General features: G+C 39.0%; 53 protein-coding genes and 2 long non-coding RNA genes across 100 annotated transcripts; 25 read left to right on the top strand and 30 right to left on the bottom strand.

Annotated features, from left to right (window-relative positions):
* Window positions 1–4,376: 4,376 nt before the first annotated feature.
* LOC108135905 (protein single-minded) lies at window positions 4,377–28,471 on the bottom strand. 4 transcript variants are annotated; one of them, XM_017256846.2, is made up of 8 exons: window positions 28,028–28,471; window positions 11,549–11,743; window positions 9,882–10,051; window positions 9,375–9,476; window positions 9,044–9,241; window positions 8,173–8,372; window positions 7,102–7,208; window positions 4,377–6,512 (listed from the first exon to the last, which is right to left on the bottom strand). In XM_017256846.2, exons 2-8 carry the CDS (start codon window positions 11,721–11,723, stop codon window positions 5,191–5,193), a joined length of 2,274 nt encoding a protein of 757 aa, XP_017112335.1. In that variant the 5' UTR covers window positions 11,724–11,743; window positions 28,028–28,471; the 3' UTR covers window positions 4,377–5,190. The 4 variants fall into 4 exon arrangements, with proteins under 4 accessions (XP_017112335.1, XP_017112325.1, XP_017112315.1 ...); XM_017256836.2 differs by lacking the exon at window positions 28,028–28,471 and adding an exon at window positions 22,744–22,759 and having other exon boundaries at window positions 9,044–9,217; XM_017256826.2 differs by lacking the exon at window positions 28,028–28,471 and adding an exon at window positions 22,744–22,759.
* A 1,889-nt stretch (window positions 28,472–30,360) lies between these two features.
* On the bottom strand, window positions 30,361–35,093 carry LOC108135419 (DNA damage-binding protein 1). Its single transcript, XM_017256144.2, has 7 exons — window positions 34,880–35,093; window positions 34,317–34,728; window positions 33,039–33,963; window positions 32,622–32,973; window positions 31,264–32,458; window positions 30,801–31,197; window positions 30,361–30,738 (listed from the first exon to the last, which is right to left on the bottom strand). Exons 1-7 carry the CDS (start codon window positions 34,938–34,940, stop codon window positions 30,658–30,660), a joined length of 3,423 nt encoding a protein of 1,140 aa, XP_017111633.1. The 5' UTR covers window positions 34,941–35,093; the 3' UTR covers window positions 30,361–30,657.
* A 936-nt stretch (window positions 35,094–36,029) lies between these two features.
* On the top strand, window positions 36,030–38,367 carry LOC108149979 (methanethiol oxidase). The gene is made up of 6 exons (XM_017277904.2): window positions 36,030–36,069; window positions 36,177–36,340; window positions 36,750–37,219; window positions 37,364–37,856; window positions 37,913–38,038; window positions 38,100–38,367. Exons 1-6 carry the CDS (start codon window positions 36,057–36,059, stop codon window positions 38,292–38,294), a joined length of 1,461 nt encoding a protein of 486 aa, XP_017133393.1. The 5' UTR covers window positions 36,030–36,056; the 3' UTR covers window positions 38,295–38,367.
* A 240-nt stretch (window positions 38,368–38,607) lies between these two features.
* LOC108150039 lies at window positions 38,608–41,083 on the bottom strand. 2 transcript variants are annotated; one of them, XM_017278006.2, is made up of 5 exons: window positions 40,921–41,083; window positions 39,918–40,172; window positions 39,531–39,863; window positions 38,989–39,314; window positions 38,608–38,921 (listed from the first exon to the last, which is right to left on the bottom strand). In XM_017278006.2, the coding sequence occupies exons 1-5, from the start codon at window positions 41,077–41,079 to the stop codon at window positions 38,828–38,830; spliced, it is 1,167 nt and encodes a 388-aa protein (XP_017133495.1). In that variant the 5' UTR covers window positions 41,080–41,083; the 3' UTR covers window positions 38,608–38,827. The 2 variants fall into 2 exon arrangements, with proteins under 2 accessions (XP_017133495.1, XP_041565011.1); XM_041709077.1 differs by having other exon boundaries at window positions 40,916–41,083.
* Window positions 41,084–41,776: 693 nt separating this feature from the next.
* LOC108135085 (heat shock 70 kDa protein cognate 2) lies at window positions 41,777–44,786 on the bottom strand. Its single transcript, XM_017255657.2, has 2 exons — window positions 44,355–44,786; window positions 41,777–43,593 (listed from the first exon to the last, which is right to left on the bottom strand). The coding sequence occupies exons 1-2, from the start codon at window positions 44,526–44,528 to the stop codon at window positions 41,869–41,871; spliced, it is 1,899 nt and encodes a 632-aa protein (XP_017111146.1). The 5' UTR covers window positions 44,529–44,786; the 3' UTR covers window positions 41,777–41,868.
* Window positions 44,787–44,925: 139 nt separating this feature from the next.
* LOC108135094 (small lysine-rich protein 1) lies at window positions 44,926–45,671 on the bottom strand. The gene is made up of 2 exons (XM_017255669.2): window positions 45,136–45,671; window positions 44,926–45,071 (listed from the first exon to the last, which is right to left on the bottom strand). The coding sequence occupies exons 1-2, from the start codon at window positions 45,325–45,327 to the stop codon at window positions 45,003–45,005; spliced, it is 261 nt and encodes an 86-aa protein (XP_017111158.1). The 5' UTR covers window positions 45,328–45,671; the 3' UTR covers window positions 44,926–45,002.
* Window positions 45,672–45,756: 85 nt separating this feature from the next.
* LOC108149928 (serine protease snake) lies at window positions 45,757–47,954 on the bottom strand. The gene is made up of 6 exons (XM_017277848.2): window positions 47,801–47,954; window positions 47,422–47,725; window positions 47,039–47,148; window positions 46,197–46,614; window positions 45,935–46,064; window positions 45,757–45,877 (listed from the first exon to the last, which is right to left on the bottom strand). Exons 1-6 carry the CDS (start codon window positions 47,929–47,931, stop codon window positions 45,792–45,794), a joined length of 1,179 nt encoding a protein of 392 aa, XP_017133337.1. The 5' UTR covers window positions 47,932–47,954; the 3' UTR covers window positions 45,757–45,791.
* Window positions 47,262–50,517, top strand: LOC108149907 (serine protease snake). Of its 2 annotated transcripts, none has more exons than XM_017277821.2 (5): window positions 47,262–47,305; window positions 48,464–48,600; window positions 48,663–49,043; window positions 49,596–49,869; window positions 49,925–50,517. In XM_017277821.2, exons 2-5 carry the CDS (start codon window positions 48,522–48,524, stop codon window positions 50,508–50,510), a joined length of 1,320 nt encoding a protein of 439 aa, XP_017133310.1. In that variant the 5' UTR covers window positions 47,262–47,305; window positions 48,464–48,521; the 3' UTR covers window positions 50,511–50,517. The 2 variants fall into 2 exon arrangements, with proteins under 2 accessions (XP_017133310.1, XP_041565010.1); XM_041709076.1 differs by having other exon boundaries at window positions 49,596–49,865; window positions 49,925–50,045.
* A 151-nt stretch (window positions 50,518–50,668) lies between these two features.
* LOC108149729 (serine protease snake) lies at window positions 50,669–53,076 on the bottom strand. Its single transcript, XM_017277542.2, has 6 exons — window positions 52,734–53,076; window positions 52,502–52,677; window positions 51,896–52,014; window positions 51,587–51,822; window positions 51,359–51,516; window positions 50,669–50,842 (listed from the first exon to the last, which is right to left on the bottom strand). Exons 1-6 carry the CDS (start codon window positions 53,074–53,076, stop codon window positions 50,669–50,671), a joined length of 1,206 nt encoding a protein of 401 aa, XP_017133031.1.
* A 448-nt stretch (window positions 53,077–53,524) lies between these two features.
* Window positions 53,525–60,835, bottom strand: LOC108135358 (xanthine dehydrogenase). Its single transcript, XM_017256053.2, has 5 exons — window positions 60,627–60,835; window positions 56,359–58,962; window positions 54,245–55,390; window positions 53,764–53,931; window positions 53,525–53,696 (listed from the first exon to the last, which is right to left on the bottom strand). The coding sequence occupies exons 1-5, from the start codon at window positions 60,663–60,665 to the stop codon at window positions 53,646–53,648; spliced, it is 4,008 nt and encodes a 1,335-aa protein (XP_017111542.1). The 5' UTR covers window positions 60,666–60,835; the 3' UTR covers window positions 53,525–53,645.
* Window positions 60,836–61,868: 1,033 nt separating this feature from the next.
* Window positions 61,869–62,635, bottom strand: LOC108150046 (cytochrome c oxidase assembly protein COX20, mitochondrial). The gene is made up of 3 exons (XM_017278013.1): window positions 62,538–62,635; window positions 62,280–62,467; window positions 61,869–62,223 (listed from the first exon to the last, which is right to left on the bottom strand). The coding sequence occupies exons 1-3, from the start codon at window positions 62,565–62,567 to the stop codon at window positions 62,109–62,111; spliced, it is 333 nt and encodes a 110-aa protein (XP_017133502.1). The 5' UTR covers window positions 62,568–62,635; the 3' UTR covers window positions 61,869–62,108.
* A 565-nt stretch (window positions 62,636–63,200) lies between these two features.
* LOC108150572 (traB domain-containing protein) lies at window positions 63,201–67,869 on the top strand. Of its 3 annotated transcripts, none has more exons than XM_017278828.2 (5): window positions 63,201–63,436; window positions 63,677–63,905; window positions 65,133–65,872; window positions 65,930–66,049; window positions 66,117–67,869. In XM_017278828.2, the coding sequence occupies exons 2-5, from the start codon at window positions 63,773–63,775 to the stop codon at window positions 66,780–66,782; spliced, it is 1,659 nt and encodes a 552-aa protein (XP_017134317.1). In that variant the 5' UTR covers window positions 63,201–63,436; window positions 63,677–63,772; the 3' UTR covers window positions 66,783–67,869. The 3 variants fall into 3 exon arrangements, with proteins under 3 accessions (XP_017134317.1, XP_017134324.1, XP_017134331.1); XM_017278835.2 differs by lacking the exon at window positions 63,201–63,436 and adding an exon at window positions 63,495–63,615; XM_017278842.2 differs by lacking the exon at window positions 63,201–63,436 and adding an exon at window positions 63,495–63,577.
* A 32-nt stretch (window positions 67,870–67,901) lies between these two features.
* Window positions 67,902–83,606, bottom strand: LOC108150596 (C-terminal-binding protein). 9 transcript variants are annotated; one of them, XM_041709415.1, is made up of 8 exons: window positions 83,497–83,606; window positions 74,735–75,234; window positions 74,346–74,651; window positions 73,448–73,708; window positions 72,902–73,042; window positions 72,578–72,800; window positions 69,190–69,437; window positions 67,902–68,861 (listed from the first exon to the last, which is right to left on the bottom strand). In XM_041709415.1, exons 2-8 carry the CDS (start codon window positions 74,927–74,929, stop codon window positions 68,778–68,780), a joined length of 1,458 nt encoding a protein of 485 aa, XP_041565349.1. In that variant the 5' UTR covers window positions 74,930–75,234; window positions 83,497–83,606; the 3' UTR covers window positions 67,902–68,777. The 9 variants fall into 9 exon arrangements, with proteins under 9 accessions (XP_041565349.1, XP_041565351.1, XP_041565353.1 ...); XM_041709417.1 differs by lacking the exon at window positions 83,497–83,606 and adding an exon at window positions 83,128–83,377 and having other exon boundaries at window positions 69,205–69,437; XM_041709419.1 differs by lacking the exon at window positions 83,497–83,606 and adding an exon at window positions 83,128–83,376 and having other exon boundaries at window positions 69,190–69,413.
* A 622-nt stretch (window positions 83,607–84,228) lies between these two features.
* LOC108150656 (protein MEMO1) lies at window positions 84,229–87,948 on the top strand. Its single transcript, XM_017278923.2, has 6 exons — window positions 84,229–84,403; window positions 86,012–86,093; window positions 86,164–86,232; window positions 86,293–86,405; window positions 86,468–86,579; window positions 87,367–87,948. The coding sequence occupies exons 1-6, from the start codon at window positions 84,355–84,357 to the stop codon at window positions 87,827–87,829; spliced, it is 888 nt and encodes a 295-aa protein (XP_017134412.1). The 5' UTR covers window positions 84,229–84,354; the 3' UTR covers window positions 87,830–87,948.
* LOC108150665 lies at window positions 84,440–85,846 on the bottom strand. The gene is made up of 2 exons (XM_017278931.2): window positions 85,533–85,846; window positions 84,440–85,399 (listed from the first exon to the last, which is right to left on the bottom strand). The coding sequence occupies exons 1-2, from the start codon at window positions 85,610–85,612 to the stop codon at window positions 84,598–84,600; spliced, it is 882 nt and encodes a 293-aa protein (XP_017134420.1). The 5' UTR covers window positions 85,613–85,846; the 3' UTR covers window positions 84,440–84,597.
* A 315-nt stretch (window positions 87,949–88,263) lies between the features above and the next one.
* On the bottom strand, window positions 88,264–102,152 carry LOC108134801. Of its 2 annotated transcripts, none has more exons than XM_017255264.2 (15): window positions 101,100–102,152; window positions 100,318–100,401; window positions 100,069–100,247; window positions 99,535–99,696; window positions 99,318–99,463; window positions 98,419–99,001; window positions 97,077–97,919; window positions 96,982–97,008; window positions 96,208–96,288; window positions 95,558–95,694; window positions 92,848–95,490; window positions 90,996–91,853; window positions 90,018–90,934; window positions 89,005–89,212; window positions 88,264–88,935 (listed from the first exon to the last, which is right to left on the bottom strand). In XM_017255264.2, exons 1-15 carry the CDS (start codon window positions 101,640–101,642, stop codon window positions 88,568–88,570), a joined length of 7,779 nt encoding a protein of 2,592 aa, XP_017110753.1. In that variant the 5' UTR covers window positions 101,643–102,152; the 3' UTR covers window positions 88,264–88,567. The 2 variants fall into 2 exon arrangements, with proteins under 2 accessions (XP_017110753.1, XP_017110745.1); XM_017255256.2 differs by having other exon boundaries at window positions 100,069–100,259.
* Window positions 102,153–102,998: 846 nt separating this feature from the next.
* LOC108135881 (cytochrome c oxidase assembly factor 4 homolog, mitochondrial) lies at window positions 102,999–103,267 on the top strand. Its single transcript, XM_017256788.2, has one exon. It carries the CDS (start codon window positions 103,070–103,072, stop codon window positions 103,265–103,267), a length of 198 nt encoding a protein of 65 aa, XP_017112277.1. The 5' UTR covers window positions 102,999–103,069.
* Window positions 103,251–103,725, top strand: LOC108135872 (peptidyl-tRNA hydrolase 2, mitochondrial). Its single transcript, XM_017256776.2, has one exon. The coding sequence runs from the start codon at window positions 103,251–103,253 to the stop codon at window positions 103,668–103,670; it is 420 nt and encodes a 139-aa protein (XP_017112265.1). The 3' UTR covers window positions 103,671–103,725.
* Window positions 103,663–105,279, bottom strand: LOC108135863 (GTPase Era, mitochondrial). The gene is made up of 2 exons (XM_017256766.2): window positions 104,297–105,279; window positions 103,663–103,917 (listed from the first exon to the last, which is right to left on the bottom strand). Exons 1-2 carry the CDS (start codon window positions 105,237–105,239, stop codon window positions 103,730–103,732), a joined length of 1,131 nt encoding a protein of 376 aa, XP_017112255.1. The 5' UTR covers window positions 105,240–105,279; the 3' UTR covers window positions 103,663–103,729.
* A 910-nt stretch (window positions 105,280–106,189) lies between these two features.
* LOC108134967 (L-dopachrome tautomerase yellow-f2) lies at window positions 106,190–109,451 on the top strand. The gene is made up of 4 exons (XM_017255498.2): window positions 106,190–106,438; window positions 106,902–107,291; window positions 108,006–108,661; window positions 109,188–109,451. Exons 1-4 carry the CDS (start codon window positions 106,267–106,269, stop codon window positions 109,326–109,328), a joined length of 1,359 nt encoding a protein of 452 aa, XP_017110987.1. The 5' UTR covers window positions 106,190–106,266; the 3' UTR covers window positions 109,329–109,451.
* A 450-nt stretch (window positions 109,452–109,901) lies between these two features.
* On the top strand, window positions 109,902–112,118 carry LOC108134976 (L-dopachrome tautomerase yellow-f-like). Its single transcript, XM_017255508.2, has 4 exons — window positions 109,902–110,102; window positions 110,485–110,829; window positions 111,137–111,792; window positions 111,846–112,118. The coding sequence occupies exons 1-4, from the start codon at window positions 109,976–109,978 to the stop codon at window positions 111,984–111,986; spliced, it is 1,269 nt and encodes a 422-aa protein (XP_017110997.1). The 5' UTR covers window positions 109,902–109,975; the 3' UTR covers window positions 111,987–112,118.
* On the bottom strand, window positions 111,987–118,304 carry LOC108134959 (proline-rich protein 36). The gene is made up of 8 exons (XM_017255486.2): window positions 117,920–118,304; window positions 117,644–117,864; window positions 116,983–117,563; window positions 116,522–116,573; window positions 113,922–115,382; window positions 113,671–113,812; window positions 113,072–113,230; window positions 111,987–113,012 (listed from the first exon to the last, which is right to left on the bottom strand). The coding sequence occupies exons 1-8, from the start codon at window positions 118,097–118,099 to the stop codon at window positions 112,797–112,799; spliced, it is 3,012 nt and encodes a 1,003-aa protein (XP_017110975.1). The 5' UTR covers window positions 118,100–118,304; the 3' UTR covers window positions 111,987–112,796.
* LOC108134984 lies at window positions 115,459–116,528 on the top strand. The gene has a single exon (XM_017255519.2). It carries the CDS (start codon window positions 115,495–115,497, stop codon window positions 116,503–116,505), a length of 1,011 nt encoding a protein of 336 aa, XP_017111008.1. The 5' UTR covers window positions 115,459–115,494; the 3' UTR covers window positions 116,506–116,528.
* A 764-nt stretch (window positions 118,305–119,068) lies between the features above and the next one.
* On the top strand, window positions 119,069–120,013 carry LOC108149939 (V-type proton ATPase subunit G). The gene is made up of 3 exons (XM_017277859.2): window positions 119,069–119,233; window positions 119,425–119,525; window positions 119,597–120,013. Exons 1-3 carry the CDS (start codon window positions 119,152–119,154, stop codon window positions 119,765–119,767), a joined length of 354 nt encoding a protein of 117 aa, XP_017133348.1. The 5' UTR covers window positions 119,069–119,151; the 3' UTR covers window positions 119,768–120,013.
* Window positions 120,014–120,725: 712 nt separating this feature from the next.
* Window positions 120,726–130,603, top strand: LOC108135595 (anoctamin-1). Of its 4 annotated transcripts, none has more exons than XM_017256404.2 (15): window positions 120,726–121,328; window positions 124,548–124,935; window positions 124,994–125,062; window positions 125,223–125,294; window positions 125,529–125,689; window positions 125,741–125,909; window positions 125,980–126,100; window positions 126,164–126,275; window positions 126,337–126,895; window positions 126,961–127,164; window positions 127,227–127,688; window positions 127,756–127,931; window positions 127,999–128,104; window positions 129,672–129,810; window positions 129,875–130,603. In XM_017256404.2, exons 1-15 carry the CDS (start codon window positions 121,012–121,014, stop codon window positions 130,096–130,098), a joined length of 3,279 nt encoding a protein of 1,092 aa, XP_017111893.1. In that variant the 5' UTR covers window positions 120,726–121,011; the 3' UTR covers window positions 130,099–130,603. The 4 variants fall into 4 exon arrangements, with proteins under 4 accessions (XP_017111893.1, XP_017111901.1, XP_041565279.1 ...); XM_041709345.1 differs by lacking the exon at window positions 120,726–121,328 and adding an exon at window positions 122,201–122,218; XM_017256420.2 differs by lacking the exon at window positions 120,726–121,328 and adding an exon at window positions 122,371–122,470.
* LOC108135613 lies at window positions 128,117–129,001 on the bottom strand. The gene is made up of 4 exons (XM_017256432.2): window positions 128,809–129,001; window positions 128,633–128,754; window positions 128,411–128,567; window positions 128,117–128,352 (listed from the first exon to the last, which is right to left on the bottom strand). The coding sequence occupies exons 1-4, from the start codon at window positions 128,999–129,001 to the stop codon at window positions 128,240–128,242; spliced, it is 585 nt and encodes a 194-aa protein (XP_017111921.1). The 3' UTR covers window positions 128,117–128,239.
* Window positions 130,604–131,649: 1,046 nt separating the features above from the next.
* LOC108135134 (organic cation transporter protein) lies at window positions 131,650–151,593 on the top strand. Of its 3 annotated transcripts, none has more exons than XM_017255763.2 (7): window positions 131,650–131,871; window positions 146,341–146,636; window positions 146,702–146,929; window positions 146,993–147,251; window positions 148,965–149,382; window positions 149,809–150,315; window positions 150,816–151,593. In XM_017255763.2, exons 2-7 carry the CDS (start codon window positions 146,538–146,540, stop codon window positions 151,060–151,062), a joined length of 1,758 nt encoding a protein of 585 aa, XP_017111252.1. In that variant the 5' UTR covers window positions 131,650–131,871; window positions 146,341–146,537; the 3' UTR covers window positions 151,063–151,593. The 3 variants fall into 3 exon arrangements, with proteins under 3 accessions (XP_017111252.1, XP_017111242.1, XP_017111234.1); XM_017255753.1 differs by lacking the exon at window positions 131,650–131,871 and adding an exon at window positions 141,854–142,059; XM_017255745.2 differs by lacking the exon at window positions 131,650–131,871 and adding an exon at window positions 144,456–144,957.
* Window positions 151,594–151,932: 339 nt separating this feature from the next.
* On the bottom strand, window positions 151,933–154,715 carry LOC108135887 (organic cation transporter-like protein). The gene is made up of 5 exons (XM_017256803.2): window positions 154,434–154,715; window positions 153,426–153,871; window positions 152,942–153,359; window positions 152,373–152,879; window positions 151,933–152,308 (listed from the first exon to the last, which is right to left on the bottom strand). Exons 1-5 carry the CDS (start codon window positions 154,574–154,576, stop codon window positions 152,182–152,184), a joined length of 1,641 nt encoding a protein of 546 aa, XP_017112292.1. The 5' UTR covers window positions 154,577–154,715; the 3' UTR covers window positions 151,933–152,181.
* An 890-nt stretch (window positions 154,716–155,605) lies between these two features.
* LOC108136004 (organic cation transporter protein) lies at window positions 155,606–157,847 on the bottom strand. Its single transcript, XM_017256933.1, has 6 exons — window positions 157,663–157,847; window positions 157,227–157,383; window positions 156,898–157,156; window positions 156,429–156,840; window positions 155,861–156,367; window positions 155,606–155,798 (listed from the first exon to the last, which is right to left on the bottom strand). The coding sequence occupies exons 1-6, from the start codon at window positions 157,803–157,805 to the stop codon at window positions 155,660–155,662; spliced, it is 1,617 nt and encodes a 538-aa protein (XP_017112422.1). The 5' UTR covers window positions 157,806–157,847; the 3' UTR covers window positions 155,606–155,659.
* An 838-nt stretch (window positions 157,848–158,685) lies between these two features.
* On the bottom strand, window positions 158,686–161,129 carry LOC108135945 (organic cation transporter protein-like). Its single transcript, XM_017256901.2, has 6 exons — window positions 160,933–161,129; window positions 160,351–160,504; window positions 160,022–160,280; window positions 159,553–159,964; window positions 158,986–159,492; window positions 158,686–158,923 (listed from the first exon to the last, which is right to left on the bottom strand). Exons 1-6 carry the CDS (start codon window positions 161,073–161,075, stop codon window positions 158,785–158,787), a joined length of 1,614 nt encoding a protein of 537 aa, XP_017112390.1. The 5' UTR covers window positions 161,076–161,129; the 3' UTR covers window positions 158,686–158,784.
* A 484-nt stretch (window positions 161,130–161,613) lies between these two features.
* Window positions 161,614–165,845, bottom strand: LOC108135969 (organic cation transporter protein). Of its 4 annotated transcripts, none has more exons than XM_041709330.1 (6): window positions 165,638–165,845; window positions 164,905–165,240; window positions 164,445–164,845; window positions 163,467–163,872; window positions 163,155–163,390; window positions 161,614–162,264 (listed from the first exon to the last, which is right to left on the bottom strand). In XM_041709330.1, exons 2-6 carry the CDS (start codon window positions 165,048–165,050, stop codon window positions 161,831–161,833), a joined length of 1,623 nt encoding a protein of 540 aa, XP_041565264.1. In that variant the 5' UTR covers window positions 165,051–165,240; window positions 165,638–165,845; the 3' UTR covers window positions 161,614–161,830. The 4 variants fall into 4 exon arrangements, with proteins under 4 accessions (XP_041565264.1, XP_041565263.1, XP_041565265.1 ...); XM_041709329.1 differs by having other exon boundaries at window positions 164,905–165,356; XM_041709331.1 differs by having other exon boundaries at window positions 165,742–165,822.
* Window positions 162,182–163,280, top strand: LOC108135984. Its single transcript, XR_001773938.2, has 4 exons — window positions 162,182–162,306; window positions 162,824–162,950; window positions 163,008–163,113; window positions 163,170–163,280. It is a non-coding gene; the product is annotated as an uncharacterized LOC108135984 (long non-coding RNA).
* Window positions 165,846–166,658: 813 nt separating the features above from the next.
* On the bottom strand, window positions 166,659–169,677 carry LOC108150001 (organic cation transporter-like protein). The gene is made up of 6 exons (XM_017277943.2): window positions 169,356–169,677; window positions 169,110–169,296; window positions 168,545–168,803; window positions 168,078–168,495; window positions 167,509–168,015; window positions 166,659–167,103 (listed from the first exon to the last, which is right to left on the bottom strand). The coding sequence occupies exons 1-6, from the start codon at window positions 169,511–169,513 to the stop codon at window positions 166,992–166,994; spliced, it is 1,641 nt and encodes a 546-aa protein (XP_017133432.1). The 5' UTR covers window positions 169,514–169,677; the 3' UTR covers window positions 166,659–166,991.
* A 1,881-nt stretch (window positions 169,678–171,558) lies between these two features.
* On the top strand, window positions 171,559–173,242 carry LOC108149642 (cuticle protein 21). The gene is made up of 2 exons (XM_041709342.1): window positions 171,559–171,601; window positions 172,236–173,242. Exons 1-2 carry the CDS (start codon window positions 171,593–171,595, stop codon window positions 172,980–172,982), a joined length of 756 nt encoding a protein of 251 aa, XP_041565276.1. The 5' UTR covers window positions 171,559–171,592; the 3' UTR covers window positions 172,983–173,242.
* Window positions 173,243–176,207: 2,965 nt separating this feature from the next.
* Window positions 176,208–341,880, bottom strand: LOC108135750 (dystrophin). Of its 19 annotated transcripts, XM_041709554.1 has the most exons (37): window positions 341,494–341,880; window positions 323,898–324,052; window positions 319,748–323,221; window positions 319,364–319,678; window positions 318,522–318,827; window positions 317,859–318,361; window positions 317,295–317,382; window positions 314,868–315,911; window positions 314,538–314,770; window positions 313,840–314,001; window positions 313,622–313,781; window positions 311,379–311,474; window positions 311,178–311,310; window positions 304,459–304,622; window positions 304,274–304,379; window positions 290,808–290,876; window positions 290,407–290,497; window positions 290,213–290,333; window positions 290,014–290,147; window positions 289,494–289,587; window positions 289,353–289,433; window positions 238,933–239,105; window positions 235,142–235,292; window positions 216,023–216,146; window positions 213,334–213,491; window positions 202,924–202,974; window positions 183,074–183,333; window positions 182,809–183,009; window positions 181,992–182,125; window positions 181,571–181,929; window positions 180,485–180,868; window positions 180,294–180,414; window positions 179,287–179,717; window positions 178,909–179,209; window positions 177,492–177,830; window positions 177,205–177,234; window positions 176,996–177,101 (listed from the first exon to the last, which is right to left on the bottom strand). In XM_041709554.1, the coding sequence occupies exons 1-36, from the start codon at window positions 341,609–341,611 to the stop codon at window positions 177,224–177,226; spliced, it is 10,845 nt and encodes a 3,614-aa protein (XP_041565488.1). In that variant the 5' UTR covers window positions 341,612–341,880; the 3' UTR covers window positions 176,996–177,101; window positions 177,205–177,223. The 19 variants fall into 19 exon arrangements, with proteins under 19 accessions (XP_041565504.1, XP_041565493.1, XP_041565495.1 ...); XM_041709562.1 differs by lacking the exon at window positions 177,492–177,830 and having other exon boundaries at window positions 341,494–341,879; XM_041709558.1 differs by lacking the exons at window positions 176,996–177,101; window positions 177,205–177,234; window positions 341,494–341,880 and adding exons at window positions 336,425–336,755; window positions 337,774–337,826 and having other exon boundaries at window positions 177,260–177,830.
* On the top strand, window positions 307,855–309,824 carry LOC108135753. Its single transcript, XM_017256595.2, has 2 exons — window positions 307,855–308,357; window positions 309,008–309,824. The coding sequence occupies exons 1-2, from the start codon at window positions 307,986–307,988 to the stop codon at window positions 309,572–309,574; spliced, it is 939 nt and encodes a 312-aa protein (XP_017112084.1). The 5' UTR covers window positions 307,855–307,985; the 3' UTR covers window positions 309,575–309,824.
* On the top strand, window positions 316,740–325,319 carry LOC108135754. Its single transcript, XR_001773926.2, has 3 exons — window positions 316,740–317,116; window positions 324,778–324,975; window positions 325,025–325,319. It is a non-coding gene; the product is annotated as an uncharacterized LOC108135754 (long non-coding RNA).
* LOC108135752 (succinate--CoA ligase [ADP/GDP-forming] subunit alpha, mitochondrial) lies at window positions 339,671–340,881 on the top strand. The gene has a single exon (XM_017256592.2). It carries the CDS (start codon window positions 339,794–339,796, stop codon window positions 340,817–340,819), a length of 1,026 nt encoding a protein of 341 aa, XP_017112081.1. The 5' UTR covers window positions 339,671–339,793; the 3' UTR covers window positions 340,820–340,881.
* Window positions 341,881–342,821: 941 nt separating the features above from the next.
* Window positions 342,822–380,057, bottom strand: LOC108135814 (IDLSRF-like peptide). Its single transcript, XM_017256689.2, has 4 exons — window positions 379,405–380,057; window positions 353,858–353,986; window positions 349,186–349,384; window positions 342,822–345,930 (listed from the first exon to the last, which is right to left on the bottom strand). Exons 1-4 carry the CDS (start codon window positions 379,565–379,567, stop codon window positions 345,783–345,785), a joined length of 639 nt encoding a protein of 212 aa, XP_017112178.1. The 5' UTR covers window positions 379,568–380,057; the 3' UTR covers window positions 342,822–345,782.
* Window positions 370,627–372,058, top strand: LOC108135812. Its single transcript, XM_017256688.2, has one exon. It carries the CDS (start codon window positions 370,750–370,752, stop codon window positions 371,914–371,916), a length of 1,167 nt encoding a protein of 388 aa, XP_017112177.1. The 5' UTR covers window positions 370,627–370,749; the 3' UTR covers window positions 371,917–372,058.
* Window positions 380,058–385,714: 5,657 nt separating the features above from the next.
* On the bottom strand, window positions 385,715–388,135 carry LOC108135748 (putative serine protease K12H4.7). Its single transcript, XM_017256582.2, has 7 exons — window positions 387,926–388,135; window positions 387,682–387,863; window positions 387,379–387,620; window positions 387,100–387,331; window positions 386,857–387,035; window positions 386,490–386,801; window positions 385,715–386,432 (listed from the first exon to the last, which is right to left on the bottom strand). Exons 1-7 carry the CDS (start codon window positions 388,133–388,135, stop codon window positions 386,329–386,331), a joined length of 1,461 nt encoding a protein of 486 aa, XP_017112071.2. The 3' UTR covers window positions 385,715–386,328.
* Window positions 388,136–391,182: 3,047 nt separating this feature from the next.
* On the bottom strand, window positions 391,183–393,937 carry LOC108135838 (aprataxin-like protein). The gene is made up of 3 exons (XM_017256722.2): window positions 393,486–393,937; window positions 393,192–393,417; window positions 391,183–392,859 (listed from the first exon to the last, which is right to left on the bottom strand). Exons 1-3 carry the CDS (start codon window positions 393,636–393,638, stop codon window positions 392,012–392,014), a joined length of 1,227 nt encoding a protein of 408 aa, XP_017112211.1. The 5' UTR covers window positions 393,639–393,937; the 3' UTR covers window positions 391,183–392,011.
* A 287-nt stretch (window positions 393,938–394,224) lies between these two features.
* Window positions 394,225–397,648, bottom strand: LOC108135837 (aprataxin-like protein). The gene is given in 6 exon segments (XM_017256721.2): window positions 394,225–396,071; window positions 396,129–396,302; window positions 396,305–396,451; window positions 396,454–396,611; window positions 397,091–397,316; window positions 397,388–397,648. Coding segments are annotated over 6 exon segments (2,187 nt in total). The 5' UTR covers window positions 397,541–397,648; the 3' UTR covers window positions 394,225–394,742.
* A 437-nt stretch (window positions 397,649–398,085) lies between these two features.
* LOC108135781 (chromatin-remodeling ATPase INO80) lies at window positions 398,086–435,990 on the top strand. The gene is made up of 14 exons (XM_017256641.2): window positions 398,086–398,473; window positions 398,532–398,725; window positions 399,082–401,246; window positions 401,315–401,455; window positions 401,612–401,789; window positions 401,850–402,190; window positions 402,248–402,509; window positions 402,570–402,737; window positions 418,128–418,286; window positions 418,805–418,907; window positions 418,984–419,066; window positions 421,338–421,641; window positions 433,413–433,697; window positions 435,672–435,990. The coding sequence occupies exons 1-14, from the start codon at window positions 398,194–398,196 to the stop codon at window positions 435,926–435,928; spliced, it is 4,920 nt and encodes a 1,639-aa protein (XP_017112130.1). The 5' UTR covers window positions 398,086–398,193; the 3' UTR covers window positions 435,929–435,990.
* Window positions 402,928–404,118, top strand: LOC108135786. 2 transcript variants are annotated; one of them, XM_017256649.2, is made up of 2 exons: window positions 403,158–403,270; window positions 403,327–404,118. In XM_017256649.2, the coding sequence occupies exon 2, from the start codon at window positions 403,348–403,350 to the stop codon at window positions 404,008–404,010; it is 663 nt and encodes a 220-aa protein (XP_017112138.1). In that variant the 5' UTR covers window positions 403,158–403,270; window positions 403,327–403,347; the 3' UTR covers window positions 404,011–404,118. The 2 variants fall into 2 exon arrangements, with proteins under 2 accessions (XP_017112137.1, XP_017112138.1); XM_017256648.2 differs by having other exon boundaries at window positions 402,928–404,118.
* LOC108135783 (putative serine protease K12H4.7) lies at window positions 406,932–408,790 on the bottom strand. The gene is made up of 5 exons (XM_017256644.2): window positions 408,550–408,790; window positions 408,308–408,489; window positions 407,785–408,252; window positions 407,544–407,725; window positions 406,932–407,471 (listed from the first exon to the last, which is right to left on the bottom strand). The coding sequence occupies exons 1-5, from the start codon at window positions 408,769–408,771 to the stop codon at window positions 407,068–407,070; spliced, it is 1,458 nt and encodes a 485-aa protein (XP_017112133.1). The 5' UTR covers window positions 408,772–408,790; the 3' UTR covers window positions 406,932–407,067.
* Window positions 410,332–412,593, bottom strand: LOC108135782 (putative serine protease K12H4.7). Its single transcript, XM_017256642.1, has 5 exons — window positions 412,337–412,593; window positions 411,632–411,813; window positions 411,108–411,575; window positions 410,870–411,036; window positions 410,332–410,808 (listed from the first exon to the last, which is right to left on the bottom strand). Exons 1-5 carry the CDS (start codon window positions 412,583–412,585, stop codon window positions 410,411–410,413), a joined length of 1,464 nt encoding a protein of 487 aa, XP_017112131.1. The 5' UTR covers window positions 412,586–412,593; the 3' UTR covers window positions 410,332–410,410.
* LOC108135784 (putative serine protease K12H4.7) lies at window positions 413,217–415,107 on the bottom strand. The gene is made up of 7 exons (XM_017256645.1): window positions 414,861–415,107; window positions 414,614–414,795; window positions 414,317–414,552; window positions 414,029–414,260; window positions 413,802–413,974; window positions 413,457–413,747; window positions 413,217–413,396 (listed from the first exon to the last, which is right to left on the bottom strand). Exons 1-7 carry the CDS (start codon window positions 415,059–415,061, stop codon window positions 413,290–413,292), a joined length of 1,422 nt encoding a protein of 473 aa, XP_017112134.1. The 5' UTR covers window positions 415,062–415,107; the 3' UTR covers window positions 413,217–413,289.
* On the bottom strand, window positions 415,532–417,370 carry LOC108135785 (putative serine protease K12H4.7). 2 transcript variants are annotated; one of them, XM_017256646.2, is made up of 6 exons: window positions 417,065–417,370; window positions 416,804–417,006; window positions 416,277–416,738; window positions 416,069–416,211; window positions 415,739–416,011; window positions 415,532–415,673 (listed from the first exon to the last, which is right to left on the bottom strand). In XM_017256646.2, exons 1-6 carry the CDS (start codon window positions 417,275–417,277, stop codon window positions 415,552–415,554), a joined length of 1,416 nt encoding a protein of 471 aa, XP_017112135.1. In that variant the 5' UTR covers window positions 417,278–417,370; the 3' UTR covers window positions 415,532–415,551. The 2 variants fall into 2 exon arrangements, with proteins under 2 accessions (XP_017112135.1, XP_017112136.1); XM_017256647.1 differs by lacking the exon at window positions 417,065–417,370 and having other exon boundaries at window positions 416,277–416,703; window positions 416,804–416,917.
* LOC108135789 lies at window positions 426,478–427,821 on the top strand. Of its 2 annotated transcripts, none has more exons than XM_017256653.2 (2): window positions 426,478–426,890; window positions 427,108–427,818. In XM_017256653.2, the coding sequence occupies exons 1-2, from the start codon at window positions 426,658–426,660 to the stop codon at window positions 427,583–427,585; spliced, it is 711 nt and encodes a 236-aa protein (XP_017112142.1). In that variant the 5' UTR covers window positions 426,478–426,657; the 3' UTR covers window positions 427,586–427,818. The 2 variants fall into 2 exon arrangements, with proteins under 2 accessions (XP_017112142.1, XP_041565002.1); XM_041709068.1 differs by having other exon boundaries at window positions 426,823–426,890; window positions 427,113–427,821.
* LOC108135787 lies at window positions 427,928–428,974 on the top strand. Its single transcript, XM_017256650.2, has one exon. It carries the CDS (start codon window positions 428,049–428,051, stop codon window positions 428,868–428,870), a length of 822 nt encoding a protein of 273 aa, XP_017112139.1. The 5' UTR covers window positions 427,928–428,048; the 3' UTR covers window positions 428,871–428,974.
* On the top strand, window positions 429,436–430,396 carry LOC108135788. Its single transcript, XM_017256652.2, has one exon. The coding sequence runs from the start codon at window positions 429,560–429,562 to the stop codon at window positions 430,319–430,321; it is 762 nt and encodes a 253-aa protein (XP_017112141.1). The 5' UTR covers window positions 429,436–429,559; the 3' UTR covers window positions 430,322–430,396.
* A 15,993-nt stretch (window positions 435,991–451,983) lies between the features above and the next one.
* Window positions 451,984–452,840, bottom strand: LOC108135746. Its single transcript, XM_017256579.2, has 2 exons — window positions 452,659–452,840; window positions 451,984–452,601 (listed from the first exon to the last, which is right to left on the bottom strand). Exons 1-2 carry the CDS (start codon window positions 452,774–452,776, stop codon window positions 452,534–452,536), a joined length of 186 nt encoding a protein of 61 aa, XP_017112068.1. The 5' UTR covers window positions 452,777–452,840; the 3' UTR covers window positions 451,984–452,533.
* A 13,984-nt stretch (window positions 452,841–466,824) lies between these two features.
* LOC108135739 (double-stranded RNA-specific editase 1-like) lies at window positions 466,825–468,084 on the top strand. Its single transcript, XM_017256573.2, has one exon. The coding sequence runs from the start codon at window positions 466,889–466,891 to the stop codon at window positions 467,945–467,947; it is 1,059 nt and encodes a 352-aa protein (XP_017112062.1). The 5' UTR covers window positions 466,825–466,888; the 3' UTR covers window positions 467,948–468,084.
* A 17,323-nt stretch (window positions 468,085–485,407) lies between these two features.
* Window positions 485,408–507,452, top strand: LOC108135826 (neurogenic locus protein delta). Its single transcript, XM_017256708.2, has 6 exons — window positions 485,408–486,086; window positions 491,729–492,040; window positions 495,732–495,798; window positions 499,704–499,952; window positions 503,065–503,119; window positions 505,314–507,452. The coding sequence occupies exons 1-6, from the start codon at window positions 486,030–486,032 to the stop codon at window positions 507,067–507,069; spliced, it is 2,496 nt and encodes an 831-aa protein (XP_017112197.1). The 5' UTR covers window positions 485,408–486,029; the 3' UTR covers window positions 507,070–507,452.
* Window positions 507,453–550,168: the final 42,716 nt, after the last annotated feature.

Below are 550,168 nucleotides of genomic sequence, written 5' to 3' on the forward strand. Positions count from 1 at the left end.
CCAGGACTTTTAAGTCACTTTCGAACGGAACGGAACGAAGTGCGTAAAACGTTAATACGCCTTTGATATGCGCCTCGTATTTTGCCTGCCGCTTTGATTCGCATTTATGACGTTTACTGATAAAATTTAACAGAAAGCCAGGCTCCGGGAAAATACTTTGTATGTATGCAGATCAAGGCGAATTTATTGAAATTGTTGAACATTTGCCGAATTTATGCATCATAAATTTGCTAAGATTTGGGCTATAAATTCAGGCTCAATCGGAATATTTCGGAAGATAAACTTGATTTTCTGCCAAAATCTGTAAAAAGTAATCTAAAAAATTAATTTTGATAACCTTTTTAAATCGTAATGTTGTAACAAAGTTCAATATTAAACTAACTAAACGTAAAGAGTAATGGAAATAAAGTGAATATAATTAAAGTAAAATTATTGCTCTATTTTGCTCTCATCTAGTAAAATATGTAAGTATGCAATTTAATTAAAACAATGCAGAATAAACGAAAAACTCGATTAAAATGTACCAAAAAATGAAAGAGGTCTAACTTGTATATATTTTATAAGCAGCCTAGACAACCTTTGTTAACTTTTTCTATTGTGCTGTCTATCCTTTAATAAAATTTCAATTATCAAGCCCATAACTTGAATCTGGGAAACCCACAGAGTTGAGACATTTTTCTTGCGGCCCTATTTTACCCAACCCGCAATTTGTTTAGTTTCGATTTCACAAGTTCCAATTACCATTCGTGGGAAAATAGATAGAAAGCGTTAAAGGGGTTAACAGGGTAAGGGAAACTTATTAAGTGATAAATTTTGGGGGATTGCGAAAAGTGTCAGAGAAGGTCAATCGAAAAGCGAAAGCTACCACCCACATACACCCACATACACCCACATACACCTCACCCAACACACTCAATCAGAAGTCCGTCCGTTGTCAACGGAGCGAGAAAGGAGGCTGGGAAGATATCGCCTTCAAAGTTGGCCCAAACGAAACGAAACGAAATGAAAATGGCGCAGAAGACAAAAGCCGCTCAGAACAAATTACCAGAGTCGTCTTTTCTATGGCTTTGCCCTTCTGGACACGTCTTTTCCACTCGGTCCATTCTCTTTGCAACTTTCCTGTTTCAACTGTTTGCCAATTGCACTTTTCAACTGGTCCCATTCGGATGGTTTCATTTTTTTTCTTTCTTTTTAGCCAAGATGGCCAACGGCCAGCCTTAATGCCACCGTTAGTATGTTATGTTGGGTTGCTGCTCCCAGGAGGCAAATGTGTGTACAGCTGCGTTCACGCTCACTCAAGTGAAGGGATCCAATTGGGTTTGGGTTTGGGTTTGGGTTTTGGTCTGTTTTCCGAGAAAAAATGGCCAAGTAGACACTTTTTGGCCGGGCAAACACACTGGCCCATTTAAACATTTATGTAATAGGCTTCAAATTTCCATTTGGCAGCCGCAAAAACTGCACAGCTGTATATGTGCCACAATGAATGGCTAGAATCCAGCCGGACACCTTGGTCTGGAGTCTTGGCCGGAAAATGCACACCTGCACACACGTATTAAAAATTAAAAGCAGTTACCCAGTTTCCCTCGCACAACCGCAATGAGTCTTAAGCAGGTAATCCCACTGACTATGACCCACTCCTGGTTATTATTCAGTTAGAGATGAGCAAGCGAATTGGAGTATCCTGGAAGACAAAGGAATCGCCGACGAGTTTGAAAGACAATGGAGTTCTGGAAGAGTGAAATTGGGGCAAAAGAAAATGAGGAAAATGTCAGTCACAATAACAAAATGGAACTATTAAATACTTAATTTGTGCAAATATTTTTAAACTTGAATACAAATGTACAAAAATATATACTTGTCTTTAAAAGTTTACCTACTTTATTTAAGGTAGTACTGAATTCTATTGATTTACCGAAAATGTAATAAAAAAATTATAAGGGGTTTTAATTTTGTTATATGTAGTTTTTTTTTACGAAGTTTTAAATTTGATACCATTTTGTTATTGCAATGACCAATTTTATGCCATTTCCGAAGGCAGTAAACATTGATAATTAAAAATACAATACCTAACATAAAATGGAAGTTATAATAACTCTGTTTAATTGAACGCATCCAAAATATAAAAACTTTGAAGGCCAAATAACTTTATTATCTTTTTTATATACTTTCACGCGGCCATAAAAGTGTATTACTGATGTTCAATAAATTGAAAGTCTGCAAAAACATTATTAAATTGATTTCGTTATAACTTTTGCTGTCATCCAGCAGCATTACCATGAATATATTTAAACGCATTATGTCACCATTGGATTCGCCGCCTTGCATCTCTGGCACTGAGCTCGCATTTCGTTTAATTTCAGTATGCCAGTGGCACACACTTTCGGGCTTGCATTAATTTGAAATGCGACCTGGTCGCAACTGGAGTCCTTTCTTTTTGGCCAGGACAAAAGTGCAGGATCTGACCAAGCTGACCAAACTGGCCAGCTGGCACGTAAGCTGGCTACGAGATTTAAATTGAAATACTTTGCTCCGGCGAAGGGTACTTGCGTTTTTTTTAAACCGAAATTAGGTTTGCATTCCGAAATGCCTCCAATGTTCCTCAAAATGGCGCAACTTTCATTATTAAAGTGCATTTCGTTTGGGGCAAGACCAAAAGCCGCAAAAGGAGGTGGTATATGGACGCTCTAGGGCATTGGAGCAGGAATTCGAGTTCGAGCAGAATGCAACTCCCACGTCTGTTTTTTTGCGTTTTACTTTTGTTCATTTTTAATATGACTTCTTTGCCTTTTGGCCATTTTCTCTTCTCTTTTTCTTGCTGTTGGCCAAGTCGTGTCTGTGAGCCAGAAAGTTGCGGTTTACTTGCACTTAAATTATTGCATCGAGGCAAAGTCCTTGAGCTTCAAAGGCATTCGCCTTTTTGGGGGGCATGGCCAGATGGCAATTAAATAATTTGCGGTCTATGTGCTGGCGAGGCGTAAACTTTTCAAAATGCTTCAAGAAATAAATTAGCCAAGGGTCTGTCAGTTGAAACACAAAGTGCAAGTGCTGTGGCAATTGAAAAACGCCAATTAGCCCGGCCCAAAGGGGTCAGGCTTATCTGCAGATAGCACATCCCTAGAAAAAAAAGTCTATTCGGTCGGCTCACACAAAATGGCAGGCAATAAATCAATGGTCTGCTCGGCACCACCCATCCACCGCACAAATGGGGCAACTATTTCATCCCGGGCCAGAAACTTGGCCAAAAGGGTTTGCACCAGCAGCAACTTTGGCCATAAGCAAACAGTCTGAGTAACGGATGCGGCATGTGAGGCAATCGGGTCTTCGATTAGTTTTCATTACGGTTAAATGCTACGAAAAGAGGCAGTATAAAAGCAAAGGGATTTGCTTAGACTGCAGCCAAAGTTAGGAGTGTATAACATTAACTTATATTTTCCAAGGAAGAAAATTATAATATAAAGTATAAGCTTGAGTTAGCCAAGTCGCTAAAGCCCTTTTTACACAGCATGGTTTCCTGAACTGTCCATTTTTCTTTTATATTTTTGCTTCAATGGAATATTCATTTGGCATTATACTTAATCACTCATATAAATTGTTTATTTAAGTTATTAAATAGAAAGGCTTTTTAGAAAATAAAAGGCTTATTTGACAAAATAAATTGATTTTAAATATTTACATAATATTTTGTATATGTTAAAAAATCGACTATATCTTAGAGCCCCTGTATATACATATTTAAAAATATATTTTAAAACACCAATGTTTTAGTTTGTTTCTATTTATTTTTGATTCTTTTTTAGAGTATTTTAAGTTAAATTAGTATTTTAAGTTAAATCAGCTCAAACATTTTACAAAAACCATATTGACCATCGGAAGCGTATAAAATCAGTACCTTTTCCAACACTATTTAACGTAAAATAAACGTAGAATATACATTTTTAGCTTTCAGTTGTGTCTGCAACCAGAAGATGGCGCATCAAAAAATTTGTATATAACATGTTAAAGCTACAGTGTTGTGGTTAAATTGGGAACTAAACTGAACAAGTAGTTTAAATGTAAAAATAATGTAAGAATGTAAAAACAAAAATTTGACTTACTCAAATAGGAGGCTTAGATGGAGAACAAATTGTACTGAAATAGTTCCCATTGGAATCTCTCCTCAAATATTTAAAATCCCAAAGAACCATTTTATCATTTTGCATATTTACCAACAAGATTCGTGATATTTTCTATCCTTTAACTTATGGCTTTAGGCCTCATCAGGGTCAAGGATTCTTAAACTACCAAATTCTATACAAAATCAAAAAGGTAAGCTAAAATTAATTAAAATAAGACTTAATTTGAGAGAAAAGACAAACGATTAAACTCAAAAACATCAATGATTTTTGTAAATAACATTTTATTTGTAAACTAACAGTACTAAATTAAATAAAAACTAATAACTTTAGCATCGTGATTTCCAAATGCGGCTTATTGAAACAATTGAACGCCTGTTCTCTTATTGTTCACCCACATAATAATTTGTTTATTCAAATTAGAAAAATTTGCGATAATAGTTAATGTTACATTTACAATTATTTACTTGACTTATGAAGATCATATTCGATATCTGCATAGTGGAGCGGACCCTGCACTATTTACACTTTATTGCATAATTATATACATAGATATATTCATAGATCGTATGTATTCATGATTATGGGGGCCAAATGTATGCGCATTACGATATAGTTAGGTATAAGTATGTGCAATTAATTTAAGTTAGTTTTTATGAACATTTTACAGTTAGGCCTTAGGTCTATTTAATATAGAATTTGTATTTGCTTTTGCATTTGTTAACAAGGATCTCCTTTCTTTCTTTAATTCTTTCGTTTTTTTTTTTGTATCAATTTCTTTGTAACTTTTCACTGAACTTTTGGATAAGTAACGTGAACGCAATGGGGGAATAAGATATATAATAAATAAAAGAGAATAGATTTTGGGGGGGCAGAGGGGCTAGAAATTCAGATGTTTTGTGGCTCAGCCACATATTACAATTTGGAACTGAGAACGAAGAACTCAGAACTCAGAGGTGCACCAGCGATATATATTATATAACATTGCAACAACTTGAATCCGGCGGATGGGAGCAGTCGAGGTTTTATAAACAACAACAACAATAGCAGCAACAGCAGCAGCAACATCGAGTTGCTGTTAATGCACAAAATCGTTGGGTATATAGTGCTGCGGCTCCACAATGACGCTGGTATAATGGGGCGTGGCCAACACTGCCGCCGCCGCAGCAGCAGCATTTACGCTCTTAAAACTCTCCGCAAAATCGCTGACCACTCTCTGATGTTGCTGCTGCTGTTGCTGCTGTTGCTGTTCCTGGTGGGGCATTGCATAGTGATATTGCTGGTGTTGCTGCTGTTGCGTTTGCAATCTTTGGTGCTGCATGTGTTGCTGCTCCATCAGATGTTGCTGTTGCTGTTGATGCTGCTGTTGCTGCTGCTGCTGCTGTTGCGAACTGTTGTCGGAAAAGTAGCTCAGCTCGAAGTTGTGACTCAGATCGCTGTATGTGGCCTGTGAGGGCGATGTTCCGTTCACAATCGAGGCATTGCCGGTGGACAATTGCCGCTCACTTTCCGAACTGCTGGAACAACTATTCGAATTGGCCGAAAATGGACGAATCATCGAGGTGGCCACATCCACCGTAGCATCGTAGTCGTAGTAATAGTGATTGTTGTTGTTGTTGTTGTAGTACAGATTGCCCGTGGTGGTGTCCGGATATTGCATCTCCGTGGAGTAGACGCCGGAGGAGGAGGCCGAGGCACTGGAGCCACCGCCCGCACTGGAGGCGGTACCGCCGCCCACACTGCTGCTGGAGCTCACCACAAGGTCGTTCAAGGGCGGATAAAGCTGTGTGTAACTGAGGCTGTCATGGTCCATGCTTCCCGATTGTTGCTGCTGCAACTGATGGTGGTGCCACACGCCTCCGTTGTTATTGTTGTTGTTGTTGCTGCCACCATTGTTGACCGCCGGCACGGGCGTGATCGCATTGGGCGGTTGCAGTGGCAAATCGGGCTCGAAGTAGGGATCCAGCTTTGGACTGGCACTCAGAGCCAGGCTCACTGGCGTTCCCGGACCCACTGGCTGACCATTTGCCACGGCGCACTGCGGCTGCACCACCACCACCGGCTGCTGGGGCACCACCACCTGGACTTGGGCCGCCGCCGCCTGAGCTGCCGCCGCCGCCGCTGCTTGTGCCGCCTGAGCCGCTTGTGCCGCTTGAGCCGCCTGGGCCGCTTGAGCCGCCGGCGATATGGGCTCCCGTTTCACCACGCCCGTCTGAATCTCGTTCAGCACCAAGTCTTTCACCTCTCGTTCGCTCAGCACATAGTTCACGCTCACGATGAACACTTCTCGCGAGGATCGCGAGTTGTGCACCAGGGTGGCGTACGACTGCACCCACACCCAGCCACCTCCTTTGGTCAGGAAGCGGTAGTATTTGGTGGTCACTTGTCCTTTGTACAGCACTGTGGGGACAGAAAAAATTAAGCGTTAAAATTGGTCAAGAAAATGATTAACAAAGTCCATTTTTAAATGGATTTTTTAAACTTTTTTTTCAATACACTAAGCCATTAAAATGATTAGCTATATAAGAAAAGCTGTTGGAAATTTGTCATTAAAATGTATTATTCTTTTCATGTAAACTGCATATTTAACCGAATAATGAACACAAGTAATTTTAATGTTTATTTAAATGTAGGCATTGAATAAAACTCTTTAGCAAGAAAAACGTTTGACATTTCTTTTAGGCAAATAAATTTTTTCTTCAAACTAAAACTGGTTTTAATGCTTTGTCTTTTGAAAATATAATCGTTTTGCTTCATTTCATTCAAAATTAAAAACGTTCAGAATTTTTAAAAACAACAAACCTTTAAGATTTATATTAGTTTCTTAGACAGTTTGAAAAATAAGAACATTCTCTAGCATTAAAAACTAAGATGTGGCAAACTAAAAGGTATTTGATTTCTGTTTTAGTATCATTATATCTTAGGCTTATTTTTCAGTGTATGGCTTAGTGCACAAGGCAATGCAATGGATAAGAATTTGTTATCTTACGGATTTGATGGGAGCACCGCATGGCCATGATGTCCGCGGCGTGGATGTACTGATACAGGGTCTTCTCGATGAGGTCCTGCGGCTCGTATCCGGTTAGCTTCGATACGCTGTAAGCAAATAAACAGGCGACAGGAGTTAGGGATAAGTTTTGAGGTCGAGGACACCGGTTTTGCTGGCTTAGCCAAACAATGAATCGTCATTGGTGTTGCCTTTGTTGCTGGTGTGTTTTATTCGGCTGGCTTACTTTTGTCAACTCCAATTCAATTATGCAGAAAAAACAAAATAGCGGCGAAAAAGGGGCTGATTTTTGCCGACCACTTTGGGGTTGTTTAGAGCGAAAGGGAAGGCGCCAGAGTGGGATGGCAATATGCCGTGGCATCATAAGGGTAATTGAGTGACAATAATGTCAGACAAAGTGGGCTGGTTTTTTGGCCCGCCAGGCACTTATACACAGTCCTCTTACCCCCCTCAAAAACTCACACATACACCCCCACACACACACACACGGTGACAAAGGAAAATCAAGCTCAAGAGGGAAATGATTTGTTTTTCTTTTCGTCATGTCGCCCCTTCTTGCTTACATTTCCTTTTTCCTTTTTCCTATTCATTTCTTTTTTTGTTTTGCGACACTTTGAAAACATTATCTTTTTAGGGGGCGCTTGCTGGTGGCTGGAACTTTTTATCGTGGTGTTAAAAGCGAGTTCTGCGGCCCGTTTAAATATTTGCCTAGTGTCGAATATACGGCAAACATGCAAAGGATACTTTCAACGATTTTTTTAATGCAGTGAGAAAAACCATGGGATTCAAAGTTCAAAGCTATTTATATAATAATGAATAGAAATATTGAACAGTTTAATGTTTTATTTTTCTGATGTTCAAAGCGATTGAAATAAAAACGTTTTTAGTTAACCATTGTATTCCTTTGCATCAAATCTACTTAGTTTTTAAAAGTTTTAATTTAAAATTTTTAGAAAAGACTTTTCGTTTTCCCATTAAATTTGAATTGACAAAACGTAAGTCAGCCAAAGTGAACACCAACAAATAAAATTCTGTGTACGGAACTCCACTTACCGTGCATCGAAAAAGATGAGCTTCATATCCAGCTTGGCCCGGAACATAAACATGTTCTGGTGCAGCTTGATTTCTGTGATGGCAGAGGAAGGCAGCGAGTGACCGACGGCCACCAGGCCGAGATTCTGGATGAGACTGCCCTGTCCATCGCCGCGATCGGGATAGATGCGAGCCTTCAGATAGCCGGAGCAGTGTATCACCTAAAATAAATAATTAATATATTAGTTTTACACCCATTAAAATAATTTATATTGTATTATCCACTAGGGAAGTTCTTAAGCCGAAGGACAAAATATTACATAAAATTTAATGGTTAACTAACACTAAATTGTTCCTGAATTTTATATACAGACAAATTTGTCATAGCTGCACTCAAATGTCCATGTTGATAAAACTTTTATTAATTTTTTTTCAAATCAATTTAACATTCTCCATAAGAACATTTACTTTATTTTGGTAGCAAGTCAAAAGTGCTTTTATTTATTTACAAATAGGGATGGCTAGGGATTAATTGCCTCAATTTGAGATGTTAAGTCTGTAAAATCACAGATTTTCAATTTCCTTGTTACATTATTATAACATTATTAAGAGTTTTATTGACAAGCTTAAAATTAGTCTTTAATTTATTTAAAATTATAATGCAAGGTTTTTTAAAACTTTTAAATGTTATGTTCAAATTAACGATACGACCTGAATAATGGTAAACTAACTCCAAGATAACAAATGAGCTTGACTAAATGTCCATTTCTGTGAGTTTTTAATGGGTTTAATTAATAGACTTTTTAACTAGTTTTAAAGTAATATATATGTGCTTGTTTTTAGGGAAATTTGTACCTAGTGTATTATTCTAGATTTATTTAAATTAATTTACCTTAAAGCCGGATGTGGTGAGGCCGGCATTCCTTTTGGCCAGCACACACTTCATGCGCAGGAAGAAGGTCTTCTCGATCTCGATGGTGTGCGATCCGCGGTCGTGATCGAAGGCGGACGGGTGCTGGGCTGGGACGCCATTGGGACTGCCGATGGGCGTGTGCGTCTGGGCGAGCTGTAGGGAGTTGAGAAAGGCGGCCTGTGGCGTGAGTACAAGACAGAGTGGGAGGGAGCGATCCAGACAGAGTAAGACAGAGAGATACAGAGAGAGAGAGAGAGGGCAAACATTGTGAAATGTTTCAGAAGACGGTCGTAACCTAGGCGGTACTCACTGGATGCTGGTTGATGTGCGGATGCAGCGACAAAATGGCGTTCATCTCGTCCTGATCGTAGTTGTGAATGTACTCGAAAATCGAGTTGCCCGTCAGCTCCACCTGGTTTGAAAATGGATATAGAGTTAGGGTATGCTTTAAGGAAACTATAAGGACATGTGCCAGATTTATGTGCCAGTATTACAAGGACAATTGGATTTTGACTTTAAAGTTTGTGATAATTAAAATTGTTTAAAAAAGTTTTCATTTCTAAATGACTTTAAATCAGTTAATTTAAGTTTAGGTTTTTCTAAACTGAAATACATTGGTTAAGTAACGTAAAGCTTAATTCCAAGTCAGCGGTGAGTGCCAATTAGTGGGCAAATGCAAATGAATCGTCTTTTCCGAAGCCGCAGGCCCATTGACTTGCAAATGCAAGTGGTGTCCAGGTTACAAAAAGGCAACGTCAGGTGGCTCGGCAATTTATGCGCATAAATCAGGACAAGTGAGATCCGGCACTCCACTCACCTGACTGAGGCCCAAATGCACGGAGGCCGTTTCCGAGATGTACATGATTTTGCCATCCGGAGCCACCACGAAGATGAAGCCGTCCAGCGTTTGGAGCAGATGAGAGCCCAGCTCCTTGATGGTGGCACCCCGCTGCATGGCAGGCGATGAGCCCCAGGCTTCGCCAAGTCCTGTAAGAATATACAGAAATAAATTAATTTAAGATGGTCATTAAATTTGAAAATTAAATATAAAAGCTTATCAGCGAAGAAACTAAATAAGCAAACTAGAAATAACAAAAATTCAGTTTATGAAAGGTTGTATTTAAATGCTTTATTTAAGCAAAACAAAAAAAAGACCGCAAATCATATAGTCGATGTAAACTGATTGAAATATTAATTTAAAGGAAAATCAAATTTTCTATTTTTGATAATTTTGATTAAGTTTGAATATTTAAGTTCAGTTTCTTGTTAAAATTTTGAAATATTGATTGAAATACTAATTTAAAGAAAAATCTAATTAAACATTTTTGATTATTTTGATAAGTTTGAATAATTAAGTTACATTTCTAGTTAAAATACTAAAATATTCATTGAATTATTAATTTAAAGAAAAATATAACTAAATGTTTTTGATAAATTTAGTTAAGTTGAAATATTTAAGTTAAATTTAACTAGAAAGTATTAACATGTGGTAAAGTCAAACTTTCAATGCTGTTGACAAGTTTCCCCTAATGTCCCGAATTAATTGTTTGTCATCCGGCACAAGTATCTTAATTCGCAAAATTCCCACCAGCAGCAGCAACACACGCCCTATTTGCCACTGCCGACGTCTAAATATTATTCCCAATTAAAGTCATCGAGCGCGGTAGGTGGCCCATTCACAGCCCACAATTCACGATGCGCCCACTTCCTTTCTTTTCCCCTGCAATAGCACCATGTACTGGCATATATTGTCATGTATATACCATGGCACTTCCTTGGCCCGTCCGGATCTCGTTGTTTGTTGCCTATTATTAAAATAATTATTTCAATAAAGGCAGAAAAGAAAAGCACAAAACGGTGCGGCAACAATGGGACAATGCGGCACCCACTCGCACCCCTCTTGAGCAACCCTCTTTGTCAGCAGAAAATCTCAGTGGCGCACACTCACATGTCCGAGGGGGGTGGGGGGGGGGGAAATGGAAAAGGGAGCGAGTTTTCCAGTCCGGCTCTCGTTGCTCGCTGCTTTTTGAGTGAAACAACAGCCGCCATTGTGTTTTAGCACACCCCCCAAACCAGCAGGCCATCCATCCACCCACCCACACCCACTCCAGCCCACTTTATCCTGCTGTTTATTGTCTGCCCATTGTTGAGTGGTTTTTCCCTGGCTTGGCCTCGCAAACATATGCTTTAAACAAACATCGCCGTTTAAACTTGAAAACTTGCTGCGATTCAAAAAAAAATACTGCGACTGCATAGGAGTTAAAAGAAGAAAACAAAGGAATGTGTCCTGCTGTGAGGATACGTCGAGGTTGGATTATAATGAGCGTGGCGGTCGCGTGGCTGTCAAACATTCCGCATCATTTGCCATAGCCACAAGGCGTAATTCACACGAGATAAAAAGCCAAGCCAAGCCAAGCCAAGATGGGAGCGACAAATTGAGCGGCAGACAAGTGAGTTTTCCTCGCAATTGAAACGGAAACTTACCATCGGGAAAGACTTGGCGCATTTTCAAATACGATGTGGTCAGCCGGATGACGGAGGCCTTGTCCAGTTGTGAAGTAATCGCCGCTGGCAGCGGCAGTAATTTGGCCAATTCGCAGAATTCCGTGTTTTCCTTTTCACGTCGGGTGCGTGCCGCATTTTTGCTTTTCTCCTTCATGGCACACGTTTTGGCTATATCTGCGAACAAAAAAAATTGGAAATAAAAAATATTTATTGAGTAAGCGAAGGAAACTTCGGTGACAATTATTCAGTTTGCGAAAACCACAACCGACCATGTAGTCTGCTCTCATAGCAATCCTTGCGCACTCTGCGATGGTTTGTCATTTTAAAGTTCTCTTTTTTTACGAAATAAAATAAAATAAATTTGTACAGCACTTGCTCATCTCCCTGCAATCACCTGTTTGCAACTGAGCTGCTTCCATCGAGCACAAGCAGTTTTAACAGTTTTCAAAACTGATCCCGAAAAGGACCTTCTCTACCTGATCTGGGAAAACAGAAAGCGACTGCCATTGGCTGATCTGAATTTTACCTGTTGTCCGGGCAATTGACTTTTTGCACTGTTACTAATTCGGCCAGATCCTTTTGCTGAATGGCAAACCGGAAATAGAAATAGAAATAGGAATAGCAGCCATCTCACTCGCCCTGACTCCTGCATTCAACAGGTTGACTTTTGCCGACCGCAGGAGTTTGACTTATATCTATGTAGTATATTCGTGTGGCTGTATGAGCACATAATACTCAAATGATGTCCCACGCACACTCGCACACGAACCGAGCGCTTAGGAGGTGGCAAAATATATGCGTACTGTATACACTCGGGATGACCCACAGCCAGCATCTTGCCATTGATAGTTTTCGAACGTGATTTTGGCGAAGTTTTGCCAAAATCTAAGCCATTGGGACTCCTGCTGCTTTATATTCCATTGAGTCACATTTTTCTGACAATTTTAAAGAACTTGGCCATTTACCTAGATCTGCCAGTAAGCAAAGAATTCGCACGTAATTGCAAGTTTATTGACATAGGTCACGTATTTTTAATGCATCTACTTAATGACTTTTATCCCATAAACAAAACTAAAAATTGTTGCTTTTTATGAGTCTTGAAAATAAGTTAAAGTATTCATTCAATACTAAATAATATAATTGCTATACTCCTTTGTTTAGTTAATTTACCGAAGAGTCTAAAACTGTAACTTAATTCCTTATTTTTAAACCACATAAGTTTCATTTTCGTGGTAATAATTTAATACTCATACTTTCGTGGTATTAATTTAATACTCATCTTATTGAAACAGTTTTCATAGCCAATAGTTAAATTTTTTTTTTAGAATGTAGTAGGAGTATTGACTCTCACTATGTATTTGTACTCCTTTGCCATCAAGAAATGAAACATTTGTCAAGAGTCAGAGATTGAGGAAATTGGCGGCATCCGTTACGCATTCGCAGGAGCAACAGATTTGCTCAACGATCGTAATCCCAAAGCGTATTCCGCGCTAATCCGCAAGGCAAATGTGCCAACATGCACATCTGAAGTGAGGTCGCTTCCCTTTTCTCTATGGAGAACGGCCAGGGGAAATAGGGAAAAGCGGAGAGGCGTTCCCATTTAGGCCGCGATTATTATAAATGCCTCGACCAGCGGAGGAAATGCGGACAGGAGTCAACCAGAGGGTTGAGTATCATATGCTGAGAAATACAGTTAATAGCATAGTTTACGAGCAGTAAGCGGGTCAAAATTATTTAGGATATCTGCTTCTTATTCTAACGAACATTACACCATTTCATATAACCATAAATATAAGCATATCCAATGATATATCAGCATTGGTTCTCATAATCTCAATCATAATAGAACGGAAGTGAGAACTTCAATTCAAGAAAAAGGAAATCAAAGATTATGTATGTGAAATTGTACAGAAATATGGCACATCATTAATAAGGAATTAATGCCCTGATAGTCTTTGCAATTTAGAAATGCTAAGCAAATTAATTTGTTACACATCCCACATACACTTATTTTAAATACACTTTTTTTTAATAAATTGAAATAAATTTAATATTAATTTATTTTTTTTATATTTAATTTATATTAATTTCAATATCCATTGAATGGTTTTTTTTTATATTTTTACTCAAATTGAGGTTATAAATAAATCTTTCCACCAACTCAGTGATCTTTTCCCAGAAAGAGTATAAAATTGAGACTCACGCTTCGACTGGCAACTCAATGAACCGGATCTAAAGCCGAATTCCAGCCTCCTCCAACCAACTTGACCTTAATCTGGTTACGGGCAAACAGCAAACTATAAACAAATGGGTAAAAGTTTAAAAATAAAGTCAACACAAATGTTCACACTGAACTTGAACTACAGAGCGGCAAATGGAGAGGGTGCCGGGAGGAGGATGATTTAAGGACAGGTAGGACACGTAAGATTCCCACGCAGTGGAAACTAGAGAGTCCATAAAGCAATTAACAGGACTATGGACGCTGGTCCGATGCTAATGTGGGTGTTGCGGGCGAGGCGCTGTTTCCTACACTTCCTACACTTCCTACATGTTCCACAACCGATCCTGCTGCTACTTTCCCATCGGCACTATCCACAGGTATGGTTATGCTAAAAACCCGCTGCTCGCAGCTCGGTTCTCACGCCAACGCATAGCCATCGGGGAATTTCCAATCGGCCAATTGATAACCAGTCGGGGAAAAACGGCAAAAAAAAGCAGCACATGTCCTGGAAGTGTGAGAAACTTCCGAGGCAGTCAGGTATACCTAAACCTGGTACTGGTACTGGTACTGGTACTGCTACCTCACTGAGATTCCCACACATATCCGAGTTTTCCTATCAGGTGGGAAGCTGCGGAAAGCGGAAAGCGGAAAACTGGCCATACGTTGTAAATGTGCGTAACATATGCCGGTGCCAAAACGATAAGAGCTCTGCTCCTGTTAATACCAAAATCTTCAACCACTTGGAGAAAAAAAATGTATATATAAGGTATAAAATTAATGATTAAAATATAAATAAAAACATATATCTAATCGTTGTAATCCATACTATAGTACAGGTATATTTCATTTTGACATAAGTATTTGATAAAAATGATATTATAGTTAATCAGAAAAAACATTTTTTAAGAAAGTAAATTGTAACTAAATTCAGTCAGAATATCATTTATAATATTTGATAAAATATTTAAATTTATATTTTGTTTGTTATCATTTATGGACAATCAAATTGAGCCACAAATATCAAGTAAACCAACTATATTTTAGTCAATATAATTTAATTAGAAAAATTATTACTATTTACATTTTGTTGTTTAGCATATATGGAAATAAGAAAATATCTATTTAAAGAGTTTATTATATAGTAAATAAAAGCTATGTTTAGATTAATTAAATAGAAGAATTTCTTATATGTTAAATAAAAGTTATGGCTTTGCCAAAAATCAATATTTATATAATTAATATATTAGATCTAAAATTAACAAAGGAATATTGCGAAACCTTTTCCCACAGTGCACTTTTTCACCCAACCCCCACACTTTTGGTCCTTTGCTCTTTTCCCGTGTGTTTTTCCAACGCACATGAAGTTTTTATCTTGAAACAACAGTCGGCGTCGCGTCGCTGAAGGGGCAGCCTCCCTCAAAATGGGTCGCAAATTTTAATGCTCAGCTCGCGCTTAATTTTCGGATTAAAACCCGTAAAGCAAACAACGGCTAAGGACACCACCAGACCAACTGGATGCGGACTCGCATCCGGACTGGCTCCCTCCGTACATTAACCCAATTTCAATATGCTTTTTGATTTGTTTGCGCGGCACTTTAACATTATCAAACAAAAGTTTATGCAATCCGAGGGGTGTGTGTGTGTTTGGGGGTGTTGGGCGTACGTTTTTAATTGCCTGCAATAACAAGTAACGACGGTCAAACCAACAACACCAGCAGCACAGGCTGAACTCTCAGAAACGAGCGAACAAAGCGTTGCCTTTGTTTTTGGTTGCCCAAATCCGCTAATTGCGCACAGTTGTCGTTGTTTTTGCCCCCGTTAAGACTACAATTGGCCCTTTCATGGCGCCCTAAATTATGCAAGGAACGGCCTATTGATTAGCATAATGGTTTATGAGCAAAGAATTAAGCAAGGATTGCTTTTGGGGATCCAAGGGAGGAATAACCGCCTTTCGTCACTTGGGCATCAAAGTCGGTTCCAAGAAATTCCAGAAATGGTAATTAAGGCAAACGAAATTTTAAATTTATTTATTTGCTCCTAACCCGATTTATAAATCCCAATTAAAACGGTTAAGGTACTACCTTGCTTTACATTTCTTTAATACACTTTGGAGCAGTAAAATTTATTGTATAAATTTCAAAAGTAACAACAAATTATATTCTTGCTAACTTTTAACTTTAACAATATAAAATCTTTTTTAAAAACATTTACATCTGTGTAATCATTTTAATTGTAAGCTGAACGTTGGCTTTAAAATGCCTTTTAAAAACTTTTTCAAGTTTGCCAATAAAAGAAGGAACTGGACTGAGAAAATTAAAACTGTGTTCTAAAGATTTACTATTTTGTTTGTAGATGATGTATGCGAATTAATTTAATTTATTCGGATTAATTGCTCCAAAGAATTGGGCCTTTGTGCATATTAAATGCGCTGAAATTGCAAAAAAATTATCCAATTATATAGATAACATTGACAATTAATTAAACAGGAATGCTTAAAAAAATAAAACTTTATTGTTTCAAAAATCCTTAATTAAAAGCGTAGTATGTGTTTGCTCTCTTAAATCAATAAAAAAAAATAGCAATAATGTTTTCAAAAGCACCACCGTTGTAAATGTACACTTTTAATTGCCGACAATAAAAACCTCGTAAAGCTTTGCAAAAACCAACAAAATATATATTTTAATCCAATAGCCGTGCATCAGTTGCAAATGCCAGTATAAACAACAAACAAGTATTTAGTGTTGTGCGTTTGTAAAATTGCTGAATTCCACCACAATGAACAACGCAACCAATATAATTGATTTAATATTAATCCGGCATATTATTTTGTATGGACTTTTACGTAAATCAGAAATAAAACACAACCAAGACAAACAAGCAGTGAGAAATGTGGGAGCAGCGAAGTGAAAGCAAATAGAGACCAATCGATGATCCGTCTGACCAAACCCATAATCGTAATAATAATCAACCAGCACATCATAATCATTGTTTTCATTACACTATATTTTCAAAAATAATTATGCATGTATTTTATTTGTATTTGTTCAACAAACATAACCAGAGCTGCCGGTTCACAGCTTCCAGTTTGGAATTATGTGTTTTTTTTTTGGGGGGGGAAAAGTGGAAAGAGGGGGCGGACAAATAGCCAGAGCAAATACGCAAAGCGATGAGGCGTTCAAAATGCAAAAGTAAACTTTCAAATGAAATACAAAAAAAAAAGTACAAGCAACAACAGCAAATACGGCAGCAGTGAAATGTGTACCAGGAGCAGCAACAACAATAGCAGCGCAGCCAAGCTATAAATACGGAAAATCTCGGAAATATCACGTAAAATCGATCAACAATACAAACTTGCAGCCAAATGGCCGATGGGCTCCATAGGCCATAGAAAACTACCAAAACCAACACACCCAACAGCAATTCCCCTTCGCTCTTGGAAAATCAAACAAGTCAAATGCTGCACGCCAACTACTTCAAAGGGTCAAATCGATAATCATAATTTGAGGCCCCGAACTTGCTGCATATGTGTTCGTTGAGTTCGACCTCACCTACGCGTAAATACCCAAACACCTCCATTATCACTTACTAGAACCGTATGGGGTGCAGTCCATCGGAACTGGACTTGTAACCGAGCCGCCATCCATTGTTGTCATTGTCGGTCGTCGTCCGTACGTGATGTTCACCATAAATTTGAATTTGATTTCGAATTTGCTCCAAAACAGCAGCCGCACCAGTAGAAACAACAACACAATGGATTGCTCGGCTTGGAAACCATCACTACCGGCACCACCATCACTGATGGTGGACACTGAACAAATATCCACATGGAATCTGGCAACTAGACCAATGAAACGGACATGTAAACATGTTACTCGGTTCATAAGCTAAGAGCACAGTGGCATTATAAATATTCATTCTGTCAGAAGAGTTTAAAAAATATATAATTTTAATTTCTTATATTTTGGTTATATCTTGATTTAAGTTACAATTACAATAAATAAGTACATAAAAGCTATTCAAACATCATAAGTATAAGTATTAGAATTTCCATGTCGGAAGTGTTCAAAGTCTGAAATTTAAATACGTATTTACTTTATCAAAAGTACTCTGTGTTAAATTTGAAACGTACATTTTTTTAATGAAAGTTCAAGAAATAATCAACAATTTTTATATATTTGTTTAAACATCTTAATTAAATTTGATTTTTAAAAAACCTTTTATTAGTTAAAAAAAATCATTAAAACAATTTTACTTCTTTTTGAAAAATTCCACTCGGTAAAAAAAGGTTTTGGGAACTAAACCAAATAGTCGTTTGCCTTGAGGTAATCAAATAAAGTACTTAATAAACGACTAAAAAAATGTAATTAAGTATTTAAAGTCTACATATAAATTATCTCGAGTTTCAAGAATTTCTTTGAATTGTCGCTTTATCATTTCGTTATTAATGACAATATTTAGTCCATATCGGAACTGTTCGGAAGCCAATCTACGGCGTATTCATTTAGCACTTGACGATACCATTTTTCCGCTGCCATAAAAACGGAAAAAGCAAAAACAACGGCAATAAAAAGAACAACAACAGAGGCAACTACAACTGCAACAACAAATACCGTGGCTCAGTATTACGCTCTAGTGTAAAATGAAACAAAAGTACGGTTGGAGAAAAATCAATACAAAGTCACGTTTTAGAGAAAATCACGTTTCATTAGATACCTATGGGTATACACAAACGCGACTGCATATATATACACAAATATATACGCCGACAAGGCATTTAAATTCCATTGTGGAATTGTTTTATGTAAGAAAAAACTATAATTTAAAATTAAAACTAATCCTCATTGAATTACTTTCAAAAACTGTTCTGAAATTTAAATGCGAATGTAAAATGAAAGGCAGACATATTGAATGTCTCTATTTGAAAAATACATATGCATATATAATATCGTTCTTCTCTGTACCGCAAGCTCACCTTGAAATTTACGACTCTTTTTACTTTATTAGAGTTTAAAAATAGTAACGGGGAAAGCCATTATTGGTGGATGATATGCCGGCGTGACATTGGATTCCTCCCCTAAATAAAATCCCACAGGAAGTGGAGGTGTTTAAGACTTTCTAAGTCCGGGCAATTAGTTGGTTTCCCCAAAATGGTGTTGAAAATGCTGAGATTTTTGTGTCTTCACAATGGGATTAGGTGATACTAAGAAGGGATTGCTTTGTTGATGATAAATGACTTTTGATTAATTGGTATTTAAACAGCATATTTTGTATGCAGTAGAACTTATTGAAACTAAATGTGTTAAAGATTAAAGCACTTGACATTATCGAAACGAAATCTAGCTGGTTCTGATAAGCATAGAAATAAAGTATCTTTCTATTTGATAGCATCTTCCAATTTAAAAAGTTTCAAAACAAAGCAAGCAATAAATTTCCTAATCTATTATTTATTTAACAGATATTTGTTAAAGTTTTAGTCAAGGAATAAAGTGTCTTACCTTACAGATAAAAAGGATATTTCCAGGTAAGTTACTAGCTTGTAAAAGAAATTTTAACATTTGCTTTGCTAGAAAATGTTACACTATCAAAGTTGACGTGTTCGTTTGAACAGCGCAGCAAAATTACAGCATTAAGCGGATTTCCTCACTAGAAGTCAAACACGCACACACACAAACACACCGGTCTGCTCGCACCCATACTAACACCCTAGATAAACACTCACCGATGCCAAAGAAGAACCAGAACAAACACCCCCAGAAGCAAAGGCCATGCATCCAATGTACATATGTATGAGAAGCATTCATCAAAAAATTTACGAGACAAAAGAATTTAAAAAGCATAAAATCCTAGACGAGACCAGAAATACGGCAAACGAGCACAGGAAACAATCCAAAGCACACGGCACTCACACAGGCAAACAAACACGTTGGGGGAAACAACAATAAGAGCGCAAGAAAATGGTGTCTCAGTCCCTTTCCCAATCCCATTCGAAGTCCCATTCCCCAGGTAAAATTTGAGAAGCATTAGAGGCGAGGCACAGTGGTACATCCGTTGTCGAATATGGGACCAAAATAGAAACGCCAAGGGTCGCTGACACTTAAATGTGAGATATATGTGTGTATTTTTGTAGAACTGTATAAGGTTCTAAACACATTAATAAGATGATAAGATATAAATATACAAATATACGCGCTTCGACTGATTTTATTAAGATTTTGCGACATACATCGAAAATTGTCAACAAATTTGGTCTTTAAATCCGTTAAATGACAACAAATTCTTTAAAAGTAACAACAAATTTACGTTGGAGTTTATTATTATGTATAAATTTTGATATTATGTATAAATTTACAGTGTTATACAGTTACTTAAAAAGACACTTCTTAACCAGATTTGTTCCACTAGGCGTATACGTGATTTTTGTAACCCGCCACCCAAATGTAGATGTTCTCTTTTGCTTTGTCAGTTTGAGCTTATTTCTGTATTAGCTGGAATCATTTTGACAAATTAAGACTTAATAACTTTTCTGTTTCGGATTTAAAAACATAATTTTTGTTAGTACCACTTTTTTATGTTTTTAGTCATATTAAATAAAATTGCTTTTAAATTTACAAGAATAAACATTTAATGATTTCTTTGACTGGGCTTCCACAGGATTTAAAATAAAACGATAGATAATAATTACTATATATGACATTCAGTATTATAAAAGTATGCTAGGAAATGTTTTTTGGTCTATAATCCCTTTACGAAAACATAATTTAGAAAAAATTACTTTTCTATGTATTTTTTAATCAGCTTCGCTCGGTAAAACAAAATTTTAAATACAAATCGAAGGAAATATATATTTAAGTAAAATTTAAAATTGGGGGAACTGCGTCCACTGTGCGTGGTTCATTCACCGACCATTGCAATACGTCTGCGCTGCGTTTGCGGCTGTTTCAAATTCTGTTGTTCAGTGTAACAGACTACGTGGGGGCAGGGGTAGTGGAAGGGGGAGAAAAACGGGTTTCCCAAATCACACACACACACACACACACACAGAGAGAGGCAGGGGGAGCAACCACCCTCTCCGGCAAACAACAAAAGTGCGCAAGCGAGAGCGGAAGAGCGGCGAGAATTACACAAATACTCACACAAACAGGCAGGCAACAACATTTTCTCATTGGCTGACTTGACACACACACAGAGGCCTGGAAACTGGAACTGACATCGGTGTGTTTACGCTTGTGTTTGTATTTCAGTTTGAGTTTGTATCGCGCCACCGCTCCGCCCACACACACAGTGGCACATAATTGTTGTGTTGTGGCTGTGTGTGCCTGTCTGGCAACGCCTTAATAATTGTTATTTGAGTTTCATTTTGTTTTCGATGCTTGTGAGGGTGTGCGGGTGTGTGTTTCTGTGTGTGGCCTGTTACACTCCATTAGCGAACATTTCTGGCATTCGAGTTTTAAGCTTTCTCCCTCTGCTATCCCTTTTTCTGAACGGGCAATCGTTTTTTCAAATTTGTTTGATGAATACGTGCCTGTGTTTGTGCTCAACTACACACGCACATAAGGCACTTCCGCTTGTCAAAATTCAATGTCAGTTTTGTTCCTTCCGTTTGTATTGGTGCTTTGTCTGTCATTGCGCTTGTGAGAGAGAAAGGGATAGAGAGGGGGGGCTTCCCCTTTTTACATGGCCGCCATTTTTTTCAGTTATGTCTTGAACAACTCGTAAACATTTGATTCCCCTTTGAATGCTTAACACTTTTATGTCCCATAAAAACGTAAAATTTGTTTATTACTCTTATTTAAAATGCCCATAAATATGTACTCAACCATCGTAATTAAATGCGACAAACAAATAAAAATGTAATGTATCTCAGGATCATAAATAAATGTAGCTGTTAGGTATGTAGCGTTTTGAACTTTACAGAACTTTTTCTATGTCCTTCCGGAGTATCCCTATTTATATTTTTGTTCCTTTAGTTGGAATTAATTGTATTCCTTGAAATTTAAGGATACTTCACTATTTAATTACAAAAATTAAAGAATAATACAAAACAAAATAGAAATGACCAAAAATCTAAGATTTTTAAGTAAGGATATGCAGGAATTTAAAGATGAAATAGGGAAAACAAAACCCACAAACCCAAAAAAAAATAATATCCTTTTGGGTTTGTTATTGCACTAAATATTCTATTTCGTATATATGTTTCCACATTTGCCAATCCTTACAACTGAAATTGTAACTTAATATTTAACATACACGATTCGAAATGCACATTACCACAAACGAAGGCAGTTATGAGCAATAACAACATGCAAAGAACGTGGCCAATCCCCCGCACGGAAACCTCCCCCTGGCCCCCTGTCGCCTGGGCAGACAAAACAAATCATTTTCGGTGGCTACCGTATGCAAACAAAAAAACAACAAAAAATGAAAAAACAACAAAAGCAAAAAACAAGAATCCCGAGACACAGTTAAAACAAACACATTGCAGCTGCAGCACACAGAGAAAAAACCATCTTCTTCCTGATTTTAACGCTTTTTTTAAACCATTTTCGTCTTACGAAATGTTGATTTAGTCAAAAATTCTTAAATAAAAAGGTAAACAAAAATAAAGTTTAACGATTTTTTAAACCATTTTTGTCTTATGTTCTTAAAATGTTTTATAAAAATTAAAAAACAACAAATTTAACAATTTTAACGTTACAAGTTTTATGATGAAACAAAAAAGCGCACCAAAATATCAAAAATAGTAAATCACTTTTTTGTACTTTTAAGCTAAATCAGTTTGAAATTATGTGTTACGACAGCAAATCAATTCAAGGCCATAAAAATTGCAAACTGTATATTAGCGAAAAGCATTTTGTAGTCCTTTGGTTTTAAAATGCAAATTAAATAATTTTTGGAACAAATTTTAAAAATTTCTCTATGTGCAGCACTGGATATTCCGCTGGCTAATGATTACTTTTTGGATCCATCTCAAAAGCGGGCTGCTAGGAGTGCAGGCTGCATTGCTTGAGGAAGTCGCTGGCCGAGATGAAGTTGCAAGACGTCCGCGAAATCGTAAATTATGCCACATAAAACGCGCGCGACAACGGGCAGCCAAAAAAAAAACACACAACGGCGACGACTACGATGACGACGAGAACGAGAACGACTTGGTGGTCACTGGGTGCAGTGCGACTTGATCCAACACTAAGCTGACCGCGACTAAATCGCTCCAACCGTCAACGCCGACGCCGCTGCCCAGTGCGATCCGCTCAGCTTTTTCACTGTGTTCTCCGCCGTAGATTACTTTCGATTCGGACTGGAATTGGGCGAAATCATGTGGAGAGCTCGGGCTCTGGAGCGGTGCTGAGCGGAGGTTCCAATGTCGCCTTCGCCGCGGACAATGTCACATGCTGATGAAAATAAACAAACACAATCTGCTGCGACCATGACTTGTGCGGCGTTGGCAAAAAGTGTTGCATTTCACCCGAATCGCAGCTACTTTACTTTCTTCGCGACATTTGCTGAGCTCAGTCGAATCGGAGGGCGACGCCAGTTACGAGCATAATAAAAGATACCCAAGCCCCAAGTTGACCCCTGAATCAGATATTAATGTGCATAGACAGAGGTCTGGCCAGCTCTTAACCCTTTATGGGCCAACGATTCTGATTTTAGTTTATCATAAATGTTTTGAAAGTAAGTGCTTAAGGGTCTAGAATGTTACTCCACCACCTTCTTAAATTGCACAAATGTTTTCCTCTTAAAAATATTAAATCAAGAAATAATATTTAAAAGTATTTATTTAAATTCAATCAACTAAATTAGCTTAAAAAAGTACTTCTGGTGGTAAGAATACTGTGTAGCATTTTATTTTATTTAATTGACTTGTCTATAGCTATTCCAAAAACTAAACCATTTTAATATAGTAGACCAGCTTAAACCGTTTATATCAGTTATAAAACATAGTCATAAACGGTGTTAAATAGTGATTGGCCATTATTTGTTGTCATCATATCGTATTTTGGACTTTACGCGATTCATTCATTGATCGATCACGAAAAGTATGAGTATCTTTTGGCACTTGTCAGCCGGCTCTATGGCACGTGTTGCCGATTTGTTGTCGTTGCCGATAATGCCTTTTTTCAGCTGGCATTGCTTTATGTCTTACAATATATTGGCTTCTTTCTTGGCTTTGTTTTTCGTTTGTTTTGGCTGGCGTCGATGAGCTAATCGCATATGACGTTTACAATTTCTTGCACGCGCAGCACTATTTTCGCCCTCAGCTGCAGCAGTGATGTGTTGTTGCTGCTACAACGGCAACATCTTCCATTATCTTGGCTCAACGTGCAAAAATTTTAAATATTCTTTTATATTTTTTGTCCCTCCGACCTCAGATAATTTATAAAAGTGATTCACTGGCACTGGCGCCTCACCAAAGTCCCAAGAATTGGCAAAGGATCAGGAATCTGGGCTTAATATTTCTAACAAAACTATAATGTCACCAAAAAATGTATTATTTTATACAAAAAAAGATGAAAAGGCTAAGATAGCTGATATCTGTCAATTGGTTCTTGTGTATTTAAATCTTTAGACTGATCAAGTCCATTTAGTTTGTAGGTACAAATAGATTTCAAAAATAAACTATTAATAAACTAATTTTGATAGATGTCTAATACTGATCATTTATTAAACCTGCCTCAAAAGAAATACATTTTACTAAGCATGTAAATTCAAAGAACTGTTTAAAATGCATAATAACAAACATGTATTCCAAGAAGAAATTAAAAAAAAGAGTATGAGATAAAATATTTCTATGCTCTAAGTCTAGGGGCTACGGCGTATCAACCCTCAACTTTTCCATGCTTACATGTCAGCCAAGCCCACAGATCTAGATGCATATCTCAAGACGTTCGATGATGGCATAATATGCACACATGCCTGTGCACATTGGACACAGAGATTCCCATATTTTCAGCACAAAAATCTCGAACCCTTTTCCCGCAAAGAGAAAAAACTTACAAGTTCGAAGCGCCAAAGATGCGATACGAAAACGAAAACGAACCGTGTATGCGGGCTCTGTTATCCGATAGCGGGATGGCAGGACGAAGGCGAGGACAATGGATCCAGGATCTCAGCTATTACTTGCGCTGTTCACTTGGAAACAAAGTTGCCTCTCAGATCGAACAGTTTCGATATCGGCGAGGGAACGTGATCCAAACAATGGACACAGGACATGTGGCAAGGACTCCAGCACAAACGTTCAGTGATATATGTGCAAGAGTTCGTGGTGTCGCATAAATTAAGCCATTAACAAATAGTTGTAAAAATTAGAAAAATATTTCACCAGATCTGTGTGTATAAATATAAATTTAATTTTGGGTGTGAAAATGGTTTAACTGTTGCTCCAGCTGCAACTCACGCTTGGATGACAGTGTCCACCCCTCCGGTTTTATTTGTACGGAAGCTGGGCGACCGGAAAAACGCCGATCTGATCCCGGATTCATGGCATAGCTGCGGCAACCAATTGGATTTGTGGCAGACATAGTGGCGGCAGTTGGCCAGCAACCTGGGCACTTGAACACTTAAAGGAATCGGGACTGGGACGGCTGTGCGGCTCAATTACATTGGCGATTGAGCGTGAAATTGTAATGCCTGATTTGATTTCACGTGACAAAGGGACGCGACATTGAAGACACTAGCACAGATGGCTTAGATGTGCACTCAACGAAAATTCACTGAGTATCGTATTAAATTTAATTGATGTTTATCTTTTCTGAGTAATCTTTAATCATTTTTATAGAAATAAGTAGCTGTGGTACTTAGGTAATATATACTATCTTATATATACTATTAGATACTTTTTCATTAGCAGAAAACATTAAACTAAATGACATCATATAATTATTATAACTAATTTATTTGTTTTTTGTTCTTTTCGGTTTAGGAATTGTAGTACATAATGCTCTGCATTCAAAAAATGTCAATATATAAGCTTCCACGCTTGCCAGATTACCCTTATTCAAATTTGTTTAATTTAATTTGGGTTTAGACACCGTAATATTTTATTAATTTGTATAATATTTTCAAATATGATGGGAGATAGATACTCTTAAATTCCATGTGCAGTTGGTCCAATAACTTGTTTAATTATATTTCTTTTCTATTTTGTAAATATTTTGTATTGATCAGTTAAACATAGTTTTCAATGTGTATTTTCGAAGTGTGTTTTCAGTACGTGTGTGAGTCTCAGGAGAACTGACATCCTCCTGAGTCCCAAGGCTCGTTTCCGAATTGGACACACCCGCTAATTTGCTTGGCGCGCGACACCTTTTGGAGTGGAGTGCATCTGGAGACGGGGACCTAAAGAGCTGAGGTGCTGGGGAGCTGGGGAGCTGAAACTGGCGACCCGTCATGGTCATTTCTCTGGGCCAGCAACCAATGCCCAATGTCCGAGCCGAATGCTGTTTTGTTTGCTCGCCGTGCTTTACGCCCTTCGGTCGGCACTCTCTTTCTGCCTTCCTGGAAGTATTATAGTAAATTTCTCGCATATCTCTCGTGTGTCATTGTCGCCTGGTCCCCGTATCCATCACCATCACCAGCTCCATCACCAGCTCCATCACCATCTCCATTTCCATATCCATCTGCGTCTCGGTTGCCGTTCACGCTCCCTCCCTCTCGGCCAGATTATTAGTTATTATTTTTGTCATAAATGCAAATTAGCTATGCGCAATTTGCATATTCTACATTAAACTTGAAACGCATACTGTCTCGGCAACTCTCGTTGGTCATTGTCTGAAGTCTGGTCAGTAAGGTATCCCGACTTTGCTCCTACTTGGGTTTACTTTGCGATTTCGCTTTGACAGAGTTGTTCACTGGTTAGGCATATTTTGACTGGAAAGTATGTTTAACTTTCATTTTCTAAGCGATATGAAAGCTTAGTTGCAATTTAACTTTATGAACTTGTTAATAATATTATATGTAGATCTGTCACAAAGGAGAAATCTTTTACAGAAAAAGTGAACAAGCGTAGTTCGGCAGGAAAATGGTTTCAACTTACAATATCAATTATATTATTTGCCGCGATTGATTCTACAATAACTTTAAAGAATCACCATTTATGTCGTGCTTTATGTTAAAAACAGTAATACTTTTCTTATAGAGACCATTTTTTAATCAAATAAACTTGTATAAATACATCGTTAAAATTAAGTTTTACTATTGGCCCTATAGCAGCTTTTTGATATAGTCGTTCGATCTATGAAATTGGCGGTCTTATAAAATAAGACGTTTGCGAAAGATTAATGCCGTAAGATGGTGATCTGTTTTTAAGAATATTTTTTTTATTGAATAAAAGATGTAAGTGTTTAAAAAAATAAGCTTCTTATACCTCGCAGAAGTTTGTTTTGAAAGGTTTTGACAATACTAAAAAAGTTTTAAGACTGATTTTTAATTTCAGGTTTAAATTAAACTTAATTACTCTTTGCAGACCAAGCAAAATAACAAACAATTTAACTTTGTAAGACTGAAAGTTAAAAAACCATTTAAATGTCCAAAAACCTCATATAGGGTTTTGCGTAGGACTAAAATTCAGCTTAATAAAAGCCCTATAGTTCAGCCGATTCTCGGAGAGAATCATAAACAAAACAAAAACAATCATTGGCTTTTGTTTTATGGGGACTGCGGCGGATTCTGTAGAAAACCCGGGGCTGATGACCACAGCGTCTGGGATTGAAATCTGCGATCCGGAGCCTGCGAGGGGACATTTTTAAGTGCAATTCGATTTGCTGCTTTTCCCTTTTCGTAATTATAAAAAAGTCTTTCGGTTGTTTTCGTTTGGTCCCTGAAAATTTGCATTTGGCAGTGGGGCGTTTCGGTTTATGAGTTTCTTATTTTTTTCGGGGGCTGTATGATTTCGTTTTATCGCTATTGTTGCTAAACAATTATTTCTGATTCTTGGCCCGCGGCGGGGAGAACGGAGCGCAAAGTAACCTCCGCCGACGGCATCGTCGACTTGGGGGCGTCATATTACAGACTGTGTGACATGCCCTCGATGGCGATGACGATGACGATCCATGCTCCCCGGGCTCTTTGTTTACATACATATGTTTTTTTTTCTTTTTCAAATGTCGCCCACAACAATTCGCATTGAATTTCACTTGTTTAGTGCCCTGTTTCGCTTTTTTTTGTTATTAATTTTTATGGCTAAGGAAGATTCCTTCGAAGGGTTATGAGTCATCCTGCAGGCAGCTAAACTCACTCACCTCTGGCAGCTATCCGTTTTGCCGCTGGTATTGTTGCACTTTGGCCACCGTCGATAAATCCCAATAGGAATTGCTCCGTTTAGCGGGGCGAAAAAACTGAGTAGGCGCTCTAAACGCAGAGTGTTAATTGTTACTAGCACATTTTTTTTCTCAATTAGATGATTTGAAAATAAATAAATTTAAATGTGTTGCGGCCGAACGATTTTTATGTTTCGCCGGAAAGGTTTTTTTTTAATGGACCCGTTAACGGGAATTATATTGTATTGCGTTTATGGCACTCGAGCAATTTGCTTTCTAGAATTCGTTATTTCTTTTTAAATATATTTATTTTTTTTTTTAACACTTGCAGGCACGACGAGCAAAATATCCAGACTGGGATATATATATATACAAATATATATATTTGGTATATATGGACAGACGGCGTAGACGCGCAGCTGAACCAGCGAGCGGGCGGCGAGCGAATGAGTGACTACTCAAATGGACCGAGCTCAGCCTGCAGTAACTGGGGGCAGCAGCAGCAGCAGCAGCAGCAGTACGGCAGCAACATCACAGCAGCAACATCACGGCAAGGCACGGAACGGCAGCAACGGCACCAACACAAAGGCAACTGATTTTGGAGGCGCGACGAGTGCGCACGCACACTCTCACAGATGCAACATACACACACAGAGATACAACTCTTACACACACAATCTCAGAACTGGAAGTTGCTGGTGTCGCCTGGTGTTGCTCGTGTTGGTGGTGGCTGAACATGCAACATTCCAGTCTGTGTGCGTGTATTAATGAATGAAACGCCAATGCCGCCGCACCACCCCTCCTTTGAGCATCCCTCCCACCTTTTATTCTCACACCCCTCTGTGTATACGGACTCACGTTTCTGGAGGATCCGGATGATGTGGACGTGCCAGGCAACCGGTGCAAAATAAGAACTGTGCTGCGCATGCGTACGGTGTGCCAAAAGGTATTAGCTTGGATGATCGACATTTGGCCAGGTTTCGTAGACGGCTTCATTCGCTTTCCTGGAATAACATCTTTATCAATATCAAAACTCATAAATTCATAAATCTTAATTTGAACTAATAGTAGTAGTAGTAATAATAATAGAGACAGCCTTCTAAAAACTCAAGTTCTTACCTTCCATTTATTAAATGATTAGTTTGTATTAGTGATAACTGCAATGGTACATATATACAATTTATAGAAATAAGGTTCCTTTCACTTTTTTTATTTCATTATGTTCAACAACTTTTAAGGGGTTTTATGGGCTATATTCGATTATAACATCGAATAAAATATTTTGGTAGAACGATTTATTATATTTTATATATAGACGTTTGATTAGCTTTTTTTAACAGATTCTCAAAAAAGAAATCCTTGAAAATTGTGAAATCAAGAATTAAAAAAAGAAAAGTAATGGTGACAGCCTTATTTTAAATTTAATAAGTAATTTATGTTCTCAATTTAAAATTGAGAAATCTGTGGCTTAAATTTTTAAATTTAAATTCCATAAATAGGTGTATCCGCTTGAAAATATGTTAAAAAAAAAAAACACACACAAATCGCAATTTCCAATCCGAATAATCCAATCGATCAAAAGTTTTATGAACATGATCTTTGCCCTTTTGTTTTGAGAAAACATTGTAATTGTAACTATTCATAAAAACTTTTAAGTAGCTATATGCAATTTTTAATGTTAAATAACATTGTTCTCAATTTGAGTGCTCTGCTGTTGTTATTTTGTGTAGAAGAAATTCTCGTTTGCGAAAAATGAGTCTTATTAGTTCTCGAATTAAGTGCAGTTTGTTCTCAATTTGAGACGAAAATGCTTTAAAAATTTGAGTTTTTTCATTATTGAAAATTTGTACTCAAACTGAGTAAAATGGACTCAAAGTGAGAATTTTTGCTCTTGGATTATTTTTGACTACGAATATTCTCAGATTGAGTGCAATTATGATTAATTTTCTCTGTGTGCAAGGTTATACAAAATAAATAACAACAAAAAAATCAATGTTAAATAACTTTATTTGAATCTTTGAGTGAGCAATTAAAATGAAATTATTTCTTTACCATCTTAAAACAGCTTACAGAAGTATGGCAGATAAGAAAAATTGTTTTTTAAATGCAGAAATCATTAAAGGAAATACAACTTCGGATTTAATTTGTTCCCTATAATAACATTTATTTCAGCATTAAAGAAAATACCCGACTTACAAAATATAATTATGACCCTAGAAGTATGCCACTCAATTCACAAGTAATGAAAAATAAGATGTATTGAAAACCTAGCCAAAGATTCCAATCAGATCGGGAAAACTGCGAAAAAACCATGCTTCCGATTTAAAATTTTTTATTAAATTAATGCGTGACTGTGGCGCAACTTTGAAAGTGCGCGTGTGGCGCACTTAAAACAATTTTTTTTTGCTACATTGTCAATATTTTTACGAGCAAACACAAACGAGGAACTCGAGAAACATCGTGTGAACGACAGTCGTAGCGCATCTAGCACGGAGAGTTTCTTCGGGTATTTACGTGGATAAGCGGGATACATGGTATCAAAGTTTCATGTACATTAAAATAGTTCGGGACAGTGCCTTTTCCAATACTTATATACAAACGACCCAAGGGTCTCAATGCATGCGCGTGAGGTCCTCGACTATCTTGATGACATCTTCCACATCAGCACCCTTCCGTTCGCCATTGAGAGTCAGCTGAAAAAGACACGCAACACTTTTAAAACCAGCTCAAAATAAAACGAATAAATAAGACCCACTTCCAATCCTTGAACAGCATCGCGCATCTTGTCTCGACTCAAGTCCAAAAAGCTCTCGATCAGATCCCCATCGATGAATCCCTCGCTGGGCTCCACTTTGGTGTTGATTTGGAAATTGCGGTAGTACGTATGCTCGATCTTGCCCACCGACTTGATGATCTTCTTCAGCCGCTCCTCCAGGCCGTGCAGGAAGTCGTAGAAGTCCTGCGGAATCTGGGTCACAATGCCAATGGCGCCGTTGCACGTTCCGTACAGCACACATCCATTGATTGGCGTGGTCCGCTCGCCCACGTTCTGCATCACCAGAGATCCGTGCCGGAAAACGTTCACGGTATCACCCAAGTGGAAGCGGGCCAGCTCCGGCAGCAATTGACGCTCCTCGTCGGTGGTGGCGGCACTAAAATATTTGAAAGTAAAATTGTAACAGGATTACGGGGATTGCATTTCCATCTCCTCAACGCACCTGTCCTTTTGGCACACGAACAGATTCCCATTTGTCTCGGAACCCAGGAACGTGTCATCGTCGAGTATCTCAACGGCTCGCATCCACTTGGGCTCACAATCGCGAGCGATCTCCACAAAGATGCCCTCCATCTGCTTGTGCTGCAGCAGCGTGATGGATCGCATCAGATCACCAACCAAGATGAAATCACCCTTGGCCTTCAGATACAAGGCGGCAATCATGTTTTGAATGTTGCACTCCATGCGCAGCTCCTTCTCGTTGGTCCACTCGTACAGGCGCACAAAGCTGCCGATTCCGGCCAGAACTTTGCCATTGAATTCGACCAGGGCATAGCAGGTGCCATCCACCTTCGTCTCGGCCACTTGGGTGAGCTTGTTGTCGTGATAGTGGAAGATGATTATTCTGCCCACCTTCGGCTCTGGTTCCTCTGGTATCACCAGCGATGTGGCCACTACGTAGTACGTGTTGGGATCATCGCCCAGCTTGGCGGACATCAGCGAGGATATAGTTTCGGGGGACACGAACTGGTGGGCATGCAGTACCTCGAACGTGTTTTGATCGATGACCAGCAGGTTGTGCACATCGATCTCCTGACCCACTTCTGCATTGGCAGCCGTAGAATTTCCGCCACCCGGCTTGGGCAGTATATTCGAACTACAAGTTATGTTCTGCGCCTGTGTGGAGGCACTATTACGCAGTGGCTTTGCACCACCTCTGCCATGGACATCGATGCGAAGAGTGGACACGGCAAATGTTTGCGATGCTTCCTGGTAGGCAATTCGCCGCGGTCCCTCGCCCAGCGGCACTGTTCGAATATGCAGCTTCTGGATCTCATCGATGGTGCCCAGAATAACAGCGTTCTTGTTGGCCAGCGCCAAACTATCCGGATAGGCTTGCGCATTCAGCGAGCACATGTGGTTCACCTCCTTCAGATTCACATTGGAGAACACCAATTTGTGGTTCGACGAGTAAATCACCGTCGGACGATCGGAGCAGGCAAACACATTCGTGGTGGATAGGGACCGGAAGGTGCGCAGCGTGGTCGGTTGCGTGCCAAGGGTGACCTTTTTCTTATCCGTCAGCTGGCCAGTTTTCTGGTCCATAATAAAGTAATACATTGAGCCATCACCCAAAGCACACAGCAGATAATGGATGCCCTCAAAGGTGGTCATCAGAATGGAGCGGGGAATGATTTCTGCAAAAATTAACACTCATTAGGGCTTTTATACTCTAAATCTTAGTCGTTTGGAAATGAATTTTAATACATGCTAACCAACTCAACGTGAGCAACTCAAGTGAGTGGAGATAAAAGTTCTAAGTTCTCTTTGTAATTCCTTAAAACGTAAAATGTAGCTTACCTCCGCTTAGTTTCTCGGTGTAGATGGTCTCGAGTTCGGGCAGAGACAGAATTACAGCAGATATATCCGTCCATAGGCCCACGGCCACCAAATCCGACTTGTTTTGCGTCTCATCCAAGGGAGTGATGTCCAAGCAGGCCACTTCATAAGCCAATGTCCTGCGGCACTTCTCCTTTAGGCCTCCATCTTCGATAACAATGTAAAATATGTCACAAGCAGAGGCCACTACAATCTGAGTAGTGTTGCAGGACACCACGCCGATGGCACGATCGCCCTTTGGACGCCACTCGTCCACGAGGGTTTTGGTGGCACAGTTTACCAGGCGAACACTATCCGAAGTGACTTGAATCAACTGAGGGAAAAGTTTCAAAATTAATAAATATATATTAAACATGTTCTCGACAAGACAAAACCCACCTGATCAAAATCCACATTCGAGCATAGGAAGGTCTGCAGATCGCTGGCAAATCCGGGAATCTCGGTCTCTTCCACCTCTTCGCCGGAGAGGGTGAGAATTCGAGTGTGTCCCACGAAGGCCAGCACCAGAGTGTTCTCGTACGGACTGTCGTCGACTCCCACTTTCAAAGACCACATGCCTTTGATGCCCGGGAGATCGATGCAGGCATGCTCCTGGATGCCAATTCCTATGCGAATAATGCGTAGAGATCCATCCTTGAAGCTGCCCGAGCACGTGATGATCTGACCCTGTCCCTGACGATCCAGATCCACCACAGCAATGTCCAGAATCGGAGCCAAGTTGGTGAAGTTCTCCACGGGCACGACATAGGAGCCATCGATGGCCTCCGAATTGAGGCGCACCAACTGCGAGTCCCCGTGACGCGCTCCGATATAGAGGAACCCGTTGTCCAGGTAAGTAATGCACTCCGGTATAGAGATCTCGCCCAGCTGCTCCACCTTGATGTCCTTGACAGTCACGCCCTTGCTCGTTTCCGAGGTGCCTAGGAACAGCATGTACAGCTGGCCATCCATGTTGCCCAGCAGGTAGCGCAAACCATTGCTACTCACACGGGCGTAGCAGTTGATGGTGCTCTGGCGGAAGGTGAGCGGCGCCACCGCATGATAGTTGCTCCCGTCGTGATAGACAATCGATTCCCGACCGATCACGATCACACCACCGATGGGCGATGGCACGGGGATCAGCATGGTGGCCTCCGTCTCCACGTTGTCCTGCTTCCAGGCGATCTTCATGAACTCCTTCTCCCGCAGGTTAATCTCGTGCGACTTCACGTGCCTGCCATCGTTGTCCTTGTGGATGACTATGACGGTGGGATTGAGGCAGCCGTGCAGGAACTCCACATCGTACACATTCAGCTCATCCATGCTGGAAAAGAGTACGGATAAGTTAAGTTCGGATATATCAGAGTGCAATAAAAGAGGGTCAATATTTGTAAAATAAATGTAGACTGTATGAAAAGGTTAATAGTAGGTTTTTAAAGATTAAAAATTAAACGTAAATCTGTCTATGGAAGCTACATGCTAAAGCCCCGAATTTAACTAAACTAATCTATCTTTTTAAAACAGTAAATAATAAACTGTATAAACAGATCGTTCGCACGAAAGCTAAGCGCTTATACATTTCTTGACTTCTATGTTATTTGAAACAGGAAAAGGTATATCCAACATCATTATAATCATGTATCAAGAGGTTCTCCCCAAAATAGTGCCCGGAATTACCGCAAATTGGTGGCCTTCAGCTCGCTGGCATCCTTGTCCATCGGTATGATGGTGAACAGACCCTGATAGAGGCACATCCCGATGACCCTCGCCTTGGGATCGATGGCGGCGATGACGCCACCCTCCGAGGGAATGCCGACCGAGTCCGACACATTGCCGTTGGCCTTGGTGACCACCGTGATGACATCGTTGACCATGCGCGCCTCCAGGATCATGACGTTGTAGCGACGCGTCAGGATGAAGAGCAGGTCCTTGTTGCTGTCAGGCGGCCGGAAGTGCCGCATCACGGCAATGGTGCCATTGATGTTGATCTCCTTCAGCGGACGCAGTCCCTCCGGCGTGACCAGATCGATTTCCACCTGGTTGTTGCGGGCAATGATCAGATTGAGGTCCGTGGGCGAGGTGAAGTTGCCTGAGGGGAGAGAAAAAGCCGGTGTTTAGCAAACATCTTGGATTGATTACACAAGGCGACCGGCAAACATGCTTGTTTTGCTGTTTTCTCCCTTTGCCGGGGAGACCGCATAGGAGACCCTCCCCCGCCCCCCCGCCGTGCACCTACTTACCCGTCAAACAGGCAACAACCGCCGTCGGCTTTTGCGCCGTCACCACGTAGTGATGCGACATGGCTTATTCCGGATCCGCTGGGTTCGCTAGAGCCACTTAATTTCGAATGGAGTTGCTACCACGCTTATTACGATTGCTTTTTCACAGGTCCGTCGCAACGCGCTAAAATGTTTCTCCCTGCCAATCGGTGTTGCTTTGCATTTTCGCCGATCTGGCAAGGCCGCGCTGCACTATCGATAGTTCGCTGTGTGACCGTTTCACGGCGTGGTATTTTTCGTGACCAAATGTATCGAATACGTTTTACGGTCTCGTTAAATATTAATTTTACCGAAAAAATTCACAAAACACAAAATGTGTTTTTCAATTAGACCTTGAACTTTTGAATGTTTGTGTTTTGTGATAAAGGTCATATTTTGCAAAAAACTGCCAGAACACCAAGAATACCGTTATTTTGCAAGAAATCGTTCTTGTCAAAAACTTTGACTTGTTAATTCGTAATCAGGACCCCAAAAAACATGGGTCTTGAAAATTTGAAAATGATCAGGCGTTGGCGCTTTTTAGAAGAACAACCAAAAATATTTGGCTCCTGCGCTTATTACCAAAAAAACATATAAAACGTTATAAGTTTTATTATTGCATAGTTTATTTATTCTAATATAACTCCTTTATACTTCCATTTTTTTATTGTGCTTATTAAACATTCAAAATATTTTATAAAAGTTTTATTCTGGTTTTAGTTTAACCGGATTTCGCCAAATTATAAGTATAAAGTTGTTAAAACCAATTCACCGTTAAAAAAGTCTTAAGCTTTGTACTTAATTAGCTAATTTAATGTAGTATCAGGAGAAATTGTTATAGAAAGGAATGAACCAAATAAAGGTAAACAAATTTTAAGGCTCTATCGCCCATAAGTCTTATCAAAAGACGATTTTTTATAATTAAACATTAAGAAAGATTAAACCATTCATACACGAACACGTGTAACTGACCTAACTAGTATTAGTGATAAGAAAGCCGGGCGAATCGGTTCTCTTCGTTAATTGTTTTAAGAGCTTAAAAACAAATGTATACAAGCTAAAGCTATGGAGCCAAGAGAACCCGAGTATATAGCTTTCGTCCAACATCGGATGATACTCAGTTTGTCGCTGTTCTTCGTTCAACAACAACCGCCTAGCAATGTCCAACAAAAGTAAAAAGACTAGCAAATACTTTGTATTACAAACACATGCCTCGAATCTTTGATAAAGTGAATACAAATCCCAGAGCAATTTTGATAATTAAGTTGTTTTTCTGCAGCCTGTTGCCGCGGTCCCGGTTACGCAACCCCACTGGATGCCATGAGAAGTGGTCCCCGGGAGAAGCTACTCTACACGGTCACCGTTCAGCCCAACTTGGACGAGCCCCACGGCGATTACCTGTCCACGGTCGATGTGGATCCCGAGAGCCCCACCTACTGCCAGGTAAATAAAAGCAACTTCGAGTTCACCTTACACTATGCTTAATGAGCAAATACAATCAACTTGTAGGCGATATACTGTAGAGTAAACTACATTAGGAATATTAATTAATTGATTTTCGTATAAGAAATAATAGCATGGGTCATCCCATCAAATATTTTGGATTGAGAATATTAACAAACACTGCAGATAGTACAAACAAATATGTCAGACCACAATCGATGTAGACTGTACTATGTAGAAATGTATTAAAGTGAGCTTAAAAAACAAAGTGCTAAAAAATCTTAAAAAAATAAACTCACTCTAAAAAAAATTACCTTTAAAATGATTTAAGTATTTTACATTTTTTTTGTTGGCGATATAAAAGTTTTTATTTTTTTTTTTAACATGTTTTGGATATCATCTATTGCAGATAGTGCATCGGACATTTACAAACCGGAAAGGTGATGAGCTGCATCACTCTGGCTGGAACGCTTGCTCCAGTTGCTATTATGTGGACGAGAATTCCAAGAGTGTGCCAAAAAGAGACAGACTGGTGCTGCCGGCCCTGAACTCCGACTTTGTGTATATACTCGATGTGGTGACGGATCCCCGAAAGCCAGAGATAATCAAGACAATCGATGGTGATGTGTTGAAGAGTCACAATGTTACGGGTCCACATACGACCCACTGTTTGGCCAATGGCAATATCATGATATCCATAATGGGCGATGCCGAAGGATATGCCAAAGGAGACTTTATCCTCTTCGATTCGGAATTCAATTGCATCGGCACTTGGACGAAGGGCGACAAGAAGGCCTTATGTGGCTACGATTTCTGGTATCAGCCGTATTTCGATGTGATGGTCTCGTCCGAATGGGGAGCACCCAATAAATGGCGACGGTAAGCATAAATATAATATATAAAAGAAAAATCTCCAAAAAGATAACTGGTAAATGAAAAGGTCAGTTCTTAAATTCCCTAATTTCTAAGTGTTAAATTAGATTTGAAAGCATTTTTAAAATGATTTAAATTATTTATTTAAAGTGGCTGGAAGAATGGTGACCTTGATGATTTGACCCAATATGGCTGTCGGTTGAACTTCTACAAATGGTCCACGCAGACTCTATACCAAACTATTGATCTGGGAGCGGATGGCATAACGCCCTTGGAGATTCGTTTCCTACATGACCCTAAACGCCCCGAAGGATTCGTTGGCTGTGCCCTGAATGCCAAGGTGTTCTACTTCAAAAAGAAGGCTGATTCCGATGAGTTCGAGGCCAAGAAAGTGATAGACATTCCGTGCAAACTAGTTGATACCGGCAATGGAAAGGCGGAGGACATGGGCGGCATGATCTCGGACATAATTATATCGTTGGATGACCGATTCCTCTATGTCAACTGCTGGCGACATGGGGATGTAAGGCAATATGACATTACCGATCCCGAGAATCCGAAGCTAACAGGCCAGCTTTTCCTGGGAGGTGCCATTTGCAGTGATCTGCCCAATGTGATTGTTAAGGAGGACAAGGAACTCAAGGTTCGTGTGAAGCTACGATATATATTTGCACTTCTTGAAAGATATTCTTTTCTTAGGAAAGACCCCCAGCTCGATATGTTAAGGGTCGACGATTGGAAGGCGGACCTCAAATGATGCAGCTTTCACTGGATGGCAAGCGTTTGTATGTCTCGTCATCTTTATATTCTCCCTGGGATAAGCAGGTGAGTCTTTAATGAAATATTTTTTAAATATAGGAAATATAATCCCCTTAATCTTTATTAGTTTTATCCAAAAATGGTCTCGCAAGGCGGTCATATTGTCCTTATCGATGTGGATACTGTGAATGGTGGCATATCCTTAAATGAAGACTTTTTGGTGGACTTCGGAAAAGAGCCATATGGTCCCAGTTTGCCACATGAAATGCGATATCCTGGTGGTGATTGCACTTCCGACATTTGGCTGGCTAATGATGCTTAAGCCATCCTTTTGCCGTACAAACTTATATATATATATATATATGTATATTAACATAAACAAAGCTTTAATAAAAACATTTTTTAAAGAAGCACTTGAATGTTGCTGTTAAAAAAAACATTAAGAGCCTTGTGCTTATTTTCTTAGTCAATTAAACCGAAAATATAAGTATACTTAAGCAACTATAGTCGCTTTGGAGACATCTCCATTTGGTCTAAACGCAGAATAAGAGGCATAACCAATTTCTCCACTAGTAAATTGGGAGATATCTCCAGGTGCTCGCCAAATTAAAAACACGTTTTAGATAAGACAAAAGTTAATTTATGCGATTCGCTTATAACTTTATTTGGCTAACGCGTAAAGTAAGTTATGTTTAAAGTTTGATGTGTCATTTATGTTGCGGTTCTGACAATTTATTTCATGAAAAAAATAAAAATTTTATCATTTACGACATCTATAAAATAAAGCTGCACGTAGGGTATGAGGTTCTTGCAAAACAAATTTTACAATTATTTATGTAACAGTCGACTTCCAACTTAAAACCAAAACGAAGTTTTTGGTGACTTATTCACTGTTTCTAGAATTTCGTTTATACTGGGCAGATTCATGACATCCAATAAACGTTGACCGCTGCAATCAAAGAGTTTTTATTGAGTTAATTTATTTTCGAGAAGAATCTAATGACTAGTTAACTTACTTCTTATCACACGTACAGTCTATGAAACTGCGGGCAATCTCGTTTAGGTGATGTTGGTGGTAAAAGAAAATGTGGACCAAATAAGCCAGATTGCAGGGTATTAGCAGCCTTGACCAGGGAATCCTTTGCACCGCAGCTAGTACTGGATCTTTGTCAGATTTGAGATTGCACACCTGTTTCCAAATCACCTGGCCAGTCGTTACAACAGCGAAACACATGAAGGTGAGTCGATTTGGTAGTAGAGCAAAGGTAGCGCCACTTATAAAAGATGCCAGCGCATTGGCTTGTTTTAATTCCAAACTATTCAGCAACAGTAATTGCACCAACTGAAAAATATTATTATTATATAAGAAGATATATTACACTAGTTAAAAAAACGTAGGAAATCCAAACATTAAGTTTTCAACTAGTTTAGTTTAGATTTCACTTAACATTTTTTTTAATGAAAATAAAACGATCTTTTAAATGAAATTGCTATAACAAGGTGAACAGTATTTTATAAGAAACTGGCATATCAATAATCACGATAGCGTACAACGTACCTTAAAGAGTCCTATATAGCCCGCCAAAAAACTTGTCATCTTGGGCCGCAGGAGTTTTATGTTTCTCCTCATTATGGGATTTATTAGATCCAACGCCAATCCAATGCCCAGGTAAGATCTCAATTCCCTTAAACCCTGCATCAAAAGCCTCGAGAGCGTCCATTTCTCATGGTCCTCGGGCAAAGAAGCCGGTCGGATGAACCAGAAACCGGAATACTTCCTTGTCTGCTGATAGTGCATGACCACCACAGAGGAGATCATGAAGATGAGAGTCTGAACCAAGCGGGAACGCACCGAACCGACTTCAAAATACCTCAGTACGCTTTCAATGGCCTGTTAATGTCTAACGATTTATTTCGCCCTTCTGGGATATATTAAACTTCTTACTGCGGATGTTATTCCGGTCACAAAAAAATGAAGAACCTGAGGAGGCATCAACCAACTGAGGTGCGAGGCAATCCAGCAAGGCAGATATGGTATAAATATGAAGACGAATCGTCCATTAAGACGCCTGCCCACGCACATCAGGAAAAAAGTGATGGCATTGATGCAGGCGGCGAAACTGACGGATTGGGCATAGTTTTTCACCACTGAATATATTATGTTTTTAGAAAGACGTCGCCAATTCATAACTAAGGGCAACTGCAAAAAAATAAATAAATAAACAAATTTAACGTTCACAGATAGACTTGGTGTGATAAAGAATGTGTAGCTTAAAAATAATTTTCTTACATACACAAAATAAAAAACAAGTAAGTAAGCTAACTAGCTTATACAAGGAAGTATTGCCGTCAGTCGTATCACTATAAAATTTAAAATATTACCTTGACGAAGTAATAATAATGTGACGAACGAACCTTCAACTAAAAAAATTCCTGATGTCCCAATTTTAATTAATTTGAAAGCTGCACAATAAAATGAAGTGAATAACTAAGTAAATTATAATGAATTTTTTGTTCAAAAATAAATAAAAAAAATTGTTTCCAGCGTTTTAAAAATATCGCTAAAACTTGAATACAGAAACTTAGTTTAGGCTATAATTGCGTAATTATTTTACATGGAGAAATAATAAATTAATTTCTCCAATTGACTTTCTAAAAGTATAAGTATGCACAAACTCTTTTAAAAGCGATACTGTATAAAATAAAGATCTTTCATTGTACAAGAAGAATATATTACAACGAAGTATACATATTTGTCTGTTACTTTTATGGTTGTTTCCTTAGGGTCGGTCCGTTCCGACTTATACTTGGAGTAGAGAGCTTAATCAACGGACGGACATGGCTAGATGGAAGGAAGATAGGGTCCAAAATGTATTTTTCACTGTGTTGTAACCCCATTTGCAATTGTATTCCCATTTTACAGGGCATGAATGAAATAACTACCAGACCAGCAACATGGGTGAATAGTATTTCGCACTGGACACATGATTGCGGTACAGATTCCAGAGAAAGGCTTGCATGCAACTTTGACCCGGTCGACTGTGTAAAACGGTACAGTGTATCCGATTCAGAGGCGGCTCCAGCAGTTTGCTCGGCGCGACGGCCATTTCGCGACAATTTTTCGGGGTATACTGATCGGGCTTACCCAAAAACCCTAGCAAAACGCAAGCAAACCCCGATCCAGCTGTTTAAAAAAAGCTGGGAGCAAAAGGTTAATATGCAAAACATTGGAAACGTATATTTAAGTGCCAAACAAAGCGGTTTAATTGATTCATTGCAGTCGTGTTATCCGCTTGCCTATGCTTGCACCGCTTTTTGTAGAGTTTGTGAAGAAATGTTACCAGCCAGCTTACTAACTTGGATTTCTTAATAAGAATTAGGGGAATAATATTAATACCTTAGCCGAAGTGCTCCTTCTTTTTTTGTGGTCTTCGCGTTTGCCACAAGTTTTAAGAGTCCTTAAAAAGACGACTTAATGATGCCGAAGCGAATTTTTACTTACATGAAAATGGCCAGACCCTTAAAAATTTGTTTTCCCTTGTATAGTTATAAATATCATATAAAAGTAAAAATTCAACTAACAAAATTGTTGGATTCACATATGATACAGCAATACAAGCTAAAGGCGGAAAATATTTCCAAAAAATGTTATCTATTTGTATTGATTGTTTTCTTACTTTTAATAGAAATTACAAATACAAGGATATTTTAAAGCCTTTATTTAGACTTTTGGGTTTTTAAATATAAATATGTAATAAAACTCAATTAGGGCACCTACCAAAACTGGCAAAAAACACCGAAAAATTGCACCAAACACGCCAAGTGATTTATTTTCGAAATTCTTCGTTCAATATTGAAATTTAAATGAGTGAATAAATAAGCTTATTGGGTGGCAGCTAGTCCACCTCCTCCACGTTGGGACTCGGGCCACTGCCTGCCGACTGTTTGCCCTTGGGTCCGGCATGGAGTTTCGACATAATGGGACTGCAGATGCGCTGGCACTCCTTCAAATGGTGCTCGTACTCCTCCTTCTCGGCTAGGGAGTTCTGGTCCAACCAGGACGTCTCGGAGGTGCACTTGTCGCGCACCTTGGAGCGATCGGCCTCGGAAAGCACTCCGGACGGAGCCTCGTCGACGGCCTGGCGACAGCCGTATATGTACGTCTCGAGGTTGTTTCTGGATTGAACCCGCTCCCGCTGACGATCGTCCTCCACCTTGTACTTCTCCGCCTCGGAGAGCATGCGATCGATTTCCGCCTTGGACAGCCTTCCCTTGTCGTTGGTGATGGTGATCTTCTCCGACTTGCCCGTGCTGCTGTCCTTGGCATTCACATTCAGGATGCCATCGGCATTCAGGTCGAAGGCCACCTCGATCTGCGGCACGCCGCGGGGCGCTGGTGGAATGCCGGTGAGATTGAAGGTGCCCAGCAGGTTGTTGTCCTTGGTCATGGCCCGTTCGCCTTCGTACACCTGGATGGTCACCGCGTTCTGGTTGTCACTGTAGGTGGTGAAGATCTGCTGCTGCTTGCAGGGAATGCGAGCGTTGCGTTCCACCAACTTGGTCATCACACCGCCAGCCGTCTCGATGCCCAGCGACAGCGGAGCCACGTCCACCAGCAGCAGGTCCTGGATCTGGGAACTGCCCACACCCGTGAGGATGGCAGCCTGGACGGCGGCACCGTAGGCCACGGCCTCGTCGGGATTGATGGAGAGATTCAGCTGCTTGCCACCGAACAAGTCCTGCAGCAGTTTCTGGATCTTGGGGATGCGCGTGGAGCCGCCCACCAGGACCACATCGTGGATGGCCTTCTTGTCCATCTTGGCATCGCTCAGGGCCCGCTCCACCGGCTGCATGGTGGACCGGAAGAGGTCCATGTTCAGCTCCTCGAATCGGGCCCTCGAGATCTTCGAGTAGAAGTCGATGCCCTCATGCAGGGCATCGATCTCCAGCGATGCCTCCGTGCTGGAGGACAACGTCCGCTTGGCCCTTTCGCAGGCAGTCCTCAGGCGTCGCAGGGCCCGGGCATTGCCCTTGATGTCCGCCTTGTGCTTCCGCTTGAACTCCTCCGCAAAGTGGTTGACCAGCCGGTTGTCGAAGTCCTCGCCACCCAAGTGGGTGTCCCCGGCCGTGGCCTTGACCTCGAACAGGGACCCCTCATCGATGGTTAGAATGGAGACGTCAAAGGTGCCGCCACCCAGGTCAAAGATCAGCACATTACGCTCCCCCTTCAGGTTCTTGTCCAGGCCGTAGGCCAAGGCAGCCGCAGTGGGCTCGTTGATGATCCGCAGCACATTCAGGCCCGCAATGGAGCCCGCATCCTTGGTCGCCTGTCGCTGGCTATCGTTGAAGTAAGCCGGCACTGTGATCACCGCATCCTTCACCTTGCCACCCAAATACACCTCGGCGATCTCGCGCATCTTGGTCAGCACCATCGAGCTGATCTCCTCGGGAGCAAAGCGTTTGCGTTCCCCTTTGAACTCCACCTCGATCTTCGGCTTGCCACCATCATTGATAACCTTAAAGGGCCATAGCTTAAGGTCCTCCTGGATTTTCTGATCGTCGAACTTGCGCCCAATCAGGCGCTTGGCATCGAACACCGTGTTCTTGGCATTCATGGCGACCTGGAATAAGTAGGAATCCAGTGATTAGTAATTATTCCTGCCATATAGGCAACTATTTTTAGGATAAGTAACATTTTGTTTGGGCTTTACAGGGCAGTAAAAGAGTAAATAATATTTGCAAATCTATAAAGTAAACATAAACGAACAATTCTATGAAGACCCTGCATGCTTTCAGTCACTCCTATTAATGAATGAAATATTACAACTTTACCATATATATTTGCTTTTTATTAAAACCACGCCTAATTTATTAAAAATGCGGATAGGATTAAAAGTAAAAAGTAAAAAATAAAAAGTTATAAATAGGTACTTTGGGTAAGGTGTTTATTAAAATCTATAGATTTTCTTTATAAAGATAGTTTTATATTTATATTTTATGCATCTATATTTAATCTTTGAAGAGGATTGTTTTTTACAAATAAAACGATTTTGTTGTAGCTCCATACAGGCAAGCGATCAATTTAAGCATTGAATATGCACTCCAAATAGATTGAATTACTTTGAACTGTGTAAAGATTATTTCGAGATCTTTCACCTACATAAATAAATCAACCCAACCGAGTGCAAATATATTGGTATGGATCCAAGTGTTGAGAGGCGCCCAGCCACCCACACTTTCCGCATCTCTCGCATTTATTTATGTATGTATATATGAAGATCAATCCGATTAAATCACATAATTGCGGGCAGCTATTCGCATCTGGCCATATTGGCGCCCCATCGTACGTATTTGGACAATCATAGTGGGGACCCTGACTCACCTGATTCTTGGCCGCATCGCCAATCAGGCGCTCCGTGTCGTTGAATGCCACATAGGAGGGCGTGGTGCGGTTGCCCTGGTCATTGGCAATGATCTCCACCTTGCTGTTCTGCCAAACTCCCACGCAGGAGTAGGTGGTGCCCAGATCGATGCCAATAGCCGGTGTCTTTACCATTTTTCCTGGTTATATTCTGTATGTTCTGTATCTTCAAATATATACTTTATTTCCAATATATTTTTTGATGCTGCAGCCACTAGTGCTGATTTTCGACTGAAATCGCGCAAACGTTGCTCCGATTTATATGGTGCAGCCTTCGCACATTCTACGAAACAAGTCAAATTTTGCTTTCCTTTATTTCTCACACGCCGAATTGGAAAAATGTGTTCGGACTTTGTTCTAAAAGTGTTTGCCACTGACGTTTAACTTTGGGCAGGCTGCGTTTTTTGGAATTGTTTGTTTTTGATCGATGATGACTTGTTTGGGTTTCATAAAAATAAATATGAGCACGTATGCTCTCATTTCTGCAGGCCAGGGGGGAAGCTCAAAATATCTTACGTTTTTATTCACCATAAAAAATATATAAGTTTATATTTTTTTTTACTAAATTCTCTGTAATTTATTATTTACTTATTAATGTAAATTTCACTCTTAGCGCTTTCCCTTCTTTTTCTTTTTTTGTCCATCTGGCCAGGCGAACCCTCTTGATTTTAGAACATCCTAAAATATTTATTTAGTAAATATATTTCACGATAGTAAAGTAAAACATTAAATTATCACTCACCTGCACATTGTGGCACACATAATAGGCATTTTCCATGGCAGCGTCGTTGAAAATATCACAGCCAATGGACTTTCCCACGCCCCCTTTCTTTTTACCGCCTTCTTTCTTCTTTTTTTCCTCGCCTTCGCCACTTCCAGCATTACTGGATGTAGAATCCTTGCTATTTCGCTTCTTTTTGCTTTTTCCTACCATTTATAAATAAATAGTTTTTCTAAGACTGCATAATTGATTTAATAACGCACGTCTGCTATGAGCGCTGCCTGGCAACCATTTATACTGGTAAATGTAAAGACAACAGCAAAAAAACAAAAATATTTAGGTGTTTCGATTTTCAAATTGCTGTGAATTATATAGGAGTATATTTGTAAAAGTGTAAATAGAGTCAACCTTTTTGGAAAAGGTTTTTAGCTTATAAGCGCATTAGCTAATGTACCAATATTGACCAAAAGTTTTCTAAAATGCATTGAAAACTGATTTAAACTCAAATTGAATGCAATTACAATAATATTGTAAAACTTTTACAAATTTAATGATATCTTAATCTTTTCAATCAATCAGTTAGGAATGTTTTGAATATTGGATCTAATCAGAATTTAATTAAATTTGTAAAACGCAAAATTATTTGATTGCAAAACTTTATTAATAACTATTTATTTTTATTGATCAGTAAACTCGCTATAGTAGTTAGGCCACACTATAGATGCTATCCAGTCAATGTAGGATGAAACGCGAGTGTAAACACCTGTAAATTAAGAATTTTGTATTTTAATATGTTTTATATATTTCAAAAATAACACACCTGGGAATTCACTCTGACAATAAGCTCCATAGGAAGTGATGCCAACGAGGTAGTAGCGGTAATGCCTTCGACTTCTGTGACGGCGACGTCGACGCTCCAAGTTCAACTGAAGAGGTCCTCCAGAATCGCCCTGAAGTATTGTTTTGGGTTGAGTTAAAATTTAGAAATGTATTTAATCCCATTCCATTTTTTTATCAGTGTATCCCAAATTTTAAAAGCATTTGGAAGTTAAAAAAAATAGTACATAAATAGACTTCCTCACCTGACATGTATCGCGATTCTTCTCATAGTCATGGGCGCATATCTGACTGGAAAGTATCCCCTGGGGAGAACCCTCATCGGCGGGCAGACTGGTGTTGCACTGTTCTGTGGGCACCATCGACAGATCCAGTTCCGTCAGGATATTGGTTTGCGGCTTAGCGAATCCCGTCGATCCATATCCCATTGTATAAAGTTTCCCGTATGGTATATCATTTTTAGGCCACAAACGCACTGGTTTCACAAACCAGGTGTATTCCACCGGTCGGTTCAACTTGATTAGTCCAATGTCATGGTAGTTAAGTGTGGAGTTGTACAGAGGATGCAAATAAATTTTCTCTACACGTCGTTTTTGGGGAGCCACATCGTTTTCCCACTCTTTTAGCTTAATGTCTCCTATTTTTACCACGTCGGGAGCGGTGCTGGGTCATAAAATGGAAACAATTATTTGAAATAAGATGTTTAAAATGTTTTTTTCCTTCCTTTATCGTCCTAAAAAAATCATGTATTTTTAAACAAGTAACAATACAATGCAATGCTAAGGTTTACTATTTTAAAATAATTAGATTCACTAACGTGCGCAGAGGCAAATATATGTTGGCTTACAAATCAAAAACAATTAAAAATCGATTATATTTCAACGAAATATAATCTTTGACAAGTTATTAGAATTGGATTTTAAATTAAAAACGGAAAACCAAAATGTTATTAAATTCTAGGCATGACATATTATGCTATTAAACTAGAAATACATCTTCTATCGAGATATTTCTCTCGTTTTAATAAAATCACTCAATTAACCAAAATAGACTCAATAAGAGTATGAGATAAATCGAAAAGGCTTACCCGTGAGTGGTTAAACAATGAGCGGCCGTGAGCACAAAGTACTCACTGATCAGACTGCCGCCGCATTTGTAGTCGATCTCGTGGTTCTCATTTCGGAATCCTAGAGCGGCCTGAAATAGGAAAAGAGTGGATTAGATGGGGCCAAATAACTGTTAATATATGGTAGAGCATAGGGCTTCGATTTGCAAGTTTGCAGCTCTCATCGGTTTTAGTCGTGTTTGTGTTGTGAGCGCCGGCACTTTGGCGATTCCCCCATTCCGGTTTCATGTGATTTTACTTTCTTTTATTTGTTATTTGTTTGGTTTTTGTTTTCGTTGATATTTGCTTGTGCTGTTTGAGTGTTTTGGAGTGCACCTGCATATGATACTCATACTGAAACTGACCATGTGCGGATACTGTCCGGGTGCCACAATCGATCGACCATTGAAATCGTCGTGCAAATCCTCCGTCTCCGCGGTCTTGTTGTAATTATCCCCGTCCACTTTGCGCTCGGTGTTCAGGTAGATGTTGTGGAAGTTGCGATGGTGTTCTGGGTGCGGACGACGGGGTCTCCATGGGTGATTTTCCCTGTGGGGTGGCGGTCTTGGAGGTGGACCGCCCGGACAGCCGGGCGGCGGACCTGGCGGAGGTGGACCCGGTGGCGGTGGTCCCGGTGGTGGCCTTCCGCAGGGTGGAGGCGGTGGTGGTCTATAATAGCCGTAGTCGTTAAGTTGCCACTGGCCATTGAAACCACTGTTGCTATTGTAGTTGTTGTAGCCCCACCTGCTTGGATCCGGCTGCGGATAGGGATTCGGATTGGGAAATGCCCGCTCCCGCTGGCCCTTTACTCGGAATCCGCACAACAGCAATCCGAATGCGATCCAAACACAAAGTCTCTTCAAATCCGCTGCCATCTGTAGAAGGTCTGGTTCGAATGACCGACTTAATCCGACTGGGATCTTCCAATCCACAATGCGCGAAAAGACAACACAGCGCGCACAGGCAAACGGTTTTATTGAAATTCAGCCGAATTTATAATTGAGAGACCGCATTAATTAATAAAAATACATTAAACAAAAAAATCCACACAGACAGACAAGGGTTTGTTTTGGAAACAGTGCTGGCTGAAGTATTGAAGCCGATCCACCAAATTCCAGCTCGAAGATTAACAATCATTTCAAGTAGATTGCTAAATTGGATAGCTGAAATATCAGACAAATTGCAATGCAATCAACTTTTTAAGAATTTGTATATTAATAAATCATTTATTATAATAGAAAAAACAAGTTTACTATATTTCCTACCTAAATTTTCAGTTTTAAAAGAGTTTTTTTTCAAAAGTTCATGCGATAATTAAAAAGGAACATCATAAGAATCATAAAACCATATACGGAAGATTTATTTTTCTTCTATTCTTTAAAACATTTACTGTCTTTATAATTTAAGTAAACACAAGTCTCGATGAAGTTAATGAAAGTAATGAGACCCCAGCAACCCCAATAGAATGATAATAATTTGGGCTCTAATTATACATCTCCAACTGACATGCTTGCATTTGCTCCTGCAGACTCAGCGCCTATGGGGTATTTATTCATGAATTTGAATTATTTATAGTCTAACAACAATAACATTACATTTCGCATAGCTCTCGATGCCCTTGAAATAATCAACTACCAGACAACAAAATACACATTCCCTGAACATTGGGAAGAGCAGCCGGTGGCGCCCGCTGGAGAGGATGTAGAATACCAGGAGACTGAAGAGGAGGACAGCTATTTAAAGTTCGCCGACGACGATGAGTTAAGGACTCCTGCCTCCGAAGGACTGCAAGAAGGTGCCTTTTGCCGGCGCAGCTTCGATAGTCGGAGTGGCTACTGCATCCTGGCCTACCAGTGCCTCCATGTGATCCGCGAATATCGGGTGCACGGCACCCGCATCGACATCTGCACCCACCGGAACAATGTGCCCGTCATCTGTTGTCCCCTGGCAGACAAACATGTCTTGGCCCAGAGAGTCAGTGCCACCAGTGAGTCAAATTTTAGGGGTTTTACTTTAACTTTAACTATTTATTTTTAACTTTTAGTCATTTTTGTTTCCTTGGTAATGAAGAAACAAACATTTCTGAGATATGATTTTTAAAACTGATCAGTTTATCACTCAATTTTCCCGTAGATATTGTTTTTTTGAAATCGGTTACGAAAATGACTAAACCATTTTATTAAATAAGGTGATCATTTCTTCAATATAATATATACAAATTTTTGCCATAATTTGCATAAATAGCCATTTTTTTAAAACCAAAAATTAACGCAAAAAGAAAAGGAAAATGAGGCAAACTTATGTATTAATACTTTTGATTACTGTTCAATAAAAAAAAAAATACATATAAGCATGCAAAAAGTGATTAAAAATTATTTATATTATAATGTATACCCTTCTTACACTTTTTAAGCGAATTGTATTTTATATTATTTTATTATCTCGGCTTAAAAAAACTTTTAATAATTATTTTTTTTTATAAAAAATATGGGTAAATGTCTTAAGTTAATCTGTAAGATATTTCTATGATCCTCCCCAGAATGCCAGGAGTACAATGCAGCGACCAGAAGGCTTCAGCTGGCGGATACCGGACGCACCTTCTCCGGAAAGCAGTGCGTGCCCAGCGTGCCCTTGATTGTGGGCGGCACTGCCACCCGGCACGGTCTATTCCCGCACATGGCGGCCTTGGGATGGACGCAGGGTAGCGGGAGCAAGGATACAAAGGACAGCATGGACATAAAGTGGGGCTGCGGGGGCGCCCTGGTCAGCGAGCTGTATGTCCTGACTGCCGCCCATTGTGCCACCACGGGTAGGTAAGTTGCAGTACGAAATAAGGCACAACTAAATCGCTGTTCTTTGATCCAACAGCAAGCCACCGGATATGGTGCGACTGGGAGCCCGCCAGTTGAACGAAACCAGCTCGGCACAACAGGACATCAAGATCCTGATCATCGTGCTGCATCCCAAGTACCGATCCTCGGCCTACTACCACGACATTGCGTTGCTCAAGCTGACCAGACGGGCCCGGTTGTCGGACGAGGTGCGTCCCGCCTGCCTGTGGCAACTGCCCGAGCTCCAGATCCCCACCGTTGTGGCCGCCGGCTGGGGACGCACCGAATTCCTGGGCGCCAAGTCGAATGCCCTGCGACAGGTGGACCTGGACGTGATTCCCCAGATGCGCTGCAAGCAAATCTATCGCAAGGAGCGACGCCTGCCGCGCGGCATCATCGAGGGTCAGTTCTGTGCCGGATATCTGCCCGGGGGCAGGGACACCTGCCAGGGCGACTCCGGCGGTCCCATCCATGCCATCCTGCCGGAACACAACTGTGTGGCCTTCGTGGTGGGCATCACCTCGTTCGGGAAGTTCTGTGCAGCTCCCAATGCCCCGGGAGTTTACACCAGGCTATACAGCTACTTGGATTGGATTGAGAAGATTGCCTTTAAAAACCATTAACAATTGTTAATCACCAGTAATTTAATTTATTAATATCCTTTCTTCGAAATTTAAAATATTAAATTAATGATTAAGCCATTTACAATTCATAATCGGCAATAGTTTCGGCTCTTTAAAATAATATTTCTATTTTATTTAGAACATTTATGTCAGGGCAGTCATGGCCACACCTGTTGCTCTATCCACTGAAGGTAGTGGGCTATTCGCACATAAACACCGGGTTGACCAGTGGCACAGGCTCCTCCAAAGGAAGTTAGGCCCACCACGTAGGGAATCTTGTAGTGCTGATGCCGCATATGCTGATGGAACAGCAATGGTCCTCCAGAATCACCCTAACAAAGAAAACAATTGTAATTTTAAGTTTTAAATTTGTAAAGAAATTAAATTAAATGTTCCAAATTCCACAACAACAAACTCTTGGCATGCGAAACTTATTTTATAAAAATTTTGTTTATCAAAAAAAAACGTAGTTAAAATACAAATGCAAAAAAAAAAAATCCACAAAAAAATATTACTTGAACATCATAATAAAATTTCCAAAATATTAAACATTTTACTGAATGAATTCCATATTTATAAATTTTATACCCGTTGGGCCACACACGTTCCAAAGTCAACAAATCACAAAAGTCTGTCATGTTACTCTGAGATATTGTAGAGGTCGGGTATTAAGCTTTATCGGTTAACAACTATCGACTCATCCCAAATCCCACTTATTAGCATAAATATACATTTTCGGTACTTTCTGGTCAGCTAAGTAGCTCGACTATAGCGTTCCTTCTTGTTTTATATAAAAACATATATATTTTGTATTTAATTTAATGTAACTAGCTTTAGTAATTGTTTACCTGACAAGTGTCCATATTACCAGAGTAATCTCCCGCACATAGCTGTCCCGGTCCTAAACCATTAACCAGCTTGTCATCGTTTTGCAAATATCTCCGGCATTGTTGAATGTCCAAGGGGTAAAGCATTATTTGCAGCAATTCATTGGAGTGGGGGCCAGCTATTAAATATTTTATGATTAATCATTTGTTAATATATTTAAGGGATAAATTTCTTTAATTTGCACGAACCGAACTTGGTTTGTCCATATCCCAGGGCAGTCAGCGGACTTTCTGGCAGAGATTCGTGGTTCCACAGGCAGGCCACCGGCTTGTGGGATCTCCTGGCCAATTTGACCAGTGCCAAGTCGTTGGTAAGGGTCTCCTCATCGAAGTGCGGGTGCTTGGTGATCTGTTGGATTTCTATTAGCTGCCCGCGGTTGCTGTTCAAGTCAACGCCACCGATCAACGCCACAGACGGGGATTCCCTTTTGGTTTCCAAGAGCCAGAAAACTCATTAGCATTTCGAGTGTTTTCGTCGACGTTTTTTTGCAGCCTTACCCGCCGATGTTGGCACAGTGGGCTGCCGTTATAGCGAACCGCGGCGAAATCATCACGCAGCCACAGTTGAACGTATACCTGCGCTTGCTGTTTGTGCGGAAAGGACTACCGATGGCACACTGTAAGAAAATCAATCAAAACACAAGTATTTTAAAGCTGATTAAAATAAACAAATCAAAATGTATGCAGCCAATTTCTATCATTTAAAAAAATATATATATTGAAAAAAATCTATCATAAATATTTATGATGCAAATACAAACAAATATATTTCAGATTACTTTCTTACTTTATCATTTTAATATTTTTTTTTACTTTGTCCAAGGTTATAAATGAACAAGAACATAGTTTAAAATGATAAACAACCATTGTAAATTTGTTTAATTCTTAATAACTGGCCCAGAAAAAGTGCAAGAATTTTTGGGATCTTAATCACTTGAGTGGAGTGATCAATGTGTGAGTGGAGTGATCAATATATATATTCTCAGGGTTTATTATTACCACAAATTAAATTTTATCTTAATCTGGTTCAATTCACAAGAGAATATTTAGACTTATTTATTTATTTATTTATTATATATATTATATATTTCTTATATTGCTTACCATATAGGGATGCTCGTTATCCAGGGTGAGTCTGCCGCCCACCAGGAAATCATCGCTGTGATTGCGCTTTTGGATAATGGGCTCAACTAGTTTCACTTGATCTTCATTGTAGGTAGGATTTCGACGCCGCCGACGACGGCGCTTATGATGAACTCTTGAATAAGCATTTGAACAGGCTAAAAGAAAGAAGTGGTCGCTTGATACAAAGATAAGCTAGGGTTACCACACGCACCTTCCTCGCTTTTCGAGATCCTGGGTGCCGAAATCAAGTATCCGCCATGGGGACAGCACACCAGCTGATTGGGCCACGACGATGGGCAAAGTAGTGGCGTCACTTGGGGCACCGATTGCAGAGCACTGATGCAATCCACATACCTCACACATCTTCCAACCAAAGGACGATCGTGGGCCTGGCAATTTCCGTAGTTATCAATCGAAACATACGTAGAACCCACTCCAGACCAAGGTGCGCTCTGTGCGTATCCATTGTAATAATAGTTTTGCGGATTGGTCGATACAACTGACGACGCTGAAATTAACACGAACTCAAGAAGCCAGCAATTTAGCGACCCCATGTCTGATGTCTACGCTCCCGGGCGTACGGTTGCCGAATGAGAAGCTCGACAAAATCTCGTCTCAAATAACCCGAAACATTTTCTACTTGCGCTTATATTTTGGGGTACACTTTCGTACGAAAATCGGAAATGTACCGCCCTCGATTCAAGATCAAGGTCCATAACGTAGACATAATAAGATCACATTTATATTTAAACTGCCGTTTGATTAATATATACCTAAAAAACTAGTGACTATGAACCTATTCAATTCTTAGCTATAAAGGAAGTTGAGTTTATGAGTAAACTATTCCCAAAGGCAATCTAAGTAATCACTTTTTAAGTGAAAAAGGCGAACATTGTGAACTTTACTACAAGCGACTTCAGATCAAAGAAATATCAATACAAGAGAACAAGATTTCAAATAATTTCCTAATCCAATCAATCGCTCGAATTTAAATTATAATAGTTTATTATATTTCAAACAATTTCTTGCAAACATTTATTTGATTTAGTTATGTACAAAAACAAATTTACAATTAAAAAAGTCTGTTGAAAACAGTCTGCTTCAGATTTAAATAAAACTATTATTAAGGCACAATGTTCCATGGGGTGAAACTTCCTGGCTCGGGCATATCAAGCTGCAAGTAAATTTGTATCATTAATAAGTTTTTTAAATATATAAAACTTTGATAGCAAAGCACCTACCAATTTTGTGAATTTATCCTGGCAGGCGATTCGAATGCGAGCCGATGTAGAAGGTGCCTCCAGTGGGAAGTCTCCACTCAAGCCCTGATCTTGGCGAGCAGCTGCAATGGCCTCCTTGATGGCAAAGAACGCTGATGATCCTATAAAGAGTGGGGGTTCTCCTACAGCCTGTGAAAAAAATATTAAAAAAGGACAAATTTTAAAGTGGTTAAATGGTGGTAAAAGACTATAAAATTAGCCGAAATGTGTATCAATTTGAAAGCACTTGTATTATGTATTCAATTAAGCGTTAAAGCAATAGAAATATTAAATAGCGGTTAAAAAATCCACTCATGAAATATTCAATCAGCTAATTGTAGTCTAAATTTTATTCAAGAAGTAGGCTTTTATAAAAATTAAAACATTACTTTTTTAATGTGATAAGATAATGGATGGATAAACTGCAGTAAAATTATAAATATAAATAAACAAATCAACTTACTTTGGAGGAGTAGACAGCCCGTGGATTGGGGGCACCGGTCAGCAGGCTGACATTGAACTCTCCGGGAATATCGGCAAATCCCGGCAGCTTGTACATGCCGGGGCCCCTGGAGTAGAGCATTCCCTGCGGCGAGTACATGAGCTCCTCCAAAGTGAACAGGCCATAGCCCTGCATGAAGGCTCCCTCGATCTGTCCAATATCAATGGCCGGATTCAGACTCGACCCGATGTCCATGACGATGTCGGTGCTGAGCACCTGATGGTCGCCAGTCAGGCAGTCGATCTCCACCACACTGACGCCCACACCGTTGGTGTAGTAGCTGTAGGTGCGGGCATTGGGATTCGTCTCCGGATGATAGCCGATGCCCGGCATGGCATAGAATCCGGTGGCGGACAGGCTGACCCGATCGAAATAGGCCTTGTTGATCCACTCCTTCCAGGTTCCGTCGGGCAGGGCCTCCTTGATGGGCGCCAGTCGCTTGTTCAGCTTCTCACAGGCATCCAGCACTGCCATGCCGTTTATATCGGATCCCACACTCGCCGCCGTGGGCGACGTATTGGGCACCTTATCCGTGGCCGTCTCCGAGATGTGGATCAAGTCCGGCGGTATGCCCAACGCCCTGGCCGCACACTGAATCATTTTGGTGTTGAGTCCTTGGCCAATCTCAACGCCGCCGTGCGACAGTAGCACCGATCCATCGCCATAGATATTGATCAGGGCGCCCGCTTGATTCAAGTGCATCACCCCAAAGGCAATTCCATATTTCGTCGGCACCACGGCCATTCCACGCTTCCGCCAGCGATTCTCCCGATTGAAGCGTGCGATCTCCATGCGCTTTTCGTTGTACCTCGACTGCTTGAGACAATCCTCCAGACACCGCTCGATGGGGAAGTGCTCCAGCTGCTGGTTGTAGTGCGTGTAGTCTCCTGTCTTGTAGAAATTCAACCGCATCACGTCCACCACCTCACGACCCACTATCCGGGCCACGTCCCGGATAATGTGCTCGCCGGCGTACATCCCCTGGGGACCTCCGAAGCCACGGAAAGCCGTGTTCGAGGGCAGGTTCGTCTTGCACACCCATCCGCCCACCCGGACATTGGGAATGCGGTAGCAGTTCTCAAAGTGGTACATGGCACGCTCCAGAACCTGAAATGTAACACCAAATTAGTTTAACCACAAGAACATAAGCTATCAACTATTGTATCATTTAAGGTCCTTCATTAATAGACAATTTAAATTTAATAAAATCAAACATGTAAAACAATTTCTGGAATTTAATGTCTTCCAGAAAAAAATCATCATTATTTAACTATCATAAACTATCTCGACCTTCACTAATACAAACTTTAAATTAAGTAAATTCAAGATTGTATTACAAGTTTTTGGATGGTTTTATTAGTGTTATGTCTCCTAACCAGAGGGATACTTATTTACCTAAATGAATAGTCTCAGTAAGCTCAAAGTTAACTAACTTTGAAGAAAATTCTTATATTCCAAAATTCCCACCTTTAGTATACATACATACATATGTTGCATGGATGTTAAGTGGTTTCAAGATTATTCATGCCACCCATGGCTTAGGGAGCTCCTGGCCTACTTTGATAAATAACATGGACACAAATAAAAAAGGAAGTATTTTAAGATGAACCAAAATGGTACAAAATTATACAAAAACAAAGTTTCACTCCGAGTAATTAAATTATTTTTGTAAATGGTTTTAATATTAAAAAAAATATATAAAAGAGAGTAGTACAATATTCAGCTTATTGTATTTTATGATGGCAATTTGTTTAGGGAAAACTTAAACGATTACCTTAATTTCAAAATTAGTCTAATACCGTCACCTTAATAAAGAAAAAAAAATTTCGAAGTCCATGACATTGATGCACCATCTGTAAACTGAAGTGCTTCCTTACGTTTATCTTGTTACTCTCACTTGGCAATAGGAAATTTGTTTTCCTTTGAAGTTGATTACAGAAAAGTCTAAAGCAACAATTAGGAAAAGTATTTTATTTTTTATAATTTGAAATTCTTTCATACCCGAAATGTTTTTCCCCTAGATCCCTCTATATACCCACTTAAGGGATAGCCTCGTCATGCATTGTTGTACTCACCGAAAAGGACAGATCCATGGACCAGCCGGCATTGTTGTAGCACTCGATGTCGCAGGCAGTGATGAGGCCCTCCTTGGTGAAGCCCACTTTGTACTTGAACAGGAAGGGATGGCGGGTGCCGGTGATGAGCATGTCCTCGTCGCGGTCCAGCATGCAGCGCACGGGCCGACCCATGCGGTAGGCGGCCAAGGCCACCGGGAGGGCCACCGAGATGCCGCGCGACTCCTTGCCGCCGAAGCCACCGCCCAGCCGCTTGGCGCGACAAACCACCCGATGGGAGGGCAGTGCGGTGACATGGGCCACCAGTTTCTGGACCTCCGACGGATGCTGTGTGGAGCAGAATAGCTCCAGTTCGTCACTGTCCCGAGGAACGGCCAGTGCCGCATGGGTCTCCAAATAAAAGTGCTCCTGCCCGCCCATTCGACAAGTGCCCTCGAAGGTGTGGTCCGCCTGGGCCAGGGCCTGCTCCACATTGCCCTTGGTCACGAAACGCGGATAGTCCGGGAAGTAGGACTTGTGCTCGATGGCCTGTTCAATGGTCACAATGACCGGACTCAACTCCTGGTACTCCACATTGACCAGGCGAGCGGCTCGCTGGGCCAATGCCTTGTTATCCGCAGCTATGGCGCCCACAATCTGTCCATAGCAATGCACCTCTCCGGCGGCGAAGACGTGCTCGTCGTGGAACACCGGACCCACTTCGTTCTCATGCTCGGTTAGGTCCTTGTACGAGAAGAACCGATGCACTCCGTCCAAGGCCAAAGCTGCGGTGGCATCTAGTCTGGTGATCTTGGCCCGCGGCTTGGTGCTCAGCACAAAGGCCAAATAGACTTCGCCATCCATGCGGGGAATGTCATCGGTGTAGATGGCCTCCCCGGTGGCCTGTTTAAGGGCGGCCGCATGCACTTGTGGTCTGCCAATGGGATCGCAGATGGGCTGATCGCTGCAGACGCGTTCGAAGAGCTGGGCACTTTTCAGGACGGGAGTGTGAAAGGTCTGGGCACCACTTCGCTCCTCGGGCGCCACGGCATCGGAGGACACCACTCCCGACTGGCTCAACTTCAGGCTGATGGCCAGATAGGCCTTGAAGAATAGACTAACCACCAGAGCTCGACGGTAGGCAATCATGCCACCGGGAGCCGAGGCGGCCAAGGGCAGCTCCGTGCACAAGCTCTCGGCCACACGCTCTACCAGCTGGTGGTTCCACTCCTGGCCAGCCATCAACTGGGCTGTCCGGGGAGCCAGCACGGTGGTGGGAGCCATTCCGCCGAAGGCCATCGAAATCTCCGCCACCAGATTGGAGTGCTCCGCGAAACGAACATTTATGGCCGCATTCACAATGGCTATGTCGTCGTCCCTTCGTCTGGCCTGCTTGAAGGCCACAATATACTGATCCGGACTGGTCTTCCGGAAGTGGATGCCCAGCAGGACCTCGTGTGCCTCGATGACATTCCTGCGGTAGCCGGTGAAAAATCCGGTGCCCATGTGAACAGTCCGCCTGCGAATCTGGCCATCCACGAAACTGGCCACCTCCAGTTGAGCACCCGCCGCCGAGAGCACGGGATTCATGTCGGAGATGGGGCTGCCGGTCATAATGTTGCCACCCAAGCAGGCCACGTTGCGGATCTGCTTCCCGGCGAAATAGTGCAGCATGTCCACGGTGCACTGGAACAAACGGGTCTCCGATTCCGGCAGCTCCTCAATCCTCCGCCGCAGTAGGGCATCGATCTCCATCAAACTGACAGCGGCACCGAAGTAGATGCCATCCGGGGACTCGCGCACCTCCAACAGCTCCTCCACCTGGGTGGGATTGATGAGGTGCGGGTACAGGAAGTGCTTGAACTTCACCTCCACGCCCACCTCCGTATTGCCCACAACCAGTTTGGCCGCCGGGTGCTGGGCCTTCAGCTGGAGCAGCTCCTCCAGCTTGGTGGGCCGATACCAGGTCACCCGATCCGAGCTGAACACCAAGCTCTGCGTGTCGAAGGCTTCGCTCAACTGCAATTCGGGCGGAAAGATGGGCTCCTGGCTGGGATCCAGGGGCTGGAACTCACTGCGCTCGAAGAGCTTGTCATCCGTTTCGTCCGATACGGAACCACATCCCTTGCCATTCACCTTGCAGCATTGGTCACCCAGGCCGCAGGCGAACTCCTTGGTGAAGGTCTTGTAGCCCTCGAGGATGGGACGGTAGCCAGTGCAGCGGCACAAGTTGCCCTGGAAGGCCACCTCCAGGTCCCGCATCGAGGGCTGCTCGGCATTTCGGAGCAGGGCGTACATGGACATCACGATGCCCGGCGTGCAGAAGCCGCACTGGGAGCCATGCGCCTTGGCCAGCCGCTCCTGCACCGGATGCAGCCGCGTCCTGGTGCTCCCGATGCCCTCCACCGTGGTCACCGCACAGCCGTGCATCGCGCACACCGGAGTGAGGCAGGCGTTGACCGCCAAATGGCGGATCTTACTGGCACGCCGGTCCAGGCGGGACACCATCACGGTGCAGGCGCCACAGCCACCCTCCGCACAGCCCAACTTGGTGCCACACAGCCGCAGTCTCTCGCGCAAATACGTGAGGAGCGTACATTCCGGATCCGGACTCACTTCGGTCACCTGCAATAGAAATATTTTAATAATGATGGAGTAGGGTTTTCTTCAATTTTTTTTTTCAATTTAAAGTATTTTGAAATGGTTTGAAACGGACGGTTACATTGGTTACATTACATTATCGAAAAAATTTATTTAGTCCAATTTTTTTAAATTTGTAAACTATTTTTTATATACAAATCAATTACGAAGCATAAGTTTTATATGTTAAATTTTTAACATGACTGCAAACCACCTTTATTTTGAAGGGTCCATGCCCCAGTAAAAATATTTTTGGAAAAAAATGTTTTTAAACGTTTTAAACGATTAAAAAACACAAATTACGAAAGTATCCCTTTCTTGTACTTTAAAAGACTTAACTAAAATAAAAAAATAAAAGAATAATTTATGAGAAAGATGGTTTATGTATACTATAGCCGGATTAGCAAATAATATTCCTGGTTAATAAATTCAAAAACATTCTTTTTTTTTAATTTACCCTAACTTAGCACTTTAAGTGAATATTTTATAATTTATTATAATTTTATGAAAAATTAATGAAATGAAATAATCTCTCCATTTTTTTGTCATATAAAGTAAGGACATATATATCCTTCTTAACCTAAACTTTTTCCTCAAAGGAATCTTATTAAGTGGTTAACTATCAAGAAAGTTTACTGATATGCAGTTTTCCTTATTTACCTAAATTTAGCCCTCAACCTAATTTATACGAAAGTTCATCGTATCATCATACAGATTAGGACTTGAATGAGTAAAATCTTAATTGATTAACATTTATGGTTTCTCATCTTGATATTAAATAGATTTGTTAAAAAAAAATTCTCCTAATGCGTGTAGATGTAGATTGAAGGAAGATTACATCCATCTTATTTTTAAGTTTTAACCCATAATTTTTAGTTCATTGCACTAAATACAAACTGAGTGACTACGGTTTCATTCTTTTGGCCTGCTTTCTATAAATAGAAAATCTATTTATTTTTAAACTTTGAACGTCTGTAGTATTATTAACCATGGGCGTAGCCAGGTTTGGATAATGGGTCAAAACTGTTGAAAGATTAGAATGCAGTTGTGAGTCTGCCAGCCCTGTTTTAATAAAGACCGCTATCTGGTTCACTATCAAACACGAGCGCAACAAGTTTATTGTTGCCATACCACTTGTGCGCACGCTGTGGGCGTAAATCTAAGAACTTTAATTGCACTTTTCTAACTCCAGTGGTTAAAGCCGTCTGTTTTTTTAGCCGTTTTATCTGGCTAATATAGCCCCGCTTACTTAATTGTGTGCCACAATGTAAACATTGTAGAGCGCGTCGGAATTTGTGGTGGATTAGAAGGCCTGGCTATCAGGCCAGACCCACATTCCCATTCCCATTTCCATTCCCAGCTCCCAAACTGCTGCTCCCATTCGATTGGCAAACGTACGATCTTGATAAGGTGATAAGGGGCCACCAGCAAACAGAACGATCCTCCACATATAGGGGTCAATTGTTATCAATAAATACTATGTATTACGTATACGACGCATTCAATTGGGCAAGACGGCAATTTCCATTAATTGCCAGTTAGACGCAATTAAAGCAATAAATCAAGAGAAAATCGATATGGGAATAGCACTATGCCTTAATTTAACCGACGTTAAGAACACGCAACGTATCCGAGTATCTTTTGAGTACCTTTTTTCCGTTCACAAAAAACACCAAAACACCCGACATCGTGCCGTTGTATCTCTCCAGTAGCAATGCCTTAATAAAGTGCCAGCCTGCAAGTGCGATTCGTTTACATATATGTATGGTGGCTTCGTTCTTCGAATGTAAAACAAGTTTTTAAAAATTAGACGAGAACCTCGTGCGCCCGCCGAACAAAATAAAAACACAACCGCCTCGCGCCGTCAACGAAAACGTAATGAATTTGCCAGCGACCGACCGAGAAATTCATCCAAACGCCGACTTTTCTGAGATAAGGCTGGGAGTGCGACAAACTGAAGGATCGCTTCATGCTCGCATGTGTTCACAAATACCCACATCTATGGGTTTCTTTCGACGGGGAATTTTCCTCATTATCTAACATCCCAGATAGTCATTTAAACAGTCAGGTAGAAGGAAAAGAATGTTGGATAGTCATTTAAGAGCTGTCCATCGATTTTCATTAGGTTGCCTTTTACACAGCCTAAGATATTTCATTTACAGGTTTTCAGATAAATGTAGTTTTAAGTTGTCCCTCCCTAAATTAAAAAATGGTATCATGGTATCAAGATACATTGATTATTAGCCTGTTTGATTTAGGACGATAAAATAGTATTGGACCTTGACCTTTTCTTTCAGTGGTAGACACACTTTTAAGACCTGAAAAGTGGCTTTAATAGAATAAATTAATAATGTTAATGGGAATATAGCTATAGAACACATTTCGTTTCCATAAAACTATTATCCAAATTACCTTAGCTATATATTTGACATTTAAATAGTAAGTAAGTAAGTAAGTGTTGCTAACAGCTGTTTGAGTAATTTATCTAGTACCCAACAATATTTTATTTTAAAAGCCATATATCCAATACCTAAATATCGTGACTAGCACATGAAATAAAAAGTTTTACTTGTAGTGTTAGGATGTCATATAAATAAAGCATTTTATGAGGGGCTGTCCATATCCGTAGTTTCTACAGCAGTCTACATAAAAAGGTAAAAGATAATAAAAACAAACAAATCACATTTTATATTAGGTTCAATGTTCTACAACAATAGAAAAATAACTGGTAAGTTTAAATCAAATGGAAAACACATAAAAAATCCGGTTTTTTAAGCTTGTTAAGATTGGGCTATAAAGACAAAATGTTTGACTGATCATTAATAAACTACATTTTGGCTTAAAAATCTGCATATAGCGTTAAAATCTAGCACACAAAAAAACACATCAGGTAAGACAACAAAACATGTTTATATACAGCATAACAAGCATGAAAAACTCAATTATGTCGTTTAAACTTCAAGGTAAGATTTCACTTACATTATATTGTATTGGCTACTATAAATGTGTTCGGTAACAAAAGGGATTTTACAACAAAAAAGGATTTAACAATACCTGAACTACTTGGTACCCGAGTGCAAACATAAGAATCGCAGTAGTCAAATGGGTTAGGAACTGACTTATTACTTATGCTACGCAGACTTAAGATCTAAATCCCGCTCGACTTCGGTGCCCTCATATAAAGCTTGTCGTCGCATCGCCTCCCGAAGTTGCGTTTGCTCAAATCTCCTCGAGGACCACTGATATCTGAAAGTTAGATGTAATTACTATAGGGTCATTGGGATTAATAAAAATCCACTTACCTGCAGGACATCCAGTAGACGATGGTGCCGCAGAAGAAGGATCCGAAGCCCACGTGGGTGGAAAGGTGGGTTCGCGAGGTGCCCAGAAAAGTTAGCAATCCGATTCCGATACCGCCGCTGATTCCGTAGAGAAAACTGTTACGAAAGCATGGGATTTGCGACACATCACGTCCAAAGATAACGAAGCTCTGTGGGATTGATTAATGTGGTACTTTATTACATAGCTACACATTGCCTTTATGTTTATATAATCCCTACCTTGCCGGGTTCCTCGGGTTCTTCGGCCATGCTGCAATTGCAATTTAAAAAGTCGTGTTGCAAAGCAAAACAAAACAAAGGTGTGACCGCAACGTGACAATTAAAAATACCATTCGATTATACGGTATAATAAGGGGACCCCAAAAAGTTTGGTGGAGCAAAATATACCAAAAAAATAATCGAATAAGCTACTATGCTGAAATATATCGATTGAACTTCTTCGTTGATCAAAGTCATTGTCATAAAGACAACTAATGATTATAAAATATTTACTTTAAAACAAATTATAGAACCCCTAGTAGTAGTAATAGTAGTAAAATGTTCGATTTGAAAAATCTCTTACAAAATTTTAGGTAATTTAGTGTTTACTTATCACTTTTATTCATACTTAAGCAAGAATGTCAGCTTCACCTTTATTTTAAAACAAAACTATACAAGAATCTTGAAATAAACAATGTAAGCCATGTTGCAAATATTTAAAAACGATTTATCAACAAATAAACATTTACCTCTTATCAGAAACGCCAAAGGGATTGATTTTGAATTTTCCAAACAAATGGCGCCTAATCGACAATTAAACGACTGTTCAATCGATATCTGTGATTTCCGTACAAGGAAAGCATCGAATTCGTCGATGATGGCATCGATGTTTCTCCACCACTACGCAACACTGGTCGACGCTGGGAAGAAGAAGAAAACGACAATTTGCCACAGTCACAATTTAATTTCTTTAGTTTTTTGGGTTTTTATTAAAATTAAGTGCACGCACGGAATTAGAACGGCAATCAGTGGCAGCCGAACTGAGTTCCCATCGGCAACAAAATAGTCAATTAAGGGTTTGCTCATGCACCCCGAACCTTTAGCAGAGTGCAACACCCACACTAATCACAAATTTTCAGGTGAGTAAATCGGGATCGAGGAATGCCCAGGTGAAATATTCAGATTATGGGTATATAGACAGATCACATATTCAGTCAGCAGCTAGCAGTCAGTGGAATAAGGCCCAGTGCCCACATTCATCTGCCAATGAGCGACGACACGTAGGCAGAAATTAACACAAATTTGCAGTTTGCAGAGAGTACAGCAGCGTATTATCTATATGCCTCTGATAATCTCTCTTTAACTTTGCCACTTCACAGTTCTTCGCCAGATGTTCAAACGTCGCCGTCAACCGAAACCGAATTTCCACTCGTAACCGAATCTTCCAGGCCAACTGAACCCCAGTGCACCAAACAATGGACGTGTCCGCCTCCACGTCGTTTGAAGCCTCGCCGGACAAAAGGAGCAGCACCTACGTGGGCGACAACACACTGTACGACAGTGCTCTGGATCACCAGCTGTCCACCACGGCCTATAAGTCCTGTAATGGTAAGCAGAACCCATCCAAAGCCTTCAAAGTCCTGAAAACAGACGGAATCCAGCAAACGGAGGACCAGCTTCACCACATATTTCGAGAGAATCATTCACCGGGCTATGAAACCCAAGAACCAGACTGTATTCATCATTCTGAGGATCAACCAGACCAGATCTTCCTTCAGAACCGTTCCCCCTTGTTAACAGACAGTGGACAATCAACCAAAGAGCAAATAGATCCGATCTTTCAGCTCATCCGCACGCTGTCGCAGAATTCCGAGGATCGTGATCTCTGCAGGCGCTGGCTGGACACCTTGCAGCACTGCAACAGGCTTGAGGAGACAGAACGCCATCGTCTCCTTCGGAGAATGGAGTGTCAGTTGACCGCAAGTGGTCGTTTAAGTGCCCCCTTCACGAACCTCGCAAATCTGGAGGAGCTGCTGGGGTCAAACAGCGATGGAACATCAGATTCTGGAGCTCTTTACCTCCAAAAAGACCTTAAAGAGGAACATGTCAACCTCGATCGTAAGGTCAAGACGCTCAAACTTAAGCTAGCTGCCCTGCAAATCCAAACGAACTACCAGCAGCAAAGGCTAAAGAAACTCAGCATGGAGAACATCCAAAAGTCGAACTTTAGCAAGGGTATCAAGAAAACATTAATGCTGGCAGCTCGACATAGTTTGCAATCCCAAGATCCCGAGACGTTTCCCTCGCATTTCATTTCGCAAATGTTCGAAGCCTTTGCGGGCGATGAAAAACTCACAGATCATTTCAAAACCTTGGACTACGAGCTAAGAAAAATTGTGCAGAAAATGTGCATTCACGCCCACGAGCGCCAGAAAATTTCGCTTCAAAACATTGTCAATGAGAAGGCTAAGAAGGTGATGCAAAGGTTTATTGAAAAGTATGAAAATCAGTTGGCCAAACAAGAAGAAAGCCACAAAAGAAGCGCTTTAGCCATGAAGGAAAAGTGTTTCGATCTGCTTAAGCAGTTTTTACTGACCGATATTTGTGATCAAAGTTGCGGAGAAGAATATGTTAACCAGCTGGAAGTTCTATATGAACAGGAAATCTTAAAGGAATAATTTATATTTTTATTTTTAAAAACTAAAGAGACAATGAAGACATATTCCGTAAACAATTAGGCAACCGCTTCTTTAAACACAAATGTTATATTTTCTGTTACATATTTAGTAAACTTGGTTGTAACTTATCTTTTTATTCTTTCATTCCAATCCACAGAGAGTCTTATAAGCGAACTGAGCCAAAATCCATTGGGCCCCTTAACATCGGCCAACAAAACAGGCAGTGCAGAGTTTGGCAATGAGTCAGCTGTCTTCAAGTCCTTCGGATCCCCGGCGCCGGCCGCTTTCAACAGTCCCACACCAGCACTCAATGCCAGCATGCTGCTGATTCAGTCGGAGAGCACGGACACAAACACCTCGCAGGAGGAGGTGGACCCCAAGTCGCAGCTGGCCAATAAGACAATATTCAAGACGGATAATCCCAACCTGTCAATTATAGAGATTAACGATAACTCGATCAAGGAGGAGGACCTCGAGAAGGAGGTGGTGCTGGTGGAGGGCGACAACGTAAAGAATCTGCTCAAGAAGTCGCCCAGCAAGGATGCCACGGCATCATCTGCAAGCGCTTCAATCGACAAGCGGCGTCGCAAGGAATCACTGCTGCAGACGAGCAAGCAGAAGCTGGACATCTCCATTGCCGAGGCTTCGGCAGCAGCAGATGGAAATGGAAATGGTAATGGCAATGGGGTTGGCGATGGCGCTGGCGAAAAGCGGGATCTGGTGCCGGTCATCGATCAGCCGCAGACCAAGCGCGACATCACAATCTACGACACCATTGAGGAGTTCGAACAGAATTTGCCGTCGACGGTGACGCTGCTAAACACGCCTTTCGGCAGCAAGGTCTATCTTGTGGGCACGGCCCACTTTAGCGAGGAGTCGCAGGATGACGTCTCATATGTGAGTGCCCTAATTCCTCTTTAACAAAAGTTACTGAACATGGTCTCAATTCCTAAGGTCATACGCAATGTCCGTCCAGATGTGGTCATGGTTGAGCTGTGTCCATCGCGTATTCACATCCTGAAGCTCGATGAAAAGACGCTGTTGGAAGAGGCCAAGAGCATCAATATTCCCAAGGTAATGATCATCACAGTTCAAAGACAAAACTAAATTCCACTGATCATCCACTATATATCGCCTTTAGATTCGCGGAATCCTGCACACTCATGGCTACATCAACGGCATATTCTTCATTCTGCTGCTGCAGATGAGTGCCCAGATCGCCAAGGATCTGGGCATGGCGCCGGGCGGAGAGTTCCGGCGTGCCTTCGAGGAGATCCACAAGCTGCCCGGCTGCATTCTGCACCTGGGCGATCGTCCGATCCGCATCACCCTGTACCGCGCCCTGCGTGCCCTGTCGCTGTGGCAGACCATGAAGCTGGTCTGGCGTCTGACCTTCACGGACAGCATCAGCATCGAGGAGGTGGAGGAGTGCAAGCAGAGCGACCTGCTGGAGAAACTGATGCAGGAGATGGCCGGCGAGTTCCCAGCCTTCTCGGACGTTTTTGTGCGCGAACGCGACATTTTCCTGTGCCACTCGCTGCAGCTGGCTGCACTGCCTCAAGCGGCACCGGGTGCCCAGCAGATCCGTCCGGTGCGCGTCGTCGGAGTGGTGGGCATCGGCCATGCCAACGGCATTGCCAAGATGTGGGGCACCGTGGACCCCAAGAAGATTCCGGCCATTCTCGAAATTCCGCCGGCCAGCCTCGGCCAACGCGTCTGCACATATACGCTGAAGTACGGTTTGATTGGCCTGGGATGTTACGGTGCCTTCCGCTTCTTCCGGCCCCGTTTGACCCGCTTCTTTTAGATGGACTGTGGACTGTGGACCAAGCATGAGGCGCCTGTATACCCTGCGTCTGCTATGTTGTTGAATTTGTTTTTAGTAATCTTACGACTCCCTGCGCTTGATTTACACACATTTGATCGCAGAACGCAGATGAACCGAATTAGTTGTATTGTATTTTATTGTACAATGATGTTTTGATAGACTCGTTTATATACGAAATATATCCATGGATGTATTATACCTGCATACGCGGATACTACCACTAAACACAAGCCCAAAAGACCATTACACATAAACCTAGTTTTAAAAGTACCGAGTTCCAAGCAATTTGACGGGCATAAAATATAAATTTCCGACTTTAGGTGATTTCTGTTCCCTAATTTAAAAGGTTTTTTAATTTGTTATTAACCATTCCAACCCGTTTTGATTTAATTTCGAAAATGTCTAAAAAAAAAACTCACATGTTATTGTCCACCTGATTGTTAACTCAAAAGAACCACATGTATATGAAACTAAGTTTTGGATAGTTAAGGCATCGTATTCCATGTTGTATGTACAAGGTTTCCTAGCTCGAGAATGCAATGTAAATGTCAAGAAGAATACTACATATATAGAAGCCCCGCCTCTGCATTAGCATAACTTTATCTTCCACTCCTACTCATAGATGTTGTTCATTCCGTAGCGAAAATCTAAAAGTTAGCTAGTACTGTTCAGAATTGTGGTAATACGTGATGGACCTTCCAATGGCCGTGTGTTATAAATGTATAACTAAAGCTAAATGCTAAAAAAAAAAAAAAAAATGAGGAATTTTACAAAACAAAAACCGAAACATACCAACCTACATGTACTTTATCTATACTATATTCTATATCTGAGCGTTGTAAACGTAACAAATGTTTTAGAAATACGATTACCTAGCGAACTATAAGCAGTCTGTATGTATCTTGACGCATGATTATTAGCTGCGTAGATTTGCTATTCCGTAAGTGGAGTTATGTAGCATTTAGAATAGAACCTACCACCCGAAGCAAAAGCAAACGAGCCTTTGTTTGTTTGTTTGTGAGCGTCTCAAATAAATGTACTATATTGTATTCCAGTCGATGATAAAGAGCGTGTGTCAATTCAATTCAAATACAGGTGTTTCTCGCTTTTCTGTTCTGTTTTGTTTTTCTTTTATTATGTACTTTAAACGTATCTTAGCACTAAACGTCTCTCTTGTGTGTTGCTTTTGTTTTGTTTTTTGTTTTTATTTTATTTTTTTTTATTTTGTATGCCATAATTGTGTTCGTTTCTCGTAATTAAAATTTTCCAACATTTGCGTTTGTTTTTGCGCTTATATGTAGTAACATATTTTCACTTACAATTTGCTGCAATACAAATAAAAATCTTAAATTGTAACTGTAAAATTCTAAATAGTTACAAATTAAAGTCTAAATATGTAGTAAATTTTGAGGCGTGTTGTGTGTGTGGGGATCATCTCAATCATACTCCTCATCGATCGAATTGCTGCTCCTCGTTTTCCTGCGTTCTTTATTATGTGTTGTGTTTTTTGTTTTGTTTTGTTTTGTTGTTTGTTTTGGGGGATTGGTAATGCAAATATGTATTGTATTTTAAATTAAAACATAGAAACTTGGAAATATTCAAATCAAGCGCTGGCACAGACGCGCAATGAATCTGTTTTGCAATCGGAACAAAAGAACAAAACGGCACGATTAGGGGACTCCACATAGATGACTACTACTCCTCGGGGGTTGGATTGGGTTGGGTTGTTCTTCTTTTCTTTTCAATTCTTTTATTTTAATCCTTAGGGACTGGATTCCGCCTGTTGCTCCTCCTTGGTTGTTGGTTTTCCTTTACTTAAAATCTTCAGGGGACTGCTCGTTCCTCCTCCTCCTCTGCCGCCTTCTTCTTTTGGCCAGTTGTGTGTGTGCTGGACTCCATTGCGCCACTGCCCGTTGTCATCAACTCCAGCTCCAGCTCCAGCCCTCCGGCTTCAGCCACTTGGACAGCAGATGCCTACGGCGCCTCCGTTGACTCGGCCTTCACCTCCGTTTTTATGCTCGATGACAGATGATTATTAGGGTCGGGCGCACTCAGGGGCTAAAAGCAAGAGGTTCAAGGATTAGCAAACGCATCGTCTCCAGCGAGCTCGATGAGCAAATAGCCCTAGCCTAGCCAACACTCAACTACGACTAGACTAACTAGCAAACTAGCAACTAGCAACAAACACGGACTAGAGCTGGGAGAACCACGCACACGATTACCACAACAGAGGAGTGTCTTGTCTCTGATGAATCAATCTTGGCAAACATTGGCTAAATGGCAAACATTGGCAAACTTGGGCAAACTTTGGCAAACAACACACACAAACACAAGACAACAAGAGTTTTTTTTTTTTTTTTTTTTTTTTTTGGAATGGGCTACCTACCGATTGGCTACTCACAATTCCAAGTGGCAATCCGCCGACCTGGGGCGACAAGTGCGGCGGTACCGGCGACGGCAGGAGGGCGGCGGCGGCTGCCGCAGCGGCCACAGCTGCAGCGGCAGCTTGAGCGACTGTCGTCGGACCGCCTCCTACGGTGCTGCCCAGGTTGGTTGTACTGTGTGGACCATCGTGCGGCGTGGTGCTGTGTGCCCGGTGATGCAGTGCGCCTGTATAATAGCCGCCATTTAATCCTGGATTGTATTTCGATTTGGTTGGTATTGATTGGTATTTGGTATTTTGGTAGTTGAAAGTTAGGTAAAGATTATGAAATGTTGCTGTTTGGTTGGTTGGTTGGTTGGTATTATGTTTTATCGGGTTCTGAGGTTCTGAGTTCTGGGATTTCTGAGTGCGGGTAGTAAAAACGTTGCCGAGTCTGTGTATTCTGATTCTGGGACTATATTTATGAGAGAAGTAGTCTTGGTTTGTTTTTTGGATTTGATTTTTCTTTTTTGAATGATGCAATGAATTACGAGGAGGAACCGGCGAATCTCTGGTGGACCTTCCGCTCCTTAGGACTAGATACAAATTGACTAGGGCTAGCGGACACAGCGTTTCCATTCATTACTGACTTTCGCCGGGGCGTGGCGTTACTTTAATCTTAATGTGCTCTGCTTCTGCTTCTGCTCAGCTGCTTGCTCTCAACATGATGCCATCATCCCAGGACAAGCAAATACAATTTGGCAGGGGAAATAACATTTCAAACAGTCTTGCAAACACTGCCACACATTGAAAAGGAGGACAACAATTTAACAGTTTCCAATTTGGCAAGTTAAAAACATTAATGGGTTCATTAAAGATTTTGTTTTATTTGTTTTTATCTTTTGTTTTTGTTTTTTTTTTTCTGGAAAGGTTTTCTTGGTTTTCAAATCAACTTCTCCGACTTAACTTTCTGTTTTGTTTTGTTTTGTTTCGTTTTTGTTGCTTCATATCGTCAATTGTTACGCTTTTAATTTTATTTAGCTTTCACAGTTATTAAAAATATCCTTTTATACATTACAAAATAACAGTATTTTATTCTTTTGTCTCATTACTCATTACTTTTACGTTTACGTTTACTTTTACTTTTACGCTTATGCTTATTTATGTTTTACTTTGCTCATTTGTTGTTGCAGCTTGCTATATAGGATCGCGTGTGTGCGTGGGTGTGTGTTTGATGTGTGAGTATACTGCTCTGTATCTGTATCTGTGTCTATGTTGTGTGTGTGTGTGTATGCGTGTATGCTTTGTGCTTGTAAATGTTTGAAATATTACAAAAAATGTTTGTTCTTACAAACCAATAAAAGTTACAAAATAAAAAACAAAAAAAAAAAACGAGGAAAAGTCTGGGAAAAGGGGAATTTGGATTGTGGATTAAGAGGAATCGAATTGAATTCTGTTATTTCGCCTGTTCTTGAGCTTTTTCGAATAGTGTTTAGATTAGATAGTTAGATAAATAAAAAGGAGGGAAGAAGGAAGAATCCATCCAAACATTGGTGGCGACTGCTTGAAGCTTTTTTCGTTTTTAAACTTAAATTGCAAAATTGTACAAAATGATAGTCTTACAATTGTTGCGCTCTTCCGTTTACATGTAAATATATATTCTCGTTAAATAAAATTACAATTTACACGCTAACAATGTTTAATGTGCCGTTCGCTGACGATCGACGATCATATCCTTGTTATCATCGTCGTTCAGCTGCCTTTATCGTTAAGGTAAATCTAGGTTTTAATATTACATGTATTATCTTTTTTTATGTTTTGTTTCTTTTTAGCATTTTGTTGCTGTTGTTGTTTGCTGGGTTGCTTTAATATAATTTCTGTTATATTTTAAATGTACATAGACTATGCATTAATTTAATTGTAGTTTTCTTCTTTCTATTTATAGATGTGGTTGAATCTAACGCGCCGAGTGGTCATCTATTTAATATATATAGTTGTTTAGTTATTTACTTCCTTGCTGTTTGTTTGTTGTAGCCAATTGAAATACAAGAATGTACGTAAGGCGAAAATAAACTTGAATGATGAGATCATTTTGTAGTATAGAGCAGAGCTTGAGCAACAGAAAATGAATTTCAGTTAAAACACTATGTCCTCTGGGATGTTGCTTGTTCTTTAATCTAATTCGAACCATTTAACAATTGAAAGTCAGCAATGAATGGCGCAAAATAAGGTAACCAATGTTTTATTCTTAAGCTTACAAAATGTGTTGACGTGGGGGAGTTACTCGTATTGGAATCATTTGCTTGGTTTTGTTTCCGTAATAATATTAATTTGTAAATACATTGAATACATGGCTAAATACACTGAACATAATTACTTTACAAACTCTCCGCTGATTGTTTCTAGTTTCTGTTAAAGTTAAAGCCGGACTCGTGTGAGGGGTTTTGGGAGGGATGAAGGGAGGTCGCGAAACATCAACAACAATAATCCATCATATTGTTTACTTTCACCTTGTTTTCATGTGTAAATTAACTTGAAACTTATTCATTTCTATGTATATTATGTCACTATATATGCACGTAATTGTTGTAGACTAAAGTGAGGACAGTTGGCCACATTTAAACGCTGAATTTTGAATTTAAGAACCAAAGACGTTCTTATCTAAATCGAACTTCAGGCAATGGATTTATCAAAGCGAAGGAGTATGGAAAGTCGGTGAAAGCTCTCTAAACATACTTTAGAGGTTTTCAAAAGCGTTTTTTTTTTTTTTTTTGTATGTAGGTATGGCCAAAACAATGCATATACATACACAGATACATATTGAATAAACGTAACTTTTGGCCAACATCGGCTGCGTTCTAATCCTCCTTTTATCGACGCCAAACATTCTGATCTTGGTGCAGCGCTTAGCCACTACATATATATATTTGAATATATATATATATATATAGATCTATATATTTATATAGCTTAAACTGTGTAACTTATATATCAACTCTTATAGCGTGTGTTCTTGAATCTTGCTTCAAATGTTATATACTCTCTCTGGCGCGCTCCACTCCCGTCGTCTATATATATATATACTTTCGAATGAGTCAGAGAAAGAATAGAAGTATGTTTGGATGCTTGCTACATCTGTGTGCTTGTGCGTGTGCTTGTGTGGGTGTGGTATGGTATGTTGTGTTGTGTTGTGAGTGTGTGTAAAGTATGGGTGTTTAAACGATTTCTGGTATTGTATTTTTGCTTGGATTTTGTTGGTTGATTTCTTATGTTTTTGTTTGTTTTTTTTTTTTTTTCTGTTTGTTTCGTTTTTTTTTTTTTTTTTTTGTTTTGTTTTACTTGTAATAACGCTCCCTCGCTCGCCTGTCTCTGTCTCTCTACTTTTCTTGATTTGATATCATTTGTAGTTTACCTTCGGGATAAACAGCCGCCGCCACGCCCCCAGCGGTAGCGGCAGGCGGCGTGCGCATGAAGTACTCCTTGTTGACGCAGTTCCTCAGCACGTCTGGAATATTGCCGACGATCGCCCGCCGGATCTCGGTGGCTGCCATTTCGCGCAGCTCCGTGGCGGACGCGTCGCTGAAGAAGGCGGCGTGCGGTGTGCAAATCAGATTGGGGGCATCCTTCAGTGCGCCCTGAAAGCCAAAGGACAAGCGGTTAGTCGTGATCACATTCCACATCGGTGCGGCGCCAACTCAGATTGCGTAAAATGTCTCGTTTTACAACAATCTCTTACTTGAAATACATTGTAAGGTTCGTTTTCGTGCACGTCCAGGGCGGCAGCTCTTATCCTTCCCTGCTTCAGCGCCAACGCCAAAGTCTCGTCATCGACCAGACCGCCGCGGGCGGTGTTCACCAGAAATGCACCAGGTCGCATCTGCAGCAATACGATTCGATTAGTCGATTAGTCAACGGAAATGTTTGTCAATTGGGTCACAGAAATATCCAGAGATTTAAAATCAAACTTTCTGAATGCTTACGTTCTAAGCCAATCAAAATGCATATAAAAATGTATATTTTATAACAAAGTTACTCTAACTAATCTGATTGAAATCATAAAAGGAAAGCAAAAATCTATTTTATTTATATTTTTTCGACATAATCAAGTTAAAATGGTTAATGGGTTTATAAAATAATCAACAAATAATCAACAAAAGCAAATTGACTTTGCACAGCTGTATCGTTTATTACTTTTTCTGATAGCTGTTAATCAGGCAACAGTTTTTTTTTTTTAATCTCCAGAAGATTCTGTGTTTTGCATAAACATTATTCTCGTACTCACCTGTTTAATTGTGAATTCATTGATTAAATGATGGTTGTGCTCATTGAGCGTGCAATGCAGTGAGACGCAGTCGGACTGGAAAAGCAGGTCCTGCAGCGTGTAGACGCGTGTGAGGCCCAGCGACTTGTCGATGCCGTCGGGCAGGTAGGGATCGTAGAAGATGACGTTGAAGCCGAACGCCTTTGCCCGCAGTGCCACGGCGCTGCCGATGCGTCCGAGTCCCACCAGACCCAAGGTGTCGCCGCGGATGCGTGCACAGCCCTGTGGAGCGAATATGAACAGATGGTGTTCCAGTTAGATGCATCCAAAGTGTATAGTATATATCGATTAAATGCTAATTCTGCTTATATGCACATTTTCTGCGACCCATACTCTTTGTGTGTTTACTAAATGGAGAGCTTGCCTATATGCAAATACTATTTTTGAACACAATTTGCATTTTGAATTGAATGATCTAATTTGAATTCGGTTATAAGGCGACATTTAAAACCAATATTGTTGACATATAATTAGGTCTATTAAATTTTAATTTTGACGGAAAATATTACATTCTGTCAAGAATTAAAATAATAATGAATGAATATCGGAATTATATAGCAGAATGATATATAATCAGATTTATTAGATTAATTACAGAAATTTAAGACTTCTATCAAACTAATTTTATATGTCATAGTGACATTGTTATATCGATCAAATTCACAATCTTATTTTCTTTAAAATTTGAATTGAAATATAAGTTTACATTGACTAAAAATGTAAGCAGCAAACATAATATCAAATAATTGCCAAGTGCTTTATTGGTAACTAAGAAATGTCAGTAAAATTATATTTATTATTTATGCAATCAGCCCACAACTGTTCCACCTTCCAAATGTACTTATTTCGACCAACTTACATGTGCTGCCTCCCGCACTTGCTCGGGTCCGGTGAACTTTTTGCCCTCGCGCACCATATTCGCCAGCCAGTACGTCCGCCGGTAGAGGTTGAGGATCAGGCACATCGTCGTGTCCGCGACCTCCTCGACTCCGTAGCCGGGAACGTTGCACACGGCGATGCCCAGTTCGCCCGCCGCCTTCACGTCAATGTTGTCTGTGCCGCTGCCGATGCGCACGATAATGCGTAAAGCTTTGAACTTCTCAAGATCCTCCTTTGTCAAGATGATGGTGTGCCACATGAGAGCTCCAACTGCCTCGTTGAGGACCTTTTTTTTTTTTTTTTTTTTGGGTAAAAGAAAACAAAAATGTGAGTGATAATCAAGCAAGGGATAATAGCAGCAGCACTCACCTTCTCGTGTATTTCGGAGGTGCTCTGTGCATCGCAGAAGGCCACCGTGGCCACATCCTTCAGGATGGGCATCTCGATGGAGCAGTCGCGTCCATCGAGCAGGGCCACCAGTGGGCGTGCTTGCAGCGGCCCGTTGGCAAAGCTGCCCTTGACATCGATGCGCGAACGCTTCGGCATCATCAGATTTTTGTCCATTTCGCTGTTTCTGTGTATCTGTGTGCTGCTGCTGTCCTCTGCTCGTCGTCGTCGTCGTCGCAATAAAACTTCTTGCCTTTTCCGGCTGTGGTTCCTTTTGATTCTCTTTCAGTGGTTACCGTGTAAGGGGGCGCTGGGCGCAGGCTGGTGAGGAATTCCTTTATCCCTGGTTTGCTCCTTTTTCGGGCTGGCTAACTGGCCAACCGCTTTCAGTGGCTCTAATTAAATCAATGAAAAAAACCTTTTCAAGACTACGATGCAAACGCTGCAATCATTTTTGGCGCTTCATATTGAAATCGAGAATCCTGCAATGAAAGCAACAATAACAAATAACACATAAATTAAATGGAAAACATGAAATGCGATGTAGAAACAAAAAGCAAAAAAAACAAAAAAAAAAAATATAACAGCCCATGTCAGCAAAATGCGACTGATGACAAGTTTCGTTCGGATTTCGCCAACATCAGCGATAAAGCTACGTTATGCTGCCTTCTTGTTCCCTTACCCGCCTTATTGAGTGGTTTAAGCGTAAAGGGGTGGGGATTGGGATTGGGAGTGGGATTTTGGGGGAGGTGTCATCATTGCAGAAACATAGAAATTCAACGCTGTTCACATGCGACCATCGAAATCGACTGGAGCGGAATGGCCTGTCTGGTGTGTGCCCTTTTCCCCCGACTTCTTCGATTGTGTGATAGCATGAAAGGGCGTTTCTTGTTGGCCAGCTGGCTGAAATACACCTCGTCACCAAGTCCGAAGGCCCCCCAGATTTCCCCTTGCGCTCAACTTATCGGACGGTTGATTAGGCAGAAGAATGGAGCTCTGCACGGGAACCCAGAAGAGCAAGGTACTGTACCCACACATCTGGTTGGTCACCAAGTTGATACGGATTACGTGTAGTAGCCAGCCGTATCTTATCACTCCGACACTTCTTGGTTATCTGACGTGAGACGGCGTGGAGGCGACGGATGGTGGTGATGGGATTCCAGCTCGGCGTGATGGCAATGTGACCGACATGTATGATGGTCTCGAGCCAAGTGTTAACTTCTGTATGATGGTTGAATGTACGTGAATTTTGAGCTTTTATCGAAGTTAGCATGTGCGAAAGAGTACATTCCTTTACTAAGTTCGTCGGCAAATGACTTCATTTCGGTGTTAAATTTAAAAAAGGTACACTTGTTACTCTCAATAAACGTAGTTGAATAAACTACTTTTATTTGGATAGGCACCTATCTCCACATTTAGAAATATTTCGGTTTTGACTCACACCAATCACAATCGCAGTTAAAGCACTAATGACAACCTTTTCAGATAAGCCGAAGCATTAGGCATATTTCCCCAACATGTTTTTCCTTATCGTCGCTACCAATTTGAATGACAATCGGATTTATAGTAGGGCAAAGCAGCTGAGTGGCTATCAATAAAACGATAATTATTGGCGATCACATGAAAATACTTAAAACGACAGTTATAATCCAAACTCAAATACAAAAAATATATATCGCATGAATTGCTGACTGGGGCGCTCGGCTAACATTTTGTTATATATGAGCAGCGGAGGAGATTCACTTCGCAGCGCTGATAAGAGCCGCAAATCGGAACAATAACAAACACTTTGACAGTGCAGACATATATACATAAATATATATATATATGTATATATAGACATAATGGTAAGTATATACTATATGCGTGTATCTGCGGTGATAAGCCGTCAATGACTGCCTCTATGGCTGTAGGCTATGTTTAGACACACATCTATCTGCCCCGGCCCGAGTTCCCCCCGCTCCCTCCTCCATCAGTCACTTCCCATCAGCCATGTGTCACGTATTGTGCAAAAGTATGAAATACGTTTAAATGCGGCAACGACGAGACTACAATAATAATAGCAAAAAAAAAAAAAGAAAGAAGGAAAAAACTTGCACAGATACTGCGGGGGGAATAACGCTCGAGCGAACGCTCGCAAAATCGCAAGCCAAAATACAGAAATACAAAAATACAAAAATAAGCAACGCAATTATGACATCGGGCAATGGAAAAAAAATATCCCAGCACAATCACATCACCGCCGCCCCACTTCAGACCCCTCTCTCTACTCCACATGCCGTTTTCACATATATAGAGTATATTTATCAAGTGAATAGCCAAAGTCAAGTGGGCGCAACGCTTTGTTAATTTTCAAGCAATTTCTCTATGCCCAGAATTTGTGGCTCTGTGGCTGTGGATTTTTGATTCGCATTTGTTTACTCGGAAATATTTTGAAGAGGCTGTCTGCATGGATAACCGGCTCAAATTGGATGATTCATTGCACTTATTGGAAATTCACTTCAATATGTTAATCCATCCACTTTATTGGAGGCACGAGCTTTCTCTCCAGTCCGTTTTGTGATAATAATATGGAAGAGTTCTAGAACGTACACTTCTGATATTACCATTATAATATAAACCGGCTTTATCTGAACTAAACTGATGTTGTTTATTGAAACATGCTTTTTACTGATTAAAGTTTTGGGGATTATTTGTGTATTTTATATAAGAACTGACGTGGTTCCCGAAAACATGATATCATTTTAAGCAAAAACTAAGATATCATTATTTAATTTGTAATTTTACGCCTAACCAAACCCGCATGCATTCTTGCACAACTTTGCTAAGGAAAGACAAACAGTTTCGCGGCACAGTCGAAATGGAAAATGTCAGTTGAGAGTCTTTAAAGCGCGCCAAAAACCAGTTTCACTTCAGCTTGCTTTTTTTTCGTGTTTTACTTTTTGGTTTAATGCCTGAAGTTGCCACAGGATGTGGCATTCGCTGGGTGCGAGCGCCCACGCCTGTGGGAGAGTCACTTTTCACCCGACTCGCTTTCGCGAATCCACCGAATCGACCGAGAAAACCTGTTGATGCCCGCGGGCAATGAATAGGAACAAATATCAAATCACAGCATATGTATAATGCAGCGAGCAGAAAATCACATCCAGCGAGGCACTATAAATCACAGCTAGCGCCGGAGTGTACAGAAAGTCGTGGCCGCGTATCTAACAGATACATTCTGAGTGTGACGCGCTGCTACCTGAGTCCGAATCCGAATCCGAATCCGATTCCCATTCTCATTCTCATTCCCATTCCGATTCTTATTCCGTACAAGCCGACAAGCCGCCGGCTGTCTAACAAAGTAGCCGGCCACATTTGGCGCCAGAACAGCCAGTTTAGCTGGCTTATTTATTGCTATTCCTATTTATTTAATTTAATTAACGCATTTCTATCTCCTTGGATTTTAAGGTAAATTAGTGAAACCAACTGCTTATTTAACAACTGTTCAATAGAAAATGTGTTAAAGCTATGTACACATCCTTTATTAAATCTTTCTTTAAATTCTGTACAACTCAGGTTTTTTTTTTTTAAATTTCTTAATGAACTTATTTAAACTATAAATCTTAATAGTCGCTGTTTTCTATATATTAGCAAAGGTTTTTCAATATTTAGTGTCCTAATGATTCTAAAATACCTGTTCCTTAGTTAGTGAACACTTTCTGCGAACCGGATGTGCAAATAAATTAAATTGAGCATTAAGTCTTTTTCCGATCGATATGAAATTTGGTATGTGAATAGAATTAAGAGAAATAAAATCTCCTTTAGATCAAAAAACATAAAATCTTTAACATAAGGTACTGAAATGCAAGACCAAATCAACTGGCAATTATATTCACTGGAGATTGTACAACAGTAGCTGAGCCAGCAGCACTGACGGACCAAAACAGCAGTAACTCCGGCAACGATGACGATGGCCGCGTACATATCTTTTTATGGACAGGGGACAGCAGCAGCAGGCGGCACAGCAACAAACCAAACCACACCAAACCAAGCCAAAGCGAAAAACCGGTTTATCAACATGAAACGAGGCAGCAGACGATAACAGAGCGGCGGCAAAAGAGGAAAGTCAGCGCTAAAGAGCCTCGGGCAAACTCAATGGCTGGCCTTTTTCACTCGATTTTATTTTCATTTCTTTGCTGCCTTATTTTGTTCCCTCTTTCTTTCTTTCTGTCTTTCTTTCTTTTTTTTTTTGCCACAATTTCAGGCAGGAAAAGCCATGTTCGCTTAAATTGTTTGTTGGCTTAATGTTTGTGCGTATGTGTGTGTTTGTGTGTGTGGGTCTGCTTAAAACACGTTTAAATAAGTCATGCGCATTTGTGGGCAACAAATTTTAAAGCCCAGAGATGCTGGGGGGGAAAATCGAGGAAATTCAAGGGGTAGGAAATCGGCAACTGCAACAGAAAATTCAAAGTGCAACTACTGCTCATGCGTCGTTATTGCGGCTGCCTGGGATTTTTCAACTTTAAGTCGGTGCGGTGCTCGTAACTTGTTTTTTGCCTGAATTAACTGCTGTCGCTGTCGTGACGTTGCGTTCCCGCGCATTTCCTCCCGCCCCCGCAGCTTCCCCCACTTCTGGTTTCCATTTCTGCTTTCCGTTTCATGCATATGCATTAAAGCCGGCTTTCAAGATGACGCCAAAAGTCTCGTGGTTAACAGAAATTAAAAAGACTACTGCCCATTGAGACTCTGGCACTGGTAGGTCGATATTAATGCCACAAATATTGTTGCTCTCGTGATTGGCATTTAAAAATGCCGGCGAAAGTTGGGAGAATTTGATTCGTGGCCTTACATCATAAATTATTTGCAAACAATATTTGCATTTGACATTAATAGGTAATTGGCAATAACTACTGCAAAATTTAGAAAACTAAATTCCCAAAATTACTGAAAACAGAAACTAATTTTGGTATTAAACAGAAACCATACAACTGCTAAAATAGCAGCAATAAACATTTTTCTTGTGTTGCTTTAATTAATATATCAAAATTTTTGGTTTTTTGATTGCTTTCAGAAATTATAGTTTGGGATTTTATGGTTAAACAAAACTCAAACGGTATACACACAATTAATTATAAGATACAAGCTAAAAATAAAATACTTTTTTAGAATTCTTTCGATAAAACGTTTAAAAACTAAAGATCCAGACACTTGGTCAAGTTAAATTCCGAAACGATAATTGCCGGTGATATTTACTTGCACTGCCATAAAAACTGCAGATGAAGCGAATTACGTTGGACCTTCAGCAATAATTTAACCGTCGATATTTACTGTACTAGCAAAAGAAACCACTTAAACTGTTTGGCTGACATTGGCCAATGTTTTTATTTGTCTGTATTTGTCATTCTGCGTTGCTTTCTCATTGTTTTCCCTCGCGTTTTTCTCGTTTTTCCCTCATGTTTTTTTTTTTTATAATATTGATTGGTGGTGCGCGGTCTGCGAATGACGCAAATTGAAAAACTGCAAGCCAGCATAGCGAGTGACCAGAAGTGGGAAAAAATCAAATGAAATACAACTTATATATGTATATTGCCCTCGCACGCTTACGAATTGCTGATGTTGCGTTGTGGCTGCTCTTGCTATTATTATTGCTATATCTGTTGTTTTAGACGGATTTTGGCTGAGCCATCTGAAAATGTGTGTATGGACGTTTTCTGTTTTTATTTGGCATACGCTTTCAGCAGAGTATAATTATTTGGTGATATGTTTCTTGCTATGATCTATAGTTAGCAAAACTACATTTCTTGAGTAAATTCTCATGCTGGAAGGGTTCTTTAGCTGTAAACTCAGATGAACTTAAATTTTGTACTTGTTTTACTAAAAACTACTTATTTTTCAAAACAATAAGCCAATGTAAAAATAGTATTAATAAATCCAAAACAAGAAGATTGTAAAAGTTAATATAGGTTTATTGTGAGCATTTTCTGAATTATTATACTATTGAACTATATCTGCAAGGGTGTAAAAACTTCTGCTTGCTGAATTTAGTTACTTTCTCGTTGTATTTATTTTTCAGATCGATAGAGATAGAGGAAAATAGTAAAACAAAAAAAAAAGCACACATGGCTGCCATTGTGTTTTTGCTCGAATTTTAGTTTCTCAGACATATATTTAAATTTAAACGTTTTGCTGCTATTTCTGTGGCTGCTTTCGCTTTGTTTCCCCGCGCGCACCCCAAAGTGTGAAATTCTTTGGGCAGGTGTGCATTTTTTCACGCGCGCAGTCGGCAACAAACACAAAACAACAAACATCGCAAAAATAGAGAGCATCAAAGTGATAAGGGTGCGGAAACGGGGGAGGGGAGGGGAGGGGTTGGGTTGGTGTGCCTGGCATTGACAATAAATAACCGTTAGAGTGGGAGTGGGAGTGGGCACCCGAAACGCAATCAAATTTATTATTGCCCAAAAAAGGGCAGTGACAGTAAATGTTGTTGCGCCAAAAAATAAAACGAGTAACAAATTCAGCAATGTGTACAGTTATCGATGGCGATGGACTACATAGAATTCCATGGCAATGCAAATATTCAAGTGGATACCATAAAAGGGGTCTTTGCAATATATTTCCATATTTCTATCTATTCTATAGCCGTTGTTTGCCATATAGGGGTGGGGGGTATAAAGTATTCTTGCATGGATCTCGAAATTGAATTTCCAATGGCAGCCAAACCAATTTGTTTAGCCAACAGCTTAGATTGTTTACATTTCTAGGAAATGGTCACTTTTCAGAAAAGGGATAACACTCATTAATGATTATTTTTATAATCTTAATTCGTTTCTATTCAACAACCATTTAAATTGCATGAGTAGAGGCTTTAACAAATTCTTGTTTTTTGTTGATAATTGAGCTTTGTTCATCTATGTTAAGCCTTAAAATTACAACATTTCGATTGAATTATAGTTTAATGCAAGTAAATTAAACTAATAAATCAATATTAGAAATATTAAACATTTTCTTTTAAATTGAAAACTTTATAAAATGTGGTTTCACTTTGAGTCAAATGTAATTATTTAAAAGGCACCCTCAGTATTTATTACTTCGCTGATTTGGGGGATATTCTGCATTTAGTTCTTTAAAAATGTAATTTCAACATCTCCTGTAAGTCTTAAATTATTTTCTTAACCCAAAAGTGCGCAAAAGTTTCAGAGAAAAACAAAATAAATAAAAGTCTCTATAATTTGAACTCTTTATGTTGCAGAAGTTTGTCTGTATTTCCGTTTGGGCAAAAACAAAAACACCATTTGTAATCCTCTCCGAAGTTTTGAGCACTGCAGAGCAACACCAACAACATTCCCGTTGCAAATACGAGTGGGTGGGGAAAGGATGGAGGGGGGAGCGGGAGCCCAGAGTTGCTTGTCTGTCTGCCTCTCATGAGCCAGTGTGTGTGTTTGTGTGTGTGTCGCTGGGTGTACACGTGTGTGTATGTGTGATGGGTACAGGCACGTCGAACAGTGAAAGGGCGAACAAAAAGAGAGAGATAGAGAAGAAGAAGCAACGACAAAAACACGACAAGCGCAAAAATTGTATTAAAACTAGAAACAAGCCTCAATTTGAATGGACATTCGCAACTTAATCAAACTTTTTCACATGGCATTTTGTGTATTTAAATCCGCATAAACACACACAAACACAATGCAATTTCAACGGCAGCTGACTAATCAATATGCGGTCAAAAAAACATATTATACTTTAAATCTCCGTTTTGCTCGGAAAAAACTCCAAACGATAAGCAGAACTTTCACCCTTTAAAGGCTTTTAATCCGCCCGAAAGAACGAACTCCCGGTCGAAATGTGTCAACATGAGGCTTTAGTTGGTTTTCAAACTCGTTGGTTTTCGCTTCTCCTTCTCTTTCTCCCTTGCCCTCCTACTCCCCTCTCTGACAAACTAAATGTGGCGGCGGCAAAACAACAACGATGAGACAGCATGTTGCAGTGGCGTGGGACAAAAGGGGCTGGTGCGGAAAAGGGGGTTGCAAGAAGGGGGGCGTTGCGCAGTGAACCTTGCGTGTGTATTGTCACTAGGCGGGCGCAAAAAAAAAACACAAACGCATATTTAAGAGAGAGAATGTGTATCTGTGGCTGTGTGTGGGGAAATTATTGCACAATTTTATTTATGTTTTGCATAGAATATGGCAGGCGTTGCTCACTCGCTCGCACACTCACTCACACGCACTCAACTTTGCATTAAACCGCAACAATACTTGGCCAAGTGTGCGTGCACCCACACAATCAAATACACACACGCAACACACCTATACATTTAAAAGTAGTTCCGCTTTAAAATTCATCAGAATTCTGCACGTTTAAATTTTTCTTGTACACGTTTATCGCACACTCACACACACAAGCGCACACTCGTTGCAAATGGAAATAGTAATTGTAATCCGTGAAAATTTGCCGCTGCCGTGGATTTTAGTATATTATTAAATTGCTGAAACGCAATCAGCGGCGCACAATTTGATTTTCTTTTCTCTCGTTTTTGCCTTTTCTCTCGCTTATTCGCCTATTCCTTTGTGGCGGCGGCGACGGCGGCGTCGGTTTTTTCTCTTTTTTTGCGAGTTCACAATTGGACAAATTTCACGTGCCAAAACCGGGGCCACACACAATTTTCGGGGCCAAACACTTGGCGGTGGATCTCACACACCGTCGCCTACCACTTTTCACTAATTTTGTGCACTTTTCGGACAGTTTTTACACAAATAATTTACCAGCAACGCGTCCAAATTCCACTCGCAGCTTTCAAAATGGCGGAATACGAACACGGCGGATTTTAGGTTTTAGTACAGCAATGACGCTATGCGAACAGAGTGACCACAGCGCGACGGTGCGAAAATACCAAGATACCAGTGGTGATGTGCGATAGTCGAAACGGGTTTCCCGGTTCGGATCGATTTTTTTCGCGTTTGGACCCCGATTTTATCTTGAATTTTAAATTCCATTTCAAACAGTTTAAAATCGTTACAGCAATGAAATTTTTAGTTTGGTATGCTAAACAGCTGTTGGAAAAAAACATCGAAAATCGGAATAAAGTCTTTTGTTTTGTCTTTCGCTTTCTTATTATTGATTCATTTCAGTCGAAATACATTCAAAATTGTCGTATTATCAAAATTGCTTCATTAATGCTCAATTTGTGTACCAATTTGTGTATGTGTAATTTTTAAAAGAATGCACTTTTATATGTTGAAAGAATACTTTAGTGTACTTATACATAACGAAGAATTGCTAAGAAAAGGATCTTCTATACATTGACAAAATAGGATACTTTTGTGACTTATACATATCGATCAGCTGAAAGTTGAAGTTGAAGAGTTTAATTATTTATTAGCAGAGCTCAATTTAAATCCCAAGTTTGTGACAAATATATAATTTAAATAAATTTAAAATACATTAAGTGTGACCAAACGTCACTGGTAAATAACTCTCAATTTGGTGGACGTGGGTGTTTTAAAAGAAAGGCAACGGTCACACTGCTGGCACCAATAACAAAGACTACGTTTTTTCTACAAGTAACTGCCAGTTAATAGCACTAACCAACTAAACAGAGTGATTAGTGATCTCGTGTCAACATGTCGGCCAGAAGAGCAACCCACGCAGGCAGCTGGTACACGGATTCGGGTGAGTGATAACCCGAAAAAAGATAACACCAGTAAATTGCAGATGCATCGCATGTGTGTGTGGGTAATGCGGGCGTATGTATGTGTATATATTGCACCTGCGTGTGTGTGTGTGGGTGTATGTGGGTAATGAACTTTAGAATGAACCACAAAACAACTAATGCATATATATTCTATGACTAAGTAATGGGCACTTCAGAAGTTCTTTTCGGGATCGGAGCCCACCGAGTTGCGGATCTCGTCCATGCGATCGTAGGCTATCTCGGTGGCCCAGCACAGGCGCTTCTCCAGTTCGCTGTTACGCTGTCGCTGCTGACGCAGTGCATCCAGACCGTGCTCCAGCTGGGTGCAGGCCTGAAAGAAGGTGCTCAGCTCTGGGATGTCACCGAACTCACCGGGATGCCGGCGGAATCCCTGCGTCGCGTCCGTGGCCAGCTTGTCCAGGCGATTCTGCAGGTAGCGCTGGTTGAACATCGTCTGCAGCTCCTGGGTGGTCGCCTTGCCCAGCTCGTTGTTGGAGTCGTTCAGGTGCAGGTCCCGGATGCGGCTCTTCAGGCCCGAGAAGTTCACCGACTCGAACTTCTCGCCAATGCTCTGGAAGAGCTCGTAGCTCTGCTTCAGCTCCATCTGCATCCTCTGCACATCGTCGTCGATGCTCTTGGCTCCATGGGATTCCATGAACTCGGCCCGGGCACTGCGATCCTTGGGCGCAGCCTCATGGCGGCCAGAAGTTCCGGATTTGAGAGAAAAGCTGGAGGAAGTGGAAGTCGGATCCGTTTCCTTTTTCTGGGCATCTCCACCCGCCAAGCGATCTTCAGATGATCCGCTCCCAGCCGAAGAACTCTTTCTGCTGCCTGGCAAAGGCGGTTTACCCACCTTCTTGGTGGTACTGCCCGATTTCTTGGCCCTACTCTTCCTTATGGGCCCAAAAATGGGCAGCGGATTGGGACTCAAGAGCAGTTCATGTGTTTTCTTGCTCTCGGATTCGTCCGTAGCCCTGTTGTATGCACAAATAATGGATTGATTATTATTTTGATGGTGTATAATCAAGAATTTATGGACATATTTCTTTAAGTTAAAAATCCTTTGAGCCTTTAATTAAGACTCGAATTCTTTCACTTGAAACTTACTCCTGCGCCAATATAGCAGTCAGTTCATTCCGTATGCGATTCATTAGCTCATCGCTGTGTTTTCCCTTATCATTTTCCATGTCGGAATGTTTTAACTAAAATTTTAATCAATATTTAATAACTTAAAGCGCTTTTCTGATTTGTCGAATCAGCAAGTCTAATACCAACTGGTGATATTATTTGTTTGTTTGCTGCTAAGCAACGCCAGGCCAACTTGATTCACTTAAAAAACAATACTCAGAAGCTTATGAACAATTCAAATTATATTTTTAAATATTTATTTAGAATGATTTTATAAAAGCAAGATCATTAGATCTTTTATGGTCGTAAATGTTTACCAAAAAGTCTGAACAGAGTTTAATATACAAATCCAATGCAAAGTAAGTTGGGTAAAGAACAAAATCTCGTTGCATTTTATTGTTTAAGATTACAAACGACATTTTACTAATTTTTTTTTAATAAATTCGTCTTGATTTCAGGGTCAGAGCTCTCCAGACAGTTGGATCGCTGGTTGGGTGCTGCGGATCTTTCCCATGGACCGGCTCGCGCCATTATTGCTCCGTAAGTGATAAGTTAAATAATAATAAAAATTAGTTAAGAATACATTATTGAAATTTCTGAAACTCAACAGACATGCTGGATATACGTATTGTGGTGCCTGCGGGGCGTTCGCCTATCGCCAAGTTAGCCCAGTTGTCGTGTAAGGACCTGAAATTTTAGCCTTCTTCTATCAGAACTTTAATAGAACGTTTGATTGCAGAAAGCGAATCTTCATACTGGGCCCCTCGCATCATGTGCGCCTGCGTGGTTGTGCCTTATCCGTGGCCAAGAAATACAGGACTCCACTCTACGATCTCAAAATTGATACTCAGAGTATGATTGTTGAGGCAGCAAAGTCGTGCTTGGCTTTTAATTTAATTGCTCATTGATTTCAGTCAACGCTGAGCTGGAGAAGACTGGACAGTTTTCTTGGATGGACATGAAAACGGACGAGGATGAGCACTCTATTGAGATGCACTTGCCTTACATAGCAAAAGTGATGGAGGAGTAAGTTGAACAAGAAAGAAAGCAAGCCATATTGTATATAACCTTGTAGTGAATTCTTTAAAACATCTTAACTTTCATCAGTTTTCGATTGTTCCCATGGGGCTATATAATATAGTTGGCCAATTTCAATGCAAATAAAACCCTCATAATATGAAATCATTATTTCAAAATTGTAAATTCCTTAAAAACATATCTTTAAGGTAAAGGACAACCTAACTTTTAAATTATTTTAATGCACTAATCAATTAACAACATCAGACTTAAGAAGCCTGTAATATTTTTTTAGTTTGCCAAAGAAATTAAGTTAACTTTTCGAAATAAATTATTTTTTTTTAGCAATTTAAGTAAATAACCATAAATCGTCGTTCATCTGCACTTCGAATTGGAATGACAATGTTTGAATATCTAACCTTTTTTTCAATTTAAAAATAAAAAAAAATTGTATCAATCCTTTTTTAAAAATGTCTATGCTAATTGTATATTTTTATATTTGCCCCGTTTAGTATAAAGTATAAACTTCACGGAAATATAAAAATAATTTTCAAAAGTTGCTTCTAAAATATTTTTAATTGATATTTTTATAAGCAAAAAACTACTATTATTTTAACAGGAACTGTATATCGAAGAACTAAAAACAAATTAAAATACAATAAAATTGATAATTCTTTTGCCCTATTAAGCTTTAAGATATAGTCGTCCGATCCGGCTCGTTCCAACTTATTAATTTAAATAATGTACATAAAGAAATATAAATTTGTATACTAATAAGAGACTTGTGTTCTTGCAGCTACAAGGATCAGTTCACCATTGTGCCTATCCTGGTGGGTTCGCTGAATCCCGAGCAGGAGGCTCAGTACGGCAGCCTGCTGTCGTCTTACCTGATGGACCCCACCAACCTGTTTGTGATATCCTCCGACTTCTGCCACTGGGGCCAGCGGTTCAGCTACACGTACTACGATCGCTCGTGCGGGGCCATCCACAAGTCCATCGAGAAGCTGGACAAGCAGGGTATGGACATCATCGAGTCGCTCAGTCCGCAGTCGTTTACCGAGTACTTGCGCAAGTACAACAACACGATATGCGGTCGCCATCCCATTGGAGTGATGCTGGGCGCCGTGAAGGCGCTGCAGGATCAGGGCTACGACAAGATGAGTTTCAAGTTCCTCAAGTACGCCCAGAGCAGCCAGTGCGAGGACATGGAGGACTCCAGCGTCAGCTACGCCTCCGGATCCCTCGTCTTTGAGATTTGAATGTCATCAAGTATTTTAGCCACTTAACAGCAGCTAACTCGTGGATTTTTAAGCTTAACGTTTTTGTAATTACTAGCATCAAATTGAAAATTTAAAATAAACCCAATTATCTCAAGAAATTCTTTTGAGTTGATTTCGTTTTTTGGAGTTAAACTAAATTAAAACTAGAGAGAAACTAGTGATAATAGACTAGTTTCTATCTGGTTGTAATTTATATTTTTTTTTCTTTTTCATTTAAAGTTTGTATTAAAACTGTTAGCTTTTCTGGTACAAGTATTATATATCTATATATTGCTATAAGTTTTGAATAGATCCCTAAATCATTTAAGTGGTAAAAATCGAAAAACTTTAATGAAAACAAATCTTTAGGTGAAATTTACACATTTGATGTCATATGAAATATAATTCCCAACTCAATAATTTCTCAAGTTAAGTTCCATTTAAGTAAATTTTTTCTTTATTTTTTCTCTTTTTTGTTGAAACATTGAAATTGACTCCTAAGCCATTTTAAATGATTCCTTGGATGCGTTTTCTGTTTTCTGGTTTTTTGTAATTTTATGTTTCGTTTTTTTTTTTTTTTTTTTTTTTGTTTTCCTGGTTTTCATATATCGTTTTTCAGCCCTATCGATGAAATGTCTGCGTATGTGGTGAGCGGTATGAATGTGAGGGAGGAGGGAGTTTCGCCTCAATCTGCTGGCCATGCAGATGCCGCATCACCTCTTGTCATGTGGCTGTGGCTCACCACCAAGCGGCTGCCGCATTGGCGGCTCCACCGGCGGTGGCATCCGCCGCAGGAGCATCACCGGGCCCTCCCGTTCCGTTGAGACGCGAGCACTGCTCGGCATCGCTCGCGATCTGCAGCGCACTCATGTTCTGGACGAACGTCTCCAGGGCGGCGGCACTCTCGTCCGGACTGTACGGCGAGGTTCGCTGACTGAGCGGGCTGCGGCGCAGGAATTCGTTCAGGTCGCTGGCCACGCTGGCCGCCTTCGATCCGCCCACCGGCACCACCGAGGGATCAAAGTCATAGCCAAAGGGATCCGGCGGAGGTGCCGCCGGCTGTGGCATTCGCGTCAGCAGATTGTTCTGCACAAAGAGGTGGGAATCTGCAAAGTGATTTGTTGATTGTTGATTATTCGGCGTTGGATTGTGTACCTATCCTCATCACTACTCACCACTGCCGTAGTCGGCGGCCACGTTGTCGCAGTAGTTGGCACCTGGACCGACGCCCGTCTGCTGCTGCTGCTGCTGTTGCTGCTGTGAATCATAGGCGTTCGAGGAGCGCACTCGGCTGCCAAAGACGCTGGTGATCTCGACATGGTGCGGCGATGGCGACGCGTTGTTGCGCGTGAAGTTGGACTCCGATATATTGTGTATGGAGACCTGCAATTGAAGATGAAGTGGATGAGTCCAGGGAAGTCTAGTTCCAAACTGTTCGGTGTGTCATTTAAATATTTCAGTTGCAAAAGCTATCAAACTAAATCTCTTCTCAAATGACATTTTTAAGATTTCGATTAATTTCTAATCACTCAAAAGGTCATTTTATTGAATACCCTGGTAACCCTGTAAAAACCGATAAATCGGGAATTGAAAATGATTATGTGATGCAATGACTGTTTAAAAAATAACTAAAGAAAATATTTATATGAAAAATTAGTTCAACAAGTTTAAAACATCCATAAAAATTGGGTTATCAAAGCGCATTTGACATATTTTGTTTTTAATTATTAATGTTTAAAACCAAACTTTAAAGAAAATATTTATATGGAAAAATTGGTTCAAAAAGTTTAAAAAATCTATAAAAATTGTGGTTTCAAAGCGCAATTGAGATATTTTGTTTTTAATTATTACTGTTTAAACAAAAAATTAGTTCAAAAAGTTTAAAAAATCTTTAAAAATATGGTTATTAAAGCGCTATTGAGATATATATATATTTTTTAATTATGTTTAAGAAAAGCATACGATTTGATAAGAAAAACGGAATGTAATGGATACATTTATTTTCATATTTCCTCCACAAAAATTCAAAGTGTGCAACCATTTCCCATAGGAATTCCCCTCATTAGGATGAGAAAAATGAAACGAATGGAGAGGGAATGGATTGGTGACTCTCAAGGGACACCGGATAGTTTGGGTAGTTTGAACAGATCTCCTGGCCCAACAGCCAGTTGCCAGACCAATCACGCACCTCGTTGTTGAGATGCTGCCCCGGTATCAAGTTCTTGAGGAAGGCTGCGTCGTCGTAGCGAATGACTCCGGTGTTGGGTATGCCCTCCAAATAGGAATTGAAACCGGTGATGGTGGGCGGCGGCGAGTCGTCGCCACAGTTGTGGTGCATATGACATTCGCTCGATCCACCGCCACCTCCGTTGCCTCCGCCACCGCCAGAAGCCTGAGAAGCGGCAGCCGCCGCTGCCGCTGCTGAGAACACTTCGAAGCCATTGTAGTAGCTCGACTGCTGGTACTTCTCCTGCAGCGGAACCCCTCCGCCTGCTCCTGGCCCAGAATTGTACTCCGACGACGACGACGACGGCTGCTGCTGCTGCTGTTGGCCAAAGCTCGGCCACTTGCTGTCCTTGGCCCTTTGTTTCAGCTCGCTGCCGATGGCCGAGAGACACTTTTGCGACTGCTTTGGACGGGCTATTACCGCCGCATCGCCGACCAGTCGACCGGGACTGTTGCCTCCACTTCCGGTGCTGCCAGGTGGCACATTGGTGCAGCTAATACTGATATTGTTGTGCGTCCCATTGCCGCCGTTGCTGCTGCCACTGCTGGCCGCTCCACTGGAGAAGTAGGAGAAGTTGTTGCTGTTCCCGCTGTTGCCTCCGCTGCCACTGCTAACCTGACCAACAGTGGCTGCAGTAGCCTGTTGCTGCTGCTTCTGCTGCGTGGCCCGTGCCGCCTCGGCGACCGCTTCCTGGGGCGTGTAGTAGTTGACGTTGCCGCCAAACTGACGATAGCCGCCCATGGCCAGGCCATTGGTGACCGCCTGATGCAGCGCCGGATTGCGTATGGTGAACATGCCGTTCTCGTTCTTAATAATGGCGGCTGGCTGATCCATGGCCATTGGCGGCGCAACTGGCAGACCAGTGCCAAAGTTTCGCACTGCAAGTTGGAAGTTTTAACAAGTCCTCTTTTATAATTTATTATGCTGCACTACACTTACCTGGCGGCATTGGATTGGGATTTGGTGGCATCATGCCACCGCCGGCCACTGGACCGTTGCCTTGATGGAACATGGGATTCCGCAGCGTGATAATGTTGCCGCTGGCATTGGTTTCTATGGTGGCTGCAGGGGCTTGCGAAGAAGCGGTTTTAAGGCCATCACCTGCTCCCGATCCTGAGGCTCCTCCGCCCGATCGCTGCTTGTTGGTTGCTCCGGAAGTGCCATTGTTACCGCCGCTTCCACCACCACCACCACCACCACCACCGGACTTGCCACGATTGCGGCGCCGTCGTCTTGAGGATTTACCACTGGCACTGGCCGCCGATGCCGCGGCAGCCACATTTGGCGGTGCCGCTGGAGCCTGGCTGTTGCGATTTGGTCGCGGATTGGCCTCCACCATGATCACACCATTGGGATCCATGCCCGCGGCCCCAGCTGCTCCATAGTAGCCAGCCAGTAGGTGGTGCGACTGCTGTTGGAAGTGATGCTGCTGCGCCTGCTGCTGCTGATGCTGCTGCTGCTGCTGCTGGTGCTCGGAAAGCGGCTTGGACAGCAGCCGGATGGACTCGCTCTTCTGGCGCAACTGCTCGCTCTTGGCCGGATCCACCTTGGTGAGCGTGATGCCGGGCGGCAGTGAGAGATGCTCCACTTGGACGCCGCGGTTCAGCTGATCCATGATGCTGCAGTTGGGCGATTGCGATGGCTGCTTCGAGCCGCCACTGCCGCCCGACTGGCCGATGCGCAGGTGCTGCATCTGCTGGGCCAGGGTGCTGGCATAGCTGCCCGTCTGCGGTGGAGGTATGGCCACTTCGTTGGGGTTGAAGTAGCCCATGTTGTGTGGAATGCCGGAGAGATCCTCTGCAAGACAGGATAAATGGAAAATCAGGGTGAGTCAATATAAATGTAAACAGGAAGGAGCGCTAATGTCGACTATAAGATAACCGTTATTTAGCTAATAACTTTATATATAAATAAAGTTTTTGGTGGCGCCATCTGCCTAGATGTTACATTTTAGGACAGGATAAATATAAAGTCAGGGTGAATCAATATAAATGTAAGCTATAAGGAATGCTAAAGTCGACTGTAAGATAACCGTTACTTAGCTTATAACTTTAAAAATAAATAAAGTTTTTGGTGGCGCCATCTGTTACATTTCAGCTTATAACTTCTAAAATAATGGTTCGATTTGAAACATTTTTGTGTGAGTCGAAAGATATTAACTAAATTAACATACATATACATATGTACATCTTTATAAATGACCTCTAGCGTGTCTCAGCTTGACATGACAAACTTTTGGGATGTACCTATGTATATGTACCTAGGTTTGTACCTAACTACCTGCGTTACCTAGGTTAAGCTTTTTAATTATCTTAAGAATTTGCTATGTTAGGTATTTAGGTACTGAAATATCTATATTTACTTTTGTTTTCAAATTAGCATGATACCACTAAATTGAATTTGGTTTTATTTTCGCCAATATGCAAATAAAAAACATAATTTGACTGCAATTTGAAGAAAATTTAGTTTCACCGCACATGTAAGATTTACGATGTTTCCTAATTCAACTACAACTTCGTGAAAATTAAAAAAAAAAAAGTACCTTTGTGTACCTTTTACCTTACCTAGGTACTTTTTTATTTAAATACCTTGTACCTTACCTAGATCCAAAAAACTAGTACATTTCTCAACACGGGACATTGATTCTGATCAAGAATATACTTTATGGGTTCTTTAAACCTATTACTAACTTTTCAACGTGTTCAATGTACCTTTTTACTCTACGAGTAATGCAACTATGCTATTGTAGAGAATTTTAAAGTTAAATCCCTAGTTTTTTTCCCCAACTCACCCTGCTTCTGGCGATGTCCGCGCTTGCCGCGCTGCGATCTCTTCGAAGGAGCGCTTGCCTCGACGGGATGAGCATTGGAGTGCTGCTGAGCCAGCTGCTGCTGCTGCTGCTGCTGCTGAACCTGCTGCTGTTGGCCACCAGTTGAGGGCTTCGTCCGACCATTTCCACCTCGGCCACCTCGCGACTGCTGGTGCGTCTGCTGAGGCGCTTGGCTGTGGGCACTGCGATTGGATTCGAGGGGATTTCCAGGAGTCTGCTTCTGCTTCCGCACGGATTCCGCTGGACGCTGAGGCTGGCTCTTGGCAGGCGGCGCCTTCTCCTGCTGATACGACTGCTGCTGCTGCTGTTGGGGATTGGACTTGCCAGCAGCGGGAGTGGCGGCCTTGCCTCTTGCCTGGGCCTGAACCTTCGCTGGCTGCGAGGTCTGCTGCTTTTGCGGCGCCTCCTGTTGCCTCACCTTCTTGGCAGATGCGGCAGCTGGAGCCGGAGCAGCTGGCTTCGGTTTGGTGACCACTGGTGGAGCAACTGGCTTGGCAACTGAAGCAGCTGGCTGTTTGGTGGGCTGCTGTCTGATGGGCTGTGGCGCTGGTGCTGGCACTTCTCCACCATCCTCCGACTCGCTGCCCGTTTCCCACTCGCCCTCCGACGAATCCTGCATGTGCAGCGATTTGAAGGGATTGTTGTCCAGCTGGCCGGGATCCAGTCGCGACTTGAGTCGCTTCTGCCTCTTCGGAGGCTCCGGCTCTGGATCTGGCTCTGGCTCTGGCACTGGCGACACCTCCACCACCTTGGGCGGTGGCAGCTTGGCAGCCGCTTTCTTGGATGCAGCCTTTGGCTTCACACTGCACACCGAACTCTCGCGCGTGCTCTGCGGCGTCTGCGACTTGGAGGAGTTGCTGCTCGCGGTGGAACTGGAGGCGGTGGTTACCGCCACAGCAGTTTTCTTCGCCTGCTTCTTGCTCTTCAGTTTGGCCTCCTGTTCCGCCGCCGCCGCTGCTGCCGCCGCTGCTGCCGCCGCCGCTGCTGCTGCCGCTCGCTTAGCCTCTTTCTTTTTGGCCTTGGCGCTCTTTTCCGGCACTGAAGCCGGAGCGGCGACGGGCAGAGGGATGGGTTCTTCCGGTTGGGACGGGGCCGAGGCCACCATGTGCCCGTTGACAAAGGTGTAGAGCAGCTTGTCCTCGTGCGGAGCACTGCCCTTGGCCACCACGGTCACCTGCTGCTCGGCGCCCGGATGGGGCAGCTGCACGCGGCGTATGGTCACAATGCGCTTCGAGGGATCGGCAGTGATGGAGTTGGTCGCCATGGCGGCAATCACATCCCGTGACAGTTGCACCGGATGCTGCGACGGCTGCGGCGGGGCAAAACATACGGGCGTATTCTGCTGACCCAAAATTGCAGCTGGAGCTGGAGCTGGAGCGGAATAGAAGGAGGTGCTGGTGCTGCTGGTGGTGCTGGTGGTGCTGCTGTTGTACTGGGGGTACTGGAGCACAGGTGGCGGTGGAGCAGCAGTATCGGCAGTGGCCACCAGTGGCGAGCCCCCGTTGAGGATCTCCTCCAGCTGGGCCATCTTGGCCAGTTGCTGCTGCTTGGTGGGCAGGTAGGAGAACTTGAACTCGCTGTTCGACTGCTTGACGGTGGCGATGAGCTCGAGGATCACCGTCTCCACCTTCGCCTTGGCCCGCTGCAGGTTCTTGATGTTCGCCTCCAGCTCACCGATGCGCTTCTTCTCTCTTTTCCGGCCGCCCGCGGCCGTCAGTGCCTTCATCTCGTACTTGTCGATGAACTCCTTGAAGTAGATGTCCAGAAACTGGCCACGCAAATCCTCCAGCTCTTTGATGCGTTTCTCCTCCTCCTTGCGCATCTTCTGCTTGGCCTTCTTGGCCGCCTTCTTTGGGTTGGAGGTCTGCGGCTGCTGTGACTTGCCCTCGATGAAGTTGAGCGTCTCGTTGATCCAGCGTTGCTGATCCTGTTGGCTGTCCTGCTGGCTGTAGGTGCCCAGGAACTCGGCAAAATCCTGCATCATGTCCTCCTTGCTGTAGTCGGCCGGAAAGCCGCCGCCGCGTTTGAAGGCGGCCACCGCAGCGGCCGCTTCTGCGGCAGTTGCCGCCGCCCCGACGTCCGTGGCATCCGTGTGCATCTGGAGACGCTTGCAGAGGCTGTCCAGGCGCAGCAGACTGTTGTCGCCCTCCTGCTCCACCTGTTCGCCAATCTCGTTGAGAGCTGCCGCTGCAGCCGCCGCCGCTGCAGCCGCTGCTGCCGGCGGCATCTTTCGCGGATTGCTGGGAATGGCGTTGGCGCTGGTGCTGCTGCTACTGGTGCTGTTGCTTGATTGCAGCTGGGCCGTGGCGAACACTTTCAGGGTGGGTGGCTGGTTGGGCGGCAGGGATTCGGCCTTGGGCGGCCGCTTCGGTGGGATGGCTGCCGGCGGTGGCACAACAACTGGCTCCGGCTGTGCGGACTTGGCCTTGGATGGCGTGGCCTCCTCCGTGGACTTGGTCTTGCGTTCGTTGACAATCTGGGAGAGCTTCTTGCGCAGTCGATCGCGCGTCTCGTTGAAGCGCGCATGATTGCACTCCTTTTTGACGCGTTTCTTTGAGTGATTCTCCTTGCAGGGCTCCCCAATGTCCGCATAGTCAGCACAGCCTAAACAGGTTAGAGAAGCCCATAATTTTACTTATAATTAATGGAAATATACCTTAGGTATACTCACATTTGCGCATCTTCTCCTTGCTCTTCTTGCTGCCTCCCGCATCGCCATTGCGGCCTCCGGATTGCGACAAGTTGGAGTCGCCTCCCTTGGATTTGGCACCCGACAAGCCCGTAGTGCTATCTGGCTTAGTACGTTTTCTGAAAGGATAAAGATTTGATCAAGTAAATTTAGTGCTATCTAGCTTATTACTTACTCTTAAATGATTTCAAATATTTTATTTATTTATTTACACAAAGCTAAATTATAGTTTAAACTAAAAGTTAACTTTATACAAAGCTAAATTATATTTTAAAATAAAAGTTAACTAAAATTCAGAGCATTAGCGACTGGATGACATTAGTAAAATATACATAAGTTTGTTAAACCTTTAGGATAAAGCAAAAAAAATAGATTTGATCTAGTAAATATATCTATAAAGAATGCAACCTTACAGAGCTTCTTCCTTTGGTAAATTTAATTTGATTTTAAGAAACAACTCTTTGATACCGTTGAAATATATTTTATGCATCATTTTTAAGTACAAGTTTTTGTTTGAAATAACATATTTCTCTTCCCATTCTTCTTTTAATTTTTACCATTTAAACAAACTCCCTTTGGAGAATTCTTCATCTTTTATAGTAATGGTGTGTTATTTTTTGTTCTATACTTACATTATCTGAGAATCATGCAACATCATGAGCTGATCCACTCCAAATTGCATCTTTTCTATGTTGGCATCACCCAGCGTAAAACTGCAAAATAAATACAAAATGTAGTAGAAATCGGAAAAGTTTAACAAAGCACAAACTAATTTTCCTTAGATTCGTTTGCAAAATGTCATTTGCTGTCATACAAAGCCTGCTGCATTGCAATGTTGCCACGGAGCCGAAAAAACAGTCTCCTTTTTCTACATATTATTACTCCGATTTAAAATAACATTAAGAGATTTGATATAAGAATTAAAAAAATTTTTGTTTTCCTTAGAATTGCTTGTTAAGTTCTTTTTCTGATAGGGAATACCGTGATACGATGAAAAGTGTTTTCGATCAATCAACAATAGATAGATAAAGTTATCAATTAGTTCAGTGGTTTAGAGTAGGATTGCCAACTTTGATTTTGCCACTATATTTTGTCCAATCAAAGCTACCTCCTTTTTTCGTGAGTGAAATATATAATTTAATACCATTTCATCTTTTATTAGGGCATTTTTTGTTAATTACTGAAAAGTCAGCCAGTCTAACCGGATAGAATAAGTACTTTTAATTTTATTTCAGCAGAGGTTCGATGCCTCTATATTGTTCTTACTCTATGAAGAGAGCGGCAGAGCAAATGGTGCCTCTATATAGTTCTTACTCTATGAATAAAAATATAGAAACCCAAAAAGGCAGTGTATTTGTTGTGCATTTAGTTTAAAGGCAGTCAGAAATATAAAAACCCATACTTACTCATCAGTGATTTTAAAAGGTGAATATCTGCATAAGTGGAATTGAAACATTATTTAGCAATCTCCGTAGCAGAAATGACTTTGATCAAGACTTACCCAATAACCTGGGCCAGAAACTGTTCGAATCGGCCGTCGTCCTTGTCGCCAACCACACTGTTCAGCCGCAGGCGCAAATCCCCCTTCAGCAGCTCCAGGTGGTCGAAATCCGTGCTGCTCGAGTTGAACTTAACAAAGAAGTTGGCGTAGATGGAGAGGACGAAGGTCCAGTAGGTTTTGTACACGTAATGCTGGTTCCTCAGCTCCTGCAGTTCGGCAGGACTGGGTGCCAGCTTCCGGTTGAAGAACATCAGCGAGGGCAGCGTGGAGCGCAGCTCCTCCCGCGTGAAGGACAGCGGCTGGAAGCAGCGCAGCAGATACTTGGTCAGCGGCGGCGACAGCTGGTTGGCCAGGATCTTCCTGGCCAGCTGACAGGCGGAGACCCGACAGTTCTCGCCGCAGAAGAACTGCGCCTCGATCGTGTCGTGGCGGTAGCGCTTCCTGGTGGTCAGGTGCTGGAACACCGCCCATGCGATGTGATATGTGGTGCGCAGGGTGTCCGTCGGCTCCGCCTGCCGCCGGAACACCGATCCGCTGTTGCTGCTGCTGCCGCCGCCGCCGCCGCCGCTTCCGGATGGTGACTCATCCTCCGGGAGATCGCTGGTGCGACGTTGCTGCTGCAGCTGCTGGGCGGCCGAGGAGCTCGTGCTGGCCGCCATCGCCAGCGCAGCCGTAGCCGCATTGTGCTTAGCCTCGTCGCTGGTGCAGGTGCTGAGGATCTTGGACTTCATCAGCTTCGGATCCTTCTCGACAATGCCGAGCGTTGTGCACTTGGCACAATGGCCCGCTTGCCGCGGTCGCAATGGAGTCCCGGCGATGGAGCAAGTGATGCATTTACAGTCCCTGCAAAAGGAAAAAGGATTTAAGTATTAAGAGTTTTTATAAACATGATCATAAAGGCTGATTATGAAAAAGATTAGAAGATTTCGTAATATATGCATAGATTTTCCCTTTTTTGGTTTTTCAAGTCTTAAAGACTAAACCCTATTTTTACGAGCTGATAAGAAATTGCAGTATAAATGTTAGAGCTATTGTTTACAAACAAGGAAAATGTTTTTATAAATTCATCGAATACTTCGCATTTAAAAAATGTTTCCGTTTCCCTTTATTGAAGAGATCTACATATAAATGATAACGATTTAATGAAAGGATTTTAAATAGGACTCCTAAAACTTAATTAGTTGCTACTCTTCTTGTAAGGCCTGGTATTAAATTTCATTATTTTGTAGACTGTTTTGGCTAGTTCAATGTTATTATATTTTAATCGAAAAATTTGTAATTTTAAAATGGTTAATTATTACGATTTGTTGAAAGTATTTTAGATAGAACTCCTTGAACTTACTCGTTATGGTGCTCGAGCAATGAATTGCACTTCTTGCAGAGATCCTCGTGCACCAGCTTATTGGGCGGATCGTAGAAGCCGTCCGGCCACTTCAGCTTCGTGAAGGCCATGATGTTCTTCCAGGCCAGCTGGCGATCCACGATGCGCTGGAAGTCGATGAACTCATCGTCGCTGATGTCCGGCAGCGAGAACGAGGTGGCGTCCAGGACGACCTTGTCGAATATGTTGTACACATCCAGCAGGCCCATCCGGCGCTCGTGCTCCGTGGGCGACAAGTTAAACTTGTTCAGCTCGATCCAGATGTCTGTCCAGCGGCGCTCGATGGAGTGCATGTGCTCGTCGAACAGCATGTACCGCTTGATCAGTGCCGTCGTCTGGGCCGACGGAGCCGCCTCCTTCAGCGACAGGATGCAGGCCAGCATGGTGTCCCCCAGGGGCGTGAAGACGTGGTGCTGGAACAGACGCTGGCACAGCAGCACCCACGACAGCTTGAACTTGCGCAGAAAGTCGTTCTCAAACGCAAACAGGCTGAGGGAGATCTTCTGCGAGATGCAATTCAGATCGGAGTAGCCATCCAGAATGTCTAAACGGGATTAAATGGAGCAATGAATCATAGTTAAAAGCATTCTAGCGATTAAATTTCATTCGAATTTTTTGGAATAAACGCTTATAAATTTATGCAATACGTCAGAGTTCATAAAGAGCTCTCATTAAACAAATGTTATAAAAAAAAAATCCATTCCAAGTTTATTTAATCACTCTTTACTGATTGGAATGAAAATATATGCGTCATAGTTATCTAGGGAAAACCTTTTTCTGTGTGCTTGAAAAAATATAGTTCTTTCTCTCAGTTGCAAAAAAATATCTTGATTTGAAAATCGCTTTCGTTATGCTCTTACATGTCAGCATCCTTTCTCCGGAAATTTTCTCGTTCTCCTGGATATTCTGGGCAATTTCGATCATGCCCTCGGAGAATGCCTTCACAATGCATTCCACATTATAGGCGAGTATTTGTAGCAGCAGCATGGGATTGTTGGCCATCAAACTGGAATGTAGAAAGGGTTGCAATCAACGCTTTTAGTAAAGTAGTGGTCCACTCCAGAGGGTTTTACTTACATGGCGCTGAATAGCACTAATATCATATTATCGGAGATCGCTGTATCATCAATAAAATCAAGATATTCGGCATTCTTATCGTAGAGGTAGCCGCTTGTAATCCAATAGATCTCCTTGTTGCATTCAAGCAGCTTCTCAAACTTATTGTAGGCAGCATCGTTTCTGTAAAAAAGATTTTTAAATAGTAGATAAGTTATTAATACATTAATTTATATGTCTATTATTTAGGTGTTTTCTAATTCCAACCAACAGAAAGTAAAAGTAAAATATGTGAAGAATGATTCAATAAATAAAATCATTTGAATGATTCAAGCTTGCTATCATATTTCAAAAATTTCAAATAAAAATGTAAAAAATATTGATTTTTCCACGAAAGTATATGACTAATCTTGATAACAAATAATAATAATTTGCAAGTATTTTGACCGTCTGACCTAAGATTGAGGGACCAAAAATGTATTACTATAACTCTCGAAATGTTTGCAACGCACACAAATAGTGTATACTTTTTTAAACTGTTTAGATTTGTCTTACTTCAGCATGGGACTGTAGGCTTTGATCAGTACGTCCAGCAACATGACCACCATGTGCGCAGCCTTAAATTGATCCATCATAATAGCCATGATGGTTTCGCGGTATTCGAGACATTCCTTGCAGGAACAAAACGTGAAGAACTCCTCCTTCCGGTGTTTCACAAATATGAAGGCAAGATTCTGGAAATATAGCTGCAATGGATTAGGAGTACGTTACGTTATAAAGTGCTAGTATTTCAGGAAAACGCACCGTAATTGCACGCAGCTGACCGTCGGCATCACGCAGCGGATTCTTTGGATCCTCCGAGAACAGACGCATGTTCTCAATGGCCATCTGCAAAAAAAGGATATAACAGTGTTAGCGATCATAATTTACTATACTCTTAAGGGTATAAAATTGTTTTTAAGACGAGTAATTCTTAATTCCATGTATTTTATCTATCCAAATATCTATCATTACGTTTTTTTTAAACATAATAATATATATAATCTAATGCTTATTTGATTGATTATACTAATATTCTGTTCTAGTTTAAATTTGAGGTGTGAAAAAATGATCCAATAAGATAATAACTTAGTAAAAACTGAATCTTTTATCCAATTGAAATACTATAAAGTTATTTAAACTCTAAGCTAATTCTTATTTTCGATGATATAGCAAACGAACCTTGTTATTCCGTTAGAAACTAAATACGATTAATTCTTGTTTGAGTATAAATTCAACGAAACTCTTTAGGGAATTACTAATTAATATTATTCCATCTAGTTTGTTTTACTTGCCCAATAGCCAATTAAAGTTTGCAATAGGAATAATTTGTGGATCTCCCTAGACCTATTATACAATCGGTGGAACTAATAGGAATAGGTCGTCCTTCCAAATATTTATACTTTTAATATACGATCTATTTTCTATGTTAGAATCAATCCAAACAAAATACGTTTAGTAGGACCTTAGTTAACAATAAGCTAGCCTCAGTACGTGATATTATCAATAGTAGTATCCCTAGTCTTATTGTCCCTTTGAAAACCCACCAAATATGAACGCGTCTCGTCGTTGGGATCGCCGCCGCCCTTGTGCTCGCACTCGTGGAGCAGCTTGTCGCTGAGCTCCAGCTCGATGGCGTTGTCCTCCCGCTGGCTCCACTGCATCAGGGAGACGACCTCCTTGTAGACCGTCTCCGCCTTGGGGGCGGGGGCGTAGGGATCGAAGGGCGGCAGGGCGAGGATCGTGTGCAGCGTGTTGATGATGTTGCCCTCGGGAAAGTTGAGCCGCTCCAGGAGATGGCAGGGCGGCGAGCTGCTCCGCGCCGGCTTCGCGTGCTGCTGGACAGCAGGCGGTGGCGACGGATTCAGCTGGGAAGTGGCTGTGGCTGTGGCGGTGGCGGCGGCATCGGCATTGGCGGAGCAGTAGGAGGAGGAGGTGGCCTCCACATCCACATCCACATCCACATCCATATCGCCGTCCAGGGCGGACATCACATGGCAGCAGGAGGGCGACGCCTCACATGGCAGTTCGCCATTCACCAGCGGCTCCTCCGCATCCGTTTCTTTGGTGTGCGCCACCTGATCGGCCATCGTGATCGGCGGGGGGTTGCAGGGGGGGCTGTTGGGTTGGCCAACCGACCAACTCAATCCCCGGACCGGACCGGATCGGACCGAATCGGATTGGGATTGGGATTGGATCACTTGCTAGTCTTTGGTGCTTCTGCTGGCCAAATCCGCGTATGCGCGACGCATTATTATATACGAAATCACAGATGTAGATGCACTTTCACTCGTTTCACTGTATGTGTGTATGGGTTGCTGTGTGCGTGTGCGTGTGTGTGTGTGGGGATTGGATTGGTTTGGTTTTGGAATCGAATCGGTTTGGAAAAGAACGCAACGTTAACGCGCCTTTTCCCTCTAAACGCGCCAAGTGCGCCTCTGGTTTACGGACTTTCACTGCCGGGCCATCCGATTTCCGGGCACTTTCCGTTGCCTCGCCGTTTCCGTTCCGTTTGCACCCACGATTGTTGTGATTTTCCGCTTTTTGTGATTTTTCGCCTGCTCGTTGCAATTCGCTCGTTGCTCGTTGATTGCAATTGCAGCAGTGTGACCGACGTTTCTTTACTTTGGAATACCGTAACGCCTCGCAAAGGGGGCCGGAAAATGCTCAGACCTCATGGTCACACTTGTTTTGTAATAAATTTATTTTACACGTTATTTTTCGGAACTGTAACTTGCTTAAACTTGCGAATCGCGCGGGTCCCAAACTTTTACAAAATTAAGGTTTCTGGAAGACTACCATGTCCGACAGTTTTCCCGCTTAGAACGTTTGTTACTACCATTCTTCCATATCTTTTTTGTTTTCCCGCAAACGTGTAAAATTGATCTCGCTTAAAAGCCCAGGAAAAAAGGTTTATGCTTCTTGATTAAGCGATCTAAAATAAATATTTTTTAGAGTTTTTAGCCTTTTCTAAATTTTTAAATATGAGAGCAATACACATACTTAAATGAAATTAATTGTTTTAAGTTCGAATTGCATAGTTCGAATTTAATTTAAAATGGAATTAATTTATATGTAAAAAGTCACATATAGCGTGTTTATTGTTTTGATAAAAGAAAATGTAGATCAGATTAATTTACTACTCGTTATTTGCCATATAAATAAATAAACACATTGTACTCGACTTTTATTTTTTAAAATACATACATATAGAATTTATTGTTTTTCTGTTTTCTATATCGAATATTTTCCAATAACTTACTAACATACATAAATTTGCGCTTATTTGTTTTTGCCCTTCACATGATGGCTGAAATTGTAAGCCTTTATATACAATTTCATATATATTTAGTGCGCTTTTATACAAAATGCGGTACCTTAGTGCCAAACTTATATCGCACTACAGTAATCGAAAACTATCGTTAATCTATGCGATGCGTTGGCAACCCTGGCCGAATTTCGTAATTCGAAACGAATTGGAGCAATAGCAATTTCAGCCGGCTGCGTGCAGAAGAAAATGTCCGCAGCGACGGATCAGGATCCAGTGGAACTGATGCTGAAGAAGACCGGTTGCATAGAGCTCCACTACAAGGTGCAGGAGTGCATTGCCGAAACGGGCGACTGGCGGGCCTGCCAGGACAAGGTGAAGGAGTTCCGGGCTTGTATGCAGAAGTACGTGGAGCAGCAGAGCCAGAAATATGCCCACGTCAAGTAGCATCCTGCAGAAGTTCCTCAGCAACAGTTTGTCCTTCGGCAAGTCCACCAAACTGGCCCTGGTGGTGCGGTCCGACCTCAAAATGTCCAAAGGCAAGACGGCGGCGCAGTGTGCCCACGCGGCAGTTATGTGCTACCAGGGCTCGGAGCAGGGTACCAAGCTCCAGAAGGCCATCCTGCAGCGATGGTGCCGCCTGGGCCAGCCAAAGATTGTCCTGCGCGTGGACAACTTCGAGCAGTTGAGCTCACTGGAACGGCAGGCCCAGGAGGCGAACGTGGTGGCCGCCATGGTGCGGGATGCCGGTCGCACGCAGCTGGAATCGGGAACGGCCACCGTGCTGGGATTGGGTCCCGCCCCAGCCGAGGATCTGGACAAACTGGTGGCGCATTTGAAGCTTTTGTGAACTCTTAGGTTTATGTAACGTTACAAATAAAGTACAATAAAGTAATCAACAACAACTGCTTAGGATGGGCTCTTCTTGCCCTTGGCAACCGTCGAGATGGTGAGCGACACCGCCTGGCCGAACATCTCCACCAGGTCAGAGGTCACCCGCTCTGTGATTTGGCGCAACTTGCCGTTGCCCTCGCCGCAAATCAGGCGCTCAATTCGCGTCGTCGGGCACTGCACCTGCACGGAGGTGTAAATCACATCTGCAAAAGAGAACGGAGTAAGAAAGGATCTAAAACAAAGCGATTATACAATGATAAATGATAATACTAATGTCAAGTTGGTCAATTCTATGCTGAAGAATTCGCGTTTGGATTATAAACCTAACCTAACTAGCAGTATGGAAATATAAAGCTTTTTGGTCTGTGCTTAACTATGAATTCTTCAGAATAGGATTCTTAACAGATGGGCGAATCAAACCGCATATTCTATAGATGAGTTTCGTCTTATTTGAGTCTAAACACAAAGCAAATGGGCTATAATTATGCTGAAGAATTTGCGGTTTAACACCTAGGCTACTTGTATTAGTACTATCATCTCAGGACTCTAGCTTTGCAAAAGGTAGGCCTGTCTCCTGCTTACTCTTCTCCACACTGTAGTACTCCAGCTCGCACTTGAGGTTGTAGGGAATCTCCTGCGGCAAGTAGTCCAGCAGGCGGGCTCGCACGCTCTCCACAATCTGAGCCTCCGGTCTGGAGTCGGTGTGCTTGTCGGCTGGATACTTCCAGGCCCTGGGCTTGGCCTGGCCCACCAGGTAGTGCTGCAGCTCCTGCAGGCCGCTGCCCGTCATGGCGGAGACGAGGAAGACGTCGCTGAAGTGACTCCAACTGAATTCCCGCTTGTTGAGGCGCACTTCCTTCGCCGGCGGATCAACTGCAGTGCTACCCGGAGCTGCTCGCTTGCCCGCAGTCAGGGTGTCGTTGGTCAGGGTCTTGATGAGGTCCAGGAGCATCCGCTTCGATTTCAGGGCATCAATCTTGTTGAGCACCAGGAAGCTGGGCAGGTGGCTGTACGCCTTCAGCGTGTCCAGGACTGTGGGGTGCAACTCCTTCCGCGTCCAGCCGTTTGAGGCATCGTGGACCACTGCAATGATGTCCGCATGCTGGATGGCATGGCGGTAGGCGCTCTTGAAGCTCTGGTCCAAATGGTGCCGGCGGATCTCGTGCTGGGTCACCAGTCCCGGAGTGTCGTAGAAGACCAACTGCGTCTGACCGGTGGTGCAAATGGCCGTGCTCGACTGGCGGGTGGTGTGCACCTTGGCCGAGGTGGGGCACACGCGGTGGTTGACCGTGTTGTTGATGAACGTGCTCTTGCCCACATTGGGCACCCCGATTACGGCGATGTGCAGCGATCGCTGCTCCTCTCCGGGATTCCTGGCCTCCACGGGCGGCGGACGTGTGGTCGGAGCAACTGCATCACTGGTTGGGGCGGCGCTGGTCAAGCTGCGCACGTTCACAACCAATAAATTGGGCTTTTTTGTGCTGTTCAGCAGTTTTAACGCGTTGACAAACAAATTAAACCGCATCTTGCAAAAGCCCCGTTTACACTTATTTACACAATTGCATGTCTGATATCGATATCGATTGGATTACCGATAATTGCTGGGCAATCGATTACAAGCAATCCTGGTTTTGAATAGCTTGGCGCCAATTATATTCTTGTTTTATCAATAAATGAATATTGCAGAATTTTAATTACAATCATAATTAAAAAAAATCCGCTTGGCATGGTGAAAATTTGTTTGAACAAAAATGTAAATGATTTATCTCAGTGACTACAAATAGGTATTAAAACAGATACAAAATTAACACGAAATTTTATGTTATCAGTAGGTTATCCAAATATGTAAATATATAAATGAACAAATCACAATAGAATTGGTTGGTGAAACTTCTTCAACTTTCACTTTTTTTTATTGCTCATCAATAATATTGATTAATGAATAGCAACCAGTGTTTATACAAAAAAAAATCGTAATTTATTATTGCACAATGTGGGCTGCACATGTACCTATGATATGAATATAATGTCATTTTGTCCCGAACTTAAATATGGGGTTAATGACCTTGTTCTTAATAATTCAGCACACGCGTAAACTTACGTTTTATGATTAAGAAATATTTTGTTTTATATTATTACGGCTTGATGATGTTAAAACTTTAAATCATTTTTTTTTATTTAAATTTGTTTAAAATATTAAAATAAAATAAATAAATAAATGAAATATTTTTAGGTGAAAAGTAAAAATTGTTTGTTGATAAACAAATTATTAACTAATTAACACTTTTCTATCATTTGAATTATAATTACGAAGGTAATTTAATCTATAGTGTCGATTAGTATTGGCAATGTTATTAGGCTAACGAGTCGTAGAACCGGTTTGAGAACTCGTGAGAGTCGCACTTCCCTTATCAATTTTAATATTTAACTTTCGAGCTGCAGAGCGTGTAGATTTCAGTTGGGAATATATTGGCTTTCAGTTGCTATTGAAGTCTCAACCTGGCAAGGCGAACGAGCCGAGCTTGATTAAGTTAGCCAGCAAACGAAAAGCAATGTTATCGCCGCAACTACTGATTCTGTGCCTAATCGCGGGGTTACAACTGCTTTCCAAGGCTGAAGCTGATCCCATGATAGAGGTCTTCAAATGGAAGCAGATGGACTTCTACAATCGTGGCGATGGACATTCGGGGCTAACCGGCAGACCAGACAGACCCAGCTTCTCAGGTGAGTCAGGAAACAATTTTAATAGCTAAATGCAAAGTAAGTTTGCTAGTTTTTTATTTTACTACATAATAAAATGTACTAGCACATTAACTTAGAAGTTCCAAACTTGTAGCGTTAGGATAACGTTTTATAATAAAAAACAGAAATATATTTATAATTATTACGCCAGTCGTTCAATTGGTATGTATACGTAATGTATGGCTCATTGAGTAAATCTAATAAATTGCATACGAAATTTATGGCTTAATTAATCATTGCCTTAATAACTTTAGTTTGGATCTAATTTGAGCGGATTTTAATATTTTCTAGAAACTTTGATTTGTACTATAATTAACACTATAATTTATAGCGGATTTCTATTTAAGTTACAATATTATTGTACTTAAGTTTGCCGCTTTATTTATATGAAATATAAAAAAAACTTGTTCAATATATTGACTTATTTTTTAACCTTTTTCCCAAGCTCCGGTTGTCTTCCCAGGAAGGTATTCACGTCGGAAGCGTGAGACTATGACCTCCCGCGATTCGCCGGTGGTCATAAATAACCGTGTGGGTAGTGATGACCCCAATGCCCCCTACATTCCGTACAACAATGTCCCAATGGGAACGACTCACTTCCGGGGACGCCTTTTTGTCACGATGCCGCGACGACGGGTGGGCATCCCGTCCACCTTGAACTACATCGATTTGGCCAAGGATGGACTAGATCGGAGCCCCAAGCTGCGGGCCTATCCCAACTTTGAGCTCAACCAGTTCAACGCGAGTGCGGAAAACCTGGTGTCCGTATACAGGACCTCCGTGGATGCCTGCCAGCGACTTTGGTTTATCGACACTGGAATGCTGGAGTACCCAAGTGAGTTTGCTACACTCGAAGCTGATTATTCGCTTCTAATTTATGCGACCCTGTAATAGCATTTCTATAGGGCTCTCATTGTTTTCTGATTTAATAGTCAGATTGTATTAGGCTATTTTTATTCCATGTGAGTATAAATGTATTTGCGCCTTATCAATACCAAAGTCAAGTCCAGCCTTCTTTTTTTATGGTCTAATACTCATTTATTATTTAAAATTAACTTTTAAATTTCAATACTTTTATTCTCAGCTCATACAGATTTTAAAAATTCTAAATATATCAAAAAAAAACTCCTCTTAACAACGAAATAAGTGGTGAAGAGTTACCGTTCAGCATACCACATTTGTTAATCAAATTTTATGACGAAAAATGATTAAACATTCTACTAAATAAATTCTCTTTTTAAATATTCCCATTCGGAACGCTGCTTAAGAAAATGCCTGTGTAGGCAAAAAGTTTAAATACCCAGCTGATATAGTCCGAATAGAAAGAGTATTTATTTATATTTATTCACAAAATATCAGAAATTTTCTATGCTGAAAATGCGATTATGACTTTTTTGCCCATTAAGAGGTGTTTTGTTTGATATATAGAAGTATTCTATGTGCCTTCATAGAGCTCAATTTCAGCTTTACAAACATTTGTATAAAACTTTAATTCCCTCTACAAGGATCAAATTTACCAATCTAAATTATTACAAATTCTCCCTTTTAGATAACCGGCAACAGATTCGTCGTCCCAGTATCTGGGTGGTCGATTTGGCCACCGATCGAGTGCTGAAGCGCTTCGACATCCCGGAGAGCATTGCGGAGACGGGTCGCGGATTGGCCAGCATCACCGTCGATGTGCAGGCGGGAAAGTGCGACGAGGCCTACGCCTATATTCCCGATCTGGTGTACCGGCGACTGTACGTCTATCACCTGCGAAACGATCGGATGTGGTCCTTCGAGCACAACTACTTCAACTTCGATCCGCTTTCCGGGGATCTGAGCATTGGAGGACAGACCTTCCGCTGGGATGACGGCATCTTCTCAGTCACCTTGGGAGCACACAAGCCAGATGGCAGCCGGGACGTCTACTTCCATCCCATGGCCAGTACGCATGAGTTTGTGGTGTCCAACCGCGTTTTGCAGCAGGAGTCCAATGCTGCGCGCTCAGATCACGGAAACGATTTCCGGGTTCTGGGAAGCCGCGGTCCGTCCACACAGTCCACGATGCACGGATACGATCCAAGAACCGGAGTGATCTTCTTCGCTGAGATCCAGAAAAACGGAGTGGGCTGCTGGAAGACCAGCAAGCCGATCTCGGCGGAAAACTATGGCACTGTGGACTCCAATGCAAGGGATATGATCTACCCCAGTGACTTGTCGGTGAGCGAAACTATTAATTTTCAATTTAAAGTGTCTAGATCGATAGTGATGCTTATTAAGAGTATAAATACTTTATAGGGTTTATAGATCGATAGTGATGCTGTTTATGAATATAAATACTTTATGGGGTTGTTAACTAAAACAATCGAGGGTATATAAGTATTTTGTGTTGTTTCTTTTTTTTATCATTTCGGAAATTTTATTTATCACAGATATAAAACAAAAATAATCGCTACAGTCAAGTGATACCCATTACTTAGTTAACCAATTTCAAAATAATAAATATGCCCTATGAAAAAATTTATATTTATGCTAATAACTTTTAAAATAATAGTTAGATATTATTGAATGTAACTGACAGAATAAACTTATAGAACTTAATAACTGAGATCTAAACTAAATAGAATGAAATCTATACTATTCATACTATTGATCCTGAACCTGATTTAATACTTTATAGCTAAAAAGAAGGTCAGAGAAGTGAAACACAATAACAGTCATATTTTATTGATCGTTATTTTTACAGATCGACGAGGAAGGAACTATTTGGGTGATGTCCAACTCCATGCCCATCTTTATTTACTCCACGCTGGACACCAATGTATACAACTTTCGCATTTGGAAGCAAAAGGCTTCGCTGGCGAAAAGGGGAACAGTTTGTGAGTGATTTAAGAGGAATCGCTCGAATGGATGTTGCCCACGTTAGTTAAATAAGTAACAATATATACTTAAGTGAATCGAAATTACCCACTGAAACTTTTGTACAAAATATATGCACCGTTGAAATTGACAAATTTAAGTCCTTATTTTTATAGCATCCTTAAATTTGTCTTGTGGCCTGAATCAAATAGAAAAACAAAAAAGGTGAAAGTTATTTTCCAAAAATTAATATATCTTCTAAATGGCAATATCGCAATATTGAGTTTTCAAAAGAACGATTGACATTCTTCATCTTCGAAAGGAAAAAATACTGACTGGTACGGAAAAAATATTACATTAGCCATTCGAATGGTCTATTGGTGTTGGCTCAAATATAATTTTTAGTGGAAAAAAAACTTTTAATTTAATTTTGCTAGGCTTTCAACGCATTCTATCACTTAGTGTTTAGTTTTAGTTTTAATTTTTAATTTTTAGTGTTGACCGAAAGCTTTGGAGATGAAATATAATGGGAGAGTCTCACTTCTCTTATAATTGCACATTTCGAGGTACAGAGCACGTCTGTGGATCACTTAATGTATCAGTTGCTAATGAAATCTCAGCCTGGAAAGACGAACGAACAAAGCTTCATTAAGGTTCTATAGCGAAGACAAAGAAATGTTATCGACACAGCTTCTGTTACTCTGCATGATGGCAGGGTTTCAATTGCCAACCTTTGCAGAACCCATGATTGAGGTCTTTAAATGGAAGCAGATGGACTTTTTAAATCGCGGGGACAACTCAGGTGAGTCCAATTAACAATTTACGCTTAACAATTTTGTATATTCGATGACGCAGACAACAAGTATGTATTAAAACACGTACCCAAAATTTCAAGTTGAGCTTTAGTAAGAGATTAAGCTGTTGTTTTAAAAGCGTTCTTTGTATTGCATTTTTAAATTGTTGATCAAAATAACTCGAAAACTAAAAAATAAAGGATATAATTAAAATAATATATATTTAAAAATTAATTATTAAAAATATACTATTTTTAAAAATTAACCAAAAGTAACAAAAAAGGCTGAGATAAAGGCCATGTTGAGATGACTATATCTTGCACTTTCTTTAGTTTTAAAATACATCTATGTAAAACAAATAATAACTACGTAGTATCTTTCTATATATAGATCCTCATGCTCACCATTCTCGTCCTTGTTTGAAGACCTCCGATTCCGGTGTTAACAATAGTGGCGCCTTCATTCAATACAACAATGTGCCCCAGGGTGTCACTCACTTTAGGGGACGCCTCTTCATCACGACTCCCAGGCGGCAGGAGGGCATTCCGTCCACCCTGAACTATATCGATCTGGCCAGAGATGGACGGAGGCAGAGTCCCATTCTCCGAGCCTATCCCAACTTCGCCTTGAACCAGTTCAACGTGAGTGCGGAGCATCTGGTGTCCGTCTACAGGACCTCAGTGGATGCCTGCCAGCGACTTTGGTTCGTCGACACTGGAATGCTGGAGTACCCAAGTGAGTGCCAGATAATTTAAGTTTATGAAAGATCTAATGACTTTTCAGGTTAAAGCCAGATCACTCCATTAAAAACCTTATTTATGGTGGTGATTTCCTCATGAGTGAGTCACATTGCTCTATTGTGTTTAATTATTAATTTCATTTGCAGTGGTTCTTTTTGTTAGTGTCAATAATCTTTTGTAATTATTGTATGTAACATTGAGTTTATGAATTGCACACTATTTGTCTATAAAACTAAAACCTAGTTCCATTTTGAAAGTGGGAAAAACTTTTAAACTAATTAATTTTAAATTCCCTACCTTAGATAACCGCCAACAGATTCGGCGCCCCAGTATCTGGGTGGTCGATTTGGCCACGGATCGAGTGCTGAAGCGCTTCGAGATCCCGCAGAGCATTGTGGAAATTGGTCGCGGAATGGCCAGCATCACCGTTGATGTGCAGGCGGGAAATTGCGGCGATGCCTATGCTTATATCCCGGATCTGGTCAATCGCCGTTTGCACGTTTATCACCTGCGAGACGATAGAATTTGGTCCTTTGAGCACAGCTTCTTCAACTTTGACCCGCTCTCTGACGATCTGAACATTGGCGGACAGAAATTCCGCTGGGATGACGGCATTTTCTCGACCACTTTGGGACCACATCAACCAGATGGCAGCCGCAACGTCTACTTCCATCCCATGGCCAGCACGAATGAGTTTCTGGTGTCCAACAGAGTGCTGCAGCAGGAGTCCAATGCGGCGCGCTCCGATCACGGCAGTGATTTTCAAATGCTAGGAAGCCGTGGTTCATCCACACAGTCCACCATGCACGAGTACGATCCGGGGACCGGTGTGATCTTCTTTGCCGAAGTGCAGAAGAGCGGAGTGGGCTGCTGGAAGACCAGCAAGCCGTCGTCAGCGGAAAACCATGGATCTGTGTATTCAAATGCAAGAGAAATGATTTATCCTAGCGACTTGACGGTAAGCCAAAGTATTCCGTCTTTAGAGTAATTAACAACTAAATTACTTTACAGATCGATGAAGAGGGAACCATTTGGGTGATGTCCAACTCCATGCCCATATTTGTGTACTCCAAACTGGACACGAATGTATACAATTTCCGAGTCTGGAGGCAAAAGGCAACGCGGGCCAAAAGGGGAACAGTTTGTCAGTGATTTGTGTGAAATTGCTTTAATGAATGTATCGCAAGGTCGTTACATCAGTAATAATATGTATATTTTGAAATTACCCACTGAAACTTATATATAAAATAAATCAAAAAGCATTTACAAATGTACCGTTAAAAATTGCCTAAATTTGAGTACTCATTTTTATCACATCTTAAAAGTTACGACAGATGCTGCTTTTGTCTTTTCGCACGAAACAAATGGAAACATGAAAGAAAACAACATCAATGAACAAAATCAGAGGCACTCCAATATTGCATAAGGATACTAAGTTGCACAGGTGTGTGTGTGTTTGTGTGTGTGTGATACGCGTGTATATGTTAACCTAAAATACTTGAATTTCATGTTGTAAATTTCTTATATCTTTTCCGCATCCAAACAAATTTAAGGTGTAAATTTGGTAACCTCTCAAAGTGTTAGCTAAACATATGGTGTATATATATCTATATATATATATATATATATGATCAATTTGTTGTATATATGTATGAGTTTATATAAAATTTTGCAAAAATATATATATAGGTTGTTTTTGTATATGTTCCTCAACACTACACCTACACCTACACCTAAGTCCTTTATGTAGTTCCGATCATAGTAAGTGTGGTGTGTAGTACGTATTATAGCGAAATGATTCTACCAATTCTAGATGACTATATAGTGGCGTCGTTCGTTGACATATTCGCGAAAATGGAATGATTACTGGCCCAGAGCTATTCGAAATAGATTCGCGTATAACAGCTTATTACAGTTACGAGTTATGTGTGGTTATATGGAATCGATCCTTAATGCTTCGGACTACTGCACTAAGTAATCCTTGTACCCCCGCAGCGACTTCAGCTGCTTCTTCAGCTTGGTTATCAAATCCGACGGCTGCACCAGTATGGAAATATCCCGACCCACTGAGTTCAGCCGATCCCTTATCTCCAGATCCTTAAAGAACAGATTCAATGAACGACCATTGATCTCGGTGAGCATCCAAAAGGTGAGCGAGCTGCCATCGCACGATTGCGTCTGAAATGGATTCATTGATCAGTATTTATTACGTAGAACTACATTTCTGTTTCACTCACCTTGGGCGGAAGGCCGTGTCGTGCGGCCAAGCTATTTGGCACAACGTCCACGATTGTCGACGTATTTCCATCTCGAATTAGTCCCAGACACTGGCCCTCGCGGTCACGTCGAATGGCATATGCCCGGCCAAACGGAATGCGACGCAGTAAGACCTCAACCTGTGAATCAGATCAACGATTTAAATAAAAACGATACGATTAAGGGACATCGAAAACATATATGTGCGAAATTAGTAAGAAATTTGAAAGTTGTATCTCAACTAATCTATCTCAATTAATGTTTATATAATTTTTAATTTCAACAAATTTTGTAAGTTAAAAAAGACTACCTTTAGAAAGAATAAAAATGTGTATTGACAAAAGCTATAAAATATACAACAAAATATTTGAGACCATCTTAATGTATATATACGGAAGTTGTTATATTAGTAAACGTTTTGAACAATATCCTACAAACAGATTATTGGTATTCCCGATAATTTTGTATTAAATTACACAATGGAATCGCTCCTACATTTTGAGATTTAAACCCAAACATTGATTAAAATGTATATGTACGGAAGTTCTCAAATTAATAAACCTTTTCAACAGTATCTTACAAATAGCGTATTGGTGTTCCTGATAATCTTGTTTGCCTCCGCAGCACTGCTGATGTTCACGCCAGCGATGGAGAGCAGTTGATCCCCAATGTGCAGGGCATTGTAGAGCACCGGATGCTCCTTTTGCTTCCAGCCCGCAATCCTGTAAGTACAGCCCGTTAATAGAACTCGCAACACGTATTTTGGTAAAAACTTAAGAGCAGACTACATACAATCACCTCGGAGATGATTTGGTGTTCCCGCAGACTTACCAAACGCCACCAAAGGCATCCACCCAGGCGATGGAGCCGACGCAGTCCTTGCGCCTGAGATTCAGGCGCACTCCGCCCGGATGCATGATCTCCCGCCGCAGCTGCATCACCTGCTGCTCGCGCAGGGTCAATCGCTTGTTGGGCGACTGATGGACGGGATTGGTGCTGGACGGAGGCGCTCCCTGCGGCGGAGGCTGCATGCGGAAGGCTCCGTTTCGGGATGGCGTAAACTCGTTGTTGTTAGCATTTCGCTGGGTCACCGGCTGTGGGACCCGCTGCAGAGGCGCCTGAGCATCGGAGGTGGACGAGCTGCGCCGGCGCTGCTCCTGGCTATCGTCCGTTGCAATGGAAGCGCTGCTCCTTTGCGCTGGCGTTACTTGCCCGCTAGTGGTGGAGCTGGTGGGCGTGGACTGCTGCGGCTGTTGCTCGATGTTGTTGTTCGTGGCGCTGGATGTTTTGTGGGATGTCTTGGTCTTCAGCGGAGTGTTTAGCAGCTTCAGGTAGTGGAAATCCCTTCTGCTGGGACGCGAACTAATTACTAATTCGGTTAGTCCTCGTGTTAGCTGTGGCGCCGCTCTACCCGATGCACTGGGCGTCACTGGCTGCGCTGCCGCCGGCGAAGCCAAGCGTCGACGAGGCAGAGCCGGACTTCCATTAGTCACCGGTTGGATGCAGTTATGTGAGCTTGCCGCTCTCGTGGGACTACTTCTGGTGGTGATGGGAATGCTGGAGGAGAGGAAGACCTTCTCGTAGTGCACATTGCCACTGATGATGGAGTCGTTGCCCTGCTCACTATTCACGCTGATATTCGTGATGCCCGAAGTGTTGGCACTGAGTATTATCTTCTTGCTCAGTCTCGGCGTCTGCGGTTTGGCAGGAATAACAGAGGAAGAGGTGGTGGTGGAGGAGGAGGAGCAGGCGGTGACGGTGGCACTGCCACTGGGCGCAGGATAGCAGGTGCCGTAAACAGCCACCGTGGTGGTGGCCTCGCCCTCGCCCACAACTTTAACCTTAGTGGTGCCGGCAACCTGCGGACTGGGGCCATTGGAAGAGCTTTTCTTAACGGGCGTAGTGTATGGATTACTGCTGCTGGGCTGTTTGCCCAGGACTTGAATGGTACTGGTACTGCTACTGCTACTGGCATTGGACGGAATGATTTGTACATTGCTTTTATACTCCTGATGTGGCTGCGCTGGCTGCTGCTTGGCATTCGCCTGGGACTTTGCCTTCACCTCTGGAAAACGAAACACCTCGGCTGCGATGGTGTTCTTGGGCGGCAGTTCGGGCGGCTGTTCGTGGCCATTGATGCTGATGTTTGACACCTGGATGATTGTTATGTTGTCCTGAGATTCCTCGCTGTTCGCAGCAGCGGCGCTGGAGGATTGGGTGTGGAGGGTCTTGCGTGGCAACCTCTTTGATTTGTCAGCCGCACCAGCGGACATAGAGCGTGATGTTTGTGGTCTAAAATGCAAGTGTAAATTAAGATTAGCCAAGATTTATTTAATAAAAAAGATGAAAAAGATAAACCAAAGTACTATTAATCAAACAGTAGCCTTTTACAAATCTGTGAGGCATGGCCAAAAGGTTTTCATTGACAGAGGAGAAGCTAGATGATCTTTTTGTGGAGGAGGTGGCCAGTGTGGTAAAACTAGTCCTAAGATTGCCGGAAAAGGATCAGATTGTGCCCACTTGCACCCGATGGCTCAACATCTTTCAGCAGTCGAAATCGAAGGAACGATTTTCCAGGAACTATATGCTTCTGCTCCTCCACAAGCAGCTTAATGATCGCAGAACATTGTGTTACCCTTTCACGGATCCCAACAGTTCTCGGCTGGATTTGCGCACTCTTCACCAGATGAGTTTGCAGAAGCATAACAATACGGAGCATCCAGACTCCGGGGAAGATGTAGCCTGCAGATCCGATAAGAGCCTGGATGAAGAGGACTTGTCCTCCTTCAGTTCCTATGAGAGTTTGGAGGTGGCCAACCAGAGGTTGATCAACGAGAATGCCGCATTGGCCACGGAATTGCAGGAGCTTCAGTGTCAGATAGAAAAATTACAAGCAAAGCGGGAAAGGAGCGAGAGTTTGATTCAAATGCAAAGCGAGCAGATTTACATGCTGGACGAGGAGAATCGCTACCTGAAGCGAATCTTCGCCTGCTCTTCGATCAATGCCCTAAAACAACTCTGCAATGGACAAGATCCCGCGGTGTTCTTTGACACTTTGTACAGTGTTCTCTGCGAGGACGACTCCGATTATCAGCAGGTGAAGCACTTTAACGAGCAGTTTAAAGCCCTTCTTCGCGACCATATCAATCACTACCAGCGGGTGCAGCGTGCTCCTCTGCTGGAGCAGGCTAGCCAAAGATACGACAAGTTACGCTCGAAAGTTAGCAAGCGATACAAAACTGTGCTCGGACTGAAACTGGACGCCCAGAGCCAAGAGTTGACCCTTAGCGCGATGAAATATCTGGCCGCGCTGCGAAAACTCTTCTTGGCCACCTTCGAGGGCAAGTCGAACACCAAGAAGATGGTCGTCAAGTTCCTGCAGCAGAGCTCCGAGGAAATATCCGAGATGCTATAGGGAATGGATAGCTCACCTGGGAATCAGCCGTTCGCATTGCAGCATGTGTTCCAAATTAAGGATTTGATCTGGAATTGAAAACAAATATATTTTGTTACTTTCGCTCGTAAACGGGGTATACAATATAATTCGCTTAGTTGTAAGTTGGATGCAGTTATGGGTTTAACTTTAAAGGCATTTCATTCAATTATGTTTAAATTTGCACGTTTTCTAAATTTGAACAACTTCAGGGCATTAAGTGTAAGAAAGTATATGGATTTTAATAAACAGATTCTAGGAAAACACGGATATTAACTATGTAGTGAATTATTAAATAAAAGATACTATGGTTTAGTTAAAAACGTATTATACCGCTCTGTCTGTGATTTTTAAATTCGTAAAATGTCTTTGAAAAGATCGCTTTAGATTGCCACAAATTCGTTTTTCTTTAATACAAGCGAATATTAATATAATAAAATTTGTTTGTATTTTTCTTACCGGCAGAAGCACGCTGTGCAGTGGCCGCCACGACGTCCACTCGAACTCCATTCTCGGTGAGCACACAGGCCTTGCGCAGCAGTGGCGACAGGTATTCGTCGTCCGAGAGATTCAAATCAGCATCGCTATTGGACGGGGGCTCCTCTGAGGCTGCCTTGGCGCTCGCTGCGTCCTCCTGGCCAGCGGTTGGCTCTACAGACTCGCTGATCTGCTCGCTATACGTGCTGATGGGATCGGAGAGCATGTTGAGGAGGTGCTGCGTCAGGGTGTTGGACATGGCAGCCGGAGCGGGAGCGGGAACGGGAGCAGGAACAGATAGCGTTGGGGGCACTGGACTGGAGGGCTGCTCAGGAGGTGGAACTGGCTGTGTCTGATTACTGGTGGCCACCACGCGCTCCATGCCCGGAACCAGAGCCGCCGGAACGGGCGGAGGTGGTGGCAACGGCGATGTGGGATCCCGCGTGGGCAGCAGTGGGGCGCGCACTTCAGGTAGCTTCGTGTAGAGGTTTTCGCGCGGCGACAGAATCTTCATTTCGCGCAGCTTGGAGCGCAGCGTTTCCACCCACTCTTGCATAATTTCCCTGCGAAATAAAAAGCGAAAGTAAGTTGAGAGTGGTGCAATCTTAATCGCTGTTGCGTGTGAGGCGTTTTCTGTGTTTACCAAGAGACAGCATGGAATCGCAACACCTCGTGGCTGAGCGTGACCACAAACTCAAACTCATGGGAATTGGGGATGAGGGCATGGGAGATGTGCAGGGTTTCCCGCAGAGAAACGACCCACTCTGGTAGATGTCCTGCCGCCTGTCTTGGTTCCGCATAGCCCTCCAGCAGGGCTTCCGTATCGTCGTGGACGCAGAAAACCACCCAGCTGCACTCCGATTTCTGTAAGATTGGGCATAAAGTATCCATGGATTACGGCGAATATTTGGACACCCACCTTGGGGCCGACGGTCAACCGTTTGCCATCTGCCGTCAGACGCTTCAGCCATGTGTTCTTGTGGATTTCCCGGAACTGGGCACCTGCTCCTCCAACGCCAGCCACACCCCCTCCTCCTCCTCCAGGGGCGGCTGCAGTCGCTGGAACAGGTGCACCACTTGCATTCGCGACCGCTGCCATGTCCGCTTCCCTTGACTTCGGTGTGGATTCCTGCCTGGGATGGGCTTCTTTTGCATGCCTTGGGCTCTTCGGTGTCCGCTAATTAATCTCACATTTCACTCGCTCCGACTTGGGGGCTCAATTAGCTGCATTTCAAATTCAATTTTCTCACGGCAACTGGGAAATTATTGAATCGCTGGCGACGCCATTTTTGGTATCGGTATTTGGATGTGTCTATCGATTACTTTCAACACAGTATAATCGAAAGTGCCGAGCATTGAGGGTATTGTTTGAAGTGTGTGCACAAACGTATAGCCTGTTTACACCACTGCGAGTTTTCTTTTGATATCGTAGTTATCGTAGATATTGAATGATTAAAACCTGAGGAAATCTGTAAATTATTAAGTACACTATATTTACCGTGGAACTAAATTATTTAACAACGGAATATAAATGATAATTTAATAAAAACATATTTTTTTTTTAATTTTAAAGCCATATAGTCTTTGCGGGAATGCCATAAACTTTCTACGACCTTGTTGGTCATGGTCAATATTAGAGAATACTATTTATCTTATGTTGGCATTTTAACTGAATCAATTGTTATAAATTAAAACACATGTTAACATATAAATCACACTTGACAAAAGTTTGAAATACAAAAGGCGTAAATAAACAGCCTCTTAAATTTATGAGCATTTATACCTCTTAAGTAAAAATCGATGTTTTAAAGTAAATGGTTTTATAATAAATTTGTAATTTTTTTTCAATAATGAATTTTTTTAAAATTATATTTAATTAAGAATTAGTGTTATTAAAGAATATGACAAAATGTACAAAAAAATGGATAAAATCAGGTAGTAAGAAAAAGCCTATCGATATCTTATCGACTTTTGCCATTCTTAAAAGTTTTACACCACCGCACCCACACAAACACGGCCCCGTGGTGAGTTTGCGTGTGTGAGTTCGTCATATGACATTTTTCACAGTTCGTCGTCGATTTTAATTCTGTGGCACTTGCTTTTTTCGACTTGCACAGTACACCACGGCGAGGGAGTAGAAACCTAGGAAAAATGGCCAGCCAGACGCAGGGAATCCAGCAATTGCTTGCTGCTGAGAAAAAGGCAGCCGAGAAGGTCGCCGAGGCCCGTAAACGTGAGTTTTATGGAAACTTTTGCCCACCAATTGGAAACGGACGGGCGAAAGAGTAACTACGTTTTCTCACCACCCCTCCGCCTTCATAATCACCGTTGTGTGTGGGTCACATGATGTGGTGGAAAAAAGTAAATACTGGAGGTCTTGAATTTTACTGACTTTTTGTGCCTTTTTCCCGGGTATTTGTGCAGGCAAGGCAAGGAGATTGAAGCAGGCCAAGGACGAGGCTACCGAGGAGATCGAGAAATTCCGTCAGGAGCGCGAGCGCGCCTTCAAGGAGTTCGAGGCCAAGGTTAGTTGCGTTTTATAACTCCCTTTGGTAACATAGCGCTAATTTGTAAAACCCCCTTTGCAACCCCACAGCACATGGGCAGCCGCGAGGGGGTGGCGGCCAAGATCGATGCCGACACTCGCGTCAAGCTGGCTGATATGGATCGGGCCATCCAGACTCGCAAGGAACCTGTGATCCAGGAGATCCTGCAGTACGTCTACAACATCTCGCCCGAGGTCCACAAGAACTACAACCACAAGTAAACGGTGGCCAATGTGTGCTGTAAATTCAATGTCCACGTTCAACTCTAATCCATAATTTAGACCCGTAATAATAGTGGTTACCATACCGAAAACACTGCTGTATTATTATTCCATACATTAAAGTGAAAATTCGTTGTTGTTCCATGTAAAAATAGCGAGAATATTAGTTTTGTCTCCCATCCGCTCGGGAATGTATTATCTTTGTTTTATGTTTTGCCCAATACACGTTGTTGTTATATCTGAAAAGTCATGTGTTTTAATTGATTTCTGATTCTGATTTGTTTTTCATTTGCACTGATTTTTTATATCCTCAGTAGTCAGCTGCTGTATGATAAGGTTTTAAGTAGATGGGTTTCATCGGTTTTCAACACTGAAAAATCGATAGTCACGACACTTAAAAGATTAAAGATATCTTTTTTTTATATTTAACTGTTTTTCTCTTAAAAACTTATGTACAGTGAGTAACACAAGAAACATTCACCTGGTATTCAACACTTAGGTCTTATTTTACGTTTATAAGAGTTTATATTTGCTGAAACGATTATAAAGAAGGATATAAACAAATTATCAAAATGCTGTTCATATTGATATTTCATTTTGTGGAAATGAACCTGGATAATTGAAATTGAAATTACTTAGCTGGAAGTGTTATCAAATTTTTTAAGATTCAAATTTCGCGCCAATTATCGATATAGTGACTAACTCAGTAGAGTTCCCCCACAATCTGAAATCTTAAAAAAATTATTTAAGCTTTTTTTTCTTTAGCTTCCTACACTTTTCTGGTGTGCTTTAACACTTAATCACATTTTATTTGACATTTTTATCTATCAAGTGTGGTTCCTAAACATTTTTACTTCTCATTTAAATTGCACTGCTTCCCGATACTTTTCACGCGCTTAAGAATCGATATATATTCGAGAGCCAATTGGTAATCCCCCACCATCAATCACTAGTAGTTTATTCCAATTGGCAAACAACGGCTTTTCGCTCTCGGTTCTCGGCCGTTATATCAACGGAAATTGGTTGATAATTGAAAAAATAAACGCGCAAAGTGCAATAACTAGATGTGATATTATATTTTCTATTAAGCAAGAGCGGTAAAGATGAAAGTTTATTATTGACCTCGAAGAGAATTTTGGCAACAAACGCACACAGATACAGATGCCTTGTGAAAGCAGCGAAGAAGAGGAAGATAAGAGAACGAGTCGCATTTTGGCTAAATTTAAAAGTTGGTCGCTAGCAAGATGCTAAATTTAGGCAATGCCAAAGTGGCCGACCTGGAGGAATTCCCCTCACCGCCCCCCTTTTCCAAGGACGAAAGCTTCCAGCTGTTGGAGAGAAATGCCTCGGCCACCGTCGTCCCTCTGGAACGCCCCTTCACCACCCCCCTCGCCCCATTCGACATGGAGCTGATGAAACGTCACAATCTCCACGAGCGACTAGCGGGAAAGGAGAGCTTCTGGGGGGGAAGGGGATCGCAGAGATTCGTGGACCAGGAGAAAATATCATCATCTCGTGAATCACTCAGCATCGCCGATAAGAGAGCCAGATTCGCAGAAAGGTAAGCCAGAAGCACAAAAGAGCGGGAAACCCCATTGAGACCTTTTTGGGCCGAGGAAGTGCCCATTAAAGTTAATTGCACTTGTCTGCTTTTTGTTGTCATTTTTCTGTAATTGAGTTTGGCTTGTATGAAATACAGGGTGCTTTGAAATTTAAAAGCATATCGGTTTTCAGGTGTTTTTAATTAAAAGTTAGATTCTTAAATTTTTTTTATTTATTTAAAAACAATTTATAAATGTTAAGACCTTAAAAAACATTTTACTTACATGCAAAAATATAAAATATATATAACTAATATTGAATTTTTCGGGTCCATTAAGGAGGACCCTGTTTACCTTATCTTTTATTTATGGACTGTAGAACATAACACTAGCCGAAAAAGTACATTTGCTCACACACATGAAGTGAGATTCTTTGTTTGTTTTGCCAATATTTGGTTTGATTGTTCTCATTTGTTTGATATTTTTTCTTAGCCATGATTTCAATCATTTAAGTGACTCATAGAAGGTGGGCTAGTCCCGTGCCACACGGACATTATGATACTTATAAATTAGTATGAATGTTTAATAGAAAATTGAGTAATTACCCATTGGAGCTAATTCGTTTTTTATAATTTCTATTTATTACTGAGCCAATTTGTTATCATGAATAATGGAATTTATTTATCCAACTGGGAAATCGGAAACAGTATTTTTTTCCTGCTCTCTTTCAAATAAGCACACAATTATATAGAATAATCTTTTATTTACATTTAAACCTGCTCAAGTGTGGGTATAATGCACTTGACATCTGAATGATCAGTCGGTGTCTGGGGCTCAAGTTAACATGTGCTCAAAGCTCTCTCCTCTCGCAGAGAAACAGCTGACCAAGCGGTATATACAAGTACAGAAGGTAATCCGCGAGGGGGGGAGGGGGTCCGTAAACCCCCACCGGCTAAAACTCAGCTGTGGCCTCTCTCACTTTTGAGATTGTTGTCGTTGCTGCTGCGCGTTGGTCGCCGCTCTTTGGCTCTCCGAAATTATTTGTTGGTTGCCATTGCCAACGTTCGTGGACTTTAATTTAGTGTTTATTAAATATTTGCTCGAACAAGAGGTGAAAATTTCGGAGAAGAGTTTTCCGCGGTAAATGTGATTAAATCAGCTGGTAGGTCACGCACAAAGTTTCTGTAACCAAAGACAAATTCGATCACCTTTCAAAGAAACGGGTTTTCCGTGTATTAATCATCGTTTCGTAAGAAAACCAAGAGACAATCTTTCCTTTATGTGTGTGTCGCGCATCTTTTTTTGTGTACTTTAAGTATTACGATCTGGGCGGATGAATAAGCCTTTTGTGCATATAATGCCTACATACGCATGTGATCGGTGGCATTTTAGCATGAAGATTTTAATTATACATATAAGAAATATACCGACACCTTTCGCCGCTGCAGAAATTTCCGAAAAACAAACCTCACACATGTTTAATAAATTAGTGTCTCTCTCACTCTCTTGGCCTTGATTAAATCAAATGCCGAAAATTTCATTGTGTGGGCCTAGAAAAAAACCACCATCACACTGTTTGTATGTAAATTTTAATCACATTTTCATCAAAGAAGTGGAAGATAATTATGAGTTGTGCGAAGGCCAAAAAAGTGTAAAATGCTTGATGAACTTAGAAGCTCAAACGAACAATAATACAAAAGAGAACGTAGCAATATCAACCAAAAAAGACGAATAAGATTTAAGTTTCCCCGTTTTAAAGGGGTTTTTCTAAATCGAACTAGTGACTACGTTCTATAAAGTAAAACTTTTGTTTTCGTTAAGTATACGACCTGTGTTTCAATAAAACGAAATCAATATTATCTGCTATAAACTTTTCTTGAAAAATAAGCGATCCAATGAACTTTCTTTGATTTTATTGTTAATATTTCGAGCGCACTATAAACATCTCTTGATTATTTTAAACTAAAGCTGGAGTGTTAAGCTTATGCATAGCTGCTGCGTTAAAGATAAGGATTTCATTACATAATATTAATGCCAGATTAGTGCCTATCAGCACTGTAAAGCTAATATACTATTATTAGTAAGTTAATTACTTATTAACTACTTATTATTACATATTTACTTAATTCTAATGCAACATTATTCTAAATGTGCACTTTGATTCACTAAGATTACTCATTCCTGTGCACTTTAAGTTTATAACAATTATTATCGAGTACGGTAGTGAATCATTAGCTACTTCTCATCCAGCAAAATCGAACAGAAGTCAATCACATGAATCTGTGTTTTTAGCATATAAATAGCAAATGTTTGTATGTAATAAAGTATTGCTTGTTAAAGGTTATAACTCAGCTGCTGCCCCGAACTTGTGATAATCCGAACATATGTTGAGATTTCATAGTTTCCAATAAATACACTGCGTAAACACTTAATTGCTGGGATAAACAGAGCAAATGTTAGCTGAGGTCATCTTCTGCGCTTCCTCCACCCCGCTTAAATGCCTTATTAAATGGGGCAGTTCGTTAAATTCCAGTAGCTTTGGCTCTCCCTCGGGGTGACCTAAATATGTTATAGGGGATTTTATGGGATGTGCGTACCATTAGGAGCTTTCCGCACGCCAGTAGTCGCCACCCGGGAAATTAAACGTGTTTTGCTCCCGCTAACTGGCTTCCAACTGTTTCACATTAACGTTATAGAGTAAAAACATTCCCGAGCTAACAATGAACTCTGTAACTTGTACTTTAAAGATTATTTTTCTTAAATAAATAATTAGTTAGTTATTTTCTAATAATATATTTTAATAACATATTTCCGTAGTAGACTTCTAGATGTATTTGATTTTAAATAAACTTTTATATAATTTTTAAAAAGGTGTAGTAAGTCTTATTATTGTACATTTTTATACATATCGAAATCTTTCCTTTTAATTCTGAAACCATTTTTAAAATATTATAATAATATATTACTCCTAATAAGAGGCACTTTTAGATCCAAATGAGTTTACAAAAACATTTCTTTAATTAATAAATACGGTGAATCAAATTTTCTTTTATTAAAGCCACTATGAACAATTTTATTGGGCTACCTCTGTCTTATTTTAATCTTTTCTATTTAATCCTAGTGTATTAGGTGCTACACAGACTTTTATCTTAGCTTAGGATGTGTGTCATATGACATTCACCTTAAACTTTATCTACCTGATTAACCTTATCTAACCCTAACAATGTGCTATTCCCCAGCGACGCCCACACGCTCCAACTGCCAGACGCTGACGAGCCCCGGGCCAATGGGAAAAAGCCCACTGGGGACAGGACCAACCCATCGCATCCAGCCACGCCCCTGCTGCCAATGACTGATCCGGGCTTAGTGAAGGGCAACGGAAGCGGCGTCTACGATGATCGCGAGTGCAGCTGTCCCAGGGAGTTCTACCAGCGGGGCGAGATCAACGCCTCGCTGTTCTTCGAGGACTGCATTCGGTCCATTGACTTTGTGCTGGCCTACAGAACCAGTGCCCATGAGCCCACGGAGCTGGAGAACACGGAGAAGCGGCGTGTTTTCGAGGCGAATCTCTTGAGTCAGGGTCTGGAGATCGAGGCCAGCCAGAAGGATCAAATCTGGTTCGTTAAGGTGCGTGCTTGGATCGTAATTCCAAAATTCCAAATAATTTATATTTGTTTTTTTTCAGATCCATGCCCCTTTGGAGGTCCTGCGGCGGTATGCGGAAATACTTAAGCTGCGTATGCCAATGAAGGAGGTGAGTCTACCTAATTTTTATCACACGCTTGAACCAATTTTAAAGCATACTTTTAGGCCCCTCTTGAATATGGTTAATATTCAGTTTCTAAAAATGTTATTTTCATTTTATTCTTATTTACTTTTTTAATTTTAATTTTTAATGTTTTCTATGATTTTAGTCGTTATGCACTTTGCGCATATCTGAAAGATCGAATCGTCTACGAAATGCGGCCCAATACCTGACCCATAAGGTTGGCCAAAGCGTTGAACCAGTTAATTATTTTACTATTAATCCCCTAAATATAATAATAAATTATTATTTATCGTTTAGCTTCTGCTGTGAGTTAATTGAAATCGAACTAAATCCCAAGCCTAACCTTGATAGATTATAATGAAAATATAATGTAGTGAAATGCAGCTTGCCTTTTTTTGTTTATTACACTTCAAATCAGCAATATTTAATTTGACTGTTCGACTTTTTTCAGATTCCTGGCATGTCCGTGGTTAATCGCTCCACCAAAAGCGTGTTTTCTAGTCTCAAAACGGTTTTCCAATTCTTCCTGCGCAACATCTATGTGGATGAGAACATTTTTCCCAAAAGAGCGCATAGATTCACCGCCATCTACAGTCGCGACAAGGAGTATCTGTAAGTTAAACTAAATATTTTGATCTATAAATACTAATCAATGTCTGGCAGCTTTGACATCCGACAGGATTGTTTCTTCACCACCGCCGTCCGCTCCCGCATTGTCGAGTTTATTCTGGATCGCCAGCGATTCCCTGCCAAGAATCAACATGACATGGCCTTTGGCATTGAGCGATTGATTGCCGAGGGCGTCTACTCTGCTGCCTATCCATTGCATGATGTGGGTAACAAATAAACTTAAGATAAATATATCAAACTAAATTATATATACATATATGACTTCTACGCAGGGTGAAATTACAGAGACGGGCACCATGAGAGCTCTGCTGTACAAACATTGGGCGTCTGTACCCAAATGGTATCGCTATCAACCCTTGGACGACATCAAAGAGTATTTTGGTGTCAAAATTGGTAAGCTACAACAATTTAAAATGAAATAATTAATGTTTGATGACATATAATACCTTTTACTAGGCTTGTACTTTGCTTGGCTGGGCTACTATACCTACATGTTGTTGCTGGCCTCGATTGTGGGTGTGATTTGTTTCCTATACTCCTGGTTCTCCCTTAAGAACTATGTGCCTGTGTGAGTTTTCTCCAAATAATATTCTTTGTTTAGTTGTCTAACTGATTTTATTAATTTCCAGGAAAGATATTTGCCAGAGTGCTAATACAAATATAACAATGTGTCCCCTCTGTGATTGGTGCAACTTTTGGGACCTGAAAGAGACCTGCAACTATGCCAAAGTTACGTACCTCATTGACAATCCCAGTACCGTGTTCTTCGCCGTTTTTATGTCCTTTTGGGCGACCCTGTTCCTTGAGCTGTGGAAGCGTTACTCCGCCGAGATAACCCATCGATGGGATCTGACCGGATTCGATGTGCATGAAGAGCATCCCAGGCCGCAGTATTTGGCCCGTTTGGAGCACATACCGCCAACGAGAGTGGATTATGTTACCAATATCAAAGAGCCAACGGTGCCGTTTTGGCGCATGAAGCTGCCAGCCACTGTGTTCAGCTTTTCAGTGGTGCTGCTGCTAATTGCCCTGGCTTTTGTGGCTCTCCTGGCGGTGGTTGTGTACCGAATGTCCATGCTGGCGGCTCTCAAAGTAGGTGCTAGTCCCATGACCACCTCGAGTGCCATTGTCCTGGCCACTGCATCGGCGGCCTTTGTTAATTTGTGCCTGCTCTACATACTAAATTATGTGAGTTACGAGCAAACGCATTTATCTACTTAATTATGATTTACTGATTTGAATTATCTTCTTAGATGTACAATCATTTGGCTGAGTACCTAACTGAGCTGGAAATGTGGCGCACTCAAACACAATTCGATGATTCGCTGACCCTCAAGATTTATCTTCTACAGTTTGTCAACTACTATGCATCCATTTTTTATATAGCATTCTTCAAGGGTAAATTCGTGGGTCATCCGGGGCAGTATAACAAACTATTTGACTACCGTCAGGAGGAGGTGAGTTTATACATTTAATTATATTAATATTCAGTATAACAAATACTTTTTATTTATTGTAGTGCTCTTCGGGTGGCTGTTTAACGGAGCTGTGCATCCAGTTAGCCATTATAATGGTGGGCAAACAGGCTTTCAACACTATCCTAGAGGTATATCTGCCCATGTTCTGGCGCAAGGTGTTGGCCATTCAAGTTGGCCTGTCCCGGCTGTTTAACAACACCCCAAATCCTGACAAGACGAAAGACGAACGCTGGATGCGGGACTTCAAGCTACTGGACTGGGGTGCTCGAGGTCTGTTTCCCGAATACTTGGAGATGGTCTTGCAGTACGGCTTTGTGACCATCTTCGTGGCCGCTTTTCCCCTGGCGCCATTCTTTGCCCTGCTCAATAATATTCTGGAAATGCGACTGGATGCCAAGAAACTACTGACCCACCATAAGCGTCCCGTTTCGCAACGAGTTCGGGATATTGGGGTATGGTATCGTATTCTGGACTGCATAGGCAAACTCAGCGTGATCACAAATGTATGTGTTATTTGGTTATTTGTACTCATTAATAAAAAATTAATAATAATTTACCCATTTTACCCAGGGATTCATCATTGCCTTTACCTCTGACATGATCCCGCGTTTGGTGTACCGCCATTATGTAAATAAAAATGGCACTCTGGATGGTTATCTCAATTTCACTTTATCAGAGTTCAGAGTGGCTGATTCACCTACCTTAAACAGCTTAGCTGGCGATCTCTCCAACATAACCACGTGCAAGTAAGTAAATAAATAAAATCATTATTTATATATATATATATATATATAATTTATATATTTTATTCAGATATACGGACTTTCGATTACCACCTTCATCACCGGAAAAATACACTTTGAGCAGCATGTTTTATATAATTTTAGCCTGCCGGTTGGGTTTTGTTGTGGTCTTCGAAGTGAGTAAACATCAAAATCTGTTAGTTGATTAGATAGAAAAAAACTTTTTTACCTATGTTTTTAAATTCGTATATTTGTATTTATCTATGCCAAAACACAAGTTCTTTTAGGATAAACTAGGACTTCAAATAGTTTCAGGCATTGAATGTGTGAGGACTTTGAGGGATGACTTCCATATTCTCGCTGGGCGCAGACTTTAGCTTTCGGTAGAGACCATAGATTCCAAAAGTAAATAACGCATTGAGAACTAAAACATGCATTAAAGTTTTTAATTACTCTTATTATGAGATCAGTAGATAACCCACCTAAAAATACGCCAAAGATGAGACTTCTTGCTATCCGACGATCCACAGCGGCATCAATTTCATTAATTCTGAGCTCTAGACTCACAAAAATGCCCGTTTCAATGGCCATTGAAAGGCAGGAATTGATTAACCAGGGAGCAATACATATAAGTCGTTTCTTTAAATATTCGAATACCAATTTAAGGAAATGTACTTTAATTAGCAAATGCAAACATATTTTACCTGCTTGATGCCTTCGACAAGAAGGCAGGCAACCATTAGATTTATCAATGACTTTACCCATATTATGAATGTTGCTGTCATGTAGAAAACCTGCGAAAACTCTCGAACCCACAGATAGTTCACTGTAAAATGGTTTTTTATAAAATATTTGTAATTTGATGTTGACTTTAAGTTACCCAAAGTGGAAAAAAATGTTCCAAGGGGACTTAAAGCTTGAACTTCGCTATCCTGCTCCCATTTCTCAATTTCCATGAAATCTAAGTATAGGTAATAGCTTGATGGTCCCAATATGCTCAGAGCTATCAATAAGTCCCCACAGGCAATGCTGAGGCCCACTGACGACAGGCTCACAAATTCAAAATACTTCATTTTAAACGCGTTTTTTTAAACTTTAGTTTCGAATTTTTTTTGTTAACGAATTTGATGTTTATAGGCTTGGTATCCTTTATGTGAATGTTTTCTAATTTTTTGTTATTATCCTCAAATATCCTTTTGGTAATTAGTTTTCTTATTTTATTTATTTCTTTTTAATTTTCATTTAACACGACCGTTTGCCTCGAGGTCTTCACAGCTACTAACTAAAGTTTTTGACTCTAAGTAGAACTAGGGCCAATTATCCATTTATTTGTCGTTTCATTTCATTCATTTCACTTTCATTTTCTCGACTTTCTGCTTTTCTTATGCTGCAAAAATCCAAAGTCCATATGGCTAAGTATGTTGCATGTTTGTTGAGTGCAGTGTTGTTGTGCCGGTTTCGTTCTACGGGGTTTCTTTTTTCGAATAGATCTGGACGAATTCGTTCCCAATACCCCATATATTAAGGTTGAGGCTACCACCTCACCTAAGCTGTATTTAGCCAATTGCATTTATTGCAACTTGGCTGGAAAGTTGGCATTTCCCAGGCTTCATTTGACCCCAAAATTAGGTAGCAGCGTCACGAAAAATCTATTGACAATCGAGGGCATGTGCTGATGAAATATTTTGCATAAATTAGTGGCGAAGATTACTTTAACATTGATGGGCTGCCTTTTGCTTTCAGAACTTTGTGGCGCTGGTGATGATACTGGTGCGTTGGTGCATTCCGGACATGAGTGTGGAGCTGCGGGATCAAATCCGACGCGAAGTCTATGTGACCAATGAGATTATCATCGATCAGGAGGCTCACCGAGCTCGTTTCGGTATGTGCTTAATACTTTTACTTATTTTACACCTGCCTAAAATCGCATTTTCCGAATTTTTTAGAGCGCGCCAAGCGTTGCAGTTCGGTTCTCCAAACGCCAGTTGACCAAGACATGGATGCTGCCTCAATTCAAGAGCCAAATGCCAAGTTTATCAACATTGAAAAGCTGCTCACCGAAAATCTCACCCAGATCGAAATGGATGCCATTATACACGGCGAAAATCCGATCACGGGAATATCCGGTGCAGATTGCTTGGAAGAAGTGCACAAAAAGCTTAGTGATTAGCTTAAAAGTCAAAAGTGTTTAAAGTGATTCATTGTGTTATGAAGGTTCCTTTCAGTCACTTAATTAGGCCTAAGTTATTACTTTTTTATTGAAATTTAATTATTTATTGCAATCGGCTTGCAATTTGGTTAAAAGCTTTATTTATGCTTCATTTGTTTTATTAAAGCAATGTCATTGTTTTTAAGACAGTCACTCAGACATGTATATAAATACAGCCCAAGTGTGTGCCAATCTAGCAATGAGCACAATTAGCATAATTTTTAAAAAACTATTGAATTTCACACTCTATAAACAGTAATCTTCATAGGGACATCCCTTACTCATGTTAAAAAAATCTCAGGCTCTCACATGACTCGTATATGAACATTTATTTTAGGTAACATTTATAAATGTATTTATTGCATTCATTGAAGTGTATATATATATATTGACGTTGATATACTGAAATCTCTATTTAATGTTGACTATATAAATAAACAAATAGTAAACATTGGTATAAAAGAAATACTGTCGAATCTTTTCTTAATTAACTTTTAATAATGATATTTCCACTTGGGCTTGAACTTTTTTATATCTTTATAAAAATGTGGTGCGATTTACCTTTCTTTGACTCTTTAAAAATCTTAAAACGAAAATAAAAATATAGGTGAATGTGAAAAACTATAAATTTGATATCTTTTATTGAAACAACCGAAATTGGTAAACCAGAATTTGTTATAAAGAATAAAATATGCTCAAAAAGAAAAATCGTAAATTACTTTTAAAATAATACTTCTATACACAAATTTAATTTGCATTATTTAATAAGACTAGCAGAAAAAATTGATTTCTGAAGTGAACTAGTTTTGGGGATATACATACTAAACTCATAAATATATTTATATACAAATTAAACAATTTATTCTTTTGAAACCTTATTCTTAGTATCTTTTGTTTGTTTATTTATTTATTGTTTATCTATTTACAATCTGTAAGCTTAAAGTATCAAACTAAAGCTACAGCGAGGGATAGCATACATAGCCACTTTGTCTTTTTTATCCGTTATGTATTTTTTATTTTTTATAATACATATCATCGATATGCCCGACTGTTTGTATTGTAGCGCTCTGTGACGCCATCAGCCATCCCTGGTCTGCCAGAACTACCCCCTTTTCGCCACCAGGGGGTGGTGGGGGGTGTGAAAGGGGCCTCCAAGTGGCGCAACAAGCATGCATTTGGGCCAAACACACTCGGCGCCACAGCAGGCGACTTCCTCAAGATACAGATGTGTACTACATAGTACTAGTATCTGAGTATCTGAGTGTGCGAGTATTTGAGTATCTCTCGCTCTCGCGAAACGCTCTTTCTCGCTCTGGCTGCGCATGAGTCAAGCGAACAGTGACGTCACTCGAGAAAAGCGTGCGCGCTCTCAGCTGATTTTGACCGCCTGCTACGCGCACATGGCGGTATCGTGAAAATACAACTGGCGTACATTTTCATTCGCTTGCCTCGTTTTCCACAGTGCACAGCAGAGGCTGAGCGAGCGCCTGCTGACTCCTGCTGGGGATATTTGGGTTCAGTTAGCGTCGCGGATTGGCAGTATCAACATCGCAGGACGAAGGACGAGGAACGCGATGCCGGGCTCGATGATACTGATATTGGCCCCTGGCGTTGCATTCGTTTATTGCCCCAAGGCGTTGAGGGTCCTGGCGGCGTTGCCCTAGGATATACTCGCCTTTCGAAGTTCCCACAACTGTTGTCCTGGCAACTGGAAGTTCGTAAACAGGGATTATGGTGAGTCAAGCCTCGATTCGCATCTCTGGGTGTGCCAATTAGTGCCCCGCCAGTTCTATTTGTCTTTATTAGTTTCATAATTAAAAAAACATTCGGAGTTGTCATGCTCAACCAATTCGGGTTTTGTGGTTTGCTCCGTTGCTCATACGCCCCGTGGTCTTACCTTCAAAGTTCTAGAAAAAGTATAAACAAAATGTATTCCGAAAATGGCACAAAAATAATTATCTTATTTTTTATTAAGTTTTGTAAAATATAATATTTCCATTTTGTTTGTTTAAAATTTTTAATATTTTTTAAGCTTTTCAAAATTGTTAAAATATTTTATTTAAACATAATATTTGTGTATTAATAAAGCTTTAGGTACTAGTTCTACTAGAGACACAATAAAGCAATATTTTTTTATTTATTTAGGATTTCATATGCACAATGCAATAGCCTTGATTTATAGTACGAATGTGGGCAATTATGCTTGGTTTGCCCTATGCAATTCCCCATCTCCTCATTCCAGCTATTGATTTTTAGTGCCGGCGCCGGCAAATACTCGTATTTGAGCAAAGAAAGTTGACGCTGTCGTTTACCCTCTGTCATCATTGTCCCGCTTCGCATTTGCAGTGCCCTTTGTGCGTTTTACTCGAGCAAGGAGTTGCCAGGACCTTGGTTCTTTGTGCTGACAGACATTTAAATCCCACTAACGGGCAGCAATTTATATGGTTCCTTTCACGACAATAAGTTCCTTGAACTTTTACAAGAAATGCGAAAACAAAGTACGAAAAAATTCCCCTCGAAAAACTTTTTCAGCTTGCATGCTAATGAGATTGATAATTTTATTGATTTAATAATTCCAGCTAAGTGAATCATTATTTATCATCCCCACCCGTGATGTTAGGAATTATTTTAGCAATTATAATTTCCCAGGCTCGTAACGACTTTGATCGCTTATGCTATTTGCTTTGCCGACAGCTGACAAAGTCCCGTCAGCCTGTAATTACCCTTGAGGCATATCATGACCAATATTCCACCCAGTTCCTCAACATTTACATGGACCTCCTGTTGTCCCCAAGCTAGTGCTAAATAATGCACGAAGAGTGCAAAGTGTTTCTATTTTGGCTCTGTCCCTCATGTTTGCTCCACTCGGAAGTCACTGCCTTGACATTGAATAATGGTGTTGTAAGCTGGCGTTGTTAACGCTTACTGAAGCGTAAATATGAAATTTTTGAATAACATGAGACCATCTAACTGAGCTTGACAACTCACTCAAACTGAGCATAAAATTTGCAGAGGAACAGGATACCGGCTTGTTAAATCAATGAAGTGTGTGAAAAATTACGCATACGTCATGTGATACAGGTCAGGGATTTTCCTTCAGACTTTAAATCCCTTTTTTTTTACAATATTGTAATTTTATCGTAGTAATTGGGTAGGGGTGCATGTCATTTACATTGATTAATTTTCGACTTTCTAGAAATTTAACTTTTAGCCGCATTGTGTTGAATATTCATTAATCATCAATTTATAAATCTTGTTTAACCTTTCGATTTCACTTATCATCATTGAAACCGCTTCAATCTGATTATTAGGAACAAATTGCGCAAATTACATATACGCTAAGTTATTAAGACAAACATTTCCGGTGCTCAGTGAAAGAGATTGATAAAAATTCGCTAATTTAATTTGGGCGCTCGAATTGGCACTTAGCCTCTTCTTTCTCTCTCTCTCTCTTTCGCTTGTGTTTTGTAAGTTTTGTTTACAAAAAATAGCACAGAAATCAATTTAGTAGCCCATAAGAAACCATAAGTAATTGTTCGGTTATCAAAATACAGAAGCCCTATAATGAACGCCATTTCCTTTCAAGTTTCAGCATAAAAGAAGGAAATCAAAGAACCGCTGAGTCATAGAATTATTTGGCCTTTGTATGCACTTCCCAAACTTTGTGTTCATGAAAATTCATATATGTATGTATCACTGTGGCACACGCGATTTGCGTGCTTATAAATTAAGGCGACGTCTGTCTGTGTATATTTTGCCGTCCTTGAGCAGTCCTATAAATAGAGCTGGCCACCCGAAGACCCCCCAAAGACAACGTCCGCACCGATGTCGAGTTCCTAGTTCCATTTACACGCCAGGAGACCGTCAATCGCAGGAACCTGCCCCACTTGCCCCATTTCCCAAATGCTGTCCGATTTGCTGGTGCAATTGAAAATCGTATTTGATGGTAATTTTCACATCTTATGTTCGAACCACGCACAATGCTCTCCGATGATTGACGATGCTAGGGATTCTGCAGCAAGGAGTAGATTTAATTACCATGGAGAAAGCTTATCGGGTTTCGTTTTTGGGATAAACAAACCCAATCTGCGTCATTCGACTCCTAATTAGTTTATTTTGCCCCGCATTCGCATTCGAATTAGCGATCACATAAATCCAAGATTAAAAACAAAAAAACCCAGCATAAGCATAACTAATTGTGATTAATCACAATAACAATCGATAGAATTATATAAATATTTTCCAAGAATTCCTTAAAGCCGTTTCGTTTTTAATTATCTTAAAATACAGACAATCTAATTAATTTTAGAATCTTAAGATGTTAACTGGCTAAAAAACTAAAAGCTTTAAGCTATATTTTTAATGAGGAAAAGTAAACAAAAGTGACTGTTAAGCATAACAATAATAATCTTGCTAAAAAATAGAATAATAAATCAGTTCGTCAACAAACTTCAAACAGACGGCATTTAAAAGATTGAAAAATGACAAACAAACTGGCAATTATTCCCCTTCAGTTAACTGTATATGATGAAAGCAATTGAACTTGGCAATATGTATTTATGTTTTTCTATTTTTAATTTATTTCCTTCCCCATAACTCAACACCAGAATCAATTAGTTACTACTATTATACATAGTATTTCATAATTCGCTTATAATACCCAGCAAAGTACAAAAACCTCCATCAATTTTTGCTACAAAAGCCAGAAATCACACTTAATGCATAAATACTAATAGATATTACTGTTGATTGTTATACAATTTTATTCGATAAGAGACACACACCTTTGAAGTAGAAATTGTGAGTTTTTTTTTTATAAATATAGATTTGATTTCTAATGTGAAAATGGAATAAGTGAGCGGAAAAATAGCATATGTTCTTATTTATATGATTCCCAATTTAGATTTCTGTATCAATTTAAATTGCACTGACAAGTTGAACTGTCGCACTTTGTTTAATAAAACATATTGGCATGCATAATAATTGCATTTGTTGCATGGGACCTTGAACAAATGGAATGAGACGAGTCGATTGCCGGGCAAGGTCATCATAATATCGAATTGTTTCCCATTATCAGTACTCTTCACTATCTAAATCACTCGTTAGCCCTTCTACAAAGTAGTCCTAAACGTTCAAAAAGCATTTTATATGCAAATATAGAGTACAAGACTAATTATATTTGTATAGGCAGCAAACTGTGAGAGTCAACAAATGAGTAAGCAGATTCATTGGACGCTGCCAAGAATCGAAAATCCCACGAAAATAAAGAATTTTGGCTAAGCCAAAACTCAATGTGAAGGTCGCTGGCGGAGATGCCTGCATGTCAAGGCTAAAAAAATGTATTAGAAATTTGGAAATGATTTAAAAGGGAAACTTTTTCTTATCCTAGCTAGCTTTTCATAAAATTTGATTTAATAAAGGTATTATAATAAAATTATACAAACCCTATATTTAAATAAACAATATATTTTATGTTTAAATTTACATTTTAAGATTAAATTAATCTCTGACAGAAATTCTCTGAATATTTCTAAGGTGCATGAGTTTATGACTTTTCTAAGAACATAGGTATTAAAATTCCCTAAACTTCCAACAATCGTGATTTATTTTCACCTCTAACACCTGAAAACCGTTGTCGTTTCGAGCGTTTATCAGACTTTTCTCTTCGGCCGAGTAGCGGTGAATGCTCTCAAACAAATCGGAGACGCATAATGAAAGCAAACAAAACAAATAAAATAATTAAATTTGGGCATTTGTAAAGAGAATACACGACTGCTGACGTCATTGGTCATCGGGACCAGACGGATGGCAAAACAAACTACAAATCAAGCGCACATCGAACCGGTTCCGTTTGGTTAAATCAAAATACATATAATAAATAATTGTTAACAAAGAACTGCAATAATCAGATTCATTTTTGTTGTTTGTACCGATTTTGCATGCAGTTCATGCTCAACAGCGCTCTCTCTATTTTTTTTTGTTTTTCACGGGTAGGATGGGGTTGTTCCTATCGGAAAACTTTTTGATTCTCATCCACATTTCGTTATTTTTTGTTTCATTTCTTTTGTGTTGACCTGTTCTTGGGTTATTGCGTTTTAGGGAAACGCATTTTCATACCACAAACCATTTTGGACTCCGATCTGCATTGTAACGAAGAAGAAGTGCGTAGTTTGCTCATCCCAAAAGGGGTTGATATCGGCCCGAAAATTCCCTTACAGCTTAGCATCCCTTAAGGCAAACATTTAATTGAGATGCACCCTGTAAACACAGGAAATCGGCATTTAACAGCTGAGCAAAAACATAAAGAAACAAGGAAAGAGAGGGAGAGCATGTTTAAGAACCAGAGAGCATTACAACGAAAATTAGGCTCTAGTTATACCTCTCATTAATAGAAATTAAGAAGTATGATGGACATGAGACATATTTTAGGTATATAACTAAATGCCATTTGTTTTTTATTTTAGTAAATAACAATTTAATTACTTGTACAAAAAATTAGATAAGAAATTTGAAAATTATTAAAAACGGAAACTTTTTCTTATCTTAGATTTAGATTTTATCTAAAATAATAATAAATATATTTTCTTGAAACTAATTAATATTCTTATAAAATTTTAGAGTTCTTAAAATGTTACACCTACATTCCATCAGTTTTATTGAATTAATAATTAATTGATTATTTAAAGAGATAACGCCAATTATATAAATAATCTTTAAAAGTCCATCTCTTTTCATTACACACTATAAATATGTGGATGCAGTAGTTATGCTTGCGTTAAACCTTTTTACAGGGCACCTCGCAGTCGTGACCGTCGACAATCGCCGTAGTTTTTCTTTGCCAATGTCATGGCCGATATTTTGAATACCAGACGAGCATTGAACAGTCGAACGACGGCGCTCGCTCAGGAACGGAACCCAGAAATCGCATCCGCGGAATCTCAGAACTGCAGTCGGTGCAAGTGCTAACGGTGAAGCGTCGTACTCTATATCTGGCTATTGTATAATAGAAATAGTAATAGGTGGGTGTCTAAACCACCAACGGAACGGAACGTAAAGGAAAGTTCGGAGCCATTCGACAGTCGTAGTGGCTCCGTAATTTCTCAATCAAACGGCTTGCAGTGAATCGACGCGACGGATGCCAAAGTGCAGTGTGAATAGGCAAAAGCAAAGGCAAAGGCAAACAATTAATTGACGGCAATTGAAGTGCAGTTGGCGATCGGGAAAGGCAGCATGCAAAGAGTTTCTCACAGGCGAGTGGAAAGTTTTGCGTTCGATCTATTTATTTTCGTTCTGTCGCCAAGTGCTGCCCATATAAATAGCAATTAACGAATTTATGCAATCGTCTTCGGCCAGTTGTATGATTTCATGCACCCAGTCATAAATATGTTTATGCGCACGTGTATCAAACTGTGCCCCCCTTTAAAAATAGAACGGGTTGAACGCCAGCGGTTTTCTATTTATTTCCCATTTCCCCATTTCACAGTGCCTCCCCCCGAACTGGTTTCAATTTAGTTTTTCTGGATCGCGACCAAGACACACGTTCCCCTGGCCTTGGCCAGTATAATGGTCCAGTGTGGACTCTAAAGTGGCGAACTGGAACTTCTGGGAATGCAAATGGATGGGTGGGGCTGAGCAGGAACACGAATGCATCCTGAATGCCAATAAGATTATCCCCTTGGGTGGCACAGGGTCATTTCGTGTCCTTGTTTTCCATATATTCATAAGGATGTGGGAGCTAAGTACTTTAATGATGCTTTCATTTGCATCCAAGGAATTAATGTTAATCAGCTGTATTGCATTTGCGCCATTCCTATGCGTTATATGAAATGCAAAATAACGAAAGAAAGTCGCATCTTAAGCTTGTTCAGATAAAATATTAATTATAAATGCCTTAATCATAAATGCAATTGACTCAAACAGTGATTAAGGGGGACACAAGTTACAAGATATACAAATAAAATACAAAACTGCAATCAGTTGGAAAGTTAAAAAATTAAGTCAGAGCAGTTATCAGAAATCTGATTTTCTTAACAAGAAGTATAAGTACCACAAATCAAGAACTTTATAACAAAGAACTTGTACAAAAAACAGGCAGAGAGGAAAAGAGCATTAAAAAAAGTAAAATTTAAAATCCTAATACAAGTATCAAAAAAAAAAATAATAAAAAAAAAATGTAAAACAGAAAGGGAAGAAATGAGCATTAAGTTAAGATAAAGTTATTACATTATGTTTTCTATTCTTTACAAATAACCAAATGCTATTGAAATATCAATCTCTTAAAAAGTTTTTCAAAAACAACTTAATGACTAAAGTGATTCTAGATAACAGAAATACATAATATTTTCAAGTGCCTTTCGACATTGGAGTGTTGGGATTTCCCCCCCGAAGTACGATCTATATTGCAGAGTGTTGTTAAAGTAGTTGGGAAGCAATTACACCTGAGCTGCAGCTACAGTTTTGTGCAGTGCGGCGAGACAAAGGAAATGAACCGATCGACAGAGAACCATTATCTCTGGGCAACCAGTTGGATCTGGTATGGGCATGCATATGTACGATAATCTTGATTGCATTCGTGGAAGCAATCTCCTTAGAGCAGCGGATCTCATAACATGTTTTGATTTTCGCTGTTTGTAACTGGTTTCTTGGAGATACCCCCTCAAATGACATTTGACCGATGCCGAACTTAAAAGCTAGTTATGTATGTCGATGCTCGACTCAACTCTATGATTGATGCTTGCGGTTTGCCCGATACACATCCATTTAATTAACCATTGATTATGCGCATATATTTTTATTTTTCTTGCCATAAATTAAAGAACAAACAAAAAAATTAAAGCAAAAAGTAAAGTCACGTTTTTGACTCATTTATATCAGTTGGCGCTTATATTTGTTCGTTTTGTGCGAGTGGATAAGCAAATAAAACTTTTTGAAATTAATTTTAAACTTTTTATGCCGGAGACGTCGTTGCCAAGCTCGTTTGGTGTTGTTTTTTGGATTATTTTTATTTGATTTTTTTTTCGCTCAGTCGTTTTTGATTGAGGGTCAGCATTGAAAAATCTCTCTGTGTCTTTAGTTTTGCACTATTTTTTTCTATATGTACCTGGCGCAAAGAAAGACTGGCCCAACGTGTTTCGCGATCGAAAGTCTGTTTTTCAGCTCGACCAGAAAATGTAAATGCGTAGTCTGGGCTGGCGGCTGGGTCTGGGTGCGGATCTGGGTGTTTGTTGTCTATAGCTATCAGCTGTAGCGACGATTGCCGCTAAACTGCCAAAGGTAAACCTTTGTGTGGCCTTTGGTGGCGACCGTGCAAACCGATTCATACTGGTTCGGAAAAGTTCTCCGCCTTTGTTTCTGATCAATTTGTTTGGTTTTGTCTCCGGCCCAGAGACATCGCCCCCCCACTTGGCGATGGAATATTCCCAACATTTATGCTGGTGCGGCATCCCGCCAGCATACATATATAGATATATAGACGGGGAAGTCGGGGCGGGTGCCGTGACATCATTTGCATGGCCCATCTCGGGTGACTTCGATCCAATTGACCAGCATTTTTTGGTGAGTCGGCACTTTCGTTCATCGATTTGTTTATGCAATAATTGATTGTTGTGTTTATGTTTGGCCACTCAATTGAATGGCTTTCTTTCGATTGTGCTCATTTTTTTTGGTGTACTCATTTGAAGGAAGTTTTTTTTGGGTGGGTCAAAGAACTGCAGACCCCAATTTTTTTTATTGAAATTTAATAGGTTGGGCTTGGGGTAAAATTTCCATTGAATATTAAAAATTATATATGGCATATATTTTTTTTGTTTATATAATGTTAAATTATTATTAAATTGTTCTTGATTGGTTTTAAAATTTAATCATTATTAATTGGGCTTAATTATATAATTAACTTTTTTAGACAATATAAGCAATAGCGTTTTTCAAATAAGTGCTTAGGCTGATTATTCCTATATTTCTGTTATGTCTCCATTATAATTTTATTGTAATATTTTGTAAGGATAGATTCTAAATTAATATAAAAAATAGAAAATTGTGGCTTTTCGATAAGTTTAATAATTTGTTTATGTTTTTAATAGACACATCAAGGTTTCCTTTTCATTTTGTTGTCAATTGAGTTCCATGCCCAGCCATCACGTTCTAAGTATAGCATTTCATGATGTTTGCAAAGAATGTTGGGTATGACTTGAGCTTTATCATCCAACTATAAAACTGAGTGAGCTGGAGATACAGTGAGAGCTGAAAAGAACCACAAATTTGGGTATTTATGGTGGGCCGGATTAACGACACTTGTTGCTGGTTGTTGGAGTGGCTTTTTATGCTTCGCTGGAAGGGTCCACGGGGTTGGAGAAATGGCATTTAGTTATTTCATAGAGAAAAACTGCTGACGCCATTTGTCGAGCATGCGCCGCATTGCCCCACGGCTGATTGTACGAGTCGCGAATGCGAATGGCAGCGAAAAAGTGCTCGGGCTGAGCCCGTGCTCATAATTGGTTACAACTGACACAAACCAGTCCGGATCGGATGGCCAATTCGGCGACTCAAAAAGTGAGTCGATCGTAGAGAGAGTGAGCTTTATCAGCGGTGAGAACCCGCAACTCTTATCACTCGGATCTGCGGGGCTTTTCTCTTACCCCTTTTCCTGATGGACACGCTTTTCGAACTTTCGGACAAAGTGTTCCGGTAACACAAATTATATCTTCTCTCGCCTTCAGCGTTGCTGTTCAAATGGCGGTCGCATTACTCAGAGCCATCTTTACTCCAATTCTGCGACGTAGATGAGGATTATAAAGATATTTCATACAAAGAAACGCTCCCCTACTGCATGTGGCTTTTTTTCACAATTATTGTCCCGCATTCAAGTAAATCCCATCTGGCAATCTTCCCCTAATTGTTAACCCATTAAAACACTTCGTTATGGAGGCGTTTGTCACTGCCATCTGTGTCTCCAAGCGCTCTAATTGATGCCAACAGTTTTGTATATCTATTTATGTGGATATTCATGGAATAATAATAGTTGTTTGTCCGGCAAACAAAAAAAATTTGTGTCATAAAAGCTTAATCAGCAACAAACAAAAGCAAACATACGATTCAATTGAAGGTTCACAGAAGAGAAATTCGATATAGCGAGGATAGGGTTTTCAAACTAAAGTAGACGAACTTGAATGGATGCACAGTGAAAAGGGGTCTCGTTCTAAGCTGGAAAGTGATCAAACTTGATTTGTTGGGTCAATTGCATTTTTTCTTTTAATTTGAAATACGTATATCTTACTATAAAAATGATAAGATTATAAGTGTTTTTAAAGATTGACGAATGTTAGTCATGGAACTATATATATTTAAAATAAAATAGTTATCTTTTTCAATTAAATGCCATCCAAATTTGGTAAGAATTTGGTATGAGTTTGGATGAAAAAGATTTCATTAGTAAATAACAAAATCATTCCCAATTAAAATGAAAAATGATATGTGTTGTTATTGGGTAGACCAACAATCGATCCCCGTATTTCTTTTTGTGTGAAATGGGGGTATGCGAGTAAAAGGGATAAAGTGCACTCTTTATTTGAATGGAGAGAGACGGCAATAGCGAAGGAGAAAGAGAGGGGTAGAACCAAGAATACGCTACTCATTTTCAGTTGCAGCTTACAGCTGGCAGCGGAACTTTGCTGGCACGCGAAAGCATTTAAAACCGACAACATTCGGTGAACTTGAAGTCAAAGCGAATCCAATTGTCACGCGAGCAGCAGCAAAAGATCGCGAGCGAGAGGCCAACAGCTGATCGCTGAGTGAGGGAGAGAGAGTGAGAGAGAGTGAGAGGGAAAGTCGCTCCTTTCTGCTGTTGCTGCTTTCGCCAGGATCAGCGGAAAAAGAAGATCGGCGGCACGTCGCGAACTGCAAAATTCATAACAAATCGCCTAATTAGTAAGTTCAATCCCTGATGGCTATTATTATAAAATCCGTTTTCGAAACATTTCGCAAGTGTATGTGAAAAAAAACAGACGCAATAACAGTTTATGGTACCAGGGAATTTTAAGTTTTGCGTGCTAACAAAACCGCTAAAGAAAAACCACAAAAATCCAACAGTTCAAGGACCTAAACTTAAGGAAAGGAATAGTGAAAATGTATTATATATACAATGTAATTTATGTAATTTTCTATCCACAAATTATCTTAAAAATAGGTGCACAATCGGTACAGTGAATCAACAAAAACCAAATCAGTTGACTTAATAGATGTCACTATTTGATAAGCAAAAGTGTAAGACATCCAAACACACAAATGTTGTGCCGCCAATTTAACTATTGCTAAAGAGTTAAATTAATATAAAGATAAAAATACAATACACAATAGTAACATATAAAAAATAATCGATCAGAATAAAGATAAAAATACAATACCCAATAGAACCAATTTCAAAAGAAATCGACCAGAATATATTTCTTAAACAAGCTAAGATGCCAGACACCAAAATCTTCTCTGTTTGCTTTTTTGTGAAGCGGCTAAAAAAATATTTCCTTTTAGCTTAACACCTTTGCATAAGCATAATCTAGGTGCTGTTAATATTTGTCTAACAAATTAATACAGTCGCGAAGATGATGGTCGTAATTTTTGGCCCCTGATGTGTTAGCGTCTTTGATTTGATATTCGCGTTTTTACGCCTTTTTATTGTTTGTTTTTCAAGTAGGTGCTAAAGTTAGACGGAGTGTGTGAGAGGATCTGCCGAGCAGCATATAAATGTAGCTTAGTCATTTAATTCAGTGAAAATACCCGCGTGAACTGCGGATAACAGGGCGTATGTGCGATGACTAATGAATCTATGAAATTGTAACGAGAGTCCGGGTGCTTTTTGAGAAGGGCCAATGGAGCCCTGTACTTTCTTTGTTCCATTGTTGACAGTAGCCACACAAAGAAAAGCGCAATGCAAATGCAAATATTGGCAAGAGTAATGTATATTTTCCGGCTCTTGTGAAAGATCCATCCATCTGGCCAGTACAAGTACAGTTGGCCAAGATCGAGAGAGCGGCCAGCACGTGTTCGCGTTATTTTTTTCTGCCTTTTTGACTAGAGGGGAAAGTGCGATAAGATCGAACTCGTATTTTGCGTTATGGCATTGAATTTTTCGGCTACGCACCTCGATTTTATGGCAACTAACTCGTTAGCACATGGAAGTCGGCTACTTGAGTGCTACAACGTCTGAAATTGGCCATTATCTAATCGGCGGCTGGTGGGCTGTACGCCTTGTACTCGCCTTACCCACTTGATTGGGTTTTAATTGCATTAGAGCATTAGCCATGAGCTTTGATTTCTGATTAGTGTTGCCATCAAATTGATATTTATTTATGGCTTACTGCTCAACTTCAGGCACAATAAGTTACCAAAGCGCCTCAAGTGTGTAATAAATTGTCGTCTACTAATTGCCAAAGAACGTTGATTAATCACATTATGCTTTCTACTAATTGGTTAAATCTTTCTTATTGACTTGTAAGAGCAAAGTTCAAGTGCTTTTTCGCTATCATATCTTGTCACTTCAGGTGTACAAGCATTGTTTCCATTTTGTTCTTTGACCTTGTTTTCTCTGCCTTTTTAATTTAATCTTTGTCGAAACATGTATTCTAAATATATGTGACCTCATAAAAGTTTAAAAATGCCAACAGGACAGTATCTTTGCGGTTATGACTCCGCTTTAAACCTCAAAACAACAAAAGTAAAGCAGGCGCAGCAGAAAGAAAGTGACCCCAAAATAACAAACAATCAATTCATATTACAAAATCGCAGCCAATGCTACGATTGTGATGAATAATTAGCAGAATAATCGTAATGAAGTGAATCAGTCAAGAATTTCCCCTTCGATATGATATTATGAGCACTGAAGTTGCTCAACGCGACTACTGCGAATAGATAAACTCGATTAAACCAATGGGGAATATTTATTTATAGGGCAAGTAAACCAAAATATTCGGAGGGGGAGTTTGTCTTGAGAATTAGCAAGGCAATTGCCTTTGCATGCGCTACAATCCGATCACAAGGGTGGAGTATGGGGATGTGAATCAAATGAAATCGTATCGAATCCAATCAAGTATACGCCGTGTGGTCGCTCGTAAAAGACCGAAAATCGCAAATCTCGAGCTTGGTCGTGCTATTTGTTTGTTTTTCACAGGTTTTGGATTTAATTATGACCTGTTTCTGGTCGTAGCACCCTCATATCCCCCCCTCCCCTCTGACCCTCGCGCCTGTTGAATTTGATTTGCCGCCGCCGACGACGTAGCTGCGCGAACAGCTGTTTGGCGTTTTTAATAAACAATCGTCGGCATTTGGCAGCTCAGTTTGTGAGGAGCGTTCGGCGGATACACATCGCATATATCGCTCTGGCCAGCTCGTCCCAAACGGGCCTAAACGGTTCCGCCCAGCGCACCAACAAAGCCAAAAAATATTTAACAACACTTCATTTAAATCAAGTCGAGCGTGCGCATTTGTTTTCGTGATTATCCAAACGGACAAACAATTCAACTCCCCTTCTAAATCGGTCTGCGAAAACATATCCATTTTTATTGGCCGTGGCGTGTGCGTTCTGTGACAGAGCCATTGAACTTTGAAAACACCGAAAATATTTGGAAAGACATAAACAATAACATACTTATATCCCTATACTAATTGCTGTCGGGAAATTTTGTTTGTGGTGCGTCGCAGAAAAACTCTTGTTTCTACGCTGCAAGAATTGTTTAAATTTATACTTTTGCTTCGCCCGATCTGCTTTGTCGTTAGCTTCGTAAACAAAATTGTGGTCTGAATTTTCATTTTCCACATACATTAGCACAAGAGGTAAATAACATGTATGATTTAATAATTGAATTCTAACAGTGAACTAAATAAACTTCTTAAATGTGACTACTTCTTGCTAAACAGTTTAAGTTATTTTTGATCTGCCTTCAAAAGTTTCAACACTCGACAGATTTTGTGTTTGGTGTGTAATCAGAAGGAACCTTGGATCCGTTCTACAAAAAAACTCACAAAAAGTGGTTGTTGGAGTGGAAAACCGAAGTAAAAACCAGTTGCCATCAGCCGAAATATGCATGAAGCGCTCCACAAATTATTCATTTATTTCGCCAAGATGTAAATTATTAATGCTCGGTGCTGGCACGCTGAAGTCGAGTGCCTAAACTTTATTGAAGTGTGAGCAAAAACTATTCCGAGAAATCCAGCCGACCAGTACGAGGTCTAAACCGTCATCTACACGTGCTCGGGCCCCCATTGAAAGTCGATTCTCGATTCTCGATTCTCGTACTTGACAACAGTCTCCGAGTGGCATAATGGCCCCGGGTATTAGTCAGGCCTCCCTCTGGCAGCAGTTTTTCGGCGTTTTATCTAAACGAACGCCTATATAAATATTTTGCCAGTGATAAGCCCATGTAACTGGCTGTGCAACCCGCTCCGGTGGCCTTAATTTCAGCTCATTCAACACGCCGAATGATGTTTGGTCAAAGTCTGATCGCAGTTATCTTCGGTCTCCGGTCTCCGGTCTTGGATTAGCGAACGGTAGCCTACCGCTTATCTGGGCTGGCAAATCATGTTCAATATGGCTAGCCGCGAGGGGAAATACTGTTCTCTAATTGAATTTCGCGCTAAATACCCGCCCAACGTGTTAAGTGTATCTATTTATTTGCTTATTACAATTATATTAGGCGAATTAGCAGGAAAATATAAACAGGGATTTGATGACAGAACGTGGCTAGACGCAACAAGTTAGATAATAAAATTGGAGCCATAAAAAGTTTCCAGTCTGAAAATGATAAGAATATTCAATGTGCTTTTGCGAACTATGGTCATAAACATTTTTCAAAATGTGTCCCATCAAGAATATTTTGTATCAATAACAATATATTTATAATACTTTTTAAAGCCAAAATTTTTAAATTAATATAAATTTCATACTTAAAAAGTTTTTAATTCCATTAACTTAACAATATAAAGAGGTTAATGTACAAATTATAAACAACCCAAACAAATGGTTTATCTCTTATCCAAATCTAGTGTATTTTCTATATGGCTGCCTGTGAAAATGTTTACCTAATTTCTTTGTTGCCTGTTTATTTATATGATTTATGGATAAAAACATAATAATCTTATCTAGATCAAAATATAGATATCTATCTCGGAAAAGTTTAATGACCTAAATTAATGACCCAAATACTCTTTTCATTTCAGACCAAGCCAAAGCAACAAATGTGACAACAAACAATAAATTGTGATACAACATATGTGAACTCCGCTGGCAATTGGGCTTGCCTCTTATTCCCCCAAAATAATCAGCGTTTGAAGAACCAAGTCACAACCATCTATAGTACAAACACAATACCCAAACAGAACTCAACTCACTTAGCTTCAATTACACTCATTTCAAAATGGATTTCGATCAGATTCTGGCCAAATGTGGCGACTTCAATCGCTACCAGTTCATGATACTCGCCCTCTTTGGGTTTATTAATATCATCGTATCGATGGTGAGTAGCTTATTTGACTATCCTTAGCTTTAGTTATTTAATTGTGTTATTCTATTTGCTTGCAGCATTACTTTACGCAAACAGTCATTAGTTTTGTGCCAGATCATTGGTGTTATCATGATAAGCTAGTGAATATGACCTATAAGGAGATCGGGGAGATCTATGCTAAGTTCGATCAGCCCTCGTGCACCCGATTGGATGACATCAATGGACACAATGTCACCGTCAGCAGCAAACCGTGCGAGAAGTGGATCTACAACTACGATTTTGGCTACAGAAGCATGAACACGGAGGTAAGTGTGGTTGTTAATCAACTCATCAACGGTTCTAACTGTCTATGATTAACTTTTATTTAGCTAAACTGGGTCTGTGACTCGGCGTACAAGGCACGCATTGGCCAGTCCCTGTTCTTCATCGGCTCCGTGGTGGGCACTCTCTTCTACGGCCTGCTTTCCGATAAGATTGGCCGTGTTCCCGCCCTAATCTTGTCCAACTTCTGCGGCTTTGCCGGTGATTTCTCCACCATATTCACCAAGAGCGTGGGCACTTTCACACTCTGCCGTTTCATTTCCGGCCTGGCAGCCGACACAAACTTCTACCTAATGTACATTATAGGTAAGTAAACAAGTGGTTTGGATTGGGTTGGAAATATTAGGTCAGCTTCCCATTTGCTACTATTTATTTTTAAGTACAATTCAACAAGTGGCTTTTATCTAAATGGTTAAAAAAAACGTAGTTACTATTTGTCCTCAAAATTAGCATATTAACCTAGTAATAACTGATGAAAGCCAATGCGAATTGATCGTGCAAAGTGTCAGAAAAAACCTACACCAGTAAAAAAAAAGTAGTAATACCAAGTATTTTGTATTCCATTTAAATATTTTTCATCCAAATCGGATTTTGGATATTTTAATTATGAAAATATTAATTTTTTGTTTTATATTTTTTATTTGACAATTTTTATACCCTTGCAGAGGGTATTATAATTTCAGTCAGAAGTTTGCAACGCAGTGAAGGAGACATCTCCGACCCTATAAAGTATATATATTCTTGATCAGCATCACTAGGCGAGTCGATCTAGCCATGTCCGTCTGTCCGTCCGTCTGTCCGTCTGTCCGTCTGTCCGTCCGTTTATATGCAAACTAGTCTCTCAGTTTTAAAGCTATCTGCATGAAACTTTCCCAAAAGTTGTCTTTCTATTGCAGGTAGTATATAAGTCGGAACGAGCCGGATCGGACGACTATAGCATATAGCTCCCATAGGAACAATCGGAAAAATAAAGGAAAAAAAATTATAACTTTGCTGTTTTTTAATTTTTTGTTTAGTTCTTCGACATTTAGTAATGGTTAAATATTTCCGATTTACGGTTTAAATTTCATCAAAATCGGACGACTATAGCATATAGGTCCCATAGGAACAATCGGAAAAATAAATGAAAAAAAATTATAACTTTTCTGTTTTTTAATGTTTTGTTTAGTTCTTCGACATTTAGTAATGGTTAAATATTTCCGATTTACGGCTTAAATTTCATCAAAATCGGACGACTATAGCATATAGCTCCCATAGGAACAATCGGAGAAATAAATGAAAAAAAATTATAACTTTTCTGTTTTTTAATTTTTTGTTTAGTTCTTCGACATATGGCAATGTTTAATTATTTCAGAATTATGGTTTAAATTTTATCAAAATCGGACGTCTATATCATATAGCTCCCATAGAACTAATAAAAATATATAAAATAACTATCTAATAATTGAGCTGCAAATCATCATAGCTTCACTGTTTTTCAGTATATACTGAAGTAAATCATAATTTAAATGTTTTCAAAAGTATTTAATTCATGCAATAGCTGCAAGGGTATATGAACTTCGGCTTGCCGAAGTTTGCTTTCTTTCTTGTTTGAATTGTTTTTATTGTCTATTTTAATTTGAATTTGAGCCACATAAAATCTTAATATAATGCATTTAAAATAAAAACGAACCAGTTTAAATCAAAAATTTGTATCTTAGTTTAAGTATTTTTATATTCAATTATGCAATATAATATGTCTTATTTTAAATATTATTATTCAACATTAAATTTGAATATCAAATATACAATTTTATATTTATATTTACTACTCCATTTTTTTGAACAGTGCAATCGATTTTCTTATAAATCTACAAACAGAATTCTTTTAAAATATTAGTAAAACTGATAGTTTATTTTTATAAAATTAATATTTCTTTTAATCTTGAGCAAAAATCTTGCATATTAACTTATTTTATAGGTTTTTGTTCCCTAATTTAGCTTGTTTTATAATTATACTAATATATTTATCCCAAACAGTTCTCGAATATATTCGCCCCAGCATGAGAACCCTGGGACTCAACATGGCAGTGGGTCTGTTTTACTGCCTGGGCCTGGTCTTCACTCCTTGGCTGGCCGTTTTGGTGGGACACTGGCAGATGTACCTGGCCTGCACCTCGCTGCCCATCCTGCTGGTGGTGCTCTACTACTTTGTGGTGCAGGAGAGCGCCCAGTGGCTGGTCACTCGGAATGACATCGACGGGGCCATCGTGCGGCTCAAGCGGGTGGCCAAGTTCAACGGCTGCCGGGTGACCCAGGCGGAGTTCGATGAGTTCCGGCGCCACTGCCAGATGACCCGCGAAATGCAGGGCGGCGATGACAAGAAACAGGCCACACTGCTGGACATGTTCAAAACGCCACGCATGCGCAAGAACACGCTCATTCTGTTCTTTAAGAGGTAAGTTACTTAATTTATATATATTTTATTTACTCGTCAAGCGATTAACATATAAATGCTATTATTTATAAAACTCCACATCCAAAAAAAACCAAAGGATTTGTTAGGATTTAAAGCCTGAACATAGCTTAAATGTTTAGGAAAAAATCACCTTATTCTACACTGGGAAAAAAACCGTAGTAAATCACTATTTTGTGGCTGCATATGAACTGGAGATTATTCTTTATTTAATCTTTACTATTTGGCAATGAACTAAATTAGTATGCCCCTTTTTATTCAATTAGACATATTGTTACAATGACTAATTTTAACAACATTTTTTTTTTGTTCCACATAGTTTTGTACCACTTGTTGATTGTTTAAGTGATATTATTTAGACAAAAAAGTTTTAAATATAACAATTTAATTTGCTTTTCTTAACCACAGCATGGTGATCACCCTGTGCTACGATGCCGTCTCCCGAAATGTGGAGGGCATGGGCATCTCGCCCTTCATCATGTTCTCCCTGAGTGCCGTGGCAGTGCTGCCCTCGAGTATCCTGCTGGTCCTGCTGCAGGATCGCATTGGTCGCAAGGGCATGGCCTCGGGATCCCTGCTGGTGGGCGGAATCTTCACAACCGCCGCCGGAATTGCGATCGCCTACCAGCAGCACAACCACAATGCCATTCTACTGGCCTGTCTGACCATCGCCGCCCGATTCGGTGTGGCCATCTCCTACGAGTCGGGCTCTCAGTACGCCACCGAGCTGATTCCCACCTGCGTGAGGGGTCAGGGAGTGGCTGCAGTCCACGTGGCCGGGTTCGCGGCCTCCTTCCTGGCGCCCTACATCCTTTGGCTGGGCACCTTGATCAGGGCGGCGCCGTCGATAATCCTGGGCATACTGTTCTTTGCCGGATCCTTTGTCTGCCTACTGCTGCCAGAGACGCTAAACAGGTTAGTAATTGTGTATAAATGTATAATTCGAAAATTGCATATCCTAGAGATCAATTTAAGAGGGCAAAAAAATTCATTCCAAGCATCCAAACTGATGATGAGATGCTTACAAAATTTTATATTAGGACTGATTAATAAATGTTAAAGCAATCATTTTATTTTTATTTATTTAAAATTAATAGTGTAATCTGATTTTATAGTACACAATTTTTATAAAAGCTATATTTACCAATAACTTAATTGAAGTTTACAGATGAGTAAATCTCATTTAATGAATGTTTGATTTATTTAAGTTATTCTTGGCATGTAAGTTCATTGCTTTCTGGTAATTAGAAGACATTCATTTGAATAATTTGTGTTAGCTCACTTTACAATTATTTATTTGCTATTTTTGTGTAGAATAGATGAACTCCTTGGAAATAACGATGAATATGTAATATTTATGTGATTATGTCGATAATGTTTTGCTTAATTTACGAATATTTTGTGTTATATTTCAGGAGCCTGCCCACGACCATCGAAGAGGGCGAGGTGTTCGGCAAGGGCGAGCGCATGTTCGACTTCCCGTGTCTCCACAACCGGCACGATGACGAGGAATCCGACTCCGAGCTGGAGAAATACAAGCGCAAGCACTCGCTGATCGACGCCAAGCAGATGCAGATGGAGTCCTGCTCGAACGGGAAGCGCAAGCAGTCCTTGATTGACGCCGACCGCGAGGAGCAGGCCCTGAAGGACGCCAAGCACTGAGGGGCCCACTTCCCCCCGCCCTCAGTAGTTCGTAGTTTAGCTAACCAATTTTCGCTTAGACCTTAAGACCCAGGCTCCTGATCCAGGATCCAGATGCAGATCCAGAATGGGTGCCAACAAAATGTGTGCTCAGTATGCGGAAGCCTTTTCTTATTTGTATAGGAGTGTACCCGTATAAATTTATAAATACTTATATATACCTACTCTAGCTGGTAACGAATTAGGACGTAGCTGTACATTTAATTTGATCGAAAATTAAAGTTTTTTCCAAAACGCTGATTGTGCATGAGAACGGAATCGTATAGTTAACACTTAAGCGGCACAAAATCACTTAAATGAAACCAATTGAATACTTACCGTAAGAGTTTTTCATAATAACTACTTGTACATAAGTGCGATACTACTTAGGCCAGTAACTGAATGTTCTATTTTGGATTTTGATCTTTAAGCAAACGAGAACCATTAAGCAAACTGATAATAACTATTTAAAGTTAGAAAACCATAGAAAATATACAAATCAAAACAATTTTATTCAAACGTTGTTAATTTCTTTTCTGGCGGAGGCGTTTATCGAAATATATTATATTTAATTTCTAATATAAAATTGCCTTGTTGTTTGAATTGACTAAAGGCAACAAGTGTTTATATATATATATATTTATATATATATAACATAACAATAAAGTTAAGGTATTTTTTAAAATTAAAAAAAGGTGTTTAAGTATCCTTATGAATGGTTTACTTAACTATATTTTAATATTAAAACCAAATGACTGGTGTCTTAAAATACTATAACGTGCTGGTGGATAAAATCAAATTAGTTTAATGTCTGTACCAATTTTATCCTAGTCGAAAACAGAGCATCACTTGTAGTTTTTCATATATAAATTTATTGTGAAAGAAAATAAGTACATCATATATATATACCAGTTCTGTTTTGATTATATACGGTTAGATAAATGTGTTCTACACAACGGTTTTGGTTTAATTACTATGCATCCTTCACATGAGTAACAATTATCAGACCATTCGGTTACAGAAGTCAACTAATCGTTGGCTCCATCATCAGGTTAAGTGGCTAGCAGGTTGAAAAGTAGTCAGTTTTCAGTGGACAACCCTCTAGGGTTCAGACTTAAGGTCCTCATGCTTGGTCAGACTTTCGCGGCGTTTGTGCAAGCATGGGAAATAGAGGCAGCCCTCGTTCATGGCAAAGCGTTCGCCATCGGCCAGGGTTTCGGGCAGTTTCCTTAATTTAAAATAAGTTAATATATTAATTAATATGGCAAATGTCTATAAAAGATGTGACTTACTTGTGCAGAGTTTCGGGAAGCGTAAGGCAAAGAAGGGCGCCCAGGAACATCAGAACGCTGATGAAGATCGAGGGGAGGGGCTTGTAGTACTGGGCCAGGTAGATCACATAGAAGGCCAGTGAGCTGGAGGCCAATCCAACCACATGAATGTTGGACACCGCCTGACCTCGCACACTTGTTGGTATGATCTCTGCCGCATATTGGATCTCTGCATCGTAGGAGACAGTGGTACCAAAGCGGCCCAGGCCCACCATTAAGGCCAGCAGGATGGCATTCTCTTTGGGATCCAACACCGCAATGAGGAATCCCGTGGCGGCGGTGATAATGGCGCCCACCAGCAGGGCTCCACAGGCCATGCCCTTGCGACCGATCCTGTTCTGCAGCAGGAGAATGATAAATCCTGCTGGCAGATAGACACTGGAGGTCAGTGAGAACAGCTTGAAGGGCGAGGAGCCCAGGCCCTCCATGTTCCTGTTGATCACGTCGTAGGACAGTGTGATGATGACCCTGAGACAAACACAAAGCTTAGTCCTTTCCATTCCTGATATAAAACCCAGTAATGAACCTACGATTTAACCAGCAGCGTGGTGGTGAAGCGGCGAAGTCTGGGAGTCTTGAACATCCCCAGGAACGTGTCCATCTGCTTGTTCAGCTTGCTCTGCTCGTTCATCTTCTCGCGATAGTGCTTCACGAACTCATCGAACACTGAGTCCTCCACCTGGCGACCATTAAACTTGGCCACTCGTTTCAGGCAGGCCACCGCCTCGTCGTACCTCTTCTTGGTCAGCAGCCACTGGGCACTTTCGCAGATCAGCAGCGGATAGATGAGCACTCCCAGAGCTGGCAGAGATGCCAGCCAGAGGTAGCGACGCCAGTTGCCAATCCACATGGCAAGCCAAGGCGAGGTCATCAGTCCGAAGCAGTAGAACACAGCCAGGATGATGTTGAGGCCGAAGGTGCGGCGCTTGGGACTCAGGTACTCGAAGACTGTCCTCAGAGGCATTTACTAATTACTAAACACTTCTAGCCCTAATAGCTTTATAAATGACTTACCCAAGATGTACATAAGATAGTACATGGTATCCGTGGATAATCCCGAGACGAATCTAGAGAAGGCAAACCAGGGCAGGGTGTGCACAAAGGAGGTGATGAAGTCACCAGTCGCACCGGATATAGCGGCCATCAGCATGGCGGGCAGTCTGCCAATGCGGTCCGACAGGAAGCCGAAGGAAATGGTTCCCACCACCGAGCCCAGGAAGAAGAAGGACTGACCCACCGCCGGTTGGTGCGACTTGTCGCACACCCACTTCAGTTCGGTGGTCAGGCTCTCGTAGCCGTTCTCCCTTTCGAAGATCCAGTCCTGGCAGCTTTCCACCTCCGAGGCCACTCCTGTGCCATTGATCACCGCCGAGAGAAGGGTGCAGGAGGGGTGCGTCACATTGGAGTAAATGGATCGCACTTCCGCAGCACTCAAACCCATCAAGTCGTCATGGGAACACCTAAAATCAGGTATAACAAACGGCATTAAGAAAAGCCATGTTTTATCCACTAAATATTTAAATTTAAGGTCCACTAATCAAAAAAAAGGAATGGTAAAAATTAATATCTGACTCTTGAATTTACAATTTTATATTCAATATTAAAATTAAATATAAAATCACAGAATTAAATAATGCATGTTAAATTGCATGGTTTAATAATAAAACATTTTAATAAATGTGGAAAATATAAGATCTAAAGTGAAAAATATTTAAACTTTTTCCACATTTTTGCATTTACTACGTTTTATTTACCAGGGTAGTAGCAATTAGGCTTTCACAATTCCAATTGTTATCTCTTTTGTTAAAATCTTGTTTTTGTTCAAATATATTGAAAAAAGTGCATCTGAAGGCTTTAAAAAAATTTAAGGGAACCACACTTGTATACCGCTATTAAAAATTGCAAACTTATATGCTTCAGTCCGCAAACGAACCTAACTAGTAGGTTAAAATATTGGTTCAACCTTCGCGTTCTTTACGGAAATGTTTTATTTCACTTTCGCAACTTAAGTAAATTACTTACCAATGCTCAGGTGTAAAAGTAATAAGAGTCTGTGAGAAATAGTGAAGCGAGCTGAGTATATTCGTGTAGCCGTACAGAATGAGTATGACAAACTGAAACCGACCGAAGTTTCCACACTTCTCAAGCACGCGATCAAAATCCATGCTGATCTCGAAGGAACTTCACTTGGGTATATAATTCACTTAACTGACTGGGACACTTTGTTGATGTGGGCAATGCGCTGATTCTTTCAAGTTAAGAGTCAACTACATTCTGCCTGTACGCTCAGTATTTTGACGCTGGGCTTGGATCGGCGGCTGCCTTATATAGTATAAAGATATAGGCGTTGCCCCTGATTAGGATGGGTAATTAGTAACAGAGATTGGCTGGGCAATCTCCCTCGCTTCTTTTGGGGTGTGTGCCGATGATAAAAAGCTGAGACCAGAGCAAACACTCAAGTGAACAAACCAAAGGAACCCTACACAGGAGTTGTTTATTTACACAGCATAAAAATACAACATCACGAAGAAACAATGCAGCATCAACAGAGCCATGAAATTATTATTTTGTTGAACTTAGTAAGTAATGAATGGCCTTGATTTTCAGTTACTTTGATGACACTTTAAAGAAATGCGTCTTTCTCCGCTTATCAGGCATTTAACTTGGTCAAGTTACGGACGCTCTCGACAATTTCGGTTGTCAACAAGCATTTTGCCTTTGATTTATAACAGATTTAGCCACTGCCGTGTTGTAAGTCACGCCTGAAATGGAATCTGCTTTTACGGGGGGATTAGCCGAATGCGCGGATTCTTTGTTTGTCGCCTGACACTTTAATGGGTTCCCGTTTAGAGATATAGATTATATATAGTATAGATTACAGGTCTGCCTCTCGGAGGCGCCAAACGTAGCCTCTCAAAAAGGCAATCATAATTTGCTTATCACGCCGGGTAGTAAAAGTTCCGGAACCATTGTCGTGATCCATATAAATCACGCCCCAGACAGACGCTACTGAAGTTTGAACAAGCCAAATTAGGGTCCCTAGGCAACCACTGAAGGGATGTCTGAGCCAGGGATTAAATAATTTAGTTTCTGGAACTGATTGTATGATGAAATCGCATACATAATCCATATTTATAGCTTTAAAGGCGTAACTTTTACTGCCGCCCATAAAAATAAAGACACCAGTAAACATGTTTTGTTGTTATTTTGTTTTGTCTTTTATTATATGTTTAATACATTTATTATAACTACTTGGTAATTTCGTTTGCCGACTCCAACTGGAAATCCGATTTATTCGACTGCAGTCTGCGTGAAAAGCAGGGGAAGAAATACCACTTCTCGCCCTTGGCAAACCCTTCACCTTCATCCAGCGTCTGTGGGAGTTGCCTAGGGTAGAAAATTACAGGTTAATTTACGACTCTAAGAAATGCAAACTACCCAAAACTTACTTGTGCAAAGTCTCTGGAAGAGTCAGGCACAAACAACCGCCGATGATGAGCAGGAAACTGATCAGAAGAGATGGCAGCGGTTTGTAGAACGTGCCCAGGTAGATTATGTAGGAGCTGAAGAAGGCAAAGGCATTGCCCACCACATGGATGTTGGCCACCCCCTGTCCCCGCACACTGGTCGGTATAATCTCCGCCGCGTACTGGGCCTCCGCATCGTAGGCCACCACCGCTCCGAATCTCGCCAGGCACACCATGAAGCCCAGCAGTACAGAGTAGTTAGCGGGATCGAGGGTGCCCACTAGATACCCCGTGGTCGCTGTGATCAAGGCACCCACAAAGAGCGAGGCACAGGCCATGCCCTTTCGCCCGATTTTGTTCTGGAACAGGATAATGGTGAGGCCGGCAGGCAGCACAACGAATCCCGAGTAGGAGAATAGTTTGAAGGGCGATATGCCCACGCCCTCCATGTTGCGACTCAGGATGTCGAATGCAATCGTGATGATCATGCTGGGGAAATGTGAACCGAAATTAATAAAAGTTAATTAAGCTATTTATCGTCTCAACTCACGATTTGATCAACAGTATAATGGTGAATTTTCTCAGTCTTGGTGTCCTCAGCATGCCCATAAAGGTGTCCGTGGATGTCTTTTGCGAGCTGTTCAACTTCTCGCGGTAGTGCTTGATGAACTCATCGAAGACAGAGTCCTCCACCTGGCGCCCATTGAACTTGGCGATGCTCCGCAGATTGTTGACCGCCTTGTCGAACTTTCCCTTGGTCAGCAGCCACTCGACGCTTTCGTGTAGACACAAAGGATAAATAAGCATTCCCAGGGCTGGAAGGGATGCCGCCCAGAGGTAACTGCGCCAGTTGCCCAGCCAAATGGCCATCCAAGGCGAGATCATCAGACCGATGCAGTAGAAGACGGCCAGGATGATGTTTAGCCCAAAGGTGCGGTGCTGCGGACTCAAGTACTCGAAAACTGCAAAAGATTTTCATCCTTACATGCTCTTTAAAACTGTAGGTTAAGGTCAGTTACCCAAAATGTACATCAGGACATACTGGGTGTCCATAGAAAGGCCGGAGACGAAGCGCGTGAACGAGAACCAAGGCAGACTGCTCACAAAGGAGGTGAAGAAATCCCCGGAGGCTCCCGTCAGAGTGGTCAGAACGCAGGCAGGCAGTCGTCCTATGCGATCGGCCAAATACCCAAAGAAAATACTGCCCAGGGCGGAACCAATGAAGAAGAAGGACTGACCCACCGCCAGTTTGTAGGAATCATCGCAGACCCACTCGAGCTGTGTTCAATATTTCGAACGGGAGTGTTAAGCCACTAAATGTGTTTTCTACTTTCGGGCTGAAACTTACCTCTGTGGTTATGCTCTCGTAGTTGCTTTCCCTATCGAAATCCCAGGAGCTACACTTGTAATCTCGATGTGAAGTCAGGTCCGCATCGTACTGAATTATATTACAAGCCAGCAGTACGGTTAAATTATGGGAGGTATCTTCCACAGGCGGAGAACAACTAAAAAGAATAAACATTGTTAATATAAAAGCTCCATATGCTATTGCATAATATGTTTTTTCCATTTTGTTTTAAATTTAACTTAAATTTGTTTCATAGATTTCACTTTTAATTGTAAGTACGTATTATCTTAATATCTTTTTAAGCAAGTTTTTTTTCTAATTAAATTTAAATTAAATTTTAACCATAATCAACTAGGAACTTTTTTTTATGAAATTTAAGCATTCATTTATTATTGACTTAATTTTTTAGTAAAACTGTTGGGATATTCCCGCTTACCTGTGCGAAGGCGTAAAGCTAATAAGGGTCTGCGAAAAGTAGTGCAGCGAGGACACTATATTTGTGTATCCATAGAGACCCAGCAGAAGGATTTGGTAGGGGCCAAAGTTGCCACACTTCTCCAGGACACGCTGGAGATCCATTTCGTCACATGAATCCACTCCGATCGCAAACCAGCAACTGATGCCAACGAAGGGGCCGAGCAGCTGGTATATACTTTATTCTGAACGCTGATCATATAATGTTAATACACTGCAAACATAGAAAATCTGCTGTTAGTTTTATCTCACATGGGGGCATGAGGAAGAACGAAATCGTTTGGACCATTTCCGACTTCTGAATCTGTTTTGGCTTGTGCAGAGGTACGCCCGAGTCCCGTGTGCTGATTATAAGTGTTACGTCCGCACAACATAAGTACATATGCCCTGCGTTATCTAAACGGGTGTGTTATGGTGCTGACTGGTAAATGGAAAGAGGTAAAACTAAACAACGCATTACAAAGGCAATAAAAAATAAAATTTGCTACTATGCTTTACCTATGTCACTTAAAAACAGTTGTTATATGTGGTCAATCAGTTTATTGTTCTATATGGCAGTAGGAGTATCATACTACTTTTTTAATAGATCCTTAAAATCATAAAAAGACATATTTAAAAGGCCAACAGCTACGCTTGGTCATGTTGTTAAAGAATTTTAAAAACAAGAATCCGATACCATGTTTTCAAATATAAATTTTTGAACTTATACGTACTTTTTTATTTATTTAGTAGAATAAGTAGGTTTCAAAACCATCGGCGTAATCTATATAAAGTTGGAACAAATGGATTAGACAGATATGAGTATTGGAAATGCGATCACAATATGATGAAATCCGGAATGTTAAGTATAAACTCGACTATATCGTTCTTTCTTATTTTTTAACACATTAAGTCAGGTCTTAGTTCTAAAAATAATTATATTAAATACATAAAGTATTATTATTACCTTTATACCCGAAAACCTGTTATTAAAGTCTTTAAAGTGTTAAAACTTAATAGAACATTAAACATGTTTCGCTTTAATTTGTATTTGTTTGTATTAAAACTAAACACTTTTATTATATTTGTAATACATTTATCGTAACTACTTTGTAATACCGTTGGCCGACTCCAATTGAGAATCAGATTTATTCGACTGCAGTCTGCGCGAAAAGCAGGGAAAGTAATACCATTTCTCGCCCTTGGCAAATACTTCGCCTTCCTCCAGAGTCTGCGGGAGTTGTCTAAAGGAGAGAAATATATGTTAATTTAGGACTCTAAGGAATACTAACTACAAAATGCTCACTTGTTCAAAGTTTCTGGAAGAGTCAGGCACAAACAAGCACCGAATAGCATAATGAAGCTGATCAATAGAGATGGCAGCGGCTTGTAGAAAGTCCCCAAGTAGATGACGTATGGACTGAAGAAGGCAAAGGCATTGCCCACCACATGGATGTTGGCCACCCCCTGTCCCCGCACACTGGTCGGAATAATCTCCGCTGCGTACTGGGCCTCCGCATCGTAGGCCACCACCGCTCCGAATCTGCCCAGGCTCACCATGAAGCCGAGGAGTACGGAGTGCTTCTCTGGATACAGAGTGGCCACCAGGTAACCAGTGGTCGCTGTGATCAAGGCACCCACGAAGAGCGAGGCGCAGGCCATGCCCTTTCGCCCGATTTTGTTCTGGAACATGATAATGACCAAGCCAGCAGGCAGGTAGCAGAATCCCGAGTAGGAGAAGAGCTTAAAGGGGGATAAGCCCACGCCCTCCATATTGCGACTCAGGGTGTCAAAAGCGATGGTAATGATCATTCTGGGAAGATTTGGAAAAGTGTTAAAAGACTGAAAAATATAAACACTCATCTCAACTTACGATTTAATCAACAGAATAATGGTAAACTTCCTCAGTCTTGGTGTCCTCAGCATGCCCACAAAGTTGTCGGAGGAAGTCTTTTGCGAACTCTGCAACTTCTCGCGATAGTGTTTGACAAATTCGACGAAAACAGAGTCCTCCACCCGCCGTCCATTGAACTTGGCGATGCTCCGTAGATTGCTGACTGCCTTGTCGAACTTTCCCTTGGTCAGCAGCCACTCGGCGCTTTCGTGGAGGCAAAAAGGATAGATTAGCATTCCCAGGGCTGGAAGGGATGCCGCCCAGAGGTAACTGCGCCAGTTGCCCAGCCAAATGGCCATCCAGGGCGAGATTATCAGACCGATGCAGTAGAAGACGCCCAGGATGATGTTCAGTCCGAAGGTGCGGTGCTGCGGACTCAAGTACTCGAAAACTGCAAGAGATTTGTATCTTTACGTGCTCTTTAAAACTGAACGTTAAGGTCAGTTACCCAAAATATACATCAGGTAATACTGGGTGTCCATGGAGAGGCCGGAGACGAAGCGCGTGAACGAGAACCAAGGCAGACTGCTCACAAAGGAGGTGAAGAAATCCCCGGATGCTCCCGTCAGAGTGGTCAGAACGCAGGCAGGCAGTCGTCCTATGCGATCGGCCAAATACCCAAAGAAAATACTGCCCAGGGCGGAACCAATGAAGAAGAAGGACTGACCCACCGCCAGTTTGTAGGAATCGTCGCAGACCCACTCGAGCTGTGTTCAATATTTCGAACGGGAGTGTTAAGCCACTAAATGTGTTTTCTACTTTCGGGCTGAAATTTACCTCTGTGGTTATGCTCTCGTAGTTGCTTTCCCTTTCGAAATCCCAGGAGCTGCACTTGTAATCTCGATGTGAAGTCAGGTCCGCATCGTACTCAATTATATTGCAGCTCAGGAGTGTTAAATTCTTTGGAGAGGCTTCCTCAGGTGGAGAACAACTAAAATAGAAGATCATATCATCGAAAATTCACCTTTTGACCTTGAGGCATTTTTTGTCATTTGCAAAATTTGTGGTACTGTATATATGTTGATGAACAACTTTGCAATTTGATTTTTTTATTTGACACACCTTGTTGCAGTTCACATAGTAACGTTTTTTTTTTATATATGTTGTCAAAATAAATTAATGTGCACTCCTGATCGGCATGGTACGAAAAAAAAACCATTAAATTAATTGATTCTACAAAAATTTTATTTTTGTGTTTAATGACATGAAGTTTTCCATTGGTTTGGTATCAATACTAATGTAATGCTTTATTCAACAAAATTTTAAATTGCTTACTTATTCAATAATAATTTTGTGTTATTTAGTACTGCGTTGAATTTCATCATTACTTATCAAAGTGGATGGCAAGTCCCCGCTCACCTGTGCTCTGGTGTGAAACTTATGATGGTCTGTGAGAAGTAGTGCAGCGAGGACACTATGTTCGTGTATCCGAAGAGACCCAACAGCAGGATTTGGTAGGGGCCAAAGTTGCCGCACTTCTCTAGGACACTCTGGAGATCCATTTCGCCACATGAAGCCGCTGCACTCGCAATCTAGCAACTGATGCGGACACAGGGGTCACAGCAGCTGGTATATACCCAATTCTGGGAGCCTGCCTAATGCCCTAATACACTGCAAACACAGAGTATCTATTATAGCTTCTGGTTTATCTCGCACGGGGGCATTAGTAGGAGAGAAAGCGTTTGAACAATTTCCGACGTCTGGCTTCTGTTTGGCGTGAGTAGAGTTTTTTCCGAGTCGCATGGGATGTGTTTATTAGCAGCTAAGCAGAGCCCTATCTTTATGATAGCCTTACAATTTCAATAGACTTATGGTGTCTTGCAAATAGAAACAAGTAAGTCCGGCTAAACAATGTCGCGTCGGAATTACACAGAGTAATATTTTAGTAATAGTGCTCTTAAAATGTGGAATATCAAATAAGCAAACTGATGCAACGCATGGCAGATAAAATATATATATATATATATCTGATTAATATCTAAATTAACGGTATTGTTCTTATACATAACTTTTTGCTGAAATTTATAAGTAAATCTGATATCATATTTCAAGACATTTTTATTTATTATTTGCACACTTTTCTTGTGTAAAGTGTACACTAATTGTAACCTAATTCTAAAAATGTAAGTCTAAGTCTTTGTAACCGTTGTTTTTATCATAAACACTTATCATTTGGTGGGCTTTACGGAAAAACTACGAGTGCAGTGATAGTATCCAAGTGACGTCCATTGTCTACGAAAACGATCCACGTGCCAACTCAAAAGTAGACGGCAGATTCCATTGATTGCGAGTACATCTTGACGTTTTGGCTGGCCAGCGTGGCCGCAGACTGAGTGCGTTTCTCCAGAAAACCGAAGGTGTACCAGCGATCGTTCTTTCCGAACTTCTCGCCATCCTCCAGCGAAGTGGGCAGCGTGCGGTGCAGGGTCTCTGGCAGCAGGAGGCAGAGACACGCCCCCAACAGGGACAGCACACCCAGGATGATCTCGGGCAGCGGCGAGAAGATGCTCCGCGTGAACAGGATGTAGGCGCTGAAGAAGGTGAAGGCATAGCCGGCCACATGGACGGCCGCCACTCCCTGGCCGCGAACGCAGGTGGGGATCAGCTCGGTGGCATACTGCGCCCCCGAATTGTAGGCCACGGTCACCCCGAAGCGACCCACCACGGAGAGGCTCACCAGCAATGTGGTGGCTGTGGGAATTGGAAAAGATAACTGATTAACGCGTTTTAGATGTAATATGAGTAGGAATATAAAGTAATTCTAATGCAAGTCGCCATTAATTTATACACGTGTATATAGTGTATTGTCCAAAATTATTTAAATAACTATTGTAGGCATAAAATTTCTAATGTTTTGCTTTTAAAATACTAATTGTGTAACAATTATATTACCACTCTGGAACTATATTATTCAACAAGTAGAAATACGTTTAAATCTAAACAAAATAATTGGAAAAAACTAAATAAAATATTTTGAAGAAAAAACAAGCAGTGCTGATGAATATTTCATAACAAATATCAAATCTGCTTTGATTTGCTTAATCAATAAAAATCCTCCACATTTGCAAATTTGCAAGCAGTATCAGCTGTAATATACTTAATTTCTTTATATGGATATTTATTTCCCTCATTTTATATCACTAAATTTTCCTATGTGAATAAAATAAGATATGTAATAAGTGAGCAATATTTTTGTAATTGATCGTGGATTATATTTATTTATTTTAATATAATTTTTATATCGTTGCAGAGGGCATCATAAAATTGGTCTGAAGGAACTCAGTGAAGGAGACAATGCAAAAATATTCTTGATCATCATCATAAAAAATCTTTTCGATCGGACGACTATATCCTATAGCTGTCAAAGCAACAATTAGGTAAAAGTCAAAAAATGTTGTTGTTTCTAAGAATAATACAGGTGTATTCTCTTTTAGCCTTAAATAATTTTTTCCTTTCTCGTTACGATTGATAACAAAGCCGCATACTTTGGCAGATTAACTTCTCGTTGAAATCCAACAAATAGATATTCATCACTCAACTGTAAGTATACCCCAGGCATACTGTGATCGGTCCCAACTCACTCTTATCCGATGCAGAGGCTGCGAAGATGATGCCCCCGGTGACCGAGATGAAAATGCCACTCAGCAGCAGGGAGGCGGAGGCCATCGCCTTGCGTCCGATGCGATCTTGCAGGGCGATGATCAGCAGGCAGGCCGGCAGAATTGCGGTGGCGCTCAGCGAGAACATCACAAATGGCGAAATGCCAAGGCCCTGAACGTTTCGCGATACGGCATCGTAGCAGAGGGTGATGACCATGCTGCGCGTGGGTGTTGGAAATTAGTAAAAATTCATCTAGTGCCGAAACCATTAGCCATCATCTGGCGGCTACTCACGACTTGAAGAAGAGGATCAGGGTGTGGCGGCGCAGGCGGGGCGTCTTGAACAGGTGCAGCAGGTGGGGCGAGGTCTTGTGGTTCTGCTGGCTGAATTTGCACTCCTCGACGAACTCCTCGAAAGAGCTCTCCTCCACCTGCCTTCCATTGATCCTGGCCACTCGCTTCAGGCAGACCACTGCCCTGTCGTACTTCTGCATGGAAATCAGCCACTGAATGCTTTCTGGCACGACTAGGTAGAAAAGTGGCACCACCAGCAGGGGCAGGGAGGTGGCCACCAGGAATCCCCGCCAGCTGTGCATGAGCACGGCGATCCAGGGTGCCGCCATCGAGCCCAGACAGTAGAAGAATCCAATGCAAATGCTTAGGCCAAGGGTGCGCACTGATGGACGCATGTACTCCATAACTGTCAGGTGAAATTAAATAATATTTAACTATTACACAGTGCAAAACAGAATTAATAAAGGCAATATACAATGTTGGATTCTAAAAATAATAAATATGAAAGGATTTAAAACCTATTAAATCCGACTAACATTTTACGGTTGGGTCTGCAAAATATAAATAAACATTTCTGAAAACAATGAATTTTATTATTGCAAAGTAGAAAAAAAAAATAAAAATAAAATTTGCATGATTTGGTATTGGGATTCAAAAAATAGCATTTCATATTTTTTAAATTTGAAAGGCATTTTGTAAAAAGTTTTCAAAGCAATCAAAGAAAAAGACTATCATTATTTTTTAATTCATGCATAGTTCAACATAGCTAAAGACATGAAAATAAAATTTCTATCTTTTTTTAAAAAATACCATACAATTTTTGCATCGCCAGCTATAAAAAGGTATGCCTTAAATGGTTCTGATGAGTAATTTCAGAATAGCGATTACACTCTATATCTCAAATAAAGTTGCTCAATGCTTTTAATGCTATTAATGTATTTCAGTTTCCTTTAAAACACAACGTGGACTTGAACTCACCCAAGATGTACATCATCACAAAGTTGCTGTCCGTGGCAATGCCCGAAATCATGCGGAAAATACAGAAAAGCGTAACGTTGCTGCTCCAAATGGTCAGTAGGTTGCCGGTCATGGCAATCAGATTGGCCACGATCAGAATGGGCAGACGACCGACCACGTCGGCCAGATAGCCCAGCACCATGGAGCCCACCACCGAGCCCACAAAGAACATGGACTGACCAAGGGTGAGTTTCCAGGCATCGGCGCACACCCAGTCCATTTCGCTGGGAAAACTCTGGTAGCCCATGTACAGATCGTAGTCATAGTTGTGGCAGGTACTCGGGCTGCTAATGTTCCGGCTTAGTGGCAGGCAACTTGACTCAGCCGGCGGTTCTATGTTGGCGGCCAAACCATCTGCACACCTGGTTGTATGAGTAATGCGTTAAGTATACGACGTGGTGGACAGCGAAGGAATACGTACCAGTACTTGGGAACAAAACTGATGATGGTCTGGGAGTAATAGTGCAGGGCTGAGAGCACATTGATCACACAGAAGAGCAGCAGCATCAGCAGTTGAAGACGGCCAAAGTCGCCGCACTTCTCCAGAATCTTGTCCACCTCGAGCATTGTGTTCGCACCATCCACTGGCCTCCGTTCACGATTCACGATTTACGATTTACGATTCTATCCGGGAATTGAGAAGAGCCGGGCGTGGGACAGACTCCGACTCATCTTCACCGCTGCATCTGCGATTCGCCTAATTGTCTGCCATGAATTTCGCTTAATTTTTAAAACCAATTAGTGCGCTCGGTAATTCCTGCCAGACCGAGATCAGAAAAATTAGTGTAGATTATGTTTGACAGCTGCGCTCTTTCGTCATATGTTGTGTAATTTTACTAGAGATCTGTACTCTGCGTGGAGCTGAGAAACTGGCTGTAGGTCGTAAAAGTCTCAGTTTTTGGATTTATTTATTTTGAATTAAAAGAAAGTAAAAGTATCGTGTTTTAAAAAAAATAAGTTTTGTTCGAGACACTTAAAAAAAAAAGAACTTTTATTTGTAGCAATAGAGATTGCATACTTGCAACACTTTTTAAAACTTTAGAATTTCTTTATAAATTGTAGCATTAAAGCACATTTAACTTCATTATATTTATCATCAAGATAAAGAGCACCGAACTCTGTGGATTTTTTCACAGCGCATTTATTTTACGAACCCAATTAAAAAATGCGAACTTTGGATTTAGACAAGCTTGGGGATCTGTCCTCAGGTGCAGATGCTCGCTAAAAGATGGCTTTTGAAATTGCGATAAGGACTGACTTTTGAAATCATCGAAATCGGACTGTCGCTGATGAACTCTGCGTAGTCACTGACCGAGAATTGCGCGCCTCGAGCGAAATTGCAATGTCAACCGCACGGAACGAAAGTAAAGTTTGATGTGAGGCTTTCGACATGCCTGCTTTCGTATTTTCGTGAAAACGAAATGGCCCAATACACGAAGGAATGCAAAAAAAAAGTATATAATCCATTATAATACCCATTACTTTTGGTTTTTTAATCAACTTTTAAATTAAACACTTAAGGTACCGATGCCAACTATCAATTTATATATATATATGTTTATAGTCGAGCTCCCGGATACCCAGGACTATTACACTCCAAGCTGTTCTTAGTGTTCCAAAATATTTGATAATACCTATTAATGTATACAACATTTTAATAACAAAATACATATTAAATACTTTTAAAAAATGTATTATTTAATTTTATTTTATTTACTTTTTTAGTTGGATTACTGCGATTTGACTCCAATGATGTGATACCACTTAATGTGATAGTACTCCTTATAATGATGGAAACAAATAACAAACCAATTTCATGACGACAAACTGTTCAAAATTTTAGGCCTTTGTTTTGTTTACTGCTATGATGAGGAGATAAATATAGATTTTTGAGGTCGGTGATTGCAAACATGCAATGCTGCTTACTTAAAGTTATTATAGCTACAATTTAATATGTGACGTCAGAAAAGGCATATGTATTTAAATTGCATACAGATGAGCATTCGCTATTTTGTATCTTTACAAAAAAAAATTGTTTTAAATTGTTTGTAACTGTTTTCTTTTTTAAAAGTTAAGCTTGACTGATTTTTGATTGGTTTTTAGCTTGTAATAATCTAAGATTATACTTTGCGTAATATATGTGATTATTGTTCTTTGGTAATGTTTTATCAGATACCAGTGTGTAAGGTCAAATTAGCATATAAATATAATAAGCGATGTCGTTAAGGTACAATTTTAATCACAAACAACTTTTTTTTAGAACATTTTTAGGTTCTTTGGTTATTTTTTTATTTAACATTAAACGAATTTTCTTTTATCAACGTTTTGCTTGCCATGTAACCATAAGCATAAGCTATTTATTTTAAATTAATAACATTCGTTTCGAACATATATTTAATCAGTCTTCGAGAGGGCTTTTTTATTAGGTGACCATGTACAATGATCGTTTAAAAATAAAACCTTGCTAGGTACAAATTTTTTAAACTTTAATCAGTCTTTAATTTCGAGTTACACACTTTCAGCACCAATATTTTTTTCTTTTTTACGAAGGCAAGGAAAATAAAGGAAGCCTTCGTCCAGGGCAAACTTTTCCCCATCCGCCAAAGTTTCGGGCAACTTCCTGAAAAGAAAACATTTAAAAAAAAAATGTTAGTAAGTTAAACAAAACAAGAACGGAAGCAAATATATATACCCTTGCAGATATTGAAAAAATAAAATAATCTTCGAAATATACAAGTTTCGATTTATAAAGCTATGATGATTTTCAGCTAAATTGTTTTCGATTTGAATAAAATTAAAATCGTTATTATTTTTATATTAAAAAGAAATAAAAACACAATCATGACAAATAGAGAGGTTACAATTTGTTTAACATATTTTTTTTGTAATATTCCGACTGTTCTCTTGAGAGCTATATGATAAAGTCTTCCGATTTTAATCAAGTTTAAGCCGTCTGAGGGTCGGAGTTATAAGTACCTTTTTGCAAGGGCAAAAAAGGTAAGAAGTCTTAGTAAAGTCAACTTACTTGTTCAAGGTCTCGGGCAAAGTGAGACAAAGTCCGGCACCGAAGAACATCAGGCAGCTGATGAAGATCGAGGGGAGGGGCTTGTAGAACTGGGCCAGGTAGATCACATAGAAGGCCAGTGAGCTGGAGGCCAGTCCAACCACATGGATGTTGGACACCGCCTGACCTCGCACACTTGTGGGTATGATCTCTGCCGCATATTGGATCTCCGCATCGTACGAAACGGTGGCTCCAAAGCGACCCAGACCCACCATAATGGCCAGAAGCAGAGCGTTCTTCGTGGGATCCAGGTTGGCTATCAGAAAACCCGTCGTCGTGGTGATGAACCCACCTACAAAAAGGGCGGAGCAGGCCATGCCCTTGCGTCCGATCTTGTTCTGCAGCAGCAGGATGGCCACTCCCGCCGGCAAATAGACGATCGAGGTGAAGGAGAAGAGCTTAAAGGGCGAAGTGCCCAGACCCTCCATATTGCGATTGATCACATCGCAGGAGAGGGTTATGATGACTCTACCAGGGAAAGCAGGAAAATTATTATGTTTTCCTAATCACAAAGCTATTAAAGCACTTACGACTTCAGGAGCAATGTCAAAGTAAAGCGTCGCAGTCGTGGCGTCATAAACATGGCTAGGAAAGTGTCCTCCTGACTGTTTAGTTTGTACTCTTGTTGAGCCCTTTCGCGATAGTGCTTGACGAACTCATCGAACACGGAGTCCTCCACCTGGCGACCATTGAACTTGGCCACTCGTTTCAGGCAGGCCACCGCCTCGTCGTACCTCTTCTTGGTCAGCAGCCACTGGGCACTTTCGCAGATCAGCAGCGGATAGATGAGCACTCCCAGAGCTGGCAGAGATGCCAGCCAGAGGTAGCGACGCCAGTTGCCAATCCACATGGCGATCCAGGGCGAAGTCATTAGACCAAAGCAGTAGAATACAGCCAAGATGATGTTGAGCCCAAAGGTGCGACTTTTCGGGCTCAGGTACTCGAAGACTGTGAAGTGTGTTTAAATGTTTGCATCTCGTAGAATGCCTTAGCTTACCCAAAATGTACATGAGATAGTACATGGTATCCGTGGATAGTCCCGACACGAATCTGGAGAAGGCAAACCAGGGCAGGGTGTGCACAAAGGAGGTCACGAAGTCGCCTGTGGCTCCAAACAAGGTGGCCATTAGCAGGGATGGCAGCCGACCTATTCGATCCGAGAGATAGCCAAAGGTTATGGTGCCCAGAACAGATCCCATGAAGAAGAACGACTGGCCCACTGCCGGATAATGGGATTTGTCACAGACCCATTTAAGCTGCAGTCGAATGAGGAAGTAATTAGTTAGTAAGAAATAATTATACTCTTCACTTGTAGAGTAATATATATATGTTCTCGATCAGGATCACTCTGAATGTATGTACTGTCACTATGAGTCATGTTTGACCGTAGGTGTTGGACTCTGTTTGTGTGTTTCAGTCATTATTAAAATTGGGCTGCTAGTTTAGAAGGTATAAGGTTATGAAGTCCGCTGAGTAACGGGTATCTATTAGTCGGGAAACTCGACTATAGCGTTCTCTTTTGTTTTCTAATAAGTGTTTCAAATCGAATCGATTAGTTGTACCTCAGTAGTGATGCTTTCGTAGCCACTCTCCCTCTGGAAAATCCAATCCCTGCATTTGCGACCCTCTGCCACTACGCCCATGCCGTCGACCACGCCCAAGAGGGGTGTGCAGGATGATTCGGAGATGTTTGAGTATATCGATCGCAGCTCCTTCACACTGAGACCCTCGAGGTCAGCATGGGAGCACCTGGAATGGGAAAGATCGAAGCTATTTACCTTATAAAAGATGTAGTTATTTCAACCCACCAATGTTCGGGTGTAAATGTGATGAGGGTCTGCGAAAAGTAGTGCAGTGATCCCAGAATATTGGTGTAGCCGTACAGCAGAAGGATCACTACTTGAAATCTTCCATAGTTTCCACACTTATCCAGAACCTGACTAAAATCCATCAAGCGTTTTGTCATTGACTAGAACCGTTTTCAGCGACTGGCAGTTTCAAACTCTCTTTCGGAACTGATTATAAGCTTTTACAAGCTACTGTAGAAATAGCAATTTATTTTTTTAAACACAATGTTTGCAAAACATCTGGATGGGACTTATGGGTTGGAAAGATATTTGCCAATTGTTTTGGCAGCTGTCAGCCCTTCAAGCGGGAAATTATCGCCAAGGGATGTCACATCTCTCGCGAAATAAAATATCTAAAATTCCCAACACCTTTTTCTGTTATTTTGTAATTTATCAATTAGTGGCTGGATTTCCTATTTAACCTTATTGGCAACTAGGTTGCATTAGCCTGACATTCTTGTTGATCAATTGCTTTGATCTTCTGGTTAAAAATAGTTAAAACAGATGACATCGACTGACTGTAGTTGGCACGACTTTGATTTTTTGTTATACTTAGTTGTCGCATAAGCAGACCCGACGGTAACAACAAGGCTACAACAATGCATGCAGCTGTCAATAGTTTTCCAGATGCCAGATACAAATTTGCAGCCATAAATTAAGCACACAAAACGGTAAACAGAGGAATTGTCGCAGACACTTGGCTGTGAGAAGCTGGAAAGGGTATTGTTCAAACAATCGAATTAGACGATTAGACGAAAAACCAATTATAAACATTGGGGGAGAAGGACTAAATTATATATTTTAAATCAAAAATACACCCTGAAAAAAAATCCTTGATTTAAGCAAAATATTTCATAATTTAAAGAGTAGTGAACTAAAAATGGCCTTAAAGATGAGTGACCATTTAGCAAGCCGTAAGTAATTATTATTATTATTTTAATATTATTCTTTAAATAAAGTAACTTTTTCAAAAATCAAGAAATTTTCTTTTCTAAGTGCAGTGTAATTTAAAAAAAAACACCCCATTCCAAATTTAATAAAACACTGATACTTAAACCTAAAGTAATTTCTTAAAAATTCTTGTTTTGTATAATCAACTTAATAAAGCTTGTTTTGCAATCGTTTCGTTAAAAAGGACAAAGAAAATGGTACTATCCAAATAAAGCGCTCAAAAGTGAGCCGTCATGCAGCTCTTTTTAGGGTATTATTAATGACATTATTTGCATAGACTATGAGTGTTTTTTTCGGCCTGGTCTCTGGGCCAGACTAATATGCCGACAGCGTCGCGTTGACCTTTCGCTTTATTAGGCGGCTGTGGCGGCTGTCTGCCCCTGTTCTCGCCCCCCTCCACCTCCTCCGCACCCCCTCCAGTTAGCCCCTGGCTTTGGGCCCGCTCCAGGCACTCTTAATTCAATTGTGGACCACCTGACCTTTTGCGCATGCGCAGCAACTGCCATTTCATATGGAGTCGCTTGGCGCAGCTTGTTCTTCTCAGCTAATTACGCGGCGACCAAATGCAGCAGGTCCTAGGCCAGTCGATACCAATGACGATGACGATGCCGATGCCGATGTTAATTTAACATTTCAATTGTGTGCGGCCAAATAAATTTTCACATAATTGCCAAAAAGTCGGTGTCCAAGTGGAGATTGAATGGCGAATCGAAAACGAATCGTAAACGCTGCAAAAGTGAAAGGGCAAAGCGCAGGCTGGCTATGGGGTCACTTTAAATGGTTTAGCGGAAGAATAACCTTTCTAAGTCGACACGATAACTGCGCCAAAGTTGAAGCCAGGCACACGATTTGCCGCCAGGTGGGCAAGAGGCCATCCCCGACCCCGTGTCGCCACTCCACTCCACTTCACTCCGACAAAAGTATACCTGCAACTCTGGCTGGCTGTTGTTGTTTTCTGCGCCATGTGCTTGATCGTTGGCCCAAACCGAAGACTTTGACTCTGGCCGGGTCTCTCTTGATCTGAAATTAGTTTATTGCCTCGACTGCGCCATGTGAAGCAGGCGACATTTGCCGCCGGTTGGCAGTATAAATGGCCAGAACTCCCAGCCAAAGCTTGCAGTTTTGGTTACTTCTTCTAGCGCGATCGTCGTCGAATTCAACGCTACTCCGGCCACTTTTTAAGTGGTGTGTGCTGAGCCTGTGACAACTGTGAGCGAGTGGAAAGGATACCCCTGCAAGACATCGTTATGCTGAAGGTGTGAAAAAAGGGCTGATCAAAGTGGAAATCTATTGTTTTTTTTATTTCATTTTTAAAATTACAATGAGTGTGGAACTGCTGTAAACAAAGTCGGTTTGGAAAGAGAAAATTCAAGTTATTAGTAAAACAATTATTTTGTTCTACCAACTTTGTCAAGGTTAACTAACTGATAACTATGTGGTACCCTTGTGAAAGAAATTTTAGTTAGTCTCTTGCGATTATTTCTTAAACAGAGGATCTGACTATGTCAGTGTGTCCGTTTTAACGCAAACTATTCTCTAAATGTTAGAGCTGTTTGTATGTACCTTTCACAATCGTTAAGCTGTCATAGGAAATAATAGGTAATAACTCAAGAAACAGTATAAGTATTGTTTTTTATTTAATTTGGACCACTTAATTTATAGCTGTAATAATAAAGTTCGGGCCAAATTGAAAAATGGATTTATTGATTTATTGATTTAAATAATGTATAAAGCCTAGGTTTACGGAAGTTCTAACTTATTTTCTTTTCTTTTATTTATTTTATACGTTTTTAAAAGCCCCTTTCAGCACAAATAGTGGATATATTATTTCGTTGATAGAAATCAAATATAAACATTGTCTAACTTCTGCCTTCTTCAATTTGCTTATAGATTTCCCTGCTGAGCGCCGTGCTCGGCATTGCCTATGCGGGCGTGATCGGACCCGGACCGTACTATGGCGGACCAGCTGGTCCCGGACCTCTGCACCATTACGGAGGATATGCGCCGGCCCACGGCCCGCTCCCCGGACCATATGTGGCGCCCAAGCCGGTCGCCCCCGAGCCCTACGATCCCGAACCGAAGTACTCCTTCGGCTATGACATTCAGGACGGGTATACGGGGGATCTCAAGTCCCAGCACGAGACGCGGCACGGAGATGTGGTGAAGGGCAGCTATTCAGTGGTAGATCCGGATGGCACCAAGCGCACCGTAGACTACACAGCCGATCCTCACCACGGATTTAACGCAGTGGTTCGCAAGGAGCCGCTGGCCTACAAGGCACCGGCCCACCTGGCACCCATCATCGCACCCGCACCCGCACCCGCTCCAGCACCTGCTCACCTTCATTACGCGGGTCCGGCCCCGGCGCCACCACTTCCGCCGGTGCCCAAGGCTCCTCTGCTCTCGTACCCGCTGGCCCTGGGTCCCCTCCACCGGGCCCCTGGCCCCGCCCCTGCTCCTGCTCCAGCTCCTGCACCAGCTCCAGCCCCAGTGCCTGTTCCGGTGGCTGCTCCCGTCCTGCCCACCGCCCACTTCCATGCCGCCTATCCTGCCCTGGCCCACAGTCCCTACGCCCACTATCCGGCTCCTGTTCCGGGTCCCGCTCCCGTGGATCCCCATGCCTACTATCACCACTGAGCGACTACGTTGTTCCCAACTATCTGAACTGATCTGATTTGATTCGACTTCATCTATCGCACGCAGCTTACACTGACCCAAAACTGAATCTCCGGCTTAATCTGTGCCAAACGCTCTGCTCTCAATCTCTTTTGCTGTGTTCTTCGAGGGATTTGATTCCGATCCAACATGTAGATTGATTTTAAGATACACCTAGCCTATGTACATGTCTTAGAAATATGTTGTTGAATGGTTAGTCTAGAGAAATAAACCGATAAAGGAAAAAAATACATTGTTTATTTGGGTTCTTCACAGATCATATAATTTATGATCAATTTTTTGATATTTTGATGATGATGTCTAAATTTTCAGAAATTTACCATACAGAAAAGTGACCAAAAACCTGCTGACTTAAATCCATAACTTTTCCTACAGACATCTGATTTCGAATTGGTATATTTTAAAAGTCTTGTGGATTAGTCCTCTAAAAATCTGCGTTTAAATCTTGGTTTGTAAATTATGATCGATGTTTTGTTATTTTGATGATGTAACCCCTTTCTTAATTTCCGAAAAATGGCTTTGCTGAAAAGTGACAAAAACCCTGCAGTTCTTAACCCATAACTTTTCTTACAGACGTCCGATTGTGAAGTGGTATATCTTAAAAGTCTTGTGGCTTAAGTCTCTAAAAATCTGCGTTTAAATCTTGGTTTGTAATTTTGGATCGATTTTTTGTTATTTTGATGATGTCACCCCTTTCTTAATTTCCGAAAAATGGTGTATTTTAAAATTGTTGGGTATTAGGTCTCTTAAAATCTACGCTGAATATTGTCTTGTTATTTCGGGCAGATATTTATTTATTTTTATTACGTAAGTATTTTTAAATTTCTGAAAATTAGATTCGTGAAAAAGTGACCAAAAACCAGCAGTTTTAAGTCCATATATATTTTCACAGACATTCTATTTCGTAGAGGTATATTTTTAAAGTCTTGGGGGTTAAGCCTCTAAAAATCTGCGTTTAAAAATTGTCTTGTAATTTCGAGTCCATTTTTGTTATCCTTATAATGTAAACCCTTTCTAAATTTCGAAAAAATGGATTCGTGGAAAAGTGACCAAAAACCAGTGGTTTTGATAAAGTTGATCCCAAAATTAAAAAAAAAAACAGAGGTATTTAAACTAAAATCCAACAGTTTAACACAGGTTCTTGACAACTAATCCCACAAACCTCATTCGAATTAAACAAAGCAACCGTTTAACGCAATTGATGTGTGTTTTATTTATTGTATCAACTTTTCGCAATGGTTCATATATGTATATGTTATATGATATCGTATGTGGCATATCTCATATGTATAATTATTCTGATTATGTATAAATATATGTGTGTTGTATATAAACGTTTTGAGTATGTCACCGTATGTTATAAATAAGTTTAGTTCAATGCATAATGGTTCATTTATTTATGTGTTATGTATAATAAGTTCTATGAGCTACCATTCGTAGAACAGATTGAAATGTGTTCGATATTGTTATAGACTCCATCCGACTTCAAAAGTTCATCATTATGCTGAGTGCATTTTGGTCTCGCTGCACTCGATTATGTATACAATTTAAATACGATTATAGTCCTTAGTTTTGTAATAAACGGTATCAAAAGATAGGTACAATTGAGTCATGCCTGCTACCACTAAATTAATTTTGAAGCTTCTATTCCAACACAAACGATTAGTTGCCAAGCTCGGGGCTTTGTGTCTATCTTTCTCCGTCTGATTGATTTGATGTGTAGGATTATTATTTAAACTAAGGGTTTTAGGCTGATATACCGTACAAAGTGCTGTGCTCTACAGGCCTTTACAATTGGACACAATTTAGCTAAGTAAATCTGCTTAGAATAAGAGACTAATTACGTTGTGTACTCGTACATACGGTAAATAAGCGGCTAATATAGCTCACAATATTCCTTGACAAGTGTATAATATTTAATTCATAATTTCTTCGTTGATTGTTTGGCTTCGTCGCGGATCGCTCCGACCGACTTCCTCATCGGGTTTACGCGCAAGGTATAAATCTATTGTAGACAACCACTGGATGATGAAGACTATTTCGGGATATGCTTGAATTGCTTTGCTTAATATCAGTTATCAGTATAAAATTGGGGACAAACAAATGGCAGCTTTGGCTATTCTCAACTCAGATCTCAGTTACTAGACTTGACTTGTTGATGCTTTTAAATTCGTCCTCGACTATGTACTCCTAGAAATGGTTTAGACCTATATAATTTATATATATATGCTTTTGAATGGGATATGTTTCACTAATGATTAGATAGATGATTTAAGCAAGTTTGTTTCGGTTTTGGTTCATTTGTTTATAACTTGAAACGGAGGGTTTTCTTTTTACTAAAATTGATTGGTTATTGGTAGGACATCTTTTCCACACTTCGATTCGGTTTGTTTGTTTGTTTTGGTACGGTATGGTTAGAAAAATACCTATAGTTGGGACATTTCACTACACAGAAGTGATTGAAAATTTAGCTAACTGCATTTTGTTGATAGCTATATTCTCTTTATATAATGCATTCTATATGTATAGTAATTTTGTGTGTAATTCACTAAGTGCCCGGAAATTCTAGTGATAAGTGAACCTAGTTAAAAAAAAAACCAAATCGATAGGTGAGAAACCTAAATTATAAAAGTTCCTAAAAATTTTTGCATATTGTCCATATTTTCGTTCTTAATTTGTTTTCAATTTCGTTAGCTAAACGGTGTTTCATGGGAAATAAACTCAAATTTTCGATATCAATATATAGCTAATATTTGATATATCTATAAATATTTATTGATCTGTGGCATACCTAGGTTAAAACTTTACTTTCTCTTTCGATTATATCTTTTGCTTACATTGATGTGAGTATTGTACGATATTGGGTATCAAGTTGTAGACATCTAAATTTATCGATTCGATTAGTTCTTTGTGGTGTTTAGGTATTTTAAAGCAGTTTCAATATCAATTGATTCGTAAGTATATCTGAGTTATCCAAGTGTAATTTGACTAGTTTCATTGGAATGGTGTGGATTATCTAATTTATTTGATGGTTCATGTAGTAGATAAGATTCGATTCGATTAAGTAGATAGAAAAAGGTGGTCCATTTAGTGATCGTATTCGTCAGCATATGATTAGGTTCATGAAGATAATGATGTCTACAAACCAAAAACAAAATAAGAGTAAAAAGTAAAGAGTCCGTGATGTTCAATAATAGTTCTTTAATTAAAAACATTGCAGCACACTTTCAGTTAGCACAGATATTAATATTAAATAATATTAAGAAATAATACACAAGAACTCGGAATAAATAAGAATACAAATTAAAACTGATTGCATGTTTCCACATTTACATTTAAAACGCTTATTGTATAAGCTTCGAAATGATATGAGAGCTAACCCAAAACGGGTTCGCATTGTTATCTTTGAAATTTGTTTTCCTTCTCAGTTTTTTGAAAAATGTGCAAGTAATAACAAGTTTGCATGTTCTAGCAAATTATGATTATGTTTCAATTATGATATAGGTGTGTTCATTATTATATCGTAGGTATATATGTATGTGTGGGAGTTACGGCTTATCTAATCTTTAAATCATTTCTGCATTATTTCCAGCTTTCAATATGTTTCACTTACTTATGCTTCGATATTTTTATATAATATATATAGATTTGTATCTTTCATAACTACTAAAAAAGTGTTATCAGCCCGCTGCAAGCTCTTCTTCAAATCCTCCTACATCCGATTCTTCGTATGCAATAATGTATAAATATATGTACCACAATAGTTATATGGATCTATGTTTAGGTGTTTGGGTATGATTATTTAGAATATGTTGCAGGCCAGCCAATTGGATTTCCTCACTTGCAGCTAATTCTTTTGGATTCTTATACTGTTTTTTTGTTTTGCTTTAGTTTAATGCCTTGCAGTTAAGTATCGAAGGTGTTATTTTTGCAGCTCCACGCATGTTTTCTCCGTAGTAGCTGTGGTCGTCGTCGTCGTCGTTGTGTTCGTAGTGTTGCTGCTCGACGTCTCGTCCAAATCATCGTTGATGCTCTCCATTTCCTGCTCGGTAATGACGGTCACCAGGCCACTAGAGTTCTCTGTAGAAAACAGAAATACATTCCGATTAGATAAATCTCTGGAAAAAAAGAGTGTTTTCGATTTCCTGAAATGGAAAAGTGACAACACAAATCGTTGCATTACCGCTTTAATCCAACACATTCTAGGCAAGATCTGCAGGGCGGGGGCAGTGGAACGAGAGCAGAGCAAGAGAAATAATCGAGATTAGTATTTAGAGGATACAGTTGTACAACCAAGGAAACAACATAAACACAAACAACACAGCACAAGAGAGTCGCAAATGAAAATAAAAATATAATCCAGCGCCTGAAAGTAGGCACCGCAAAACGAAACACAAACTCAACAGAGGCGGTCACAAAATTGGACAGGCTACAAAAGGCGACAGTGGCGGCTGCCAGAAGTATCCGCACCATTCAAGTGCTGCTGATGATGCTGCTGCTGCTGATGCTGCTGTTGCTGTTGCATGAGACTGGAGTGCGGGGGCGGTGGCGGGCGTCCGTCGTCGCCCAGATATCCGACTGATGTCTGCATGCCGCCGGACATGTCCAGGCCGCCATTGCCCGTCATCAGACCCCTCTGCTGTTGCTGCTGCGGATGTTGTTGCTGCAACTGTTGTTGCTGCTGCTGCTGTTGATGCAATGCATTCAGGGCTCCGCTGAGCTGGTGCTGGTGATGCTTGGCCGCCAGACTGGCCAGCTGGGCATGCTGTTGCTGCATCTCACTGTTCATTCCCGGCAGCATAATTCCCTCTGCGAGTGTGTGTGTTTGCGGTTTCGGTTTCGACGAAGGGTGTAAATTGATGGGGGTGTACATGGGCAGTGGGAGAGCGGGCGGACGGGGAGTTGGATCAGAACAGACAAGAACAGCACACAATTAGAGGTTAGTTGTTAATGCTAGTGGGTAGTGAGGTTGTCAATTCGCCTGAACCCTAAACATTGGGGAGGTTCCCACTCATTATCTGAAACACCTGTCTTAAGCTGTAGCTGTATTTTGCCTTGCCTAAAACTATTAAGGTAAACAATTATTTTCAAACTGTTGCTGTATCTTGAATTGATCAATTTTTAAAAAAAATTGAAGGAGGGAGTAGGATCTGTTTGATCAGAAATAATCTCAGCAAGTGTCATTCTTTTACACAAATAACCCTTGCTTTCTGTTAAGGGTTACTTAAGGAAGAAAATTTCTATAAAAAGATTACCCCATTAACATTTTCTTCTATTATACACTCAGAAAACTAAATTGCCTTAATTTTAGCACAAATTTGCCATTATTGACTTAAATTTGAGCCTTCCATACAAAATCTATAAAAACATGACCTAGAACGAAGTTTAAGGCAATAAATTCCTTGGATGTCGTTTTAGGTAAGGTCTTCGTAAATTTTGTATGAAAGGCTCAAATTTAAGGCAATCATTCCTAATGTTAAGGCAATTTTTCCTAAAATCAAGGAATTTAGTTTTAAGAGTGTAGATATAATATTTAATTTTTTTGTATCTAATTTTTAAAAATTTAATTTTAATTTAAACTAATTATTTAAGCCTTAAAATTCTACTTTCCAGGTGAACCCGTTAATATTGTTTTTCTTAAGAATTGGCAAAGCCAGAACCTGTCCATATTTTAAGAATGTAACAAACCTAAACTTCCTATTTAATTTTAATTTTCCAAGCTGCATAAAACCATACTATGCATACTATCATTTAGGTCCCTTTAAGAGCAAATCGATTGCGCAAACTACCCAATCAAACTATGCTAATTGCCACACAAAGCTCAATAACATGGGCACATGAATAATGTCGCCCCATGGGGGATATAACTCCACTCCACTCTACTCACTTGAGTTGTGCTCGTAGTGGCCATTCTGCTGGTTCATCTTGGCCGGCGAGTCTGTGTTCAATTGCGAGGCGGTCACCGAGCGGGTCTGCAGGGTGTTCGGTTTGGAGTTCAAGGCGGAGCCGGGGGCGCTGGGCAGACCGCTGCTGGTGGCGCTGCTGCCACCGCCATTGGGTTCGTCCAGGAGTTGGCGCAGACGTTGCAGCTGGGCCTCCAGCTGTCGATTGTGATCCTCCAGGATTTGCATGCGCGCCTCCAGGCGTCCCTTGTGCTGGCGCAGCAACTTGGCCTCCGCCATCATGTCCTGCAAATAATTTGAAAATAAATTAGAAAACAAATTCCAAAAAAAAAAAAAAAAAATGAGGGGTCGGCGTATCTCACCTGTCCCTGCTCGCCCTGGCCAGAGAGACCCGTCATGCTGGAGCTGGAGTGCTGCATGCCGTTGGCATCCTCGGGCGTTCCACTCTGCTGCTTGCTGCACAGCTGCTGGTACTCCGCCTGCAGGTTGGCGTTCTCCTCCTCGAGATCGCGGATGATCGCCTCCAGCTCCTCCCGCTGCTCGGCGTCCATGGCGGCCATCACCTGGACCGGCGACTTGGGCGCACTGCCGTTGCTGGTTCCGGGCAGCGCCTGGCAATACTGAGCGATCAGCTGGTGCTCGTCATCACTGTCCGGCGTGGAGTTCGAGCCCGTTCCCCCGTACTCCACCTGCGCCAGCCGCGAGGCGTACATCTCCAGTCGCGAGTGCATGTCGTTCTGCAGCTGGTGTGTTGTGTGCTGCGGACTGGGCGCCGGACTCTCCAGGGCATCACCTGAAAGAAAAAAAAATTATTATTGTACAAATAATTTAAATTACACTGTGCAACAGCTTAAGGGTATATTCGAATATAACTGCAATTTAAAGTTAAGATTTTTAATTAAATAGTAAGCGACATAAAAATTTTAAGTACAATTTTTTGTCTAATTTAAAAATAATTTCATTTGTTATACTGTAGGTATTTGTTAATTATATATTTTTTTTGTCTTTCTTTTGGGACTTGCATTTGATATTAACTTTTTTAAACAAATGTCTTACTCATGACTACAATAATATTTAAAATACAAAATTTAAATTAGCCTGTTGCTGTTTATTTATTTTAAATTTTAAATTTAAAATTGGTCAATAACTGTTTATTAATTTAAAGTAAAATTTTACTTTAAATTCCTAAGAAATTAAAAGAGGTTTTTTAAGTAGTCTAGATAATTGCATTAAAAATCCGAACTTAAAACTGATGTGTTGTGAGTTTTTTGTGTGTTGTCTGTTTTATATAATTAAATTCCAACTTGTTTATTTGTTTATAGATTGGGATATCTAAAAATCATAGAATATAAATCTATCTATGACTTACCCTCCAGGACACTCTGTACGGGTAGGTAACCGACGCGTGGATGCTTCTTAAAGTATTTGCGACTCTTGAATTTGTTCTTCAGGGCGCGTGTAAAGTCACGAACGTCCTCGGTGGAAGTGGTCTACGTGGATGGAGAAAAAGGCAAGTTTCATTACAACTCACTGTCAATTAAATGAGATCTTTCCACTCACAGTGGTGCAGTACTCGTGCATGGGATGCGTGAGCTTGTGGTTCTTGGCATTGCGGCCGAAGAAGAAACACTTTTGGCACATGTCGAAGTTGAAGCACTTGAGGCACCTGTAGCGGAAGCCCACGATCGGGTACTCCTTGCAGATGTTGCACTTGGCCTGATGCTTGGCCGCTTCAGCCGCCGCCAGTCGATGGAGCACTGGCAGCCACACGAGACTCTGCGGCTCGTGCTGCAGCCAGCCGAGGAAGTGCTGCAGCTCGATGGATATGTCCTGGTTGCCGTCGATGGCCTCCTGCGAGATGCCAGCCTGCTCCAGGCAGGACCTCACAGATGGCTCAATGTTGGAGCCCCCGAAGGCGGCCACTTCACCCAGTTGGCGGGGCACCTTGAATTAGGAATGAAGAGTGACGATATTAGATTTAAATTTTTAAATATTATCAAAAAGTTTAATGTTTTAATTTGACCATATATAAATATAACATTTAATAGAATTTATTAAATAGTGTGTTAAAGTTAATAATTTTATTAAAACTTTATGAGCTTAGCAATTAAACGAGCTTTTGATTATTGATTATTATTAATACATTTTTTACTTCTACTTAATATTAAATGACTCAATTTTAAAGCAATTAAAATTTTATTTAATGAAGAGAAAGTAAAATAATAATTATATCCTTGCAATTTTAGTCAAAAGTTAGAAACGCTTGAAGAGCCGATCTGTCCGTTTTAACGCAAACTAGTTCCTCACTTTAAAAACTACCTGGATCCAACTTTCTCAAATGTTTTTTTTTTTCTGTTGCAGGTAGTATAAAATCAGGACGATCATAAAGATTCCAAAGAAAATGATTTTATAATTTTGCTGTTTTAAATTTTTTTTATGAATATATGTTCTTCAAGATAAAGCAATGATTTACATTTTTAGAATTATGGCTATATATTGTTAAAATCGGACAACAATATTATATAGCTGCTATAGAAATGATAAAAAAATGTATCGAAAACCATTTACATTACATTGTACATACACGCATAAAGGAAAAAAAATAAATTAATTTAATGGGCATCCTCTCTTGTACTCGACCCTCACCTGTATACAATCGTGCAAGAGCAGTCCCAGTCGCCTCTGGTCCGCCCGTCGGTCACTGTCTGCAACCAGGCGGAACAGGTAGCGATACTTCTCCTCCAGGTGGCCCTTGCAGAGGAGCACCAGGCCGACCTTGAAGCTTAGCACCCGTATCTGGCCGGTGCGCTGCGAGTCGTAGACATTTAGGATCCAGTTGATGGCCAGGTCCAGCATTAGCGTCAAATCAATTTTATCGATTGTCACGTAGAGCGAATGCAGCACCGTGGTCATGTCGGGTATGTCGATCAGCTTGTCGTTTTGGGCACGCAGGCCATGTCGATCGAAGGACTCGCAGGCGGTGGACATGCTGATCCTGTCGAGAGCTGTTAAGGAGATGGCATTAAATAGTAAGCTTGCAGATGATGTGCTTCCATGCTAAACTCACCCAATCGCTTTTGCACTGATCGCAGTTTCATGGCCGTTCTGTAGGCGGAGAAGCGAATCTCGTTGAGATCAGCCAGGCCCTTCATCAGCTCAATCATCTCGGGATGGTCCCAGTGCGTGGTCTCGCGTTCATGGCTAGTAGTAGAAATAAAAAAGTAGAAAAGTTTAGTAATTATATAATGGTTATTTGCCTAAATACAGCTGTGGTCAAAATAATAGCAGTGGGAAAACATATAAAGTGATCAGAAATATACTTTTAAGGCATTAAACATATATACTGTTATTTAATATTATTTCTTACTAACCAATAAACAAAATGAAGATAAAAATCGTTGATATTTATTTAGTTTATCGTCGTTAATCTGAACTTTGCATGGAAATAAATAAGTTTTTATTATTTGAATTATTTTTAATTAAAAAATTTAAAAACATTTTTAAAATCAATTTTATTTTCTAAAAGTTCTTCAAAAATATTTTCAATGAACGTTTCTGTAAGCAAAAAAGTGCTACTATTTTACAGACAACTGCATATACAACCTGACTAAATAATTTATAAAACTACTGATTTGAATTGTCTCAAGACCGATTTATCAAATCTAATTTTATTTTTATGACGTTTAGCAAGTGAAATCGGCAGGAAAATCATTAATTTATATAATTTTAAGTCTAGTATACAAGTATTATACTAAAATAGAACATTTGAAAGGTCTCTGCCAGCTAGAGTCCTTCGGCCTGAGTTTTGCATTAAAAAATGCTTTGCACGAGTTTTATAATTTTTAAAAATCCCGTGACTTTGATATACTCAACGGCATACTCACTCGATGTAATAAGGCACATTGGCGGCAGTGGTGGCCCGTTCCCAGGGCGGCTTGACGCTCTGACCGAGATTGGGCAGGGGTCCGATTGTGCCGCTGTTCGATGTGGTGCGTCCGTCGTCGCCGTTCTCGTGCGTCTGCTGGGCACCAGCCTGGCACAGGACCTTTTGGCGCTCATCCATCGCGATTTGCAGGAGCTTCATGCTGTCGTCATTTAAACAATCCAGTAAGGATGTGTGTCACAACATAAAGGACATTGTCTACTCACCGCGTATTCAAATCCTCCAGCTTGGAGAGGCAGGGTGTGGGCACCAGCACCTGGTTGGCGGTGAAGAAGGACTGCTGCTCGTTGCAATCATCCAGGAGCGCACTGGCCGTGGTCATCTTGTCCCTTAGCCGCTGCAACTGCTGCATCTGCTCGTTGGCCTCGCCCACGGAGGAGGGCGGCAGCCAGGCGGTCTTTGTCTGCTCGGCCAGGGCAACGCGGGAGCTCAGATCCTCCAGGATCTTCTGGAATTGACGCATTTTCTGTAAGAACCAAGCAAAATGGGTAATCAGTTAGATGAAATGGATAATGATCACTATTGTGTTATCCCTCGTGTTATCGTTTGTATTGAGGCTTGGGACATAAGAATGCATTTTATTTGCGTAGCATTACCATGCCACAAACAGATACCTATGGAAACTGCAGCTCTTTTATTGCCTACATCCATGGGCGCCTTTCACAAAATTAATTTCATTATGATTATGAGCTTAGTGGCGCTCACGTTGCAGTAGGGGCTTATTATGCCCAACCTAAGGGGATTAAAATGTTGGTCCAAGCTTGTCAGACAACATAAGAAGTAATGCCAATCAGTTCCGGTTAGTGAACATGGTAGATATTTTAAATCGGATTAGTTTGCCAGGGTGATTGTCCCCCTTCTTTTCCTTGCATACTGATTTCGATTTGTTTCCTTGGAAACATCTTTAATGTGCGCAATGATGCTGGGACCCAATTGATTTCATTCTCTAAAATTTTATATACACCCAATTTGTAAGTTTTAGGTAAGTATGTGCGAATCAGACACAGCTGTTCCAAGCCGTTGACTTTGTCTATTTTTTGAAGTGCCGCAGTCGCTTCTTCATTAGCAGTTAAAAGCAGCCAGCTTGCGCTTTAACGTTTATGTCCTTTGTATGCACTGGGTTGCCCAAAACTCCCTGCTCTTTTCTCTCACTTTCTGCACTTTCCGCAGCGTCAATTTGGCGCTTTTGTAACTCTAAACTGGAAAAGGCAGGTCCTGAAACAGGAGCAACAGGAGCCGAAAGGAGCAACATCTGCGCACGTTTCATTTGGCCCATTTTGACTACACCGGCTCCCCTAGAGTGTGAGCTCTCTGAGAAAATTTTCGCTTTTCAATTTTTACCTTGACACCCCATTTCCCATTTACCATTTACCATTTACCATTTCCCACATCCCACATCCCGCATCCCCATCATTTTCCATTTCCATAAACCGGCAAGAGAAACTTTCATTGCCTGCCGTTTTGTATGCAACAAGCAAAATGCATTTACCTTGGCAAAGCAAAAGTTTCTTCAGCCCGCAAGGAGTAAGGGTGTTCAGGAATCACCCACTCCTCCTCTTCGGGTTGCTTTTCTTTATTATTTCATTTAGTTTTCCCTGGCTGCCTTCGCTCTCTTTTCGACTGCACCCCCCATTTCTGGCTTCTGTGTAGTTTTTTAATTTAGTTTTCTTCGAGTTTGTGTTTTTGATTTGGAACTTTTGCCTTAGCTTTTCCAGCCTTTAACTCTTTGCGGCTCCCGGGGTCGGAGCATTATGCCCCATAATGCACTTGTACAGGCAGTTATCCATGCGTTTGGCTGGCCGTATTCATGTATTTTTCTTGTGCAACTCTTGTTTGTGGCATTTCCCAGATGCAATTGTTGCTTTGTCTTTGAAAACTTAGTAAATAATCTTTTCTTTTTCGGGGTTTATTTGTCATATCGGAATGGCTTTGAAAGATTGGTTTCTGTGCACCTTATCGTTAATGTGATTCAATAATATAATTATATTTAATTTATTTCTTTCTTAAAATAATAATCTTTATGATTAAAGACAACTCGTCAATGATAATGTAATTAACCCCTCTGGTTATTCACATTTAAATATTGTATGAGTCTTTGGTCATTTATTTTTTACCACATTTATTTTTGTCAGTTCTTCACCACCTACCATCAACCTACTGCTCCACTGCTAATTAAGCACACAAATTATTTCCTGCCGCTGTGAGAGCAACTCCAGTTGAAAACCCTTTGTGTGGAGCTGCTTTGAGCTGCCTTCGCTATTTATTTTTTAATTAGCGGAGCGGGAAACGCAGCCAACAAAGGCGCCCAAGGGCTGTAGCCAACTTGTCGCTTGCAATCAATAATTTGATGTTTACAATAAATATGCATCCCCCCCCATTGCTGTGCAATCGCAGCACCTCCGTTAATTAGTGGCAACAAGCCAACAAAGTGGCCGCCGCAACAAAGAGACAAGAAAGCTGTTTGCCATCGAAGTCATTATGGCAAAGGCATCGGGGGATGTAGGATGCAGGAATGGGACGGTGGCCCTCTGATAAGAGGGCAATGCACTTTTAAAGCTGCCTCCTTCATTGGCCCGTCGTCGGCAGCAAGGAAAGAAGGAAAGTTTAATCAGCAAGCGACGAAGAAAAGTCCAGGCTACATGCATTGTGGGCCTGTGCCAAAGGGAATCCCTGCAAAGTCAACAGGCAGGCGGACTACGGCTGGTGGGGTGCCATTTTTATTTTTTTTTTTGCCCTGCCATTGTTGGGGGCGTTTGTCCATGGCGTGTACTTAAAAAGTGCAACTCTGTGTAATTTAATACCATCCGCTAGACTCCATAACAATTCCTTGGCTCCGTTCCACCTGCGGCTGTCGAGCAGGAAACTTGGTTACATATATAAAGTAAATGTTATCGCCATATTTTCTATGGCATCACACAGAGAAATTATGAATTTTTCCTCCTTGTTTTATATTTTAATTATTATACAAAGAATAAAATGTTTACTGTTTATACATTTTTCTCTGGCCAATTTAAACTATTTGTTTGAATCAATAAAGCTTAAAGCTTTTGGGTTTTAATTTTTTTTAAAAGTAAACAAATGTTGATGGACAATTTTATTAATTAACTCATTATTTTTAATTAATCGAGAGCATTGAGCCAATAAATAAATGTTTACTGTTTAGGAACTGCCAATTTAAACTATATTTTTTAATCATTTACTTAATTACTTTATTATTTATTTAATAATCGAGAACTGTTACTAACAAATTTGTTTAGAACGGGCACCATTTATAGAGCTTATTAATAATGCTTTACATGCTCTATGGGAAATGCAAGGTGTAAGCTCAGCTATGGCAGCATTTTTCTGACTTAAATTGACAAATATGCGCGGCTGACATGGCAGAATGAATTGTCATTTAATGGAAAGGTTAGAGCTGAATTATTCTGCAGTTAAATCAAACATTTCATCAAACTGTTGCTCATTTCCTGTTTTCATGGTTCTTTCTGTTACTCCTTTACTCAGTGAAGCTTAAAACGGAAATCCTTGCTTGCAATAATTAATTGAAATTGCAAGTGAGACTGAAAAAGTTTCGCTTAAAGAAAGTGAGGGGCGGGTGCAAAAAAAGGGGTAAAAACGGAGAGAAAGAAAAACTCGGTTAGCTGTTTGCCATTTCCTTTCTTCTTTTTTTTTAGCAAGGACACGTCTACTTAAATAAATGACGATCAAAAAAAAAAAAAAAAGGAATCCGTTATGGCTGTGGGTGGGAATAAATCAAGATTTTAAAGGAAATGATGGAAACAGAGAGCTGGATAAACAGGGAGACGGCAAGGATTCTTTTAATTAAAATTATACATTAAAATGCATATTTTCCTTTTTCAATCAGCATTAAAAAAATTTATTTCTTTGGAGTGCTCAGAGAGTTTTACATTTTAAAGATGTATTATTTGTTTTGATAAATGTTGCATAAAGGTAATTGTACAACATTTACATTGAATTGAATATGTTCATTCTAGGAAAATTGTAAAACCTAATATTTGTGATATATGGAAATAGATATTTAATCATAATTTTAAAACAAATGCGTATTAAGCTGCATAATTTATTATTAAATACTTTATTTAATAATAATAATGCCATTCGATTTAAATACGTTTTATTTAATCTAAGAATGATTTAAATTTAAATAATCTTTTTAGATAGTAAAATCAATTCCGAAAATAATCAAATGAATTTTTAATGTTTAAGTATGAATTAAGCTAAAACTAAAAACCGAAATGGATGAAAGTCAAATGGAAAATATTTAAATTGAGTACAAAATATTTGGATTTACAATGTTTTTTTTACCACGGTATTGGATCATTTAATCAAGTGTATAGACTGAAATATTTGTATAGAAAGGCATGATCAATATTCCAGCCAACGACTGTTAGCCCATACACAAACCTCATTCTCATCGCGCAAAATTCCGACAACCTGGAGAAACATTCGCTCGGCCTCGTTCTGCGGATCGTAGTTGGAGTAGGTGTCGTCCACCAGCGTTATGTCGCCCAGGCGGCAGTGGAGCTGCTCCTCCGACGAGGACGAGTACAGCGACAGGATGTTGCGTCGCCGCTCATCGGCCACATGTTGCATGCAGGCAGCGACAGTCGCTGTCGCTGGGCGATCATCGGCAACATCTTCTTCGGCGGCTGCTTCATCGCAGCCACTGCTACTCAGTTGGGAGTAGCTCAGGCTCAGGCCGTCCATTTCCACGCCCTCCTCCTCCTCCTCCTCCTCCTCATCGTCGTCGTCGTCCTGCTCCATTTCGTGCTCCAGTTCTGTGCCACCGGTGCCACTGTCACCGCTCTGCGAACTGGCCTTGGTCTTGGCCACGCCCCCAACTGCAGCCGCCGCCCCTACGTTCACCACCACCAGATTGTTCAGGTGATTGCTGAAGCGGTGCGACTCATTGCTGCTGCTGCTGCTCCGACTGCGACGCTTCAGCGAGCGAAAGGGGGCGAGAAGGCGGCGGCGAGTGCTGCACGTGGGCGTGGCATAGGGCGGTAGAATCTCCAGCGCTTGATGATGGATCTTGGGTGCCCCCGAATAGCGTTCCAGCGACCTTGACTTCGCCCCATTGCTGTGGAGAACAGAGCGTTCAGCCCTTTTGGTGTGGGAATTTTCAATTATTTCTCCAGCTTCATCGCTGGAACTGTGAGCCATTGCTGGCGATGTTGCAGCCTGGCCACTGCTGGCAAAAAAACGCATTCTGGTAAATGTTTCCAGCTAGGCAATTCACTTTCGTTTAGGAGTTTTGCAGCTCTTGTTGCAGATATTGCTAGTGTTGCTGCTGCCCTTTTTCAAGCAATTGTTGCTGCTGCAGTTATAGTTAATGTTGCTTCTGCAACATATATTTCTTCTGCTGCTGCTACTAGCAATTGCTACTGCACTTGTAGTTGATGTTGCGGCTGCAACATATATTGCTTCTGCTGCTGCTGCTAGAACTGTTGCTGATGTTGCTGCTCCTCTGGCTGCTGATGCTCCTTTCTGCTCGTCTGCCGTCGCGAGTTAATTAATCTTGCTCTATGCAGATTTCAGGTTTTCGCTGTTGCTGCTGCTGCTGCTGCTGATGCTGCTGATGCTGCTGCTCCTCGCGAACAAAAAACTTAGGCACTTGGTTGCATCGTTTTAGGGCACATTCTTGCGTAATGAACGTTGTTTTTATGCGCTTATCTATTTATATAAACCGGTTCGACAGGATTCTGCGTTTATTATTCCGTTTTCTCTCTTTATTTCTGGGCAAATATGACAAAAGCGGCTCAAACACATACATACACACACAAATACTGGCAAACACACACACACACACACACACACGCACAAATATGTGCGTAATTCGTACTACAAATATGCCCCAAGTCAATAAGCCACTCAATTACGCCGAAATTTCCCAGCTCACGCCCTTCGTCGCCCCCAAAATCGCCCAACTTTTGACTAGCGTTAATTATCCAGACATCTTGGAGTTGTTTGTCAAGCAAAAAGGTTGACTGCATTCTGTTTACACAATTGTTGTTGTTGTTGTCGCGGCTCTGCCTATACCTATATCTATATATATACCCATCTCTATCACTCTCCCTTCTTGGCGGCTGGTGTGTGTAAATTATGTTGGGCAATATTTACTCGCAGATAAGCCAACTCCAATGTTTCAGTTAAGATATTTATTGTCTTGTCTCTAGGCTCCGTTTTGTTCTGTTCTTGGACCCCTGACATTGCCAAGGTGCGATAAGTGGAATGGTAAAAAAAGGGAAAAATATGAAGAGCAGGAGAGGGAGGGTTCTTTGAGAAAAGCCAATAAAAAAAAGTGGGATAGGTTAGTGGAACGATCGTATATTTCAGAGCAAACTGGGGGAACTTGGTACAAAGAAGGCGACGAAATATGGTTGAGGATGGGAAATTCTTGGGTTAAAGAACTGTGAGAGATGTTTTGAAACCGAACAACAAAATACTAGTACTAAGAAACTACGTAAAAAGAATTAAATTTTGTAAAAAAAAATCAATTTGCAGTTTAAAATTAACCATTTATTACATGTATGTATATAATTATATGTTTGATCATAGCAATATTTTTCTTTTATATAAATATACACCATGAGAATTCCAACAACGCAATATAGAAAGTTCCAAGCTCCTGAGACTTTTAATAAAGTTGAGACCCCCGAGAGACCTGAGTTCTGGTTTCAATGGAAGATTAAATACGGCTTGACTCTTTGGCCAAGTCCGTCTCAAGTGACTCTAACTAAGCAATGACCCCGCTTAAACCCCTTAGAAAAAACAACAGAAAATGTGCGCAAAGAACAAGCTTAAAAATAGATGACATTCAAGAACGAAAGAAATGACCGAACGAAAAGCGGAAAACCAACAAGAACTACTGAAAAAAAGTGGGTATAAGGAGTATGGCGGTAGACGAAAGCTCATTAAAAATTCTAAGCTGTAAAGCAAAACAAAGTTTTAAATAAAGTCGAAAGGGGGCGAAAATGGGGGGGAGAAGAAGTGGAGACAAGTAAACTAACAAGCCATTGACAAAGACTTCACCGCGCTGATGAGTGAATGCGGCCAAAAGCGTGGAAAGAGAGGGAACGATGGTGTGAAAGAGAGTGGGCATGTGCTGGGGAATGAGACGGCAGGAGGTGCAAAAGAAATGCCAACGAGTAATGCCGGTAATGACATTGTAACGGTATTTATTACAACATTACGACGAATGACAAGTGTCTAATTAGTTGAAGCAACATTCCACTCCCCTTGACTCATTCTCTTTTATACAATGCATCCAACTCGATTTGGCTTTGTATAAATTTGTTTTTTTTTTACGAAATTCTGTTTGGATTTCTTAAACCCTCCGAAAAAAAACTTTTTTAAAAAAGAGATTAAATTTGGTGGTATTAAAACACTTTACTTTGTATAATCTAGTGCTTATATTAAAGTGTCACGTCACTTCAAATTTTAAAATTTAAAAACTAAAGCAAACAGAAAAATTGCAAAAAAAAATGTAACTCATGAATCGTGCGTGAATATAATACAAATTATATTATCACGCGGTCATCTCTATGACAACTGCAGTCTAATTGGAAACTATTTGAAGGGAATAAAAATATTTTACATTTTTTGCATTACTTTTTTTTGTTATTAACATGGTTAAATGCATTACGAAATATTGAAAAGCAGCGCCGGCATGATGGTAGCATTTCAATTTGATTGATGTACTTTGTGGGTACGTGAGGGAAATGCCAATGCATTTCATTATAATTTTCACTTTTTTTCTCTGTACGTCCAGAGAGATAACAGTCTGCGTTGACTTGCATACAAAATTTCCCCCCTGTATATATATATATAGGAATATGAATTGATATTGATAGAATGTGACGCTGATGTGTGCGGAATGCATTTGTTCTTGCCATTGGGAAATGCAAATATTTTCGGTTTGTCTGGTAAAAGGATGCTAGAGAAACAAATTTGCAATAATTGAAATGCAACAGATTGAAGACACCTCCCTGGGCACTCAAATAATGCTGTGAACAAATAGATTCCGAGATTGACGACTGGGCTGCTTAATCATTCGCAACGCAGCTCATACGAATTTGAATGCTATCAAGTGAGCAAATCAAAAGCGTGTATTTTCACTTTCGGTTTTCTGGCGAAACTAATCCACAATGCTCAGCACACGCGGAGCAGCCAACTATTTTACTGGCTTACAAAACAAAATACCGACGCTGATAAATCACCAAAGTGAGAAAACCGTAGGGAGTCTCTTGAAAGACACCGAAAAATAAATCCGTTTACCTGCCTCAGATACTCCGCTTTTGTTTATCAACAACCAAACTAATTAAGTTGCCCAGCCGAGCTCTTCTCAGTCCGAAATAGAAAGCCCTGCGGTCACATTCGTATCATTGCACGCTTTGTGAACACCAAAAAAGATTCGGATTCGTAAACCCAGAGACAGAGAGATCTCCAGAACTTAGGTGCTGAGTCATGGAATAAAATCGCTGTGAAAATGGTTCAACATAAATCAAAAGCGTCACGAATCGTAGATCACCTCGAAAACTCCGCACCCACGAAACGAGGACCCAATCACGTGCTTACGATAATTGCAATTTGATTGAACCGACGCTCGGGCGGAATTCAAGCCCGGCTCAAAGTGCCCAGAATTTTTGAGCAGCCCCAGAGTCATTCAACTCGGGGGTAAAACAACAAATAACAAATAATAACCCGAATACGAATACGAATACGAATCATGCAAAGCCGCGTCTCTGGCGGATTACACAAAAGCCCAACCGGAAATTTCAACTGGAAAAAGAGCTGGAAAAGAAGCAAAAACGAGACACACACAAAAAAAATTGAAAGATAAAAACCTTACAAAATAAGAGCAAAAGTGCATTATGCGACCCTCGGTTCTGGGCTTTTGTTTAGCTGGTCTCGCTCTGTTTGGTTTATGCATTTTCACAGGGAAAGAGCGCTCTTCTAGCGCCCATCTAGTTCTGAGTGGCCGACCATGAATAATTTTCCAGTTGTGACTTTTGTTTTTCGATTGTCAAATCCCTACAAATGATGAACAAAAGAGTAAAATGTGTGGGCGAGGCGTTTGTTAATGTCTTTAATTGAGTTTGCATCTATGGCTATGCATCAATTGACATAACTGATATTTGCAGGAGATAAGGCTGATAAACTGTCTACGAAATAGTTTAATATATTCTTTCAAAGAATTTAAATTTTGCTGTAATTTGTCTTCAGTCATATTTTATCGCAGCAAAGCAAATCGCTTAAAATGGCAATAAAAATCAAATTCCTTTCACTTGCTTAACCCAAATCAAATCCAATCAATAAAGAACACAGATTTCAATTTAACCTTTTTTTTTTGCACATTTTTGTCAGCTTCGAACTCTGGAAAAATAGAAAAAGAAAAACCGCACAAAAAGGAGCGGAAATTTCATGCGTCATGCGGCAATATTGAAACCACAAAAGTCACTCGGGTGCCACGCCCCCTAAAATGCCAGTGCATTTCAGGACCCAAAACATATGCGAGAACATTTCCATTCTATATAAGAGACTGCCTGGAATTGGCGTTGAAAAATGATATCAAATTTGTATTTGCCTGGCACACACAAACTTGTCGCGCGGCAAATAAACTGCAACCGAGCGACCGACCAACTGACAACAAAGCCAACTTGGCAGTGCATTGCATTTGGGCCAACTTACCCAGTTCCAATTGCAGCTAGAGAAAAAAAGAAAAAAACAGAAAAAAAAGCACACGGCCAAAGACTTTTTGATGGCCAGACTGTGGACTTGCCCATGGCCAGCAATAAAAGTCAAGAGTGCCAAGCGACATGGAACAATTTATCACAGGCAAATGATCAAAACAAGGCGGAAGGATCGGGAAAAGGGGCGCGGAGTAGGAGTAGGAGTCCTGCCCCGTGGCACTGGGCGTGGCACTGAAGACTCTCTGGCTTAAAAACGAATTTTCATATCAATTTCGATGTGGCTTTGCCGGGTGGGTGGAGAGAAACGCTTTGGATTCAATTGTTGAATTTTCCGCACAGAACGAACATTTTGCCGCTGGCGAAAATAACGTGGAAAATTTACAAGATGTTTTCGTTGCGATAAATAAAGTTGCAAATGTGAACTGCATCAGCTGCTCCTTTAGCCCAAAACCCTCCATCTCGTTCCATTCACCTATTGAGGCTTTTCAAGCTGGCTTCGTTATGGCAATTTGCCTCAAATTGGTTGCTCTACGCATTCGTACAAATTGGGGCTCTGGATCTGAGTATCTGTATCTGCGGCAAACTGCTAAACTGGTTCAAAATGTGCCTGGCACAGGAGAGCTTTAAGACATGTTTATTGGCCAGTTACAAATGTTTCTTTTTGGCTTTGCCAGTGGGCGGAGTTTTCCCATTTCGGCTTTTTGAGTATGTGTGGTCCTCGATGCAATTAATCGACGGGGGTTTCCCCTCTGATTCAAGTAGTTCCCCTTTAAGGTTTTCCCTCTGTCCTGCCGCCAGCAGGAAAAGTAATTTTCACAGCATTTTATGGCCACGCATTTGGATTAATAATAAATGCAGCGGGGGGCGGAGGAGCGCATAATATGCGTATATTTATGGCACTAGTAAAATGTTATGAGAGATTCGCTTATGACAGCTGCCGGAGCAGAGCCACAATGAAATTAGTTCAAACTTTGTGAGTTTTGCTGCCATTAAAGAGCCTGGACCCCAAAATCTATTCAATTAGAAGACGAGTTCAGTTGACCATCCGGCGTGTGGAAAACCGAGAAGAGTTTTGCACGTAGCCAGAGAAGAACGTGAGCCAGTAGTGCATGTGCTGGCCATTGTTTGTGAAAATTATTTTATAATCATTTTATCACATTTTCCATCCAAGCTGCCAGCAGCAGCAGCAGCCAGAGCTGCTTGGAGTAGATTTTCCCGTGGCACACCTGCTGCCAGGATAGATCCTATCCTCGACCAACAACAATGGCCCAAAGGCTCAAAGCCAAAAGCAAAAGCATGCAGGCAACTTTTGCCTTGCCATTGATGGCTCAAACACACACAGAGGCACACACAGACACACACACACATGTCCGCCCGTTTATGGCTTTGAATCTTCATTTTCCTTAGACAATGACAAAAATGGAGGATAATAGATAAAATTAAGTGCAACTGCAGTAGACAAGGAAAGCAGGAGGGATCGCTGGCAGGGTTTTTTTTTTTTTTGTGGGGTTTATTGTCGCCCTTCTTGTGGACGGAGTCGGGGGAAAAGCCGAAAGGAAAGTCAGGCCAAGTCATGGATGCCATTAATAAAGTGCATTGAATTGGCTGCTTGACACTCAGCTGAAAATGGCGCCAGGGCCTTGCCCATTTTCCTCCTTTTTGGCCAGTAAAACGTTTAGCGAAATTGTCGAACAAACATGGAGTAATGGTGGAGTGAGTTATGTTACGGATGGGGAACATAAACACATTCCATCGATTGGAATTGTGTGATAAAATGCTTTGGCGGAAGTTCACCATTGTTTTTCTATGATATATTATGGGTATTTTCACCTTGCTCTAAAGTTTAAAGTCCAAACATAATTTTTATCGTTAAATATAAAGGAAAAAATTAAATTAAAGGTGTTATGTTATTTGTGGATCAGTATATAATTAAGAAATAATCGAACAGTTAGAGACAACAAGAATTTCGAAATTCTAATGGGCGGAAATCGTTCCAATCTTGTTTAACATGAACAGAAGAGTTCATTAAGACATAAATATTATCTAAGAAATATCAGGAAAAAAAGAATTAAAAACTCAATTAAAACATAAAAAGAATTTCCATAGATAGTGTAAATTGGAAAAAGAAATGTTTACCGATAAACGAAACAGACTTTAAACATGGTTTTCACAGGTCTTGAATATTTCTTGTTAAATTATGGAATTAACTTACTTCCGCTCTGATATTAACCCATCGAGCGGTTAAGCGAATCGAAGACCTGTTATCGTTATCACTTCACATCCCACATTCCAATCTGTTGGCAACAGCAGCTGCTTGTAATCAACTTTCCCCCACACCGGGGGCATATATTAGTTAAACAAATTGAATTAAACATTCTGGGAAGCACCCGAAGACCCGACTGACTGCTCATTTCAAAACCTTTAACGCCTTTTGAGGCGAAACTTTGCATAACCTTTTAACCGGAAAATTCGTGGGAACTAAGCAGCCTTATGCACAAACTTTTCAACTGTAATAAGAATAAAACGAGTTTTAACCTTTGCCATCTTCTCACCTCCTTTCTCGCTCACCATCAAATTTCATTAAAATGTTGCCGCAGAATTTTACCCCAATTTCTGTTGTGTAATAACTTTAAGAGCACCAAAAAGGGAATCGCGATTGACACCTACGCAAGGGTCTGGCAAAACAAACCCCAAGGACTTGCTTATCTTGGCCATCATCCTTATGCAGAAACAATAATAATTTTTAATGAGTTGTAAAGTATTTTTACAACTCTTCTTTTACAGCTTCACAGAGAGTTGGGAAAAGCTTGGCACGAAAAGCGAAAGTCGGGCACCTGAATTTAAATTCGTGGCGCATGCATATATTTATCAAGTATATTTGGTTATACATTATTTTTGATGGCTCAATTTCCGTTGCGGTGCCAACTTCCGTGCGCCGCCTTCAATGAGCCGAGACAAAACACGCCCAAAAACCGAACAACATTAAAAAATGCGAAAAAATATCGAAACCAAAAAACAAGCAAGTTGGATCAGTGCCCGGAAAGTTGGGTGATATGCGTGATTAAGCACTGACAGATGCCCTCCCCTTACTCGTTTTTTCCTGTGTTTTTTGCACCGCGCCAAGCCCAGCTTTACATGATTGTTCTCTCTTTATTCGGAGACAAAAAGTGAAGCAGAAAAAATAATGATAAATATGCTGGAATCTATTTTGGGGGAATTTTGTAGGCGGGTGTGTCACTTAATGACTTTTCTGCTGAATGCCAAATGAACAAGTTCCGCCGGGAGTAATTTGGAGTGGGAAAAGGTAAAGAGCTGGGGAGCTGATGAAGTTGCTGCGATGTTACATTGTTCCCCGCCGCGATTTTCTGTTGAAATTGTTTTTTAGTCACCAAGGTAACCGAACTGAGAGATGGCAGATTGCTTTGTTTCCAAAGTGGTATATTTTAGACAAAGCTTAAAATGTTAGGGTTTTTGTCCACAAATAAAAAGGTAGGTTTTAAAAGTAAGACACAAGAAATTATTTAAGTTTAATGGGGAAAAATGGGAAAAGAATGTGTACTCAACACTTCAACTATGTTAAGTGTTGGTTTTAGAAAATTAATTATTATTATAAATGAGCTTTGTGTAAATTTAATACAAATAAATTTCCCAAATTAGATAATAAATACTGATTTAATCCATTCTTCGCTTTTTTTTTGGCAATTAATTCAAGCGCAAACAGAGTTTTCATGTTTTCATTCCAGCTCAATTGAGGTACACAAATTCATTTTCAATTTCCTGATTTATTTTCCCATCTGCCTTAAATCAGCTTAAATGTGATTTAAGCCAGTCGTAGTATTTTCCCCCGCTTTGTGTTTTCTGCCGTTCACTAATTAAGTGAATCTAAGCGCTTTCCAAACAACCAAATGCGAATGGCAGACGCAACGCTTTAAAGCCTCTCCCAAGAGCCAGACATCGGAATCGATTAAAACCTGGGACGAAAGGTGGAGACGATTGGGACTCCGGGAGTCTATGCCTCGCTAGCTGGCCATCGTAATATATTTGCATTAACCCAGTGACACATTTTGACATAATCTGATTAATTGGCGTGTAAAGGAGAAATAAATCGAGCGGCGACTAATGAAGCGATGGCCGGAGGAAAAGCTGGAGAGCCGGGAGTAGAAGGCGACTGCCAGATGGCGCCGGGACCAAAGAACGCCCACGTGATAAGTGGATGGAATCCGAAAGGGGACTGCAACTATCTTCGCTTCATATAAAATTTCCAGCAATGCAATAATTTGCCTTAACGAATGTTGATAGCTTTTTCAGTTTCTAACTGATTTATACACTGAGGGAAAACGAGTTGATAATAGCAATCTTCGATCTTAAAATACTCATCTTAAATGAAGAACAAAGGGTGACTTGGAAATGACTATAAAATTCAACCTTATTTAGCACATAACAAACTTTCAACCAAAACAACAGAGTCTAATTTTTATGGAATAAGATAGTAAAAAGGGCACAGATCCTATGTTTAAGCTGTAATACATGAAATAAAAATAGGCGAATACATGTTTATGAAATGTTATTTTAATGAAGAACAAAGATTTTAATTTATGTAACAATGTTATTTATTCTTATAATGCATAACATTCTTTTGTAACAACATAATCAAAAGTCTTGAAATTTTCTTTGCTGCATTTTTCCGCCAACTCTAATAGCTAATTGATGTCAACGGCTCGGCGGCAGTTGAAACCAGGAAGATTGAGCAACCAGGCCAGACCGCAAAATGTTGCTGCTCCTATGCGACCGACCTGATCCGACTGGCCCAACTGCTCCCCGTTGGCAACTCTATCAAAAGACGTGTCAAGAGTTGGCGGGCGGCGTTTGGCTTTTCTTGTGGTTCGCGTCTCAGTGTCTCAAAGTCCTCCACTTAAACCGCCAACGCCGCAAAATCAATCAGGCATAGGAATGAATAGGCATAGGCAGCAGCCATTTGCCTACGACACCCTCTACTCCACTCGCCGTTTTCAATTTATTAAATGACATTTGCTAAAGCATTTTCGCCTAGATTTCTTTACACAAAATGTTCGCCGCTGGCCCCAAAGCATCATTTTTTAATTTCATTAGCATGGAGGGCAGGGCATAACCTACATCACCCCTCAGCACTTACTTTGGTTTTCTGGATTTTTTCATTATCTGTTTTTCCAATTTGCATTCATTTGCCGGTTTCTGTTTTCTTGCTCGCCCTTTTCCGGTTCATGCGTTGCTCGAATTTGAATTTTAAATGATTATTGATTTTACATTGCTAGGCGGCCAAACAAACTGTATGTACTATAAAGTTAACGAATAGCTTCCAGTGGCCTATTTTTAGCACATTTCGGTGGTCTTTGCTCAGGGTCAAATAAACTTGCTAATTACCCAAAGTGCATGGTTCAAAGTTCTCTAAACAAAAGCGAGCAGAAACCTCTTCTCTCTGGTTAAAGTAAAAAAATGTAAACAATTTCCAGCGATGGCTGAATAAATATTCATAAAGAAATAAACAAAAGGTGGGCGGTTTTGGTCTTATCCATCAACTACCCCAATTACTCAACTGGTCAACAGATGTTGTTGATTCTGCAGTTTGAAGGCAATTTTATAGATATTAAAAAATACATTTTAAAATTCAAATTCTGTACAGGTGCGGACTTTAATTTACTCAAAAATATTCAAAAGATTAAAAAGGCTTAAATTGGACCCAAAGATTATGGCAATTAAGTATACGAAACTATCTCTATCTAAAGCATTCTTTTGTTGCCAACATTTTTTGTTGTTTATTTAAAGCCAGACCATTTTAGATAAAAGCTCTGACTAATCTCACTGGCAACCCAAAACGAAGCCAAACAGCAGCTTCCATAAAGGTTATCGGAAAATGTTGATTTAATAAATAAATTGGAGAGAAATTGCGCAGCTTTGGATAAGGCTGAATGGATGGATGAGTGGATCACTGGGTGGGTGGCTGTTTGGTCACACACTGCATGTATTTATTCAATTAAAATAATCATAAAGAGAAATGTTTGTATTGCTGCTGTGCAAATATAAACAAAATAGCCAAAAAATATTGTTATGCATGTTCGAGTTCAGGCTATGCAAATAAAAATCAATACAATTAGTTTCAATTGAATTCGAGCAGAGGTGAAGAGGTGAGTCAAAAATGTGTGGCGTTTTGTGGATTGCTTAAAGATGGAATTTCCGTCTGTAAGAATATATAATTTCGCCAATTAAAGTTGCATTAGAGAAATTGTCGCTTGGAAAAACTTTAAGTATTAAAACTTTCTATTTTTTTTCCGGCAATTTTATACTAGTTTGGTAATGCTTCACGGCTGACTAAATACGCCGGATTCGATTTGGTTTGCAGGCTTTGATGCGGGCCGAACTCTGACGTTGATTAATGACTCAAGTCCGAGGGCGAGCAAACCATGGATAAGTAACTAAATTTTCCCAAAAGCATACCCCCTTGGCCCATTTCCTGGCTGAGTTCATTTTCTGCTCAATTGGGTTGTCAACATTTGGACAAACATTTGAGCTCATTAGAGCATTTAGAATTATGAATACTTGACTGTGACTTCAGACACAGATTGTGAGAGTGCCTTTTAGGTAATCTGTTTGCTCCAGTGATTTGCATAAAATGAGGCTCCAGAGTCAATAGAGGCATTGACTTTGGGTTTGGTTGGGTTTGGTTTGGTTTGGTTGAACCTTTACCAGTTCAGCGATGCGAACTTCATTCCTTGCGACGATACCTAATTGAGATGTCGCGCGAAAAGAGGCGCATGAAATTTAATTGAGTGCAACTGCATAATTGCTCAATTAAAGTGATTGTGTCAAAGCTGCAACGACAGCAAATGCAGCCGATAAACACGCCACAATTAGTGCAGCAATTTTTTAATTGATTGAAACACACACAACATCGACATCGACTCCCTATTGACAGCTGCCGCTGTTTTTCACATCAAGTGCGTGAGGATGGGCAAAAAAACGTATCTGCAGCCAGCTGGCTACGTGAGGAATCGGGGAAAACTCCCGCTCTGTCTTAGGCAATAAAGCGTATTGTCTCTGTCTGTAAATATTTCACACAACCACAGAGAGCACAATGCGAACAAAGTGAGGCTGCCAATTCAGATTACCTGAATTGCGCCATTTGCCAGATACTTTTTTCTGCAGATAGCTGACTGCAAATGCCACTTGCTCATTGAGATACACGGTTTGATTCATGCATTCAACTGTCGAAATGCCTTCCCTTAGGAATTTGTGACTACTTCTGGGCAGATATTTATGTATATTATTCACCAGACATGGATGCCTTAAGTTCTTCGAGTAAGGAATTTATCAACTTTTGTCAGTTGCAGTTTCAATTTAACTTTCCTAAGCCAAAAAATCGGTCGCAGGCAAAAGCTTGCACTTTTATAAATTTTTCAAGAAAGGTATTATATTAAATTAAGAAAAACACCAGGCACGGTTTTAAAATCTTTTTTTTTAAGAAATTTATTTTTTTTTTTGCTCAATTTTCATTTTTTTTTTTTTTTAGCTTTAAAGACAATAGTAAAGGTGATTTCTTAAAAAAATAATATATTTATATTTTTAAGATAACAGAAAAGTTGATTACAAACATTTCAAGATACCCAATTTATTCGAATTTCTTTCAGTATCTCGCCTATCTAAACTTTATGCATCTAAGATATTATTCGCAGTGAGTTACGTTCCCGGGAAAGATGTAGATAGTGGGACAGTCGAGTGAACTTTATTCCACACCCCGACGACAACAGCGATAATGCCCGACTTTCTTATGCAATCCGGCAGATACTTTTAGCCCAAAAACCCCTCCCCCACCCCATCGAATTGACATGCAAAATGTGTGCTATGGCGCCAGGCTGATGTCTGAGCTGCGACTGCCAGCCATTTATTTGGCGCTGGTGGAATTGAGTTGCATTTGCCATTTTCCGCCTGCAGTTGCCAGTTGCCATTTGCAGTGGCATCTGCGGGCCTATAAATAAGCACGTCACACCGTTAGCACCATTAACTGCATATTAATTGGCCGAAATAGACACCAGCGGACTGGTGGCAGGACTAAGCCACGATCGCCTGACATTTGCCCAAGTCTAGATTAGTATACACTGTGGCCAAAGAAGGCGTCGCGTGTGCGAGTGCGACTCTCCGCGAAATGGCAAATGACACTTGGAATGTGCCACGAATGACTCCTCACATTACCCACATTTCGGAGGCGTGGCTGCCTTAATTGTGCCGAAATAAATATTTACTCCGCTCGCACATTTTGTCGTGCTAATAAATATCAAGCGGGGGAGACAAACCAAGACAAGCGCAACATGTTGTGCGAGTATCTTGCGGATACATCTCTACGCTCGCTCGCACACATTCATCAGGAACTCTACGCATGCATAAATTAAGTGCAATTAGCATAAACAATTTTCAGCTTTTAACTAAACTGCGGGAGGGTAAGGAGGGGAATGGAACCTAAGTGGACGGGGTAACTTGAAAGGGGGAATGGCGAACACATGCTCGGCAGCCAAGGAAACAACACAAAATCTCTGGCCACAAAGCAAGACGTTCTGCATATAAGGCTGCGGCCAGAAATGCAGCTTTTGTGGATAGATTACTTTTGGCCAAATTTGGCTGTGAGTGGAAATCGGTCGGAGAATGATGAGGAAGTTAAAGCACTGCGAAATTTATAGGATGCAATGCGTTAAGGGTACTCAATAAATATTCTTTGGCTTATTTCAAAAGGTTTTTGATTAAACAAGAAATAGGGAAGGAATAACAAACTAAATAAATGCAATATAAATATGTCACCAACATAATCTTCAAAAATAAGGATTTTATTTCACAGCAAGTAATTCTAAGGAATTATCCTTACTCATCGCAGAATTTAATATTATTGACATGTTATAAAAACAAAATTCACTTGAAAAATATTGCATTCTCCCCTTTTTATTTGTTCAATCCAGTGAATACCCTCACCACGACCCCTACAATTTGTTTGCCTGATGATTTCATAATGCAGCTGCAGAAGTTTCAAGTAACAAAATTCGGATCTTCTCTGTTCTGCGACCAGAACTTCTTTATCGAAAAGCTCTTTATGTATACACATTCATGTACTTAACATCCAAAGTAACCAAAGTCCACCGAGGAAGAACAGAACCCCCTTCGTCGTGGCATAACAAGAGATCCAAATGGAACGCAATAAAACAGAAGCACATGGGGTATCCGATCTCTGTCGCTGGTGTTTGTTTACACAGTTTTACATACGGCGGTACATATGCACATGCACATTTAAATATGACGTTTAAATGGCGTTTAGAGTACGTGAAATGAACGAAAATGAACGAAAATGTCGAGCACATGGCAAACAACAGGGGCAATCGCGAAATTCGCAGACTGTGTACACAAATAAGTGAAGCACTCACATAAATGAATAAGTGAATTTGAGAAATTTAAATGAAATTCCCGAAAGGGGAGACGTGTCTTGGGATCGGGAAAAGCGCCGCCTCATCAGAACCCGAAACCAGACTGCAAAATATATATGATGATAACTACTGAAAGCCGATCTTTGTGTGGGAACTGGGCTCCCAATCGTTTATATTAACGTCGCCCAAGGTCGAATCGATTTGGGGTTGTCAGAAATCGTCAGTGTCAATAGGTTGAACTAGATTCCCCGAATGATGAAAGCGATGGTGATTGTGTTCGCCTCGAATTCATCCAGCTGACAGCTGTATAACAATTCCTTAATTGGTCATTGCTCCGGGCCAAACCAAAACAGTACAAGGAAAATCAAAATGTTTTGTGAGTCAGTCACAATTAACATTTCGGGTTTCAATTGAGACTTATTACTGGAGGAAAGCAGATGAGTTAGAGACAATTTACAGAGCTTTCTTATCTCGTCTGTCAGGCAATTCAAGTGGGTCACCCCTTCATGGAGTTCGGGTTCAAAATCCCCACAAGCATTTTGCCGCTGTTTTATTGGTCGTCGCACGCAATAATTTTAAATGCTTGTCAACAGCTTCAATAAAAATACACCATATCACAAGAGAGATATGGATCTAGCCCTTAAGACCTTAAAGTACCAAGAGTTATCTTTTATGTTAGATAAATGTGTCACATTGATGGTGTTCTACTTGTAATCGGAATGCAAATGGAAATGGATATTGCCCTTGTGCCAAATGAATATTATTGTTATTGGGTGAGATTGTTTTTGGGGGTTGGGACTCCCACCGCCACACTTGTTGTTCGGTGCTCATGGGTTAATAATAAAAACAGGAATGTAAACGACAGACAGAATGTGAGAAAACAAAAGAAGAGAAAAGAAAACATACTTTGAGCGTGTTGGAAATTAGAATTTCCGATACAACCGATACAGATTGCGGCTGGAAAAATAAAACAAGAAATTTGATCACTTAAACAGGGAATTAAACAGGCATGTTAGATAAGAGAACTGCAAATAAACAGAAACACAATATTAATGGGAATTGTTTGCTCCAACTAACTCTCAAGCTGACATCATCGCTGCGATCGGGGATAAAACAAAATTTGGCAGGGGTTAAGAAACGGAAATCGACGAGAATTGGGGGCACAGCAGGCTGTCCGCGCAAATAAATTAACGATATTGATGGAGTTTAGAAAGTTTAACGGAGGCGAGAAAAATCGATTGGCCAAGCAGATGGCGCCTTCGATTTGAGTCATATGCGCTCTAATTAACCAACTGACACTGACACCCATTAAAAAAATGTATGAAAGAACAAAGATGCGTTCCCGCAAAACAATCGTATAACAAGTATGCGTATGAGCAACAACTTGATGATAAACAAGAAAGAAAGCAAACTTCGGCAAGCCGAAGTTCATATACCCTTGCAGCTATTGCAAGAATTAAACATTTTTGAAAACATTAAAATTATGATTTACTTTCGTATATGTTTAAAAACATTGAAGCTATGATGATTTGCAGCTCAATTATTTGATAGTTATTTTATATATTTTTATTATTTCTGAGGGAGCTATATGATATAGACGTCCGATTTTGATAAAATTTAAACCATAATTCTGAAATATTTAACCATTGCTATATGTCGAAGAACTACACAAAAAATTAAAAAACAGAAAAGTTATAATTTTTTTCATTTATTTTTCCGATTGTTCCTATGAGAGCTATATGATATAGTCGTCCGACTTTGATGAAATTTAAACCGTAAATCGGAAATATTTAACCATTACTAAATGTCGAAGAACTAAACAAAAAAATAAAAAACAGAAAAGTTATAATTTTTTTTCATTTATTTTTCCGATTGTTCCTATGGGAGCTATATTATATAGTCGTCCGACTTTGATGAAATTTAAACTGTAAATCGGAAATATGTAACTATTAGTAAATGTCGAAGAACTAAACAAAAAATTGAAAAACAGCAAAGTTATAATTTTTTTCATTTATTTTTCCGATTGTTCCTATGGGAGCTATATGCTATAGTCGTCCGATTTTGATGAAATTTATACCGTAAATCGGAAATGTTTAACCATTACTAAATGTCGAAGAACTAAACAAAAAATTAAAAAACAGCAAAGTTATAATTTTTTTTCATTTATTTTTCCGATTGTTCCTATGGGAGCTATATGCTATAGTCGTCCGATCCGACTCGTTCCGACTTATATACTACCTGCAATAGAAAGACAACTTTTGGGAAAGTTTCATGCAGATAGCTTTAAAACTGAGAGACTAGTTTGCATATAAACGGACGGACAGACGGACAGACTGACAGACGGACAGACGGACGGACAGACGGACATGGCTAGATCGACTCGCCTAGTGATGCTGATCAAGAATATATATACTTTATAGGGTCGGAGATGTCTCCTTCACTGCGTTGCAAACTTCTGACTGAAATTATAATACCCTCTGCAAGGGTATAAAAATCGCATCCAAAGAATCTGCGACACAATGTAAATCCAGATGAGATGCAAAGATATATGTGTGTATTTCTCATGTGAAAAAAAAGACGCGTTGGAGTTACAAGGCTACCAATAACACTCCGAATGATGACAATGATAAAGTGAGCCACAGCAGCCAAGGATATAATAAAGCAGACGGAAATACAGAGGAAAGGAGATAAAGCGAAATAAAGCGACAACTTTAACAAATAAACTGAGCACAACGACTAAATCTCCCAACAAAATTCAATAAAATGCAAAGTAAATAATAATAAACGACCTTGCCGAGCAGCACTTCCTCCGGTTTCCCGGGATATGTATTTTGGCCGTCTGTGGTCTCCTTTTTGACAGTTGAACGTGGGATTTTAAGCATACACACCTCGGGAGATGCAAATGGGATTTCCCTTGGCTGCAAAGGAATTGGAGAAGCGAGCTTATCTCCATATTCTCTGGCAGGCAATTAAATGGACAAGTCAATGGAACCATCCGCAATCCCAACACAAATATTTGACAGAATGCCATTCTTCGGGGAATTGGCTTATAAATTGAGTTTCCAACATGTTACACTACATATGTACTACATTCTTAAAAAAACAGTTTTAAGATCGCCAAAACACTTCAAAATATTACAATAACACAGTTTAAAGTGACAATTATAACCAATGATTGCTAACAAAAATTGTCAATGAACTGGTAACAATTGCATCTTGGAAGACATTTAAACCTATATTTATTGAGTGTGACAATTTCCACTATCGACAACATTTTCTCGCTGTGTACTACACCTATAGTAATCAAGTCAAGTCAGAGAGAGTGTGAGATGAGCACTTTTCCCGTTAATATTTTATATAAATACATTTCCACTGCGTTTGCCATTTTGTAAGTTCTACTCGCCAAAAGCTGAACTAGCAAAAATATTTCTTAACGCCGTTGTCATATTTTTTTTTATCCGCTTGTTCCCATCGCCTCCGGAGAGAGAAAACGAAATTACTATAATTTTCTGTGCAGATTCTGTTGCGTTTTGTTTTTTTTTGCGATTTGAGAACGGCGGTGAAAATAATGGTGTATTGAACACGCGCTACCACAAGTTGGTGAAAAGTGCGCACACTTTTAAACGTGACTGTTACAAAGAATTTTGTTTCATTTATCACACACACACAAAAACACTAAGTTCTGGTGTTATTACTCTTGTCGTTGTTGTTGTTGCTGTCTTGCGGCCAACGTTGACGAAAAATGAATATTATAAATTCGACCTTATTACTCTTGTTACTTTCGTTTGTTTTGCTACAGAAAAAAAGGTATGAAATAACACAAAAACAATTTATTTATGCAATTTTTCTTTTTGCAGCTTTGGTTTGCAATTGTTGTCGAGAAGGTGAATATTTTTCGCACTTTAAACACTTTTTCTGTGAGGTTAAATTTTTTTTTAAAACGATCCTTGAGTTAGGAATTTTATTTTTTTGTCATGATGGGAAGGTTTATTTTATTTTTTATTTTACCGGCAGATCGCGATCGCGACAAAAAACGCAACCAACTTACGCGCCGCCGCTTCGAAAACTGACCCAACAACAAAGCCGGCAAGCGTTGGAGAGCGAATCATCGCTGCACTCGAAAAAAAACACTCAAAAAACACTCGGAATATACTCAATAAATAGTACTCAAAACTCACATTCCCGAAAACGAAACTTGTTCTCTCGCCAAGAACTTGTTGCTCTTTTTCCGAGTTTTGTTTATGAATTGTTTAGGTCTTTATGCTGCTATTCCGCTCAGCTTTGGGCTCTCCCACTCACTCGTTTGGTTAACTCATTAAGTGGCTGTCATGTTGAGTGGCCCCATTGAGTGCCCCTCTCGAGTGTTGTTATAATTTTTCAATCTGCCAGATACTTCGCCCCTCCTTTGGCTTATTTATTGCCCGAGTTTCAGGCTTATTTCGATACAATTTATAAATGCATTTGAATGGCCTGTTTTTTGTCGCTCCTTATCTTCCCGCATTTTGGTCCGATTAGTTTTGTTTTGTTTTGGTTTTATTCGTTTGTTTTTATGGCTTTTTTATATGATAATTTACACGCATTTTCTGTGCGATTTTTTTCTCATGAGACTCATTTTTGAATGAATGATTTCTGTGACTCACAATGAAAATGTTTGGGGGTGTGGCGTTAAAAAATTGTGTAAAAATTCAATCAGAAGCCCGGTGGTTTTTGGAATACAAAAATTACGAATTTACATTTCAGCATTTGCTCTCAGAAATCAAATTTTTATGCATACCAAATAACTACATTTTATATTTGCATTTGCTCTCAGAAATCAATTTTTTATGCAAACACAATAACTACTTTATGATCTCTTACAAACATTTCATTGACAATATATGATTTTGAAATAATACAAAATATATATAATATTTAACATGCAAATAAAATTATTTTGAAGTTAAAAAAAAACTTATTTTCACTCTGAGAACTTCAATTTTTTTGTAAGTGCTCGCCAAATGAATGGAAGCCTAACGAATCTATGGAAAATCATAAAATATCAGGAAGCTGGTGATTCTAAATAAAATATATGAAGTATATCACGAATTTACATAATAAATAGCATTTACTCTTATAGAAATATTTGTTTTGGATAATTTGACCTTAAATATCAAAAATTAATAAAGATTTATTTTTAGTTGACAATATTTTAAAACAATACAAAATATTTCTAATATTATTACTATTTTAAGGTTACAAAAATATTTTTTTCTAGATGTGCAACTATTTTTTTAAGTGCTTTGCCAAATGAATGGAAGCCAAAAGACTCCATTGAAAATCCCAAAATATCAGTTTCAGTTCTTTTCTTTCTCCGATTTCCCTCAACGCCTGCCAACTCTCTGTTATTTTTGCCAACCAAATCTCATAAACAAAGACAGCAGACAAAAATGTACTTCCTTTTATTTTTTTTTTTTAACCGAAGAGGAAAGAAAGAGAAATGCAAAATTGGCAAATAATTTTCCCGTTTGGCCGCTCACACGTGACAAAGTGTGAAAAATGCCTCCAACTCATAAGCGTATTTTTCTTTTTCTGGGATTGTCTTAAGCCTTCACTTGCTTTAAAGGGCGGGGAAAAGGATGTGGAAAACCGAATTTATGAACTGCAGACGCGACAGAAAGCGACGGGAAAAGTTCGTTTGTGTCTCTGTCTGCAGAGTGCAGCCGGAAAATCTATTTTCGAGCGCATAATTTTCTTTTCCAGTCTGCCACCTTGTAGGGCAGTATTTTCTCCAGCCCTCCTCTCCACCCTAGTGTGAATATTTATCTTGGGCAATGCGATTTGTCGCCTGCCAGGCCAACAAAAAAAAGGAATTTAGAAGCTCAAAATGCATTTGGGAAATCTTTGAGTTTGCCTTGCATTCATTCGGATTTCCTGAATTTGAAAATTGAAATTGAATTCTCTTCCTCTGTCCCTTGACTTCTAATTGTTTTTTGAGGTCGTTGCATATTTCGTTGGGACTCGAATTTTCAGTTTGTGTGTGGCATTTATTAATGATGATGAATGGACGGAAGACTCTCGAAGAGACTTCCGATAACACAAACTAATTGGAAGTGCTAACAAAAGACGAACGAAAACAATGCAAACTTTCTTAGAGGTTTTACATTTACATATTTATCAAAGAGGCAATTGCAGGATTTTGTTTTGGGTTAAAGCATGGTTTTGCATTTATCAAATACAGAATTTAAATTGCAAATTTTAGTGGGTTTACCTAAAAAAAATATATAAAACAACATTCTAAAACAAAAAATTCAAAAATGTTTTTGTGACGTTCAGAAGATTAAACTACGCAATTATTTTCAAAAAATATCTTTAAATTTTTACTTTTATAAGAGTTGCTAAGAAAAAATACAGTCGCAGGACTTTGTTTGGATTTGCTGATTTAAAATGGTCTGTTGCTATTTTGGCATTTGATTTCGCTGTGTGAATATTTTCTTACTATCTCTGTTTTTCCAGTTTCGATCCCCATCCCCCGCATCAATTAATTGGAAAGCAACGCCAATTAGAGAACTATTTCATGCCATATTGCGATACCCCGTTGGCAAATATTTACCAAATGTTCGTTTTTACCCCCCGAACGCCAGAACGCCAGTCGGAAAAGAAAAACATACAATAAATGACAAATATTTATGAAATGAAAATCCTCGACTCTGCTAGAAGGGTCAACAGGGTGAAATTGGAAAAAGTTGACTACCGCACAAAATGGCGCCGTTAGCCTACGGAAAAAGGAGCAGAATCGAGCAGAAATATTGACAGGCTAAATGAATTGGCCACATGGTGAGCCACGTTCCAAATAGAAGGCATGGAAACTGCTGTGTGTGTGTGTGGCAATATAAGGCACAACACGTTTCACAATTATACATTGGTTACATTTCGTGGCATATTTGTGCAGTTTGCGCAAACAACAAACGGGGGAAAAAAAAAGACAGAGGCAACAAGCACACACAAAATGCCGCAAAAAGTCAGTTGGGGAGTGCAATATGCGGTTATTACATTGATTGTGGGTGTGGTAAAAGGATCCTTTCCCAGACAGAGCAATAAAAATAAACTAAGAGAAGAAAGCTGCATGGCCAAAGCATTTTAGCGCGACAATCATTTGATTTCCCAGGCGGTTGACGAGAAATTATATATTTGACACGGAAAATTCCCCCCTTTTCGACGCTCCTTAGTTGTTGTCTTCTTGTGACATTTTTTTTGTTTTTCTACTTTTTATCAGTGCTAAAGGATTTAATGGCACGGAATGCGGCTTTTATATTATGGTAAAAATCATTTGTTTGGGTAACCATTTCGAATGGAATAAATGCTAAAAGAACAATTTTAATTTATTTAATCCCCATCGAATTGCATTTAAGCTACATTTTTGGAAATCCATTAAACAATGTTTTGATAAAATTATCGAAGGTTTTATTTTATGTTAATCAGCAAAGCATTAATTTTCAATCAATCAATGACAGAGGTTTGCAATATGATTTTCTATGCTACCTTTCTTTTAACAATAAAAATTGTGGTCAAATATGATATCAATCAATCATATTTTAGCATTTTACCACTTTGTAAGCCGCCTTCAGTAAAAACAAAAAATGTTATACTATTTCTCATAAATAGTTAAAACAAAGCATTGTATACTTCTAGGCAGCGGGCTTTAATAAAGTTTCCACTTCAGGGGTTCAGTTCTCGACTAACGATGAGCACAATATTTACAAAATTGTTTTATTAGTTTTTGTTAGTTACTTGCCTTGTAATCTCGGTTGCTAAATCAAAATTTCCATAGATAATATTCTCCTGGTGTCAACCGAGGCAAGTTCGTAAAGTGTGCACATAAATCACAGGCCACACAACACGAAAGCTCGCACATGCATCACACACACTGCGTATGAGTGATTTATTAAACTATTTTGTGCCAAAGTGAGGGGGTTGGGCAACTAAATTGATTTCATTGTGTGCCATGGCCTGCATAATAAACCAAACACAAACTGCAACGAAAACTTTCAGCTTCTACAAGGACATTTTTCAGCTTTTACTTAAAGTGGTTAAGCAGCCAGAGGACAACGACCAAGGAGCAGCAGCAGCTGCGTCCGAGTGGTCATAAGGGGTTAAATGAGTTGCCTCTCGGTGTCCTGCCTCAATATCGACCACATGTGGTTAAATTATGGCCAGAGCGTACTGCCCTTTCACCATTTTCTGCCATTTTTCCAGCACTTTTCCGGGAAATCAATGAAACATATTTCAAAGCGTTAAGCAATTGCTTTTCAGCGTCCATTCAGCATGCCACTGCGGACTGCCAATTCCACAATTTTGCCCATTTTAAGTGGATGGTTCTCCGATTCGATTCGATTGGATTCTCTGGAGCGTGTGTCGCATGGGGATTCACGCATTCGCTGGAGCTCTCCTCTCCCCTCCCCTCTTCCCTGTCGAGTTAACTCCATAAAATTCAGAGTCTCGCATTATTTGCCAAATGAGCCAGAAGTAGTTCTGTGGCTTTGTCTCGTCTCGTCTCGTCTCGCCTCTTGGTCTCTTCGTTTCTGACCAACCCTTTTCATTAGCATGGCAGGACCGACATTCCACATCTGATTGAGTTTTGTGGGTGATTGCCGAGGAATTTCGGCGTGACATTGATGTTGATGGGCGACATGCATCATTCGGAGCGGAGCTCAACGAAAAGGGGGCGGAATATGCCCCCTAGGTTGATTGAAGACCCTTGCAGGGCATTGCATTGAGGTTTGGCTAAGCCATTGCCAATCAAACTTCATTAAGGTTGAATGCCTGTTTGCAAATCCTTGCTGTGAGAAATCCCAAAGGTAAGAGGTCTATAATTATATGCTGCTACTTCAATTTCCTATTTCATCTGCACTTTTGCATTTTAATTTCATTAGCAGTTATCGGTAAGCCAAAATCTCTCTAACAAGAAATCACAAAATTGTATTTCAATTCAAAAATGGATAGATACAAAATTAAGATATTTCTCTTTATGCATTATGAATATACGGGTTATTTCGATTCGGCTGTCTGTAAGCGGTTTCTTCAACTTATGCTTGCCACGTACAGTGTGGCGTATACGTAATGGCTGGCAACAAAACTACTTGTCTTCTCTCTGCTATGCAAATGAAATTTTCCCAGTAAAACTTTTTATTCAATTAATAGAAAATTTCCTCCGTTGGTCAATTAACCACGTTGGCCACCATGCTGCGGCTTAGAAGGGCGGGAATTCGCTTACTAGACTGGCTGAACTTTGCCCCAGCTATTTGGTGACTTCATTAAACGTGGCCCGACCAGGCTTTCATATAACGCCCTCAAAGTTTGCATATCCTCCCCCTTGTAATTGTTTTAAGTTGCATTTATTTCAACTTTTTATATTTTTCCAGCGTACCAATTTTCCGACTTTTCCTTACTGGCAAACTTTATTCTTTCATTTCTATTTTAATTTTTACTTTATTTTACCTTTTCAATGTTTTCACTTTTGCACCCCCCCTTTTAGTTTTTTCTACATTGTTAATTTTGTTCAAGTTTCTCCTATCAGTTTTTTTCGCATGCCAGGAAGCATACGAAAATTTAAAATACATTTCTGTGTAAGGGGGGCAAAGTATCGCCAAAATAGTTTACCAACTTTTGCAGGAAGGTAGTGCGGTTTTTTCAAACGCTTTTAACGTCATTTTTATGCCAGTTCAAAAAAATATTAAATGCACAAAAATGTTAAGCACTTTCGAGTAGTCTGCATTTTTTCGGTCTGTCGAGTGGCATTGAGAGATTGTTTTCGCACCGATTTACACTGCTGATTCAATTGGTTACGCGTTAACTGGTCCGTGAAACCTGATGGCCAAAACTATTTTGTCAAGGAGCATTTGAACGAGTGCCGGTCCGTTATTAAAATTCGTTAAAACTTTTGCTGCAAAAGTGGAATACTATCGCGGAAAGACAAACATTTATTTGATTTAAGTGGATTTCCAAACAACGCGGCAGACACCATACAATTTATTTATAAATATTTGCAGTTTTGGCATATTAAACCATCAACTGGGTCAACATTTCGTTTTGATTAGATCTGGCAAAATAAAAACAAATAAACATGGCAAACATAAAATGTTCACTATAAAGTTTGACCCAATAAAATGGAATCGTGCTCCCAAATGTAAAATTTGTCTGCAGATAAACAAGTAGGCAATATAAAAAGGTTTTAAGTTTCACTAAAGGAAATAGAACAATAGAGGGATATAGAAAGGAAGTTTAAAGCACGATTTATGTTTGTTTGATTTATTTATGCTTTCAGATCGTTCTGGAAAGGCAACGTTTTTAAAATAATATAGTAACTATCTGTAGAACTTATTCTTCATATAGAAAAGATTTAAGATCTTGCATAAGGCTTAGTAAAGCTCACTAAACTTAAATTTTGACTATTGAGCCTTTTTCTATGTTTTTACTGCTTTTGCTAACGCTTGAGACCTGGATTTCTTGATTTTTATGACTATTGCCCTTTGGTTGGTCGTTCACTCGGTCGCATTGATTTTCGCTCGGTTGGGCGTTTAGAGTGCCACCTATATACACAAAAACAGACGAGTATCGCATACAATATGTGCACTTTATGCGCTTTGATATTTTATACATTTTGTGCCCTCTGGACGAGTTGTTTTTGTTCCGAAATGGAAATGGGAATGGGTTTGCTCCATGTGGTTGGCCATTGTTTGCACAGTCTGTGTGACATTTTTATGCGATCAAACATTGTTGCATCAAATTTACGGTGCGTATGAGTAACGACGGCAGCAGCAGACATCAGGAACGGCCTGCCCTTCAACACATACATGCCCTTGCGGTGGAATATATTATGTTGTTGTTCTGTGACAGACTAAAACCCAAACGACGGGCGTCATAAAAAACACACTTGCATTTATTAGCCCAAAAAACAGGAACGAAACACAGAAGGACAAAGTATTCCGAGGGGGAACGAAACTTTTTCTGTTGTGGCCGCTGGAAATGTAATTGAATAAAGTATTTTTCACAGCGGAAAATGTGCCACGAATGCGTGAGAAATTGTAAGTTCTGCCAAGTAGTTTTGCCATAGGTTAAACTTTTTTTTTTGCGAAAACTAACTAAATTCGATTTCCTTTGGAAAATCCAATTCCCCTTTTTCACCAAAGAAAGAACACTTAACGAGCAGTTGTAAAAAAGCAAATTGCAAAAGCCATGGAAAATTATGCGTAATTCGAGTTCGAATTTCCATAAGCCCTACTCAAATTATGAAAATGTCACAGAGGAAATGAGAGGCAAAAGTTGCGAGTCTCGACTTACCGTCATGTACTCATCCAGGCGATGCTTCCAATTGTCAGATCTATCGATTAGATTGTTCCACTGCTCGGAAAGTTTTCCCACCTCCCGCCGGATGCTGCGTGTTAGCTCACGGCTCTGCTCCTCGGCGGACATGTAACGCGAGTCGGAATCATGGTTGGCTAAAAGAAGGAAAAGATTATGATAGGAGAACGTTGGAAAATTTATGAAAATCAAGTCAAGGACAAAGTTCTGACAAAAAAGACAATTGTGCTGCCATTAAATTGAGGAGTATGCCTCCTGGATTCCCCACCGGCACCTCTTTGCCATCCATATAGCTCAGCTCCTGGCACGTACGAGAGTTTATGAATTAGAGATGATATTATGGCTCTTAATGTCTGTCCGGGTCGATGATTGTGCTGCCACTTTGATTATGCTGATTGCTGGCTGTGATTAAATTTGCAATAAAATAATCTTTCGGACAGGTAAGCACTTGGGAATACCAAGCTGAAAGTTAAGTGAAAACAAAGGAGGAACTCAAATTTGATGCGCCAGGGGAATCAATTAGCTGGTCGGGCCAGTTGGCCAGTTGGAGCCAAAGTTTCGAGATAAATTCAATGAATATCGATGTCTTTAAGCCATCGATTAGCTTCGGTGAGACCGCAAAACCATCAGCTATTTCCTTCCACAACAATGAAAGATGAAAGGCAGTCGGCTGAGGGAAAATCGAAAAGGAAAAGTGTCAGGAAATTCGAAAGACAAACTGACGCGCTCTTGCGGCTGAGGGAAATGCAATAGGAGACTCACGAACGGACGGACGAACGGACAGACAGACGGGCGGACAGACAGATCGACCAACTGACTGACAGTCGAGTGGCAGCTGCTGCTGCTGCTGCTGCTTTTCAGGCTGCTATAAGCCAGCACAGTTACACAAAAAAGAGAAGCAACAAGGCGAACTCAAAGTTGGGTAAATCCAAATTTAATTTAATGCACGGACGGAGACAGCGAGCAACTTTTATGGCCAAAGGAGAGGTTGGACAGCTGGTAATGTGATGCTAAGCAAATATCGAGAGTTGAATACTTTTTCCCATCTCCATCGAAGTTTCGTTGTAATATTCAAATTCAATTTAAAGATTGAGTTTATCGCTTTGAATATTTTCTGCTTTTTGCTCGCTTCACTGCCTTTCTAGAGCGAAACTTTTCTTTTTCAATTTTGACTTTACAGAAAGAACAAACTTAAAAGTTGATTTTTAAATTGATTGGTGAGCCATGGTGAAATATTAAAATTATTATTTTATATGGATCTGTGAAAATGATGTGCCTGAGTCTTAAAAACATTAGCTGGATTTAATTATTAATCGCGAAGGCAACCCCAAAGTAAGACTAAAATTTGAATTGATAAAATGTAATAGTCCATTATACCACTTAAAAAACTATATCTGCTTGTATAAATAAATATCTTTTTATTTTCCACCAAAACATAGTATCTGTTTTATTAGCTGTTTAAATTGTTCATTTCAATGTACATTAAAATTCATTTGCCCTGGTTGTTTTAGCCCACTCGCTGAATTCGACTGGGCGAACCACAACACAAAATAAACATCAGAATGCCTAAAATCAAAGGCCACATGCGGACCGTGATTTGGGGACGCGGCCAAATCTCTCCCACAGCTGATGGTTGGCACTAATAGCGTACTAATCGCTCTAATTGCTCTGGTCCCAATTATCGTTGACGCCTCCCCATCTCCTCGGGCCCCAATGATGCCACAAAAAAATCGAAAACAAATCCCCAACCAGGCACTAACCTCCTTTCCCACCAAGATAAACCCTCACAGCCATTTGCTAAATTGTTAACTACAGTCTAAAAAAAAGAAAAAAAAAAGAAAAACTACAGATCTGAGCTTTGAGGGGCGCACGTGGTAAGTGTGGTGGTGCAAAATCAATTGCCAATTCTCTGGTTGCCCAACAACAGTTGTCTACTTTTAGGCGCTCACGTCCCGAAGTTCTATCCTTGGATTTGGGTGCGTGTGAGTGTGCGTGTGAGTGTGAGTGGTAGTGTGGTTTTTGAGCTTACTAAGCTTTTGTAAAATAGTTAAAGCAAATTCTTACATGTTAGTTTTTCATTGATTCGTGAGAGATATTCGACAGAAAGTTCAATCAACTGAGAAATGCCCTACGGAATGTGGGTCGAATGTGGAAATTGGATAAAAAGAAAATGGTTGTTGCTGAATTCACTTGTTATGAAATAAAATTGTTGAGATATTCAATTGAATGTGTGTATCAATGAATGACCTACATAAAACATTAAATTAGAAACTGATAAATTTAATTAAAATGTTAGTTTTGGGTTATTTTTCAAATGTCTTCAATACTGAACATAATTGTGTAAGCAACTAAACGTTATCATGTTAATTACAAAAATCACATAAACGACTTAAAGCAAATAAACTGGTATTTAAGCTGTCAAGCTCATATCATGATCTTCACACTTTTGAGGAATGTGTCAACGAACCCTTTAACTATCCCATTACCACGACATTGTCTATTATTCCTCGTGCAGTTTATAGATCATGATTTCCCACCGACCCTAACGAATCCAATTTCAGTTCTGCGCCACAAGAGCCCTTGAGAAGATTCATGGAAAATCTTTTTGTGGTCCCCTTAATGGGCAGTTTAGTGGGCGACTTTTTAGTGTGCCAGTCATAAAACTTACCCTCTGTATCGCTGGTATCCGAGACGGCTGCTTCGTTGGCGATGTACTGACGACCGCTCGTTAAATTGCTCTCGACGATTGGCCGCTTATCCTCCAATTGGCGTCGAAAGGCTTTATGATCGTCCTGCAAGTGGAACGGCAATGAATGCAATACATGAATGAATGAATGAAACTCCACTAAAATAAATATATATAAAAGTATATTTGGGTTTGCGGCGATATTTTCCGGCCCTCCAAAAATATAGTTGAAGTGGTCAAGGCCCATAAACTATCAAGGCAATGGCATCCTCTGCAAGTAGCTACAACTAATGCATTCGGCCTTTAATTTTATTGGGGTTGAAAAGGGATTCAGTAATGCCATAGGTTTCACCGAAATGTTCAGTGTGCATGGTTCTGTATCCCAAGATTTCGGTCACCAAAAACACAGGTACTTTTCCCTATACCTAAAAAATAGCCTTTGTATACACATAGATAGGATAAACCTAAAAAATAGCCTTTGTATACACATACATAGGATAACGGAATTTCTGATTTTAACTAGAAACTATCCTGACGGCTGAGAGGCAGAGAAAGAGAGAAAGTCTCTCTTAGAAACATTTGACTAGCTCAACTAGATACTAAATTATTTTATAACAGGTATATTAATAATTTCAAATCAGAGCGCCTTAAATTAAAAGACCGTAATTATATATTATATTTATTAATTATATATTTTAATTATATATTATAATAATATTATTCTTAAACAATTTAAACTATCTAAATAAAAATTTAAAATATATATTATTCATAAAAATTAACTGACGATTTTAAATTTTTATCATATTCTTACATAGTTAAAATTATTAAGAAAAAATGTTGTTTGTTATTTATCATATTTTTAAATCAACTCCAGCGCTCAACCGGTACAAATACAGCGCCTGCGCTATCGGATTAAATGTTATGTAATGTAAAACAAAAATTCTAGGCTGTTACTTAACATATTTTAAAATCAGATCCTGATCTCAACAGAATCAAAAACAGTTTCAGCGGTTAACCTGTTCAAACGACTATTTTACATTCCAGAATTTTACATTAGTTCACTATTTCGCCGCCAGGGGGCGACAATGAGAGTAAGGATATATGCAACCCGCCAAACGGCCAAAGCGCCATCTATGTCTCAGTATGCGCGGCTTAGCTCGTAAAGCGTCATCTAAGAGTCATTAATTTTGGGTTGTGTCTTGACTATATGAGGATCAATTTGACAGGATCCCTTTGAAAACTGTGATTACATATATCCTTACTCTCATTGTCGCCCCCTGGCGGCGAAATAGTGAACTAATGTAAAATTCTGGAATGTAAAATAGTCGTTTGAACAGGTTAACCGCTGAAACTGTTTTTGATTCTGTTGAGATCAGGATCTGATTTTAAAATATGTTAAGTAACAGCCTAGAATTTTTGTTTTACATTACATAACATTTAATCCGATAGCGCAGGCGCTGTATTTGTACCGGTTGAGCGCTGGAGTTGATTTAAAAATATGATAAATAACAAACAACATTTTTTCTTAATAATTTTAACTATGTAAGAATATGATAAAAATTTAAAATCGTCAGTTAATTTTTATGAATAATATATATTTTAAATTTTTATTTAGATAGTTTAAATTGTTTAAGAATAATATTATTATAATATATAATTAAAATATATAATTAATAAATATAATATATAATTACGGTCTTTTAATTTAAGGCGCTCTGATTTGAAATTATTAATATACCTGTTATAAAATAATTTAGTATCTAGTTGAGCTAGTCAAATGTTTCTAAGAGAGACTTTCTCTCTTTCTCTGCCTCTCAGCCGTCAGGATAGTTTCTAGTTAAAATCAGAAATTCCGTTATCCTATGTATGTGTATACAAAGGCTATTTTTTAGGTTTATCCTATCTATGTGTATACAAAGGCTATTTTTTAGGTATAGGGAAAAGTACCTGTGTTTTTGGTGACCGAAATCTTGGGATACAGAACCATGCACACTGAACATTTCGGTGAAACCTATGGCATTACTGAATCCCTTTTCAACCCCAATAAAATTAAAGGCCGAATGCATTAGTTGTAGCTACTTAAAGCTGTAGTTGTATTAATTCATGGAACTACTGATTGTAAACCCATTTAATTAATAGTATGAGATCTCGACAAGATCTCCACCACCATATACTCTATGGTGCATCTACATACACACAACTATTCAGTCGCCATCACAGTTGTTTGAGAACCATGTACTTCTAGAAATTTTCCACCCTCACACACACAAGCAAACACGCACCCACAATCCCATATGTTTATCGAATATATACGAGTCTCCCCTACCCTATTCTCCAAACAGAGATAGTTAAAAAAGAGTCTTCGTTCAATTATATCAACCAGGTAAAAGTTAGTTCTTTGGATCTAAGGAACGAATAGACATCGTCGGTTTACTGCGTTCTGTTTAAAACTCTATTTTCGTTTTTAATTTTTGTGTGCTTAATAAAAAGTATAAACAAAAAATATTAAGCAATGGCTTCAGTGCAGTGCGATATTTGTAATAACAAAATTAATCTGTCGGAGTTCGAAGTTCATTACGAGGAGTGCTCAAAACCTCGAAATGGTATTGCACCAAAAAATAAGATTAGTTGTGATTTATGTTCAATTGATGTAGATTGTGAAAAATTTAGTGATCATTATAAAATGTGTCTAGGACCAAAAAATGCTTTCAATGCGCTAATGCAAGCCCGGGCCAAAAATACAAAAAAGATAGATATCAACGAATATGATATTATTGACCAGCTACCATCTACTTCGAGTGCTGGAATTAAGCGAAGTAGAAATGATGAAAATTCCGCTCTTGAGAGTAATCCAAAAAGGATTAAATCTCAAATCGAAATTATCTGCGATCTATGTGGAGAAAGATATCCCCAAACCGGAAAAATCAAACATTTAAAATCGGAAAAGCATAAGAATGCAATTGCTAGAAGAGTAACAGATGTTGAAATAATTCATCTGGCTTCAGATACAGAATTCCCAATCAAATCCTATAGGGTTCAATCAACCAGCACATCCAATTTTATTGATATAAAAGAATTCTATAATCAATGTCAAAATAATATTAAACAAATTCTTACTAGATGGCTAGAGGAATACATATCAATAAAATTCAGTTTACAAGTATATGGACTATATGTAAAATACACAGAGGAGGGAGAGTGTATTGAAACCTTTAAACATTTTGGAACGGCCTACATATCTGTGTATGATGTTGATAACTTACCTACTAGAATTGATGAAGGTATCGATTATTTATCAAATGCTAGTAGTGAGTTCCAGGAAAGAGATTCTGGATGGGCAATAAAAGCATTTAAATATTTTGATATTACAATAATAAAACTGGAGCACATTCCTGTAAGAGGATATATTTCAGCACCTCCTACTATTAAGGCTAAGAACGCTTTAATTAATGTTAAAAACAATGATAATTATTGTTTTAAGTGGAGTATACTAGCTTCTATAGCTTATAAAAGTCATTCTTTGGAAACATTTTCTAACCCCAGACAACGGAGGTTTGCTAGAGAACAATTACAACTCCCCATAAAATATATAAATGTTAACATTTCACAAGAAAAAATAAAGTACAAACAAGTGGAACTTAATTTTTCAGGAATAGAGTTTCCTATTACGAAAAAGGGGATAAAAAAATTTGAGAAATTGAACCCCAACTTTAGTGTTAACGTATACGAACACGATTCTAAAGGAACACAAATTGTTGGACCAGTAGTAAGAACTGATTTTAAGGGGAGACCATCCCATATCAATTTGCTGGCAATTTCAAACAACAATTTGATGCATTATGCTTATATAACCTGTATGAGAACACTATGCTACTCACAGCATTCAAAATCTAGAACCCCTGCCTATTTTTGTGAAAACTGTTTACAGTTTATAACGTCAACAAATTCTACACATGATACCAAGGAATGCGGTAAAGTGGCTGCGGAATATCCAAAGCCGAATACCATAACAAAATTTAAAAATTTTTATAAAAAACTATCACCACCGGTAGTTATATATGCAGACATTGAAGCGGTATTAAAAAAAGTTCACACAACCCAAAACGATCCATCAATTTCATCTACAACAACATCTCAAGAGCATATTGCTTGCGCTGTATCATTTTTTGTGGTACATAAATATAACCCAAGTCTTAATAGACAATGGACCTATGAAGGTAAAAACAATATTACAATCTAAAGTGATTTAATATTAATAAATATATTTTCTTTTAAAGGAGATGATTGCATTAAAAAGTTTTGTCAAGCACTCAAGGATACTACCAAGGGCTTATACCACAAATATTGGACCACCCAAACAAGGCTCCAAGATGAATGCGAACCTATCTCCGTCGACAACGATAATTGCTGTGCCTGTGAGTTACCGATACGGGATAACGCAGAAATGTTTTATGATCAATTTTCTGGTAGCCATATAGGCTATATCCATAAAAATTGTAAAGTAGATTATAAGTTAACTGAAGCGTTTTTCCCAGTAGTTTTTCATAACCTTTCTAGGTATGACATTCATTTATTTATTAAGGAATTAGGAAATAATTTAAAACCGATTCCTTGTAATAAGGAATTATATATTGCTTTGACCCAAACTATTAGATTTGATGAAAAAGATTATTACAAAATTCAATTCATAGATTCCAACAGGTTTTTAAATTCTAGTCTAGAAAAACTAGCTAGCTACATGGATGAATCTAATTTTAAACTTTTAAAAACTAAATTTCAAGGGGAGAAATTTAATCAAATGAGACAAAAAGGGGTATTCCCATATGACTTTTTAGATAGTTTTGAAAAAATGGAAGAAAAAAATCTCCCGCCAATTGAATATTTCTATAATTCCCTAACAGACCAACCTTGTTCTTTTGAGGCTTACCAATTTGCTCAAAAGGTTTGGTCAACCTTTAATTGTAAGAGTATTAGGGATTATTTAAAATTGTATTTAGAAAGTGATGTTATGATTTTAGCAGATGTTTTTGAGAATTTTAGAATAATATGCCTACAAATATATAAGCTTGACCCAGTTAATTATGTAACAGCTCCATCAATTTCCTGGGATGCTATGTTAAAGTTCACGCGAACCGAATTAACTTTAATAAGCAATCCTGATATGTACAATTTTATTAAAAGATCTATACGAGGGGGATTGACTCAATGCACCCAAAGAATTTCGTGTGCTAATAATAAGTACATGAAAGATTTTGATAGTAACAAACCTGTTAACTTTTTAGCTTACATAGATGCTAATAATTTATATGGATGGGCTATGAGTCAACCTCTTCCTATATCAGAATTTAAATTTTTGAATAATCTGGAAATTAATCAATTCGATATTAAAAATATATCAACAGAAGGGGATTACGGATTTATGCTAGAAGTAGACCTTGAATACCCTACTGAAATTCATGATGCTCATAATTCGCTGCCTTTTTGTCCTGAAAGTAAAATACCTCCAGACTCCAAAATATCAAAATTAATTGCAGACTTATGTAATAAAGAAAATTATATTATTCATTTAAAATATCTGCAACTTTGTATTCAACATGGACTTAAAATAAAAAAAATTCACAGAATACTAAAATTTAGACAATCTTGTTGGTTAAAACCCTATATAGATTTAAATACAAAACATAGAAAATTAGCTAAAAATGAATTTGAAAAAAATTTCTATAAATTAATGAATAATGCTATATACGGAAAAACTATGGAAAACGTTGAAAAGAGACGAGATATAGCTCTAGTTTCCCATTACCATTCAAAACAGAACTCTCCTGGATTTAGACAACGAATAGCTAGTCACAATTTTCACAGTGTAGCACTTTTTGGACCCAATTTAGCTGCAATAGAAGCCACAAAATCTCGCATACGTTATGATAAACCCATATATATTGGTTCAAGTGTTTTAGAACTTTCTAAATGGTTAATGTATGATTATTTCTACAATTTTCTATCGATTAAGTGTCCTTCATCAAAAGTTATTTATATGGATACTGATTCCTTTATATTGTCAACGCAAGAAGATTTTTATAAATTAATCAAAGAAAATCTGAATCGGTTTGATACTTCAAACTTTAAACAAAATAACATCTATAATATACCTCAAGTTAATAATAAAGAATTGGGTTTAATGAAGGATGAAAATGCAGGTCAAATAATGAAGTCTTTCGCAGGGTTAAAGGCTAAAGCCTACTCGCTCTTAGTTGTAAAGGAACCTAATCAAAATTCAGATCAAAGTCCTTATGATTGTATTAAAAAGATAAAGGGAGTTCAAAAATCGGTTGTAAATAAATTATCACATACTAATTATATAGAATGTATTAAACAAAAGAAAACTTTTTATGGTGAACAACGAGTTATTAGAAGTCGATCTCATAACCTTTATACTGAGATTGTTAACAAAATAAGTCTTAATTATAAGGATGATAAAAGATTTATATTATCCGATAATATACATACGCTAGCTTACGGTCATTTTAAAATTAGAAATATTTTAGATGAGAATTAAGATTAATCAAAATGTATTTAAAATATATTAATGTATACATTGTAAATTTGTAATATATTATATTATATAAATATAAATAAATAAATAAATTATTATTTAAAAGAAATAATTTTGTGTATGTGTTTCTATTCCATCTTATTATTTCAGTAGATTTTGTTTATCGATCCATGAAGCGTGGCTTTCATCAAAACCAAACCACTTAACTTTAAGTTGATTCTTTCGTTTCTTTAAAATTTTCTCTACTAAAAATGCATTAGGGTCTTTTACTCGTTGAAGTTCCGGTTCATAAAATGATCCATTAATAGGTTCACTCTTATAATCCTCCAAGTCATATGTTACAGGATAAGTTGCCTTTACTTTTATTATTTTGAATACCTCAGCCGTAAAATTGGGTTCGTATCCTTTTATAAATACACCCTTATATTTACTTATTCGAACGTAATCCCCCACTGAAAATTTGTGTTGTGGAAATATCTTGGGCATATTATAAACTGATTTTAATATGAATTCTTCATTTTTAGGGCATACATCCACAGGATTCATTTTTATTGTTCTGTGGTATGAATTATTATATTCATACACAAGATCTTTGATTTTGTGTATCCATATATATTTTCCCTGCATACTAAACATTTTCCACATTTTATTTTTTAATGTTCTATTAAATCGTTCACATATAGAAGCCTTTAAATGTGTGTAGGTATGATAATGATTTATTTGTTTTTGTTTCATCAAATTTTCAAATGTAGAATTAAAAAATTCTTTTCCTTGATCTGATTGAATATTTTTTGGCGTAGTTTTAGCTGTTTTGAATATAGTTTTCATTGCTTCAACTACATCCTGTGCAGACTTTGATTTAACTGCGATGGCATAAGCGTATTTTGAGAACGTATCAATAACAGTAAGTAAATACTTATATCCACCATTTTCTTTACTAAAAGGAATCATTTCAACTAAATCAATTTGCCAGGTATCATTTATCCCTTTTTGTACAAATTTACGACGGGTAAAGTTTTTTCGAGCTTGTTTATGAATTTCATTAACAACTTGCTGTTTACTCATTTCTTTATTTTTTATTAGGTGATGATGAACGTTTAGATATTAGTGATTGCTTATATACAAGTACATCGTTTTTTATTTCTTTACGCATCTTTTTTGAAATTTCAAAACACAATCGTGTTAAATCTATTTTAACATTTTTATCGTAAGATCCCTCCAAATCAGATAATTGAACATCATACTTTTGTAATGAAACACACTTTGGAATAATGTGATTATAATAAAGATATATAACTTGTTGACTTAATATTGAATTCCAACATAAAAATGTAGTAAAAAATATACCTAATCTCAGTAAGGATCTCCAGGACTCACTATCAAATTCAATTTTGTTACCGTACTGGTTTATTACTATAACATACTGCTTATCAGATTTCCGAAATCTAAAGTTACATTTAATAGTAGACATGATTGGGTGATCAATAATTGTATCGGGCATTAAGAAATCGTATTGATCAAGTTTTAGTTGAATATACTCCTTGTATGTAAGAAGTTGCATCCATTGATCTTTTTCAAATCCAACGAAATTATTTTTACTTTGTTGCATCCAGATCATTGGTACGAATTTTCGTGATGTTGACAGCCCGCATTTCAACTTTAAATTTTGTACAACATAGTACTCGAACCCGAAAATGACTTCATGATCCTGATTCTTTCGGGGTTTTTTATTGCTTTTAACTTGACACATGTCCATAGTGGTTGAGCTCTATTTTAAAACTGTTAGTTTGAATCAATCCGACCGCTATATAAAGGGAAGTGTTCAGACAGTTCTACACTCAGTTGATTAAAAAATCTCATCCCACCATGAACACCGTAGATCGAAGTTCAAGCGTAATAGTTGATTTCCAATATTTACTCGGAAACAACAAACAAATTTTTGTAAAGGAACTTGCATTCATGCAAGCCGGAACAGTGATTCCTAATTTTTTTCATTTCCAACCACCATTTAATATAAAGGAATTGGATAATGAAACAATTAAACAGCAACACTTAAATCGACAGAATATTAATGGATTGGATTGGTCAGCTGGAGATGTACCATATACCTGTTTAGAAGAAATACTCACTCCCCTAAATAAGTATAGTTCAGTTATTGTCCGTGGTGAAATTAAAAAACATTTTCTATCTAAGTATTTATCAACTACAATTGTTGATATTGATATTGGAAAAAGCTTAACTCAACTACCTAATTTTTTCACTAATTGTAAAATACACAAGAAAAAGTTACCACTTCGATGTTCATTAAATAATCTGTTTAAGCTTTTTGTAATCTTAGAACATTCCAACTATGAAGTATATTGTAATGCTAACATATATGTTTAACCATCAGTAATAAAATTATCACTGAACTAAGAGGCTGTCTTTATCAATGGATTCCTTCAAGGGCCTGTTTGGGAATGACCCCCGCAAAAAGGGTTATACTCAACTCATTTATTGTAATTATTGTGGATCTGATTCTCATTTCGAAAAGAACTGCGCTAAAAAACGTGATCAGGAAAAATCTAAATAAACACATATTGTAATTCAAGGATAATTTTTATGAAAATAAAAATGTTCACTCAATTTATACATCCCTTCACAATGTTAATTTGTGGCCCTTCAGGATCTGGAAAAACAACCTTTCTCGAAAATCTAATAAACAAAAAGAATGATTTGCTAAATGTTTCAGTAGATCGAATTATTTGGTGTTATGGAGAGGAGAGTGCTAAACCTAATTTTAATAACGTAGAATATCATAAAGGAGTTCCCGAAATAATTGAAAATGAGAATAAGGAACCTATTCTTTTAATATTGGATGACTTAATGATGGGGGCATTTAATAAAAGTGTATGTGAACTGTTTACGAAAGGATCACATCATAGAAATTTATCAGTAGTAGTCGTAACTCAAAATATATTTCATAAATCATCGCATACCAGAGATATCTCACTAAACACAAAATACATAGTTGTTTTTAAAAATCCTCGTGATAAACTTCAATTTCAATGTTTAGCCAGACAAATTTATCCAGAAAACCCGTCAGAACTTTTCAGAATATATAAAGAAGTAACAGAGCAACCTCATGGATATTTACTAATTGATCTCACCCAAGGAATCAACGATCTCTTAAGATTTAGAACTGACATTTTTAATTTAAAATTTACAGTGTGTTATTCAGATGAAAATGGTTTACAAAAAGAACCTAAATCGCTTGAAAGCGAACAAACATTTATTGTATGTACTCAAAAAGGCTAACAACAAACTACGTAAGGCAATTATAAGTAATAGTGATAGTGAGTTGGTAAAAACATTAGTAGAGATCGTATTAAACACATTACACGGAAATCATAAGCTTACGAAAAACCATTTAACTGCACTCAAAAAGTATAAAAAAGTATTACGATATTTATCCTGTCCAAAGCGTTCTTTAAATTCTAAGAGAAAAGTTCTAATTCAAAAAGGTGGTTTCTTGCCAATTCTAATAAATTCATTGCTTTCTGGAATTTTTGGAAAAATTTTGAATCATGTTTAAAAATAAACATAATTTAAACAAAGTAATTTTAATGAACCCCATCACTTATCAGAAATTGGTTAACGAAAATAGAGGTAATGAATTAATAAGTTTAAAATTTTTACCAATTTTAAACGATCAGCGAATAAGTGATTTCGATAAATGGATAAAAATTCGCCAAGAATTGTCTTATTACCAAAATAAAAAACGAAATAAATCATGGCATGGACAAACTGATCAAAAGACACCTCTTACATTAACTAGACCTAATGAGTCCCAAACAATTGATTGGATTGATGAAAAACCTAGTTCTTCGGGGACTAAATTTAAATTTGATGAATCACTTCCAAAAAAGGTTGAACTTCCTGACTTACCATCTGAAAGCGAAGATGAAGATTTTAAGTCGAATAGAAAAAATACTTTATTGGATAACAAACGAAAAATAAGTGAAACTTCCTTTTTAGATACTAATGAAAATGTTAAGAAGATGGCAGTGACAAAAGTGAAGCTTAATGATAAACAACGCAAATTAAGAGTAAATTTAAAAAAATTAAAGCGGGAACATCTCCATTTCAAAATCTAAGATATGTAACAGGACGTGAAAAATTAAGTAGATCGGTTAGAACTAGAAATCCAGTACAAATAGGAAAAAACAAACTTAATTGGACTTCATACCAATAATTGCCATATTTAATTCTAAAATGGGTTATTTACATGAGTTTTATATCACCTTACTCAGTAATGATTCACTAAATGTATTTCCTGATAATGTTAAATGTGCATTTACTAATATTGTAAATATTCCTGAAGATATGAATGATGATTGGGAAGTTGGAATTACAGACATTTATCTAAATAATTATATCAAACATGTATCAGATAAAGAAATAAATACTTCTAAAGATATAGAAAACCCCGAAGCAGAATTTATAAGTTTAGTAAATGCTGAAACATTTAGATATACTAATGTACCCATTGAATCAAAAACACCTGAACTTGGATTAATTTTTATTTACACCGATATAATCAAACCGAGAATTGTTGGGAGTAAAAGACCCCGTTGTCTTCGTGTTTTACATTATAATGGAAAAGAAAAAAATATTCAGTTCAAAAATATTGAATATTACCCGTTAGACATCTGGTCACCAAACGAGATCTCAATTTTAATTACAGATTCAAATGGATATAAGGTACCGTTTGAAACATCGGTAGTCCCAATATTTACTACTCTTCACTTTAGAAGAAGGAAAAGATTTATACTATAAATAATACTTGCTCTATTATAAGTAACTCAGAATAAAAATAGTCACCATGGTGAAATCTTATCATCAATATTATTTAAATCAGTCTGGTGGAGGATTAAGTAATATAGGAAGTCTTTATATATCACCTCGAATAGTTCAACAAGGGCGAGGAATCGGGAACTTTTTTAGTGGTCTTTTTAACTACATAAAACCACTTTTTCTTTCGGGCTTAAATGCTATAAAAGATCAAGCCACTGAAACTGGAAAAGCTGTAATTAATGATCTCGGGAGAAAACCATTACGAAATATTGTTCAAGAACAAAGTAAAATTGCTTTACAAAATCTGTCAAATAAAGCAATTGATAAAATGACTCGCTTCCAAAATGGTAATGGAAAACGGAATAAAAAGCGTAGTGCAAGGAAAAAAAGACTTCATTCAACGTCCAAAACACATAGTAAACGTACCAAAACGCCGCAAAAAAGAAAAAAGTTATCAAGAAAATTAAATATAAGCGATATATTCTCTAAGACACAATGAGTAACCATATTGAATGTATGAAAAGTGAATTGGATTTGTTTGCTCCGCACCCTACACAAAGCTCTATTCTAAAAACTGAAGAAGTATCATACAATCCAATTGCATCATTAGATAGTGCTTCTTCAATCGAATTTGTTTGTTTGGGTAACGGTGAAACATATAGAGATTTATCAAGTGTTTATATACGTCTTGTAGTACAATTAAGAAAAAATGACAACAGTGCCATCGAAGGAAATACCGTGGGTGTAGTAAACAATATTCTACATTCCATTTTTCGAAGTTCTTCAGTTTATTTAAATAACATATTGGTATCACAGAGTGATAATAACTACCATTATAGAGCATATTTGCAGACAGTTTTAAATTACGGTAGTGATGCCTCTGAAAGTCACTTATCAGCTCAAGGTTATTATCCAAATTTTGGACGAATAACTGCGGGTCAATATGTTTATCCCACAACAAATGATACCCTAAAAAATATATTCAAAAATAGTAATAAGGTTGAACTATTTGGTAAAGTTCACGGAGATATTTTTAATCAACCTAAACTGCTCGTAAACAATGTTGATTTAAGGATTAATTTCAATATTGAGAAAACTGCATTTTATTTAATGGAAAATGAATCGGAATCAAATCTAAAGATATTAGAAGCTCAACTTTTCATGAATCATATAACTATCAACCCCAGCATACTATTAGCTCATCATCATGTATTACAAACCAAAAATGCTATATACCCATTTAACAAAGTCGAAGTAAAGTCTTTTACAATATACCCTGGAAACAATACTTTATCAATAGATAACGCAGTTATCGGTCAGCTACCAAATTTTTTAGCATTTTGTATGGTAAAAAACCGTTCATACTCAGGAAATCGTAGTTTGGATCCATTCGATTTCGAACATTTTAAAATTCAACGATTTAATCTTTTGGTAAATGGAGTTCAAGTTCCTTCTCAAGCCTTAGAGTTTGATTACTCGAGCGCTGAAAACGCACAAAGTGCAAGAGGTTATAATATGCTATTTAGAGGAACTGGAATAAAACATTACGATCGAGGACTGCAAATTACAAAGGAAATGTTTGATAAAAATAGTTTTATATTAGCCTTTGACTTAACTGCTGATCATTCAAACTCAACGGTTTGCTCGAATTTAATATCTCAAGGAACTATTAGGATTGAAGGTCGATTTTCAGTACCACTTGCTGAAGCAGTGACTTGTTTAGTTTATTGTGAATACGATTCAATGATAGATATTGATAAGAATCGAAATATCCGAGTTCTTCTTTAAATATGAATACATTACAAATACATAATTTACTGTCTAAGAATGCATATACAAAATCTATATTTAAAGGAGTTTTCCCATCAGATCAACTACCATCAACTATTTTAAAGTTTCCAGCGCTAATTATTGCAAACACTGATACTTCAACCCAACCAGGAACTCATTGGATTGCATTCCATTTCAAAAGTAATAGATCCGCAGAATTTTTTGATTCATATGGCCAATATCCTCAAAAAAAAGAGTTCATTACATTTTTAAGAAAAAATTCGGTTAAATATTTGTTTAATAAACAGCAACTTCAAGGCTATTTTTCAAACACTTGTGGTCATTATTGTATACTATACGGTCTGTTTAAATGTAAAAAAAAATCATTGAAATGCTTCCTAAAAAATTTTAAGCGAAATGACTTTTTTTATAACGATAAGTTAATTCTGCAAATGTTTAAGAAATATTTTAAAAAATAAAAAGACAAGTAATTTTTAATTAAAATCAATTAAGATTATTTATTGTTTCGGATCTATACAGTCTCTGATTCAACTTATAATATTTTAACATAATATTAAGGGCTTCGTCTTGTAATATAGGGAGTCTATGACATTGGCATGTGTCTGGTCCAACCTCTGCATCATCATCACTCCAGGGACAAAGCTTGTAGTGAAATCCAAATTTTGAGTGAATTAACTCTTTTTCAGCCAAATCCTCCAGTGTAATGCGTAAATAATCCAGTCTAGTAACGTGCTCCTCGAAAATCATATCCTCGAACTGAATCAAAAACAACTGAATTTGTTTAGCCAGCATTTTTGTTTTGTTGGGTTTTAATATGATTTCACTCCTTTAGATTGAGAACCAGACTGATGTTTAAAAGAGAATCTTTGGGGTTTATATGAGGAAATTCTCACTATATACTTTATTTATTTAAAGACAAAAATTCAATGTTTACAGGACTGTATTTGTTCATATCTTTCCCCTTATATACAAGATGAGAAATACCATTCTCTTTTAATTTCTTAAAGGGTGTCTTAGTAGAAAACTTGTTTACATAATTTTTTGGTAGAAAAACCCATATATGCTCGTTGTCCTTGTCTGTTAAATAAAGAGCTATTTTATTTCCATATGGTGTTTTCTTTAGTTTACATCCAATGATTTTATATTCAAATCCAATACATAGATTTTCAATTTTTGTATAACCAATCAGAGGTTTTAACTCATTTAGGGTGGATATGAAGTCCTGAAGAATCAAGTTAATTATCATATTATATTATATAAACATTTAAACACACATACCATTTTGAATTGGGATTGTAGGAATTGATTATTTTCTGGTAAATACCGAATGTGTACTAATTTACTTACAGAATAATACATAGCCTTTTATACTCTCGAAGCCCTTATTTACAACGAAAATAGTATATAAATATATACTATATACAAATATATATATATTATGTACAATAGTATATAAATATATACAATATACAAATATATATTATGGACAAAAGTATATAAACACATATATTCAAAATTTCAATTCAAAATCATATTTAAAGGTCATGTTCATCTGATATTCCTCAGTTCATTATAGAATCGGAATGGAAGCGTTTATTTGTGAGTTGTGTGTTTATCCGAAAACCTTTTCTACTCGTAATGGTTTAAAACACCATACCTTGAAAATACACAACTTCAGCTATCCAAAATCGAAATCGTGTTATTATCAATGTGGTTTTTGTCCTGAAATAACAAAATTCTGGCTGCGACACAATTTGTATATGCATACACTACTGAAGCATAACTTCCATCTTAAAGAAAACATCAAATTTATGTACGAACATTTTAATGAACCGAACATAACTACATCAAAACAATGTTAAGTTCGATGTATTTCCAGCTATCCAAAATGAATAAAAAAATTTTAAAATATTGATTTTTTAATATTCTGTTTATTTTTCTTATTGGTTGCAAGGTTCCTGTTAAATTCGAAGTATTCCAAGATATTTAAAATAAATAAAAAGATTTTTTAAATATTGACTTTTTAATGATTTATTTATTTATTTTATTGTTTACAAAGTTCTTGATTCCAACTATCATTAAGTAAATCTAAATAAGGATTTGGGTCAGCATCTTCCACTCCATCAAATACGCTGTCATCGTCAGGGAAGTCCGGTATGGTTTCCACCTCTATTGGTTGTCCAAAGGCTGTAAGCATCCAGGCGAACGATTCTTCTTCCACATTCCGTCGTAATTGGGAGTCCAAATACTCCTGGGAGCTCATACCGATTGGATTTTCATCCAATTCTAAGTTTTGCAGGTCCTCAGGAATTTCTTGGGTTGATGTAATAGCTGGATAAAATGAGCGCTGAATATTCATATCAAGATCGGCAGCTGCATCAACATCGTGAACTAACTTCTCAGTGATGTCATCAACGAAGATCACGGAAGTATTTGATGTGTTCATGTTTACAAATTGTGTTTACAAATTGAAATGAATATTGTAACCATGGATGCACCACATTTTATATCCAAAAATCCAGAGTATCAACTTATTTAAAGATGTAGTTCGATTGGTTAACGGTAGTGCGTGTTTGCTTGTGTGTGTGAGGGTGGAAAATTTCTAGAAGTACATGGTTCTCAAACAACTGTGATGGCGACTGAATAGTTGTGTGTATGTAGATGCACCATAGAGTATATGGTGGTGGAGATCTTGTCGAGATCTCATACTATTAATTAAATGGGTTTACAATCAGTAGTTCCATGAATTAATACAACTACAGCTTTAAGTAGCTACAACTAATGCATTCGGCCTTTAATTTTATTGGGGTTGAAAAGGGATTCAGTAATGCCATAGGTTTCACCGAAATGTTCAGTGTGCATGGTTCTGTATCCCAAGATTTCGGTCACCAAAAACACAGGTACTTTTCCCTATACCTAAAAAATAGCCTTTGTATACACATAGATAGGATAAACCTAAAAAATAGCCTTTGTATACACATACATAGGATAACGGAATTTCTGATTTTAACTAGAAACTATCCTGACGGCTGAGAGGCAGAGAAAGAGAGAAAGTCTCTCTTAGAAACATTTGACTAGCTCAACTAGATACTAAATTATTTTATAACAGGTATATTAATAATTTCAAATCAGAGCGCCTTAAATTAAAAGACCGTAATTATATATTATATTTATTAATTATATATTTTAATTATATATTATAATAATATTATTCTTAAACAATTTAAACTATCTAAATAAAAATTTAAAATATATATTATTCATAAAAATTAACTGACGATTTTAAATTTTTATCATATTCTTACATAGTTAAAATTATTAAGAAAAAATGTTGTTTGTTATTTATCATATTTTTAAATCAACTCCAGCGCTCAACCGGTACAAATACAGCGCCTGCGCTATCGGATTAAATGTTATGTAATGTAAAACAAAAATTCTAGGCTGTTACTTAACATATTTTAAAATCAGATCCTGATCTCAACAGAATCAAAAACAGTTTCAGCGGTTAACCTGTTCAAACGACTATTTTACATTCCAGAATTTTACATTAGTTCACTATTTCGCCGCCAGGGGGCGACAATGAGAGTAAGGATATATGTAATCACAGTTTTCAAAGGGATCCTGTCAAATTGATCCTCATATAGTCAAGACACAACCCAAAATTAATGACTCTTAGATGACGCTTTACGAGCTAAGCCGCGCATACTGAGACATAGATGGCGCTTTGGCCGTTTGGCGGGTTGCATATATCCTTACTCTCATTGTCGCCCCCTGGCGGCGAAATAGTGAACTAATGTAAAATTCTGGAATGTAAAATAGTCGTTTGAACAGGTTAACCGCTGAAACTGTTTTTGATTCTGTTGAGATCAGGATCTGATTTTAAAATATGTTAAGTAACAGCCTAGAATTTTTGTTTTACATTACATAACATTTAATCCGATAGCGCAGGCGCTGTATTTGTACCGGTTGAGCGCTGGAGTTGATTTAAAAATATGATAAATAACAAACAACATTTTTCTTAATAATTTTAACTATGTAAGAATATGATAAAAATTTAAAATCGTCAGTTAATTTTTATGAATAATATATATTTTAAATTTTTATTTAGATAGTTTAAATTGTTTAAGAATAATATTATTATAATATATAATTAAAATATATAATTAATAAATATAATATATAATTACGGTCTTTTAATTTAAGGCGCTCTGATTTGAAATTATTAATATACCTGTTATAAAATAATTTAGTATCTAGTTGAGCTAGTCAAATGTTTCTAAGAGAGACTTCTCTCTTTCTCTGCCTCTCAGCCGTCAGGATAGTTTCTAGTTAAAATCAGAAATTCCGTTATCCTATGTATGTGTATACAAAGGCTATTTTTTAGGTTTATCCTATCTATGTGTATACAAAGGCTATTTTTTAGGTATAGGGAAAAGTACCTGTGTTTTTGGTGACCGAAATCTTGGGATACAGAACCATGCACACTGAACATTTCGGTGAAACCTATGGCATTACTGAATCCCTTTTCAACCCCAATAAAATTAAAGGCCGAATGCATTAGTTGTAGCTACTTCTGCAGCTCAGGGCAATAAATTCTCGTGTTTAATGCATTTAGTTGGGCAACAACAAAATGCAACAATATAAAACTCAGAGGGCAGAGGGCTGGACCCGGACTTCTGTGGCCCTTTGGCCGAATCCTTCGTCCGCTGGCAAATAAAATCTTGAAGCCGAAATGTAAATGTTCGGCAGACCGTAACTTAGTGGCAGGCAATAGATTTATACAGTGCTCCCTGCTGATGCCCCCTCCCTTTCTCTCACTGCGGGGTGAAAGTTGACTCATTTTTTCCAGCTGCTCTCCGCTTTCTTATTCCTGGAGCTGGGGCTCTAAGTGGGGGCAAGTGAAATTCAAGTGCCTCATGCTGTGTTAGACAGTGTTTCCCCATTCGGAGAGTGGCCTGCTTGGTTTCTGCCTTCCACTTTTTCCCTGGTTCCTTTTCAGGCAGGTTCCTAAGTGATTTTCCCCCATGTGAGGAAGGATGTGGGAAAATGTGTGAGTGGGTCCCTGTTTTTGACATAACAAGCATCATTTAACAATTATTTAAGAATTCCAAACGCAGTTGTGGGCGAGGTCGAATGCGAAATTCGGTCAAGTTGAATCAACTTGGAATCGAGGTCCTGTGGCTTAACTCAGGTTTCTATGGCAAGCCATTAAATACATTGATATGGTCCCCAACATAAACTTATAGAAATTGATGTATTTTCCCCAGGTAATGAGAAATCTATTTTGTCGGACAGGGGGTTTTTTAGTTAAAAAACCAATTCAAATGTACATGTACTTGTATACTACAATTGGATAACTATATATTTTCTCTGCTTTCAGTCAAATAGTTTAAACAATGAAATCCACAAATCAACCAAATTATAATTAGAAAGCCCATCATGAGCCATTGTTTACTATGTGTATCAAAACTCTATAGAAATAGAATTGGGTGGTGAACAAAAGCTGACTGCTCTTCTGCCAATTCGAAACACAAATGTGTATTTTATCAAATGTGTGCATTAAGCCCCTATGAAATTCCCATTACTGGCTTACATGGCATTTGAATAATCATCTACATGGGTATAATTTTAATATTTTTCGGTCAGTATTAAATTATGAGTCAGAAAATATAGGACAGAAAATGCAAAGTGGCAGCTGGCCAAGTCACTTTTGGCATCATTAAAACCGAGACCTGAAAACGGGTCAAGATACCAGGGCGGGCAAAAACTTCCACACAATTAGTTGGCCAAGCGGCCAAACAAATTGAGGTGCAGCCCCCGGGGAGCTCCTTCAGCACAAACAAAAAACAAAAAAGTGGTATAAAATTGGGTCGTTGAAAATAAAAAAAAGGTCTAGTGACCCCAACGCCAGGACTTACCAACTGTTTCTGCAGACTAGCGGCATCGCCTCGAACGGGACCCAGGCCCAAAGTGCTCAGTTCGGTGTCCTTGCGGATAACCCACTCGGTCAGTTCGCGAAGCGACAGGAGCAAGGCGTTCCAGTGCTCGGAATTGGACTCCAGGCGATTCCTGCAGGAAAACAAGGGAATACGGCTATTAAAATGCGTTCTAGGAAACCAAAAATACACAAGAAAAAATTAACTAAGAAAAAAAATGTTTTATGACTAAAGCTTTCGTTAAAGCTCCAATTTCTAAGGATAAACACTATGTTTCCTATTATTATACAAAATATTTGTATTCACTTATAATTTGACGAGCTTTAAAATTTGCCAAACCGTTTTAAATGTTTTGTTTTCGCTCAATAGTATTAAAAATACATCGAAGAAATAAGATAAATAATAAGAAAAAAAAAACTTTTTTAAAATAATTAAATCTTAAATTTAAAATGAAGTACATGAATAAAATTAATAAATGTATTTAGTTATAAAGAATAGATTTTATTAATCTCATTGAAACATTTTACCTACGAGTTGATAAATTATTATTTTTATCATGTACCTATTTTCAAAGACTATACCACAATTGTTTTTCTCAGTGCCCACGAAAAAGTGCTGTAATAATATTTAATTTAATTTGCACTTTAGAGCAGACGAGGAAGCATCTGTGCTGATTGCACCCACAAAATGTCAGCGACAATTTGTCTATTTCCTTGAGTTTCCGCCCGCCTTCCGGCGCTTCTCGTCTCCCCCGTGTCCTGCTCCTCGTGCCCCACAAATTTCCTCCTTAAGTGAGGTCTATTAAAGTGTCCTGTTTTGGCATTTGGCATTCGGCCGAGGTCCCAAACGCAGACACAGACACAAATGGGACTGGTCTATGCTAAGTTTCAGCTGTCGCTGAAATTGTGAAATGCCATGACATTTTATTCACATTTTATTTCGTCCTGGCATATTTTGGTCCATTGTGCTTCGGATGGGGAGAAAAATAGCACAGGGAAAAAATCTGAAAAATCTCCAGTCCCGCGACCCCTTAATAACAATAGTCATCGCCTCATTGTCATCTCATTTCTCCCCTCTTTCTCTGGTTTTTCCTCGATTCTCAGTTTGCTGTTTCCGGCCCTGTCCTTTTGTCTGTTTATCTTTGGCGAATTCCTTTTATTTTTTTTTGCCCTGGTTTTGCTTATAATTAAGGCTTGGCTCCAGCACCTCTCATCTTCGTCTGGCTTGGCTTTTCCCTGCCGCTTTTCGCACACTTTCACTCTCCGTCATGCAAATAATAAAACGAAATAACTTGAGACGGACAAAACTCCTCAAATTTCAGCCCTTTTGTTGTTTTCTCACTTTGGATTACATTTCTGACTACCTTTCAGACAATTATTGACGTGGGGCAGACAAATTGCTTGCGAAATTGATATGGGTAAAGGCTGTATAAGTGATGTTAAAAGAATTAAAACGAAACGATTGCTGATAAAACTTAATCAAAAACAAAAAATGTAAGATATAAAAATCATAACATATTTTCCTTCATTTCGATCTGCAACGATTGATTAAACCCGAAGCGATAGCTAAAATGAGTTAACTTATTTGCCCTATTAAAAAATTCAATAAAATAGGTATCTTTGTATAATTTAAGTGCTATTCAAGCGCTTTTCATACCCACAATGATGGATCACAGTCATTTCTTCGTATCCATCAATTCTGTACCAATCTGGTCATGAAACATCGTCGATTAAATCATTTTTTAACCCGCCGAAACGAACTTAAAGAGAAATGAGTCCGTAGAAAAGACACGGGTTCATCAATCTTCTCCACACTCACACACCCATCCAGATCCCAAACAGCAATCAGTGGGTCTGTGAGGGGGGAATAAACCAGATCCGGAACACCTGTAGAGATGCCACACGCAAAAAGTTTGCACAGTTCAAAGAGCCAACGAAACTTTGCACATAAAATGACCCAAAGCCAAAAAGTGCCGCGGCTAATACAAACGAACAGCGAACAATGGCCAAAGCCAAATAGAAAGAGGGCGATGGCGACGGCAAGGAATTGAGAAATGCCGGCTACGGTGAAACTTTTCAAGTGCTGTCCAAAATATTTCGTAGGAATTTATAAGCCAACAAATCCTCAGCGCAAACAACGAGTGCGGACAGCGGGACGGAAACCAAACCAAACAAAAAAGGAAGTGGCTCAAGTTTGGTCCACGGAAATCTTCCAGAATAATGAGGGCTAACAGTCGGTGGGAGATTGGGGAAAATTGGCCATTCTCGAGGTGTCATTCGTCATCTTGTCTGCTGCCTCTAATTGAAAAACGTTTGAGCAACATGCAAAGCCAATTTTGTCAAGCATCAAATGCAAAGTTGATATTCGAATTGTGATATACTCTTCAAAAGGTATTATTTCTTTAACTAGGTCATAGAATCTTTTAAGTTACAAATGAATTATGATATTTTAAAATATTTAAAGTAATTTATAAATTATAGATTTTTCTAATGTATGATAGTTTGAAATTTATAAAATATAAAATATTATTTTGAGCATGCATTAAAATTATATAAAAAAACGGATAACTTTTTCCGCCTAACTAAATTAGAACAAAAAATAAAATATATATGACCTAAGGCCTACGTTCCTATTGCTTTTACAAACAGATTGACTTTCTACTGTAACAAAGCTTTGCAACCTACAATTAACGATCAAGCATTAACGTTGCCTACTGTTTTGGGCATAACGTCACGTATACGCAGTGTTGGCTTGGTCATTGGATAATTGCCATTTATATTCATTATGCGATTCCGCTGGGTCCTCGTTTGGCGCATTTCTGCGTGTCACCACCATCATCATTATTCATTTTGGCCCAGTTTTTGCACCCCTTTTGTAAACATGGATCCCGACTTTCATCATCGGCGGCATGAATATCAACAAGCGACCAATATTTGTGTGCTCAAGCCAAGCTTTTATTTATGAAATGGGGAAATTACATACACAAAAAAGGCGAAACGAAAAGCGACAGGAGGACGAAGGATACTGGGCAAGTGTTTGCCCACGATTTCATCAATGACACAGTGTCCGTGCACCAAGGCTTCGGCCCTTCACTCGACATTTTCCATCACTTTTCACGGGTTTCGTTTTTAATATTGATTTTCGTTCGCTCCGCGGCTTTGTCAGCCGTAAAGTGTCGCCCCCTCGTTTCATCTCTTCGCCGACTGCTCGCTTTTCCGGCCGTTGTTTTCCCATTTTCATCAGCACAAAGTTGCTTAACCCGACGCATAAGAGACATGGGGGGGAAGATGGCTTGTTTTCAACATGTTAAACATTGTCACTGCATTGCTCTTTTTGTGCACAGCTTAACGCGGTTTAATTAACACTTAAAGCAGTTAAGGGATAAGTCTTGTATTTTTTTTTCGAGTTAGCAATCTGACTTAGATTCGGCCTCATTCATCATACGCCCTGCTGGCGGTTTAACAAGTCCCTGGGCAATTTGCAAAGCTCCCCGGCCGCCTCTCAACTTCATGCCCATTTAAACACTGAAGCCAAAAACTGCATGGAGCTACTTTAATTCTATTCAGCAGGTTTTCAAGCATCCTTTGGTCGCAAGCCCTTGCAGCTTCTCCTCTGAACCGACGAACATAAACATGGCAGACCGACAACAAAAAACGGAGAACCAACCAACAGAAATGCTTTCACCCCCACACCCGGACAAACAATTCAGCAGTAACACAGGAAGGAAAAAATCGAGGTTGGCTATGGGAAAACAAGAAGTCAAAAGCACTTACCTGATTGCAATACTTTTCGATTTTAAATTATTCCAACGTTGATTCATTTCATCGAGGCGACGCTGCAGCATAACCGCATCCTCTTGTGAGGTGAGCGAACCCAAAAGTTTGCGGCCTGTTCCATCGAGACGATCGTAAACCACGCGATGGGTTTCAATTTCCGATTGGAGGTCCTAGAAAGGGCAACAAAAAAAAAGAAAAAAATAAGTGGAGCATGAGAATCTAGAAACTGAAATGCTAATAAATATAGATGGGTTTTTATTCATAAAGCCAGCAAACAGGGCTCAAATAAAACGACCTTTAAATGGAAGACTTGCATATTAGAGAGGATTATTTTAGACCAAAAAAATAAACAGAAAACCGAAAAACTCAGCTGAGTGACAAGTAAGAGAGCTCTCCACCTGGCCAATTATTAACCGCATCTGTCCCAGTTGTTATTTTCACCCCAGCCATTTTTTACCTGTCATATATATTTTTTGTTGTTCCCTTTATTTTCCCCTTAGAGCCTGTCAGGTGTGGTTTTTGTCCCACGGACACAAAAAGGACTGACAAATGTTAGCCGTTTTGGTTTTTCGTTTTCTGTTCCTGTTGTGGGTTTTTTTTTGTTTCTAAACTCTTTTTTTTGCAGTTAGCCAATTTATATATATTTGCAGAATTTGGCCCTTCAAAGTTGTATCCTTAATGTGACTTCGTTGTGTTTTTGTGTGCCTCAGTCCATTATTTCTACACTTCCTGCCCAACTTAAGCGTTTATTTAATTGTATTTCAACCAATTTAATCAATCAATCAATCACTAAGGAAATATACAAAATAAACCAATTAAAAATGGAATTAGACGACGGCACACAGCACATAATATAATTGAAATGGTATTCCGAGACTTCATCCTGTGCTGCCATTTCTACTTTCTACTTTCCCCTTTGCCAATTTTTCCCAAAGCGAGTGTGTGGGTGTGTGTGAGTGAGTGTCTCTGCGTGTGTGTTTGCTAATTAAACCTTCATTAGGACGCTCGTTGCCTTTGTTGCAAGTAAACAAAAACAAGAAAATAGGAGGCAAGAAATCCCAGCCAGCGAAAGGACGTTAAATTCGTCGTTCGTCTGCGTGTGAGTGTGTGCGAAATGAAGCTCCAATTAATTTAGCTTATGCATGTCACACACTCGCACACACACTTGCACGCATGTACGCACACTCACAAACAGGGCGATTCAATTAATGCGCAGAAATTGTTTATACGTCAATAGAGCGGAAATGGGGCAAACAAAAAAAAAAAAAGTCGTCATGAAGAAGAAAGGGGCAACACAACACGAGCCTTTTTTAATGAGCAGCAAGTGATGGATTTAAGTGGGGAAAATGATGGGAGTGGGGATCGCGACACATGCGCCAAAGCCGATTAAATCAATTAAAATGAGAAAATGCCGACAGCGATGGGGAAAGCGACGGCAAAGCGGCAGTTTGCAGCACGAGTCAACGCATTCCCTGGTCATTATAGCACTGCCCGATGTGCCACGCCCCCCTTCGGCCTTGGCAGACCAGCAGCCCCACACCTAAGGCTACCCGAACTAATGCCGCTAATTTGCACGACGAAAGACCGCAATTTCCTGCATGAGGAGATAGCTCTCTCTTTTACCGTTCATCTCTCGGGGCTTACCTCTTCATATGTGCGTTTCTGTGGCTGCACTCTGCTATTCAGAGGTCCTTTACTCAAAGGAGCATAATGGACTGATTTGAGATTAGAGCAAATGTTAAATAACATCAGACACTTGGGCATCAATTAAATCTAATGGTTTTATTTAAACTTTGTTATGTTTGCTGTTTTTATTTTATTGTTACAACATAAATTTATTGCTGTAGTATTTAAGTGGATACACTTTAAGCTTTGATTAAGGAGAAAATTAAGACCTTGTAATTATAATGGAAAATAAATAATGGTTAAATCTGTATAGAATTTGTATATTCTGGCTTTTATCAAATTTAATTTCAAAACTGCTTTGTCTAATGCGCATAGTTTTGATTTCTTTAAAAGAAATTAAACTTTTCCCCTAGTTTAAACGAAATGTTTTTCAAACTAAAATTTAAGTTATTTTGCAATTACAATTAATTAATGGTTTTTTTTACCTGAGGTTATAGAGTATAAGCATCTGTTCTGCAGCATAACCTCAGTATAACCTGCTGCCTCTTCTTGGTTTTATTAAAGGCAAATAAAAACGCGTCCATTTTCGGTGCTTATGAGTGGGTAGGATGTTAAAGAGGGGCTCTCGGACCACGACCATTAGCCCGGCCAAAAGGCTTCGTAGCTGCGGGCCAACAAATGCAGCTTATGGCTTTTATATGCCAGCAGCTATAAATACACGTATGAGAGAGTTTATGCGAGTGTGCGACTCTACTCTGCCTTTCCGACGCGCTTTTGTTGGCTCATTTTTCACATTTCCGCTGCTTGTCCTTGCCAAGTCACGACATGGCCCAAACTAATACATCTACAAGAGCTTACGTCGTGCATGGCCACTTTATATATGTGTGCATGTTCTGTACTGACTGCATTTTGCAGTTTAAAGCGCCAATTAAGTAAATGCCATGCTCGGCTTGGCCTGACCAAAGCTCCCAGAGAGGAAGAAAGGGAAGATATGCTGGTTAAAAATGCACGCCCACTTCCTGCCGCTGAATGGCAGCTCTAACTAAGCTGTTCCATGGCTTTCTCCACATAATTATGCCCTAGATGGGTTAATTTATGGTGGCGGCAGTCATAAAACTGTGTTGAGGGGTTTTTAAAATCGGGGAAACTGCCTTTAAAGAAACAGGAAATAAGCCGCATTATTCCCCAAAAGGTATTTAATCAAAATCGGAATTTCCTCCAAGGCTTCCTCAGCGGTAATTCATTCGACTAAGCCACTCGAGACACTTCCCAAAATAATTTTTCCCATATAAATTCATAAGGAAATTATGCGCATCATTTTACCCTCGTATGATAAATGTGCGGCTCACATGATGTCTGCATGAGTTTGAAATCAAATTTTTTGAAAGCAACCAAAAATACCTACGGGTGTTATTTGTTTTATTTTTATTTCGCTGGCTGTGTTTTGATTGTTTGCTGAGCAAACGAGACGACAGGCGATGGCGAAATAAAATGAAAATGCGTTTATAAGACGCCTCATAAATATATTAGAGGCACATAATAAACACATCACCAAGTGATGTCGACCCGAGCCGCCAGTGACGAATGTTGATCCTGGCCGGGCCAAGAGCCCTCATCCCTTGCAAAACAGCCGTCGGGAGAAAACCTGTCAAGTGGTGCTCACAAGGGGCGTTCAAGCATTACTGACAGCCATAACCCAGGTCCCATTTCCCCCATCCCATCCCATCCCATCCCCATCGAGCGAAAACAAAAATGACAACAAATTTAAACAGGACCCATCCTCATCCAGCGGCTGCTGTTGAAACTGCCATTGTAGCATTTTACATATTTTAGTCAGCCCGTGTTAACATCCGTGTAAATCCTTTATGACCAAACTCTGAGCCTTCAGCACAAACTGGAGTTGCTGGAGGAAAAGTTGACAGATCTGGAATTCGATTTTCCTGCTCCCCATGTTGCACGTTGCTTATTTATTCGATTATGTTTATTCCTTGTTATATCATCTTGAGCGATGTGTCAGAGCAAATGTTCTATAAACATTTCTTTTGCCCATAACGGGGGAATTCATAAAAAAAAAGGGCAGGGGTATGAAAACTCAGTTTCCAGGTCAACTGGAAAGCAGAAAATGGGAAAATGATGAATTTAAGGCAATGTTGATGAGGGATTATTTAAAACCTTTTCATGCGGAAACTTGAATTTAAAGTTTGAAAGCTTGTTTGATAAATTGAATAAACTTATTAATGGTATTTATATTTTCTATGGTATATGTTTCAAGCAACAAAAAAGTTTGGTTAAGCAAAGATAATGGATTTTTAATACAAAATAAGGTCAAATATTTCTTACTTATTTAATTTAAATGTCGTTTTACAAATAAAATAAATAAATATTTATTTTCTCTTAAGAGTTTCAACATTTTTGTCCAAAATGTCTCAAAAGATGTTCTCTGTTTAAATCTAAAAATATTTTTTTCCATTTCCTTTCACTTATCCTCTTCAGAACTTTGCTTTTGCTTACTTTTGCAAGTTTCGTCCAAATATGACTAAGTTTCTGATGCTTAGAGGAGCCAAATAAACAAAATAGCTGGAGTCGACGCAGCAGTACCTACTATATTTAATGTACATTTATTATAAAAAAAAATATTGTGAGAAAAAAAACTTGAAACAGTCATCTTGCTGTTTCAAACCCTTTTGCATTATTCAAAAAGCTATAAGAATATAGATTTGCATATTTTATCCCAGCTCCTTAGCATTCATAAAAATCATATACTCTAAACTTTTACGATTGTCGAGTGTAACAACTTAAACTTCAGCCATCAAATGCAGACTGCAAAATCTGAAATCAGAAATGCAAAAAGCCAAAGCCTGGGAACGGCAGGAGATGCAGCGACCAGCTGGAATATGAGCTCCAATTTATCCGCATGCAATATTAACTTGGCTGCACTTGGCTTTGACTTATCTGCAGAGTTTCCGCTGCACTGAGCAAATAGACAGACAGGACGACTCGGCACACACGACTGTGTATAATCAGGTAACAAACCAGGTTAGCAAGCGGTTGCCACAGACTTCTGGCCAAAAGGGATTCGAGGTGCAATCAATGTGGCGGCGTGTTTCCCCTTTTGGTCCCTCTAAGCTGCTGACAGTCGAAAAAAAGAACAAGACCCCACTAAACCGAAACCCAAACCTAAACCGAAACCGAAGTTAAATGCTCTGGCTGCATGGCTATCTCTTCTCGACCAAACTTCTGTGGCTGCCAGTGGTACAGCGGATGCTGTGCTGTGTTGACCATATTATTAGACACCCACATATGCAGGAGGGTGTGGTGGTGGGGCCAACCACCCTGCTCCAAGCCAAATCCTTCTGCCAGTTCCCAGTGTCGGCTTTAATTCACTTCTGGACATAGAGAGAGGCAAATATCCTTGTCTCCCTCATTTTTTATCCTTCCCCACATAGCGTTTATAATCCTTTTTGTCTGTTCCTGGACTCTGTAGGCGGCTCAAGCTTACGGCTTGGGAGTTTTTCCAGGTTTTCACCCAGATCCGCAGGTATTTTCCCCATACCTCTAACAATTTTTTTTTTCTTTCGGTGACCTGTGAAACCTTCATTGTTTCGGTTTCTCCTCCGGCTCATTGCTGCTGTTTCTTTTTATGTCAGGCTTTGTATTTCGTATTCAAAGCATCTTTTTCAGCTCGTTATGTGCTTGGGGACCAGCTCTCGCAACTGTCATCCTTTTTAGTGTTTTATATTAGAAAAGAAAAGCACCAAAATGTGTCAGATTAAATCAACTTGCACAAACATTTTTCAACAAAAAGAATTTAATATTGAAAATAAATAGTTGGTAAAATATATGTTTTTTCCATATTTCTATTTGTACTTCACACTTGTCCAGCTTAGGACGTATTCTTCTTTTAGAGAATCCTTTGTCATCGTTTTTTATTGTCAACTGTGGGTAAGAGGTGTCTCAGTTGCTTTCTTCATTTGGTTTCTATTTCCATCTCGGTCGCAGTCATAGTGCGTGTCAGACTGTTAAGCTGCTATAACACTTGCCCCTCTACCTTTTCACTCACCCACCGTCATCTACATATTCTTACTCCTGTTTTTCTGCCGTTGTTCCTTCGCCTGTCTAGGCGCAAAAAACAAAAAAATATATATATAAAACACAGCGACACAAAAACCTTTTGCCATTATTCCGTGAGCTTTGCACGTACACTCGGCCACCTTTTGGCCTGTGAGATGGAGGTGGGCCATTGTTTTCCCACAGCCTCCTCCAACTTGCCACGCCCCCTTCACTGGCTATTAACCCAAATCCCCCGAGTGGCAGTTGTTATGTGTGAGCCTCGCTGACTTTAGCGGAAAGTTCAACGTTCAGTCATAAATAAAAAATACAAATTCTTTTGCCTCTTTTCTGTTCTCTTTTTTTGTTGTTTTTTTTTTGTTTTGTTTGTAAATGCATATTAATCATACGCCGCGTTTGCCGCCCCGCATTTCAATTGGCCAAAGTTGACGCTTTTCTCTGTGCCGTTTCTTTTTAAACGTTCACATTTTTCACTCCTATTAATTAATTTAAAATAGTGGCTGCAAATCCCACAATTTATGTTTGCAATTCATTAAGTGGCCGAAAAAAATACAGCAATAAATGAGTGCGTAAATTAAATGCTGGTTAAAACATATTTTATTTAAGAAATGGTTGGAAAAAATTAAATTTGGTTAGCCCAGCTTTGATTTAATTATTTTGCAATAATGGTTAAAGATTCAAGAACATTTAAAGTAACTAAACAGAGTTTACGAAAATAAATAATTGAAAATACCAATCCATTTAAAAATACTTTAAAATTAATATTATGCCAAGCGAGCATATATATTCAGATTCAGATTAAAAATATTCCTTCGCCATTTTCAAAAAATTATGACCTACTGTTTGACTTCACATTCAGTTCAGAGGTCAAGGGATTTAAGGGTTAATGGCACAATAATGTAGAAACAAATTGCATATGATTTACGTTACTTAAGCCGTTATATGAACTACCATTAAAATCGGGAAATAGATTAACAAAATTTTTGGCTGCCAAAAATGAGCCAAATAATTTTCCTGCTCCCAGAGTCTTTCCTTTCTCCTGAATTTTCCGCTGTTACAAAGTAATCCTTCGCATTTCTCTACTTCATCGAGCCTTTCAAACTTGCAGCCCTGGCAAACAATGCAAATTTACTGCGATTTAGATGTGCAAATATGTAAATTTAAGTTTTATATAGAAGGCCAAGCCGGGGGATTTCGCGAACGCCAAACGGAACTCTGTTTGCCAACGAAATTTGCTCGCCACGTTAACGAATATTTAGCAGGGATAACAAAGCGTACCACAGTTGGCACATTGGCCAAGTTGGCAACGCTAAGCAAACTGGAATTTTGCCGCAGCATCAAAAAAAAAGGAACTGCATATGTAGCGGAATCAACAGAAATGGAGAAATGAAGGCAGGACCACCCTCAGCAAAGTAAAACGACATTTGCATTGAGCATTTGAAGTGTCTAAATTTGGTTCCAGAAATTGCATGCCTTCTGTTTTAGTTTTTTTTTTTTTTGCATAGCAAACGAGCATCTGAAAAAACATTCATTAAAATTCATAAAGAAAGGCAAAGTAAATGCAAAGAACTCGCGAAAACCAAGTACAAGAAAAGGCAGCAGCGAGGAAAATAAATTGAAATAAAATGTACGTAAATAAAATTTCTGTGGCGGCGTTATAATTGCGCAACTGTGGCGCATCCTTCTCATCCTTGCCGGGATAATAAAATTCCGCCAAGACATGACTTTGCCCAAAATAAAAAAAAAAACCAAGCCCAGCAAAGCAAAAAAAAAAAAACCAGCAAAAATAATTGAGAAATTTTTGGTGTGGGCGTTGGGCCAAATGTGCAAATTGCTCTGCATATTCATTTGTTTGATTCGAGTGTGCGCCAGCCCACATGAGTATTCTATTCTGAGGCAAAAATCCCACATATGCCAGTATCTGCTCGTAATCCTCGGCAAATTAGGATTTAATGAATGTTATCCCGCGACTTTTGCCTAAGACCTCAAACACAAGCAAAGCACTTAAAAATGTGCACAGACCATAAGGAGGTATTCAAATGTAATAAAAAATTATTTAAATATCTGAAAATTATAAAGAAAGCTCTTATCTATTATTTAAAGAAAATGTTTATTATTGTGTGTTAATGCAAAAAAATTCCAATAAAATCCTGGGGTTTTAAAGTAATTTAAAATATACGAATATAAATCATTGCTGAGTAAATATTTCTTAAATTCCTTAAAATATTTCAAGCAAAGTCTTTTCTGAATAATTAAAAGGATTCAATTCAATATTATTCAATTTTCTGCTTCAATATGAGTCCAGTAGTTACAATAATTTAATTAATGAAAAGACTAAATTATTTCGTTTAAATTCTTTGATACAATGTAAAAATATTTTAAACAAGCCCCTTTGTGCAAAATAAAAACCCCTGAAATGGTGCTTGACCCCACTTGGTCTCTAACATTACGGATATCTTGTGTCACTGTAGACCCTCGAAAAATAAGCACCGAAAACTGCACAGACAGCAAGTTTAATTTGTTTATTAAAACTTAAACGAGCTTTGTGTGCTTGGCGGCCTGAATGGGGTGGTAATGTGGGCTAAAGGGACTTGGAACTGGTGGATTCGTCTCCAGTTAGTTGGCCTGGTAAGCTCATCATCGCCAGCCGACGACGACACTTTTTAAACTACTTAAACTTTGCTGTGCTGGGTCTGATTCGCTTATTCGGGTGTTCTCCCCCAGCGCTTCTACCTCTTTCCCCTACTCCTCGGTCTGGGGCCTGTTTTGACCTATGTAAACTCTGAAACTCATATGATATCTGCATGGATGTCGCTCGGTGTCTCTTGCTCAGCATTTAAGCAGTTTGACTGCGTTTTTTTTTTTTTTTTTTTTTTTTTTTAGTGGGGGCTCAGCAACGTGAAAGTTTACACACGATGACGAGTTCTGTTGGGGACTTTTCAAATTAGTCGTAATAAATAATTAAGCATATCACATGTATATTTTGTTTGCCGAGAAGGGGGCTTTGGCAAATTGCAGTTTATATTTGCTCGTACTTTCTCTGTAAGCAGGCTAAAGTTTTTGCGGTTGGGTAAATAGTTTGAAGTCGACAAATGAGGCTGAAATTGCAAGGCAGTTGGGAACCCCGACTATTACTTTATATATCAGCAAGTTGTTCCATTTTTTAATTAAACTAAATCTTAAAATATTAAAATATAAAAACCGCAATTTTCAGAAAATAATACGTTTCCGGTATTTGAATGTCATATCATTTGCATTTCCCATTAAACTAGCTTACTAAGGGTGTACACAATTGCAAAATGTTGAAAGCGAACCTAACTGGGCAAAAGCCAATGGATCACATAGCAAACTGAGTTGGAAAGTAGCCAGAATTGACCACATTTTAACTGGCTTCGTGATGAAGATGACGGCAAAGTCACGTAGTACCAACAGTCAGTGCCACATTAAGTAGCATGCAAACAACATCTGCAGCAGCAGGAAGTCAAAGGAGGGACAATAACAGATATTGAAAGCTGGCCCAGGACACAGCAGACAGCTGAAAGAGACCGAATCAAAGGAGGAAAACTGAGCTGAACTGAACTGGACACTTAACCCAAGGGAAAGCCAAATGCAACTAGTTGGAGTCGGTATATCAGAGCAAGTCGGTCAGTCCGACTGTCCGTCTGTCGTGATGGGAAAAGGCAAACGCAAAGCGCTACAAAACAAAGCAACCGAAAACATTTCAATTTTCTTGACGACTGTCGGACCAAATAATAAAAATCAAGCATGGTCAAGTGAGCAAATTGGCCAAATGAAAACGATGTAATGAACTAAAGTGCATGCCAATGAAGGAAATGGGCCAGGGGAAAAGCCAAAAGGATACACCACTCGATGCATACTCAATTGAAACATAGGGAAAGAGAGACTACGAGGATTTTCTGGATTGGAAGTTTGTTTATTGAGATGTGAGCTGGTTGCACAATGAAATGGTAGGGGAGAAATTAAGAGCAGTTAAATGGATCAAAACATGCCAAACCTTTTTACTTATTGTTCAATTAGGTACTATTTAATAATATAGAATTTTAACAATTCAGAAAATAACCAATTTTCTATTTGTCACTATCAGAGAAAGTTTATTAATTGCACACACAAAAGTATCAAACCATTCAGTTTAAATTTCAATTAAAAAGTGTCCAATTAAACGTATCAAAGGACCGTTCAAATGGAGGTCATGGCAGGTCATTAGCCATGCCCTGCGGTCCTTGTCCATTGAAATATTTTTTGTCAATTAAATGCCATAACAATATTTTCATAGCATACTTGCTCTGGCGGTCAGTTATCAAATATGTGCTGCACATTAAACTCACGTTAATTTGTTATTATATCGTCGCAAAGCTCATTCATACGTTTGCGGATTTGCATATGGAGATATAATTTATTAATTACCCGCATGCAATTACGATTTTGCGCACAATTAATTTGAATTTTGTGTTTTCAGTTTTTTTTTTTGCTGGTTTTTAGTCACAGTGCCTGCAAATAAATCTCCTGCTGAGCTGACCATTTGTATGTTCTGTAATTTTCTTTTACAATTTTTATTTTTTATACTTGTAATTTTATTTTACATTTTAAATCTACGTTCACATAATCGTTTTTCACTTTTTTGTTGTTTATTGTGCCTCTTTGTTCGGTCCCAAAGCTGCATTCGCTTTGCATAACTAATTAAAGTTTGTTGGCGCTTTTCATGCGCCATTTCTCAGTTTTGCGTGGAGCTGCAGGAGCATCGGGATAAGGGAAAAAGGAAGCCAGAAATTATTATGACATGAAAAAGGCGTTAGCCCCCCAACTTAACGCCACGCCCACCGTCAGAGTTTGGCTAAGCGCAAAAAAAAAAAAAAAACAAAGGGAAAGGGAAAGGAGGAAAAAGAAGAATAAGAGAGATACTGACTGACATTAATTAGAAGCTACAGCTGCCAGCTATAAAGGTTGGCATTATTTTCTGGTACTTTCGCCACAAACTGCAACTGAGGCTGTCCAGGCGTTGAGAAAATGCAAGAAATTAATTCGAAATGTTTAATAAAATTAAATTCTTAAGATCTAAATATTAACAAAATTTAAGATAACACAACTTTATCGAAGGTAAACAAAAAATTAAAAATATATTTACATTAAAAATACAAAACATTTTATTCTAGATCTATATTTAAAGTACTTAATATTGTTGTAAGCTAATAACCTTTTTGCTGCTTCAAATTGCGACGTATATATAAAAATAAATAAAAAAACTCATATTCAATATTAAAAGCCAGCGTCAGCTTCCTATGCCCAATTATAGGAAAAAGTTTACCTGAATATCCTGCAAACGACCTCAGCGAGCGACAAAACACACAGCAAAAAAGTGGGAGAAACTTTTAACAAATTATCAACGCACAGAATAAATGGAACTTTCCGCTGGTGAAACTTTTTGTGCCAGCATACACAACACAGACACCCCTGTACTTATGTACACACACTTTTGGGACTGCCACACGTGAGTGCAATTATGTAGTACAAATAGGTAATGAAAGTTTCACACAATTTGACCCCACTTCCACACAGCTGGCACACAATTAAAAATAAAAAATGAAATGGTCGAGCTCCTGGTCAGACATAGAAAATAGTAAAATAGTTAACAAAAAATGCCTGCAAGGGGTAAGTAATTAAATTTATTGAAATAAATTGCCGTTGGTTGGCCCCGAAGAGCGACTTAACTTTTAATGAAATGAGTGCATAATGAAACTGAGTAAATAATGGGTGGCTGGGTGTTCAAGAGCGATGGCTAGGGAATGGCGAAAAGCAAACCAGCGCAAAATATCCTTTTCGCTAAAAATATTCATAAAAAAATGCGAAATTTTTAATGCGTTATGATGGCGAGCAAACATTTCTAATGTTCAGTAGCTGGCGTGTTTTTTTCCACCCTCTTTACCGCTCTTTTCACCCGCTGCCAGTCCCTTTGTTGCTACACTTAATGGCGTTGAAGCAAGAACAGAATGCAACAGGAAAAAAATATTAAATAATATAATGGAAAAAAATTGAAAAAAATATGTTATTGTGGCTGGGCTGACATTCGATGTCAAGAGTAAAAAAAAAGGGGATAGATGCTTGGGGAGAGTTAGATGCACAAGTCCCCATTGAAAAGTGTGTGTAAAGACTAGTTGAGCAAAGTGCCGGGAATGGCTTGGCAAATACTTACCCAAAGATTCTACTTTGTTTGCTCTCTAAGCTTAATGGGAATAGTTTAAAATTCCAAATTATCTTCAACGAATAGTCATCTATCATAAGTATGAGTAAAATATGAATATTTACTGTGCAGCTTACCAAACATTTTTGTTTTGAAATGAATTTAAACAGTCACAGCTAACAATTTGTAAAATATATATTAAACATTAAATACTTCTTACTCTTATTCTTGTTCTCAATCTATTCGTACCCTTAATGACATTCTGTTCCCTTAAAATAATAAAAATAAATCAGTGACAACATGTATACCTATGTCAACTTTTGCCCACAAGTAAATAAAAGTATAAAAAACCAACACACTTCCGAAAAGTAAACAATAAACTGAAAAGGCAATAACGAACAACAAAGGCCGCAGACAGTCCATAAAAAATAAGCAAGAACGAGGCCCATGAACGGGGGATATACGCACATTAATAAAATTGGTAACTTGCGGTTAACTTTACCCGTGAGTGTGCTTAAACATTATAAACAACGAACAACAACAACCGGGAACGGCAGAATAACATTTCCGGCCGGCACCGCAAAAAGTATGCAACACGCACCGAGGCAATAAACCAAATTCAACCGCAGGATCTGAGGGGCAGACGTTATAGAAAAGTTTCCGCAGCAAATTGCAAACTGATTTAAAATTAAGCAGAATTATTTGGCACAACCTGGAAAATGAGGGAGTCGCGACCGAACACACGTAGCACAAATGAGCGTCATCAATCAAGTAAAAGTTGGGTGTGGGTTTGCGGGGGGAAGTAAACCAGAAAAACTCAGATGGCTCAGCCAAGGATAAAGGATAAACAGCTAACTTAATTCCACGGAGGCGGAAGTGTAATGGCGTGCTCTTGATTTCCCACCGATTTTTCCTTCTTCGCTAGAGGGGAAAATATGTCTCAGATGCTGCATCTGGCATTACTTCCCCAATAAGAGCAAGAGTTTTCGCACAGCCACAAATCGGGCAATCAATTATGTTAATAAAAAACAATAAACAAATTGCTAAAAAGGCCCGACTCCCTTTGATTTAATGTGGCCCACTTGGTTTTTGGAAGCAAAGTCGAAATTTATCTTTTTCCAACTCCCTCTAAGCGATAAAGTTGCTTTCCCTAAGTGGTGTGGCTTCGTTTTTTGCTCTACCAAACGCAAACAACAAACACAAATCTAAGAAAAACTTTAGTCCCCTTCTACTTTGTCAACTGCATTTTCCCCAGATACCCAGAGAAACCCCCGGGACTCCAGCAGCTGCTTCAGCTGACTGTTTATATCGCAATTGCCTGTCTACTTGTGCTTCCACTTTGCTCTTTTTCTCATTCTTGGCTAATAAGAGGTTTTTCTGCTCTTCCCGGCCGATAACTTTTCCCGGCACTGTGGCCAAGTTTAGTTTATTTATTTGAAAATGATTTTAGCCAAAGCAAACCGCAGGTACATGAAGTTTAATCACTTACACTTCCCCAGCGCCATCATCATCAACAGAAAACAAACAATAACCGTTCTGAGGCTTTCAAGTTGACAGTAAACGTCATCAGCTGACAGTGGAAACTTTGATAATTTACTTGAGACTAAGCCCTCTCAGGTTTTGATGTGCTATATTATTTAACAGTCTAATAATCTTCGAAAATTTTGAGAACACTTGTGTGGCTAATTTACTTGAAATGCTTTGGTAAAATTTATAATGATTGCTAATTCAATTTGTCAAATTGGCTATGTTTGTGAAGATTATGTTCTGTGCTGTTTTGTAAGAAGTTTCAATTAAAACATAGTGAGACAGTTGGCCTGCAGACCATGGCGAAGCATTATATGAAAATTTCATTTTTAAAGTTAATGTAAATATGAACTTGTTATAATTTGCATTGTTAATCAGCACCAACAGATTAAATGAAGAAATTTGATTCGTTTTATTGATATTTCGTTATTTCGTTTACTGATATTTCGTTATATATATATATATATATATATTTAACCTTTTGAACTCGTTTAAACTGTTTTTTCTCAGTCAATCCAAGTCTCGCAACCTGACACTCTCGGTCTGAAATCTTGTCACTGCTCTAACGCGCATTTAAGTGGGCTAGTTACACGCTCGCCCACAGAGTGCCTGAAATCAAAGTTAAGCTCTTGCCAGATGAAGTCGACAAGACCGCGCGCTTAATGCGATGCGGTTGGGAAAAGGTCGCTGGGATTTGCCTCACCAAAGCCTCGACAAAGTTTCTGAATCTGTGCTCTTTAAGCCGTCACTACTTTTCCAGCGCCACGAAAAGCGGATCAAAATGAGGCATATGTGCCTAACTCACATATATTCCGCAATGCTAAGTCAAAAATCTAGTTGGCAAATACTTTTGTCACTCTGTGTGGGGAGAGTGCTTCTCTCTATGCGTGTGTGTGTATGTGTGTGTGTTTCTAAAGGGAGGATAAGCTACCCAAAAGCAGACTACGAAGTAGACGCGACAATCAACATGCCAACATGTGTTCCCTGCTCGCACACTTACCCTTGCTTATAACTTTTACATCTACTGAAGCTCCGCCCAGTATCTTCAGACCCGGAGGCGCTTCATTATTTGCACAATAGTTTTGTGAAATAAATTTCACCAACTTGCTGTTTATTGTTATGCAGAGAGTCTGTAGCTGCCTCATAACTTGTTATTGTCGCTGTTAACATGTTGTATCTGCGAGATACTTTCTGCGTGTCTGTCAGCGTGTTGCGTGATTCTCCTCTTTATTTTTGTGCTTTGGGTAATTTGTCATTGTTGGCAGCAGATACATGTGCAGCTGAGTGTGTGCGAGTGTGGTCGGGTTGGAGAGTGTCGCCCCCTCGCAAAGACGAACCCAATTGTCTGATGTCTGCGAGATTTGGTCTAACACCTCTCACCCAAGCCGCCACTCCATAATTTATGTGTCTTGCACTCTTCGCTCTATTTAATCGCCTTTAAATATGATTTAGTATCGTGAAAAGCGCCAAGCAGTTCGGGCCACTGAATTATGGCTGAGATCTGGCTATAAGAAGTCGTCCATAAAGTTTATAGTCAAAGTTTTCATTTACCACAATACAAAAGGAAAGTTGGGTAAATGTTTTACAGTTGTGGTCTTCGCTAATGGTTAGGATGGGGTCTTCTTAGAAACTGACTATTTTTAATTAAATTTCTAAGTATTAAAAAGTTTAAATAATAACAATAATTTAACTAATGAGAGTTAGGAATATGTGATTCAAAACTTATAAGTATGTGCTTTAAAGTGGATAACTTACTCGCAATAGTGTCATCATAGTGTCCAAATTTAATCATTTTCGATTGTACAAGATACTTGAACAAAATAAGTTATCAAAAAACACTTTTGCAACAACAACAAATATTCAAGTAAATCAATATCTACGTGTTGAAAACATTACCTTTGACCTGAAATTATTTTGACCTCTCTTTAATTATTTGGAGAAAAGTTCCGTCATTTCATTAAGGACTTCATTTTGCAAAACCTTTTTAGGAATTTGGCAAACAGAGTTGCTGCCATTTTGCTTATTGATTTTTGCATAGAAAAAATATACGTATTTTCCAACCTGTCGAAAAAAATATATGTGCAACACATAAACGTAAAACCAAGTCGACAGGCAGAAGCCGCAAAAAGGGAAAACTACTAGAAAACTTTTGCTCAACAACAACTTGGCTGAGAATTTATCGAGTTGAGTGGGTGGAATGGGCAGTATCTATTGTGTGGCATTTACAAGCAATTGAAGTGTGGCAAGCATCATGTAAGAGAGATAATGTTGTTTGTCCTTGACAGAATAGTTTTCCTTTTTCGTGGCAAGAACCAAGAACCCTTTTTCGCCTCTGGAAAAGGGGGGTCGAAAAACTAAGGGAGTGACAGTGATAAGAGATAAGATGGCTGAAGTGGAGGGTGTGAGCTGGCAAATTTGTTGCTGGGCTGAACATTCTTTAAATATTAAAATCTTGATTAAGTTAAATGCGCATTTGGGTCCCACACAAACGGCTGCTCTTTTTCAGGCCAAAAGACAACCGCAGGAAAATCTGTTCTGGTTCCGTAAAATACACATATTTCTTTGCTAAGTCTTCTCGGCTTGTGCAGTAAAGTTTAACAATTTTACGCACGATTTGGGAAAACTTCGACGCAGTGGAGCTGTTTTTTAGTCAGCCAACATTTTCATAATTGCTTAGCCGGGTGCTTGGCCCACATAAATTTTCATTTGGCAAGGGGCAAAGCGGAATTGAATTACATCTTTGCCCTTTCACACTTGGCGGGAGCCAATAAAAAACTTTTGATGCTTCAATTAGCAGCTGCCCAGCCAGCCGAGTGAGAAAACAAACAATTATGCCCTAATTGAGCCCACATTTCTCAAGATTCTCTCGCGTCTAACCCCAAGATGAGATTTTTCCTTTCCCGTCGTCCCTACTTTTATTTCATTTCAACCTAACTTTCTTCTTTTCACTTTTCGCGATGCCTCCCTTTTTTTTTCTGGGTTGTCGGGAAGCCTACTTAAGTTGTCATTTTGATTGCTTTTGAAGCTTTTTTAAGGCCTACGCTAATTTTTCCCCTTGTCCCCTGTTTGGTCTCCGTTCCGACGCGGCTTCCATCTATCATTTTGTCAGCTCTGTCGCATGGCTAACACAATTTTCGCCGTTTTTCTTTTGGCTGCTTTTGCTTATTTAGATTTGCATGTGACATTTCCACCGACAACAAAAGGAGCAGAATGGAAAAAAATTAAAAAAGAGAAAGCGAAAAATAATAAAATCTGCCTGGCATTGAGGGTTACCAAACGTTGCCTACATTCTGGCATTGAATTATTAAGTGACAGCGCAAAACTGAGCAGAATTTCCACAGCTTTCACTTGCACTTTATTAGATTGACATCCCAAAAAGGCAGAGGGCGAAAAAGCCAGTGAAAAAGAAAAACCTGCTTTATATCAAAATAAGTGCCAACTGGCCAAGAAATTAAATCCGATTTAAATTCAATTAGAGAATAGAATCCGTGAATTTGGGGCAATGGCAACCTTATTGGGAAATAACCTATTTAACATGCCCAGCATAGCTTTTAATATTATTTAATTGAATTTTAAGCTTTCTTCAATTCATCAATTTAAATGATTAATCTATTTTATATGGAATTTATTTTTTTTCTTACAAACCGTTTCTTCTAAAGGTTTTTTCTTACGGCAATTCATTTTGTACCTCACTTTTATTAAAATCATTCGCTTACCTGCAAAAAAAGAGAGAAAAATAAATATTATTATATTATTTCTACCGTAAATTTGCTTAGCCAAACATGACCATTAAATATTTAACATGAGTGGTTGGAATTTTACTCCGAGATGGGAAAACTTGGATGAGCTGTGAAGCATTGACCCCTCAACGAGCATAATATGTTCCTTTTATTAAATTGCCTGTGAAAGTTTTACGTTTATGACATGGACTTTGATTACCAATCGGGAATTTCGTCCTACAAATAAAAACTGAAAAAAAACAAAAGACAGGGAAATCTGCACGTCATGTTCAGGAAATTAACTGAAGGGGGAAATGGAGAGCGTAGAACATATGGTCGTTTGGCTTCTTCTGCGGGCTCGAATTTCATTTCCTCGCACTTCCTCTGTGCAATCTTTCTTATGCGCTAAAAAATATATTTTTTTCCTGCCTTCCTTTTTTTTTGTATATATCAAAGAATCTGTGCTGTTGTGTTTTTATTATTTTTGTTAGCTGGGGGCGCATTTGCAGAAACCGAGAGCCGAAAACAAAGAACGCCGCCCACCGCCAAGAGGTGCGACAAAAGTAAGGTAACAAAAGTGATGGCAGAAATGAGCATGCGGCAAATGAGATTTTTAGGTCAACAGAGTCCAACCAGCGGCAACTGCCTGAACTGCCATATGAACCGCGCAGGCAGCTCTGCTTTTGGTTTTGTATGTCACTTTCCGCTCGACTTTCCACTTTCCACCTATTTTCCCCCTCTTTTTTACAGGGTAGTTGAAGAGCAAGGGGTATTTAAATTCGTATATGAAAAGTTGCCGAAACTGAAGTCGATCAATAGGTTATTAGATAATTATTATTTTTTTTTATTTATATTAAACATTACTATAAATTTAAAATTAAGACAAGTCCCCCTATTCACTCAAAACTTGTAAATATCTTATGTTAACTTGGCAAATCTCTTCTTAAGTATTAATACTTTTTTTTTTTTCAAAATTAACTGAATTGGAAGCAATTAAATTTATGACATATCATATCTGCAACATTCGATGTATAAGGACAGTTAGTAATCAGTATCGCATAGTCCAGGTATACGAATACCGAGCTCTCTCTTTTTTCCTCAAGTCTTTCCCAGTCGCTCTCCTATGGATGAACGCTTTGATGCTGTGCGAGACGACTATAACCCACTGAAGCTTTATAGGCTAAATAAATACCGCAAAGGAGGGCGGTGGTGCCAGTGGGCGGTGGTGGGCTTTGCGAGTGAGCCACTGACATCACACTTTTGTGTTGGTTGCCCACGGGCTGGCAACCATGGTCTCTTCGTGCGTGCGGCTTTAATGGAGCCAAAGTGTACAGATTTTGTTGCCGCAATCTGTGCGTGGCCTGAGCTTCAGTTTGTGTGAGTAGCAGAGTGTGTGGGTGTGGTGGTTTGCAGGTGTACAACTTGATAAGTGTGGCGTACCTGGGCGAAAGTGCATTGCATACTTATAGGTACTTATGCGGCACATTAAGCGGCTGACCTAAATTTTCGGTCGCCTGCTAATGATTTTTGGGCAAGCTCAAGAAAAAGGAAACTTAAACAGTTCTTTCGAGGGTGGAAAATGTTGGGGGGGAAACATTTCAAGTAGACAAAATGTGTGCCACAAAACGTGCAGTTTTTGGTTCAACAAACATATAGTTTGAAATGGAAGCAGGACACCAAAACAAAAAAAAAACAACAAAAAATAGAAAAGAATTAGGGCAGGCCAAAAAAATAAAATCCTTAAAATATAAACATAAAATGTGATGGTATATAGATGAAGAACTTTTACTAAAATTCAACAAAAATTAGAAAAGAAAATTCGAAGTTTTCTAGTAAGCTGATACATAGATATAGTTTGTTAATATTAAGAGTGGAATCGGTAAAAATTAACCTTAAGCCCTACAAAATATTTACAGCCAATAGGTTATACAAAATTTTTAAGCTAGCTTTTATATGAAATAATCGGGGTCTTTATCTCTTTAAATATGACATAACAATAATAATTCCAAGAACTTCATTATCACAAAATATTTACTAGTGAATTTAATCTAAAGGATATATATATATATACCAGTATAATATTTAAGTAATTCCCTATGTGCATTTCACTCTCAGCTACTGAATAAATGCAAGAGACTCTTTGACCCCATTTTACAGCTATTAATATTAATAGATGCCAACACTACAGAGGAATCCCAGCCAAAGGTTGGCATTTCAATCTCTTTCTGGCAGACTGCTGATGGTACTACTATATGTTGCACATCATTACGAGCGGGTCGCTGGCAATCAGAAGGGAACTTGTTCTATCCTAACTATGCTAATTCCAACTCGCATAACAAACTCGCATGCAGCACTCAAATCACTGACGAGTCTTGTTAGCAGAATCCGCAGACAGTTAACTACGTCGGGCAGAAGGAATCATCCGGGTATTACAGGGGGAAACTCAGGGGTTTGGTCCTCGTTCATATTTCCCATGTTGCATGTTGTCGGCGATGGAGCAACGATGAAAATTCCTCTGCCTTACATATTTTTTCTGGCTTGCTTTAAGTTTCCCCCTTTGCCCTTGGAAAAACCCATGTTTTCTCAGTGTACAACGCAGCGTATGTGTAATAAAACCATGTATAAGCTGGCCATAATGAATGGACGCTGCTGGCTGGCAACTCATTACTGGCCAGCTGCCTGCGAACTTTTTGGCAAATGTTCAGAAAGTATCGTACAAGTGCACAAATTTTTCGGAATCTTTTCAAGGGGTAAATTCTGGTTTTGATATTAAACTTTAAGACTTGTGCTCTGTATATCAAATCTGAGTTGGGTTTTCGGGTTTCGTTTTCTGGCAGTGATACAAATCTACACAAAATAAACAAATTAGTTGACTCGACGCTACCCACATGCCACATCAACAACTTTCAACTGATTAGCTACCCTAGCCTGGGCACAAAAAAAGCATAAACCACAAAAACCAAAGGCCATAAATAATTGCAACTAATTTTGGGACAAGTTTTTCGCACAACTGTCACAGACGTAAGCGAACCCATGCAGAGCTGAAGAAGGGCGTCGGAAAAGTGTGCTACGGAAAAACTAATAATGCCAATGACACACTGACATGTCCCACACACACACACACACACTGGCATGCTGTGCGCACACATGACACATAATCACATAAAAGTAATGAACTCTACACATAAAGCGGTTGCCTGACTGACTGAGCTTTGCTCCGAGAGATGAAAGGGTCCTTCATCTCATAATGGTGCCACTAAAAGTCCCCGCCTCTGTTTGTGTCTCTGTCAAGCGGAGCTGAAGCGTAAATGCAACATACAGCACACAACTTTAATGCTGCAGAAAGAGCCAAGAAATGGCTGGCAAAGCAGAAACATGAACAGGGACCGACCAGAAGCCATCAGCCAGCCAGACCAAAAAAATGTACGGAAAAAGATGGCAAGAAGCGCCAGGGATTGCTGGAATACTCATCTCCTGTTCGGGGCGATGAAAAGCGGCTTGGAAAAATGTCCAAAATGAACTGGAAAAATTAAACTAAGAAGATCAATATAAACGAAGTCACGATACGCTTTAAACTTATAGGAAATATGGAAACTAGCAAAAATCTATGAATGACATTCTACATAATAAAATAAGTATATTAACATTAACAATTCGTTATCTAAATGGTTAAAAAATTATTAAAAATCAAATATTCATAGACCCAAAAAAAAAACATCGAATGTATTATAAATTTTTAGCTTGGATGGATCAATAAAAAATATTTTTCTGGAATAATGAGCTAAATAGCTTCAAGTTCCCAAGACCACCTCAAAACAACCATGGCACTAAAGTTGGCTAAAAAATGCTAAAAACTGTTAAGCCATCAATCACCAAACTATTTCTTAACTGAAATTCCCCACCGAATTCATTAGAAGGATAGAGTATGTGGAAAAAATTTCAACAGCTCTGAGCAAGCAACTAACGCTTTATTAGTATGTATGGTCACATGTCAGTGACGTCCTCGTGTTGTGGCTAGCGGTTTGAGCTCCTGCTGCTCCAGCTTTCTCATCCTCCGGCATCCTGCATCATGCAGCCTGGCAGCCTGGCAGGCATGTCCCTTTCCATATCACCACCTCTAAAGTCCGCTTCCCATTCGCGTCCCTGTGATGTGGCCATGTCATTGCCTCAGCATGCTGATAAAAATTTTTAACAAACTTTGAGTTAACGACAGGACCCCACTCTTCTGAGCATCAAAGTGTGGATGTGTGTGTGTGTGTGCTGACCGTTATACCCCATCCCCAAGAGCAGTTTGAAAAATGGCCAAACACTATTAGCTTTCTGTCGGAAAGCAGCAACAGCCACAAAAAATAAAAATACAAGTTAAAACGTGAGAGCTATACAACGTCAAAAATATTAGTTGCAACATTTTTCGTGTCATAAAACTTTATTTTGCTGGTAACAACAAAGAAGCCAAGTCTGGGTTAGCGAAATATCATGAGAAATATACATTAAATGAAAAATGCAGATTTATGGTGACGGAAAAGCGAGTGTCATTTCTTGACTGAACTTGTGATGATAAAGGCGAAATAAAAGAAACTGATTCAAGCTTTAATTTAAAATTTATTCCAAGCAAATCCTAACTTTGTATGCCAACTCACTCAGATTTCATTTAATCAAACCTTGCCTTTTCCCCATCAAGTCAATGTTTGTTTACCTTCAATATCCGCTTGCCAAATCGAATTCCTCCCTTTGCCCTAAAACAACAACAACTGCGGAGAGACAATACCAAAGACTTAGTGAGCTTTTCCCTTCTGCCCAGCTCTGTTTTGTCTGTATCTTTTTTTTTTTTCAATTTTCCACACAATCGAGCACGAGACAAAGACAATGACAACACATGGAAACTATGTGACAACTATCCCACAGCTGTCACCCCTGCAAAGAGGAGAACTGGAATAGCGAAGCCCCAAATCCAGTTGCCATAAATAAGGAGACTTTTCAACACATTAAACACAATAAATCCCAAAAAAAAACAGAAGCGCGAACGGGTCTGCTGAAAACAGCTCGTTGACAAACGTCAACAATGGGCGTATTTCACAGATTGACAAAGAAAATGGTCAGTGGGCGAAGGTGGGTGATGGTGGCCCCTCCAGGAAAATGCATCAAAGCCCACAGAGTAATTGAGTGACGATTGTTGTTGCCGTTGAGACAAAGCCGCAGCACATTCGCCAGCATTAGCGGGGATTGCAATTATCCTTGCGCCTTGTGTGCCTGCAATTTCATCTCGCTGGCAAACGCCCAAAAGTAGACAGTGAACACGATTTACAGTCATGCTTCTGTAAGGCGAACAAATATATGGCATGTAAGAACATAAGAAATGCTAGATCATATTTTCTTCTTCGGCTGCCAGATTAAAAGCTTTTTTAAATATTATTAATTAATATTAAAATTTAAACACAACTAAACAAAATTGTCATGGAATCTAACTATTGTTACATGAATTTTAAACTATTGGGTATGAATAATGTATCAATAAGATGAGTATTAAATTAATAACAACAAAATATAGCAATGAAAAAATAAATTTTAGAGATTATTTTGTTTATTATTGAATTAGTAATTTATGTAATTAATTTTCAAGACCCACTTTTTAAAGCTAAACTTTTGGGTGTAGTATCATAACATAATATGTTATTATATGATATTATAAAACTACACCCAAAAAAACTAAAAGTTTATTTACGACGTAGAAATATTCGGATTATAATAACAATTATTTCTATATCAGTTGGAACTTCTAATAACACAAACAAATTCGTCTTAAAGAATCACTTCTGTAAAAACCCACTCTAAGCTGAAATTATGGCGGGTAGAAAAAGAGCCATTCCATCTGGTATTTGTCTCACTCCTTCTCTAAATGCACTCGACCGCCATTTTGACTTTGATGCAGTGCACTCGAGAAAAGTCAAGTTTTTCTTTTTCCATCTGCCTCTGTTTGTGTTGCTCTCTCTCTCTCTTTTTTATGCCTACTAATAATACTTAAAGTGTTAACATTGCACCGACTTAAAGCGCTGTAAACCCCTGATCAAACAATAAGGATAAAACCCAGAGACTTTGCCCAAGTGAAAGTTGGTCTTAAGTGAAATTGACATTTAGGCCGTAAATTGCATATCGATGCAAATTGTGCTTCCTCTTTTTGCGAGTTTTTCGTTCAATTGAATCCAACTCTTGTCATCATGCAACCCAATTTTAAGGACATAACCCCGCCCCGTTTTCCTCGCCTTATTCCTTACTCCTGTTCACATGTGACTGGATGAAATGCATGCAAGGAAGCAATTTCTTTTTCCTCCCATTTTCCATTTTCTTTTCGTTATATTTCTTTTGTTCGATCCTGGCTTGCACAATTCAATTTGGCAAAAATGTAATCGATGCTAAGATGTGCAACGAAAACAAGTCATCGAAAATATAAGGTTCCGTTTCATTCATATGAGGGGCGGTGGGCGTTGCATTTACATGCAAAATAGGAGTTTGTCGTGTTTTCTGTGGTAGAAAATTCAAATAAAAAGCGGTAAGAGAATTAAATGTCACTAAATATACTTGGTATAGAAAATTCTCTTTTTTTGCACGGATGCTGGATACTGTGAATAAATAAAAGTATTACTCAGGTGTAAACAGATGTGAAAAGGAATACAGAACATTTTAATAACAAGTTGGGTAAGTTAAAAAAAAAAAAAAACAAAATACCATGAGTTATTTAGTATTATTTGTATTTGTGTGTACCCACAGAATTATACTTGCCACAATAAAAATGAATATGAAATATTTTGAAGGCACTTTTTCCCAGAGTTTTCTCTTTGAGCTTCTGTTTCCCATTTCTGACTTCATTAATTTCCATGGAAAATTTCTCTTAATTATAGTACTGGCACACGTGCACACATCATTAACATCCTGGCCAGAGAGACTGAGTGCCCATATAAGGAATGCCAACGCAATCTTTTTTTTCTCTCGTATTCAATTGCAATCAATCAAAACCGGTGCGATCAACGTTCCGCAGCCAAATACATATATTTTTTTTTTTTATAAAGATATGTGAAGTTCTTTCACCGCAGTTAATGGCGGTTCCCCATTCAAATATGCGAAGTGGGCGAACCGCAAACGAGTTGCGGTCTTTTGCACTTTTGAAAATGGAAAGCAGACGAGGCAGAGGTAACATTAAAGTAATTGCGTGCAATTTGATTTCATCAACCGCACAGGAGAGCCAACGAAGTTAAGGCATTAAAACAGAAACTCTGATCTCGGCTTCCATTGTCTGTCGGCTGAATATTCGCATTAATGAAGCTGCCATTCAAACAAACAATCTGTGCAGAACAAAAAAAAAAGAAGAGAATGTGCGGAATTTGAGGCAAGTGCAGGGCCATTCAATACAAAATTGAGCTGTTGCATATGCTCAAAAAGCGAGTTGTGGGGAGGCTGAACAAATTGCGAAAACGGCGAATGCATTTCGTTTACTGCGAGCAGTTTTTCAAATTTTTCGCCGACCTTTTTTACTTTTTTGTTGTATCCATTTTCCGACAGCATTTGCATAGCACTCGCCCTTACTTTCCCGGCAACACACCATTTTCTTGCAGCAATTTCCATCGCAGCCATGTTAACCCAGTTGCACCTGAAAAACGCCCCGAAGTTTGTTAGTTTGTTTGCCGGCGTAGCTGCTGCTGCCAGAGAAAATATGTCAAAAATCAGCAGGGAAAAAATGGAAAAGACAAGGATCTGCCTTCGATTGCCTGCAGCTTCCATAAAAATAGATGGAGTGGGTGGGATAGAGTGTAAAGAGAGAGAGGAGATATAGCTACGCATATGCACTTTGTTGTGTATTGCATATGACGACCTGTCAGAGGCGCCTGAAAGTATGCAAACAGTTTCGTTTCTTCTCCTGTCGGCTTGAATCTCTTCGCTTTGTTTTCCAAAAAGGTCCTAAAAAAAAAAGAGCCAGACAAAAAATGAAATCGTTTACTCTAAGGTAAACCTTCCCCCTGCTACTTTTGATAGTTTTCTTTTCTTCCAATCCAGGTTGAAGTTAATCTCACCAGAATCTTTAAATTGCTTTCTGATTTCAAAGGCAATTTAAACTGGAAAGGAAAGGCAAGTCGAAGGTAATATACCCTTGCAACTATTCAAATAATTAAATATTCCTTAAAACAAATGTTTAGATTATTATGCGTTTGTGTATACTAATAATGTCTAAGTCGATTTACGCAAGATGTTTTTTCAATTTTAATAAAACTAAAATTTTGTAATTTGTCCGTTTGGACAACGTTTTGAGCGCATTTTAAATTTTTATTTTAATTATATAACATAACATGAGCGATATTCGTTCCCTTAAAATGGTTTGGCTGATCATTAGCTTGTTATTTTAAGTGTTACGTTTGTTGTCATTTTATTCTTTAGGACATGCAAATTTATTTGAGATATTAAATAAATTTGTAAAATTTAAATACATTTTAAATGCTTCTTAAATTTTAAAACTCTGTATCATGCCCTACTCAAATTAAAAAGGAATTGGCGTAACTTTTTAAAATTAATTTTCAGTATTCTCTCTGGAGTCCCACCAAAAAAGTTGATTCAATTTCACTTGATTAAGCCGCCTGCTTTTCGGCGGCTTAACTTTTCTCTCCGTCCCTTTCCTCATTTTGCTCTTCCAGGACTGCAGTTCGCAGGACTTTTCGGCCCGTAAGTAATGAAGTGCTTTAAATATTAAAACCAATTTACGCGACAACATACGCGTGTTATGACGCTTGTTACCAGGACTTTTGTTGGCCGCTTTTGCTGCCACTGTTTTTACTTGTTGTTGAGCGACCAAAAAGGGAAGCAGCTGACATATTTCCATGGAGTCCGGAGTCCTCGGCCAGGACCTGTGTCCTGGTAAACTTTTGCAATTAATCAAGATAGGCCGGTCGGCGGAATGAACATCGCAATTTACATGGACCCCAACATATGGCAGACTCTCTTGCTCTTTCACACGGTACTATTTCCCTCCCTCTCTTTCTCTAACGCCTGAATGCCACGCCCCTCCCTCCAGGGAGATTCCTAGGTGAGTGTGTGCTTGTGTTTGTGTGGGCGACAAAGATTAATAATAATAACTGCGACTAGCCCAGCGGTTGGTCAGCAAGTGGCATAATCATGATTTATGACATGCAATTAATAAGCGACATGGTCAAAGGGGGGCGGAGCGGTGGCAAGGGGCGTGGCATTCGGGCAAACAAGGCGTTGAGCCTCCAATTTAAAGCTGTTGACAATGGCAATTCCACCATTCCACGCCGCCTCATTTTATCACCTGAGCCTCGTTTTCAGCACTTCAACAATTGCAATTATTTTAAGCACGCACTTTGATGGTTACTTTTGCGGTTTTTAATCACATAGTGAAAAAATACACTTCCCAGCAGGTCAATCAATATTTAATTGGCTAAATATTTAGGATAAATATAAAGAAATCGTTTTTGGGGGGTATATTTAGTAACGTTATTCCATTTTCATTTGTGTCAAACATTTTTTTCTGGTTAAATACATTTATTTGGAAAACAATTGTTTTTTAATTCTTATTCAGAATAAATTTTGTAAGCTCAGAACTTAATAGGCTGTCTAATAGCAAACTCGTCCAACTGTGACTACCAATTATTAAAACAATATAAAAACAGCAACACTCGCAGTTGTTGTATTCAAAAGGAATTATTTCACGCTGAACCCGCACAAATTGGCTTATCGCCAACCATGTTGTCCAGTGTAATTAACCGCAATGTCCGCTATAGTAATTAAAAAGTTATTTTTTGGGCTTTCACGCCTCTGCAAACAATGCACACGCACACCCACAGCCACGCAAATAAATGCACACAATAAACATTAAAGGCCACAAAATTGCATTTGTTAATTGGGCCGAGGCTAAAAGTGAATTCCGGGTCCTGGCAAGGGCGTCCTTTTGGAGCATAATACCCGCTGTGCCGTTGTACGCGAAGCTAATTAAAATAAATGTCATTCGGCTGTCAATAGTCGAATGACCAACAAAATGCTGTGGGCCAGCTCGACGTCGCGTTGATTTTGCACTTCATTTGCTAAACAAAATTGTGGAAATTGGGCCAAGGGTTGTGAAAGGTGGGGAAAACAGAGGGATGGCGGCAGCACTGTTGCAGAAATAATTACTTTGTAATGCAAATTGTAAATTGTGTATGGCTGTGTATGCAGTGGAAATGCAATTACTTCAGTCCTGTGTAATTGTTTGCAATTGCATTATGAGTAGCATACTTTTCGGCAGCACAGTGTGTGTTTCATGGATGGCATTAAACTTTTATTGTTTGCATTATGTGTTAGCAAAACACAAATACGAATGCAATTTGCCTAGATGAAATAAATAGGCAAGCCTCGGGCTGTAAAATTATTTGCCCAAAATTGTCTTCAATAAATACCAATTTATTCACTTCTGTAATTTAACAGGAAAACAGAACATTTGCATTAATTTAAATTGGCAATTTGGCGCTGAAGTTATGCAGTTTAAAACATTTGTTGGTAAAGTTTTAACTCGGAAAACCAAACCAAAAGCTTTCAATTTCCGCCACGCATTGTACCTGACAGAATTTCAGCTTTGTTCATCAGTTATGCCATCATATAAACTCAATCCGGCCTGTTCATGCATCCCCAAGGAACCAAAGGACTCAAAAACACGTTCACACATAAACATTTACACTCGCACACCTCTAGCCAGACCGCATAAATTTAAATTAGGCCCAAAGCCCAGAAAAGGCAATGAGCGATAAGCCCGGGCCGAGATCTACGTGCCAGACAAAAACCCATAATTAGAACTAGTTCCCATTTGTCATTAGCAATATTGTTTTATGCCAGGCAGAGGAATGCAAATACTGGACCTGAAAGGTGTTATTAAGACAGCAGACATTTCTGCCTCAACCTCGCACGGGATCTGATTTATTTAGCATATTAACTGTCGGGATGAAACGGTGGCTGAGGGGAAAAGCCATGATATGCCCTCTGATTATCTACATTGGGGAATATTCTCTTCCCGACTCGTCTCAGTTGATTACTTCTGCATCACAGCTTGTGTGCGTGTGTCAAGTTTTATGGCCTCTATGCCACCAAGAAATTGTTGATTAAAATTTCAATTTCGGCCTGCACGAGATTAGTTTACTTGCTGAGCAAAATGACTTTGTAGTTTATTAAAATTAATTGGTTCTGAGCAAATTTGGTGAAAATTGATGGAAATTGATCCACGCCCCCACTGTCGTAAGTTTAACTTTCTGGGTCATTAACTGATTTGATGGCTTTTAGCCGCACAGAGCGGCAACGAGAACGAAAGACTTTTGGCCAGCCGGAGATAAGCGCATTGACCCGGACTTGGCCATTTCGATGATGATGAATTATGTAAGGCAATAAAACCGTATCTGATGTACATGTGCTTTTGTGGTGGGGTCAGCAAGGGAGGTTCCTAAATTTATTCGCAAACATGCTTGACTTACTCATTAATTTACGATTATGTGCGAGTACATACCTGCAAGAGAAACGAGAGTTTAAAATTAGTTAAATAAATGTAAGGGAATTTTTTGCAAAGGTTGTAGGGGAAAGAAATTACACCTGCTGCTGACATATTTTTTTGGATTCATGGTCAATATTAAATTTTAAAAAATATATGAAACTAAAAAATAACTCTCTGTTAGTATAAACCATCTATAAAAATTGAAATTTGAAAACTTTGCTTTTGGTTGTCGACTCAACATTTTACTTTACTAAACTTAATTGATATAGGGTACTATTATTATCGTTCATCGATCGCTCACTCACCTGACTCAACCGATCCTGGCTATCGATAATATCGATAAACAATCGCATTCGATCGTCGAGGATCTGGAAGCCGTTTCTCGGCTGCAGGAGTAGATTCTGGACCGCCTCCCGTATGCTTCCTGGAGTTGTGCTACACGAACTGCTGTCATCGCTGGCGAAGCCGTTCTGCAACTGTTGCTGCTGGTGTTGCTGATGCGGCAATGTTGGCTGCTGGTGTGTCTGATGTTGCTGCTGCAACTTCAATTGCAGCGAGTGCTGCCGCAGGGCCTCCGAGCACTTGCGCAAATAATCGTAGGAACCTTTCGATTTGTACTTATCGGCCATGGCCTGAAAACTGTCCAGGATCTCATTGAAATCGGTGATCATGGGCGCCGTGGAGGGCGTCGTCGTGGCACTCGAGGGCGTGGTCACCGATCCCAGCGAGCTGTTCGACTTACTCATCACCATCTGTTGCAATTTCGGTGACGTGCTGTACGGTGAGCTGGTAATCACGCGCAGTTCTGTGGTCAACGAACTGTTGCCATTGGCAGCCAGATTTTTGAGACTATTGCTGCTGGCCGAACTGGGCACCGCTTTGCTGGGACTCAGGGCTTGCAGGTCCTCGCTCATGAGTCTCAGATTGTCGGAGATTTGATGGAAACTCTCGGAGGTCACCAGCGAGTGTTCCCTCTGCTCCAGCTTGCCATTACTGCTGCCGGGTATAATGCTGCTTTTGGGTCTTCGCCGTGTGGGCAGTCCATTGGTTTGACTACTACTAGCTACTCCTCCTGCTGAGGCTGCCACACCGACGACTCCACCACCACCTGGCGTTCCCGAGGTAACGTCTGGCATTTGCAGGGGCTTCGATATAAACGAGTCCAGCGTCTGTGAGCTTGTCATCTTTGGCTTGTCCGCATTTTCAGGTATTTTATTGGCGCGTATGGCATCGAGGAATTGTCTCAGTTGATCCGAGGGCGTGGGCGTGGGCGTGGCATCTGGTTCCGTTTTGTTAGATGAAATGGCCGTCACTGAACTCGCATCCGAACCATTTCTTTTCAAGGTTGACGTGGGCTTGAGTACATCATCGGGCATATGTTGCTGGTACTCCTGTCGCATGCTGCTCCTTATGTTGTCCAGGAAAAGTCGCAATTGATTGGAAGGCGTTTGGGCCTCATTGGCCTGACTGGTGGAGAGTGAGGCCAGTGATTTGCTGACAATCTCCGGGGAAATCATATTGGGCTGGAAGTTGTTATTGCTGTTGCCGGCGGTACTATTATTACAGGTTGTTGGCGTGAGCAAGTTGAGATTCGTCTGACTTTGCTTGGCCAGTTGCTGCTGCCTTTTAAGCTCTGAAAGTAACTTGGCTTGCTCCGAATACTTTCTCACGCTCTCTGTGATGGTCCTCAGTTGTTCGGAATAGGCCCTCAGTTGATGTTCCAAATAGGCCTGATCCGGAGCAGGTGCAGCATAGCTCATGGGTCTGCCCTGTTCGTTTTTGACGCCATTTTCCGCCTCCTGACTGCCATGAAAACTAATGGAATGTCGCATGGTGTTCACCTGACTTCCGGCCGGACTCATAAGCATGTTGTCCGCACTGCTACTTTTCTTGGGACTCTTCTGACGGCTCAATGTTCCGTTGTTATTGCCATTGCTATTGCCATTGGGAAAACGCCTTAGGGGTATGGGTGGTGCTTCGGCTTGGAGTGACCCATTGAAACGATCCAAGCTTCTGGGTCTCTGCGTTCCATTGCCATTGATTTGGCCATTTATACCCGCCTGTTGCTGCTGCTGTTGCTGCTGCTGCTGCAGTGGGGGTCTGGGCGTGCTCTGTGATCGCCGTGGAACCACCGGAGCCACCGTGCCTTTCCGGTGCATAGGTACCGGTGGTGCAGGCTGGCCATTTGTGGGACTTTGTCTATACTGCTGGAATAATGCCGCATACAAGGTCTCCTTGTCGCCGCCATTTGCTGTGGCCGCTGCCGCTGTGACGGCATTGCGCAACTGTTGCTGCTGGCGTGAGAGCTGCAATAATCGCTGCTGCTGCTGGGCATTGTAGTCTACAAAACTGGAGGCTGGCGCACCGCCCACTGCGATGCTATGAGGGCGCTGTTTTAGGCCGCGCAATCGCGACGGTTCCGCGTATTCGGGCATTTCATAGTTTCCAGAAGTAGTCGATGTTGCTGCTGGCCCGGAAGATATTGCTGCCGGCACTGCACTGGGTGCAGCTTCTGTGGGCGATGGGCTGTTGAGGAAGGGATTGTTGCCCTTGAGAGCGATCGGTTGAGCGGCTCCTGGCAGTCCGGAACTAGGCAACATGCTGGTCAGCTGGGGCGGTGGACCCGGCGAACTTTGCAACGCTTGCTGCTGCAACTGCTGTTGCTGCTGGGTGCTGCCTGGATACAATAGCGATTCACTGATGTGCAGGTCTAGTTCGTGGGCGTTAGGTTTCGCGTAAATGGGATTTGTCCGTGCAGGGGGCGTGGCAGCCGCTGGATAGCCTGTGATGCGAAAACCATTCATGTTGCTCGCTGCCTGCTGATGTTGTTGTTGTTGCTGTTGTTGCTGCTGGTGTTGCTGTTGCTGCTGCGCAATCTTGGCCGTTATTGTCGTGGTCATGGCGCCTTTGTTTCCTTTGACCCGGCCATGAACCCTTCGTTAGGCAATCAAACCATCAATCAATCACTCTGATGGCTGTATTTGTATTTGTTTTTCTGACATTCAATTTAATTGCACTACGAGGTGCAATTAGTGAAGGTTTACTTCAAATAAACTGGACACATATGGAGATTTATGATTAACACTTCGCATCTTAATTAGTAATATTGACAAAAATTACTCTATGATATGAACAAGAGTAATAAATATATTTTTGACACACTTATCATATAAAATTGTTTTAATTACATTCAATTTTCTGGGTTGTTATTGGGTTGCTATAAAATTTTATATTTATTTGATATGTGTTAACAATACATTATTATTATTTTAACAAATATTGAGGAAAGTGTAACATATTTTTTTTACCAAGATTTACCATCAGTCCTTTCATTTTAACCTGTTATTTAGCAAATAATTCCATCGAATAAATGGGAAATATATTATGCAAATTGGATCAACAAGGACTTAAGTCAGTAATATATTTAACATGAAAATAATAACCGAGCAATATGTTCAATACAAATGCCAGAGGATTTGCATTATACAAATGCAAATTGCCATTTCGCATTAGCCAAGGCAGATATCAACAAAAATACCTGAAGGTTAAAGTAATGAAGAGAAAGCTATGAAAATCCAACCGAATTTTCCCCAAGTTTACCAAGAATTTTTGAAAAAGAAAATTTTAGAAAACTTAAAATTTTGTTGCTGCGGTTGCTTTGACAAAACTATTTGTGAGAATGTGTATGTGAAAGGGAGTGACCCCTAACCCCTTTACATCCCTTTCTATGTGTCAACAACAGGGAAAACAATGGAATGGAAAACATTTACACGCTTTAGAGCGTAAATACGCCATAAAGGGAAATGAGCGACAATGATACCCGGGAAGGGAGTGCGGTTGTGTGGCTTAGAACTCGGCACAAACATAAATATTTAATAAAAAATGCGCATAAATTATAAAACACAAATTCGAGCTGAAATAAGAGAAACCAGCAAATGAATGCGGCCGATGGGAAAATGGCCGGGAAAGCGGAAAGGATGGCTGAAACAAGCCATAAGGGAAATACGCGCGAACATGTAACAAAATGCACATATGAATATGGAGATGAAGCGAGTTGGCGCGATGGAGACAGAGATAGAGAGAGGATGAGTAAGTTACATGTGCCGAGAGGGTAGATTAATTTACATGGCGACTGTATTTGCACTGGCCAAAATCCGAAAAGTTTAAACTCATCCTGGGGCTCTTAGGAATCCGGGGAATTTCATTTGTTACACAGATTAAAATAACTCAAATAACGTTATATGAAAGCAAAAATAATATTTATGTTACCAACCTATCTGTGGGTCATAAATAAATGCCATTGAATAAGCAATAACGTACTTATTATTTTTTACTTAAAGCCAATATGATTTATCCAATTTTCTCTACGCCCCTTGTTTACTAATGAAAGGTAAATACTGAGAGGCAATTTATCTCTAGTTGACATAACGTAAATCAATTTTGAATAACCTAATACAATTTAGGGCAACTCAATAAACATTGCCTAACAAAAGACAAACACTCGTGTCACCGGCATAACTCTACAAATTTCAATCAATTAATATCAAACGGCAATTTGACAATTATTCCATTAAGAACCTGTCATTGATGCCCTCAGTTGAAGCTCAACTCAGGTGGGTGTTTCGGAATTTGGTGCAAATTAATTTGCTAATGTGCGAAATAAGTTGCAAATGAGAGCAAACAAGCCGAGGCATTTTTCGAGCTGTGTAAACACCGAGCAGAAGCTGCACCGTGATGCACTTTGTCAACTCGTCATGCTACGTGTTCAGCTGTCTGAATTGGGGGTCCTGGGAATCCCTTTCTCTCCGGCTTGTGGTTTATGTCTAGCTGGAGACACAGAGACAGAGCGGAGAAAGCGTAGAAAGCGAGAGACTTCTTCACATGGATAGTGTGTCAGTGTGCTAGGGCAGCGAAGGGCTTTCGGGGACGAGGTGCGGATGGCAAAAGTAACTTGTATCAACACTTTAGCACATGCATAGCAAACTGAAGAGACCCACTTTGCACACACACATGGGCACTGCAAGAAATTGGGGGTGGATAGGCAAAATACAGAGTCAAAACATGTAATCCACAGCCAAATCTTTATTTTTTTTAAGCATAGAATATGTGAATGTGTAAAGACAACACTTTCAAAAACTGTAAGATAAAAAAGCAAAAACGTGTTTGAAATTCCATACCCAATATACTTCATAAAAATAATATATGTATTTATTTAAAGTAAAAAGTTTTCCAACTATAAATTGTCAATCCATAAGAGTGTTTTCAAAACCATAGTAATTTTGATGCGTTTTGTAATATTTTGAATTTAATAAGAACAGGAAAGGTTAAATATTAAAAAAAAAAACAATTTAAAAGTTTTTAAGAACATTTTTCTACTTTTTGAACTAAAAAATATTTTAAACTTAACATTTCGTTTATAATTACTATTAATAATTTCCAGCAGTGCAGACGCACCTGCTGACCCTCTTGGAGCAATGCACCCTGCAGCAGCACAGGGCACACAAAATGCCAGCCATCGTCTTGACATATTTGGGTTAGATTTGCCTGCTCTTGCTCATTAGGAATTCCAACTAAATTCTGGCCGTCTTCCTCTGCGTTTCTCTGCTAATGAACATAACTCTAGAAGGCTCCCAACGGCTGACAGACAGCAGAGAAGTTTTCGGTTTGTTTGTGTAAGTTTTAAATTAATGACAGCATATTTACTTGTGGCCCAAGAAAAGGGGAACACAGCTGCAGCTGACCAGAACGACTTGAAAATAGATTAACAAAAATTAATGTTATGCTCGGTTTCCAGTTCTCTGATGCGGAATCAGGTCCTGAGTGCTGGAAATTAAATAAGATGTCCTGTCACTGTCACGAACTCTGTGTTTGTTTGCCATCTGTGGGTCTGAGTGTGTGGCTGATGAATCTCTACCAGTTTCCTGGGTCTATATCTTTCCTTCTGGCTTTCGGGGAATTTGATTTAATTTGTGGCAACGAGTGTCTTGAGCTATCTGCTCTTTGCCATCATTTGTTTGCATTGTTGTTCGTGGTTTGTTTAGAAAGCGAGTTTTGAGTTGGCAAAGATAAATAGCCCAAAGGCAGCCTTTTAAAGAAATATTCTTGAAATTAGTAAATCTTAAATTTTCTTTTCTTAATTAAATCTTTGTGATGAGAATTGGTAATATACATTTTTAAATTCCTCTATTTAAATCTTTTTTAAATCGAATTTAGTACTTGCTCTTAACTAGTTGATTAATTTAAGTTTTCAATTTACCAGCGGTAACCGCACCTTTCGCTAATTAAACTCACCATAAATTAATTAAAAGACAACAAATTAGCCAAACACATGCTGATGAGAAAACCTCATTCAATGATTTTCAATTAGTGCTGAAAACCTAATCAAACTAGCAGCAGCAAAGTCTGACCACAAGGTGGTTGCTCGATGAAAAAGGATAAATCCGGGGATATGGGAAAAGCCAAAGGGGGAAATGGGAGTGTAAACCAAATCCGCAGAGCTGGACAAAACTTACATTTCCAAGAAAAAACGATCGACTAAGTGGAAAAAATCGAGAAAAAAACAAAAGGAGCTAAAAGTGAATCCGCCGCATTCAAAAGTGAAAAGCTGCAAGAGCAACACAGGCAACACAGCGATAACAAATGAACAGGAGAAGGAGCAAGGACTCGGTGCTAGGAAAAAAATTGTACTTGTACTACACGCCAAGGGCCAGGCTCAAACACTAAGCAAATAGACATGATAAATTAAAAAAGCAGAAAGCAAAGCAGCACAAGCGCAAAAAAAAAGGGAATGAAAAGCAAATAACGCGACGCATTGCACGCCGAGCTCAAGAAAAGATTACAGCAACTCCACCCATCCTGGGGTCCCCACTTCACGCCTCTTTTTCAATCCGCCCCACAAAGGGGCGTGGCAGCAACAGCGGTGGTCGATGTGTGTTAAGTGGCATGCCCCAAAGGCGTCAAGAGGCACGCAGGATAAATAACAAAACGACACTGATAGAAAGCAGAAGCGTAAACCTGCTTGAAGAGGGAGAGAAAAGTAGAGAAAGTTGGGTGGCAAAGGGGCGTGGCCCCTCATGGGGCAACTGGCTTGTTTGGCTAAGCCTTCCTCCAGTAGGTGTTAGCGCGTTCGAAATGCCGACGATTTGCCATTTGCATAGTCTGGAATATACTAAACTTGCTGGGTTGTCGAGGAGTTCAAGAAAAACATATAAAACCGAAAAGTTTAATTAATATGGTTGGGAGAAATAACAAACTGAAAAATGTTTTTAAAACCACGGTACACAATTCTATTAAGAGTTAAAAAAAATAGTTTTGAAAGTTCACAATCTTTAATAAGATTTATTTGTTGTTAGTGAAACTCACTCAAAGTTTTAAAAATATTTCGGCTTGAGAATATTTAAGCTTGCAGATTTTATATTCTATATACGTATACGGAGCTATTGAAAACCTAAATTTGCTTTATTTTACTTTGCATTTGACTTTTATTATTTATAGACTGTTTATTTGTTTAGCTTTTGGGTCAATGCTTAATTTTGATTGAATAAACCTAGATTTGTGACAATAAAATTCGTTGTTTAAAAGGATATTTAAAACCCTTAATATATGAAAATATCTTTGTGTAAAAACATGTATTTTTTCCCGTTCTAACAAACCACCTGCCAACCCTGTTTGCTTGGCAATTTATCAACAGGACACCTTCAGGCCAATAGACATTCCCAACATGGCCAATACTAACAAAACCATGGACAGTCCCGACATCCATAGACATTCACAGCCATGCAAACACCCAGCAAATACGCAGCCAAGTGAGAAATGAAGACGAGTTAGTTAAGATGGAGAGAAAGCTAGGGAAAGAGTGAAGAGAAAGCGAGAGATAAGCCCGCTGCAGTCACCTCAAGCCATCTGGCGAGCCTCGGATGTGGGAGGAATCCTGCAGGACGACAGCATAAATCAGGATATATACATATGGACCGAGGGGAAGAGTGGCCAGGGAGAACGGGAAGCGATAAAGGACAAAACGGGCCAAGGAAACCGCTCCAAAGGCAAACGGCAACACTAATTGAAAAGCAAGGTAGAATTAATGGCTAGGGAAATGTAAGCGCTCCATAAACTTTTTCCCTGCAAAAAGGGAAAACGCAGCACCAAGCAAGCACCAAAATAAAAAGAAAAAGCCGAACTAGAACGAAACGGTACTTAAGTTAGCCAATTTGTAGACCACGCAGTCACCGCATTCCCCCTCTCTTTTTCGCTCCCTAATTTTCCATTTCTTTCTGGTCGTCCCCTCTCTGTTCTTCCACGGCAGTAAGCACTGAAATTAGTTTTTTCGGTTAGACAATTTTATTAACATTTAATTGAAATAGCCAAACAAGCAACAAATGACCTGCCACGGGCCATATTCGTTGATACAGTAAATGGCGGAACTATAAGGTCAGCTACAACTAACTTATCCCTGGGAACATTTTAGTTACTTAATTTAAGAAAATGATACTGAAATGAATTTTTTATATTTTATACTTTCAAAAGGTAAATCCTAAATAAAATATAAAGGTAAATCGATTTTTTTGGAGATCTATTCCCGAACATTAAAGTTTTGAAACGTACTGTATTCGGGCTAGAAATTAACACCCATTTAAGCTAGTTAATAACACAATCAAGATTCTTGTGCAAGAAAGGGGCGAACAAGAGCGGCAGTCTTGGGCTGCTTTTGGGCACTCAACTGAAAAGTTTTAATCCGCTAAAAGCCAGCCGAAGTGGGATTATGGGCTTTGGGCATGCCATTGATACGCTTGTTCCACTGTGGTATGTCTTTGTGTGTCTGAGACCGTCTGCGTATCCGTTTTATGATGATGAAGGTGTGAAAATGGAAAAAGGTGTGTGTGGGTTATAAAATAAACTCTTAACGGAAGTTATAAATAAAGAATAAAGCAACCGAAATGAGAAAATGATGTTGAACAAAATTTTAAACCTAAGAACAAACTTTAAGGCTTAAAACCAAATTTAAGGTGAGAATCAAATCAAAATAATTTAAGCACTTATTTGAAAAAGTTTTTTATGATCCAAACTAATTACGTGCATAATTCTTCAGTGACCCAAGGCTAGATAATCCAAAGTCCTTGCCTGAGGACCGGCGCAACAAAATTTATTATGTATACGCACTGAACACCATAAGTTATGAAAATTTGGTTTGGGTGTTTTAAGGCCGCCACAGAATTCTTAAAGTAATAATCATCTAGATAATGGCTGAAGTTCAAAAGAACAATAACCGAATTTAAATTCCATTTGAATCCTTTTTCTTTTTTTAAGGGCCAAACGCATTTATTTATTTATTATGCGACTCTTTCTTGGGGATCCTTGCTGGGCATTAAAACTCGATTATTTCGATAATAAAAGTTCAGAGACGAACGTGCACCGAAAGTGAATAGCAAAATTTCAAACTTTAATAAAAAAGAAGGAGAAACCTTAAAAGAAACATTAAAAGTGGCAATATCGAAACATGAACTATTTATAAGGGAGCAAACACCTAATTGAAAGGGGTGGATGAAGACGATTCCATTAATTTCAGACGAATGGAAATGGTCGAAAAACTTTCCGCTTTCCCATTTCAATTTTCGCCTTTTTCTTGGCATTTTCACGCTGCTATTGCTGGCTGCGAAAAACTTTTTTGCTGGCGCAAATAAAATCACAATAAACTAATTGAATTCAGCAAATCGTTTTCCTTTTGGTATGGCAGGAATGTGAAGTGAATGAACGCAGTGCGCGAAATTAATTCAATTGACTAACAATAATAATTTGCACAATAAAAACGGCAACAATTAAATGAAGCAGAGGCGAAACTTTGTCAGAGATTTAATCATACAATGAAAGTTCCACACTCCCTTTTCGACTGACCAGCTGTTACGTGATTTCCTCGAAGGTCCTGTTTCCTTTTCTGTGCCTGCCACTGATGGCCAAGGGAAAAGTTTCCTTCACTTGTTGTCGTAAAATTAATGAAATTGTTATGCAAAATCACAAACTACTGGAGAAGGAAAATTGCAACAATAACTGAGTCGAAAGTCCAATAACAAAGTGTTTCGAACAATTAAAAGCAAAGGGATTCGTCAGGTAAAAGAGTTGTGTCGACTAAGTGATATTGAATGGCTAATGGAAGTGGAAAAGTGGAATATAGAATATATGTAACGATACTTTTAAGCATTTTTTATAGTTCCCAAAGTAAATGGGAATGGAGTTTCAATTGCGGAAATCAGGTTTTTGTTTACTACGTTTTGTAACCTAGCATTATAATTTATTCGAATATATTAAAAAAGTTATATAGAAAACTCATAAATCATTTAATTTACTTTAATTTTCTTCAACTCTAATGCAAATAAAATTGTTATTCGTAGTTGTTTATGCGAAACTTCTTTAGATACTCCAAGCTTTTTCCTGTAGTTGCAACTTATAATCCGAGTGTTCAATGCGGCGTATACGCAATATCAAGTTGAAACCACTTGAACAAGCACATAACGACAAGTTTCCTTTTTCTGGCTTTCCCTTTTTTTTGGGGATTGGTTTCGGTTCTCTTTGCAAATAACCTCGGGCACGTTTCTCGGCTAACTGCTTACAAGTCCGGTTCGGTATTCCCTTCACTCCCAAACCAGCATATCTCACAAGTACATTTCGTTTTTATACGGCAACAATGCCGGCTCCTTTTTCCTTGTACAACACTTAAATCCCAATTCGTTTCGGGATTCGGGTGCAGGAATCACAGCTCAGATATCGGGAGCATGGATGCGAGGGGAGCACTTACTTAACATGCATGTATGGATATTTTATTGATACGCAACTGTGAGTGCCGCTGGGCGATTGGACACAAGGAGCCAGCAGAAATGGCAAAGTGTGGGAAATAAAAATGAAAATGTGTTGCGAGGCCTTTAATGCGTTTCGCAAGCATTTTGGGTTCTTGCCTCAAGGAGTCTTACGCACACAAAAGTGGAATGGCCCAATAAATGGCCATTGGCCAAGGGAGCAAAAAACGGGAACACACTCGCCTCTCGATTTCCTGCTGCAGTCAACTGGGGACTACTACTGTCAAGTCACATGGAAAACTCTTTGAGTTTCCACTGTCATCATAAGACTTTACATATGCCTTACATCTGGACATTGTTTTAAATTCGTATGGATTCAGCGAACAGCAAAAGCCTTAAACCTTAAAGTGATTATTAATTTGACAGGTTGCACTAAAATAAAAGACCATTCTTTTTTCTCATTATAATTATAGAAATGAGAATGCAATAAAACAAATTCTAGACTTATGACTTCCCTAAGTAATTAGAATTTAACGTTTAATATTTTTCTAGTGAAATATATTTTGTAAGTTTTTATCCAAGTTAGGGTTAAAATATAAAAAATTACATATAATTTTGTTTGGTTTTAAATCAAAAGTTATTTTTATAAAAAATTTACATTATTTCGAAAGTGTATCTATACTTCACAGGGCTCTGCTCAAAAATCTTTTCACCACTTTTTCCAGTCTCATGCGTCAAGAGTGTTCATTCATCTTCCTTCGCCTGGATTTCGGTACCGAATCGGGTACAACAATCAATAAAATTGAAGATTTGCCTTTTTCGCTCAGCCACACAAAAGTCATGCCAGCTGCTGCCCGGATTCATCCTCCCATATATATATACTATATGTATTGGGATATATGAAAAGAGGGTGAGGGGGACAGAGTGTCGGGGAATTTGCAAATGCCGACTGATTAATGACGCAATAATTGTTGGCACACGCAGGCTGAGCGATGGATGGACGAAATGTATTTAAGTTTCTGTTTTGTTTTCGGCCAAAGGCAAACAAAGTGTTAAAAAATTGACTTTGGGCCGACCAACGGACCAAAGGACCAACGGACCAAGGGATCAATGGCTGGTTGTTGTTCGGGCCATTTGATAGGATTATTATCGTGTTCTTAGCCCTTTTGGCATTTGATTTTGCGGAAAGCTTTTGTCGGCTCCCCAAAGTTCCATTTCGTTACGTTCAATTTACCAAATTGCTTGAGTGGTGAATGGAAATTTCAACTATTTTCCCCATTGGTTTTTCTATTAGCGGGTCGAACTCTCTGGGGTTTGAATTCGTGCTTGAGCAGGAGCCTTAATGATGATTTATATTTGCTTTGAGCTTTGAATTGGTTGGTTAATTACGCCGCCAGTTAAGCGTCTGGGGTTTTTGGGGGTTTCAAATGAATTTCAATTTGCTCAATGATAACTGGCACTTTAAATGGTTTTCTGATTGAAACTCATTGAAAGGCGTCCTAGATAATGATCACTAAATAATTGAGCTAATGTTTATTTTTGGGGAGGTTTTTTGGACATTGTATCATTGAATCAAATCCGAACGGAAATTCATTGGTTTGTGCAATAGATTTGTAATTAATAAAAGTAAATCTGATGTAGTGTTAAATATTTAAATTCTTTATGGTAATAGTTACCTATTACCTTAAATCTTTTCTGCATTAATCAAAAATTCACCACAATAATTTGTTTGAAGCTAATGACACTTGGTGTTCGTTTAACTCCTATAAATGTTTTGTGTATCTTGTTTATCTTTTCTCTGTGTATATAAATGCATAATGTTGTATATACCCATTTTTTCTTCTTAACAGTGCCGTAGTGCAAATCCCTTTAGGACATCACATCCCCTAGCATATTTATACATATAATCCTACACAGCGTAAACAAAGCATAATTAGCAAAAGAAACAGCTAAAAGAGATAAAGGGAGTGGGTCCTCTGAAGGTGTTGAAAATTATGCATAAGAAAGAAAACGGAAATGAAGTACAAATTTCCTAGCTGCTGCGATTTATGTTGGCCAGAGATCCCAGAGGATATTTTCCGGGGACGAGATGCTGCAGGTGAAGTCGGTTTCCAGGCGCGCTAATTTACCAAGCTCGCTTACACATTGGAACTGGGTAAAATCCCAGCACCCCAACCATCCCCTAAGGGAGATTCTGGCAAAGGCTTTTGCGGTATTATCATTAGAATTTAAATTGCCTTTCGACGCTGATGCCGCTGATGCCGCTTTAGTTGTTGTTGTTGTTGTTGTGTGCCGGCGACGTTAAGGTAAGGGCAAATAATTTGTGGCGCCAGTGCTGGCATATTTTTTATGAGCTTATTTACCCTTCTGCCTGGGTCTCTAATATAAGCGCCTTTTCTTTAAGCTCTTTTATCTAACTGAATATTTAATTAACCGCACAACGCGAGTCGCCGGTGAAAAAGTGAAATCTGTGGAAAAGTGCACGAAGTGACAGAAAAGAATTGGGTTAAGCCAACTACAACTAAAAATAATATCTAAGGCGAAGGAAAACTTTTTGGAGATGAAACTTTCGCTTCGGATTTCTCTCTTTCTGATGGTTTTTTCAAAAATTTTAATCTTATTTAACTTTTATTATCTTGAAGCATGATAAGCCTTATCTGGCATGTGTTTTGTATGGTTTGCTCGGCTTTTGTTGCTATTGCTGCTGCTGGCATTTTCAAATAGTTGTGAACTTTATCATAACAACGAACCACAATGGCCCCAGCATGAGCATCAGAATCACCACCACCCACCCACATTTTGTGGTTGGTAGGGCACATCATCAAGCCCCACTGCCCCACCCTCGACCACATGTCGCTTATAATCTGCTGTAACTTTCTGGTCCACTCTTAACTGACATTTTTGGTTTTTGCGGTTCTTTTCTGTGACTCTTTTACGCTAATTTGGCTAGCTAAAACACGACAGAAAAACAAGAACTGGAAATGTACACAGAGATTTTATATTATTTTAAGATTTATTTATGTCGCAGCCAGGGAGATGACATTGAAATTTTGATGTGGATTTATTATCTTCTATGTGGTTTCGTTTTTTCTTTTTTTAGAGCAAGTCTGGAACATGTTTTTCTGTTTACATTTTGCATTTCTGTTTTTTCTTTTTTGATATTTTTGATTGACAATCGCATGTCTGCGAAAATATTTTGGGGTTCAGCAGTCTTTGAAAACATTAATGCTACGAATATTTATGCTCTGCATGGTGCAATTGTCCATTTGTAATTAAATCCCATTAAAACAAAAAAACAAAACAATAAGAAAAATAAAATAAAGAAGCTGGAATTTTAAGCTTACATTTTTTTGACAATGCATAATCTTAATTTAACTACAATCGTAAAAGTGTATTTTTATCTGTGGTGAGTTTTTTTGGAATTCACACTTTCTAGTTTTATTGCAGGTCCACAGATGCTGTCATGACATTTGCCAATTGCGAGTGAATTGTGTCGACAATTTTTCGATCTGGCCTCTGAAAAAGAATTTGGATTTTCTTTTTCCTATTTGGATTTCCAATGCAACTGTCGGAAGATTGTGTTGATTTATTTGATGAAATGTTTTTCTTGGGTGCTGCGTCCAAGCAAAATATTGATGGGAATGCAAATTCTCGAATGGATGGCACTGGACATAAACAAATTTGCAGAGGTGATAAATTTGTATGTAGAGACAATTTGTTAAGTCGAAATCAAATACTTTTGGTCTCACGACAACATAAATATGTAATACTCTTAAAGTAATTTTGTATTCTCTACGTGCCGGAGTTATCGTGAAACTGCCCTTCAAAATATACAAAAATTTAGCGAGGGCCCAAACACAAACCCTTGAGAAACACTCTTTTAATTCCTCCCACTCTGAAGCTGCCCACAAAATGATAATGCATTTTTAATATGCACATAATTCTCTTATATATTTTCGCAAAAGGACAAAAATGTGAAAGACCGGGCGATAAAAATTACAATAAAAACTACAAAATGAAAAGGGTACGGAAAAGCGTTGGGAAATGCAGTGGAAAAGCAGAATAAATAACATTTAGTGTGAGCGCTGAGAACATGCGAAAATGTAGTTAACATTGCAAAACAGTAACGAATGAAGTGGAAATGGAATTGAAAGCGCAAACACACACACCCAAACAAGCACACACACAGAGTCAAAAAAGGAGGAAGGACTTCAGCACAAAAGTATGCAAGTGCTAGACAAAATGTCTGTGTGTGTGAGAGAGATGGAAAGCGCAGAATAGAAAGAGTCAGAACATCTTTTGTGTTGTTTTATGTCTGGCTCGGTTTCTGCATTTCCAGCTGCATAAAGTTCGCATTTAATTTCGTTTGCAACACTTTTTTTTTTTTGCAAACTCTCCCGCCTTTCCTTTTCTTTTTCTAGTTTTCCTTATTTTTCCTGTTTTTCACAAACATTGCCGTGCTGTTTTTGCTTTTATCGCATGTTTGGCCGCGAGTTATCATTTCTTCCTAGAGACACCCACACACATTGAGTCATAGAAGCGTTGTAAACATGTCACAGTGTCTGTGCGGCGTCTGCAGTTCTCCCTCCCATTTTCCCAACCCCATTTTCCACCCACTGTCATTTTTTTTTTTATTTCGCGCACAGCAAACAGGAAGCAGGCAGCCCAGCACTGGCACAAATTAAATGCAATAACATGAGAACAAAAACAAAAACCAAAAAATAAAAAATGCAGGAAAACGTAAAAATAAAAGAGAGCCTTGTTTGAACCTCGAGTTGCCGCAACGGAAATTCCGTGCAGGATAAAGAGGAGTCGAGTCCTGCGAAAAGAGATGGAACTGGTGCCACGTTCAAGCAATTATAGTCAAAGTGAAGTTGTAATCTTTGGTGGCTCCCTTGCAGATGGCAATGACAAATAACTTTATCTAGAATGCAAGAGGAGTGGGCGGGGGTGAAAAGCTATGTGCTTGCACAACTTACACACAGATTGGGAAACCTGATGCTGAGATATGCGAAATGGAACTAGATGCCAAGTCAAGCCGCGAAACATATACTTTTGATTTACAACCAAAGCATTTTTAAGCAAATTTGAAAAAATGGTAAGGTTCTACATGAAAAGCTGGCTCGAAATGTCAGAAAAGATTCCAGGGTTTAGATATGTAAATTAACAAATTTCTTAAAACAAAAAGTTATAAAAAAAAAGACTGCAAAAATGTTATGTGAGTTTAACTTCATAAACTAATTAATAATATCATACAAACTTTTTTTACGACACTTAATGTGTTTTGAAGAATATTTTTTGTTGCACCTATTATTTAAAACTAAACTACATTTCTTAAGTTGTGGTTTTTAATCTTATTGAAGTTTACAATTATTTAAAATATCAAAATAAATAAACAAAAAGTTGAAAACTATTTTTTGTTTTGAAATCGAAATAGGAGAGAAATTTAAACCTAGCATTGTAGGCTTAACAATGCTTAGGAATAAGAACTATATGTCCCTCATTGAACATTAAAGCAAAACAAGCTTGATATGCAGCTTGTCAATCACAAGTCAACCGTGCATTTGTGTCCCCTCATTTCCACGATTCGCTAATCCTGGCAAGGCTCAAAAGTATGCAACACACAGCTTTTTCCGCATCTCGTCCCAACCACTGACTGACAAGAGCCTCTCGAAACTGGCTACAGTCCACAGTGCTCATCAGAAACTAACCATCGGACACACACACCCACATCTGTGGTCATTCCAGTCCAAACGGGGATAGCGAAAAAAAAAAAAAAAAAAAAAGGAAAAACTACAAACAAACAGGAGCTGTAGAGCCTGGTCAATCGTCGGCGTTCAGCGTCCAAGTCAAGGACCATTGCCTTGCCCTCAAGTGGAACTTCGCCCTTCCATTTTTGTTTCTATGTAAACTTTTTTCTCCGCCATTCGCTTTGGTTTGCATTTGTTTTGGTTTTCCCCACCACTCTTCACGTTTTTTTTTTTTTTAGTTTTTCGGCCACGCTTTGCGCGGAAATGTAAATTAATTGGTCTAACAAAGTGCACTTCAATTGTGCTGCGGGCATGTGTTGTTATAGTTGTTAGTTTGCGTGTTCTTGTTGGTTGGGTTTTTCGTGGAGTTTTTCATTTCTGGCCGGGCGATCATTAAAGTTTCGAGTGTTTCATAATGCAGCCAGCATAATATTTTTTAGCGGTTGACTTTTTTGACTTCTCCATAATAATTTTAAATGGTAATGGTTTTTTTATGAAATGAAAATTGCCATTTTGTAGTACAAATTCTTTTTTTTTATTTGGAGTAAGGTTTATTTTGAATTTTAAGAACATTAAGATTGGAGTTTAAACCGACATAGCTTCAAAAGTAAAAAATTGTAACATTGTAAAATATTGTTTGTATATATACAAATTATAAACATATATGCTCACTTTGTGAAACCATTTTCCGCTTAAAACGTTTTAAATCATAAAATTTAACACCCACAAAAACTCATTTAAATATTAACCAAACGAGCTAGAAACATAAAATCGCTTTTAATGCAGCTTAAAGTCACGAGAAATGTTTTGATTGCAACCTACTACTAAAACCAACAAAATCCGATTCGGTGATTATACATTTTAACTAAATAGACAATTAATGCTCAAGAGAGCTGCTGGTCAAAATCTCGAGTTTTGCCACTAATCAAACTACTTTTCGAGGAACCCACGCAGCATCAACATCAACATCAACAACGGCATCAGACCATCGGTCAGACAATTTCAAGTGCTTCTAACAAACAAACTTCAAAGCCTACGCATTCTGTTGTTATTTGTTGTGAACTTGTTTTTGTACATTTTTTTTTGTTTTTCGTTACTTGTTGCTTAGCCGCCGCTGCTGCTTTTGTTTCTGTTTCAGTTTCTGGGCTTCAACAGGTAAAGTCTCAAGCCCCACACGGACCAAAAAAGTTGACAAGCATTCGGCGGGTTGACATTTGTTGTTTGGCTTGAGCTGTGTTGTTGACCAATGTCGTCTCCCACACCCAGTGTCTAGTTTTCCTGGGCCGGCACCTCGAAAGTGTGGAAATCGCGTCATGAATGAGCATTTCCCCAACTCGAGACACGTTCGCTTGAGTTGGCATTTGATAAATAATCGGCTTTGGCCCTTTCCTTGTTTTTTCTATGCTAAATCGTGTTAACACGTCTTGGATCTTATGTGGTCGTCTCTTCGATTCCCCCAAGAGAATTGAAAGTTTTTCAAGACTTCTTTGTTTTTCAGCTTCTGTTTAAGACTCAAAATCATTGAGAGGCAATGTTTTTTGTGGAGTATTTGAAAGACTTGAGACTTTAAGTAGATAATTATCTGGGTTAAGGTTGAGTTGCAGCACAAAAAATAAGAATAACACCTGAAGTCTTCGTTGAGATGATAATAAACTATGACAATTTATTTATCTTTAGTAGTATTGCTTAAGTTTTTATACCTTGGAACATGTGGTAATTAATTACATGGATTACGAAAAATGAGGCGTAGTCATAATGACATCGAAATGCTATATCAATGAAAATTCAAATTTTCTTTCGTCCAAATTTCATCAAGAGCATAAACAAAGTTCGTGTTTTCCTAATAAAAGAAATTTAAACTTTTTTCTTAAATTAGACAATTTTTTAAATATAAAATCTCTCCCAAGTTTCCTATTTTTAAATCCTACTTAGAAATTTCCAATACAATCATGTCTAAAAAATTTGTTACACTTTCCAAAACATTTGTTAAACACAAACTTTTTAACACTTAGAACTTTACGCGTTTTTCGAGCAAAGCTATTTTCGCTTTCATTTTAATATTCCATTTGTCTATTTCATGGATGTTTTTGGTAGATTTAATTGGCACTAAAACAATTCTTAAGGCGATTATAATTACCAGTGAGTAGAATTTTCATAAATTCTACATAAAATTTCAATTTCACTTCGCGCAAAGCGCACACAAGCACAGGGTCATTGTATGTGTGGTTGAGTGAAATATGTGTGCATAATTAATGCACATTTCACTTTAAAATGCACAGGCCCACACACTCACAAACGAGCAATGCACATGCACTCGCTTACCAGCACACACACACACGCACACACTCGCATATAAAATGGCGACGGCTGTGACGCCTTTTCCGCCATTTGCTTTGAGCCGAGATTTGTGTTTAATTGTTGCATGGCGAATTCAATTTGCATGTTGTTCTTCTCTGAGTGTATGTGTGTGTGTGTGTTTGAGTGAGCATTTATTTGTTTGTTTGTGTTGGTGAAAGTGCAATGTACGCCTTCAAGTAGACAACGTATTTAGTTTTCTTATTTATTTAAAGTTTTTTAAAAAACCTTTTTAAAATTTTAAGTATATTTTTAATTTGATATTTATTATGCGTATTTCTCTAAATTTCTGTTATACTTTTTTTCGATTTTTGTAACGATTTCTTTGGTAATGTTCACCAAAACCGGAACCGGTTAAAAAGAGTTGTGCCGCTTAGCGTTTTCCGTTAAACACGCGCGACCGGGCGCATCTCAAAACACGAACTGAAATCCGAATATGAAAACTCGACGCCAGCATCCACAATGGACGCCGGCAGCGACGTCGGCAGAGGCAGCGGCAGAGGCAGCGAGTTACCCGGAATGGAATCCGAAATAGCTAAAGTTCGTTCGTCCATCGGCATCGACAGCGAACTTCGTGGACCGATGATTTTCCACATGTGGGAGTCGACCATTTCCCGAGATAATAACAACAACAGAGAGCGAAAACGACAACAGAGCGCGCCCCCGAAAAAAATTGGAGACTTAGAGAGCGTTAGGCGTTTTGCACCGAACAGCCGGTTGGTACCGTTATTACCTACCGGCAAAATAAACAAAAACAAGGAACGCTAAAATATGTATTCGACTATTGAGAGCTCTCACTTTGAATTAAATATTAACAAATTAATCTAATTTGGTTTTTCAGAAGAGTATATAAATATTACTACCTTAAAATATATAAGTCCTGAATTTGTATATTTAAAACAATTAGTTTGTAATATTTTTAACTTTAAAAATATGTTTTCGTTTTATTTAAAAATATATATAATTATTTAAAAATATAATAAAAAATATAATATATATGTCGTTCAACAAAATAAATAGATAATTATTTTACAAAATTATTTTAAAATAATGTATGGCAATCCAACAGTATTTTTAATTGTCCCATACTTTTTATGTATTAATTTAAAAGGCCAGCTACTATAATACAATTTCATGCCAAAGTCCACATTTTTGAAAACGTATATAGGACGTTTAAACCAAAGAAAAGTGGAGACTTATTCTTCCCAATATAATGCACGGAATAGTGGTCAACACATTGAGCTTTTGAGGAAAGTGGCGTCTGCGCAATGACAAATTTATTTAAGAACTACATAATAAAGGGAACATTTTATGCTCAGGTATGATATCCTGTATTTAAACCAACAGGAAAAGCTTTAAGTAAAAGCTTTCTAAGCCAAATTTTAATTTAAATTGAAGACAGTTCCGTTTTATTTTATCAGAGTTTAATTAACTTAAAATCATTACTATGAATATACATATATACATCAACAAAAATTCAAACAAAATTTGGTTGGAAAACGTTTTTTATAGGTTTCTAGATAATTAAATAAATAAATTAATTCTTTACAAAAACTGCAGACTTAGAAAATTAGGTCTCTTAAATAATGAAAGAAATATTCAAAAACAGCACAGAAAGAACAACTTTTTTGTGTTAAGCTCATTAACAGAACATTTATCGGTTGCCTTTTTAAGTCTTAATTTCAAAGCGTGAAAAATTTGCATTTGAGCCCCCAACAATTGAAGCAATAAAATAATTATAATGGAATTGAAATAAAACGAAAAAAAAACCAAAAAGCTCAATGCTGCAGACAAAAGACAGGAATACTCTATTGAAAAGAAAAGCGAAAAGCATCTTAAAATAATTATCTTAAATGGGAGAATGTAATTACCACAAAGAGGCAGGCACAGAACAATGAAAATGGGGCTGATGATGGTGCCACACCCCCACCACCACCCCCACTGTTTCAAGCACCCCCTCTTCTTCCTCAAGCAATTCAAATAAACAAACAAACAGACGCCACAACATCACTTGAGAAACGCGCGCCACGCTGAACTCTGGAGAATATTGTAAGTGGTGGGGAGGGTAGTTGGAAAATAGGGAAATCGCTAGACAAGAGGGGAGGGAACCGCCGCCCCCAAAGATGGGTGTCACTGATAAGTGCATCCAGCAAGTGGGCAGAACTCATTTGTGGCCACAATGCCAATTTTGATTGCAACTGCAATCGAGACATTGAGTGCTCCGAGTGGAAGGCTTTGGCTTTGGATTTGTATACTGATTTGGATCATCATAGGCAAGTTCAAGTGGATCGAACACAGCCCTTGATCGGCTACAATAAATTAAGCCACTTAATTGCTTCCGCTTATCAAAAAGATAAGGGAAATTAAGAGAACTAAAAATAAAGACCAAAATCAAAGGGTTTGCAAGCGATTCGGTTTAAGAAATGAAAGAAAGTGAAAAAACGCTGTTTGCACTATAAGTGAAAATAACAATTATGTTGACTCAATTTTTTTTGTCATCTACAATTTATTTTTAAATATAATAGCTAAAAAAAACTAATTCTTCCTTTAAGTGAGTAACAGAAAAAATATTTTAAACTTATTTAAAAGTTTTAAATTTTTCCTGATTTTTTTTTTAATTTTATTACAAATGCTTTTAAAAAGATATGTATTCAGTATCCCATGACTGGTCATCATCTTTCCCAGTTTATTCTCAGATGGTCAGACAAGCGAAAGTCAATGAACTTCCACGCAAAAGAAAATGTTTTTTTATACACTGCATAAATCTGTCAAGTGTCGTTAAATTGTTACAGAATGGATATATATCATTATGTCAGCAGCGGGGTGTATTTCCATTTTTTTTTATAGAAAAAGAATGACAAGAAAAATAAACCCACTTACCTTGAACATTAATGGATTGCGTTCAATGTCAGACTCAGCGTTTTCACAAAGTGTTTCCGTTTCCGAGAGAAAAGCAAGGAACTGACAAGAGAAAGTTTTGCATAATAATAAGATACAACTTAATATTGCATTTAAACGTACCTGATCCATTGCCCGATCAAACGATTGAAGACTATGCACAGCCGCATGCAGTTGTTTGCCACGATTTATGACTCCATTGTTTAAATTAGCATAGCTAAAACAAGTTAAAGAAACATTTAGAGAATATTTGGAATTACAAATAATATATATAAAAATAGGAGTTGGTTTCACAAATGCTCAACAATGCACAAATAAATTTCAAATCAACTAATTAATAATAAAAATATTAAATCACTCAGATATTTTGAATATGTTCAAAATCACTTGAAATCACTTTTAATGAAAATCTATATTAAAAACAGATTTAGACAGTATGATTTAAAAACGTTTTAAAATTTTCTTGGCGCTTTTAAAAACGTTACTAAATATCTAATTTATAAAAAAAAAAAAATTACTTTAACTACAGCAACACATTTTAGGATTCAGTCTCAAAATAAAATCTAAATTAATTGTTGTTTAGTTTTGCTTACAATTTTTTGTTTAATTACTATTTATTTCAATCATAAACCACTTAACTCACCGTTGATTAATAACTTCCGTCATCTTCTTTATCCTGGTGGTATCATCGTTCGGATAGACAGCAATCAGTTTCTGTGTCAACTCGTTGAAGATGTCAAAATGTTGCTTATTCTGGTGCAACTCCGCATGGAAGGACTGTGAAAGGAATCGGGCATAATTAGAGTGGATGCAAAAAACCCCAGACAGACAGACTCTCATACCTTCTGCTCCTTTTGCTGGGCCTCCAGGATGTCGGCTGTGGTGGCAATCGTTCCCATGCGTTCGGCTCTCTGCTCCATGCGGGCCAGCCACTTCTCGAGCTCCAAACGCTTGGCCTCGAACCTGCGGTCAATTTGAGAAGGTGACACAAAGAGGGTTAAGTGGCGGTCGAGTGTTAAATGGGGGTGCCACCTACCGCTGTGAGTCGCTCAGCATGTTTTTAAGTTGGGCAGCTCGCTGCAGGACACATTGCGACGTCTCATCCCAATGCTCACGCAAACGGGTCACTGTTGAACAATTAAACGAATTACTGATTTATTCACTTGCTGTCTGGTTAGTTAACGTTAAATAAAACCATATTAAATGTCAATAAGTAAACAAAGATTAGCCAGAGATTGTCGCCTTTCTGTTTGGTTTATTGCCCAACCATGCAATTTAGTAGGAATAACAACTTTCGTTAGCAATTTGCTTTGCCAGCTCGGCTTCGGCTTCGGGTTCGTGTGTGTGCTGTTATGGGTTAAGCTTGAGCCCTGTGCGGGAGGCAGGTTGGGGTTAAGTTACAACACAAACACACTATCTATCCTTCGGTGTGGTTACCTTTCAGACAGCAACGCATATAATCTAAGTCCGCTGAACAGTGCGGTGCTAGGGAAAACTGTTTCAGCTCTACAAAGTCCAAAATCAAGAAGAAACAGAAATGTTAAACCAAAAAATATACAAAAAATAGTAGATTCTTAAAGAATTTATGAGTTTTGTTAAAACACAAACTCAATAAATATGAAGAATATATAAAATTACTAAAATTTATTAGTTGTAGTGTTGTAGGAAAAATTTACATTTCCAAGTGACTTTTATCAACATAAAGAAGTAAGTCGCCGTGACGTACAAATAAGTTTAAATTTTAGTAAAAAAAAAACAAAAATCTTATATAATCATTTTTTTTTTATTAAAAATATAATTTTAGGTTCTTCAAATTTTTGACTATTTACATAAAAATATTTATTTTTATTGAAGAAAATATAAAAAATTTAAATCAAATTGTTATTGTAAAACTTAAAATGATTACGGTCCTTGAACGAAACATTAAGTTTTTTTTACAAAATCTAAGATGATTTATTTAACTATAACAAAACAACATCTTTAAAATTTTTATAGGGTTTGAGTAAATTTGAGAATTGAGACTACCGAAGCAATTAAAATAATTTCTATTATAAGGTTGGTTTTAAAAAGCTTAATTAAAATAAGAAGAGGTTTCCAAAGCTTGTCATTCGGTTGAAATTATTAGATTTTTGGGACACAATTGATTGAGACAAGATGTAAGAGGTCATTTCGGAAACCTTACCCTGAATGCCACCGGCCGAATTCTGTGTGAGCTGGGTCTCGTCGTGCGACGACCGCCTGCGCATGCGCAGCTCCTCCCGCGACAATGCCCCGCTGCCGGCGGCCACTTGAGCGGCGGCAGCTGCAGCGGCCGCAGCAGCAGCGGCGGCAGCTGCGGCCCTCGACTGCGCCTGGTGTTGCAACAAAGCGGCGGCGGCCGCCGAGCCCGGCGATTGCCCCATGTTGTGAACCACCTGTGGCGGTATGTTGCCCAGCAGTTGCTGGCGGATCTGCTCGCGGAATTCGCTGCTTAGCGGCATTGGTGGTTGCTGCGCACCGGAAGTTGCTGAATTTGCCACCACATTTCCGGGGACTGCATTTCCACCTCCACCACCACCGCCACCAGTACCAGCAGCAGCGGCGGCGGCCACGGCATTTAAATTATTCTGAAAACGATGGCGACTATACTGCAGTTCCAGGGGCAAATTCCGATCCAGGGAACGCATGTGGTGCTCTATGGTGGAGCGCATGGATTGCTCCACCTGCGAATTCGAGCTCGAATTCGAGGAGGAATTGTTGAGCAGGGATTGCTGCTGGGCCTGGGCCCTGAGTTGTTTCAATTCCTCGAGGGATTGTCGCGAATCACCAGCCCTGCCCTCATCCAGGGATAGGTTTCTCTCGTAGTTGGCCGTTCTTAGATTCACCGAGCCACCGCCCAAATGTCGAGTGCCCGCCGCTAGACTAGCCTTGAAACTCAAATCGAAATTGTTTTGCACGGCGGCCTCCATGTTCCTTAGATTCATTTGCTCCTGCATGGCCCGCTCCATGTTGCGCAGGCCACTTTCAATTCCCCGCAGTGCATCTTCCGATCCGAACTCCTCCGTGGGCGAGGCTATCGATCTATGGTTGATTTTCTTCGCCTCACTGGCTCTTGTGGGCGCCGGCGAGGGCACGGGATTAAGGCCATTCTTGGAACTCTGTTCGCTGAGGGCCGCCACGGCGGATTGGAGGACCAGTGGCGGCGGTGGGGGTGGCATTTCAAAGGGGTTCGAACACCGCCGGGCGGCCATCCCCTCGGCGGAGAGGGTTGAATGCTTTTCGGGTGGCGGCGGTGGTTTGTCCTTGAACTTCATGCCCGCCAGAGGGGAGTTTTGTGCTGAATTTTGAGCGGAATTTTGCGTTGATGCGGGTTTTCTGGGCAGCGGCGGAGGTTGCCTCATGGGTGGCGGTAATCCTGGCACCACCATTGCCTGACCATCGGGAATACTCTTCAGACTGTGTCGCTTGGGCGGTATTTCCGGTGGTGCCGCTCGATCGCTGGCGCCCCTGGCGGGAATCGCCGGCACCGGACGACTCTGGGTGGGCGGCAAGGGGGCGGGGCACCGCTTTTGTGGGTCGGCAGTGTATTAACCATATGCTGCTCCTGCGATCCCTGTTTCCGCAGCAATTGCTGACCTCTAAGTGCCGCCTGGGCCGCCAATTCCGAGTTGATGCGAGGTATCTCAGGTGCGAGTTTTGGTCCGGGTGCGCCCGAATCATCGCCACCCAAAGTGGGTGGGATAGGAGGCGGTGGTTTGGCAGCCATCTCAGTTCTTCACTCCTCTCTGCTGTCTTGTGCGTTTTACTGGATTTTCCGGGATTTTTATTTTGAAATATGTATGCGTTTGCAGGCGTTTAACACTTCACTTGATTTGCATTCTCACGCGCCGCATTATGTGCGTTTGATATGTTCGATTTCACTCAATTTGAGTTGAAATAAATGTATAAAAAAGTGTATAAAAAAGCGGTACTGTTGACATTGGCAAAATGTTGATTGTTAATGGTAAACATAAGCTCCACCTTTCTCTCTCTCTTTCTATTTCTCTCTCGCTCTCTCTCTATTCTGGATTTGGGTTTGTTTATAAAACGTGCCGGAAACTTAACCCTACCACCGACCGCAAGCAAATACTCAAAAGAGCAAAACAAACAGAAGAGAGTGCGAAAAATGCTCTTAGATTCTCACTCTCTCTATTGCTTTCTATCCAACTTTATTTTTCCCCCGCAAACACGCACACATTCACTTCATTTTCACCACACTTTGCGTCTTTAACTGCGCCGGCTGGCTCTCGTTGCATACTTTTTGGCGCTGTCTGCTTTACCGACTCATTCGCTCGGTACAGTGCAAACTAGCTAAGTGGGAAACTTATACGCTATTATCTGTAACTTCTTCTTACAGTATTTTAACACAATTTTTTGTTGGTTGGTGTATTTTAATTATTTGTTACACCCGTTGTGCCTGTATTATGATTTTGTTTATTAACTTATATGTTTTTATATATTTAATATGTTATATTAATTTTCTTTAGAATATCTCAGAAAACAAAATTCTTTGATTTTAGGAAAAAATTATATTAAATTTTAGCCTTTCATACGAAATTTAGTAAAAAACATGACCTAAAACGACTCTTAAACGACTCACTGCCTTAAATTCTCAAAGTTACTAAAATTAAGGAAATTTTTCAAAAAATCAGAGAATTTGTTTACTAAGTGTAGAAAAACTCATTTTTTTCCAAAAATATAAATATATATATAAATAAAAGATTTCCAACGTTGAGAAAAAGAAATAGAAACTTGACTTATTCATAAAGATGTAAAATATAAATGGCAAAAACTTCTTTGAATATTTTTTCAAACCGACATCTTAGCTAGTTTCTACTGTTCTGTTCTGGACAGGCTGTTCTGCATACAAAATCAGTGGGCAACTGGCAATGTTTTTACGCACTACGAAGTCGGTCCTGCTGCTGCATTTAACTTTTGGCACCTGCAACAACGAAAACCCAGACATGTAGTGCGCTTTATTGTGACCCCGGCTCCACCAAAATCCTTCTTTGCCAGTCACTTCCTTGGTGGCAGGTGCATTTAACTTCTGCCACAGACACAGACACAGACACAAACACAGACGCTGGCACACCAGCAAAGAAGTGCAGACAACAATGTCGGGACGATGGCCATTTGGCTTACAGCGCATTTCAGTTTCCACTTGTGATTCTTTTGTTGCCCGTGTGCCACTGTTGCATACTCTCAGCTCAACTACTGCCTGTCATTGCAGCAGTGGCAGCAGTGGCAGAAGGACTAAAAACTATTATCCCGACGACCCCTTCTGGCAACTGAGGATCCTGAGTCCTTCCTTCCTTCCGCCACCGACTCGACTCACAGTTAATAGCTTTCTCGCTGTAATTTTTACGGCCGCGCCTGCCGGCTTCTTGATTATGCAGCCGTCACCAGGATCTATTTAATTTATGACAAAAGTTGATTATTTAAAACTTCACTGCCAGCTGGAGAAAGTTTCGCTGCTCCATTTTTCGACTGCCTCACAATTGCACTCAATTAGCTGTAGGTTTTGCAGAAAGTTATGCAAAGCGGATTAGCGGACACTAATATGACAACTAATGAAAAAGGATTGTCAAAAGTTCTAGCAGATATGTCCAAAAAGTAAATAAAATATATTAACTATCAAACATTAAATGAAGTTTATCCTCAGTGTTTTAGTTTTTAAATCGTTGACAAATAAAATAGAATGATTATTTCATAAAATGATCAATAACTTCTAATTTGAAATGTGTATAGACAAACATAAAATGGTATAGATATATTGTAGCCCTACGTAATGAGAAAAAAGTGATTATTCAAAGCTTCACTCGTCAGTAGTACTCTAATGGTTATTTGATATGCCCATGTCAACAACCTTCCATTCGTCAATTGCAAACAAAACTGATGAATTAGGTATGTATTATTCGTCAAATTTCCAGCACTTATCGACAATATGTTCCACATTCGACCGACCACTGAATTGATTACCCCAATCACAAATGCGTTTGGCCGGCCTCTCACAAATAAGCTTCAATAAATTCAATACTCATTTTCGTTGGCTTTTCTATTTCCTCGCTATCCATAATAACACAATAATGTCCTCGATAATGAGAGCAATTTTTCCACGACACTCGATTGACACATCCATTGTTCTAGGCCCTACCAATCATTAATCATATTTACCCCTCGGCAAGTGGCTTATTCTCTAAGAGAATTCCGACAATTTCTCATTTTAAGTTTTCAACTGGGACTAGGAAACAAAATTTGCTTATAAATAGCCAGAAAGCATGCTATACGCTGAAGCTTCCAACTTTGCGATGGGGAGGTGTGGCTGGAAAATGGGGGGGGGGGCAGGGATTGTTGGGGGTAGATAGATAAACTATTTTTATACAAGACACGTTTTCTGCGATGAGATGCGGGCGGCATAAAGGCGATGTACAGGCGAATGAAATGTTTTGCTGCTCCGCCTAAAAGTATGCAATCAAGTCAAATAACTTGAGTTGTGGGTTCCGTCAAAATGTTTGTTGTTGAATATGTATTATTGTCGAGGTTGTTGTTTTAGTTATTGTGGTTAAATTTTTAGCTGTTGCTGACTTAGTTTTTCGAGTACACAAGAAAAAACAATCCAGTTTGGTTTTTTTTTGTCGTGCATTCTCATAGAAAAGTTATCAAATATTTTCCATTTCAAATGATATCAATGAAATAATATTTTAAATTAATTGTAAAACTTTATCTTAATAGTTTTTTGTGAGATTTGACACCAAATCTAAGATCATTTTTTCTGTGTAGTTGTTGCTTTGGTTATTGTAGTAGTTTATTTGTTGTTTTTTGTTGAAGTTGTTATTTTTGACATTTGAGTGAACGCCAAGCTTCCTTGTTTTTTTTGTACGCTTTCATTCGTTTCTTTTCGCAAACGCTGCTGTTTTTGTGCTTCCCATGGAGTGGACTCCAATGAATTCCTAGACGCACACACGTACACTCACTCAAGCACACTCGTACATACACATACCTATTCACATTCGCACGCCTTAAGTTATGCTTCAATTTTTTTCCGCTGCTCTTCAGCTTCGTTCCGTGTAATTTATCGAAACACATTCATTTCTCGCCATGATGTGAGCAACAACAGCAAGAACAACAACCACAGCCATCAAAAACACGCCCACTTTATTTAGCCAGTTTCTGTTGTTGGATGTTGTCTGCTTTTTGCTTCGCATGAAGTTGGTTTATTGAAAATTTATATGCAAATTGAGCATGTACTTCTTTTTTGGTCTGCCCTGTTTGATTATTCATTTGTAATGGCATTTTATATTTTTCTATAATTAATTTCTTTAAATTTATTATGGGTCTATTAAGCGCTTTTCGAAATTCATATCAGAGTTTAATGGCGTTGTGGATTATACTTGTTTATGCGGGATAAATTACTGCTTGAATATATTAAACGGGAATTCAAAAGTATTTGTGAAAGTAGCTAATGACACAAATTAAATCCAATGAATGAAATCATGTTTCTAAGAGAATTAATAGGTGTACATTTTAATATTTAAAACAATAAATTATCAGTGGGCTGTTTGAATTATTGATAGCGAGACTAGTAAAACGATTTTGTAAAATACATTTTGCTTGGCTACTACTCTACTTTTGAAGCAGATGAGATCCCTAATAAGTTAAAAAACTTATTTATAAACGCTTTTATCGAATTGGCCCATTTATTATGCCGAATAATTTAACTTGTTTTCATAAGGAAATAGAAATTTTCTTTATTTAGCTTGCAAAATTTACATTGCTTTCTTTACTATTTATTTATTTTTCTCTGGTCGCTTCCTCCATTTTTTTGTTGAACAACATTTTGCGGCTTTTTGCCACCCTCACGTTTATTGATTTACAAATACGGCGGAGAGAGAGTGAGACGGGTAGCGTGAGTGAGAGAGAGAGAGAGAAAGGGGAGCAGGGCAGGGCAATAAGCCGCCGCAGACACAAAACTTTAAATGCCGTTTTGTGGTTTGACTTTGCTTGGCTTTTGGCTTGTTTAGCACCACTAAAAAACTTCACCGCACACACACTATTAGTTCTCTAATTGAGATAAATAAATTTCTTGTTAAATTTACAAATTTGTTTGGGCAGTATAATTCTTTTTTGTCGGAGACTTTTACGCGACGCGCACGGTGCAGAGAAAGCGTGAATGGCTCTACGGGATTTATTTGGAAATGGAAATGGATTTGGATATGGAGGAGTTTCACAACCGTTTGTACGCAGTCAGAGCCAACGAATGTCCTGGCTGGCTGTTCCCAAAACTGCGGACCCCAAAGGCGGACAAAGAGCCAAATAGGGGAGAGAGAAAGAGCGAGAGAGAGAGAGAGAGAGAGAGCGAAAGTCACGGCGTAATTTCAACACGGAACCGCTTTTTTACCGCTCTCCAAGAGCGGCAAGTCAGCAGACCAGCAACCCCCAAATGGGTAAACAAAAGGTGAGTGGCAAAAAAGGGGAGCGTCCGGGTGCGGGGGTGGCGGAGTTGACGGTCTGATAGAGCAACCCCAAAGCAAGTTAACTAGCAATGCACTGGGAAAAATTTGGTTTTGAAGTTAAGTATACAGAACCAAACTATAAAGCCAATGCGTCGTAGCTTAAACAAATTGCAACATTGCAATTTAACAAGGTCCTATGTGTTTGTCTTTTACAATGAATACCAATTACCAAAATTTCTAAAGTCTATTTTAATTTTTTAAATTTTACAGAAAAGCTTTCAATAGTATAATAAATATCTTTAAAAGTCTTACTTTTTGTTAGGCAAAGTTGTTTAAAAAATATAAAAAATATAATATAAAAGTTGTTTAAAAAAATATAAAAAAAATATAAAAATGATCATGACTTAAGAATGTTCCTCTCAGAAACCTTTAGTGATTTAAAATCAAACTTATCATCTTCACTTCCTAATAATAGGAACAGAAGGATTTACAAATTTCTATTTTAATCGAAAAAAAAGCTGGTAAAAAAACCAATGTTTTAAGAAATAATCTTTATATATTTTAATAATACATATTAGCCACTGAAGATTTAAGTCATCTAAATATTTTATGATGCAATCCAAAATGAATTCATTATTTTCGTTTGTAACCTCTAGTAATGTTGAATCACAGTGCACTGTTTGTAATTTATTTTCAAGATACTCTTTTTAAAACAGAACTTTTAGTTTTTTTATGTTTAAAAAAAAGTGTCTTGCAAATAAACTACAAACAGTGTTTAAGTATAAGTATTGATTCAATACTTAATAATATAACCTATACCGAAAACTCTAAACCTGTAGTCTAAGGACTTATTTTTAAACAACAAATTTTATTTTCATACTTTTTAGCTATTTCTTAATTCCTAATTTTGAAGAAAAATTTTTCATAGCCAAAAGTTCAAAATTCATGTAATTATAGTTTAGTTTCTATAATATTTTTTTTTGTGGATTTCAGCAATGCAAATACTTTGAAATAAAACTTCAGCTGATAATTCGCCCAGTGCACACACCCACCACCCAGTGGGACTCTCTTAAGCAAACTTTCTCCCCATTTCTCCAATGTTCTCTGTGTATGGAGTTCACCGGCATTCCGTCAGATTTCTCCGGCCGCTCTCCGGATCTACTGGCATTTGTTTTGCTAGGGTTCCGTGGGGGAACATGCGCATTGCGATGCGATTTAGCCGGAAGACATTCAACCTTCCTGCCACATGTTGTGCGTACGTCTCTGAACCTTGACAACTGATAAGGATTATTTTTGCACAGGGTTGCAGCAGCACCCTCCGAGCGAAAGAGAAGGCCACAGCCAGGCAGACAGAGACGGGGAGAGAGCAGATTGAGCGGTTCGTTGTGCCATTGATGGAATTTGATGTTTATGTTATTGTGGCCTAAGATGTAGATTTTCCTTTATGGGTTGCGCTGCCAAGAAAAATGCTTAGTGAGCATTGGCCTTAATTAGTTGAGAAAAAATATGAGAGGAAAATGGTGGATGGCAGACGAATGATAAGAAAGCCTTTTATGGGATTGTTGGTCAAGAAACTAGATCAAAGGATGTGAACGACATTCTAAGAAAATACATCTTAAATGCAGATAGGATTTTCAAAAAGACCGATTTCTAAAATAATTTCAAATATTGTTTGTAATTAAATTATTTATTTATAGTTTAAATTTTGTTTAGTTCAAAGTATAACAATTTTTTTCTTTAGTTCCCTACTATCTCTTTATTAAAAAAAAAACCTTGTAGAAGACAAGTAAATATTCATGAATTGTTTTATAAATGTAAATTCCTTGCGGCATAAAAGAGGTTGAAGAGGCCTCAACTTCATTGTTATGACCTAAGCGAGACGACGAGTGCAACCTTTTTAATGAATTTAATTAAAATTCATTAGACAACGAAAATTTCTAAGGACATTTCGGTCATATGAGATGCCCAGAGACAAAAAACACAGACAGCGAGAGACCAGGAACAGGACACGTAGTCAGTGTTAGCCCAGGACAATTTGCGTAATGAGTGAGTGCATGGGGTCCGCACCTTTTCTCCCCTTCTGCATCCCTTATGTCTTCCATTTTGCAGCAGAGAACTGGAATTTTATTTTTCTGCAGTTGAAAGAGGAGCACACAACTTGGCTTGGGCCCAAGGGAAGTCTGGCTAAGATATTTCAGGACACCCAAAGGCATTCTGTGTGACACAACCACGCACAAACAAACAATAGCACACACGCAACCTAACAGGGTTTTAAAAAGTTTTCCCAGAAGCACCTATAACCTTATAACCTGCAATGTTTAGACAAATTTTCCGCATATTTTCTTAGCTCAAATAAAAAATTTGTTCGTGCGCCAAACTATTTTAGCGGAAATTACTTACAGGTCTGAAAAGGCTCAAAAGCCGAAGCTAAAAGTCTAACAGCCATGACAATAATTTTACTTAATGCTTACTTAAATCCCACGGAGAGGGGCTCGTGGCAAAGAGGGTTAACGGGGGCTGCCTTTGTGTCATAAAAGGTCTGAGGTTAAGCAGCCATAGGAGAGACTCTGCTTCACTTCACTTTTTTGAGTAATTAAAAAAAGAAACAAGACGCTGAAATTCGAATTAGGCAAAGCGCGACTTTTTAATACTTTAAATTCAAAAATAGCAAGAAAAGGATGTTATTAAATAACTGATACTAAATTATTTAAAAAGCAATACTTAGGTATAAACATATGGTAAGTAAAATCACTAAAATATGTCTGATCAAAAGTAACTACAAATTTCTACATAGACTTATTTCAAAATTTAGATAAATTAAAATCGGAATCAAAAATATTACGGCTTTTGTATTGGGTTTCTAATTTTGTAGTAGACTTTGAACAATACTGTATGCAAAAAGGAGGCACCATATGCAACCAGTTCTTTATAAAAATAATGAAATTGGCTTTTCCTAGATGTATAAATAGCTTATGATACTCCACAAATTTTTTACTAAAAGAAAAAAATGCCTTTCTTAGATTTTTATTTGCTTAAAATTGTACTTTAGTTTTAAATAAATATTTTACAATAATATGCATTTTACCAAAAACTTAAAAAAATAAAATAAAAGAGCAAACCTCGCTTCACGAATAGTTTCGTGTCACAGCCAACTTAACAAGAAAGAAAACGTTAGTTGCCCTGATCTTAGCCTTTTTAGACGTCAATTTTCTTGTTATATATACAATTTGTTTACCGTACTTTCAGTCCGATAGCTTGATAAACCAGCGCTTTAAAGAAGAGTATCAAAAGCAACGAACTGCTTGAAAGCGCAGACACATGCCAGGAAGCTATGCCAAACCATTGAAAAGAAAGCGCCCGACTGAGGGAAAGAACCAACTTTAGATAAAGAAGGGGGGGTTTTTTGCGATGCGACGGAAGGGGTTGGACTGCCTTTTCGGGGAGGTAAGGCCTATTAAAGCGTGTAATGGCGTGAAGCGGGCGTGTGCAGCGCCAAAACACAAGAAAAGGGGGTGGTGGTGGTGGTTGGTAGTAGAGTTGAAGGCGTTTGCAAGGCGAAAGGCTGCAATTAAAGGCAATTTGGGTGCCAAAAGGGGGGATAAAGTGGGTGTAAGGCCACTGAGCTAGTGCTTGGCCAACTGAGTGCGTTGTCCTTTCAGATAATATGCTCGCTGTGAGTTGTTGATGTTGTTGGTGTGGCTGTTGTGAGTGTAGTTGTTGTTGCTGCTGTCGCTTGTTGGCCAAGTTGCAGCAACAGCCGTTGCACTGAAATTGCATGTCAAAGACAGATTTACGAGCCAACCTCAACCCACACACAAAAACACACACAAACCCTCGCCGTGTGGGTTGGTATTTTATTTATGATAAGGACTTTGGGGTCATTTGGGTCGGCGAAAAGTTTGTGCGACTTCAGAGCAAAAAAAAAATAGAGGCAGGAGTAGCGAATAAAAAAGGTGCAGCCAGTCGAAGAAATAGGGAATGGGAAACCAGCAAACGAGATAATGAATAATGGTTTAATTAAGGTTCACTCTACAAAATACGTAATTAATTGGAGCTCTTTGCTTCATTTTCTGCCACTTCTTTACCCTCTCTTCCAGATAATAAACTAGGCCTGGCTACGACCTGTTTTCGTGGAAATCCTAAACTGTTTTTGAAGCAAATTGAAATACAATACCGCGCGGATGGTCATATTTTCTGTTTTGGCTTTTTGCCAACAGTTGATGGCAACCGGTGGGGATTCAAGACTTTTAGAAACTTGAAAATGCTCTATAAATGCAAATAGAAACTAGTGAAGGAAATGTATTACTCCTGCGCATCCTGTAAATAATAGTAAGGATCAATAAAACATGTTTAAATAATAATGGAAAAAATATACTTTGATTTTCGTTGGGCTACGTATAAGTTAATATTAAAAAAGAATTCACAAAACAATATAATTAGCTTTAATAAAAAACCTAAAATAATGAAGACAAAGTTTTAAGATGTATTCAAATTAATCATTATGTACAATAATATTTAGAAATCAGATAAACAAATGCCAAAATTAATTTCATTAGACTTAATTTGCACATGAAAGTTAAGTCTTCATTAAATCCCATGTAATAAATATGTTAAGCTTGACAATTTTTTCTTCGCATACCATTTCCCACAATTTAATAACGTACTTCAAAAAATTAAATAGCAAAATGCAAGCAAAGACATTAAGTATATACAACTGCACAGCGCGCAAAAAGCCAAAGTAGAAAAAAAAAGCATGGTGCAAGCAACTGTGGCATCTCCAATACAAAAGGCCCAAACAGAAGCCTAACTCCACCCCTCTCCCCACACACACACACACAACATATACTCACACTCACAGAAAGAAAAATAAAGCTGAAATGCACGTACAAATAGGCAAGAGATGAGAGAACGTGGCGGACAAGTTACAAATGTTTATGACAAACCAAACATCATAATAATGTGTAACAAGCAGTGCAGGCGACTGCCGCCCACTTCCACACCTCTTGCCAAGCCCAAAGAGCATAAAAATATTTCAGTTAGCATCCGGGCTGGCTGCTTTTCCCATTTTCCCCGCCGTCAAGCTGCCTCTTGTCAATTAAATGTCAACTGGCATAAATGTAGCATGCCGCTTGCTCTCAGCTGCCACATTAAAATTCCGCAGAGAAAAATGAAAATTAAATATAAAGAGAGAGAGCAAATTAAAAATCTCTCCAAAGAGTACTTTTTGCAATGAGTTTTTCACTCTTAGTTCAGTGGCTCGCAAACTGTAGGACTCACCACGACCTGAAAGTATGCAATCATTTGTTTAACAAGCACACAGTCCTCTCTCTTTTGTCCACCGTCTTTGTATTTTTCTGTCCTTTGTATGGGTATTTCTATGCGGGTGTGTGTGTGTGTGTGACATTGTTTTTGGATTGCAACCCAGAACTCGAGGTTCACGGCCCCGTTATGCAAATGTTGATAGTCCCCTTAACCACATTGCCCCCTCTCTCCACCGCCACACTGTCCGCTTCAAAAACATTCCCCTGACTGAGTTAGCAATTTTAAGTGGCCATCCACTGGTGTCTGTTGCTGTTTTCACTACAAAACTCATATGTCTCGCTTCCCGCCTCTCCCTTTTCCCCGCTTCTCCCACTTTTCCATTTTCTCCCCATATCTTTGCATGCATTTTGTCTCGCCCGGCGGAAATTTGTTTGCACCGAAGTGATTTCTGGGTTTGGGGGATTGAAAAGGAAATGGAACCGTGTTTCGCAGCCATCAGCAATCTGCAATCCCCTGGCAGCAGAGACACAACGGCTAACAAGGCCTAATGAAATTTCCATATGCGAGCCAATTTGCTGAACTCTGTCCAAAAATTAATCGAGATTCGAAAGACTATTTGACAAATGCTGCAGCAGTGGGCAAATTAAGTTAGACTAATTAAACGCTCAATCGAGTAAATTAAGTGAGATAAGTGTGGACAAGCCAACTATATAAAACTAAATGCATTTATGACTTATATAAAGTTAGCACCTATGGTGGAAATTTATATAAAAATATAACAAATTTCTAGATTTTTAAAATTTTGTTATATTCCGTTACAATCCTGCGCTCAGAAAACAAAGTTTCTTGATTTTAGCATGCCGTAATTTAGCTTTTCATGAATATTAAGGGCTTACATGATCTTAAATCATGTATAATTAAGGGCTCAACATTAAGGACATGCTTAGTCCGTGAATCCTTTTGCGTTTTCGATCCAAAATATATCAGAAATTTAATCACAATTTTACAATATTTGTACAGCATAGTTTTACGAATAAAAATAAATGTCTTAAAAATATAAATTCCAAAAGTAAAAGCCCCAATATCATATATATCCAAATTATAGATCATAGTAAAAGTCCCCAATACACACTATATTTTCATGGCCCCATAGTTTTCGGCAGGACTCACCTTTCTCCTGCAATTGCTGTCGTTTTACATCGCCTTTGAGCACTTCCGCTGTGTGAACCAATTCGTTGAGCTGTGGCTTTTTCATTTTCAATTCACGCAGTACTTTCTGTGAAGAGAAGGGGAGATATGAGAAATGGCTGAATAGGGGTGTGTGGACCAGGATGGGTGTGTTTTATTCGGCGCACCTCCTGCTTCTCGATGGCCAGTCGCACTGCATCGCCATCGTCGACGAGCACGCTCTGTATCTTGATCATGTTTTGTTCCCAAGTCAGCCAGTCGGAAATTTGCAGCACCGACTTATCGAAGCTGCCGGCCAATGCTCCAGTCCCGCTTGGCTCGTTATTGTATTCTGCAAAACACAAAATGGGACAAATTGAAATGGGTTTTTTAAAAGAGGCGGCGGGGAAAAAGACTTCTTGCTAATTAGCGTGTGCTTTTACCCAGACCCACAGGATTGTGTGTCACTGCCGGTGATAGGCCACTCATTAAACGGCACCAGCTGCGGTTTTGACTTTTCCTGACTGACCACTGCTTGGTGGCGTACTCATCGGGGTCACTGTTGATGCATATTGAATGCGAGACTTTATATTACGCCCCATTTTCATCTATCTATTTTTCTTTCTGACTGCTGTTTGACCCCACTCCACTCCTGACTTTGTTGCACATTTCAGCAAAAGGCAAGTAAATGAAAAACTATTTCAATGAAGCAAAAGTTTCGAGTGTCTTGGATGATGGATGCACAGTGGAGTAAACTTGAGGTATTTGTGACATAAACGTATTTGATACTCTCAATTTTATTCTTTATCTTAAGTTGAATGAAATACATTTTTAAAAATCCATTTTATCAACATTCAGAAACCTTATCAAACTATCATCACGAACTGATGTTAAAGCAATGACATTGAATAACAATGAACTAAGCGGAAAGAATGCAGTGAATAATCATATTATTATTGTAACCCCTCGATAAAAAGTTCGTTCGCCTGGCAATATTTTCTCAGCTTTGCCCTAACTTTCTGCTATTAAATGGCAATTTTCAATTGCAACCCATTCAGAGCAAACCATGGTGCAAATATTTCAAAACTTGAAAAAGCAAAGGGGAAACACTTGAAAAACTTGAGTGAAAAGAGTCGAAAGGAAAATGTAAGGAAAAGCTTAAGTAGGCGCAAAGCAAAGGAAGCGAAAGGAGACTAGGAAAAAGGAGCAGGTAAAAGGATGAGGAGGAGGAGAGGGAGTGGGAGTGGGAGAGGGAGGTCCTCCTGACAGTTATGAAAGTTTCTGCAGGCCTGAGTTTGCCAATAATCCGTGAAAACAAAACCAAAACAAGCTAAAACCGAAAGAGAAGGGACACATTGGGTTTTTTTCATCTTTTTTTCCTGCTTTGGATTGTAGTTTTCCCAGTGTCCCTCGCAGGATTAGGTTGGTCTGCAAGGACAGGGGATTTGGGCGACAAATGCCAAGTCCAAGGAGGACAGCTAAAACTGTAACTGTCCTGGCCACCAACGGGATACAGGACATGGGACGCGGAACGCAAGCCGTGTCAAGTTGAGGCGTCTGAAAGCATTTAGAGTGAGTGAGCGGCTGAATGAATAAGAGTTCCAAGCACACAAGAAGCTGTTAAGCAAATATATACACAGAGAACAATGGACACAAAGAAAGAAAAAAATTATCAATTTAAAAAAATTCAAGCTTTATAAAATATACAAACCAACTTTATTGATAGTTTTGTCTTAAGAGTATTAAATATTTATATGAATAATTTGCAAAGCTAAAAAAGAGTCAATTTATTTTGTACAAAGATTATTTACTGAGAGAGTAAAACGACATCCCAAAAAATTATATTTTTATTGAAATGTGCCACTTAAACTGTAAAATTTGCTTAAAAATTAATTGATTTTACAACTTTACGAAATCTAAATTATAATTCTTTAAAGTATTAATTGTTATTGTGATCAACTTTTCAAATTAGAAATTTTTTGCTAGCTTATATTTTATTTACAAATTTTATTAATCCTTTAAAGAAAACGATTTTTTCAGTGCATATATTTCCTGTTGGAATGGAATAAAAAACAGGAATCCAGAAAGGAATAATAACATCGCTGACAACCACACACATGGTCGGAAAACACGGTGAAGTAGCAGTGGAAACACGTTAAGTGTAAAATTTCTTTTCACTCGTTCTGATGAATGCTCCCGGTAGGCTCCACACACACACACACACAAACGCCTTTGGCGGGTGTTCTTTGTGCTGTGGCATTCACGAGCCAGGTGCAAAATGGTTGAAAATATCATATAAAATAAAATATAAATAAAACACACACAGAAAATGAAAAGCACTGATAACAGTCCCTCCATTTTTCTTCCTCTTCCACGCCCACTTCTACGGTTAAAAGTAAACGGGCTTTACCAGGAAAATGTCATAATTCATTAAAAGCCAAAGAAAGCGTGAAATTCTGGACTCGTTCTTTCCCATTCCTCCTTTCAGTTGTCACTCAACAGAGCCTCACTTCCTTCCTTTTTCATTATTTGGAGAAAGTCCAAAAATGACTTTAAGACAAACACAGTGACAACTTTGCGGAAAGGAAAGTCATTTTAAAGTTTTCATTTTAAGTGATGGATGACCTTGATGCGTTTTAATTTGTTGTTTATACTTTTGGGAAATTGTAACCGTTATTGTAAAATCACATTGTTATTTACCTTTAAGTTATTGGTTTCAACGCCATTAAATATTTTAGGAGTTTGTTTGTTTACTTCGGTTAACGACAGTCTTTAAATTCGGTTTGTTTACAGGGAAAGTTTTTAATTTAATATTTAAACGGTTACATTACGATTTAAGCTTTAAATGTTTTCGAAATTGTCCTTTGCTTTTAACTTCAAGTTAAAAGTATCACTAGGTTATTCTTCACTCCTTTTTTTAGGTATATATCCAATTATATTGTTACTATTGCTAACACAATTTTATTTTCACTTTAAAGAATTATTTACTTCCTTTCCGCTGAACGATTTGTTTTCAAATGTTTCCTTGTTTGCAACCAACAGCTGATTAAAACGGTCAAAAGGAAAAGCTACAAGGAACTTAAGGACGAGCGCATGGAAAGAGCTTCAGAAAAGCTTTACGTTCTAAATAACAAAACCTAAGCACATTTGTCTAGGTGCTTAGACAATAATTTATAATGTGGAAATTAATTTACATTACTCTAAGCACAAATCTATTTAAAATATAATAATGTCTTATTAAAATATAATTTTTAAGCTTATTAAATTATTTTAAATTTAAATAAGAAACTTGCTTTTTTTAACTAATTATTTTTGTTTGTACTGGCTTTTAGTAATTTGACAATGTTCTACATGATATCTACACGCTCATTGGTGCGACATCTATCGGAAAATAAAAATTATAAAATATCAACCAGCTTTTGTGCATAAGCATTGATCCAAAAATGGGATTTTAAATTGTACTTTACAAAATAATTTAATTAAAAAAAATAAAATTAAAACAATTCTATTGTATTTTAAATTTTATTTATATTATATTTTAATTTGCCCATCCTAGTCTTTTACTGTTTCCTGTCATTTTTTCGTAATTTTCACATGAAACAAAACTGGCACATATAAACGGAAACATTAAAAAAAAGGACACTCCCAACTACACATAACATAAAAAGATTTGGTTAAGTGCTGAAACACACTTAATTGACAGAACCCACATACAATGCAAACGTTGCAGGAACAGAGAAAGTCGCAGGAAGAAAATGGGTTACCTTCCTCTCCGAAGACAAAGAAATCGAGTATGGCAACTAAAAAGAAATTGAGCCCCGAGTTCCCAGCATTTAAGAACTTAAGCAAGTTGAAATTCAAAAACATTGATACGTTGCCGATCTCTGCCCGGGATTATGGACTGATGCGATCCAACAATAAGTCTTCGACGCCATATCCGCGCGCCGATCAAGGCGTCGATGCCTCTTTGCTAAAGGCTCGACTCAATATGCGACGTGCTTTCAAAGATTCCGCTAAGCAAGAGAGCCCAGCGGCCAGCAATCCTGACTCTCATCACTCTCAGTCTTCCACCATGGGCCATGCAAGGGTATGTTTAATACAAAATGTACAGACTTCTAAGACATCAAATTAAAATTAACAAACTTTGGCAAGCCCTTTCAGCTATTGCTAAAATAAATTATTACTTAAAACAAATGTATTTTGGTTTTTATGTATTTATGTTTAAAAACTGTAGAACCATAATTCTGCAGTAATAAAACATTACTACACCCAGAGAAATATCATGGTAAATCCAAATATTTTCACTATGAACTAAATATTTTCGGTACCCCGAGGGATTTTGTGTTTAAATCAAAGTGTGTTACACTTTCATTTTTATTTTTAAATATGAAAACATTTAGTTTTATATTAGAAAAAATTATAATCTACAGTTTTCCTATTATTAACCAATTAAATGTGTTTATAATTACATAATCATGTTTTTAAGTATGTTTATATTTTGAAAAACAATGTTACATTCAAATATTTTTACTATGGGGTTTTCTCTGGGTGTATGTATTCAAATCAATTGAAAAACATTGAAGCTATAAATGGTTTCATATATATTACTGTTAGATTGTAAGGGTTTTAAAATGATGGGTTACAGTAGCGGTTGTCTATATATTTTTTCTATTTTCCATGAATTCAATGCTTCGTACCTATTGAATGATAATAATTTTTTTTTTTATTTGCTGCAAGGCGTCGGTCACCGTTTTTCGTCACCAGTCGCTGACCAAAGATAATTTAAAGGAGATGCTGTCCATCGGCACCCCACATCCCGCGAAGGGCGTGGCACTGAGTGCCAGGCTACTGACCAGGCGTTTAACTGACATAAATGATCTGCTGAAGATGCGAGAGGAAGCTGTCCCGCAAAAGGAGGCCACTCCGGTGAGGTCAAGAAAGAAGAAAGTATCGATGCCGATGGTTACCGAAAACCGTGACGAGATTATTCCCGTCGAAAGCCGGCCACACGGAGAGCTGGTCAGCAAACGCATAAGCAGTCGGTTGACCCAACTCGATTACGATGCCTCGGTTACTTCGCAGAGCGAGGAATCCCTCGTGCCGCAGCTGAGTTTTGCGGAGCGACGGAGGATATTCCACGAGGGCGAGTTCACCATCGCAAGATATGGCCGCAAAATGAGCGATGTGATGATGGCCTCGACACCGCAGCAGCACCAGGTCATCGACAATAGTTTGCAGTTTGCCAAGAAGGCCAACGACGAGATCGAGAAGTATATGATTTCGCAGGGCATGGTTAAGGCATGATCAGATTACCATGACCCGCCAATTCAGCCGTCCACCTGAATTCTAAGCATGAAAAATCCGCCAACACTCGTCCTCACAAGGAATTCTTGTAGACTGGCTAGCAAGTTGGCCGAAGGATGCGAAACTAGACTAGTTGGAGCACCAAGATTTCGATGTGGTGTCGCAATTAATGGATTTATTTTCGACATTCTATTGTACAAAATTTTGGTCAACTTTATGTTTAACCACTTGACTCAATATACAGCATTTAAATTAAATTTGATTTTGATTTCTTTCTTTTTAGAGTGTGTTGAAATGTTATTAAGGAAAAGAATCCTGCAACTTATAATACATTTCGAATATAAAGTAAGTTTCTTAAACACAAAATTGGTGTTCCCCCTTGAACTTCAGCAAGTAGAAACCCCTGTTGCTGGCATGCGAAATATTCAACAACATATGTCTGCATCTGTTATGAAAACAAGCGTGAGGGAAAAAGCACCCACCTCCCATAGGGTAAGTCAACACCGAAAACATTCACATAAAATGTCAAAAGTGCCATTGACATGGCACATTTGGATGCTGACTGCCCTTTTTCCTATAAAAATATAAACAACAAAAAAAAAAACGGAAGTGGAGTAGGGTAAAATAAAAAAGGACAAGTATAGAAACTCTGTATTCCTAGTAATTAAAAACGTATAGATCAATGATAAACTTTTAACAGAAGAGATTTAAGCTTTTAAAACTTATCTTGTACAATTGCGCATCACAATTTGAACCACAAAATGTAAATCAATATATATCTCAACCATAAGGGCACAAAAACCAAACCAGAAACAAAAACAAAATTTACAATGCAGCTAAATAAAAACATGTACGTGCTGATTCAAGAGTTTCTGCGCTGTACAAACATACATTTGTTTCATGCTTTTCTGTTCGGGCAATGCTTTAATGCTTTGGCCAATGGCGAATGTAGAGAGGGTGAATGATTATTAAATTTCAATAATGAAAACATTTTTGTGTAGTAGGACTAAAATTTTAATTCAAATTATAATGGGTAACAAGAGCAATATTTAAAAAATTAAAATTCTTTTGTACCATTTACCAACAGTGGCATAAACAGAATTATTAATAGTAATTAAATAGCACCTGTTTTACAGATATAAGCACATAAACTATGCATTTCCGGAACGGAAATTTTGCTTTAAAAATGGTTTGAAATATAAGCCAGCTAATTTAACTAAATTACACGATTAAAAATAATAGTATAATTGCTTTAAACCTATTAATGATCTCTTATTAAATCCTTATGTTTGTTTTTAAGCTTGTGCAATAAACTCCAAACTCTGTAAATTGCCAAATTAAAATTCAATAAAATGACTTCTGCTAGGATAAACACCCTCAAATAGCCCTTAAACCTTAAGTTGGGACACTCGACCAAGTCAACTTTGACATCTTGTCTACATTTAGGCAGTCAACTCAAGCGTATAACAAACAATTCAAGGCAATCCAACTTGCCGACAATCAACAAGAGCATTACCACGCATTGGCCTAGGTTAGGATGCGATCCAGCTAAGCTAAGCTCTCGAAATAAAAACTATTACAAACAATTGAGGGGCAAGCTTACCCGACCGACAGCTGATGGTGGCGCCACTGGACGCATCTGCTCGCTCCTTGCCATTGGAAATTCGGGGGCCATTTCTCAGTTCCGTCAACGAGAGCTCAATGGAATCCGCATGAGCTATCAAATTGTTTTTGGTCTGCCAAAGGACAAGGAAAAGTTAGAGTTCAATTGAGTGGGAATGGAAACCGAAGTGTGTGGGCAAACCTTTTCAATTTCGTTCATCATGAGGGGCGTGACCTTCGGCATCTGAGCGTTTTTGCCAATGGCGCTGACAATTACCTGTAAATCGTCGTGCCGCTCCTGTAATAAACAAGGAATATATTTAAAAAACATGTAAGTAAATAAATTAAAATAAAATAAAATACAAAAAGATTTAACATTTTCTTGTCATTGCTCACTACAATTGTTATTTGTAATATTCATATTATTATTTTATAAACATAATGTCTTTAAACCCTTTTGCCACTTGTAATTCTTAAGATATCAAAATACTCTTATTAAATATTTCTTGGTTTGATACGAGAAACATGTATTAAAAATATTCAGCTAGTGTAAAATGTTAAGGAAAACTATATACATATTTCCTTAAAGTATGGAGTACGAATACATTTATGGAAAAAAGCATGTTCACGTTATTCAATAAAATTTGTATAAAGTTAATCAATGAATTTTCCCATTACTGAATCTCGACTGAAATTGGAATTCACTTAAAGTATTAAACGGAAACATACGAAAGTAGATATGTATAAAATGCATTCGATACTCTTGAGTTGCGGAAGGTGAACAATAAATGGCAGGTTTAAAGCGGAAACGGAAGCCGAACAGGCACATACACGAGTGAACAAAATGGCCACCGCTTGGGACAGGAGCAGCCAACGGCGATTGGAATTCAATTTCAACTACAATCATGCAGGTACCCTCTCTCCGGGAATGAAACAAATGAAGGTGCACGGCAGGAGTGGGCGTGGGTATATGGGCGTGGACGTGGCTGGGGGTAAAATACCCTACCACCTTGGCGTTGGCGGCGTTTGTCAACCAACAAAATTGCATTTATGGGTCGTCAACGCAGCGCGATGCAAACTGTTGCAGTTGCAGCTGACGGTCCGGTCCGGTTTTTGCTGCCGAATTTTTCGTTCGCGCCAAACTGAGTTTTCCGCAAATTTACAATCAATCACCGCGTCAACAAAGAAATGCACACACATCAAAGTATGAAAAGATTTTAAAGCTCTGCAACCGCTGTGCAAACGAGACGGTACGCGACTGAAGTGGCGCAAACAAAAAATATAGAAAAATGAAAACATTGGCCCTCATTTCGCCGGCAAAGAGCAGAATTTACATGTTGGCCCCTCTTCGAAATTAGTTTATAACATTTTCCTTTTTCCCCCCAAAATGATGCTCTCTTTTTGTCTCTGCCCCTCTCAGGCAGCTCAAAATGTTTTCGATTTTATTTTTTTTCTGCTTTTTAAGAATCGCTGGCGTTTGTCGCCATGCTCGCTGGTGCCATAAAACCAAACAAAAAAAAACGGAATAAATAAAATAAAAAAATAAACAACAAATGATTGCAGTGATTAATGACTCTGTCGTCTAGGGATGGAACTTGTTGAAAATGCTAGATTTATCATATGCTGCTCAGGCGCGAGCACAAAAAGTGCAGTTTTTTACTAGTTGTGTTGTAAATGTGTCAGCTTTCCAAATAAAATAATTTTTACAAAATTTTCTCCACTTTTAGTCTTTAAAACATGGTGAAAAAATTTCCAGCAATTATAAATATTTATTTATTTACAACTTTTGTAATAACTTTTCGTTTTACATTAAAAATCATAATTAACTATATATTAAAATTTGAAAGGGAAATCTAAATTTAAACTAAATAAAAGAAAACATTTGATTCCTATTCGAAATGACACATTTCATTAAAACTGTTCATGTTTCAATTCATCATAAAATTGTGAAGAACTATGTTTATAATTTAATAGAACATGACAACCATCCTCTGTTCCAACCCTTCAAACAGACAGCATCATCAAAAAAGTGCAACAAAAAATCTCTTAAGATCGCTCTTACTCCTACGATCTCTTTTGACCCACTAAACACTACGATCAGTCTTCGCCACCCAACTGCACACAGATGTGTAACTGTGTCAGCTGTGTTTATTTTTGGGTCTTCTAATGGACCCATTTAGCCATTGTGGCCACTGCCTATACATACATACATATATGCATCAAAATTCTCAAGAGGGCAATTAACTTGCGGCAAATAATACAAACGAATATCGTCGATAGATGTGACGTCTTTTAGAAATGTATCCAAGATAATGAGTAATTGCAGCGATTAAATAAAAATGGTTTAATTGTAGTTTCGCACAGGTTATTTAGTTTTAATTTACGACAAAGTCTAGATCTTGGCAACGTGCATGTGGCATTTTGCCAGATTTTGATGGCACTTACATTAATATCCTCCATGCGCTTCTCAAGATCACTGCTCGACTTCAGATCGACGTTCTTTTCTATCAGAACATTAATGCGACGCAGGCCCTTGGTGACGAGTTCCTCGATATTCACGCTGTCCAAGGGAGGAGCTGGTGCCCCACTTCCCGATGTCTTGGATCTACGGTGAATAATCTCATTGATAAATGTTGAGAAATACATTGAGTTTAGTCGTATACCTGGCTTGCTGTACTTCCCGAAACTGTTCTCGCAATATAATCTGAGTGCGCATCACCAGACGAGATATACTACCCTGCTTTCCATGGGTTTCCAGTACCAAAGAGTCTCCCTGGGATATTAAAGTAGCTGCATCTGGAGCTATTAGCAGCCGGAGATCCTCCCTGAAATAATTTTGCAACATTTCTGTAGAAACAATGTCTAACTATTTAAAATATGTATATTTAAAACAGTGACCTTTTTCTCATCTTCGTGATAATTTGCCAGTGTGAAATTTAAGATTTATTTGATATTAAAAGCTCACTAAAGGTTACAATTTACAACCCAGATGGAGGATGCGTTTTTAGAGTGACCATAGGTATAATTTTGGTTATTATGAAGTATGACCTTACCATTACCATTTCCAACAGTTCCTTTGAAATAGTTTTTTTTTAAATCTGCCAAAATAAAATTGGAAAACGTCTTTGTGTGAAAACTATATCTTATCTATACATTACTGACTCAACGGGTGACCTTTTTCTCAACTTCATGCTAATTTGCGAATGTTATATTTAACGATTTTTTTAATATTAAAAGCTCACCAAAATGGAGAACGCGTTTTCAGAGTGTATTTTTTTATGAACCAGTATGACCTTATTTGAGTATTTCATAACCAGTCCTGACAACTCGTTCTTAAATTAGAAATTAAAAAATATCTTACGCTTCGCTTTCGTGACACTGTTCGATCTTGGCTTTCGTCAGTTTCAATTTGTAGATCATCTGCTTGGCCTGCTTATCGAACTCCCGGACACGATCATCCAGATTCTGTGGTTGCTGTTCACTTAGCGGACTCTTGAGCGTTACGTTTGAATCATCCGAAGGAGAAGGCATTGAGTCGAGGACTTTGCTCAAGAAGGGGTTTGGCTTTTTTGTCGAGGGCGTCTCAATGCGACTCTGTGGGGATACATCAAAAAGTATGTTGCAAGTTAAAAGAAATTAACAAACACTGTTAGATAAAATAAATATTTTGCGGGGTATTCAACCAAATTACCGTATCACTATCGGAGTCAATGGTTGGTGTCATTTCCAGCGAGAAACGCGGTATATCCTCGTCGTCGGAAAATACGAGAGGCTCAGCATCGAAACCGGATTCTTTGTCGGGACTATAGAAACTATCGCGACCGGGTGATTCGGGTTCCAGGGCCTCCAATTCCGGCTGGAGTTGGCGCCATCGTTTCGGTTTGGGGACTTGAGTTGTTCGCGGACTATCCGGTGTTTTGGGTTCCTCTTCCTCGGAATCACGCAGGATATCCCGCTCATTGGCCACGCGTTTGCGTTTCTCATCGAAGGAGATTCGATGTTTCTCTACTCTCAAGAAGGGGGTGCTCGTATTTTCTGTTGAAGGACGCAGTATATCCTCGTCCTGTTCCGCCGAATCTTCATCATTATCCGAGACCTTGGGCAGTGGCGAATCGCTCAAGGAGTGCTTGCTCTTCGTCCGTCGCACTTCTTTGCCCTGGCTATCAACCCTAACCGAAGAATCGGAATCCTCCGAAAGATCTACGATCTGTACCGTCTCCACATATTCGGGTACAAATGGTTCCACACTCTCCAGGATATTGACGGTGTCCACGATTTCACCCTGCTGCGGCTCGAAGTCGATGTTTTGCACCGACATCTTGTCGTTTTGGATATTTTTCACCTTAATCTCCACAACTTGGGCGGGCGAACTGGGGGCCTTTCGTTTGCTTTTCGCCGGTTTGGGTGGTGGAGTTTTGGATAATTTGTCGGGATTAAGGGAAATCTGTGAGAACAGATTACTAGACTCGGCCAGACGGAATGTTTGGGGTGGCAGCAGATCCGGCAATACTTGGTCTCCGCCAACAGCCTCCGTGGAGTTATCCACACCTTTGGTGGGAGACTCCGAGGTACTGGTGTTGCTGGATGAGGGGGACTCCCCTGACTGGGGTGTCCTGGCACGACGTTGTCGCACCGTATCGCTGACAACAACTATTTCCGTGTCGTCATTCGGCGGTAAGCTCGTATTTCGCGCGGCAAGCGTTGTGGCTTCATTGAATCGCGTTTTCAACACATCCTGCACAATAAATGCATAGTTCGGTATAAATTACAAAACTCTATAACAAATGCATTTCTGCAAGCCCATGAAGCCTCTTCTTATATAGGTATTTTTACATTTAGGTACAAGTCTCCATTAAAAAAGCAGTGGCCATTTATTAGCGTTGGTTGGTGGTGAGCGGTGGCTTTGGTGGATTTATTTTTATTTTTTTTTTATTTATTTTTTTGTTTTTGGTGGTAGTGGTGGTGGTGAGCGGTTGATTGGAAGGATTACGTTTTTATGTTGTTTTTTTGGGATACATGGTTTGGACATTTGACGCAGCCACAACCAATCGAACGCCACAACAACAATTAGAAGGGGGAATCAAGTATAAAACTCTAAACATTAAAAATTGGAAGCGTGAAAATGACACCAAAGTTAGACCCCGTAGAGCTCTAGTGATACGGTGATTTCTCGATATTTTTTTTATATTTATAATTATGGTTTTTTTTTTTTTACTGGGGTGATATGGTAGATTTGATGGTTTGGCATTTACCAATATAGATAAATGTTGTTGGTTCTGGATTAGCTTTTGGTGGAAAGATTAATTAATGGTTTATGAAATTGGCAAAATAATAACAATAATGGGTTGAGTAAATTAAGTATGAGTAAAGGATTATAGAGTAGTAGCAGTTGGTAGTGCGAAGCTAAATTAAAACATTCATGAGCATAAAATTATTTAAACATTTAAAAGTTAGACCAGCTGATATTAAAATACAAGACATTTTACTTTATTTTTATAATTTAAGGTTTATAGTTTTCTTATTTGTATAAGTATTTTATATTGAGAAAATACTGATAAAATTTTAATAAAATAGCAACTTCTTGTGAGTTTAAAATTTAGTAGTTGTTATAATTTTAGTCCTATTTTTTCAAGCAATTTCCAATATATTTTCACCTTTTCTCTATTTATAGAAATCTTACACCCATTTCATTTGCTCTTGCTGTCGATTACGATTTAAAATTTAAATCATGTCGCATTAAATCAAACTGTGCATTCCGATAAATCAAATGATGTCGAACCAATGATGTGAAACAGAAGGAGTAAAAGCAGAAGGAATCTGCAAACCCAATTCCATTTGCTTTGAGCCGGGCCAAAAGGTGTCCGAGAAGAATCACCCTCAACGGGTATAGAAATGGGAATGGGAAGTGTGAGGCGGGTCGGATGTAAAGCGAAATGTGAGGTAAGCAAATAAAGACACAAAACGAATGAAAAGCAAAAACTGGAACCCGATAGCAACCACAGAAGCAGTGAAAATGGAGTGAACAGAGCATGTATTATGTACAGGTGGAAAGGATGTTGGAAAGCGGAAGGAGAAGCTTGGCGTAATTAAGAGGATTTGTTTGCTTGCTCCAACTCACCACGACAATTGCAATTACTTGCTGCTGCAATTTCTCAATTTCCGGATTCGAGGGCACATTTATCTCCTTCAGGTCATGCTCCATTGCCCTGCAATAGTATTGTGATTACTACGTGAAGAAATAGTTTACGATTTACGAGCAACTTGAACATAATAAGGCTTAATGGTTTTGCTTATATGTTTTTTAAACTGCAATTTATATCTGGTTCGCACGTAATAATAAAAGGAACCATTTTATATATAAGAACATGATACAAAAATAATTAGACTGAAGGATGCCACAGAAATCATTAGTGTTTTAAAAACACTTTAGAAGGTGACACTAAAAAATGAAAATAAATCCGCCAGATTTACAGATTGTTCCATACTCTAACACACCTTTTAAACTAGTTTTAAACTCTAGTGATTTCTGTGACACCCACAATAAGTCATTTTAAAAAGATTGTGTTCTTATAAGTTCAGAACACAACTCTTGAGATGATAAGTAATGGGATAATATTTTGGAAAACTAACTGCAGTATTTTCTTAATGTCAGTTTGTTTAAATCCCTTAACACGAAACGTACTTGAGAGTTTCCAGGGAAATGTTGTCTAGATTTTGCAGGGTGGCCTTCATTTCGGTGAGACGCTTGATGATGTCAGCACTGGTCAGTTTGTGGTAAGTGGCTTTTAAGCCATCGATTCTCTGCCGCGTCTCGACCATGCAACTTTGGTCACAGGACTTGCTGTACTCGTTGTACTGGTCCTCGCACCGTCGCAGCACATCCTCGAACTCCAGGAGTATGGAGTTCCTATCGTGCACCTCCTGTGGCGACTCAAAGCGTCGAATCAGGGTATCCGCCGAGTCGAAACACTCCTCCAACTGCCTCGCTAATGTGAGCAGACTCTCCAGGAACGCCTTCGACTGGGTCACATTCTCTCCGAGGGCATTGTACAGGTGCTTCAACGCATCAATCCGCTGGCTCAGCTGCTTTGGCGATTTTGTGTACCTGTCCTCGCAAACCCTGCGACCGGTTTTGATAGTGCTCTCGATTTCCGCCTTTATCTCCGACAGTGTGCGATAAATTTGCTGTGGTTTGGGCGAAAAGAAGAGACTATTAAAGAGTATACAAAAATATTGGATTATGTCTTTCATGAGTTAAGAAACTTCACCATTTAATCAGACAGTAAACTATATTTAATGTTTAGTATAGAGTATATTTAAAATTACTATGAGAGCTTATACGAACCAGACACTTTTGATATTGGGCCTGAACAGTATTCGGTCCGGCAGATGCGACATCTAGAACCAGGGTGGATCGCTCCACATTCCGCAGGTCACCATAGGCCCGATTTAAGCGGGACTCGTAGGCGGGTTGTGGAGCGGTGCACTTGCTTAGCTTTGCCTGGCAAGCCTTGAACCTCAACTCCATCAGATTGAGCTGCTCTTGGAGGCGATTGGCTGCCCCACTTTTGCCATTTCTCGTGTGCTCATCTATCAGTTCGCTGATCTCCTTAAAGTTTTTCTCATTGGCCACAAACTCTCGAGCCAAGCGCTATGATAGAGGAACAAATATTTTAGATATTAACGCAATAATTAAGGGCACTCGGTAAACTAGAATTTTACAAAAACTGTTTAATTTTTAAATATTTCAAAAGTTAGAACTTTGAGAATATTTTGTTGATTAGTATTATATTTTTGATGGTATTTTAAATTTCACAACCGGTTTTGAAGATAACGTATGGTTTATTGGTCTCATAGTGATAATTCTTTAAGACATTTTTTCTCGAATCTATATTTTAATGCATGACGTTATAAGAAAACAAAAACTATTCATCAGAATTGTGTCAAAAGCCCGTACCTCAACAATTTGTGTGCACTGTTTACTTCTCATATTTTATGTCCGAGGAAGAAAAAATTTACTTTTGGTTTTTAAACTTAAAAACCCGTAATTTTTTTTAGCATTGTCAAGGGCAATCTTTTAAAATAAAAATAATAGTTTTTACATTTTCAAAAATGTTTTTTCGCATTTAATTAGTTATAAACCTACTTTCGAATTTGAAATGTGGATGATTTTCATTATAGTTTTACCTGGAAATCCTCCGGCAGATCCTCGATGGTCACATCGTTTTCCAAATGCTCGCTGAGTGTCTCGTCCACCCGGGTGAGCCACGCCTCGAATTGCACGATGCACTTCTCGGACTGCTCCGCCTCGCTGACCTTTTGCTCCAGGAGCTCGGTGCGCTTCTTGGCCTGCTGCTGGAGCTGCGTCCACCGCTGGGCGATGTCATCGATGTCCCGGCGCATGGAGTCGGCCATGAATTCGTTGTCAATTAGCTCGTTGCCAATTTCCTGAATCTTCTCCAGCCATTCCTCAGAGTGCGAGCGCAGAACGTTCTCCAGATCCTGAAGAAAAAAACCAGCATTAATGGGATTAAACATGCAATATAGTGAAGATGTGTGCACACGACTCACATCAAGTTCCTCCATGATCTCCTCGGCGTCTGCTGCATTCTCTGGCGTGTTGCGTATCTTGTTCTCCAACTTGTCCAGGTAACCCGTCTCGCTAACCATGAACTTCTTGAACTCCCCCAGCTGCGTTGATATATGCTCGAGCAGAGCTGTCTTCGCATAAACCAGCTCGGTGACCTCCGTCCATCTGGCATTGATGCGTGTGAATTGCTTGGCCAGCGATCCATACCGCGATTCCCTATCCTTATCATGAAGTTCATCCATTTGGAGCAGCAACTCGCCGCCCAGTTCGTTGAGCTCCCTAAACTGTGTGGTTTCCTTTTCGCAGGTTTCCTTTAGAGTCTGGAAGCGACACTTGCTCTGGAACAGCTCGTTGGAGTTACCTATATCGTCAATTCCCGATTTGGGTGTATTGCTCTCCAAATCGGTAAGCCACTGATCAGTTTTCTGGAGTCTCTGCTGGATGAGATCTATTTGGGATTGGAGGGCCGTCTGCTGTTGCTTCTTCTCCCGATGAACCTGCTCCACTTGATCGTATAGAGTGTTCAGTGCCCTAATCTGCGATTGTAGGGACTCCTTTTGGGCAGGCTCCGCCTCTTTTATCAGGATTTCACTGAAATTTCGTGCACTTATCACATCGATCTCTAGCTTCCGAAGATCTTGACTACTGGCACTTTCAGCTCCATTCAACTTTGTATCCGCTGCGCTCCGCAAAACAGCTATAATGGCATTGTATTCCGCTGCAAAGTGGTTTAGATTTTCAATAGCTGTGGTTTGCTTGATCACACGCTCATTTAGCTGCTCTGGAAGTCTGTTCCAAGTGGTTTGTAGCTCTTCGCCCATCAGGTGTTTTGGTATATTATCATAGGTTGGTCGGAGGGACTCCAGTTCATCTACCAATTGGTTGAGCAAATACTGCTGTTTTTGCATGACTTCCAGATTGGAGACGCGCACCTTTTGGTTGGACACTTTGGCCACGAAATCTTGAAGTTGTTTTAGTTGCCTGGAAAGACTCTCGCCTCCTCTTTGCTGAATGAGCGCCTGCAAGGCCTGCTTCATGTCGTGCCAACTGTCGTAGAATAGGCCGAAATCTTGCTTCCATTCCAGCAACTGATCATCCAATTCTTCGGTGGTTGTTTTGGCCTCCGAAATCTCAGATGCCAGTGATTCCATGTGGCTCAAGCGTTGCTCTAGTTCCTTGCCACTGGCTGAACCAGCGTGTTGCTTATACCAATCTCTGGAATCAGCCAGGACTAATTTGAATCCTGTCAGGCTGTTGTAATACTTTTCCTTGGCCAACAGCGTTTGGCTTTCGCTTTGTTGGCTTGCTAGTTTCTGAGCCAAAACCGCATATCTTTGCTCCAGCTGCTTGATGTGCGTTTCCTCGAGGAGAAGGTTCCTCGAAGGATCCTCCAGCTCACAGACTTCATAGAGTTTCTTGAGTTCCGGTAAACTACCACTACGTCGGGTATTTTCCGCCTGAAGTTCCCTGAGTAAATCACACTGTTGCCGCAGACTTTGCCTTTGTAACTGCTGCAACTTTTGCTCAACTTCTTGGACGTAGGCAAAGTGTTCTATAATGTGATTTTCCAGGGCATAAAAATTGTCAGCATTTCTCAGTTTTCGCTTTTTGCTGGCCAAATCGTGTTCCTCTTCATCTTCGGGAGCCTCCTCCTCCTCACCAAAACGAATGATCATCTGGTAATCCACCCAGCCTTCAGGTCGCACCACGCGACTATCATCGTAACTGGCACGATCTCGTCCGAAATTAAAGCCCTTGGTTTCGATGCGTACCGTTTGCACTTCAACGATCTGTTTCAATGCATCCAGGCGATCTTCGTAGCTCTCCAGCTGGATCAGAACCCGTTCGCCCTTATCATCGCCATCCTGCAATGTGGCAGCCACCATTTGTCGCAGATCTATCAGATATCTCTGTAGCTCGAGCAGATCCTTGGCACAGTAGTTTAGCTCGTTAATACGCTGGGTAATACCACCCACGTCTGTCACATCTCTGCTCTCCATCAGCTTGAGATCTTGCTCGCGGGCATCCAACCACCTGGAGATACACTTATACTGCTGCAGTTTCTCGGTTCGCAGATCGCTCCACTTCACAACATGCGACCATCTTTCTCCCAGAGCACTCAAACGATCTTCTAGATCATTGAAGTTGCCAGAGGTGTCGTTTACAATAACCACCATACTACTCAAACTATCCACCAGTTCTTGCTGTTCACTTAAGTCGGCCTTGAGTTTGCGAGCCTCAAGCAGTTGCTTTTCAGCTTCTCCTAGTGTTGGTCCTATATCGCTCATGTGGGAAATGCGATCCTCAACGCTGGTAAGAAACTGTCGAAGCTGTTCGAGTTTTTGCTTCTGAAACTCAGCCAAACGCATTAGGATCTTGGCTTGGACATCCAGAGCTCGCAGTCTCAAAGTCTCCCAACGTTCGTTGAGCAGCACCATTTGTTGCCTCACCTCGTTCTGATCCTCCTGACTTAAGCCAGCTCCTGCCTTTTGGGATTCGTTGATGAGGTTGCTACCCTCTTCCAGAGCCTCGCCCACGTACTCCTGATGTTCGGTTAGTTTAAGCATGAAGCTTTCGTTTTCGTGAAACTGCAGTTTGGCAGTCTGGAAGTCCTGGGGATCGGGCAGATCCTGTGAGAGCAGCTGCTCATCTTCCAGTAGGAGGGTGAGAACGGCCTCGAGAGCTGTCTGATAGCCACTGATCTCCACACTGGCATTGGTGGCTGTGCTCAAGGGGCGCATGGAGTGGCAGTGAGTTTTCAGTTCTGCCGAAGATCTTTGCTCCATGCTGCCAGCACTATCTGAAGTGTAAAGCCCCAAACTGGCACGATCACTGTCCAGTGGCACCTCATCCAAGTCGGTAATGCTGGTGCAGGGCACTCGCCCCGGATCCTGATCCTGTTCGTGTTCCTGTTCCTGATCCTGCTCCCTTGTCCTCATGGATTCCATGGCATGGTAAAGACACATCACATACATCTGTATCGATTTGTTGTCAGGCTTGTGGGTATGCACATCCTCGGCATCCAACAGTTTCTCAATTTTGAAATGTCGGTGTGCCAAATCGAAGGCCAAGTGTAGTCTTTGCAGTGCATGTTGCTGCAGAGCTGCCTGCAGATTCAGCTCCTCAACGTGCGCATCCAGGATCATGAGGAAGGCTCGTCCATCGGACCACGAATTGGAGAAATCACTGAGTTGCAGGCCATGCGGTTCCGTATATTGGCGGGCCCAAGCCAACAGGGATTTCTCCACCCCGTTGCTCGAATGACTCTTGACTAGATGCTGCCCATTGAACTCCAGCGCTATTAGCCAGATGAGGCCAAGGGTCAGCTTGGCATTGCCACCCACTATGTCATCACTGGAGATGTTCACCAACTTAACACCATGCTGCTGGATCACAGTGATCACCTTGTTCAGATTGTTGATATGGTGCACTCGCATGCGACCCTTTTCGGGTTTCTAATTTACGAAAAAATAATGAGACAATTGATTAAAGCATGAGGAAGGAATATAAACTTAAATTTTTTTTGATTTGTTAATGTGTTCATAGAGATGGTGAGAGTATATGTATTATCTAATCGGTTTATTCCAATAATTGTTAATTTATAAGGTTTTCCAGGGATTTACTTATTTGAAAATGAATATTTTAGTTTTAGTTTTAGAATTTAAATCTTAACAAGTAAAGCTTAGATGCATAACGTGATATCCTGAATTTCTTTTAAAGTATGTGTTTAAGTATATAATTAAATACTTTTAAAGTAAAGCTTAGAATACTTAAATTAAAATTCTAAAATACCAATTATTTTATTAAGTAGTAGGTAAATAACTGGATTTAAAGTCCATGTAACCGCAAAAATCACAACAAACTAAAAAAAAAGCAAAAACATTTGGTATTTTTGATACACTTGTGTATTAGTTGCAGTGAGCCCATCCTAGCTATTTCAATCTAGTTCTTTAACATTTAGGTTTAACATATAGAAAGTTATAATTTCAGATGGTCAAATTTTCGTTATACTAATCCAATAAACATTAATATTATATATAAGGGCATTTCTCAGGTTAACTTCACAACTCTTAACTGTAATAAATCTCTTGAACACATTTTAATCATTAATCATAAGTGATCTATACTGACCAGTTGTGTTTGTGTTAGAGTGCTGAGCAGGGCCAACAATCGATGTCCGTCCCGCAGGTCCAAAAACAAATCCTTCACTGGTGTGCACTGGGTATCGATGAGATGTGAATTGATCCATTTCGTGAATGTTTTCTTCTGTATGTGCTGTCGTTCATCTAGAGCAGACAAAAAAATAAAGCAAAAAAAAACGGAGAAATGCTTAGATCCATTAGAGCCAAAATAGTTGCCAACTTTCTTTAGTTAACCTCGAGCCAAGTCGGCCGGCTTTAGTGCAAGATTGTAGGCCATCGCCAAGACCCAACCCAAAGTGTCTTTGGAACGCCAGTTTGGAATTCAGACTCGAGTCTTGTCGGTCGCAAGGGCCCAACCCAAAACGCAGCTCTGTGCAGTCCAACTTTGCTAATGAACTGCAACCAAACGTGCCAAATCACTCGCTCGAAATCAATTAGCGGAGACGTCGCTTGCAATTTTCCGACTCGATCGCGGAGAGCCGAGAGTCAGTCAGCATTTAAGTTCGGACTACACATAGAGGAATATCCATCATAAATCGATTTCAATTCGACCATTTTTCAAATTAATTTCATAGAAAATATTATGATTTTACTATGGCTAAAAAATATTCTAACACTCTGTTTTGTCAAGGACATACGCTCAAATACCATTGTCAAATAGCTAAAATTCCAAATTGTCGTGTTCAAAGTAAAAAAAAACAGATAGGTTTTAACAACAAAAGTGAATAAATATGACAAACTTCATATGAAAAATCAAACAATGTAGAGAAGAGTTATATCATCAAAAAACTTTAGTTCTGATTGTGATCAAATTTTAAGACCACTTAAATGAAAATAAAATCGGTCTATTATTAATAAATTTTTTTCAGTGTGCAAGATTTGTATATACCACCTTCTTGTTTGCGTCATTTGCCTGTTTTGTGTGAAGCCGCAGCTCACTCTGGCCGAAAGCAGTTTGGATCGCTCTTTAGAAGAAGTCTCTGATTGATGGCCGTCTTGGGCAGACAATTATATAAATTGGCAGCGGCTTGCGTGTAATTACTGATCGATTTTTGTTCTTTTCGGTGGTAAGTAATTACGGCTATGTTGGACTTGATTTGACTTGCTTTTTCCAAGTTATATGCAAATTGACAGGTGAACTGGGCTTTGAAAATCTTGACAACTCACGGAATGCATGGAAAGCTCAACTATGTCACGCTGCGAACAACTTTCTGAGCCGATTACTGTAATTAACTTGTTCTAATCGGTTTGGACTAGGTGATGAGGCCAAACTCAAAGTGTGTGGCGAGTTAAGCTAATTAAAACTTATGTAAGCGGATAATCAGCGGGTTTCAAGTGCACAAAATGTTTGCTGCTATAAGTGATGCCAAAAATTTAAATTTATTTTGACAATATATCTCTTTACAGTCTATTTATTAAAGATAGAATTTAACTATTATATAAGTCGTTTAAATCTTATAATAAAGTAAAACTGACAGGTGACATGACATTGTAAAAATACAAGTAAAAGCTCCGTTTGCGATTTATAACTTTAAAATTTTGTTGATAAATTATAGCTTCCCGGAAATGATTTATATAATTCATAAGATAGACAAGCCTTGTTTATATTCAAGACCTAGAATTCGTAATTTGCCAACTGAAATAATTCATTACCAATTCAAAGAGAAGCACTGCCATCCAAACATGGGCATTCCATTTCGGAAGACATAACTCATCTCTTTCGGGGTGGCAAATAGGAATAGTAAGCCTCTGGCAAAGACGCAAGGAGGCACTCAAGACATCGCCGCATTCGCTCTCAATGCGCAATTTAATTGCCATATAAATGAAGGACAGCTAGTGCCTCCCCGGAGACTAATTGCCGAGCGGGACTAACGCAGCACACAATATTGATCGATGTGGCAAGTCACGATGCTGCTGCTGCTGCTGCTGCTGCTGCTGCCGCCGCCGATGGTTACGACAAACTGTTGCATGTGACCCACAAATGAGGCCAACTGTGAAATGGGCACCAAGGCAAAGGACCCAGCAAAATTGAGCCTACTAGAAAATGGCCCCTGACGATGCCACACGTACGATTGCCGCCAGTCATTCAACAGAGAAAGCGAATTCTCTGGGAATACTTGCGGAGCAGTTGTCCCCTCCCAGGCCAATTTCGACAGCCACCCGCTGATAATTAAATGAAATTTCATTAATTGAGCTTTAGACTCTTTGCATTCATTAACTACACACTCTCCCAAGTGTCGATGCTGTGCAAAACCAAATGGAACTGCTACAATTGAAAATGACTATGCTGGGATGGAAGAAGCGCACCACTAATGGGGGGCTTCAAATAAATTAAATATTTTACAACAAAACCATTAAAATCCAATTTTAAAACACAGTAGCCTTAAAAGCCTGGTTTTCAAGCTACAGAAATTGCTTCCAAAACAAAACAAAAAAGTACATTAAAATTGTGCACAAAAATCTTTTTACATGGAGTTGTTTTGTTTTGTGAGAAATTTTGTTAGTATTTTAAGTTTTACTTTAAGTTTCTACTTTGAAAAGTACAAATTTACACTAATTTGGTGTTTAATATTAAACATTTTAGCTTTACCCCTTCAATGTACGCCACTGGTCTGTGCAATTAAATAAATTTAGCTTTAGCATAGATAGCTGCAACATCATCAGCTTTGAACAGCAGCATCATCGTAGCCATCAACATTTTCCAACTCCGAACGGCAGCCACATTTTCAGTGTCAATTACTGCAATTTCGTTGGAGTCCCCCTCCCAAAACCCTCTCCAGTTGCAATTGGAAATGCAGTTTTAGCATTTCTTTTTGTTTACCAGGAAGTATACTTATGAATATGTGCTGATGACCATCTCCTCTCTGCCATAATCCCCCGACAAACAGTTGGCCCAATGCCTGCTATTAGGCAGCATCGTTTTGTGTGCTGTGTTTGTTTTGCCAAAGTTGTTTGCAAATTGTTTTTCCCGGAAAACTCTTTCATAGCTGGTTCACCTAAAGTCTTGTCTCCCGCTACTGTTGCTGTGGATTGTTTTTTTATTGACTGTTTGCACTTGGCAATGGGAACCAAACAAATTTAAAAATTCAAATTTTTTGGGAAAATAAAAAAGGAAACCGCTATTCGAATTGTGTTTCCTTGCGAAAAGTTTTTAAAAACCTTTGGTACAACTTTTTGAGGAGAATTACACAATTTTATAATACCAATTGAAAACTAAGTTGCATGATTTAAGCAAAACAATAAAAATCAGAAAGAAGCAGTAATACATCCAGTTAAATTTGTTGTCCTTATGCAAATCTCCTACAAAAATCAATATAAACATGTAAAAGATAAATTATTTCTTATATTTATGACCTTGGTATACAAAACAATCAAACGAAATTTGCAATTCACAATTTGGTCGATTTTTGTTTAACTTTTTTTCCGACCGATTATTTCAATGTTGTTAGGTTTCGAGGCAAATTTATTGCAAATTGAAAAACCAAGCAAAACAGAAATATTGTGTGCTGACTCGAATTCAATTCAATGGAATTGCGTTCAATGGATCAACTGGCTGAATGACGTACTGATGTCATTACAGTTTGTCGTTCTCTGTTCGACTGATACCCCATATTTGCCCCCACCTTTCGATTCACACCCGCAAACGCCATAAACTTGCTAGTCGTTGTTGTTGTTACGCTTACAAACATTTATTGCCTTCAATTATAAGGCAATAAATTGATATTTTATAGCTTTTTGTTTGCGAGCCTAGTCCGATATGTAAATCGAGAAGAACAAAGTGAAATTGTTCGATGTGTAAGCCGTTAAGCGAGAAATATCGATTTGTCTGCTCAGAAATTATTTTTCCGATTCCTGTCATGATATAAAGTTAGATTATGGCATTATTCTTTTGGCAGCTCCATTGTCTGTCCAAATGTTTTAATGCTTGTTGAAAGTTGCTACATGGAGTGTGAAAAGTTTGTTGAACATGCTCGTTGATTTATTGACAATCTGCTGAAAGCCGATTATTGGGCTTGAAATACCAAATTAAGCTTGCAAAATGGGGAGCGGTGCCTAAATTTGACGCAATTATCAGAAATTTTGTTATTGCGTTATATTCTGAGAATATGTTCAATTAAAATTTGTATTTAAGTGACGATTTGATAGATTTTACTGACAATTTATTTATGTAGATAATTAAAGAATAGAAATAATGAAATTTTTGGATCCTAACTAGTTTGTATTTTGTAGTATTTTTTTTTTTTTTGTCCCAATCTAGCTTGATTCTATATTTTCTGTTAATTTATTGTCAGTATTTTGATACAAGAAAATTTGTGACTCATTTTACAGCTTACGCAATGTATGGCTAATAAAAAAGTAAACTCCTAGTAAAATAGAATTCGATTTGATTTCTTAAAATTTAATTTACTATAAATGCACCCCTTGGGTTATGTAGCGTTCTTCCTGGTTCCAATCTAACTCATTGTAATCTTTTATGTCTAATTCTTTATGGCTTTCTGGTATTATTTTACCAAAGCGTGACCCGCATCGAATGAAATGAAAACAAAAATTATATATGTAAACAATCCAAGCCGAGAACGAGGGAGTGGGACTGCCCTCAACTTCTCTTGGTGTGTTTATTATTGGAAGCCCATTTGGCTTGTGCCGGCGAATACTCGATCCCTCATTTATTGTGGGTCAACAAACAGCACCAACACGCACCGGAATACCACCAACTATAGCGCCATTGAGCAAATATTTATTTGTTTTCCCTGCATGTGTGTCAAGCAACATGGTAGAGGTGAAGGAACTCACATATATGGCCACGAAATTGATAAGCTAACGCAATAGTTCCACCTCTTATCAGTCTAAAAACGAGAGGAACAGAACGCATATAGGCAAACATTACGTTACGCATTGGCTGGAAAATTAAGAGGCAAGCGTTCCGTTCGGCTGAACATCTAAATGAGTGGGATAGTACTTTGAATTGGAATTTAAATGTACTTTAGTACTGGGAATTGATTTTAAATTATATTTCAATGCTTGAAATTTTAAACGACTTGTGTGTATCATTACTTTATAAAATCACTGGCAGTGTGTTCTTAAAACCAGAATTTTTGGACTCACATAAAAATTAATTACAAAACAATATTCAAATATTTATGATTTTAATCAAAATAAGCAACCAAGAAAATCTGTTAATCAATCAATCAACAATCAACCGTGTTTATTTGGACTGTACGCAAAAATACAGACATAATACTTTATATAAACCTACAACTGAAATGAAAAAAATGGCAACTTGAAAAGAATTTGTTTCTTCTTCTGGTTCAGTGCGTTGTGTTTTATTGCCAAGCCCCGCACTCAACAAATTTTCTATAATCTCCCCATGGTTGGCTGAGCTTCTGTTGTCATGACTTTATAATGGAAATTTCAGCTTTCTTTTTGGGCTAGAGAGGGCGGCCCAAAAATTTAATTGCTCGGTTTTACAGGCCATATGGGAAATTTAAACTTTAGCCCCTGCTTTGCGACCGAAATTCCTTTCGCACACTGGCTTTTACAAACTTTCGTGCAATTTCCCGCTGTCTGTTCGTATCTTTCTATTGAGCTGAGTTCGATTACCGGCAACTTTTGTATGGCTTGGAACGTGACTTCTTACGACATTTCATTGCATGTGACATGCATTTTGATTGGAAATCGAACTTACGTACAATACAGTTTATTGCTTTTCCCCTAATTTTGGATTGCTGCAAAACATATGCACATATTTTTTTTATTTTAACAGCTCTTGCTTCATTTTTATGTGCGTAAATTGAGTTTTGCCCGAATTGGTGGGAAACAAAATTGTAAATTCGAGTGCAAAATGTTTTATTCATTGCGAATCTTATTCAGAAATAGTTTAGCAAATTGTGAAGAGTAGAAATGTTTTTTTATTTTAAGAATACTACGACGAATGGTTTAATTAACAATACATTTTGTTTGTTCACAAATACCTGTTACACATAACAACTCTATAACAAGTTTATCACATGGCGCTAATCTTTATATTTATTTATATATTTTACGCCTCGTCGACCGCCTGTTTATAGGTTCCTCAAACACTCTGATCAAATTAAGACATACTTTAAGGCAAGAAACTCAAAGTAAAATGCATCATTTGGGCAAACATTTGAGCCACCTTTGAGCCCGCATAAATTAGAATAAACCAAAGTGCATTTTCAATGGCCCAAAAAGTCTACATATAAATATGTTAATGGTAGAGAGGAATGTCTGGGGCAGGGGAAAAAGCCTGGGAAAACCTGTTTGCAACCAGAAAATGCTGCTGGCAGACACCAGCATGTCCGACACTTTAAGAGTGAGTTTTTTTTTTCCAAAAGCCTTTATCAATGTGGGAGACCAAACAACATGAAAAAATAACAAAACCTGGTCATGTCTACGAAACCCTCAACATCACCCCCCCCAAAAACATCCATTCGCAGTCTCCGCCCCCTCAACTTTGTTGCTATATTTGTAGATACTGAACTGCAAGCGGAAGTTTTAATTCATTTTTCTTGTTCATATTTCTTCAGCGTTCAGAGTTGTTTTTTAACGTAGTTTGGTCAACACTTTTATATCTTTTTTTACGCTTCCGTCGGCTATTGTCGGATGGCCAAAATGTTTACGGGTGTTAATTACGCGGAGTTCAAAAATTTAAATGATTTATTAACGGACTGCAATGGTGTCAGGGTAGTTATAAACGTAAGATATCAAGGTGGAAGCTTCAAGTGGCGTTTTATATAAAAATGTTGTTTAAAACTTAAAACTTCACTGCTTTAAGTGATGAAGAATGTGAATGAGTTAAGTAGGTAATTTCTTATTCCTTAACGTAACTGAACAAATAAACTTCTAACCCTCTTTTCAAATAGTTTTTAGAACAAAATAGTTATATTTGTATTGCCTCAAGACCTTAGGATATACCGTAATTTAAATTATAAAAGCATTTTTAATAAAAACATTGTTTTCACCTCCCAGTTTTTTTTCCCATAGGCTTTTTTTGTTCCCCACTTGCACAACATCTTAGATACTGGTTGTCACTTATCTATAAATATTAATGAAATTATTTAGTCATATCTTAGCCAAACGGCCCACACTAAAAACGCTTTTCGCCTTTTTAAGTTTTTTTGGCGGCTTTGGACTATCTCACTTGCTGACTGCCCACTTTTGCGATTGTCTGTCTGCCTGATGGTGCTCGAAAATTGATTACAAAATCACTTTACCGCCACCGGTTTGGCTGCCGTTCGCTGCTTAAATTTTACGCATTCATTAATGTTACGGATAATTGAATTTACTTATCGCGAAATTCATTCATTCATACATTAATTGCAAGTCAAGCAGCAACGACACGACTTGCATCGTCATCATCACATTTGTGGTTGACAAATTCTGAATTCCCCGTGGTGTTTAGAGCTTAAACTGGTTCTTAAATTGATGTCTCGGTGCTTGAAAAATATTTACTCTCAGTTGACAAAAAAGTTTGAGTAGGGGCTTTAAAAGGGAGTTATTTATTTTAATATTAATGTACATGAGGATTACATAATTTTTATTATTTACTAGTTGGATTTAATTCCTTTTCTTTTTTAGCCCGATTCCATTAAATTTTAATTGCAAAACAGTTAAGCTTCTGTTGACAGGACAATTTGAAGTAATAATTTTTTCGGGTAAAGTGCCAAAGACTCAACGGACTTACATATCTGCAGATGATGCATGTCCCGAAGTCATAAAAGTTCCTTGGTAATTGATTTAAAGAGAGATTGTTGCAAAGCCTTAATATTTTAGTTAGTGTTTTGATGCCTGGAGACCTTAATGCTAAAATAAAATTATGATATAAGTTTGTTCTTTGGCTGCCGTTTGCAGATTTTCCATCGAAATTTGATTTCCTTTTCAATTTGTAGTTTTCTGAACAAACTAAGCTCTTTTGAATATATCGTATGAACAGCAAATGTCTGCCTAAGGAATCTTTTAGTGTAATTTAAAATTGTTGTCTGTACTTCTTGCCATCCACTTCACCCCACGGCTTATTTCTCCGAGGGCTTGTTAAAGCTCGCTTAACTTGAATGCCGCTTCAATTGCTCCGAGCACTCGATCCTGCCTCCTGTTTTTGCTCCTGGTCCTACCGCTTTCGCTACTTCAAAACGAAATGGCTTCCTTGTTATTTTTATGGACGTTATGTAAGTGAACGAGCCTGTGGCCCTTGGAACCGCCATAATTGATAGGGGTTTAAGTATGTGTATTTCCCCCGCCCTTGAAAGCGTGAGAATTGGCAGCATTCGAGTCATGTGTTGTTCATTTATATGTAGCGAATCGCTAGTGGAAATTATTGGACAAATAAAGACCGGACATATACACACACTCTTGTGTGGAAAATACAGATGTGCATCTGATAGTTTGTATTTGCCGCTTGCTTTATTTAATTCCTGTCAATTAAGTAATGTCTGTTTGTTGTTTTTATTCCTGGAGGCATTTTAATTGAATTCCCTGGCAGATGGACCGCGAAAGGCACTCAGTTAAATGTTTGTTTATCTGTTATGCGCTTGAGGATTTATTTATCTACCGCTGGATACACAATTCACGCATCCCTCATAACAATTTAAAGAAAGCTTAACTGAACGATGCCATTTTTTATCAGTTGTAAAAGATGTTATCACAAGCTTTGATTCAAAACAAACAATGACTGTAGATAAATGTAAGTGTACCTGTTTGTTTGGAAATGGATTTTAAAACGATTAGTTACATTAATTGAAAACAAATTAAATGAAAAGCCTGATATGAATATAAAATATTATAATTTTTAAGGCATTTGAAAGTAGAAAGACAGTTACAATATAAATATATTTAGAAAAATTTCTTATCTTTTATTTTTATATTCAAATTAGTAAACCTTCAATCCATCAATATTTAATTGATATTAAAACTGAATATAAAACTGTACAAAGTGGAAAGCATTGCATAAATGTTTACTTATAAAGAAGATAAAAGTTCTGAAAAATCGTCATTAAGCGAACCACGTTTCTTGATATCAATTTAAAGTGTGATAGGTGCCACAGTTCGATCACAGCCAATATATATATATATATAAATATACAGGCGGACGATATTCCATTGCTGACCTTATTTGTTATCAAACTTGACATTATTTTGAAGTGAATTCAATTGATTGACTGGCTGTCATATCCATTGGTAACTTTGGCATTCAATGACAACTTATGTGTACGATGCGCATAAGATCCAGACTCTGGACTGACATAAAGTTGCGAAACGCACTGTCTGTTCAGGTGCACTCGAGGCAGACTGTTAAACACTAGACAAGCACCTGGAGACCGACAAGTCGTTGGCTGTAGTCAAACAATGTACGTAACTAAAAATAAACATGGCACAAACTGTCGACCGGCTTTAATCAATATTTTGCCATTGCTCACCCTCGCACACTAGCAATTAACAATAACAATAACAGTAACAATAACAAGTTTAGGCGAACGATAACTAACTAGAAAGTTTTTCCAGCCAATAAGGTAAAAATCGAAAAGCCAAACATTGCAGAAACAAAAACAGGCAAAGATTGTTAAGTGAAATGTTGGCCAACTTCACTTGACCAAAAGGTAAGTATCTCTTTCTCCCTCCTTTCTCCATATATCCCCATCATTTCTCACACCAGGCTTATAACCATTGAGGCGTTACAAATCATCGACTGCAACTGATCGTTTACCATTTTGACATATCGATGCATGCACACGCGTACTGTGCATTATGGTATTTTCAACTGAATAAACTTGGCGCCCTTTCTCTTTTCGTAAGATATATGCTCCTATATATGTACGCCTGCGATTGTTCCCCATGATTCTTCACTGGCACGCAACATCGATCAATGATAAGACAGTTTGAGTTATGAATTGAATTTATTATTCGAATTTCAGCGGGTGGGCAGACTCTGAGATCGCTGTGAGGCGTGGCTGCTATTTTGTGGGGCGTATAGATTGATTGCCTTAATAATAATTGAATGGGAAATTATTGGCGGTCTTTCGGCGAAGAGAACAGGGAGATCTATTTTAGATTGGCTGTTTCTGGGCGAAGGTATCTCTTTGTTCAATTTCAATTATTTGATTGAAACTTTTATCAATTGTATCAACGTCATATCTAAGGCAGACAATATTCTTTAAAGTATAGTTCATAGCGGTAGTTGTTTGTGATTTTCTTGAGATGTTAAAGTGGCTTGAGTATTGTGTATTTTTTTTTAATAAGGTTCCAGATATTTATAGCCCCTAAATTCCCCGTTGAATTTAACTAATTTATTTAGATTTATAAATCGAACTAATCTAACTAATCTAACTAATCTAGCACAAATCGTTCAAATCGTTGAACCTGCAAAAGATAACGTATTGCCATTTATTTGCAACTGTAGCTGTAAATGCTAAATTTTTCTGAACTAACCTTGACGGTTGTGATACAACCTGATCAAACCCTTGAAAACCAATAACTCCCCCAAATTTCCATTAAGCACTTACCCCTACACTCCACTTTTCCCAACAAGTTACCTACAAAATCCAATCAAGCAATAAACAAATGGGAACCCATTAACCAAAAAAAAGAGCAAAATAGCAAGAATAACAAATTGCAAGTTGTAGTTGGAGTAATTTTTTATGGGCGTGCGCATTTTTTTACTCTTTGGTGTGTGTTACTTGGATATGAGTTGGAAGTGGAAGTGTGTGCTCTAGATCCAAGTCAGCGATTCCAGGCCGAAACACAAAAACACCAAAAATCAAACAAAACCCGACACATGTGGCCAAATGCAAATGCGCATTTTGTCGCATTCCAAGCCCAGCTGGTCGAGTTGATCCGAACTGGTGGCTTTGCCGGTTTTTTAGCCGCAGACAAACTAGTGCCTAATGCCATCCGAATTCGAAATTGCAAAAACAAGAAAACATATTTGTGTTCACTCTTATAAATTAAAAAGAACATTCTTTTGCACATGTTCTTCTAAATGATTAAATAACATATACTTGGTTTAAATTTATTTGACTTAATATAATAATACATATTTGAATACATTTATAATAAATAAAATGCGCTACTTACTATAAAACTCACTCTTTTTAGAAAACTCAAATTTTTAAAACGTTTTTTTTAAGCTTTGAAAGAGAGTTTGAATGGAGGCTAAATTCATTTTATAACCAGTTTTTTATAATACAAAAAAAATGCACATTGAATTGAGAATTCTAAAACTAAAAGCTTTCCGAATTTGAATCGGCTTGCCACATTGTTGGTCGGTAATACAATATACCCTTACATTTTTCACTGTTAGCTATTATAAAAACCCACACACATTCGAGCTCTCGCACAAATTGGTGCGGTTCGTATCTAAATCGAGTCTCAATTACACACGAGCAACAGCCCCCCTATTACCACCAATTTTCCACCCCCTTCCCTGGCGGTTGGATTCTCATTAACTGAGCGCGGGTTACGCAGAGCATTCGGCTGTGGAGCGTTGGCAACCACCGTCTATAAACCGAACCACACCCTCCCCACTGACTTTTTCACTAGCCCCCTCAGAACTCAACCGACTTTGCATTCGCTTGATCATTAAATGCTTAACCAAATGAGTTAAGGCGATATATCTGTGGTTGTGAACGGGGTGTGTGCCATCACTTTGTTGTTGCTGTACACTTGGCGAAATTGTGATGGTTCTTTTTTATTTCGGATCGCTTTGTTCTTGAGATAAAGAAAGTAATGGAATGTTGAATTGTAACTTTTGCTAATTAAAAATTTAAATTTTTAACTGGGAATTTTTAAATCAAAAATGTATTTTCGTAATTCCATTGATTTGTTTTTTGATTTTCCACAAAAATATGTATAATAAATTGGACGTTGATAATGAGCCATTTATAAGTTTTTGGTATTTTTTATATATTTTTTTATATTTAAAAAGCTGATCTTGAATAAAATTATTCTGGCATAATTTTTAATTTATTTTAAGAAATAAGAACTTTCTCTCAGTGATATGCATATGTTTCTGTAAGTGCGGGCAACATGTGGACGTCTGTTTGTCTGCGACTCATAAGTCGCTCTTGCAGCTAAAGAAAGCATGGAAAATATTTCAGCAATGTGAAATGGGGGCACGAGTTCTGAGCTCTCGAAATGATTGCACTCCCCTCCACTCAATGGGGTTAATTTTCGAGCAGGGGGTGGGTAGGATCATCCGTTGAGTTTTTTGTAATTATCTCCGAACATGTGTGGGAATAAATGAATACAAAATACTATTTTAAAAAAGTTTCGACTTCACATAAGAGTGGGAAATGTGACTTGCAATAAAAGCGAGAAAGTAATTGCTTAAAAATATTATGCAGTTTGTTGTTCAACATGCAGCCTAAAAATAATTTTTGGTTAACAAATTATGATGTATTGTAAAACAACGTTAAAATAAATAAAAAAAAAAACAAATTAAAGTTTTCGTAGAAGGAATATTTCCCTAAAAGAAAATTGTAAAAAAGGCTGTTGATATCTTACCAATTAAAATTCCTGGTTCCATAGTCGTAATAATCCTTGGTACGCCTAATCCCAGTAGCGAATTGGTTTCGTTTCGAAAAAAGTTAAAATCACAAGGCAAACATAAAATCTATGCTTTTCAAGGTCGGATCGAATTAAATTATAAAATTTCGTTGAATCACATGGAGCACAATTCGGGATATTTATTTCGATTTGATTGATCGGCTTCGCGGAATGGCAACTGATATCGCCACATTCCTTTTTTTTTACCACTTTCGCACCTTTTTGTTTTGTTTAACGTTTCGTAATAATTCGCTTTAATTGCTTAAAAGGGAAGGTGTGCCAAGAAATTCTACAAAAACGAACAAAAATGTTAGTTGACACTTTTTTGTTTGTTTTCCAAACAGACTTTTGTGTTAAATTTTCCACCAAAAAAGCAAACAACTTTTGCGCATGCGCAAAGACGAAAATAAACAAAAGAAAGCGTGGAACAAAAGGAGTATGGAAAAGAGCGGGAGTCACGCAACTACCGTTAGGATTTTCCTCTGCTTTTAATGAGTTTTCTTGTTTGTTTGCCTGCCATTTGTAAGTTTAACAAGCTGCCTTGTTTACCTATTTGATTGTTTTATTTATTTTTTTTTACCTTTTCTTTATCAATTTCTTATGAGATATCACACAGGTGCGCTCTCCCTCTGCCTCTTTCCTTCGCGCATCATCCTCCCTCGCTCTCTTTAAAAAACAAACACCGGTTGAAAGGCGAACGTTGGAAATGGCCGGAACAGGCGGTATAAAAAGCGAAAACCAGAAATGAAACGTGTGGAAGTGGTACAGACAACAGTTTTGTTGTTGCAATCGTGGGTAATTTGTGAGTCAAAGAATCAAGAATGTGTGTGTATGTATATGTGTGGATATTCGAAAAAAGAGTTAAAAGCAGCCAAAAACCCATTAAAAACCAAGGCAAAACATCGCATTGGGCTTACAAAATGACATTCCCTCCACTTCCTGATAAAATTCTTAAAAATTTGTTATTATTTCTGCACTTTTGTTTAAACAACTTGTGGCTCACTCACACACACACGCGTACACCTTGAACTTGCGTCAGCTCTTTTTTTATGATTTTCTTTATTTTCTACTCATTTTGGTTACCACTTCTTTTGCACATTTGCCTTTTTTGGCTTTACAACTTTAGAAACACACACTTTTTGCCATTCATTTTTGTGTAATTTCTTTTTCTCGGCTTAAAACGACGGCGGCATTAAAAATCGAAAAACTACATGTCGGTTTTCGGGAACGTTTTATGTCTTTCCTCTCCTAAGTCCACTATTACTGTTTTTAAAGATTGTCGTACTTTAAAAATAATCAGACTTTACTTTTATTTCTTCCGCGTACTTGTGCTGTCCATTTGAAGCTTATGAAGTTTGAGCGGCTAATGGCTGTTAAACCTATAGGAAACATCGGAATTTTTCAAAACACGGTTGATCTCTACTCTCTGCTGCCTGTAAGAGAGAAGGGTTCTCTTATGAAGAGAGTTGTTCCATTCCCAATTGGAATCTCTCTCTCCTACTATGTTAGATCATCGTTCTCCTAACATTAATGTTAAAGCCGACGTTATGGGGAAACCAACGATTAAGCTGGTCGTTAAAAAAACGATTATTTTGAATTTCGAATTGAAGCAAATTAAAGCGTCAAGTAAAACAGAATCTTTCTTAAAGATTTTACAAAGTGCCATCTTCTTAAAGAAAATAAATAACTCAATTATCGATGGCAGTAACAGTTCAAGGTAGTTAATAGGGTTTGTATAGGCAGATAGAGATGGGGAAAAAGTTCGTCAAAGTGCATGAACCTACAAAATATATATGTTTACCGATGCCTACTAGATACAACAGAAAAAATAGTCGTTAAACAAAAGCGGAAGGATTTTCCTTGACAAATAAAAACAAAGAAATAAATAAATATCGTTGTTTCCCATCAAAAGCATCGCGAACATCGATGTCTATGTAAGATCATCGTTCTCCTAACGTTTTTATCCTATTTAACATAGTAGGAGAGAGAGACTCCAATTGGGAATGGAATAACTCTCTTCAGCTCTTGCGGAACGATGGGAGTGTGGGGGTGGTCGTTCCTTATACTCTGCTAAGAGAGCCATCGTATTGGGAACGATGGGACCGTTTTAGAAGTCCAAAAGCGATTTGAAACGATCTCTCTTATTGGAACGCGTTGCAGCCCAACTGGCTGTGAGAGAGAGGCAGAGCGGTAAGCGCGCCTTTAACACGTTTCAATTTCAGTTGTTGCGTTCGCAAAGTCAGAGAATGAGAGGAAGATCGCCTATTGGAATTCAATTGAAATCGAATCGAAATAAATTCAAGGGCTGATCACAGTGGGTCAATTTAAACAGAAAACGAGTCTTTTAAAATGTACATTAATTACCCATCCAAAATTGTATTTCAGCAGAATATTTACAAAAGTACTGAAAAGTTAGCAGACTTTACTGAGACAATTAGTCAACTATGTAAGCGTTATAATTTAAACATCAAAACTTCACGCCGATCTTGGGGCATTGATAAATTTAAGCTTAAAATTAAATGGTTTCCAACATATGCTCTTACTTACTTATTAAAATTCTATCATTAGAAAAATTTAATTTATTTTAAGCCTACCACTACTTCAAAAACATCATTTGTAATTTTGCAGAACATATTCAATAACACGTTTGCCAAGTTTTAAAAAGAAATATTAATTGTGTTTTTTATTAATATGGTTTATTTTTTAACTTGCGGGAGTTCATAATTTAAAAGCTTTTTTTAATATATACTTTAAAACTTATTGATGATACTTTTTAAAGTGTGAAAGGTAAAAAAAATGTTTTAAGAAATTAATTTTAGTTAAAACACCTTAAAACATTATGATGAAAAAAGTGGCTTACATTATTTTTAAACATTTGAGTAATGAATCACAAGAAAAAAATATTTTTAAAAGCTTTAAAGTATGAATAATGCATACGGTCATCCGCATAGACCACAAATTCAATTGTTCGGTTTTCTGATAAAGCAAACTATTTATTTTTGCACGAAACAAGTTATAAATTATCTACTGATATCAATAAGTAGTGGGTATCTCATCTTCCATAATTATTCATAATATCTTTGTCCATATAGTAGTTGTATTTCTGTGTTAAATCATTAAATTTAGTCAGCACCAACAACATTACTTATATGTTAAACACTTAATTTTCATAATTGAACAAAGCAGGCGCTGTCACAAAATTCCATATGCATTTTTCTGTCTATCCCTGTAATCCGGCAAACACTTTCGGCTAGAGGTCTGTTCGAAATCAAGCCCAAAAAATTTAACTTTTCGGCACCAAAAAAAAAACGGAAGGAGTCTGATAAAATGTCCATAAGTCGGGGAAGCAAGATGTTGCTGCGGGCGAATCCTCTCCAGATTTTGAGGCGTAGCAAGGCGGACTATGGGAAAACGGTGTGCAACCTAAAAATCAACAAGGAAACCAAAGTTTTAGTGCAGGGATTCACCGGAAAACAGGCCACATTCCATTCGGAGGAGTCCCTGAAGTACGGCACCAACATCGTGGGCGGAGTGAATCCCAAAAAGGGCGGTACGGAGCATTTGAAAAAGCCCGTTTTTAAATCGGTGGCCGAGGCGGTGGAAAAGGTGAAACCAGATGCCACCGTGATCTTTATACCACCACCCTCCGCCGCCGAGGGAATATGCTCGGCCATCGAGAATGAGATTGGATTGATTGTGGCCATCACCGAGGGTATTCCACAGTCGGATATGGTGAGGATATCGCAGATGTTGAGGTGCCAGGAGAAGTCACGCCTGCTGGGACCCAATTGCCCCGGCATTATATCACCTGATCAGTGCAAAATCGGCATAATGCCGGGCGATATCCATAAAAGGGGCGTTGTGGGCATTGTCTCGCGGTCGGGAACATTGACCTACGAGTCCGTCCAGCAGACCACGCAAGTCGGTTTGGGCCAGGCTCTGTGCATTGGCCTAGGCGGAGATCCCTTCAACGGAACCAGCTTCATAGATGCCCTCAAGGTCTTTCTGCCCGACAAAGAGATCAAGGGCATCATCATGATCGGCGAGATCGGAGGCACCGCCGAGGAGGAGGCAGCCGATTATCTCAAGGAGCACAACACCGGATGCGAGGCCAAGCCCGTCGTGGGCTTCATCGCCGGCCAGACCGCTCCGCCGGGTCGTCGAATGGGCCACGCCGGCGCCATCATTTCGGGTGGCAAGGGGGCGGCCAAGGACAAGGTCGCCGCCCTCGAAAAGGCGGGCGTCCGCATGACCGCCAATCCCTGTCATCTGGGCACCACGCTCCTCGAGGAGATGATCCGCCTTAAACTGGTGCCCAAGCCGGAGGCGAAGGCCCAGGCTGGCAAGAAATAGGATCAGACGGCAAATATTTTCGTTTTTAATAAACGACCTTATGGCTTTCAGTGCTCTTTTAATTTCACAAATTTGATTTTTACATAATTAATTGATTTTTGATGGAGACCATACGCTAAAATAATTAAAAGGCAGCTGGTTATCTTTTTAAAAACTAAATTACTTGCTTTAAGCAGTTGAATATGTCTGGTTGAACTATATCCATTAAATACAATATAAATAAAACATATTTTAAATTATATGTGTTTAATTTGGATAATATTGTTCCTTTGAATATACCATAATTGCTTATAAATCATGGTCGTTCTATATTATTCAAAATTTGAGTTCATAAACAATTGCTGAAAGGGGTGGCTTCGGTTATAATTGTGACAATAATAATGCCTAGAGAAGTGCTAAAAACTTCAGTAGCCAATATATTATTGGCTTGCCGTTGGCCATTTTAATATGGTTAAAAAGTTGTAATATTTAATACCATCGAATTTTTCCATAATATACAATATTCCACCCATGTTTCTTTATATTATTTCTATTTTTCTGTATGCATAAGTTTTGTCTGCAGTGGCGTTTTATCATGAGTTTGATATCAAAAATTGTTGCTTTTTAAAGCCTATGACAAACATAAGATAAGCGGAAAATAATTTGGCCACGGCCCAGACAGAAACCAGACTCACCCATTGTTTTAACCCGAAATTCTTCGTAGTCCATTAGGGGAGGAGTTTCGGCTCCTCGAACGGTGTCCAGTAAGTCCTCATCGCTATAAACAGAATCGTAATCGCTGGGATCATGCATTATTTAGATCTTTAATTTGTTTGAATAAATCACTGAGAGACACTCAAAACTGTTGCATACTCTTAGGCAGCTAAAGTATTCACTTGGTGTTTAATTTTTCGTTAATCTTATTTAAGGAAAAATATAGAATTGGGAAGACGTATTAGAAAATGCAATTAATTGAAATGCTAATCCCGGAAAAACTCGAGGGGACTTTATGGCACTCGGAGCCACCGGTAATGGAGGATCGAGAACCGAGAGCACCGACAACCGCATGCGCTTCCAAATTAAACACGACTAAGGTGGGACAAGGGTTTTTGCCGCCGTTCTGCGTTCTCAGCTAATCAAGAGCAAATACTATGAAGGCTATCAAAAACAACACACAAATCTACAGACTGATTAGAATATCAAGTAGTATAACAAGTAGGAACTTCTTGGTCAAGCATATAGGCTACAGGATAACCCTTACTTCTAATTTTGAATTTAAAAAAATCTACATTTAGAAGATGAGTGTAAATCTTTTAAAATCGAAATAAAAAGTCTTTCCATAAAATGAAAAAATGGAAAAAATGGAAAATTATGGAATAAATACTGTGAATCGAAGCTAAAACAAATTGAGAATTATAGCGTCTTTAAGGGTTTTGGAAAACAGTATTCAAACAAATTATTCTTAAACGCATATATTTTCATTTCTGAAATATTTACAGTCAAACAATTTGACATCCAATATAGTTTGAGTTAATAATAGGGGACTTAAATACCGAAACATTTCGTTATGTCTGATATACCCATATAATCTCTAAGAATACCGGGTATAAAAACATACGCTTTTATTTGCACGAGAGCGCGTGCTATCTCCGCACTCACTCTCCCTCAGCGAAAGTAATTAGGGAGAAGTTCTTAATAACTGTGAGTGCAAGCGAGACGCAAGCATATATCTTATCGCCCATGTAGAACTTGGACTGAGATAGCTTACGACTGTCGTCCGCCTGGAATTCCTTCAATTAATTAATGCATTAGAGTGATAGCCGTACATTAAAATTGTTAAGGTGTAAAAAACAATCGAAAGAAAGAAACTAGAAAAGTTACTTTTCCTTAAAATAGTTTGATAACGATATTAATAAATTTAATGATACCTATCCTCAGTGTAATTCCAAAAACCATTTCCCATTAACTGAACTACGCATGATATTTTTTGTTTTTAAAACAGCACACCAAAGAAATAGCATCATTGGAATGTTAAAAATTTTATTTAAATTTTCGTTTCGTCTTTTTCTGTATGGTTTTCTGCAATTCTAATTATAATGCATTTACACATAGACTAGTTTAGCTTGTAGTGTGTTTTTCTTCATAAAACTCCAATTTGTTCATCTGTATTTAATTCAAACTTTAAATGTTGTTTTGGATTTGCATATAGTTTTTTTTGTTTGATTTTTGAAGAGCAATTTTTCTCTTATTGCTGGAGTATTTTGTTCGCTACGTTTATTTTCAGTAACTGATATGTTTTGTTTACTCGTTTCATTTAAATATGTTTCAACTATTTCTTGTGTATTTTGTTTCTGGTGGTTTTGATATTTCGTAATTCGTCTAGCAACTTAAATAACCGTTTAAAATAAATTTAAAATAAAATTAACGTCAAATAACATTTAACAAAGCTTGTATATTATTTTGTTATATAAAAATGTGTTGTTCAGCATTGTAAAATTGTTTCAGCGTTTTAAGAGTTCAATGGGTCAGTTTTGGTATTAAAACCCTGAAACAAGTAACAATTTATATAAATGGATTCTAATAAAGAAAAACAGAAAACAATCAAACAAAAGTTACAAAATTTCCCTTGGTGTGATTAGCTATAAATTTGTTTATATATAATTTTCTTAAAGTTATTTAATTTTCAACTTTCTTTTCGTCTTCATATTTGATATGTTTTTGTTAATTGATATGTTGCATATATTTTGTATTTCATAGATTCTTGTGTGTTTGTAACTTTTGCAGTTTTGTTTCTTCTTTAGCAAGAGATCTGCTGATATGTATGCGATATAAGTTTTGTGGCTTATAATTAAAAGATGTCTATGTTTTGTATATAGCATTTGTATATTAAAATCTAAAAAAATATTCACAAGGAAAAAAACGTTTTTTTTTTTTAGATTTTTATAGTTTTTGTAGATATTAAAATTATTTAAAATGTACAGGCGAATATGTTTTGATGGAACGCAAAAACAAATTATCACTTTGTTGTTTTTAATTTTCGTGTTTGGTTTATCCATTTCATTTGCATCGATTATGGAATTCGTAGTTTGTCTCCTTTATTTACATGGGGAATTACCTCACATCCTCTTTTTATCATATACATATATATATATATATAATTCAATGGATCAGTTTCTGTTCATAGTCATTCATTTAATATTACTCTTGACTTGTTTAAGTTTCTTCGAATAAATATTTTTCATAATTATATTTTAAATAGACGACTATATAATTAAAATGTTTGTTTTTTTTTTTTTCAAATAAATAATTATAGTTTACTTCTGCTGTAGTTGTTGTATGATCTATCAGCTAATTCAAGGTACTTATAACTCCATTAAATTTTCGGTTTAATCTTAAGAAATTGCCTTTAACGTTGGGTTTTTAATTTCTCCTCTGATTTCTATTCGTTTTAGTTACTTGTCACACTATCTGGTCAACAATTCCGTGCTCCGTTTAAAGAATGTTTGAATTAGAGAATTCTTAGACTAGGTAGTAAGGTGTTTATGTGTTTTGAGAGCCAATTTTAATATCTGCCTAGATAATATTCCAAATTGTTTGGGTCAGTTTTTGTTCTCTGGCAATCAAAATTGGCCCCCAAAACGTGAGAATCTCATTTTGGTTACAATTTGCTTTTGTGTGTTTTTTTCGTCTAAGAAATATATATGTTGAAAATTGAGTAATGTTGTGTGTATTATTTTGAAATAAAGGTTAGGCTTTACAACTATTTGTTTTGAATATATAACTTGAGTTCTCTCATTGATATTTTTTAGACACTCAAAACGTTCCGTGAATTATGCAACTCAGAACCAATTCTTCAACTGCTGCACAATAGCTCGACATAGATATTTTAGTTACTATAACGTGTGCCTAGTTTATTAATTAATTTCTCTGTTGTATTTGAAACATTGAAGTTCTTCTTCTACTGGAAACAACAATAGCTGCAGGGCTTTCTCTACATTTACTGACTAAAACTAAACAAATATTCAATATTTTTATAGTTTATAATAAATAGACGGTTATCGAAAGAAGATAAGTGTACGGGTAAGTACGTAAGAAAATGGTTGGAAGGTTCTTTACTGATAGCCTCGGTTGCCGATTTGCATACATTGTTTTTGTAGGGACTTTAGTTTTGAATACCATAAGTGACGGATCTAAGAAGCCTTGAAACACTTTACATATACATCAATAAAAATGTTCAATATCCGTATACATATATATGTTTCAGAAAAAGTTCGTTATATAAACACTGATATATTTTCGTTTTTTTTTTTTTTGTTTTGTTATTTGTTTTACTTTTTTCTTTCACTTTTTTAGTATTTTGCCAAACGATCCTGCTTCCACATTTTATTTTTCCTAGTTTTATGAAGTTTTTTTCTGCAATGTTCTGAAATTTGCGCATAGATTTTCTCAAAAAAATATATAGATCGCGATAGAAACGCAACACATAAAGAAAGTCTAAGAAAGAGCGCAGAAACTTGGGAGAAAGCTTGAGATTTGTTTTTCGTTTGATAGCAGCCGATTTGTTATCGAAATTTTGGTTGTTCTTGTATATGTATTTTCTCTTCGCCATTATTTTTTTGTAGCTTTTTCGTGATCTTTTGCAATTTTTTTTAAGTTTTTGGTTTGCTTGATTTTGTTTTTTTTTTTATAAAAGTGTTTGAAAAACGAAAATAAATCAACTTAAAGATTGGGTAAGAAGGTTTTGGAAAGCAAAATTATACCCAAAAATAGAGTTTGAGAAAATATCTTTTGGCTGAAATGAACTGGGGTGTTTGTGTGTGTGTGTGTTTTTGTCAGCGGATGATGAGTGTAGGTATGTGTGGATGTGTGTAATTCGCATTTAATAATTGTAATTATCGTAGGGCGTGCCCAAATACGAATAGAAATTAGGATTGATGGGCTGTGCGTGTGCATAATAAAATCCAGAAGCCGGATCTGGCGCTACTCAGTCGAGGAAGCCGGTGTTGACCAGCTTCTCCAAGAAGAACTTCACATCGCCCAGCTCCGAATCCTTGATGCCCAGCGACTTTAACATGCCAAGATCCCCGTTCTCCACCGCCATGAAAACCGAGCGCAAGTGTTCCAAGTCCGATCTGCAAAATAGGATGTAAAACCAAACCGAATTAGATGGGGTTTGTTTTCAGCTTGTCCTTGCGATTAAATAAAGTTTTTTAATAATGTTTTCTTGGCAAACGACTTAAGCCACGGAAAGGGAGAGGGTGTGTAGGTAAGGGAATTGCCCTCTGCAGTCTCTAATTGCTGTTTAGCTCTCAATTGTTCTTGGGGTAAAAAGAAAAATTGTGCTGCCGTGGTGTTGAACATTTTATTTATGGTTTATTTAAATTAAGAATTTTTAATCAAGGCATTACAAAGTAAATATTCCATATCTACCAGTTCGAAAATGGCATTTTTGGCAGCACACATAAATAATGTTTAATATTTTAAAATATAAATATTTAAAACATAATCTTATTCATGACCCAGTTTTTGGCAGAACATATGTTGTATCGACTATGTAAACCGAATATTTTGAGAACAGCTAAGATATCATATATTTGAATACAAAATATTTGGTTCGATAAGTATACATTTTTGAGCTGGGAATATATTTACAAGATAAGTAAAGTATTTTATATATTTATTCCAGTTTTATATGTTTTGATATATAAATTTATAGATATTTTGAAGCTTGAGGAGAATATTTGAAAAAGTTTCTTAAAATCCTACGCAGTAATTTCATACCGCTTAACTTTTACTTCAATTTTCTTACTTTAAGCCCACAGTGAACTTAAATAATGAGAAAAAGCTCCTCAAACGCACTCGCTGGCATGGACACACACAGGGCAAGTTTTAGCTGTGCTGCGGTGGGTCTCAAATTATACGCTTTGCTTAATTAATCCCTGCAGGTAACGTTCGGCTGTTGCTGCTCATGCTATTGTTGGTTGTATTATTGCTTTTGTGGCTTGTATCCTGGGGTGTCCTTTGACCCAAACCATATTTTGCTGCTTTGTTGCGGCTGCTAGATAAACTTCATTATCATCAGCATAATTAGTAAAGTGAGTGGGAAACCTTAAGGTCGATTACACAGAAACTGAACACTGGAAAAACATTAAAATTCCACTTTTTAAGATACTTAAAAAAATATGTTGAGTTTGATTAACTCTTAGTTACTTATTTGATATAAAAAGTATATGTTTTGTAAAACAAACAGGGGGCTTCCTGTTTTTAAATATTGGGCAAAGAAATTTTAGGTCAAAAGTCATGAATTAAAATATATGTTTTGTGATCTTTATTTCTTTTGTTATATCACTTTCTTATTTTGGATTGTTAAAATTTAATAGCACTCTAATTTGAAACAGATTTTATTACCAGTAAAAGTTTATCGTTTAATATTAAACAAGAAAGAAAAGAAAGCTTTGATAGCTATATTTTGATTTTTATTTCGATTTTCCCATTCTAAAGTCAAACACTTTAAGGCAAAAAGTCTTCGATTTTTCTTTCTGTGCATGCGGGAGGGCAAGCAAGAGTGCAAAATACACATTAATAATTTTTGTGCGTGTCTTGTGGTTCGAGTACATCCATTCTACTCCATTCCCTTTCTTCGCCCCCCGTTTCTCGGATAGAGACTTAAGCTGGGTGGAGTGACATTATGACACTTGGGCGATTAATTGCCTTGATGAAATTGTGTAAATTTCCAGCATAGCCAGACAGACAAAGACCTCTTATATTACACGCAGTCCCCCTATTTCTCTGGCCTTTTCTGTGTCTAGCTAATTTATCAACATGTGCGTGAAGGCAATTTTTGTTCGTGTCCTTTTGTTTGGCCCACAGGTCGAAATCCTGTGCCTGCATGGCCCACAGTTTTATGATTATTATTATTATTGCCACTCCAACTCACCTTGTGGTTAGTTTTTGTTGTACTAATTTAATGAAAATTTTTCTTTCATGTTTTGTGCCTCTACTCACTTCTCAATGTTTATATTTGGGCATCCCCCTCGTTTGTGTTCATTTCACTTGTTGTTGTTTTTGTTAATTAAAATTTGGCTTTGTTTATCTTGGAAATTGTAGCTTGACGCAGGGGGGGGAGAATGCCTGAAGTATAATGTAATTAAGACAGCTGGAAACACATGTTTGGGCCTAACAAAGCGTAATTGACAGGGTTAAAAGCGTAAAAAAGGCTTAAAAGGCTTTATTTTACTAGCCACAAGCCGAGTCAAGCCACAAGTTCTAAGCATTCTTTTTATGTAAATCCCAAAACTGACAGATTTATAGAAAATGCAAATCCTTTTTTTTTAAATCACTATACAAAAAAATGTCCCAAAAGTATACTAAGGCCTACTGCCCCTTTTCATAATTTAATTCATTAGGCATGGACAAATATTTTGTTTGCTTAGGACAAGTCTAGCAAATGGTTTAAAAAAAAAAACACAAGCCATAAAGAAGCTCTTCATAAAATAGAACTGAAAAAAACAGAATATGATAAATATGAACGAGCTATTTTAAAATTTCATGACACTTCGTGTGCATGCTTTTTGTGTGCTTGCCTTGAACCCAGCAAATTTTATTATTCCAGCAGTCACAAAAATAGCAAAGGAAAAGGGACTCCAACCAAAGGCAGGGATAATTCATGGGACAAGGACAAGGACAAAGCCTGGCCTTTGGACTTCCACTATATAGTTTCATTGGAATAAAAGGATTCCCCCACAAAGCGAAAATAGCCCGGAGTTATACTAAAGTTTCTTAAAGGGCTTTCATTATTTATGTAGCTCAGAGAAGCTTAGAACCTGGCTAAAATTATTTTTCATGCTCGAAAAGCAGCTGACAAAAAGGGGAAATAATTTTGCTTTTGGGCTTCTGTGGCAGCCGTACAACCAATTCAAGCACACTAAATTGCACCCAGTGAGCAAAAAATTAAGTTAATGGTTTTTGCAAAATAAAGGTTTTCTTTTTGTAATTCTATTCATAATGATAAATATTATAATGAATATTATTTTACACACTTCACATCGCAACGATTTTTCTTTGTATTCGGAAAACAATTTAATCAAAATATTGACAAGAGGAAAATTATTATATATTTTCCTGTGGATTTGCCAAACAATTGAAACGGAATATTTATGTATTTATAATGATTGTCGAAAGATTTGAAATAAAAAAAAATTGCGCAGCGTAAAAGTATAGTAAAAGCAGCTTTCTGATCAGATTTTAATAATTAATGATGATAACGTTTTAAACTGAAAGCGTTTAAAAGAAGGGACAAATAATTTGTTTGACCTTTTTGTTATCAGTGTAAAATACTCCCAAAAATTGTGAGCTGCAGTGGCAGTGGATAGTTTAGGAGTACTCACCTCATTAGATGAAGGGCAGCGCCAAAGTCCTCAATCGTTTGCGACTCACTCAAAGCGATGGCGACCTTGTCCACACCGCCCAGAGGTGAAAGGGCATCACGTGCCTTGCTGCCGAAAAGTTTCTCCAGGTAATTGGGTCCGTGCGAGGCGATCAGGCTCTGAAGGAAGGACGCTGTCTCCTCGACCGGCGGCCTTTTGGCTGCAATTAAGAAAACAAACAACATTTGTATTGGTTGCAATTAAATAATAAAGTTTTTGGAAAGGTTGACACTTCCCGCAACAGTAATTAATAAGCCACGGAATGCCCTGATTACTATCAGCTTAATGCAATTGCATTCATAATTTATTCCCATTTAAATTGATTTTTGTTCATTAAGGTGACAAACAATTCGGAATCAATATTCCATTGTTGATTAATAAATGAGAAAAACATTTTTACTCACAAGTCATTAAAATTGAATTGGACATGCCAACATACGTTTTAAGGTTGCATTGAATTTTTTTTACTGACTGACAATTTTCTAGCCATTAATATTAATAGCAAACTTAATGATTTTTTTCCTCCTTTCACATTCAACTTTAAACGCACGCGTGCATATAAAATTAGTCCTTCCTCTGTAATGAATTATTTAAATGGGGTTTACAGCGATGGGTGGAGCGTCCTGCGAGATTTGATATTTTCGGACAATGCTAAATCTTTTTAAATATTTAATAGCAATAAAAAATCGCATTTACGTAAAAGTTTTCCATAGTTTTACAACTCGGATTTGGTTGTTTAACTTTGTTTTGCTTTAATACTAAAAAAAAAGTTGAAAGCTTTTTTAGTCTTTCCATTGTTTTATTTGAGTTAAACGGAGATTTGGTTTGTTTTTACTTGTGTGTCTTTAATTTAACAATGAGACTAAATACATTTAGATCAAAGCGATTGTGTAGTGATAGTGTGTATTAAATTCTGTTCAGTTCCATTTAATATGAATGCAATTCTTTAGTTTGAATTTAAATCTTTTCTATTATTGTAGAATTGAAGGTTTTATTTAGCATTTGCCGACTGAAACCCCTTCTGGCGTTCTTTTCACTTCGAGGCACTTGCTCGGCATAAAGGAATATATATTTTTCATTTCGTTTTCATGCTCCTGTTGAATAAATTTATCCCCATTTATTCACATCTCTTCCCTTTCGCCATTTTCTTTTGTGTTTATATTTGTGTTTTCCTTGGCTCCGGCAAACATTTGTGGGTCAGTCAGAAAGTCACTCGGTGAGTCAGTAAGTCAGTCAGGTAGTCAGTCAACCAATCCGCCGAGTCAGTCATGCACAAAGGGCAGACTTTACGGCTCTTGGGTCGCTTTTTTTAACCCACTGACTGCACTTGTTAACCCACGGGTGCACCATCCCCCATCCCCCGTCCCCCAGCCACCACTCACTACTCACTCACATATGCTGGCATTTTTAATGGCTGCAAGGACACGTATCTGGATGGGTCTTGTTCTCGATGTGTGTGTTGTGTGTGTGTTGATACAGTTACTGACTGTATTTGTTATGCAAATGGCGACGTTTGCAAACCATTTTTCCCTTTTTTTTTTAACTCTTAATACCCTCTAGCTATGGGGTGACTGTGCGACTTTTGTTTTATTGTCATCAAGATTAATGCGCACAATTAGCTTTACTAGCGGTCTCTGGTGGAAATTTCCCATGCTTGAAGTTTAATTTCTTAATTACACTTGAATAATTACTCTTTCGGTATCAAATTTTTAAATATTAAAGCTTTACTAAGTGTATTCGATTTCTTTCACAGGATTTTGCGGAATGAATTCACAACAAGTTTGTTTGTATAAGTATTCAATATCTTAATAAAACACTCTAGGTAGTGCTTGTGACATTAAAAATCCTTCTTAGTCTTATCACCTTTTAGTCATTTATTCATGCAATAATATTTTTTAAATTTCTGCTATTCAACTTATGGAGCACAATTTTAACCAATTTGAAATTGTATTTCGTTCACAAAAGTTGCAAAACATTACTATGAATTAATTATAAGGTTTTTTATGGTTAGTCAGCAATTCAGTTTTATGAAAGTACTTAAGAAAGTTATTTTTAGGAATGTTCTAACATAAGAATAATACTATCTCATTTAGCTTTATATGGGAGATGCATTGGTAAACAGTGAAAGAGCAAATATTTAATTGTAAATCAGTTGTCTTAGCTTCTTGTTAAACCTTTTATTCATGTACTAAAATTTTTTTTAACTTTTATTAACAAAAGTTGAAAAATATTACTATTTCAATGGTTAGTTAACATAATTTTGAAATGTAAGCCAGCATTTTTAAAAAGTTTGTTTTAAAAATGATAAACTATTGAAAACATACTGTTTCGTTAAATAATTATAGAAGATGCATTGGTAATCAGTATGGGTTTGTTTAATGACTGAAAATGTTGGGTATTTGCCAATCGAAACCGCTGGAAAACCTTTTCCTTTTCTTTTTCCATGGACTCGTCTACATGAGCTTCAGTGCCTCCGTGTATTGTGCGCTTCGCTCGGGGGATTGAGCTCAATTGGCGGGTGGGGATGGGGATGGAGATGGGAATGGGAATGGGAGGTTGTGGGAGTCGGGATTGTCGCCTGTTGTTTGCCTTTAACTTGTTACATATTCCGGACGATGGATATCAGCAGTTTAGATTAAGTCTACGTAGCGATTCTGCCCTAGTGAGGGTTAACATTTTTTAAAACTTTCTCCGCTGCTTTTGGCTGATAAAATGTATGCAAAATTATGCTAATTTCCCAAGGGTATTCGAATGCAGCTTGTTAAAAGTTTTTTGAATACTTTTTATTGCAATTTAACTCGTTTATCCCTTTTTTTTCCAGCCAGCAAGAGCCTGAGTAACTTTAATAAAATATTTTACCTAATTTGCATACATGGAAAGCATTTTATGAAAAGAAGAAAAAATTTTATTTAAGGATATATTTGTGGTTAAAGCGAAACACCTTTAATGGAAAGATTATGTTTATCAACTTTAAATGATGCCCTTTAAATTTAATAACTAAAACTTAAAAATACTATTAATTAGAAATCTACCTTAATTCTTTAATTTAAAGGTTTTATTATTCTCTTTTAAGCTTTTGTTGATAATTTTCAACGAAAATGGTAAGCTTTCCAGCCCATGATTTTTGTAGATTATTTAGAAAGATCCTATAAGCCCTAGTAATTAAACAAGTGATGGCCCAAGCAAAAACGTGGCCCTCAGGCTTCGTTTTTTATTTCAACTGTTGCCCAGCAATCGGCTGAAAGAGGAGAAAGTGGAGATAGTAAGAGAAACTGGCCGAATAATTTATCAAAGACCCCCGAGGTTGAAGCAATAACTTAGGCCAGCGCCAAAGCAGCCGACACCTCCTAAATGATTTCATTGCCGAAAAATAGTTTTTTTTTTCTGCAAAGCCGAACAATGGCGGAAAACCAGCGAAAATGTATTCTATTGTGACCGAGTAGGAATAAAGAGAAGGAAAATGGCGGGGTCGAAAAGTAGGAGTGGGCGAAAGTGGAATGAAGGTGGAGTGTTGGCTAGTATCTCAACTTTTGGCCAACTGAATTGCTGGCAATTAGCAGCAACAATTTGCTGTTTGGCCTCAAGTTTCGCATTTCCCGTTTTCAGTTAGCTCAGCGGGTGGAAATCTTCTTTCCTCCGCCATAAAATAAAGTTTTCCGACCAATTTGTGCGGCCTTTGTTTGCCTGTCTGTGTGGATACCAAAATTTTTAACTTATCACATGAATTTTCCCATCCGTGACATAATTAGGGTAACTATAAAAACTTTTGCTGCCAAAAATCGTCCCCCTTTTTGTTCTTTTTTTATTCACTTTATATTAGCTAACCATACTATATCGTTTATGAAAATGAATTGATTTTTTTTTGCTTTTAATTGCTTTTCAATTTGAGGCAATTACTTTGCAATCAATTTTCCTAGTCCCTCCAGGCTAAAAAAGAAAAAGGCAAATGTAATTGATATGGAAAAGCATTGTATGTAAATCGCATTCAATTAGCGGTATTGTGAGTCATTCAGAAATTGCTTTTAACTTCAAATTATAAGTTTTAAATAGTTCTTTAAAAAACTAAAGCTTTGTTAAAATAACTTCCAAACAAAAACAAAAAATGTATTATTTATAATTGAACGCCGCTTCATACTTATAATAACAAAACTTTAGTAAGATTTGTTGCACAACTTTTATTTTAGCCATTTTGAGCTCATTTCCCTTGCACTTGAAACTTGGTCAAAAAATCCCAGTTGATGGACAACGAAAAAGAGGTTGAAAGTTTTTGAGATTTTGTTTGATAACTTGGTTGCAGCTTGGACTAATTTGATTAGGTGCCAGTGGAAAGCAAGTGCCACAAAATATGCTAGAATGCAACGCGGCCAAGATAAAGTTTTCGCCTCGCTTCTGGCTAGAAAAATCATTTCTGGTCATGATTTTCCATCGCAGTACCTATGTTTCAAGCTCTGCTGCTCTTTCTCTATTTTCAAGCTACTTAAGGCGGAGTTCCTTTCCATAGTTCCCATTTCCCATCAAAAATCTCAATGGAGCTTGCCAAACCGAATTATTAATGGCCAAACCTTGTGCATTCAATTAGAGCAAGAGTTGAAATGGCCATCTCAATGCTTCTTTGGTTAGTGACATGACTTACCCGCCGTGCACAGACGCATATCCTCGTCATATCCATCAGAGCAATCGGGTGCACCGTCGCATAAATATTGGATGGAAATGCAATTACCATCTCCGGGACACTTGAAGGGTTCGTACGGATGACAGGCTTCTGCAAACGGAAAATACAAAATATTTGTGTCAATCCAGGGATTTGTAAAACATCGTAAAAATATTAAATATATCAACAACTTAAAGCTAGATTTTAATAGCGTTGGAAAATATTTGTGAGCTTGGGAAAAAACATTTCACAAATCGTGAGTTTACACTGGGTAATCGGATTTGTTTGCCAACAATTTGAATCGTTTATTTATTTATTTCCTTTGTTTATTTTCTGCAGTGATTTAGCAGGCTTAGTCTAGTTCCACCAAACCCATTTATATTTGTTTGTTTATTTGTCTTAATTGCTTCTCTTTAACTTTTTGTTTCATTTTCTGATAAACTAAGTTATGCAAACCTCATACTGTTTATAATCAAATAAATATAGCATAACTAGTTTTTTTTAAATCAAATCTCATTTCATTTCCATAAAAGAAATTTCAATTTGAATAATTGAATATAAAAACCAATCTATCTTAGTACATAGACAACATGAATTATTTGTGTAATAATAAACAATTGCAATAGTCAAATTGTCTATTTGAGTTTGCCAATCATCGGTAAATTTGGATTTTAAAGAGGCTTAAAACCCCTTTATGATTAATGCTTTTTGGTCAGCTTTAATACTTTAATTAGTAAAACCTACATTAAAATTACATTTGTTTTCTTATTTTTGCTGAATGCAAAAATAATTAATTACTATATTCGGAATAAAACAAAAAGTTTTCAATTTAATTTACATAAAAAACAATGCCTAAAACCAGATGAAAAAAGGCAAAAATAATAAAAATAGCACGAAAAAGTTATCTGACAATTAGGCAAATTAATTTGCTTTCATGTTGTTTATTGTTTACATTTTCCTCGCAACATATTCGCTGTTCATAAAAAGGCGTTAAGGAAGCTTTCATTTTTATGTGGGGGTGTAATATAATGAAAAGGATAAGGGCATCATGATGGTTTCCCACCAGAGTCAAACACCAATCCCCAAAAACAAGGGAACAAAAAGAGGAGCAAGTTAATTGAATTTATTGTTTCTGCTTGCGCCAAAACTCGACATATTTCATACAATTTCTTTTTTTGTGAAGCAGCATTTGCAGGCTTATTTATATATACTGTTTTTTTTTTTTTTGTTTTTCTATACATCTCCTTTCTGGCAGCGTCAAATTGGTTTTATTAGGCTCTGCACGTGGAAGCGAAGATTTAAAAAAAAAAAACAAAAAACAATTTTCATTTTCCAACGCCATTCTGCACGGTTCGCAATTGTGGCTTAAATCACACAAAACGGCAAACAAAAACGTTGGCTCTTTTGCTTTTGTTTAAGTCTGCCGCAAATAAGTTAAGCATTCAAATATTACATTTTTTTTGGCCAAGCACAAAGTTTAATTTAATTTTCCGCCAAAGGAAATTGTCTTTCCAGCAAACTTTATTCCTGACACTTGACATATTTTTCTATTAAAGTTTAGTTGAGGTTTTTGTCCTTCCTTTATTTTTCGCATACTTTCTTTTTGTCCAGTTTCGTTGTCAACTTTTCGAGAAAAAGTGCAAATGATGTTTGCAAGTTAAGAATGTGATTGTACAAAAATGTTTGTGTATTTTTTTAGAGGTTGGAATTATATTTAAGACTTAATCTTGCCACCTTGGCCACCGTAGAGGTGAAAGAACTTGGCGGGCATTACACATACGCCCCGTGTCACGCGCGAGACAAGTTAATTTCGTGTGATTCATTATGTTTCGGTTAATGTCAAAACAATTGGAATTTATGTGCTCGGCAACACTAATTGACAGGTCGAGGGATCCAATTACTTTTCCCTTACCTCCATACAAAAGCTTCGAAATCAGTTCACAGAATATAATTCAGTGTGAAAAGTGTTTCGGTTTATTGTGCGTGTTGTGCTCAGATTGAAAAGGTCAAATGAGCAAAAGGATTGGTCTGGCCTTTAGCCGGTCTTTGGTATTCGTATTTTTACCCTTTGAAAGACATAGAAGCCCGGCCTTTACGCTCGCACTTAAAGCTGGTTTTTATGCGGCATAAAAAGGACAACTTTTGTACTTTGTTGTGGCATTGAAAGTGTTTGTTTTCCCCTTTATTTTGTTGTCGGTTTAGTTTAGTCTCGTTTTCTTTCACGTTTTATACGCCAATTGATTGCCATTTGAATACTTTATTATTTTTAATGCCTTCTCGGTTTACGATTATACGTGATTGCATGTGAAAGGATTGGCGGTCCGAACTTTTTGTGGAAATGATTCTTGAATTATTTATCCAGTTTGCGAATGAAATGGAGCTGGGATTGACTATAACTTTTTTATTGATTAAATACGTAGTGGGATTTACTTTGTGGTACAATGTTTAATTTTTTTTGTCGAATTTAAAGATTATTGTTGTTAAATAGAGTTTCATAAGCTTATCATTTCATTTTATTTAAATGTTGTGCTATTAAATTAATAAAAGAGAGCTAGTCACTAATGGGTTCAAGCTATACACATTTATAACAAATTTTCGGGGGAAAACCAAAATATTATGAAAGATTTGTTTTTAAACTTTAAATATTCCAGAAACAAATTAGTAATTTTATAAAATTGTATTCCATTCCAAAAAATTTTTCAAGTTTCCCAAAATAAATCCAAAAATGTTTCAAACTGCGCACCAAAAAGCGTGCTACAAAAAGTTTTCTTATTTGCTATATAACCGCTATCCCCGAGGTTTAGTTTGGCTCAAGATGCTTCACATACTTAGAGCCACAGCACAGTTTCATAAACACACTCGCCAGACGACCACAAAATTGCCTGTGGCTTGCGCAGGCAGATATTAATTTTCAAAAATCAAGGAGGCGGGACAACGCCTGTGTCGTGTGCTGCACACATAATGAATGTTGCATAAATGTCATAACTCCGCTTCCCCATCGGGGAGTTCAGACTTTTCTTTGCTTGCCATAAAAAAAAAAAAACAGAAAAATAATAAGCGTATACATGGCAAACCAGAGTTAAATAAAGCGTAAAACTTTTGGCCACACACAATGTTGTTTCCGCCAGACAATGTCCAAAAGCCAGAATCCAGAAGCTCGAACACCATTTTGCTAAGCGCTGCACGTGACACCAGGAAATATCCTTACACTCGGTTTTTGTTGCTGTCCCCTTATGGAATAATCTTAAGTCTCCGACACTGTGGCCGTAAAATGGTGTAATAACACTATGCAACAAAATTGCTAGTTGTGATGCAGAGCTTCTACTTTATTTTCCATTTTTGCTCAACTACGATTTTTTCTCAAGGCACTAACAGTTTTTACTATTGTGGATACTATTCTTTATTAATTATTTTTTATATTTTATACAACCAAATAAAACACAACTTTATTTGTAATTTTTTTGTTATGTAACCTAAAATACTTGAAGTTATGATTTAATCTGATTTAAAATCTAATTTCTTAGCACTTGGGTAGAAGAAGGTGTTTAAAAGTATATTTCTAATATTGAAAACAATTAATTTTAATAGCAAACATTTTAAGTCTATGAAATATTTAATATGCCGAAACCAAAATTTAGGTTTTTTAATTTAGTTTTATTTTCTTTATTTTAGCCTTATAAAAAAACAATTCATATTAAATTCAGTTAAAATAATTATTTCTTCAATGTTTGTTTTAACCAAGTTTTTTTTTTAACAATTACTACTAGTCCTTGTTTTTTTTACTCTTTAGGCACAAAAATGTTATCCAGTGTAATTGTCAGTTAACAGAATTTTAGTTTTCATGTGTCAATTTGCGAAGGACCAAAAGCAGCAGCATCAGGCGGTGCTGTCACGCATGGCGTATGCGCAATGTTACACAGTTATTGCCTTTGGTTTGGGTTTGTTGTATCAACTGCTCCACTTTAGCTCCTATAGCCCATCCGCCTGCCAATTGCAGTTTACCTGACCCACGCAATTGCCTGGGCGTAATTCAGTGAAGGGGTGGCTTCTCCTTATTGCCGATGGGCAATATCCGTCCACACAGATGGGTAGTTGGCAGTGGAGAGATGCCGGATAAGTGCCAGCTTCAGCCTAAATTCCAGCAAGACTTCGATCCACTGACAGCTGCCAGCTTATGAACGGCCACGAAATAAATTTTGGCCAACTCAGAACAAAGTACAGTTATGGCCAAGAGTTAACTTTCATGGGATGGGAAGTTCTGACGGCTTTGGCCTTTGTGGCTGCCTTTAATTGGGAGTAGCCATTCTTGGGATTCATTAAAATGTTTCTTGTTTCTATTTCTAGCATATAAATTTTCTTTAAAAGCCAAATGAAATCCAAAGAAACTTAAATAGTCTTAATTATCTGATGTTTGTTATGAAATAAGAATGTAACACGTCCATGTCTTTTTATATTCTATCCAAATGTTATTTCAGAGCAATAATGTTTCAATGATTCTCTGCTCAAGGTAAGTATAAAAAAAATGTTTGCTGTTCTTATTTCTAATTATTTTTTATTAAGAGCCTTCATTTTTTTTTGACAAATAGTTAGTCGTACTTAATTATATTACAGAGAACCAGAGAACTCTGGTAAAACTTAACTACAAATGTTCATATTTCCTAAACGTTAACTATAAGATAATTGTTGTGGAAACCGTCTACTCCTTGAACTTCCCTTGACCACTTCCTTTCTTTAGACAACAACATTTCCTGGCCATAACCAGGTTTTGCATATGCAAACCGCAGAGTGACTAACCAAAGTTTCCAACTATGGCGAACTCGAACCACACTGCACGATAGCATGTGGAGAAATAAATAAAGGGAACGGCACAAAGTGACGTATACGCAATATCAACTAAATAATTGCACACACCCTTGGCCAACAGAGCAGCTCACTAATGAAAATTACTTTCCTTGGCTGTTATGTGTTATGTGTGTTTGGTTTGTCGCCTTCTTGCCGTTTTGTGTGAAAACCAGTTTGATTGCACTGGCAAAAACAATAGTTGGCCAACAACAAAAGCAGCAAGAACTAATTGTTTTCCATATAAATTAGCACATTTGTATGCAATGCCACGCAAACAGCACAGCGCAAACAGAACTCTGACGTAATTTATTAGTGCCGCGCACAAGGGGTATACTCTATATTCAACCAATTCCGGATCCTCGAGGACATGCATCTTCACGTCGCCTCGATTGCCTTGCCGCAGTTACGGTTACGGCCACGTTTACGCTCCGGGCCAACGGAGTGTGAGCAATGGCTCTGTTCGTCTGGCATTATTGTCTGCGAATGTGTGCTGGCTAGAATGTCTGGTGAATGACAAACAGTTGGAAATCGGTAAAACAAAGAAATCGCTCAAATCCATATACGGCAACAAATAAGACAAGTATTTATAAACTGGTGAATATACATAGAGACAAATTTTAGGTTTTAAGATAGTTCTTATTTGACATAATTTGTAACCATAAGGTTTTAATTTTTTTTTTTTTTTTTATTTTATTTCCTGTTTAAATGGGTTTCTGACTTATTTTAAAAGAATCGAAAAAATTGTTTTATTTTGTTTATCTCAAAACTGTAAAACTCTTTGTAGCAATATATGGATGACTAAAGCGTTTAAAGATTATTGTTAAACGATTGCCATTGAAGTGATTGCACAAAAACCATTTGAACGATTTTTTGTATTTTATATGTTTTTAGTGCTTGTATTGTAATTTTTTACAAATAATTGCTTGTTTGCAAATGAGGTTATTTGAGTTTTTTTGGAAAAAAACGACCACATTTGCAGAATAAATTAAATATTCACTCAAATGTCTTTCAGTTCAACTATATAAAACGGATAAATATATTATTATTTCAAGATAATCAATACCTTAACCCATTAACTAAATTGGCCTTGCAATTGAACATAGAAATCCAGTCACCAATCAATTGAATATTTTCAATGTCACACATTATCCTTAACTGCTTATCTGCTTTGAAATCTCCATCGACAGATCTGCACTTTAAAAATTGATTGGCAATATTTTGAAACATTAATCAGCTATGTCCATTAGTCTGCTTAAGCTAATTGCTGATGGCCAACCCAAAACATACGTGCATATCCGCATTGCAACTGAAACAACATGAAATAGCGCAGTGAAGGTGATTTTAATGAAGCAGAGGGTGAAGCTTAATTAATTGCCAGATAAGGAAGACGTCGGGTCAAAATACAAATTCCATTAAGCTTATTAATGTACCCACAGATGACATTGCTCACACAGTCCCACGTTCAAGTTCACACACTTCAAAACATTTATTATTCATACGACTTGTGTTTTGTGCTAAACCCAGGACTCAATACCTGCATTTTCAACAGACCTGTCATTCTCTAATTTGAATTTTAAATGAGTTTCGTAAATGTCAATTACTATTAAATGGTTTCAGCTAAGGTCAGATTAAATTGCAAGGTTGTTTTAAAGCCTTTTTCTAACCAATAAACTATAAATAAAATATAAATGTAGAAGTTTTCTTAATATTGGGCTATTTGCTGCCATTAAAAACTATTCAGCTGAAATCCCCGATAAGTTATCTATCTGAACAGCCATAAAAAAGTTTTGTTATTTGTTGCTCTACCTAAAACCACACACAACCGAAAAATCAGAATCGTTTAAAACAACACTCTAAAATAAAGCAAGTGCGAACCAAGTTTATGACTCTCCAAACTCTTCTGTAAACTTTTCACTATTATTGGCCAATAAAGCAAAAAATACGTCAAATGGAAGGAACCATGCAAAAACCAATGCGCTTTCCATAACGGAAACGCCTTTGTAAAAGTGTGGAAAACGCTCACAGAGTAAAATCCGTGTGCGAAAAGAAAATTTGCAATCGTAAAAGCACGGATTTTTCATTGTTTTTTTTTTTTGTAACGTTTGGGGGTGCGGCAAAACTAATGCAATTCGTTCGGTTCACAGTGCTTAGGCGTGTCCGTGTGGAATTTGATTTTTTTACGCAAATTTGTTGACGGGAAATGAAGCGGAAATGGTAGCACATCGTTAAAGTGCAAGGGCCCTTTCTCAACGGGCGGAAATTTAATGGCCCAACCCGTCACAAATAGCTCGTTAGAAGAAACGCAAAATCAGGTTCTGGATTTGATTTTAATTTGCGTAACCAGGTGGAACATGATTAAGTGCGTTGGCAATTAAATTCCAGAAATAGCTGATGTTAATAAGTAAGGACTATGTCCGCTTGAACAGCCTGGCAAATTGGGAAAATTGAGTTAAATCAATTATCATTCAAGTAAATGATAAAAATCCTTGTATTAACTTATGCTTCAGCTTTACACAAGCTGATATTGGCTAACACTTACCATATAAACATTTAAATTTTTTGGTTAAGCTAAGTGCCACAGGAATCAACAGAAACAACTATTCACATCAATTACTTATGCTGTTTCTAAATTCTGCTATAATAGTTTCAATTAAATTTTGTATTTTTGTACATCAACTAAACCAAAAACTCAACAGCAACACCAACTGTCATCAGCAGTTTTGTGTGTTGAAAAAAATTTGGCTACAATTCGTTTTTTATTTCAGCAGATTGAACTGAACATGCGAACAGACAGAACCACGTCATTAAACTAAAATAAGCTTACACGAGCGACAGTCTGTCCCCGGAGTCTCCTTGTCCCCGAATGGAACCGCCACTCGACTAAAAATATATTCACAAAATGGCTGAAATGTCTGAAATATCTAAAATGGCCGGGACAGTCTGTGGCTGCACTTCACGCAATCAAACTGAATGCCAGGCCAACAATTGTCATTTGGCTGGCGTGTGGAGAACCGCGAAGCCACCAGCCCCAAATGAGTTCCTCTACAAATATATATCTGCCAGATACATTCGCCACCAGTCAAAGTTCGCATTAGAAGCATGGCACCCAACGAGCCAGAATGGAAATAAATTCGTGCAAACAACAGCCAAGCGAATGGAATCCTAGCCAACAAAGCGTAGGGCAAACTCGGAATTTAAAAGCGAAACAAAAATGACAAAAGGAAAACAAAATAAAAGCACCACTAACACTATTACGACAATGGAATGAAAGCATTTCACATGATCCTAATCGCTATTTGGATGTGGGTTTGTTTGCCGGTTTATATGCACGATGCACTACAAAAAAAAAAAAAGTGTCAAGGGATGTTCGCTGCAGTTTAGCTTTTTAGTCTTTCTGAAATTTTATTTTATTTTACCAAATATTCTGCTCGTTATTTTTTAACTAAAGTTAAACAAATTTAAATCAAACTATTATATTTAGTTTAGTTTAGTCAGTTGATATTCGATTGATTTAAATATTCTCAGGTGCTTAAAAAAATCCATTTTAAAAATCGTTGAATGTTTGCTTGGTTCTTGAAATTTTTTGCATACGGAGTGATCAACATTTTATTATTAACCAAAATTCTTTGAAAAATTCATTTTAGCTTAAAGGTTTTTAAATAAACTTTCTTAAACTTAACTTAAATAAATAGTTAAAATCACCCGTTCAGGTTCCTATAGCAGGACAAACAATTTTAAAGTAAATTACACATATAACAGCTCACTTCCAGATCATTTGACGCCCCAACTAAATTGTTTGTGGTGCCATCAAATTCATGGCTAACAACTTTACGTGCAAGTGTCGTGCCGCAGGCAATTATCAAATGTCACAGTGAGACACAAAAGTCAACTGCAGCAATAAATACGGGTGTCGGTGTTACTCTATCTTAATCTGTGGATTGTAACGATATCCTACAGTTGTCGGCCTTGACCCAAATGTGCGAATGGCCGGCCATTGCCAATGTCAACGGCAATGGCTGTGAAATCGTCAACGGGAAGTTATTAAATTGATGAAATTTCCGGTTCCGTCTTTGACTTTCATTCCACTTTATTCTCTTTGGGAGATGGTGTGGAAATAAAACGAGAATTATTAATGTTTATGCACTCACGTGTTAATGACACTGACAGTTCTCAGCTTTTCTTTGCCTTGCCGTTGCCAAAACGGTAATTGAATCACTGAGTTTACTCTTCGGATATAAAAGAAGAATTATTGGGGATTGGTCCTGACTTTTGTGAGTTGTAAAATTGATTGCCCACTTAATTGTCTTTTGATTTTATGGCCACGACGATTGCGAGGGTGGTTGAGGGTAAAACGAACCTCCGTTTTCGTGCCACTTAAACCTTGACCCACTGGACGGTCTCATAAATAAGCATAGCATCAAAGACAAAAGCATTTTGCCTTACAAATACGTTGAATAAAATTCTTGTCTTAAAAATGCAAATGTCAAGCTCAAAATAGGACCAAGGCCTTGCTGCCTTGCCATGTCTTGGCTGACACATTTTCGCCTTCTCTCTTGTTAATTGCCAGTACCGAGGACCTTGCACTTCATGTTTCCAGCCACACGATGCACGGAAAAAGAGTTGAAATAATTACCACTCGAGCTGCTGCTGGCCAAGAAATATGACAATTACGCCAACGCGGGTCATGGCGTCCCCAGTGGAAGTCAGTTGCGCGTTTAAGCCAAGTATGTATGTATGTGTTCTCCTTCTGTTTGCACTAGTCCACCGTCACTTTTATTTAATACGCATTATTCTCCCCACAGTGAGAGTCAAGCAATTAAATGGTTTCAGTAAATTTATACGCTTAACTTTTCACCGCAACTCGAAGGGTTTCATTTTATCAAACATTTTAAATGTTAGTTCACATTCTAACCCCAAAACTTAAAGTTTAAGGAAACCCAACCAGAATAAGTTACAGATAAATCTGTACGGATTCATAAGTGTTTAAAAGTGAAGGTATGGCTAAACTTTTAAAAGTTCTTATATCATGTTTACTTATCTTAAATTTTATGTACCTGTTGTGTGTTTTAAGCTTGTACTTTGAAGTCCACATACCCTTAAAAATTATAAGTAAACAATTTTAAGTAACTTTCTATAACATTCTCTGAGATCAAAAATAGCATGCCGCCACAATGGTTTCATATTCCCTCAAAAAACAAACAATCTTTTGAAAAAAATTGTAAAAGTTTGGAAAGGTATAAAGTATATATATTTCTTAAGCTATTATTTAATTACTCTTTTTCGTTTGCCAATCACTGTTTGACTGATGGCATTCCCCAAGAGTTTTACACTCATTATTCTTGCCTTTTCCGCACTAAATCAAATCGATCTGTGCTGAACAAAGCTTTCCCCCACTTTCTTATCGAAATGTCAAGACATTAGCGTACAGGCCACAAAATTAATGGACCCTAATCATGGCGAATGTTTGGCCAAGTTCAAGTTTACCAACGCTTCTTCTAAATTAGTCGTAATATGGGGCACGTTACGGAAGTAGAATGTAGTCATTTGTTGTTGGATGTTGTCTGCAAGTTGCTGTAATTGACAGATGGTACGAACATTCGTTTTGATTAGCATTCTATTGGGTGAGTTTTTCCGCGGAGGTGGGTGTAATCAAAAAAAAAAAAAAGAAAGAAAAATAATGCGGGTCGCGTCAATTTAGCGTTACGGGCATTTTTTTGTCTGCCTTCCCAGGTACTTTTTATGCCATATTGCCTTTTTCACAAAAGAGCCGAGAGTAACACAAGTTGCAGAAACAAATTTTTGTTATTCTTTTGCGCTTTTTTGTGTCTGCTTTTTAACGTGCTTTACTTTGCTTTCACCTGGTGGAAATCACACGCTTCAATGGGTAAATTACAAACAAAAAAAAAAAAGGACGAAGGATAAGGTCGCCCTATGGTTTGCATTTCACAATAATGAAATGGCTTGACTCTTTGACATTTAATGCGCCTGGCAATTTCAGTCGCAGCTTGTTAAGCTCTCCAACGTTCCATAGCTTTTTATGGCAGCCAAGAAAACCGACAGGTTATGACAGTTTGCCGATGAGTCGGGTTGAGTGGTTTATGGCACCAGGACCAGCAGCTATCACATTCATTGCCCAGCCATCAAACGCTCAATAAACCATTGACTTAATTTTAAATAAATTCTCACCACAACCCATTTAATCGATAAGCCCGGCAACCCATGCATCCCATGTCTGCGCTAAGACTCTACAAATTCTCTATCGCTCGCTCCCCACCACAGCTTAACGCTTCAGAGCGGCGACAGCCATAATCCCGGAGCACATATGGTATTTTTTTCTTCCCAACCGGATGTAAATATGTAAATTCAATCCAGGGTGTTGCGCCAGCGAGATAGCAGGACAAAAAAAAACAACACAGCTCACAGGTGGTCCTCGTTAATGGAAACAATAGGAAAACATGCGAGGTATAAAACAGTTTATAAATTATTTAGATGCAAACGCTTCTGGAATCCGGCCCACATGTTGGCCAGGACTTTGATGTTGGCCCCAAAAAGAACGGAACTCGTGCCGAAATTAGCCACCACCATCTCAGTCACCGGATTTCGGGACCACCAGCTGCGCAATCCACGTAATCGACAAGCCAAATGGGTGAAGCAACAGCGAATGGCGAATTTAATCGAAACTCAACATGTGCGTGAGTGCATACGAGGGCGCTAACAAGAGTTTTTCGTGGTCTGAAAAATAAGCTTACAATGTTGACACGATTACCAACACATACAGATTTCTATATTGTAAATACAGTTTATTAGTAAGAAATTGGTTAGCCTTGGTTAACAATATAAATTAAAAACTTAACATATATTATTAAACTTCAAGCTGAACCCCTCTAGCAGATAGCAGACCAAACGCATTTTAGTTAGCTCTTAGATTAACTATAAGTTAGCATTATATAAATAAAAAATAAATAAACATTTCCATATATTTTCTCAATATAAATTAAAAAACAAAACCCAAAGACTTTCTCTTTTAAAAGTTTACAAAGCCAACCTCGCAAGTATAATATTTTGCCACGAATACTCAAAGAACCCGTAATGGGCTCTTTAAATATTTATATAAAGACACATTTTTAAAATGTCAACAAATAAATTGATTTAGGCTCAGCTGAGGTTCGCATAATTGAGTTTGAGGAAAAATTAGGATGAAAAAAATATTTTACAATATTAAACATCAAAACGTACTGCATAATATTGATATAATCATTTTTATACCAAAGTTCCTGGTATTGTAATTACTTTTAACATTTTTTAGGAAGGACATTTTAAAATTATTTTTCGATGTGTGTATGCTCTTAAATTAAGTGTAACTGATGTGTTCCTCTGGCATTTGATTGAAGGTCAACTTTATCTGTTTCGAGCCTGCCATCATATTTGATTAGTTTCATCGATTTCATCGTTCTCAGCTGTTCAAAATGTCTGCTCTTCGATTGATTCAGATGATAAATTAGCTTGTGCCCGGCATACACTCAAACGAGGATGATGAGTTCATTAAGCCCGTTGGCAAACCAATCAATCAAAAGGCCAAAATTTGCCACGCCTTCAATGTTGACATTGTCCAGGATTTCAAGCTTACAAGGAGATATATCTCTGTTGTCCTAAGCCCCATCGCTTATTTTCCATACATCAGTCAGACGTTTTTCTTCCCTAATCTTGCACAGACTTTTAGTTTTTAACTTTGGGTCGTTCACTAGGCAATTATCTAATGCTGACAGAGTTGTTTTTTTAATTTAAGTCGCATTTAATGGGCCATATCTGATATTTGACCAGCATATTCGTACTAATGAGTTCTTGTGCCATTTTACTGGCACTCTGATTGAATTACATTGAGCCATGTTCTGTCTGTGGTCTTTTTTGCATGGTTTTGATTGGCCAACTTAATGGCTTTGTAATAATACCACATTGATTGGCCCTATGGGACAGGGCTAAAATAATTTGTTGTCCGATCAATGTCCAGCGATAGGACAAAGGTCTGAACCCACCCACAATTAGGTTCTGGGCCATTTGTCAAGGAGGATTATTGAGGTAGCGGGACAGTGTATCGATTTGACATTAGATTCGGCTGTGGGCTGAACTTGAAAGTGGACATTAGGTAGGTTGAAACAAAAAACCTTAAACTAACTTTAATTACCAAAAATAATAGACCAGATAATGTAACACTCGGCTATGTTAATAAGCCCACTTAAAAGAAGTGCCCGTTTTTCATTTATTTCCATCAGACTGCCTTTTATGCAAATCTACCAGCAGACGAAATAAAAATAAGCTGCCGCAAAGTCAAAAGAGAAACTTTTTCGATTTCGTACGTAAATTATAAACACAAATATCCTTAGGAACATTTGCACAAAATTATGAGAACTTAACCGCAAAGTTTTCAGGGGAGACAGGATATGAATCATTCAGATTGGAGCAGTCTGGAGCTCAATTATGCAAATTTATGTTAAGCAAAACCATAAAACGTAATAAATATAAGCAGCCGAATAAAAAGGACAACTGTAGCATGTGTGTGGGTTTTGTGTATAAATCAAATTAATAAGAACCAGCGAAATGAAAGCGATCCGGGCAAACGCAAAATAAAGACCGACTGGCACACGGCACGTATACGTAATGAGTGCAGACGTATGCGAAATTTTATGAATAATTGACAGCTGAACTCCACCAGCTGTCTGTTGCGCTAAAAAGAGCCACTCACTCAGGCACACAGCGCCTCAATGGCATCCTTCTTTGGGCAGCCATCAAAGGTCCGCGGTAATTTACATACACGATAAAAATAAGGACGAAAAGTAACGCAAGCAGCTGCAGCTGCTCATCATCATCATTATTTTAAATATACATTACGCTTGGCTTTATAACCATTTATCACATTTGCAGATTTATGTCCTGCCATTTGGCCATGCACACACAAAAAAGGGCAAACCAAATCAGTTATCCAGTAAATTAGCCACCTCTGAACGAAGAGGTGATGTCCTTGTAAAGAGTATTTAAAAAATAAAAAATGCATGAGGTCTATTTTAATATTGAAATATCAGATTCATAAGAAATTGGTGGTACATTCATTAAGTATATTCATTAAAGAAAAATAATTTTTTTTTAACATAAAACAAAACTATTTTTCATTAAATTTGAAGCATAGCAGCTCAAGAAATAATTTAGAACTCGTATGTAAAGGAACGTACAATTAAAATCATCAACTGAATTTATTTATTAACCATTCAAAAGCAAATCTAATCAAATATTTTTCTTGGCCCACACTTCAACCAAAGACAACCACAAATTTATGAATATTTTGAATTTCTGTCTATAAATCGATTTGAATTTTTATAATTTAAGCAAATGTATGATAAACGCCAAAAACTTTTACAAAAGTTTATAGGTTACTTCGCATATGAACTTGTTGAGTGGATCCCCGACGCAGAGTATTATAAATCATGGCACGTCTAACGACCTCAAGTAGCGGCTTAAAAAAGCAGGAAATCATAGCGAGTCGCTTAAGCTAAAAACGCGCACCGTTTCGAGGATTTTTCAATCTCAGCTGCGTTTTCGAGTCCTTCAAACGGCATACATATATATTGATTTTCGCTATTTTTCGCCCGCTTTCTCTTTTTCTATATGCATGTATACATTTCAGGCGAGGCAGTCCTTTTTTAATGGTAATTGGTGCCTGCATAACCATTAAAGGGTTTTATGCGAATGACGTGGACGTTACATGCGAGGGTGTTTTTGATAGGAGTAGGCACTAATTTTAGGTACGTGCCAAAGACTAGGCGGGTTATAAATGCGGGTTAGCTGGGCTTACATTCAGATGGTCCCCAAATGCTGTTGATTGATATTTTGAAGGCCACGAAATATCAACAACTGCTGGCTGCTAGGTTATTTACAGTTGCGGGAAAGCTTAACTGGGTGTGAAAGTAATCCTTAACTTTGTACAGAACAACAATTTTGCAGGCTGTCAAGCTTAAATAAAAGTTTTATGTGAATAATTATCTAAAAACCATTTAAACTTGATATTTTTATGATACAAAATATCAAGCCACTTTTTTTAAGAAAACTTCTGATTAAGATTTTGAGATACTTGAGAGGTTTGAAACAACCTTTAATAAACGATGGCCTTTTCCTTTTTACCTTTATAAATGTGTGGACAAAAAACATTTTCAATTGTATTATATTTTCAGCAATGTTATTGATTGGAACGTAACTTTATCCAGCAGACAGATTGTCCTGTTGCCACCTGACCATCGCCACGTGCCAGTTCTAGGCTGTCAACTTTTATTGTTAGAGAAACGTATACGATTTCCTCTGCAGGCGCTTTTCCTTTTATTTTCCAAGAAAAGTTGCCGGCTAACCAAACTCGGCAACAAAGCACGGCCAACAGTTGGCCATTTTGTCTGGCCAAGATTTATGCGCGATTGCTCAAGTTTTATGAGTTACGTAGTTGCACTTTAGGTTAAAGGAAAAAACAAAAGTCCAAAGGATGAGGGACTCTTGTCGGGATTGAAATCTCTCATCTTCAGACTCGCATCCTGCTGCTATTTCATTATGAGTTAAGCAAAGTTTTTACGACTCTCTCTTTTTGCCTGAGACAGATTAAGCGGCTTTTATAAGTCCGTCATAAGCGGGGTTTTAGCCAGGATACTTGCACTTATGGCCGAAAGGTTAAAAAGCAATAATTTCACTGATATCCAAAAAGTCAATTTGGCAGGACGTTAAGAAAATGGAGATTTACATTTGTCAGCAATTTTTTTTTTTGCATTTGCCATTCGGAAAAATGTTATTAGATGACTCTTCAGTTCCCGTGCCATTTGTCAACAGGAAACGGATATGGCAAAGCTTGTCTAATAAATTCTTTGATGAATTTGCGCTGACGTTTCCCCTGGGAATGAGCTGAGTTCAGCACGACCTGGATGTCGTACTCTGTTTATGCGAAAGCCAGACGCATTTCCCGCTCCCAAACGAATCATAAACTTGACTCAATGCCGTCATCAACAATTACGAATGTATTCCGAGCGAAAAAAAAGGACATCCATTACGAAGGCCCCAAAAAGAGAAATGAAACGTTGCCTACTTGCCGACGCTCTGAAAATTTCCACTGTATGCTAAGCAAATATTTGACCCATCGAAACTTATACGTGTCTACCAGAAATGGGCAAACAAACAAAAACACAGCTCAAGCAATCTATGTCGTATCAAATTCCGTTTGGCCCCGACAGCACGAAAAGCTAAGAAAGTAACCAAATTTGAGGGAAATCTTATGGGTTTGCTGTGCTAACAAGACACCCGTGTTGCAAAAAAATGTGCGGTATGATTGTTTATTTTGGGTAAATCAACAAAGTTTTTTAGAATTTATCATTAGCAAGAGTGAATTTATTTAATGAATACTTTTTTACTTTTTAAAAACGGTTATCTATTTAAAATTCAGATGAAGACTCTTTGTTACTCATCAGATGAAAAATCTCTTGCCAATTAAGGTGCAAATACATTTTTAAATCAGAATTTGTTAAAGTTTTCACCTGTTTTCTTTATAAACCTCTAAGCAAGAATGTCTTTATTTAATCAAATATTTTTATTTCACTTTTTAAATACCGGAATCTATTAAAAATTCCGGTGCAGAACATTTTTACTCAGCAGAGACAATGTGTCTATTGTGTTTTATATAATGTAATAGTTTTTCTCATTTTATGAATTTCTTGCAAATTTAAGTATAAATAAAACTTAAGTGCAGAATTTTTGAAAATTTTAGATATATATATATATATATCTATTCAAATTAAAGAGCTAACATTTTTGTAAAAGAAAAATAAAAATAAACCCAGCAGCTGGTGGAAAACATGCAGCCTGCCAGGCAAAAACAGTCCCCTATCCTCCATTCATTTGGCTTGTCTCGATTTATCAACTAGTTATAAAATCTTTTAGGAAAAAAATTGAAAAAATTCCATGCGGAAAGGAGTAGAGAAGTGCATCAAAATCCGAGGTAAGAGCGATTCGCGATGCAGGCCCACCATGCGATGCCCGATTTCCGGTGCCGGAACAACTGCCAGCACAAGGAGTGCCAGCGGCATGCTCCCTTGGGCATAATTGACCAACACACACAGTGCAAGTGTTTGGGCGAGGTGAACGCCTCGTCGATATTCCTGGAGAACGTTCTGGATCTGGCCAACACACTGGCCCAGGTGATGATCATCTGCGGGCTGCACGAGTGCAAGGCCAAGTCGACGGTGGACATCATCACATACGCCTTCCTGCACTACGACCAGGTGTGCTATTGCATAGACACCACACCCAAGAAGCGATTGCGAAAGGAGGACTTGTTCCACGAACTGGGTAAGAAGTCGCTGATGAACAAGGTGGAGGCCCACTTGGCCTATTCCATCATTAAGCGCGGCTTCAAGGCCTTCTACTACGAGCCAAAGCAGGAGTTGACCTACGACGAACAGGGCAGACCGTCCTACAACGACGAGTGTGTTTGGGTGCATGCCGCCAGGAAGTCAGCTGAATCCTATGCCCGATTCGATGGCCTCTCCTGCAGCGAACAGTGTGCCTACGAGGCCAAGATCAAGATAGCCTTCAAGAAGTTCTACGATCGCATGCAGACGCGCAAGAGGCAGCCGGAGGGCGATGACTGCAACTGTTGTTTCTGCGCCAAGAAGCGCGGTCATCTGGTCTATGCCAAGGAGCCAGTGCCCTGCAGTTCCACCAAGAAGAAGCCCAAGCACGTGTGTCCGTATTGCTGCAAGAAAAAACAGAAACAGCAGTACGTACATCCCGCTCGGCAGCCGGCCAAGTGCCCCAAGTGCCACAAGTCGAGGAAGTTCTGCTGCTGCACCAAAATGGACTTCAATCTGCAGTGGGTCAAGAGCATTTGGGAGCGGCCGGACTTCAATCAGTACTACAAGAACGAGATCGCCGAGATCGAGGATCGTCTGGTCAAGGGCACCTGCTGGCTGCCGCCGGAGCCCGAGGAGAAGCTGGGCGACGAGACCGAGGGCGAGGAGGAGGAGGAGGAGATGCACGCCGAGATGCCGCCGGACACGCTTCTCGCCCTCGGTGGCAAGCCGGTGCCCACGAACGCGGAAGAGGAGTCTGCGGCCGTCGGATCGCCGCTGGGCACCAAGCAGCCATCCCTCACGGAGGCCGAGGTCGAGGCCCAACCATAAAGGTGCCTGCGAATCGGCGCTACCAGCACTACAAATTTTAGTCTACCCTTCCGGATAGAAAATTTACAGTGCCAGCAGATTTGACAAAGCATTATAATTAAAGCCATACAAAAATAAACACGTGTACTGTTCTGTAAATCAATTTGTAATTTGTAATCTGTTCTTATCTGAAATGCAGCTTAAACATTGTTTCAGAAATTAATAAAAGGATCGAAAGATAATTAGGTACCGAATCAATTACGATAAACTAGTAATTACATCGTATTCAATTTGCAAAATGTATTAATATTTAAATGTAACATTGCACTATAAATTTTGTGAAAGAAAGAAACATCGTGCGATTCGGACTGCTTACTTTAAAAATGATGATAAGAATATAAAATTGTTTGGACATACTGCTCACATAAAATGTATAATTTGGCTAAGAAAAATAGTTCCATAAACATTTCATAAACGTTCCATCGCGTTTTGAGTTGTCAAAGAACTTTTAATTCAGCAACAAGTTTGTCAATTTAAATTTAACCTTGAATGTCTCTGCAAGATTTCCATTTTAAACATGAATTTTAAATGGGCCAAATTTCAGTTTGGCCTTAGAAAATTCTATAAATTCTTAATTAAGCAAAGTAATTGGTTGCAAATAACAGGACGTGTACAGCTAACCAAATCAGCTTCCTAATGCTAAGACGGTGAATTGAGTTGACCTTTGGGGGACACGCCTTACTCGGGCAAACATAACCGCATCCATTTAGACCACTCACAGTCTGGTTCACTTGCAAGCCGGCTAAAGAGCTGTGAACTGTCTCAGTGCTTGTGTCTAGTGTGGCCGAAAGTGGCATGCAACAGTAATGGAAAATACATTTAATCTGGCTTATGTTGCAGCTCGTTTCAACGATAACTCGGTAGCACTTCATCACAGCACTTACGGCTTACCTCCCCGAAAGCCCATCCGACTCACTGACTGCAGGAGATGTGGAAATGTGGAAAGGCGTTCAGACAGGCCCGAGGCAAGGTTCTCTCACCTGGAGAAAAGTAAAAGAAAAATGCTGAAATGTTGACCGTTGGTGAGACGCCTGCCTTGAACTTCCATGGGAAAACTTTTCGCATTGCAAATGCATGAAAACTTTCCCTTTGTTTACGTGTACTTCACTCAATTTTCACTCTCGAATTGAACGAACGCACACTTTTGGCCAACAATGTCGGCATGTGCCTGGCGAAAAGTTTGCATTTTCATTTTGATTTGAAACCAAACGAGAATTGTGTATTTTCCAGTTGGCGTAATCAAGTGGGTTAGACCCATCGACTAACCGCATGAGCATAGCAAAACGAAGCCAATGAAAATTTACACCTACCGACCGCACCGAATTGCAAATAAATTTAAATATGCTTTGCGGTCCAGGTTGGGTCATAAATAATTGGGGCTAATTATGTTTTCCCGTTTTAGGCAGACGAACGCTGAATCTATTATTGAATTATTCAGCAGACCGAATCGAAATACCAATTCAATTATCCAGCCTTGAAAAGTTTAGCCTTAGCATTACCAAGTCTTAAAGGCCATTCTGTTTAATGGATATTTGCCTAATGAAATTCAGTTGGAATATAAATGGTAAGTCTTGAAAATTAATTTTCAGCCTTTGTTCTGAAATTGTGGCTATAACCGTAAGACCAATTGCAATATAATCAAAAGGCTTTCTAACTAATTACAAGTTCCGTCATAAGGTACGAGTGTCAAGTGTCAGACGAAGTTGTTCCCCCCAAGAAACTTAATTAAGGAAATGCGAAATTTTATTTTGCATTAGTTTGTGTCACAAGCGAAGCCAGGTTAATTTCTCACACATGCCACGAACCGTTCATGCAAAAGGTAAATGCTATGCATACTTTGCACATGAGGGGAGAATTGTGAAAATGCCTGGAAAACCGGCGCAAAGGTGCCTCACACGCGCCCAGCTCCTTTAAGCAAATCAATTTGGGAAAATTGTGGCTGGCAAAAGGGCCAAGTGCACAAACTCAAAATATTGAAATCGCTGGCAATCCTGACCCTGCACGTACGGCTGCCATTTCGCCGTCTACAGATACGCCTCGAATTGCATTTGCCAGTTGAATTGGATATGCAAAACCAAGATGGGCTAAAGCCCAAGAAATGCACAAGTCACAAGTGGATTCTCACTGGGAAAGCTCTTCAGTCGTCTGCATCTGTGGTTATATCCTTGCCATCCCTTCACTTAGCTGAAAACCTTGGTCTATGTGGTCCTCAGATTTCCATTTGTGCCAGTCTATATGTGTTGGCTTGCTGGAAATTGGATTTTATGTATTGTGCATTTGCCATTCCAAATGATATCTTGTCCTGGCATTGGCCATAAATGTGTAAGTATTATAAGCAGTTGCCAACTCAGCTGCTTGTGGATTTTCCAATATAGTTTGCCATTTATCATCCAGCCTCCGGAATGGATTGAAGAACATATAACTTGAGCAATCGATATTGTAATAATAGTTTTGCCAGATATTTAAGTGCCCTCAAGTTCAAGAACTTATTTCAATACCGCCATTTATTTGCAGGAAAATCAATAAAGCAATTTCTGTTTACCCATTCTAGCCACTTTTCCCCCACGACGACACTTTTGTTAATGAAAAACTGCTGTTTTTTGCCTGGCTCAATGGTTCTTTTTATATAACCAACGTGGCGTATGAGTAACGCAGCTAAGCCCCCACTTCCAGACCAAATGTCCTAGTCCGAGGTGCTTGCCACATTCTCCCCCTTCTTGTTTTATTTTGCATATTACACGGGTAGATTTTCTGCGTTTTTTCCTTGGCTTGGCAAGCTTTTAGGGCGCAGCAAATAAATAATAAATGAGGCAACAATGAATGCCCGGCAAAGGAAGGAAAACACTTTCACTCGGCAGACTGGGCCGTAAAAATTGACAAGATATAAAACAAATATTTCTATATAAAGGCAGCAGTGAACAAAAACTTGGATCGTAAAATAATATGACGCCATAAAAAAAAAAGAAAATACATTTAGTTATGACTTGAGGCGTCTGCGTCTGGCGAAAATAAGACCTTAAGGCGGGACAGAAACCATAAACATTTTATGCTCAAAATGATAATCTAAGGCAGCAGTGTTAAAATTCTCGTTTAACGAGTGAAAATCAATTGCAATCGATTGAAGCGAAGGACGGGGCGTAACTTAAAGTCGTGTCCTTTATAAACCGAAACGTTTCCCGTGTGAAATATTTTTCACATAATTGTCGTATCAAAATGAAATGCAATCTTCCACCGCAGACTTTTTAATGACCCACAGCCAATTTCGCCGACACAAACAGCTCGATGATATGATGGCCATTTGCTGGATTATATTCGGTAAACCAGTTGACAGTTTACCGAGTTAATGGGGACACAGTGTGGATTGATCGCGGTGGGTGGACAACGCGGCGTGTACATAACCCTGCAGAAGCCAACCCACATCGCATCACTCAATTTGCATACGCACACTACTAAATATTCATAGATTTGCATATCAGTGGCCAAGTTTACAAACTCTAGCTGTACGATATAAATCTTGGCAATCAAGCATAATTAAACTGTCAGCATAATTAAATTTATCGCATATATCCGTACCTCTATACCATTTCCTGATTTCATACCTTTCGGCATACAAATTTATAGCTTTTGTAAATTTCCAGGAAAATTGCCCTGTCCCTTCCAATGTTTTTGAACGTATTTTCCTCGCTTTTGGTTTCACTTTCTTTGAGAATTTATACTCCTGTTATTTATACCAGCAGTTACAAACTTGCAATGGCAATAACAATAAATATATTCGTTTTTAACAGGGTTTTGGGTGGGCCCTATCAAGTAAACTACACCGCTGTTTGACACCTACAATTTAGTATCGAATTAATTGGTTTCAATACATTGTAGGTTTTATGTTTTTGTGATGACACTTTCAAAATGCAAGACAATTTTCTGTGAATTGTTGTTTGTTCAAATGAAAGGTTTTATTAATGTTAGCTATCCACGAAAAAAAAGACTAATTTTTTCCCCAGAGCCTGGCATAAATATTTAAACAAGAATTTTCCATTTTCTGAAATTAATGTAACCCGTTACCATTTTTATAAATAGAAGTAACACTGGCGTTTGTGTAGCCACCCGTTATTATCTCCCATTTTCCCCTTTTTTGTTACAATTAAAATCCGCAGCAAAAATCCCATTAAAAGTTAACCTCCTTCTCCAATTTCAGATCCCTTAGCTTACTTATAACCCATTAGAGACCACGCAAAATGCTCGACCAAGGGAATTAATTAGGAAGCGTGGTGCAAAAGTCGGGACCGAAAGTTGCTAATATAATTATTCCGAGACTTTCAGGTTCAGGTCCATGGCAGCCAGTTGGCCTAAATGCTTTCGGATAGCAAGTTGATTCCAACTGAAGTCTAGTTGGCTGCAACTTTTGAATGCCAAGCGTTGTTGGCCATAATGCGCGGCGTAATCACGTTTCAGCTTTTGCCTGAGCGCTCTGTTGATTTTGAAATACCCGCCCATTGCAGCTTTGCTTTTATGGAAATTTCATTTTGTGGCAGCTGCAGTTGGGAGCGATCACGTAAGTGGAAATGGCCAAGTCCACGGAATGTTTTGTAAGCCAATATGTTCGTCAGCTGGCTCAGTGGTGCTTGCACTCGTGGTGGTTGCAGCCTTCGCCACGAACTCGTATTTTTGTGGGCCAGCTATTTGCATGTGGGGCACGCTCCAGCGACTGCCAGGCAGTGTGCTACGTTTTGTTTGCTATTTGTTGCCGCTTTAGTCACCGCACGACGGGCAGATGGGATCACTGGGGGAACTCCCCAGCCAACTGCCACAATTTTGGCCGACTTCTTACACATTAGCCAAAAAGAAATCAAATATTGCATAATTTATGCCGTAAGACTGGACTTGAGTACGCTCGTAAAACTAATTGAATTATTCGCTTAATATTTATGATACTCTAGGCGACGTTACTAAATGAATATTTAAACGGTGCGTTAATGGAAATGTACGATCCAAAAACATATTAGATAAACAAAAATACCTGGCTCCATTGAATCTATTTCTTCAGAAACTGAAGGAAAGCAAAATGGATTGCGATGAAAATGAGTCTTTATTTATTAGTTTCGGCTTTTTATAAATCAAATCCAATGAAAATTACATGAGTTCGAATCAACGTTCTAAATCTTACAGGGTCCCATTTAAGAAAGTGTCAGTCACTTTTCTGCCAAATGCCACCACTGGAAACGGAAAACAATGCAACAATCGCGAGTAATGAACGCTTTTTTGATGAAAAGGAAAAGGAAGTGACGCAAAACCCTTTCAAGCTGTCACAGGGTGCTGGCTTTCAGAGTGCTTTCGACCAGCTTCAGCAGATGCCTGGCGGTGGCACATTTATTAACTGCCCCGCGATCGTCCAGCAGGGCAGCTGACCAAAAAATTACGACCAACACACAAAGCCACGACCTGCCAGGCAACCCACGCTCGTTATCGTTCGTCACAAAACCAGAATGCCGCGGAGCACAAAAGCGAGCCACAATAAATAAACTCAGTTGCACCCACTGACCAAACTCAAACTCAAACCCATAACCAAACCCAACCCAACCAGGAGCCAATGTTAAGTAAAGCCAGCAAGCGGGTTAACAAACGCCGTGGAAATGCAACGAGTTTCTTTGCAGCGGGAAATTGCAGCATAAAATATGTTGTCAGTGACAGGAAAACTAAAATTATTACACTGCTCTGCAAAGTTGGTTTTCCAAGAGAGATTGCTAAAAGGAAATTGCGACAAATTGGTTAGGGTTTATTTTTGCTAAAGTTTCCAGCATTGAATTTTCTCAGTTAAGATTGTTAAAGTGGGAAAGATAAGCACAGAGTGAAGATAACTGCAAAGCACTTAACAGAGCAGTTGTTGACTATTTTGCTTAAGTTTTTGCAAAATATTTATGAAAGCTTAATCAATATGCTCGCATAACAATAATCCACAGTTTTAAGAAATGATTTATAAAATAATTTTTAAAGCAATTAGCATGTTTCTGCAAAATATTCCACAAAGCCAGAAACCTGTTATTAATCGTCAGAATTAAATTATGATTTATTTATTCATGTTTTAATGAACTTTTTAGACAAATCAAGTCAAATTACTATTATTATTTGTATTTTGATACTAGATATTGTTATAATCTGAGCCCTTCTTTCAAAAATGGATATTTTTGTATACTTTTAGCATATTGCGTTGCGTTTCAAGGGAAACCTTGGGGTTTTCATAGAAAGCACTTTGCGGTTGACAGGCTTGTGATTCCTTAAGCGGGTGTAAATGGCTTTCCCTTAATATTTCCAAAGTGCAATTACTGCAACCGACGTACTGTGGGTAAAAAGGAATTGAGGAAATTGTGACCCCTCGTCAGGTAAATGCATAAAACTGTCAAAATGTCGAGTGCAAGGATTTGGAAACTCTACAGGGCTGAATTTTGTCGCATTAATATTGGATGACCGGCAATATCGGCATTAAGCGTTAAATGGAGCGTCCGCAAAAATTAGTATGATAGAATAATTCTGTTTTGCATATTCATGAAGCGGCTGTGCGACAGGCGGCAATTAATGACCAATTAAGCCACTGACTAAATGAAGTCTATTCGTGGCCTACAACCATTAGTTTGCCAAACACTTGTACGCAAATGTATTATCCAGGCTTGAGTTAATTACATATTTGGTTAGGGGGCACACAATGCATACATCAAATGAATAATTTAATTATAACAAGAATCATTTCAGACATGTTTCAAATGCCACAAAACCACGGCAGCCATTTTTAAATATATGCTGAACCATTTCAGACATGCTTCAAATGCCACAAATCAACGGCGACCCACAAGCGTTAATTAAATAATAAAAAAAAATGTTGGAAAAAAACAGTGAAAATTCCATCACGAACCAATGCCTGGAAAAACCCAACCAAAAAAAAAGTAATTAAAAAATTTCCAACTGCCTTAAAATACCATTTACATAAACTTTAAACGGAAAGCCAAAGATTTTCATCGGTGGCCACCATAAACACGCCAACGGAAAATCGGTAAAACTGCAAAAAAGGGAAACGGAGTAGGAAAATAAAATAAATGAAAAAGGACGTGCACATTAATTACGCAGCTCACCTGCATACTCAACTGAAAAAGTTCAAAAAAAAACCAAATTAAATTAAAAGGAAAGTAGCAAAATAGCACATATTTATTTTTTGGAATTTAAGGCTGAGTGGTGCAAAAAATAAACTTCAGCAGGGGAACTAAGACAAAAGCCAGAAAAGAAAAATTGTTGAACAAAGGAGAGACTGTGCACCAGAGCGAAGGTCAATCAGTGAATGGGAGTTGGCTTAAACAAAAACTTAAACAAAAAAAAACAAAAACCCATTCCGAATTGCGTATACGCCAGGTGCTCCCCTAATGAGCTGTCGATGTAGAGAAGTTGGAGTTGCGTTCGATTACTTACCGCTACGCTTCACAATGGGATTGGCCATGTGTCCGTACAAACGGCTCAAATCGATGGCCATCGTGCTGGTGGTGGCCTGAAGGAGCAGCAGGCAGACCGCGAATGTCGACCACATGCTGAGATGTCGATGGCGTTGGTGTTGGTGATGTTGGTCCATGGTCATGGACAGCTGACTAGCGGAACTTTCTTTCTATCGAAATTAAAACACTCGGCCAGCTGCTAAAAAGTTTTTCACACGCGCACGCACACGTTTTCCACTTTATCCGAGTGTTTTGATGAAGTTTTCTAGTTTCTTTTACAGAAGCAGTTTCCCCAGGCAACTTTCTCCTCGTGCTGCCTGCCCTTTGATTGAATTATCGTTGGCACTTCAGCCACAACGGCGGGTTCGTCCCGCTCTTCTCTCGCTCGTCCTTCAATATGCTAATCGCCTTCTAATGGAGTTATACGAACCAGAAATTAGCTGCAACTTCTTCCCGATTCCTGGTTCCCTATATTTTCGTTTTTCTCGTTTCTATATAGTTTCCTTATCGTTTACTACGTGGTTCTAAGGACTACATGCAAGCTTTAACCAGTTTGGTTGTTTGGTTTTTCGGTTTGTTTCGATTTCGTTTGTTTGTTGGTTTGTATTTTCGTTTCGTTGAAATTAAAGTTGAAAATAATTTTGCAGGGAAACAAATATTTATATGTGTGTATATAGATATATGTTTTTAGTCGACTTTTTACATTTTTCTACACTGCAACGAGAAGAGAGAAAGTGGAAAAGTTAGTTAGAAGTTTATAATTGAAATTTTAACTTGTTTTTACATTCAAAGCTAAGGACTTCCAACCGTGACATTTGCTAGATAACTTCAAAGTTTTAATTAAAGTTTAGCAAAACTCGAAATTGACAAAAATTTCATATAACTTAAATGGATAAATTTAAGTTAGTTTGCTAAAAGATTAAAAAACCGACTAGGACTGAAATTAGCCATAACTTAAACTTCTGAAAATTTTCACAAAGCTCTTTTTATTGTTCCGGTAAATTAATAACTTATTATCCACAAAACGTCTTTTGATATCTGACTTGTTTTTTCTTTTAATCTTATGTTGCTTAAGCTATTCTTAAGTAAGCTTTATTAATTTTCATATTGTTTTAAATCCCCAAAAATGTATTTGATCCTGTTTCCATGGTTTTAAAATGTGTATGTTTTTCAATAGCATGTTTTTTGGTAAGGAATATTTTATTTATGCGACAGTAACCCTTAATTAAGACGTCAAGAAATTGACACCGCTTGTGCTGTGGATTATCCGGAGATGTCTCCAGAAGGCAATTTACATGCCACAGCAACTTGCGACTGTGTCATCTAATCAGCTTAACGAACTTTAACTTTTCCTTGCTCATATTCCCTCGGCTGTTTTATTTTTGAAAGCGGGGGATGTAAAAGTTCATCACGCCAGGGGATAGAAAGTTGAACAACCCTTTTTCGTATAATTCTTAGATGGATTTCCAGCACTCACACACTCGAGCGACTCTTAATGACTCTCTCGAGCACCCAAAACACATACGACGCGTGTAACCAAAAAGCGGCAGCAAAAAGGAAAGCTAAAAAAAGGCCAGACATAGACGAACCTTTAATTATAGCCAAGTTAACCCTTCCATTTTTGCTCTTTTTTTTGTGCAAGCAAAAGTTGAAGAAGTGAAAAAGTGTTGTTACTTTCTGGCATACTTTTCGGGGCAATCAAAAATGGACAGACGACAAAACAGAGTATTCCTTGGCCCCGAAACTTGAAAAGGGAAAAGTTAAAGGCAGAATAGAAAAGCTTTTTAATTAGTCCTTTTTTGCAGCTGTAGTATAAAAGTGAACAGTTCTCAGAACAGCCTGGAGCATTGAATAATGAACCAAATATTTACCTAAATTTGAAAGTGATAAGTTTGGTGTTAAAATTTTAGCACTTCTCAAGGCACTATTCAAAATTCTGCTAAGTCAAACTATAAAGTTTAGATTGACTTAAATTTAAGCTTTTCAAAAACGCCAACGGAAATTTTTAGACTCAGGAAGTTCAACTTTTTTGGGCTTCTCATCTGCCACTAGAGAATTAAGCCGTAAAATCTTGTTACAATTCCCAAGAAGACATAAACTAAACTCACAACCCACAGAAAAAGGAAATAAAAACAAAAACGAAGGACATAAAATACTTTAATGGACTTAAAATGAAACTTCTGCCTTGGCTCGACGGATTTAATAAAGACCTAAAAAGGCAGACAGCGACAGTTTCCGCAAAAACATGCACAAATACAGAGACAATTTTCAGGTTTAATCGGGGACCATTTGGCTCTTAAGACGCGTTAGCCAAATAGTAAATATAATCCACAAGAGACTCACCGACAAATAGAGAACGCCAAAGGAAATCCGCACCAAAGGAAGAATCGGGAAAAGTTAAAGTGAATTATGGCCAAGGTGGCAAAATGTGGCCAAATAATACGGCGCAAATTGCTCGAATAAGAATCGACAAGAGTAAAGGTAAAAAGGGCATCAAGGTAAGTGGAAAAAACCATTTGTAAAAGTGTGGGAAAAAAATGTTTTGGAGCTTAAAAAGTTGAAAGTTTCTTACAATTTAATTTAAAGTCAAATTATGAGACCCAAATATCAAAATATAAGCGCTCATTAATTTGGGCAAAATAATATTAAAAGAATTATTAAATATTACTTTAAGGTAATAAAGCGAAAAAAATATAATTTATAACAAATATTTCTCGCAAACAGAAATATAATTCCTACAGTAAAATAATAACAGTTTACAGCCCATTTTTATAAAATCGGCCCAACGCCAGTAAATGAGTCAATAAATATTAATTTAAGTATTTCTACGAATTAAATAATTTTTTTTTAATCAATTAAAATCTCGTCAAGACATAGTTTGAAATTTAATTTAAATTTTGAGTGCCTTATACTGGGATATAATAACAAATATAATTTTAATTTTAGAAATCAAAATAAAATCAATTAAAGTGTTAAAAAGGTAATACAAGGCAAACTTTACCTCGAAAATATGTGGACCTTAGCCGACTAAGTCTGCGCTTAGCATCTAAGCCAAAAAATAAATTTATCCCTGCACAAACATGACTAAAAAACAGAAAAGCCAGAAAAAATTTAGAAAACACTAAATCCAAACATTTTTGCCCGGCCACCTTGGCTTTAGGCTAAACACAAAGAAAAAGATCGACCAAATCACAAACAAACATTAATTTGCATAATTTACTGTGGACACCCAAACGAAAATGTGCCAGCATTTTCGCAGCCAGTATTTTTAAACCATTTCCTTTCTTTGCATTCATTTTCTTCTTTGTGGGGGTTTGGGGTTCTTAATGCATAATTTAACAGCAGCCAGAAAAGCCAGAGGGTAAGGACAACGGGGGCGCAGCACGGCAACAAGAGCCCAAGGAAGTTGGGAACAATCAACAACTGCGTGTTGTTATTCAAAGCACACGCACACCGACATTCGCACACACTCGCACCCAACCACCAGCCGCCACACGGCGTATACGCAACGTGAATCATGGAAGCGGGACAAGACTAACGAGGCCTAGGCTTGAAAAAAAAAATCCGTAAAAATATATGAGGAGTGCTGGGCGGTTGGGGCAGTAAGTATAACATAAAGGTAATGAAGAGCAACAGAGCGGAGCCGTAAAGAAGCAATTTTCCGCACACACAGATTTTCCTTTCAACTCAAATTTCGTTGGATTTTTGCATTGGGTTGGTGGGTTGGGTTTCTTCAACAGTTTTTCACACAATTTTAAACGGATTCAAGTCACAAGTCATGTAATAGAACACGCGTCAGTTGGAAATCCTTTTGCCACTTATATTGTATTTATTTATTTTTTTTTGTTACAACAAGTAGTTCTTATGTTTCTTAAGGGTTTTCTTAGATGCATAAAGATGTTACAGTACGTTTGAGTACGAGCCAACAACTCGAACCACTATTTACAACTCCGCTTGAGTGTAAGTTTCAAACTCGACTGAAGCGTTGAGCGCTTTACTGCCGTCTTTTAAGCACTTTTTCCACCACTCAAGTTGAGCTTCGTCGCCGCCTACGCACGAATCCTCGCCGAGTGAATTTCCCGGACGAGTGGAAAACCACTTACCTCTCTCGCGTTTCCCTCCTGCGGTTGAGTTTTCCCCGCGGCATTCGCTCTTTGCCGTGCTCTCAATGTCACTCGCAGGGCTCGAGCACCTGCTCTGGGCCATATTTCGTTGGTTGTGTTTATGGTTCTTGGGTGTTGGCCAGGAGCGGACTCATTTTTTTGCTAAGTACTGGAAATTGCTACTCGATTATAACGCAATAAACCGTTTAGCGTCTTTATTTAATTTTTGAATTTAAAGTGTTTAAAAAGCAGTTGAAGGTTAAAATAGTTGAGTTGATAAGGTGTTGAAGCAAGTTAAAAGATTTTTTTAACTTGTATTCAATATACACCTTAAAATTCGTTTAATATTAAAAAAAACCCAAAAATCTTAAAATCTTTAAAATATTAAAATTTTACAAAAAAAATCTGTTTATAAATTTTGTTTGACATTTTTAATTTTTATTGACTGATCATTTAAATCTAAAAATCTAAATGATGTACATATGAAATGTAAAACTGAGTAACAAATATTACTGATTTAGTATTAGTTGTTAATCTTTAAGCAATTTTTTTATAAATACAAATACGAATATGTATTTATTTAAACAATAACAAATATGAATTTGTTTATTACATTATGTCCTTTTTTATATTTGGTTTTTGAAAATATTTTTTTGTTTTATCCGAATGCAGGCTAGCAACCAAAAACTATAAGCTAACTGCTTCTTCACAGCTAACTGCTACTTCACCTTCAAAAGTTTAAAGTTTAGCTAACAGCAAGAACTACCAAAACATGTACACACCGCAAGAAACTTTAATCACAAATACGAGAGTGATGCTTGTATAAAAACTGTTGGCATGATAAACTTTCTAAGCCTGTAGTGAAACTGAGCTTGCTGAGGTATTTCAATCCAGGGTCATACATCTTTGAAAGCTTTAACTCTTCAGACCTTGATAATCCTTTCAACACTTACGGCTGGCTAGCCATGCTGAAGCTCTGCTCCTTGTACTTTAGCCCATAAATGAAGCAACAAATATTAATTAGCGCGAGCACAATCGGATGCTGCTTGGCCGTGGCTTTAGCAGTGAAACATGGCCCAAACCGACGGGGAAACGTCCAAGCAACAGTGGAACAAAAATATAAATAACAAACGGTTAGTGAAAGAGAGTTATAAAGAGAGAAAGAGAGAGAGAGAGAGCGTTGAAAGCCGGCCCGCCCCCATTTCATCTGCCCACGCAACCACCCATCGCAGCACCCACATCCCCTGAAAATCCCTCAGCTCCTGTGAATGTATCCAATAGTTTGTGGTGCCAACCGGGCGTCTATCCTGGGCGCCCACGCAGACCAGCAGGTGACGCTGATTCGACGACGTCCACAGCGCGTTGGCGTTGCACTCAAATGCGAGAAGCGACAGACAAAAGCTTTTCCGAGGGCGGATAATAAACAGAGTGCGCGTTCATGCGACATTCGCCTTTGCTTAATTGGACCAATTTTAAATCGCTGGTTTTAATGCGCCATCAACTAAATAAATGCACCCAACCCAATAAAACCTTTAATTTTCTCCTGAATAAACTTTTTCAAGTAAAACATTAAAATAGCTATATTAAAAATAATAAGCTTTGCTTTTGTTTTCAATTTTCAACATAATAAAAAACATATAACATTTCTTAAATTTTTTAAATTAAATTTTAAGTAATACAAAAACACATTGGGAATAATATTATTAATTACAGCCACAGTTATGATTTTACGAATAAAAAACCAGGCTTTAAGTTAAATCAGTTTAACTCTGATTTTTATAATAAAAGCTATTAAATACATATTATTTTTTTATTTTTAGTAAACCATAAGATTTATTTTCTGATTTTTGTATACACATTGTAATATTCTCGGTTTTTATTTTAGAAATCAAATGTGAACTTGATTTTCTTAAAAAAAATCAGCCATAACTTTTATTCGCTGATTTTACTTTGAAAAATCAGGAATAACAGATAATCAATGATTTCTATAATCAAAATCAAATATATAAATGAAAATGAAGTAACTTTTGAACCACGTAAAATTTATCTGATATCATATCATGTCCTAATGTGACCAATATATAAACTTTGAATGTAAAAATATTACTTTTTCAATTATTTTAATGCTTTACATTTTTTTGGCAACCTTGTTAATTTGGAATAACCGCCAACAAATTAACCAAGAATCATAGGCATTATGTTCCTATTTTCAATCCCATTACTGTGCTCTAAAGAAATGTAAAAAATCTAGCCAACTTAAAAAGCACTACTTAAACAAGCAAATCCCATTTGTTAAATAAAAAATTGGGTTGTAAAATCATTAATACGTTACTATTACCAACTAAGACTTAACAAGGTATAAACATAACAAAATGTTTAATTGGCGATGACTTGAAATTATTTACTGAATTTTACTAAATTTCCATCATTTTAAATGAGAAACTTTATTGCCGGTCAAGTCAAAGTTTTCACAAATGTCGCCTTAGTTGCGGCGTAGGTGTCCACTCAATGGAGCCCTTAATCAACCAATCAAGCCAAGACAAACAAACAGGGGAAATGCACAAGCCAAAGGAGAAATACAAGTGCAATTTCCTAATCAACAAGAATGCCGCTTTCAAGAAAGCTGTTTGCAGAACCCGACGGGCCAGACATATCACTTAGGATTCCTAGCATCACTCAATTTGTCTCTGTTTGCCAAAGGCCAAGGGAAAAGTGGAGCTGCGCCCACGACCTTATCAAATGGGCTAATCACCCAACACATTTGTTTATTTAATAATTCATTCGAGTGGATCCGGGGTGATTCATATGTGGCGTCGCAGAAAGGACATCACACGCAACTTGGCCAGATTCATCTGCACAGTGTCCGTCACCCGGATGCTGGCCAAATCCTCCACATGCGAATAGCCTGTGGCACGAGGCACGAAACTAAGCGGGGTCTCTCAATCACTTGCCAAGGACTCACCCGTCAGGACACAGGCCTGTTGACCCGTTTGCTGGCCCAAAGCACGCCACGGATCCAACTGGCCATGCGTGAAGATTACCTGTGCATAACGCTCGCTCTGATTGAAGCCGTACCCGCCGAATTTACCATTCGTCTGCTTGACGCCGTGGGCCAACTTCTGGGCAGTCTGCTCCGCTCCAAACGCATCCTGGCAGAGTTTTACGAAGTAGGACAAGGGCACCTGATTGGCAAAGGCGGCGGACGATGAGGAGTTCGATTTCGTGGTCGTGTACCAACCGAATTCATTGCAAGTTTGATAAAACCATGCTCGAGCTGAGAACAACATTTTATGAAACAATAATAATTTACTGCGGTTTTGCTTAGTTACTTTCAGAGCCTTGATCTGTATCCTCACGGAATATTTGTAACATGGATGAGTAGCCAAAGTCCTGGCAATCACTGGAACGTTTGCCTTCTGAGTAAAGAAGTTTTAAGAAGCTTACAAACGCTAATTCATCATTGGAATTTAAAGACATTAAGGTCTCACAAAGGCGTGGTATATAAGCACTGTAAAATAATACAAATTATAAGAGAGGACTCTTATGAAAAGATAGTCGATTAAAATTCATACCTATAGCTTTGCACCACCAAAGCAAAGTAGTTTCCCAGACCATTGAAGAAAGCTGCCCTGTCCAGAGGATCCTTTGGATTGTAATCTTCACAGCCATTAAACTCGTAAAGAAGCTCCTGAATTCCATTGTCATTAAATAACTTTACCAAGTGTTTCAAACCTTTTTCGATTCGCATTGAGCAATTATGAGCATAGCTCAATTGAATAGAGCGGCTGACCAATTCCATGTATTCTAAAAATAAAATGTTAATAAAGATTTCCTAGAAACTTCTCTCTCACCATAAAAATCCGCTTTGGCCAACAGTGGAGCACTTGAAGCCCAACTGGCAGCTACTAAATCTGGATACAGTTGAGTCATCCAGGCCGCCAAACTGCCCGAATAAGAGCCGCCAACCAAAATGACTTTGGAGTCTCTCATTTCAGCGTTTTCCGACTTTTGATGGCGTATGAAGTGTGCCAAGTCGGCTAATGATTGATGGAGATTTAGTTGCTTGAGGTGATGCAGTTGAAAACTCTCCTTTCTGTAGATTAAAAACTATAAATTAAAAATTGACTCTTTTGGGTAAATTATTTGTTTCTCACCCAAATGGTAAACTCTTTCCATAATAACGATGTTCTGTGTAGAAAAGCATGCCAGAATTTTCCACAGCCATATCGTGGGTTAAGCCAGTGCTCATTAAACCTCGACTGATTGTCCACTCACCTCCCACAAATATGTAGATGGGTCCTTGGGGCTTGTGATACTTGGCATTACGAAAATAACGCTAACAAATAAAATTCTGATTTTTGTGTTCCAAAAATTAGTCAGTAAAGAAGTAGGGGTTACCATTTTCCAAGTTTGATCGTTTTTTTCATCAAAATTGTCAACCTTTTGATCCAACCAAAGTTCCTCAACAGAAGCTACTTCATTTTTTGTATATAACCCGGAGATTGGTTCTAAGTTAAGCAACTCCAAATTTCTTTTATAAGGATTAAAAGTTGCCGAAAAACTTGGCACAAAAAAAATGATTTGCACAGTGAAATGTAGTAACTTCATGTTGAGCTATTAATTTTCATTTATAAAAAATGTAGGTACTGCTAAAGTTTATATAGAAACGCTTTACCCCTATGACGTGCATAATGAAAATTTAAATAAAAATACAAATATATGCAGTGTTGAGTGCACTACGACAAGGTTAATGCAAAATGTTACATTGAAATATGGCAGATAAAACTTAAATAAAACTTCGTTGTAAAAAATAACTGTATGCATGACACATATTTGTGGCAAACATTTTGCATTCTTCTGCTGAAAATTCCGATTTTATATTTATTTCCACGAAAGTCTCTTCCAAAGCTAAGAAGCTTTACAAATTTTACTACTTTAACCTATTCTAAATTGCCAGGTAACCAAGTTTGCCAAGTTTAGCCGGCTATAAGCCGCTTGAAGCCGTCACCTCGTATACGCAATGTTGCTGCAGGCAGATAAGCAAACACCCACTGAAATAAAACCAACCAAAGACCAAGTGCAGGCAACGTGAAAATAACCATAAAAAATATTTTTACAGCGTTGACATGGAAAAAAGTGAACATAAAAATGTAAGCAGCTGAGCGAACAAGCAACAGGAGAATGCACAAAATATGTAATTGGCATATTACTCATCCGCCCCATATACAGCACAATGGCGCGCGACATTGGAGCAGCTCAGCGATGCAGGATTCCAGCCGTGTCAGCGCGTGTCCTGTGCATACAATGCGAAAGGATTGCGGAAGCGAAAGTCGAACTGGGAAAACTTATGAGCAGAACTCCCTTAACATGCAAAGGCAAAGGGTAAAATGGAAAACTCCAAGGTAGATTGTAATGGCAACTTTTACTATAAAATGTTTTGGAAATTAAAAACAGTATAAATTATTAAGTTTTTTTTAAATAATATTAATTTTAAAACTATTGAAAACATTGTTTATTAAGTATCAATAGTAGCTTTAATAATTTACGTTCTAGGCAAAATTAAATTGAACACAAACAGTTTTTAAAAGTTTTCCGCTTACAATATATTTACAATCCATACAAAAATTAAAATTACAGAAAAGATGAATTAAAGATTATATAGATATATATATATATTAATTTAACAGTTTTAAGATTTTTTCTCCTCAGTTTGTATAACATTTCTTGCAATTTTTTTTTATTTTAATGCAATTTACAGAATTGCTCAGCAATCAATGCTGCTAGTTGGTAACTTGATATACCAAACATTCCAGCATAACGAACCCCATTCGCTGGAGGACTTTTAACGATAATGGCGGCGCTATGAAAAGTTATTATTATTGAGCCTCTTTGTCGCCCTTGACTTCGTCGTTGTTGTTATTCTTCGTCTACTCATTCTCATACAGAAATTGCAAATTGGTTAAATCGTGCAATTGATGTTGAGCCTCTTATTTGCCGCAGTTGTTTTTGCTACCCTGAGGATGGACGTAATGACAGAGAAAAGGATTATCCACCATACGAACAATCCACAGTGCAGAAAAAATGTGCAAAAATGGGCTTGAAAAAATCATCAGCATATAAATAAAGTTTTACGTGCAGAAAAGCATTACACATGTGCCACCCAATATGGGGGCATGCATATCTCTTGTAAATATTTATAAGGGAATACATGTTTGTGTTGTTCTTGGCTGCCAGAAAAAGAATTTAAAATTCCTCTTTGGGTTACAAAGAAAAGTATTCAATTAAAGGCAATATTTAAGAATCTTTCGAAATGGTGAACTAATAATATTTACTACGTTAATAAATAATTAAAGAAATATAAGTATTTAACTTATTAGTTGGATGTGATCTAAAGGAACACATTAATTAATAAAGTTCACCACGAGGTTTCAAAAATTTGTATTCAATTTCTTAACTTTGCCAAAGATTTTGTTCCAAGGTATTTAAATAGCTTTGTATGTTATATATATTGTAATTATACAATGCAACAAATATTATTTAAATTTATTTTTTCATTATTGTGTCTGAGTTATGTCTCTTCTTATATTTTCGTATTGCTACAATGCGAACAATTATTTTTGTACTTTAATAATTATTTTTATCAAATGGTTCTGCTTCACTAATTAAGTGTTTCTACAATGTTAACAATATATAAAACGCATTTTTATTTAAAAGAGATGACATTAAAATCTCACAAAGAATTCGCGTGTTGCAATTTAGGGACATTTTATACTTGACGCTTTATATTAACAAATAATAATTAATAATTACAGATCGTTTAACAAACAATTTAACTAAAAGCCGTCGCTCTCTTCCTTTTATTCATTCTTATTTTTGCCCCTCGCGTTAATTTGAAAATTTCTCGCTTGTGAAAAGCTTTCGTCTGCGAGCATGCGCCTGGGAAAAGGACTCAAAACGAGTGATTCTCATGGGGAAACTGTCCTTGAGAGCTTTTCGCCGCTCTCTGACTCCAAAGTAACGTCCTTTATGAATGGCCTCCTGTTGCTCGAGACATAACAGGTGGTAAGGCTCCGAGAGATAGCTTTAATGGAGCTATTGATTTGCTCACCGAAAGTAGAGCCCGAAAGTAGAGACAAGTTCACCCCCAGAGAACATCGATGGGGCTGTGGCTTGAGTGCCAGCTTTCGGACACCTTGACACTGTGACACACTAAAAAAAGTCGAGGCGAATTTAAATTACTGCAACAAAAACACGAGGACCCTGTCTGGCTCAGGCCTTGAATTTTGTTTATCGCTCTGATGTGGATTAGCTTGGCTCCTTGGCACTGCCTTTGGGCATGGAACGAACCAGTGACTTTGTCTCCTTTAAGCTTATATTTCGCCTTGTAAAGTATAAAATTAATGGCAAATGTGCAGAGAATAAAAAGAATTCAAAGTAGACCTCCGTGGGGGTTGCATTGCCTATGTAGTACATATTCTGTAAATTAATTAATCAAAGTAATTAATTGAAAACAACACATTGCCATATTAAACGAATTTAGCAAACTTTGAGTTATAGGAAGTATATTTTACGAATTTGTTTTATCAAGCATAAAACATTATTATTAAATACACATTCATATTTTATTAAAACAAATTTAATCTTTACGAAAACTATTATCTTTTCTAGTTTGCTGTTTATTTATGTTGAAATCAAATTTTTAACAACCCAATAGCATTTAATACAAATAAAATATAATTTTAAATGTTCAACTATTATTGATTAATATCAAAAAATCTAACACCAGCGTCATTTATAAGCTAGGAACACAATGCGGCACATTTTAAAGTTATACTTCTCACAGGGGAGCTGGTTATCCGACAAACTTTGTCCACTTTTCAAATTCTGAAACATAATTTAATAAGTGTTTCAGCTGACTCTGGGGGAGGAGCAGCTCTGCTGATGCCCCTTGGTGGCTGCTTAATTAGCCGTGGGTTCGTTCTTTTCCAGTTGGCTAAAGCACTCTAATTGAGTCTTTTAAATGATGGTGCAGGTGGGTGGCGAAGTCAAACTGTTTTTCTAAGAAAATTAAAACGATATCCGCCTTGCTAAACTTCCAGGAATTTTATGGAATTGTGTTTTTAAAATTATTTTTTTTTTTTTTTATTTTATTTTTTTTTTATTTAATGCAAGTGTGCATGGAGTGTGCATGCGGTAGGTTTAAAAATACTGTAAACGTACTTCATATTTATCATATTCGAGCAATTAAGTACTTTCAAAAGGTTTTATATTTTGGATAATAATTTAAAAATAAAATGTGTGTAACTTAAACAGTCATAAAATATTTAAAATGATTTTAAACTCAAATGAACTGTTTATAAAGCCAATTTTTCATGTAGCTTACTCATTTTCAATAAACATTATTGTTCCTCATTTTCCATGTTAAATAATTATTTTCAAAAATTATTAAAACCTTTTTAAAATAGGAATAGGTTTGCAATCGGTTTAAGGTGGCGGAGCCGTAACTTCTTGGTCGTGAAGATTGCCAGCAGGTTGATTTATTGGTTTTGTAGCTTTCTGATTATAATTTTGTCGATTTTGGTTGGGATTCTGACAATTTGAGGGGTTTACCTGATTTCGATTCACATTTTGAGTTGGGTGCTGCAAATTTGAGTTCTGTTGAGATCTCTGTTGATTTTGATTTTGTTGATAATTTCTTGGTATCAATTTCGATCTCACTCCACTTTGTTGACCACTTGGCCAAGCTCCCGGGCCGACAAATGCCTGATTTGGATAATGCGGAATTCCATGCTGGATAATATTAGATGGTCCTCGGAATCCATTTACCATCGGATACCTATAGTTGATTTGATGTTGAAAAGGCGGAAAGGAAGGACCATTCCAAATGGTCCTCGACCCATGATGTTGCCTATATTTGGGTGCATTATTTGGTTTCAGCGGATTCATCGCTTGAAAGTTGAATGGCGGATTGTTTCGCTGAATCATTTCAGTGGTTGAAAGATCAAGTTTATGATTGGCACATTCTTTCACGGCTTGTTGCTTGGACGGTAATTGAAAGGGATTTTTTGAGCCTTGATTGTGGCATAATGGCATAATTTTTGTATCTAGTTTCGCCTCATTCATCATTTTAGTTATGTTATCCAAATTTGTAGTCTTCTTACGTTCGTCTTCTTTACGCTGCCAGTGATTCAGTAAGTGGGTTTTAAAATTTAGCAGCGAATCGGAGGCAAATTCACACTGGTTACAAACCAGCGGCTTGGCTAGCAGTTCCTTTACCAGCGATTTTGGAAATCGCGAAAAGCAATTATCCCTTTCCAGTTGTTCGTACAGTTCTAAATATGACAAGAAACAGTGAAGGTAAAACACATTAGAAGAACTACTAACAAATAAATTTGATTGAAATGTGATTTTGGGACTACCACAAAATGTATATAATTTAAATCTTATTTTCGCTGTCTTCATAACACGAATTCAAAGTCACAGATAGAGGTTTGAGGTTTAAAAGTTCTTTTGAATTCCATTCAAAATTTAAAAAGTTTTTGATATATGCAAATAATTCTTTTGTACAATTTTGGAATCTTTAAAAAGGAGAATCCCAAAAATTGAACGAAGGCGTTTATAGCTAAGTACATAGCTCACAATACATTTTCCCCATAATTCATACTTTCGTAGGGCACAAATAGTTCGGTGTTGTGGCAGTTCCAATGTTTTTTGGTCTTCAGACTTGGTGATACGAAATCCGTTGAGATGACATGCAAATGGAGCCTGTGCAAGCTGGGCTCCGCGTGAAACCCCACCTGGAAGTCCTCCCAGGGCACCCCCTTCTTCTCTACGGCATTTCGGGCCAGACGGTAAAGCTCTTCCAAAAGCGGCAAATGGCTCCGGTTTAACTGAAATATACGAAATAATATATGTACATATATGTATGTAGAATAAGGATTACTGTAGGGTTGCTCACCACAAAGATGCTGGGAATATCGGCAGTTGGAAGCACCAAGTAGTGATGCATTGCCTTAGGAAACTTGTCTGCTATAGCAACGCCTAGTTCTGATGAAACTATCAAGTATTCTGGTTTAACCATGTCTCTGATTAATCCGTTTTGCCAAGCCATGACAAATTTTACACTTTTATTTGATTCCTGTAGAAATAAACTATTTTCCTTGCTTTCGGAACTTGGTAATTTCCTAATTCGCAATAGACCGCTTATAGACTGTGAATTTTACACATTAAAACGCAAAATAAAGAGAATAACACAAACAGCTGACGATCTATTTGGGATGGTAATGTTGAAAAACTGGAAATCCCGACTAGAGATGGAACTTTGACTCGGTATTTTGGTTTATCGACTACACTGAAATAAATTTCAGTTTTTTTGAGGGCACCAGAACAAAAGTCTGAGCACATTAAAAAAAATTTTCCTCCTTTCTATAACATAATTTTTTTTCAAATAAAATGTTTCAAATGTAAATATGAACATAATTAAGTAAAACATAATTAAGTAAAATTAAAGCACTTCCTTAAGATATTACAAATTTTAAAAGGATAACGAAGGAAGTGGATCTTATTGAATTGATCCAAGGAAAATTAAAACTGAATCTGCTTGATTTTTGTTTTAAATTAGTAGAGCTTTTCATCAGCTGCCTAAAGCAGTGCGGAGGATTTGGTCGTTTAGATGTAAGTAAAAATTAAGTCGAACATTAAGTCAATCATGCAGTTTTCTTATCGCTGAAATATATATACATATGTATAAAATATGCAGTGAGACAAGTGCATGTATTTATTTATTTAATCAATATTTTTCATGCACGGTTGGAAATGTTTACAGATTGGATTTTGTGTAGTGTTTATCTTTTGAAATAATATTTGTAGTTTAGTTTTTTTTACTATTATTTTTGAAAGAATAATAATATAATAAATTTATTTTAAACCATTTATCATATGGTACTACAGATTATTTTCGTTGATAATTCTATGAAGAATGACTCATTGTAATGATAATTTTTTTTAGAACTGATAACATTTATAATGCATTTGTAATGCTTTCCCAATTAAAGTAAAATAATAATCGAACATACATTTTTGCAATTGGTCGGCTGGACCTGCATTGATTCTTATGGCTCACTTATTATTAAACGAATATGAATATAAACCATTTTGTTATGGTTTTTAAAATTTAAAAAAAAAAGTCGTTTAAATACATTTATACTAAATGGTCCTAAGTGCCAGCCGACTTGGGATTGGTTGTAGGTGTTGAGACCTGAGCTCCTTGATTTGGATTTCCAGCTGGTTGCTGTGGTTTTTTTTGGTTTGCTAGTTTCTTGTTTTTATTCTGGTTGTTTTGATTAGGGTTTGGACGATTCTGTTGATTAGGATTCTGACGATTTTGATTATTGGTGTTTTGACGATTCACTTGATTGGGAGGTTGGGCTTTTTGGGCGTTCTGTGGATTCTGGGTCTGATTATTTTGCTGATATTGATTCTGACGATTCTGTTGACTGGAATAAGGTCGATTTTGTTGATTGTGATTCTGATTTGGCTGCTGAAACTTTTGGTTTGGATTCTGTTGGTTGTTGTGTAAGACATTTCTTGGTGTCCACTTCGGTCTTGTTCCATTCTGTTGACCACTCGGCCCAGCTCCTTGGCCGACAAATCCCTGATTTGGATATTGATGACCGCCTTGCAGGTTTGCTGGAGGTGGTGGTCGGAATACATTGAAGTTTCTTTGATGTTGACCAGGTGGAAAGCGAGGACCATTCCAAGGAGCTCTAGGACCTTGATGTTGTATAGGTCCGCGCGGCATATAGCCGGGTTGACGATAATTAAATGTATGCGGTTGCGGCGGAGTCATCGATTGGATGTTGAGGGGAGGAGTGTTGCGGAAGGGATTGTTGGGATTCGGTTGGTTCATCATGTTGACCGGTGGTCCGTACATATAGTTATCATATCCATTGTCGGCCTGCTGCTGAGCCTGCTGTTGTTGTAGTGTTAGAAAGGGATTCCTTAGATTTGGATTCTGGGAAATTTCCGCTCCTGTCTGAATTTGGGAACAAACTTCCAAGGGCTCAGCTGGTTTCGCCGCCGTATCTATCTTCGCCTCATCCAGCATTTGAATAATTTTATCCGTTTTTTTCTTCTGCTCACGTTCGCCTTCTTTACGCTGCCAGTGGGAATATAGGTGCGCCTTTAGTTCCAGCAGCAAATCGGTCACAAAATCGCACTGGTTGCAACGTAAAGGTTTCTGAAGCTGCAGCTCCTTGTGCCGCTCATCCGAAATTGGTTCGATGAAGCCCTGCATGCTGAGCATCATGTGCACCATTTGAAATGGCATAAATAGTTCCGTATTGAAGCTGTTCCAGTGGCGCGGACGTTTCATGGCCATGGAGTAGAAGTCATCAGAAATGACATGCAGATTTAGCCGATTCCAGAAGGTGTGGGCCTTGAAGCCTATGCGAAAGTTACGCGACTCCAGGTGCTCCTGTTTTTCGATTATTTGATTGGCCAAATCCATCATGTGATCCAACAAAGGCAGATGATCTCCGTTTAACTGGCAACAAGACCGAACCGTGAATAATGAAACGATAGCATTCTGTCAAAGACTTACCTGAGTTATGTCCCTCAGTTCCTCCTTAGCCACCACACGAAAATGATATTGCGATTTGGGATAATCAGCTTTAATCACCACCGCCCGATCACTTTCGATGAGAAAGTTCCTCTTATCCTTTAGCTTTCGCTTCAGCTCATCCCGAAAATATGCCTTCTCATCAAGCTCCATTTTACTGATAGCGGCCGCTCCCGATAATTGTGAAAATCACCGAAATATAAGCAAAAAGTTCCGTATCAGCCGGGAATATCAGATGTCTACTCCCGGTTCTCTAAGCTGATGAACTGGTTCTCTAGTACGCACTGGTGGTTCGTTTGCTAGGGCGATCAGCGAGGTGCCCCACCAGATGCTCCTTAAGTGTTGGCACGTTTTTGGCCACAAATTCGCACTGATTGCAAGTCAGCGGCTTGGCCAGCAGTTCGTCTTTCACTGCTTTCGGCAGTCGCCCAATGCAATTCTCCTTCTCCAGCTGTTGGCAAAGTTCTGTAAGCAGAATGATTTACTGACAAGCGAAAGAAAGTAGTTCGTGCGGAAAAAGAATACTAAATAACAATTCGATAGGTTTCACTTCTGGGTTATCAGAGAGTCCCCTAAACAATCGATGAACAAAGGTTTTGACGTTAAAAAATTGAATGGCAATAAATAAATTCTAGCCATTCTGAAAGATTTCCATGTTTTTTATTAGATTTGAAAAAAAAAGAAAACTTATCGTAGAAAATACGAATACGAAATACGAACGTTCTAAATATTTGGTTCATCTGCACTTTATATTGGAATACAAAATGTTTTCAAATGTAACCGACTTTTAAAATTTCCAATTAACTGAAAATGTGTTCTGTTTTTGTATTAGAGCTAAGTGTTAATATTTGCCAAATTTAATTAATAAAAAAACTAGGTTCAGAAATTATTTAGTTTATGATAGCGTTTTGGCATTATAAATCATATCAATAGGGAATTCTTACTATTGTAGGGCACAAATAGGTCTGTGTTGAAGGAGTTCCAATGTTTCTTGTTCTTCAGACTTGGTGATACGAAATCCTTGGAGATTACATGCAAGTGAAGCCTTAGCATGCTCGGTTCCGCATGGAATCCCACCTGGAAATCCTCCCAGCGGACTCCCTTCACCTCTACCACATTCCTGGCCAAAAGATGAAGTTCCTCCAAAAGCGGCAAGTGACTCCGATTCAACTGAAATTCAGTATTTAATATATATATAAAGTAAGTGGTCCTTGTGGGGTTTCGCATTGATGCATATGTACCTGAAAGATACTGGGAATATCGGCTAATGGAAGCACCAGGTAGTGGTGCACCGCTTTGGGGAACTTGTCTGCTATCACAACGGCGAGTTCTGATGAAATTATCAAGTTTTCAGGTTTTAACATTTCCTTGACCAATGCATTTTGCCAAGACATAACAAAAGTTGCTCTTTTACTGGATTTAAGTAGCACCAAAATACACTAAACAAAAAGGTGGTAAAATTATTACAATGCAAAATGAAAACAAGGCCGCAAACAGCTGGCGAACAAGTTGTGGCTAGTGTTGGAAAACACAAAAGCCGGCTAGAGATGAACCTTTTAACCGATATTTTTGTTTGCCGAAAGCACTGAGAAAATTTCCTTCTTTATTATTTGTAAAGTAATATACTCATATATATATTAGGTAAATTTTCTGATTATATAAGGGAATCACGCCTTGTAACCTTCTTAAATTTCATTAATTTTGTAAATAAAATAAACAAAACATTTAGTTCATGATTTCAAAACAATTATATTTGAATTGAAAATTTAAATTGATGTTTATGTTGCACTACTTAGTACCTAATTAAATATAAGTTGTTCCTATAGCAAATTATTATTAAAATTTGTATAGTTTTTATCTTCAGTATTTTCTTACCGTCACCCCCTGTAAAACCGGTGATATGTTGGTGTTTTAAAGCCGTTCTGCTGGTATTTTTCGCCGATCCCGCTGCGGTCACACTGTTGTTTACCTCGACGCATGCCGAATAAGTAGAAAAGCGAAATTACGTGATAATTGTGCTACAAAGCTGACTTAAACCGCTCCCACGATGGAAGCCAAGCCCGCGGTGGCGCCGCAGCCACGCCCCCGTCTCATCGCGGAGCCGCTGCACATCCAACGGTTGGAGGCAGCCCTCAACATGCGACCCTTTATGGACATGGCCAAAAGAGCCCTGCGGAAACCACTGAGCAGCAACGAGGAAAGTGACGAGGAGCAGGCGGTCAAGAGGGAGCACGAGGCCCTGGACTCGGATGACTCCTCCACCGTGGGCGTCGTCAGGACGAAGCAGTCCGGCAAGCGGAAGCACCGTTTGCTGGGCAGCAAAGAGGGTAAGTTGTGTGCTTCGGCAGACACTACAGAATCCTGACTTAAATACCCCCCTTTCAGAGCGACAAAGTGTGAAGGCGCAACTATATAACTTCAACGATCTGACCAGCGACCGGGAGTGGCTCTACGATCTCCTTCTGAGCGATACGGAAAGCGATGATCCCACCATCACCGAGGACGAGTATGTGCATCAGCTGCTCAGGGAGCACATCCGGGAACAACGCCAGCGAAAGAACTACTACAAAAAGGCCACAGTGAGTAATGTAGAATTGTGGAGCGCCCTTAAATCTTATACATTTCAATGGAGCTTAGAATCAAACAGTCAGAATCGATTTCTTGTTCATTTTTATGCAGATAAAATAAATTTAAGCAGATTTTGTCAAACTTGAATGACTTCGTAGATGTATAGTTTTTATTAATTAGAGAAAATACCCCTTGAAAATATCAAAAGATCACCTCCTTTATTTAATTTAAAGGTGCCAAAGGTTCTTAAAAAAAATGTTGTTAAACTGTTATTTCTAAGCAAAAGAAACGCATTTATTGTATTTCTGGCCATTGTTTTTCAATTTTCTTACAATCGTGAACTAATTTCTGCTTTAATCCTTTGTAGAATGCACAATATGCATACTATAGCAGCGGTTTGCTGTCCAACCACGACATCTTCGCTGAGCGGCAGCAGGCGACCGCAGGCGTGCGCAAGCGGCGTCGCCGCACCAAGCAGGAAATCCTCATGGCCCGTTTGGCCGAGGCTCAGGCGGGACCAAAACCACCCAAACAACGGAGAAGGGGTCGCAAGAAGCGAGACATCATAGGATCACCGGAATCCGGAGAAGTGCATCCGTCGGAGCTGGGTAAATACTCCTTTGGCGACACACTGCCCACCAACGATGACGACGACGAGGATGGTGGCGAGGTGGATTACAAACGAGAGCTGGCTAGCTTGGCCCTGGACTATCCGGAGGAAGAGGAGATCGAGGAGGAAGTGGATGTGGTGGGCGGCGTCGAGGGTCAAGTGACCAAAGTTCGGCGAAAGCGTAAGAACCCAGCTGCTATGGCCGCTCGCCGACGTCGCATCTGGCAGATTATGTCCAAAAAGGAATCCGGCAGACTGCAACGCATCAAGAGTAATAACCACAAGGAGATGCTGGCCAACTGCAAACGGGTGGCTGGCATGTGCGCCAAAGTGGTGCGCCAGCGTGCCATCAACTCCCAAAGGATCATGAAGGAGACGGTGTGGCGGGCCAAGCGACTCACCAGGGAAATGCTCGCCTATTGGAAGCGTTACGAGCGCGTGGAGCGAGATCAACGGCGCAAGCAGGAACGCGAGGCGGAGGAGCAGCGGAAACAGGACGTTGAGCTGATTGAGGTGAAGCGTCAGCAGCGAAAGCTTAACTTCCTGATTACACAAACCGAGCTATATGCCCACTTTATGTCAAAGAAACTTGGTCAGGGCACTGAGGAGGATCAGTTGCGCATTCTCAGCCAGCTGGATGAGGAGACAAATGCCAGGCTGGCGGTACAGGATGACTACGATCCAGGTGAGATGAAGCTGTTGGCTCAGGAGAATGCCGAAGCTGCCATGCAAAGGGATCTGGACAAAACCAGGGCATTCGATGTCTTTGCAAAGAAGGAGGAGCAAGAGAAGGAGACACTAGAAGAGATAGGGGATATAAAACCAGAACCACGTCCGGAGATGAAGGACCTACCGCAGCCAAAGATGTTTAAGGGAACCCTAAAGGGCTATCAAATCAAAGGCATGACTTGGCTGGCAAACATTTACGATCAAGGGATCAGCGGCATCTTGGCGGATGAAATGGGTTTGGGCAAGACAGTCCAATCGATTGCATTCCTTTGCCATGTCGCCGAGCACTACGGAGTGTGGGGACCGTTTTTGGTTATCTCACCTGCATCTACGCTTCACAACTGGCAGCAGGAAATGTCCAGATTCGTGCCCGATTTCAAGGTGGTACCATATTGGGGTTCCCCAGGAGAGCGAAAGATCCTGCGTCAGTTTTGGGACCAGAAACACCTGCACACTCGGGATGCCAGCTTCCATGTGGTGATCACATCCTACCAACTGGTGGTCAGCGACTACAAGTATTTCAACCGCATTAAGTGGCAGTACATGGTGCTGGATGAGGCGCAGGCTATCAAGAGCGCTGCTTCTCAACGCTGGAAATTACTACTGGGCTTCAGTTGTCGGAATCGATTGCTTCTCAGTGGCACTCCCATCCAGAATAGCATGGCTGAGCTTTGGGCTTTGCTGCATTTTATCATGCCAACGTTGTTCGATTCCCATGATGAGTTTAACGAGTGGTTCTCCAAGGATATTGAATCGCATGCTGAAAATAAGACGGGCATTGATGAGAAACAAATCTCCAGACTACACATGATCCTAAAACCGTTTATGTTGCGGCGGATAAAGAAGGATGTCGAGAACGAGCTGTCGGATAAGATCGAGATCATGGTCTACTGTCCATTGACCATTCGTCAGAAGTTGCTTTACAGGGCGCTGAAGCAAAAGATCCGAATTGAAGATCTTCTGCACCTGACCAGTGGATCCACAACTACTTCGTCGTCCTCTTCGGCTTCAAATCTGATGAATCTGGTTATGCAGTTCCGCAAGGTGTGCAATCATCCCGAGCTCTTTGAACGGAGGGACGCCAAGAGTCCGTTCTTCATGCGATGCGCGGAGTATACGATTCCCAGATTGGTTCACGAAGATGGACTTATACACAGAATGCTGCCCAGTCGAAAGCACTTGCTCTACAATCGGTGGGTGAATTTGTTTTTAAGTTAATACACTCTCATTTTTTATAAAATTTTCTTCCATGTCCTTACAGTTTTAATATCTTCAAATCCGAATACATGCAAAAATCACTTTTTGAGGATGTGAGCGTTAATAGTTGCTTTGGATTTACCCGCTTGTGCGATTTATCTGTGGGGGATATGGTGGATGTGACACTCAATGGACTCATTGATTTGTGAGTATCTTGGATTTATTTTCCAACTAAAATCTTCGTTTTGCTGAAATTATAAATGATGTGTTTAGTACTTTTCTTACATGGTGTTCGTTCTGTCAGCCTTTGATTTATTAAACTTATTTACTAAGGAAACAAATAACCTATTTTTCTCCACAGTCTTTTGCATTATCGTAGAGTATTGGAGAAATATCCACTGCTGGCCTACCGCTGCTTCTGGTGGAAAAATCAACCCAACAGTAGGTATCAACTACTGGAGCCCATGCTAGAAAACAAGTTGGTTCTGGACTATATGCCTTCGAACTGCGTACTTAAGAACTTTATTTTTACGGCAATGGTAAATTAAATTAATGTTGTTTGTTTCGTACCAGCCTCTTTAATATTGTACATTTTGCAGACCACCAATGAGAGCAGCGTATACGCTTTTGGCGATTACTTTACATACAACATGCAGGAGACCATTGAACATCGTGTAATTCGCTCCAAGATACTCAAGGAAAAGACCTCATTGATCGAGGAGATGGCAGATGAGTCTAAGCAGGAGCTGGAGATCGAGTCTGTGGAGGTGCAGACCAAATCAAATGCCAAGAACGATGTGAAAGTGACCACTCTCTTGCTGCTACCTGAATTTCCGCATCGCCCTCGAAAACCCAGGAGCTACAAATGCGAACCGCTCTCCATGCCACGACTTCTGTATGACTTGGGCCAGAAAGTTCAGGCGGTAGATAGGCATTTATAGTGAGTTTTTCCTGTTTCTTATTTTTTGAGGTTATTAAAAATGTTATTCATTCATAGCTGTGACAGTCGCTCTGCCGCCTGGACGCAGATTCGTCATGAGCAGTGCGAGAACAGCCTAGGCAGGGAGCTCGTCTCGAGCGGATTGGCCCTGTGCAAGCCCCGAAGTGGATGGTCCTCTATCGTGGTGCCTGACAAGGAGACGCTAATCACCGACGCCGGCAAACTATTTGTCCTGGACACCCTGCTAACACGTCTTAAGGCCAATGGGCATCGAGTGCTCATCTACTCGCAGATGACTAAAATGATTGACCTGCTGGAGGTGAGTTTACTCGATACTTAATCTTAATGTCTCTCCAAATTAATTACGTATTTTATTCAGGAGTACATGTGGCATCGCAAGCATCGTTACATGAGATTGGATGGCTCAAGTAAAATATCCGCTCGTCGCGACATGGTTGCTGATTTCCAAACGAGAGCCGATATTTTTGTATTTCTGCTGTCGACAAGAGCTGGAGGTCTGGGAATTAATTTAACAGCAGCTGATACGGTAAGTCCTTTAGAGTATATTAATGTTACTATTTCTCTTAGTTTTTATAATCAAATAGTTTATTTAAAAATAAATTGAAATACTTCTGGCAAAGGTATACATACTAAAGCCAGTTAGTTGACCTCTTTTAGAAGAAACTTCTTTAGCACCCCTGTTTCCAAAAAACACTGTATCGAATCAAACAGCTTTCAATCGTTTACTCTTCGAAATTTTATTCAGACATTAATTGAAAATCATATCCCTTGTCCAAGCCATTAAAAAATCATAATTTTCAGTGGTCCAAATTCTAAGTATTTTAAAAATGTCTCACAATCGCTGCCTAGACCCCATGGACAAGTCGATGTCCTCGAAACTTCTCCAGCTGAAGTCTAGCGTTAATCCCTACCGACCAAGTCCAATGGTAGTTCGAAGCAATTCCCCGCATCGGGAGAACGACAAGCGCAATGGACTGGACTTGCAGCTGCCGGAGCAACCAGACCAAATAGTTGTAAAGCGAGTGCGATGGGCTCCGATCTGTGGACAAATGAGCTCGAGTAAGACCTCCACTTACATCACTCCTTTGAGCAACAAACATATCCGCTTTGATCAGGAAACTACAGATGAGGATAGAATGGCCAACGAACTCCGATTGGCCGTACATCGAGGTGGTGGCTCCATCGATCCCGAGAAGAATTACGAGCTGAGGGCTCAATTGTCGCCCTTGCAACTGCCCTACAGTCGTGTGCAGCGGATTCTAAGGGAGTGCGAGTTGAACGAGAGGAATCAGAACACCTACAGCCTGCCCATAGACTACGCTCGCCAACTGGTCGCCATGGTCTGCAAGGTTAGGACGGATAATCTCAGCGCTCTGAAGTTGCGGCTGGCCACTTTACTGAGGCAGGGCAAAGCGCGCTTCTTCAATCGACATTTATTTAACGAAACTGGTTTGATTGAGGCCACTTTGCCCAGTAAATCTTCTTTGAGTTTCGTGGATTTGAATCAAACATTGCGAACAGATGCTTTGTGGTGCAAGGCCACCGATGGCGTCATTACCGATTTGGAGAAGGGCACCGTTTTGTTTAAGTGTCGACCGCAGGATCTGCGAGAGGTGACTGACAAGTTACGCCAGTGCAGCTATAAGATTACGCACACGGAAGTGGGTCACTGTCCCAACAAACCGCTGGTGGATTTAACTGATCGACAAATGACGCGTTACCAGGAATTCCGCAAACAAATTCTACAGGACGAAGATGTTGTTAAGATCTATGACAATGTGCGTGCTGGTAGTTCTTAAACGTTTTCGAAAATGCCATGGGGTCAGTCAAAATTATTTAAAGTTCAAGCCAACGGGAGATATTTCCCTTCGTTAATAAAATTATAATCACTCCAAAGGTTTTATACCGATGCATGGTATGATGGTATTATAATTTGAGTCAGAAGTTTGCAATGTATGAGGAATATATAAACTTAATCAGCTTCGATTGTTCGGCTGTCTCCACGAAGCTTTCCCGAAATTTGACTTTCTATTGCAGGAAAATATTATATACTAAAATTATAATTTCGCTATAGGAACGATCGCATAATACTGAGTAAAATCACTATAGCTCCAAATTTTTAACACATACACGCATAAAAATCCGAATTAAGTTGTTTTAAAGAATGATTATATATTATTTAACGTTTTTTTTTTAAGTGCTGTGGGGAAGTGTCATTCTATAAGTAGATAGTTTTATTACAATAAATAATCACTTAACATCGATTGTTTCCACAAGTCTAGTCCATATACGAGCGTGAAATTATAATTGACTTTGCCTTGAGTAGGCACTTCATGTCAAGATTAAACAGAACTGAAGAAAATGCTGTTCAATATTCTTTACACATTAAATGGGATTTTGTCTAAATAGCATTTTTACGAACTTTTATAAATATTATAAACAGCTTAGATAATCTCTTAGTTCTCTTTTAGGGCAGAAATTATTTGCCTCCGACTTGATGATTTATTGGAAACTTTTGGACAATAATTTACACGCCATTATAGAGGAGAATTCCTTTGTCGTGGCTCCGAACTTGAAGGCGGAAAAACCCTGTGTGGCTCTTGTATTCATTTGCTAAACTACTTGTACATGCACTGCGGCAGTCAAGGTTGAATTTTGAGCCAGGGGGGTGCAGGGTGGCGATGCGGATGGGGATGGGGATGAGTTGGGTGTGAGTGGCGGCAGACCATGATTTACTCGTGTGATCTTTATCGTCGCGTAACAATGAGACCCACCAATCCGAATCCAGCGACCACGTAGAAGAATTCTCAGCCGAAAAGGATACAATATCGAACAGAATCTTTGCATGTTTCTCCCCTCGCAATTCTTGTTCGATTTCTGCGCTTCTGGTCGATCTTTTCCTTGGCTATGGGTTCTGTGTTCTGGTGCTTCGTGTGAACATTTTCGCCCGGTTCCTAAATCATTTTGTCACCGGTTTTGATTTGTTATTTGCGCACCCTGACCAAGAGTAATTTGGTTTCAGCTCCAACTCTTCTGTCATTTTATTGCCAGGTTCTCAGGCTCAGATCCCCAGTTTTGTTGCCGGATCGGCTTCCCCGTCCCACTTGCTTAAGTTTATGTCTTGAGTTGACTAATTCGATGTTGGTATTTCAGCTTGCTGATTGTTCCCCATCAGCGGGTCGTTGAAGGCGGCTTCAAAGATCTTTTATAATTTATCGTGGGATGGGGATGATTCAGCGTGACTCAGAATTATTCTTCCTGGCAATCTCTTACTGTTTTAATATTCTAAATCCTTTATTCCAATAGCAGCCTTAAAATCGTATTTCTTTAAGGGGGACCAACAAGCTTAAATACAGAATTTTACAATTTCCTCCGACCGGCGAGTAGCAAAAAAAAAAACATATTTCAAACATCAACCGATTTCCACAAGATCTTAAATTATGGCTGGAATTTTTATTTCTTTTTCGATATAATTTCTCAAACACCAGCGCAAAGTTTCGCCCCTCAAACTTCTCCTTTCGTTGAGAACCTTCAAGAAGAACAAAAGTATTTCCCGTTCATGTCTTTGGCGCATACCAATATAATTTGACCAAAAACTCAACACTTTGGCATTTCTTTTGCCTTCCAATCTCCCTTCTCCCCTTATATCATACACAAGGCCAGAAATCCCTAAAAAAAATCTTAAAGTGGAAAAGAAAACTGTACCAGTTACATTTTAAACGATACAAGGCCCACGATTTAATTGTATTTAATGCTATTTATAAGCAAATTGTATTGTCGAAAACAAGTTCGTTTGGGGTAACAAGCCCAATGGATCTGTTGGGTCATTATAATGCGTGCCTCGATTCGGTTTCGGCTCACAAGATTTATGACATTTTCTAAAGCAATGCAACGTCTTTAAGTAGCCGGCTGACCATCGATCTTGATATTCCCAGCACGTTTCTGGATTTAGTGCAATTCATTGGGTGTAGGAGACCGCTCTTCCTCCACATACCACCACCTTTCCTCACTTTTCGGGTCTGTCTATGTCCGTGATGGACTGCCGCAGTGGTCACACCTTTTCAAACATTTTGATGGATTTGTGGGCTTCATAAATTTTCAATTTTTATTGCAAATATTTGCAATATTTTCTAAGCTTGAAAATTAAATTGATTTCGAACTCACAAACAGAAAACTCTAGGTCTGACTGATCTATTTCTGTCCTTTCTTGGTTAATTAATTTTCGGGAGCTTGACTTTCCAAGGAACACTCTTTAAGTCTATTCACTTTTTATTAGTTCTGGCAATCAATGTTTAAGACAATGACCCACTGGAGTTATTTGTTAATTGTACAAAGGACAAGTGGCTGCTTCAGTTAAGTCCTCAGTGATAAGGTTAATTATACGTTTGATTAAATCAATACAAGAACACATAGAAGGTGGGCCAAAAGAAGTCATTTGAAGTAGTTTGGCTTTTTGGTTTGGTTATTTTCTAAATGAAAAACTTTGACTTTGCATATTTGAACCTTTAGATTTTTATTGGTCAAGTCGCGAAGATTATATCGGCCAAATAAGCGTCGTCACAACATCGGTTGACTACTTTTGGTCCACCTTGTATATTTTTTTTCAATATTAGTATGTATTAATATATTTTGAATTTTCGTTCTATTAAATTAGTAACATTTAAAATTAGTTTGTTTTTTTTTAATGTAAAGCACTGTTGCTCGTTTGCATCTTTTATGATTAATATTTTAAAAATTCGTTTTATTAAAGACAAAAAAACTGATGATTAAACATTATACATGACATGATTATACTTGTGATTAAACATATTATTATACATAAACAATAAATTAAGAAAAATTCATAGATTGAGACATTAGTCCTCCAGCCATTCGGCCACGAGTTTGATCAGCTTCTCCTTGGAGGCCACCAGATCGGCACTATCGGTGGCACTGATCGATCCAGTATCGGGGCAATGGGAGGCCAGTGGGATGATGGTGGCTCCCTGTGCAATTCCAGCACCCACCTGGTTCCAACCATCCAAGCCACCCTGCACGAAGTATATGTTGGTTGCGTTGACGTCGAGGCCACCGAATTTCTCGTTTGTTCTCCGGATTTTGGAGTGGATGTTAGCCGAGGTGTAGTTCGAGCCGAAGACTCCGTTGCAGGTGTCCTCATACAGGGTAGCTGGGAAAGTAGATCCAAAAGGTTGGCTCTTGCTGCCCGAAGATTGGAACCATCCGAACTCGCTGCAGGTCTGGAAAATCCATGGCAAGTCGCCTAAAAAGGATGAAAAATGTCATTAATAACACTTATTCAAAAAAGATTGCTTTAGAAGGTAAAACCACTTACTGTCTTCGTAGTTCTCTTTGGACCATTCGTAGTAGTCCACAGCTCCTTGGAAGGTCGTGCTAAGGCAAGCGCCAGAGTGATCGTTGATTTTCCAGTTGATAAACTTCGACAAAGCTTCACTATCGTCGTCACTGAACTCTCGCAAAATTGAGCAATATTTGGGAATGTCATAATTTTCTGGCCTATGAAAAACAAATATTGAATTATCATTATATCTCTATGGTTGTTTAATGCCACCTACTTTTGGTACTGAGCAATGCCGGCGAAAACGTTGGCAATGGTGCTGAATATTTGCCAGCGGTCCTTCTCGCTTTTGACATTAAAATTGGAGCAAAGATTAAGTTCCTTTGCGGCCTGAGTGCCATTTCCAGAATCGAAAAGAATCTCGTAATAGGCGGTGGCGTTGTCGATCAGGTCGTAACAATATTGTCCTCCCAAAGTGGCGTACGACTCGCCCACCACCTTCATGTAGTCCTTAAAGTTCACCTTAGCAACGATCGGTGCAGATGAGGCCCAGCTACCCCTGATCACATCGGGATAGAGCTTCCTGATCCAGGTGGCCATGGTGGCCGAGTAGGAGCAGCCAGAGACCACCACCTTGGAGTCCTTGTACTTGTCCTCTTGCTTCAGCGTTTTAATGACGTTGATAACATCGGCCAAAGCCTGCTCTACGCTCTGGTACTTTTGCAGATTCCGAGTGGACAGAGGACTAAAATGTTTTGTGTTATTACATTTTCATTTATAAGAACCCTGCTCGAACTCACGTTATTGGAATGCTCTTGCCATAGAAACGATGCTCAGTGTAGAGAAGGGAGCCGTTGTGTTTCTTGGCAATGTCCTTCCACAGTCCTGAGGTAATGCCACTGGGATCGATTGCCCACTCACCGCCCAGGTATATAAAGATGGGAGAGCCATCTTTAAAATACTTGTTGTTGATATAGACCAGCTAGGATTGAAAATTAGCAAAGTTAGCAAAATAAACACTTGATAGTCAGCAGATCCTTACATTCTGCCAGGTGGCATTGTTGCTTTTGTCGAAGTTGTCCAGCTTTTGGGTGATCCAGCGTTCCTCCACCTTGGCCCTGGTCTTCTGTGGCTCAACTGGAGGTCCACGATGCATTTCCCGCAGAGATTTCACGAAAGCGTTGGGCTCTGGCTTTTTTTCACCCAGACTGGCTGCCGCTGCCAGGGGCACCAATAGGGCGAGTACTACTAGGGTATACTTCATATTGCTAGTTAGTTCACAAGTTTGCGAATGATTTTCCACCATCGATGAGCGACTATTTATTGGAAAATACTCGCATCAGCCTTAGATAGGGTCTTTGGGCACTTAATTGCAAAGCAAACAAAAATCGGAAAATATATAGCACTGATAAAGTCGAGGGTTCTTTGTCTATATTATGCCTTCATTTATTGAGCTAGGTTCATTAGAATGCCTTTGGTCATCGGGAAGACAAAGAACTTGTGCAAGTTTTGATAAGATCTGAAGTGTTAAGTTTATATAAGCATTTTGTAACCTTCACCTTTTTTAAAAATAAATGTTAAGTTTCTAGTTTGTAATTTGTCAGAGCAAGTTAGCATCAAGTCAAATTGTCACACCAATCGTTCAGAAATTCAGACGGCCAAACCTGAAAAACACCTTGTTGTTTTCGAAAATTTTTTTATAGTACCAGACCTCTACTTGGGAGTTTTTATGGAGATAAACTTTAACACGATATTGAGAGAGTAGCTTTGTATTGTCACTGAGATATTTAAAAAATGAAAGTTCATTTTTTTAACTACAACTTTTCGTTGTAAATAACATAAGCTTAATTATTTTGAAGCACTAGATTTAATTTCTATTCATCATGGATTTGGTCAAATTATGGCCATAGCTTAATAATTGTTGTGTTAATAGTTGTGTTAATACTCACATAATTAATAATTTAATCTAATATTTTGGGTTCTATACACGTGCCTCCATATTTGTTCAAGTAATCTCATATAAGCAAATGGGGCAATTTTATTGGCTATTGTTTGTTACCAAATATTTACTTTTTACGTTCCTTGGTCAATAAGCCGGGTCTTATCATGATGTAAGAAAAAATACGTATGTATTATCATTTGTCTTATCAATTGTGTAAGAGCAAAAAAACGAAGCGGTTCTCTATTATTTGCCATTTGTGTATCAAGTACAGTAAATACTGAAGTGTAATTTGTTTTTAAAGAAAAAAGGATCGGCTGATAAAAATAATTAAGTAATTGACTAGGAATTAAAGTCTTATCTTACAGTATTTTATAAATAATATTTAAAGTCTATTCATTTAAAAATGAGTAAACTAATTCGCACACCTATTACATACAATGTTTTTGTTTTTGCTTGAGCGGCTAGTTTATATGGATGTTGTTGTACAGCTCCCTGCGATTTTCTTTTCTTTCTTCATTTATATTTCGGAGCATACTTTTCGGCGCCAAGTAATTTTTAAGAAAAGCTATTTTTCTTAGTCCCAATAAACATTCTTTTTAGATCCATTATAAATAATGGATAAATTATAATTAATAAACACATACGGTTACGAACTCGACGTAATGGTCAACTAAATTTTAAAATTAACTATAAAATTTTGATGATAAATAATTTAAAGATAAATTTTTATTTTATCAAATGCTAATATGGTTAAATTTAACAATTTGGGTTTGAAGTAAATACCATGTCCTTAAAATATAAACATGGTTACCTAAACCAGTTTTTTTCTGACATCAATAAACCATCAATTTTCAAAATTAATAATACTCATAGAAAAATCACTTTTCAGTTGATATTAGTTCTTTTACTCCTTTATTACATATCAATAATATCAAATAAAGACCAATATTGGCCAACAAGTCTAAGCCAACCACTGGCGCACCAGTGCAGCGAGCTTTTCCTTGGAGGCCCGCATTTCGGCGGAGTCACCGGACGAGATCGATCCAAAGTCAGCGCAATGCGAGGCATTGGCGATGACGGTCGCTCCCTGGGCCACTCCATGGCCCATGGGGTTCCATGGATCCAAGGCACCGTGGGTCATGTAGACATTCTCCACACCGGGCTCCATGCCACCGAAATACTCGTTGGTCTGGGCCGCATTGTTGTTGATCTGCTCATTTCCATAATGCGAACTGAAGACATCACCGCAAAGGTTTATGTAGAGGGTGGCGGGGAATTTGGTGCCAAAGGGCTGATTCCTCGAGCCAGAGCTTTGGTACCAGCCGTACTCATTGCATGTTTGATAATACCAAGGACGACCTATGCAAAGGGCCAGAATTAATTCGAATTTCGCTTAAGGATCACAGAATTTGCCACCTACCAGCATCAAAGTTTTCCACCAACCATAGATAGTACTCAACGGTGCTGGAGTAGGTGACATCAACGCACTTGGGCATTCCCCAGCCCCAGTACACAAAGTTAGCAATGGCCGTGACATCATCTCGGAAGCTCAACAGGTAGTCACAGTAGTACTCAATGTCGCCGGATCTGTAATATTTGTGTACAAAAATATTTAAAATATTAAAATCATATCGCATCTTGGCTATCCGTATCCCTACCTTTGGTATTGCGCCACACCAGAGAATACATTTGAGATACTACCGAACAGGGACCACATGTCCAGATCGTTTTGGTCATCGAAATTATTGCACAGGCGCAACATGGCCCTAGCTTCCGCTCCACGCTTATTGGCGAACATGGACTCCAACTCGGCGATGCCGTTCTGAATCCTATTGTAGCACTTCTGGCCGCCCAACTGGAGGAAGGCCTGGCCCACCACCTCCTTGTACTCGGTGAAGTCGACCTTGGCCAAAAGAGGAGCACTGGAGGCCCAGCCACCAACGACCAGGTCGGGATACAGACGCTTGAACCACACCACCATGGTGGCCGAGTAGGAACCGCCAGCCAGCAGCACCTTGGAGTTGGCCAATTGGGCATTCTCAGCCTTGATGGTTTTAATGAACTTGGCAACATCAGCCAAGGCCTGTTTTACGTCCAGATACTTGAGATTCTCTGTGGACATGGTACTAAACAAGAATCGATGATTATTTGCTAAAGGTAGAAAACATTAATATCAACTCACGAAGTGGGAACACTTTGGCCGTAGTAACGATGTTCGGTGTAGACGAGAACACCCTTGTGCTCAGCGGCCATATCATACCAATGTCCAGCGCTGATCATGCTTGGCTCTATCTCCCATTCGCCGCCCAAATAAATGAAAATGGGACTTCCCTCAGTTTGAAACTCATCGTTGATCAAATATCGCTGCAAAAGTACACGTTCAAATGACTCAATTATTGTATCTTATCTTTTTACCCTTTCAGAGGGTATCATAATTTCAGTCAGAAGTTTGCAACGAAGTGGAGGAGACATTTCCGATTTTAAAAAGAATATATAGTTTTGATCCGTCCGTTTCTACGCTAACTAGTCTCTCAGTTTTAGAAATATCTGCATGAAACTTTCGGAACGATCCGGATCGGACGACTATAGCATATAGTTCCCATAGGAATAATCGGAAAAGTTAATGAAAAAATGTTAAATTTCATTAAAATCGGACGACTATAAGATAGAGCTCCTATGAAAACAATAAAAATATTACATTTTTTATTTTGTAATTTATTTTAAAATTATTTTTGATTAATTAATAATTTGACAGTTCAGAATAACGCTTTTAATTTTATATACTTCGGTTTGCCGAAGTTTGCTTCCTTTCTTGTTTTTATTGTAATTGCGTTTAGAAATTACATAATTATTTTTTGAAAGAAATACTTTCTTCAAATTTACATACCATTTGATAGGTTGCAGTGTTGCTCTCGTCAAAGTTATCCAATTTCTGAGTGATCCATTTTTCCTGGACATTCACGCGCTTAGTCATCACCGGCTGCGGCGGACCACGGTTCAAGTCCTTCATGGTCCTGACCAAAACAGGCACATCCTTAGCCTTGGGAATGTCCAAGGCTTGGACCAGTCCCAGAACCAAGACTACGGCAAGACAGACCAAACGCAGAGCAGCCATTTTCACAAATGAACTATCCATTCGGTCCGATTTCGGCTTTTAAATGAACCGTCAATGTTGTCGGGTACTAAAGTAATTTGCGGCCACGATAAGGATTGTAAATTTCATTTATCTGATAAGTGACCAACGCCATGATACGATAGCCTCTAACTTTGCGGTTTTACGCTCACATTTGCTGTCCATCATAAATCGATCGGAACTTATGTGAATCTTTTGTGGGATTAGTTGGACATTTCTATTTATTGTCGGTCAATCCAAATCACAGCTGTGCAAAGATAACCTAATCAGTTCGATTTAGAACAAGTCATATTGAATAATACTCGGATTTGAAGGTTTTTTAATTTGGTTTCTTTTAAGATTTAATTATATGATTTTATCAGTTCTGTTTTTTTATTAAATTGTCTTCAACAAATTTTGTATTTTAAAAATTGTTGCAATGTTTTCAAAAATGTTGTCTTAAAACAGATTAAATCATTAATCGCTAATGGTTTTCCATCGCTTTAGTAAGAATCTAATCTCAACTTGATAATATTTAATCATAAAGCTGCCTTCATAGTTTGTCTTCAATCAGATCAAATCATTGATCACTTATCATCATCGATTTCTTTAGAATCTAATCTTAACTTGATAAGATTCAATAATATAAAAGAAGTTTTTGGTTTGTTTGTTGTTTATTCCACTTAATTTTAAACTGGGGTTTTCCCTCATAATCATTTTATATGCAATTATTTAACCCACTCGCGAACAAGCTCAGCAATGCGTTCCTTTGAAGCTTTCATCTCAGCGGTGTCAGAAGAGCTAATTGAACTGAAGTCCTTGCAATGGGCATATTCTGTAAGATCATGATTAAATTATTACTTTAATTTTAATTAATGGTTCCAAATTAACCCACCTGGAATGATGGTGGCCTGTTCGGCATCTTGAATTCCCATTGCCCTCCAGGGATCCAATTGTCCGTGACTGAAGTAAACATTTTCCACACCGGGAGACAATCCACCAAAGAATTGATTGGTGACACTCACTTGGTTGGTAATGAACTCGTTGCTATACTGAGAGCCATAAAGATCAGCGCACATGGTGGTATAGTATATAACAGGGAACTTGGTGCCAAAGGGTTGAGCTCTGGAGCCCGAGGTTTGATACCAACCATACTCATTGCAGGTCTGGAATATCCACTGACGCACTGTATAATATTTTGTTAACTGTTGCTTTAAAGATCAATTAATTGTAAACCTACTGATATTGCCATTGTAACTGGTGTCTAGAAGCACTCCAATTATAGCATCATAGCTAAGATCGTTACATTTGCCACCACTCTCGCCGAAATAATCCACCAAAAAGTCAGCAACTCCATTCAGATCATTTGAACCAGCCATTATCTTCTGGCAAACACCCTCGATTTGGCCAGCACTAGAAGTTGAACAAAGGTTAAGTTTTTAATCTAGTAGTTGAGGTATTACCTACTTATGAGTCTGAACTACGCCCGCAAAGATATCGGAAATCTCGCTAAACAAGGTCCAGATGTCTAGATCGCTATAGACATCGAAGGGTTCACAGAGCTTGAGCATGGCTTTGACCTCACCGCCTCGTTTGGTGGCCAGCATGGACTCCATCTCGGCAATGCCGTTCTCAATTCGCTTGTAGCAGGCGGAGCCACCCATCTGTTCGATGGATTGGCCAGTGACTTCCTTGTACTCTGCAAATTATATATTTTAAGATATGCCATCAAAAATAGTAAAGAATTCTACTTACCCACAAAGTTAACCTTGGCAAAGAGCGGAGCACTTGAGGCCCAACCACCAACTACTAAATCGGGATAGAGCTTCTTGAACCAGGTGACCATTGTGGCGGAGTAGGAACCACCCACGATAAAGACCTTGGACTCGGACAAACCCTCATGGTTTGCCTTTATAGTATGGATGAAATGAGCAAGATCAGCCAAGGACTGATTTACACTCAAGAACTTAATGTTTTCATTGGAAAGATCCCTAAAAGACGATGGGAAATATTTCATTAGGAAGCTCTATGTTATTTACAGGGACCACTCACGGCAGGGGCTTGCTCTGTCCATAGTAGCGGTGCTCAGTGTAGGCCAGAAGAGCATTGTGCTCCTTGGCCATGTCGTAAAGGTGGCCTCCAGTTATTCTGCCCGAGGAGATCTCCCATTCTCCTCCAAGATAAATAAACAGAGGTGAACCAGACTTGTATAGAGCATCGTTGAGCATATAACGCTTAAGGGTTAAAATGAAAAATTAACTAAAATATTTTTTTTTTCAGAAAATTATGTAATTTATACCATTTGCCAGGTTCGCGTTTCCGAAGGTTCGAAATGATCCAATTTCTGTTCGATCCAGAGGGTCTGCACTACATCCGCTCGGTTTTGATTGGCCGGCAATGGAGGCTCTTCATGGATCCGCTTGAAGGTCCTTTCAAATATACTTCCATTGGTTTGGGCCAAGGCCAAAAGAGCCAACGAAATTCCCAGCCAGAGCTTCATCGTCAATCGTCGAGTGTTTGAATGGAACTGAACAACCTTTAACAGCTTATGTGCCAACTAAATAACTTGCTTTAGCCCAAAGCCAAATCTTATCGCAGGCATAGTACTTAATTAGCGGTTTTTAAGCCAGTAAATAATATTGTCAACTGGGCTAAATAGATTGTTGGTATTTACGCTGGTTTTTATTAGCCTGAAAGCCATGCGGCGTCTTATCGAGTGGTAATGTGGTCGCAACAACTGTTTCGATTATCAATCATTGGGTTTCACTCACTCAATTTGCAGGTACTTGAAATGTAGGTACTAGAGTTAACAGATAAGGGCTATACACGGTGTAATACAATTACTAACTAGTGCTTGATTGTAACCTTACAAGAGAGAATTTGAGAATGTTGAAAAAGGTAGTAAAAAAATAAAATTTACATTCCATACACTACTTTATATAAATAATAATAAATAAAATAACACTAAAATAAATTTAAATTATTTGAATTTAATGTTTGTGCGCTTTATGTTGTAATTTTTGCACTTCAATATCAATGTCCCTTTTTAAGACTTTTATAGATGGTTTATCATTTTCTGATGAGGCCTGTAGATCTTCGCAGTGAGTTGCACCTTAAGTTTTTATAACATATTTGTAATTAAAATAATTAACTATGCTTAAGTGAGTCCAAATTCACCTTTTAGAAAATAAGTCCTTTTGTGTTTTCTCACTTTAGTAGAGGTCCAAGCATCCAGTTCCGGTTGGGTTAAAAAGACTCGCCGGAAACTGTCCCTGTTTTCCATATCCTCGAAATTTCGATCTGTGTCTTTCACTCTTCTGTCTATATAACAGTTCGAAAACTTATTTCCAAACACATCTAAACACATATCAAACCAAAAATCCAAAGGAATATATTCAGAGGTTTGAAAATTCCCAAGCTCATCACAACTTTGGTACAACCAAAGACGGGCTGTTATAGATAATTTTTGATAAAAAAGTGCTTTATAATAATTATTAATCTGCCCACCTGAATCCGTAATATAGTGAACGTCCCGTAAAGATTTAAAACTGGATACAGAGTCGTAGCATTTCGTAGAGTTTCCATTTAGTTGCTTTTTTAAGAACAGGGTAAATGATGATTTTGATATATCCTTACAACCCTCTTTAATACTGTTTTCAATGCAAGAAAAATGCTTTTAATTTGTTTTGGGATATCAAACTAATAAATAACTTACTTTCCATATTGCACTAGAGTGCCAACCACTTTCGTTAGTCTTTCAAACAAATTAATAACGTACTCATTCTTTGTATGGTCAAATCCGCAAATATTCATTTCTATAAGTTTTGAAGTGTTATGTTTGTTTAAAGCATACTTGAGAGACTTTAAACCATCTACGATCTGATGATGACACTTTTTACCACCAACTTGTAGAACAAGTTTTAGAGCTTTTGAATAGAATGCCCTTAGTTCTGTTTTAAATTGAAACGGGGCACTGGAACCCCAGCCTAAATCAATCAAGTTGGGGTAGAGTTTGGCGAACCAGGGGACCATAGAGCCTGAATACGATCCTCCCACCAAAAACACCTTTGACTCACCAAAATGAGTTGTGTTTCCTTTTAAAAATCGAATTAAAGCAGCCACATCCGCCATGGCCTGTGGAACTGTGAGATATTTAAGGGATTTTACATTGAGATATCTAAAGACAATAAATATTTAAATATACCTTTTTGAATATAAATGTTTTTACATTTTGGAACTCACTTTGTCGGCTTGCTTTCTCCATAGTACCTATGTTCGCTGTGTATCAGATATCCTCCATATCGTTGAGCCAAGTCGTTAATATAACTTTTGGTCAGCATTATATGTGAAACATTTGTCGTGGGTGATAATATGGTGCCCTCGCCACCCATGAAGAAAAAAATGGTACCATTTGGTTTAAAATAATCTTCCTTTACCATATATCTCTATAACAGTGGTAAATGTAATATGTTTTTGAGGGATTGCTTATGTTAATAATCTTACCATTTTAAAAGTTCGTGAATCCGTATGAAAATGATCCAATTTCTGTTCAATCCATCGAAACTCAATGGCTTTCCCACTGCAGCGAATGCCAATAAAAAGTGAAGTTAAATAAAACAAAGCTATCTTGGAGTTGTACATTACTGCTACTATTGAGAATTTTAAATGGTTTGATTTTGCTTTTATAAAGTTTGGCTTGAGCGTTTCAAATATCATTTTGCATGGATAAAATATAAATGTTAAAAGAGATGCAACTAATCATAATTTTGTAAAGCAGTGCAGTTTTTAGTATAGTAATACATAAACTGTAGAAGTGAGTTAAGCGTGCAAAATACTTCTAAAGCAAACGTATTTTTTTTTATATTTAAATACATATCGAATTTCAGATCGCAATATTATGCAAAATAGTAAACCAACTCTACTTCCCAAAGGGAAATGTTTTCAATTGAATATGTATTCTATTAAATAGACAGATTCCTCAATGGGATACTTCCTTTTTTCAATTCTAAATAGGGTTCAACACGTGTTCCATATAAAAAAGAAAACATCAATGCCTTGAGCAGTTCGATTTTAATTAGTCCCATCTCTCAGCCGGAAACGCCACTCCCTCCAGACAACCCTTAAGAATCCGACGGGGAATTGCTGAACACTTGCACACCAAACACGTACCAAGTGCGGCTCAACAGGGGCAACGAAGGGTTAACACCGGTGGCGGTAGTTTTCCTACTCCAGATAATAGACAGGAAAAGCGAAAAATTCGTGACACTACAAAGTGGTTTATAGGATAGCCGAATTCGAGGAAGGGACTAATAAATATGCAGGCTTAGAATCATCAAAAGACTGGCGATAGGATGTGCGTGTGCAGCAACTATTTGCATACTAATATCGCTCGGAAAAATGTTCTAAGAAAATTCCTAGCGAACTTAAATATATTTGCAACCATCATTATGATTGGATTTATAAATTTAAAATATGCTTACTAATCAATTCTTATTCTTCTCTTTTGTATCATCAATAAAAAAAAGAACAAAAATGTAACTTACAAACTATTTCCTCCCATTTTCAGGTCATCTTTTACGATTCAGATTGGAATCCCACTGTCGATCAACAGGCCATGGACCGAGCCCATCGTTTGGGCCAAACCAAACAGGTGACTGTCTACCGACTCATCTGCAAAGGAACCATCGAGGAGCGGATTCTGCAGAGGGCCCGAGAAAAAAGCGAGGTGAGTGATCGGGGGACAGGAAACCCTACCAAACCGCAAACTCCTCAAGTTGCTCGGTTTTCCTTTTGTTTAGTGGCATATTAGGCACGTGCTTTGTTGGGAATAAAAAAAAAAACCCTCCTAAAAACCAATGCATTGTTGTGCCTTTGGGATTTAAAAAAAAAAATGCTCAACGCGAAACACGAGCACTTGTAGATGGGTTTAAAATGGTTTGGATTGGTAAACCAACACCGGAAATTAATTATACAATTGGTTAGGCGACATTTCGGTTACTCCTACCGGGTTCTTTATAAGTTGGAGTACTTCTCCGCTGTCTTGTGCATTTATTGGCTTAATTTATAAAACAGAAATCCCTTGATTACCATATGAAAGTATTCCGGGGCCGATAAATAAATAGTTAAGGATGTTAGGGTACCCTTTGGCGCTATCCCTGTTCTTGTACGAGTTTCATATCATTTCCTGTCTTGAATTTCTAATTTTATTCAATCGAATATTGGTATTTTCTCCCCCGTTTTCAGATTCAACGCATGGTCATAAGTGGCGGTAACTTCAAGCCCGACACACTTAAGCCCAAGGAAGTGGTCTCATTGCTATTGGATGATGAGGAAATCGAAATGAAATGTGAGTAGATTAAAGATCAATATGGATACGAATTATTTTGGGATTAATTTATATTTATTTATTCTTTTAACATTAGATCGCCAGGAGGCCAAACTGCAGTCCTCTTCGCCGATTCCAGCAGCTACTCAAGGCGAACGCAAAAGACGTCATCCCAATAAGGTGAGAACGATTTGCCCCAAAGAAAATCCTGTTAGAACGGAGCGATCTGTGGGCCATTTCATGCATGATCCAGGCCGACTGCCTAATGGCTGTTTATTAGACCAAGTTTGCACTTGCTACACGACAAGTTTCGTTTGTGCTTCCTAATGAAAGTAAATGATCTTTTGAGTGAGGCTCAAATTGCGAATGCGTCCATATACAGAGAGCAAAAGCGAGGCGAAGCCCGGCTCGGTTGTTCTTGGCCTATGGCATTGCATTGGTGGTCATGGTCACGTGATTCATGCAACATCACAACACACACACACACACATGCACACACACTCAGCAAGAACGGCAACAAAGACAATTCAATTTGCTACAAAACTCAACTCATCGTCTTGGCTGGTCTTGGTCTGCTACATAGCGTGCTTTGAACCTACTCCATGAGCCATAAGCCACTAGCACTTCCAGCCGACTATATTCATTCATCCAAGTGTGATACACTTTGAGAAAATCCTGTCAGCCTTGGTCATCAATACAAAGTAATTTTATTACAATATGTTCTCTATTTTGAAACTTGCCAATTTTTTAAAAATCTTTTATTCATGATTTTTCTCAACAGTTCAACAAGTTCTAATCTATTTTTTTTTAGGAATATTTGCCTATTATTAAGTGATTACCTGATAAATGTTAATCCATTGTTTAAATGATATAGCCATATATATTTAACTGTGTAATCGTACTCCCTAACATATACTTCATACTTACTCTCCAAAGCAAACACTTTGCTTTTACCCTACTTGGACTCGCAGTCGCTGTCTCTCGGAGACTCTTTTAAAAAACAGTTTCAAGTGCTTTTTGGTTCGCTTTGGTTTGGATCGGATCGGATTGGTTCGGTTTGGGGTGCAGGCTCTACTGTTAACAACCAACCACCTCCAAACTCGGGCCCTGACTCTTCTTTGTGCTTTGTTTTTGTTGGTTTCGCTAAATGATTTTGTGCGTTCAATGGAACACTGATTATGGTCTGGTGCTGCTGTTGCTTCTTCTGCCTTTGGCTCTGGGTCTTCGTCTTGGTGGCTTCTTTCCGTTTTTGGTTCTACGGGCTTCGGTGTTGAGCCTCCATTTAGTTAGTCGGGTACTTGTACTCGTACTCTTACTCCACTCAAGTTCATATGCCACCGGCCAACACAATGCTATAATGGCACGCAGTCATATCCCGACCCCCCGCCACCTGGTTGTCAATTCATTTACGGTCGGAAGTTCAAGTTTCCAATGCGCGAATAGTACTTATTATTATGTTTTCAGGTTGCAGTGCAGCAAGCCGTCTTGTTTCCTTTGGGCCTTTCGATTGGGGAGAGGCATTCATTTGGAACAGATTCTGCTGCGTAAGATTTGTGTCGCAGTTGCTTATTGTGGAACGGTTTATTTTCTTTACTGATATAATGGTATATAATTTGAGAAAGTGCTTTACGCCCAGTTGGTTTTATTGGAGGAGAAATTGTTACTGATTCCATCGAGAACTTTTATTTAATTTGATTTAAATAAATATGTGTGTTTATTATTGTTTTACATAAATATCATTTTCCCTATGAAACATAAATTTAACCTTAAGATAAGGGATTACATTCTCCTGTTCCATGCAAAAACTTATTAAAATTCATTAACTTGGTCTTAACCATCAAGCTCATGAGTATAAAAACTCTCCTACTAAGTATAATTATATTGCTCAGAACTCTTTTAATTTATTTTTGAACTGCCACAACTTTTTCCCATTTCTCCTTAAACTTTAACAATGAATATCATTAATTTTGGAGCGATTTAACAAGCAGCTGAGTGCATGTAGGAAAATTGCTACTGTTTTCCCAGCAATTGGCTATCAAAATCTGGGCAAAATGTATGCAAAACTCTTTACCCTACTTCCGAACAATTTCCTCAAGCATGGCAATTACCTTTGGCCCACCTCCAACCCCCGAATGCTTCCCATTTTTAACACTATCCCTCCGGTTGACCAGCCCATAAGTCAAGTCTTAGTTTTGTTCAAGTTTGGCATGAATGATTTTTATGCCACACACCAGAGGCAAAGGGAGTAGAGATAACTTGGCATAAATTATAAATGGTTTAAAGGGGGGAATTCTTGGGCCAGTTAGACGATACGAACGATAAGCAGCCGTTGTAGAAGAAGACCAGCAGATATATCTCATTTCCGTTGGTCATTAAAATGCTAATTGATTTGATTGTTACATTCTGGAATTAAGGTATAACTTTTTTATGATATTATTTTTATTGTCTTAGGATGTAAATATGGGTGGCACCACCATCGCGGCCACACTGGTTACCCAAAACCCCGACGACGATGTGCCCAGTTGCAGTTCGGGGGCAAAGCGCCTCAAACTGGAGTCGGAGGAGGACTTCATCGATGTGGGCATTACGTCATCGGCCTCGAGTGTTGGCACGGACAGCAATCATCCGACCCTGAGTCAGGAGACCTATGTTCCAGGAGCCACCTGTGTCCAGCAGATGGACAATGACTCCGATAATGAGGCTCTGGTGGTGGATGGCGATAGCCCAACGCTGATGGGCCAAAACGAATCCATGAGTAAGTAGCGATTGCATTTCTTTGGGCCCTTTATTGCTACATGAATTGGCTATGATAAAGTTCTCAATACGATAAGTATTAAGTTAATACCACGAAATTATTAAAATAAAACTCATATAGGTTAAAACTAAAGTAGTAGAGAACAGTTTTAGAAATAAAACTAAAAATTATAGGGCTTATATTATTTAGTATTGAATTAATGCTTTTACTTTAATATTATATTAAGTATAGGGGTTATATTATTTAGTATTGAATGAATACATTTACTTTAATATTATCTGTAGTTTATTTTCAAGACACACTTTCAAAAACTAAACTAACTAATCAAACCTATTTCGACACATCATTTTCTCCTAAAGCGTTATTGTTGATCATATTGTGCTTAGAGACTTAAATACACTGTAATTTTATAAGAGTTACTTAACACATGCTTCAATTTTGCCAATTTACGACTTTGACTTGCCCATAAAACATATAATATGTGGGTAGCAAATATCCCAAAGACATTTCACATAACTTAAGCTCGATTCAAATGTTTTGCGATTTGTGGTTTTATTTCCCCCCGGAATGATCACTTTTTTAATGATTAATAACTAAAATTATTTGGTAATCACCTGCGATATGCAGGCAGTTAAAATGTGGTCTACCAACTTAACTTGCCTCAAACTGAGAGCATGCTGCTTGTTATGAGTTGCCAATTGCATGTGGGATGTGCAACGATTGCAGCTTGTTAGCTCATGCGATTTGCATTCGAAAACGATTAAAGGAGGGGGTGAGGTGAGATGACTGCAATGCAGAAACATTTCAAATTTGTTTAACAATTAACCAATCGAAAGTACAAGACGTTGAAAAGTAGGCAACGAGCAAAAAGCAGCCATAACAGCAAAAAACTGATGTGAAATCGCGACAAGTGCAGCGTCACAGCAGATCGAAGTTGCAAGTTGCAGGTTGCAGCAGCAACAGCAACAGTTGCCGGAGGAGGAGACTAGCAACTAGCAACTGGCAACATCAGGTCCGATGGCATCTGTTACTTGACCAGTTTGTTGCCCGTTTGGTTGGCCAAATTGTGGCACACTCACTGATTGGCCTGCAAATTCGCTGGCGAACGCAGCTAATTTTGCCTATGTCCCCGTTTCATCTTGTTACTGCAAACTCGCGTTTGTCGTTTGATAACGTTTTCATTTCGACCTGATGTGGTTGTTGTGAATACTACCAGTTAAACTCCTGTCTTATTCCTTTTCTTGGGAGACAGTGATGACAGTTTTGTATTCAGCATAAAATTGACTAAAGAGTGTGGGAATTAAAAAAGCGGTATTAAATTGTAGTAAATCCGCAGAACATGTTTTTCTTTTTCCTTATTTCTATTTGGATACTTTATCAATTAAAAATTGTCTTAAAAATAATTGTGATACAGTGTCGTCATTAAGGACAAAAAAAAAAAATATTGCCATATTTTAGTAAATTTAATAGATTTAAATAGAAATAAAGTATTTAGGTTTACAGACACAACAGTTTTTTGACTGGCTTACACTGCTTATAGAAAAAAAGTACAAGTTTGTTTAAAAAAAAAGCTATTTTAGCATTACTTCTGCAAGTTTTCCCAGACGTACGCAACCCAATTTAATGTGGACGAAGTTGATTATGTTTGGTTCGCTTGTCACTTGGCGTTTGGTTTTTGTTTTGTCTTTGCTTTTTGCTTAGCATTAAAATGCCACAAAACAGCAAGGAAAGTCGAAGAAAGACGGAAAGAAAAAAAAAAAAAAAAAACAGACCAAATTGCGGCTCATAAATAATTTTTTATGTGCACAGGGCTTGGCCAAAAGACACAGCTAATTTAATCAATGAGCTCACGTGTTGTGGCTACATAAATTGCCAATTCGAGCTGGTGCTCTTGTTGTTTTGATTTCGTAATGTTAACCGACATTTATTTGCTGTTTATTACTATGCCGAGCAAAATGAGAAATTGTCATGAATCCAGAGTTAGACATTCTGCTGTTGTAATTCTTTCAATCCAAATACTTCTTTGTGATCCAAGCGTAACTTAATTATTTGCGCGATGTTTCACTTAACTGCGTTCCATGGCCAGACCTGTCATACACAATAATAAAGTTTTTATGTTATTTTTTTTAGATTTTATTTATAAAAAACCGATTTCGTCTGAAATTGTTATTAAATAATTTAATTTTTTTTTATACAAAAAATGCTAACTTTTTATAAGAGGTATTTAGAGTGAATATTCAGAAAAAATTACAACATTTCTTTATGTGTACGAGTGGATCGGAGGGAAACCTAATGTTATGCAGCAGGATCGTTTTTTTCTATGCGACAATTGACCACATTTTTCTCTTTCCATCATTCAAATTTCCCAGTGCGTGCACAACTTTTTCCCATTCCGTTTAATTTTCTTGTGTAACACAGAGTGAAACAATTTCTTAATTGGTGCCATTCAATTGGGACACGTGCCAAATGTGCAACTTTCACATAAGCCAAACATACTTAATGCAACATAGTAAAAGCGAAACACTAAACGAGGCCATTACTCCGCCCAAATTAAATATTCATTAGGCCAACCCCTCGTAGATCATGAGATCCTTGTCCACTTTGTCAGTGGAGCATGTGAGACATGAAAATAATTAAACCAAAACACTTGTTGAACATATACATAACCGTATATAAATCGGAGCTCTCAGGGAACAGCGGCAAAAAAGTATCTCATAGAATACACGTTAGCCATGAGACACAATTACGCTGCGAATCTTAGCAGCAAATCAAAACTGCGAACAAAAACTTTGATTGGCCACAAAAATTCACACACAAGCAGGTAATTACAAAACGAACTAAAAAAAAAAACAAAAACATTCTCGAATGCCAATCATCGGAAGGCATATGAAAAATGTGCGTTTCGCTGAGCATTCTGAAGTATTCAACTATCAATTGCATAGGCTCGGTTTGCTAATGGTTCGATTTCGGCCCAACTTGCTTTGGCGCATAAATTTACACCTTATTGGCCCCCATAGCGCCCATAGCAAGTACGTGCCGCGTATCTCGGGTACCCGGCTCCACACTCGTTTTGGCCAATTGCAGTTGGCCACTTGTCAGCCGGCCGGCTCGAAGCTCTATAATTAAAGTGGTTTTGACTCAAATTGGTTAATCATATTTGCAATGTGAAAATGAAACGAATCAGCTTAAGAATTCGACTTAAAACGGATTGCTTTGGCTTTGCATTGGTTGGATTTAAATTCGTGCATTTTTAATTGACCATCGAGTAAATAACGAAATAGTTGTGCTTAAAATATTTCAGCACTGATTGATTGCAATTGAAAATAACTGCGTTTGACATCAACAAACAATGGTTAAACAAATTATTCTTAAAATTGATATAGAATAGAAATATTTCTCTTTAAAAAGCCCACTAAAATTGCTATTAAAGAGATTTTTTTTAGAATACAAAATACATAACGAGTCGATGACGATCCAATTTAATGATAGAAACCACCGAAACCAAAAATAAAATAAGAGCCCTTCAATTACAGTGCGCTTCCATTACGCACCCCTAATGTTCCCAAAAAAGAACATACTTCACGCCACTTTGGTGTATGCCTTTTTTTAGTTGTTCGTTTTTGGGGTGTTGCCCAGTCACTGTATGTATTTCTTTTTTTTATAGAAGAGGGCTCCACCAGGAAAAGGGAACGCAGGACCATCTGCCATCGGGGTTTTTGGTCATTAGCTAAATGTAGCGTAAAATTGCTGGCGTTTCCGTTAGTTCGAGTCGCATCTGTGGTGTCAATTTCACACATGTTATGAGTACTTTGCGGTCGCCAGATTGATGACTCTTTCGGAACGGTACACCCAAAGTCCTTGTCCTTGCCAGCTAATCGCCTCGCAGTTCCGGCCCGGAAGTGTCCAGCGAGTTGCTTGGACCGGGCTTAAATTTAAAATTCATGTGGCAAAGCCAGACAAAAATCTCTTGTGTGGCGGCAACAAATCATGACAATGGCAGTGAACACAATGATGACCACTGCGCCTCCTCATCAAAAGCAACACGCTGCCGCAGACGATGATGAAGATGGGCGACACAGTCGACACAGCCGACACAGCCGACAGAGACCACCACTCGAATCCCGGCCAGAAGGCGGAGACAGCGTTAGAAAGGCCAGAACGAGTATATCGCAGCGCAGGCATACGACACAATCGCCGGGCAAAAAGTGCGATCGATTGCAATGCACACCGAATTTCAATTGGCTCCAGGAGCGGACCCCATCGAGCGTGGATATACACCGAGCGGGGAATACAGTTGCTGCAGTTGGCCATCGCCAACTGGCCACGAAAGGAATTGGGTTATGACCTCGAATGCGTGTCGCCACGGGCAATGCCACAAAGCATCTGCTTGGAGGCTCTGGCTTTCGTCGAACCATGGGCTCGTGATTGAGCCGTTTGGGTTCAGAGAGGCATGAAAAAGCAGCAAGTATCTTCTACATTTTTCAAGCATTGTGCCCTCAGGATTGAGAAAAATGTTAAGAAAAATTTAGACTAAGGAATGCGTTTTTTCAAAGCTACAATTCTATTGTTTACGATCTGGCAAGAAAAACTCTTTTGAAGGGGATTTAAACTATGTTTACCTAAAGTTATATGAAAAATGCACAATAATGTAACAATGATTTTGGGTAAAAAACTATACAAATTTTATGTTTTAAATCAGAGAATATTATATCATGTTTTTTGTAAAATGTTGATTTTATCGATTCCGATTCAAATGAATCAACTTAAAGCTAGATAAATGCGAATTTCATATTTTAAGTAGCCCTTGATATAATTTTCAAGAAAAAAAAATATATATAACCCAAAGTGATTTGAAGTTATGCCAAGAAATAATTAAGATTAAAGCCGTTGCCAAGATGTTATTAGAAACCTATGAGAAAATCAGAAAACGCTCAATAAAAATTCTTAAAAAAATTAAATTTAAACGTAAAACATTTGGGTAATAGAAACTAGAAAAATTCCAATAGAGGTAGGACAATGCCACCCGCTAAAAGACTCCGGGCTTCGACGCGTGAGTGGTGCAATCGGAACTCGAAGCCCAAGTCTCCGATACGCACTACCGCTGTCCAGCCGGAACCTTCGCGCTGGCAGAAGCCGGGACCCATGGGCCGGAATGAGTGGGCCAACTTCCATAGTCGTTACCAAGTAAATGCATATGCAATGCGTAACGAGCTTGAGAGATTGCATGCTGGCAAGCAGGAAAAAGGCAGGTAAATCTCCATTTCAGAACTTCCAAAGTTGTAGTAAATTACAAGTCAGAAAAATTCGTTTTTTTTAACCAAAAGTTAATTTAATTTTTGTAGATTACAGTTCTGATAAGGTACTTCCAACTTTGTTTGGTTTTTAAAAATAATTTTTAAAATTCAGAGTGCATTTTTTTTCTAGAATAGAATTAATAGAATTAACTAGACCTCGATCCTCCCTTAGAAAAGAAAAAAGTAGCAAGGCGACTTCCGAGGACTATAATTATCTGAAGGAAAACCAACAACGACTGAGCAGGCCGCGCTGGCAGCGTGAAAAGTATGTTCCACGGCCACCGGAGGAGTTTCCCTATCGACCGCACATCACCGGTAGGTCCACTCCACGTCCGGAACGTGGTAGACCCGTGAAAAAGCCAACGGTACCATGCTGCTTCCAGCACGAAGATCTCGAGGCCGAGTTTTGGGCCAACATGCGATTTCCTGTCTCGCGAAAGGCACTCAGAGCCTGCGCCAGCAAGAAGATCTGTGAACTGTCCAAGCCACGCCAATTTCCCCGGAAAACCCACTGTTTGGTGCCCGAGGATCAGAGTGCCAGGCGCCGGAAAATGTCGCCGCGCCAGTGGCGACATCATCTGGAGCGCCTGGAGTTTCTGTGCAAACCAAATCAACCTGTTCTGGCCAAGATAATGTGCTGCTGTTCCTAAATCATGCCAAAATGATTAACCCTAACCTACAGATTTGCCAACTGAATTTCATGTTCAGTTGATTGAACTGTAGTATAGGATTACTAAGTTTGGGTACATTTGAAATTGTACAGATGGGTAAAAAACAATTAAAAGATGTAATGAAGATAATGTATTTTAATGATTGGAATATTTGATACAATAGCAAAATTACTATGATTAATATTGATATGGCTTAAATGTAGTGGAGTATTAATAAGTTTGGACATCTAAAATGGTAATCAATAATCAATAATATTGTTGTATAACTGATTAACAAGTTTAATAAGAGCAAGCTTATAGCCAAAAAACTTTGTCTAAGCTCCTAAAAGGTGGCATCGAAAATTCATTCGTAAAACTTGACAGTTGCTCATCAGAAAACAGCTGCAAAATTATCAAAAAGTGTAAACGTTAAAAAATACTTTAAAAAAAAAATTCAAAAATTATGGGTGATGTCTTTGGAACCAGTCTGGCCAAACAAAAGAGCACAGATCCATCGATAGCCCCGCTAGAGCTCTATAATGATGAATACGAAGGGGAAACGTTGCTACAACATCCAGTACAACCCTCTTGGGTTGCTTGGTGCGATCGGAACTCGAAGCCGGTAAAGCGTGCTAGGCCTCGGGTGATCCGAAAGTTGACCAGGTGGCAGAAGGAAGGACCGATGACCAAGAAGCACTGGAAGCATTTCTACGCCTGGGCCGCCTTTCGGGCCATGCCAAGGAAACCAGAACCGCCGAAATCCGAGAAACTTCCTTGTGCGGCCAAATACCTGCCTTGCGCCCGAAGGAAGCGCCACTTGGATGAGGATGAGCGGCTGGAGAGGATGCTGATGCTGGCGAAACCCCGAAAGATCACGGAGAAGTATACTGCATATGCCAAACCGCCAGCCTACTCCCCGGTGATCTCTTGGGGCAAGCCACCGCATCACGATCCCGGCAGACCCTTTAAGCCGCCTCACGTGCCCCGCTGTTTCCCCACCGACGAGATCGAGGGCCAGTTCTGGGCCCAGCTAAGGTTCCCCGTCCGGCAGGCAGCCCTCATGGGCAAGGCCACGCCCCGCATCTTGAATCTGGCCAAACCGCGCCCGTATCCACCAACTCCGCACTGTCCCATTCCCCCAAGGATTAGGGATCCATTGGATGTGCCACCGCCACCGCGCAAGAAGTTCACCAGCAGGGGCTGGCGAATGCACCAGATCCGATTGATATACCTCTCTAAGCCGGTTTCCAGTAATGAGCTGGATTACCTCTTTTATCGCATTTAACAACTCTCTTATTAAAATATTTTTTTTTTTATACTAGATTGTATTTATTGAATTTTATTTGGAGAAACAAATAATCTTATAAAATATATATATTCGTAAATTTATTTAGAAATATTGCCAATAATTTAGAAGTAATTGAGTTGTCCTCTGCCGCCGTTTTGAAATTTGTAAGATAGCGATCTTTATTGTTTTTATATGCATTAATTATGTTATATAATCTAACTAACACCTTTCTACCTAATATTGCAATATTTTTAAAAGCGTAAGCTAACTTCAAAAAAAAAAAAAATTTTTGAAGAACTATAGGAACTATAAGAAGAACTACAAATTTAAATGGTTTTTAAATATATTTTTGGTACCACAAGTTAGGGGGATTTTTTTGACGGATAAACTTATATATTTTTTTTTATCTACTTATGACCAAATAATACACAACTAATTAGTTCATAATCTGGTAATACTAGCTGCTGCAAAGTTATTTATTTAAAATTTATTTTCCAAGCAAGCAACTTTATGCGCAAGTAGGCGCCTATCAAGTCATCAGTTTTCTTTTGTACATCAACTAGTTGAGAATTTTACATTTTTATTAAGCACCGGCATAACAACACAAAATTTTATATTTTCACTAAGATACAATTTGGAACCATTTGTCAAATTTTAAGTGGTTTTAAATAGTTAATCGGGCCACCATGAGCATCACGCAAGATGAGGCCAAGGCGAGCGTCATCAGCGTGGAAAAGGCCCTACCCAGCTATGTGGAATGGTGCGAGCGGAATTCGAAGCCGATCGAGCGTCGTTTGTATCGGGAAAAGCGATACTTGACCCGATGGCAGATTCCGGGACCGATGAAAAAGGCCGCGTGGAAGGAGTTCTACGAGTGGGCCGCCAGCAGAGCCATGCCCAAGGAACTTCCAACGCCCGTCCGGCAGCCCATACCCTGTTTCCCCAAGTATTTGCCATGCGGTAGAAAGCCACGCGTAATCGATCCCGAAGAATTTCAGGAGAAGGTTGCCAAACTGGCCACGCCCCTCGAAAGGAAGATGACGCCGAAGCATCAGTACATCTATCCGGAGCACCCGTATTCCCCCATAATAGTCTGGGGTCAGCCACCGCTCCATGACAAAGGACGACCCTTTAAGCCGCCACAGAAACCGTGCTGTTTCTTCAACGCCGACATCGAGGACAAGTGGTGGGCCGAGCTCCGCTTCCCCATTCGCAAGGCCGCCCTCAAGGCCAGGATTACGCCGCGAATTCTCAGCCTGTCAAAGCCGAAGATCACCCCCCAGTTTCCACCACATTGCTACCATCCGGATCATATCTACGATGTGCTCAATGTCAAGCCGCCGCCTCGCAGGAAGTTCACTCCCCAGGGATGGCGTCTTCACCAGATCCGATTGCTATACCTTTCCAAGCCGGTGTCGCGGCCCGAATTCGAGTATTTTTATATGTGATTCAGTGGTATAAGGCGTCCAATCAATCCCAGATAATTGTTTGTGATTTCAAATATATGCTACCTTAAAGATTCATATTTTGGTAGTTCTTTATTGATAACAGCTGAAGATCATTTAAGATAACTTAGCTTTTAAAGTTTCAAGATATTTACAGTAACTAGCTTAAAATTGTTAACGACACAATTTACTAAGAACAATTGGAGTCTGGTCTTTTTCACGGATACGATTCTCTCCGGATCGTAACAGACTTTGGCAAATCCGTTAAAAAATTAGCAATTTCACACAGATAAGAATTGCAATTTATTCGACTTTTTATGGCTTACAGTAGCCGGCAATAACAACAACGGCGAAATGTAATCTAAGCCTGCAAATCTGTAAAGGAAGAGAAGAGCCCGGTGCCCGGTGGCCGGTGGCCAATGGCCGGGAAAAAAAGTGCCAAGGAGCCAAAAGATCCAAAGAGCCACTTAGTCATGGACGGCGCATTACAGTCAAAGGTGAGGCCTTTTGAGCCGAGATTCCCTTCTTTCACTTCGTTTATCAGGCGTAACAAACATGCGTCACATTGACTTTGGCACCGGGCCCAGGGAGCTAGGATCAGGGTTCACAAATGATCATCAGTCAAATCAATTAGATAATTGAATGAATGATTTGTGAAATCCGATTATGCTCGCCGGATTCTTACTTCTCGTCTGCTAAGCTTCATTCTCTGCTACTTATTTTTTTACTTTCCGCTTCTTTTTTTTTTTTTTGTCATATTTTGCTTGCTGCAATTCGTTGTTGTTATTTCTTCGGTCTTTCGTGCCAATTGGCAATATGGAGAGGGCCCAGACAAAGTAAATGTAAAAACAAGTAAAAGCAGCAAATCAAAAAAAAAGCGAAAATATTTATTACAATCATAAATACAACTGGAGCGAAGGGAACACTTATTATTGATAGAATATGCTGAAGTTCGGTGGGTGGAGGGTTGGGGCTTAGTGTAAAAGGGTTTTTTGGATTCTTTTTGGTAGTCATGAAGTCCTTTCAACGTGGAATGAATCTAAATATTTAAAAAAAAAATTATTTTGAAATTACAACATTATTTAAATATGTAATAACTTAATAATTATATTCAGCTTATATATATTTATGAACCAAATTATTATTTGGAGCAAAAATAGTTTTAAAATATATATTTGTTATTCGTATTAGCAAAACAAAGTTAAGGGTACTGAAAATTGAAATATTTATAAAAAAACTGTAGGCTTTAAACAATTTTCTGTTCTGAATATACTTATTTCAATGTATTTATAATAGTGATCGGTTTATTTTGTATTTTAATTGTTGAGCAAAATAATTAAGGGAACCGATAGTTTACGTTTTTCCATTGCTTGTACCTTTAAAGCTTCAAATATAAAAAATAATAACAAGTCTCCCTTTTATATTATTACCATAATAGGCAATTTTTTACTCCCTATTCAACTGTCATTCTTTAATCTTTGGGCTTAACTCTAGCTAGACTTCATCCATCAAGCTCAACATTTTCATTTTGCCTGGTATTTTCCAGCAATTGCCCTTCTGCTCCCCCTGGTTGACAGCTGAATTATGCTAAAAAGCGAAACTTTGGCTGTTGCTGGTGTGTTTTGATGTTTTGCTGCAATACCGCGACGTTTGACCGAAATACATGCCAAAAGCGGCAACAAACCAAGAACGAATTGCCAAAATAAGCGAGGAAAACCTCTTCTGGGCTGTGTGAATTGCCTTGGATTGAATATTATTGATAAAACTTATGGCTGAAATCCAAAGTTCAGTTCAATAATATTGCATTGGCTGGCGTTCAGTTCATGTTGTTCTCGTTCTCGTTGTAACAGTAAAAGTAAACCCTATCATTAAAAGGAGACAGACTGCTGTTTGCCTCTCTCTTTCGACTCATACCAGTAGTAGAGTGGAGATGGGGACATAGCTATCTTGTAGACAATTCCTCTGGCGACTGCCAATGGCGATGATCACTGCACCGACTAGACAATGTCGATCATGAAGTGATGATCATCGGATTGCCCATGATGATGCTGTGCTGGCACTTGTGTGGTGTGCGTTGCATACCAAAAGAGCAGAGCGCCAGGTATTGTCGCCAAACACCAGACAAGATACACGAGTAGCTAACAACAACTGTGGCAATAGAACCAGTAGAACAACAACATTGTTGTCTGACAATGTTCGTCTGCCCGCTGATTGCAACTTTTTTGAGCTCCCGGTTGTTTATTTGTTTGTTGTCTCTGTTTTATTTATACAATTTACAGTTAAGCCGTCCAAAGTCGGTGACATATAACTATTGAAATAGTGTGTTTAACCCTAGAATTCGCCATTTCTTAGCTGCATTCTTGGACTTTAAATAATTTAAAAATCTTGGTGACAATTTTAAATGAATAAAATATTTGTTTTGAGTAAAAAAAGCTATACATTTTATAAATTAAAAAACACAAAAGTAAGTTATAAATAAATATATTTGTTTTATGCTTTACTATTTTTATTTAAACTTTTTCTTGCCTTTAGAAATTCTTACAAAAATGTGAATATACAATTTTAAATAACGTTCTTGATTCAAAAATTCTATATTATTTTTGTGCGAAATTTTTAAAATTAAGTTTTGCATTGATAAACCTATTATTGAAATATTTTAGTAATTTGTCTGTGGGTTAAGAATTATAATATGGAAATATGGGCATTCGCTTGTTTATTCTTTGGCATTTGGTGAAGTCTGGGCCACGATAAAAGTTGAACTTGTTTGTTGCTGCCATTTTGCCATTGTCTCTGGGGCATAAAAACTAACACGTTAAATGCGCGAATATGGTCATGACACAAATAACGATGGTGCGGATAGTGGGTGCTGCCATGGAAGAGATCTCAGTGGAGAAACCCAAGAAGGGATCCTTGTCAGGCCATCCACATTAATTAGGCATTTCGGCTGCAAGCCATAAAATTGTGGTAAATGTAACGAAACTACCATTTTAATGTTTGTTTTTTGATATATAATATATTGGGCCAGATGTTTGTGGATTCCGGCCAACCGCAATTTATCAACCGAGTAACCTATAAATTTTCGTTCTTCTTGCAGACTTCCTCGGCGACCTGAGCAGTATTTCGCCGATGCGGCGACGTCACCACCCGCGCGGCACAAAACGCGGTCGTCCGAGGGGCAGCACGCGGCGCGGCGGCGGACATGGCTCGATCCAGCGCGTGCTGACGCCGACGCAAACGCCGACGTCGACGCCAGCGGTACCGGCAACGCCGACGCAGGCAGCGGCGGGAACAGGAGCGGGAACGGGAGCGTCCTCGCCCCTACCACAGCAGGAAGTAAGCGGCGGTGGCGACAACGCCGGCGTCGCGCTTAACGAAGAAGGTAAGCACACTTAAAAAAAATGAGTAGTAGGATTTTTAAAGACAAACAATTTTTTCATACTTCCCTAAAAATATAAAATCATTAAAGAAAAATTTGAAAAATAGACATTTAGATTTGCTCCTTCTTTTTTGAAGGAAAAGTTTTTATAATGATAAGGGATTTGTTTTGATGGTCAGTATGTTTATGTATAAAAAAGGCATGGGGAAATAAAATAAAAAAGAACGATAGAAAAAAACATATATAAATAAATTTATGATATTCCAATTCTTTTAATTCATAAATATATTCACTCATTTAAAGTTACTCTATAAAAATTTCAGTAAATATTAAAGAGTGTAAGATTGTTTTTGAAAAGTTCTATAAAGTGCGACTAGATGTAGATAAATTTACTGCAAAGTTTTTCAGGTCATGCAACAATGGTGTAAAGTGAAAAGTTAGGATATCAAGTTAAAATCATTAAAAGTTCTATAAAAGAAAAACTAATAAAACATAAAGAAAAATAATATAGTTAACAACTTTATATCAGCATTGATTAAATTCCTTTTTCCAGTGCATGTAACTTTCCTGCCGACACGCAACTCACTCTCCTTTAAGTAATAACCCCTCCACAAGGATTTCGGCCCTCTGTTGAATCGAGTGTCACTTGTCGCTAATCGCTTGTCATAATCACGTTTATCGCTGCCTTTTCCGGAACAAGTATTTTCGGGTACTCAGTCCCCTCCCAGTGTGGTGGTATTATCTGTTCGCTGCTTTGTGGTTGATCTACCGGTCCCCCTTTCGTTTTATTCATTTTTTTGTGGATATGTCTCGATTACAGCCCGCAGGAATAATGCCTCCACTTTGTGGTACGTGACAATTTTGACGCAGTCCCGGTCGTTTATACATTACATAAACATTTTCAATATGTCCCCCCTAAAATAAATACATCCAGAATAAAAACTCCCTGCAATGTACTCCCCTTTTAGTCGCCTTCAAGTCAAGCCAAATATTTGTCTAAAGATTTGCATCTGGCTGCATTATCACTTCCCCTTGACGTGTGGAAATGAAAAAAGACAACTAATTTTAACATTAATGCCTTTCCCATTTCAAAGAACACGTAACGATGCCCAGATTGTTGCAAATTTGATTCATAATTCCGCCAAAGTAGTTCGCATCTGTGACATGGTAAATTTCCCGAATTTAAAGTCAAACAAATGTAATTTAAAGGGAGAAAAATACTGCTACAATGTGGCAATTTTCAGTTGGGTTTTCAGGCGCAGGACAAATGATAATTGAATAAATCCGCTTAAAATCCCAGACGCCAGACAAGGGGAGCGGGGCACACGTGACAGGAACACGTTCCATTGCTGTTGGCCGAAAATGGAGACATAATCGCAATGGCAAATACGCAACGTTGCATAAATTACACTTGGCCAGAAGGAGGAGGGCCTGAATGTTTTTGGGGGGACTTTTGGCAATTAAAAAAACCACAATTGCATGCATTGCAAGGGCAAACGAGTAATGCAAGGGATACGATGAAACGTGCGGTGACAAATGCCAGTGGAATTAGCAAGAAAGTTGCTTATCCTTTGTTCAACTTCATTTGCTCGTATCCATTCAACTAATGGAATCTGAACGCAGTGGAAGGACAACTATAGACGGCAGATGCAACTTTTCTATACTGTTTTGATAATTGTTAACATTATTTTTTTGGAATTTTTAATAAAACTAGGATTGCCCGAAAGTTCTATGAGCTTTAATCAAAAAGTAGTTTAGTAAAATTACTTCATGTTTATAATTAAAATTATTTTCATTATTTTTTTTTTAATAATGAAAGGTTTGCAAAATAGGGATCCGTTAAGACGGATTAAAATTTAAAGTATTAGCAGTCAAAGCCTTTAATTTGCCAGGAAAGGTTGAATTTAAACTAGAAATTCCCAAATTTTCAACTAATAAATCTATTATCTTACAAATTAAACCCTATTTTTTCAACAGACTATGGATCCAGCCCCGTTCCAAGTGGACAATCGCCAGGAATGTCCGGCAAGCGCGGTCCTGGACGACCTCGCTCCAAGACCGCCACACCGATTAGTCGAGGAACCCGCGGAGCGCCACGTGCACGCCGACCCATGGGTCCACTGTTGGTGCCATTGGGACGCAGTCCGGATGCCACGCCCCCAAGCAGCAGTCCGGCAACAAGCCGAGCGCCCAGTCCTTCAACAGCTTCTCATGCCGGCGCAGGATTGGAATAGTCCCATCCAAAATAAAACCCAATTTGCGAGACGAAAAATAATAAAACTCAAAATATTTGTTAATCATTTTCGATTTTCTGGGTCTACCAATATTGTAGAAGTGGCTAGCATTTACAAAATTGGATTTAATGTGATACATTTAAACTTAACCATGTTACACGACCCTGATAAATTTTCTTTTTTTTATATGGGTAATTAATTTTGGTAAAGTTCAATTGATTTCTTCACGGTTTTTCTTTAATTCGTTGCCTTTTCCAACTTTTCATTAAAATTGAATTAGCTCTAATTAGTAGTTAATTATGTATTAATTACAATGTATGGGCTCCCAGCACTGAATCGATTATTGGATATTAGAAAAAATATATCAGAATCTTACGTTATGAGCAGATGTGCGACTCTAGTTAAATTGAAGTTTAGTTTGCTAGTAGAAAAAAGGGTGCACTTAGTTAATCATCTTTTTCCCCTTATTTCCTTTTACTGACATTAGAATTCCTTGCATATTGAAAAAAAAAATAGAGAACACTTTGATTCCCTTTTCTTTATGTAACCTCATCGTTTTGTTAATTAGTAAACGAAATGTTTCTTTTTATAGCTGTTGCAATCATAAATTAATAAACTTGTAAAACAGTTAAAGCGTTTCCGTTGACACTTGTCGCATTAGCCTTAGTTTTGAGTTCGTTGGCCAAGACATTGGAACAAAGGTATTCACGCATCAGCTGTCAAAATAATTGTAGACTGCGGAAGCTAAACCATCACATAAGAGGTGTAATAAAAAATTTGTTTTCCAGTCAAACTAATTTCAGTTGTAATCAACACCACCGACGCGTCGAAATTAGCGCAACAATCGAGCATACGCATCCAAATAAAAACTCGTAATTAAATTAAGGAAAATGGGAAAAACTCGGTGAGAAAGCGAAGCTCATAAGGGCGCTGAAATCATTGTCATTTCGGCAATTAGTTACGCAGCATGATTCCCGGTACAAAAGGTTTCTTCAGCCACCAGCTTATATTGTGTAGTAAAATTATACATATTTTTATTTTATAACGGCGGAATTATGTATTAAGGCAGCAATCTTATAAATTAAACAGGACACGCTTCTGTGCCAAACAATAACTCAAAAATACAAAAATCAACACAGATACAAACGAGCTAAACTCGCTGGACGGGATTTGAGGGAATACTCTACACTGTATGAAAAATATGAATACTTGTTCGGGGATATTGTTAAATATAAAACATGAAGTACTGCAAAAAAAAAAAAAACATAATATATATTTAAGTTAATCAATGTAAATGCCTTCAAGATGATAGGAAAATAATTTTAAATCGAAGTATCATTTTATTGATCGACAAGTCTATTGGCATTTAGTTATGTTCTATTTGAATACAACATATTTTAATTTGTTTTATGGTATTTGTTAAAAGAGTATATCTTCTTCGATCACTTTACGTCATTAGCTTTTTCTTTCCGCTGTGGTTTGCAGTAGCTTGGCATTGACTCTCTTGGCATCTTTGACTTTTCAATATGACAATTCTTAATATTCCTACTGCAACTTGTTTTCCTTTCTGTTGCTATTTTTTCTCATTCTCTGAGTCGCCGGCGGCCAGTTGGCGACATTGGCAAACTGTCATAAGCCGCAGGTTTCGCCCGGAGTCGCGGCAGTTAGAGAATCCGAGAAATGTTAAAAGTGTGCATTTATGCCAAGTGGCATCTGTGGCGGCGTCGAGTGGCCAGTCGCTCACTCTTCTCTGTACTTGGGACACTACGTTTATTAATTAGCAGCCATTCCGAACTCGAATCCGAACTACAGCGCAAAAGGTCCAGAAATTCACAATATGATACTCCTTTTTATACACTAGCTGAGAGGTTTTAAATGGAAAATAAGTTAAGCTAAAGTGTATATAACAAATTTAGAAATGCTATACTTAAAAGTTCTTATATACTTATCAAAAAAGGCAACATTTTTAAATCATTTTTATGATTTGCATTTAGAAACTTTATTTAAGTTTATTTTAGTGGTATTGTTTTAGTAAACTGATCATATTAGACTGGGTACTCTTATTTACCACTTTAAAACAATCCTCTGCATGTTTATTACAATAGATATTGTATTCGAAACCAAACGTGTATCTTTTTGTTCTATAATATAAAGAAAATATTATTTTTATTTGTGACAAATAATTAATATTTTTATCAAGTATTTTTTTATTGAACTTAAGTTTTTTCGTAGTATTTCGAAATAACATGTAAAAATATTTAAACAGAAAACGCTTTGTCGTGAATGGCTTTGTTTAAGTATTGTTTTATTAAAGACCTCATAAAAGGGTAAACTGTGCTTCGATTTCACAAGCAATCCTTTAATTCTTGTTTTTTCCTCAATTAAAAATCACAAACAGCATTTCAACCTGAGGTTGTTGTGGTTGATGCAGGAAGAGAAAATTGTTGAAAAGCCGGCAGCAGGTTGGTCTGCCTCATTGGCATCGGTTGATAAGTTGAATGAAGTTTGAAGCTTGGCCCAGTCGTGGTATACAATGACTTTTGCCAGGACTTTCTAGAGGGCCCTTAAAAAATGGTAGTTAATCCTTTTTGCAGCTGCTTCCGTGCTCGCAGCAGGCGCTGCTTAAAACCGAGCTCAAACCCTTGTGATTTAATCCAGCGCAACTAATAAGCCGCAAGAAGTCTGACTTGAATCCTTTTCCGGCCATTCCCGCCTGGGCTGCAGCCAACCTAAGCCGGCCAAGATGTTCCGTGGTCTATAAATCAAGACAATAAACACAAAACGGAGCGGAGCGAAGATTGCATGGCCACACATTGAAAAAATAACCAAAAGGATTAAATTTTCTTCAAAAGCAAGGCACAAAAAGGGGGAAATCTAAGTTCCACTCCTTTCAGGCTCTGCCTACGCATCGGAGCGTCTTAGTCCCTGAGTTCTATGCACGGGCTTCAGCCAGCTCATCCTTAAAAAAACGAAGAATACGCAGGCTGCTCTAGTTTCCCTGCCACTTAACAAGAACAGAAGAAAGATGGGATGAACCCTCAAAGGACTGGAGAATGCCATTCATCTGGCAGTCTATTTTCGGGAAATTAAAATGTCTACTCCTACTATTTGTCTGCGCGGGTATGGCCTCGGTTTCGGTACGTCTTCGGGTTTTTTAAGGTCTCGGCACAACCCTCCAGCGACTATCTATCATATGTCCCCATCCCCCAAAGCCGGATGGATGATGAATGTGCGCGTTTGGCGTCTCTAATTCAATTTATCTTAGACAAAGTCAACGTCCCTCTCCCTATAGCTCCGCATAATGGATATAATGACGGTGCGTAGAGCGAACTTTGTTGGCAGGGCAGATGTCCTTTGATTGTTTTTTAGGCGGCTGTTGTCAATGTCAGCGGAAAATAAAGTACTATTCAAGCAGATATTACGTTTAGCTAGTTCCCCCACATCAAGTTCGTTGTCTAAGTCATTTGTTTTTACGACTCTTCAAAAACTTTAAGCCAGCGAATCAAAATTTCAAAAATGTTTTGGAAAAGACCTAAGATATCCGCCGCCCAGGGGGAACATCCGCCCGGTCAATGCAAACAATTTTAATGTAAATATTTGAAACAACATGCCACGACTGCGGTACTAACATAATGAGATCTGCTCTTCAACCTGTTGAGGTCCTAGTCAGTTAAAAATAGTGCAGACGGAGCAGTCATCTCTCTAGCTGAAAGCCGCTGCGGAAAAAAACTGGCCCGGGAACCGAGTGGAAAACACGTTACCAGCTTTAATGCATCAATTAAATTTTTTTTCTTTTAATTATTGCTGCTGCATGTGCTGTTGGTGGCTTTTTGTTCCTGCTACTCCTGTCAGGCAACATGCTGCGCTCTGTTTGTTTTTCTACATTTATTTTTTGCACAAATTGTTGCCTGCTTGGGGCATCTTGGAAGCTCGTGTTTAGTGTTTTTGAAAGCCTGGCCAAGTCACTTGTCCACAGCTGCACTGTGTGTTTATTGATATGTGTTCATTATTGAATTAGTTGTGGCTCATGTTGGTTTGTTTTGATATACTCTCGCCAGGAGTAGCACCGTTTACCAAATCAATGAAAGTAGTTTAGGATGTTCAGTAAATGTTAAAAAATGATGTTTAAATTTAATATTTATTCAATTTAAATTAACAAAGCTAAAAGACTTAATTTTAGAAATTTAAAAAGCTAAAGTTTATAAATTTGTTTAAAAATGTTCAAAAAATCAATAAGGGTATTTGCGGGTTCGACTATTACACCCTTATCCTATCGTAAGCTTTGCTTTTGGTTTTTACTACCTTTTTTCCTCAGAACTGTTAACAAAAAGTCAATTAAGTTGGCAAAACTTGTTGTGGACATCTGGCATTTCGCATTTCGTTAATGTGGGAAATTTAAAGATTTTAGTACGACATTTTCGTGCCGACCATCGCAGAAATAGAACATTAATTCTACCTACATTGAAACGATTTTTTGATTTTTGATTGGCAACATACGCTTTTTATAGGTGGGATTTACTGTAAAAATTATTTGATAGCCTTTTATGTATTCAGCTCAAGTTGGCTGGAATATTTTATAAATTAATAGACTTTTAAAACTAAATAAATGACTTTTTGTATTTCTGAACTCGGTTGTTTGTATATAACTAAGTTTGAAGGCAAAGAAATTTTAATTAAATTTTGTTGAGCACCACAACAATTGACCAAGATTCAATTTACTCAGTTCCCTCCAACGTTTCGCAACTTAACAATTACTCAATTCGGTTGCGCTCCCCAGGTCGAAAACGTACAGGTAACGCTTTTGTCATTAACATATCGCATCCTGTTGATCTGGACGACGATCCGCAGATCCCCGGACTGAAACCGAAACTTGACAAATATGCTTTCAGGTCTAATTATACACAAGGAGCTCGACTGGATGAGCATGCTCAGTGAGCAGGAGCTGGCCAGGTGACCCCGATTCGGGGAGACCCCTCTGGCTTGGCCAGTTCGCTTCGGGTTGGTCTGTAATTACGCGAAATGAAAATGTGAATGTCAACCGGCGAGGGGCAGTAAAAAATGGTAGCAAATTAAATTGTATTAAAATTTTTCGTATTTCTGTTCATTTTGTACGTCATTTGCTTTTTTTTTTTTGCGTGTGAACCAATTCGGACAACATCAGACCGAAAAAGAAACTTGGATTTGAAGAGTTTTTATAATATTGAAAACATTTCAATTTGATTCACGCCCTTTCGCCAGGTTATCTGTGGGGAAGAACGTCTATCAGTAGCGATGATCAAGCATCGCCAGTCATTAAAAATAGAGGAGAAAACATTTGCATATAAAGCAGGCGCACAATCCCAAGTCTGTCACAAGTGTTTAGCATAACACGATTATTCATTTTTACAGCATAGTAAGAGTTAACAACGAGTTAGCCACCAATTAGTATTTGTTTGGCATCTTTCCTGCGGCCATGTTTTCGTAATTAGTTACGTCTGAAACCGTTCGGAACTTTGGCAACTTGATTCACCATTCCGGCCACGTATTTGTGGGAGGGAGTTGGATCGGAAAGATGCGCTTGGAGGTCTGTCAAAGTCCTCCAAGTCGAAGACGTCAAAGTGGCGCCACTCGGCCCACATGCCATGATAATTCCCTTCACAGAATTATAATTACATCCAACTAACATAAGACAATGAAAAAATGTAAGCAATTTCTCCTGAGCATTTAATTTCAGTGCTTTTTTGCGGGCTGGTTTGTTTGTTTGCTACTTTCATTGTGGAAATGTTTGCGTGTCCATTCTGAAGAGCTTGGCGGCCCAACTTGCGGTTTACTGACTAATCATTGTTTTATTAACATTTTTGGGCATGACATTTTGCGGTACAATGGGGCAAAAAGACAAAGCTGCCTTAAAACTAATCAAGGATTATAAAATTAGCTTCAAAAATTAGCATTTTACATCTAGGTAAGACATTTTGAAGAGTTGAAGTAAAATTAAACGTATTTTGGTTCTTTTAATGTTATGAATATTTTCTATTTTTTTTTTACGAGTAACAATGAAGTTTAGGTGAAAATACACTCTTGCCAACCATTGTGCATCGTCATCATAATTTTTGGCTTGTGCTTATTAGAGCGTCTCCAGCTAATGACTGTAGGCAGCTTGCTAAAAATGAGTTTTCCTGGGAATGGCAAATGAAATTCATAATTAATATGATAAAATATTTATGAACAATTAAATATTTAAGCAATGAACTTCCCAGGCCAGCCATTTCAGCTTTATAGACCCGGCAAAACATTTTCCTGTAACCCAAAAAAAAAAAACCCGAAAATTGCCGAGGGAACGAAAATAAAACAGAAATCTGCAAAAATCTGTATAAATTAAGCATTAAATGCATGACATTACTGGGCCAGACAATTTCCATTTAAATTATATACACTTATGTTCGGCAACAAAAAGCAATTGCTTTGGATGCTGAAATGCTGTTTACGCTGTTGAAGCCGCTGCCATTGAAGAGGACGATGATGATGATGGCCACACTTCGGGCGACAATGTCTTCGCACCTCACGGCCCTGCGTGGCCAAACCAAACTTTCCTAAAGTGTGAACATCACAAAATCGGATCCCAGATGGACACGCGTAAAAGAAAGTGCGACGAGAGCCTTGTGAATACCCCGCGGCCATGTAAAAGTGATTCGGGGTGTGGCCGAATTGGCGAGCGCCGTCCAAATTCGATGGTCTGGGCTGGGTTTGGTCCAGACCAAGGGTGATGCCTCGAATGCCGCTGATCGCGGTGGCAACAGTGACACCCAGCCGACTCCAACGTGATGACGCTGATGACGACACTTTCTTTTCCACCTTCCACAAAGCCTACACCGGGAAAAAATTTCAGAGCTTCTATTATAAACTGCAGATAGCTTTAAAACTGAGAGACTAGTTTGCGTAGAAACGGACGGACAGACGGACAGACTGACAGACGGACAGACTGACAGACGGACAGATGCTAATCAAGAATATATATACTTTATAGGGTCGGAAATGTCTCCTTCACTGCGTTGCAAACTTCTGACTGAAATTATAATACCCTCTGCAAGGGTATAAATATGGGTCATATTTGGGACATGACGTATCGAATTTTTCTCAGTGCAGCCTGTGGTCAGCAGCAATTTGAGAATTCTCAAGGCGAAAGTCGCTCGCTGCGAAGTGCGTGTGCAGGGGGCGTGGCCGCAGCCTTCATCGTGTAGTGCAAATTATGAGGTGTTATGTCAATGCGACCATCCCCGACCCCCTGACAGCCCCCGTTTTGGCTTCGCTTCGTGCTCCCTGCTCGCCGGCGTTAAAGTGCCTGAAAATGTGCGTTAAAAGTCACACGACCAGGCGCAGATTGTGAAAGGTCTCAGGCAGGATGGCTGGGGCAAAATTAAATTGAAAACGCCCCATGAAAGGGAAACCACAGGGAAACGTAATTATCAGCTACTGAACACTGATTGCGACCGACCAGCGAGGAAAGCGTAGTAAATTGCCGAAATGAAAATGACCAAGCGAATTTTTAACTTTGTTCAACTAAGTCTTAAGTTAAATAAACACTGTTTACAGGGTAAAAATAATTGACCAAAAAATGTGAAATTTAATTTTGATTTTGACTAAAATGTTAAAAATACTGCCTTCGACCTCAATTCATTTAAATTACATAACAATCATGTGTCTAATCAAACATGCGGTTTAAATTATACTAGCACTACAAAGGGTAAAAGAGAAAAATACTAATAAGTGAAGTTTTTACATCTTCATTGATAACCAAAAGTGAATTCTATTTTATTAATTTACTTATAATTCTTTTACTATCTTAAGGAATGAAAACCTTTCCAGTAACTAAAAGAGGTAACATTGAACAAGTTCCTTTAAATTTATTAATATTTCTTCATCATTACATAAAGATAATTTATATTTTATTCTTCCCTTCCGACCATGTCTGTCTAAAGATAGATCCGAATCAATTTGAAAATAACTTTGTACTGGCCTTTTGCTTTTATCTAGGCTTGTAGGAAGCCTGCTCTCAAGCCAGTAGCCAGTAGCCAGTAGCCAGTTTGTGCTTCTCCTGCTGTTTTGTTGTTATTGTCATGGCTGTTGTTATTGACTTCACTTGCTGATGTTGCAGTTGCACTGGCTGATGTTGTGGCTGCCGAAGCAGCAAACATCATCGAAGCTGGTTCGATTTGTGGCCGCGGACGTGCTGCATTTTATGAAATTGCTTGTTGTTATTATTATTGTTATTATTAGTAGTATTATTTGATGTGCTCGCTTCTGCGCCTTTTGCTGCAATGTCATTTGAAGTTTGGCGCTGGCGCTTGCAACCTGCAACTTGCTGCCGCCAAGCTCTCACGTCGTTCTCCGCAAAAATATAAACATAACAATCATTACAAGTGGCTAGGCAACAGAAGGAAAAACAAAAACGAAAGCTGAACAAAAACTATTATTGGTATTGATGAGAATTATGTTGACTTCCTGCTCCGCTTGGCATGCTGCTGCTATTGCTATTGTTGTTGTTGCACAGTGGCGTCTTAAGTGGCGCTAAATGCGTGCATTTAATATAATAAATCTTTTTCTGTTGGGCATTTTTGTTTACCGAGATTTTGTGCCGCTTTTTAAGCCATATTTTGTATGGTGAGGCACGTACGCATTAAATTTTGAGTGGCGTGAAGTGAAAGGGTCGACAGCCTGTAGAAGTGGTTAGGCTGGGGTTCAAATCTTGGGAACGTTGACAGACGCGATTGTCCGCGGAGATAGCTACTGTTAGAGACGCTCTATTTTAAGTCTTTAAGATTTGGGAAAGCTTATCTTATTGATAAGAAAGTGTTAAACCCTTGGATTTCCGTAAAAAAAAATGGAAAGGGCTTAGAATGTCAGAAAAAGATTAGAGAGGGATAAAAATTGTATTGACTTTCTTTTAGTTGGTATATCTAATAATTGGTTACATTTTAAAGCTATGCTACACATTTGATTGATCCCGATGAAAACCATTGTGAAAAATATATTTTGGCATAGCTTGATTACGTTACACACATTTAAAACTAAAGTTCCTTTGGTGTTTGGTCTGTTTGAAAAACGGATTAAAGTGCCTTTATTATGAATTTTAGTTAACAAAATCTTTAAAAGTAGTTTTGCATAGCATTGTTGATTCAGTTGATTTCAAACCTTAAATTTGTTTTATTACTGCACCTGTACTACTACTACTTTTCTTGTAGAAATAAAGCTACAATGTAATGTAATGTAATTATTAATAGCAAACTTAGGAAATGTTAAAAAGCACATATATCATAGAAACCACATTTTTAATGTTTTTTTTTTTTTGCGTTTCAATAAGCAGTAAAATTTCCAATTTCCATGCCTCCTAAATCACTTTGACCTCATCTCGCGACGCCTTTCGCAGGATACCCCATAATCGATTGCCATGCCCTGACCGAAAGTTCGTTGTCCAAGTCTTTTGTTTTTCGCGATTTCGAATGGTTTGGCATACCGTTAGAAGCGGCGCCCATGCATCATCGAGCCATCGAGACTGGCAACTCACACATATTACACGGATGGAGGAGTATTCGGGAAATATATGATGCCATTGTTGCGATATTTCACGCTACTACATCTCCGCCCGGGGACAATCGACGCGAATGTAAACAGAAGGCACACACGCACAATAGGCCAGTGGAGAAAATGTCTCTGCCTTTTGTTGCGTTTCTCCTTATTGATTTCTGTTTGTTTTGCCTGTTGGTCATAACTTAGGGCCAGCAGCAACATGAGGCGCAAATGTCAACGCATTGTCTTCAAGTCGCCATGAATGATGGCCAGGATTGCAGCATTGTAGGGGAACAGGATGGCAGGCAAGGGGAAAAGTCCCGTGAAATCGATTGAGCCGCATTGAAAATGTTTCGCTTTTGGGGCGTTGCCAGTGCTAACGTGCGATGAACGCCCTAAATATCTGCAGCAACGATTAATTGTGGAGCAATCGACAAAGGACAGGAATGGCATCTGAGTAAAAGGAAAGTCATTAAAATGGAGAGTTGAAATTAGGAGCCATCTTGATATGAAGTTCAAATATTTAATGCTCTTAGTTTTAAGAATAAGTTATAAATTTCTCTTTTATAACTTTTGTCTCTAATGTTCAGAACTAAAATATTTTTGAAATAGTGTCCTGGATATGAACTTAAACTAACCTTATTAAATCGTTGGAAGAATATTGTACCATTAAAGTTTTTAATTTTTTTAGTTGTATAGGTTTTAAAGACTTTAAAGTTTTTTTTTTAATATTTGAGAAAGAGAAAAACAAAAATTATTATTAGAGTCAGATTGGACAAGTCTTTCGACTTTGCTTGATTTATGTTCGTGACCCCCTGGTGGGTTTTATAAACAGGAATTATTTAGACCAAGACTGTCAGATCATTTCCCTTGAACTTTTTTGCTACTTTCCCAACTCCCCCGCCAACTGGAGACATCTGCTTGTTGGATTGTCAGCCCAAGAACAAAAGATATACCAGCAGAAAACAAAAAACCAAATTCAAAACAGTGGCAAAAATATTTACCAAGCCCTGTCCGGGTCCCTCTCAACTTGAGTTTCCTGGGAAATTGGCGCATGCTGTGCAGTGAGTCGCCGTCAGACGGACGTAACTATTTTCCACATAGTCATGGCTAGAAATTGCGTTGCTTTTGTGTTCGGTTTTTCAGTTTTCACGCCGTTTGCGATCAGCGATGAGGAGGCATTGCAGTTGACTTTGTGCCAGTGCACACTGCCACCGGCTCACGCTGAGACCCGGGGCATCGCGTTATCTACCGAAAGCTGGGGGAAAAAGTGTCAACAGCGTTTGGCAGCTACCGTTCTACGTTTGGCTTTGGCCACGGAAAGCTTTATTTGCCTTTTGGCTTTGCCTTTGCCCCTTTCTTCATATTTATGTCTGTTGCAAACAATTTTTCGCTGGCTTCTTATCTGATCGCACTGAGTCATGCAACGTCTTTGCCAGCATTTGAATTATGGAGATGATAATGCGTTCGAATCGATTTGGTTTTGTTTTTGGTTCGGGATTTGCATTCGCCATAGTCCTCAATCCTGGCCGAAAAACGCAACTCAAAGTTGGTCAATTAAGTGCCATGTACTGTCGGCCATCAGCACTTGACCACTGTCCAGAGCTCTGGACACGCTTACACTTCGCTTAATTGAGTTTATTAGCCTCTTACCAGTGGCCTGAGAAACGAGCAAAAGTAAAAATATTTTCATATATATGTTGGTATATGTATAAATTCAGTGCGGACAACGATCGGCAAACCTCGCCGCAGAAATAACGGTAACATCAAAATATTTCCTTTACAACTTGTCCAATTCTCCTGTCATGCTCGGCCTCCTCCAACTCCTCAAACTCCCCCCTTTTGCCCTTCACCCGTTTTTGCCAAATTAATGGCACTCACTCACCGGGGCACATAACATACATAATATATATGTGAAATGATAAAACAAGCAGAAGGAAAATGCAATTTTTGAAATAATTAAATATGAAGGCCGGCATTTCTTTTGGGCCACATCTCCACGAAGAAGGTTCTCACATACCACGAAAATTTGAAATAACTCGCTTGTTCGTTTAATTTTTGGGTCAACATTTTATTCGCAATTAGCTGGGCCGAACATATAAAATATGTAAATTGCTTGCACGATTTTTGGGGGTTGGAAATTATTAGGCGGGTTGGAAAATTGTGATGGGAATATCTGGAACTATGAACGGATATAGAAAAAATAATGTAAGCAAAATAAATAAAATAAAATAGAAATACTTTTTTTAAGGAAAAATTAAATTTAAACCTTAATTTAGCTCTATTTTTATCATTCACACTGCTTTAATCTTGCAACATTTGGAAATTGCCAACTGAAATAAGTTTCTTTCATGTCTTCAACAAAATTTAATTTTGAATCTAAGTTAAGATTTCAAAGAACTTTTAAATTATTAGAAATTTGTTATCTTTTCAATTATAAACTTAAATTTACCATGTTCAATTCAAATATATGTACATAATGTAAGCTGATTGTTATTGGTGTGCCAATCTTTTCTGCTAGTTACAAAAAAAGAGTGCCAAATCTCAGAAATCTCAGAATAAGAGAAAAGCTGGGTCAATAACCAAGTCGTTGGGAAAACTTCAAGTGAAAAATGTCAAGATGGCAACCCATTTGGAGCGACAAATTAATGAGTTCATTTTGGGGCAAAGAATGCTGCAAATAAAAAATAGACAAGACACTTGCCACTTGAACCCGTGCTCTCATTAAGCCTCGAACCGACACACATACAATTATACGGCAGCTGCTTCTGAGATGAAAGCCGCCTTTGAGCGACTGTTGGCCAAGACCAAAACTGAACTCGATGGGGAGAAACAAACTCTCACTAGGCACTTAAAAATTAACGCTTTTGACAGCCAAACGGACTTTCAAATACAGAGCCACATGAAAAATATAAAAAAAAGAGCAAAGAGCCGAAATGCCGGACCAACTTCCCGCTCGAAACTCTGGGATTGTAACGATCCAAAGCGCTGGGGACGAAGCGCAAGCGCAACAAAGTGTCAATGCGGCTTTGAGGCGAGTTTAACAAGATTGGCAGCGACGGCCAGCGAGTCTTAAGATTTTCTCATAAGGTGCAAAATCTCTCGACATCATAAAACGAGGAGACGACGGAAAGGGGAGGTGAGTGGAGGCCTAACGACGCAGAGACAACAGAAACATGCACAGAGATGAGCATCCATAAAAAGAAACATTTTCGAGTTGGTTTTCAGTGTTACATATATTTTCCCCGAAGCTCCTAATTAGCCAAAGCCGGTTCTTTCGGTTTTTTTTTTTTTTTTGTTTTCTTTATTTCGGCTGCTGTTGGGGTTGCCGTTTAATATTTTATTATTCTTGGGTCCAGCCCCCCTCTTGGAATAAGCGAAAAACAATGGAGCCGTTAAAATCTGGGGATAATAAATAAATTAACTCCTTAACGATGACAAGAAGCCAGCTCAAAGAGGGCTTGCAGCCACAACGTCTCAATTAAGTTGTTCAAGCTCATTGTTTTCAAATTTTTGGCTTAATTTTCGTATGGTTATTGCGGCTTTGTTTTTACTTTGCGTCTTCCGTTTTTCGTTTTTCGTTGATCTCATCTCGGCCGAAATTGCGGAAATTTGTAAGCGGCCGTGGCTATTTCAATTTGAAAATGGTTTCATAAGTAACCAAATCGGGTTACTAACCCTGAACTAAAAGAATACAGCTTGCCCTTGCCACTCGCATTGTAATCACGTCATAATTAACTAATTAGCTAATTTGCAAACAATTAAGCTAAAGCTGGAAAAGAAAACAGAAATCCTAAGAAATCTTTCTGCAAAGTTGTCGAGTCATTTGATTGCAGATTGCAGATCGGAGATTGGACAGCAGCTGCCGGAGTTGAAAATATTTATGGACAGTGAAATTGCTAGGAAAGTGAGGTGAGCAAACAGAAAACATTCCATTTAATGCATAACACAAATATTTGTACATCGAAAGAAAGAGTGAATGGGAGATGTTGGCACAAGAAAATGGAAATTAATGTCTTAAAGTAAAAAGGAAAATTTACTAATTGTGAGAATTTTATCAAATATTTAGAGGAAGATCTTGTATGTTTTCTATCAATTATCCAAATAGTGTTTTCTTAACAGTTACATGGAGAAAAAAGTTTTAAAAATCATCATATCACTTCGAGGCAATAAATATCTTAATGGTTTTCCCTATAAAAAAGACATTTAAACCATTTTAAGACCCATCAAATTATAAATCGCCGCAACCAAATCTTGTTCATCGATAGTTCCAGCTTTACCTGTGTTTTATTTGGCACTGAAACCTATTCATCAACTTTGGATATTGTTGCAGAATTTAGTTCCCACGTTTGGCCAAAAATAATACACTGCGAAGAGAAGAAAATCTAAAACGGTTTTATAACTGTACCAAACAAGAGGCATTCACTTTGGCCTGAGAACATTTCGAGCTGTCCACCTGCAGCAGAGACACCAAACACAAAAACCATAGTGGAAAGAAGATCTCTGTTGTTTTCACCCCCAAAAAATAAAAATATATACGCACGAAACTACGAGTACCTGCCGCACGAAAAGCATTTCCAAACAATTGGGTTTTCGAAATGACAGTTTTCCTCGATGGGAGTTGGAAATTGGAACAATGCGAATGAAGCCGGTGCCGGTTTCTATTGTCAGGCAATGGAGAAAATAATGCTTTTTAATAATTACCAAAAAAACACAGACAAAAAGCAGCTGCAAAAAAAAAACAGAACTGAAAAAATATTAAATTTTGGCGCCCCAAACTAAAAACAAGTTCGTTGCCTGAGTCTTTCGTTTTTTGTTGTTTTTGCCTCTCCTTAAATAAAGGAAGCTCGTTTTTTTGGGGTCTCGATTTAACGCTTCGCAACTGACAAATGAGCAGCATATCCTGTTGATCCTGTTGCCAGGAAATAATTATAATGCTGATGCCAAAAAAACAACATTAATTGCAAAAATAATTAAAAACTCATAAATTAGCACATGCAACAGCAGGCCAAGCCACAAAGTGCAAATTTAATTATGGCCTTCATTAATTAATTCATTAAGAAAGAGGAGGCCAGAGAGCGAAGTGTTTTTTGCCAATAACTAAATCAATCAACGCCAAATACAGGCGATCGAATGATTCCCTAAGGACGTGCTCTGATGGAGTTGCAACCGGTTTGTCGTCACTCCTTTTTGGCATCCTTAGAATACATTATCCAACTGCCACCGCCACTACCACCGGGAGGTGAAGTCCTCTGTCCGCCCTTCGGCTTTCATAATTTATTGATTTTATATGGCGTCACATTTGCCCGGCACCGCCATCCGCTGACAGTTTTTGCCACTGTCGGACATTTTGACAGTTGCAGGTTGTCATCGGGCGGATCAGATCCCCCCTCCCTCCCCCAATCTCCATCCATCGCCGGTGCATCCTCCTGTCACTTGTAATTGCAACTGACGCATTGCCAAAAACACGCATTCGTATTCTCATCTGCCCCTCCCCGTCATAAACTCAACTGTCATTTCAATTTCCCCCATCACGGGTGCAAGGTGCTCTGCATATAGTATATGTAGTAGCGACCAGTCAAATGTATGATTAAGTAATATCCGCCGAATGCCGTAATTTTACCCTTTTCGGATCGAAAATAAGGTTCGTGGCTCAAGTCTCCCCAGCAAATAATTATGAGAGCATTGCGTAATGGAGTTGCTAAAAGTGGGGAATACGAGTTTCCGGCTGATAAGGCGTGCAAATTATATACTTAAACAAGAAAAGGGTGGTAATCTTGAAGGATCTCAATGCTCGCCTTTCCATGAACGGACCTTTCCGTCCTTTATTTCTTATTCATTCCATGTACTATTTTTTAAGCTATGTTGTCACGATAAAGTTATATGCAAATTTTTTATCCAGACTATAATTTCGGCAAACAAATATGGACTAAAGGATTACCATAAATTAAGCCCTTATTATATGCAACCATCTCAATTATATTTTTTATCAGGTGACTAGTGAGTTGGAGGGCGGAACGAAGTAATTTGACTTCACAGGGAAGGACATAATATGTAAAACTAAAAGGGTTCTCAAGCTTTTATTTTTGTTAAATATATAACTATATAAAATATAAAACAATTAAAATAATATAATTTATTTCATAAAACGTATTTTATGAATGCAATTTAAAAACGCAAGCTAAAGGTGTGAATGCAGTTATCTCACTCAGTTTTAGTTTAATTGTATATATTATAAACTCTCCCAGCTGCTTTTGCATCTGCCATCAATGACTAATTTCAACCCTTTTTGTTGCCCAAATTGTTGATGAATAGATAATAAATTATACAAAAAAAAAAAAAAACTTTAATTAATAGCTATAAACAGAACCTGTTCGTAGCAGGCCTTTCTCCGATTACCAAAGAAAGGCAGCTGCAGTCGCTGGTCCGCTAAAGAAGTGCTAATGCCAACTACCAGCATTGACCGTCGACTGAGTGGCTCAATAAAAATAAATAAAAATTTAAAAGAACAATTAAAATGCAATTTCGGGCCAAATCATTTTGCAAGTCGAGTAAATGCAGCTGCATCAACCTGAACCTGTTGCAGATGTCTATCTGTCGCTGGCCGCTCATTAAGTTTATTAATTTCTGATATCAAGACAGTACAATTTTCGTTTGCTTTGCATTTGTGTCGCCTGCCACATGCAACAGACAGCGACGTGCATGCACCGTGACCAGTTTTCCCCGAAATATATATCCGAAAATAAAAAAAAAAGAAACATTGCTACCCCAACCACGAGAAGAACTTCTTCAACCCTTGCGGATGAACTACGAGCGTTAAATTTTCGACTTGGCGTGCCTTCAACATTATTCTCCGCTGTCCATTCGATTTCTACGCTTTCTACACTCACATCTTCCTCGGCTTGTTGTGTTTGTGAACAGGTGTAATGATTTTTGGTTTTGCACCTTGACTTTCTGCTTCCGTTTCAGTTCGAGCGACGACGCTTGTCGATAAGTTTTAGGCTTGGGGTAATTTGTGGGCATTTACTTCCTTGCCATCGAGCTTCCGTACAGGGTGTCCAGTTATGTTTTTCGCAACTTACCCTGCTTCAGCAGCCAGGCAATGTTCACATTCTCCACATTAGGTTGCTCTGACAAAGCAGTTGATTTATCATTAATACATATAGAAAGGTCATTTTAGTATTTACCCGACTCCTTGCGCCGTCTGTGATCTTCAGATTCAGCCTGAACACAGTGGGCCAGGTATAAGTGCAGCAATGGTACCACAATTAACAATTTGGGAAACGATCGCCAGGTGATCCTCATTTTAAAATTCTCCTAAATATGTGCGTTCCGAAAGCTTTGATACTTATTTATGATAGTCCTAAAATCAGTTAAAATTGAGGCCTACTGTTTGCTTTTAAAGTCACCCTGTTATACCCTCAACTTTTGCTTAATTGTTAACTTTTTGCAGAGGACTTTATTAGCCCCCGACTCGCAACGCGAATGCATTAAAATAAGCTGAGAGAAATTAACGAACTTTATAAAGGAGAACTTTGTCCATACAATTATTTTATTTTTAATTTCTTTAGATATTACTCTTCAATTAGTCAATTGAACTACATTTTTTTATTTTACCAAATAAAATATTATTTATATTTTAATTTTCTGTACCTATGGAGAATTTTGTTAGAAAACAGACACATTTTTTTCTTTTGTTATTTAATTAAAAACCAAATATAAATATAGATTAAAAAGCTAGCATTTTTTCAGAGAAAGTATATATTTTTTAATAACCCAAGTAAGTTGATTAATATCCTTAGTTATTTTTCCATACTCTCTGACATAACATAAAAATCTTTCAGTGCAGGACCTCGATAAAAAGGATACTTTGTTATACAACCGCAGGGCAACTTCCTCAATATCAATCATTACGCTCGGCTATATTACCAACCCCTGAGCCATATCCATGCCACGACTTTCTTCATAAAGCATATTTAGTGTGTAATGTGCGTTGTCCCCGAAACAAAGTTTCCGTTTTATATTTATTTTTGGGTAAGCTGCAATTTTCAGGTGTTAGCCGAGAGCTTCCAATTCCAGCCAACTGGCCATCGAAGCGAACTGAATGCAGCTCAACCCTTTCATTAAAGAGGGAACAAAAATGATATATTTAATCCGTTCGTTCGTTGGCTCAGTGAAGCGTATGCTTGTCTCGGAGCCACGACGACAATGACAGCGAATGATAAACCTGATATGGAACACACTTAAGGGCTCAACTTGGGTAATCTGCAGTTTGCTCAAGTAGAAACAGCAGCTATAGCAGCGCCAACTGAAGAACCACGCAACCAAAATTAAAACTGCAGGGCCGGCAAGTCGAAAGAAGGGGGGATGGGGAATGGGGGTATATCCCCGGAGATCGCAGATCGTTTCCAGTCGTGCAGGTGGATTTCTCAAGTGGCTGCGTCCGCTTTCTTGGCTCCGCTGTATCTCTCTCTCTCTCTCTCTCCATTTACCACTGACTCCCTGTCTCGCTCCATCTCTCTGTGTCAGCTGATTCGCGGAGAAACTCAAAACTTCTCGAGGGTAATAGATACATCTGTACTTGGTTTCGAGTGAAACAAGTGCATCTTAGAACACAGGGTTGGCCATAAGCAGAGCCAGATGTTATTTAAGAACTAAAATAAAAATTAATGGCCATCACATTCTATTGAACTTTTAAATAGAGTCATGCTGTGCTCCAATCAATATGCTTAAATATAATATTTTATTATTTTTTTTCTCAAAGAATCAAAGAAAATCATCACTTCATGTTTCATGTTTAAATAGAAATAAGCGAATGTTCAACAAACGAGAAATTGTAAGAAAATAAAAATATATTTGAAATTTGTACTAAATATCTTAGTACAACATCAGTAAAAATTAGGGTGAAATATAATTTTAGAATTTATTGTTTACTATACATCCTTTTACTTTCTGAAATTGAATTAGAACTGTTCGTATTACATTACAAAATATTCATATTGTAGCAAAATAGTTATTTCATTTCCCTCATGGTAAATCAGTTCAACTCCTTTGAAATCGAAACCTTAGCGGATTTCTTAATTTGTGATTGACAGATTTATATTCCAAATGCTATATTCTTTGCTCTTTAGCGTAACTTTAATATGACATCCATAAAAACGTCTCCTAAAAATCCCCAAAAAAAATAGTAAATGTCGCAGAGTCGACAAGGATCCAAAAGACTAGCAGCAGTTGTCACTGCCATTATGCATGCTTGCTTAAGATTTTCCCCGGAGATTCTTGAGGAGTTTCCTTCACGGACAGCGACAGCAGGGGGAATTGCAATTGTGTGTGGTGTCAAAAGTCGCACAGCAATCCATCAATTTAACAGCCATGGAAAATCAACACAATGCCAAGCAATTGTATGAAAAATGTCAGTCAAAAGAAGGAAAAAAAATAACTCGAAGCAGGACAAAGGACACAGTAGTCGTCACAGTTTGGGGTGGAAGTAAGAAATGCGAATGCGAATAAGAAACTGAATGATTTCCTTTTCCTTTTGACTTCTTGGCTTGTTCTTCGGGGGGCAAAAGTTGCCACAAAGGAAATACATTTATGCGGAAATGTGTGTCCTTTGTGGCATGTTTGGGCAATGTTAACACAGCAGCTCGGCAAACTTTAAGCTGTTCAAACATTTCGCCAGAGCAGCTGGCTCCAGTGTCAACAAACTCTCACTGTCCTCGCTTTTTTTTTTTTTTTTTTTGGGTATCTGTCTATGCCCCAACGCGTGCCATATGCCCGGGCCGGTCCCAAAATGTCAACTGCAAGTCTGTGTAATTAAAAACCGCACACCCTCCGATCGCTGCATGCTGATCATTTATTTATGCATGCCCCAAAATCCACTTTCAACCTGCTGCTGCCACCGACCAGATTTTGATTGGCTTCGCGGCCCAAACTCAAACAAAGGCCCAGTAAAACAAAACCAAAAACAAAACCAAAACCTTCTCGGGCCAGCCGGTGACCATCAGGCTTCACTTCGCGTCTGCTCCTCATTTTTTCGTACTTGCTTTGCTTTTTTATAGTTTTTCGTGTGTGGCATCAACGGGCGACATCATGCCGCAAACATTCCACACGATAAATTTCAGCAGTAAAATTTAAGCTGACTCTTAAAAAGTTGTTTTGCCGTGCTCTCTTTAAACGCATATAATTTAGCTTGATGTTGATTAAATACTACAGGCAGCAATCCATTTTAAATATGGGAGGTGAAAAGCATAAAGTATGATGTCCAGTTGCACTGTTTCAGTTCTTTTCGAAAGCCCATTCTTCGAAGTTATGTAATTTTTAAAATGTATTAAAGAGAATAACAAAATTTAAAATTTCTTAAAGCAGAAAATGCGTTTTTTAAAGATTTATTAATATTTTAACTTAATAATGTTGTGGATCACTGGAGTCGTATAAAAATTAATAATTTTTCAAGCTGGGATTTCATTTTGCATATATAAGTTTCTGCGAAATGTTGATGAATCCTCTGTCACCTATTTCAATTTAATCAGAAAACCATTTGAAATTGCCACCAGACATTGCTGCTTTGCATAAAAACCGCGTAAAGAATCCACCCAGGAATACAAAGAAGCCATAATCGAACTAGACAAATTCCATGGAAATGGCAAATGGGCATTGTAAATAGTTGAACGCTTTTAAATCGTTGGGTGTTGGCCAAATCGGAGAATTGCCAGGGCATGGTTAGAATGTGGAAGTATTGGTCTGGAAATCGCTGCAGCAACAGGCGATTTTATCACCAACAGCAGATACTATTTAGTCCATAGATGTTTGTCTAGGAAAAGGAACCAAGGTCTGGCTGTGTTGTGATTGCAACCATTTTGCCGAAATGCCAGAGCAGCTGCCAGGTCAAGAACAAAACTCGAAAGTAAATCTCTCCTGAATGTTAAAAAAGGAAATCCATTTGGGCTAGTGCAGCCTGTTGCACTCAGGATGCTGCGCTGCTGATGATCCTTCGGTCGCATCCAAGTACCTGCTGCGACCACCAACTGCCAGCCCTCAGAGATTCGTTTCATTTGTTGCACATCCCAATCTAAATCCCTATCCCTATCCCTACCTACTGAAGCACTGAAAACCCCTCGGCAATCTGTTGCTCTTGCACATGTCTCCGATTCCCGTCGAGCGTAAAAAAATGGTGGCGTACCGAATTCGATTCCATTGGCAAGGTGTTCCACTGACCCTCTGAACATTTGGAGTGATTTTTGTTTTCGCGGAATGCCCGATGGAGGAAATTTCCAGCACATGGTGCTGCCTTCACTGGGGAAGCCACGATTGGAAGTCGCTGAAACAAGAGTAGCTACTGTAGCCTAGTACAGTCAAGGTGTTCGTAAACTGGAAGTGAGTCTTTCCTGAGGAATGGCTTGGAATTTCCAGAAACATAAATTTCTTTTGCAGCATGTGGCTTGTTATTGCTTAAAGGTTTTTTTCTAAAACTTGAAGATTTGCCACACATAGTTTAAATTTAGTTGTCCTTCAAACTATACAAATACATTAATTTTTACCCAATATTACAAAACTATGCTTAGATTAAAGCCAACTGAAAGACAACATTGGCCACTATCATTTTGAGGATATAAATATTTATTTTATGCTAAAAGTCCCCTAATTTGTAAAAAAAAGTTTACTCATTTAAATCAATACTAGAAAATTCCAAAAACAATTTAAAATAGGCAGATCAAGCTTATAAATAAATATAAGACCCAGAAGAAAATAATTTTAGTTAGTAGTTTGATTAGAAAATGCCAGAAATATTTAAAAATAGTCAGATCTTGCCAATACCAAATAATGAAAAATAAATACAATTATAAGACTAGCAGAAAAATAATATCATTAAATTGTAGTTTAATATTCCAACTTTCGTTAGCGCTTTTTGAAGATTTTCCGCATTAATTTTGATCCCTTATCCATGCACTTTAAAATAAATTGTTAATCTTGTAAATCTAGTTGTCGCTGCCGCCCACAAGCTGCTAATAAAGTTGTCATTTCTGCACGATTGAGCAGTTAGGCAAACATTTGCGAGCGGCTGGGCGACAGGGGTACCCCCCATGAGACAGCACGTAGTGTAAAATGGCCAACAATTACCGGCAGCAGCGGCTGAGAGTCATTACAGTGGCCAGAGCCAAAGTTGGCCATAACAAGCAAGTGGCGCTCTATAATCATAGACCCAACATGGAGATGGATATCGAGTTGGAGCTGGAGCTGGAGCTGCCCGCACCGGCTATCTGGTCTGGCACTCTAAATCAATTAACAGGCACGTCAAAAGTGTTGAAAATTGGAGCAGGAGGATGGAAGCAGCCAAGCCCCATGGGAAAGTGAGGTGCAACCTGTCCGTGCGGCGACTGACATTGAAGGCTAATCAGCATGCAAATAATGTTGCCGCCTCTCTGCCACACAAGATTAAAGAGCCATGTGGCTGTGATATAGCCACCGTGAAGTAAAACGGGCGATGATGAAGGCTCTGGGGGCTTTGGCTCTGACTCTGCCTCTGACTCTGGCTCTACGTGATGGAGCTGTAAAGCAAACCAGTTACAGTTTCCGAGTTTGTCGAGTTTGCCGAGTGAAATGAATTGGTTAACACCTAGCCAAAACGGGGCGGGCGTGCCATGCCATCCACCGATAATTAAGTATGCGTCACGTTGAAAATAAATCTGGAGGAACTGGTCGAGAGCTCTGTACTATTTGATCGGCCCATTAGCGAACAGGCGTAAGGTTTTGGAGTAATTATTCGTTAGCCTCCCCTCGGACACGATGTCTTCATTAAGCCAGATGGTAATTGTGATTGTAATGGCCATAGTAATTGCAATGTCAATGGCAGTGTTATTGTTATGCCGCAGTCAGTTTGTTTGTTTGTCTCCTTGATTGGCATTCACTTGCCACATTCAGATCGAGATCTCTGGAAAAACTGTAGCAGCAGGTTTTTCACTTTTATTTATGATGAAGATGTCAATCGCGGATGAGTGGACCGTCAGTGTCGGCATTTGTTTGGCTTACCAATTGCCTTCTACCACTAACTGGGCCTGTCAGCGCTTGAGTCGCACTAGTTGGTGAGGGACGACGTTTTTTTCTAGCTCTCTGCCTGGGAAAAGTTTTCTCCACACACGCACACACCAAAAGGGGAGAGTTAGGAAAGTTATTGACTTGTTAGCGAAATCTTTGGTGAGAATTGGGTTGGGGTAAATGGGGCAATTGATCAGTTGCTAGTACAAACATTTATAAATTAAGTGATAAACTAATAACTAGAATGTATTTACAGATATAAATTTTTAAAACATACTTTGCAAGTCTACCTTTCATTCATATTTAAGTGACATTTAAACTGTCAATTAAAGTTTAATAATATATATTTTGTTTTTTTTTTTATTTTTAGTAATTTTTAAATAATTTTTCCTAGCTAGCAAAAATGTTTATATTTAAGAAAGGTTTTAAAGTGTACCTTTAAAATTGACCAAAACGCAAAGCACCAACAGAAGTTGTTGAACTCCTATACTCATTACGCCCAATCCCCCCTCACGTTCACCCTCTTAGCGGCTTAAACATTTCCGAAATGCAAAACATTAACGATAAACAACAACTTTTACGACCGAATTTCATTGAACGCTGCCACAAATTGAGGAGGCGAGACGGCGGCTGCCTTGGCTCACACACACGTGTCCCGACTGCCAAATCAGAGTCAATCCCAGCCGCAAAAAACGGTAGTCCAGAAAGCATCTTGGCCAAGAGAAGGAGCCGGCGTACGTGTCACAAAGCCACCAAGACACACCATCACCATCGCACTCACGAACTCGGTTGTGTGGTGCGGGCGAATGTCACCATTACCATTATTACCATTACCATTACCATTACCATTGGCAACAGGGAGCCGAGCTGGAGAACCGGGTTCAGACCGAGAGCTCGTCTTCAGCTCCAAAACTCTCGTCCGATTCGGGCGTGCGGCTATTTGATGTCAAAATAATTGTTAATCCGGTGAGCGGTAGCATTTCTATACCCTTTTTAAGGAGTTATTTTGTTTTGATTAGCTGTAAAAACTAAAAAAATAAAAACATATAAAGCAAACTTATAAAGAATCGATATTTATTTTCAGACGCGCAGTACCAGTGTGTCAGTAATTAATCCTTAAAAACCACTTCAAAGTAATTAATCATGCGCTTTAGACATTTTAAAATATTGGTTTATAAACCCTATTATTATAAAATAAAGTTTAAACTATTTAGTTTCTTTAAAGTTACGATTTCTTAAAACTTTAAAAAGAATTCTAGTTGGTAGCCTCACTATATACACTACTAACGAAACTTGAACTTATTAAAATTAGATATATTTTCTTTAAAGTTACGATTCCTTAAAACTTTTAAAATAACCATAGTTTAAATTCTACAATATATTTTATACTATTAAATGCATTCCCTTTTTAAAAGTTTTAATATTGTAATGGGTTAAGGAGGACCATGTCCAATATTTAATATAAATAGAGAAGGATCATGTCCAATATTAAAAATAATTAAATATTTTGGTTTATTTTTTTTAGAACAACCAAGCTAATATTATTCTGATTCTTAAAAATCTACAGAACTCTTTTCAAAGAGCATATAAGCTTCGCCTTCTGACAATGTACCTAAGATTCCTTTTATTTATTTTATTTTTATTGTATTTTGGGGGAAGAGCTTCGTCAGCGTGGTTAGCCAGCAGATATTTACGAGTAGCTGTTGCACTGGAAACGTGACAAGCTTATGAAGATTTATGGGGTTCAGGAGGCAGGCGAAGACGGCGGCATTCGACATTGTCGCCATTTCCATTCTCACGATCGGTGTTCGATCGACAGTTCTTTATGGACTCCCTTTGGTCGCCCTCCCCTCCCCTCTCCTCTCCACCCCTCCCTTTCCTGCCTGCCATAACAAATTTTGTGGATTTGTTTAATTTAAGTACAATGTACGTGTTATCATCGGTCGGGCATTGATTTTTAATTTGTTCATTAAAATGCAATCATCACGCCCTGGCCCAGGATCGCTTCCCAGCCGTTGTCTTTTTATCGCTTTTTAGCCTTTGTCTTTTAATTTGATTGCGACAAAATATGGCTCAATAATTTCATCAATTTATATTTATTCCTTGTGCATAATTTGATGCCATCTTTTGGCTTGTTACATTTAATTTCGGTACGCGAAATTAATCTGGCATGCAGTTGGGGTTTTTAGCGCAATAAATTCGCATCGGGCATTTCAATGCCGTGGAACTGCTCCATTTTCTTGTGGTTTTTGGACAAAATGCAAATGGCTAAATTGTGAGTGGACTGTGAATGCCCCTGAAGTGGCGCTGACAATTCGATGAGTCAGTATTTATAGGGGCTGGGAGTAATTGCTTAAATTTAATTATTTGTACCTGCAAAACAAGTAAATAAAATTATAATGGAAGTAAAATATAGGATAATACTTCTTTGACGATTAATCTTACTATTTAAAATGTATAAATGAATTCCAAAAATAGTGAAATAAAAATGTTTTATATTTGAAAATTATCAAAGCGCAAAATATATAAAATGAGTACAAAATATTTGGATTGACTAAGCCTCTTTTATCAAGGCTATTGTTAGATAATATATAGTGTTTTGGTTCTGATAAAAAAATAATGAAGGCAAGGTGCCATACTTCCTTATTTAATTTCAAAAATCCGTCGAATGCCGCCACCATATCCCTTATCTTGATAACTCCTCTCCTACCAAAGCTGACTATTTTCAATCAGAATTGAAATCTTCCCACATGTCGGCAGGTTCGATTGCCGTTAGGACTTAGCATATTTCCCAGACTTCGGCGGTGCATCAGGCATCGTCCTCATTAGGCATGCACAACGGCTTGGCCGACACATGTTTGACATTATCAAACCGCAGCATCCTCCTTTGAGCCATGCTTAATGCTCTTCACACATGCCGGACCCAAAGAAAATACAAAAAAAAAAACACTGAAAGGCAGCAGTAAAAATGGAAATAAATTCAAAACAAGCCGGGAACAGTTGTGATTGCGGGAGTGCAGGGACAACTGTTGCACAGAACTGGAATCGGGAACTCGGGACTGCTGTTATTTCCGCTTTCTGATTTCTGTTTTTCGCATTCTCATTCTTATTTTTTGGGTTTTGTTTTGGTTCTGCTGGCAGAACCGCGGCCGACGCTTCCGCATCCTTGAGCCCAGGATCTCGAGATCCTTGCAACGCATCTGTCGTTGTTAGTGACAGGTACACCGAGTTTTTCACTCGGTACCTACGCATCTTTTGTCCGACGATCCGAATCGGAATCGGGCGCTTCCTATTTCCCCGCTATTGTATTCCTTCTTTAGTTTTTTTTTGCCAAACCGGAAGTTTTTGTGTCTTTGGCAAACTCTAATCATTAGGGGATCACGGATTTCGGCAAATTACAACGGGGCGGGTCAAAGATTTTCCCAGGAAACTATCGTTTACAGGTTCAAAAAGGTTGCAAAACAGGTCCCCTTTCTCCAGCATTCTCATTTCCTTTCAGAAAATTTGCATGATCGGAAGGAAGTCGTTTGCTCTTTTGAGATGGAAAGATGACACTCACAATGATAGGTTTGCCAATGCACTTATAATTGGATAGGAGCATAGGATTAAATGAATTATATGGGCTTTGCTGGAAAAAGAACAAAGAATTGATTGGCGTTAACAGAAAAGATAAGAAAAATGTTACTGGGGAAAATCTTGGGTTTATCTTTACGTTTTTATAAAATAATGTTTTTTAGTTTATTTTTGAAATTTTCTTACATAAAAGGAAATGCTTAAAAGTATACTGAAAGTAGTTTAATGCGTTCATATCAAAGCATAAATATTTTCATGTTTATGACCAAAAAATTAGTATTATGAACTGTCTGTATCTTTATTTAGTTCTATGTTTCAGCACACTTACAACTACAAATCAATCAATTTAATTTCCGAATGTCTCAATTTTGTCTGCTTAAAAAGTAAGTAGAAAAACCACACGGTCTACAAAAAATGTATGTCCCGGGAAGCAACAATTGAAATCAAGATAAGCCCGAGCAACAGGATAAAGCTGCAGGACAGCCATAAAGTAGGGACACAATGCATGGAGAATTATGATATAAATTATACAATGCACATTGCAACATTTTAAATGCCGGCTGCCAAGGGCCGGCTGCTGTCTGCTTAATGCTGTTTGCTGGCCACGACGAAATCGTGAGCAGGACAATGGGGTAGGACTACCTGCCAGTGCTCCTTCTCCTCGTCCTTTGGCCGGCGACTTGAACCTGCCGATGCTTATCGCCGTCCTAAAGCGTCTCAAATGAGTCCTGCCAGCGTTTTCTTTTCTTTTGCCAGCGTGACGAGCGATTAGAGATTAGGACTTGGCCAAGGACGAAACTCCAGGACATGGTCAGTCCGCCCAGGGGCTCGATACGCCTAAATGTGTGTATATCACCTGAGCGTGTTCCATAAAAAAGGAAAACAAATGTCTTGCTGATCGACAAATGCCTAGAAATTCATTTGAATCGCACTGGGACACAATTGATTTTTGTTTTGCCCTTATTGGAATTTGTTTCTAATTTTTTGATAAAAAATTGATAAGTTATGAGCCTTGAAAATACTCTATCTAGATGTTAAGGGACCTTTTAATAGCCATAAGGTGTAGTTCTTGGAATGGCTTTACTTAATGAAAAGAGATAACGTTGATTGATATAGCGAACAATTTTTTTAAGTTTAATTTCTTCGTGAAAATAAGTTAAATAATTATAGAAAATAAACAAGTAAAGTTAAAATTTAGAAAACTCTACACTTTAATTTATGATAATAAAATATAACAATCTGGTTTCAGAAAAGCCGCGTCAACAAAAGCCTTGTAAAAAAAAGTAAAATAAAAAACATTTTAGAAATAATCTTTTGTTTTCTTTTAATTCCCTATTCTTAAACAAAGAATCACTCACTGGAAAACTAACGAAGTCTTATATCAGACTAAACTATAAACTGAATTTTTAACCAAACCCCTTGAAACCATCTGCCAATATAATGTCCCCTATTTAATCGAAATCCAAACAGTTGCAAAATTGTCAAAGGCCATGGAGCAAGCACTGGCATCGTATCAAAATTTAGACAACAAAGAAAGGATTGCCCAGGACTAGAGGATAATCCTAGCATTGTGCGAAAGGTTTTGCGTCAAATGGAGGCAATTGTCGCCTGGCAGAGCGAAAGGATTGGCAGAAGCCAAATATTGTCAGAAATTGAATTGAAACATATGAGAGATGGAGAGAACAGACATCTGCTGGTCGAGGATATTATGTGGGCGCAGGACAATATGTTAATTGACAGCAGCTGAGCCGCAGGAAATAGACTAAAAAATATCAAATCATTTTTTCCCCATTCTCTGTACTTGCTGGCCACCTTTTTTTGTTGTTAGTTTTCTTTTGAGACTACGCACGCTCCAAAAGATGAAGTGACAGGACGATCATTGCCAGTGACAGCTGCCGGCGAAGGAGCACATGCCGCACATGCAACTAAAGCAGGATACGCGTATCCTGCGTGTGCCTTACTAAATTGAGAGATTTTTTCTATTAAAAAACAGCGAAGGAAATTGTCGTAGGCGGGGAAGGACACGCGCTCGGCTTGACCTTGACATTGTTCCTAGATGACAGGCGAGTCCTTTATTGAGTTCTAGAGGACTGTACAGAGCCAGCATTAAGTGCAGAGCACATGTACAGCTTGCCATTGCCTTTCTCTTCACTGAAAGAAACATCGCAAAAACTAAATTTTGATAGCAAAATTAAAATTGCTTTTAATTTAAAATAAAAATCATTTATTTTAGAGAAAGATTTATAGATTTTAAAGAATAATTTTTAGTTTTACTAATAATTTTTTTTTCTTGATACCAATTGATATAATCGTATTCAAATTTTCAATGATCATTCTTGGTTTATAAATTCTTCCACTCTCCTAATTTTAAAATATAAAGTTTTTTGTACTTTTCGAAAATATTCCCAAATTTTCAACGAATTTTCCACGGTGTATTCTTATTTTTTTAATGTTACTGCTTACTTTTTTTAAGTATCCTGTTCCAAGAGGTCCTGCGTGCAACAGCAACAATACCAAGAAGACGAGGCATAAAAAGAAGGGGAGAGAGAAAAAATTGAGCGGGGCAGATGTTTCCTCAAAAGGCTGCAAACAGCGTACATAACACCACGCATGATCAGTTCTCGTCCTTCGTCCTTCGTCCTTTGGGCCGCTCCTTTTTTAAAACTTGGAGCATTGTCCTCCACGCACAACGCACAATGCTGGCCGACTTCTTTCTCTTTGTGTTCTTTTCACTTAAAAAACAAAATCTTATTCCGCTGAAAGGAATCAAGGAATCATTGCCAAAGGAAAGACCTTAGCCAGCGGGGGATTATTTGAGAATAGTGCGGGTGCCTGAATAGCTGCAAAGAATTTTACTTTCTTGCCTCGCCATGCGATGATTCAATGCTTCTGGAAATAAGCCATTCGAGGCTCTCATTTCATATTCAATTCAGCCCCCATCTCATGCTGGTCAAGTTGGGTTAATTTTGAGCCATGAGTAAGCGATGGAAGGAAAGACCAAGAAGATCTCTGGAGAGGTGTGGTGAGATATCTATGAGCCATTTCCGATGGACAAAATAGTTCATATTCTAGAAAAATGTGTGTAATTAGAAGTCAAAAATTGATATTGTTTTAAAACATATTTTAAATTGCTTAATAATTTTATAGTTAGTATGTTTTCATAGCAAGCCCAGTTATTATGTTATAACCAAAAGGCCTTTGTACTTATTAAACAGAAGTAAATAAATAAACATAAACATTTTTAAAACGAAACCGAAAATCTTACCGTTTTTATGGATTTTTTTATAACGCCATATGCGTACATCCTTTTCCTCGCTCTCTACTTTTACTAAGAACTAAATATTTGCATTGATCAATGAATAGATCACCTATTCAAAGAATATTGATAATAAAACCCATTTAACAAATTTTGCATGAATTCATTGGCAGCTATTGGCAGCTGTATTTGTATCTTGTTTCTAGCGCCCCCACATTGTTTGCCAATAGCGAAGCAAACAACTGAATTAACCCATTGATGTCAAGAGCGAAAATTGCCAGCACTTATGTACCTATATAGATTTCATGCCTTTCATACAACCCACTGGCTCAATCGATCAATTGAAATTTTTGCAGCTTGTCGGTGACATTTGACGATTATTCAATCCCGTAGAATTTTACGCAAACATGGAAGATAAATGTTTATTCTTTTGCATTGTAAGGAATCCATTCACTGCATTGCTCCAGATTGAATTGTCACATTTGGTTTTTGGCCTATCAAAAAGGGTTGAAAGTGTTTGTCGAATTAAATTCGTAAATTTGAATGTTGATTCTTATGCGAAAGAGACATCTGTCTGGCTTAAATCGTGCTATCAGTTTCCCGTGAACTAAGGTACGTGATATTGGACCAAATCCTTTCTGAGAACAGTTCTTTTATAGGGCGATAAATCTCCATCGAAGAGCGATTCACACTTAAGCGTGATTTTTTACGCAAACAAAGTGGATGTGTGAATGTTTTTCCTGGTATTAACTTCAGAGCTCTTATGTTGTGCAATAGACCAGAGTTGAGGTAAAATATATACATCTGTTCTGGCCACTTCATTTGACCTCGGACGAATGCAAATACCTCAGAACAGTAGGTGGGCCGAAAACAAATTATCCCTGGCTCCGGCTTTGGCCAGCAGGTTCAATGCGTTTCACCTTTGTTTGCCGTGGTCCTGGACCCTATTTGATCCTGCCTGTTGCTTCCCTTTGTTTCTAGGCTGCTTGCAGCTGCCTGGCTCTTTGAAAATATTTGCATATGTGCACGCACTGTGGGTGTTTCTGGCCAAACAATGGGCCACCTCAATACAGTCGGCATTGCACGCATCACCTGCTCTAGTACTCCGACAATGGCACGTGCTTTGTGGCCCAAACTGACCTTTGGCTGGCTTAAATATTTGCAAGGATATTTTAGCCTGGAGCTGGAATTACGTTTACTCTTCTTGAAGGGTGTCTTCTTTTAGATTTTCTGCTGAAGATATGCACTGGTAATTAGCAAGCAAATAGTTTTTATCGTAAATCTAGACGTTCTTACTAGGGGATTTTGATGGTAATTCTGCTTATCGATCTAGGATTTTAGGAAATTCATTTGTTTCCTATTTCTAATACGGTTATCAAAGCAGAACCATTGAAATAATCTTTTTTTGCACCCAAAGTAAATATAACATGGTCATATTAAAAAGGTTAAAACAATATACAATATAGATACTAGTTTTTTGGCAACGGTCACACTTGTCGCTTGTCACGTGTTATTTGTCATCACGAAAATCTAAAATAAAATTCGAGAAAATCAAGATGAAGCGAGCTTGTAGTCCAAACATCGACAGCAACAATTCTTTTGTATTCGGCGAAGTGTCCAATCCCGATGCCCACTTGATCCAACCGCCGATGCAGGGCGATAATGTCCAGGAACAGACTCCTCCGGTGGCTCCTCCGGTGGCTCCTCTGGTGGCTCCTCCTCTGCCACCGGCTGCTGTCAAAGTTCTCGTTCCGGAGCTGCCTTTGCCTTTTATCGTCAAGAAGGAGTCGGGGGAGCTTGCCAATAAGGAACCGAAACCCAGAGGAAAGCTCTTCCAGAGCCGCAAGAAGTCGTCCAAACGCATTCGGGACATGAAGCTGCGTCTGAATCGCAAGCTGCGCCAGACCATGACGCCGAAGAACGCCTTGATGGCCCTCAACGAGGTAAAGGGTATAACCATAGGCGACATCATCATAGAACGCCATCCCGATGGAGAATTCACGGCCGTGGTCACGGTGAACTCCAGTCTGTACGAGGGCAAGGGTCCCACCAAAGTGTCCGCCAAGAACGCAGCCTGCGAGAAGGCTTGGCGCGACTTTGTCATCCGCAAAATGACCCCTAAGTCATCCAAGGTGCAACCTGGTGCAGAGTCCATGGAAACCAACGAGGACGAGGCCGAAGCCACCGAGGATGAGATGCCAATGCTAAGTCTGGCCTCCTTTGCCATATTTAAGCTGTTCGAAGAGTGGAAACGCGATGGCTCTATTGTGCCCGAAATGCGACCTTCGGCAAATGTTGCTCAACCAGATGGAGGTGAAGATGCTCCCGTGGTGCCAAAGGAGCCCAAGAAGCCGACATTGCGCACCATTTTGCCCACCGGTTGGGAGACCATGCACCCAGCCAGCATTCTTTGCGAGATGCGTCCGGGACTCAAATACATTGACCATGGATACACCATCGAAATGCCTAATGTGGTGCACCATTTTGGAGTCGTAGTGGACGACATGGAGTTTTCCGCCAGCGGAAGATCAAAGAAGCAGGCACGACGCAACGTTGCCGTGAAAGTGTGCAACACTCTGTTCGGAACTATCTTTGCGCTTGACGACACTTCATAATAAGGAACTTATTTTAAAACGCAACTATACCGCGCTAAGCGGCCTCATCTCCGAAAACTTCGGTACTACCGACAAAAACACAACATTTATAGAACTGATTCTATACTATTAAAATAAAGGGTTCCGAACAATGCCTACCTATTTTTCGTTTCAATTCATATTTTCTGGTTTTAGTTTACAACGTTAAAGGGCGAAAATAAGGTATACTTTCGTGACTTTATATGATATATATATATTGTCTTTAAAAAAGAAAAAAAGGAACAACATATTTTAATGAGAAAGAAAAGCATAAAAGTACAAAATGTTGGAATTTAAAGGAGCTCGAGCCAGAATTAAATTCTATGTTATCCCCCGCTATGAAAATCCCTTTTAATACAGCCATTATTAGTATGCGTCTAGAATTTTGGCAAATACCACTCCCATACGATCATTATATATCGAAGTCTCCCGCATAGATGATTTTCTTGTTGCATCCTGTGCTCTATCTTTGACCAGCCAACCATGATCCAACATCCTTTTCAATAGATTTTCCCTCATAAACTCTCGACGAAAATCGGCGATTCCATATTTTGACACCATTAAAAGATGATTTTCGGTTGGCCGAGCCTGCGCGGCTCCGTGAGTCGTAATAAATTTTATATAAATTTGACAAAATGAATCAAAACAATGGGCCAAGATGCAAGGACACGCACGCTGCGCAGTACAAAACGGGCGACGACATAGCAGGACAATGGGCGCCGAAGCACTCGAAACCGGACAAAGGACCAAGGACCCAGTGATAAGACCAAGAAAATGCCATCCAGCCAGCACCTGGTGTCAGTCGCTGTTATTTACGGCCAAAATGAAGCCGCTGCAAGGACGATCCGCAGTACAGTTGACGACGCTCCTTGCCGAGGATAAACTATTTCCGAAGTCAAGCTGGGCACGTGCCCTGCGCTAGGCATTTGTTCCTCTTAGAGACGCAAAGCGAGCGGGATGGAGGTCACTCTGCCGCAGATGCCAACTCGAATCGATTCTCAGATACAGATACAGCTCAATTAAATTTAAGACCAAACCCTTTCGGGACCAAGCACACTAAGAAAAATAACAAATTAAAGTTCGTTAACAGTACAAGTGTTTATAAAAAACAGATGAGCGCTTAAGCTTTTTAATTACTCTCAGAATAAGTGCAAGTCTCGAATGTTCTAGAAACAAATTTATATTTATTATTTTATTTTAACAACCCTATATTATTTTATAACCCTTGTTGTAATTTTTTAAAACTTCTTATAATTTTTAATACTTCTAATAAATGGAAAGAAATTATTTAAATACAAGGTATTATAAAGTAAAAATATATTTAAGGCTAAAAAAAAATTTAAAATTAAATATACTTATATTAAATATAATTAAAATGGCGACATTTAAATACTGATTTTATTTATAAATTCAATAGAAATTTGCTCAACATTTTTATGTTTTTTGAGGTATTTGTTTATGTTTATTCATTTAGTTTTTTTAAAGTGCCTGGGAAAACGGCTGCTGCTGACTCTAGCCGGCTGGTCAAGAGAGGGAGATCCAAGAGTCCAGGTGGTAAATCCCTAACCCGCCTCGATAATTGCGCCATGCCATCATTTGACTGACTTTGACTCGAACCCTTCGGCAACTGTTTTGTTTTCGTTTCGTTTCGTTTTTTCGGCTCTTTTTTCTCGTGTCCAACCCGTTGGCACATAATTCGTTGGCATCTGTAAGCGCAAGGGTTTCGGCTTTTTTAGCCACGTTGTAGATTTTCAACATCGTCGTTCATTAGCCGTCTCAGGACCTTTCCCTCACTGCCTTTTTGGCAGTTGGTCATTATGCATTCATTGGCAGATGCTCTCGGGCTGCTTCCCTTTACTTTTGGTTAAGTATCCCTCGATGAAGGGTCAAGCAACACCTTTGATTTGGAGCTGGCCGAAATTGAATTTGTGAGCTTAGTTAGAAGGGTTTCTCGGGTTCTTGGCCAGTTTGCAGTTTGCAGGTTGCCTCGGCGATCAGTTTCAGCTGATAACTTGCAGCCGGGCCAAGAACATGCAGCCGCCTGTCTCGTGTAAATTTGGTTAACAAAGTATCCAAGCCAAAGATTGTTCAAGATAAATATCTGCAAGGATCTTTCTCTCTCTCTCTCTTTTTTCTCTTACTGTCCTGTAGTAGCAGCAATTTGCTGAAAGTTGTCAGCAAGTTGAACAATTGCAGGAACCCAATGGAAAATAACAAAGATTAGGCAGAGAATAACTAAGGACAGCAGGCGAAAAGATATCAATATCCATATCGGTAGCCAGGACGACTCAAACAACTGCTGCTGACATATGGACAAACCTGAACACTGCTTCATTTTCATCGGAACTAACTGGTAACCTAAGTCAATGCACTGAGAGAAGATGGTAGTACAAAACTAATTATATAATAATAATCTGTTTTGATTGGTAAGGAATCATCAATCTAAAAGAGTGAAGAATAATCTACAACATTGTTAGATAACATAATAATTTTGTTATATTTTAATTACCTATTAAATATTTTTGCACCTTGTTTGAGTTGAACTTACTCAAGTTAAACATAAAAGTGGATATATATTGAATGTGAAATCTTCACCTATTAATGTGTAAGCTTTGAATTTTTCATATTAAATATTCCCTTTCTAAAAAGTAATTTTAAATTTTGATTATCAATTCCGAAATTGTTATACTGTAGATATATTGAAAGTGAAATCTTGATCTATTAATTTTTAAGCTTTACATTTTTGATATTAAGTATCCCCATTCTGAAGAACTGTAAATTGTTGTTTTCAAAGTTGTAATTTTGATTTAATTTTTTTTTGGTATTCTTTATAAGAATTCTTTTCTTTCAGTGTATTTTCTGGTCAAGCATCATTGACAAGGTACAGGCATTCGTCCTTCCAAGTGGTTTGTTTCAGCGCCGCCTGCAACGCCGCATGTGGCTGGACCCTGGCCAAAAACAAAGGCGGGAAGGACACGAATCACGGTTCGGTTGTGGGTGTTGTCGGGATCAACCCACCCAGGATTTTGGTGGCCTGAAGGTCCGCCCTGCCTGCCTAGCATCCCGATGCATCCTGCGGTGCCGTTTACGTTTGTCATTTTGCGGTTTTCACGTCTGTCTTTCAGTCCGTCTATTGTTTCAGTTCTTTTCTTTTTTGCGCCGAGCGAAAATTTTATCTATTCATTTCATTCGTTTCGTATTAGTTTTCACTAATTTGTTTGCAATTGTTATACATGTTCGCTCACTGGGTATTGATTGCTAAACAGAAGCTGCACATTTCTGGAATTAATCCATTTGTAAATTTCTTTAATTAAGTTATCAAATAACAAGGCAGAGTATTAATTTCAACAGATAACTGACTGAAGATAGAATTGCAAAATGTCTTAAATTAAATTAAATTCTTTGAAATAAAATCTGTTACATAAAACTTTATGAAAATTTTAAACTGTCTTAATGGTCAAAAAAGTAATCGTTAAAATTCAAATCGAAAATTGAAAAAGAAAAGATACTTTTAAAACTTTACTCATAATTTGATATCAAATTGTAACACTTTGAACATATTTCTAAGTATACTATAAAGTTATATGAAGTTCAATGAATATTAAAATAATTAATATTTATTTATAAGTAGAGATCTACACATTTTTCTTATATTGCATTTTGTGTTTGTGATTTCCTTGTAGCCCCAGGAAATAACAAAAAAATTAATAAAAAAAATTAAATAATTGAGAACTCATCATTATAAGCATTTTATTTTTGTTTTCTTCAAATGGAGCCACCTAATTTTTACAAGTTGCTCAATCGATACCCAACGGTCAATAACTTTTCTCTTTAATTTGTATCCCATGAAAATTCTCAAAGTTATGTCGATCAATTTAGCCTTTTACTTTTCCTCCAAGAGGGAGGTCTACCTTCTATTCAGTTTTGACACATAAATTGTGTTCATCGTTGGCTTCTTGATATCATTTCGATGATTATGGAGGGAAGTTGTGTGTGTGGTCGGTTGGGAGATAGGCGGAAAGATCGGACCGTCCAACATCCACAGTCCGGTTGAGCAGATCATCACGTAAGAATCGTTAAAGTAAAACCCCATTAATAGGCCGACTTGTCCGCCCCTGCGGTCACTTCAAAGTTGCGTTTAAAAAAGTCAACCTCGCACAGGTCAAAAGGTGGGGAGGCAAATCGTAAATGCAATAAGTATGTCATAAAGTAACTAAATGGAAATTCTTTACTCGGACGTGACAAAAATACACGCGAGTGAAAATCATATGAATTCCCTCAATTTTTAATGAATGTTGTTTTCTAGATGAATGCTTCCGCTAATGGACATATTGCCGGATCGCCTAGTAACCTAACCCTTTGGCAATTTCCAGTCCCTGTTTTCATGCTGATCTGAAAATTGTTATAAATTTGTTCCATGAATGCGCGCCACCTGAGCCAAATTAAGTTGGGCCCAAAGTCGGCTAAAGCAATCTCGCTCGCTGTTCGCTGTTCGCAGCTCGATGTTCGATGCTCCCAGCTCATTGCTCTGGGCAACAGCTGGCGGCACTTAAGGCCTCAAATAGCTGATCCAGAGCACCCTTTTTCCATCTCAAGACCCGGCTATCTCCTGGTTATACTCTTGCAGAAAGTAACCAAATTCTGTGGAGGAGTTAACTTAGGTACATCTAGACCAAATACCAAAGAAAGATAAAATTTTTGATACTTTCTAAGCTGTACAATGAATTCAAGATAAATTATTTAAGAATAATTATCACAAGTTATAAATAATATTTGAGAACTCAAAAACCAATATTAAAATTTTAAAAAATAAACACAATCTTTAAGATATATATTTTGATTAAATAGCTAATCCTCTTTCGATCACAAAACTTCTCTTAGTTTTATTTTTAAAATTAAACTTTTTTTTGAAACCATATTTCCTAACACAGTTTTACCTCTAGTTAACCATTTAAGAACAAACTAGAGTTCCTAAATAGTTTTATTAAATTAAGTCCAATCCATTATGGCAGCAAGCTTTAGCATTATGAGAGCATGCCAACATTCGTTAAGTAAAGCTAGCACTCCCTCTTGTTTTGTTTTGCTATAATTCGTGTTTAACTAATTTCGGACTATTATCGCCGTCATTATTATCATTAAATGTGGAAATTGTTGTTATTGTTTGCGCGCATGCGCATTGGCAATTTCACACAGTCCGAGTTTGAGTTTGGGCTCAAGTCCCGGACTCAGTTTGATCAGAGAGTCAGGTTGCTGTCAGACACCAACTGTTGTCTCTGGCAGAGATCGGGATGTGGATGTGGATGTGGATGTGGATGTGGTTGTGGGATGGGGATCTCTCTGGAAGCGACCTGCCTTGCCGCTGGGGTTGCCTTCGGGGTCAGGCCGGCAACGTTTTGCGCCTGTTACGAGCTTTTCAGCAATATGTTCTATTTTTCACTCTGTTGTTTTTTTATTTTTTTCGTTTTCCATTTATCTTTCCCCTTGTTGGTGCACAAAACGATTAGCCGTAAAGTAATTTGGAGCCGGGAAGATTGCCAAGGGTCGCTTGCCTTCCCTCAATTGAGGTGTTCCGATGGTTGCGGCAATCATTTAGCTAAATTTAAAGCTAATCGTAAGAAGGCTTATCTGGAGCTTAATTTATGCAATACCAGGAATCCTCGTTGCTCATAAAAATATTGTGAAATTTTTCTCTCATGAGGGGCATCTAAGAGTATATTTTATGTTGCCAAATTGCATTCGATCTCTCAGATTAAAACTTACCTTTTCCTGATCATAAGGACATAAAGAGCTATATTGTTATATGAAAATCGTATATTTATTGTGGTAAATTAAGTTAATTTTAAGTTATTTTAAGTTTAAGTTGAAGTTCATCATAAAAATTATTTGAATACATTTTTCGAAAGAGTTTAATGATTTTAAAGGAAGAAAAAGTACACACCAGGTTGTAAGAAATAAAAAAACTCAGAGCGATCGTTCCGTTTCGAAGAAAACCAAACTGTTGGCTCAACTGTACTCCGTTAATTGTTGAAACCCATCGCTTCTTTTATTACTGACCCAGTTCACTATCAAATATACATAGGTAAGAACGTCATGTTACCTCCTCAGCTGCCTAGCTGATCTCACATTATGCCCAGTTATTATCTAGCTATCCATATCAAAGTGCAAGATGCAAACACTTAGCCAACCACTCAAGCGATCGATCGATGATCCACTTCAGACAACTTCTGAAGGGAAATTGAAATATCACATGATGGATAACCAATCAGGCGATTATCCTTGTAATTATGGATGGACTACTGAGCCGCTCCGAGCCCCACGGAATATCTTATCGTGTGCTGATCGACCACAAAATGCAATAAACAGAAGGCAAGAAATTGACAGGCAGTCAGTCAGCCAGTCAGTCGGACACAAAAGGGCCAAAGAAATCTAATGTGAAATGTATAACATTTTCCGATACAAAAGGAGACGTAAACTCGATCAGAAATTGGGCTGCCATGGGCGACAGGATCGAAGGCGTCGGCTCATCTGCTCAGGGGTGGATCAAAGAATGGCCAAGGAACTGCACGGAACGAGTTGGGGGAGACTATGATCTAACATTGATCTTTTGTCTGACTTTATGGCTTATTGTTCGGGCTACTGTCCTGGTATCAATATCAAACACAGCTTGCAGTCATCTTTGTGGTCTCCTTTGCAGAATAGATTCTAATAGAGATGAGCTGCAGAAAGGGATTTCTTAAAGAAGGTTATAGAAACCAATACTATAATACCAAATTTCCAATAATGTATGATAGATCATATATTTAGCATTTTTTTAACTCACTATTAAATATCTTTATGTATTTTATTTATTTTAAAGTATTAAAACACTTTAACGAGATTTGCACACTTAAAAAAGTTATTAAAATATAATCTAATATATTTATTATTTACACAAAATAGTTTAAAAGTATTTAACAACAAATAGTTTTACAAAAAATATATGTAAAGCCAACTGGCGGACTCTTCAAAACCTTAATTTTAAGTGTTACTTCCTCATATCCAACATCCTATATATATTTAAGTATATCTCAAGGTGGTCCTGAAAAGATATAATTTTAATGAAGATCACCTCCTTACACAGCCATAAAAGTGCTGAAAAAATACTTTAATTTAACTAGCCATAACCAATAAAACTGAAGGCTCTCTCTGTTAATGAGGCGCAACTTAGTTTCAAATGGCATAATCAGAGTCATAAAACGAAGGAGCAATAAAATGCGCATATCGTATCCTTGCGACAGATGCCCCAGCGGAAGGATACGGCAAACAGTTTTTATTGCACTACTGAGCAAACATTACGGATCGGATATGGGATGGGATCGGATCTGATGGGTACCGACTATAGCGCGTGCTGTTTTTGGGTTATCTCTTGGGCAACAGCTGCCCGACGGATTGATAGCGTACAAAAATGAATTTACGAGGAACTCTTTAAACTTTTTAGCATTCCATACACGATTTGTATTTGCTTAGATTGCAGTCCATTATCTTATCTTATTTGAACGCGGACCTTATCAGGACTGTGTTTTTTTCTCTCTGAGTTCGACTTGCGTTGCTACCTGAGTACATGCGGAGAAACTGAACTTAACCCCAATATTTCTCGGAATGTCGATACGTATATATAGAAATTCAAATATTGATTGTGGCATTTGGCAAAAGCTTAGCACGAGCCAAAAACTCCGAGCTCCACTGTCTGTCTGCGGCCTAAGCTTTGTCAATATTTCCTTTTCAAAAGGGGCAGCAGTTTTGAAATATTTTATGACTTGTCGGGAAGCGGAATGCGTTGGACGCTAAAAAGCGACGCTTATAATTGGCATTTCAAAATCTTAATCACTGACCCAGATATGCCGCAAAAAAATATTAAATGATATATCAAAATATTTCCCTTCACCGGGATATCGCCGATTTGAGCGGCACTTAATGCATTTTGTCATTTATGATAATGAAAAATCAGTTTGGCAAAATATCAAACAGATTAAGTCCATGGAAAGTTGCCGGTGGCGATCTACAAAAGAGTCGCAAAGCAGCAGCTGCCCCGTTTTTGAGCGAGATTAACCGAAATTGAACATTTTCGCTCGCTTTATTTTCGGGGATGTACGCAGAGATAAGCCTAAACGAGTTTCCCCACCGAGGGAGCCAAAAAATAATTTACTCCAACCTGTTGTTGCAGTCGAAATTAATTTTTTTGTGCCTGATACTTTCGTCAGTGTCCTGGAAGCAAGCTGCATCCGGTGTTTGTGCTTATGCCAATAAACTTCCGTTTCCCCAGCGCTTCCTCCTCGCTTTCCTCCTCGTGGAATCGTTGAGAACTCTTCTTGTTGCGCCTGCGTAGCCACAAGTCAGTCACATCGACGGCCCGTCAACAGGTGTATTTACTGTTGTCCCTCTTTCGTTGTTTATCGGCCAAGAACAGAAGAGCAGCAGCCCGGGGAAAAGCAAAACTAGTGGGCAGCCAACCAAAAGATTGACGAACTCTTGGACACCCTTAAATATACATATCATTGGGATACTCACCACTTTGCTTTAAACAAACTATTGAAATACATTTATGCCGACTTCTTTCTAAAGGTAATAAGCTCTAATAATATTGTTGACATAATAGTTTTTAAAGTATAGGAAAACATTATTTTTTAATATTTGTAATTAATATCTTTCACAACCTTTGCTATTTTTAACTAATATTATTTCTCTTTAATATTATATTATATATAGTATATAATTTTTGTATATATTATTTTAATTTTAAGTTTTACTAAATAACAATGACTTCTATTGAATTTATGACAATAGAAGTATAAGGAAATAATTATGAATCTATTTTAAATTAATTTAAATAGTTTACTCTAAAATTTTTTGTTTGTTTTTGGGTTAGGAAATATAAGAAATAAATTAAAAATATTTAAAAATACTATGTGTAGTGATTTTATCAAACTTGAATAGTCAAGTCTACCGAGAATTATGTCCTTTACTCATCTTTTTAGTTGATGCTGAAAGTTTTGTTTTCGTGAAAATGGAAGTCCATACCATAGTTCCCATTTTGTTAACTTCATTTTATATTTAGGTATTGATCACTTTTACTTGACCCATCAAAGTGCCCACATACCCCGCATACCCTTTCGTCATCCTAGGGCACTGCTCCCCAGTTTCGGCTTTTATTTATTTTTGCAGTTTTGTGTTTTTTCGTCAGTTTGGTGTTTTTGCGGGTATCTGTATCTTCTGCTGTTGCTGTTCGTCTTGCTTTTCGGCTTGGCAACTTTTTCATTGCCATAATTACCATGATTAGCAATGAATGCTGGGGCCAGCTACCTTGGCAGGCAAACCCTTTCCAGACCCCCCTTAACCCCCTGAGACCCCTTAACCCCCTCGGTATTCGTTTGGGGAAATGGCTGAAGGAAGGGGGACAGAAGCAGCAGGCGACCAAACACGCGACAAATTTAATTTTTATGCTATTTCTTTCTCATTTTATTTAACTTTGCTGTTGGTGATGTTGGTGATGTTGTCGATGCTAGTGTTGTTGTCGTTGCTTTCGTTGTTGTTGCTGTGGCTGTTGTTGCATATATTAACCGTAAGTTGGCTGCACTTTAATTTGTATTTATGCGGGCTGATTATCTGACTCCACGTGAAGGAGAAAAAACCTGACACGATCACGTTGATGCGGATGATGATGTTGTTGCCTTCTTTTCTTTTCGCTCTTTATTGGCTTTGACATTCGTTGTTCATTATTATTATTATGTTGCTCTTATTGTTGCTGTTGTTGTTGTTGCTGTTTTACTTTTCTTGTTGTTGGTGGAGCTGGCGTAACGAAACTGTACCTGCTCGAGTGCGTATGGTAAAGATATTCCACTGTCTGATTGCGAGTCGGTTCTGATTCAGAACTTCTGAATGGTTCAGTTGCGATCGCAGCACTTGTTCCTTGGGTATAATAATATCCGTAATTGAAGCTGTCATCAAGTTGGTGCATCTTAAGAGTGAGTAAGGTGCGATAGTCCTATAAATTGGCTAAGAATGAAAAAAGTAAATACCCTTTTTTTATTATATTATTATTTTCTAACCTACCCAGGCTTTGAAGCCCTTTATTAAAACAAAAAAGCATACGTTCACGTTCACGTTTTAAACAATTAATAATTTTTTTAAACTTTTTGCAAACATGTAATAACTTATCAAATAATCCTATTTAGAATTTAGTTTAGTTTCACTTCATTTATATATACTTTGATCCCTTAAGATTAAAGGATTCCACATTTTTTCCTAGTAAAAGCAATAAAATAAAAAAAAAACCATATGCCTATTAAATATCAACCATCCTTCACTTAAAACACTCAACTTAAACTTCAGGCGGACTACCTAACTGACTTGAAAGGAATTCGAGTATAGTGATATATACTAATTGATTTCACAACTGAAACAGCTCGAACTGTACATGACTTAAGGATCTCTTTGTCGCCAGTATTCAAATATCTTATCGTAAGGATAAGTGCGTGCCTGGCCTGTGTCCAACACATGTTTAGTCCCACCCAAGGAACTACCCAAAGTAGGTATGCCATCCTAACTGTACCAGTACCAGTGCCTAGAACATTCCCTACCAAATAAAAAGGGCACGTAGCGGTGTTCGAATAGATTTCGGGCTACTTTTATTTCCAAATCGACAACCTGCTGAGCATCGGTAAATTCCAATTTCAAAGGGAGGCATGCTTCTTAATGCCGAAAGATTTTTCTTTTATTTTTTGCGCAATCATGTCGGGTTGAAGATAATTATTTTCGTAACTCTGCAATTCGGTTTCCTATCGAAGGCGTTTGCTGAGTGACTCCCACTACAGATCCTGTTCCTCCCCCTAAGCGTTACTTTGATGATTAATTTAACTACCTGGGCAGGTGTATCAGAGCACCGGGACCTTAGTCATGCCCTGTCTAGACATTTGTTTGGTGGCCATATCTGCAAATTGCCGTTTTGGCTAATGTTGTTTACTTTAGTCCTTCGAGGTCCTGGTCCTGGTCCTGGCCATGGCAATGAAAACGCTCACTGTCTTTGGCAATTAGCTGAAAAATAACAAAGGTGCAAGTTTTTTAATTGCTTGGCAAATAAAACTTGGGTTTTTAGGGGGAGGAATTCGAAGAGATCGGCTTGGATGATTAAGTGAATGCTTAGACAAACAAAACATGTGAGGAACATTTATTGTAATTATTATAACAAATTATTTTAATAAAATTAATTTTAGCTCGTCAGAATATTAAAATTAATAATAATTTATGATGTATTTATGCTACAAAATAAAAACTAATAAATCATATTGATATAATTAAATTCTACAATGTAATTATTTACATTTTCTTTTACATTTAAATAATAAAATATATCTTGAAACGAAATATAATACATTAAACTTGATATGTTTTGTTGAAAAATCTATTTGAAAACTTACTACATTTTACAAACATTTTCTGTTAGTGGGCTACAATTGCACAAACACATGTTGAGATTTCCTACATTTGCTACTCGGCAAATAGCATCCTTAGGCCACTTAAAGTTCGCTATTCCCAAATCGATTGATGGCAACAACATCCGGCCTGCTGGCAGGACTTGCGGCAACCACTTGATGCTGGCTCCGCCATAAAGTACCCAGAATATCCCAGCGATTGCTGCCCTGTGCGAACGCATGTCCTGCTGCCCGCGATGGCGACATCCTTATTTGCATGGCCAGTGGCCCGCAGGAAATGTCCGGCAACGAGGATGCAGTAACAACCAGCAGAACAACAACTACCTGCTGTGTAGTTGTCGTCCTTCGCGCAGCAAACCGGAAGTAGTCAAGGCTCAAGGTGCAAAACAACAAACAGCAGCAAAGGCAGCAGCAGCATGTGGATGATGGATGGAGTCTCCACTCAACTGCACCCAAAGAAATATCTCATAATGGACATATTTCAAAAACTTAATTAAATTATAACTTATATACTTGTGTTCTGCTTAAAAATATGTATAATATGAATTTAATATGTATTGCATATATTTTTTTCTCTGCCTATAAATGTGTATTCATTTTTAAATATTTTATTTGTGTGGATATCTTAAAGTGTTTTCTTAAAGAAATATATACATTTATAATATATAGCTTTAAGATATTGACAGCGTGTTTTCAGATGTTTTAAATTAAACTTCTTTATTTAATATTTTTTATATTTGTAAGTCTGGTAAGATTTATTACAAAATCTGAAGATTTTTCTGTGTACTTTAAACATATTTACAGTCTATTTGTATTTTAATTTATGAAATTCAATTTATATTTACTTTAAGAATACTATTTCATTATAAGTGTCCCTAATCAAATTGTATTAGTTTAAAGTTCTAATTTATCTCTTTGGTTTTGTCGAGTGTAGAGACCCATTCGATTTGCAAGCACGCGTAATTTGATTCGCGCTCATAGAAAGCAAAGGACTCAGTTAGGACTCCCGCACTCGGAAGGAAGTGGCCCACGAAATTTCCACGAATTGCTAAAAGTTCCTCGTGGCCTCCACTCTTCACGTTTCCGGTTTCTGTTTACGCGAAACTTTTACGCATTCGCCTTGAATACTGATGGCGATCTAAGGCTTGGGCATGAATGAAACGAGTTGGGCAGTGCCATAACAGGATGTTTACCGGCAGTGGTCCAGCTGATGGGCAAGGACATGCGGCTGGAATTCCAGGAATCGCCATTTGAATGGACAAAGCGCGTGTGTTTGGAGCGGAATCCGCTCGATTCCACGAACCAAAGCTGCAAAAGTTTTCAAGATGTTTCTCTACTTAGATTAGAGTCAAAGGATATTTTGGTTTGCAATACCTTATACTATAGAATATAAAATTTTCTTGAAGATACTTAATACTCAGCTTATGATTACCGTATGGCATTTTAAACTTTCATATTAAAATAATATAATGTTTACATAGATTCATGTCTTGGTTTAAATTTGTTTACTTTATAACTAATATTGAATTTTATTTCACATATTAATTAAATTTTTAAAGCGGTTTTCCATACACATTATTATAGAATATTTAATTTTGTATAACATTTTAAAGTTTTCATCTTAAAATATTATTATATTTACATAGATACAACTCTAGGTTTAAATTTGTCTACTTTATAACAAATGTTGACTTCATATTTAACATATTCCATAAAAAAACATTGCCGAAGATCCGGAAGTGTCTAAAATCTCACGTTTAGATTCAATGGCTCCCCACCTGTGACCGGAATTAGATTGCATAAGCAACCCATTCGCAGGCTCTGTTTGCTCCCAGGACTTCCCACGCTAAACAACTTCCGTTCAGAACCGTTTGCATAAGGATCCCCCCACCGCCAGAAATCGAAAGATATTCCCACAGATGAGATGTGCTGGAATACAAAGGCAAGATTATGCAATGCACCTGATCCACCCTCGCATTCGGCGATCCTTGATTTGATCTGACCCTCTTCCTTCTCGTTTTTAGCAAACAGGGTGCTGGATGTACAGGATCCCAGTCGCGTTTCCGTTCTCAGGCCCCAGAAAGATTTCCGATAAGTTTCGAATTCAATAACAAAGAGACAGCAACTGCTGCGGTTTCGCCTTTAACTGCTGATGCTGCTGCTGCTTCCAATTAAGCGAAAGTCGAAGATTTCTGCATCTAACAACTGCCAAAGGATTAACTTGTCCAGCTGTTGTTGTGCGAAATCCCAAAATCCTGGTGCAAAAAAATTCACACGGAAGTGAAGTTTGCATCTTCAAGTGGCGACACCTCCACCATCATCTTGAAACAGTAAAAACATTAAACAATCTGCAGTAAAAATTTGAAAAACTCGTAAAAGACCAAGAGATTGCAAAGCAGCTGTTTTTGAGCTGCCTGGGAAGAGGTTTCAGTCCTTTTCTGGATAGATATCCCGCAGGATCCTCTAGGCGATATACATGTACCTGCTGCTGAGACTCTGTGGGAAGCGCACATGTTCCCATCTTCGTCCTTCGTTTTTATCCTCATGAGATGCCTCGATACTCGTTTTGGGGTTTCCAGTTTTCCGATTTCCCGTTTGTGTTTTGCATGAAATCGAATGTTCGCTTCAAGGTTTCCTATTCGGTTCTGTTACATTTCCATCCTGTGTGGGAAAAATCGGATGGGAATTTTTCTCCATCAGCACCTGCCAAATAATATTCGAGATGTTTCTTGAGGAATGATTTTTAAAGAAAATACGATACAAAATGAAAACAATAGATTAAGTTATAAGTCTTTCAAAGGACTTATATTGATACAAATTTTTAGTTAGAGTCCAAACGGGAAATATACATCAAATTATAATAGAACGCTTTTAGATTTAAGATTTATATTGGCAAAATATTTAAATAGGTATAGATAAGTATAAAATCTTGACTTTTAAGCTTGGTAAAATACTTCAAAACAAAGCTGCATAAATTATTATTTTTTAATTTCATTTGGTGATAAAAATAAAATATGAAAATTGCAGGTCACATAATGTTGTCTCATTATAAATATGTTGTTTACTTTCATTCAAGCTTTACTATCATCAAAAGACCCACACATTACTGTCGTGTTTATTTTGTTAAACCCTTTTGATTAATAACAAGTTCAGCATTTAAACGACACATGCCACTGAAGAGATATCGGCAACAGGTTGCAATTGATCGTTACATCATCCATCTGAACTATAAACAGATCATGAGCGACACACGTTCCACTTGATACGAAGAGCATGTCCCGCCTTCAGATCTTGAAAAGCCCCCTTTTGAAGCCCCCCTCCCGAACCCAGCGAGTGTCACAAGCCACGCGACTAATTTTCAAGTTTTTTAGCCTCCACAACAGGGCCAAGAAAAAAGTTATATCTGAAGACCAAAAAAAAAAAACATGCTCAAAAAATATGCATAAAATTGAAGAAGATCGGCAGAAGAGGCTGCAAAGTGAAAGATGTTGCCTGTCTGGTGGACTTGGCCAAGTACATGACCCCAATTTCTTTGTTGTTGCTGCCTTATTATTCAAACTGCACGGCGCCCTTCGACGGGTTAAGGGGCTGGGGCTGTCAAGGGGTTAAGCGGAAGGTCCACGCAAAAAGGATGGATGATGTATGTTGCGCTTTCAATTTGGAGCAGCAGGACATCTGTTTTTCGGAGATGGAGCTCTCAGCTCTCGCTTACCTGCCGACTTCCAACCGGTTTACAGGTGCTAACTTGGCTCCAAAAGCTCGGGGGTTGGGGGCTTCAGGGAGTTAAAGGGGACTAAAGCGGCGATCGAGAGGCTGCCGTTTGGCTTTGCCCCACAGCCTGCAGGTTTTTCTTCTCGCTGCTCCTTTTCATTTTATTTCTTCGCCGTTGCCGTTGTTTGATCATAAATTTGTGTTTAATTTAAAAACTTTTCACTCTTCTCCGGGCTCAAAAACTCCCGGTGCGAGTACTTTACTGTCAAATTTATTGCGAGAAATATATTTTTGTTTAAATATTGCAATTACAGTTTGACATCTTTAAAGCATCTCGCTTCAATCGTAAATTATTTATATTTTAAATTAAAATAAACTTTAAGAAATGGTATGTAACTTGCAATCGGAAAATTATTTTTTTTCTACTACTTAATAACTAATTGCATTTTAATTAAAGAAATCTGTTAAATATTCTCCAAAATGTCTTTTATCAAATTTTAATTAAATACGATCGCGTTAATATGATTTGTCATATTTTTAGTCTTCTGATATACTTAATAATTTTAAACTAAGATTTTAATTTCTTTGAGCCAAATCATAATATTAATATACTTGTTAATCATATATCTCAAGGCAAATATTTTGTACATGCTTAAATTCTGGTTGATGTTAAGGGAGCTCCACTGTGTTCGGCAAGGATCGGTGGCGGACACTTGAAAGTCTGGCGGGAGAAATTTTGGGTCTGGCTCCGCCGCAATTCCTTGTAAAATTGGGTGTTGACTTGATTGGTTTCGTTTTCTGGGTCTTCCTCCTGCTCTCATGCATATGCAAATGTCCCTCGGTTCGATGCAAATTAATGAAGACCGATTTTTATTGTACAAATTTCAACAACTTTATTTCGGGCGATGAGAGTTCTGGTCATGTTCTTCTTAGCCCTTTGCCTTGTTGTCCCATTTATCAGGTGTTTTCAATGAACTGCTGTTATCAAGTGATTTACAATGTTTGGTCAAGTAAGCGAATCAAATTAATCTTGTTCTTTTCGGAAGGTGACTGGGCTAATTATTAATAAAAGTTCAGACAAGAGACCGCCTCAGATTTTAATAAAGAAGTTGGATCAAAATTATACTACTTTAAGCAGCAGTTCATTTATTTGAAGCAGAATATTAACAAACATTTTAAACGAAAATCAATTACGTTTTATTTTTTATAAAGCTTAGTTTAGAAATAAGCATAAATTACTACACCCACAAAAGTTTTAATCATATTATAGTTAATCTCTTCAATATATACTCTAGGCAGTATTCAAGTGTAAATATTTAATAAAAAACATTCTTTTCATATGCAAATTAGATATTATAAAACGACGAGGTGCCTGTGGCTTATCATTGATTTTTGCTAAAGAAACCAACCCCCATACCTAAGCAAAAGTTATATGTAGTAAAACCAGCTCAAAGACTTAAGAATTTATAACCCACTGTCAAACAATTTTTGTTAAAATTTTTTTATCACAAAAGATCTGAATGCCAAATAAAGAATTTGGTTAAAAGTTTTTTACAGCTTATCTATACCAAAAATACTATAGGTAAGTCAAAAATGTTAAGTTTTCGGGTAAAATAAAACGACTTAATTGACCAAAAAGCTATCATAAACAAGTCATACGAACTTTGTCTTTTCTATTAAATTATGTTTACTTAACTGTTACAAGGATAGTGAAATACATAAAAAATAAAAGTGAATTGTCCATAACTACTTTTATTATTTTTTTTAATAGTATTTTTTCTGTTCCTATAGCCTCTCTGACTATTCAAGTAGTTTTTTACTCTTAAAATGATTACAATAATTTAAACTATTGTTAATTGCTACTGAAATAACACAATAAATGTTTACTATTTGCTTGCAACATTTCTTTGCAACAATGTTGCAGCAACATTTGTTCCATCTGCCCGCGGAAATGCACTAATTTTGGCCACGAAACCCGTTCTCCAAAGCAGCTGCGCCACCAATACGTAGGTTAGAAAAAGTCAGCAGCATAGTGCGTCTCGCTTCCGCAGAGCAGCGAGAGAGCGAGAGTCGGATTTGAGAGAGCGCGAGAGCAAGAAGTGCAACACGCGCTCCGTGCAACAGAGCGAGATGCAGCTAGCGCGGCAGAGCGGGAGAGCGCACGAGAGAGCACAGGAGAGCGCGAAATGAGCACGGTATATTTTAGTACTTTCCGAGGAGGTAAAACTATAGGGGACTTGGGTTCGGTTTTGGACGTTAACGGCATTAAGTTTTTCAACTCGGCCGCGCAAATAACTCAAGAACGGCAGCTCCCGAAGCAGCCACTGAGCATATTGAAAAACACAAGTCCCCGACTCGATTCGCGACCTAAACCATTCAGTGTGTGACGCGAACTGCCAATGCAATAGTTTCCCAAGAATCTTGGCAGTTCTCAGCTAAAATTGAAATTAAAAAGTGCCAGAACCAAGAAATAAATAAATGATCTTCCAAGAGAATAATAAAGTGTTTCCGCCAAATAAAACGCAAGAATCGCAGCACCGTTAGTTCTCCTCTCGCTTTTCCCTTTTGCGCTTCTGTGCGTGAAAAGGAGAAGACACGCGAAGTTCGCGAAAAGCTTAAAATTCGCGACACTTAAAAATAAACACACTCGAGGAAATTACAACAAAAAATGTGGCGCGTGCACGTGTAGCTTGCGACAACAACAAAACATCGAAAATGCTTAAAGCGAATTGCAAAACCATGTGCGATAAGTAACCAAAAAATACACAATAAATACAATAAACAATTTGAGTAGTTGCCGCACACACACACACACACAGCCCGTGGATTATTACACTAAAAGCGACACTCAATCCAAAATACCAGCATCAAAAACAGCAATAAACATGCATTGGATTAAATGTTTATTAACGGCATTCATTTGCTTCACAGTCATCGTGCAGGTGAGTTAAAGTCCCAGGAAAAACCCACATTATTCTTCCAACAATCTGTGTTTTTCGGCGCTTTTCCAATTTCCTTTTTTTCCGCGCATGCGTGCACTTACCGCTGAATTTTGCAGCTGCCGTGCTGGGCGCGCATGTGTTTGTGGCCAAGAAGGGAAGAGCAATTAAAGGCTTAGGGTTGTCAGGTCGATAAATATTTTTAAAAATTCTTTAGATTGGTGGGTGGTTTTAATATTATCTAAAAAATAAATTTTAAAACCACTCTAGCTAGAATCCTACTTCGGACGTTAATTCAGTTCTCAAACGCTTGTAATTTGAGAACTTTTTGGGTAGAAACAGCTGAGCTCGTATTTTAAGCGGGTTGGCTTTTAGGGGTGGAAACTGTGGATCGGATCACCCTTTTCGGAATATACTTCGTAGATGAAAACTAGTTTGAAAAACAGACGAGGCGAGGCCAATGGCCAAACAGGTCCATCCCCAAAAAATTGTTGAATACTAATACACAGAGGAAAATATCAAATATCAGTAAAATAGATTTTAGAAATATGTCAGAAAAAAGTTTTGAAATAATGAATTCGTTTCGGTGTTCCTTAGCTTACATTTAATTCCTTTTGTAATCATAACTTCACGTTCATTTTATAACAAACAGTTCAAAATGATAAAAGAAACAAAACAACAGGAATTGTTAACAATGCTGGACTAAAATCATTGAACATTATATTTAACTGTTAAATCAACATTTTAAATAAAATTTTTCATTAGCATCGAAGTCTGGGTTTTAATTATTAGGCTTAGCTTTTTTTCTGTGTAAAAGCAGAGATAATCAAAGTCTGCCTCAACATCAAAATTTACCACCAACGGCGTAAGCCTCTTGAACAGCAGCAAAAAATTATAAAACTGCTCGATTTCAATATGCGGCTTTTGTGCTACAGTACAAGCCGATGTTAAAAAGTTGATGATGCTGGGCAACATCTGCCGTTGTCGCTGTCATCTCCTCCTCTCTTTCCCCGCTTTGCATGCGCTTTTTACATGCGATTTTTTTTGGTTTACTTTACGCTCTGCGTAGGTCAACGGCGACACATGCGCAGCCCCACTTGCTTCGCTTCTCGTCATTCCTCCTTGCGATTCTTTTCTGCCATGCTTTCATTGATCTTTAACGCCAGCATCCCCCGGTTACACGGATAAAAATAATATACAAAAAAAAAATACTTTAAAAAAGATATACCTTTTTTCCTTGTAGAAAATCTTCATAAATAAGGGTATATATGAATTTGATTTTTATCATCAGCGCAGTTTACTGATTTGTTTTAATTAAAGCAATTTAGTTTAATGTGTTATTAAATTAAATAAAAAGAGAGGGTCTTTAAAATCTTTTCCCAGTTTTTAAACAGTTTCAGTTAAATCTTTTTAATGTTTTCTTATCGATAGTATTACCCACTTATTTTCTGTGCACATTGCATGTGCTCTTAACCTCCTCCACTCTCCGCACTTCTCATTATTTTCACCCAACTTTGGCACGTTGCGTGCTTTTACCTCCACTCCTCGACCAGCTTCTTTTTTTCCAGTCTTTTATTTAGTCGCTAATTTTAACAACGTTCCAAAAAAGTGTCTCGACGCCAACCTCCTGGGGTCTTAAGACAGCGACCAGCTGAAAATGTTTCCCCCATATATGGAAGCATCTGTTCCTAAAGATTCCCTAAGTTCTTACTCATTTCCGACTGAAATTATAGGTGGAATAGTTTAATTTGCCACTTAAAATAATATCTCGGACAATTAGCCCGCCATTAGCAAATGCAATTTAATTCAATTTTCTCCTTATTCCATAATGAATTATATTCTCACAATTTCTCGACCCTTTCATGTCCCATGCTGCGTTTAAATATCAATTTAAGTATCAAAATAACCGTGCTCGCATTGCCTTTGGGTTTTGCATTTATGCAATTTTCATATTAACATTGAGCGCCGAAGGAATGGAAATGAATGAATGAATGAAGACGAAGACTCGTGGGGGAGCTCTCGTAGTCTTCTCTGCTCTACTCATTCTCCATATAACATAATTAATTGCAATTTAGAAGCCAAAGAGGAAGACGACTCCCACACAACGCGATGATTCACTTGCGCTTGTAACTGTTTCCCAAGCCCGTTGTTAACGGTTGATTATGATGATGAATTTAAATGATTAATAAACAACGTGCAGTGTAGGGGCATCAAAGCAAACACCTGTAGGAAAGTCGTGGAAAAGCCAGGGAAAATTATAATAAAAATGCGTGCTTTCATACATTTTTATGTCCCCTTGTGTTATTTTTTCTTCTGTTTTTTTTTTGCTTTGTACAACAACTGTCTGTCTGTCAGTCAAGGCAAGTTGACGTGGAAATCGCAAGAAAGAAACGAAGAACTAACTAACTAGTCGCTTCAAGCCTGAGTGATCGCAGTAAAAATAGGAGTAGTGCCCAGTTAAAAGAAAGAAAAGCAACAGAGACAAAGAATGGCTCAAGCAAAAGGTAAACAATGCAACGCACTATTTTCTAACACTTTAACAAGTGTCTGTCTCCCACCTGAGAGGTTGGCAGTTCCAACTTTCAAGTTCCACCTGGGGAGCCCCCTCGTGGCCCCCCTTTTACAATTTTTGTATCTTTCGGGTCTTCAGGCGTAGTAGAGCTTGGAGTTCATAGTTGAAGGCGAAGGCAAATAAAAAACGGAAAAAGAACCATTACAAGTGTACATGTGCCAAAGTTATGAGGCGGATTGTGCAAGGTGTAACTGAATTTTCAACTTAGAAGATTTACTTCCAAGAAATTTCAAAAGAGTTGAGAAGAAGCATTTTACACATGATTTAATTTTATTAAATAATAAAATTAATTCAGAGTTCTGGTGTCTAGTTTGTAGTTAAGTTGAAATGTTTTGATTCTCTATTTTATTGCTCTTTGTTGTCCACTTATAAAATGCTATAGCTTAATAATCTAAAGTCTAAAATCTACCAATTTTTATAATTTTGCCTTTTTCTTTTATATATAATTTTCCTTGAAAGCGTTATAATATTAACCGTATTTTAAGGTCCGTCAAACTATGTTTAGACGGACCTTAAAATGGTGTGAGAAACTATAACCAAAATTGGTGTCAAATGCTGGACAAAACTATTGTGGTTTTAACGATTGCACTTTTTGTTTTGTTTTGTTTTTGCTTCCCACCATCTTTAAAGTGTGTGTGAATGTTTGTTCGGTGTTATGCAAATTGATTTGCTTGCTGTTGTTTTTTGTTTGTACATATTGTGTCAACTGCTGCGCCTTTGTTTGTGTGCGTGTTTTGTTTATCTCATTTTTTGTAGTTTAGTTTATTTTTGCTTTCCTTTGGCCACGACACAGCCCCGCCCCCGACATCCACCTTTCCAACCTTCCTTCCGCTCAATGGTTTTTTCTCTCCTTTCTTTATTTTCTTTTTTATATTTCTTTTATTAATTCAGACGCATCGTTTGGCTTGATTGTCTATTAATTCTTTTTGCCTGCTTCTTATTCTTGTTTTTTGCGCATATTTATGCTCTTCTTCAAAGCGCCGTTGAAAACAAGTTTTTGCTCTGGGAGAGCCACTCTCGCACACTGTTTCCCTCTCTCTTTTTGGAGCAGCTGCAGCTTGTAAGCTTGCACACACACACACACTAACAAACACGCGACTCCAATTCACTTTTAAGTCACGTTTTATCTCTTTTTGCGCTCAGCTGACAACAACAACTACCGCTCTCCCTCTCTCTGTTAAACTGTTATAGCTTTGGGGCTTCGCTTCCCTCTCTCTGTTGGCGATCTTTCAATATGGCTGCATGCACTGCTCTTCTTCACCTGGCTTTTATTCGCTTACACCTTTTGCTGCTGCTCTCTCGCTCTCCGCGCTCCCTAGCTCTCCCTGTCTCTTTTCCTCGTTTTAACCATCAATGTTGACCGGCAAAATCGTATGCCGTGGGAAACAATTCGGTTTTACTTGTACATTTTTTCATCGTTTTTCTCTGACGTCGACGTCGCTGCCTGTTGCTGCTGCTTCTTTTATTTAATTTTTTTTTATTGTTGTGTTGTGTTTTTTGTGCTGCTCTTTTGCGTCCGTTTTGTTTTTGTTGGCTGCTTATTAATACATACACGGAGAAAAAGACAGACTAAACAGAAGTTTACCTATTTACTGTTTAAATTCAATTAATTTTACATAACGAGTTTTTAAAATATAATTAAAATATTTTATTATCATACTTGCGTGTTTTAGATCAACAATTAGACATATTGTACACACCAAATTAAAATGCATATAATTAAATATTATTAAATTATTTATTACATCTAATTAATTTTTTCTTTTTGTTTCTCTGGTTGCTTTGTACCCGCGTTCGTTGCCTAAGTCTTTCGTTTCGGCGCTTACATTCGTTTGGTTTGTCCTCTCTTTCGCTCTTAATTCCCTTACAATTACAATTGGAAAAGCCTTTGAACAATGTTAGCGCCAGCTTTAGCTCTGTTTTCCGACCGGGATTACACCTGTGTGATTCGACACAGCATCTCTGGACCGCACTTCTGCTTAATTGAGCAATTAAACACCCGTGTTCCTACAAAAGCGAAGAGGAAAACCCACAAAACTTCCCAAGCCACATGTGGAGCACTCGACAATAAATAAGTGAGAAAGAGAGACGGCGACTCACTGCTGTGCTCATGTCTTGTTAACAATTAAATTGTCGTTTTAACAAGCTTCACTTGTTGTGGCTGAAATGTTAATTGCCGAACAGTTATAGAAAACGGAGCAATAACTCCGCAGTGCGCCTATTTTTGGGCATTGGTCGCTTGTTTCGCCCATTTATGGGCCCAGATGATGAAGTCATAATTAAGTTTTAAGTGCCAAGTCCAAATCGAGGTGTAATGACAATTTCCCTTCGAATTTCCAACTCAGAAATTATGTTTTGTTTTAAAACGTAATAAGATGGAACCCAACTTAATTTAACATGCCAAAACAAACATTTACAAATTATTGTATATGGTCATTTCAAGCGTGACAATTTTTATCACTGCAAATTAACATTTTCCCAACATGGTAAATATTAAAAAATCAATTAAATCGACCAAACGACACTTTCGAACACATGCTTGACCCATTTAGCTAATTTCCCTCACACCTCGCTCAACGGCATCAAATTAATTGAGAAATTTATGGGACGACGGCTATCAAACAAATTTGCAAATCCAAATATGCAAATATTGTCGGCGCTTCAAAACGAAAGTCGAGCAGAAAGCCCAGGCCAAGACGGGCAAGCCAAGTGGAATTTATTGCAAACCGAATCGGACCGAAACGGAGCGGTCTGAAGAAAACGACCGCTTGCTGAGCATTTGTCATGTGGCCGGGCTTTTTCGGTTCGGTTTTGGTTCTCGCTTAATATTTCATAAGCCTGTTTTCGTTTTGTCCTTTGCATGGGTCTCTGCTGCTGCTGCTGCTGGTGTTGCCGCTGAAATTCCTCTGCAATTTCAGTTTTTTGTTCAAATACCATGCTGAAAGATTTATCGTCTTGTTCGGAGCTGCATTCTTTGTTCTCCGATGTTTTGTCCCTCTTTTTCTGTGCCTTAATGAATTGCTTTTTAATTTGATTTGACTAATAAAATACCCCCTTGTTGCATCCGTTGCAGGTTCACAGTTCCGGCAACTTTGAGTTGCGACTGAAGTACTTCAGCAACGATCACGGGCGGGACAACGAGGGCCGCTGCTGCAGTGGGGAGTCCGACTCGGCGACGGGAAAGTGTCTCGGCAGCTGCAAGACGCGGTTTCGCGTCTGCCTGAAGCACTACCAGGCCACCATCGACACCACCTCGCCGTGCACCTACGGGGACGTGGTCACGCCCATTCTGGGCGAGAACTCGGTCAACCTGACCGACGCCCAGCGCTTCCAGAACAAGGGATTCACGAACCCCATCCAGTTCCCCTTCCAGTTCTCATGGCCGGTAAGTAAACAAGTTGAAAATATAAATGGCGTATTTCTACTACCTAATCAGTACTTATTATATTTTCCAAAAAACAAAAATCTGTTTAGAAACTCCAGATTTATTGCCCCATAGAAATGCTGTAAAATTAAGGGATCAAAACACTGTGCCGAACACTTTTCGCTGTCACTGTGGCTGCAAATGGCCTGTGCGGATGGCTTTTATATTTAGATTTGCCCTGCGACGACGCCAGTCACTCATTCAGTCAGTCAATAAAAATTTCCAAGTTGTCTTCCTTGCGTTGCGTAGTTTTTCGCCAGAAAACTTATTCGTGCGGCATCTTTGCTAATTTGTTTGGGCTTTTTATAGCCCCTGATCGCTCCCGCGAGAGAACTCCCCGGCTGCCGCGTTTATTTCCGCCGAGCGTCCTTGTCGAGGGTTGTTGGCTGTGGCGCACACGCCGCACCAAACATCTGTCGACTATTAAAAATGCGCTGAAAACGCGTGCGCGAACCGCACCACGGCGCACCACCACCATATCACCGTCACCACCAAATTCAGCACCACCACCAGCGATCCGATCCCATGCGATACCATATACTATACCAACTGGCGAGCGACAATTTCCAGATCGCTGGGTTATAACCACCCCTGGCTCACGAACTTGCCGTTACTTTTTGCCCTACACTTTCCAGTTTTGAATTCTCGGGAGACATGCACATAAACAATCGTATTTCCCAAAGTCAAACTTTCTGTTACTCGAAAGAGTTTGTAATTTATAAGCATAGTGTTTTTTTCTATGAGGCAAAATTTTTCAAAAAGAAATCCAATAACTTTAACTAGTTTAAAGCTTCTGCTGGGTTATTCAACGTTCCAAAAAAGTCACCCTTTTGGAGATTTATTTTTTAGGACTTTTAACCCCCTTTTTTTTCGTATCTCTCTTTAAAGCGCACGTGTGCTCAATAAATTGTTGAAATTTTGAAATACCGCCACAGACGCTCGTCTTTATTCTGTTCAGCTCGACTGGCCAAGAAAAATATGTATATCGCGGCTGTGGCTCGGCTCGGTATGCCGTGCATTTCTTAATTATTATTACGACAAGAGGCTCTACAACACTCGCTCTAGATGATGATGGGTCCACCCTAGAAACGAAGAAGTTACTCAAGCTTCAAGGTATTTTTATGCCAGCAATAACTGGAGTTTGTAACGTATTTTTGTGTCAGTGCGCCCGCAGTTTAAGGGGTGTTTTTCCCTCTCTCCCCCTAATAAGTGTTTTTCTCTATCTCGATCCCCTTTCCGTATAATATGTTTTGCTATTTCTCTTTGCGTAGACATTTTACTTCCTAATTGTTCAGAGCTGTGCGCATGTGCAGCGTCACTATTATTATCATTACACACATGTATCTCAAGTGTGCAAAGTCATGGTCCGAAAAGGGGGAGGAAAGTATGGAGGGGGCAGGGCTATTACCACCGGACCCAGGTAGCAAAAGTTGTTTGGCACGAGAAATGTGTAAGCTGCATACATTTTTAGCGGTTAAACTGCGGGCAAGCATAAATAAACAATTAGCGAACTGTGGGCTACCATAATTAAGTTAAAACGGAGAGTCTCGAAAAGCACGCGCCAAATTGTTCAACTTAGGGCTAATTTAAATATTTTCTACTATATACAAACTCAAAAACATTTGCTTGGAGCGTTGTATTTTTAGTTTATCTAGATAATTCTAGCTTTTATTTTGGTAAATAACTTTAATTAACTTGATTTTATTTTTAGTGCGACACGAATTTTAGTTCTTTGTTTTGCTATCTAAAATTAGTTTTCTATTTAGGCTTCTAACACATTCTAGACTTTATTTCGGTCTGTTTCCGCGCACTTTAAACTCCAAAATATTTCTAGGTCAAACTATAAATTTAATTATAGTTTGACTCTGTCTGCTGCCGCTGCTGCTGCTGCATCAACTAATTTAATGTTGCACTTAATTAAAACAACGAAAGACGAGCCACGCATGCCTGACGACACGCCAGAAGATATAGCAACTGATGTTGCATTGGGGGGGTTGTCAGCCCAGCCCAGCCCTGCCCTGCCCTGCCCTGCCACTCCCCGTTTTCCGCCCGCCCCCAGCGACTAAAAATAGTGAAGCGATGGCAGGCAGCATTCATGCGCCTCTTGCTCGTATTGAACTTTGCTACTTTTGTCCCCCGTCAGATGGTCTTGTCTTGTCTTGTGTCTTGTGTCTTCTGTCTTCTGGCTGTGTCTTCTGAGAGTCAGTCCCCCTGTGGCTGTTGCTACGTGTCTGGCTACCACTCCTACTCCCGGGTCTTCGAGCCCTGCCGCAGTGCACTTCACCCTATCCAGATCCCTATGCTGTATGCTTGCTATATGCTGGATATTGACGTTGATATACAGCACCGACGCACGCGATATTCACTAAGCGGCCGCTGATGCATGTTGCCTCATTTATTTTTGGATTCTGGCATACGCCAGTGCGCACGATTGTCTATAGGTACTCGCAACTTATATATTTTACGTGCACACTAAGGGAAGGCTTTTAAGGTGAATAATAAGTATTTCCCTTTAGGTCAAAAATTGAGCACTAGATAGCTAAAACGAAAAATGTTTACCCTTGAAATAAATAATATTAATCTACCTGCCAGAAATTGATATAAAATAACTTCCCTTTTGCTCCCAACTTTAAATCCCCGACATAAGCCGCATAAAATTGGCCCTATACAAATTTCCCACAATGGGAAATTTTATGCAGACGACCAGCAATCACGTAGTCGCTGTTGAAAACTTTATTTCTCTGCACAATAAAACCAATAAACCATCGCAGCGCTTCATTTCATTTTAACCATTCGTTTGTTATTACCTTTCCTGCTCATTTCCCATTGTGCGCCGCTGGTTAAGCCGATCATCTATGTCTGATTTGCTTCCTGTCGTGCCCATATAAATTTTACGTTTATTCGCAGCGACAAATAGAAGAGATCCGCGAAATGTGCAATTTCAATGTCTGACACACACCAAATGGCAATGCAATCGTTATGCAATCAATCGGCAACTCTGGCTTATCAACCAAATTAATTCTACATCTCCGCTTGGCAGGCAGCCATGCCCACGCAAAATCGAAAGTTGGTCGAAAAATTAGTCATTTACATGCCATGCAACGCGAATCGAATCGAAACGAAACTCGAAGTTCGGAGTTTGGAGCGCGGAGATCGAAGCTCTACGCAATCCAAAACTGCTACGCCCATGGAAAACCGCTGCAGACACCTCTGCAAAAGTTTCCATCGGCTGGTTTTCGCCTTGCTTCGGATTCAGATTCGGAATCGGATTTTGTGTCATCTCTGCCGGTTTTTCCAGCAGCGCTGCATTCGAAATCAAGTGTGAATTGAGGGCGCTGCCTGGCGGTTGCATTCGAAGTTGCATTTTACCGATTTGCATTTGAAATGCATTCGCATTGCATTAGATTTCGGTGGCCTAAGGGGGCGGTGGTGTTTTCGGGGATTTCGTGTGGGCGGCCAACTTGCTTAGCCAGCCGCCTGTCATAATCTCTTTATAATGAGCGCTCACTGTGGGGGCTTCGGAGCTTCCCATTAGCTCAAAATTAGTTATAGCCGATTCGGTTTTGATAAGTGCATTAGGCATTAGTGCCTGTCATTTCCCGTTTAGATGCGAACTTTCTTTAACCATTTCCTTTTCTTTTCCGATTTACAGGGCACCTTCTCGCTGATCGTCGAGGCCTGGCACGATACGAACAACAGCGGCAATGCGCGCACCAACAGTAAGTAAAAGATATTATATGTACCCATGTATATGAAAAATACCTTTCAGGCCGTTTAATTACTTCCTTGAAACATTGCCAAAAGTTATGACGAGCTCATCCTGCTTCCTGTGATCGAAAGCTGTCAAAAAAGCGAGGAGCGATCGCAAAGACCTGCAACTTGATACCAAGCTTTTGCGCTTCGCTCAGTGTAAGATTTCCGGGGTATTGAGTGGTTTTAAATAACCAACCAGCACACACGGGGGATAATCGAGGGCCAGACTTTGTCGCCTTTTGTTGTCTTGTCTGCCTGTTTGAACGGAAGTGTGCTCGAAGTTGAGGTTTGCCCATCCCTCATTTGCTTAAAATGCAATTAAGCCCGAGCTCACGAACTAAACGCTAGTCCAAGGCGATTCCGATTGTCTCGATCGGGATCTCGATTCGAGATCGCAGAGATCGTGTGTAATTCATCTTGGAAACAATGCTACATGGATCTGCTGTGTAGTAACTGATTTTCTTCCAGCGATAAGGACCACACAAGGATCTAGCCAGCAGTGCTGTCCTTGACAAAGCAACCAGATTTTTCTTTCTTCAACAAAACAAATTCCTCAACTCGATTTTTTAAAAACACTTTTTTGTGGCCGATTTTCCCACACAATTTGATGAAAGAGCCAAGGAGGAGAAGGCTACCTGTTTGGGGCTTAGCTACCTGCACTTTCTTTTGGCTCGAAATTTATGGAGTTTTCATAGGAATTTCTAGCATGTTGTTCTCTTTGTTTTTCGTCTCGCCCTTTTCTTCAGCTCGCCCTTTTTCCCTTTTTCGATTTTTCTATATTTAGCTTGGCCTATTCCTTGAAGGAATTTTAATTGTTTTGCTTGGAGCTCCTTAACCGATTTTCACTCGGCTTCTTCGACTTCCCGCTGTGCCGCCTTGGCTACAGGCTAATTTCCGAGGCGGTCCCAGGCTAATAGATCTTTATCGGTACAAGTATAGCCTCTCCACCCCCCTGTTCACCCCTCTTCACCACAACCCCCAACTCCCAACTCCCAAGCAATTGCAATTTCAATTTCTGCACACCGAGATTTCCTAGTCTCGCCGCCTGTCAAGGATTAATTTCATTATTTAAAAGTATGCAACACAGTTTTTTTTTCTCCTTTTTCGTTCGCTACGCTGAATGACGATCTCCCGCATACTTGGACTTGCATAGCAAGTTTACGCCGCAGCATTTTGCAAACGAGTTTAGCTCTTTTTTGTTATATTCATTTAACATAAATTACATAAAGGGGGAGGCGGAGTGAGGGGCAACGCACATGGCGACCTTTTCGCCAAGTTTTTGAGCCCAGAGCCTGAGGCCAGCAAAACGGCCAACAGCCGAAGGAACCGGACCTGCTGGGCAAAAAGAATCTGAATCCCAGTTCGGCACTGTGCAAAAATGACATTATTAACTTGATGTTAATGTATTCAAATTGGGCATGAATTAATAGAATACTTAAATTTAACCAATGAAGCACTAATAAAATTTGTTAATTTTGGTATTTTTCCATAATATCTCCTAATGCGATGACAATTTTCGTACTGTGTACGAAAGACATTGCAAGGTGATTCTCTGGCCTCTTGATGCGTTCAGAAATCTTTCAACTCATGGCTCTCGAGATTTTCGCCGGACTGTGGCGGCCTCTTCGGTTTCCTCACCTATCCCTACCTACCAATTAATCTCTGCCAATGCCAAAGTTGTTAGTTGCACGTTGCGACCGCTGCTCTCCTGGTTCGATGTTGTTAAAATGCTTATCTTTTAATTTTAACTCATTGGATCAAGAAGCGGCAGCCCGGCAACAAGAGCCCAACTTCTCTTTTCGACTTGGCTTCCTTCGATCTTTTCTGTCTTTCTGTCTCTCTGTCTGTCTGTCTGTCTGCCACAAAACTTGTCGTTGTTGTGTTGTTTTCGTTTTTGTTGTCGTCGTGTGTCTTGATAAAATGGTATTTTCGAAAAAATTCCTCAAGTCCAAGTCAGCGATACTTGGGGAGGCGGATGCTGGGTGGGGAGGGGAGGGGAGGGGATTTAGGGGGATCGGGAGTCAGAGTCAAGTTTGGATTTCTTGTTGCAAATTTGTTGCACACAAATTTCACTCATTTGTTGAGCGCAGCAAATGGGTTGACAAAGCGGTTTTCCAAATAATATATTTGTGTGTCAAATAGGCTTTTCATTATTTCTCCTTACGCTAAATACCTTCAAAATTTGTTTATTTTTTTTTCTTGACAGTTTACCTCTCTAGAGAAATTCCCACATAGTTAATTTTTTGAAAATCCTTACATTTCCGCGATTGTCAGTCTTTTTTTTCCAGCCATTGCGAAAGTTGTCACACGCCGCTTTTCCACAGATAATTATGAAAATGCAGCTTTGCGTAAATATTTTCACAAAAAATTTGCCTCATATATTTTATTGCACGTTTTTCCAAACTGGCCAAACTGGCCAAAAATTGTGCGTCTCTTGCCGGCTTGTCTAATAACCTGTCATGCCACAAATCCTATGGGCTTTATCGCACTAGTGAGCGAACGTGTGTGTCGGTGTTGCAAATGTAAATAAAACCACACAAAGTACAATTCAATTTTTTGTTGTTTTTTGTTTTCTGTTTTTTGTTTTTGTTTTTGGGAATGTTGTCGGCTGGTGCGATTTTTGCATTGAATGCTTTTCCATGTTGTCGGCCCCGTTCGTCGTCGGCAGGTGAAGCTTGGCCAAAAAAAATGCAATTGCCAACACATAACAGCTTACTGCCAGCGGATCGGGCAACTGGCTAAGAATTCTGGTTGCCGCATTTGAGTTGTGCATATTTTTGGTAATTAATTAGTGAGTTTTTGGAGTTGCCGAATTTTTTATTTAATATTTTTATTGGCCAACCAGTTAGGCTGCTTGTCAATGGACTCGCTCCATATGTGCGCCCGTGTAATATATAGCTTTGACAATATGGTTTGATATATTTGGGCAAATATTTTTGTCGGTTGCTCAATAGTGGTAGACTGGAAATGCGGAAAATTTGAACTTGTTTATATGCTCTCCGTTTTACTTTCACTATTCCAAATACACTTTTCACCAGGCTAATTAATTCTGTTGTTTTGTTTAGTTCTTCTCTGGCATTTCGTTAGATTATTATTGCTTTGTACATACATTTACTAGCAGAAAACTTGACTGTGGCTTAGCTTTGGCTTAGCTTTGGCTTAGCTTGCCTGCAGTTCGAATAGTCATGCACCTGCAATTTACTTTATAGACCATGGCATAATGTGGCTGCACATGTATCTGTATCTGCATCGGTGCCAGTGTATCTGCATATCTGTGTAAATGTGTGCCTGTAGATACGAGACGCACACAAACGAGTTGCCTTGCCAGCCATCCCAAAGTCGAGACCGGTCGGCGAACAGCTGAAAAATGCTTCGACGAGCTTGGCTGGCGGTCTGCCTGCTGCCTGCTGCCTGCTGCCTGCTGCCTGCTGCCTTCTTTTATTTTTTCTTTACATATTTTGTTGTTGTTGTGGCTGTTGTTGTTGGTATATTTTAGCCATGCCCCGTGTCTGTCTGCCAGTTTGCCTCTCTCATCGCCAAATACCATACCAAGTAGTAAGCCGCCGTAGTCCGTACCCTAACCAAACTGCATACCTCGGCTTGAGCACTTGACTCTGTGACGAGCAATTGCATTTTGGGGGTTTTCAAGTTTCTTCGCTTCACTCCGTTCGATTTCGATTTCGATTTTTGGTTTTTGTTTTTTTTGTTTTTCTATTTCCCATTTGCTGCATTCCAAACAGAGGTTTTTTTTTTGCCTCGAGCGCCATCTCATCGGATCATCTTTAACCCAATTAATCTTCATTAGTCTATCGGCGGGCTCAACTTGTTCTCACACACTTATCGTGGTCCCGATCTCTCTCTCTACTTGCAGATCTCCTCATCCAGCGACTGTTGGTGCAGCAGGTACTGGAAGTGTCCTCCGAGTGGAAGACGAACAAGTCGGAGTCACAGTACACGTCGCTGGAGTACGATTTCCGTGTCACCTGCGATGCCAACTACTACGGATCCGGCTGTGCCAAGTTCTGCCGGCCGCGCGACGATTCGTTTGGACACTCCACTTGCTCGGAGACGGGCGAAATTATCTGTTTGACCGGATGGCAGGGCGATTACTGTCACATACGTAAGTAGAAAATGGTTTTTAAATAATACCATGTGGGAGGTGATTTTCAATATAAGGTTAAATGTTGATGGGTACTTGTAAGCGAAGGGCATTTGTAAAAATAATCAATAGAAGAATTGAAACATTGATTTAACTAGAATGTTTTCTATCAGTTGGAACTTAACTTTTGCTTTTACAAAACACAAATAGTTTTTTGCCATTCGATTATTTCGTGATTTGTTGAAACATTCACAAAAGCTTAAGCCATAGATACAAAGATACACTTTGAATCTCGGCCTTTGATATCCACACGGATCAATAGCCTCCATCCACCACTCCACACATTCTTTTACGCCGAAAGCACTTGGCTCGCTCTGTTTGTTGTTGCTTCTGCCGATCTCCCGATTCAAGTGGCTAAAAACTTAAGTTTATTTTGTGTTTTTTTTTGTATTTGGCCTGCCAGCTCTCATTATTATTGAAAATCACTTGCTTGTCAAATCAAATGAGATGATTGTACACAATGCCCAAAAAAAAGAACTGCTGCTGCTGATGCTGCTGCCCCAACGAATTAAAGTATAATTATTTTCAAATGCGTACGGTGCGATGAGTTGACAAAAAAGCGAAACTAAAAAATTTGAATACACAAAATGGATATCAAGTGGGGGGAACAAGAAATCAAAGTCAAACAAATAAATTAAAAATCAATGAAGTTCGGGAAACGAAAAACAAAATGCAAGATTTTTGGGAAAAGTCATTTGTCATTGGAAGAACAAAACGTCTAACGAACTGCCGAGAGCAGAAATTCGGGCAGCCCTTTGTAGTTGGTTGGTAGTCGCTGTTTAGCTACCTTTGCCTTACCAACAACTTTTCAACTGTGAATCAGAGCAGACACACCACAACACAACACAACACACACCATACCAGACCGACAACGATGATGATGATGGGGATGATGATGATCTTGATGATGAGGAGCAGGGCATACAAAAATCTTCCCACGCCAAGTGCAAGGGCCCGGGTTTTTGGTCCAAAAAGGTGTGGTGCCGGTGTATCTGTATCGGTGGTGTATCTGTGTCTGCGTAAGGGGTCCACTCGCACATATACAGATGATCAAGGCTTGAGTTTGGGTTTGGGTTCGGGTTCGGTTTGGTTTGCCTTGGTTCATCGTCTGCATGCCGAGCATTTCTGAGGACCCGAGAAGAGGAGTCGACGTCGACCCAAGAACAAACTTCCTTTAGGGCTGTTGTGGCAACGTCTGATTACACCTTAAATGTCGTAGTCTCCTGAAGACGGGCTTCGGTTCGATTCTTCTGCTTCTTTACTGCTCTTCTCTTCTCTTGCCCTCCCTTAGCTCTTTTTTTTTTGATTTTTTTTTATGTTTCTGCGCTGCCTTTTTTTCGGGGCAGATAATTTTTGTGTCCTGCTGCCGGTTTAGCAAGTTGCCAGCGGAAGAGGCAGCTGCTCCTGCTTGCTATATTTTATTTTCAACTTAAATGCGCAGAAATGAGCTTAAATTAAGGCACACACTCGCACACATGTGCGAAAATTATTTTCCAGCAGCAGAAGCAGCAGGAGCAGCAGCAAATAAAAAGCCCAAACGTGCAGGCTGCAAAAACAAAAAAACAAATACAAAAAAAAAACAGCCGAGAAACAGAGTAAATTGGCCCAAAAGGTCTTGAAGGTTTTTTTTACATCCCCCTTTGTTTTTCGGCCAAGTGCGTACGTATATGAATGAAGTTAATTTCAAGGAAATGAGCTATTTTGGCTAAACTTCGTGAATGGCAAGCAGCTGGCTGGATTGTTGGCCAGTGGGTGCTAAAAAGATGCATCTGCGAGATACATTTGATGAGCTTTGAGAACCCTGGCCAAAAGTGAAAGTAAGCGGAAGAGGCGATATATATATATATATATCATTCGATTAACGCGGATTATTTCTGGCCTGGGGCGTGTGAACTTCTTTTTCACTTTCTGGAAAATCTATTTCAAGCCAGCCTCCGTTGTCTGCCGGCGATGGTAATAAAAATCATTGGCAATTGCCAATATTACGCTTTTCTCTATATATATTAAAAGGGGGCTGTGCTCGCACCCCCCCCTCCGGCATCCATCCCCTCCGTTCAGAACACGTTTTTGTGATTTTCTAGCAATTTTCCTGCCGCTGCCGCTGCCGCCGCAGACGCTTGCTTCTGAATGAAACTCCGACGGTTTAAAGAGGAGCATCATCATCAGCGGCGGCAGCGGCAGTGGCAGTGGCAGCGGCAGCGGCAGCTTGAGCGGCTCCTTCCACGTTCTGGGCTCCTTTTGGCATTGCCTTTTTTAGTTTTGTTCACGACTTTTACCCCTTCTCTAGGCCCTTGTGGCAACTCCCCAACTTCCTGCCTTCTGCCTGTTGCTTCTCTCGCCGGCCGAAACATGTTTGCCACATTCTTCGGAGAGATCCCAACTCCGACTCCGTCTCCGACTTCAACTCCAACTCCAGCCCAGCTTCCAATCGAAGTTTTCGTCGAACCTTTTGAGCTTGGGAATCTGTTTTCTGTTTTGGGCCACGGCCTCCGCCTCAGCTGCTCAGGCTACAACTGCTACGGCTGCTACGACTGCTGCTTCTTCTCCTGGCCATGGGATTATTTCATTTTGTGTGTTTCCTTTTTGGCCTTAGAAACAAGTTATTCCTGCTTGGCTTAAAACACTCACACACTGCCGATCGATCGCCAAAGAGTTTGAGAGCCACTGGCCATGATTCATTTTTTATAGTTTTTCTTTTTCTTTCATTTTTAGTCTGTGCTAAAACGTTTTAAACGTTTTTCTATTGTTTAACGCGCGGCTTTTGTTTCATTTCCCAGAGACATCTCTCATTTTTGTTTTGTATTTATTTTTCATTGCCAGACGCGTGAAAAAGAAAGTTTTTTCGGCACTTCTGCTTCGGAATTGCCTCAATTTGATGGATCTCGATGTCTGTGAGTGGGTTGCAGCTCGTCGAGTGGGTGTCCCCCGGGCTTATGTTTGTGTCGAACTCTAACTCGGACAGGTGGGGAGTCCATTTCAAAGCCATTTAAGTTTTTGGGAAAGTGCCGCCGCCCGTATTGTTTACATTTTAATTAATTTATATTTAAATTTTTCCTCTCTTTTTTATTTGCAGCCAAATGCGCCAAAGGCTGTGAGCATGGACACTGCGACAAACCCAATCAATGCGTGTAAGTATTTTATTTGATCGTATTTATTTGATTAGGCCTTTGTGAGCCAATGCTGGCATATCTGTAACACATCAGAAAATGGATAGTTAAAATTAGTTTGCTAAATCAATATTGTTTTTTCAAAATATTTACATTTTTCTAACAACAATCAAATCATTGTGTAAAATCCTTAGAAACTTAGAGGACAATGTATTTCATAGAGCCAACTGTTGCTAACTGCAACTAACGGGTTATTTCGCCTTCAATTTTATGATGATTCTTGTCCTCCTTGTGTTTGCACGTTTTATTTGTTTGTGTTTGTTGTTTGTTTTTTTTTTATTTTTTTTTGCTTTTGTTTTTTGCCTGCCCACCCAGCAAAAACAAGAAGAAAAACAGCAACAACTATCATGATGGGGCACACCTTTTCAATGTAATGCTGAATGTTTGACTGCTACCGTGAGCTTTGCGAAAAGGGCAGAAAACACTTTGCTGCTCTTTTATTTTATTTTATTTTATTTTTATTATTTTTTTGTTGTTGTTTTTACTTGGATTTTAATGCACGTTTTTTATTCGCTCGCTCTGTTCGTTCGGCGACCGCAGAAATTCTTTTGGTTCGGCGCGATGTCATTTGATTTGGCCGGGGTTTTGCATTACAATTTTGAAGCGAAGTAAAAGCCAGGCGACCAAATTGAATTACAAGTACCGAAGTTTTTCCCACATTTTTGCCCATCAAGGTGTAAGCGAACACTTTTGACGACGCTGGCAAATATTTGCAGATATTTGCAGCATACAATTTCAACAAAAAACAGCTGCACAGGGGAATAAAGTTCAATATGGCTAGACCCAATGCTTTTACATAACTTTACTTCACTTTACTTTACTTGATTATTTCTATTTGAATAGTGTTGTGCTAATTTTGCTACACTAGCGGCGATCTGCTAAATTGATTTTTCAACGTCGAGAGTAGAGGATGTCGCTCATTATTTATGCATTATGTTGGCCAATAAATATCTCTCACTGGCGGCCGGGCGGAAATCAAACATTTTGTGGTCCGCCGATAATTGTGCCAAATAAAAACGAGCACCAAAATCAACACATCATTGTGTGGAATGGAGTGGAGTAAAGTGATTGGTGGAACTGTTTTGTGAATCGAATTGTTAGCTGGAAACCACAGATACGCCCGGGTATGCGTGCCACTTAGCCAGGTTGTTTGATGGTGGGAATATTTTAATAATTCTAAGCGCATACAACACACATTTGCTAGTTGGCAACGCGACTGCTGCTTTTTTGACATTTCTTTGTGTACACACTGGCTGACGCATATCAATTACTACTTGTCTCCCAGTCTGTCTGTTTGTCTGTTTTGTCTGTTACTTGTCTCTCCAACTCCACCGCTTCCACCCACTCCGCCCTCCGCTATTTCAACAGGTTAGCTGTCTTGGTTTGAATTATTAACTATTGAAATCTTTGTGGGTGAAGGCTTTTTTGCCTCACAGTTGGCCACACTTGCATTTGGCAATGCGTGCATGTGCGTGCGTGCATGCTTTTTTTTGTTGCAGAGGAAACACTTTTTTCTTTTTGGGCTTGAAATCAATTTATGATCGTGAGAAATGCAAAAATTTTGTGACTGCCTCTCAGCTCTTTCTCTCTTTCTCTTCTTTATTTTCAAGTGTGCGGATATGACTTCTTGCAGAGACATTCGTTTTATTTCAATTGCGAACGAGACTTTTTCAAGTTGACAAGCCATCTTCCTTTCCCTGGGTCTCTGCATCTGCCTTGCTCTTTTCTTGCCCATCCTCTGCCTCTTTTTCCACTGCAATCAAGCGTGGCATGCAAACAAGTGTATGTGGGGGAGGGAGCGGGATGCAGAGATGCGTGGAACAGGTGATGGAGCACCAGTCTTCCAATTCCCTCCTGCTCGCTCGCATTTAAAAGTCAAAAGTAAACCAGCGCTCGCGGCGCTTCAATAAACAGAGCCAAAGATGTTTAACTGTGCTTGTGGATTTCTTTGAGACCTCTGTTAAAGAAATAAAATGAGTGATACCCAATGTTTTCGAATGTGCGATGAGCGAAATAAATTAAATATAATGTAAATAAATGAGAATAACTCATACTCAAGCATGGTCACACTTGCAATGACACCGTTATTTCTTGTATTTATAAACCTACAGTCACACTAATCATCCCTTTTTTACCTTTCTCTCTGTTTTTACAGTTGCCAACTGGGCTGGAAGGGAGCTTTGTGCAACGAGTGCGTTTTGGAACCGAACTGCATCCATGGCACTTGCAACAAACCCTGGACCTGCATCTGCAACGAAGGATGGGGTGGCTTGTACTGCAACCAGGATCTGAACTACTGCACCAACCACCGACCCTGCAAGAATGGCGGAACCTGTTTCAACACCGGCGAAGGATTGTACACCTGCAAATGCGCCCCCGGATTCAGTGGCGATGATTGCGAAACTGAGATTTACTCCTGCGATGCCGATGTTAATCCCTGCCAGAATGGTGGTACCTGCATCGATGAGCCGCCGACGAAAACGGGCTACAAGTGCCACTGTTCCAGCGGCTGGAGCGGCAAGATGTGCGAGGAGAAAGTTCTCACCTGTACGGACAAGCCCTGCCACCAGGGCATCTGCCGCAACGTTCGTCCCGGTTTGGGGAGCAAAAGTCAGGGCTACCAGTGCGAGTGTCCCATTGGCTACAGCGGACCCACCTGCGAACTCCAGCTGGACAACTGCAGCCCGAATCCCTGCATAAACGGAGGAAGCTGTCAGCCGAACGGAAAGTGTATGTGTCCGGCGGGATTTTCGGGCACCAAGTGCGAAACGAACATTGACGATTGTCTGGGTCATCAGTGTGAGAACGGAGGCACCTGCATCGATATGGTCAACCAGTACCGCTGCCAATGTGTTCCCGGATTCCATGGCACTCATTGCAGTAGCAAAGTGGATTTATGCCTCATCCGGCCGTGTGCCAATGGCGGAACCTGTTTGAATCTGAACAACGATTACCAGTGCACCTGTCGGGCGGGATTCACTGGCAAGGACTGCTCCGTGGACATCGATGAGTGCAGCAGTGGACCGTGTCACAATGGCGGCACCTGCATGAATCGTGTCAACTCCTTCGAATGCGTATGTGCCAATGGCTTCAGGGGCAAACAGTGCGACGAGGAATCCTACGACTCGGTGACTGCCCACCAATATGGAGCCACGACGCAGGCCAGAGCCGATGGCTTGACCAATGCCCAGGTTGTGCTGATTGCTGTTTTCTCAGTGGCCATGCCCCTGGTGGCGGTGATAGCGGCCTGTGTGGTGTTCTGCATGAAGCGGAAGCGCAAGCGTGCCCAGGAGAAGGACGATGCGGAGGCCAGGAAGCAGAACGAGCAGAATGCGGTGGCCACAATGCATCACAACGGTAGCGCTGTGGGCGTGGCATTGGCCTCCGCCTCTCTGGGCGGCAAGACCGGCAGCAACAGTGGCCTGACCTTCGACGGCGGCAACCCGAACATCATCAAAAATACCTGGGACAAGTCGGTCAACAACATTTGCGCCTCGGCTGCAGCGGCAGCGGCGGCGGCAGCAGCGGCCGACGAGTGCCTAATGTACGGCGGATATGTGGCCTCGGTGGCCGATAACAACAATGCCAACTCAGACTTTTGTGTGGCTCCGCTGCAGAGGGCCAAGTCGCAGAAGCAACTCAACACCGATCCCACGCTCATGCACCGCAGTTCGCCGGCAGGCAGCTCCTCCAAGGGAGCGACGGGGGGAGCACCGGGCGCGGCGGAGGGCAAGAGGATCTCCGTGCTGGGCGAGGGCTCATACTGCAGCCAGCGTTGGCCCTCGTTGGCGGCGGCGGGCGTGGCGGGAGCCTGTTCATCCCAGCTGATGGCCGCCGCCTCGGCAGCGGGCAGCGGAGCGGGGGCGGCGCAACAGCAGCGGTCCGTGGTCTGCGGCACTCCGCACATGTAACTCCAAAAATTCGGACGGGCTCCAGGCAAATCCGGAGAAATCCGTATGGAGCTAACAACACACACACACATACACACACACACACAAAGAAAAGACTGGGTTGGGTTCGAAATGTGAGAGAGACGCCAAAATGTTGTTGTTGTTGATTGAAGCAGTTTAGTCGTCACGAAAAAATGAAAAAATCTGTAACAGGCAAAAACTCGTAAACTCCCTTGAAAATTTTGTATAGTAATTAGCATAACTGTGACCTAGCCGTTTCGATCGTTCAATATATCATTGTTTCCAGCTGGAACATTTTTTATAGATTTTATAGAATGCAAATCCTAGGAATTATAACTTTGGAAATCATAAAGTTTGAATAAAAATTTTTTAAATATTGAAAATTATTAAACAAAAACAAACAATTTACCCGATCGACACTGCAAAAGGGACACAGTTTTTGCAACCATAATTATTCCAATGGACTGACCAAAGCCTAAAGTTGTATACCATAAAGACAAACATTCAAAATTAAAAAACTTTTTGTTTTTGACACCCCCAAAACCCCTCAAAAAAAAAATCACTTGACCAATTGCTTGCTAGAATTTAGACCAAGACCAAGAACCACTGGACGACAGAGTCAGAGAGACGACTCTGCACAAGTTTTGACGTTTTGCATGTTACTGAAAAATCTGCTTCAATTTAATCTATTTTTCACTTAGTTCGGAATAAATTGTAAATATTAATGGTAGCCGTAGCCTACGCGTAAGTGTAAACTAATGCTAAAACGATTGAAAAGAAACCTCCTCATTGACGCCGCCCGAAACGGTGCTGCTTTTCTATGCAAGGCAGTCGGTCGGATCGGGCGATTTGTATATAGTACTCATAGGTCACATCGATATACGACATGGATAAGAGAAAAAGATGAAAAGCCACACAAAAAAACTACATAAATTGACACTATCTCGACAATTTAGTTTCTAACTATGTATATGTAAATGTAGCGAACGAAGAGAAACCTAAACTTAACTCGACTCTAGCTTAATGTTAATTTAAAAAAAAGACCCCACACAAACAAACATGCGAAGACAAGCAAAACATTTAGTGATTCTATTTTAAGTACTTCTAATTTACCCTACCAACCAATTATTTTTTTTCGATTTTTAATCTTATTATTTTAATCTTTATTTTTTAATTTTGTCCATCTACAAACCCTATATTATTTTTCGGCCTATTCCGATTTGGAGCATTTATCAGCGATGAAGTCAATAATATTTGTAGTTAGCTCCTAACTGTAAACGAAATGTATTGAATTTATAAATTGTAAGTTGAAAAGCAAACAAATTTAATGAAAACTCAAAACTGAATTGGAACAAAACAAAAAAAAAAAACAATATATAAACAAAAGCTAAGCAAAAGTTAATGAAATATACAAAACAAAATATACAAACACAAACAAATGAAAATTCGTGTTTTTTCAAAGTCTCCAAATAGTCTTATTATTATTATTTTTTGTTATTAATGCAAAAAAGGTTTATACAATTTAATTTTGATCTCAAAACCGAAGACAACCAGACAATGTGCAGCACGAAAGACGCAAAAACTGTTTGCGAAATTCCAAAATGTCAAAATTAAATCAACAAAACTACAGTTAAATTGCAAATGGTTCCTCGTTAGTGTAAAGAAATGAAAACTAGTTGTAAAAGTGCTAAATACAAACTGTGCAGCAACTTATCTGATAAATCCTACACAGTATATATTTTTATACGTTTGCTATCGCAGCTCTCTCATCCAATTTTGTACATAAAGTTTTCCGATCCTGTAAACTGCGCTCATACGGGATATAAGCTTTTACAGCCTATAGCCACACACATATATTTTTTATAAATATCTAATTTTTAAATAGTCGTTTTTAGTAATTTATATTTTTATTGCAAATGTAAAACCGAAAAAGGAAACAAAAAAATTAGAGAAACTCGAGAGAAAATTGTAAAAAGTTAATAAGACCCTAAAACACACATATTTATACCAGAAGAAAATAAAAAATGAAAACCCATAAAAATAGTAGTTACTTGCATACAATTGTAATTTAGTGTTGTACTTACGATTTAGTCTAAACAATTTTATGAAATTTTTTAGTAATTAAAAAAATGAATTAAAAAAACGAAGCAAACAAAAAAGCCACAAAAAAACGAACAAACAAAAAATGCAAAAGAAAAAATATGAAAAAAACAATAAAAAATTTTTATGAATGAATTATAAAATACAAATGTTTAGTTATTTGGAAACGGGTGGGGGTGGAATTGCAAGGAAGTCGGATAGCGCAATTTCGATAATGTTGTTGTGGTGCTCCTCGATATTGTTGTTTGCAAATTAAAAGAAGATTAAACAGTCTGAAAGTGTTTTGCTTTCTGACATTAGAGCAAGATGAAAGTGGCATTTGCTTTGCCAACAAATCGAGGAAAGTGCATGGCTGCAAATCAAGGAATTTATGTTGGCGTCAAAATGCTATTTTAATTGTGATTTCATACTGCAAAAGTGCAGGAAGACATACAAACAATCAGCCAAGAAAGAAAGCTAAGTATTTACGGCGACTAAGAAAAAACAACCAAATTAAGCAGAATATGTAAACATCAAAGTTGATGTCTCAGTTGTCTTTGCCGTCTTCAAGGTGTTGTTGTTTTGGCAGGAGCTTGTTTACAAGGCGAATTACAGTGGATCCCAATTGTCAAATATCAGACAAAAAGTTATTATGGTGAGTATCTGTTATCTTCCGCAACAATGGTAGTCAAATCTTAGTCATTTCTCTTAAAAATATTATTATTATTTGTTGGAAACTTTTTTAAAATAAAATTGTTCCCAAAATTAACGTAAAAAGAACATAGAGAAAGAATGCATTACAAAAAACTTTAAAAAGTCAATTAAAACTGCCTTGTAATATGTGATTTTATAACTAATTTTGTTTAAAATAAAATATAAAACATTGGCATATATATGTTTATACATGGTAGAAGTATATTTTACAAACCCTACTAAAAATTTGTTTAACATATGATTGTTAGTCTATAAAAAGTATTATTATAATTGACCTCAAATGCAGAATTTCTTTGATGAAATCTAACACCATTTTGTTAATTGACTGCCACTTGGAGCTTCCATTTTATAAGCCTCAATCAGAATTTCTGCGACTTTGTAACATGAAAATATATAATAATATGCACAAAATACAACCACTGTGCTGCAACTCCCAGAAATTACAACAAATCACGCAGCATACTCAAAGCACGACAGAGTGGCGAGTAGAGCTACAGAGCATTAACAATAAATTCTCGCATGCCATTGTGAAATTCTCACAATAATCATAAATAATAGTTTATTTCTACTTTTTAAACGGCCTGGCCGAGAGGCTGTTAATGAAGTTGCCTGCCCGCCGAGTGCGTATCTGTCTGATTTACTAACTGAGCGGCGGTACTAAAGGAAAAATAAGCGAAGAGACGGCGACCAGGTCGAGATTCTGCCGCTGATGCTGCCTAATTAAGCAACTTTGCACAGCAAAAAAAAGTTTAATTTATACTAAGCATCTTTTTAATGCTAGAACTTTTACCGACTGGTATAAAAACCTTAGTTTCTTACACGCTAAAAATGTCTTAATCTTGGCTTAAGACACTAATTTGTAGAAAAAGGACAAACAGATGAAAATAGTCCCTTGTTTTTAAACTTGCTTTAACGTGCGTTTCGGTCAAAACTCTAAAGACATCTGAATAGAAACGTAATAAATATAATATATTTGTATTAAATTCAAGACTTTTCTTTATCTGGACTCAAGATCCAAATTTAAAAATCAATGTGAAATAAGTTGTAAAAAAAAATCTATAAAATATAGATGTTTAAAGTATAAGAAACTTTAAAATGAGAAGATTTCTTGGCGTTAGAAACTGTTTTTCACCTGAGTGTAAACTTTGCATTTAAACTGGCGAGTCATTAAGCCAGCAGGAGGGGAAATGGAGCCCAAGGTGCGCTGCAATGGGAGATGGCTAGCGTATCGCTTACCAGACAATTGCGGCAAAGATGCATCGGGACGATCTCAAGGGGCTAAACCATTAAAATGCACTAAGACAATATTTTGTTAGGTCGTCGCACACACTTGGGGCCCAAACAGACCATCATCAATGATCGTCCACTTTGTTTGTTTATCAAGTTGGTTTACTCTAGATTTTGTCATTTCATCTTGGCCCGTGTGGAGATGCTCGTGAGTGGTGATCTCCACACGGTCTCCTCCTTCTTTTTTTTTTTTTTTTTTGGCACCTAATTGTGTTTACGTTAGCCCCTTGCTCCACACCAAATTAACCCATTGAGGACGCATTTCAATTATGTTTGGATAAACATAAGCAATGGGAACATTCGTTGACAGTGATATTGCCCCAAAAGCCACGTCAAAAAAAATATAAAAAGACAAAATGAAGTGTCCCAGACCAGACTCATTCCACAATTATGCTTTTGTCTGAGCGCGTTGAAAATTGTTTGGCTCAATTCTCATAAAACGAACCAAAACCAAAGTAAAAAAAAAAAGATCAACAACTCAGTGTTCTTGTTCTCATTCTTGTTGTCTTGTCTCCGTCTCTGTCACTCCGGTTTGAAAATGTTCTTTTTTTTAGTTTTGTATTTTTGTCTGTTTCTGTGTTTTATTTTTTTTCGAATCCATCGTGCATTCATTGTCTTGCACTAATCGCCATAAAAGATCTCGCTTTTCATCTCTTCTCGTGACGCTGCGTTGTTGATCTTGAAAATCGGCTGTAAAAAGAAGCCAAAGCAATAGCACACAAATCTCCGCTCGGATTCGAAATCCAAAATAGTAAGCCGAGGCTGCTAGAGGATTTGGATGGTCTTCGCCGTCTCATGATCGAAAATTGTAGCCATGTACTCGTTTGAAGAAGTGTTTTCTTCAGGGATATAAAAATCTTGCATTGCAAGAAAATACAACCTAAAAAGCTCGAAGATTTTACTAAAAATTCAAATATACCTTTAAAAACATTAATCTTTTTAATTTTTATATTCACTAAAATGGATTACTGGATTTTCAGTCCAACAAACAACAAATTTAAACTAATAGAGTTTATGAAAGTAAAAATAAGTTAAGACATCAGAAAATGTTGATTTCCCTAATTGTGAATTAAAAAAACACTTAAATAGATTTATGTTTTTTTTAAATGGCCCCAATTATATCACTTGATCCCCCATTGATATCTTCCAGTGCATCCTACTCATATTTCAATATCTTCTCCAGGCAGTTTCCCAGTCCCTCGCATAAGTGATCCACAATTTAATGAGCTTCATTCATCCATTCATTCATGCAGCGAGACTGAGTGAGAACTAGAGAAACGAAACTCCTTTTCTCGGGACGGCCGAAAAAAATAAATATTAATAAAAGAGAGGGTAAGACGAAGCCAGCGGAAAAAAAAGGAGAAAAAAAGGTCATCTTATCATAAATAAACTGACATAAAATCAAGAATCAAATTCAAAAGCGAAGACAAGAAATCCGTGGCAACCAAAAGTACATTGTAGGGAATTACACAATAAATGAAATGCAGGCCCCAGAGATCTTAGCCGCAAGTCTTCGGAAACCAGAGGCAAAGGCAGAGGCGACGACGGATCCAACAATGATTCACTGTGGAATTTTATGAGCTGAGAACATTTCGAGACGTTGTTGAGCTGAGCAACTGAAGAAGCCAAGTATGTATGTATTATATACATAGGCTTTATCTATTTTGTGGACTATGCAAATGCGATCGATAAAGTATTTGAGTAAGCGCTTACAGATGCAACCGATCGATAGAGGCAACCGATGAGCGGCAGCTAATAGAGTGTGAAGCCGCTGAGCGGGAATTGGGAAGCTTAATCTGGGCATAGATCAAAGTTTCCGTTCAGGTAGCGGCCAAAGATTGTCCCGGCCAATAAATTTCCACTAAACGGACAGCGGACAAAACGTTCGACTTAATTTCCAACTGTTTATAATTTATTTTTTTGACCAAAAACCAAGGCAATCCCAAAAGAACAAGCCAGATAAGAAGGAATCTCCTCCAAGCTGCTGCGCTTGCTTGTCGCTGCATAATTTGTCGACTTGTAGATACATTTGTATCTCGAGTTCGTTTGAATTTCAGCTTTTGGTGGCTTTTTTGGTAGCGCCAACTCCGCGGCCATATCGTGTGTGTCTCCGCTTCTCTTTTTTGGTTTTACTTTTTATTAATGATGTGGGAACTTCTGTTCGGCGCTGAGAGCTGAACGTTGATTTCTGGGTCTGCATTAAATTTCATTAATTATGAAAAATCATTTCATTAATATCGGTTTTCGTTGTTTGTGGCTTTTACCCATGTGAACGAACGGCTTTCATTAATTGGCTTTCCTTTGGTAATTATCGTCTCATTGGAATCAATTAAAGTGGAAATGTTAAAAAACGAAACCATCAAGCGAAGCTGAAAGCCACACCAAATCTATTGACATTCACAATTAGACTCGACGCACTCTTCTCCATCATAATTAACATCTTGTTGAGATGCTGATAACGACGATAGCCGCACTAATGACGATAAACAACCAGCGATGCAATCTGACATCTTTGGAGTGCAAATAATTAGGCAGAGCTTAGATCGCCGTCCCGACAAAGTTCTCACCATTTAATTATTATGCATTTCCATTATTTATCTGTTGGCCAAGACATTCTTGGCTTGTTTTTCCTTGTTTATTCCTCAGCTCATTTGGCGTTTGTAACTGTTGGGCGCGTTCTCAGCCATGTTTTTGTAGGTTTTACGAGCGTTTTTTTTTAACTGAAAGACTGAAAGAGCCGAGTCGGCTCGGCACTTCCACAAACTATTGTAATACATCAATATGATTATGAGGCCTGCAGCCGCAGCCGATGAAGCAGTCGAGGTGCCTTCACATCTTTTATACATTTGTGGCATGTGTTGATTTATTTGAATTTCGTTTTTGTTCCCTCTTTTGCCTTTCGGTTTGTCAAAGGCAAACAAACCGAAAACCGTTCTGTTTGTGTGATCAGTGATCATTCTGGCCAAGTGCGAGAGATCGCTGCTTAATTTCTGAGTTCCACCAAAAAGTGTTAACTTATGTCTCGGTCTCTTCACTTTAACCATAACTCATCAATATTTGATTTCTGATGCTGCCTCTTTAGACAGTCACTATTTTATTTGCCTAAGCCAACATTGGCATCGGTCTTGGCGAAGGTTTTTTGTGGGTCAGAGGTAACAAACGACTTGTAAAGTTTTACAAAAATCTATTTTTTGTTACCCTTGCAGTCACTGTGTTTCATTCAGTTATAAAGTATATTCTTAATTGATCAGGATCATCAGCAGATTCGAACTAAATATCCAGATACAAATTTTACAGAAGTCTTGAATTATACTATATATGTAATTTTTTGTTCTTTCAGAATTATTTTCTAATTACTTATTATTGAACATTTTTTAGATATTCCTATGATAAAATATAGGTTGGTTATATAATAAGTTTTTTCTTAGCAACCTTAAAAAAAAGTAATATTTGCACAAAAGATCACATATAATGACTATTGAATGTAAATAAATCTGGGATATAATACACCAAACTAGGTACTTTAATCAACTCATTATTCTTATTTACAAAAATACACGAAACCCAAAAGCTAACAATGCGAATTGAGCACATGTAAGTAGATTCCTCATGCTCGGTTCCCATTCGATTTAGAACTAGAAGGCACTTTCCATCGCTCTAATTGCCTTTCCCACACCCATTTTCCGTTTGCCATTACCCAGCCACCATGCCACATTTGCACATTCACACAGGAAACCGGGCACAAAAAATTTGAGCTCCAATTGACAAAATCACGATTCATCGAACAACAATCGAGCGACGACAACTTAACTTTACACACACTCGCGGCTCGGAGACAAAGACTCCTCCTGCAAGCCGCCAAATCCCAAAGAAATCCGCGAAAATCTAAGGATCCGGAGTTGGCGGGGGCGAAATGTTCGGCAATTGGAAGTTGGCGGCAACTTTTAGGCCTTTGGGGCGTCTGCGTTGGCTGATGGAAGGAAGCTGACCCAGCTACCAAAGAGTTGCATTGTCAGCTAAGCGATCTGCAATAGGACTACACTCAGAACACTTGGGGTGCAGTTTTGTTGAAAGTTCAAATAGGTTTTTCTCAGACTAGAAATTTGTATGAGATAAACCTGATTAACGGATAAAATGACTACGGTTTTTATCCCATTTGTTACGTTTAAATTAAAATTTAAAATCAAGTTCCATTGATCACTTAACTCTTATAAATATAAAACTATTTAAAATATTTATTAAATCTTTTAAGATGGTTTAAAGTCTTTTGTCTATTGTAGGTTTTCAATGGTACTTAATATTGTTTTCCTTACATTTCTAAGTGCAAAACAATTTTTTTGAGTGCATTCATCCTCCTCCCGTTGAGACACTCGCTCTCTCCTGGCTTTTACCCATTTATCTGACAACTTTGAATGCGGACAAAAGAACCCGAAAGAGCCACAATTACGGTACCCGGCGTCATTTGCTGTTGTTGCTGTTTTGTTCTGTGTTCTGTTGCCTGGCTTTTTGCAAAACTGTCCAAACATTGTCGGAAATTTGTTAACTTTAATTTCTATTGCCTGGCGGACAGGGCAGCTCGGCAGCTCGAAAACGGTACCAGCGCTTGGAAAGTTGCGGGTGTTGGCTGCATTTTCCCATTGTCGGCCTGTCGAAATTATGACAATCCTGGCAATGGGTTTCTTAACGGTTGCTTACCCACGGCTGCCAATTCTCGAATTGAGGTAAATTTGCTTCTCAATTCGCTGGACGGCACCGGCCAAAGGAGTTTATTTTGGTGTGGCCTCACAGTGCCATAAAGGTTGATTTATTCCCATCTCATTAACATTCGCCGGATTCTTTACAACTCTCTTATGACACTGATAAGACCAAGAACTTACCATAAACGGAAACGGGTGCTGGAGTCTGGCATTTAAGTGGCATTTGTGAAATGTTCAAACAAATATTGAAACAGAAACTATTTCGTTTTTGTGTGGCCGCCAGAACGCAGTGCTTTCTCAGGCATCGGAAACTAGTTGTGCGGATCGGATCACACACAAATCAATTTAACGATGCACTAGCCCAGTTCCAGTTTGAGTTCGACTTCGACTTCTTTGCTATTGGGGTTTCATTCACTGTGGATCGCAGATCGCAGGGAGCGGGAAAATGGGGACTCGAGCCGAGTTGACGACTTGTCGTCGGCATTGCTGCGACGACTTGGACTTCCTGTTGTCGCGTCATTATTGTCCATCATCATTTCCATTCGTAATGAGGCTAAGGCTACTAAAACGAAGTTGATCTTTAGTTCATTTAGATGCCGCCGCAGCAGACTCAAGGCAAAAAACAAACACTAGCGGGGGTTGCTCCAGCTACTACATGTAGTACTGATCGTTTCACGACTTCTCCGATCAGCTGTGGATCACTTAACCGCTTGTGACAATTCCCCGTGCAGCGAGTACGTATCTATCTGGGAACACCATCCCCATCCCCAACCCCATCCCCAATCCCATCTCCATCTCCATCGCAGTCCCCTGAAAACCGGCCTTAATGTATGCGACCCTCTGGCCAGATCGGGATCCACTGCCAGCGGGCTGGGCCATGTGTACAACATTTACTATGTTCGCTGACATTCTTCGCGTAATTCTTCAATTTCAATTGCATACTCGGCTAGTTCCATCAGCTTTGCCATAAAGCTTTGCCTTCGGCTTTGGCTGCCTGCTGCTGAGAGGGCCGCTTAAAATAGCTGAAAATAGAATATCTGCCGGGAATTAGATTTTAGAAGTTATTACTACACAAAAGTTTTTAATTTCATATTTTTAAACTTAAAAATATATATTTTATAATAATGTTTTACTAAAGATGGTAGTTTTTTAGATGCATGCATTATTTGGCAGGCGAACAATTAGATTAGTGGAGATTTTAATTAAAGCACAAGTCACAGAAATAAAAACTACTATATTTGAAGTTAACAAAATTGTTAAACACAAATATTTCAACCTAACTTTGCTTAGACCACAAAAAGCTTAATTTTTTGTTTGTTTTATAAAACACACTTTTTTAAATGATGAGAAATTCCATTTATAAATTTTATAAATGACTGGGGATTAAGGATATGTATAAAATACCAGAAAATTAACTAAAAGTTTTTTAAAAGTAATTTATTCGGATTTAAATTAATGAAATATGTTTAACCATTTCCCACTGGTTTTTCCTGGGTATTCCAATAGTGGACTAGCCGAATTCTCATCTCTAAATGGCTTCTGCTGTCGTTTGTCTTTTGTTCGTTTCGTTTAGTTTTCCTTTTTGCGGACACAATTGTCGCGACATTTTTCTAGGTAAACCTCACGAATTGGCGACACGCTTCTCCTCGACAGCCTGGGTTAACCTGCTGATGCTGCGTGAGTAGTGGCCCGACTGGTCCTGGTTCTGGCCCAAGCTGGCCGCAACTGCGGATCGGGTTTGCCTCGTCTTGGCCTCACATCACATCGCATCGCATTGCATTGCATTGCATTGCCCAGGGAAGAGTGAACAGCAGACGCAACAAACAGATAAAAGTGTTTATCATGTTTGCAATTATATGCTAAAATTGTAATTGCAAATGTTTGCCTAAGCCGTTGAGCGCAGATAGACATTCAGCAGCTTCGCTTTGAAGTGTCTAGTTGTTTAAATGGATTGCTTAAACTGTTCTACCGAAGGTATTCCCCTCGCTGAGAACCGGATGCGAGAGAGTAAGAGTTGTCTTTTCTTTTCTTCACTCTTCCCAGGTGCAACAAGGAAGTTGCGCCGACTTCCAAGTTGCAAGTCAAGTTGGAAATTGGTATATAATTGATTGAGCATCTTTGTTCTGACACTGAAATTCTTATTCTCAAACTGAAAATTGCATTAAAGACATGTCCATGGTTCGATAATTTAGTTAACAATTTATAAACTTCTGTTAACCAAATAAAATATTTGCAAGTCCAAGGATTAAAAAAAAAATTCTGTAATTAGTAACAACTATCTTTTAAATGGCACACACATTTTTTTACTTGAAAATCTTGGGCAAACTCTTATCAATAAATATTTAATATGTATCGTAAATTATATATTTATATATAGAGTTCATTATAACACAAAAGTATGCAATGAAAATTTGTATTCTGAAAATCTGTTCAAAAACATAGAGTCTTTATTATCGACACCTAAACAATTTCTTTCGACTTCTAATGACTATAGTCTTTAAATTATCGTATGAAGTAATAGTACTTACCAACTAATACTTTTTAATGACATTCAAATTTAAGAACATCTAAAAATTGATTAATTTTTTTATCATTCACCCAAAAAATTCTCATTCCATCAGAGTCGTTGATTGCTTTTGATAGAAAGCCAGTTATGCGATGGCTCTGGTAATTTCTCTTTTGTGGCATTTTATGATCCAACTCAATTGCGCCCACCTGAATGCTGGAGCAGCAGTATCATGCATCATGCAAACATTGCGGGGCTATAAATTTCTTACCAACTGACCTCGACTGGCATCAACACTCCATCAGAGAGCCCGGCACTTAATGCCCACCCAAAAATGGCCATGATGATGACGACTCCGAGGAGTGAGTCCAAGACCACGACGACGACAACGACGACAACGACGACAACGACGACATCAAGTGCCTGGGCGAGCGGCAATAATGATGCATCCAAAGTGCAGCTAATTTAAGGAAACGCTCACTCAACTCGACACCAAAACGCATGCGCCGCCGAGATTGAAGCCGCAACTCTGGATGCCATCATCACTGTGGACGCTCCCAGCATCCAGCATCCAGCATACAGCATCCAGCTCCCTGATCCCCGATCCCCAACTGTCAGATCCCCAACCTTTCTCCTGGCCAAAAGCCTACACCAATATGGAGGCGTTTGCTGCACCGGCGCGTGACGTTCGGTGTCCACTTTTGGTTGTCAAGCAAATTACATATATGATTTTTATTTGACAAATGAGCTTAAGATGCTGTCGCTGATGGGACAGTTCGCTTTGCTTTTCGTTTAGTGATTCGGCTGCCTGCAGGTATCAGTCTAGAGATGATAACGTGATGGGTTACAAAAAGCTAGCTGTGGGTTTTTATTTGGCTAAAATTTATTAACATTTATTAACATTTTCGGGGTGTCCCAAATTATTTGACTATTTAAGGATCCCAGTTTAAGTATTTATAAAATTATTTTTTATCAGAATTTAACTTAAAATATTATACAAACCTTTTTATTTTGAAACCTACTTTCCTAAGGTATAACGTGTTTAAGAAAATTGTAAGTACTACATAATTTTAAAAGCGTCTTAAGTTTATGGAACTTCATAAAAATAAAGTCGTGTCATCTCAATTTGTTTGGAATGCGATGGTGAATATTTAAGGTATGAAAATATAGAATAGAAATAACATGGACAACAGTACAGTAATAAAAAAAAGGTATAACATAAGCAAGCTTTACAAAATTAATTTTTCAAAAAAACTAATTAGGTTTAAAGTTTTGGAAATCGTTGTTTTTTTAAATAATTTTAGGAATATTAAAGCTTTTCGCTACTTTTAAATATTTATTACATTAGTAGCTAGTAATAAAATCTGCAAAATCGGTCGGTATTATTTTTCCCAAAAATAATTTTAAAAAATTAGATTTAATCTCAAATGTTTTTCTTAAAAGTGATGCTTATCGCAGCCATTTTGCAGTAATCACGCGCTCCGCTCTAAGCGGCTTCTTGCATCCCGGAACTGGCTCTTACCACTTTGCTCGTCGAAAGCAGTCGACCACACTCACGCACATCGACACAGTGACACATATCGAAGATGTTTTTGTGTGTTTTCTATTTCGTTTTATGATGGGTCCATCGATTTGCATATTAATGCTGGACATGTTTATATACGCCCGCGCTTCTTGTTTCCGCCTTCTTTGGAGTTGGCCCATTGGCTCATTGTCTCGTTGGCTCATTGGATGAGTTGGGAGGGAGAAAAGTGAGAGTAAAGGTCTTGAACTGGGGTCGCCAGCTGTAGTTTGATTTATGGCCCGACTAGTTTCACGGCAGATTGTTTACGATGTGTTAAGTTTGAGCCAAAAGGTGTTTGGCCATTCCAAATACCCTGTCCGAATTCCATCAAATGGTTTTCACTGCATTAAAATCGCTCGACGGACTGCGTGAGTGTATTTAAAGCATTCCGAAGACAAGGCATTGTCATAAGACCCCCGACGAAAACTATAACGAGTGAGCGCAAAAATGTTGATGCAATCGTTAAGTTTGGCAAATATGGTTAGGAGCTCTGGTTTGCGGATTCTTTTTGCCAGTTTGTGATCTGGGTGCTATGCGATGGAGTTGTGTTTTTTGAGCATGATCCACTGGCTGAACTCCTGCTGCGTTTGTTTCAGTTTGGAATGGCCAGAATTTTGTTAAGCTTAATTAGAACAATGTTTTTTGGCCTCACTAAAACGGGGGTCATTGTGTGTTGTTACCTTTCTTTATCTAACTCTAAAACTCTACACTTAAGAACAAAATTGGGAACATTTTAATCGGACAGTATCATGAAAACTTTTTAGGATCACATAAATGTTCTTTTTATTAGTTTTGAATATTTTTAATAGATGTTAAATTGCTTAGGTAGAGAGTTGCTGCCAGTTACGAAATGTTAATGACTCATTTGTGTAAGTGTACTGCATCTTTTAATTGGCGGCTCACGCATAGTTGACCCCTGTAACTTGGGGCATAAATCGTACAAGATATGGCTTATTTCTGAGCTGCCATCAAACGGAAAATTCTAACATGCCTAACATGTTCAATGTCGGCTCATTACCCGGACCTGCGGTTTTTCGTCCTAACTCTTGGCTCTCAGCTTTCGGCCATAAAAGCGCGTTGACTATATCAACCGGGCCGGCAGTTATGCAGAAATTCCATAAGCGACATCACATTCTCTCATAACCCGCCAGCACCTACTGCTCCTTTACGGCCATATCCATCTCTCCATCTCTCCATCTCCATTTGCAACTCCGTCAGCGTCTTCTCCTTAGCGCCTATTAGCTTAGCCAATACTTCAAAGTGCAGAATGTGGCTGCTGCGACTGCCCGGCTGGACCAACTTGGCTGGACCATAAATCACTTGGACGACGATGCGACTAATTAAAAAATCGACACGCTTAACTGGCAAAAGACAAAATTAACATTTGCCCAGACAACGGGAGAGCGGTCGAGAAGGATCCAATACCATCCAATCCGATCCGGACCTTCACTCGGCCGACTGATAGGCTTTGTCTCGTCTCCGGCTTGTGTTTGTCTTTCATTTGTTTATAGGATTTACAAGCCCTGGCATTGGCTCTTTGCCATTGCCGGCATTGCCAGTTAAAATTAACGACAGTAATGTCAACAAGTCTTTTTCTCTTACTCGTTTCTTTTTATTTCGTTTAAATACAGTCGAACATCTCTAGCTTAAACCTTTATAGGCCACATAAAAAGAGGTAGGCATCATATGACAAACATTGGCTTTTATTTATATTTATCTGAGTTGAGCAGTGTGACCGCTGTTGTATAGAAAACATGCAGTGTGACCTAACTATACTAAAACTAGGGTTGTGTGGTTTAAAATGTTTAAAATTCAGAAAGTCTTGGTGGTAAATTAATAATATTAATTTACAAAAGCAATACGCTAAATAGGTAATTAAATAACGAGGTACCACCTATGCAAGTTTCAGGTATAGAAGGTGGACTGTATTTCGCTGATGTAAAGAACCCAACTGGCGTGCAAGTGATCAATGTTTGCGATCAGCTCTTGGCGGCAACCGGAAAGGGCGACTCACCAAAGTCAACTGCAATTTAAGCGCCTGAAAGCGAGACCCTTCTGAGATTTTCTGGCAGTGCACACCCGCAACCTCCCTGATGGCATTAAGTCGATAATGCATAAAAATAAGGAATACGCTTCAATGGACTCTAATTGCTAAACGCAAAGAAAGAGGGACAACACTCGAGGAGAAGATGACAACAGCGACGGTTCTCCTCGGCAAGTGCAAGTGCATCGATGGGGGATCGCAGAAATCCCTGGGAGAGAACCGGAGGAACCCCTGGACAATGGTCTCGACCAGGCAACAACGTTGCGTGTAATTAAAACACAAACTTGTCGAAGAGAGAGACAAGTTGCAGCGAAACACTAAACGAAATCAATACAATCTGATTCACATTCAAAAACTAAACAAATTAATAAAATTTTCAGGGTTGCCTATTGAAATCTTTATGCATTCGATAACCAATTTGTTCAATACTAAACAAGAAGAGAATGGCTTTTGGAAAAGAAAACATATTTCTAAAAGTAACATATATCCGAAAAATATACTTAATTTCAAAAAATTCTTGACTATTAAATCAGTAATCATAAACCAAGTTTCTTAAAATTGGATATAGAACATATATATTTTAAATACTTACAAAAAAGGCAAAACTTTTTGAAAGAATTAGAAAATGGTTTGATGTTTTTTATAAAATAATTTCTAACCGAACTTTGTTCTTATATGCTTAAAGTTTTTTCTAACACAAAGTGTTGCGACTATAATTTAATTATGTAAAATTGCTACCTTTGTTTTTTCTGAGTGAATGTAGCGTCGATCCCAGTTCTTCCCACCTCAAGTAGGTGAAAGACTAAGCCGGTGGGGAGAAACACTGGCTGATTTCTTGAAAGATTTGTAAACGTTAAACTTTCGAAAAGCGACGCAGAAGTTAACCAGAAGTAAATATCGACGAACGTGGTGCGTTCGTTGGTTTGTCGAGGAGAAAAATTAAGAAAAACTTAAATGAGTCAAGGCGAAAAAAAATTCCACACAACTGCGTGAGAAGTTGCCGCTGCCAAGAGCAAGAAGACGACTGGCAGATGGGTAAGGAGCAGGCTGGGGATCCGGACTGGGAGATGGAGAGCCATCCACCATCCGCCATCCGCCATCCGCTGCTCGTTGCATTTATTGATCGCCGCTTACCGATTATTGTTTAAACTGTTTTCAATGCGTTTACTTTGTGTAAATATTATTTTTTCAATTTATGAGCCGAACGTCTGGGCCTGAGAGATTCCCCCAGTTGCTCGCTGGCTTTGCCAGACAAATATCAATTGGAAATCTCAGGCCTCGAAATTGGAAATCTCGGAGATACAAACATGAAGCGTTCGTCATTATAATGTCTTTTCCTCCTTTCCTCTCGATCGGCATCCCACTTCTCAGCCTCCTTTTGGCTTATTCTGTTTGATATACACCGAAATATTTTAATGTTATTAACCGATTTTCATTTAATGACAATTGCTGCTGAATAATTGGCATTTTGTTGGCCGTAATGAGAGTGGGAAAGGAAAGGAACTACACAATTATATTTGGCATGAATGTGGGTGAGGTATTGCGCAAAAAAAAAGCAATAAATTAGCAGTAAAATCGGTTGGGACTAACAAGTTTTTAGCTGATTAACTTGTAAAATTTAATAACAATAGAGCGATGTGCAAGGCAATTTTAATTTGCAAAACATATCCATTTTTGGTTGGCTGTGGTTAGGTTTTTAAAGCTTCTAATACTTGTTTATAATAAATCTTTAAGCTCATAAACTTTTTTTAAGGCTCTTGTAAACCTTGCAAATAAAGTTGGTTTCGCAATTAACACAGGCTTCCAACTGCCAGAGAAGATCAATTAAATGTCTGTAAACTCCAAGTTTTTACTTTATTTTGTGTGTTCTCCGGAAGGATTTTACATCTGTCCGTGTGGTAAATAGTCTTCGAAGAGGGCCTCAGCGATTTTCCATGAACTAAATAATTAGCCCACCACGATCACATTACTTTGTGTCTGTTTATCGTCTTGTCACAGCAGGCGATTTATAGTGTTCTAATTAAAAGCAAGGATATTTACATGCAGAAAACAACTAAATGTTTTAATTGTTTAGTTTATTGTTGCGAAATGTGTTGAAGACTTTAAAAGAGTTTGAGCAACATTATCGAAAAAAATTTATAATAAGTTAAACTAATCTTTATTCTTATTGTTTTTATAAGAAATTATTGAGTTTATCAATTACATTAATTTTCTTAGATGATAGTGAATTAATATTGTTGATAAACTCAATAATTTATTTTTATTCTGGTAGTTTTTATAACTTTATATAAACTTAGATGATAGTTAATATATGTTGTTGAGCCGGCTAACAATTAAAATACTCAATAATTTATTTTAAAAACTACCAGAATAAAATTTAGTTTGAAATATCTAAAATGTTTTTTGATAATATTGCTCAAATTCTTTTAATTTGCAATAAAACTTGAATTGAAAAGTTAAGAGACCATTTGCAATTTTTCTTTGTTTATATAATTTATTTATATTAGAAAAGTAACAAAAATATTAAAATAATGTAAAGATATCATTTTCCCAGAGAATCTCCGCTCAGCTGTCCTAGCTGAAAAGATAACTTAATTATTTGGCCCCAAAAAAAAGTTATATTGTGAAAATAAGACAACGTATGAGTTGTATACATCAAGCAGCTTTACAACCACCTTGGAAACCCATTTGGTATTAACGAATCGGTTTGGTTTGTGGTCCGAACAGGCGCCATCTAACGCCATCGTTTTGGCCGTCTCCAGCCAGGCGCCACATGGTGCAAGTGTTGGCTTCGTCTCTGGGTAAAGTGGTGCGACTTTGGGCTTGGGTTTGGGGTTTGGGGTTCGGGATCGGGATCGGGAATGAGAATGGGGCTCGGGTTCAGTGGTGCGACCGCTGTTTAAAGATCAAACGGGGTCCGTTGCCAGAGCACGTGAGTGGGTTCCGTTTTTGCGGCGCTCATAGTTAGCGTTATGATGACGCTGGGAACAAGATATATGGCGCAGGCATGCCCATAAAACCGCTGATCTAATTAATAGGCTCGCATAGTTTTTTGCACCTGCATTTGGTGCGTGCAAATTTGTTGGCTCTACTTTCGATTCTCCTCTCCCATGGCAACTACATGGCAACCACAACAGTTGCCGTTGCCAAACATGATTGCGAGCGGTACGTTCGGTCCGTTCGACTGACTCCTCGTCTATTAATTTGTATGATATAATCGATCGGAGGCGTGTTCGAAATGTGTGTCCCTGTCTCTTGATCGGTTTCTGTCTCTCAGTCCCCGTCTGAATGATTGATCGAGATCCATATTGAACTCAAGCAGCGCCGTTTTGATTGCCACTAATAAGCGTAATTTTGACTTAAGCTGTTGCTAGTTGAGGTACATAAATATTGAGTTAAAAAGTCTATAGGGGTTTGTGGTGAATGGAAAGTGCTCCTGCTTCAAATTCTGCCCTTGTGAGGTCACTTACCAATCTGTATTCAAATTAGTTTAATTTTAACTAGTCAACACAGATACTTATGTGGTATTTAATAATTGTTTTTATCTGTTTATTAAATACCTTTAGGACGATTTAGTTTTAAACATAGATCAAATTGGGTTATACTATGAAAGATTTTATTCTTTAACATTTTATTACCTAACTACATTTTATTAAATTTATTGGACTTCCAAAATGGGAGGGTTTTTATCAGGGACCGTAATAGTAATAGTTTTAAATAAAAATCACATTTTAAAAGTTAAATTCTGATTTTCATAATAATTATATTTTTTAATAATGAATAATAAATATTGTTTGATTTTTGTATACTTCTTATTATTTAGTTAATGATCTTAGCTTTTACTTTTGTATATTTTTTAAATTCTTTGATACAAATATTTAAAGGCAACGATTTTCAAAACATTTATTTTTTTTTAAATTTTCTTTTTTCTTTTTTAAGTTGGTTCCATAAAATACCTTAAAAAGACTTTTCGAAATCTCTATCTTTCGATATACACTCTCTTTACTGCTTAAAAAGGACACAATTTCGTTAAAATAAAAAACAAAAATTACTATACAACAGGATACAAACAAATGCAAATATAGCATTCACATCCGGATTCGGAGTGGTCGGTCCACCGCTCAATCGCTTGGCTGCCACCCACTTGGGAGTTCGCTGACCATTTGTGGCAGAAGCCCGCTAATTGGATATTCACACTTGGCAACATTTTGGGGCGGCGTAAATGAGAGCCAACTGTGGTGGAAGTGGTGCGCGTAAAAAGGCGCCACTCCCAAAATAGGCAGCTTGTAAGCGCCGACCACTCGTCCACATGGTAAAATGGTATAAAAAGATCACCAGTTGTAACACTGAGGATGTGGATCTGGATGTGGATGTGGATGTGGATGTGGTAACAAGAGCGACTCACTGTGATGCTGGGAAAGATCGAGTGAAAGAGGAGAGATCCCAAAAATAGGCATACCAATGTGTGCGCATGCCCGGAATTTATGGTGACATTTGAGTGATTCGAGCGACGTGCTGCTCCTGCTGCAGAAGCGTTTGGTGTAAAGGCCAATTAAATTGGAGGAAAATTGGAGCAGCACAGTCGCGTCTCGGGCCATGTAATTGCCTTTTCAACTCTGCCGATTATCCCAGATGCTGGCCCGAGTCCGGCAATGGCATTCAATACGTAAGTGGCTCGCGAAATTAGCGTAATTTTGCTTGCGATCACCGCCGACGCAGACGCAGATGCAGACGCAAACGCAAACGCGGACGCGGACAAGTGTCAAAGTGAAAGAGAAGGCGATTGGGGTCAGCGGTCCCTTGTTATTTCGCTGCACAGGTTGACCAGCGTAAGAAATTCCCGAGAAATGCAAAGCAGTCGTATTCCTCAACCCGAGTCGATCGCCTGGTCACACACTTTCTGATCTTTGTCCGGCGATAAGGTGGCAGCTCTCTCGCCCTGCTTTCTGGACTCTGAAATCGCAGAAATCAGGAAAGGGTATAATAATCTCAGTAACTAGCATGGTATTGTAAGAAACATATTTTTACTGGACCAAAAATATTTAAAGACATGTGTTAAGATGTGGCTTTAAAAACCATGTTATAAAATCTATGAAGACCCATTTTTACTGTAAGATGTTCATCCTTTTCGCTAAATGTTCATAATTTATGCTTAATAACGGCAAGTTCTCAATTTTTCTGTTAATTTATTTGATGCCATAAATTATATGCCTGGTCTCCAACTTTAATTTCAGATTATAATTTACCAAAATAATTCAACTCTAAAAGTTGTTATTCCTTGCATAAAATGTCACTCCTTAAGAATAATTTTTGTGAGAGAATTCGTTTGGCATAATCATTGCCTAGTTTTTATTATGCCATGTAACTTTCAGCGATCATTGCAAAATTTGTGATTCAAATGTTTATTTTACTCTGAATAAATTACAGTAGATGTTTGTGTCTTTAAAGGGTATATTGCAGTCAAAGTGTTACCCAAATGATTTTGTTTTTGTTTTTTTTTTTCATATGGAACACACATAACGATTATTCCATATTTACTTATTTTTACTCGCCGCTTGAAAGCCAATGCAGACTCTGGCTAAGGCGGAGGCATATTATTTGTGCGATTAAATTGATCGCGAATGGGGCAATCTAAGGAGGCGGAGGAGTTCATCGCTGGATGAAAGGGCGAGGGATCCGGAAAGAGGAGTCTCCTTTGTGTGTGAGCGTCTGCTTTGGCGGGGCTTCTGCGGCAGTCAACTTCACGCTTCGCTCAAGCATCACCAAATAAATTTCATTGAGCATCGCTGCACAGTGGGTCAAATATTAAGCTGTAGTGGACAGAAAATTGTAGGTAATATGGTTATTAAATAATACTATCAGCCGCTAACAAGAAGCAGTACCACATTTTTAAAGTGTTATTCATTGATGTGATTTTGTATTTAAAAACTGGCAATGTCTCTTTTTTGAGTTTCTTGGATGTACAAAGTTTAAATAATAGACAATAAACAATAATTTCGATGATAGTACATTCTATTTAAAAGAGTGCCATCAATAAAAATAAAACCCTCTTAAGAAGCAATAAAAACACTTAGGTACTTTCTTTCGGATGCTATGTCATATTTAATATTTTATAATTTTTGAATTCTTCAAATTTTCATAGATTCATTAACGGACTATATCTGGAAATTTAATAAATACAAAAATTATGATTTCAAAAAACAATTTCCAACAAGAAGAGTTGTATTTTAAAGGTTACAGTGTGTAAATCATTTGGGTTTCCAAAATATAAGGACGTTAAATAAGGATGCTGTAGGCTTTATTATCACATGCATTTTTATTTGTTACGTTATGTTCTTTGACTCTTTTTCTAATTGGCTTTTGACTGCTAGAAAATTGCGAAATGGTTTATATATATACATATATGTATTTTGTACAAAAAAGACCCCACTGTGGTCATTGTTACCGACGCAATTCACTCTGTGTGATCCAAGGCGACGTGCCGCGTCTGCCGCGGCTTCTGCTCCTTGCTGCAGCTCGACCACATTCCAAGTACTTTACCTTTTGCCTTTGCCTTTGCCTTTGCATTTAAGTTTACCTTTTTACCTTCACCTTGGCCGGACTGGGCCTTGCCTTGCCTTGGCTTGGCTTGGCTTTTTGCTTTTGACCAGGCTGCTGCCGTTGATGCTGCATGCCCCAGCGCATGCTTCATCTGTTGCATGTAGTTACCGCTTTCATGGCTAAGTGGTTGACTGGACATGGTCGTCTCTTTTTGCGGCCTCGTCTTGGGTGCCTTTGCCTGCTGCATCCTCCAATTCACATCCACATCCACATCCACATGCACATCCCGATTCTGATTTCGAATCCTATCCACTCCTTGTGGCCGGGTTGTTCCTTTTGCAGTTGCGTGTCACGTACAAGCAATTCGCATGTTTCAAAAATGCTTCAGACATGGCTCTTTCTGCCGCAGTGTGTCTGTGTATCTGGGTTTTCGGTTGGCCGTTCTTCTGCCGGTTCATCTCGCCGTCATCGTTGTGGTTGCACCATGGAAAGGCGGTGCAGGAGTCGCAGGGGGTGGCCACATATTTGTGTGCGTACTTAAAAATAAATGTTAATTCTTTTATTTATTTCCTTTGTCAGATTAAACGGTTTAAAGGTTACATTGCAAGCCAGTACTCTCCGCCAAGATCCCACATATTTAATATGGGGGTTCGGCTGCGAGGCATCCTGAATTATGGTCTAGTAGGTGATGGTTCTAAATCAGAATTGGCCTATGTTTATGCTTTACATAAATTTAAAAAACGACTTTTATTTGATAACATACAACAGTTACCGACAAAAGCGAATAATAGGTCCAAGAAACCTATAAAATCTAGCATTAATTCTAGCAATATAGCAACATTTTGTACAAAACTTGTAGTATTCTTTCATTTCTTACAAGTGTATTTCACACCGCTTTTACGTAAGTTATTCATGATCAAACATCTTGAAAACACTGTAATCCCTATTGGAAGACATCCAATTAGCATCGCAACGGGCCTGGCCAACTGGCCACATTCATAATCTTCTAATTCCATCAAGTGCACTTCGGACGAACTCCCTTTCAGCGAATCCTGTCAAAGATTTCAGGTTCAGCTCCCTTGGGTCCACACCCATCCCAGTTCTCACGCTGTGTTCACCTTTGGGCTTGACCAGTTGGTCGGTCGGTCGGTCGGTCGGTTGGTGGAACCACGGTGCCGGGGAAACCAGTACACATCAATCTGCTTGTGTCAACACCCCAGACTACGGCGACATTGTCCAGCTGGAGGCACAGCCAGCACAGCAGAGCAGAGCATAGCCACCGCCACCGCCACCGCCACCACCATCCTGACTGGCTGACGTGCAATGCCCTAAAAGGACGCTGCACTCCTATTGACTTGTTAATGTGATCACTTTAGCTGACCCAAATATAGTCAAACGTTTCAATTTGTGCAACGTTTTTGGGCAATTGATAGCCGCGAGCAGAGCGAACAGCCAAAAGAGCTGAGCGCAAAAGCACGAACAGAAGCAGAAGTCAGTAGCAGTATGAGTACCATTACGAGTACCAATCCCAATCACAGTCCCACTTTTGCAGCTCATCGTCACCAGACAAGACTATCCTACTATCCGAGTCCCCAGTTGGACGCGTAACGCGGTGTAAATCGCCCCGGGCCCCGGCTCTTACCCCACTTACCACTTGCTACCACTGCCATTTCCCACTTCACCACTGCCACTACCACAATCCTCGCTCCCTGGCTGCCCAGTTGAGTTGTAGTTTCTGACTTGCTTTCGGCCGGGGCCAATGTTGTCTAAGATCGTCTGACGCCAGTTGACAGATTGCCCGCAGGCAGAGATTCATTCGTATTTGGGCCTGAATTTGGACTTGCTTGGTGCTGATGAGTCATAGATAGGGAGGATATGGTAGTGGTTAGCTTTCGCAGCCAAAGGCATTCGCTTCCAGGAATCGGTGTTAGGTTTCTTGTTGTTTCCCTCCCACAAAAAGAGTTGTGTTTTAAAGGGGAAAGTGGCTTGTTCATTTGCGTTTCCCTGAAAAACCTCCCCTTACTTTAGAACGTTTTAAATTTATATTTATTGCTATTGAAAATGAACGGTAAAAAGACATAATCACAGAAATACTCCTATAAATCTTTATTTCCTTTTATTTTATTGCGAAAGGTGTCAATTTCGGTATACTGTATTTGTAATTTATAAATCTGGGGGGCAGGTCTTTCGAGTCAACATTTATATTTGGCCTTAAATGGATAAAGTTCTTAAAAGTTTGAGGCTTTAATGGTAGCAACTAGTTTTTGCAAATCTTGTTGATACAATTTTCTTATACAATATTTATTTGATGACTTTGAATAATCACTTAAAGAAAAATCTCAGCTAGGACACCTGATCACTAATAAAGCTATTCGCGACCTTTGCGAGACCTCTCACGTTGCTTTCCTTTTTGGCCAAATACTCGTACCTCTTGAACCTGCCGTAGCCCGTCCGATCCGAAACAATTTGTATCCTAAGCATGACCGCAGAAATATTACTTTTGCGCTGACTTTAACTTATTACCCGTGCATGGCCACACGCTAAGCTAACAATCATTGATCATCATCCTTTGGCCCGGCTTTCGACAATATTGAAACATTAAGCCAGCCAAAAACCCGAAAGCGAATGCAATAAAGCCAAAGGATGGCTCGACCAACTCGGAGAGGGCTAAGAACAACACCATTACCATTGGAACTCTGGCCGAAACGCATTTCATTAACCTGCTGCTGATTCTTTGGGAAGGGAGCGCCTGCGTCTGGGATTTGGATGCTGGCATGTGGAATCCCTGGGTTCGCGAGGAACTGGGAACTGGGGAGGAACTTATGAGGCGAACGTGAGCCACACAGCATGGATCGTGGTTCGATCTTAATGCCAGTATTTGATTTTATGCACCGCAAAAATATGGAATTTTTTGTATTAAAGAATTATTTAAAATATTTATTTTACGACCAAGTGATAATTTTGCAATCTACTAATTTGTATTTTGTATCACACGTCTTTCATAAAGGTAACAAAATCTAGCCTTTTATTCGGCCAGCCTTTAAAAAAAGGAAAATAATTTTCAATTGAACATAGAAATCCTTTCTTAATGTGAACTTTCAAAACTAAAATACCCTTTGACCCCTTAAGTAATAAATACTTTTTAATATTAGTTTAAAATCAATCACTTTTTTTGTCAGTGCAAATGTGTGCCCCCAACTCACGTGCAATTTTTAGCAAGTTGCTGGGACCCGAACCGGGGCCATTTCTAAGATTATGAAAAGTGCCTTGGCCCGGCCATTGCGTATGGTATATGGTATATAGTATATGGTATATGGTGTTCGCCTCTTCAAAGGTCGTCACTAAAATCAGCCGGCGACGATCAGCGAGAAGGCCTTAACTAAGTACCAACTTTGGATCTCTCGGCTCGCAGTTCTCAGCATGAGCAGGTTCCAGTCTCAGCCGCAGTCGCAGTTGCAGGTCCCAGCAAGCCCTTTGCCAATCTTTGGGCTGGGATTTTTCATGCGCCCGTCTGTCTCTCCTTCGGTATGCTGCGTGTGCTCTATAGGTGGTCATTATCGCGAGGCTCTGTCCTCATGAGTTGGCTTTCTGGGCCAGGAGATGGCGGTGGATGCAGGTGAAGGTGGGAGGGAGAAAGCGGGCGGAGGACCTGCAGAGATCCACATCTCAAGGCTCAGATGCCCTGCAAAGCCAATGGCAGTAACAAATCTTGGAAATACTCTGGTCTGTTAGGATGAATGATGAACATGAAGATTAAAAAATATTTGGAAAAATTAAATGCATATTAACTAGCACTCCCAAATATCACTTTATCCTTAGTTTTAACTAAAACCAAACTTTTCACATTATTTCTCCTAGTTTATCGACCTAACCAAACATCTCCCAATGGCAGGGTATCCTCAGATATTTAAACGTCTCCCTCATGTTGTTAGTTTTGTAAGAATCTCAGCCAGAACAGCAGCCTCGTCCTCAACATCAGCCAACTGCTGTTCTACTTAATTTGCCGCTGCGTGCGTTGCCGATTTCTGATGACGATCCCCAAGCCGATCCCGATTCCGATCCCAATCCCAATTCCAATCCTCATCCCGATCCAGCGCCAAGCCGAGATACCCACCCCCACCATCCGCACCGCCTTGGATCGCCCTGGCCCACAACTCATCGCGAAGGCAGCAACAATTACCGCATTACCAACGCGTCGTTGACTGACGGACGAAACTGGCGGGCAGGTGCACTAAAAGAAAATCATACTTAAAATTTAGAGCAAAAAAATAAAAAAAAACATTTTTATAGGAGTCCTTTTATAAGCCAATGGTTTTTCGAAATGCTTTTGTAACTGAAAAAAACTAAAACGAGTAAAAGATGTAACAATAGTAAGTTACAGTAAGTTATTTTTATATTAACTTGAAATTGGTAAACCACTTTTGATTTATATAAGTATATAACTTGTTTTTTAAACTAAGAAGTTTGTAACTAAATATTCTTTTCATTCGTTTTCTTACAGTCTATAGCATTATTAATTAAATCCTCTACACAAATTATTACAGAAATAATTGTGACCGTCATGAAATGCAAATTTAATAAAAAAATAGTTATAAGTGCATATTTGGTTCAGAATATTTGTAGACTTCTTAAACTACAATATATATTTTCCGAATAATGCGTTGTTATTATACTCTAATATCTTAAGTTCTAGACTGATTTTTTGCACAGCGTAAAATGGGGAAGAGCTGGGAGTTTGGCCAGGAGTCCGAGAAAAAGTCCGAGTTAACTTCTGCTGATGCTGAGCCACTTTTGCCCGGCCTGGGTTTTACTTTATTTGATTTGTTTATGCAGATTAAATGCAAACGATCTTGATAATGACATTAACCGACAGAAGAAGCAGCGGCGAACTGGAACTTAAGTTGGAGTTGGAGTTTGAGATGGAGTTGGAGTTGGAGATGGAGATGGAGTTTCGGGCCGAGATGGAACCGAAACCGAAACAGAAACAGAAACAGAAACTTGGCCTGGGACTGCAACTGGGTCTGTGTTGTGGGGATTGTTAACTTGACAGCTTTTGAAGGCGGCTTCGTGAGGATCGCACCGCAATCGTCATGGCTCCCACTCCGTCTTCCCCGCCGCTGACCTGGCGCTGTTTTGGTCAATGTGCTTAAAATTAATGCTCCTTAAAACCAAAACGAAACGCAAAACGGCAACGGCAACGGCAACAATAACAGCAAAACCCAGAACAGAGGTCCAGTGAAACGCATCTGAACTTTGGCTGCCCCTTTTTATCTGCCTTCACCGCTCTCTTTCGCTTGTAGCCTAATTAGTTCGGATACAGATTAGACCAGGCCAAGTAGAAGGAGTCAATGAGACAAACGTCGCAGCTCATTAAAGATCCCAAAAAGTGGCAATCGAATCGGCTAAGAAAAAGCCGAAATTGGGGCCATAAAATATGGCATAAACAAAATGTTCAACCACCTTTACGCCTGGCCATATAAAATCGCAGCGTTCAAATTAAACACTTGACTTTATTGTTTCACAAAATTTGCCATAAAAATCACCGGCACCAAAACAAAAAAAAAGAATTTTTTGCGATGCCGCTTTAAAAATCAAAAACTTAATAATTTAGGCTGAACAAAAAGTGGTCAAACGCAAAACGAAACGACTTCATATTGTTGGTAAAATTTTAATGCTCGAACCGCTTTTGAGGCAAGTTTTTTCGACCTGGGTTCTATTGCTCCGATCGACGATCTTCGATCCAAACTGCCGGCTGCATTAACATTTAGCAACTTTTTTCTGCTCGGCGCTTACATTTCCGGTGCGGGAATCGGCTTCAAAATTAATCAACAGCTTCACGGCGATGGGTCCCTCATCTTCTCCGTTTCGCCAGCAAAAATCAAAAGATCATCGACCGATCAGAAGCACCAGACTCATCATAATTATCGTCGATTCTTTTTTTTTTGTTGATACCTTGCAGGATTTACTTTTGAAAGGGGACGTCTTAAAGTTTAACTCAATTATGTGGAAAAAAGATGTATCTGTGTTGATACGGGCACATTAAGGAAATTTCTTACATTTCAACATGATCAGATTGAGGGTTATAAGAAGGGCCACAGATTTTTGCGTCCACCAAATGCCGCATCAGGCATATCAATTACTTTAAGGATCCTCAGGTGTTGGCTAATTAATGAGATTACGTGAGCGCGGGATTTTTGAGGTGGAACATCTTTTATGCGGAAAGCTCTTTGAATTGCAAGAAGAAAGTTATTAGTGAAAAACATCATATAAATATAATATAAGTAAAATTTGGTAAAGAAAATCCAGAGAGATTATTTTATTTAATTTATTTGTTGTTTATATTTTATATAGTTATATTTTATGTGCTCCTGAAAGTCGTACCTTTGTCAAGCGCTGCCTCATTGACCGCAATGTTTTCAACCCACCAGCCTAATCCTCCACTGAGTCACAACATAATTAGCAGCCCTTGCTCCCCAGTGTCGGTTGGCCTTTGAAGTCCACCAAAATAATTAAATAAATAAACTGTCATAATTAATTTTGTGGGGCATCGTGGGCATCTTTGGCCAGCAAGGAGGCAGAAACCGAAACCGAAACCGAAACAGAAACCAGAAAACCACACAGACAAATGCTGACCCAAATACCTTAATAGCTCCAGTCACAGTTACTTCCCCGCTCAGACTTAAAGGCAAGACAAAAGAGTCTTTACAGAAATGTCTTGAAAATAAAATAAAAAACCCGAATAAATGTCGAAGATGTCGCCTCAACTGAGTCACAATTTTACAACGAAATGAAAATAAAGTAAAAACAAAACGGGGCATAATCCGAATAGGTAGCCTGAAAAGACACAAAATATTTATCGCTTCCGGATTGTGGAGCTGTCGTTAAAAAAGATCTAAGACAATTTCATATGCATAAATGGCCATAAATGTGGCTTTATTGAATCCACGATCTTCCAGGCGGCTGCCCACGGTTGTCAACGGCTTCAATTCGGGCCCGTAGTTTATCTTACGGATTTGATTGATATTCGTATCGATTGCGTTTTGCGTTTGACAAGTTTTGCAATTCGCCAACTGTGCAACCTGTTGCAGCAGCCAGCTCGAAAAAACCAACTCTCGAAAGTTTCGTTTCGTTTAGTTTCGCTACGGTTTCGCTTTGGATCGTTTTTTTTTTTCGGCTGACTCGAATTAAATGCATTTATCAGTTTATATATGTGTGTACAAAATGCATTTGCCAAATGTCGATGTGAATGACGATGGAGCTGACAATGCCTTCGTGTGGTTTCTGCTGCCTTTCGCCTCTTGAGCACCTGAGTTGCACAGGTAAATTCGAGGCTGGATGTGGATGTGGATGTGGATGTGGATGTCTTGAACCTGTCGGCGCATTTTCTACGCCTGTATGACATATCGCGATAGATTTACATTGAATTTCAATAACCACCGCTTGTCGGTTGACTTCGCATACATAGTCAGATGAAGATGAAATGCAAGCATTACGTTTGATTCCCAATGAGCTTTCACTTTTTCAATTTTCCCACTGAATTATACGGTCCTCATTGAGCTTAATACACTCCCAAGAACTATTGATCGCAGACTAACCATCCTCGAATTCATTATCTACTGTCTGGACCTTTGACAGTCCCCGCCCAGCACAATGGCCAAACCTACAACTCCACCCCATTTAAAAATGCATCTCTAATTGCTGGTTCTTCGGCAAAACCGAAAAACTTTCAGTTTCGCCTCAAATCCATTAAGTTTTGACAAAGCGACGACATCGACAAAGCGATTGGCAACCCGAAACCAAAATCACCGAAGCGACAACCTACAAACTTTCACCTTTAAGCAAATAGTTGCCATCGTTTTGCAATGTTTTTTTTTTTCGAGGGTACATCAAACAAAACGGCAACAAATGTCATATTTAAGCACAAGCCCAAGACCCAGGCCCTACAGCCAACGACCATCAACCTGTTGCCGCTCTGCCTCGGGGGTACTAATTACCCCAAAGACCCAAAACAAATTTGCAGCCACATATTTACATGGTGCTCGAAAGGGGGGTTGGGCCGAGAGTAGACCAACCTACCAGCCTACCAACCTAGCAACCTCCCAAAAGCCGGCATGCCCCCATCGCATTGTTGCAGATAATTTGTACCTGGAAACACGAAGGCAAAATTAAGCATCTATCGGGCGAAGCATCGAAGTGGGAAATGCCCTTCGAATTAGGATATAAACAGTTCTAATCAGAAACTAAATTATGTAAATTGTTAGCATTTTAAACAAAAGTCATAGTGAGTCGTGAAGAGAAATGAATGGGAGGTGTATCCATATTATACTTCTGTTTTCTAAAATAAAATAAATTTGTAGTTTCCAGAAAATTCGTTTTAATTGATTGACTCTTATATAAATGGTACTCACATTTTAATTAATTGATTTAACTTAAATGAGGATCAATAACAGAAAAGTTTTGTTGACAAACTAGCTGTAAAAACACATAGACTCCTTTGCCAAAACTTTGAGCCAAAAAAATACTAAACACTTTATGCACGATAAACAAAGACCTGGCCTCTGATGTTTGTCGTCAGGCCTTCAGTTCGGGCTATCAATGCTGGCTCATCAACAATATCAATATCGACGTTGCAGCTCGACTAGATTAAGAGGAGCCAGAGGATGTTGGAGCCCAGGTCGGAGATGGAGATGAAGATGGAGTTGGAGTTGGAGTTGGGGCTTCATTAGCAACCCAAAGGCAGCAACAAAAGTAACAACGTTGCCGGCGAGCAGTGAAACCTTTTTAAAGAGTGAAACCGAGACGGGGAATGCGGCTGGTGACCTCCTCCGCTTTTGTGGAATGACCCCAGATTGTAACGCCCGCCCAGGCAAATTTCCGTACCGCTGGCTCGTTTGCCCGACTCCGGCTATGTATGGCAAATCAAGCCAACAACATACACCAGATACAGATACGCTGCACTTGCCAAAGCAGTGGTGGATGGAGTATCCTCCCATGCCCAGCCCCCAAATGCAATCTGCGGCTCATCTCTGGTTAGTTAAATTAGCCCGACGGAGTGGGCAACTATCTTACTCGCGACTATCTTTGGTAGTCATCTTTTAGTTACACATTTTGTTGATTTAATTTTCATGTTCCACGGGGCCCAACACTTCCATCAACTGACCACGAAAGTGGGCTGAGGGCTGAGAGTCCAAGTCCAAGCTTCTCCACTTTTTCCATTCAATGTTGCGGCAAAGTGCATAATTGGTTTATTATTTTTATTTTATTTGCTCGACACGATGACTGCAGCAGCTTCCTGCCATATCGTTCGCATCGCTGAGCAGCGATTTTCCTTTTTCCTTCCCCGCCCGCGTTTTCTTTGGCCAGCTTTTCTTTTGGCCCTACCCTATTTTTCCGCCGATGCCTCGTGGCACTTGATTTTCATTGGGGTCCCCGTCCTCGTGGCTGGTTTTTGTCATCTTTTGAAGTGTGTCTCGACTCTCCTCAACTGCAGCTCCGAATCTCAGAGTTTTCAAGGCGTGATTTAAATTTTTTGCTGCTTTGCTGCTTGCTTTGCGCTGTGGCTTGATAAAATATTTCTGCTGCTCTGCACCGACTGAGGTTTCCTTTTTATCGTGCCAAGGTGTGCCATCAATTGTGTCTTCCTCTGGCTTGGCTTTTGGTTTTCCGGCTTGGAAACGCTTCGTTTTTTGCAACGGCTGTTTCTGTTTCTGTCTCTGCGGCTGGTAATAAGCCTGACTTGGCTGCGATCTGTGGGCAGGCTGACTGGAAATGGCAAAGAAATGCAAAAATGCTCGGCGATAACCCAGATACAAGTTGTCGTTTGCTTAAAGCTGAGTTTTCACTGATCCATCGAAGCCACACACTAGCAACCTTGAAGGCGAAAACATAACTTATGGTTTTTCCAAAAGGGGGAGGAGGTAAAATATGGGATTATTTTAAGCAGCATTCTCTGGATTTATTTGATGGATTTCAATAAGTGAAATTTATTCTATAAAATCCGTTTTTATTAAAGAAATCTGCCGGCGAAACTATGTTTTCTAAAAAAATAGATAAATATATAAATAAATTTAAGTAAATTTATTTTAGGTGAATGTGTCTTTAGAAATACAAGTAAATTCCTAAAACTACGTCAACATGTCGACCATTTTCACCAACTTAAAATATCTGTTTTTATTAAATTTTATTACGTGATAACTTTTAAACTGTTTAAAATAACCAGAAATATAAATTTCTGTTCACCTTTCAAGCAAACATTTCCAACACTCAGCCTCATCGTAGCCCAAATTCCCACATGCTAATTACAACGCTGAAAACTATCAATTACAGGCGATTGGATATTCAATTCACTCGCTGGCTTATAAATCAAAAAACATGTGCAAGCCAGTCAACACGAAAATATATCTGTTGACCATTCAGCCATTGTTAGCAGATGTGGTGGCCTGGCGGCCTCCTAAGCTGCTCGCTCAAAACAATTGGCCAATTTATTGCATGATTAGATTTTCAATAAAAAAAAAAACAAAAGGAAACACGGCAAGCGAAACAAAACCGAAAATCAATAAAACAAAAGTTCTCGAGGCCCCCAGAAACAGAATTGAGCAAGAAATCAAAACTTTTCAATAAACCCCGAACAGCAATGGAGATGTGGAGATGAAGATGGGGATGGGTATGGCTATGGTGATGGCGATGGCGATGGCAAGGCGACTAGTTAGCGTACACGAAGCGATATTTGTTTTATGAAGCCGCTGTCTGCTGAGGATTCTACTGCTCCTCCCTCCGAGAAGCCCCCTGTGCTCGATGTGTTGATCTTCAGATTAACAGGCAGCAGCAGAGCCAGCAGGCAACTGGCAGCAGTTAACCGACAGCAGCCGCTCATGGAGATTCAAATGAGCACGACTTTAATCATGGGTATAGCCAACGTATACGTATATATTTTGGAGTGGTCAGCCTATCTCGCCTCCCCCGAAAACTCCTCCTTCTCGTGGCGTTGGCGTTTTGTGAGAACAGCGCCAAACTGCTTATTAGACGCAATTAACAGGCCCAGACGTCGTGGCGTAGAGGGGTATAGGAGTGGCGGCATCGGAACGGATCGGACCGGACCGGATCAGAGGAGGTGTCCAAACTATGCCCGGGTGTCAGAATTAGATTCAGATTCAGAACCAACGACGGCGGCGTCTGCAGGGGCATTCGACTCTCGTTCTCTTTATTTTTTAGGGATTTTGGTTCGTCATCTTTTGTCGGCATTTGGCATTAGATGGGTGTTAATTTTTCCATTCGCTTGTTTTGGGTTAAACGCCGCCGTCGTTGATTAATAGGGTTATGATTTCCATATACCAAAGCGCTCTTCGAATTCATCGTAAACTCACGGCAGTGATTTATGCCTGTTTCTGGAGAGTTGAGACTTCCCTTTCATTCATTGTCTTGCGGTCTGTGCAATTATAGGCTTAAGCGCGGATAATGCAATAATTTAGTAGCCTTCCGGTTTTAAATTGGAAAGGATCGCTTTTATTATTGGGTGGTCCCTTTGTATGAGGGGGTGTGGGACTTCTGATTATAGGTTGTGGCGCTCTATAGCTTTGCTGGATTTTCAAGGTTGGAGTTAACCGGGGTGAATCATTTTTTGTAGAGTTTTTACTCAATGAAAAGAGTGAGTTTTTAGGCAATAACTTGATTTAATAGGCAATAATATGATTTAACGGACCATTTTTATAATTTATTTATTTTACTTTTGAATTATCTCCTTATTTTAATTCGTCGACTTAATCTTATCGTCTTATTTTGTTCATCTTATACAATGCACACCCTATCTAATCGTTTTTGTGTTATTATTATAATTAATTTTCAAGCTAAAAATAAAACTTAAAGAATAATTAATATTTGTGAAGCTCAAAATAACACTCAAGAAATTATAGTTATTTTTTCAGATATATATAAAACTCCAGTAAAAACTGTTATTTTTTTAGTAAAAAGTAAAACTTAAAAAAATAATCGTTGAAAAATCAATGTATTTTATTACAACTATACATTTGTTCATTAATTTTTAAACTATCTTTGTATTTACCAATAATTATAATTGGAGCGCCAATAACGACCTGGAATTTTATTTAATATGTATTCGAATTTAAAATTTGTTTGCCGTTCTAATTACCAAAATTATATTTGGAGCGGTGACTTGTACGCCTAGTTACACTTATCACATTGATTCATTGCCGATTTCAGAAATTTCAAGACCCAACAAGACTTTTTATTCCATGATGGATGCATATTTTCTTAACAAACATTATTTGCAACAGCAAGAAGCACTCATCGAGCTCATTAAACCCTCCCAAATTCGATTAGCGAGCTGCGAGGAGGGGGGGCGGGTGCCATTGGCTGCAGCGCCACAAAGACCTACACAAAGTCGGGGACGGACCCAACCCGTTATGCCATCCACTGCAGTGGCATAATCTGGAAAAGTTGTCTGCACTTGTTGCTGGCTGCAAGTTGCCGCTGCAACTGCTGCCCCACTAAATGCACTCGGTCGCACTGAAAAACTATTTCTACTTATATTTTATTGGAGTCGAAATGCTGCAAATGTCAACAAGTTGGACCGATGACGATGCCCTGATGCCGATGAGTGCTGGCCACTGAGCTGTGAGCACTGGATATTGGATATTGGATGTTGGATTTTGGATGCCGCTTATTTCTATTACTATTTCTATTTCGCTCGCCGTGTTGTGTTGTGCGAAATCGATTGGCAACAATTTTTCCCTCTTTTTTCCATTTGCCACAAGTTGGATTCAAAGTTTTCAAACCAACAGCGGGGCCAGCCAACACGTATAAAGATTATTTTTAAGGTGCGCACTTTTGAGGTTGGTCCTCTCCTGATTTCCCAAATGCAACGCCTGTTAGTTTACCGTTTTCGCTTTGCTTTTGGATGCCGAGATGCTGAGAGATGAGGTTGCATGCAACTGGCGGGCGATGTCTCGCCGCTTTCTGAATGCTTTGAGTCATGACTGCCAACAATCGAATATTCAGCAGCAGTTAGAGCAGTGCCTAGTACTGTGGGCTAACATCAATTAATATTAAAAAAAAATAAAAATGGAAAAAAATTCTACGATTTCTAAAGATTTTAATTTTAAATGTCTAGCAAAGAATTACAATTTGAGGAACACATTTTTTATAACAACAAATCCAGAAATACTAAAATTGGACGTTGAATTTTATAACCACATATTTGAATATGTTTATCAATATTTCTCCAAATTTAATATACATTTTTTAAGAGGACTGATAACTTTACTAATGTTTTAAACAAAAAACAAAGAATAAAACCAAAGAAAGGAATTAAACTGAAGATTGCGTTTCTTTTTCTTACACAAACTCAAAAAAAAAGTGCTTCTGAATTAAGAAAACGATTTGAATTTTGTAATATACATGATAACTTAAAAATTGGTAATTTAATAATACATTATAAATTTATTTTTATGAAACAACTGTAAGTACTAACTGTTTAATTATTTGTAAGGTAAAACATTTGCTACTGTATGATAGTTAATTAATTCTTTTAATCCTAATTTAAATAAGTCATATAATAGTCTGGCTCCAACTAGAGTTTGTTTAGAGATATATGTTATTTTACCATTGCAACTTTGAAATTTGCATGTTTATTTTAAAATTTGTAATTTACAATAATAATGAATTTTAAATTAATTTGCTCGAAAGTAATACTGTCTAAGTAATTACTATTTAATAAATTTGTAATGTAAAACATTTATGTATTTTTATTGAGGTTAATATAAAGATAATATGGTTAAGCAAATTAAGCCGTACATTAAATAAATCGTAAAACAGCCTAGTTTAAAGTAGATTTTGTTAAAAGACCTATGTTATTTTTGCATAGGTCACTTATATTAATGTGATTGCCCCACTGCCGCCTGTCTGCGGCGTGTTCTTTGACAATTTTCAACGCCTTCGTTGCTCGGATCTCAGCATCGCTGCCTGCATGAGATGGCAACTGTTGCTGCTGCTGCTGTTGCTGCTGCTGATGCTGCCGTTTGATGGCTGGGGTTTTCTCTCGGTTGCATTATGATTTGGACGGATTTTTTGGGTTTGTTTTGCCAGCGGCTGCTGCCCCGACTGTTTGTTATTGCGGCTGATGATTTTATTATTTTCCCGAATGCATTTCCTATTGGGTAATATTTCGATTTGCATTCCAGTTGATGCGCATCACGCTGCCAGCCATCCCGCAATGAATTGCATTTTAATTAGATTCATGATGGTTTCTAGGTGGGGTCCCAGAACCAACCCTCTTCGCTCGCAGCCTGACCTTTATGGTGATGCCAAAAAAAAATAAAATAAAAAAAACCCCAAAGAAAAATAGATATTTGGCATTCCATAAAGTCGAACAATTGTTTATTGTGCCCATTCCACCACACTCCTGCCCCCCTCCCAAGAAATCGCCAGTTGTTGTGTCAACAAGAGTATAAAACAAAAATGCCTTCGGGCTGTTCATTAACACCTTTTTAAGACGGAGTCGGTCAGAAAAAGATTCGAGTATTTCACAGTTTTCACAAATAGAAATTGGGATGCCATGTGAGCGCGGTTTCATTAATTGTGTTTGCTCACCTGGTGTCCGAGTAATGAGATGAGTAGGCGGCGACTCTCAGACTTGTTACAGGTTGCCTGACAGGTATATCTATGTATATCCCCCGCCCGAATCTCCAACCCCCTCCATCAAAGTATGTTAAGTTGTGGGTGTTGTCCGGTAATTGGCCCGACAGGTTTGTTCTGGCATTTCCATAATGGTTAATTGTCTTCTGTTGTTGCTGGCAGTTCTATTATTAGCACTGATATTTCATTGTCTTGTTATCTCGACAGCTGAGTGAACCTATAATTTTATATGTGTGATATGTATCGTATAATTTCGGGTTACCAAATGTGAGTAATACACATAAAAAGCTTATCTTTGGTCAAAGCTGAAATTTTTACTTATTGCAAACCATTTCCATTTCATTGTTCTCGTTATAAAATTATTTATGTCTATTTTCCCTTTCCCTATCTGTAGGCCTACAACTTTTGTTTAACCCAGAACGAAATTGGCCATACAAATAAACAGTTCTCGAAACATTTTGCAATGACTGCAACCAAGCAAAACCCCAATCCATAGCCGTAACCTTATCGGCTCACAAAAGTATAAACAAAATTGTTTTAATTTCCAAAATATGAATGGCAATCAATAATCAAATCAACTTTCTACCTGGCACCTCAATCACAGCCTGGCAAGGTTAGCCCGTTCCAAGTCCTTTCGCCTGGCACTGCCAAAAAGCGCAGTCAGAAATAAGGATGGGGTTGCAAATGGAAGGTAAGGCTGCCGGTAACGTGACAAAACAAAAGGCAACAGAAGGTAAAGTTTTTGTTTGGCGTGCTGATTTACAAGGATGCCCTTTATAAAATCATGCACGAAAACTGTAAGAAACTGTAACCAAAATTGGTAAAGATCAATAAAATATTACAAATAAATATTTTCCGGAGTATGTGTTCTATCGAAAATATCGCTTTCGGAAGTTAATTCATTTTAAAAACTCTCTATTCCACCCTAAAATTTCAGTAATATTGTTTAAGAATTATGGCCACAAGCAAACATATTTTTTCCCTCAAGAACAAGATTATTTTAAGACCTAAGTTTTCTGGTGTATTTTTTCTTCAGTGTAGCCACAGCCTTGCACGACATGGAAAGGAAATCATATTGATATGGCAATGGTGCAACCCATTGAAAAATCGGACTGTGGGCAGAAGGGTTTTTGGGGGGGGTGGCCTGCCACTTTGTTATGGGCCGACACTTCCGACTTGGAAATTTGTGCCATGACACGGATTCCCTGGACAGCCGAGACATTATGGTCGCACCTAGAGGCGAGTCAAGTTGAGTTGACTCCCCCAGAAGTTTCCTCAGTTTTCCAACCCAGAAGCATGTCAAGCCTGGATTCAAGTGGGCTGCCAACTAGAGCAGGTTAATGGACATTGGGGGTACATAAAGTAAGTGGATCCGCAATCAATAATTTTCGTTACTTCGAACCTTAAAGCAGAAAGTTGCATTAACAACTTTTAGTAAACTTAGTAACCCGGGTCAAAGGATTACAAAAATTATGAGTAATTTTAAAGTACGCTAAACCTTATATTTCGCATTTAAATTATTCTAAACATATCAACAATGATGCTACAAATGACTTAAAATATTTAAAGAACTCCTTCATTGCTAATATCTTAAAAATGTCTTAAATTAAACTAAATATGATAATTTTAAGACTTACAGACACTACAGTTATGGCAATGTTAATAATTGTATTACATGGAGATTTCTATTTAAATTGGACATTTGTATTAATATAGCTTATAGCTGAGTTTTATTTCGTAATTGATTAAAAGGTTAGTTGTTTAATAAATGTTATTGTCCAATTAATAAATTTTAGGTATAATAACAAGATATTTAATTATGAAGAAAAGGAAGTCATTGAGTTAAAATGTCTGGCTGGTATAAACATACCATAGTTTATATTTAATCTGTAGTGAAATTAACTATATACAAAGGTTAATTGTTTAATATATGTTATTTTCCAATTAATAACTTTTAGAAATAATAACCAGTGATATAATTAAAATGTCTGGCTGATATAAACATATCATAGTTTTTATAAAATCTTTAGTAGAATTAACAATTTTTTAGTGACTAGTTATTTTAAGCAGAAATCGAGAATCGAGAAATCTAGGCCAAAGGGCTAAAGCCAATGAACAGGAGATGCTAAAAACAATACCTGATGACTTGGCAACATTTTGTGGTTGATTTATTAATGTTCATGGTTCAGTTTTGACTTTCGCTTTGATCTTCCATTGGACATGTCTCAAGTGCACTTGATGGTAAATTCCTTCTATAGACGTCATCGTCATCATCGTCATCGCCATTGTGGCCTCATGCAAATTTGTGCCAAAAACTCAATTACCTGACGTGTCAAGTGCCGTGTGTGTTTCAGTTGTTTCTGCTGCTGCTGTTGTTGCTGCCTAATGTGTATTCCACCGGCAACGTGTTGCGCAATAAAAACTCGGCTTCGTCTGCGCTTCTTTTGGTAGTAATATTGATTTACAATGCTTGAAAACGGCAGATGAACAACCAAAAATTTTCGGTTTAGCATCGTTTTGAAAGGCATTTGAAAGATTTACACAACAGAGGGCGCTGCTCATCTCTTAAGTGCTGGTCTTGACAGCCTACAATGGATGTATGCTAACTTTAAATAATTGTAGGTTTTTCCAACCACTTTCGGGCACTTTAAGTGGTTGTTCAAGGCACATAGCAAGTTGACTAAAGTTTTTCTGTTACTTATTTGTGGTACTTGTTTCTTACAGCTGGCAAATTTAGGTAGTAATAAGTCAACTATTTTTTTTTTTAATTTTCAGTGTTCTTTTTTTGAGGTGTGTGTCTTTTCTTTTAAAATTTCGAAGCATTTTCTCTATTTATTTTGTCTACATGTAGTTGGTTATGTCGGTGTTGACTTCTAATTAACATGCAGACCACCCAGATCAAAAAAGTGTGTTGATTATACAAGAAAACATTTTTTGAAAAAGGTAAAAGCATAAAATTGTCAGATTTAACGCACCAAAGTAATTTAGATAAATATATATTAAGTAAACGTAAAAAAATATAGTTGCAGCTGAATTGTTGATAAATTCTAAAGATAATTATTGAGTAACTTTTAAATAAAATCTCTTGCAATTAATTTACTTAAATGAGAAGTAATCATTAGTCTATTCTAGATTTAAACTCTAGTTTCTCTAGTTTCCACACAAGTAAAGATATAATTACTAGAACAGCCAATCAATCCCTAATTTGAATAACTAAATAATTAATTGCAATTGTTTTTGTTTTTAATAAATAAAAAGATTATATTTTCACTTCTAAACAAGAAAGAAAGCAAACTTCGGCAAGCCGAAGTTCATATACCCTTGCAGCTATCGCAAGAATTAAATATTTTTGAAAACATTAAAATTATGATTTACTTGCGTATTTAAACCATAATTCTGAAATATTTAACCATTGCTATATGTCGAAGAACTAAACAAAAAATTAAAAAACAGCAAAGTTATAATTTTTTTTCAATTATTTTTCCGATTGTTCCTATGGGAGCTATATGCTATAGTCGTCCGATTTTGATGAAATTTAAAACATAATTCTGAATTATTTAACCATTGCTATATGTCGAAGAACTAAACAAAAAATTAAAAAACAGCAAAGTTATAATTTTTTTTCAATTATTTTTCCGATTGTACCTATGGGAGCTATATGCTATAGTCTTCCGATTTTGATGAAATTTTAACCATAATTCTGAAATATTTAACCATTGCTTTATGTCGAAGAACAAAACAAAAAATTAAAAAACAGCAAAGTTATAATTTTTTTTCAATTATTTTTCCGATTGTTCCTATGGGAGCTATATGCTATAGTCGTCCGATGTTGATGAAATTTAAACCATAATTCTGAATTATTTAACCATTGCTATGTGTCGAAGAACTAAACAAAAAATTAAAAAACAGCAAAGTTATAATTTTTTTTCAATTATTTTTCCGATTGTTCCTATGGGAGCTATATGCTATAGTCGTCCGATCCGGCTCGTTCCGACTTATATACTACCTGCAATAGAAAGACAACTTTTGGGAAAGTTTCATGCAGATAGCTTTAAAACTGAGAGACTAGTTTGCATATAAACGGACGGACAGACGGACGGACAGACGGACAGACGGACGGACAGACGGACATGGCTAGATCGACTCTACTAGTGATGCTGATCAAGAATATATATACTTTATAGGGTCAGAAACGTCTCCTTCACTGCGTTGCAAACTTCTGACTGAAATTATAATACCCTCTGCAAGGGTATAAAAAGTTATCTAACTCTTGCAAAAATTTCTCTCACTCTCTAATGCAATTTCCCAACAGTTTTTCACTTGCAGTTAGCTCTCCATCGACAGATTCTCAACAATTAGCGAATTAATAATTTACAGTTTTCTAATCATCATGGTAATGACACTTCTGTTGACGTAATTGCAGCTCCAAGTCATCAGAAAGTTACACACAACTCTCACACTCGCCCAGTGATCAACTTTTACAGCTTCCGTCATTGTATGTGGCATCTGTGTTGTGTTTTTGCTTTCCGTAGGGAGGAGGAACATTTTTGCAACTTAATTTTTATGACTAGCCATCGAGGGCAGGGGTGGCGGCGGGGGAGGTAAATGTTTGCTTGTGGTTTCTGTCTGCTGTCAAACTGCTTGATTATTATTTTCCTCGAAACAAAACGGAAAGCCAGAGATTCGCAGGGGGAAATCGGCGATTTACGATGCGGCCACGTCGAAAAGGGAAAAGGGCGCCATTGGGTTATAAAATCTAGTGGAGAAATGTCAAGTGCAACGCCACTTCAACGTCATCTGCTGCGTCATTCGAATCGATGATGCATTGCTGTTATTTTTAATTACGCCCCGGCAACATTGTCGCCACGGACATATCCGTAAGATACACACACGCACACACCCATCCAGTGGGTGATATTTGCATATGACGTCACCACATTGTTGGCCTGACATTTAAGGCTACCGGGTCGCTATTAGATATTTTATTATGTTTTGCAGACTTCTCAGGTTTTTCTCCCTGTTTTTTCCTCGGCTCTTTGTGTGTGGCGCCCCATTGTTGGCCGACTTGACTGGCTGGTGGTGCCTCAAGTAGCTGCCTCATATGTACATATAAATGTCAAGGAGCTGGGCTCGCTGTGGGAAAAACTGCGCTTTGATCTCGTTTCTGGCCAGGCCATAAATTTCAATTAGAAGTGCCTTCGCAGCACTTTGAACTTGAATCGGATTTCATCCGTTGCCCGAGACCATCATCGGAATGTAATGTGACCTCTTCGGTTTGCGATTGCTCTGGGATTGACCGGTAACCTGGCGATCGCATCGTCACGGACTTGAGGAATTTCCCTTTTGCCCGACGCATCCACTAATATCACATTTAATTACTAGGTGTGCGGCTGCGTGTGGAAACATAAAAATTCATTTTCATATTTAATTACTGAAAAGCCAGCAAATGAGCTAGGAGCTGATGGCGGCGAGCTGGGAGCCAAGAGCTGTGAGCTGTGAGCTGTGAGCCGGCAGTGGCAGGTCATAAATGAGTCAACGACTGGACTGCACGGGCGGCAACTCCATAGACCACATCAAACCAAAACCAAAGCAACCCAAAAAAAAGGAAGAAATGTGCGAAACGATGTGCTCCACAACCGAAGGTTTATGTACCCTGGAGTTTGAAGTTTGACAAGTCACCGAAATTTGTACAGAAAATCTTATTCATTTTTAATAAGCCATCCAAAACACACGTTATTTGCAATATTGCAATTTATAAATTACAACTTTAATATTATATATTGTTATTATATTTTAAATCGATTTAATTTTAACACTTAACATTTTGTTGTAATTTCTCATTAATTGTTCATTATAACTCAATACCAAAAATTTGGAAAAATAACTTTAAATCTTACTAAAATGGCAATTAAATAATATTAAAAAATGGAAGCAAATATAATATTGACTATAACATATCTTACAATTAAGTATAGTTTAAAAACACGTCTAAAATGTTTTATTCATTTTGTAGCAAAGACAACTCTATAATCATTGTCATCCGTGACACTCTTTTTTTTTGGCATTCTCAGCTTAGGCTAAATAGTCGCAATGACCCAAATGTGATGAAAACAAGCGTTGCTGGATTAGGCCAAAAATTAGAATACCCTCAGCCAGGGTATAAGGAGAAACGGCAATGCAGAACGCCGTGAAACGAGTTAGCCAACGGTTGGCGATGCCAAAGATTCTGTGGAAATGTTTATTAAGCTTGGGGATTTTATGATTATGCCGCCAAGCCCGTGGAAGAGCCTGCCAGTAGCCGATGCCGAAGCCAAAGCCGAGGCCTCAGCCTCCTTCTGCCTATGAAGACTGAAGATTTGGCCTCAGCCTCCTGCGTCGGCAATTAAACTGCCCGCTCTGTCGGCCGTCGATGAAATGCCATTCATTTGGCCGGCTAACTCCCTGACTGCTTTTGGCCACGTTTCCATTGCTGCTGCCTACCTGCCTGTCTGCTTGGCTTCGCTAGCCAACAACGTTGGCTATTCAAATTTCAACTTTGCATAGCCGGGCTCATTTGGTAATTATGTGAAAAGTGCATTTGGGTGCTGCTGCCAAAAGCGTTTTTCCGAGCCAGTCCAAAGTCATTTGGCCACAGCTCACGGACTACCGCCAAGTTAGCCAGTTTTGTTTCTTTTTTTTTTTTTCTTGCCAGCTGTCGATGCATGTCAACTCATTTCATTGGCGGCCAAGAAGGAGTGTTCCCACCTCCTGGAAAAAGTTTTTCCTGGCATGTGTGTCAGGCTTTGTTGTCATATTTGTCAATAATGTTGCGTTGCGTCTGCGGCCACCGTTAGAATGTTGCCAGGCATGTTGATAAGCCTTGGGTGATTTGTCAAAGATTTTCCCCGGGGGAAAATACGAAGGACAGGTCCGACCATTTGTGGGGTTAATGGAGTGCACAATTTAAATATTTCGCTAATAATTCAAGGAAATTGCTTGCAACATAGTTGCATTAATTAACCCCGAATGAGAGGTAAGTA

Source organism: Drosophila elegans, unplaced genomic scaffold (assembly GCF_018152505.1).
Source record: "Drosophila elegans isolate 14027-0461.03 unplaced genomic scaffold, ASM1815250v1 contig_476, whole genome shotgun sequence".
Classification (NCBI taxonomy): domain Eukaryota; kingdom Metazoa; phylum Arthropoda; class Insecta; order Diptera; family Drosophilidae; genus Drosophila; species Drosophila elegans.

Bases quoted from the DNA above. Each gene is read 5' to 3' on its own strand.
- LOC108135905 (XM_017256826.2), bottom strand. The intron at 7,209-8,172 runs GTAAGTGGAGTT...ATTTGCTTACAG, and splicing joins CTCATCTTTTTCGATGCACG to CGTATCGAAGCTAACCGGAT. The intron at 6,513-7,101 runs GTAAGATAACAA...CTGTCCCCACAG, and splicing joins GCGGTGCTCCCATCAAATCC to TGCTGTACAAAGGACAAGTG.
- LOC108135419 (XM_017256144.2), bottom strand. From the start codon at position 34,940: ATGTCGCATCACTACGTGGTGACGGCGCAAAAGCCGACGGCGGTTGTT. The intron at 32,974-33,038 runs GTGGGTTTTGTC...CTTTTCCCTCAG, and splicing joins CGAATGTGGATTTTGATCAG to TTGATTCAAGTCACTTCGGA. The intron at 31,198-31,263 runs GTGCGTTGAGGA...CAAATATTTTAG, and splicing joins TTCGTGTGCCAAAAGGACAG to TGCCGCCACCACCGACGAGG.
- LOC108149979 (XM_017277904.2), top strand. The intron at 36,341-36,749 runs GTAAATAAAAGC...CATCTATTGCAG, and splicing joins AGAGCCCCACCTACTGCCAG to ATAGTGCATCGGACATTTAC. The intron at 37,220-37,363 runs GTAAGCATAAAT...ATTTATTTAAAG, and splicing joins GCACCCAATAAATGGCGACG to TGGCTGGAAGAATGGTGACC.
- LOC108150039 (XM_017278006.2), bottom strand. From the start codon at position 41,079: ATGGCCGTCGCGCCGAGCAAACTGCTGGAGCCGCCTCTGAATCGGATA. The intron at 39,864-39,917 runs GTAAGAAGTTTA...AGACATTAACAG, and splicing joins TGACCGGAATAACATCCGCA to GCCATTGAAAGCGTACTGAG. The intron at 38,922-38,988 runs GTAAGTTAACTA...CTTTGATTGCAG, and splicing joins GACTGTACGTGTGATAAGAA to CGGTCAACGTTTATTGGATG.
- LOC108135085 (XM_017255657.2), bottom strand. From the start codon at position 44,528: ATGGTAAAGACACCGGCTATTGGCATCGATCTGGGCACCACCTACTCC. The intron at 43,594-44,354 runs GTGAGTCAGGGT...TACTTATTCCAG, and splicing joins GCGATGCGGCCAAGAATCAG to GTCGCCATGAATGCCAAGAA.
- LOC108135094 (XM_017255669.2), bottom strand. From the start codon at position 45,327: ATGGTAGGAAAAAGCAAAAAGAAGCGAAATAGCAAGGATTCTACATCC. The intron at 45,072-45,135 runs GTGAGTGATAAT...TAAATATTTTAG, and splicing joins ATGTGTGCCACAATGTGCAG to GATGTTCTAAAATCAAGAGG.
- LOC108149928 (XM_017277848.2), bottom strand. From the start codon at position 47,931: ATGGCAGCGGATTTGAAGAGACTTTGTGTTTGGATCGCATTCGGATTG. The intron at 47,726-47,800 runs GTGGGGCTACAA...CGGCTATTATAG, and splicing joins CCGCAGCCGGATCCAAGCAG to ACCACCACCGCCTCCACCCT. The intron at 45,878-45,934 runs GTGTGTTATTTT...CTTAATTTACAG, and splicing joins TTGTCAGAGTGAATTCCCAG to GTGTTTACACTCGCGTTTCA.
- LOC108149907 (XM_017277821.2), top strand. From the start codon at position 48,522: ATGATAATAATTTGGGCTCTAATTATACATCTCCAACTGACATGCTTG. The intron at 48,601-48,662 runs GTATTTATTCAT...CATTTCGCATAG, and splicing joins GCAGACTCAGCGCCTATGGG to CTCTCGATGCCCTTGAAATA. The intron at 49,044-49,595 runs GTGAGTCAAATT...GATCCTCCCCAG, and splicing joins CCAGAGAGTCAGTGCCACCA to AATGCCAGGAGTACAATGCA.
- LOC108149729 (XM_017277542.2), bottom strand. From the start codon at position 53,076: ATGGGGTCGCTAAATTGCTGGCTTCTTGAGTTCGTGTTAATTTCAGCG. The intron at 52,015-52,501 runs GTAAGCAATATA...ATTTTCTTACAG, and splicing joins ATAACGAGCATCCCTATATG to TGTGCCATCGGTAGTCCTTT. The intron at 51,517-51,586 runs GTTCGTGCAAAT...AATATTTAATAG, and splicing joins ATATGGACAAACCAAGTTCG to CTGGCCCCCACTCCAATGAA.
- LOC108135358 (XM_017256053.2), bottom strand. From the start codon at position 60,665: ATGTCGGGTGTTTTGGTGTTTTTTGTGAACGGAAAAAAG. The intron at 58,963-60,626 runs GTACTCAAAAGA...TTTCTATTGCAG, and splicing joins TTTTTGTGAACGGAAAAAAG to GTGACCGAAGTGAGTCCGGA. The intron at 55,391-56,358 runs GTGAGTACAACA...GTTACATTTCAG, and splicing joins CCATGGATCTGTCCTTTTCG to GTTCTGGAGCGTGCCATGTA.
- LOC108150046 (XM_017278013.1), bottom strand. From the start codon at position 62,567: ATGGCCGAAGAACCCGAGGAACCCGGCAAG. The intron at 62,468-62,537 runs GTAGGGATTATA...TCAATCCCACAG, and splicing joins AACCCGAGGAACCCGGCAAG to AGCTTCGTTATCTTTGGACG. The intron at 62,224-62,279 runs GTAAGTGGATTT...TCTAACTTTCAG, and splicing joins GTCTACTGGATGTCCTGCAG to ATATCAGTGGTCCTCGAGGA.
- LOC108150572 (XM_017278828.2), top strand. From the start codon at position 63,773: ATGGACGTGTCCGCCTCCACGTCGTTTGAAGCCTCGCCGGACAAAAGG. The intron at 63,906-65,132 runs GTAAGCAGAACC...TCCAATCCACAG, and splicing joins GGCCTATAAGTCCTGTAATG to AGAGTCTTATAAGCGAACTG. The intron at 66,050-66,116 runs GTAATGATCATC...TATCGCCTTTAG, and splicing joins AGAGCATCAATATTCCCAAG to ATTCGCGGAATCCTGCACAC.
- LOC108150596 (XM_041709415.1), bottom strand. From the start codon at position 74,929: ATGGACAAAAATCTGATGATGCCGAAGCGTTCGCGCATCGATGTCAAG. The intron at 74,652-74,734 runs GTGAGTGCTGCT...AAAAAAAAAAAG, and splicing joins CCTCCGAAATACACGAGAAG to GTCCTCAACGAGGCAGTTGG. The intron at 73,709-74,345 runs GTAAGTTGGTCG...TTCGCTCCACAG, and splicing joins AAGTGCGGGAGGCAGCACAT to GGCTGTGCACGCATCCGCGG.
- LOC108150656 (XM_017278923.2), top strand. From the start codon at position 84,355: ATGTCGGCCAGAAGAGCAACCCACGCAGGCAGCTGGTACACGGATTCG. The intron at 84,404-86,011 runs GTGAGTGATAAC...TCTTGATTTCAG, and splicing joins CAGCTGGTACACGGATTCGG to GGTCAGAGCTCTCCAGACAG. The intron at 86,233-86,292 runs GTAAGGACCTGA...GTTTGATTGCAG, and splicing joins CAAGTTAGCCCAGTTGTCGT to AAAGCGAATCTTCATACTGG.
- LOC108150665 (XM_017278931.2), bottom strand. From the start codon at position 85,612: ATGGAAAATGATAAGGGAAAACACAGCGATGAGCTAATGAATCGCATA. The intron at 85,400-85,532 runs GTAAGTTTCAAG...TGCATACAACAG, and splicing joins ACTGCTATATTGGCGCAGGA to GGCTACGGACGAATCCGAGA.
- LOC108134801 (XM_017255256.2), bottom strand. From the start codon at position 101,642: ATGGCCGATCAGGTGGCGCACACCAAAGAAACGGATGCGGAGGAGCCG. The intron at 99,464-99,534 runs GTAAGTAAAACC...TCTACATTCCAG, and splicing joins TTAGTGCTATTCAGCGCCAT to TTTGATGGCCAACAATCCCA. The intron at 88,936-89,004 runs GTGAGTAGTGAT...ATCACTTTGCAG, and splicing joins GGCCGCCGACTACGGCAGTG to ATTCCCACCTCTTTGTGCAG.
- LOC108135881 (XM_017256788.2), top strand. From the start codon at position 103,070: ATGTCCGCAGCGACGGATCAGGATCCAGTGGAACTGATGCTGAAGAAG.
- LOC108135872 (XM_017256776.2), top strand. From the start codon at position 103,251: ATGCCCACGTCAAGTAGCATCCTGCAGAAGTTCCTCAGCAACAGTTTG.
- LOC108135863 (XM_017256766.2), bottom strand. From the start codon at position 105,239: ATGCGGTTTAATTTGTTTGTCAACGCGTTAAAACTGCTGAACAGCACA. The intron at 103,918-104,296 runs GTAAGCAGGAGA...TCTCTTTTGCAG, and splicing joins GTACTACAGTGTGGAGAAGA to ATGTGATTTACACCTCCGTG.
- LOC108134967 (XM_017255498.2), top strand. From the start codon at position 106,267: ATGTTATCGCCGCAACTACTGATTCTGTGCCTAATCGCGGGGTTACAA. The intron at 106,439-106,901 runs GTGAGTCAGGAA...CTTTTTCCCAAG, and splicing joins AGACAGACCCAGCTTCTCAG to CTCCGGTTGTCTTCCCAGGA. The intron at 107,292-108,005 runs GTGAGTTTGCTA...TCTCCCTTTTAG, and splicing joins TGGAATGCTGGAGTACCCAA to ATAACCGGCAACAGATTCGT.
- LOC108134976 (XM_017255508.2), top strand. From the start codon at position 109,976: ATGTTATCGACACAGCTTCTGTTACTCTGCATGATGGCAGGGTTTCAA. The intron at 110,830-111,136 runs GTGAGTGCCAGA...TCCCTACCTTAG, and splicing joins TGGAATGCTGGAGTACCCAA to ATAACCGCCAACAGATTCGG. The intron at 111,793-111,845 runs GTAAGCCAAAGT...ATTACTTTACAG, and splicing joins TTTATCCTAGCGACTTGACG to ATCGATGAAGAGGGAACCAT.
- LOC108134984 (XM_017255519.2), top strand. From the start codon at position 115,495: ATGGCCAAAAGGTTTTCATTGACAGAGGAGAAGCTAGATGATCTTTTT.
- LOC108134959 (XM_017255486.2), bottom strand. From the start codon at position 118,099: ATGGCAGCGGTCGCGAATGCAAGTGGTGCACCTGTTCCAGCGACTGCA. The intron at 115,383-116,521 runs GTGAGCTATCCA...CTTGCATTTTAG, and splicing joins TGCGAACGGCTGATTCCCAG to ACCACAAACATCACGCTCTA. The intron at 113,231-113,670 runs GTAAGATACTGT...TCTGATTCACAG, and splicing joins GGAACACCAATACGCTATTT to GTTGAGGTCTTACTGCGTCG.
- LOC108149939 (XM_017277859.2), top strand. From the start codon at position 119,152: ATGGCCAGCCAGACGCAGGGAATCCAGCAATTGCTTGCTGCTGAGAAA. The intron at 119,234-119,424 runs GTGAGTTTTATG...GTATTTGTGCAG, and splicing joins GGTCGCCGAGGCCCGTAAAC to GCAAGGCAAGGAGATTGAAG. The intron at 119,526-119,596 runs GTTAGTTGCGTT...GCAACCCCACAG, and splicing joins TCAAGGAGTTCGAGGCCAAG to CACATGGGCAGCCGCGAGGG.
- LOC108135595 (XM_017256404.2), top strand. From the start codon at position 121,012: ATGCTAAATTTAGGCAATGCCAAAGTGGCCGACCTGGAGGAATTCCCC. The intron at 128,105-129,671 runs GTGAGTAAACAT...TTTTGCTTTCAG, and splicing joins GTTTTGTTGTGGTCTTCGAA to AACTTTGTGGCGCTGGTGAT. The intron at 129,811-129,874 runs GTATGTGCTTAA...CGAATTTTTTAG, and splicing joins GGCTCACCGAGCTCGTTTCG to AGCGCGCCAAGCGTTGCAGT.
- LOC108135613 (XM_017256432.2), bottom strand. From the start codon at position 129,001: ATGAAGTATTTTGAATTTGTGAGCCTGTCGTCAGTGGGCCTCAGCATT. The intron at 128,568-128,632 runs GTAAAATATGTT...GAATATTTAAAG, and splicing joins TTGTCGAAGGCATCAAGCAG to AAACGACTTATATGTATTGC. The intron at 128,353-128,410 runs GTGGGTTATCTA...TGCATGTTTTAG, and splicing joins CATCTTTGGCGTATTTTTAG to TTCTCAATGCGTTATTTACT.
- LOC108135134 (XM_017255763.2), top strand. From the start codon at position 146,538: ATGGATTTCGATCAGATTCTGGCCAAATGTGGCGACTTCAATCGCTAC. The intron at 147,252-148,964 runs GTAAGTAAACAA...TATCCCAAACAG, and splicing joins CTACCTAATGTACATTATAG to TTCTCGAATATATTCGCCCC. The intron at 149,383-149,808 runs GTAAGTTACTTA...TCTTAACCACAG, and splicing joins CTCATTCTGTTCTTTAAGAG to CATGGTGATCACCCTGTGCT.
- LOC108135887 (XM_017256803.2), bottom strand. From the start codon at position 154,576: ATGGATTTTGATCGCGTGCTTGAGAAGTGTGGAAACTTCGGTCGGTTT. The intron at 152,880-152,941 runs GTAGGTTCATTA...TGTTTGTCTCAG, and splicing joins ACCACGCTGCTGGTTAAATC to GGTCATCATCACACTGTCCT. The intron at 152,309-152,372 runs GTAAGTCACATC...TTTTAAATTAAG, and splicing joins CTTCCCGAAACTCTGCACAA to GAAACTGCCCGAAACCCTGG.
- LOC108136004 (XM_017256933.1), bottom strand. From the start codon at position 157,805: ATGGATCTCCAGCGTGTCCTGGAGAAGTGTGGCAACTTTGGCCCCTAC. The intron at 156,368-156,428 runs GTGAGTTGAGAC...ACATTTCCCCAG, and splicing joins ATTATACTGTTGATCAAATC to CATGATCATCACGATTGCAT. The intron at 155,799-155,860 runs GTAAGTTTTGGG...TTTCTACCCTAG, and splicing joins CTTCCAGAGACTTTGCACAA to GCAACTCCCACAGACGCTGG.
- LOC108135945 (XM_017256901.2), bottom strand. From the start codon at position 161,075: ATGGATCTCCAGAGTGTCCTAGAGAAGTGCGGCAACTTTGGCCCCTAC. The intron at 160,505-160,932 runs GTGAGCGGGGAC...CTTCTATTTTAG, and splicing joins AGTTTCACACCAGAGCACAG to TTGTTCTCCACCTGAGGAAG. The intron at 159,493-159,552 runs GTAAGTTGAGAT...AAATCTTCCCAG, and splicing joins ATTATTCTGTTGATTAAATC to AATGATCATTACCATCGCTT.
- LOC108135969 (XM_041709330.1), bottom strand. From the start codon at position 165,050: ATGCTCGAGGTGGACAAGATTCTGGAGAAGTGCGGCGACTTTGGCCGT. The intron at 163,873-164,444 runs GTGAGTTCAAGT...TTCACCTGACAG, and splicing joins TGTGATGATGTACATCTTGG to TTATGGAGTACATGCGTCCA. The intron at 163,391-163,466 runs GTGAGTAGCCGC...ACCCACGCGCAG, and splicing joins CTGATCCTCTTCTTCAAGTC to CATGGTCATCACCCTCTGCT.
- LOC108150001 (XM_017277943.2), bottom strand. From the start codon at position 169,513: ATGACAAAACGCTTGATGGATTTTAGTCAGGTTCTGGATAAGTGTGGA. The intron at 168,804-169,109 runs GTACAACTAATC...ATTCGACTGCAG, and splicing joins ACGAAAGCATCACTACTGAG to CTTAAATGGGTCTGTGACAA. The intron at 168,496-168,544 runs GTAAGCTAAGGC...CACACTTCACAG, and splicing joins CTATCTCATGTACATTTTGG to TCTTCGAGTACCTGAGCCCG.
- LOC108135753 (XM_017256595.2), top strand. From the start codon at position 307,986: ATGCAAACGTTGCAGGAACAGAGAAAGTCGCAGGAAGAAAATGGGTTA. The intron at 308,358-309,007 runs GTATGTTTAATA...ATTTGCTGCAAG, and splicing joins CCACCATGGGCCATGCAAGG to GCGTCGGTCACCGTTTTTCG.
- LOC108135752 (XM_017256592.2), top strand. From the start codon at position 339,794: ATGTCCATAAGTCGGGGAAGCAAGATGTTGCTGCGGGCGAATCCTCTC.
- LOC108135750 (XM_041709570.1), bottom strand. From the start codon at position 341,611: ATGCATGATCCCAGCGATTACGATTCTGTTTATAGCGATGAGGACTTA. The intron at 311,475-313,621 runs GTAAGTGCCATC...TGTTTATTACAG, and splicing joins AGCGCATGGAGGATATTAAT to GAGCGGCACGACGATTTACA. The intron at 290,498-290,807 runs GTAACCACACCG...ATTGTTCAACAG, and splicing joins TATGCGTTGCTGTCTGAAAG to TGACCCGTTTGCGTGAGCAT.
- LOC108135812 (XM_017256688.2), top strand. From the start codon at position 370,750: ATGCAGGCCCACCATGCGATGCCCGATTTCCGGTGCCGGAACAACTGC.
- LOC108135814 (XM_017256689.2), bottom strand. From the start codon at position 379,567: ATGACCATGGACCAACATCACCAACACCAACGCCATCGACATCTCAGC. The intron at 353,987-379,404 runs GTAAGTAATCGA...TTCCGTTTGCAG, and splicing joins TCCCATTGTGAAGCGTAGCG to AAGCCTGTCATCCGTACGAA. The intron at 349,385-353,857 runs GTAAGTCATGTC...TCTTAATTGCAG, and splicing joins TATGCGTCTGTGCACGGCGG to CCAAAAGGCCGCCGGTCGAG.
- LOC108135748 (XM_017256582.2), bottom strand. From the start codon at position 388,135: ATGAAGTTACTACATTTCACTGTGCAAATCATTTTTTTTGTGCCAAGT. The intron at 387,332-387,378 runs GTGAGAGAGAAG...TTTTATTTTTAG, and splicing joins GGCCAAAGCGGATTTTTATG to AATACATGGAATTGGTCAGC. The intron at 386,802-386,856 runs GTAACTAAGCAA...TGTTGTTCTCAG, and splicing joins TACAGATCAAGGCTCTGAAA to CTCGAGCATGGTTTTATCAA.
- LOC108135838 (XM_017256722.2), bottom strand. From the start codon at position 393,638: ATGGCTTGGCAAAACGGATTAATCAGAGACATGGTTAAACCAGAATAC. The intron at 393,418-393,485 runs GTGAGCAACCCT...CGTATATTTCAG, and splicing joins ATATTCCCAGCATCTTTGTG to TTAAACCGGAGCCATTTGCC. The intron at 392,860-393,191 runs GTATGAATTATG...TGTCATATTTAG, and splicing joins ACTATTTGTGCCCTACGAAA to AACTGTACGAACAACTGGAA.
- LOC108135781 (XM_017256641.2), top strand. From the start codon at position 398,194: ATGGAAGCCAAGCCCGCGGTGGCGCCGCAGCCACGCCCCCGTCTCATC. The intron at 401,456-401,611 runs GTGAGTATCTTG...TTTTCTCCACAG, and splicing joins CTCAATGGACTCATTGATTT to TCTTTTGCATTATCGTAGAG. The intron at 402,738-418,127 runs GTAAGTCCTTTA...TCCCATTTTCAG, and splicing joins ATTTAACAGCAGCTGATACG to GTCATCTTTTACGATTCAGA.
- LOC108135786 (XM_017256648.2), top strand. From the start codon at position 403,039: ATGTCTCACAATCGCTGCCTAGACCCCATGGACAAGTCGATGTCCTCG.
- LOC108135783 (XM_017256644.2), bottom strand. From the start codon at position 408,771: ATGAAGTATACCCTAGTAGTACTCGCCCTATTGGTGCCCCTGGCAGCG. The intron at 407,726-407,784 runs GTAGGTGGCATT...TGTTTTTCATAG, and splicing joins GGCATTGCTCAGTACCAAAA to GCCAGAAAATTATGACATTC. The intron at 407,472-407,543 runs GTAAGTGGTTTT...CATCCTTTTTAG, and splicing joins CAAAGAGAACTACGAAGACA to GCGACTTGCCATGGATTTTC.
- LOC108135782 (XM_017256642.1), bottom strand. From the start codon at position 412,585: ATGGATAGTTCATTTGTGAAAATGGCTGCTCTGCGTTTGGTCTGTCTT. The intron at 411,814-412,336 runs GTATGTAAATTT...GTACTTTTGCAG, and splicing joins ACACTGCAACCTATCAAATG to CGATATTTGATCAACGATGA. The intron at 411,576-411,631 runs GTGAGTTGATAT...ATTCTTGTTTAG, and splicing joins GGCCAAAGTGTTCCCACTTC to TACCATGTCCACAGAGAATC.
- LOC108135784 (XM_017256645.1), bottom strand. From the start codon at position 415,061: ATGAAGCTCTGGCTGGGAATTTCGTTGGCTCTTTTGGCCTTGGCCCAA. The intron at 414,553-414,613 runs GTGAGTGGTCCC...ATCGTCTTTTAG, and splicing joins GGACAGAGCAAGCCCCTGCC to GGATCTTTCCAATGAAAACA. The intron at 413,397-413,456 runs GTGGGTTAATTT...ATGATCTTACAG, and splicing joins ACAGGCCACCATCATTCCAG to AATATGCCCATTGCAAGGAC.
- LOC108135785 (XM_017256646.2), bottom strand. From the start codon at position 417,277: ATGATATTTGAAACGCTCAAGCCAAACTTTATAAAAGCAAAATCAAAC. The intron at 417,007-417,064 runs GTAAGATTATTA...CCACTGTTATAG, and splicing joins ATTCACGAACTTTTAAAATG to AGATATATGGTAAAGGAAGA. The intron at 416,739-416,803 runs GTGAGTTCCAAA...TATTGTCTTTAG, and splicing joins GGAGAAAGCAAGCCGACAAA to ATATCTCAATGTAAAATCCC.
- LOC108135789 (XM_017256653.2), top strand. From the start codon at position 426,658: ATGCCACCCGCTAAAAGACTCCGGGCTTCGACGCGTGAGTGGTGCAAT. The intron at 426,891-427,107 runs GTAAATCTCCAT...ATCCTCCCTTAG, and splicing joins GGCAAGCAGGAAAAAGGCAG to AAAAGAAAAAAGTAGCAAGG.
- LOC108135787 (XM_017256650.2), top strand. From the start codon at position 428,049: ATGGGTGATGTCTTTGGAACCAGTCTGGCCAAACAAAAGAGCACAGAT.
- LOC108135788 (XM_017256652.2), top strand. From the start codon at position 429,560: ATGAGCATCACGCAAGATGAGGCCAAGGCGAGCGTCATCAGCGTGGAA.
- LOC108135746 (XM_017256579.2), bottom strand. From the start codon at position 452,776: ATGAGGATCACCTGGCGATCGTTTCCCAAATTGTTAATTGTGGTACCA. The intron at 452,602-452,658 runs GTAAATACTAAA...CTGCTTTGTCAG, and splicing joins CAGACGGCGCAAGGAGTCGG to AGCAACCTAATGTGGAGAAT.
- LOC108135739 (XM_017256573.2), top strand. From the start codon at position 466,889: ATGAAGCGAGCTTGTAGTCCAAACATCGACAGCAACAATTCTTTTGTA.
- LOC108135826 (XM_017256708.2), top strand. From the start codon at position 486,030: ATGCATTGGATTAAATGTTTATTAACGGCATTCATTTGCTTCACAGTC. The intron at 492,041-495,731 runs GTAAGTAAACAA...TCCGATTTACAG, and splicing joins CCTTCCAGTTCTCATGGCCG to GGCACCTTCTCGCTGATCGT. The intron at 495,799-499,703 runs GTAAGTAAAAGA...CTCTACTTGCAG, and splicing joins CGGCAATGCGCGCACCAACA to ATCTCCTCATCCAGCGACTG.